This window comes from Mustela erminea, chromosome 17 (assembly GCF_009829155.1).
Source record: "Mustela erminea isolate mMusErm1 chromosome 17, mMusErm1.Pri, whole genome shotgun sequence".
Classification (NCBI taxonomy): domain Eukaryota; kingdom Metazoa; phylum Chordata; class Mammalia; order Carnivora; family Mustelidae; genus Mustela; species Mustela erminea.
Genome location: NC_045630.1, coordinates 21,172,134 through 21,741,159, shown reverse-complemented (window position 1 = coordinate 21,741,159; position 569,026 = coordinate 21,172,134). Strand labels below are relative to the sequence as shown.

The 569,026-nt window shown below is 37.6% G+C and overlaps 1 protein-coding gene and 1 non-coding gene across 5 annotated transcripts; both read right to left on the bottom strand.

Moving 5' to 3' along the window:
• Positions 1 to 90,973: 90,973 nt before the first annotated feature.
• Positions 90,974 to 565,521, bottom strand: HMCN1 (hemicentin 1). 4 transcript variants are annotated; one of them, XM_032317251.1, is made up of 107 exons: positions 565,151 to 565,521; positions 453,002 to 453,072; positions 433,544 to 433,702; positions 431,897 to 432,019; positions 381,384 to 381,555; positions 378,351 to 378,457; positions 363,741 to 363,861; positions 362,534 to 362,797; positions 360,907 to 361,051; positions 357,201 to 357,322; positions 351,002 to 351,277; positions 327,180 to 327,321; positions 325,932 to 326,059; positions 323,045 to 323,158; positions 317,693 to 317,851; positions 310,353 to 310,547; positions 307,625 to 307,720; positions 304,951 to 305,078; positions 303,495 to 303,639; positions 300,282 to 300,394; positions 298,442 to 298,601; positions 297,670 to 297,838; positions 294,439 to 294,566; positions 292,668 to 292,940; positions 292,017 to 292,112; positions 289,373 to 289,567; positions 288,216 to 288,346; positions 287,705 to 287,852; positions 286,380 to 286,506; positions 285,329 to 285,483; positions 277,204 to 277,482; positions 276,420 to 276,701; positions 275,585 to 275,693; positions 274,455 to 274,624; positions 273,136 to 273,290; positions 264,253 to 264,376; positions 250,834 to 250,935; positions 248,675 to 248,851; positions 247,820 to 247,971; positions 246,535 to 246,658; positions 241,799 to 241,974; positions 234,937 to 235,033; positions 229,844 to 229,966; positions 228,682 to 228,843; positions 226,988 to 227,269; positions 223,494 to 223,661; positions 218,083 to 218,196; positions 217,400 to 217,486; positions 211,492 to 211,683; positions 208,354 to 208,527; positions 206,887 to 207,000; positions 205,663 to 205,808; positions 201,655 to 201,805; positions 199,899 to 200,093; positions 198,018 to 198,131; positions 193,550 to 193,737; positions 191,552 to 191,648; positions 187,447 to 187,608; positions 186,410 to 186,523; positions 186,093 to 186,295; positions 185,716 to 185,797; positions 185,477 to 185,608; positions 184,701 to 184,850; positions 181,799 to 181,958; positions 180,432 to 180,556; positions 180,005 to 180,188; positions 179,321 to 179,418; positions 178,128 to 178,406; positions 172,983 to 173,179; positions 168,493 to 168,574; positions 166,763 to 166,899; positions 162,127 to 162,268; positions 160,957 to 161,101; positions 160,451 to 160,578; positions 159,991 to 160,147; positions 158,150 to 158,271; positions 157,794 to 157,958; positions 156,081 to 156,188; positions 155,521 to 155,658; positions 155,245 to 155,379; positions 150,575 to 150,844; positions 147,596 to 147,786; positions 143,947 to 144,160; positions 141,980 to 142,114; positions 141,391 to 141,581; positions 139,314 to 139,395; positions 134,868 to 135,137; positions 133,921 to 134,091; positions 133,617 to 133,787; positions 127,537 to 127,707; positions 127,209 to 127,379; positions 126,173 to 126,343; positions 125,844 to 126,014; positions 122,624 to 122,773; positions 122,199 to 122,336; positions 120,927 to 121,048; positions 119,499 to 119,736; positions 114,491 to 114,553; positions 113,342 to 113,461; positions 112,064 to 112,198; positions 109,202 to 109,315; positions 108,519 to 108,644; positions 106,671 to 106,799; positions 104,395 to 104,745; positions 100,515 to 100,634; positions 93,970 to 94,096; positions 90,974 to 92,428 (listed from the first exon to the last, which is right to left on the bottom strand). In XM_032317251.1, the coding sequence occupies exons 1-107, from the start codon at positions 565,416 to 565,418 to the stop codon at positions 92,062 to 92,064; spliced, it is 16,908 nt and encodes a 5,635-aa protein (XP_032173142.1). In that variant the 5' UTR covers positions 565,419 to 565,521; the 3' UTR covers positions 90,974 to 92,061. The 4 variants fall into 4 exon arrangements, with proteins under 4 accessions (XP_032173142.1, XP_032173141.1, XP_032173143.1 ...); XM_032317250.1 differs by lacking the exon at positions 104,395 to 104,745 and having other exon boundaries at positions 565,151 to 565,516; XM_032317252.1 differs by lacking the exons at positions 351,002 to 351,277; positions 357,201 to 357,322; positions 360,907 to 361,051; ... (6 more) ...; positions 453,002 to 453,072; positions 565,151 to 565,521 and having other exon boundaries at positions 327,173 to 327,304.
• Positions 470,047 to 470,153, bottom strand: LOC116576859. Its single transcript, XR_004280318.1, has one exon. It is a non-coding gene; the product is annotated as a U6 spliceosomal RNA (small nuclear RNA).
• Positions 565,522 to 569,026: the final 3,505 nt, after the last annotated feature.

The following is a 569,026-nucleotide window of genomic DNA, read 5'->3' as shown; positions in this document are numbered from 1 at the left end:
GCAGATGACATAAATGTACATGCAGAAAATCCTAGGAATCCACAAAAAGCTGTAAAAAATTAATTTAGCAGGATCACAGGATACAAGATGAATGTTGAGCCGTGCGTAAACTTAGATGTGTTACCTCTACTGAATGTTTTGAGCGTTAAAGTTCATTAGTTTATTTGTTCATTCATTCATTTCTTTTGATGAGCAAACAGGGCTCACTACATGTCAGCTCTTATGTAAATTGCTGGAGATACATAGATTACATCGATGTGCGAGGCAAAACCTCTGGTTCCTAAGAGTTTTTGGTCGGGAAGCCTGACATTTAAACCAATAGCTTAAGTAATATGTGGAAAGGAGGAGGCAATGTGGCGAACAGCTAAAATTGGGCTTTGGCATCAGACCATTGTTCAAATCTCAGTCTCATCCTCTGCCTGGTGGGCTTATACAACTCTCTTGACTTAGGTAGTGCTCAGTTTCCTTACCTGCAAAATGGGAGCAATCATTGCCATTATAATTTGGCATTGTAGGGATGCACCAGAGATAAGAGTTTGAACAGTAGTGACATGTGCTCAATAAATTGTTGGTATTATGATTGTGGTTATGGTTACGATTCAAGAGCTGGACCCCAACTGCTATGGAAACCTGGACGAGCCAGTGTTAACTCCACTCAAGGAATTCTTCACAGAAGGATGACATGTAATCTGGACTCAGAAGGCTCCTGTGTCTGGGAACAGGGGCAGTAGATGAAGACCATGACAGTAGGCAAAATGATGTGGCTAGTCTTTTTTCATACTTTTGACCTGTTTTGCTTTTTGGACCTTGAGAATCTGACTTCTTGCATGGAACTGAACTATAGAAGATAAAACAATGACCTTATAATCATTCTGATATAGGCTTTTCCTAATCGGCCATTGTCGTAACTTACTAACAATAGGGAATGTGTGGACCATTTATGGTGTTACACAGTATCTGTATGTGAGTTTATTGAGCCTCACAGTGATCTTATGAGATAATTATTAGTATTAAACCCATTCTACGTTTGAGATAGTAAGTTGCTTAAGATCACAAAACTAGACAACCAATAGATGGCAGAGTAAGGATTTTAACCCAGGCCTTTCTGACTACAAAGTTCACGATTTTAACCAGTTCCGTCCCCCACATGCTATCATATGCAGGGTTAATCACTCTTCACTTTGTGCTCCTACCTATGTTTGTATTTCTCAGTGGGCATTTCACACTTAATATCCATCCTTCTCACTAGGTCATAAGCTTCTTTAGGTTCCAGAAGGCTTACATCTTACTCAATTTGTAGCCTTTTTCACAGCTGGTGCAGCTTTGTACGTGATTGGTATCTATATCTGCGGTTCAACTTCAGTTTAGCGTTTTTCTTTTCTTGGCCACTTCGCCCTCCTGTTTCTGTTTTCTAGCTCTTATCCCTATAGCATTTCGATTATTCCAGGCTACCTCACCTGGATTGCAGAATTCGAGGAAGCATATTCTGTGATAGTCCAGAAAAAAATCATTACAGATTTATTTTCCAGTAGCTAACAACATGACTAATTTTCCCATAACTGTTTAAGTGTGTGAAAGTGAATGGGGGTGTTCTCATAACTCAGGGTGACAAATACTCGAGAATTGGGAAATTCGGAGAGTGGGAGCAACGTTTGGGTGTGGTTGAAGAACCACAGATAGGTGGGACAAGAGGGAAGTCTCCCCAGAGACCATGGGGAGGACGTTTCATTGAGTCATTCCAAAGCAGGAACACCAGGCTCTTCAAAGAGATTGAATATCATGCAGTATTGGCCGATCCATATAACATTGCATAATCATCCTTGTAAAATCTCTTTCCCTGCCATGGTGGTTAATTTCTGTCAAAAGGATTAAGAAATAGGATATTTGCAGTGATTTGTTCCAATGAAACTTAAGTGAGCCTGATATGGAAAACCCGATCAGAAACTGAAAATAAAACTCAACATGTCTCCCCTCTTGGTCCTTTGTGCTGATCCCTTATGAACTTTGACACCAAAGGTCTTTACACTTCTGGGGGCTCTAGACATGAATGAATGAATTAATGAATGAATCTATTAATTCACTCATGAGTGAATGAATTAATGAAGACATGTGACTGCTAATGTTAACCCTTGTTCTGCCTTTCCCAGTACTTTATAAATAATATGTTCCAGATCAATAATTTGTAGTTTTAATTTTTTTTCTTACTTATTGAATTAGGAAACATACTTACAGAATTGTCCTGCTAATTCTTGTGTAATACTCTGTGTACTTGAGATACCATAATTTAATTTCATTCAGCTGTTGGTCTTCATAAGACTATTTTTTGGCTGTTTTTTAATAAAAATATACATTTAGCATTTTTCTCCGTTAAAGAAAATTAAGGGTTCTGTGCAGAGAATATAGGTCACTTACACTTTTTTGTATTTTGGAGGTTAGAAGAAGAAGAAGTCATAGAAACAGTCTGAGCTTCAGCTGCATAAATTTAAACTTTGGGTTCCAAAGAAAATGTTTATATCACACAGCCTTTAATGAGCTGTTACCCAAAAACTTTGTGAATTATGTTATGGAGCCTCCTCTCTCAATGGACAGTGTATAATTACAGTCTGTTTAAAAGAAATAACTTCTCCTTCTCCTAATTTCCATACACTCCTGGCCCTATCTAGCCCCATATATTATACTTCTTAGAGTATATTTTTTCTTAAATCTGTCTGATTAACTATACAAATGAGATTGAGCATGCTTTCACAATGAAATTGAATTTAGTAAATATGAGTAGAATATCTGTAGGGTTAATCTTTTGATTTTGTCTTCACAATTATTATTTTAAATGATGATATTTCATTTCAATCTTTATTTAGCTATACCCTACTCTTGACCTCTATACAAGTTCTTCCAGTTCTTTTGCTTGTGATTAATGCTACAATTGAGTTTCTTATTTTCATGTCGTTTGTACTGAATTTTACCTTGACAACAAATGGCTGTGGGAACATCTTTATGACTCTTGATAATTATTGGCAAATTATCTTACTTATTCATTAGAGGCAAAGAAATTGTCTCATGTGCATTTGTATCCCCCGGACCTAGCAAAGACCTTGCATACAAGAAGTGTTTGATAAAATATCAAGTTGAATTTAATAAAAATGTAAAATTGTCATTCGTATGACAGGCATTTTTAAAATTCCTTTATTATTATTATTTTTTTCCTATCCCCAGCATTGGAAATGAGTTAGTACTAAGACACACACTCCTCATTTATTCTTCCATTCAATAGTATGAATTTGTAGAAGGGAGACTTAATGGGTGAATATGATCCCTGGCCTTGGAAAACAGGTTATAAAAACCTGATAAGGTAAGGAACAGTGCTGGGAAACAGGTGACTTCCATCAAATGATCCCAAAACTCAAAAACTGAACAATCAGTCTTCTTAGCATTGAAACAACTCTGCTGGGGTGCCTGGGTGGCTCAGTGGGTTAAGGCCTTTGCCTTCGGCTCAAGTCATGATCCCAGGGTTCTGGGCTGGGATCAAGCCTTGCATACGGCTCTCTGCTCAGCAGGAAGTCTATTTCCCCCCTCTCTTTCTGCCGGGCCTCTCTTCCTACTTGTGATCTGTCTGTCAAAAAAATAAAAAATAAAATAAATAAATAAGAAAAAGAAGGAAAAAATAAAAGAAAAGAAACTACACTGTTGTCTGCTTGGGTTCTTTTTTTTAAGTTGCAGAGTATAAACTAGATATACATGTTAGCAGTCAAGCTGAGGCAAGTAGCCAAAAACTGATTTCTTGTCTGCCATCCTTTATCCCTTTCATACTTCTTGTAGAAGAGGAGTGTTGGGGGACTTATGGTGACAAGAAGTGAAAGGGCAAACACAGATAAGTATCGGTGCAAATAGATGACATCGCCTTGCGCAGAATCCTCTACCTTCCGTCTGGTGGAAGGCAGGTAAGCATTCCGGAGGGAGAAGAGCCCAGTGATTTATACGAATGCCAGTAAAACTCAGCTTGGAATTGTTTAAACTTTTGCAAAACCAATTGAACTATTTTATGGCTCTGTTTTGGGATCTTAATAATTAGTTTCACGTGGGAAAGTAGAGAAGCAAGTGTGCAACATAACAATCTGGAAAAGTTACTATTTTTTATCCAACGACTCATTTTGCAGCCCCCATCTTGCCTTCCTGAGAGAGACTGGCTTGTTGAAATAAGACTCAATAGGCGCTGGATGGCTGGGTGGCTCAGTCGGTTAAATGTCTGGCCAGGATCCCAGGATCCTGGGATCCGGTACTGTATCTGCTCCTTGCTCAGTGGGGAGCCTGCTTCTCCCTCTGCCTGCCTCTCCCCCTGCTTTGTGCTCTCTCATTGAAGAAAACAATAGTTAATCATGATATAAAGAAAATAATTCTAAACAGTGAAAATTTTGAAATACAAAATGAAAAAGTAAGAATGGCTATTTGTTGTTCATGGATTATGGCCAGTTCCTTCTTTCTCGATGGTGATTCTTATAAGTGATGCACTTTTACAAACCGGAATGAAGTCGGACAGCCAGAGTGACTCACCGAAAGGGTAATGAGAAATCGGTCGACAAACTACAGCAACTTTTGGGTAATAGGTCACTTTATATCATCTGGCTGAAGTTGCTATGCCTCTCCCTTTGCTCTTGGAATTTCACCTGAACATCTCTTTTCTGTTTCATTGCATTAAGGAAAGTTGGGTTCAACTTGCATTTTTTTTTTATTAAAATAAAACCGGTATATGACTTTATGTAAGTTTCAGGTGTACAACACTGTACTTCAGCATCTGTATGCTCTACAAAGGGGTCACCAGTAAAAATTAACATCCATCACCATACAATTGACTCCCTTCACCCATTTTTGCCCTCCCCTCATCCCCCCTTCCCCTCTGGTAACCTCCAATCTGTTCTCCGTATCTATGTGTTTTATTTGTTTGTTTTGCTCTGGTTTTAGATCTTTTCATTTTTTAAGGTTTTATTTATTTATTTGTCAGAGAGAAAGAGAAAGAAAGAGAGCACAGCCAGGGGGAGTAGCATGTAGAGAGAGAAGCAGGCCCCCTGGTGAGCAAGGAGCACAATGCGGGGCTCCATCCCAGGACCCTGGGATCGTGACCTGAGTCGAAGGCAGAGGCTTTAACCCACTGAGCCACCCAGGTGCCTCAATCTCACCCATTTTTTAATTGGGATTTTTGTTGTCGAATCATAGGAGTTCTTTATATATTTTGGCTATCAATCCTTTGTTGGATATATGATTTGTGAAATCCTCTCCCATTGAGTTAGGTTACCTTTTGTTTTGATAATGGTTTCTGTCACCGTACAAGGACTTTTTAGTTTGATGTAATCATATTTGTTTATTTTTTGCTTTGTTTCCCTTGCCTTTGGAGTTGGAGTTACAGAAGTATCCCTAAGACTAATGCTGGGGAGCTTACCATCTGTGTTTTCTTCTAGGGATTTTATGATTCAGGTCTGACATTCAAGTATTGCACCCATTTTGGGTTAATTTTTGTATATGGTATAAGATAGTGATCTAGTTCCATTCTTTTTCCTGTGTTGTCTACATTTCATATAGCACTTACTAAAGAGATGGTTGGTTTTGTTTTGTTTTGTTTTGTTTTGTTTTGTTTTGTTTTTTAACATGTTCATATGCGTATGGGTTTAATTCAGGGCTCTCAGTTCTGTTCCACTGATATGTGTTTCCTTTTTTATGCCAATACCATACTGGCTTGATTATCATAGCTTTGTACTATAATTTGAAATCAGGGAGTGTGATACCTCCAGCTTTGTCCTTCTTTCTCAGAATTGCTTTGACTATTCAGGATCTTTTGTGGTTTCATGCAAAGTGTGGAGGTGGGGGGCCACCCAACATCTTTGATAGTCCAGGAACAAGAACCGTGAATGGACATTTTAGATTTGGTAGCAATCATCGGGTAGAAACCGGATAGAGCTAAGCAAGGGAAGGCGGTAAGGACACTCCAAGACCTGACTAGATACAGTGCCGTCTGCTGGACATTTGATCACACCCCTCTGGAAATATATACCATCTACAACTTTTCTCCGCAGACAAATGTTTGTGTTTGGAAAAACCAGGAAGTCAGGAGAGGTGTCTTTTCTACTTTTTGAATCAAAGCTTTTTGACTGATTGGTATGTCAAAGGATTATGTTATAATTCATAGTTTATAATTACAATAAACATAAACATAACAAAAATAATTATAACAATACATTTTTGTGACATTAATGAGTTTTCTTATATTTAAAAAAAACTTTGTATTTTCAGAAATATACATTTTATAGCTCATGTCAAGATAGACTAGGGCAACACTATTCCGGTCATTCAGAGGGCTGACATCAGAGTTTAATCATTCTTCTTAGTTCTTGTACGGTACATAGGGAATTAGCAAATAATACCCTGCAATAAATGATGTACAGGAAAATTTAGGTTTTTTTTTAAAGTTAAGTTGTATTAAATAAGTAATATTCCATAAACTGGAAACCTTCCGTAACTTACCCTTGACTTTCAGGGTTTATAGTCAAAGAGTAGGAGAGAGCTACTTCATATCAAACTGCATTCCGTTTCTCTTGGTTTTCTAATTATGCTGACTTTTGAATCTAATACTTTCTTCCCTTAAGCAACCACCCCCTCCTTTTCCTCCCCTCAGGCATCAATGTCCTGAGGCTCTGGTTTCCTTTCAAAGTCATCCTATCGAAAGCTAGTCTTTGGAAAGGAAAGGAGTAAATTCAACAATGCAGCTAATAAAATTTATTACCTCCCCCAGTTCAACTTGAATTTTAATAAAAATCGCAGAGTCCCATTAAAAATATTTCCAAACCAATGTCCCAGACAAAGTCATTCTAAGGAGTCAAAATTTTATTTCAAGCCTGCTGCCAGGAAAATGTTCCCTGAGAAAATGACTGAATGATGCATCTCCTCGTAGAGATGTTTAATAGGAAAACAGAGAGTTTAAACTCATAGTTAGATTAGCCTAAACTCATTAGACTCTTTGAGGAACTAAAGATTACAGGTTATTAGGTTTCTCTCAGGGCTGAGAGACAAGGGCTGGGTGTAACAGAAGTGGCACTTCACCTCATAAAAGTTTATCAAGTACACTTCTAATTTATTTCTTGGAAGGAGTAGCTCATCACATTAGATCATAAACTTCTGCCCAGCTCAAGACTAGGGCTGTTTTCTTTCTCATATTTTAAGGTTTTTTTTGTTTGTTTGTTTTTGTTTTTGTTTTGACAGAGAGAGAGATCACAAGTAGGCAGAGAGGCAGGCAGAGAGAGAGAGAGAGAGAGAGGAAGGGAAGCAGGCTCCCTGCTGAGCAGAGAGCCCAATGCAGGGCTCAATCCCAGGACCCTGGAATCATGACCAGAGCCAAAGGCAGAGGCTTTAACCCACTGAGCCACCCAGGTGCCCCTCTTTCTCATATTTTAACCTGGATATTTTTTTGTAGTTTCCCTTAACTGTCTTTTTCAGACGTTAAGAAATGTCCAGTTCAAGTAAAGAAAACTCCCTTTTAAAAATAATAATTAAAAAAAAAGCATGGAAACTCATAACTGCAATTACAACGTCAGCCTTTGCCTGTGTGAATTTATTAAGCTAGGCTTCACACCTCAGTTCTGAACTATGGGAAAAGGAAACCGGCTCTTTTGTGACCAATTCAACACCAAGCAGGAGCGGACACGAGTCAAGTTTCTGACCATTAGGAATGTTAACTTGTATAATCATAAAATACGGCACAGGAAATGGAAGTTTGGAGGGAAATCCAGATAGAACAGAACACTTTGTAAATTTAAATATACGACATTGTCCCTAAGACGCAGGCGTATTTAGTAGGAACTGGGTAAACAAAATGATAACACACAGCCTAGGTAAAATGGGCGAGGTACTTGTTTTGTTCCACATAAGTTTTAAAAAAGCATTCTGTTACATTGTGAACTATCAGGGGACTGAGAATTTGTAATCTAATCTGTGCTCTGTAGTAAACTTTTAAAGGCTATTGAATCGTGCCACGGTAGATAGGAAGAGTATTATGCGACAATTCCCATAAAAAAGTAACTCAAATCTAGACTCTGCCAGTTACTCCCTGTTGTGAACTTGGGTGAATTTTTTAACCTGTCTGTGCCAATAGTACTTAATTTTAGAAGGATGTTGTAGTGATCCACATGGAACATTTGAAAATACTAACTGCAGTGAACACTCAGGGAAAGTGACCTCTCATTATCACTGTTGTTTATGCTGCATGAGTTTTAAGAGTTACTTGATGTGATACCAAATTCGATAATAAAAAGACTAAACAGATGATCATGTGAAAGAAGGTGACCTTTTCCGGTAGAATCTGGGTTTCAAGAAGAGAAGGAAAAGCGTAGGTTAGAATCAGAAGAGTTCACTGGTACCTTGTACAATTTCATCTTAGAATCTTAGAATCTCACTGGGTTTCTCCCCGCTCCGGAACCCCATCCAACCCTCAACCAGAGTCAAACTTTAACATGAAACTCTTCTCCTTCATTTTTTTTACTTCACACAAAAAATGTAATCAGTACATACAGCATTTGTATAAGTTGGTGCACTTTTGTGACAATCTCACAAGAAGTAGAAAAGAGATTCCTTTGTGTTCAGTAACTCCTGCCAACTCACTCGTTCTCTCCTCCATTTTCCACCGCCATTCCCCAAATAATGTTGATGATCAATAATTAGGATCTGTATATGATCAAATAATACTTAACTATTCGTATTGCTTGCCAGAAAGTTGAAGGCTCAATTTATGGCTTAATATCAGTAGTCTTTTGAGTCACATAAAATGTAGCATATGACTCAAACACTTAACAAATCAGTAAAATCAATTCTTTGCTAAGAAAAAGACATAGGAGATGTGTTCGAAAGGTTTTAACAACACCTCTCATTTCCTTGTCCACCATACTGAAATCATATACACAGTAAAGAGCTTATGAGAAAACAAATAAATTAGAAGGTTTATAATATGAATGTGAAAGGCTTGACAAAGTCCAGTCAATATCTAAAGGAGAGCCCACGACTCTCACAACATCTCACGAAAACATTGCTGAAATAAATCAGAAATGTGGGGCTAGTTAAGGAAAGTTCTCACATAGAAATTAACGGGGAGAACTGGGCATACAGCTGGATTCCCTTTACTACCATTCTGTACAATTGGGTGTGGCCCTGTCATTGTAATGGAGCACGAGCAGAAGCGATATATACCCCTTTTCATCTGGCCCAAAGCAGAGGGCTCCAAAGTCCTAGGTGATGTCAAGCCACCACAAGGAAGAAGCCTGATTCCCTGAATGTGCACGGATTGGAAGCTCCCTCTCCTAGCCTCTGTGTTAGATTGTGCAATTAACAAGAAAAACATTTCAATTGTGTTGGAGGGGTTGACGGCGGTTGTTAACAGCATTTAGCATCCCCGAAACGAATCTTACACCACTGGTAGGTAAGATGGAAACGGGTTTTTCTTCCAGTGAAGTAGAGCACACCCTTGAGATAAAATTGAAAAACACTCCCATCTCCGATGATTAATTTTATGAAGTGTCTGTGGCAACTGGTAAGAAGACTGAATGGAAAGTCCCCTTGGATCAAGCTGTGAGAGGTGTTATGCTTTTTCAGTCGGGCTGCTCAGAACTGATTTTGCACTTGACCGGTTTGGAAACCCCAAAATTACCCCATTCCACAGTGCATTAAATTGTTTTCTCTCCACCCTCCAAAGCACTCTCACTCCACGCTCTTGTTTGTAGAGTTCTAAGAAGTCGGACAGAATCCTTTTCTTTGTTCCTCTGTAGGTAAGGTTTTCTGCCTCTCAGGATTTTTTAAACTACGACGTGCCTAGGTGTAGTGTGTTTGTTTTGTTCTGTTTTGACATTTATTCTTGCTGGGTGTTCTCTGAGCTTCCTCGATGTGCAGTTCAGTTTCTGACATTATTTGGGGAAATTTACAATTTGAATTTGAAATTTGAAATTTGAATTGGGGAAAAAAATTTGAATTTCTTTTCCTCCTGTTCCTCTTATGGGCACGTTATCTCTTCTGTAGTTGCCCCCAAATGTTGCAAGTTTGCAGGGTTCTTGTCTTGTGGAGTCGAAGAATGAAATCTTGCAGACACAAAAGAGTGAAGTGATAGTTTACTTACTGAGCGACGGTGAGAACAGAAAGCAAGCTCTCTATCGTGAGACGGATCCCAAATGGGTTGCTCCAAGGGCTTTTATGGTTGGTCTTTCATAGAAAACTGACCAGGAAACTTAAATCTTTTTGATGTCACCAGTGATAGCATCAGATTACTTCTCCTTTGTATAAGACAAACAAGTTGATCTGGTTGTGTTCCCTTATCTCTGGTTTCATTATGCCTCAGCATTTCTGGGATTTTTGGTGGGCCTGATCGCATTGCCCCTCACGTAGCTCTCTCTACCTAACCCTGCCTGTCCCTACTCAATACTTCTGGATATTCTGTGTTTTTTTGTTTTTTGTTTTCTTCCAATATTTGTTTTCTGCTTTACAATTTTGAAGGATTCTACTGATACACCCAGTGTATGTATAATGATCTATCAACCTCCAGGAGTCTTTCCTTAGCCATGTCCGGTCTACTCATAAGCCCATCAAAGGCAGTCTTCATTTCTGTTCCAGTGTTTTTGATCTCTAGCATTTTTTTTTTTTTTTTTGGTTCTTTCTTTCCAGTTCTCTGCTTACTTTGCTATCTACTTTGTCCTTTAGAGCCCTTAGCATATTTATCATGGTTGTTTTAAATTTCTGGTCTGATAATTCTAACATCCCTGCTGTATCTGGTTCTACCTGCTCTGTATCTTCAGACTGTATTTTTGTCTCTTGTTCTATCTTGTAATTTTTGCTTATAGCTAGAAATTATGTCCTTGGTAAACAGAACTGCTGTAAATAAGCTTTTAGTAATGTGATGATGAGGCCTCAGGGGAGAGGAAGGGCTCTGTAGTCTTAGGATGAGGTCACAGTCTTCTGGTGAACCTTTACCTCTGGACTCTGAACTTCCCACATGATTCCCTGATTCCCCAGCTCCCGCCCCCAAATGCACACATGCTAGTGTACATACAGAGTGCTCCAGGGGTGTCTGTGTGGCTCAGTTGGGTGGGCATCCAACTTGATTTTGGCTCAGGTCATGACTTCAGGGTTGTGAGTTGGAGCCTCGCTTCAGGCTCTGTGCTCAGTGCTGAGTCTGCTTGAGACTCTCTCCTGCACCCTCTGCCCCTCCCCCACTCAAATAAATACATCTAAAGAAAAAAAGAAGGAAAGGAAGGGAGGGAAGGAGGAAGGAAGGAAGGAAAAGAAAAAAGGGAGAAAGAGAGAGGGAAGGAGGGGGAAGGAAGGAAAGAAGGGGGGAGGAAGAAAGAGAACAGAGTGCTCTGGTGTATTTCAAAATTGTTTCAAATGGTTTCTTTTCCCCACCAGCTGAGGGTAGCACAAGATTTTTCTCTAATATTTATTGTGAGAACCTGGTCAAGCTCCTTAAGGTAGAATTCACAGAAGGATGGGAACCTACCCCCATTCCCTTAGCTTAGTCACCTCCTGTAGTCTGCACCTCCAGGATTTGTCAATTACGGTCCTGGTTTTTCTGGGCTGGTATTATTTCCCACAGAGGTTTTGGCTCAGGGTTTCTGCTCTGGTAAGTGGCGATTCTCTGTATTCACTAGTAGAGCTTTCCCCATTTGGGGCACAGTGGTTTGTCCTGTGAGCTCACTTCTCATGAATCCAAAAAGAGTTGATATTTTAGGCTATTTAGCTTTTTACCTGTAAGGAAGGAGTGACTTCTAGGCTCCTTCCGTGTAGAAGTGGAAACTGGAAATCCCATTATATTTTTTTAAAGTATTCATCACAAAAAAAAATAATAAAGTATTCATCACAATTATGTTTGTGAGGAGGTGGAGATATTTACTTACCATAAATCCTTTGATTCAGAGGCAGAGCCAGTTTCTAAAACAGAAGGGAAGCAGCCTGGAGAGAGCCGTTGAGTGCTGGTGTGCGAGGCAGAAGAATCTTCCATAGCTAAGACAATCTCCTTTGATCTTCATGTTTGATTTTATGATCTAATCATCAGAGCGGTCCATGAGACTCAGTGAATTGGGAGGATCACTGTGATTTTGCGGGGGCAGGATTAGTCAGAAGGAAGTTGCTCTGACAGAGAGAGGGTCTGTGAACAAAACTGTAAACTCCTGAGGACTTACACACTGAAATACAATCAGTCTCTGGAAAGAGCCATGCCCCCGTGTCCTCAGAATAATGTCCAACAGCTCAGTATAGAATATAAGGTCCTTCGTGCTCTGGCATCTGCTCACCTTACATTGTCACCTCTTCCCCCTCGCTCCTATCAGTCTGCGCCAACCATACCGAGCCTTTTCTGGTTTCTGCGATTGTCCATATTCTCACACAATTCCACTTTTCCCTGGACATGTTGTTTCCCTTCTCAGGCTCAGTAAAGGTTTTTCCTACCTTCACCATGACTGGTAAGTTGAACAGAGATTCAAGGAGGTAACTGGTCATCATGAAGGAAATGACAAGTGGAGAAGATTCAAGTAGGGTTAGGAATTCTGACCCTTATAGTTTCCACTTAGATGAACTTTCCACCAGCAGGACATTTGGTTAGGTGTCCTCCAATAGCCCTGTGTAAGCCCACATCACTCCTCCTTTACCCCCTCCCCCAACAACCCCCAACTCCCCAGGTGCCTGTCTGCACACAGATGTGAGCTTCTTGAGAACAGTGCTCATGTCCTCTTCTCTCCTAGGCCTCAGTGCCTAGAAATTTGTTGATTAGGTGAATGCACCCACCATGGTCACCGAGATAAAAGGCTGAAACGGCCCACCCTTCTACTCTTCCTACACCAAGCTGCTCCTTACTTTTTTGTGGCTTCTTTTCTCTTTGCGGCTGTCACCGACAGTCACTTAATATTTATATCTTCTGTGTTAAATTCATAAGGAAGAAGAAATATATGCTGCATTTTATCCACAGAATTCTGTTCTGGCCTGTGGGCCACTACATTTATTACTCATTGACTTTAGTAATGACAAACTTTCTTTCTTCCTTCCGTCCTTAACATGGATAATTCCAGCAAAAATTAAAGTGGTTATTATTTGCATTTTTGTATTAAAAATAAAAGGCTTTAGGTGAACCTGGGTGGCTCAGTCAGTTAAGCATCTGACTCTTGATTTCAGCTCAGGTCTTGATCTCAGGGTCGTGAGATGGAGCCGCGAGTCGGGCTCTGTGCTGGGCACGGAGCCTGCTTAAGATTCTCTCTCTCCCTCTCCATTTGCTCACCCCAAACTGCTCTCTCTCTCTTAAAAAAAAAAGATAGTAAAAAATAAGAAGCTTTATTGAAGAAAAAAGTGTACATTCATGTAACTCCAACATATTACTGAAAGAAAATTATCAATAAAAATCACTACTTTAAAAATATTTTTGACTTTTCATGGGAAATAATTTCAGGCCTATTTTAAAAAGGTGCAAAATGATACAAAGATTCCCCATATATCTTTCACTCAAATTTCCTAAGTGTAAACATCTTATGCCATTACCAATTCAAAATTAAGAAATATTATTTTGTACTGTTATCTAACTTAAAGACTTTATTTCTGCTTTATTTCATTGTTCCACTAACATCCTTTTTCTGGCCTGGGATCCAGGCTAACATCATATATTGCATTCATTCATTCATTCATTCATTTGGGGTACAGTGAGAACAAGGGAGAGAGGCAGAGAGAAAGCGAGAGAGAAACTTTAGCAGACCCTGTGCTCAGCACAGAGCCTTACGGGGATCCCAGTCTCATGATCCTGAGATCAGACCTGAGCTGAAACCAAGTTGGGTGGCCAACCACTGTGTCACCCAGGCACCCAAGAGACACTCATTGCATTTACATGTCCTGTGTCCCCATTCTTATTTGCTTTGGAAAAGTTCCTAAAGTTTTTTTTTTTTTTAATATAGTGACATTGACAATTTTGAAGAATACTGGTCAGTAATCTTGTTGAATTCCTCTAGATTTGAGTTAGCTTGATTTTTCCTCATGATTACGTTCAGATTATGCATTTTTGTCAAGAATAACACAGAAGGAGTATAGTCTTCTCCATGAATCACCCTAAGGGGTATTTGGTTAGGGATAGATTTCTCTGGTGTAAAATTACTTTTAAAAAAAACCAACAAACTTTGCAATTAATAAGTCTCTTGTGAGGAAATAATTTAAGACCACATGTTGTGTTTCTCATTAGGCTTTCATCCACCTATGTTAGCATCCATTGGTGATCTCTGCCTAAAACAATTATTATAGTGGTTCTTGGCAAACAGTGATGTTCAGTCTCTTAATTCCTTCTACATTTATTAGTTGGGATTCTACTGAAAGGAGAAGTTTTCCTATTTATTCAGAATGGACTCATGGATTTTTATTTGATTAAACGGATTAGACTCTATTACATCATTATGTAATTATTCAAATTGTTCCACATTTGGCCATTGGGGATCCTTCCATGTTGGTTGCCATGTCCTTTAGACACAACCCCATCATTTCTTTGAGTATTTCCTACTTTCTTGCATTGCGGGATGTTTCAATATTGTATTTTTCCTGCAACCCTGAAATCAACCATTTCTGTAAGTCACTTTCATTTCTTTTCTCCTCTTCATTTTCCTCTTTTTTTTTTTTTTTGAGAATGTCGTTTAGAAATCAAAGCCTGAGCTGTGGGTGTGCCCCTTGGTGCTGGGATGTCCTTGCTTCGAGGCCCTCTCAGAGGACAGAACCAGAGGAAAAATCACACACACACTCACACACGCTGTCTCTCTCTGTCCATCTGCATGTGTGTTACAACCGTGAGATCATGCTGAGACCTTCAACCTCAATCCACCACCACAGTGTTCGTTCCGTTCTTTACCCTTTCTTTATTTGTGACCCGTCTCTCCAACAGTAGAACCTTGACTCTCATTATCCACAGTACATTTGCTTATTTGCTTACTCCTAGAATACACATAAAGTAGTTTGAAGTGCTCACCCATATCCTTACAAAAAACAAATCTCCTAACTGAATGCTGTGTTTCTGGGTAGGTTTGTTTTGTTTTGTTTGTCTTTAACTTCGCAGTATGTCCTTTATTTATTTTTAAAAATATTTTTATCTATTTATTTGAGAGAGAGAAAGAATGAGTCAGAGGCAGAGGGAGAAGCAGATTCCCCACTGAGTGGGGAGCCCAAAGCAGGACTCAAGCCCAGGACCCTGGAATCATGACCTGAGCGGAAGGGTTGACGCTTAACCGACTGCCAACCAGGCACCTTGGAGTATATTCTTTAAATATACTACTATCCAGGGACCCCTGGGTGGCTCAGTGGGTTAAGCCGCTGCCTTCAGCTCAGATCATGATCTCAGGGTCCTGGGATCAAGCCTCACATCAGGCTCTTTGCTCAGCAGGGAGCCTGCTTCCCCTTCTCTCTCTGCCTGCCTCTCTGCCTACTTGTGATCTTTCTCTGTCAAATAAATAAATAAAATCTTTGAAAAAAAAAAGATATAAAAAACAAATTTAAAATAAATTTAAAAAATAAATATACTATTACCCAAAGTTACTTAGGTTAGCTTGGTTCCCGCTTCATCAAAAGTTATTAGGTTCGTTTCATCCCACTTCAGTGGGATTCTCCTTGTCCCACATCCCTTTCCCTTTTCCCACCATGTTTATCCCTGTTCCTTATTAGGCAACCAATCTTAGGAGTTTCAGAGTTATCCATCCTTTGTTTTTGTTTATTTACACAATGCAGCAGAAATACATATTTTCTTATTTCTCCTCTCTTCATATTACAAATACTTATTTGGACTTCAATGTTTTAAAGATTTTATTTATTAATTTATTGTATTTATTTGAGAGAGAGAGAAAACGTAAGCAGGGTGGAGAGGCAGAGGGAGAGGGAGAAGCAGGTTTCCCATTGAGCGGGGAGACTGACCAGGGGCTCGATCCCAGGACTCTGAGATCATGCCCTGATCCAAAGGCAGGCATCTAATCGACTGAGCCACACAAGAGCCCCTGCACTTTGAATTTTTATTTAACAATTATCTTGGAAAATATTCTGGAATGTTCATAGAGATCTTACTTCTTATTTTTACAGTCATGTAGTACTCCATTGTTCAGATGTACCACCACTTATCCAACCACTGTTCTCTACATGAGCAATTCTCAATTATAGGCAGTGCTGTAGTGAATAACCTTATGCATAATTCGTTTGTATTGTTGGTGGTATATTTCAGGGTAAATTGCCAGAATTGGGATTAACTAAATCAAATTACTAAATAAAAAATTAAGTGCTTGAAGCACCCGGCTTGCTCAGTGATAAAGCATGTGACACTTGATCTCAGGGTGGTTAAGTTCAAGACCCAGGTTGGCTGTGGAGACTACTCAAAAAAAAAAAAAAAAAAAATTAAGTGTCATGTTGTTTTGTTAGAATTTGCCAAATTTCCCCCAAAACATTCTACTAGCAATATATGAACGTTTATTTTCTCAATGCTCACCACCAGAATATATTGCCATGCTTTTCAATTTTTTGTCAGTACATAGAAGACAAATAGTATTTCAGTGTAGTTTTAATTTGCATTTCTCTAATTATAAGTAAGGTTGAACATCATTCCCTATTTTAAAGCCATTATTATGTCTTTGTGTGTGTGTATGTGTGAATTATCTGGTCCTTTATTTAAAAATTTTTTTCAATCAGGTTTTTAAATTCTTTTGTCCTTGATTTTTAAAGTGCTACTTACATATTATAGATAATACATCTTCATATGGATGGCACTAATTTTGAGCCACTAAAATATTAAATTTAAACAAAGCATCTCTCCATCTTTCATCTTCCTTCCAATTTATATCTTAAGTCGAGAAGAAACAATGTAGGCAGCTTCTATGAAGGCTTTGTCTTTGTCTGTGAAATCTGATTGCAAATCGTTTTGATAATGTGGCTTATCACATTCCTTTCTTCATATCACCATTGTGTTACTTACTTTGAATTTTCCATAATTGCATAGTTTATCTACCTAATTGTTCTATTAGTACTTAGGATAAAAGTGATATAATTTTTTTAAAGATTTTATTTATTTATTTGACAGAGATTACAAGTAGGCAGAGAGAGGGGGAAGCAGGCTCCCCGCTGAGCAGAGAGCCCAACATGGGGTTTGATCCCAGGACCCTGGGATCATGACCTGAGCCAAAGGCAGAGGCCTTAAGCCACTGAGCCACCCAGGTGCCCTAAAAAGTGATATAATCTTTTGTATCTCTGATGCCTGGCATAAGGCAGATACAGTATATTCTCAAATCTGTGGGGTGCCCAGGTGGTTAAGCGACAGATTCTTGGTTTCAGCTCAGGTCATGATATCAGGGTCGTGAGGTTAAGCCCCACATTGGGCTCCTTGTGACAGTCTCTCTCCCTCTGTCTCTGCTGCTTGTGCTCTTTCTCTTTCTCTCTCTATCAATCAATCAGGAAAATATTTGCTAAAGTATAAAGAATGTTGAAGGAAAAAACAGAACTTGGTTAATCTTTAAGAATGAGGAAAATAATACAAATTAACCTTTATTTATGTATTTTTTCTAGAAATTTAAAGCATCACGTGATCAGTACAATGTAAGTTAGAATAGAGAGAATATTGGTGCAAAGAAATAGCTAACGTAGGAGTAAACACTCGTCTGGGAGGCTCAGTCCATTAAGTGTCTGCCTTTGGCTCAGGTCATGATTCCAGGGTCCTGGGATGGAGGCTCATGTTGGCTCCTTGCTCAGCGGGGAGCCTGCCGCTTCCCCCTGCTTGTTCTCTTCCTCTCGGACAAATAAATAAAATCTTTAAGAAATAATTATTAAAAACAAAAAGAGGATAGGGCACAAATGTATAACTTGATCTCTACATTTGCTAAGAACAGAAAGTAGCTTTTTTGCTTAATAGAGCACAATTAGGGTTCCATTTAAGAAGCCTCCAGGATGGTTTACTTCAAGATCAGTTTGAAACTGAGGTTTTGAGCCTCAGTGTGAAGTAGTATGGGTTTTTTGTTTTTGTTTCTGTTTTAGAGACCACAGTATGACTATCCGATTCTTCAATCATTAATTGCTTCCTTAATTGTAAACAGACGTTCAAAGGGCAACAGGTGCATTTGATATACCACAAAAGAATATCATACGAAGAAAGAGAGTGAACAAGAGGAAGAATATTCCACTCTTGGCTTTCTTTGTTCTTTTTCAAATATTGCTAATGAACCCCATCTGTACCAGCTTCTGAGTCTTTGCAGCTTGTCTCTGGTTGGACTCGTATCCCTGATTTTTTTTTTTTTTTTTATGGAAAATAGTCTGAAACCAAGCCTTCCCATAGAAACAGGTTGCCAAGCCATGTGGGTCCCCTCTGGGGACCAGAGCAGCTTACTATACCCCATTACAGGAAGGCGGACAGATGTGCCCAATAATAACTGCCCAGCAAGGCAAAAAGAGAACACAAATTATCACTAAAAATAAATTTTACTACAGTGCTTAAAGGAAAAACAGATTTGGTCTCTGCACACTGAAGTTATAACTCCAGGAAAGCAACAAACTGCCCCCAAGGGCACCGTGATATTTTGCTTTAGTCCTCCTGGGTTCCCATGCTTTCTTTTTTCCTTCACTGCAGTCCTACTCAGAGCCTTTAAGATGCAGTTAGTGTGCAGCCTGGTTTTCTACATGAAAAACATTTTCCCAGTGTACTTTGGGATATGTGGGGACATTCGCACAGGCCAGTGGGTTTTTCAAACTTCAACATGCATCAGAATTGCCTGAATGGCTTCTTAAAACACCATGCTCCCCAACCCTGAGTGGAGCTCCTGATTCAGAAACACCATGGTGGGGTCCAAGAATTTGCATTTCTAACAAACGTGCATGTAATGCTGATGCTTCTGGTCCCGGGACCATTTGCGGGAACCACTGGCCTTTGTATATGGTACCCAAACCATTTTGGTTTAAATATATTTTCAGGGGTCCTTTGTATCTTTCTGCTCCCAACAAGTCTCACCTCGTTGAAATTTTTGTTACTGTCACTAAACCTTATTCTAGTATCCCCCCCCTCAACCTAGTCTTTACAAAAACAAGGGCCAAGAGCTACTAATAATTCTTGACAGTCTTCAGAGACCCACAGGTTGTTTTATGATAGCACTGAAGTGAATAATCTGACAATGTCTGTTTTCTAACAGGAAAAAAAATTTGACTTAATGCCGATATCCCATTATTTCAGGTTTCATCCCACTGGTTTCTTATTAAGAGAAACCTTCAGCTTTTTTTTCCCCAAACAATGGGGGAGATTTTTACATCAGAAGTACTCATTGTACAAATGTGTTTTCAGGTTTGTTTATTTTTTTCTTTTAAATTTTGGTCCCATTAAAGGAGTGTTTAGAAATAAAGAACATCAACACTTATAAGCATTTCTTGAAGGGATAAATTTTCTTTGTAGTCAAGATTAAAGATGGGAGGGGGAGGAGTGGTCAGCCGCACAGGTATGGCTCCTGTGAATCGGGTACCAAACCTGGTTTACAACCAACTTTGGATAACGGTAACTGCAGAGATCATGCATTAGTCCCTGTTGGTTCTGGGGATCTAGAGTGCTTTCAGGCCAGATACCGCCTTCCTAACCTCTTTATTAAACATGCATCTCTTTGCCCTGGTCCCCAGAAGGGAACCACATTTAAAGTTCAGTATTTATTATTATGTGAATGATTATTAGTAATAATGCAGGTTTATGTTGTTCTTCAAAAACCTCGGAAACCTGATGCGTTTCAGAATTAAGAACTCCGAATTTCTAATACCTTAGAAAAGTCAACAGCGAACCCATTTTGTAATAGGTAACACCTCTAGCAGGGTCCAGGACAGCATCTGATAAAGAAGTGCATTAATATTTCTGCAGGAAGATGTATGAATAGTCATATTAAGTGACAAAAATGAAGATGTTATTAAACTCTTAAGGAAGGGGTTTCTGGGAGGTTCAGTCATGATCTGGGCTCAGGTCATGATCCCAGGGTCCTGGAGTCGAGCTCCACGTCGGGCTCCCCTCTCAGCTCCATTGTGCTTTCTCTCTCTCAAATAAATAAATAAAATCTTTAAAAAAAAAAAAAAAAGTAAAGTCATAAGGAAGAGAAAATGCATTTACTGTACTTGATGAAACAATCTGCATATGAGTGGACCCATGCAGTTCAAACCCGCCTCGTTCAATGATCAACTGTATTCACAGATGTGTGCAAGCATCACCACTATCTGATTTTAGAATTTATTCGTTGTTCTCCATTTCTCCCTCCCCTTGCCGCTGGCAACCATGAATCTACTTTCTATCTCTATGGATTTTTCTATTTTGGATACTGTATATTGCAGTTATACAACATGTGGCCTTTTGGGTCTGCCTTCTATGATTTAGCATGGTGTTTTCAGAACTTCCTTGAATGGTAGAATTGTAAGTTTTGTCTAAGAATATAAATCACGCACTCCTTAACCACCCACTCTTTTAAGCTAACTCACTTTTCAGAGTACATATGACCTCCTAAAAGAGATAACAAAATTGTATGACTGAAAATATAATTTTTCCCACATATAATAAGAATATATTGATGAGGTGGTAGTTAAGCATGAGTGTTAAATTTGTACGTCAATATAACGGAGTATCATTGTGATAATATTACCTGTCTGAGGAGAAAAAAGTAATATTAGTGCTGATTTGTATTTATTTTATATTAAGAAAGATTTGTGTGTTTTTCATAAGACCAAGCTAAACTAAACTGTTTTAGTTTTTACTGGCATAAAGTAAAGTCAATATAAAAATTTAATTAAAGCTGTAAATCTTTTATAAATTTACAAGTTTCACTGACACCTAATTACTCTGTTTTGATATTCTTTGCCCTTTAAAAATATGGCTTAATTATACTCATTGAAAACACTGATTTTAAATATTAAGCTATTAAGGGTTTCAAAAGACATGTTTTTCTGATAGATTTTTATTTTATTATTTTTTTGAAGATTTATTTATTTGTGAGAGAGAGAGTGTGCGTGAGTGTGTGTGCTTGAGAGCAGGAAGGGCCAGAGGGAAAGAATTTCAAGCAGACTCCCCAGTGAGTGTGGAGCCCAACAAGAGGCTCGAGCCCATAACCCTGAGATCATGACCTGAGTTGAAACCAAGAGTTAGACACTCAACTGACTGAACTACCCAGATGCCCCTGCTGATAGATATTTACATGTCAGAAAAAGACGTCAGGAACAGGCTTACTGGGAATGTAGACCTTGATTCAGAATGTACTATGTACTCATATCACATGTATCTCCCTTATTTGATCATTTATCTCGTTAACGCGCTCATACTGAAGTAGGTAGATGGGATTGGTGAATAGATTAGACAAAATTCCTACCCTGGGGAAAAAGTATGCCAAAGTATTAGTACTAGTAACTAAAAACTAGAGTTACTCAGAGTAACTAGTAACTCTGAGTAGATGACATTTTAGAGACTTATATAAAGTGAAGGGTGGACATCTGACAAGAGAATCATTCCAGAAAAACGTAACAAGAACCAAGTTCTGGGGTTGGAATGTATTTGTCACCTCACATAATAGCTCTTGTACTTCAATACCAGGAAAAACAGATATACCTTCAAGAAAAAGGTGGGTGCGGGGTTACTTGGCCTGACAGCACTTCTAGACTCTTGGAGCAAATTGAGGAGACCTAGGCAGATCCCTTGGATCTAAGACTGTTTGTAACTTAACTCATAGGATTCACAGCTCTCAGAGTTCTTTAGTGATATTTTTGCAATTGTTCATCTTTCATTATAGCCACAGGTAGCACCTCCAAGGAGGTGCTTTTAAAAACTTTTTTTTTTTTGAAGATTTTATTTATTTGGCAGAGAAAGATCACAAGTAGGAAGAGAGACAGGCGGTGGGGTGGGGGGGAAGCAGGCTCCCTGCTGAGCAAAGAGCTCCATGTGGGGCTCGATCTCAGAATGCTGGGATCATGACCTTAGCTGAAGGCAGAGGCTTAACCCACTGAGCCACCTAGGCACCCCTAAAAACTTTTTTTTTAAAGCATAAAAGTTTTATTATTACTACTAAAAACATTTTTCTTAGTTAGACCAAAAATCTAAAAACATAAATAAAATCTATAAAGTTTAAATTTTTTTTTAAAGATTTTATTTATTTGACAGAGAGAGAGTAGGCAGAGAGGCAGGCAGAGAGAGAGAGGGGGGGAAGCAGGCTCCCTGCTGAGCAGAGAGCCTGACGCAGGGCTAGATCCCGGGACCCTGGGATCATGACCTGAGCTGAAGGCAGAGGTTTTAACCCAATGAGCCACTCAGGCTCCCCTCTATAAAGTTTAATACATAATTAAAATGAGATTTAAGATCAAAGAGAGGAGGCATAGAGCATGTGACTCTAGATCTCAGAGTTGTAGCTCAAGTCCTGCATTGGGTGTGGAGATGACTTAAAAATTAAAAAAAAAAATCAACAAAGAGTAACATTTTATCTGATTATGAATCCCATCTTTTAAATTCTAAAATAATGATATAGTTAAAAACAATAGAAGCTTAAATAAATTTCAAACCTTAGGGAAGATTGTGATGGTTTGGTTATGCAACCTATGGTGTCATCTAGTGGTAATTCATTCAAATTTCAACCAAATGTCCCAGAGGGCTAAGCTAAATTTTTAGACAACATGACTAAAGTGCCCTCAAATTAAATAACTGTCAAATTACAGTCACCATTTTTTAAAAATAATTATAGCTTCAGAGGAAATTGCAAAGATTATACAGAGTGAAGAGTGTACTCTACATCTACTGACCCTTATGGTTACCTTTTTTTTTTTTAAAGATTTTACTTATTTATTTGAGAGAGAGAGAGAATATGCATGAGAGAGGGCACATGTGGTAGAGAGGGAGAAGCTGGCTTCCCCCTGAGCAAGAAGCCCAATGTAGGACTTGATCTCAGAGTTCTGGGATCCTGACTTGAGCCAAAGGCAGATGCTTAACTGACTGAGCCACCCGGGCACCCTATAATTTGTATTTTTTTAATGACTAATGATCTTGGATGTCTTTCCATGTGCTTACTTGACTTATGTACATTCTTTTTAACAAAATAACGTTTTATGTGTTAGAAGGTGGGGGAGGGACAATAAAGTATCCCTCAAACTTAGAAGGCATTTTGAGACTAGAAAACAAAGCAGGAGACTCTGCTCTATTCAGGGTAACTATGTAGCCGCAGAGCTATTTTCCACAAAGTCTGGTCCACAGATTTTATAGAATAAGGGGTGGAGAGGAAGGGGGACTGCAGTGACCTGGAAGGGTTGGCATGCGTCCAAGTGATGGCTAGCCTTTCATTAGATCTTGTGGTGTTGCTATGCATCAGGAAGGGAAAACTATGCTATCTCTAACAGATTCCTGGGAGGCCAAGCCTCCCCCATCCCCACCTTGGTGGCCATTTCTGAGGCATGTGTATTAATCTCCCAGGGGCCCAGAACAAATAGTCCTGAGAGAAGTCATTGCGCAAACAGGAGCCAGATGGAGGGGCCAAGATGGAGTCAGTATTGTCAGTTCTTCTACATCACGTCTTTTGTCCAAAAAAAGGATTGCCTTTTTTTTTTTTAAACTCTTGCATTTTGAGAGGGTTTTTTTTGAACATTCTAGATATGTGTCTTTTGTAGTATATGTGGTTAGTAAATATTTTCTCTCAGTCGTTAGTTTGCCTTTTTTATCCTCTTAACTGGATCTTTCACTGAGCGAATATTTTACATTTTGATGAAATCCAATTTATCAATCATCTCTTTTATAGATCATGTTTTTGGCATCATGTCTAATAACTCTTTACCAAGCCTATATCTGGAAGATATTCTACTATGTTTTCTTTCATCTTGTTCAGGGTCCACTCAGTTTCAAGAAACTGTAGGTTTCTGGTTCTTTGCCAAATGTGGGGAATTTTCAGCCAGTGTTTCTTCAAATTCCTTTTTGACCCTTCTCTTTGTCTTCTCCTTCTGGGACTGTGATGATATGAATGTTAGATCTTTTGTGTAGTTTACACCCACACAGGTCCCTAAGGCCCTCTTCCCTTTTGGTCAGTCTGTTTTCTCTGGTGTCCTATTGGATACTATTGTTCTGTCTTCACATTGGCTGATTCTCTCCTCTGTTCCTCAATTCTGTTGTTAAGCATATCCATCAGGTTTTTTATTGAAGTTCCTGTATTTTTTCAGTTCTCAAATTGCCTTAATATCTCTGTCATAGGGCGCCTGGGTGGCTCAGTGGGTTAAGCCGCTGCCTTTGGCTCAGGTCATGATCTCAGGTTCCTGGGATCGAGTCCCGCATCGGGCTCTCTGCTCGGCGGGGAGCCTGCTTCCTCCTTTCTCTCTCTCTGCCTGCCTCTCTGCCTATGTGATCTCTCTCTGTCAAATAAATAAATAAAATCTTGAAAAAAAAATATCTCTCTCATAGAATTCTAAAATCTCTGTCACCTTGGTTTCAGTGTCTCTTGATTCGAGCTGAGGTTTTTCTAGTTCTTAGTATGACAAGTGGTTTTTGTTTGAACCTGGACATTTTGATCTTCTGTCATGAAACTCTAAATCTTACTTTCATCTTCTGTCTCAGCAGGTTTTCTTTGACACAACTCTGGTGAGGGGAGAGGGTGCTGCTCCCTTACTGCTAAGTGGGTATGAAGGTCCAGATTCCACTGCTATATGGGGTGACAAAGGGCGCCGCTTTACAACTGGATGTTCCTGTCACTCTAGACCTCTAGTAATCTCACCTTGCCTGGGAAGAGCAGCAGGGTCTCATCTCATTCCTGTTCCCCATGTGACCTAATGACACTGCAGGGGGTGACCATGTTACCACCACACAGTAGAGATAGTTCTGACTCTCCACTAGACCTCCTCTGACACCATTCAATGAGGAGGAGAGTGGCTTCTCTGGAAGACGGAAATCCAAGCTCTAAAGGTGGAAAACCAAGCTCCCCTTTCTTGGTCCTTTGGCTAGAAAGAGGAGGCTTTTCTTTGGTTGGTTTGTTTGTTTGTTTGGTTGGTTGGTTGGTTGGGGGCTTTTTTGTCTGTACTGTTGGGATTTCCAAGTTTCTGGCTTCTCCATTGCCTAGTGTAAGATACATGAAGCAAAAAGAAAACTGAAGAACCACACTGCCATGTTGTTTCTGAAATCCAGAGTTCCCCTACATGGTCTGGCATTTTCTCTGTACCTTTCAGAGTTTCATTATATTTGTTTTATATATAAAATCCAGGGCTTTTAACTGCATTTAGTGGGAGGAATGGAGAATGTATGTCTACTCCATCTAGTCCAGAAATGGAAGTGGAAAATCAGTCACTGCTTTAAAAACATTGTTTGTTGAGGTGAATTTCACTTAATATAAACCAACCATTTGAAAGTGAACAATTCAGTGACTTTTAGTATGGTCACTGTGTTATATAACTACCACTTCTATATAGATTCAAAACATTCCCACTTGTCCAAAATAAAAATCTCTTGGGGCACCTTGGCGGCTCAGTCAGTGAAGGGTCTGACCCTTCGTTTTGGCTCAGGTCATAATCTCAGGGTTGTGAGATGGAACTGGATGTGGACTGCTTAAGATTCCCTCTCTTCCTCTCCTTGTGTACCTCCCCCCCGCCCCCCCCCCCCCCCCCCCCCCCCCCCCCCCCCCCCCCCCCCGCTGGCTTGCATGCACTCCCTCTTTAAAACAACAACAACAACAACAACAAAACCAAATTAAAACCAAACCAAAACAAACAAAACAAAACAAAAGCAGTCAATCAATCAATTAATCAATCAGTCAATCAGGACACCTGGGTGGCTCAGTTGGTTAAGCCTCTGCCTTTGGCTCAGGTCATGATCCCAGGGTCCTGAGATCAAGCCCCACGTTGGGCTCCCTGCTCAGCAAGGAGCCTGTTTCTCCCTCTCCTCCTGGCTTCTGCACTCTCTTGCTATCTCTGTCTCTCTCTCTGACATAAATACATAAAATCTTAAAAAAAAAAAAAAAAATAGCCATAGGCTTTAGCCGACCAATGGGCTACTTAGAGCCAGGCACAGGTACCAATAAAGGAAAATTCCACACCTTCTGGTCCCTCCACAGTTTCCCCTTTAAAGCTAGCTCCCCACCACGGACTCCTGGCAGGCAGTCTGTCCTCTGCTGTCCTCTCCCTGTCCTCTCCTCTCAGTGTGTCTCTCACTGCTCCCTCACAGTGTAGTCAATAAACTTCTATCTCCTTTGTTCCACTTTGAGTGAATTCTTTCATCGCCCGCACCTCCAGCTCTACCTGATTGGAACACAGAGAAATATCTGGTCAAAACTTTTGCCCCTTTTTAAACTGAGTTATTTATCTTTCTATTGTTGAATTACAAGAGTAATTCTGGATAATTATCTGGATAATATCAGATATATGATTTGCAAAAATTGTTCCCATTGTACCACTTTTCACTTTCTTGATACTGACTTCTGGTGCACAAGAATCTTCCATTTGGCAAAATCTCATATTTCTATTTCTTATTGCGTTGCTCATGCTTTAGGTGTCATGTTGATAAATCCATAGCTAGACCCAAGTTAGTTAAAATTTACTCCTGCATTTTCCTCTAAGAGTTTTATGATTTTAGTTCCCATACTTCGGTCACCGATCCATGTTCAGTTAATTTTTGCATGTTGTGTCAAAGAGGGTTCTAACTTCATTTTTTTTTAAGATTTTATTTATTTATTTGAAAGACAGATCACAAGTAGGCAGAGAGAGAGGGGAAGGCAGGCTCCCCGCTGAGCGGAGAGCCCAGTGCAGGGCTCGATCCCAGGACCCTGAGATCATGACCTGAGCTAAAGGCAGAGGCTCAACCACTGAGCCACCCAGGCACCCCTAACTTCATTTTTTTTTCATGTGGTTTCTAGTTGCCTTAGCACTATACGTTTTGCTCTTCTTTCCCTAGCAAATGATCTTGGAACCCTTGTCAAAAATCAATTATTGTTCATAAATGTATATGTCTATTTCTGGATTGTGAATTCCATTCCATCCTTCTTTACATCTATCTTTATAGAAAAAGTGAGTCATCACTTTTTCTACATAACGTATTGTTGCCCTATTGAGGAAACACAAACATAAAAAACTAATGTCAAATAATTATGAAGTTGGTTTAAAGATCACAGATTGAATACATGCTACATCTCTGTCTTATCAATGTCTCTAAAAATGGCAAATTATTAATAGATAACTAAACTCAAAAATAAAAAGGGGATCAGAAATAGGGTGAATCATGGGGTGTCTGGGTGGCTCAGTGGGTTAAAGCTTCTGCCTTCAGCTCAGGTCGTGATCCCAGGGTCCTGGGATTGAGCCCCACATCAGGCTCCCTGGTCAGCAGGGAGCCTGCTTCCCCCACTCTTTCTGCCTGCCTCTCTGACTACTTGTGATCTCTGTCTGTCAAATAAATAAATAAAATCTTAAAAAAAAAAAAAAAAAGAAATAGGGTGAATCAGAAACTGTGAAGAATGATCAAGCAAGGAAAAATCTGAAATGTAATTATAAATCCACCCCTCTGTGGGCGCAAGACGGTTGGGACTCTCAGCAAAGTCAGTGCAGAGCACACTTCTTCCTGAGCAGGCTGCCCATGGAGATACAACGGAACAGCTTAGGAGAGATTCTTAAATGCAAAGAAGAGCACACGAATGCGTATCATTAAATATTTGAGAAAATGTAACCTAACTCATGTGAGTTTGTTCCTTGTTGAGTTACAGATAGAGACTATCTCCTGGGGATTGGTTCACAGGAAGCAATTATTATTTGCAGCAAATGAAGGACATGACAATGAATAACTCCCCAAGCTGTGACTCCCCAGCCAACAAAACTGGGGAAGTTTTAAGCTCAGGGTGCACATTCATGAATGGGCTTGGCAAAGAGACCTCAGTACAGAGTTGAGGCAAAAGCCGGTCCTAGCTGACAGAGTACAGGTCTTAGTTGACCAAAGTCACAAATGCCTGCCAAGGTCAGTATCATCAGCCGTCTGGCTCCAGTCCATCCCGTCATGGAGTACTCAGAGCATTTAATTCCTGCAAAAACTGACCCATAATGTGTGTTGTCAATCTTTACTTTTGAAAAAGCATCAGGAATTTTACTACTGATTTACGATGGATACGGTCAGGCTAGCTCTTTGCCTATAGAGACTGTTATTTTTTGCCTTTTCCTTGTTTCCTTAAAATCCTTAAGCACCGAGGTTTTTACATTCCTTTGTAATAATTCCCAACACCCCTTAGGAAGTTCTGCGAGTTTTGTCCTTGGGTGTAGATCACAAAAACAGCTAGGAGTCTAAAATGACTTCTTCTGTGTCCCAAAAGCTTTTTCTTCTCTTTTTCTTTTTCAGAGGACCCTTAACTCTTTCTGCTTACAAAATGCCACACCACGGGGGAAAAAAAATGCCAGAAAGCATACTTGAATAAACAAGTTAATACAGCAATTAGAACAGAATTTAAAACAAATACAATTAATGATGTCTTTGGAGTTATGTAAAAGGAGTTATAGAGTTACGATTCTAAAACAGAATCAGCTTGAGTTCGAACAAAAAAAAAGATCTGACGGGTAAAACTAAAGGCCAATTTCGTGGCATCTTTGGACCCAGTAGAGAAAAAAAACTGTCATGTTCATAATTCATATCAATTGTTTCTCTAAACTACAGTGCAAAAGGACAAAATATAGACCATATGAAAGAAAGGGTCATGGAAGACAAAATTTCCACTGTTTATAGAGACAGAAAAGACACACAGGGAAGAAAAGATATAATGAAGTGGACATTGTTTTTTTGAAGACTTGTTTATTTCTTTAGAGAGCAAGGGAGAGAAGGGAGAGAGAGAGAGAGAGAGTGAGCGATGGCGGGGAAAGGCAAAGGGAGAGGGAGATCTGACTCCTCTGAGTGCAGAGCCCAGCACGACCCATCTCACAGCCCTGAGATCCTGACCTGAATCAGACGTTTAACCGGCTGAGCCACCCAGGTGCCCCTGAAGTGGACCTAATTCTTAAATAATGGGAAAAACATTCCCAGAATTTAAAAAAGACATCATCAATCTCATAAAAAGGACCCACTAACTGCTAAGCAGAGTCCATTCATTAAAATCTCTTACATAACAATATAGAAAAAAGTTTACTAAAAGTTTTTGAGAGATTCCCAATGAGACCATGAAAGTAAAGGGATCCCCATGAAAAACCGATTTTTCCCCCATTTCTATTATTTCTAGGACCTGCACCCCTGCCCTACGCACAGCCTTATAAAACAGATAGTGAATGACCTCTTTATAAAGGTCAAGGATTTAATTTAATTTTTAAATTAATTAAATGAATTAATTAAGTACACTAACTTAAATTTTTAAATTTTTAATTTCTCTCGTGAATTTGATGTCTATCCTGTGTTGCATTTTGAATCTATTGTCTTTTAATAAGAACCCCCAGACAACTCATATGTGCATATTAAAGTTCGAGAAGCATTACCCTATACTCTTTTTCAGGACATTGCACATGCTTTTTCCTTTTTCTGGGAGACCCTTGCCCACTTTATTAATCTTCCAACTGAAACATTTTATCTCAAACTCAAACTTCCCTGACATTTCAGCCCAGAACAGGTGCCACCTACATGTTTTCTCGAAGGACTCTGTACTGTGTCTTCGTAGTACTTGTCACAGGTCATTCTTAAATACTTCTGTGTATGACTGTTTGGTTAATGTCTGGCTCTTCCTCTAAACCAGAAAGTCCTCGAGAGAACATGTCTGTTTCGTTGACTCTTATTTCCAGGGCACAAGGCCTGGCTTGCAGTAGGCACACAATAAGTCTTTGTCGAATAAAAAGCAAAACAGTGGAGAGGCTGTCTTTTTGCCATTGGACATTCTTTCCTGCTTTGTCGAAGATTAGTTGACCATAGAGTTGAGGGTCTATTTCTGGGCTCTCTATTCTGTTCCATTGATCTATGTGTCTGTTTTTGTGCCAGTACCATGCTGTCTTGATGACGACAGCTTTGTAATAGAGCTTGAAGTCCGGAACTGTGATGCCACCAACGTTGGCTTTCTTTTTCAATATCCCTTTGGCTATTCGAGGTCTTTTCTGGTTCCATATAAATTTTAGCATTATTTGTTCCATTTCTTTGAAAAAGATGGATGGTACTTTGATAGGAATTGCATTAAATGTGTAGATTGCTTTAGGTAGCATAGACATTTTCACAATATTTATTCTTCCAATCCAGGAGCATGGAACATTTTTCCATTTCTTTGTGTCTTCCTCAATTTCTTTCATGAGTACTTTATAGTTTTCTGAGTATAGATTCTGTGTCTCTTTGGTTAGGTTTATTCCTAGGTATCTTATGGTTTTGGGTGCAGTTGTAAATGGGATGGACTCCTTAATTTCTCTTTCTTCTGTCTTGCTGTTGGTGTAGAGAAATGCAACTGATTTCTGTGCATTGATTTTATATCCTGACACTTTACTGAATTCCTGTATAAGTTCTAGCAGTTTTGGAGTGGATGGAACTAGAGCGTATCATGCTTAGCGAAATAAGTCAAGCAGAGAAAGACAACTATCATATGATCCCCCTGATATGAGGAAGTGGTGATGCAACATGGGGGCTTAAGTGGGTAGGAGAAGAATCAATGAAACAAGATGGGATTGGGAGGGAGACAAACCATAAGTGACTTTTAATCTCACAAAACAAACTGAGGGTTGCTGGGGGGAGGGGGTTTGGGAGAAGGGGGTGGGATTATGGACATTGGGGAGGGTATGTGCTTTGGTGAGTGCTGTGAAGTGTGTAAACCTGGTGATTCACAGACCTGTACCCCTGGGGATAGAGTATTATGCCTCCATCAGAAAGGATGAATACCCAACTTTTGTAGCAACATGGACGGGACTGGAAGAGATTATGCTGAGTGAAATAAGTCAAGCAGAGAGAGTCAATTATCATATGGTTTCACTTATTTGTGGAGCATAACAAATAGCATGGAGGACATGCGGACTTAGAGTGGAGAAGGGAGTTGGGGGAAATTGGAAGCGGAGGTGAACCATGAGAGACTATGGACTCTGAAAAACAATCTGAGGGTTTTGAAGGGACGGGGGGTGGGAGGTTGGGGTACCAGGTGGTGGGTATTATAGAGGGCACGGATTGCATGGAGCACGGGGTGTGGTGCAAAAATAATGAATACTGTTATGCTGGAAATAAAAAAAAAAAAAAGGTAAAAAAAAAAAAAAAGCAAAACAGTGGAAAGTCTGATCTACATGGCACTCTTCTTTTGGTTATAAAAACGACATTTATTGTTCTTGTGACTTAAACCTGGTGTCAGTTATTTTGTTAATTCACACAGCGGGATAATTTAACCTGAAAAAAAAAATGTTCCTTTTCCTAAACAAGGTTTTCTATTTTTGTTTTAGGTTACGGACATGTAAACTAGTGATTCGCAATCCTGGATGAACTGAAAATCACCCCATATTTTATTGGTGCTGTCACTGATGAGACTGTTGTCTCTGGCATGCAGCTGGAGAAGCCCCCAAAAGTTAAGGAAATGGAAATCAAATAATATTACCTCTCAGCATTCATGTAGGCAAATAACTATGAGCTTGTGGCCAGGGAAAATCTTATCTTAACCTACAGTTGATAAATTACAACTTCAAACATGAAATTTTAAAAATTTGCATATAATTTAAAGGACCACATTGTGTTAGATGCTCTAAGATCTTGGTGTCTATGTCATATTATTTTGTTTCTTTCCAGGACCTGATGGCTATATATAGCTTTAAGAATCCCCGAATTACAGGGGCACCTGGGTGACTCAGTTGGTTAAGTACCTGACTCTTGATTTCCACTCAGGTCACCATCGCAGGTTGTAGGATTGAGCCCTGTGCTGGGCTCCCTGCCCAGTGGGGAGTCAGCTTCAGGACTCTCTCTCTCTCTGCCCCTCTCCCTTGCCTGCTCCTGTGCATGCGTGTCTCTCTCTTTTAAATAAATAAATCTTTTATTTATTTATTTATTTATTTATTTATGAGAGAGAGAGCGAGCGAGCGAGCGAGCAAGCAGAGTGGCAGGCAGAGGCAGAGGGAGAAGCAGGCTCCCCACTGAGCAAGGAGCCAGATGCGGGACTCGACCCCAGCATGCCGGACCATGACCTGAGCGGAAGGCAGCCGCCCAACCAACAGAGCCACCCAGGCGTCCCTTAACTAAATAAATCTTAAAAAAAAAAAAAAAGAATTTCTGAATTATACAGTTGTATTATTAGCTTATTCAGATATATAAGTAGGAACTAAGTGTCTAAAACTTCCCTAGATCATTTAGATGACCCACACTTCTCAAAAAAATCAGATATCATGTTCTTTCTCTTAAGTTATTGTGTTTACAATGGCTGGAAATCCATCACGACTTTCTCATCATATACAGAGGGAAATGATCCTAACTCTTTCATTGAATTGTGTCAAAGCTACCAGCCAAAGATGACAAGAAATACACTTTTAAAGTTAGGTTTTTTTATTTAGTTCATCAGCAAGGAAAACCACTTGAAGAAGCCATGCAGTGTTTGGGCTATTGTTGACTGGTTCTGAGGAGGGATTAGGGTTGAGGGGATGCGTTCTGGATTGGCTAATCTGGAAGCAAAGATGCATTAACAATTTGGTATTTCAGGGACACCTGGTTGGCTCAGTTGGTGAAGCATCTGCTTTCAGCTCAGATCATGATCATGGTGTCCTGGTATGGAGTCCACCATCGGGCTCCTTGCTCAGCGGGGAGCCTGCTTCTCTCTCTGCCTGCCGCTCCCCCTGCTTGTGCCCTCTCGCTCTCTCTCTTACAAATAAATAAGTAAAACCTTAAAAAAAAAACAACCCAAAATCACAAAAACAATTTGGTGTTTCTCACCAAAATAACCCGGACATCAAAACCTTTCCTTCTTCTTTTTTCCCCCAGCATTTAGGAGTTCACATCTGGTAATTCCACTGTGTGAGGCCCCCATTGGTTTGTTTTTTTGCTTCTAGTTTTATTCATGTCACGAGTCTTTATGTGCCTGGTTATTTTCGATGATGCCAGAATGAATCCAGGATTCTGTTCATCCAGGATGAATTTACGTTTGCTTCTGTCTGCCTTCTTCATATTATTCCAGTTTTAGGCATTGAGATAATTCGAAGCTGAACTTCAGGTTCTCGGAGGGCCATTTATTTCTAGTTCACCCCAATCTTAGGATGCGACTCTCCCATTCTGAAAATGAAGAAGAACGTTCATGGAGGACACTTCTGGTAGACTCTGGACCTCGTTCTCTGTTTCCCAAGCCATGTGAGGCTGTGAAGTGTGAGGCTTTCAGGATTGGCAAGCATCCCCAGGGGCAGAGTGACCCCAAACTCCAGCTCCCTTCCCAGGCCTATGTTCTCCACTGGCTTCCAGCTTGGTAACTCTTTACTATTTTATTAACTCCGATCCCACAAAGCCATTTTTACAAAAAGATTTTGTCCAGATTTTCTAATTGTCTTTGGTGGAAATCTTGGTCTGTTATTCCTAGAAGCACAAGTCCATACCATATAATTTTTAAAAATTAATTTTAATTTTATTTTATTATCCTTAAAGTTCTTTCACAAAACTAGCAAATTAGCTCTGACACATTTACAGACTCTTTCATAGCAAGAATGAGTTTTTTTTCCAGGGCTTCGTTCCCCCAAACACGGTGAGTAACCAAATTAATTCGACTTTCTGGAAGAGGGGTTTGCATTTATTTAAAGGCAGAGCCAGTTTTATTAAATTTCACTTTTAGAGACTTGTTACACCCCAAGGCTTCATAATTAAGTTTGCCAGCTCAATGTTTCTCCTCTGGGGTCCTCTTTAATTAATTTAGAATGCAGCCCTTAATTAAAGAAACATTAAGGCACTCATGGGGGGAATTACCTGTTACAAACCTTGCACAAGTTGAAGTAACCAATTTATTCATTGAGCTGTTGCTTTTGTAAAACTTGCCACCAAAGAAGGTAGGATGTCAGTGGTCATTTTAGAGACGTTACTTCATTACAAATGGATTGCAGACCATAATTCGTTTCCTTCCTAAACCATGTGTATCATGCACATCTGTTAAAAGAAGGGCTGTTTGCAGTCAATGCAATTTTGCCATTACAAAATCCTCCAAGGGACACAACAGAATCCCTTCCAAACTTACAGCTGAAACATAATATTTTTCTTTACCCACTTGCCTGCTGAAGTTAACTGAAACATAAAATAAGCTAAAGAAAGTTTATAGTTTGAAGGAAAATGCCCAGTTGGAGCCACAGGGCCCATGTTACGGGAGATGGAATCTTTCCAATCTGAAACCATTTCACAGTATGATTTAATGGTGACAACATAGAAGTTCCCAGAAAAATATAATTTCCATTTCCCTTGCTGCAAGTGTTCATCCAGTTTGAATTGTTAATATCCCTGAACTTAGACTACCACTGGGAAGAGTCCCGAAAATAAGTGATTTTTCAGTTACTTTCCCCCAGATGTGGCCGGCAAGAATGGAGCAGAATAGAAATGGGCACAATCTATATTATAAGTGTATCTTGGAAAAATTGTTTTGTGAGAGGCCAGAAATATTAGAGATTGTAAAGTATACATTTAAGAGTATTGGAGAAACTGGGGCACCTGGGTAGCTCAGTGAGTTAAAGCCTCTGCCTTCGGCTCAGGTCATGATCCCAGAGTCCTGGGATGGAGCCCCACATTGGGCTCTCTGCTCAGCAGGGAGCCTGCTTCCCCCTGTCTCTGCCTGCCTCTCTGCCTACTCGTGATCTCTGTCAAATAAATAAAATCTTAAAAAAAAAAAAAAAAGAGTATTGGAGAAACTATGGTGAGCGCTGTGAATTGTGTAAGCCTGATGAATCACAGACCTGTACCCCAGAAGCAGATAATACATTATATTTACAATACAATACATTAAATAATTAAATAATACATTAATTTTAAAAAAGAATATTAGGGAAATATGAGATCAATGGGAATGTGAATGGCCATCTGAAAGAATGGGCAAATTTAGGCCACATATTTATTCTAAACAGTATTAACTAAGAAAGACATTCATTCTGGAAATGTATCAGATCAGCAAGTAGAAAACAGAAAAGGAGCAGATATTGGCATTTGATAATATAGTTGCCTCTTAAGATTAACCACAAACCAAAACACCTCAAAATACAAGAGTGTAGGCAATCTAAACTAGAGAGAGGGGGTTGCCTAGGTGGCTCAGTCGATTAAGCATCTTCTTTGGCTCAGGTCATGATCCCGGGAGTCCTGGAATCAAGTCTTGCATAGGTTCCCTGTTCAGTGGGGAACGCGCTTCTCCCTCTCCCCTCTGCTTGTGCTCTCTCTCTCACACACATAAATAAGTTTAAAAATACTAAAAAAATAAAAAATAAATAAACTCAAGAGAGGGAAAATGAATTATCAAATTGAAATCTGGCCTCCAGCACCAAGGTAACATGCAACTTGCTGGTTGGTCTCTCTATGCTGTTTCTGGGAGAAGAGTCCATTATGCTTTCCGTTCCATAGGCCCGCACACCAAGCAAACACAAGCAGCCCTTTAAAGGTTCTGTAAGAAGGCTGGTGTTGGGACGACAGTATATCATTTTATTATATTGCCCCCAAGAGCAGAGCTAATTGAAAGTGTGTTATATGTTAGAATTTTCCTTAGCAATTGTGAAGGGAATCAATTTCAGTAAAGATGAATCAGCCTTGGGGCTGGTTCCTGCTCAGGTCATGATCTCATGGGTCATGAGATCAAGCGCTGCATCAGGCTGTGTGTTTAGCGGGTAATCTGCTTGAAGATTCTTTCCCTCTGCCCCTTCCCTCATTTTTGCACTCTCTCTCAAAAATAAATAATCTTAAAAAGAAAAATGAATCAGCCTTGTTAAAAGTGCTGAGAAAAATGATCATGACTTCACCCTTGTATGTCTGTCAAGAAGTTCCGCTCAGTCTTATGCAAGTTCTCTGGTATCCAGTATGTATTGCGTGTTCCCAAAGAAAGATACTTAATTTTGAATCACAGACCTACTTGAAGATATATATTCCTTAGAAATGTACTGATGCCAGCCTGCTACGAGTTCCAGATTGTCCATGGTCACAAAAATCCATAAGGTGGTTGTTTCGATCCTATTTCTGGTGGTTATAAGACATTAACACACTTTGGGCTGATCTTGTAGCACAGATGGCTTGTTAGTTTCTTACGGCTATTACATATCACTGCAAACTTAGTGTCTGAAAATAATACAGATTTGTTATCTTACAGTTCTGGGAGGTCAGAGGTCTGAGAAAGGTCTTATGGGGCTGAAATCCAGTGGTCCATAGGCTTGTATTCCTTCTTTATTTCTTTCTTTTTTTTTTTAATGATTTTTTATTTTTTATTTGACAAAACAGAGATCACAAGTAGGTAGACAGGCAGGGAGAAGCAGGCTCCCTGCTGAGCAGAGAGCCCAATGTGGGGCTCGATCCCAGGACTCTGGATCATGACCTGAGCCGAAAGCAGAGGCTTTAACCCACTGAGCCACCCAGGAACCCCAGCTTGTATTTCTTCTCAAGACCTTAGGGAAGAATCCTTCCTGGCCTTTTCCAGTTTGTAGAGAATGACTACACTCCTTGGTTGACAGCTGATCACCATCTCTGCTTCGGTTGTCTCCTCTTCTGGTTTCTGATCTTCCCACCTCCCTCTCATGAGGACCCTGGTGATTTTACATCGGGCCCAGTGTCAAAGATAAATGCAGTCAGACTTTAATTAAAGCAGTGAAACCAGGTTTTATTCGGTGACGACTGATGGTAGGAGAAAGAGCTGAGCTCCGTTCCAGACTGTGCATAGGTAATTGAAGGTTTTCGAGGGAGACTGAGGGAGGAAATTGGGGGAATGGCTTCCGCACTGTCAGGGAAATGAAAATCTTAAGAAGCAGGAAGTGAGGGTTGGTCCATGTGACCATCTGGGTTTGTTAACTAGCCCTCTGAAAAGTTAGGCTCCTCCCCTCCCACCAGGAGTGCAAGACAGGGGGCTCTATCTTCAGGAGTTGGCTGGAACAAACAGTAAATTCATTTGGCCAGCTTGAGTTTTCTCAGGCAGGCATTTTAAATGGGGGCTAGAGGCATCCTAGGGATGTAGCCTCAAGCTGTTAGAAACAGAGGCTTAGTTGGGAAGAGGGCTCAGAGGAGCCTAGGAAGAGTTTGATCAAGGAGAAAATCCTGGTCACCACCTGGACAATCTCTCTGTCTTAAGATTCTTAATGAGATCTGCGAAAATCCTTTTGCCCCAGAAGATAACATATTCTCAGGTTCTGGGAATTAAGACTTGTATATCTTCGGGAGCCCATTATTGTGCTTACCACCGATAGCTATGATATTCTACCTCCAGCAAAGTATGTTTCTCTAGTCTATTTTAAGTTTTGATGGATTTCTATATCTACGGTTGGTCAACTAAACCTCATCACATTCTTTTTGGACAAAAGGACAAATATCTTTAACATATTTGCTGCACAAGGACACTTAAGAGATACTGAGAACCTCATTCAAATATCTGAAATGATGGTGATTACACTAGAACCTGTTTTTGATTTCTTAGTTACAAGTTTTTATACCATATGGCACTGATTTTAAAAGCATGACATACACACATAATCGCAAAAAGGTGAAAACAAAACAAAACATACTTATGGCCTGAAAAAAGACTATTTTAGTGCTTTAAAAAGCACGTTCAATTTTTATAAAGAGTTCATTTTCTCATATTCTGATTGCTTTCTGTTTCTTTTAATTGAAAATGTGGTTTAATTTCTTCAAGATTCTAGGTCAATGGACATGGAAAATTTTTCAGCTTTTGGAGCCTTCTTTATGCTTTGCCGCACTAGTCATGGTGGATAATTACACTCACCCAAGTAAATTTTTTATGACCGACTCTGTGATAACAGTGATTTTATCTAGTCTCCAAATTAATTCATTTATTCATGTAACTAAAAAACAGTGAAGATGAACTATAAAAGCTCTATTTCCTTAAAAGTTTTGCACATAGGGACTATTTTCTTTAACACTGTATGTGCAGCCCCTAGCTGTGCTTTGGACTTTGCTAATCAGTAATGGACGCAGAGAGGTAAATAAGTTTGATGTAGCTAGGAGAGAGATGAAGCGAAGAAGAGCTCTATGGAGAGGGCAGCACCTGACTCAATCAGGAGGAAAGAGGTCAAAAGGCCAATCGGTGAGGGAACCCCCCCCCCAGGATGTATGCAAAAGAGGAATAACAATACAAAGAGTAACAACTACAGAGCAGATGGGGAGGGGGAATGGCAGTGCAATGGAAGAAGGGAGACCATGGTGTGGATGAAATTGAAGAGACACTCCAATGACTGTCACATAAAATGATACAAAACATTTTTTTCTATTTGAATGTTAGTACAGGTTATTTCCTTAGGCGTGACCATGTGTAAAAATGATTTGACCATTTGATGTCTGATAAACCACAGTCACCTATGTTACTATTTAATAATGTTATGAATCTTCTAGTAACTGACACAGTATGAGATCTTAAGACGGTGGTTCAGTGGGTTAAGTATCTATCTGCCTTCTGCTCAGGTCATGATCCTGGAGTCTGGAGATGGAGCCCGGTAGTCTGAGCTCAGAGGGTAGTCCGCTTCTCTCTCTCCCTCTGCCCCTCCTCACTTGTGTTCTCTCTTTCTCTCTCTCTCATTTACTCTCTCTCTCTCAAATAAATAAATTAAATCTTAAAAAAAAATTGGCGACAACCTCTTAATTCTTATATTGAAGTACTCTTTTGTCTTTGAAATGAAAAGGAGATTGATTGAGTTAAACATTGAGGTACAGAGAATAATTATAATTAGAGGATGCTTGGGGCTTTTGTAAAAATTTGGGTAGAAAATAAATGAGTTTGGTTAAAAGACCCTATAAAATGCCTTTCAAAAGCTTGCACACCCAATTCTCTCAGCATCTCAGGCAAGTTAATAAATTTAAATCCTAAGCTGCAAAGAGCTATAGAATTTAGAAATCCTTTAGTTTTCAAAATATTTTCTTCTGATAAATAGTGCTTAACTCGTTAGACTGAAAATTTTTTTTAAATATTTTGTTTATTTTATTTGAGAGAAAACAGAGAGAGAGAGAGACCAAGAGCAGGAGTGGGGGAGGGGTCGAGGGAGAGGGAGAAGCAGATTCTCCGCTGAGCACGGAGCCCAACTTGGGGCTCAGTCCTGAGATGCCAAGATCATGACCTGAGCCGAAGGGAGACACTTAACTGACTGAGTCACTCAGGCACCCCTAGAGTGAAATTTTTATAATAAAAACATTTTTTTTTCAGGATGTGGAGAGATGTAGGCAATTAAATAATAGTTTAATCTCCTTAGCCAAGTATCAATCCCAATGACACTTGTCTTTCATTTGTGTATTTCACAGGTATTACTTGATCAATAACCTCTCAATGATTTGAAACACTTTCTTCCTCTCTTTATAAATGACATCATAGTCTCCGTTGTTCAGACCATCTTGATTCCTCCCTTCCAGTCCCACCCCACATCCAAGCCAGCAGGGTTTTCCTCCGTGTTTATTTTCTGTCTCCTTTCCTTGAATGTAAGCTCTGAGGCAATAGGGATAGTGTCAGTCCTGCTCATAAACAAATCATCAGTGTCTAGACAGAGCAGATATTAAATGCATATTTACTGAATGAATTAATAAAAAACCATTAATAACATCTTTTGTATAAGATATGTATGCTCTTAAATGAGATTTTTGAAAAGGGTGTAAAGAATAAACAGGGTGTAAAGAATAAAACAGGAGCCCTTGTAATTTTGTATCCAGAGGTAATCACTATTAATATTCAAACATTTTCCCTCCAAGAATCGAAGAGTAAATATTTTCAGTAACTTTGCAATAGATGCCTAAAAGATTAATTAAAACATCAGAAAAGAAAAGTAATCAGTTTTGGTGATGATCTTTTGAATCTGACACCAAAAACAAGAGCAACAGAAGTAAAAATAAACCAGTCAGACTATATCAAACTAAAAAGCATCTGGACAGCAAAGAAAACTATCAACAAAATGAAAACACAACCTATTGAGTCAAAGAAAATACTTGTGAATTGTATATCTGACAAGGGACTAATATCCAAAACACACAAAGAATTCATACAACTCAATAGCAAAACCCCCCAAAATTCCACTTAAAAAACAGGCAGAAGATCTGAATACATTTTTCCAAAGAAGACATATGATTGGCTAATAGGTATTTTAAAAAATTCTTTACATCATTAATCATCAGGTAAATGCAAATCACAACGATAATGAGACATCATTTCATACCTGTTAGAATGGCTATTATTAAAAAGACTAGAAATAACAAGTATTGGTGAGGGTGTGGGGAAAAAGGAACCCTTGCATGCTATTAGTGGGAACATAATTGGTGCAGCCATTATGGAAAACATTATAGAGGCTTTTTAAAAAATTAAAACTAGAACTACCATACAGTCCAACAATTCCATTTCTGGGTATTTATCCAAAGAAAATGAAAACATTAACTCAAAAAGATATACACACCCCTATGTTCATTGCAGCATTATTTGTAATAGTCAAGGCATGAAAACTACCTACGTGACCTTTAATAGATGAACAGATAAAGAAATATACACACAATGGAATATTATTCAACCATTAAAAAGTGAAATCTTGCCATTTGCAACAACACAGATGGACCTCAATGACTTGATACTATGTAGATAAGCAGACAGAGGGGGACAAATACTGTATGCTCTTTCTTATATGTGAAATATACATGTTTATAAGGCTAAGCTCATGTATACTGAGAACATATCAGTGATTGCCAGAAGTTAGCATGAGAGAAATATGTGAACTGTTTTTGGAGGGTTTTGGTTTAAATAAATTAAATTTTTAAAAAGATTTTATTTATTTATTTATTTGTCAGGTAGAGTGAGAGAGAGAGCATAAGCAGGGGGAGTGGTAGACAGAGGGAGAACTTGGCTCCCCATTGAGCAGGGAGTCTGATGTGGGCTTGATCCCAGGACCTCAGGATCATAGTCTGAGCTGAAGGCAGACATTTAACCAACTGAGCCCCCCAGGTGACCCTAGTCATCCATTTTAGATTTCTCTGTGAGTTCAACAGTGACAGTTTCTCAAACTTTCCTTATTTTGATGACCTTGATAGTTTTGGAGACCATTGGTTAGGCATCTTGTAGAATGTTCTTTATTTAGCTTTATTTGATACTTTTCTTATGATCTGACTGGGGTTATGGTTTAGGGAGGACAATCACAGAGGTGAAATCATATCAAGAGTATATGCTGTCACGATGTCTGGTGCCTCAGTCGGTTAGGTGTCTCCCTTCAGCTTGGGTCATGACCCCAGCGTCCTGGGATCAAACCCCATATCAGGCTCCTTGCTCTGTGGGGAGTCTGCTTCTCTCTCTTCCTCTGCTGTTCCCCCCTGTTTGCTTTCTCTCTCTCTCTCTAACAAATAAATAAATAAAATCTTTAAAAAAAGAATATATGCTATCAACGGGACTCATCATTGATAATGTCAACCTTGATCATCTGACTAGAGGTAGTGTTTGCCAAGTTGCTCCACTGTAAAGTTACTTTTTTCTCCTTTTCCATACTTTATCGAAATAAGTCACTAAGCCGAACCTGCACTAAAGTGTTGAGAAGTTGTATGCTACCTTCTGGAGGGGGTGTGTATCCATGTAAATTATTTTGAATTGTTCTGAATGAAAAATTTGTCTCTTTTCCTCCATTTATCTATTTATTCAATCATGTAATTATGGTAGTAGGTATTCATAAATATTTATTTATCTATTTATATTTATTAATTGTATTTAATTATATCTCATATATTTTTGTACTTGTATTTATCTATTGTACTTAGTTAACTGTATCTAATATATTTATATACCTTGGTATTTTGCCTGTAATTATATTGAATCCATAGATTATTTGGGAAAAATGGATGATATCCTGAATCTTTATATCCATGAGCGTGGTATGTCTCTCTTCATTTATTTTTTTATCTTTTTATTGTCTTTGAATAAAGTCGTTTTTCTTTCCCTTCCAGAAAGATCTTGCACATCTTTTGTTGAATTAGTTACTGGATTTTAATTTATTTGCATTGCCATCTGTCTCAGTCAGAATTCATGTCAAAGATAGAAATCAGAAGTGAAAGTAAAAAAAGAAAATTTAATATAAAGATTTATTAACAAGTAATATAAAAATGGCAAAACAGAACCCTAGGCAATACAAACATAGCAAATGTAGGTAGCAGTCATTACCTTTAGGGCTTAGGGACATTTTCAAAAGGAAGAATACATTTACAAGAGCTCTCCTCCCCAGGCTGAGATCAGTTCTCCTTGGAGAGTGTTTGTGACTCACTGAATGGTGGATACTTCAAAAAGAAGTTAAAGACTGAGCTAGGTGAGCAGGCCATTAGGGTGCCCGTGCCTGGCAAGGAGGAATCTATCTGTTGAGGTGCCCAACAAACCAGTGGGTGGGTGTTTTACGCTGCTTCTCCCACACATCTCTGGCAAAAAGTCGCTGTCTTGGGTACCAGCAAAACTTGTTGAAAGGTGGGCATCACTGAGTCTTTTTCATACCATGAACATCCAAACTATAGAGAAACAAGGAAGGTACACTAACATCAGGAAGACGAGCTCTTCCTCTGGGATGCCTTATAGTAACTCACTAGTGCCCCCTAATGACAAATGCTAACATTGTGCCTGCAGTCCAGGGAGAAGTGTTTACAGGAGCCAGATCTACAGTAGCAAAGACAAGAAGGGGTAGATAGAGGAGGCATGCTATAAAATAGTTTTTTTTTAAAGATAGAATATTCTCATTATAACTGGTACATAGAGTTATCTTGAATTTTTGTCTATTGATATTATATTTGGCAACTTTTATATAGAATTTTCTCATTGTTATTGATACATAGGATTACCATGAATTATTGCCTATTGGTATACTTGTCAATTTTGATAAACTCCCTTAGCTGGAGCACATGGCCACTCAAAACAGAAGTGGCTATATTACTTTGTTCTGACCAGTAGGATGGAAATTGGAAGTGTCATGTAGTGCTTCCACAGGACTCTTTTTAAGAAGATAGTTGACGCTATGTGAGGAAAGCATCTGCATCCTAGAGACTGACTGGAAATCCAAGGCTTTGAGTGAGTGCACTAACCTCTGCCTCTAGACTTCTTCCAGCCTCTTCCTCCCTACAGGTTCTGGGCCTGAGCCGCGGCCGCCAGCCCAGCCATCCCTGCTGTGGAGCAGCTGCCCCCACAGCCCCAGGCCCTCTATTCTGCCCATTATCCCTGCCTAATGGGGTTTGGTGCAATACGCAGTTTTTCCATAAGTTGACCCTTGTATTAGTAGAACCTTTAGGGAATTCTTGTTAGAAACCAAACTCCCTTCAGCTTTAAACAGGCTTTTCCCTCGATTCCAACCCAAAGAATTATGTCCTTTTCTTGTTGACTCAAATTTTTGGATGGCTTCTCCCCCTTTCCTATTCTACATTCTTAGTCCTATATTAGCTTTACGTCTCAGAAAGGGTGAGATGTTCATCAGTCCAATAAAATAAGAAATAACCATGAAAAAAATAGATAGTTGATAGGCTCCCTTTGCCTCTTTCCTCCACTTTGCTGCTGAACGTAGATAATACCGTTTGGGGCCATGAGCATGAAGGCTGCCCCTCGTGATATGAGAACAGTGAGCAGGAAGGAACTGGATTCCTGAGGACTCTGGAGCAGAGCCGCTGTGCCAAATCATTAATGTACTTTTACACGAGAGAGAGAAATCAGTTTTGTATCTTGTTCAACCGACTTTTACCTGTGCTTTCTTCCTTTATTTATTTACCAGAGAGAGAGAAAGAGAGATAGTGTGAGAGAGAGCACAAGCAAGGGGGAGAGAGAGAAGTAGACTCCCTGCTGAGCAGAGAGCCCTACTCAGGACTTGAACCCAGGACCCTGGGATCATGACCTGAGCCAAAGGCAGATGCTTAAACAACGGAGTCACCCAGGCGTCCCTTACTTGTGTTTTCTCATATTTGCTACTTTTATTCAAGAAAGAGAAGAAAATAAAAATGTTTGTAAATATATTTGCTAATGTTATGTATATGGTAAGAGAAACTATTACATTAAAAAAATGTAGTTACCAGTAAGAAGCTGGAGGGAAGGGGTGCCTGGGTGGCTCAGTGGGTTAAGCCTCTGCCTTTGGCTCAGGTCATGATCCTGAGGTCCTGGGATCAAGCCCCGCATCGGGCTCTCTGCTCAGCAGGGAGCCTGCTTCCCTTCCTCTCTCTCTGCCTGCCTCTCTGCCTGCTTGTGATCTCTCTCTCTCTCTGTCAAATAAATAAATAAAAATCTTTAAAAAAAAGACATTTAAAGAAGCTGGAGGGAATAAGATGGATGGAACAAATATAAAATCTAGGCTTATGTGAATATATTTTGTTGTGTAGATTTACCCCTGAAACCATGTAAATATTTGATATACTTATAAACATAAATTAAAATATCAGTGGCTAATATAAAAACAAAGGAAAACACTTGAGTGTTGTGTACTGAGTTAGTGGTATATTCAACAGGGAAGGACTATTTCAGATGATTTTGTAACACAGCAATGTGTCTGCGGATCCGTAGTGTAATATATCCTAGTAACAAAAAGAGTTGTAACAGTATTTTAAAATGTATTTAATAATCATACTATTATTTGGCAGTGTTGGTATTTCTGTAGGTGCAGTTGTGTGTAATTGTGGGATAAATTTAATGGTTTATTTATGTTGGTGTTGCTTAGAATAAGGATTTCTTTTTCAGGAAAGAAAGAAGATATAAATTAAGATTGATGAAGTTAAATAAACATCATGTAGTCCTAATTTGACCTGGAGTTAAAAGTGTGAATTCATCGTGTTTTACCTTAAAAATAAGTGTTATCTAGCTCTGTTCACCAAAAGGTCCTGAAACAAAGGCCAACCCAGTAATATTGAATACCCACAGGGCCAGAAGTCTTCTAAATCCTCTGTCCCTTTAAAAGTTACCAGGGCTTTGGGGCACCTGGGTGGCTCAGTCCTTAAGTGTCTGCCTTCTGCTCAGGTCATGATCCCGGGATCCTGGGATGGAGTCCCATTGGGCTCTCTGCTCCATGGGAAGCCTGCTTCTCTCTCTCCCACTCCCCTTACTTCTGTTCCCTCTCTAGCTGTGTCTCTCTCTGCCGAATAAATAAATAAAATCTTAAATAAATAGATAAATAAAAGTTACCAGAGCTTCTTGATAGAAATGGTGGATTCCAAATCCTGGGCAGAAACTGTACAAATGAGACTGTCCTTATTGTGAAAAGCAAGATAGCACTACTCTCATATATTATTAGGGTCATATAAAAAAAAAAAGCATGAACCAACCCATAGATGGTACAATCTCTCGATAAGGATAATAGTTGTAATGTATTCAAGCACATCAAATATGTTGACATCACAGGCTAATAATGGTGCCAAAAGACAAAACAAAAAAAACATTTAATGGTCACCTTTGGAAGTTGAGAGTAAAACAACTGCTCATTTTAAAGGAAGCAAATAAAGGCAAAGAAGCATTTTCTTGCTTTTCCTGTATGAAACAGTCCTCAAGGTCACAACAGAGCTAATGAAGGGAAACTTCTCTTTATGAAAGTCCTTCCGCTAATGGTCATGGAAGGACTGGCAAGATTAGCCTACCACCATTTTGCAAACCCAAGTGACTTAAGGGGTCTAAGCAATGGTTGTTAGTGGCATCATGAAGAGAGACATCCAGGGGCACCTGGGTGGCTCAGACGGTTAAACGTCTGCCTTCTGCTCAGGTCAGGATTTCAGGGTCCTGGAACCAAGCCACGTGTCAGGCTCTCTGCCCAGTGAGGAGTCTGTTTCTCCCTCTGTGATCTCTCTAGCTCTCGATCTCTCTCAAATAAATACATAAAATCTTAAACAAACAAATAAACAAAATAACAGACACCCAGACATTACATCTGCACCACTACCTATGCAGCATCCTTGTAAAAAATTGAAACTGGAGCCAAATAAGATGATTTACCTGATTTCTGACAAAGAGGAAATACAAAGGACAGAGAGACACGGCAGAGGATATTACAGGGATGACATCAGCAAAATAAAGACTATGGGAAAAGCTACAGAAAAACAACCTGGTTCTTTAAATTAAAAATGGAAAGAAGACAGAGCCCTTGGGTGGCTCAGTGGGTTAAGCCTCTGCCTTCGGCTCAGGTCATGATCTCAGGGTCCTGGGGTCGAGCCCCGTATCAGGCTCTCTGCTCAGTAGGGAGCCTGCTTCCCCCCGGAGTCCTGCCTGTATCTCTGCCTACTTGTGATCTCTCTCTGTCAAATAAATAAATAAAATCTTAAAAAAAAAAAAAAAAGAATGGAAAGAAGAGACTGGTGGATGAGGGACCTTTAAATTAGGAGCTAAAAAATTATGTTCATGATTGCAAGGTATAGATTTTATTTGGATCCTATTGAAAGATTTTACTTATTTGTTTATTTACTTGTTTGAGAGAGAGAAAGAGAGAGAGAGCAAGCATGTGCAAGTGGAGGGAGGGGCAGGGAGGAGGGGGAGGGGGAAGGAAAGGATCCAAAGTGGACCCTGCAATGAATGGGGAACCCACTAAAGGCTCAACCTCATAACCCTGAGATCATGACCTGAGCCAAACCAAGAGTCCCCCGCTTAACTGACTGAGCCACCCAGGCACTCCTGGATCCTGTTTAAAACATTAGTGAAATAATCAGGGAAATTTTAACTCTGACTGGGTATCTGGCAGTACCAAGGAATTAGCGTGCATATTTTTAGATGTGATAGTGATATTGTGGTTTAGCATTTTAAGAGTCCTATGCGTCCTTAAGTATTTACCATTGAAATAACATACTATCTGGAATTTGCTTCAAATCCAACCGGAGGGGATGGAAGAAGGGAGCTCACATACAGATGAAGCAAGATGGCTAATTAATGAAACTGGGTGATTTTTTTCTGTTAAACTCATTTCCACTTTCGTATAAGCTTGAAGTGCTCTTTAAAAATGTATAAAAACAGATACTGATGACTTGACTCTTACTCCAGATTCCAATTTCAGTGTTCTGGGTGGCAGTAGATTGGGGACAAAATGAAATCTTTAGTCGATGTTAAACAGGAAACCAGGAGCTGCCCGGTTTCAGGTAGGCAAGGCAGACTGAAAAGGAGCTTTGTGATGTGATACGGTGGCTCTGGCGGGAGGTCAGGGGAGTTGGTTTCTGTACCTGGTTTTATCACTAGTCTAGTTGGTGAAACTGGACAAGTCTCTTCACTTCTACAGGCCAACGTTTCTACGTTTGTGAAAGAAGAGTTTAGGTGATTGAATTCCTAACATTCTTTCCAGCTTTGGTGGGGTAAGAGAGGACTGAATGACATTTAGTATATGATATCTCCAGTCTTATATCATTCTTGCATTTTCTTTTTTTAAGATTTTATTTATTTATTTGAGAGAGAGAAAGAGAGAGGGTGAGAGAGAGTGAGAGGGGAGAAGGTCAGAGGGAGAAGCAGACTCCCCATGGAGCTGGGAGCCCAAGGCGGGACTCGATCCCAGGACTCTGGGATCATGACCTAAGCTGAAGGCAGTGACTTAACCCACTGAGCCACCCAGGTGCCCTCATCCTTGCATTTTCTTAACTCTTTGTTTTTCCAACCATACAATCCCTTTGGCCTTTGGGATAAATGTACTTGCTTCTCACTAAACCTAACTGAACTCCTATGCTCTTAGATGATAGCTCTCAACTGCTAATCCCCCACCCCCCATGGGGCTCCCCAGCACCCTCCTCTTCTTCTCCTGCACGGATATTGCATAAATGCTACCGCAGTCAAGGAAGGCTGTTAGAAATGGGGGCAAAAGATGGAACAAACAGTAATCAACTGTAGTTTTTGTCCTTGAGAATTTATAATTCTCCAGTGAGAGTTATACAAGTGTAAACGCCATGCGGTGAGTTGAAGGTGTAGAATGCATAATGCCCGGACATTTTGGATCAGTGGGGACGTATCTGAGGTTTATCAACAGAGAAATGTCAAGATCATTTCTGTGTATTTGAACTTTTTAATGGTGGTGTCAAGTGATACAAGTTTAGAGAGGCAGCCCAGTGTGGTAGTAAAGAAAAGGGACTTCTGTATGCTAAACTATTCATGCTTGAGGGACACCTGGGTGGCTCAGTCAGTTAAACATCTGCCTTCAGTTCAGGTCATGATCCCAGGGTCCTAGGATCGAGTCCCTTATTGGGCTCCCTGCTTGGCAGAAAGTCTGCTTCTCCCTCTCCCTCTGCTCCTTCCCACCTGCTCGTGTTCTCTCTCACTCTCTCTCAAATAAATAAATAAACTCTTAAAAGAAAACACTCCACTCTTAAGTTTGAAAGCCTGCTCTGCTGCGGTGAGCTGGTGACTGGGGCAGTTACTCAGTTCTTTCTGCATCAGGTCCCTCATCTGTAAAGTGGAGACTATGACACTGCCTTCTCGAGGGCCACTTTCAGGATTAAATGGACTAATAAATGTAAAGCATTTACAGAGCTGCTCAGATCAAACACTGGAACACTGGGTATGAAGGTAAGCTCTGTGCTTTATACAATAGATAATAATTAACTCCGATTGTTCACCTACTTCATGGCATAAAAATACTTTAAGGAGTGCCGATTTTGAGGAGACTCACATTCCTGAAAATGATGATCAGGTTGTCTTCATTCTGCTACACAGGACACACAATTATAGAAGGGGGGATAAACTATACCTCCCCATTTATAAAGAGCCATAAAATAGGGAGGTTTGCACAGCCAATCATTCGGGGGGGGGGAATGAAATAAATGTAGACAGTTATAAAAATGTGTCTGGAGGGAATTCACATTAGTTTGAAAATTATGGTGAGTAATTTAATTTGACATATTTTAATCAAATGTCCTGAATTGGAAGTCACAGCTCAATATGCCCAAGAGGAAATCTCGTCAGCTGCAAACACACAAAAATATATTATAGTAGAGAAAAATTCATTTTTTTCTTTATTTTAAAGATTTTATTTATTTATTTGACAGACAGAGTAGGCAGGGAGGCAGACAGAGAGAGAGTGCGGGGGGGGGGGGGGAAGCAGGCTCCCTGCTGAGCAGAGAGCCTGATACGGGGCTAAATCCCAGGACCCTGAGATCATGACCTGAGTCGAAGGCAGAGGCTTTAACCCCCTGATCCACCCAGGCGCTCCATCATTTTTTTTTTTTTTTTAAACAAATGTACTGAGGTTTTGAAATTTTTATTTGTGCCTGTATATTACTTGAGAATATTAAAATCACCCCTTCCTTATGTGAATGGGATCTGTTTCACTAGAAGAATCATGGCTTCATGTTTGGAAGGGTATTCTCAGATGGCCAGATCCTGAAAACATGAGCCACAGCTTCTTTTAGGAGGTTTTGAGATGGAGAGAAGACCTATTTCTGAGGGGCTAGGTAGACCTCTTGAGGTCACAGAAGAAGTCTTTTGGAAGAAAGCAAATATTCTTTGGCTCTTACGGAATGACTGAAACCTTAACTAGATCACATAAATCAGTGGCTGGGTTGGTGAGGGTGAAAACTGTTCGTGTCTTTGGTCTTACACTTAGAGTTTGCTTTTCTCTTAGGACAACATCCAGTGACATATTTAACTAACTTGTTAAAGGGTGATGATAAAAGACATGTAGCCACCGGTTCATGGAGTTGAACTGAACATAAAGGGAAAGGCCATGCCCCTGTCCATAGTTGGTTGTTTTACTGGCCCATTCTTGAAACCATATGCTTCTTTTCCCTTTTTGCTTCTCTTCCGTTCCCTCCCCTCCCCTCCCCTCCCCTCCCCTCTGCTCTTCTTCTCTCCTCTTTTCTTCTCTCTTTCTTTCATGAAGCAAAAGACATCACAGGGCACAAGTTCATGTGTAAACTTTAAATCATCTTCCTCCTCTGTAATAAAGTACAAGATGTTCCTCTTGCACAGGACTTTATTGACTATTTGGAATGGAGACTTTGATCACCAAGAGTCTTCTTATTCATATATGGTTTCTTAGTTTAAAGACTGGATTTTAATGGCTTGTTCTGTGAGAATTCAGGATCCCTCCCCGATCTCTGGAGTCATCCAGCAGACTTTATTTAGCACACTGAGGAACATCTTGTACTTTATTACAGAGGGGGAAAATGATTTAAAGATTACACATGAACTTGTGCCCTGTGATGTCTTTTGCCAAACAGTGAGATGCCTACCAGAGCCCACAGAACGCGGTGTGATTGAGGGGTACAAGGGAGGTGTCTGGGTCATGGAGCAGATTCATTCTTTTAATAGAATTCCCTGTTAAAAGGCATAAACTGCACAAGGAACGAGTACAGTTATCGACTGGCCCTGTATTTGGGATCAGTGAGCAACAAAGTAGTTCTGCACACAGAACCCCAGGAAGAGGTGTCAGGAGCAGGGTCAGGTGCCAGTTTGAAAGGAGGAGGGCATTAAAAGTGTAAACCAGATGCCATAATGCAGTCAAGACTGGTTTTCTCTGTGTATTCCTTTCTACTTCTTGCCTGCCTCCTTTTCACCTTCTCCATGTGGATGGCAACCCACTGATTGTTCGTATTTATCACACGTATTGACCCACCAGAGACTTTCAGTGTGAATCAGGGTTGGGCTACTGCTGTTCATTCATCTGGTGCCCACATCCTCCTACAGCTGGGATTAAGCAATCTATGCCAAACTCGTCGAGCAAGTGACCTGCCTTCTAGGGATTAATCGGCTCCTCTGATGTCTTCTTCTTCTTTTCTTTACATTTATTTATTTTAGAGAGAGAAAGAGTGAGTGTGCAGAGGGACAGAGGCAGAAGGAGAGAGAAACTTCAGCAGACTGCACAGTGAGCACAGAGCATGAGGTGGGGCTTGATCCCACAGACCCCAAGATTATGACCTCAGCCAAAATCAAGAGTAAGATGCTTAACTGATTGCACCACTCAGGGGTGCCCTTCTGGTTTCTTCTTAAGCCATATGAGCTCCCTGACCCAGAAACCTGGGAGATAGATTACTATAGCACACAGATGCTCAATAATGATGATGATGATGGGGATGCCTGGGTGACTTAATCAAGGGTCTGCCTTTAGCTCATATCATGATCCCAGGGTCCTGGGATGGATTCCCGCATCGGGTTCCCTGCTCACCGGGGAGCCTGCTCCTCCCTCTGCTGCTCCCTTGCTGCTGCTCTCTCTCCCTCTCTCTCTGTCTGATAAACAAATACATAAATAAAGTCATCAAAAATGATGATGATGATGATGATAATTAACTGATTGCTAATGAGTTTGTGTCAATGAGGACTTTGTGTCAGATATTCTAGGAAGTGATTTAGGTGTACTAATATTTAAATCTCACTGTCAGGCTTATGACCTTAGGAACTATGATTATTTCCATTTTATGGATCAGGGAATTGAGACCCATGGAACACATGTAACTTGCCCACCACCCCACAGGATGCAAGTCGGGCCGTGCTGGAAATCATGCTTTTAATTCATCCCCTTGAATGAGTATGACTTTCACTTATAGGTACTCAGCTCAAGTAACTAAACAATTTCAATATCACAAGCTATGGAATGTTTTGGGCAACTGAGGTGAGAATAGCCCGTTTCTGCCTTTTCATCTGTTTGCCCTTCTTGGGAAATCCTCAAGGTTATTGCAGGTCATCGGTGTCCCTAAACAAAGGCCTGGTTTTCTGTCAGTAATAACCACCCTACGTTCTTCAGCTCTTGTCTGCGCCCTTGGTCAGAGGAGTCATTTCCCAGAGGCTCTGTCCATGAGTTGCCCGTGTATCTGCTCATTAGGAATGGCCCAGCCAATCCTAAAGAGAGAGTGTGTCAGAGATGAGAGATGTGAGACCTCACCAGTGAGTCACACCCCCCTCCCTCTGAGCTCCTCTTGTCCTACATCAGCCTGCTCATCATCTACCCTGTTTCTCCACCAGGAGTGACTCAGCTCTGTTGTCCTTTCAATTGACCGAAAAATGGGTGGTTGTCTTGTCCCAGTAGAGCAGTCTGGCTGAATCGTCTTTAGTTCAAGTCCATAAAGTGCTGAGGTACTTCATACAAACCAATAACACGCATATACAGCAAACATGCCCTGCCTTATAACAGTCACCGATTATCCATGTACAACACGCTTTCAGCCCATGCCAATCTGTGTACGGGTTTCTATTTCTCTAAGTGTAGCAGCAGTGCTGGCCACCAGAGAGGTCTCCACCACTGGAACAGGGCAGGACAGAACTCACCTTGGAATAGTTGAGGATAGCCCTTTTCATTCTGACGAGAGGGAAGAATTAACCCTGTTATACTATGAGTGCACTTAAAAATTGGTAATTCAACTCTGAAAGTAGCAAACATCAGATCTAACGCTGGGCAGTCTTCCTGGAGTGAAGTGTTCGGGGAGATGGCTGTGGAGGTGAATTGTCTAACTAATCGTTAGGCACTATATCAATGGTCAGATCCAATAGAGAGAGAGAGTCTGTGAAACTAGAAATTATCTTTTTTTTTTAAGGTTTATTTATTTATTTTTAGAGAGAGAGAGAGCAATTGAGGGGTAGGTGGTGCCCAGGGGCAGAGGGAGAGGGAAAGAGAGAAAGTCTTAAGCAGACTCCATGCCCAGCATGGAGCCCAATGTGGGCCTCAATCTCACAACCCTGAGTGGAAACCAAGAGCTGGATGCTTAACTGACTGTCCCACCCGGGTACCTCATTAGAGAGACTATCTTTTTCCAAAGCATTGTTGGTACCCATTGGAGCAACTGTAGCAGAGGATTTTGTCTTTATCCCTAAGATCTAGATGAAACATGTGAATGACCTTCTGGGCATGTAGAGTGCTTTTCTTCCCAGCATCTTCCATCCTGAGACTCATTCTGATTACCTTGTATTCTACCAAGGTAGCTTCACTACTGTTGTGTAGCATGGTTCTATCACAGCTCTCATCTCTACATTGTCACACCAGTAGGGAAAGTGAGAATTGAAAGAACTTCCATCAATGGGACCCTGGCCGACTTGGCTGGGTGTTCCCTCACTGAACGTAGCACAGGAGTGTGAGTACCCTACCATAAACAGATGGGCTTGTGGGGAGAACTGTTCTGCTCTGCTGGCTGAAGCTCCTATCTGGATTGGGGCTCATGTGTAACTTTCTAAACTTTATGACGTGATTCACCAAGGCTAATTTCTAATCAGGAGCAGAGACTCTGCCATAATTGTACCATTCAAGAGAGGTCTGGGATGGACTGGTCTCTCTCTTCCAGAGCCTTTGAAGCATAAGGAGACTCTCTGGAGGTAGGAGCCTAAAGGGTGACAGTCTTTACTTCTAGATAACCTACTATTGTCTCAGGCCCTAGCATTTGCATTTTAGGAATATATAAGGAGAAGCTAGTGTGAACAGACACCCCAGATATCATGTGTTTTCAGCCACACATGTGTATGTGGCTGTGTACATGTTTGAGCATGGGGCTGAGGAGGGAAGGAGAAAGTGTACCTTGACAATAGAAATATATCACTGGGAAAATAAATACTAGACTGAAGTTTAAAAGTGTATATATGATTCTTTCCTACAAATACAGAATAGCTATCGGTCCTCCAGATAAATTCAAACTACTAATTAAACTATAACTCATAAATCATCTTGTATAGACACAACATTAGTATCACAATTTCGTAAAAAAACAAAAGGTGGAGAAACATTTCAGACATACCAAGTAGTTATAAGGATTTTATATGTCTCTGTCATGCCTTTCTTCCAAATTCCTAAATACAGAATACCACCGACCATCCTGACATGTTGGTCCCTGTCAAAGTGACACTTAAGCTGTCTTACGAAATAAATCCCCAAATTTCAGTGGCTTTTCCTAGTGAAAGCTTGTATCCAGCTTACCTAACGATCTAATGCAGATGTTCCTGATTGTAACAGTGACCTACTGTCCTGGTTTGCCAAGAATGGAGAAGGATATGGAAATGTGAATTTTCAGCCTTAAAACTGGGCAAGTTCTGGGCAAACAGGAACAAGTTGGTCGACCTCCTGGTAACCAGCTCTTCCTGAAAGAGGTGGTCAGGGTTCCTGGGCTTCTTCCATATCATGGCTTCAAATCTTTATTGCTTGACTTCCAAGATTGCGCCGAGAGCTATCTGCATTCCCATCCAGCCAGAAAAGGGAAAGATCATGAAAGATGCCATGGGAGGTTTTGTGAGCCATTTTCGGAAGTGCCATACCTATGGTCTGCTCTCATCCAATTGGCAAGACTCGGTCATGCGGCAATACTTAACTGCTAGGGCAACTAGGAGATGGTGTCTATCTGTGTTTCCAGAAAGATCTTATTTAGCAATCAACTGGTAGTCTCTGGCATGTCAGCATGCACAGGTTGTGATGAATATGTGAGTATTCACATAGATCCCAGCTGGTGATGTGATAGTATTTCCTCCAAAGATTTTTTTCTCTCACCATTTCCTTAAATAGTTGTTTGGATGACCTTAAAAATTTTCTTTATTGTCATTTAACCTTTTATTTTTCTGTTTCTCCTTTTTTTTTTAACATGATCACAGGCAGAGAAGCAGGCAGAGAGGGAAGCAGGCCTACTGAGCAGAGAGCCCAACGTGGGGTTCGATCCCAGGACCCTGGGATCATGACCTGAGCTGAAGGCAGAGGCTTAACCCACTGAGCCATACAGGCACCCCTATTTTTCTGTTTTTTCTATTGACTCTGCCCCAACAGATTTTTTTTTTTTTCAATTAGGGAGCACTGAGTCTGTATTAGGCAGAAGTAAAGCTCTGACCCAGTGCTGGTGGAGAAGAAATTCAGCATAATGTTACTTTCCACTTGTCGAGCGTACCCCATCAAGAAGGTCAAGGATCCTGTTCTGGGGGCGTGTATGGCAGTTTCCAGCCCTGGGGTAGACTCTAGTCCTTTCACCCAGACCAGAGAAGGAACACAGAATGCTCCTGGAAAGGTGTCTCTCAGAAAAAGGATCAGAATAGAATAGTGCAAATGAAGGAGCTTTTTTTTTTTTTCTGTTGATCTGAAACTTTTTTTTAAATTTTTTTAAATTTTTTATTTTTTATAAACATATATTTTTATCCCCAGGGGTACAGGTCTGTGAATCGCCAGGTTTACACACTTCACAGCACTCACCAAAGCACATACCCTCCCCAATGTCCATAACCTCACCCCTCCTCTCTCAACCCCCCTCCCCCCAGCAACCCTCAGTTTGTTTTGTGAGATTAAGAGTCACTTATGGTTTGTCTCCCTCCCAATCCCATCTTGTTTCATTGATTCTTCTCCTACCCACTTAAGCCCCCATGTTGCATCACCACTTCCTCATATCAGGGAGATCATATGATAGTTGTCTTTCTCTGCTTGACTTATTTCGCTAAGCATGATACGCTCTAGTTCCATCCATGTTGTCGCAAATGGCAAGATTGCATTTCTTTTGATGGCTGCATAGTATTCCAATGTGTATATATACCACATCTTCTTTATCCACTCATCTGTTGATGGACATCTAGGTTCTTTCCATAGTTTAGCTATTGTGGACATTGCTGCTATAAACATTCGGGTGCACGTGCCCCTTTGGATCACTACGTTTGTATCTTTAGGGTAAATACCCAGTAGTGCAATTGCTGGGTCATAGGGCAGTTCTATTTTCAACATTTTGAGGAACCTCCAGGCTGTTTTCCAGAGTGGCTGCACCAGCTTGCATTCCCACCAACAGTGTAGGAGAGTTCCCCTTTCTCCTCATCCTCGCCAGCATCTGTCATTTCCTGACTTGTTGATTTTAGCCATCCTGACTGGTGTGAGGTGATATCTCATTGTGGTTTTGATTTGTATTTCCCTGATACTGAGTGATATGGAGCACTTTTTCATGTGTCTGTTGGCCATCTGGATGTCTTCTTTGCAGAAATGTCTGTTCATGTCCTCTGCCCATTTCTTGATTGGATTATTTGTTCTTTGGGTGTTGAGTTTGCTAAGTTCTTTATAGATTCTGGACACTAGTCCTTTATCTGATATGTCGTTTGCAAATATCTTCTCCCATTCTGTCAGTTGTCTTTTGATTTTGTTAACTGTTTCCTTTGCTGTGCAAAAGCTTTTGATCTTGATGAAATCCCAATAGTTCATTTTTGCCCTTGCTTCCCTTGCCAATGATGGAGCTTTTGAAAGACTTGAGGATGACTCTCAGGAACATATTACAAGAAAAATAAGACAATGAACAGCTCAAAAAAAAAAGGCTGTATAAAAAATAAATGTGATCATAAGATGCTTCTTGGTTCTTAGATGGGCCACACATCTATAACTTTGCTAATATAAACACTAATGATGTAATTACATTAGAATAAGTGGCAAGAGGAGGTTGGGCTTAATGTAAAAAGGGTCATATCCTCATCTTATCATAACAGACATTATATAGATCATATTGAACATTGATTAATCAGGGATAAATTTGGATAGGCATATCACTTAGTTATATGAATTAGTTACTGTACAATTTAATGAAGAGTTCAAATGGGAGACATACCATGGGTAGGGAAGGTAGGACTGGTAAGAACTGTTTCTCATCATAATCCTCTTGACATTAAAAAAAATAACTATGTATATGGCACTGATAAGATGAGGACCCTGGGATCACGATCTGAGCTAAAGTCAGACGCTTAACCAGCTGAGCCACCCAGACGCCCCACATAAAGATTCATTTTTTAAAAAAATGAATGTGCAATGTCATGTGGGTCTCATCCTATTGGTAGAGATGGCCTCAGCTAGGAATGCCTGAGGCGTTCCCTGGGGCCAATGTTGCTGCTGGACTGGCCATTGTACTTCTTATCATGATTGCAGGGCGCATCTCGGCAAAACCTTCAGGGAAGTTTGAAGAAAGATACATTACTTACCAGGTCTGGAGGGGATGGGGGACAACAATGGAGAGAAAGAAAGCGAGGGAGCTTTGACTTGAGGCTCATTTATATGAATTGAGGGCAGCGTGCTTAGGGTCTCAGGAGTTCATTCTTTTTGGGGAACTTTAAAGCATAAGAGCAGGAATTAGGATTTGAGAAGGGAAAAGCAGGGTCCCCCAAGTGGTAACCCTTTCCAAAAGGAAAACTTCACAGGTATTGCACAACCTGGCTCTTTAGTCCTTTGTTTTTCTAGCAGCTGTATCAAACAGCTGGTAACCAGCTTATTCCAGATGGACGTCTTTGAAATGGGTGGTTCAGCGATCAAAAACTGAACATGAGGCACTTACATTACAATCAGAAACTTAAATGTCGGGCATTTACACTCTAATCCAAAAGCTTATTGTGAGGTACTTACACATTATATGCATCCTTGTGGATTCTTGTAAATATCAAGCTAGAGGACAAAGGATATTACCGAGGTGCCTTGATATCATGATATTAGATATTGTTGTTCTTCTTTGCACACAGGAATGAAATGAAACAAAGAGTAGAGATCATCAAGAACGTTTCTGGATGTTTGTTACACAGTAAGTAGATCAGGTTGCTTAGTACTGGGGGCAAAGATGAGATTGTATTTATTACAAATCAGTACGTGGAATGTGAAATCTATAGATTTTGAGCTCAACCAAGGTGTTGTTTTTTTCTGCATTCCTAAGTACTGAGTTGGTAGAGACAAAGGATAGGAAAGTGCAACAGACATATAATTAGATAATTAGATAAAAAGTAGAAAATAGAATTAATGCGGACAAAACTCAAGATAATGCAGTGAGAGAAAAATAAAAAGATGTCTATTTTAGGTTAGTGAAAGGAAGTTACTCAAATATATTTTAAAGGACAAAGGCAAGTCTCTTTAGAACTTGGGTTATTTCAGATTTTAAGGAGAAGACGTGGTGAGATTAATCTGGGTGATGGCGGATGATATCAGTTTGGCAGGAGAATTCACTGAAACTTTTTTTGTCTGTTAGTTTTTCCTGATGGTGTTCTCACTGTCTCTCCCAAGAAAGTAGACCTTGCCATTTTAGGATAAAATGTAGCAGTTGCTACACTTCAGGATGTCAACTCCTCTTTCCCTTCCTAGTGTTGCTTCATAAAGCTTGGATTTGGATTCCGGGGTCCTTTTCTATTCCTTGACTGTGCTATCTTCAGTATGTGGCTTCTAAGGTAGCCTAGCCATCCATCCACATCCAGCCAGTATGAGAGCAAAGAACATGGAAGGGGCGTCATGTGGAGATGAGCTTCATCAATGAATCCTGAAGGTGATCTATATGACTTCCACTAGGCTGTGACTTGGTCATATGGCTATTTTAACAGGTTCAGGGGGAAAATAATCTATTTGTGTTCTGAGGACAAAAAAGAGAACGGCTAGCCAATCTTTGCCATACCTAAGGAGGCTGGACCCCAGGAGCCAAGGTTTCAATCTCGATAAAAATCTGGTGCATAAATATGGAATTGGAGCTGAGAAATCACCTCCCTTTGGGGGACCATGCTTTCACGGACGATTATTTACTAGCAGTGACTTGTGTGGACTAATAACCAGAGGTTATTAGTGCTAATAATGCTAATTATTATTAATTAGCTCTGTCCCTTATGTAAGACCCCTGTGACCTTCATGAAGGTAACACCCATCAATAATGAGTTGTTTGACCTTTCCTCCATTCAGGGAAAAGGAAAATTAAATCTTATTCAAAGGATGTTTTAGCTATGGCTTCATAGCAGACAACCACAAAATGTCAATGGCTTATCACAATTAGCTTTTTCTACTACATGTTGATGGGTCGGTTGAAAAGTATCTGATTTAGGCTGGGCTCGGCCGTGTGCTGCGGGTTGTACACAGGTCTGCTCCATGTGTCTCTCATCCTGCTTGGACTGTCATCATGTTCTCCTCATGAAAAAAGGCAGAAATCTAAAAGGAGTGAGCAGAAACATGGGATTCTGCTTAAGTCTTAAATTCAGAACTGGCCCATCTTCACTTCTCTCATATTTCCCTCATAATTCATTAGTCAAAGCAAGGCACAGGACCAATCTCCACATCCACGGAGTAAGGAGGTATTCTCCGTCCATGGAGATGGGGAAAGGAAAGAGTCACTATCTACTTATTAACAATTTAACCTAAGACAGAAATGAAGTAAAGTTTGTATATTATCTGGAGTTAGGATTCTATCTACTACTTAAGGGAAAATCAAGTAAGAAAAACTGGGAACCACCCCAGAAATAGCACAAACTTTTGGTGTAGAGATGATGAACTTGGGTGTAGACCTATTTGAGGTATCTAGAAGACATTCAAGGGGAGACAGCCCCAGTAGCAAGAACATAATAACAAGAACATAAGTGAACACATTATTCCCGTGTGTTATAAAACTACAGCCATACTTGGCATATTTCAATTCTAGTTGCCTTCTCCCATATGCACCTCACACCAAAAAATGTGTTTTTCTGAGGAGTTCTAGAGACAGGCCATGACAAAAAGATCAGGTTTTAGGCACCTGGAATTTTCCATGTGAACATAATAGGAACTTCATTATGAGAATATGGAAAAACAGAGAGCCCAAACCTAGAGTATTTTAATGAAACTAGATGAGGCAAAATTTGACATTCTAATCAAAATTCCGTATGATAGTTTTAGGGGGACTGAGGTCTCAAAAATCTCAAAAAGTAGGCTTAAGAAGAAAAGACTAAAGTATCCTTGCCCTCAGAGATAGTCAATTTATAGGGTTACAAAGATAAAATATGGTATGTTAAGTGAATTTCAGATATTTAAAAAAATGAATGTTTTTAGTATGTCCCAGTATCACATGGGACACATTTACACTAAAAAAATTCATGTGGTTCATCTGAAATTTAAATTTAACTGTGTGTTCTGTATTTTTATTTGCTAAATTTGAAGCCCTAAAATAAGCTTTCATTTTATGATGAAAATACAAACTAAGTAGTTGTATTAGTTTCCTGTTGGTGTTTTAACAAATTACCACAAATGAAGTCCTTAAAACAATACGAATTTATCATCTTACAGTTCTGGAGGTCGGACTTATGAAATGGGTTTCACTGGGCTAAAATCAAGTTGTTCTCAGGCCTACATTGGGTCTGGAGGCTATGGGAGAATTCATCCCCTTGTCTTTTCAAGCTTCTGGAAGCTTCCTACCTTCATTGGCTTTCAACCTCTTCTTCCATTTTCAAAATCATCCATGTCGTGTGTTCCCGTCTCTATTTCTGACTCTTCTGCCTCCCTCTTATTAAGACTGTGTTTGCAGTGAGCCACCTGGATAATCCAGGATCATCTCCCCATTTTATGATCTTAAATTAATTGCATCTGCAAAGTTCCTTTTGCTGTATAAGGCAATATTTTCACAGATTCCAGGGATTAGGGCATGGGCATCTATTTTTTAAATAATTTTTTTTTATTTTCTTATGAACATATAATGTATTATTAGCCCCAGGGGTACAGGTTTGTGAATCGCCAGGTTTACACACTTCACAGCACTCACCAATGTCCATAATCCTACCACCCTTTCCCCACACCCCTCTCCCTGGCAACCCTCAGTTTGTTTTGTGAAATTAAGAGTTTCTTATGGTTTGTCTCCCTCCCTTCCTACTCCCAAAACCCCCCACGTTGCATCTCCACTTTCTCATAGCAGGGAGATCATATGATAGTTATCTTTCTCTGATTGACTTATTTCACTAACTAAGCATAATACCCTCTAGTTCCATCCATGTTGTTGCAAATGGAAAGATTTCCTTTCTTTTGATGGCTGCATAGTATTCCATTGTATATATATATATATATATATATATACACCACATCTTCTTTATCCATTCATCTGTTGATGGACGTCTAGGTTCTTTCCATAGTTTGGCTATTGTGGACATTGCTGCTATAAACATTCGGGTGCACATGCCCCTTCGAATCACTACATTTGTATCTTTAGGGTAAATACTCAGTAGTGCAATTGCTGGATCATCAGGTAGCTCTATTTTCAACTTTTTGAGGAACCTCCATGCTGTTTTCCAGAGTGGTTGCACCAGCTTGCGTTCCCACCAACAGTGTAGGAGGGTTCCCCTTTCTCCTCATCCTCACCAGCATCTGTCATTTCCTGACTTGTTAATTTTAGCCATTCTGACTGGCATGAGGTGGTATTGCATTGTGGTTTTGATTTGTATTTCCCTGATACTGAGTGATGTGGAGCAGTTTTTCATGTGTCTGTTGGTCATCTGGATGTCTTCTTTTCAGAAATGTCTGTTCATGTCCTCTGCCCGTTTTTTGGATTATTTGTTCTTTGGGTGTTGAGTTTGCTAAGTTCTTTATAGATTTTGGATACTAACCCTTTATCTGATATGTCGTTTGCAAATATCTTCTCCCATTCTGTCAGTTGTCTTTTGGTTTTGTTAACTGTTTCCTTTGCTGTGCAAAAGCTTTTGATCTTGATGAAGTCCCAACAGTTCATTTTTGCCCTTGCTTCCCTTGCCTTTTGCGATGTTCCTAGGAAGAAGTTGCTGCGGCTGAGGTCAAAGAGGTTGCTGCCTGTGTTCTCCTCAAGGATTCTGATGGATTCCTTTCTCACATTGAGGTCCTTCATCCATTTTGAGTCTACTTTCATGAGTGTTGTAAGGAAATAGTCCAATTTCATTTTTCTGTGTGTGGCTGTCCAATTTTTCCAACACCATTTGTTGAAGAGGCTATCTTTTTTCCATTGGACATTCTTTCCTACTTTGTGGAAGATTAGTTGACCATAGAGTTGAGGGTCTATTTCTGGGCTCTCTATTCTGTTCCATTGATCTATGTGTCTGTTTTTTTGCCAATACCGTACAGTCTTGATGATGACAGCTTTGTAATAGAGCTTGAAGTCCGGAATTGTGATGCCACCAACTTTGGCTTTCTTTTTCAATATTCCTTTGGCTATTCGAGGTCTTTTCTGGTTCCATATAAATTTTAGAATTATTTCTTCCATTTCTTTGAAAAAAATGGATGGGATTTTGATAGGGATTGCATTAAATGTGTAGATTGCTTTAGGTAACATAGACATTTTTACAATATTTGTTCTTCCAGTCCAGGAGCATGGAACATTTTTCCATTTCTTTTTGTCTTCCTCAATTTCTTTCATGAGTACTTTATAGTTTTCTGAGTATAGATTCTTTGCCTCTTTGGTTAGGTTTATTCCTAGGTATCTTATAGTTTTGGGTGCAATTGTAAATGGGATTGACTCCTTAATTTCTCTTTCTTCTGTCTTGTTGGTGTAAAGAAATGCAACTGATTTCTGTGCATTGATTTTATATCCTGACTACTGAATTCCTGTATAAGTTCTAGAAGATTTAGAGTGGAGTCTTTTGGGTTTTCCACATAGGGCATGGGCATCTTTAGGGCCATTATTCTGCCTAAAACAGCAGCTTTCCAAAAATATTAGACTTATGGATGTCAAGTGTACAAGAGGCTAACTTTTTGTATCCTGTGTGACATGACATCTCCAGTTTTTTGAGATTTTTCATCAATTTTGTTTTCCAGCCCCAGGATAGGAGCCTATAAAGTACCTGGTCTACTAGCAGGGCAGTAAATCCTCCCGGGCTGATCGTGAGCACATCCAACTCTGGTAGGGCAGAGGATTGTCCCGAGTTATAATGGAGGGGATGAGATGAGGGGTGGGGTCGACGGAGAGCTCATTATTTTCAAGATGCCCTCGAGCTCCCTTTGAATGTTGCCAAAGTTATGACATTAGAAGCCAGAGGGATGTGACTGGAAGGAATTTTGATGAATAATTCTCTTGATTTTGCTTAACCTTTTCCTAAAGAAGCATCAAAGAAGAATGTGGGCAATGTAACTGAAATGCCCCCATGTGGGCCGCTGTAACAAAGTACCACAAACTAGAGGGCTTATAAACAACAGACATTCAGTTCTCATGGTTCAGGAGGCTGGAAGTCCAAGGTCAGGGTGCCACCTCGACCGAGTGAGGGTCCTCTTCTGGGTCTCAGACTTCTCACTGTGTCCTCACATGGTGGGAGGGTCTAGGGCTCTGTGGGGAGGGGCTAGGGCTCTGTGGGCAGTAATCCCATTCATGAGGGTTCCAAACTTACAAGCTATTCACCTCCCATGGGCCCCATCTCCTAACACCATCACATTGGGGAACCAAGATTTCAACAGAAGAATTTGGATGGGGTGGGGTGGGCCACTGACATCCAAACCATTGAAACTGGGGCAGAAGAAGCCCAAAGCAACTGAGGAATCTGATCACTTCGACCAACTGGACAGTTTCTGCAGCTGGCTAAAAATACCTCAGAGATCATCTGGTGTCAGATAGACAGAAAAAGAAAAAAAAATAGTTATTCGTTCTTGCTTTGTCGTTGGTTATGACCACACACTGGTTCTGTTACATGATAGGTATTACGCTAGATTGATCTCACCTATATCAGTTTCTTTCATCCTCCTAACTCACTTTCAATTCACCAGCTAAGCAGATGCTGAGGAGCAGAGAGATTAGTCTGCTTGTCTTAATGTTAGAGTCAGATTTAGCTGCAGGCCACTTTTATGCACTGTGTCATGTTTCTGGGATGTTACACATTCTTTTAAAAGCTTTTAAAGGAGTGCCTGGGTGGCTCAGTGGGTTAAAGCCTCTGCCTTCGGCTCAGGTCATGATCCCAGGGTCCTGGGATCGAGCCCCGCATCGGGCTCTTTGCTCAGCAGGGAGCCTGCTTCCCTTCCTCTCTCTCTCTGCCTGCCTCTCTGCCTACTTGTGATCTCTGCCTGTCAAATAAATAAATAAATCTTAAAAGAAATTTAAAAAAAAGCTGTTAAAAGGAGCAAAGAAGGGGACACCTGCATTACTCTGTTGGTTAAGCATCTGCCTCTTTCTCAAATCATGATCTTGGGGTCCTGAATGGAGCCCTGCATTGGGCTCCCTGCTCAATACGGAGTCTGTTTGTCCTTTTCCCTCTGCCGTCCCACCACCCCCACCCACTCATGCTTTCTTTCTCTGTCAAATTAAAAAAAAAAGGAGCAAAGAAACACCAATTAGGGTTTGTAATTGGGAGAAAGTCCCCTTGATCATTTACAGATTTCCTTCAGCCACATGAAAACAGCCACATAGCATTTAATTAATTAACAAGGATAATCGTGTCCCTTTCTAGAAGAGGAAGCACCTTGTTTTCTATTTTCTTTGTAGCCCATCCTCTCTTTTTCCCATGTAGCTTAATATCCGTTTCACTAGAAAATTATACCGAGGTAATACAGAGTAAATGTTAAGGCATATTTTAGTTTTCTCTGGAAGAGACAGGAATTTCTGGCTCCCCTTCATGTTTCTCTTTTGTTCTTTGTACAGTGAAGCTCCAGGGGAGCTTTCTCTCTTTTTCCACCAGGATTTCACTGTCCTGAGGCGCTCAGAGTTTGGAAATCCCGAATGCCAGTGAGCCATGAAAGGCGTTGGCCCATGGTCAGACCCAACCCAATGACATCAACTGAGACAATCTTGCTCTGCTGCAAATATGTTTTTCTGAACACACCCAAATCCCGAAGATTTTCATCTCCTCTGAGCTCCCTAACATCTGCTTTGTCAAAAAAAAAAAAGAAAGAAAGAAAGAAAGAAAGAAAGAAAGAAAGAAAGAAAGAAAGAAAGAAAGAAAAGAAAAAGAAAAAAAAAAAACAAGCTGTTACAGAGAAATGAACCCAGTCTAGATTCCCAGAGACGACTCTTGGGGACAATGTTCCTCCTTCTAACAGAATATCAAGTGGTGATAGGTTTCGAGATCATTCTTGGACGCTCTATTTGTTGAAGATTTTCAAACTCATTGGTTTCTGTAGAAGAATCCAGAGAAGGAGAACCAGGTACTGTGCTCTCCTAGTTTGGCACATGAAGGCTCCTTTAAATGCAAATGACCCAGAAATAACATGGACTGTTTTGAGACAAACTCAGTGGGGTGTCTGGTCCTGATCAGTGGGCTCAGTGGGCTCTGGTCCTGATCTCCGGGTCCTGGGTTGGAGCCCCGTGCTGGGCTCTGTGATTAGCGAGGAGACTGCTTCTCCCTCTCCCTGCCTACCCCCTCCCCTGCTCGTGCCTTCTCTTGCTCTCTCTCTCTCAAATAAATAAAATCTTTAAAAGAAAGAAAGAAGCAAACTCAGTGATTTCTTTCCTGTTTTTGACTTTCAGTTTTCTTTTCTAAGTAGCCGCATCGCAGGTTGAACCCCAGCACCCTATCAACACAGAAACAGCACCAGGTGGTATCAGGCACGCCTGGGGTTTGGTCCCAGTGCTGTCCTTCACTAGAAGTGTCAGCCTAGCTAGATGACTGGATGTCACAAATCTCCCAATCTCTCAGTTGTGGTTTCATAATACTCTTCTTGGGATGCCAATATGAGGTTATAATAAAATATATGCTAAGTGCCTGGTATGCAAAATATATAGCAGTAGCTACTCTTGTCTGTTTTCCTTTTTCCTCATCAGCACCTTGAACATAGTTGACCTTTTCATCAATTCTGGTGGCAAGGAAAGAAAGAACGGAAGAAGGAAGACAATGCCTAGAGTCACCAAAAGCTTCTTTCTCTTCCTCGAAGTATCTTCTCCCTCCTAAGCAATCACTGAACTATTCACATTCTCCGACTTTTTTTGTCCATGCTAACCCTGTCCGCCGTCCACCAAAATTTTTAGCTCTTGATCATGAAGAATTCAAACGTTCCTTGATCTCCTATGCCCCAACCCCTCAGCTAGGTATTGCAGAGAATATAAAAATAGATTAGATGACGTCCCTCTCTTGAAATCGCTTACTGCTTACTGCTCAAGAAAAGATACAAGACGCAGAACTATAATATGAGAGGAGGGGGAAAACCATGTAATGTAAGAATCTGCTTAAGTACGACGGGAGAGAGAGAGGGAAGGGCTCCTTCCGGGCCGCAGTGTTTGTGCTGATCTTAAGTGGCATTAAAAAAAAAAACTTACTTATTAATTTGAGAGACAGAGAGAGCACAGAAAGGCAGAGAGAAAGGGAGAAGCAAGCTTCCTACTGAACTGGGAGCCCAATGTGGGGCTCGATCCCAGGATCCTGGGACCATGACCTGAGCTGAAGGCAGAGGCTTAACTGGCTGAGCTGCCCAGGTGCCCCTTGAGTGCACGTGAACTTGCAACCTAATGGTATCCAGGAAAGGAATCTGCAAAAGCAAACACATGCTGAATGAAGAGGCTAAGACACGTAATCACCTTGCCATACCCATGGCTGCATCCTAGCACTTACTATGCGTCAGACAGAGCTCTATTCTACGTGCATCACATGGACGATTTCATTTCATTATGAAAATGAACAGTGGTGATAAATGTTTATAGCCTCAAAATATCTTTGTTGCCATCTTGATTAAAATTAATATGCATCCAGGGGGCACAGTCTCCAACAGAAGGAAGCTGGAGCCCATGTGTTAGAACATTGGAGCTGTTAACCCAGGGCTTTGAGAATACAGAGCGCTAAATAATCTTACCTTCTTTTACTTTCATATAACAAACAGAAAAAAGAAGACAAGAATATTGACCACTCAGGTAGTTTAAATAGATAAGAGGCCTGAAGAGACCGAAAAAATTTCTTTTCAGATCTATGCTAATCCTGTGTCTCGTCGTTATAAAATTAGGTCACTTATTTAGAAGAAGCTTCTGGTAGGAATCATCTGCACTAACTGTAATAATCCTGACCTTTGAGTCTATGATACTCATTTAAATTAAGAAATTATATTCATTATTGGAGAATCCTGAATTTACTTATGAATTTTGTAATAACAACTGATTTTCTTACATTTAACCTGTATAAAAGCTGTCATATTCTCTTGGACTTAGGAAAAATGTTGTTTTTTTTTTTTTCTTACAAAATTATACGAGTGAAAACTCAACAGTGATTATAGTAGAATTACCTTTAACAGGCAAGGCGGCTGTCTGGGCGTTTCACCTGCACGTAATTTCAGTAGTACATTACCCCCATGTTAAGGATGAGGGGACCGAGATTGAAGACTTAGTCCTGCCTAGGCTCTAAGGGTTTCAGAGCGGGGACTTCTGTTTTAAAGTTCAAGGAATGTGCTTGGTAGAAGTCCAACTAACTCCAGCTTTGCTTTAAAACCCTCTTCTACCACTGCTGGCACCAAGTCTGGCCTTGTCATCTGCTGTTCCCTGCCGGACCGAGCCCACGGGGGTCATCAGGCAGACCCATTCCTGGAGGATACAGGGCTCCTCTGACAGCTAGCTTCTGCTGGAGAATGCCTGGTGGCCTTGCAGAATTTTCCCTTCCCTTCCTTGTCACCCCCTTCTCTCCCTCTCTCCATCACTAAGGGTCAGGTTGGCGTCATGGTCTAATGCCTCTTCCAGCCTTCCCCACTTTCTCTTATAATCTTTCCTTATTTAGTTCTTTTGTGGCATCTGCTGCTCCGGGTACCTGGGCTGACACCTTGAGTTACTTCCCCATAACCACGCGGTGATAAAGTGGCAAATCAGGGACTCACGCTCAGGTTGGTACCAGAATGGGGGAGTGAGCAGGGTGGGGGGGTAGTGAGCAGAGGGAGTGGGGGGGGGGAGTGAGCAGAGGAATACAAAGCCAGAGGAGTGGTTACTAATAACACAAATTCTATAGACATCTTCTCGGTGGAGAAATTGATCAGATTGCAGTCAGAAATTCTTAAAGGACCTTGTCTTAGAGACACACTATTTTGGATATTCTGTCATTATGAGTCCCCTTTTGGAGAATAAATGCCAGTGCGGTAGCTCTTAAGTTTTCCCACACCCTTTAGCGAACACTTCAGCTGCGGAGTGTGTGCGATCGAACCTCTGCTGTAACTGGTCAGAGAACGCACTTGTGGGAGTTGGAAGTTTGGATACCCAGAGGGTAAGGATCAGGCCTGCTACAGGCGGGAAGAACTTTTCAAAAAGGTGGGGAGATATTCTTCCCTTCACCTTCGTGCCTCAAGCAAGCAGATGAGACTTTGCAGTCACAGGGAACTGAGTCCTACTGAAACCCTAAGGGTTTAGAAGCAGGGACTTCTGTTATAAAGCGTTGGGCTCCTTAAAATAGGCTCAGAGTCTAAAAATGGAGACCAGGAGGCCATGTTAGAGTTCAATGACAATGCATGCTGGTCACCCAGAGAATTACAGTCCGCTTTGGGCAAGAACGTGAGGTTGGCGTTTAAGCGAGCTCTTTCAGAGGCTGTGTGACCCTAAAAAATCCTTCCTGAATCTCAAGTTTCTTCCCCAACATAAAGCAGGTTATTGTGAGGATTAAAATAAATAAGGCAGAGGGGCACCTGGGTGGCTCCGTTGGTTAAGGGTCTGGCTCTTAATTTCAGCTCAGATCATGATCTCAGAATCCTGAGATGGAGGCCGGTACTGAACTTCTCTTTCTCCCTCTGCCCACCATCCCCCCCCCACACTTGCCCTATCCCCCCTCCAGTGCTCAAGTGCACATGCTCTCTCTCTCAAAATAAATGAACAGACACATAAATAAATAAGGCAGAAATTTAAAAAATAAATAAAATAGAGAGAAAAGAAATGCTTTTTAAAAAATTTTTTTAAATTTATTTTCAGCGCAACAGTATTCATTGTTTTTGCAGCACACCCAGTGCTCCATGCAATCCGTGCCCTCTCCAATACCCACCACCTGGTTCCCCCAACCTCCCACCCCCCGCCCCTTCAAAACCCTCAGATTGTTTTTCAGAGTCCATAGTCTCTCATGGTTCACCTCCCCTTCCAATTTCCCTCAACTCCCTTTTATTCTACTGACCCCTCTTTTCCTTTGCCTCTTTTCCTGTTTCCCTCTCTCTGTCTCTTCTGCTCCAGCCCACACTGGTCTTCCTGCTCAGCCTCAAATTGCTTAGCCCCTTGGTGCCACAGGGCCTTTTCATGTGCCTGTTACTTGCACAGAATATTCTTCTCTGTATTTGCATGGCTTTCTCTTCCCCACCATGCAGTTCTCTTTTAAAATTTCTCCTTGGAGGGGCGCCTGAGTGGCTCAGTGGGTTGGGCCGCTGCCTTCGGCTCGGGTCGTGATCTCAGGGTCCTGGGATCGAGCCCCGCATCGGGCTCTTTGCTCAGTGGGGAGCCTGCTTCCTTCTCTCTCTCTCTCTCTGCCTGCCTCTCTGTCTACTTGTGATCTCTCTCTGTCAAATAAATAAATAGAATCTTTAAAAAAAAAAAATTTCTCCTTGGAGTGGTTGATTTGTACTTAACTTTCTAAAATGGGGCTCATTCACTCACCACTGTGTCTTTCTTTAACCTGATTTCATTTTCTTCATAACTGTCATCATGAAAAGAAATTTTACCTAATTTATGTATTTATGGGTTTACTTGGCTAGTTTTCCCATTAGCTGGAGTCTCCAAGGGTTAGGGTGTTTTTTGTTTTTTTGTTTTTTTGCTGCTGTTGTTCACGGCTGAATCCCCCTGGTGTAGGAGGGCGCCTGGCACAGGGGAGAGGTCATTAAAAACTGTTGCATGAATGAGCAAATGAATGAGTGAAATGAATGTGCTTTAGCTCCAAGTAGATCTTGTGAAAATACTAGCTCTTTCCAGTCTGTTGTCCCATTTAGTGTAGCAAGAGGTTTTTTTTGGTTTTTTGAGTTTTTAATTCAACAGTTTTCCAGGCATGTGTGCATTTCAAAGAGGGAAGCGATGTCGAAGTCAAATCCCGGTAGGATGACTGTTCAGTGCTAACAGTTCAGAGCTGGTACTAAATAGATGTTTTTGAGCAGGGATATTTAACCCTTGTCTTTACCCAACAGCTAATGGCTCAGCTGTGTCAACACTAAACATGATACAAGATGACAATTTGAATTTTAACCTATCCTAGAAAACACTGAGGGTTCAGAAATCTCCCTTCCCTTCGTGTTTTGGAAAATGGCTTATGGCAAAGACCATCCTTCCTCATATGACTTAGTTAAGACTCACGGATTTTGGGCGCCTGGGTGGCTCAGTGGGTTGGGCCTCTGCCTTTGGCTCAAGTCATGATCTCAGGGTCCTGGGATCAAGTCCCACATCGGGCTTTCTGCTTCACAGGGAGCCTACTTCCTCCCCTCTCTCTCTGCCTACCTGTGATCTCTGTCAAATAAATAAATAAAATCTTAAAAAAAAAAAAAAGACTCATGGATGTGTCCCTGTTTACCAATCATAAGGCCAGACATAGTCCCTTCAAATTCCCATTCTTGGCCTTATAAATAATTAGCTGAACAGCTTGTCCCCATTGATCAAAAGACATGAAGTGCTTGTTACTTTGAGCATGTCTTTCTCTCCTTTCCCAAAGGGCCTGAGCTTTGCTCCTTGTAGTATCCTCCTGAGAATCAGCTGAGCTCTGGGGAAAACCATCTATGACCTGCTGTGGATCCTGCCACCCTGTCATCCCACGTTCCCACATTTGGTTCCTGGCAGCCCTGTTTCTGACTCTCTACAGAAAGCCCCCCTCAGCCTCGTTTTTGAGACTTCCGCAGATCTTAGGGTTCTCCTTACTGCAATGTTCTCCCCTTCCCCCTTGGGAAAGGTCCCTCCCCCGCCCCCCTAGGAATATTCCTTTCTGAATGAAGTCTGTCCTTACTGAGTCTGGATTTGTCATTATTTAACAAAGAATAAAAATATTGCTTTATGATAATGAGCTATGGAAGGGCTTGGGTCAAACACAAATGAGCTCAGACAACACAGTCTTTATTATGACACCACTCTAACACCTTTTAGATTCTTAAGCTACTTTCTTTCTTTTTTTTTTTTTAATACCAGTTTCCACCAGTCTCCATACCAGACTGCTTTTATTTATTTTTATTTTTTAAAGATTTATTTATTTATTTGAGAGAGAGTGAGCAGGGGTTAGGGCAGAGAGAGAGAGAGAATCCTGAAGCAGATTCCCTGTTGAGCATGGAGCCTGATGTGGGGCTCGAGCCCAGGACCCTGAGATCATGACCCGAGCCAAAATCAAGAATCGGCAGGCCCCTCAACCGAATGAGCCACCCAGGTGTCCCAAGATTCTTTACTTACTTTCATAGTATCAATATCACTGACAGTTTCCTTCTCTGACCCCCAGCAGTCCATAATGACATCCTTGGATTTGACCTTCAGAGTATGTTCACTATCCCTCATCTCCGCTGCCACTGCCCCCTTGTAACCCATTGCCATCTACCTGCTGTCGCCCAGGTTACTGTGCTCCCTGATCTCAGGTGGGTTTTTACCCCACTCTCATCTGTAGGCTGTGCCTACAGCCACTGTCCTAAACAGCAAGCCTGAGCAGGTCACCGTACTGTGCTCAGTACTTTGGGGGCATGTTGGAGGCCACGATAAGGCTTGAGACAAGGACCAAACCAGGCCCTGACTTGTGTCTCCCTTTAAGTCCAAATACCTTAATAAAGGGTTATGGACAGGAAAGGTTGAATAGCACTGAGAAAGGGTCTGTGATATGTGTCGTGTGCTCGCACACGCTCTCCCTACAGAAGGGAACAATGTGATCAGGGTCATAAATTCTTAGTTGGTCCTTGTTGTTCCTGTACTTCCCATAGTCCACTCCCTGGTTGATCGTAACTTCTTGTATCAATGGTAGCTAATGGCATTAGCCGTGGTTACCTGGCATCACGAGATTTGTTTGTAGTTAATGTAAAACTTGTTACAGGAACTTGCGGTTATCTGACTAGGTACTGATGCATTACTCCTTCTATTGTGGTCTGCCCTATAAATGCTTGTAAGGTGTGGAATAAAATCGGCACTGTTGGACAGCCTCCTCAGTGCTCCTCCTGCCCCCATCTCTTTGTCTGTTGGCCTCTTTTCCTCATCCTTTTATCCTTAGGTCCTTGGTCGATTTCTCCACTTGTCACGGGGCCGGCACGACAAATCTACCAGAAACGTGAGGATAAGAGGATGAAGAAAAGAACTCGAGACGCAGAGAGATGGGGGCAGGAGGAGCACTGAGGAGGCTGTCCAACAGTGCCGATTTTATTCCACACCTTACAAGCATTTATAGGGCAGACCACAATAGAAGGAGTAATACATCAGTACCTAGTCAGATGACCGCAAGTTCCTGTAACAAGTTTTACATTAACTACAAACAAATCTCGTGATGCCAGGTAACCACGGCTAATGCCATTAGCTACCATTGATACAAGAAGTTACGATCAACCAGGGAGTGGACTATGGGAAGTACAGGAACAACAAGGACCAACTAAGAATTTATGACCCTGACCACATTGTTCCCTTCTGTTTGGGGAACGTGTGGGAAGTCACGTAGGTGAGCACACGACGCATAGCACAGACCCTTTCTCCGTGCTACTCAACCTTTCCTGTCCGTAACCCTTTATTAAGGTATTTGGACTTAAAGGGAGACACAAGTCAGGGCCTGGTTTGGTCCTTGTCTCAGGCCTTATCGTGGCCTCCAACAGGGGCAGTACATTTTTGTGAGTATAATGTAGATTTTTTTTTCCCCTTAGAATTTTTCTTTTTCTCCATTTGAAGAGGGAGGTAGCTCTGGCTTTCGTGGCTTAAGGAGACGTTTGTGGCATGGTCCCTGTATTTTTGTTTTTGTTTTTCCAAACTCCCATAGAGAAGATCCTGTGATATATTGTGGCCACTTCGAGGACAGAGGGAGTGTCTGTGAGGAAAACTTGGTGAGGGATCCTTTCCCACTTCCCCTTGGACAAAGGAAAATATAATAAAGGACTCTGGAAGTGGGGTACCTGGATGGCTCAGGCTGTTGAGCATCTGCCTTTGGCTCAGGTCATGATCTCAGGGTCCTGGGATGGAGCCCGGGACTCCCTACTCAGTGGGAAGCCGGCTTCTCCCTCTGCCTCTGCCCCTTCCTCCTGCTTATGTGCCCTCTCTTGCTCTACTCCCTCCCAGCCCCCAAAAAAGACTCTGAAAGAAGTGATAGAGGTTTGGGGATTACAAAATCTCCAGGGCACCGGAGTGGGGCTCTGCAGCAGAGAGCTGGTACCCAAGAGCATGCCAAAGGAGCGCCTGAGCGAAACCAAGAGCAAAAAACCAATGCCTGGCGCAGCATTGCCGTTAGGAACAGAATGACATCCTACAAAGAGTGTCTGGATCTGGAATCAGAACGAATTGGATCCCAAGGAAGCTCTTCCGCTTATCACCTACAAAATATTATTTCACCTCTATGAACTTCAACTTCTTCAAAGGTAAATAGAAAAGAGAGAAAGAAAGTAAGTAATGCTGTTATAGGAGATTAATCAGAAAAATACACAACTTAGTGTGTGGCATAGACTAGGCACGAAATAAATATGAATTTCCCTTCTTCTCTCAAGAATATAAAATGTGGTTTAAATAAATGTGAACATGACTGTGTTCCACTGAGCATATCAGAGGGAAGTCCTCTTGGTATGAATCTTCTTCAGCAGAGAAAAATAGTAAGGCTCTATTAGATCCGTGCCATTGGTGAACAATTTTGCATTCGGTCTTCCAAGCAGAGCTGAAGGCACACAACTGTTTAATGAGTCCACAAGGGCACTGCACCATCCGTGCGTTGACCCTTCTTTTTGTAGAATCTCCCACAGCTTCTCTTTTCATATCACCCAGTCTCTGGGATTGGGTGCCCATTTATGTTAAGCCTTTATTCTTCTCTGAGTCCCTGAAATTTTTTAATGCCTTTTAGACATGGAGGCATGAGTTTTGAGTGATGCTTTAGCATTATTGATGCAATATGGTTTTTTTTTATTCTGGTGTCAGTTGGAGGGCTGCTCTATTTGTTTGTCATGCAAGCATGGACTTTTGCACAGAAATTTCTGTTGGCCAAACGCGGCAATGCCTTGTATTTTTGTGTTCAGCGTTCTGGTATTTAATAATCCCTTCATACTTCCTTTCTTATGCTATATAATGATTTTACTTTTAAGAATTCATTTTCTACCAGTAGTGGTTTTCAATATGGGATGCAAAATATTGATTTATGTAACCTCATACATTGTGTCTATATTCTATCCATGTAGTCTAAAAATAATTTAAACTCCGTACTTTGATGAGATCCCAAAGTAATCATAATTAGCTCGCAAGGGTTGAGTGTTTAGGTTATCTCAGCTTGGAGTATGCAAAAGGCAGCTATGCCCTCAGCCTAATTAAATCATGATGATTTGCCAACATAGGGCGAGTTTTGATATATATGATGAAATTTAGTAGAACTTTTCTTTGGCTACTCATAGGTCTCCTATCCACTTAAGTATAGAATTCTGAAGAGTATGATATCTGGCTTCCTTAAGTAGTCACATGGAGACAGTATTATATTTTGATCTGTCATGTACTTTATTATGAAAGGTGACATTACAAATGAAATATAACTGAAAGAACAGAATGGAATTAGGTAAACTCAGATTTCTAAGGTCCACTGAGAACCAGAAAACTATAGCTAGTACTTAATTCTATGCTAACAGACATTCAAGTCGTACATGGATTATTTTCATAAGAATTAAGCTGCTTTTGGGGGCACCTGGGTGGCTCAGTAGGTCAAGTGTCCAACTCTTGATTTCAGCTGAGGTCATGAAATACAGCCCCGTGTCGGACTCCACGTTTGCGGCGGGAGGTGGGGACGTCTGCTTGAGATTCTCTCTCCCTCTCCAAATACATAAATACATACATAAATAAATAAATGATTGAAATGTTTAAAATATTTTAAAAAAAGAACTAAGCTGCTTTTGATTAATAAATTATGAGTTTCCCTTCAATCCACTGCATCTGTGAAGAGCTTTTAGAAATAGCTGAATGTGAGAAAATCCATTGTAACCACCAGAGACACATTCCACTGCTGTTGGGGTCCCGGTCTCAACGAAAGGCTGTTGAGGAGTGTCTCCCTGAAGAATTTTGGAAGCCTCCAGGATTACTTGCTCTGGTTGCTACCTCAGTAATGCCAAGGAGGGGTGGGGGGGGAAGCCTGTGTGTGGCCACCATGTGTACAGAGTCATGCAATGCATAAAGGGAGGGTGTAGCCTTGGATTCCAGCTTCATAAGGTCATGAGTAGATGGAATCTCCTGATGTAAATGGTTGTATTAAAAAAAGCCTAGGCCTAGGGGTGCCTGGGTGGCTCAGTGGGTTAAGGCCTCTGCCTTCAGCTCAGGTCATGATCCCAGGGTTCTGGGATCGAGCCCCACATTGGGCTCTCTGCTCAGCGGGGAGCCTGCTTCCTCCTCTCTCTCTCTGCCTGCCTCTCTGACTACTTGTGATCTCTGTCAAATAAAATGAATAAAATCTTTAAAAAAAAAAAAAAAGCCTAGGCCTAGAGTCACCAAACTGTGGAAAGAACCAAGATGCCCTTCAATGGACGAATGGATAAGGAAGATGTGGTCCATATACACTATGGAATATTATGCCTCCATCAGAAAGGATGAATACCCAACTTTTGTATCAACATGGACGGGACTGGAAGAGATTATGCTGAGTGACATAAGTCAAGCAGAGAGAGTCAATTATCATATGGTTTCACTTACTTGTGGAGCATAAGGAATAACACGGAGGACATGGGAAAATGGAGAGGAGAAGGGAGTTGGGGGAAATTGGAAGGGGAGATGAACCATGAGAAACTGTGGACTCTGAAAACAATCTGAGGGTTTTGGAGGGGTGGAAGGTAGGGGGTTGGGTGAGTCTGGTGGTGGTTGTATTAAGGAGGGCACGTATTGCACAGAGCACTGGGTGTGGTGCATAAGCAATGAATTCTGGAACATTGAAAAGAAATTTAAAAAATAAATAAAAATTTAAAAAAAAGAAAAAAAATCCTAGGCTTCCAACCGGCTTAACTTAAGTCATACGTGCTTCTTGGGGTGAGCGCATAGGAGGAAGTCGGGTGCATTTGTGATGATGATGATGATTATTATTAAATATTTTATGCATGTATGTATGTATGTATATATTTGAAAGAGAGAGTATGGGAGTGGAAGGAGGGGCAGAAGGAGAGGGAGAGAGAAGCAGACTCCCTGCTGAATGCAGAGTGGGTGCGGGACTCGATCTCCCAACTCTGAGATCAACACCTGAGCTGAAATCAAGAGTTGCATGTTTAAATGACCGAGCCACCCAGGTGTCCCCCGTGGATTTGAGATTGTTGAAGAATTTGGGGTTTTCTCAGAAGGCAGACGGCTTTCGTGCCCATTTCCTATTTCTCCTATTCCCTACAAGACACCTTCGTTAGGTGAAACAAAGTGTTCATTCTGTTTCTTCCTTATGACTGGGAACATATTTTCTTAGTTATTATCTGGCCCTTAGACTGGAATTGACATATGAATTTAGCTAAATAAGCCACAGATTGGCCTCAGCAATGATTTAGAGAGAGAAATAACTCATATTTAAATAAAACATCATGCAAAGTAAATCTGCTCATGTATCGTATTTTGTTTCATCTTATGTCCACGTATTCAAGCCGGAACCGTGTTTCCCAGAATTTCCCTCACTGTGTGGTTCCAGGCTAGTGTGGGGCACATGATTTGGATGATGGAAATACACAATCACACTCCGGCAAATCGCGCAGCTTTCACCCATGTTCCTGGATCTACTGGCCCGTCTTCTCTGCATGGGACCACTGCGGACATTTCCAGCTCCTGCCGGATTTGTCCTCAGACTCACTGTTCAGCGTCGACGTCTGGACCAAGCACATGTTCAGGTCTGTAGGGAAGAGTGCCAGCTCCTCCTCTAGGGCCACTTGCATCACTGAAGTTGGTGACTTGGTGGCTTGGCACCTGGAAAAGTTCAACACGGATCTTAGCTTTCCCAATGGGTTCTGATGTGTCAACGCTCTCCCTCTCCCTCACTTTACAACCCTCTTTCCTTCTTGTCTGTCTGTTCTGTGACCACAGGTCCAGTAAGAGCTGTGCATTAACAGCAGAAGGTAAATTGCTTGCCCAGCTCCCATAGTTGTGAGGTCAAATCTCTCCAATAATTCCCTATTACATAATAATGTCCTAGTGGATTTGCTTTTCTGATCAAATCATGACAAAGTTGGGGTGTGTTTTGGTGAGCACGAGGATGCCAGGCAGAATTTCTTTTCCTTGGAAAGTTTAGGTCACAAGAAATTACAAACAAGAAATGATATTGTTGCAGCAAGTCTGCTAATAGAGAAGCTGGTAGGAAATTTAACAAGAATGTGAATCTAAAGAACATGGTTTACCAATTCTGATGACTTTCAAGATTTCTTTTTCTACATATTTATAATGTTGCTATGTCTGCTAATAGGTTCATAGGGGACTAATTTTATAGGAATGGAAATTTCTTTGTAGGCAGAGAGGCAGGCAGAGAGAGAGGGAAGCAGGCTCCCTGCTGAGCAGAAAGCCCGATGTGGGGCTTATCCCAGGATGAGCTGAAGGCAGAGGCTTTAACCCACTGAATCACCCAGGTGCCCCGGAATGGAAATTTCTGACTGAATCTGTAGTAGGTATCTCCTTTTCAAACCCAAGACACAGGCTAGAGAATAATATGCTTCAACTTTGATCTATAAGTGAAGCTGAGGGATTGGACTGGGTGATGTTGGAAGCTTGGACTTTGGAATCCAGCTGAATTGTAATCAAACATTTATCGTTGTGTAGCTGGGGCAGGCCACTTGACCTCTCGGAGCCTTAGGGTTCCTATATATATGTTACCTTCTGCTTATTCGGGAATTGTGAGAATTAAAGGAAATAATGTATCAAGACCAAGCAAGTGCACAGATGAAAGCAAGATTTGCCATGTCCTATCACCGGTGCACATGTCTCATCTCACTCTCTTTTTAAAAAAGATTTATTTATTTATTTTGCGGAGAGGGAGGGTGAGCCCAGAGTCCGATATGGGGCTGATCTCACAAACCCAAGTTCAGGACCTGGGCAGAAATCAAGAGTTGGACGCTTAACCCACTGGGCCATCCAGGTGCCCCGCTCATCTCTTTTTTATTATTTGAAAATATCCTTGAGGCCTGACTGGTTTTTTCATCACCATTCCCAATACTGTGTGAGGCGCTCGAGAATGGGCATGGAGTCCTGCTGGAATCTGTGCTGCAAATGAATGCATGTCCAGAAGTAGCTTATCTAGACCTGGTGTTTATTAGATCTTCTTTCCTAAGATTCAAAGTAGGCAAGACTGGTCACTCTCCTTAGAAATTCAGGAGTATTGCATGGATGAACATCTGATACACACGGTGCCCGGCATAACGTCTAAGTTAAGGATTTCTCATTTGCAGATTTTTTTTTTAAGATTTTATTTATTCGACAGAGAGCAAGAGACAGAGAGAGAGGGAACACAAGCAGGGAGAGTGGGAGAGGGAGAAGCAGGCTCCCTGCTGAGCAAGGAGCCTGATGCAGGACTCGACCCCAGGACCCTGGGATCATGACCTGAGCCGAAGGGACTCTAAAGGCCTGAGCCTCCCTGTGCCGCTCTGCAGATCTTAGAAGGCCTGGCCCACACGCAGTTTTAATTCTGCACCAGTGGATGTCACCCTTGGAACATACAAACATGCTCTCGGGCCCTCTGGAAAGGCAAGGCAGACACTCCACAGATGTTTGTTTCTTTCTCCAGAGTGTGGGAAGTGATGTTGGCCTCCAGATGTCACCCATCATCACAGAGGCCCCCACGCTGAATCTTCATCCAAGGGTAGAAAAGAAGAATTGTGGAATGTTCTGCAAAGCATGCTTTTATCTATAGGAATGGTGTTCATTGATTGATGGAATCTGGGGAATGCTTCTTAGTGCATTGATATCGTTTAAAAATGTTATTTGGCTGTAATGATAGTTGCCTCTTTGAAGCAAAGAAGGCAATTCAGGCACAGAAATGGGAAAGAGATTGACTTTTCACTTTTGTATCGGATGCTTGTGATTGTGTTTGTACTTTATTAATAAAGATGAAAGAGAAATAAAATAATATTTGGCAAAAATCTTGATAGCGTACTCTTTCTTGTTGGAATTGTTTGTCCTATTACTGATTAAAGAAATTTCTATTTTGGAAAAAAAAACACTGATAGTGTTCTCTGCAATATTATTGATTTCCATTCAAATTGATCACTCATTCAGACATTAATTCATATTCATTTATTTACATTTTTGTTATGCACTACCTATCTGTTGTCTGTTACACAGGTGCTGAGGTACACTGGCAAATTAAAAAAAAAAGTTTTTAGGGGCACCTGGGAGGCTCAGTGGGTTAAGCGTCTGCCTTCAGCTCAGGTCATGATCCCAGAGTTCTGGGATCGAGCCCCACATCCCCCACAACAAGCCTCGTGTTGGGCTCCCTGCTGAGCCCAGAGACTGTGTCTCAGGACTACCTACCCCCACCTCCAACCCCACCCCCGCCCCTTGCTCATGCTCTCTCTCTCTCAACTAAAGAAATAAAAATCTTAAAAAAAAAAAAAAGGTTTTAAAAGAGAACTCTAATGAAGATTAAAGAAACATGTCACCATCAAAATGATCCTTATCGGGTTTATAGTTTATAGGTAGATTGGCAAATAGGCAAGTTTACTATAAAATGCACATATTTTGCCGTTTTAAAGAGTATAGTGTAGTTTGAACTTGAAAAAATCAGATGTTTTCTACTTGGGTGTGCAAACTGATACAGTCTGTTCTCCGAGCAACTTGGACATATGTCTCAGAAATGTCGGGAGTTATAATTTTTGACTCAGGAATTCTGCCTCCAGAATCATTCTTTTAACTTGTTTATTTGAGAGAGAGTGCATGAGTGAGTGCAAGTGGGAGAAGGGGCGAAGGAAGAGGGAGAGAATCTTCAAGCAGACTCCCCGCTGAGCGGGGAGCCCCACACTGGGCTCCATCCTGGGACCCTGAGATCATGACCTGAGTGAAAATCAGGTCTTAGCCAACTGAGTCACCCAGGTGCCCCTAGAAATCATTCTCAAGGGACAAAGATGTACTTTAGAAGTACATACAAGCAACAACTATTAATATTGAAGAAAAATAAGAAGAAAGAAGTAATCACATCTTAGCAGAACAGTGTGGCCGGGATGTATCAGTTGACAACGCATAAGCACAACGTTGCCTTGAATCCTTCAAGCATCCCTTCCTCTTTGGGTCCTTTGTGTCACTGGTGTCACCTGCAAAGTCCCAGGAAGGAGGATGGTAAAAGGTGAGCTCTCTTTACTTTGACTTTTTGTGTGTGAGGACCAGCAGTCCTACACACAGCGCATGACTCCCCACCCTGTAGGCAGAGGGATTGACCTTAGGTAAAAAACCGACCCACTCTAATGACCTCATCTTAATTTCGTTGCATTTGCAAAGACCTCATTTCCAACTAAGGTCATTTTCACAGCTATTAAGTGTTAGGACTTCAAGGGAGACAACATTTCAACCTATTTCAACCAAATTCAACTTTCTTCTTTTTCTTTTTACTTTGTCTTATTCTGTTCCCTATTCTATAGTCTATTCCTTATTCCACCCTATACATATTTTTTTTAAGATTTTATTTATTTGTTTGACAGAGAGAGTGAGAGAGCAAAAGCAGGGTAGAAACAGTGGGGAGACAGAGGGAGAAGTAGACTCCTGCCGAGCAGGGAGCCCGATCCCAGGACCCTGGGATCATGACCTGAGCCAATGTCAGATGCCTAATAACCTGAGCCCTCCAGACAGCCCCCCTTATTCCACTCTATACTATATGTCCACACCACCACTCTCACCACCTCCAAAGTCTTTCCTGCATTTATTTTCATTAGGATTATTTCCATTATCCACACTCAGGTGACCAAGGTAAAATTTGAAATTTACAAATGTGACGAAAAATGAAAAGACTGTGAAATGCTCTATTGAGTGGCATCCAGCCCAAGGTGGGACCTAAACACTTGAACTGACCTTACCCATACCATTCGTCCTTTCTGGACCTCAGCTTCCTCATGGGTAAAATGACCTTCAGCTTCTCAGCCTGAATAGTCACAGTATGTGTGAACAAACTGGGATAGCCAACATTTCTGAAACAGAGGTCTTTGATTAGGAGCAGAGATTAAGACAGCCTAAAACAACCCTACTGTTTGGCACACTGGGGTCTCCAGATAAACTGTGGTGCATCCTCCATTCTCTATTGGAACAGACATATCAACAATCTCTCCCTCCCTGAATTTGGCTCACACTTCAAGATTTCCTCCAACCCGACATCTGAAGCAAGCTCTGAAGAATGGAGGAACTCTGGAAGCTACAGTTTGAAAGAGACTAGCAGGCCAACAGTCAAGTTCAGTCTGTAGGTCTGGTCACTGTTTCTGTTGCATATCAAAGGATGCCTATTTTTCATCTCCATACCATGTTGCCAAAGAGGTAATCATGACGAAGTGTTCTGCTGTAAAGGAACAGCCCTACATCAAATGCATGTCCTTCTTTGATCCAACAGAGCCAGATGATAGTTACTGTACTCTCAAGAGAGCAATGACAAAAGGCCAGCCAATGCTGCAACATTTTAGCTGGGTGTGTGTCAATTGAGGACAGATGCATGTGTCTGTTTTAACTGGAGGGGAAGAGAGCTCAGTTTCATTTGTTCAGAATCCAGATGTAGCAACTGGTACTGAAAAATCAGTTTATGGGAACGAGGCTCCTGAGGTGTGAGAAAGATTAAAGTGTCTCCATTTCTTTTTTTTAACCTTTAGTCTGTGCGATAATACTCTGAAGACAGGAAGCTGAGAGGATGCACAGGGACATTACTTCTTATTCATTCTCATCTGCTTTGAATGAAAGCTAGTTTTTGCTGCTACATGGGAAAAAGCACAAGTGTTCTTTTTCTCTTTGTGTGTGTCTCTATATATGTACATATTTCCTTTATATGTAACATATAAATACGTATTTCTCTTCTTAAGGAACATTTTCCTAGAGTGCAATCAGATAATTTGGATTGTGGGGTTCCTTTCAAAGGGAAATACGAAATTGCAAAAAAGACGGCTCAATGACGTCAATTTAGTAAATTTCATTCTTGCCTGTATTTAACTCTTGCTTGATAACAAGTAGTTAGGAATTTTGCCACCTATTGTAATGGCTTTCCAAATGCTACTTGGTGCTCTATTTCTTTCTGCAACTCTTCTGTCATTGTTGGCCATTTCGTCCTCAGCCCAGAAATGAAAATTAGCACGAGGGAAAAACACACCATATAGCAGCCGCAGTAAGGGCGCTCTTTGCCTTTTAATGGAAATTCTGGCTTTGCAGGAGAAGCAACGTTTGGCAACTTCAGATATTTGAGGTAGTCACATTTCTGAGACAGATAGTCCTGGTTTGCTGGGGCCAGGAATTCTACCTCTAAATTCCTGGACTCTTTGCCAAAGTGTCTGGTACCTTCTTATTTGAGACAGATGAGACTAAAACTCATTGGACTTCACCACCTACAATAAGAGCCTTCAGTCATTTTGTTGTATAAAAGATGAACGAACGTTAGCAAAGTACAAAACAATCCATTCCTGAATCTCCTATAACATTCCTCCGCTTGGGATGAGGACCAACATCGCAGGGTTGCTCTCTTGAAGCCTAGCCCTTTTGGGTCTCTCAAAACAAATTCTGTTTCCCATTACTCTGGACAAGAAGCCGAAACTCCTTAAAAGGATTTATGGGACCTTTCATACCTTGGCATCTGCTCATTTCTGCAGCCACTCGGCCGCCCTGAACCACTAACTCACCTCGGTCTTCTACAAAACCACGTGACCTCTTCAGAGAACGGTCTTTGTCCCTGTCCTCCTCCTTCCTTGCCGCCTGGGGAACTCTCGGTCGTTCCTTGCACAGCGAAGCACAGAGAAACCAAAGATGACCTGGTTTTCCATCCTGGCGCTGCCACTTAATAACTTCATTAGGTTTGGGCAGTTGACCTTATTTTATATGCCTCTGTTTCTTCACTATAAGCTAGTGGTAAACTACGGAGTCTCCCTCAGGGAATTATTGAAATATTCATTAACAAATTTAGATAATGACACTTAAATTGTGTAGAGCTGTGTCTGGCTCAATAAGGGGTAACTCATATTTTTGTGGTTCAGATTTTTAGTTTCGCTGTGACATTCCTTGGGGATTCCTTCTTCCCACCCTACCTGTGCCCTAATTGTACCTTGTGCTTTCCTTATCACACAACTTACCCTGTGGTGCTGTAACATAGGAAAGGAGTCTACACTGAGATGAGCCACCGCAGTCCTGTTTATAGGTACTTAATACTGTCACCCAAGAGTGAGTAGACTTTGTCTCTTTTCACTCTCTCCTATATTCAAGTCACTTAAAGAATGCCCCTTAAATTCCCAAGCCAATAACCCTCAAAGACACCACATGAAAAAGTTCAGTTTTCAAAGGAGGACAAGAGGAAAACCACGTCTGTGAACCATCCCTTCTCTCCCCACCGGGCCCACAGAACCTCTTTTCATATGCTAATTCGGGACAGTGAGTCTCAAAAGCTGTTTCCTTCCTTGGGCACATTACACATTCTTTCTACCATGTTTGTCTATCCCGAAAGGAGAATGCCTTTTGGAGTGCATTATGGCGGAACGCGACCTCTGTCTCGCAGCTCAGCCTCACACGTGGTGGGAAGTAGTCAGAGGTACGCAGTGCCCAGATGGGCCTGTCCGTCTCACTGCCCATCTTGGACTACTGTGTGTAGTACTACTATCCACATGCTGGAATGCCAGAGGAAACACACAAAATGTTGTTCAGCTGTAATCATTTGGCGCTAGTAAGTCACTGTGTTTTAGGCCCTGAATATACTGGGAGTCAAGAGTATGAGAAGCTTGACTGCCTGAACACAGGAGAGAAATCCAGGAGGAAGATGAAGCATTGAGCCGCTCTTCTGAATGCTTTCAGATACTGGGGAATGTGTGGACCAAACATCTGGGAAAATGGACTGAATTTTTCATTTGCCGTCCAGATGTTTCTATGTATTGTCCCCGATTTCTTTAATCTCCTTTTGTCTCCTTGACATTAAAACAGCTGATCTGTTTAGTACCCATCCTTCTCGGCCTCTCACTACATTTTTCATTTGGTCTTCTCCTATATTGCCAAGATTTTGCCCGTGTTCCACTGAACTCTTAACTCTTTTAACAGTTTTCATGCCCCAGGCCACAGGCAGGTGAACCTGAGTTTTCTCTGAAGATAACACAGCACGGCAGAAATTGGCAGTTTTAAATCTCGTTAGCCATAACTTCAGAGGTCTTTCTTCTGGAGGCAAAGATGCCATCAAGACGAACTTCTGAGAAACTTCCAAGGGCCTTGAAGTTCATACTCAACACAGAAGGCTTTTTCCTTCCCCTTAAAGCTAAGCACATCCCTAAAACTCTCCCCACTCTCCCCACTAACCACAACTATGTTAGGCAAATGTATATTCACCCATAAACATTCATTCATTCCCATTGTATGCCAAGCACTGTGCTAAGTGCAGAGGGTAGTTTATTAACAAATGCATGGGTAGAGACTTAGAGGAAGAATCATGTAAACAGATAATTACCAGATCCCATTATTATGAACTGTGTCCCCTCCCACAGCTCATCTAGTGAAGCGCTAGCCCCTCATACTTCAGAATATGACTGTTTGGGTGCACCTAGGTGGCTTGGAGGGTTAAGCCTCTGCCTTCGGCTCAGGTCATGATCTCAGGGTCCTGGGATCGAGCCCTGCATCGGGCTCTCTGCTCAGCAGGGAGCCTGCTTTCCCCTCTCTCTGCATGCCTCTTTGCCTACTTGTGATGTCTCTCTCTGCCAAATAAATAAATAAAATCTTAAAAAAAAAAAAAAAGAATATGACTCTTTGGAGAGATGGCCTTAAAAAATGTGTTGACGTTTAGGGGTACCTGAGTGGCTCAGTGGGTTAAAGCCTCTGCCTTCGGCTCAGGTCATGATCTCAGGGTCCTGGGATCGAACCCCACATTGGGCTCTCTGCTCGGCAGGGAGCCTGCTTCCCCCTCTCTCTCTGCCTGCCTCTCTGCCTACTTGTGATCTCTCTCTGTCAAATAAATACGTAAAATCTTAAGAAAAAAAATATGTTGAAGTTGAAATGAGGTCATTAGGACAGGCCTTCATGCAATCTGATTCATACTCTTATAAGAAGAGGAATTTGAACTCACAAAGGGACAGCAGGGCCTTGTGTGCACAGAAGGAAGACCATGTGAAGACGTGAAGATGTTAATTTTTTAACATTAAAAAAGGTATACTTTAATAAGTATAAAGTACATAAATAATTTGTAAGTTTGTGGAGAAGCTGACCAAGAGACGTTAAGAGATATAAGTGTTCATCTAAATTTCAATTTTCATTTTTTTAACAGACTGTTTATTAAAGTTGTTTCATGTACAGTTTCTCATTTGTCATTGTGGGAGTTCTTTATTGTAAAGACAATTCTTTTTTATTATTATTAACAGATCGTGTGTTATTTGCTTCAGGGGTACAGGTCTGTGATTCATTAGTCTTATACAATCCACAGGGCTCACCCAGCACATACCCGCCCCATGTCCATTGTAAAGACAGTTCTTTTGTCTGATAGCAAGCAGCAGTGTTACTGTCAGTGATTATTCTGAACCTCCTGCTGGTGCTAAGGAGGGAAGCCTTTAGTGGAAAGAACGGAAGGGTTAAAAGCTGGAGGTTCTATTCAGCATACTCTCTTTCTTTAAGCTTCCTCCCTCAAGTTCCACAATTTCTCCTGAATTCTATAATCCATCTCTTATGCCACTATGGAAGTCCCAGGAAAAAGAAGCCAAAAATGTCCCTTCGTCTGATTTTGGTGACGTCCTTGGCCTGACTCATAGTGCAAGATGAAGGTGTCCCAGCTCCAGACCAGCCCGTGTTGTTGCCATAACTCTGCTTACCCATCGGCGCAAACCAATGGTGACTGGGTGCAGACGGCTGGTTGAGGGTCTGGGTTGCTGGCTTAATATCCTCCCTAATCACCTGCGAATCTTACTGCAGGTCGCAAGACAGAGAGAGACAAATCCTGATAGACCATGACACGGCTACGAGCGCAGGTGACGTGAAATGAGGGAGAACGGACAAGGATGGGAGAGGCCGACGCCGCTGAGGTGCGTCACGGCCGGCTTGAGGGTTGAGGTGGTGCAAATGGCGAGGGAAGAGCTCATCCAGAAACCACTGTGAAGAACTTCCAAATTCCCAGGCTGTTCCTCTGAGAAAGTGAATTTGAAACAGAATCTTGGCAGAGGACGAGGATGGGGAAATTACAACCTTTCTGACCAGTTGCATGTTCTACTGCTGCTCCAGCTTGGCGGTGAGCTTTCTGACTCAGTGCACAGAGAAGTGATTACATACCGAAAACTTGGCCTCAGCTTGTCCCCTTCGAGGACCCCTGGGACACTGCAGTTAATCAGCAGACCGGTCATCAAGGGTCACTTGACATTTTGAAAATGTGTTTTAGATACCTGGGCAAGTCTGTTGGTACATTCTTTCAGTCTCCCTACGGAGTTGGAACAACCTGTGGCCAACGGGACATGTCAGGCGCTGCCTCCACACATGGAACTACTTTATTTGGGAGCCCGGGCCAGAGCTCGCAGAGCTTGTCTCTATCCCGCTGTCTGACTCAGAGGTGGAAGAAACTGGAAACATCAGGACGATGTGGATTACGAGCCTGAGAATCAGACATGCTGGGAACCTGAAAACCAGTAGGAGGACAACAATGTGGCTCAGGGCGCAGGGATAGCCTCTTAGTGCCAGAAAAATCATGTAACAACTAAAGACTTTCTGTTTGTCCCATTGGGTCAAAGTGCATTATTGTCATTAGGAACATTCTTAGGGTAGCTTAAACACAGGGTTTCTCTCTGGGCTTGAGTTCTTGTCGCCCTGGGCGATACTTGTCGCCCTGAGATATATAAAAATACACACATGCACACACATACACACACATACACCCCTCTATGGGCACATTAGTCTGTGAAATCAAAATGGACATAAGCTTAGAAGAGAAAACCAGGGCTCAAACAGGAGAGGAAGATAAAAGAATAAGGCTTCCTTTAGCAATTTTTTTGTGGTGCATAGTGAGCAGGGGTTTGTGTTGGTTGAATGAATGTAAAGTCATTTTTTCTTTTTTTAAAGGCTGCTGGTGGAGCTAATATTTTATCCCTTGCACATGTTTTCCTAGTAAGTTTTATCTTCCCTGTCCCCCACCAGCACCAAAGCTATCTTCTTATCCCCCACCCACCCAAAGCAACAAAAACACAGAATTCAGGGCAATCCCACTCTTTGAGAGAATTCTTCAACTTGTAACTTTATCTCTAGTGCCTATGTAGTTCCTGGCAGAACAAGAAATGACAGTATGGTAACAACAGCTAATAAGAAGCACTGTCCTAAAGACTCCAGAGAAAATATATCTTTTGATTCTGAAGAAGTAGAAGCAGGTATAGCTAATGCCCCATTTTAAAGACAGGGAAACTGAGGTTTAGAGATTCAATTGCCCAAGATTATGCCATAGGAAATGAAACTGGCTGTTCATCTGACTCCAGAATCTATGTTTGCAACCATTTGTCTATGGTTCAGGAATAATTTTTATCCCCCCAACTTGATCTACAGATTCGAGTATAAACTCTATCAAAATCTCAAGGCTCTTTTTGGAGAAATTTACAGGTGGATCCTGAAATTTATGTGGAAATATAAGAAACCCAACATAGTCAAAATAATCTTGAAAAGGAAAAAAAAAATAGAGGACTTCCATTCCTAGTTCACAAAACTTCCTATAAAGCTACAGTGATCACTTTTTAATCAACTGATTCTTGACAATGATGTCAAGACAATTCAATGAGGCTAGCTTTTTCAAAAATGGTGCTAGGACAACTTGATATCCATAGGCAACACAATGAATTTAGATCTTTATCTCTTATCATATACAAAAATTAAACCAATGCATAGAAGAGCTAAATTAATTAAACCAATAGAAGAGCTAAAACTCTAAAGCTTTTAGAAGAATATAGGAGAAAAATCTTTGGGACCTTAAGGTAGACAAAGACTTCTTAGCTACAAAACCAAAAGCATGGGGCACCTGGGTGGCCCAGGGGGTTAAAGCCTCTGCCTTTGGCTCTGGTTGTGATCCTGGAGTCCTGGGATCAAGCTCTGAATCAGGATCTCTGCTCAGCAGGGAGCCTGCTCCCCCTACCTGCCTCTCTGCCCACTTGTGATCTCTGTCAAATAAATAAATAAAATCTTTTAAAAAAACCCAAATGCATAATCCATTAAAAAATCAATAAATTGGATTTAATGGAAATCAAATTTTTGCATTTCAAAAGAAACTATTAAGAAAGTGAAAAGATAAGCCACAGACTGGAAATGACAAAGAACTTATATCTAGAACATATAAAAAACTCTTACCTCATGTTAAGAAGGCAAATAACCCATTAGCTATCTTGCCAAAAAAGATATCCAAGTAGCCAATGAGCTCAAGAAGAAAAAAAATGCTCAACAACATCAGTCAGTAGGGAAATGAAGATTAGAATGCTCACTAGAATAGATGATAATGTGTGCTGGTGAGGAGATGAAGAAATTAGAATCCTCATGTATCACTAGTGAGTATATAAATGGTACAGTCACTTTGAAAAATAGTTTGACAATTTCTTTCAATTTAAATATAAATTTATAATATAAATATAAGTATAAATATAAATTTACATCTAAATCTACTCTCTTGAGTAGACCCCTATGCATAAAATTACTAGGTTCTTGGGAACTCAAGGTCTCTATGCAAGGGAAATGCAAATCTATGTTCACACAAAGGTGTACGTGTAAATTCTCACAGCATTATGACTCATAATAGTCCCAAACTGGAAACTGAGGAACAGGTAAGTAAAAGTCGTGCACTCACACAATGGGATACTATTCAGCAATAAGGAGGAATGAAATCCTGGTAATATGGATGAACCTCAAGAACTTTATGCTAAATAGAAAGAGTCAAATGTAAAGGACCACATATTATATAATTTCACTTATATGAATGATCTAGAAAAGGCAAATCTATAGGGACAGAAAATTAATGGCTGGTTGTCTAGGGCCAGTTGCACTTGGAACAGACTGTCATTATAATTACCATATTGAATTATAGTTCATTTTTACATATAAATTCTCACTGGGCTATGTCTATCTTTGAATTTTTTGTATTCCTCACGTTTATCAGTAAGCCCAGTATATAATAAGCATTGGACATATACTTTTTTTTTCAGAATTTTATTTATTTATTTGACAGAGAGAGATAGTGAGAGAAGGAACATAAGCGAAGGGAGTGGGAGAGGGAGAAGCTGACTCCCTGCTGGGCAGGGATCCCGAAGTGGGGCTCTGTCCTAGGTCCCTGGGATCATGACTTGAGCCGAAGGCAGATGCTTAACCGACTGAACCACCCAGGCGCCCCAGCAACATAGACATTTTTGAAAGAATAAATAAATATATGAATGGTTTCTATGGCCAGCTTTGAATTTAACTATAAACCTTGGACCTTTTTTATATAAATTTAGCCAATCCATCAGTATATTGTACATTGTGAGAACAAAAATATTTCAGTTCTTGAGAACTTTCAGATAAACAACCAGTTAAACTTCTAGTCTTTTTTATTTTAGTTGACCTAATCATGATTTTAAAACCTCAGTCTCCAGGACAGGAAAGGTAGAGGGCTTTAATTTTTAAAGTGGCTTCAAATCTCATTCTTTCGGGTTCATGGTGGGAGGTCCACTGGTCCACTTCAATGTCAAATCAGAACCCTGGAATGCTAATAATTGAATTCCCATTGATGATTTTCGAGGATGAGTGATCACTACAGCTGCATGTCCAGAGATGAGGTCCCAGTTCCGTGGTAGATGTGAAGATATTTTTGTCAAAGCTGCAACCAGGGCAGTTTCAGTTCATGTTCATGCTGCAAACATAATGCTTGGATGTAAGTAAATGTTTCCGAAGAAGCTGAGAGGGGTTTCCTTATTGAAAATATGGACAAGTGGTATGGCTTTGTAATTAGTGGACCTGGGTCCAAATCCTAGCTCTCCATTCCCCCCCAGTGATTGCTTCTGCGGCAGGTTATTTAATTGCTTTGAACTTTAGCATTCTTCTCTGTGAAACAGTAGGTTGTAATTTTTGTTCTTGGCATCCTACAGTGCTTCTCAAACTACTGTGGTAAAGGACTAGATTTAAAAAGTTTTGTTGTAGATGGCTATTTTAAAAACTATAGTAAATATGAATTATAAAAAAATACAATCTTCATTTTTTGGGTTTTGTTTTGTTATTGAAATCTAAAGATGTAAATCTGGTCATGGTTCTAGAAGAAACGAAAAGTGAGAAGGGCTGGTCCTGAAAAGGCTCAGAGTCTTTTGCGACGATTTCAGAAAAGGCCATTACAGGTTGTTTAGACAAGACTAACTTCCTCAGACAAAGAGGAAGGGCTGTTTCTGTTGGCAGAGAAGACATATCAGATTTGGAGCTGAAGGTTTCCAGCTTCACCAAAATCTGCTCCCTATGTCTCTATCCCAAATTGTGGGGTCATACTTCATTTTCTTTCTGTTTTTTTTTAAAAAAACATTTTATTTATTTGACACAGAGAGACAGAGACAGAGAGATCACAAACAGGGAGAAGGAGAAGGGAGAAGCAGACTCCTGCTGAGCAGGGAGCCGGATGCAGGACTCAATCCCAGGATCCCGGGATCATGACCGGGGCTGAAGGCAGACGCTTAATTGACTGAACACCCCAGGTGCCCCATCATATTTCCTTTTCAATCAGTGCTCTAACTTTAACACAAGAGAACCTGTGAGATTAGGAACTAAATTTGTATTGTAATCCAGTCACTGTCAGAGTTAGACCTTTGGTTTGGTTTTCAGAAAACTTGGTGCTGCAGTTCTAAGAAATAAGGGTTTCCCTCAGATCATCATTCAACTTCATATCCTTTTTGCAGAACTTCAGTTGAGAATTTAAAGCCATCAACTCATTATTTTCTTTCTCCATGTTCTCCAGTGTACTTACAAGCAAGCAACCACTACTGGTGGGAATTTAAGTACTATTTTGGCACTGTATCCCATGAACAGTCAGAGTTCACTTTACCACTTGAGACAGGTTATTAATTCCATTAATTGTGACTGTATCACAGAACCAATTAAAGTTAACTCAGACCCACTTCAGAGGATCCATTTAAAGTCTGTTTCAGTCAGGCTATGTAGGGTAGACACAGATAGGTGTGTATATGTGACTATCTTCACACCTAGGATAGCTGTAAGGAAACAAATTTTAAGTTTTCAAAAAGGTTAAGAAAAGGGATGTGAAAATTTTATTCAGGCTGGTTTGACTGTAACATTGTTTTTTGTTTTATAAAATAATTTTATAAAAGAGTCCATCAAGGTATTATATAGAAAATACACCAAAGTAATATATATACATTTCATAAAAATAGAATACATCTTGGCAATTGCTTCCAGAGTCTGTTACCACCACGTACAGTGTATTGACGTTCAACATTTATGCTAATTTGAACATAGAAGATTTTTAAGAAAAACAAAGAAAACTGTCTCATTGGTATTTGTAAAAGTTGTTTCCACTTGACAGGAAAATAAAACGCTGGAATGTAAAAGTTATGGAGCCAATGGGAAAGAAGGTTATATCAAAGATCCTTGCCATGAACAATCATCTGAGGACAAAGCAATATTTTTTTTTTCTATTACTATAAGTGGTTCATCTCATTTCACAAAATCATTGAAATATCCTTATTTTGGATGCTCAGTCCATGTGAACACTATTTGGTATCAAGGAAACATTCTAGAAGCCATACTATATTTCTAAAATGAGTAGTGATTCTTTTTTCCCTTAAGGTGAAAACAGGTGCAGAAGTCCCACTATAGAGTATCAATACTTTTTAAAAAAGCATCTTTATAAGTTATTTAATAAGTTTTGATCAAAACACATAGCAAGCAGTTTTATTATTCTAAAAATGGCCACATGCTCAAAAATTCACTTGGCTTTGAGTGAGGTTTGTTTTTGTTTTTGTTTTTTAAGGAAAATGATCTTAGTTAGCTACTATGCTATTCTATAACATCACTGATGGGTTCTCCTGTGAGATGTTCTGAATAATCTTTGGAATAATCTTTGGAAAGTAACTGCTCCAGTGTAATAAATAGAGAAAAATAATAAGGGACTTCCCTAGACCTTACCAAAATATATGACCATGGTGGGATCATGAAAATACCTCAGCAGTACCAAGGAAGGCACACAAAACAGAGCATAGCACCATTTTCCAGTTGCCAAGATTGCAACTGTTCAGGAGCTGGTAACCTGGAAGGGGACAGGATGCTCATGATTAATGTAGTTTAAATATGCAAATTAGGCTCTGGAGAGCTTCTTAGTAGGGATAGGCAGACACAGCTATATAAACTATGAATGTGGTCTGATACTCAATGGTCCCATTGGCACTGTAGGATGAGGCTCGAACCCTCATGCGGTAGGTCTCTGGTTCTCGCAATGGTCGTGTTGTATACACCACTCCTTTCAGGTTTTCATCCCTTAAGGCAAAAGGAGCAGTCTGTTCCTCATCTACCATGAGGAAAGTTGTCCTGGGATGCATCACTCCGTCCTGCGTGTATGCTACCAGCCGGATTAAATCTTGATTGGCAGCTATTCCAAAAGGGAGGGAGACGAGTTTGTATTCCAAGGCATATGGGCTCAAGGCACATTCCAGATCATTGGGTGGACAGTTCTTGAGGCAGAACCTAAGGACGAAAAAACACACAGAGCGCATATTGTTATCTGGCTTGGAAGCAGGAGAGGGCATGCGGCAGGTGACCATGATCCGTGACAACTCTTAGGCATTAAAGGCAGCAGGCAGTCTGATGGCGAGAGCAAAAGGCCCACACCACGTGCTATGCCACTAACTCAAACCAGATGCCAGATGCTTACGAGAGCATGCTGGTCTAGAGTCCCACCTCTTTCTCTCAACTTCAGTAAAATCAGAAGTGTTTGACCCACTGAAGTAAATATGAATACCACAACGGTTACTCTAAAATGAAAAGTTAGTTTTGGAAATAAAAGGATCTGTACATAGACTGAAAACAAGTAGTTTTTAAAGAGAGGAATACAAGCTATTCTTAAATTGTAACATCTGTCCTAAAACTGAAAGCTGAAGTAGAATTTATTGATATTTGGTTTATTTTCCTAAAAGTAATATAAAGTCAATGAAGATTCCTGGGGGGAAAAAGCTCTTCCTTTTTGTATTTGTTTTCCACATTATCTTATATTAAAAATACTATGTTTTCTTTTTTCAGAGCCCACATTGGCTGCTTTTGAGGCATGACTTTTAAATTCTCTGTCAGAAATCACTGGTAATGGAGAATAAAAAATTTTTAAAAATGCACAAAGGACCATTTTCTGCAGATATGGGTTCTTCAGTCATAGTATTTTTAGGTGTTTCTTAAGTCAATATTTTTAAATTTTTGCCCTCCCCTTCATATTCCCTTTCTTTTCCCTCTAAAGCAATTATGAATAGGTTTTTGCTGGATCTGGGGCAGTCCACACTTGATCATGTTACAGAACTTGGTAGTCACTGCTGAGAGGAAAAACAAAGTGTGAGCTCCCACCAGCATCTGGTTTCAGAAACAACTTTTTATTAGCAGGTCCTAGTCATGATGACCATTATCTCTGTTTTCAAGCACCCCGTTGGCTTGGTACCTGAACAGAGTATGATATTTCTGTAAGAGGAGGGAGAAAATGGAAGAGTAGTTTTATTCAGAACCCATAAAAGATAGTGTTTCAGACAGCAGGGAATGTAAGCAAGACCATATATGAGCAGGCAGACAGCTGACTCATCCTTGCTCATCTCCATTCTCTCATGGAGTCATGGTGAGTCATCACGATTACAGCCAAGGTACTTCTTGGAATGCTCTAAGTCCTGAGAGCTCTTAAAACCCTGAGGTGACACAAACAAACTAGGAAATTTGAAAGGAGGTGAGGTTCTATCATCCCATAAAATGCTCACCACTGAGGCAGAATTCTAGATGTGGCATGGCGGACTACCTACTGGGGAGACGCTCCGGGAAAACCTTGGCAGCCAACAGTGATAGTTTAGACTACAGCAGCTGCCGCAGGATGAACTCATTTCATACCCATTTATTGAAGAAGGAACACACTGTAACTTCACATACCCCTTGGTATTTATTGATGTCCTGTGAGCTACACGCGACAACAGACAGGGTTTGTTGGTTGAGGAGAGAAAGCTTTTCAAAAGGTATTTCTGAGAAGAGAAGGCAGGACTTACCCTGAAACAGGATCCCGTTGGTAGTTGGGAGGACAGGGCGTATCGATGCACTGGTAGCTTCCTCTCATGTTGAAGCACATGCGATTTGGCCCACAGCGCACACTCTGCTCCAGACACTCATCAACATCTAGCAAAAGCACGAGGAACACGCAGCGTCAGCAACTTGGGTCAGAGCAGGCTGTGAGAGCAGGCGTTGCGAATGCTTGACCGTAATGGCAAGTCCCCATGGATGAATCTGGTAACCATACCTAAGCTTCTTCAACCACAAAATGGGGATCCTGATACCTGGTGTGCTAGTTCCCGTAGCGCTTTGAGGATAATTTTTAACACTTGTGAAGGGAAATCGAAAAATAAAAGCTATCAAAGTAGAAGGGAAGCTATTGAGAACTCTGCTGTTTTTTATATTTGGAAAATAGAGTGCATTGGAGTTTTGTAAAGCAAACAATCCTTTAAATTCATGAGAAACAAGCTAAAAATTTAAAGGACCCTTGTGAGCCTTTCTGTAAAGGGAAGAACCTCTTTATAATGTGAGTGATCCTTCCTGGTATTTTCTAAGTTCAAAGTGTTGAGTGGGAGGTAAGATCATGGAAATTAAAGGAGTTAAGTTATAGATTCAAGTCAGTCATTTCTTGTGGAGAGAGAGGTTCGGGGGTGGGAGTGGACAAACAACACAGGATCAAATGAATGAAGAACCATAATCCAAGTTTAATCAAACATGAACTGTGGCGAATCCACCCTCAGGGGTTATGGGGTTGGGATGTGCTCTCTAGGGTGCTGGCTACCCTTTGGATAGTGGGGAAACATGCAAATGAAATGTTGTTTATTTTGTTGTTTTCTATACAAAGTTGTTAAATAAAAACACACTTAAATCGCTATAATTAAGAAACATCAAGATGGAACTAAAGGAAACTGTTTCTTAGCTTTCTGAGAATGAATGTTTTTGAGCCATGATTTTTTTAAAAAAATTTTATTTATTTAACAGACAGAGATCACAAGTAGGCAGGGGGGCGGGGAGCAGGCTCCCTGCTGAGCAGACAGCCCGATGTGGGGCTCAATCCCAGGACCCTGACATCATGACCTGATCTGAAGGCAAAGGCTTTAACCCACAGAGCCACCCAGGTGGGTCCTGAGCCATGATTTTTAACTTAGGGTCTGTATTTGAGTACCAGGGGATTTGTGAATGAAAATCTTTTTGTGTGTGCATGTATGAGAGTGTGTGTGTGTGTACGCGTGCACACGTGCACGAGAGACACACACACAGAGAGAGAGAGAGAGACAGGGACAAGGACAGATGGAGAGACAGAGAGCACAACACTGAAATTGATGGATTTTTCTGGGAAGTGGGTCCATAGGGTTCTACAACATTTTTAAGGGATTTTGAGATCCTAACATTAAGAACCATATTTTAGAGCAATAATTTCCAACTGCGGTACCTGCATTCCCCTGGTGGCACATGGAAGCTTTCCAGTAATAGGAGAGCAGGCAAATATTTCATGGAATTGTTCACATCCAGAAATTTATTTCCCACAAGTTCTCTTTCCTAAAAGCACTCTTCCTGAGAACTTCCTGTGGCCTGGAGTTCTCTTGTCGCCTTTCCCATTTTATATCCTTCTGCTTTATAAAAGAAAGGTTTCCACTAATCCCTAGTCTCTTTATGATACTCAGGGAGGGGTAAAATGCTTCAAGGCACATAGGAAGGGTGAGAAACTGGTTATTCGTATTGATGGTGGCAGGCCTTATTTCATCATGGCTGCGGACCAATGGTCTTGGCTCTCTCTTGTAAATTAGATTTCGGAAGCAAGCTGGTTGTCATGGGAACACCTACTAACACTTCTACTTGAACAGATAAATGACCTTAGACTTTTTCTGACAGTCAAGCTGGTTGGTTTAACAGCGACTGCAGACTTTTAAATTATATAGTGATCACTCCCCATTAACTAGGTTATTTACAGCTCCAAAGTATTGATGAGAATATATTTGAAGCACATGGACATCAAAGCCAGAATTCACACCCTTTACGACAATTTAAATAATAAGAAACTTTAGAAGTCAGTTCTAAAATGTATGAATGAAGTGTAAGGTTTCAAATTTTTTTTGGAGTAGGCAAGCAAAAATTGAAGATGACTTATTTTAAAGTCTTAAGTCAACTGGTGGCTTATTGGCACTTACAATTCTCCTCCTTCTTTGGTATTTGAATAAACATAGATCCTGCTGTATAGGAGGCAACGATTACAGTAAACTGGGCCCAAATCCGTCCTCTGCAGAGGCAGGACCTAAAGGTCAAATGCACTTCCATGTGCAAAAACTATTGTATCATTTCATGGTAGCAGGTGACTTGGTACCTGCATAATCATGTGTATGTCGGACTTGGGTTAAAGTTTTAAGTTCTTTGGTGAATTCTTAAATAGCTTGAAAAACTGCTATCAATGAAAGAAAAAGAGAGAAGCAGTTTCAAGAAACAGTATATATGAATAATGAACAATAAATGTTAAATTTTTCTTTTTTTAAAAAAGATTTTATTTATTTATTTGACAGAAATCACAAGTAGGCAGAAAGAGAGGAAGGGAAGCAGGATCCCTGCTAAGCAGAGAGTCCGATGCGGGGCTTGATTCCAGGACCCTGAGATCATGACCCGAGCTGAAGGCAGAGGCATAACCCACTGAGCCACCCAGGTGCCCCATTAAATTTTATTTCTGAATTATTTACCATTTCCATCTCAAAACTGAGCATTTTAGATTTGGTTTCAAATATATTTCTGTTTTCTAAGGAAATGCGGTGTGATTATTTACTTTAAACTTGCTAATAGTGTGCACAATGTAAAAAGACACTGAGCTAAAGTGATACGAAGTAAATCACTTACATGGCTTTGTAGTTACTTAGATGTGCTGATAATAACATAACGTGCTTTGTATGACTAGTTTTATATTAGGACTAATTTTCCTACAGGAATATAACACAGTGTGAAACAAATTTATATCTCAGTTAAATCTTGCCTATTGTCTCTGTGAACCAAGTTCTAATTATGATTTTATCTGTCAGAAGGGCATTATATCCTTGGCAAAATGAGATTGTCTCAGAATGAAGTGAAAAGCCCTTTGGGAAAATGTGAAAGAAATGTAATTAGCCTTATCTTCTTTTTTTTTTCCTCATAAAAAACATTCCCTTCATACTTATCTACCAAATTTCATTTTAGCTCTTATTTTTATGGTGAATTCCTTCCTGCAGGCACTTGAAGGCCAGTGGGCTGCAGGGGCCCATGGAAATGGTGGCATGGAGACCAGAATCTGGACACATGCCTATGTGCATAATAAGAGTAGCTATCTTGGGGCACCGGGGTGGCAGTTAAGATCTGCCTTCAGCTCAGGTCATGATCCCAGGGTCCTGGGATCAAGCCCCACATCGGGCTCCTTGCTTGGCAGAGATTGCTTCTCCCTTTCCCTCTGCCTGTTGTTCCCCGTTCTTGTGCTCTCTCTCTCTTTCTGTGTCAAATAAATAAATAAAATCATTAAAAAAAAAAGTGTAGCTATGTTTCACAGATTTCCAATGGCTGAATATGAGTGTACAAAAATATATTAAAGTCTAATATTCAAAGTGTTTGCCTTCTGCTCCATAATAATGAATACTTCCCACTGAAAAGCTTTCTTAAGTATTTGAGCTTCTAGAAGGTGGCCTTCTTTTGTCTACTTCTTATCTCCTTCTGTCTACTATTATCTCCTCAGGCTTAAGCACCTTATAGGCATTCGCTCTACTCCTTTAGTCTACTGCCTGGTTTTTTAAAAAGGAGCTGGAAAAGATGGAGAAATCATGCTGTCTTCTGCCAGCTGACAATGTGAGGCTGTTTTTTATTAAATATTATAAGAAAATTACTATGGTAGAAATTAAAGGGTGAGCATTTTATAATCTATATAGTCTACAAGAAAAGATTACCAGGATGAGCTGAAAAGCTTTTATATTAATAGCTTTAGAACATATGACTGCATTTAACCAAGTGCTTCTGGATACATTACACAATAATTTAGAATAAACATACCTGAAACATTTATCTTATAGAGAGAATAATTTAGATTCTTGATAACATTATGGATTACTTTTTAAAACCTTGGATAGGGGCGCCTGAGTGGCTCAGTGGGTTAAAGCCTCTGCTTTTGGCTCAGGTCATGATCCCAGGGTCCTGGGATCGAGCCCCGCATTGGGCTCTCTGCTGGGTGGGGAGCCTGCTTCCCTTCCTCTCTCTCTGCCTGCCTCTGCCTACTTGTGATCTCTTTCTGTCAAATAAATAAAATCTTAAAAAAAAAAAAAAAAACCTTGGATAGATTAGAACACTCATTTCAAGTGCAATGCTAATAAAGTATTTCTAAATGTTCAGAATTAGATTAGTGGGGCTTAAAACGAGCAGAAAGATCTTTTAGTTTCCCCTCTCTGCTTCTTGGGCAAATCATGATCAGTCATGTTTTTGTTTCTCATCTTGTAGTCTGCCGACTTCCACTTTTGATTAGAGTCTCTGTCCTTGTTCAATGTCAAATTCACTTTAATTTCCTTTTTGTCACTGACATTTGTATCACTAACATATACAGCTTCAAAAATGCACATGTAAATGGAAATCAACTTTTTTTCCTCTCATGAATTCCTGAAACACTTCCTAAAGCTATAAAAAGATTCCAAGTTATTCTTCAGATTAAAGGCTGCTTTAAAAGATGTAATTGTTTTCTCTCAAGTCTTTTTTAAAAACCACAAAAATATGTAACCCATTTAAATCACAAACATTTCAAGTGACACCTGTTTCTGATTTGTTCACATTATTTTCCACTCTCCGAAGCCCAACTGAAAACTGAAAAATGTTTGAACTGAATGAACGGCCAGGGCAATCAAGGAACAAAATGGCATAATTTAGAAAAAAAGAAAAATCCTCTAATGAGGAGATAACATAATATAGCACTTAAAAATCTGGCTAAGGCTTTTGTACTTTGGTTGTTGTTCCAAATCCTTCCTTCCTTGGTGCCTGGTGCACTCACAGGAAGTGTAGTGTTGATGTTGGGCACTGCCACCTCTTCAGAGGATTCTTGGGGTGACGCCATGGGGAAAGTTATAAAGCACGGACAGCGTAAATTCTCTCACCTCACCCTGCTGCCACTGTACAAGGACCCTGGTGTTCACAGTATGACAGGAGAGACAAAGGACCATTCTAGACATTTTGAGATCTGTGATCAAGTCCAACCCTTGTTCTTGATTGTTCTAGCATATTCATCTTACTATCTGTAGAATGGGTACAAACTATTGCCCTTGACATATCTGTACTGCTGCTTAAAATGAGTTAATAATTGCTTTGGAAAGACATGACTACAACATCAATGTGTTACTCTCATACTTCAAATCTCAGTAGAAAGTTCTGCATAGGGTAAGTTCTTAACAAGCATTTGTGACAGATGATTGGGAGCGAAGGTTATTATGGTATTTACTTTACTTCTCTAGTCCACGTGGTCCAGTGGAGACTCTCAGGGAGGGACTCGGTAAATGGGTGTGGGACAGGTCATGGTAGTCAGGTGGTCCCATCGCCCATCCAGGTCTTGCTTCCTGGAGCACCCTTTCCATGACCTACATCCTAGCAAGTCTTCTGTGAATCTCCCAGAGAAGGCAAATTTAATTTGGTTATTACTGGTAAAGCACTCTTTTGGAGATATTATCTGATATGATTTAGGAAATGATAAAGATTGAATGTGACAGAAATTACTAAAATTCAGAGTCTTGTTAATACCTACATAACTTTTGATTTTGACCACAAAATTGAGGGGGTTTCTTATAAAATTTTCAAGATTTATATAAGTTCTTATTTCTTTTTGATCTAAGCATGCATTGCAATATAATATGCCTTATTAAAGCAAAATGTCCCTTTCACATTTTTGTGTAAAGAAGGTAATATTGAGATTGATAGTTTTTTTCTTTCTACCGTCACTACACATTGTCCCAAACTCTGTTTATAGAACCTACAACCTTGTATATTATGCTTTTATTTACATATCTGTTTCCATTGTACTAAGATATCAAAGGGAAGAGACTATATTATTTGCATTCTTCAAAGCTAGCTTATGACTGTTTTACAACAGTTGCAGACTCAAAGAATAGATCATTTAATCAATTACCCAATGTTACCAAAACAAAAAAATAAAATAATGCCTAGTACTGGAGTAAATTTACTGAGCTCTGCTCCTATTTCATCTTCCATCTTGGCTTAATTTTGAAAAGATATTTGAAGCTATTCCCACTTGGTTTTGGAAATACAGAACATGACCGGATTTAGACATTCTTGCTCCTTCTGTAAGACTGCACCGAAAATGACTCTCAACTTTTTTCTTCTGCCTAATGGCTTTCTCTCCAGTTCTCATACTTACAAAAGCAATGATAGATATGACCAATGGGAATGAGAAGGAAGAGAAAGCAACCAGGAGAATAATTATTAAAAAAAAAAAAAGAAGACACTTAATTTCTCACATTCTCCTACATTGGTTTTAAGTCAAGTATCCATAATACACATTCTGAGATTTTCTCACCTTGACAAGTCTTTCCATTGAGCATGAGTTGATAGCCAGGGGGACAGATACACTGATAGCTCCCAAAGGTATTTTTACACTCATGCTGGCAAATGTCTCTATTTTCACATTCATCAATATCTGTGCAGAAAGAAAGCAGAGTGTATAACCATGCAAAAAAAGGCAGAAACTACTGACAGAACCAATTACACACAAGTTGTTGATATACGATAGAAAAACTTCTTGGTGATTTTACACTTGTGTGTTTAAACATGCTCAGAGCTGTTTTATATCAGGACCTGTTTTTAATGAACCCAACATCAACTGTACTATTTCACAAAATATGAACATCTCTTCTGTGTAAAAGTGTATATGAGCTGAAGCCCCAAACCGGCCAATTTCTATATGAGTTAAGCAAGCCTGGAATGGCAGATGGAACAGATTTATACAAGATCCTAAACCACCAAAGTACCGAATTCTTTACAGAATAGTAGAATTTACCAAAAAGGCAGTTTCTATTGAGGTTAATTGGAACAAGGAATCTTTTTATTTTATTTAAACTTCACCTACCTTTCTCTTTTCCTACACCTGCTCCCAACATCCATGCATTGCTTTCCCATACAGAGATATCAAGTGGAGGTGTTTTTAATTTTGTGATAAGGATATTCATCAAACTTCATACATTTGTAAAGTACTAATGGCAGCAACATATCTATGGTTGATGGGACACCTTGGGCAGCTCACTTTATTTCTCAAGGTCCCAGTCAATTCTTTATCAAAGGACTCACTAACATGATCTCTCCACTGTACAGATTTGTTGGAAGGTCCATAGAGCATAATACATGGGAAAGCACTTTATCATTAAGAGCTATCTATTTGCTAGTATTAAACAAAGCCAAGAAAGTAGCAATAAATAGGAGAGGAGAATGGGTGATAATTAAACATTGCTATTTGCTTTCAGGACAAGAGATATGATTTGGAGCACCTCAGTTTTCTTACCCCAGTTGTGTTTTGCTGAGACTAATGTTAGAATTGGTTCAGAGTCCCACCAACCAGTGGGAGAATGAAAAGAGAACATGACATCAAGTGATGAGCAGGGGGGCTTGTAGGGTAGAGGTTAAGAGAAGACAAGGTGAAAACTTGTGACTCAGAGCAAAGGGATGTGTTCACTGTACATGTTTTGCATATGCTCAGGATGTACCTGCGGAGATTCCAAATCTGTTCATGATGAACACTCACCAAATATCTATTACTGTTTTTTTTTTTTAAAGATTTTATTTATTTATTTGACAGAGAGAAATCACAAGTAGATGGAGAGGCAGGCAGAGAGAAAGAGAGGGAAGCAGGCTCCCTGCTGAGCAGAGAGCCTAATGCGGGACTCGATCCCAGGACCCTGAGATCATGACCTGAGCTGAAGGCAGCGGCTTAACCCACTGAGCCACCCAGGCGCCCCTCTCTTACTGTTTTTACCCCACTGTGAACCAAAGCATTTATTCAACTTGTGTATTATTTTTACTTTTTTCCTTTTGCTATCTGCTTCCACACAAAATCATCCCAGCAGTGTCAGTGCTGTGGAACTCCAATAAGTCAGTTCACTCTTCCCAGAGCAGGAATTTCAATGTGGCCCCAAGTGCAATTTTGGTATTCAGAAGCAACACAGTGTTCATTTCTCCTGTTAAGCTTTGGAATAATTTCCTTAAAAAGCCCAATTTTGCCCAAGTCTAATAAGACTGCAGAGTGTTGATTTGAATCTTTTGTGAGTTGTCTATCCCAGATGGTTAATTAAAGGCATTTGGTGTTTATTGCAAGTTGCTCGTAGCATAATTCCAAAGCTGTCTGCAAATTCAGTGCAAATTTCTTTATTAGTATGAATACTACAAAATATTCACCATATTTTAAAAAATATTTCTAAAAGTCTATTAACTGCCCCCAAATAAAGTTCAAACATCCAGTAATCGACTAGATATGGAAGTTTACCTCAGATTCTCCATGATTGGTCCTCTGAAATAGTAGCTGCCTCAAGCCAATGGTTTGGAGAGGATAATTCTTATGAACATGATATTAGTGTAATACAAACACACAGACACAGAATACATTTATAAGACTCTACTGTGAAACTGCAGAGCTTAGATAGTGATGAATAAATAGAGAATGGAGTTATTAATCAGGAATGCTTTCTTAAAAGAAATCAGCATGATGGTGTACCATGTTGGGGGTATGGTTTAACTCATGTGTTACCACATAAACAAGGATTTTAGACAGGTAGAAGAGAAGAGCTTGTCTAAAATGAAGTCAGAGAGTGATTGGAGTAATTGGAAATGAAACCCCTTCGTGGGAATGACTATTTGGAAGAAACTTTGAAAGACATGTCAAATTTTAATTCTATCAATTAAAAAATGGTGAAGAGTTTTAACTAACAAAGAGGTCAAAATCCTGGGCATGAAAAATTATCAATGCTCAGAATGGTTTGGAGCAGGTTGAGAGTGGTGTTTGACTTCCTTGTAAGGATTGTGGAGTCCACAGGGTTAGGAATTCAGCAGTGTTTGACCATATGGACTAAAGGTAGAGAACTGGTGATGAAGGCATTAATGTTTGAAATTCAAGGGTAAAAGGAATTAGCTTTGCCAACAGTTCTAAGACCGATCGTAGGGAGAAGGTTTCATGTGCATCATATTAACCTTCAGGTACATCAAGACCGGTAGAGAGAAAAGCTCTGGGAAAGTATAGACTGAAGGAGAAAAGTTTAAAGCTAAAGAATCCAGTGAGTTGGGGGTCCAGCTGATAAAGGTTTTGAGAGTCTGGGTCCATGGAAGAGTGATTAAGGGAGCACGTCTGAGACGATAATGATGCGAAACAACGCTTGGGGTGAAGGGTAGAAGAAAAATGGTAATTAAAGTCAGAAAAAGACATTTTTTTAAATGTTTATAAGAAATGTGTAACAAATATATAGGCAAGAATAAGGGAAGTTCAGAATACTTAAGAAAAATGCAAGAAAATGTAGTTGGAGTAGAGGTCTTAAAATTTAAACAAAATTTCTTTCTTTCTGCCTTCCTCCCTCTCTTCCTTGCTTTCTTCTGTCATCTAACCAAAAGTGGGGCTAATTCGTGTTTGCTAATTTCTCTTGGCACATAGCTCAATGGCATGCAAACTGTGGACGCTCACAGAAAATTGAATTAAATGAATGACAGATGGTAATGTTTGCAACTTAACTGAAAACAAAGTCTCAATTATTGAGTTGGAAATTACACTTCGCTTTTGCAAACAAATTAAATTGTAGATGAGTTTAGATAAAGATATCGAAAGCACATATTTTAGAGAAATGAAAGCAACTTAATTTTGTCCTGGCTCACATTATCTTTTCAGTGATTTCCGTATATACAAAATAATCAAACTGAGAAATTCCACAGGGAGTGTGGGTCAACAGTCAACACCATTTTGGTTGTCCCATAGAATAAGCAGTTGATGGAGTCACTGAAAGTTTCACTTTTAACCCATTGCTTTGGCATCAACCAGGTAAAGCCATAATCTGATGGTAGTATATTACGTGGCAATACTCATATTTTCTTTTTTTAGTAAAAAAAAAGGTATTCTGAATGCCACTGAAATTTATTTCCACGTAGCATTAGATTTAATAACACTTTCAGGAGTGATCAAAAGAGAGGAACTGTCAATACAAAACAATGTATTATCAGAATGTACACATGCAAATTCATCATTTATTTGAATAAATTTTGTCATAGTTTTAGGTGCCCGAGTAAATGTCTTGGAACTCTGAATCAACCCAGAGCTGAGATCAGAGGTAGTTCATAGCACCCAGACAACCACGGGTGCGGTGTCTATGCTTAGATTCTGGCCCATAAACGAGCCCACCGGAAGGAAATGTAATATGGCTGACATTTACCTACACATGTGTCACGGCTCGCCTCAGAGCCTTCAGGGCAAGTTTTCCTAATAGTCCTTCTAGTCCTGGAGAGAGATGTTCTGCTGTTTCTATACTCTGAGTAGGAGCTGTAGAGATGGGAGTATTGTCTGTAATGCTGTTGAGGTTGATAGTTGTTTCTCACAGAGGAGAACCGTGCAAGGTTATAGCTACTGTACTGAGTGCCATAATTAGGTAGCCTCTCCAATCCAGCGCAAGATTTCCCGTCCCCTAATAAATGTTGTCCTGGTGGACAGATACACTTGAAGCTGCCGGGGGTGTTGGCGCACTGATACGCACAAGGCTTAGGCACTTGTTCACATTCATTAATGTCTGCTCGTGTGCCATGATACATAAAAAAGAGAAAAAAAAACACATACATATACACACAAAACACAGGAATCAAGAAATCAGTCTCTGGAACAAACTGAAGACATTATGTTACCTTCCAAAGCTATGAATACAGTAATTTCTCCATTGTTGTGAACTTTAGAGAAAGCTTTAATCATTCATTCATGAACGTATAGAAAGGTTCTAGGACTTCTCCTAAAGATTGCTTCTTGTGGACAGTAGAAACATAAAGGGTCAAATGGGAAAATGTGGTCTTGAATCTAGAAAAACTAGAGTTCAAAGCTAATGCAGATCTTAATTCTGTTGGTGGAGGGAAGGACTCAATCACATTTCTAGTTTGAGTTTTATTACAACATTCTCACTAGTACTGCCAATCTTTCACACAAACACAAGCTTCAGATGTGATAATATTGGTATAACTACTAACATTTTTCTTTTATTTCTTTTGAATCAATAATTATTATGTAATAATCAAGCTAAGCACATTTTCCACAAAAATTTAAAGAGTAGGAAACTAAGAATTATTTCTTACTATCAAGATATAAACTCAAAAGTCCATAAAATTTTTTAAAAAGTTATTTTTCTTCCAATACCTAGGTCAACATACAGTATACACTCCCAACTTTTCCTGTAAATTGGAAAAGCAAATGAAAACCAGAAAACAAAACCAAATTCTTTAATTCATTACCACAGTGACATGAAAGACAGCAACATGAATAAGCAAAATAGAAGTAGTAAATTTTGTTTAAAAATTATTTTAGTAGGCAAAGGTTAAAATTAACATTTTAAATCTCTTTAAGGCAATGGCTCTACCTTCTTCATTGATGTATTTCCCAGTCCAAGGTCTGACATTCAACTTCAAGTCAAATTAGTGAACAAATAAACATATTTCATTCTGCTAGGTCACCGCTATGACTAATCAAGATGTTAAGTTATATATAAATTACAATACCTAAACAAAACACTAAAATGCTATGTTATGCACTTCTGCTATTAGAGAGTATTTATTTTAAAACCGTTTCTAGTAATTGTATTATTTTCAATATTTGCTCTGTGCAAAGTACTAAGCTAGGGGCTACATAAAGACAGAATTAAGTCTTTATGAGAGAATTTGTTATAAACTGTTGTTAAGACAACCAAGGAAACTAATTTTAAAAGCACAGTATGCAAACTGGAAGCCAGTATGTAAAGCCCACACCATTTTTTCTTTTTTTGCACCATCCTTAAATATTCCAGGGGAATATAATTTCATAGGTTGGTTTCAGATTTTGATTATTCAGTGCATTAATTAAAAAGAAGTATATGGTTACCTTCTTACAGATCTCTTCTAATTGTCCATTACCTGCCTTATTTACATTTAGTTATAACTAAGATAGAAATAAACTGCCTATTGGGAGAACTGAGTGAGCTTCTTAGCACAGGAAAAGGCACATAGTAAGCACTAAATGTATGATAAAGGAATAATTATCAATTTATTTAAATTGTGCATTCACATTTTAATCCCTCACATCTAAACCTTTGTATTACATTCAATTATGCTTCACATTCAACTAGAATGTATCTGTGCAAACATCTACGCCATGCACATAGAGAGATCATCGATAAGAGAACCTTCGTAATTAAGTCATCATGGTAATATATTGCCATCTCACTCTGATATGTGTAGTGTATAGTAAGCACTATGTAAATGGTGATTACTATCATGTTAAATGCCAGTGCAAATGGAACTCCATATGAAATCTTTAAGAAGTAATTCTAATTATGTTATAAATTACTTAAACCAACTTACACATTTTCTAATTGTTCCAAGAAAACGTTTGAGATGGGAGAGTGGCCTAATCAAGTTGATAAGGCTAACTAATCACATTAGGAGCTTTATTACTCAGTAAGAGTTGCTGGTAACTTACCCATACAGGGTCTTCCAACTCCTTGAGACCGGAAACCTCTGGGACATACACAGCGATAACTGCCTCTTGTATTCTCACATATCTGGTTATATCTGCACTGATGGGTCCCATCTTTACATTCATCAATATCTACAGACACAGAGGCAATAAAAAGTAATAACACTTCCTCTTTCAAAACGAAAGTCATTATATTTAAAATGAACAGTCTTTAGAATCGTCAACGGTTGCATTTCTCACCATGTGACTGAGACCTGGGTTCGAGTTCTAGCTCTGCCACTTATTAACTGGTTCCTTTTCCTTCTCTTGTGGCCTACTATGGAAAGGGCTTGGTTCTCAGCTTTGTAGCCCTCTTCTCTCTACTCCCTCCACCTCTGGCTGTCTTATTTATACTGGTGACTCTAGTAAGCTTGTTGATGTAGACTTACAGCAATAGTACTGCATTGTGTCTTATCTACAACCCCACATTTCTAGCTGTTTGGCTGGTCCTCTCCATGTCCATCTTTTACCACATGTCCTCAGTATGTGTTTGTTTTTAAGATCTTATTTCTTTATTTGAGAAAGAGAGTACAAAGAGAAAAGAGAGAGAGAAAGAGAAAGAACAAGCAGGGGTGGGGATATAGGGGGCGGGAGAAGCAGACTTCCTGCTGAGCAGGGAGCTGGATGTGGGGCTCATTCCCGGGACCCTGGGATCATGACCTGAGCTGAAGGCAGATGCTTATCCCACTGAGCCACCCAGGTACCCAGGAAGGATGAATTTTAATCTGTTTTCTCCAATCCCAGCCCCTTTCCCCTTTTAGGGGACTCTCTTTTCTTTTTCTACCATGTCCCCCTATTATTACCATTCCATTCAAGGCAATATTTAATGCGATCACTACCATGACATCTATTAGATATGATCACTCTTTCAAGTGCTCTCATACAATTTCATTTGTTTCTCTTTTATGGCATTTCATTCTCCTTTGTACTATAGGTTTTTTATTTTCTTTTGGTGAGGAAAGTAGAATTAGCCAACCTGCTCCAGCAGATTGTAGGGACATGAAAGGAGGAATGTTATCTGTTTCATTTTTGTTTTATAGTTCTGCTAACTAAGGCAGACTGGCACAGAAAGAATAGATACAAGGAGAATATAATTTATTTGTCTGGTCATTGATTTGACATTGATAGAATATTTAGTTCTAAAATAAAATACCTTGAACTTTAAATAAATATGTATAAGCTTTTCTTAACCACCTGTGAAATTAACATATAGACACTGAATTTCAGAGACATAATGTGAGATAATTTATGTGGATATTAAACTGTGTAAAGTGAATGTGTAATTGATGGGAGCTCAAAATGGTAATAAACTTCCATGGTGAGCTTCCATTTCTTGGTATAGAGCCTGGGATCCCACAGCTCAAACACATAGAAGGTGGGAGTAAAAAACCTGTGAGAAAAGAAAAACTTCCTTGTGAGATTAAATGTACTTTAATTATTAGTTTTAAAAATGGATCCCTTCAAGTTGAGAGGCAACATGGGGGGTTTGGGGCGTAGGAAAGGGAAAAATGAAACAAGATGGGATCGGGAGGGAGACAAACCATAAGAGACTCTTAATCTCACAAAACAAACTGAGGGTTGCTCGGGGGAGGGGGTAGGGAGAGGGTGGTGGGGTTATGGACATTGGGGAGGGTATGTGATATGGTGAGTGCTGTGAAGTGTGTAAACCTGGCGATTCACAGACCTGTACCCCTGGGGCTAATAATACATGATATGTTAATAAAAAAATAAAATTTAATTAAAAAAATGGATCCCTTCCTTGGTATGTTAATGGCAAATAGATCTCAATCACTGAAATAGCCATACACTCACCAATGCAGGTTCCGTTTTCAGCCTTGGTCATTCCGTTGGGACAAAGATCAATGCACTTATAGCCCCCGCGGGTGTTTTTACAGTGCTGGTCTGGTCTGCACACGTTCTGCCTACATTCATTCACATCTTGATAAAAGAACAAAGGTTATGAAGACTGAGAAAATGATTTCTTCTGCTTTTCCACAGAAATCATACCTTGGGATTTTAAGGATAGATGTTAATTATATAATTACTGTGTGAGGGTAAAATGTTTAAAGTCAGTAACAGTAACAGACTATTTTTAAAACAGAAGGATAAAAATAAAAAAAAAAATTAGTCCATATACCTGGTAACCATACCAACCACCACTTCTTAGAAAAATCAATAAAAAAATATGTAAATATGTATGTGAAAGTCTGTGTGTGTGTGTGTATGTATCTTTATATATGTAATCATATGCATTATGCTTCAGTGAAAAAATATAGTAAATAAAATAGGGAAATGCTAAAAAATTGCTATGTAATTGGAAAATGAAACCTGTAAAGGATATCATTTGCTTCAATTTTGGTTTTGCGTGGATTACATACATGATGGATAGAGGTATCCTATGTATGAATCCAGCCCAGGACACAGCATATGGATTAGATCAAATACCTAGAAATTATAAAGATGTCATTGCTTTGAATTTAAAGCCCTTTTCTTACCTATGCATTTTCTGCCTTTGAGCTGATACCCAGGTTCACATCCACAATGAAAACTTCCTATGGCATTGAAACAGCGGTGGTGACAGGGGCTGGATTCTTGACATTCATTAATATCTGTTAAATAAAATGAAACTTTTATTATATTTTGTTAGGAAACTTGGGTTAATTTATTTCAGATGTCTAAGATTTTGATGATCTTTTATCATTATCATGTTTAAGATCTTTCCTAAAATGAATCCAATACAATTGTTTTCATGTGATATGTCAGATAATTGATTAGATTAACTGCTGGAGACCGTATCTCTCTTCAAAGGTAGACATTTCCTCGTGACTTGGAACTTTGTGGATGAAAGTAGTCCTCTACTTTAACTATCCTACCAGATGGGTCCCATGTCTGGTTCTAGGAAGTTTCAGCCCTGGAATGTTGCTGACAGACTAGAACACTGAAGATGGGGGGGAAAAAAAAAGCCAAGGTCTTGGGCAGTATCCTTTGCAATTGGCCTTTCTTCCCCATTTTCGCTGCTGTTAGCCTGATGTAGATCTTGACCACTTTGTGCCTGACACCAGCAACTTTAGCATTTTTTCCGTGTCCACAGTGATTGCCGAATTAATCTTCCCAACACCATGTGGGGCATAGTATAATACAAAAAAAAAAAAAATGCAGGCATGAATTTCCCAAATTCGTGAGCATTTGCCTGTTTTTTGTTTGTTTGTTTTGTTTTGTTTTGTTTTTGTCTTTTTTACACATCTGGTATTGACAGCTGGTGTCAGGAAGATGAGCCTTATCAGTTCACCTGGTGTGGTGGTTAAAGTGCTTGGATGTTTCCCCCCCACTTTTAAAAAACCTTTTGCACTTGCCTGTTTTATGTACCTTTTCCAAAACTCTCCTTCCTTCTAGTCCCATAGGAAGAGAGAACTTTTCTCCCATGTAAGAAAAGTCTTTCTATTTGAGTGTTTGAGTTCCAAAGCCCATCTCCTCCTTCCTCACCAAGATCAGGACTGTGGTCCATTGATAATTCTCTCTGTGTTTGCATTTTTAAAGTCCTTCGTCCTTATGGTCATCTTTCCCATAGTCCTACAGACATAATCCAGTCTTTCCTACCCTAACATAATCCCTCTCTCAGGTCTGTACTCAAGTTCCTTCTACTTCTCTACTGTTCTACTCATTCTTTTCAAATCCTCCAAAGCAACAATTACCATCCTTAGGCTCTCCACATCCCCCTCTTACATTCCCAGACTCAGATGATTGCCTGTGTCTTATTTTGTACTTGTTTTCTATTTGAGCTCTTTAATTTTTTTATTTTGAAAAAAATGTTTCAAGTTTTTATTTAAATTCCAGTTAGTTAAAAAACTGTAATATTAGTTTCAGGTGTATGAGCTCTTTTAATCTTTCAAAATCTACATGTTACTACAACTGCATACATGTGATCATATACTTAAAAAATATTTTCTTAGTGTAGCTTTTTCTTCTTTCTTTTTTCTTGGCTTCCTTTATTGAGTTTTACCTTCTTGCCCACCAAAGCCAGTCTGCACTGACAGCCTAGTATAAATATTAACATATCTCTACATATGTATCTCTATGTAAATATATAAATCCATTGCCTTTATCTTTGGTTATTGATTGTTTTCTGGCCACATAATCTTTTCCACACAAGCTATGTACACTTTTCTACATCTTGGTGTTCTCACTGAACAACTCAGCAAGGAAACAGTTGAGCTGCATCCCATTCTTTATAATGGCTGCACGATGGTTGATGGTGTGAATGTAGCATAATTCATTCCCTCTTTCTATATTGATAGGCATTCAGTTTTGTATCCACCATTTCTGCCTCTAGGAAAAAACCCTGATAGAAGCTTTATTCATAACTGTTAAAATCTGGAAGCACCAGGATATCCTTCAGTGGCTGAATGGATTAATAAATACAGTACATTAATACAATGGAGTAATATTTAACACTGAAAAGAAAAGAGTGATCAACCCATGAAAAGACCTATTGAGTGAAAAAAGACAATCTGAAAAGGTTACAAGTTACTTGACATTCTGGAAAAAGTAAAACAATGGAAACAATGAAAAACTCAGCGGTTGCCAGAGGTTGGGGGAAGTGAGGGGTGAAAAGGCAAAGAGCAGAGGATTTTGGGGAACCTGTGCTTATGATACTCTAGTACAGGATGCATGTTACTATTTGTCAGTGGTCATAGAATGTACATCAAGAGTGCATCCTACTGTAAATGACGACCTTTGGGTGATAATGATGTATCAAGGTGGGTTCATCCTTGGTAAGAAAGAATTTTGCCACTCTGGGGCAGCATGTCGATAGTAGGAGATGCTGTGCCAGAGTTAGGGCAGAGAGTATATGAGAAATTTCTCTACTTTCCGCTCCATTTTGCTGTAAATGTGAAACTTCTCTAAAAAAGAGTCTGTTAAAAATCCTGCAATAGGGCACCTGGGTGGCTCAGGTCCTGATCTCTGGGTCCTGGGATTGAGCCCCACATTGGGTCCCAGCTCAGCAGGGAGTCTGCTTCTCCCTCTCCCTGCCACTTGTGCTCTCGCTTTCTCAAGTGGATAAATAAAATATTTTTAAAAACCCTGCAATAAATATCTGGTAGTCTTATGTACTGAAGTTTAATGAAACAGACTCTATTAAGATCGTGCTGTATAATCTCGTCCTTCAAATATAATAGGCAAATACTTTTCAAAACCACTGTGCTATAAATATTTCAAAATAGCCTTGGACTATTACATCTGAAAACCTTATCAAGAAGCTCATTCTATAAAATGGAGTTTACATTAAATGATACAAAAGGCAGAGGGTTTTCATTCTTAGCATAATGAAGATAAAGGGAGGAACTCCATTTTTATACCTTGGCAACTCAGCCCATCAGAGGTTCTTCGAAAGCCAATTCCACAACGGACCACACAGCTATAGGATCCGATAGTATTGTCACAGTCCTGACCAGCGTGGCAGGTGTGTCCGCCTAAAGCACACTCGTCGACATCTGCAACAAAATGAGTCACTCACCTAAGGCGGGGTGAAGAACATCCACCCAAGAACCAGGGATAAGAGAAACAATAAAATGATACTTGAAAATATATGAGAGCAAGAATGCTGAATCATTTGGTGGAGTCCTGGCAGGGGGTTATGTTGATGACAAGCACATAGGAGCCTAATGCGGTATCTTTGCACACTACCGCAACCGCTAAACCACTGAAAATTAATTATGTGGCTTTAAAAAAGTTACTTCTCCTATCTGACACTCAGTTTTCTTATCTGTAAAGTGAGGATAAGACCTGTCTCTCAGCATTACTTTGGAAATCAAAGGAAATAATGTACACAAAGTACTCAGTCGTGCCAGACATTCCACAATGTTAATCCTCGCCGCCCCCAGACCTTACACTCTGTCTCTGTTTTGCATTTAGAAGGGTGTCTGCTCAGACACAGAGGGAGAAATCCTTTCTTCTTTTCATCATTTTAAAATTTCCTTATAAACCAGATTCTCACACAATTCTAATTTGGAAGTCTATGCGGAGTCTGATAGAAAGTGTTTTTTGAGGTGAGGAAATGGGCAAAATGGGTGAAGAGGAGGGGGAGGTGTGGGCTCTCGGTTGTGCAATGAATAAGTCAAGGGAGTTCAAGACACGCATGAAGAACAGCATCAGTGATACTGGACGGCGTACTGGAGCACTGGGACAGTCGGTAGCCAGGCTTGTGGCGAACACAGTACAGTGTATACACTTGTCAAATCACTCAGTTGTGCCCCTTAAAATAATGTAACATTATGTGTTCACTTTACTCAAAAACAAAGCACTTTTTTTTAATGTTCCCAAAGTGTTACCAGGATTGTGCAATTTACTTAAATTCTTTATAACTTCTTTATTTCTTAGTTTTGTCACTGTAAAATGAACACGATGCTAGTCCTGCCTGTCTTTCTTCAGGAGGTGGTGGGGGTGGAATGAGTGGCCGCAGGTCTCCCGGTTTGGGTAGCTCCCCTCGTGAAGGGAGTTGTGGCAGCAGATCTCAGGCGGCCTGATGATCTGTTTATTGCCAGCGTGGGGGCAGAAAGAGTACGCGAGAACAGCACTGTTCTACCGCCCTTTTCCTGGGCCAGAGCTTTCTGTGACCATTGCCTGACTGGGGCTACCTTGACAAGTCCTTCCATCCGCGGCTATGGTGAGGCCCTTCAAGCAGGAGCAGTAATAAGTTCCCACTGTATTGTGGCAGATCTGGGAGCAGGGACTCCCCGCCGCACATTCATCTTCATCTGAAACAAGAAACAAAGGGACCCATGAGTGTGTTATCCCCTGGCTTTCTAGAAGTTATTAAAGGCCATGATAATAGCTGTTCATAGAACAATTGCTCACAGAGGACAATGCATTGAATCGAATGTAACAGAAAATGCTCTAAGCGCCACAAAATAGAAACGCTAAATAAAAATTAACTTTAGGTCCCCAAATTATCTTTGATACTGACTAGATGTTTAGTTTAATTCTAAAATAACAAGATGACAGCTAAGGTACAATGACCATTTCCTGTACTCTAAACGTTTTTTACCTACCTTAACTCATTCTTCATAACATTCCTAGGAGACAGATATTTTTAGTACCATCCCCATTTTGCGTGATAAAATTGAAGAAAAAAGAAGTTAAGGAAATTGCCCAAGGTCACACAGGTCATTAGTGGCAGAGCTGAACTTTGAACTTGGACAGTACAGCTTCTAAAGATCACTTTTCTACCACTATATACTACATTATATCACCTACTAGGGAAAGGAAGGCTCTGGGTGTGCAAATTGAGCTACTCTAAGCATTTGCTCAGCTGCTTACTTATCTGTGACTCTCCTGTACTGGTACTTGGATGGGGTAAGTCCGGCTTAGTCAGTAGTCCTTGTTGCAGGGTACTGCCCTGTCCTCTAAGCGTTAGGGTTAGGTGACTTAGAGTTGGATTATTATTGTGTTTTATATCCATGCCAAGTAAATGACCAGACGGCATCCAGTGTTTTGTCCCTGTGCCCATTCCTCCTCTCTACTTAGGATCCCTGACACACTTGATTGTGGTCAAATTGAAATTAAACTTCAAATTAAATTTAAATCTAGCTCTGACACTTGCTAGCTGAGTGATCTCAGGCATCCCACTCAACTTCACATCTCAACTTCCTCGCCTATAAAATGGGACACTTCTAAGCCTGTTGTGATACTTAAGAATCTAGCAAAACGGCAATAGATATCCGTTAAATGGATTCCATTCCTAATTCTTTTTTTTAAAAATAAAAATGCATTATTTCTGTTCTTACCAGCACAAAAGGGTCCAACCGAGTCTAAGGCAAATCCCGAGGGGCACTGATTACTGCGATCTCCTACCACAGAGAGAAAAGCCAAATTAATGGGCTTGTTAGAATGTTAGCACCTTGTTTCTTTCCAGGACACTCTTCCCTGGGAAGAGATGCCAAAGATGGAACACATCACGCAACATATGCAATAGGTGAAAACAAGCAGGAATGGAAAACTTTTCTTGTTCCCCAACCAAGAACTAAATGAATCAGAGTCCACATTGTTGGCAAGCAGCCATTGGAAACAGATTTTGTTTATATTAATAAAAAAATGAAATAAAACTGTTCTGTGATAATGAAAAAAGGATCCAAGATAAATGTGTACGCCAGGCATAACCACAGGCAAAGTCCTGTTCCTCTAGCCATTATTTACTCTGTCTGTTCTAGAGTTAGGAGCACTATTTTCAAGCCACTTAAAATAATTTACGCCAGTGAAAACCAGAAGCTCTAATGAAGAAACCCTCTCCTTTTGTGGATCTCCTCCACTTGCAACTTGCAAGCAGCTGGGTCAAAGTCCCCTACGTGTGACCAAGTGTTTTCCTTCCCTGTGTATCCAAGCAAGGGCTAATGGGTATATTGTGATAGAACAGATTTAAGTTAGATGTCAGAAACAAACACATTAACAAGAATAAATAAGCTAGTGGGCGCCTGGGTGGCTCAGTGGGTTAAGCCACTGCCTTCGGCTCAGGTCATGATCTCAGGGTCCTGGGATCGAGTCCCGCATCAGGCTCTCTGCTCAGCAGGGAGCCTGCTTCCCTCTCTCTCTCTCTGCCTGCCTCTCCAACTACTTGTGATTTCTCTCTGTCACATAAATAAATAAAATCTTAAAAAAAAAAAGAATAAATAAGCTAGTTAGGAAATCTCTCTCCTTAGAAAGTAATTCTGCCTTGACTGGTTTAAGCAATTTAGCTAATATTTTTCAAATATTATTGACCTGTAAAAACTTAAATAAAATGCCTTTTGAGTTACCAAAGCAATATGTGTGTGCACACACGCTCAAACACACAAACTAAAAGATAAGCATTAATACAGTAAATTTCTTTTGAAGGAAATTTTATTTAATTCACATCGTATGTTCAGTTCATATTCAATCTCTCAGAAATTATATTTGATTTTCTTTCAATTCTAAGTGCATAAAACTGTGCTTGTTTTTTTATTATTGCTTCAGATACTTTTCATAGAGGGAGTCCAGGCATTAATTTTTCAAATTCATTTTACTTTGGAGAGTTTCTGATAACAATATTGTTTGAGCTTTGCTGAGGACATGAAACTGTTCAAAACAGTTTTATATATCTATGTATTCGGAGAATGTAAGAAACACTACTCCAGTGAAAATCTGACTAAAACGGCAAGTCCAATTTGCTCTTTTTAGGTAACCAAACTGCCTGAAACCTTGACAAGAAAGCAGAGGTTCCTGATGCATTTCTACCCTGAGTATAAAAATGACCCTGAAAACAAAACAAAACAACAACAATGACCCTGAGAGCATGCGTTTTCCTGTACCTGCAAGAAAATGGGAAGAAGATGGATGAGATAGAAATGTCCAGCCTGTCTAGCTATCTGGTTATTGGATGGTTTCTGTGTGTCACACAGGGCTGCGAGCTTCCTGCACTTTATTTCATTCAAAGCTTGCAACATGAGGAATTTGAGACAGAGATTATGTAAATTGCGTAAAGTCGGAACTAATATAAACCAGAGCAAAGAGTTAGATGCAAGTCTGTTTTAATCCTGAACTCAAGAATACAACTCAGGTGGTCATTTTAATTCATGCTTCAGTTTTATTTATTTACTGATTCATACATTCCTTACTACAACCAGTAAGTTGTATAGGGCACTGCGTTGGAGGCTATAATTGTGGGAAAAAATGTGTCATATAATAAGTTATTATCTGATAGTAGTTTTATATTTTGGATTCTCAATGGGGGAGATGTCATCTATCAGGGTAACATTTGGGATGTTTTGCAGAAATACTTTGGTTGTTTTGATGATAGAGAGGTCTATTAAAATTTGGTGAGGGGGCAGAACCTGGGGAAGTTTTATCACCCTGCAATCTGTGGGATAATGATGCAAGATGAAGATTTGTCCCTTGCCTTGAAAGATTTTTCATATAATTGTCAAAGCCTAGAACCTATCTCGTGCATATTAAACATTTTTTGTGTGATTCAAATATACAATGAATTTTCCAGGAATGCAACCGTCTTATAAATTGATGACTCGTTGTACACTGTTTTACTCCATACATTACCAAGAATTACTAAATGTTAAAAAAAATCATATCAGAGATCTATATATAGGTTCAGCCATTATGAATCCTTCTCTAATATCTTCTAGTATAGTAATGTCTAAAGATTTTCATATTGAAATACAATGCTGAGTGGTTATTGTTTTCATATTTCTAACAATGATAACTGGGAAATAGTAACTCATTATTTTAGTCTATATTTCTTTTGCTTGTTGATGAAGTTAGATAGTTTTTCACATTCATTTTGTCATTATTATTTCTTCCTGTTCATAGGAATTTCCTGTTCACAGCCTTTATGTATTTTTTATTGGATGTTGTCTTTTTCTTATTGATTTTTTTACAGTGCTTTTTATTTTATTATTTTTTTAGCAAGATCTACACCCATGTGAGGCTTGAACTCATGACTCCAAGATCAAGAGTCACATGTTCTCCTGACTGAGCCAGCCAGGCGCTCTATCTTAATGACTTTTAAGGGCCTTGTACATATTAAGGTTATTTATAGTTATCTATAATACATAAAGCAGATATTCTTTCTTGGTGTATATCTTAGCTTCTCAATTTTGTCATTGTCTCCCATCAAGAAGTTTTAAAAAACGTATTTGTAGTTAAATTTATCTTTCTGTTATTGTTTCTGATGTTTTCTGATTAATTTGTAAGATATAAATGTATTTTATAATTTTATTTTTAAAAATAAATCCATTTTATTTTAAAGATGTGAAATTTAAAAAAAAATTATATTGATTCATGTTTGTGAGTTGACTTGACCAGCAGTTTCCAAATGCCTGTGTGTAGATTAGATAAATTAGGATCATTTAGGGGCTGTGTTAAAAATACAGACTTCTAGACCCTACCTTAGACTAGCTAACCAAAGCCTTTGTGCCTAGAAATATGAACTATCATCAAGCTCTTTAGGTGATTCTAACTGCATTATAACCATAGCTCTAGACTAGACCCAATACAGAGAAGAGAGAACATGCCAGTTAAGCAACCAAGAATGCAAGCTTGCCCCCTGGTGGTCACTTAAAAAAGAAATTGGAAGTACCCAATTGTAATTCACAGGAACCTTAACAAATGTGCACAGGTATCAGATGTAATTCATAAAATCATAGTATCTAAGAATAGTAAGGGGTTATAAGTGTCCTAGAGTGTGTTTCTGTCTATTGCGGGATCCAGATTCCCAAAATAAACTGTTACAGATCTTCAAGTAGTTCAGGCTTAGAGAATTTACATGACTGAATAAAAAGTGTACGTGTTTTTCAAAATAATTTTAATTCTTCTTGCTCGAGAGGGTGTAAACTCATTTTTAACCACAGTCTTATGCAAAGTTGTCTTCTTTTAATTATATGGAGTACTGGGAAAATAGAAACAGAGGCTAGACCTGAAAAGTGGGCATTGCTGAGGAAGAGAAACAGAACTCTTCATTCCAGTGGCTCTTTTCCTTTGTCCCAGTGACCTGAACATGCGTGACAACAGTAAAATGAGGACGTGGTAGCTAGCAGCATGGGAGTGAATGTCATGTGGGGCTAGGGACTCTACAGGCTCTGAGGCTTCAGGAATCTGCGATCATCTAAAAAATTGTGAACATGTTCTCCTAGATGACCATGACCTCAAATTTAGTGATGTGGTTCCGACAGGTGTCGATGAAGAACACAGAGCTTGAATGTGCCCCAGTTGATGAAAGCAAGAGTATACGTGAAAATGAGTTTTTTTAGTGTATCTGCTGAGCATGATAAAATAAAATGATGCTACTTATTACCTACTTAGATCTATTTTAGGAAAGCCAGTGCATAGCAAAGGCCAGTATGAATCATTTTAACTGTATTCATAGGAGCCTAAAGTTCAAAGTTAAAGTTATTCAAATACTTAGCGTCCATAACATAATCACATGCAAGTCTCCCGTAGCATCAACACTTCATGGAACACGGGATGCTGACTGTTTGGGTGTCTCTTATGACCAGAAAGGGATTTCAGGGTACAGACACAAGAACTACACAGCATAGGAAGACCACTGAGATCAAGGGTTGTAGAACTATGCTTAGAAAATGAAAAGCAGTTACAAAATTATAATGTCCAGGAGTAAGAAATGACAGTTGGAATACTGATTATTGCTGCACAATTTTTGAAAGCTGCTCTTAAAATAGGGAAACTTTTTTTTAAAAAAACTAATTTAGGTTGAGATATACTTTACTTTTACATTATGTTTCAAGAATTAAAAAAATTCGGTGACAAATACAAGAGTCAGGATAAGAATGGTGACCTTGAACACCCAAAGAAAACATTATTCTGACAAGGAAATATTTTCTAAAGCTTTCTGCATATCTAGAATAGAACAATAACTCCACCATGTTAGATGGACAAGCATATTAGTAATTTAAATGTACTAGAACTCCCATGGGACTGGCTTTCTCAAAGGGGTTTACCTCCCAAAACACATAGACAACATACATGAAAACCTGGTATCATTAGGTTCAGTCTGTGCCCTAATATCCCTATCCTGAATGGCATTGATGTAATTCTCTTACCCACTCCCCCTTTTTTAGGTATTAAATACATTTTCCCCCCTCAGTTTTATTTTTAAGTAATCTCTGCATCCAATGTGAGGCTTGAACTCACAACCCCGAGACTGACAGCCACATGCTATACCTTCTGAACTAGCCAGGCATCCCTCTTTTACCCTTTTAGAAAGGACTGGATGGAAAAATGATCTGGACTTTCCTTTACCCAAGGTACCTTTGGAAATTGAAGCATGGATTTTAAAGCCCAGTGTCTCTTCCAGTTGGCTGTAGTCAGATTCCACAGAGGAAGCGTGAAGTGTTTCTACCAAGAAAGGCATTCTTCCCTGTGCCTCATCATAGAAAATGGTGTGGTTCCATGTGTATGGGACACTGACGCCATCAATGGTGAACAGCCGGGTTGAGTAGGCATACAGCTGCCCAGGACCTGTCTGAATGTAGTCCTCTGTGTAATCCTGAGGAAGACAGTATCGATTTGAGGATCAGTATGGCTCCTCCGATTATTTTTCCTGAGGGTACGGTGAGATCCAGAATGAGAAAAATAAAAGCTAAGGTGCTAAACATATATACAGTTGATCCTTGATCAACATGATCTGAACTGTGGGGGTCATTATATATGATTTTTTATAAATACAGTACAGTACTGTTCAGTGCAATTTCACTTCCTTATGATTTTCTTTTCTTTTTTTTTTTTAAGATTTTATTTATTTATTTGACAGACCGGGATCACAAGTAGGCAGAGAGGCAGGCAGAGAGAGAGGAAGGGAAGCAGGCTCCCTGCTGAGCAGAGAGTCCAATGCGGGGCTTGATCCCAGGACCCTGGGATCATGACCTGAGCCGAAGGCAGAGGCTTTAACCCACTGTGCCACCCAGGCGCCCCTTCCTTACGATTTTCTTACTAACACTTTCTTTTCCCTAGATTACTTTAAGAACATAGTATATAATCCATATAACATATAAAATATGTGTTGACTGTTTGTGTTATTGGTAAGGCTTCTAGTCAACAGTAGGCCACTAGTAGTTAAGTTTTCAGAATCAAAAGTCATACGTGACTCCTGAATGCCCAGGGGAGCTGGCATCTCAACCCCCACACTGTTCAAGGGTCAACTGTAGCTCTAAATAAAATTGTAATTGTAAAATAGTGCTCAGCAAATAAAGTTTGAAGCTTTTAATTGTAACTACATTGATTTCCTGATTTTACTGTCATCAATTATAGTTTAATAAGGGATTCAAAGTTGTAGGTCAAGTGCAAAGAAAAGGGCATGAAAGGGTGATTATCATTCTTTAGTTTCTGAAATACTTTTATGGGTGATATACAAAACTTTTTACATAACAGTTATATATTCTTTTTATCTGCGGAATATTAAACAGATGACCTACATCCAGATAGCAGTGATTTTGGTCACGGTAAGCAGGACCAGTAATAAACCAGTAAGTATTACTGGTGATAAAACCAGTAACAGTGTATAAAGACTTATTCCTGAGGATTTCTATACAAAGACAAACGAGGCATTTCTAACCTTAATGGTTGATTTACTCCCCTGAGCAAGCAAGGGAAACTACATAAGGTCTCTGCTCTTTCTACGAGTCTTCGATTTCTGCTCTTACCAAAAACCAGTGAAGGCAAGTTATCCTGACATTTTACCTTTACAGTGACTTCAGCAGGTGACTGAAGCTGGAGGACATGGCCACTCACAACGATATCGAGGAGCAAAGCCCCATCAGAATCCAAGCCCCGGGCAACATGAGTCATCCGCAAGATTTCTCCTGGGGATTACAATTGGTTCATTTTAACAGCAAAAAATATATGGTGGTGTAAGCACCGAGCAGATTTACCTCACATATCAGTTCAGCTGTTATTTTCCTTCAAACGTCAATAAACATAGACCATGAAGAATTAAATTCGCATTTAGTCCCTGAATGAAAGAAGTAGGCTCATTGAATGGTATGTTCTAAAACTTCTTTTTCTGCAGCAAAAATGTGGCATGTGGTTATGTGAAGGATTCTACGCTTTATTTATTTTGTTATTATTTTGTTTTTTAAGTGGGCTCCGTGCCCAATGTGGGGCTTGAACTTATGACGCTGAGGTCAAAAGTCATAGGCTTTACTGACTGAGCCAACCAGGTGACCAGGATGCCACACTTTAAACTCACAAGCAATAGCAAGACAGTTCTGCAAAGACTGACTATGAGAAGGGACAGGCAGCTTCACCAGGTGGACTGGCAGTAACCGGAACGCTAGCCATAAGGCTTTGTTCTTTCTGGTGCTTCCAGAAGCAGCAAAGGGGCATCTTCATAAGCAGATGACCATGAAAAGACCCGCTTGTCTTCCAGGCTGGCTGAAGCCCCTTTCTCAGCCCTTCTTCACAGAGCACTACCACTGAGGCTGTCCACCTCTTCAAAAAGAGGCTTGTAATGGAGGTCAATAAAAATATGTATGCACTTGGAAAGGGCCATGAATAGCTAATACATATTCATTAAGACTAACATAAAGTGAAATGTCTGTAAATTTGCTTATTTTTACTTCCACCTTTTTCATAAAAAATCACTATAAGGTATCCTAGTTGAACCTCAAGTTTGAGACACAAGTCTTTACTTAATAGCAATGACTCATTTTCCTGCTGTGTTTTGGCCTTTAAAAACCCTCTCTGAGGATTTAAAGAGAAAATATATAGAAAAGATGATAAAAAAAAATCACTATAGTGTTTAAAAAAAACAAGGCCTCGTATAGATCCATGCCAGTAAAAGTTTACAGGGAAACATGAAATTGCTTTTACATCATGTATGATAAGACTACATCAAAAACTTTAAAATTATTCTCTAGAGGAGTATATATAAACGTATTTTTCTTAACCAGCAACTTTTAAGGCAATCGTATTTTTTATAGTAATACAATATTAAGTTCAGCTGGCACTAACCAGTGGCAAATTCCACCTGGGTTTCTCTTTTGAAAACTGCATTGGTGAGGGTAAAGCCATTCACTGCTTCTCCTATCTCCTTTGCTGTTGTCCAGTAAATGGGATTTAGAATAGAAACTATTTTTCTCATTGCTGGGCCTAAAGAAGAAAGGATAAATAAGGTGACAAGGAAAGATATTTACAGTGCATTGTAATTATTTTCAGAGCCTTCTACATATAAGGATGAATTCCAAATAATCTTGAGTAACAGCAAAATAAGTATCAGTATCTCACCTGTCTTTAAGAATTTACCATTGGGATAGAACTAAGGACTACCATACAAATCATTTAGTAGTAGCATCATCTAGAAATTTTAAGCAGAAATAAGTGAAGAATAACAAATTTTAAAAAGAGGCTATTAACAAATTTTCTAAGCAGAGACTTACCAAGACTGCGAGGTACATTGGTAATTTTGGCTTGTATTATTCTAGTATCAGAGGTAGGACTATCTATTACTGTGGCATTAAGGAAAGCAATTCCAAACTCAACATCATTAATATTTCCAATAACACTTCCTCTGGCTCGCTGGGGCCCACCTATTGCGGGAAGAGAAAACATTCTTGGATAAGGAAACAATTTCATCAATGTTACAGGGGAGAAAAGAAGGCCAGTATTCAAAGATGTTACAAATCTTTCAAACATTTAAAATATCATATGACATCTGAATTTAAGAGTGAAATAAATGAGCTTTCAAAACGTTCTACTTTCATGTAACACTCATCATCCCACATAAATCTAGGGTCCTTCCAATCTATGTATATAGTGGCATTATTTCACAGTCCAAAGACTACAATCAGCCCCTAGCCCCAAAGCCGAAATAAAGAAGGTTTTTGTTGATGGTGATGAAATGATGATAATAATGAGGGTTTATTGAGCATGTCGTGTACTATATACTAAGCACTTAATATAAGTTAACTCTTTTAATCCAGTCAAAAATCCTACAAAGTCATTTTAGATGGCCACAGTTTATGGACTAGGAAAATAAAGTTCAGGGACATAAGTGGTTGAAGGAAGATCTGAACACAGATGTGCTCGGCATCAAGACCCATGCTCCTTCACCTACTGCCTCTTCGTGAGAGCACAGAAGGGAAGGCGGGATCACCTCTAAACAACTCCTGAGCTCGTTACAGGTCGCTGTCTACATATGTGTGGGGGATCTAACAGGTATCGTTCAGGCTTCGGTTTCAGATGGAAGGCTTACCAACTTTTCCTTAATATCTATACTTTACTTTTAAAAGCAGAAAGTGCTATAAAATTCATACAGAGACAGTTAGGTTGAAAACAACTACACATTTTTTAAAAAGCATCTCTACAGGCATTTTATGCCTTCTTTCCATTGTTCAACAAAATTACTAGCTACTGACACAGAATAGGTAGCCTTTTAAGGGAGCTGCATGCTTTAGCAAGAGAAGGGAACATACTGGGAAGAAGCTGATAACAAAGTTCATAAATATTCATTACTTCATATTTATATATGTATTTTTAATCACTAGGTATTTCAGATATTATTCTGTATTATATACCAGGGAGAAATACAATTGTATTCAATCTCAGAAAAATCAGTAAGTACAGTATTTCACCATTTTAATTTGCACTACTTTGATTATTTGTGAGAGAATACATTTGTTTTTTCACATAGATTCAACCTTCATGTTCTGTATTACATTCATTTATTCATTTACACATAGACTATAATATACAAGGATACAATAATAAAAAAGAAAAAAACAAGGCACGAGGGCTGCTTTCATAGAGCTTATATCTGAAAGAGGGAGACAGACATTAATTAGAATTCCACAAATAAATGTAAAATTGAAATGTACTAATATATGAGATATCTACTACCTAGAGGAGTCTGAGAAGAAACTAAAAATAGATTGGAGATCTGAAGAAAGTTAGGTCTTAACTAAGCCAGAGAAGGTAGGACAAGGGCTTTCTGGGTGGAGGAAATAGCATGGGGCACCCTTTTGAGAGGCGGTGGCTTGCCATATCTGAGAAACCAAAAGGAGAAAAGGATGGAGAGTGCTGGAAACCAAACGGCAAGATGATGCCGGAAAGTAAACCGTAGGGCCGATCAGGACCTGGGAGGCCATTCTGGTTCTTATTTTTACTCTTAAGCAAGAAAGGGAGTAGAAGGATCACTAATTCATTTAGTTTTCTGGGTCATTTAACCTGGGTCATTTTACCATTTTGACCTTGGTTCTCTAGTCTCCAGAGAAGCATGTGTCCCAGCATTCAACAGATGTCTCCTAGTTCTGGGTAGTTAATTGGGATCCTCGAAGTTCTCTGCCAGACTCTGTAATCCAAATTGTCTACCTATTTGGACTTCCTTCTGCAGTTGGGGTCCTTGTACCCATGATGGAATAATTCCCCTTAGATGAGCAATATCCCTTGACAGTGACCTGTAATAAGGTTCAGGAGCTACAAAATGTCTCAATTAAAACTAGGACTGTCACCATGCCTACGTGTTAGAACCTCAAAACCCCTGGTAATCAGTTGACACGTTGACAAGATATGTTGAAAGCTGACTGATAAACACTCATCCTTTAAGCTTTTCTAGATCCTATAAACCCCTTCACGTAACTCCTCTCTCTCACTCTGCCAAATGAGACCGCCTGATTTTCAGACATTTTATTTCTAAAGCACCCTTAAGACTCTGGAAAGTTCAGTGGTATCTTAGCACTTTAACAGTGTGAAACTGTTCTTCCTAATTTTCTTATAGCCTTTAGGAAGTCTGTCCTGAGACAAGAAACCTTAATATTATCCACCATTTCGTGGGACTCCAAGAAACTCTTTCTAAGGTTCATAGGTTCTAGAATTCTGGCTTCATGCCTTCTGCAGTTTTTGGTCTTTTTTTTTTTTAAAGATTATTTATTTATTTGAGAGAGATAAAATGTGTGTCAGAAGGGGTAGGGGCAGATGGAGAGGAAGAAAGAATCTCAAGCAGACTCCATACCCAGTGCAGAGCCCAATGAGGGGCTCCATCTCACAATCCTGAGATCATGACCTGAGCCAAAATCAAGAGTTGGATGCTTAACCACATGAGCCACCGAGGTGCCCCACCTTCTGAAATTTTACATCACTTACAATATGCAGCCATGTTGTATGACTTGGGTTATCATAGTTGAACTCCCCCTACTCTTTTTCCTAGAACTGAACCTGCCCCTATTTTACTTTCCACATTCATGTTCTCCATATTTCCATCCATGAAAAAGCAGTCCCCTAATTGTTTATTTCCGTGAAGTTTTCAGTTTCTGTCCCACTCTCATTTTTCAGCCTGCAATCTCAGCCTGGCTTTCCCCAGTTTTCCAAACCCCTGTGTCCCTCAAGCTTAGGACTACTAGTTATAGCTGTACAGACCATATCCTTTATAAGGAGGCCTGGATGGGGGTGAGCAGTGGTGGCTAAAATACAGCCAAAAGCTTTGGTACAGACCAACTTGAAAGGGGAAAAAATACATTTTTCCTAGTTCTTTTTATTCATTTTACAATTCATTTACAGTTCATTTTACAATTTGTGGGCTTAGGGGGATATCATTTTGTAATCTTCAAGAAGGCTGCACATAAGCTAACAATGGTTCTACCAAATCCTAACTTAGTTGCTCACCTGGACATGCTTGCATGTTGCATCTGGACACCTGAGTAGCATCTCCTGGACAGGGGCGCCCACTTTTAGATGGCACTGGATTGTTGCACAGCCGTTTTCGAGTCTTTTCACCTCCTCCACAAGAGGCAGAGCACTGGCCCCAACTATGCCAGTCTCCCCAACTTCCATCCACTGTGAACAAGAATGGAGTGGCTAGTATTAACCCATTGGTTTTCAAATCTCCCCACCTATACAACTTCCATTTTAAGAAAGGAAATGATGGGGCTGCTACAAGGAGCAGTAAGTGAAATGCTTTACTTATGCTACTGCCAGGAGTCAGGGGGGCTCACCAGGACACATGTCAGTGTTGCACCTCTGGATCTGTGAGTCTGGCCCTCCACAAGCTCTTCCACCATTGGAGGGATGAGGGTTATCGCATGTGCGGTACCGCCGCATCTGCCCTCCATTGCATGTCCGGCTGCACATTCCCCAGCCACTCCAAGGACTCCAGTTACCGTGAGCTACAACAGAGAACCATCGGAGAAGTGCTAAACAATGACATTCGTCCAAAAAGTACGGTAAGACGCTCCCCAGGAACTGAGAAGAAATATATGAATCTATGACTAGGCAACTTCTGAAGGCAGATGGTTTGGCTGTTGTTCTGACTGGAAACTGGGGATACATTCTAGTCTTTGAGAAATTCTATTTAGCATACATTTACTAAGTCTTAATACTATTCCAGGAACTGAAGGATATGAATGAGACAAGATCTCTGTTCTTGATGAGTCAAGACTATAAAATCCAGACACAATGGATTCAGATGCTGTTAGGGTCTTAAAATCTAGCGTAGTGACAGAATTAAGGCAAAAAGCCACTTGCTTGGCTCTGTAAACGTATCATCAATGTCATTAACAGTAGGTATGTAAGGGTGTCCTTGTCCTTGCACTCCGCCGCTGGTCCTAGAGAGGGAAATGAAATAGGACATAGCCCTAGTCTATACAAATCAACTACATCGATGGTATTATACAGACACAGCAGCAACTATAAAACATTTTTGATATTGCAAACCAAAGGCAGATGAATCAAGTAACAGTATGATTTTTTCTTTTTAAATTTTTTATTTTTAAAGATTGTATTTGTTTATTTGAGAGAGAGCACATGAGCAGGGGGGAGGGGAAGATGGAGAGGAAGAAGCAGACTCCCCACTGAGCAGGGAGTCACACGTGGGACTCCAACCCAGGATCCTGGGATGATGACCTGAGCCAAAGGCAGACACTTAACTGACTGAGCCACCCAGGCACGCCAATATATTATAACTTCGAGGACTTAAGGTCGTAACAGAATGTGAAGAAAGTATAATGTTGACTCACTATTTCCAACACTCACTTGGGCAAGGGTCATTATTGCAAAAATCACTCTGGACATCACTCCCTTCACATCTGCTGCCTCCATACTGGGGGACAGGATCAGAGCACTCCCTTGTTCTCTGTCTGGCACCTCCTCCACAGGACACGGTACAGGCACTCCAACTGGTCCAAGGTGCCCACTTTCCATCAACTGGATTAAGGAAAAATATATGTGCTCTGTTACTACAATACCCTGAGCATTGTTAGGTTGGGTAATGTTCTTATTGACATTGATTCTTATTGACATATCACTCAGATAAGAGGTAGATGTCAATTTACTAGGGGTATAAACATGGTATTTCTCTTACCTGGACAGTGTCTTTCATTACAAACTTGCATCTGTGTTTCTGCACCATCACAATAGGATCCATCAAATGATGGTGGTGGATTATTGCACAGTCTTGTCCTTATCTGGGTACCTTTGCCACAACTTTCACTGCAAGCACTCCAAGGCTGCCAAGTGCTCCATGCTCCATGAACTACAAATATCCCAAGGGACATAGTTGCAAGTCACAGCACCACATTTGTTAAATAAACAAAATTATACAAGTAAATTAACTCAGTAATAAGCTAAATTAGCCTGGAATCTAAAATAATTGAAATTGAACCAAAGGAAACATAAATAATGTTCTTCTTTTCTCCTTCTGGTTAGATTTTCATGGGAATTAGTGTTTATAGGAAAATTCAGAAGGCTACCTGATGCCAAAATGAATGCTTACTATTACCCAAAAAGACTATTTTATTAAAACAGAATGTAATCAAACTACCATATGTAAACACAATCTAAGTTGAAAAATCCTAGATAAGCATTAGTTTGTGCTTTGTGCTCTGGGAAAAGTGGAAGGAACCAGAAACTTAGGAGCAAGGCTGTATAACAGATCTAGATGCAGTTATAGATAATACAAATGTTTCCATAATGATAACTTGGACCCTAGACTCAAGACCACATCTTTAAGCCTGATTCAGCTTCATGTTTAAAAATACACTTAGATCCTTCAACAACATGATGATTTGCACAGTTGTAACTCTTTGAAAAACTGTCTCCATTACATAATGTTCATGAATTAAAAGTTCTGAATAACTCACTCACCTGCTTCCTAAACACCAAAAATCTGACCAGTAGTTTCCATGGAGTGATATTAAGGCCTTCCTTTTGGTAACTAACATATTACACCATCTAACCGCAAGACTGAAACAACCTTGTGTTTCCTACCAGGTGCATGGGCTAAGAGTCAACATTATGGTTTCTCTCATGTATAAGTCAGTATCAAGCGACATTTTTGTTTTAAGGGTACTTTCTAGAAACAGGGCTCATAAAATATGTTTTTGTGGTCACCCAGTTGAACCAAGATACGAACCCAGATAAGAGCCAAAATAGGCCTTCAGGTCAGTGTGTAAATATTCTCTTAACACAACCGATCAGACACAAAAATTGTTAGCTGAAAACCAAGTAATGAAATTATCATTTGGTTGCCTTGTTAAGAAAATAGTGTATTCATTTATTTATTTATTTGTTTTTTAAGATTTTATTTGTTTGACAGAGAGAGACACACACACACAGTGAGAGAGGGAACACAAACAGGGGGAGTGGGAGAGGAAGAAGCAGGCTTCCCGCCAAGCAGGGAGCCCAATGTGGGGCTGAGACAGGACCTGAGCTTAACCAACTGTCACCCAGGAGCCCCTAGAAAATTTTTTTTTTTTTAAGATTTTATTTATTTATTTGACAGAGATCACAAGTAGACGGAGAGGCAGGCAGAGAAAGAGAGGGAAGCAGGCTCCCTGCTCAGCAGAGAGCCCGATGCGGGACTCAATCCCAGGACCCTGAGATCATGACCTGAGCCGAAGGCAGTGGCTTAACCCACTGAGCCACCCACACACCCCTAAATTTTTTTAATTAAGATTATTTATTTATTTGTCAGAGAGAGAGAGCAAGAGCGAGCGAGAGAGAGAGAGGGCACAAGCAGGGGGAGCGGCAGGCAGAGGGAGAAGCAGCCTCCCCGCCGAGCAGGGGAGCCTGATTCAGGACTCGATCCCAGGACCCTGGGATCCTGACCTGGGCAAAAGGCAGACGCTTAAGGACTGAGCCACCCAGGCGCCCGCCCCTAGAAAATTGTTTAAAACACACCTTAGATTTTCTTTCAGTTAACTATTTTCTAGTTGATTTATTACGTATCTGTATACTTTGCAGACAAAGACAAGCTGTCTTTTTTACTTTAGCTGATGAGAATTTGGACTAAAAAGTATTTGACTAACTCTAAAAAGAAAGAAGAAGAAAAAAAGAAAAGAGCAAAGCCTTTAAATATAAGGCAGATATTACTCAAAACTACTTTTTTATTAATTTGAATTACTGATATATGTACTGTGTGATTGAAAAAATCTTCTATTCCAGAAAATATGCCCAATTTTCAAGGCTGTTGGTTAACAAAACCCACTGATGCATTTTTTTAATTGGAGGATTACAATTGGGTGATGCTTATTCATTTATTATCTGTGTAGTTTCTGTTACATATAAATAGAGGTGTTTATCTTAAGACATTTTATCTTTTTTAAAATCAGTACAGAACACCCCAACCAGAATTTAATTTAATGACACAATATGTGGTAGAGTTAAAATGTTTCTTTTTTATGAATGAAATGAAAAAAAAAAGTTAGGATGATAATATAAATCAGATAAAGTATAAAACATTGTGGTATATAAATAATACAGAAGAAGAGAGCTATGGAGGAATTAGTATGAAAGAAAAATGCAAAATGTAATAGATAAATTTGTTGCTACATGAAGTTGTAGTTCTGATTCTGGAAAAGCAATAGGGCATGGTGCTTAGGAGCAGGGACTCTGGACCTAAGCAAGAATCTTATTATTGTACTGTACTATTCCTGTAAGTTTTCTGAAAGTTTGACAGTTTTAAGAATAAATTCTTTTTTTTTTAAAAGATTTTATTTATTTATTTGAGAGAGAGAGAGAGAGAGAGAGAACAAGTAGGCAGAGAGGAAGGCGGGGTGGGGGGGAAGCAGGCTCCCCGCTGAGCAGAGAGCCCGATGCAGGGCTCAGTCCCAGGACCCCGAGACCATGTCCTGAGCCAAAGGCAGAGGCTTAACCCACTGAGCCACCCAGGCGTCCCTTAAGAATAAATTCTTACTAAAAAGAGTCAAACTTTGTGAAGCAAAAACTAACAGAACTACAAAACAAACAAACAACTCCCCCCCCCCCAAAAACCCCAGATGAATCTACTACCATAGCTAGAGGCTTTGACACTCCTTTATCACAAATGCACAGAGGTAATAGGCAGAAAACCAGTAAGGAAATAGATGAATTTAACATCACAATTGATCAGCTGGATACAATTAAATATTCATAGGTTTCTCTATCCAACAACAGCAGAATACACATTCTTCTAAAGTTCACCTGCAACATTCACTCAGACAGAACACATTCTGGGTATAAAATACATCTTTAACAGATTTAGAAGAATAGAAATCATATAATATCTGCTGTTAGACTGCAGTGGAATTAAGAGAATCAATAACAGAAAGATAACCAGAAAATCTTCATATATGCAGAGACTAAACAACACACTTCAAAGTGATGCACAAGTCAAAGAAGAAATCTCAAGAGAAATTAAAAATATTTTGAACTAAATAGAGATGAAAGCACAACTTATAAAATTTGTGGAATGCAGCAAAAGCAGTGCTAAGAGGGAAATTTATTGCACTGAATGCATATATTAGAAAAGAAAGATCCAAATCAATCATCTAAGTCTCCATCTCAGAAAATTAAAAGAACAGAAAGTTAAATCCAAAGTAGGCAGAAGAAACACACACACACACACACGGAAAAAAAAAAAAAAGGAAAAAAAAAAGATTAATAACTTTCCAAAACAGAAAGCACTATTCCAGATAGGTTCACCACTGAATTTTCCCAAACACGTAAGGAAGAAATTACACCAATACTTCACTATTTCTTTCAGAGGACAGAAGCAGGAAGATTACATTCTAACTTATTCTATGAGGCTAGCATTTCCCTAACACCAAAACCAGACAAAGACATTACAAGAAAAGAAAACTATGGGTAAATTTCTCTCATGAACATAGATGAAAAAAAAAATCCTCAATGAAATATTAGCAAATTGATTACAACAATGTATAAAAAGAAAATCCCCCCTATCTCTAAGAATCTGACATACCCCTGGATGAGAAAGGATTTCTTAGCCTACCTGCTCATTTTGCAATGGTATGATGATAAACTTAACAACCACCTCTCAGGAAGTGGGAAGGGTAAATGCTTCCAAAAGTGTAAATGCTCCCACTATGGTCTGTGCCCAGCTAGCAATATGATGTCACTAAACTTTTAACTGGAAAGAGATACATACTTTAATTTACTGGTCCCAGGATACCACTGACATTATGCCAAAATAATAGTTAAATTCATTAATTTAAGGACTGGGGTATAACTAGGGAAAGTCTCAAAAATAGTAAGCCAGTAGAACAATGAGCAAAACATCAGTAAACCAATAGTCACTCAACATGAAGAGAAAAAAAGAACCTGACTTTTATTTTAGGACATCTCCAAATATCATTTTGCTTTTCATTATGTCAGTAAAATAACTGACCATCTGTACAAAGCCTGCTCTAATCAGATGTTCTGGCTTTTTGACTTTGATATATCATGCTGTTATAATCAGCTTTCTAATTATTTTAGATTAAAAGAATAGTTTTGGCTTTGACTTTTTTTTTTTTAAGATTTCATGACATCACTTTACTTACATTTATTAATGCAATGTAAGTTCTGAACTATAAATCAGGATACCCAGGATCTAAGCAAATAGGCTTAGGAATCAGACGGACCTGGATTCAAATTCTTGATTCACTTTTTTTTTTTTTTAAGATTTTATTTATTTATTTGACAGAGAGAGATCACAAGTAGGCAGAGAGGCAGGCAGAGAGAGAGAAGGGGAAGCAGGCTCCCTGCTGATCAGAGAGGCCAATGCGGGGCTCAATCCCAGGGCCCTGGGATCATGACCTGAGCTGAAGGCAGAGGCTTAACCCCCTGAGCCACCCAGATGCTCCCTTGATTCAATTTTTACTAGCTATGTAACGTTAGTGAATTATCATCTATTTTCTGAATCTTGGTTTCCTCATTTACACAATAGGATATAATACCCAGTGTAGTGAACATGTTTTATTTTGGTTTCTCAGCATCCCCTCAGCCCCTTCTTTTAAACCATCTCAGCTAAGGTGTCTCTCCCAGGTGTGCTCTATCACTGCAACTCTTGGCATTTACTCAGTTTGCTTATCAATAGCTGAATGATATTATCTCTTCATCATTCTAAATGGAACAGTTAAAACAATGCCTTGAGCACAGAGTGGGGGCTCAGTAAATATTTGTTGGATAAATGAATGAATAAATGACTGAATTAACGAATGGCCAGACACTCCTATTCCACAGGATTTCTTTCTAGCTGTCAGACAGGAGCCCCGCCCCTCCTGACACACGGTGCACAGGCAGCTCAAGCTGGTTATCTAAGCATCTGGATTTAGTTGAGTTCAGAGGTGAACATGGGACCCAAACAAAATCAAACAGGGCTCCTTTTCGGAGGCTGACAGGAATTCTGAGAGAAAGAGCAGAAGACTCTTTTTTTCTGAGGCCTCAGATTATAAGACCCCTGTAAGCCAGCAGCTCCCAGTAGTCATTTTTTCCACTGCACGCAAAGAGTTTAATGGACAATAAAGATAACGAGAAGAAAGCAGAGACAAGAGATGGAAAACATGCTAGTAAAACCATTGGCCAAATCCTTCAGCTCAATCATACCTGAAAGTAGAATCTTTAACTTAAGTTTATTTAGGTTTGGTTTCTGTCACTTAAATCTGAAAGAGCCCTGAAATATCTATGCTATAGGGTTGTTTCACAAAGTAAAAAACAACATGTACATAAAGCACTTAGCATGGTTCCTAGAACATGACAGGTGTTTAGTGAATGGTTGCTATTATTACCTTAGCCCTCCCTATTTGTGTGTTTCTGGGAAAGTCTTTAAATACCCTAGAGTTCATTTTTCTTACCTGAAAATGAATGGCTGCATTAGATGTTAAGGTCCTTATTACTTCTAAAATGCTATGATTTTATAAATACTTAGGTTTTTTCTACATGATTAAAAATACACCACAGTTTATACAACCTTAAGATATTCAATTAAATAAGGGATTTTACTTAACATTGATTAATGTCATAGCTTTCCTAACTTTATCAATGAGACAGAACTAATAAAACAGAGAATGAATATATTGCAGAGTAAAAGCCACAACATCTTTTTACAACAAAGAAGAAAAGGTAATTAGAACCCCTTTACTGGAGTTAAAAACAGCCAAGTTTTGGTCATCCGGGGATACTCACCTGGGCAGGGCCTAATGTTGCACATGATTATTTCTACTGCATTTCCTTCACATGGCCGCCCACCATACTGAGCTGATGGATTATTGCAAGTTCTGGTCCTGGTTCGGTTGCCGCGTCCACAGCTTCTTGTACATTCTTCCCAAGAGCTCCATTCTGACCAGCTACCATCCACTATACAAAGATGAAACACTACACTGTCAGAAACTTTGCAATTTAGAGCATTAACACTGAGGCAATCCATAGTTAGGGAACAGAGATGAGTATCTATTGAACATGTGCCTATCCGTTGAATAAAGAGGTGTACCTGGGCACAGCTTACGCTGACAGTTCCGCATTTCTGAATCTGACCCTTGGCAAGGCTTCCCTCCGTTGGCTGGAAACGGGTTGTTGCACAGACGACTTCTCTTTTGGATGCCTTTTCCACAGGTGACACTGCAGGCTCTCCATGTAGACCACTGGGAATATCCGCCATGAACTACAAATATAACATTGTACTTTGTCTCTATGTTTGTAAATAACAAAAAATAAATTTCATTTCATTTAAGCACTGGGTCTAGGGCTGAATCTCTAATGGCTGAACAACTGCTTATGGATGCTCTCCTTGATGGTAAAATTAAAATCTGAACAGGAAAGAAGAATTTCAAATAGCTAACTGGAGTTTCTTCCCAGCTCCAATCCTGACTCACGTGGACAGGGCTGCTGGAAGAGCGAGCGAGAGACCAAGAAGTTCAAATACTGTTTATCTTTTGGATATGTCGTTCTTTAAAGAAAAAGAAATGCATTGATTTCTTTTTTTTTTAATTAAAAAAATTTTTTTTTAATTTTTAAAATTTCTTTTCAGTGTTCCAGAATTCATTATTTATGTACCACACCCAGTGCTCCATGCAATACATGAACTGAATTGTTAGCTTGGTATTTTATTGCTCTAACCTCTGTTGTTTTATTCCCTTCAGTCTGTAAATTATGTGATTTTTGTTTTATCTCCACAATCTGGAAATATCTTAAGGGTAAAGGAAACTTAGATTAAGATGCTTAATAATTTTTATGATTTGGTTTGACCCAGGTGCTATATATTTATTTATTTTTAAAGTTTATTTATTTATTTATTTATTTATAGTAATCTCTACACCCAATATGGGGTTCAAACTCACAGCCCTGAGATGAAGAGTCATATCCTCTTCCAACTGAGCCAGCCAGGGTAATAGTACCTCTGGGTGCTATTTAATAAAATATCCTTCTGATCACACTCACCCTGGACAGTGACCGGCACTCTGACAAGGACAGAACCCATCAAGTTTCGAGCAACACATTCATATTCAGAGGTATCTTCTTTCTGAGCAGCAGCAATATGTAATGAGTTGTTGGACAACACATTAACTCGGTCATCCCAGGGGATAGATTGCCCTTGACGGGACCATGTAATGGTTGGATGAGGCTCTCCAGTTGCCTGACAATTCAATATGACTTTGTCACCAGCATTAATAATGGTTTCTACTGGCTCAAGAGTGATAATAGGAGGACCTAAAGAAAAAAGAACATAGTGCTTCTTAGTTTTTGTCATGTTATATTAACATTTTAATTAATATTATAGAGTAACATTATTTTGACAAAAAATATAGGTTGATTGGTTTATAAAACACTGTAGTTTCTCAACTACCAAGGTTGCAATGGGCATTGATAGACTTTTCATAGCTCTGTTTTACTTACTAAATGTCCAAAAATTTAAACTCCTAAGCCGATTAGCCTATAGCTTGGGCTCTGCTGTCATACTTTCTGGGCTCAAACTCTTCTTCTGTTCCTTAGGACTTCTCTGAGCATTTGTATCCTTCAGAGAATTCTTGTTAAGACTCCACTAAGATTATGTAAGCCTAGCTCTTTGAGAGGGCAAGGACATAATATTATTAGTACTATTGTTTTTAATCATTGTTTTTGTCTGTTTTACATGGTGAACATATACTTCTTTCCTTTACATCACTTTTCGAGGTAGAGAGTCATTATTAACTTTTCTTTCATAACTGGCTATCATTCATGCACGCAGTAAACATGTATCGAGAGCCTACTATTTGCCAGGCATTATGTTAGATGCTGTGGGTACATAGGTAACAGATACAACTTCTAGTCTCAAGGAGTTCACAGTCCACTGATAAGATAGGCAAGTGACTATAATTATTTAGCTGTTCTATAATATAGCTATAGAATTTAGTAAACGACTAGGTAGAATAAATATAGTAGAGAACAGGTAAATATGTGGTAATACAGAAGCATAACCATAGTGACTTAATAGATCAAACAGAGGCATTCACTGAAAATGGAGAGGAAAAGGAAGATATTCAAGAGTCATTAAGAAAGAAATAACAGAGCTTGGTCATTGAATTGAGAGGAACTGGTAACAATAGGATTTGACATGAACAATATAGAGCGGTTTTGGGCAGTTCAGTAGGGCACAGGAGGAAGAACATATTTATTTGAAGGTTGTAAGGAATGATGATTTATATCCATTTGGAACTACTGAGCTTGATGATCTGTGGGGACATTCATGTAGGGATGTCTAGATGTAAGAGAATATTCCTATCTGCAGCTCAGAAGAGATATGGGCTAGAAGTACAGATCTAAGAGTCTTTCACAATGGATAAGTTGTTTGGGAAATGATTCTAAAATGAGAGGAAGAGGGCCAAAGACAGAAACTATTACAACATCATATTTAAGAGACAACATCATTATTTAAGAGATGAACAGAAGACAAGCCCATAAAAAGTTCCTAAGAACTGATCATTGAAGTAGGAAGAAAATCAAGAGAGAATGGTATCCTGGCAATCAAAGCAAGGAGCTTCCAGAAAGAAGTAGAGGTTGCCAGTATCTTATAGTAGATCATATCTGCTCAAGTAAAGTGGAAAAAATGTAAAAGTAGCTGTATATAGCTGCTGGAAGAATGTTTATACTGGTCTACTGTGTCGAGAAAGATAGAATATGGGACTTCATGGAAAAGAAGTTTGAACTGGATTTTCAAAAATGGGTAAGATTATATACAGAAGAAAGAAGTCTACTTGGAGAGAAGGAAATAGCACGGAAATGGATTTAGCTTTGAAAGGATGGTTCACCCCGGGCAGAAGCAGCATACAAGGTTTCAAATACATATTTAATCAGAAGTGTTCACATTTGAATAGGGACGCAAAGAGGAGCCTGTATGTTCTTGGAAAGTGAAAACTGTGACGTAGTGGGCTTGAACTGAGTGGTGGAAAGTCCTGATCAATGAGAAGTAATGAATATCAGATAATTCAGGGTCCTGGCTCCATTTTAGACAGAGAAGTGTATCTGGAATAATAGAACATAAGACAAAAGTAGAAGTAAAATGTGTTTCATTGTGACATTAATATGCTAGGATTTTATGTAAAGATATTATTGATATGTTGTCTTTTACAAAAGTATTTCATATGAGGTTTGGACCTCTCGTAAGTATCATTAATGCACTATTTGTGTATATGTCCACATCATCCTACACAAGACGTTCTTACTTGATGTTTATATTAACTTTAGGAACTTTCAGGGCTGGGGCTTTTACTTCTCTCCCAGTGTTCAGATTACATCATGTGTTCAATAAACTGCTGCTGAATAAATTAAATGCCTTAGATTAATCATTCAACACTAAATGATAACATAATGACTAAATAAGCATATGTGCTCCATCTACTATGGTCAAAGAAAGTGTCAAATAAAACTCAGAATCGTAATTTCCATACCATATTTGAACATTTCCAATTGCTCATAAGACTATAAATTAACTCAACAGTAAAATTCCATATGTACATCTTTCGTGGTTGAATTAATTCTACCAGTCACATAATGATCAGTTAAATACGGGTACTTTATCTAAATGAAAACATTGCTTCTGGTGCTTGAATTTTAATTTTAAACAAATTATATTTTGTTATTTTTATATGCCTCATTTATTTAAATCAACTTATCATCAGTACATGTAAAAAAGCTAATCTAATGTTGCTTTTCATAAGCCAGATCAATTGAACACTCTTCCAGGAGAGATTAATCACTGTGACCCCCTACTTACATTCACCCAACAAAGAAGGGAGGAAGGTTTCATGGGTATAATATTTATTTGGGAAACGTGGCATACTATACCCTTCTCTTGCTGAGTTATAAAACATCAACATATTAACATTTCAGGAAAGATCTGCAGTAAAGAAACCTGGCAACTAAACAGGGCTTGGCATATAGTAGGGGCTCTTTATATATTTGACAAATGAATGAACTTTGTTTTATCGATTTTTTTTCTCAGACTTATTTGACCATGGAACTCTAGTTCTTTCCTAATAACATCCCACAAGGCTAATGTTTGATAAATATGTACTTTAATGAAACACAGTCTTAGCAAGATACAGAAACAATCTAAGTGTCTGATGATGGATGAATGGATAAAGAAAATGAGTATATATTTATATAATGGAATGTTATTCAGCAATAAAAAGAAGGAAATCCTGCCATTTGCAACCACATGGATAGACTGGAAGGCATTATGGTAAACTAATTCAGTCAGACAGAGATAAATAGTGTATGGTATATCACTTATATATGGAATCTAAAAAAATAGTTGAATTCATAGAAACAGAATAGATTGGAGTAAATGGGTGATGTTGGTCAAAAGATACAAACTTTCACATAAAATGAATAAGTTCTAAGGATCTAACATTTGGCATGGTGACTATAGTTAATAATACTGCGCTGTATCCTTAAAATTTGTAAAGTGAGGAGATCTTAGTGTTCTCACCAAAACAATCAAAACCAAAAAATGGTAATTATGAAATGACAGAGGTGTTCATAAACTCCATTCATGCAATCATTTCACAGTGTATACGTATACTGAATTTTCATAATGGTACACTTTAAATATATACAGTTTTATTTATTATTTATACCTAAATAAATCTGGGGAAAAAACACTGTCTTAGACATTTACTAAATATCTATTACTAAATATTAAATTCTAGAAAAGATTTTAAGAAGTTTAAGTCTTAGATAAGAGTAGTTTAGCAAATAACCATTAGTAAATGCTAGTCTATAGCATCTCTCAAAAGTGAAAGAAGAAAACATAAATTTATCCCATTAAATACTGAGCCTATTCACAAAATAAGTTAGTTCACTTAAATTCTCAACCCAGTGATGCTATCTCCAGGTTGATCTTGAAGTGGTTCTGGAGACTGTCCTTCTGATGGCTTATACCAAGGGGCCTCATGATGAGCATGATAGTCCTGCCCAGAACACATAATTACTTCATGGAAGATTGGTAGCAACCAACCTAGAGCACTTTTAAATTCATTTATATTAGTCTTTATTTTTAATACACATTTTTAAAGTGCCACAAAATGACATTTTTGTAAGCCTATTACAGAACCATGGCAAACTACGTGAAGGGTTCTCGACTGAAACCAAAAGAAAGCTCTGCTGCCAAGCAACCACAATCTTGAACTGCATGTATTAGATAAAATAGAAAAAAAAATCTATTCAAAACTATATCAATTTTATTCTTGATAACAAACTGCTCTATCATTAGCAGAAAACTAAATGACACACACTCTGAAAGCTACTGATGATATAATTGCTATGAAGTTAAAGAACCTGAATGTTCTTCATTAGGCAACATTCCTCCAATCAGGTATTTATGTAGAGTTTAATAAAGCAGCTTACTCTGCAGGGTCAGACTCATGCTGCGCTCCACCACCCCAGCGTCATTGGTAGCTACGCACGTATAATCACCAGCATCTTCATTCTATGGAAATAAGCAGTGCTTTATAAAAATGTGAGCCTACAGAGCAGGGTAAATAACTTTTTTCACCATGAAGCTACTATATAATTTTTTTTTGAGAAGGGATTTTTCATGGAAATAGACAAAAACTACATATATTTACCTTCATAAATAGGTTTAAAAACAAGAAAAAGGAGAAAAAAAATTCACAGCCTAAATGTTTTCAAAACAGCCTGTTATTGTTCTCTGGGAACAATATTGCTAGGAAACTGAAGCAAAATAATATTTTTTATAATCTTCTATCCAAAATTATCTCACCAAAGAAAAATGCCTAGGCTATCCTTCCAGATATATTTTTTTTCTTTCTTTCCTTCTTCTTTTTTTTTTTTTTTTAAAGAGAGAGAGAGAAAGGAAGGAGGAGCAAAGGGAGAGAGAGAATCTTAAGCAGACTCCATGCTCAGCATAGAGCCCAACATGGGACTCGATCTCACAACCTTGAGATCACGACGTGAGCTGAAATCAAGAGTCAGACACTGAACAGAATGAGCCGCCCGGGGGCCCCTCTTGTTCCAGATACCTTAAAAAGCATTAAAATAATGAGGACAAATTAACAAATGTTGAAACCATTCTAGTGGGGGTTATTAAAAAAATTAAGGATTGTCTCTATCTAGAGAGTGTGAACTTCAGGAGAGAAAGGAAAAACTAATTTACTGATAATGATACATCACAGAATATGTCCCAAATTTATAGATATGTGGTATAAAGGATAATGCTCCATCGGTTTAGGTTTGGTGACTAATCAGAGTCACAAATTTTGCTAAAAGTTTTGTGAATAGGATCATTTGGGAATAGAAGCACCAAGTCAATGAAGGAGAACTGAATTGCAGGAAGTAGATAGAGGAGGATGGGAGAAGGAAGACAGATATTTAATTGGGCGTGTCAATGCATCATCCAAATAGAAATTTTCAATAAGAAACTGTAATTGGAACCTGGAAGAGTTGCAGAGTTGAACATAAATATTTAAGAATCTGAAATTGTATGGTAAAAATAATTAGTATTAGTATGAACATTGGTGGTAGTAGAAGAAGTACCAAGGACTTCAGAAGTAGCAATACTTGTGTAGAGGAAAGGGAAGGACATGATAACAAAGAAATCTAAGTCTCACTGGTGTTATAGCAGCTAAAGGTAGAAATCATCTCAAAATTTAAAGGACAAGGAACAACATCTGATCTTGAAATAAAATCCAAGAGAATGAAAGACTAAGAGTGGTTCATTGGATTAGATGATTAAATATTGTATATTAATTATTATTCCAATTAATTAAACAATGTGATATTACCCATATGTAGTCCAGTTGAGAAATTTTTAGACAAAATATCTCGTTCACTTGACCCCAAAATTAGAATAACTTAAAGCAACCCTCATTTTCTGAATTTCTGAAGCTTCTGGAAAGCCAGAAATAGTTATCTGCCTAGTAATGAAAGTTATCATGTAACTTATTTGTAATTGTGTTTGTAATTCTTCAATTTCCTTGCTGTAATACAGATATGAGGAGGTTATCTAATGATGCTAAATAATAATAGATCAATGATTGAGAACAAAGCAGCAGAATTATTTTGTTGCTTGTATTTCTTTGAAGTCTAAAAATAATCGATTTGAACCACTGTTTCAGTTCTTTATTAAAAGAAAAACCATTCGTTTAGATTTTATGATTTTTAAAAAGACTTTATTTGTCTGTGTGTGTGTGAGAGAGAGAGAGAGAGAACACAAGCATGGGGAGTAGCAGGTAGAGCAGGCTGAAGGAGAAGCAGGCTCCCCGCTGAGCAAGGAGCCCAATGTGGGACCCTAGGATCATGACCTGAACCTAAGGCAGCCACTTAACCAGCTGAGCCACACAGGCGGCCCTCAGATTTTATGATTTAATTAGGAATACAAGAGAAATTTTTCCACTTATGGCACCTATACAGAGGCATTACTGTGGTGCTTAAAGTGCTCATCAACAATTTCAGTGTGACTTACCACAGTGCCATAAATGGCCAGGGAACCATTGACCAGTTGACGGATTCTGTGGTTTATTTCAATATCCACCCCCTTCCTGCTCCATTGGATGGTTGGGGCAGGATCTCCTTTCACTTCACAATTCAAGACTGCATTACCACCAAGTGGTTCAATCCAGTTAGAAGGGTAATCACCTTTGAAGACTGGAGGTTCTGGGAAATACAATAAACAATTGTAAGTAAAAGGAAGCTCTGATCATTTCTTTGTGATGTTGGCCTACTTAGAGATAGTTTAGTGAAGAAGGGAGAAGCCACTTTTGAACCCCATGAATTTTCAGAATCAACTGTTCACACTAATCCAACAGATAATTCGGTTAGTTTCAATAATCTAAGCAGATGATTCCATTTTGTACCAAATGATCTCTTTGCTTACCTACTTTTAAGTTGAATGTTGATAATTTTTTATTTCTTATGAATTTGCACATCTGTGCAACAGGACTAGATGGATTAATAAACTGAACTTATAGTGAATTACTACATAATAAGGAAGCAAAACACAAACTATTCGTTATAAATAAATGATAAGTTAAAAATAGAGCATGTTTACCTACCTTTCACATAAACAAATCCAATTGCCTTCACAAAACCAACGCTGTTCTCTGCGGTGCACACGTAAGTACCTGAATCCTCCTTTGACACTCTTTCAATAACAAGTTCACTGTGTCCATTCACACTGTCAAAGTGGGCTGAAAGAAACAGGCCAGGAAATGGCACAAATGCCTCTCAGTAACCTAAGAAAATCATCACAACAGCTCAATATTTTACAGGTTGGATTTATGAGTTGGTCAGCAATTGGACTAGAGATCTCATTATGACATTGGAGAAGAGAGCCTTTTCCACAGATTTCTTCCCCGGAGCTATTTGCTATGTCTCTAGACACTTGTTTGAAGAATGAAAAACAGCAGAAGGAACAGGAAAAGAGAATGAAAATAAACATCTTTTAAAATTATTTTAGATTTAAAGTACACCCTTCATCTCAAAGCATTGCCTAAATCTGTTTCGTAGTTTCTCTGGGTTTCAACAATCTTTCATTCAGACCTATGACATTTTCCATTTCATTTATCTCACCACCCCTTTTCCTCCCAAACACTTTACATCAAAAACATGAAAACCTTTTCAGCTGTAATTCAATAGACTTGGCAGGTCAGAAGGGAAATCATGAAAACACATGCTAGTTAAGTAATAATGACAACAGGATTAAATTTGTAATAATTCACACTTCTCCATAAGTGGTGATGATATAAATATTTATAAAGTTAGTTATAATAGTTGGAATAGAGAATAAGGTAAACATGTTAATCATGAAACAACTATACTTAATAAGATTCTGATTAGACCAGCAAATTTCTAAGTACATTAGTATGTTTACCTTGAGTGCTTTCTCCATTCAAATTACTTCAAAAGATTTCATACTGTTGAATATTAAGTGGAAAATGAAGCTTTAAAAATGTAAATTGCTGAATTACTATTACACTTTCAGAAAACAGTACTGAATAGATTTTTTTAGACTTCGTTTTTCCTTAGTGACATATGCTATTATCATTAAGAGAATAGAGTTGATGAATTTCAGTCATTAGTATAAATCTTTGTAACAGAAGAATTCAGCCTTATTATTTCTTTTCTAAGAAGGCATTTATTAAATGCTAATAGTGCAGTATCTCAGAACTCAATTTTGGGTATGACAACTTCTTATTAACTGATAACATCTTTTCGCTGATGACAAAGTCTAACAAATAAGGAGATAGTGTCCTTCCAGAGATGAGTGTTTCTGGCTTCCAGGCACTAGTCTAACACGTAGTGCACACAGTGACCAAAAATTTTCTACATAATTGATTGACATTATAAGAGAGATTAATAAATATTAATTCATACAGTGAGAAGCAGAGCTCTCCTCTGTAAAATTAGGTGAATCTTCAGGACTCCAATAGTAGCCACCTTAATGCATTTATCAGGGAGGATAAGTTTAGGTACCTGTGTATGCAAGATTGTCTTCTCCTGGGGAAGGGAGATTATTTTTAGGTAAAAATGTCTACTAATATCCTGTCACATATGGTCCAGTGATTAAATTATCCTTCAAAAGAATGAAAAAAAGAACATATATACTGGGTATAGGGTAAAATCCAGGCAAATGTACGTATTTTACAGAACTTAAAGCAATCGACTCTTCATGTAACATTTTATTTTATTTTATTTATTGGAGAGAGAGAGAGAGAGAGAGAGCGAGAGCACAGGGGGAAGGGCTGAAGGGAGAGAGAGAGAGAGAGAGAGAGAGAGAGAAAGAGAGAGAATCTCTCAAGCAGACGCCCTGCTGAGCACAGAGCCTGAAGGTCGGGCTGGATCCCACACCCTGAACTCATGACCTGAACTGAAACCAAGAGTTAGATGCTCAACTGACGAGCCACCCAGGTACCCCATCTCTTCATGTAACTTTCAATCAATTCCCACAGCTGAAGGACATGGAGATTGATTTAGAGTTCTTCATGGATATATTTATTTACTTAAGAATTAAATTACCAACCTGGGATAATATTGTTATTGAAGGTCCATGTTAACTTTGGCAATGGAATCCCAGTGGCTTTACAGCTTAATCGTAGCTGTTCTCCTCTATTTAATGACACATCTCCAGGAAGTTCAGTAAAAGTGGGGAGAACGTGTACAGTCAGGCTGACCATGTGGCTGTCTTCACCTGCAGCATTGTTAGCAACACAGGTATAGGTGCCAGAATCCTCCGGCTTAAATAAAGAAAAATCATAGTGTTTAAAATGACATCATCTTACATCATATTCCATAAAATACATAAAATTGCATAGCTTGGTTCCCAAAGGAGCACTCTTATTTAATAAGACAGTTTAAATTTCCATCTTGTAGTCTCAACCATCTGGCTGGCTTTTGCAGGACATAACTCAAAATGTATAGGAGTTGAAACAAAGGCCCATGCCCTACAGAACTTGAGCATTTTATAGTAATAAGATCTCAGAAAACTTTACAGAAGCTTTCAAGTTTACTAAACATTAAGTGTACTGCAGCTCTACAATGTACAAACAAAGAACACGTAATATCAAAGTTTGGTAGCATCTTGACAGCATAGCCGTCAGTCTTGGTAACGTGGCACCAAAGACCACCAAAATTATCAAAGGAGATGGAAAGGGTATGGGCAACAGTACCTGCAATTCTGAAGTTTCACTTGCTAAATGCAATCGCCAGTCTTGGCACTCATCTTACTAGATGTCCCGGGACGGCGTCATTTGACGTCATTTGACACCTTGGCTTCCATGTTACCCCCTTCTCCTAGTTTCCTTCCTACCTCACTGGTTGCTCCATTTCCATTTTTTTTTTTTCCTGGTTTCCCTTCAATATTAATGTCTTGATGCTGGCATGCAAGAGGGCTCAGTTTTCAGTCCTCTTCTCTACCTGCACTTGGTTCCTTAAGGATGTCATCCAGTCTCATGGTTTTAAATACTACGTATACTCTGAGGAGTACCAGTATTTGTAGCCCTGATCTTTCTTCCAAACTCCAACTATGCTGAACTTCCCATTTTACATCTCTGCTGGTATGCCCAAAAGACTTCTCAAACTCATGTCCAAAACTGAACCCCCAATTTCCCTTTCACTATCCTGTTTCATCTGTAGCTTCATCATCTCAGTTGATGACTATTTTGTCCTTCCAGTTGTTAATGCCTTTTATTCTTAGGCATCTGAGTCATCTGTACTTCTTTCTTTTTCACATTGTAGTGGCAATCTAACTAGGAAAACCTAGCTTCAGAGTATATGCAGAATCCAACCCCTTCCCACCCCTTCTCTGTTACCATAATCTCTCCTCGGACTCCAAATCAACTTCCCAACAGGACTTTCTCCTTTCCTTTGCCTCTGCTCATTACAAAAGTCAATGTAGTATTGCAAAAAACTAAGGCAGATAACATTGATCCCAGGCTCAAAACCTGCACTGGATTCTAATTTTACTTAGAGTAAAAAGCAAAATTGTTATAATCTACAAGATACTACATGATCCGGTCTCCATTTTCTTTTCTTTCTTTTTTTTTTGTTCTTTTTCTTCTTTGCTTTTACTAGGCTCCTGTTCCTCCAATATATTAGGTGTGTTCCCATCTTAAGCTCTTTCCTGTAGATATCTGAGAGAGAAACATCCCAGTTTTACCTGCTTCTCATGCTCTTACCCCAGATATTTGCCTGGCTAACTCACTTCCTTCAAGTGTTACTCAAATGTCCCTTCCTAAAGGAGATTCACCCTGACTATGCTATTAAAAAAAATGTAACCAGTAACCCTCCAAATTCTGATCCCCTTTACTGTTCTTTTATTTTTCAAACTACTTATTTTCTTCTGACTTATTATACACATTGTTCATTATCATTCTATATATTATTTTTTTTTTCATTGTCTATCTCCCTCCTCTAGAAATAAACTGAATGAAGGCAGGGATCTTTGAGTCTTTTGTTCCCTCATGTATTACTAGTGCATAAATCAGTTCTGGTCACACAGAAGGTATTCAATAAATATTTGTTGAATTAATCATTGAATGCTTCTGAATGCATTAAGTCCAACTGCAGACTTTTCCTTCTCTTTTAAAAGCTTAAGACTATATATAATCAAATAATAAGACGATATATAGTCATATATAAAAAAATATATATATTTGCATTGAAACAATAAAGAATTGATTGCTTAGAGATGTAGCATAAAAATTGTAATCCCTAATAGTAGATACAATCTAAATCTGATTGGCTGCATACGTTTTTTAAAGGGTAAACAAGAATAAATCACATTCTCTGCAAACTCCATATCATTTAGCTATTCTTAGATTCTCAGGTTATAATAATTTAAGCTTACAATCAAGGATTTTATGAAAGTGAAGCACTTAAAATCTGGATTGTACATACTATTCACAAGTAGATCTCTACTTATCATTTGAATCGTCATCTGGTATTTATGAACTACTTTATTGTTTTGTTTTGTTTTTTAACAAATCTGGGCCATTGTCCCATTGTCCCCTTTTCTTTCTCCTTTAATTCCTTCTGGTCTGTATGTGTAAAAACAGGCCCAAATCCAACATTCCTGAGCCCAGGGGTAATCCCACTAAAGACATTTACTAGCTTAAGCAAACAAATTTATCCTTATTTTATCAGTTCTAAAATTCACATTTTTAACCTTTCATATCCCTGAAACTGGGATACAACTTAGAAATGGATGACCATCTCTAGTTTACTTAACTGTACTTTTTCTTTCTTAGTGGTACCTAAAATAAAATAATGGCACATTTTATAACTGATTTGAATAATTACAATTTTCGCTGGCACCTGTTGGTTCAGTTAGAGTCCTAGTGACACAGCCAGTCACTAGGGTTATTTACCTGATAATCCCAGGAGTCTGGCTAAGGGCCAAAATTACACTATAAAATGAATGTAATCAATTTTATTCCTTTAATCTGTTCAAATTTAATTCCATAAAGATTTTGTAATGAAGTTTAGGTATTTTGAAGGAAAAGGAATAGGAATAAGATACGCACAAAAGCCCTGAAAGTGATTCACATTTTAATCGTGTTTCATATTTGGTACCAAGTATTGATACTCTCAAACCACACAGTAAATTTTTTTAAAAAAGTCATGTAGTATACATACATAGATTCTTCTTCAAGTGGGTGACCACTGAAATACTGAGATGCTTCTGACAGCTACTGTTCTGTAAACTGGGTCAGTACCACATAAGAATATTCAAAAACCTTAGCTTGCATAGATCCCTAAGACTTTAACGTCCTTGTCAATGATTAGAAAGGGTTATTCAAAATTCTGAAAAGAACAGAAAAATTGCTTTTCATATCTGCTTAATACTGCATCAGACATGCTTATATCTCCTGTCTTCTAATCACTCCCATATTTGGGTACATGCATGGAATATAACAGAGGAACTTAGAATTTTTCCTGATAAACAGATTTCCACAAAAGTAAAATAATTTTAGAAGGAGGCCATATATGAGGTCCTACTGTCTGTTAAAATATTATTCTTAGACATGGGCCATAAAATGAAACATGTGTAAAATTCATTTTTTGGCCTGAATTCGTAAGAGTGTTTTTCTTTCATTATTAAAGAATATATTTCCAGGCTGAGTTACTAAAAGTAAAAGGGTGAATTACCAATTCACATCTATTAAACTTACCACAACATTTTCCAGAATAAGTTCTCCATAGGGTTCAATGGTATATTTTCCTAACAAGTTAGCTAAAAGAACATTGTCTTTTTTCCAGTTAATTGCTGGTGTGGGGATTCCATCAGCCATGCATGGAAGAATGGCTTGTGAATTCTCATTGACCGTGTAGTGTATTTCTGTACTTCGGATTCTAGGAGGTACTAAGAAGAGTTTAAAAAAGATAGTCATTCAGGATGTTGAGTGCAATAATATCCTCGTTTGCACAGAATATTCACACACAAAGGGCTCTTCTGAAGATAATTTTGATGGAAATAGTAAAATAAAATGTATTAAGTTATTGTTTACTTGTTACCATGAAAGATGCCTATAGCAAGAACTCTACAGGATTTGAACTTGTTGAATACATTCATAATTAGTTTCTAAGCAAATTACAAAAAACTAGATTAGATTTTATTTGATTTCTTAAATTTCCATCTCTCTCTCTTTTAGAGATTTTTAAAATTTATTTATTTGACACAGAGAGACAAGCAGCGAGAATAAAATAAAATAAAATAAAATAAATTTATTTATTTGACACAGAGAGACAAGCTCACACTCTGAGCTTGACACAGAGTGACAAGCTCACTAATGGCTGAGCAGGAAGCCAGATGTGGGGTTCAATCCCAGAACCCTGGGATCATGACCTGAGCCAAAGGCAGACATTTAACCATCTGAGCCACCCACGTCCCCCTTCTTAACTTTCTCTTACTGAAGTTTCTTATGCTTACTGTAGTGAAGTAAAACAAACTAGTCCATAGTTGTATAAGCATTGGATTTGTAGCACAGACATATTGTGAGAGCAAACTAATAAAAGTCACCAGTTTAAAACACTGTAAAGCACTCACCCCATATTGAATATCATAAAGTGCTATGGAAAAAAATATTTATTGTAGTATTTCATGTGTTACAACAAATAAAAATAAAACCACGTCAAGACATTTAATTCAGCTTTTAGAGGAAATTTTTATAGTGATTTCAGAACTCTACGCAAATACTTCATATGCCTCGAATTTTTTTTGGCCTGGAATTTAGGCAATATAAAAAGATCAACTGACTATATAAAAATACAAACAAATAGCTTAGTGGACTTGGAATTAAGTTATTTACTTCTAAAGAAAAGGCTTAAAAAGTGTTAAGAATAGTTGGCTCAAAAAGTAAAAATACACACCCCTCCAAAAACTATTACCTTTGGGATTATTCAAACATATCAGTAAGAAATAGATCAATTTTAATGACATTCTGAAAAGTGACAGGACAAAAGTTGTATTTAGCAAAGATTATTTTTTTAGTATATGAATAAATACATAAACCATATCTGAATAAATATACACGCAAACAAATTATAGAAAAAACATACAAATCTATTTTGTTGAATGGTAAATTGTAAATATTTGATCCATTTTTAATTAATTTATATTGTATTTTTATCTTTTTTTTATTCTTGGGGTTGATATTTCAGTTTTACTAGTGGTGATGAAGTTGTAACATTAGTACCTTTACTTCCTTCTTTTTCAAAATGAAAATTTTAAGGCTCCGACTTTACATTTGATTTTAACTTTGGCCAACACACCATACATTTTGACATGTAATATCCTTATTTTTATTATTTTCTAAATAGTAGGAAAACGAAAACATATTCTTTGATCTACTTGTTAACTAGAATGGTATTTTTAGATTTGCCTTGGGGTTGGGGTTTAGGTGTTAAAAGTTTATTACATGTTTCTAGCTTTATTATATCGTGGGAAGGAATTGTAGCCTTATTTTTAAGTTACTAAAGATTGCTTTGTTGTTTAGTATATGGTTAATTTTGGTAAACTTTATACAAATTTGAAAAAGAGGAGTATTATGTATTTGAGTCTAAAGAACTAATGTGTATTGACTCATTCAATTGTATGAACTGAAAGCACGTATAAACCAGGGGAAATATTTAAAAAACTCATAAATAGTGATTTAAAATTTGGGCTATTATTTATTTATTCAATTAAAATTGTGTCTGCTTGAAATAATCACTTTAACTATGAAGTCATAGGAAATTCAAACACACCTGGAGCATAAAAAAGAGCCTTCACAAGTTTTCAAAAAAAAGATAAAGCGAAGGGTCATCTTTACAAGAGTTACCTCTGAAAATAGTAGCTGGAAAGAGTTTAATTTACTTATTGTTTCCTCACACTGATATTAATAGGTATTTTAATCTTTAAAATATACATTAACAATGAACACTGGGTGTTGTATTTTGTACCTAAACAATGAATCTTGGAACACTGCATCAAAAAGTAATGATGTATTTTATGGTGAGTAACATAACACAACAAATATAAAATAAAATAAAACAAAAAAAAATGAAAATATTTCAATGCTGACTCTTAGGTATTTTGTTAGTTGTCTGAATACAAAGAAAAAACGATTTTTTTCTGTTATAAAAATATACTTATAAATATTTTGCCATTTTAAATAATAAATCGAACAGATTTCCAACTCTCATCAGGTTAACACTAAATAATGTAGCTCATATGGAGATTAGTTTTGAGTGAAGACCATTTGCAAGTTGGGAAATAAGCAGAATAGTCACAAGACACAAACGAACCCCATAAATGGGATCTACAGCCAAAGTATAAATACTCATAATAACCACAATATGAGGGGATGATTGGCAACTCACTAATTATTTTGGCTATCTCAATAAAATCTCTCTTTCTTTCTCACACATGCACTTGATCACAGCCTTTCTTTTGCCCACACCAATAATCAGAGCCTCCATATTATATCAGAAGGATAAGTTCACCTACACACTACACGCACGTGCGCGCACACACACACACACAAGCACACACCACTTTGGATTGCTGGTTTCGCATGACTTTGACTTTCATCCTATTTTTTTTCTCAATGGTCTTCTCTCTTTGCCATGGCAATGCAGCTGATTGAAATAATTCATGTTAAATAACCTACCATGGACGGTGAGCTTGGCGCTTGTGCTGCTCGATCCTGCTGCGTTTGCTGCCATGCACGTGTACTGGCCGGCGTCATCAGGCTGAGCAAACGCTATCTGCAGAGCCCCAGAGCTGAGGATGCGCTGGCGGACCGATTCCACAACCACACGCCCATCTTTGTGCCAGGTAACGTCAGGGGGTGGGAGGCCATCTGCCTCACAGGGTAGGGAGATGGGCTTATCCACGGCAGTGATATATTCCTTTGGATGGGGGCTAATGACTGGAGGAACTGAAAGATACAAAGTGTAAACTTCATCTTAAAAGCATAAAGGTACCATTTACACACTAGAGTACCACTCTAGCAAAGGGAAGTCACAGAAAGAAATGAAATCCTGACTTTACCATATCATCAATCAAAGGATCACTACACTTTCTTTTCACTGGAAAAAAAAATTCCTTTCTTAAAAAACTGTTTATTATCTTATGTTAGTCATCATACAGTACATCATTAGTTTTTGATGTAGTGTTCTGAGATTCATTGTTTGCGTGTAACACCCAGTGCTCCATGTAATATGTGCCTGTCTTAATACCCATCGCCAGGTTCCCTCATCCCCCCCACCCCTTCCCCTCTAAAACCGTCAGTTTGTTTCCCAGAGTCCATAGTCTCTCCCGGTTTGGCTCTCCCTCTGATTTCCGCCCCCTCCGCTTTATTTCCCCCTTCCTGCTCCTTACGAGCAGTGAAACCATGTAATTGTCTTTCTCACTTGACTTATCTCCCTTAGCATAATCTCACCTAGTCCCACCCATGCTGATGCAAATGTTGGGTATTCATCCCTTCTGATGGCTGAGTGATATTCCATTGTGTATATGAACCACATCTTCTTTATCTGTTCATCTGTCGAAGGGCATCTCGGCTCCTTCCACAGTTTGGCTATAGTGGACATTGCTGCTAGGAACACTGGGGTGCATGTGCGCCTTCTTTTCACTACATCTGTATCTTTGGGGTAAATACCCGGTAGTGCAATTGCTGGGTCATAGGGTAGCACTATTTTTAACGCTTTGAGGAACCTCTCCACTGGGAAAAGAAAATTCTTTGAGCCATTTTCAGAATATTGTTGCCGGCATAGCCAACAAATATAAATGATAATTTTAAATGAAACATAAACATGTATTCCTGAGGTACTGCATGTCTAAAAGTTTTAGGTTGTGTCAACAGAGGCATTTTATTTAATATACTGTATTATGAGATTCATTTCAGCTACTTAAACTTTCAGACTAGACCCCTTCAAGGTTTGGAAATTATTCAACGGCTCAGAGATACTTTGACTCAAGTATTCCTACAGTGCTTAGTATCTCAAATACAGCAGCTATATTTAACACAGTATTGCTTGAGTGACTGAATAAATAAATTAGTAGATCATGGAAAAGAATTATATATATAAAACTCTTCCCACTTCTTCCGAAAGCTGTGGAAGAGCTTAGGATAAGGTGTTCTCGATGTTTCCAGTAGGCTGATTACCAATTAGGTATGGCCTGGATAGTTTATTGAACCTCAAAAAAATATTAAATGATTATGAGAGAACAATTGAGCACAAGCCAGGAGCAACCGACCACAAGCACACAGGAAAGAAAGAAGAGGATGATTCATCTGTGTCAATACAAGTCCAGAGACAGTGACAAGGTGCAGAGGACAACAATGACAGTAAAAATACCCATTCAGTATGTGTGAGAAAAACCCACAAAAAACAAACTAACAAAACAAAACAAACTACTACCCACTCAGAAAGCTTAAAAGAGAAACAAGGTAATAATATTGATTATTATCACATACTGCCTGGGAAATGAATCAGAAATGAGATCTCTGAGAGCTGCAGAGCCCAGTAATGCCCTGTGTGTAGCAAGTCCTAAGGACCTAGAACTATCTGCCGCATCTCCAGAGGATATGGAGAAATGGTCAACCACAAGGAGACCAAATCTTATTTTATTTTATTTTTAAAGATTTTATTTATTTATTTGAGAGCGATAGAGAGAGAGAGAGAGAGAGAGAGACAGCATGTGTATGCAAGAGCAGGTGGGGAGCAGAGGGAGAGGGAGAAACAGACATGGGGCTTGATCCCAGGACCCTGAGATCATGACCTGAGCTGACGTCAGATGCTTAACCAACTGAGCCACCTAGACATCCTGAGACCAAATCTTAAAAACACTAGTAGTGATGAGTAAAATAAAATCAACAAGTTGTAAAAAAAATTATGAATAACCATGTCAAAATTACTTGTATCAGCTAACCTTATTTGGTTGGGGTTTGTGCTTTCCATTACATACTATATGTGCAAGCAGGGAGACTGGGTTCAGAATTTTCATACCTCTAAAGCGTGTAGCTATCTCTGCTTTTGAAATGTTGAAATGTTATTAATCATTTAATGTGTTTCTTTGTCCCGTAATTGCTCATACCAATAATTTCAATCAATTAGTGAAGGAAAAATCCCTCCAAATGGAAATGTTCTTTCCATGACCTCCATGTTGCCAAAACTAATGAATATTTATTGGTCCTTATCCAACTGATCTCTCACTTCCATTCAACAAAGCGTCCACTCCCTTCTTGAAACACTCTCCTCTGCTACCCTCCGTCTAGTTTCCCTCTAACATCTCTGCCTCCTCCTTTGTACTCTTCTCCAGCATCCTCTCTTTTCTCAGACCTTTAAACAATGCAGAGTGATGGGTCTTTGTCCTTAGCTCTTTTTTCTGTACAAATTCTGATCCAGTCTTGTGGACTAAAACACACTGATTACTTCCAAATTTATATCTTACCCTCTACTTCTCCCTTGAGCTCTGAATCCATAAATATTCAACTCAATTTGATATCTCTATTAGGATTTCTCATACTTTCCCACATCCCGTAGGATCAATCAGAAATCATGTTTTCCTTCCTCCAAAGCCAGTTCCCCCCGCTTGCACTACCATTCCCCCATGGCACTATCATCTATCTACTCACTATCTCAAGCCCGAAGCCCAGGAAACATCATTAATTCCTCTCTTTTCCTAACCTCCTAAATCTGATTCATCACTCATCCTGGCAGTTACACCTCCTGGAAGTATCTTAAAGCCACCACTTTTTCCATTTACCCCTGCAACTTACACGGCCACTCTTACTTCTGGCCAGGCTGTAACACGCTGCCTAGAGGACCTGAATAGCACCTTCGGCTCCAGTCTTGCTCCATCATCTACATGGCCCCAAACGAGATCTTCCTAAAACCAAATGAGCATCTTGGCTAAACCCATAAAGTCTCCCACTGCATAGAGAAGAAAATTTAAACTTTGTGTGGTCCGTCTGACCTTCCATGTATTGGCTCACCTATTCTGACTTCCTTCATATTTTGCCAGCCTTCTCCTTCTCCATTACTCTACCACATTGCCAGGTTTCTTTCCTTATTTTCTCCTGCTGTGGGCCCACCGCATGCGCTGTCCTCTCTCCCTTGGACACGCTGCCACATTTGCAAGGCTCATCCTAGCTTATCACTCAGGTCTCCGCCCAAATGGTACCCCTTTAGAGAAGCCTACTTCTTCTTCTTCTTTTCTTTTTTTTTTTTTTAAGATTTTATTTATTTATTTGACAGACAGAGATCACAAGTAGGCAGAGAGGCAGGCAGAGAGAGAGAGAGGAGGAAGCAGGCTCCCTGCCAAGCAGAGAGCCTGATGTGGGGCTCAATCCCAGGACCCTGGGATCATGACCTGAGGTGAAGGCAGAGGCTTTAACCCACTGAACCACCCAGGTGTCCCAGAAGCCTACTTCTTAAAGCCTACTTTAACCACTAATGTCAAATGGTCCCCACATTTCCCCATTCTTCCCATCTCAGCCTTTTGTTTTCTGCTTAGCATATGTCAGAATTTATAATTATTTCATTTATTGTGGTAGTTAAGTTTTTTCCCTTCTGTACACCATAAGGGAAGGATCATGTCTGTAATGTGCAATGTATTTCCACTTATTATTGCAATAAATATTTGTTGAGAAAATGTTAGCATTATAAAGAAATTAGATTTATAATGCACACGTTAAGTAAACTTTACTATAGTCAGTAATATACCACAGGAAAATCATACTTAACAGAAACTTGAAATCAGCTAATGCAAATTCAGAAGCTCAGAACCTACTTCCAGGTCACAAAACTAATACATGCAAGATACAAATATTATATCAAGAAAATAACAGTTAAATGTGAAAAGACCCTGCTTTGTCAACAGAATAATTTTTTTCCATCAAGTTGGTTAACTGAAATTACAATTTTTTTGTTTTATGATTTTTTATGTATGACTTTAAAAAATGTATGATTTTTTAAATGGATATTAGAATCTAATGTTTCATAAATGTATCCAATGTGGTATCATGGAGAGATTGGTTTTAAAAGTTACCTTAAGCATGTGCTACAATGAAACAGAGTACCATATGAAGTTCAGAGAAATCCAAAATACCATGAGATGCGTCAGTTTTCTTATATAAACAATGACCCCCAAAAGCCCCCAAGAATTAAATTTTCTTCTTCATAAGGGTAACTGAAAAAACACATTGTATAATGTAATATAAGAATGCTGAGAACTACAGTAGCATCCTTATTCTAGATAGATGAACTTTTGGTGTACACCTTGTTACAAGCATCTCTGCAATGAAGACATAGAAATTTACTATTTAGGTACCTTGAACATTTAATTTGATTTTGCCTAAGGCAGTACCAGCCGGATTCTGAGCCACGCACATGTAAGTACCAGCATCTTCTCTGGCAGCTCTGGAGATCTGCAAGCCGCCCCCGGGAAGAACTGCATGGCTTTTGCCTGCATCAGTTATGAAAGCACAGGGAAGAATTTTTATTAAAAAAAATTTTTTTTTAATTTTTTCATTAAAAATAATCATCCTGACTTCTGAATTTCGAAACACTGATTTGTCATTTTCTTGATAGAAACAGTGGTAGGTACCTGCAGTGACAACATTGATGCCTTCTTTTTGCCAAGTAATGAAAGGACTGGGGGTCCCTGTTGCTTCACATGGTAATAAAATGGGATTGTTTACAATGACATCGAGTTCACTTGGCTGAGGCTGAATGACTGGAGGCTCTATAAGAACCAACAGAAAAAGCAATGGCACCAGTTAGTGGCAGAACTGTCTAAAAGTTAATCACACCTAGATCCATATTTCCATGTTATTAGTGATTCGATTGTCCAGAGGAAAGGAGAACATTGGCCACATTACATTTTTTTTTGAGTCTTGCTTCCGTAGGCAGATTCCATTAGAAGAACTCCATTAGGAGACTAGAAGCCAGAACAGATTATAGATGTTCAAGAAAAAAATAATTTAGGGATTTTTCTGTGTGATTTTTCATCTGTATGTTTTTCTTCGTTTATTGAAAAATATTTATCAGTCTTTCATATTCCCCAGATATTACTGTGGTTCATAAGTCTAGACAGTACATCCTTTCAAGAATAAACATGACTTGAAGAAAAAACAAGCTTTTAATGAATTAAATGACCTTCCATACCCTGGACATAAAGGGTCACATGTCGATGTGCAGAACCAGCTGCGTTCCTGGCAACACAGGTATATTTTCCAGCGTGGTTTAACTGAGTGGCAAATATTTCAATTGCTCCTAAAAAGGAAAAAGTATTTATGTATCTAGAACATCCATTTTTCTGTAACCATTTTTCTGGTTCGATAAACTATGTCATTCTGGTTTTGTGTTTTCATCACTATAGCACAGGAACACTTGGCTTATACTCATACTTGTAACCCCCTGAAGGGCCCAGCGCAGTGCCTTTTGATCATTATTAATAGCTTTATTTAGGCAAAATTTACATGCCATAAAATTCACCCATTTAAATGCACAATTTTATGATTTTAGTATCTTTCCAGAGTCATGCAATTCTCACAACCTGATTTTGAGAACGTTTCTATTACCCTAAATGGAAATTTCTTTCCATTTACAGTCACTTCACATTCCCAGCCCCAGCCCCATGCAATTACGAATTTCTTCTTCTTCTTCATATATTTGCCTTTTCTGAATATTTCACGTGGATGCAATCATACAGCTGTCCTTTGTGTCTGATTTCTTTCACTGCGAGCAGTTTCTGAGTTTCTTCTGTTGTAGTGTGCGCCAGTATTTTTGTTCCATTTTATTGAAAAATAGAATTTCATTGTGTGGATTAGCCACATTTTGTTTATTCTTTCATCAGTTGATGGACATTTGGATTGTTTCTACTTTCTCTATTGTGAATCATGCTGTACGAACATTTGCATACAAGTCTTAGTGTGGACATATGTTTTCATTTTTCTGGGTAGATACCTAGGAATGGAGTGTTGGGTCATATGGTAACTCTTGTTTAATATTTTGAGAATGTTCCAATGTGTTCTTTTAACACAGTACCTTGTGCTGAAGGGTAGTTAATTTCTATTTTATGATTTTAATTGCTACCAATCTATACACATTTCAGAGACAGCCAAAATACTTGGCTTTGAGAGCCAAGTTCTACCCTGAGAACAATCTTCCATCATTTCTGTTCTATTGAAAAAATAAACAAATTCCCTTAGAATAACATGTACAAATGCATAAAGCCCCAGGATGTTAGCTGCTACTTTAGTTCAACTCTAGTGTACCTTCCCAATACAAAACACCAATGTGCATTACCTATATTTTCATTTAGATGAATTTATAATTTTTCTCTTTCAGTACATAAATTCTATAAATGATGGCTATTACCACTCTCAAAAATTATCCATCCTAACATTTATCACCCAGCCTTACCCACTCAGTTATAAAAACCCTGAAAACAAAAACCTTGAAAACCCTCCCAGTTCTATAGCCTCAGAAACTCAGTGGTGTATACAACTTATTTTGGGCACTAGATCTTTATTAAATGAATGGAGATTCTTTCTGGCCAATAGAAAGAGTGTGGTTCACTCAAAGGCAACCAGTGAATTTGTGAAACTTCAGGATTAGTAAGTATGCACTTAAAATCTCCGTGATCATTCCTATTATATTCAGTTATTGTGATTTTGTTTCCAGACTTTTTTTTTTTCTCTGCCTTTGTCCAGTTCCCCTTCCCTTTCTAACTGTATTTTTTTTCCCAGATGTATAAGACTAGGAATGAAATGCATTTTATTTTTTTTTTTATTTTGGTGCAACAAAAGGCCAGGTAAGTTCATCCATTAATAACTAGTGTCATCATAGATGTATAATGACTGAGCCTGGTCTTACCTGAGGACAGAATTCTGTAACCGTCTCCCCTGGGATGTAGCCTTATACCATTTTTTGTCCAGTGAATTGAGGGAATTGGAACTCCTGAAGCAGTGCAGGTGATTACGGTGGGGGCATGTTTGGTTACTACGAAGTCCGTAGGCTCATCGGCTATGGAGGGTGGAACTAAAACAACAGTAACAGTAATTAGGAAGTACACATTTCCAGTACTTACAGGTTTCCAAAGCCTTATTATACATATTTCTCTTTCTACACTGAAAGTTAGTAAGTGGAAAAGGAAGCCCTTTTGGGAAGTAGTGGGATGATGAAATGCATCATTATAATAACTGTTAATCCACATACTAAGCCAGTTCTACCTTGGACAACGAGATCCACAGTTCTCTTATCCTCCCCAGCATCATTTGTCACAGTGCACTCGTAAGTTGCAGTATCATCCACAGAAGGGGAAATAATGACCAGTGAACCAGAAGAAAGGAGCCTAGAAGAAAAAGTTCAGAGCGATGATGTACTACAGGTCAATTTTCATAAATGTTGGTTCAACCACAACACGGTACCATGTTGTGAATTGAAGGAAATGGAATTCTTTCCTTGTATTAAAACGAGGAATCAGACTTCTTTGTGTATGGGCAATGGGTTAATAGAGCCTCAACGTGAAGATTTAGAGGAAGCAGTTGTATAGAAGGATTGCTTGAAGAGGGACTCCTGCATTTTCTGATTGCTTATATCATGATCAACCATGCTCTCCTAAGTGACATATAGGAAAATGAGTATGCTGATGACAGCCACTGTTTACTGAGATTCGAATACATTCCAGAACCATCTCAACTGCTTCACATAAACTACCTCTAATGTCACGAACTTTGCAGATTGGCATTCGATTATTTCCGTTGACAGGCTGGTAATTACAAGTGCATCTGTCTTACATGTTGCCCTACTTTGCATGTCTCCTTACGTGTGCAGAACACTTTTGAGATACCTAGTATGTATATCAATAAGTCTTTTCCCTAACTTCTAACCAATTCAAAACTAAAGTGATCTGGATCACTTCAAATGCTTAAGAGGTCTAGTAAATGTGCATATGTTATGAAAAATAAATCTAAATGAAATATCTATTTCCTTACTTCAAGGTGTGCACCATTAGAATAAAAATGATTTGATTCAATGGGCATACATTTGACATGCTTTTTTTAAAAGGTGTTGCACATTTTCTGCATAGCACATATCTTTCAATCACTAGACTCCCAGTACCCAAAGATTTAAAAGGTGAGAAAGAAACAACAGAATTTCAAGTGAAACACTCCACAGTTCGTATTTCCTAATGTATAAGTATTGATTATTATCAAAGTAAATCTACAAGAACACTTGTTTTTAGCATTATGGCAATTCCCTTGACAAGATATCTGTTAATTTAACTGAGATACAAGAAATGATGCTCATTTACATCATCAGAAATTCCTAGTGATTGGGGCGCCTGGATGGCTCAGTGGGTTAAAGCCTCTGCCTTCAGCTCAGCTCATGATCTCAGGGTCCTGGGATTGAGCCCCGCGGGCTGTCTGCTCAGCAGGGAGCCTGCTTCCCTCTCACTCTCTGCCTGCCTCTCTGCCTACTTGTGATCTCTGTCAAATAAATAAATAAAATCTTAAAAAAAAAGAAAGAAAGAAATTCCTAGTGATTAAAGTGTTAGCTTTTAAAAAACATGCTGTCATGTTATGAAATATTTGAAGTAAAGCTGAAGAAATGCAAAAATTGGAGAACAAGGATGTTTTTCCTCCCTACCCATGCTACCAAATACCAAAGTTGTATTTCAAGGCTTAGAATTTCATTTTTATTCTATAGCTAAAGGTGGTATTATTTTTACAGAATAGCTGTTCCCTTATACCAAATATTTTCATTCTTTCTTTTTATAAAATTCCAAAAGAGGCTATGAAAAATAAAGCAGAATAAGAATCTAATTTTGTAGATCTTCTGATCATCATCCACAGGGCTTATGGATAGAAAAGTTGAACTCATAACTCAGAACAAGCTTTTAGACTGAAAAACTAGTTCCATGTCAAGAAAAATACACATTCTCTACATACTAGCTAATTCTTTACACTTTATATAAATGCTGTCCCCATTGATAGAGATGAAATGTTAATTCTTTTTAAAATTTTGTTTCTAAATGTAGGTGGGTTTTTTCAGTTAAATGATTCCTTACCTGTAGGAATTCTGATTTTGGTCCACATTAAGAAGATGCCCATTTTTCCTCCACCTGATTGATGGTTTTGGTATCCCAGCAGCCTCACAAGCCAGAGTAGTTTGAACATTTACTGTTACAGTTATGTTGGTAGGACCCAGAGCAATGGATGGAGGAACTAAAACAAAGCCAACAAATAAGAGGGAAACATAGCAAACAGTATGCCATCTGATGTGTTTCTACCAGATTGAAATTAATCACTGGTAACTTGCTACATAGTTACAAACACAAGAAGACTCTGAATTTAGTGTTGTGATGGTGCTAGCCACAATGAGGAGAAAACATGGGTACTGACTGTTCACAATAGAGTATGGTACCTTTATACAGCCCTGGATATCAAGGTCTTTATGAACTCACAGGTTTAGGCCATCAGAGAATATTTAACCCAAAGATGAGAAGCTGTTCCTACAAGTGTATTTACCGTGGACTTGTAAATCTATTCGCCTGCGGTCTGTTCCAGCAGCGTTGGTAGCCATACACAGATATCGCCCAGTATCTGCCACATGTGCCGACTGGATATGAAGGAATCCATTTTCCAAGATGGAGTATCTACAAGAAAGATCACAAGTGAAGTTCTTGGAATCAGCTTTTGTTTTCTGACTATCTGAATTTTGACTAAGAGTATATTAAAAGACATAAATCCATTTTTAGACTTTTTCCTGCTTTAGAAATTTGCAATACCCTTGGTGGAAAAAAGGGATATTCTGCAAAGGTGCAGAGCAGATGGACTTGTGATCTTGGATGATATAATGATTATGTGTTGACCATACGCCATAGAATTATGCTTTTTAAAACAGTATATTTTGATTTTCATATTAAGATGAAAAACTAATATTAAGTGTAATATTAAGATAATATACTGGGAAAGATTTAGGGATTCATACTTCAGTTATTGCAGTATTTTTCATCCATTTCCAGAATTGTTACCTTGCATGACTTTCAGTGAGAACAGCTCCATCCTTTCTCCATGTTATCCTTGGGGCTGGCACACCCTCAGCAAGGCATTCCAATACCGTTGACGTATTTAAGTGGATGACAAGACTCTGGGGGCCACTCTTTATGTTTGGAGGAACTGCACAAGAGATGCACGTGGAAAGCTTCATTCATATCAACAATACAGCCTGAACTAAGACTCTGAAGAGGTAATACAAGGTTAGCTTTGAGTCAAATGTATAGCTTTGCCCACAGCTAATTCAGGTTAGTATAAATAGAATTGGGGTTTAATTCCTAAAGTCTTATTCAAGATACTCAGTTTTAAAAATAAAGCACGGGTGGGGGAAGGAGGTTTTAAAACCCTGATATGGTGTGTGAAATCTGGCTTTGTAGGAGAGATGTTGAACATGCATCAGCTCTGGTCTGATGCAAATTAAAGATGATATTTCTTATTTCTCTTTGGCCAAATAATGGTCTGAGAATGTTAACACTGGAACAACTTCACTTTAAATAGAGAACAGAAAGTGGGCTGTTCTAATGAAAAGCACATCTGTGATTAATCATGCAAGTCTCAGAGCATGTATTTTATTAATCATTGAGTTCATATGGGAATAGGGAACCTGAATTTTAATTTTAGTGTTAGAGATATTAGTTGTGTGGGTCACTCAATATCCTATAAAGTTTTATATATTAAAAAACCAGAGAGACTGTGATGGGGAAAAGTCTGTATTATCTTCCCAAATATTGGCAAGTTTTGATATTTAGATTTTAGATTAGAGAGAATCACAGTCCCACGGCAGTCTCTGTCTAGTGCATATGTACTCAAACACCAACATGAATGAAGGTAAACTAAATAATGAACCACCTGTCACCCAGAACCTTAGTGTGACTTCCTCAATGGCTCTGATGTGAATGACACAAAATGTCAGGATACATTGATAACAACTGGACATAGATTATCCTCTAAGATAATGTATCTTTAATTTTTTTTGAAATATGGGTTGAATATAGCCATTATACAAATACTACATGTTGTCTTTTTGAAAAAATAGGATAACCACAAGAATTCATTGAGTGTACCCCTAAGAAATAAAAATGTTACTATGTCTTGGAATACGCTAGGCTAAATTTTTAAATTGTGAAACAACTGTTAATTTTTCTTACCATTTACAGTGAGAATAAATTCTCTTGTAGTCTTTCCTGCAATGTTGCTGGCCACACAAGTATAATTGGCTGTATCACTTAGATCTGCGTTATTAATTTGCAAGTATCTCCCTCCAGATAGGATTCGTACTCGAGGTGTTGCCTAGATTCAGCAAGTAAAATTTATGATTAAAATATCAGGAAAAAAGAATATTACTTTATAACAAGGGCACAATCAAGATTCCCAGCTCTCCTGGCCACAATAATCTGGATACCCAAGGTTGAGCAGGTGACTCATGTTGGGCCCCTGAGAGCCCTCTGCAAGACTTTGTTGGAAGTGTTGGTGAATAAGACCACTTTTTTTTGTTTTTTTTTTTAATCTATCTGGTAGTGAGGGTGACATAGGCTGGTGGCAGTTTTATTACCATGTGTGGACAGCTCTGAATCTAAAACAAACCAAGCAGAGCTGAGATTCAGAGAAAAAAAACACAGATGCTTGATTACATGAGGAGAACCGTTGGACCTAGCAATACCTAAAACCCAAGTTCACCAATCGCTGTAGGTAATAACTGCCTTTAAAAAAATTGTTGTGGGCCCCTGGGTGGCTCAGTGGGTTAAGCCTCTGCCTTCAGCTCAGGTCACGATCTCAGGGTCCTGGGATCAAGCCCTGCACTGGGTTCTCTGCTCAGCAGGGAGTCTGCTTCCCTCTCTGCCCACTTGTGATCTCTGTCTGTCAAATAAATAAATAAAATCTTTAAAATTAAATTGTTGGTTTGAGTTTGAATTCTGCCACTTACAGTTGAAAGTTCCATGACTAGTAAACTAATGATCTCTTAACATTTGAAAAATAAGTAAATAAATTTTAGTCTGCAAATATTTGTTAGGCATTTATTTTGTGCACAGGCATGGGACCAAGAATTATGAGACTATAGAGATGATGAAATCTAATCTTTATTATTAAGTCTAATTGGGAAAATAGATGTAAACAAGTAGTTCTGTATAAATTAAGAAGCATGACGTTCATAATCATTAAAAAATGCCAGGTAGAATCAACAACTACTATTTTCTGGTTGAGCCAAAGAAGGAAATACTTCAGGGAGAGCCTAAGTAAGATTTTTCTGCCATGTGGGCTCTGTCCCACATAGATATCCAGTTGACCTTTGAACTGCATGGGCCCATTTATATGTGGATTTAAAAAAAAAATACAATGTAGTACTATTAACGTATTTTCTCTTCCTCATGATTTTGTTAACATTTTCCTTTCCTTATTGTAAAAATACAGTACTTAACATATATAACATACAAAATACGTGTTGATCGACTGTTAATGTTATTGGTAAAGCTTTGGATCAACAATAGATTATTAGCAAAATTTTGGGGGATTCCAAAGTAATATACAGACTTCTGACTGAGTATGTGTGGGGTCAGTGCCTCTGACCTCCATGTTGTTCTAGGGTATATTCCTAATGAAAAAAGTGTTCATACTAAAATGTTCAGTTTAGCCCCATTTCTCTAAACCTTTCTATTTTTTTTTTAAGTTGTTGTTTATCTACTTGAGAGAGAGAGAGAGAGAGCACACAAATAGCGGGAGGGGCAGACAGAGAGGGAGAAGCAGGCTCCCTGACTGAGCGGGGAGCCCAATTTGGGACTTGATCTCATGATCTTGGGATCATGACCTGAGCTAAGGGTAGACACTTAACAGACTGAGCCACCCAGTTCCCCTCTCTAGGCCTTTCATTGCTATAGGAGCTATTAGTGATTATATTTTATTGCCTCTGATGAGAATATGTGATTTCTTAAACATGTATGTTAAATTCTATAAAACATATAATTGTAATTTTTTTTATATGGATAGAGCAGGGTTTTAGGCTAATAAAAATTTTCACAGTTGATTCTTATAATGTTTTGGTCCTATGAACATCAGTAAGATCTGCTAAGCCATCAAGTCTCATGACAATTTTTCCTGGTTCTCTTCCCATTGGCCACCCGTGATTCTTCCAAATCGCACTTCTTTCTTCAGACAGACTCTCATTCTCAGCTGCTGCTGCTGCTTCCTGCTCCATGCCGAGCACCAGAGCCCTGTGCCTGCAGTTCTCTGCCCCTCCCACCTGACACGTGAATGCAACCTTCCCATCTTTCTACCTCTGTGGAAAACAGTCAGCCTTTTGTCCGAGGCTCATCTCTTCATCTGTGACCAGGCTCCCATTCCCTCTCTGTCCAACACGCATTGTTTATAAACCTCTCCGCCTCCTATATCTTCAGTTGCTTTCTTTCAGTAAATAAACCTATAAAATCTCTTTTATATTTCAAGAATATGTGTTATGGACATTGGAGAAGGTAGGTGCTAGGGTGAGTGCTGTGAAGTGTGTAAACCTGGCAATTCACAGACCTGTACCCCTGGGGCTAATAATACATTATATGTTAATAAAAAAAATTAAAAAATTTAAAAAAAGAATATGCCATAATTATTTCCATTCTTTCTTCTTCCTTAACACCCACAACAACTGTAACCTATCTTTTCCTTTGATCACTCTACTGAAGAACAATTCTTCTGATCTTTAATCACTTCTGTGTATTGCTACAACCATGGACACAATTTAATTTTCATCTTAATGGACTCTGTTAACCACTTCCTCTCTTTTCCTTGGTGTTTAGTGCACCAATGTCTCCTAAACTTAATTCTATGTCTCTGAGTCCTCCCTCTCAGTTCTGATCTTCTTTTCTTCTTCCTTTGCTCACCTTATAAGTATTATTATTATTATTATTGCCTTAGACTCTGTTTTCATTTACAGGTTATCTCATACTGGAAGCTTCCTGGTCAACTTCATACAAACCTACAGATTTAACAATTGGTCATACCATGGAAGATTATCACGTCAAAGACATTTTTGATGAAATAGGGACCAGTATTTCTCAGTACTTTTTAGAATCTCCACTTGGATACTATATTGGTAATTCAAACTCAAAATATCTGAAACTGAACTCATGTCTTTTTTCATTACTGTTGAGCTCACCCTGTGCCAGTACTAACATCACTTGATCATAGCAGGGATTAGCCTAAACTTGTCCATCACCAACATTCACTCAGTCTCTATGAACAACTAATAGTTTTTTGTTTTTTTAGTTTTTTTTTTTTTTTTTTTAAGAGAGAGAGAGAGAGTGCATATGCATGTGAGTGGGAGTTAGGGAGAAGGAGGGGGAGAGGATGAGAATCTTAAGCAGACTCTGCAATGGGGGCACAGCCCATCGTGGGGCTCAGTCCCATAACCCTGAGATAGTGACCTGAGCCAAAACCAAGAGCCAGTTGCTTAACTGACTGCCCCACCCAGGTGCCTCTGAACACCTAATGGTTTTGTCTGAAATGGACACACGGAAGACATAACTGTGGAGAAAAAATAAGAACATGAAAGGTTTTGTGAGCTAAGTGGGATAGTTTAACCTGATCCCTGAAATCTGTGGGGAATCATCAAAGGATTTTAATCAAGGCCTACTTCAGCCACATTAAGATACTTAGTAATTCCTGCTAGAGCAGCATTCTTTTTCCTGTAAGGGCTTTGTAGATGCAATTACCTGTGATTAGAATCCCCTTCTTCTTTCTTACCCAGCATCTACCCATCATCTAAAACTGATCTTGTGCTTTCCAAGAGGCTCCCCTGAATTTTCCTTACCCTGCAGTCTCAGTTACTTGCTCCTCTGTTTTCATAAAATGCTGTACCTCACTCTAACATGTGAGTCATCTCCATGCTCTAATCTTTCATGTACTTCTATGTCTTTTGAAGTAGTCTGTGAGCTCCTCAAGGGTCACATCTACTCCCAGTAGCAATTATAGTGTCCACCGTTATAGTAGGGGTAGAACAAATAGAGAAACTGAGGCACAGGAAAGTTAAGTGATAACAATAATCTGGCATGTAAGTAACTCTCAGAATCCACTCTGGTTTTAGTCCTTCGGTATGGTTTGGTGGTCGTGGAAGTCCTTCTGCCTTAGGTGTTAGGGGACTTAATCTCCTTTTATAATTAGGCATAGTGTAACACCCACAGGTTATATAAACAGGATTAGGAAGAACAAAAGGGGGTGAAAAAGCATAAGTACTAGGATAAGAACAATCAGAGCATTCAAAGTCAAGGCTTTGAGCCAACCCTAAAAGGCTATTTAGGATCCCGTGCTGTGACACACTGTCATAGCAGACAGACACTCCATAAGCTTGGGAAGCTCTAGAGAGCTAAGTGTGTTTTTCAAGTATTCCAATTCTATATTCCTGGTATCCAAGGTATCACATAGATCCTGGGGGTCCCTCCTTGGGCCCCAGTTTTTTCCAGAAAAATTCAGTAAGAAGTTTGTTCTTTGTAGAGTTGGATGATTTCTTCCTTCTCAAGTAAAGAAACAGTTGAGTGTTTCAAATCCAATTTTAATCCATGGGCTCCAGGAGATACATTTACAGAGTGTCTGAATCAGAATACCTATCTTTTGACCCATAACTAGTTAATAACTACCCCAGTACAGGTTGAGAAAAGAAGGTTGACTCAAAGACCCTGGCTCACCCTTCCAATGTCAAATAATAGTAGCCTGACGTTGTTTGGTTTTGTCTACCTACCAAAGACTCTACAGGTGGGTTTTTTTTCCCTTCAAAATAGATTTTTGGAACATAGCAAGACTTACCTGTAACCGTTCTCCATTTTTAAGCCAGGTGATTACAGGTGGGGGCACTGCGTCTGATTTGCATTCCAATGTCACTTGTCTGTTCCGTAACACAGTGAAATCCTGGGACTCATCAGTTCCAGCAATATTAGGGGGTACTGGGTATGAGAAAAAACATGTCAGAGGCTTTCAATAAACAAGATATAAAAATGATCTGAATCATCTTACATTTTCAACAAGTGTTGCTTCTGTTATACAAAATTAGAGGCATAAACTTAAGACATTACTTGTTCAATTTATCGTACAAATGGTTACCCGTAGTAGACTTTTTTTAAAAGTCTTACTCGGTACTTTCACATATATAAAGTAATGAAATTCTTCCAACAGTCACATGAATGACAGGCTAAGTAATATAATCACAACATCATCACCATTTAACAGGTAAAGAAACTAAGGCACAAAAAAGGGATTTCTTGTCCAGGTTCCACAGCTGGTACGAATTTTCTCTGAACATCAAATTTCCAAACTACTAAATCAGGGTCTTTTCCATCATAATATAGAGAAATGTAGACACTTTCATAATATTCAGAAATATATCTTTTTAATGTGACTTTTATATACAGAATTTACATGTCAATTAATGGCAAGGTCTAATTTGTGTGTAGGGCTCATGGGAGGAAGGGAGGCACCTAAATTATAGACAATTTGCACTGCCTAGTCATCCAGGCTATGACAATGAAATAAGTAATTTCTGTTTGGTTTTTTAAATGTTCCTTTCAATAAAGGGTAATTTTTATCTCTATGTTGAAATAATATTGACCTGAGTCTAATTGGCCCAACTTTTCTAGAAGGTAGTTTGGCAATAAATCTTGAAGCTTTTAATGTGTATGTGTGTTTGTGTAATCAAGCAAGTGTACCTACAGAATTTTATCAAAATAAAAGAATTAAGGGGACAGGCCGATAGGCCAATATGTATGCACAAAGATGTCTATAACAGTATTCCTCATACTGGCGAAAATGCAAGAACAGCTTAAATATCCAAAAATCGGGAATGGATTAAATAAATGATAGCATATTCATAAAATGGGATACTGGGCCATCACTAAAAAATGTTATAAAGATATGTTTTTTGACATGAAAACATGTTTATTAAACCATTAAGAGAGATGAAAAACATGTTTGATACTATATGCTGTAGGGTACATTTCTGTGACAACACATTTGTATGCAAAAAAGCCTTTGTGTAATGAGACTAGATGATATATTTTCTTTTTCTTTCTTTCTTTTTTTTTTTTTTAAAAGATTTTATTTATTTATTTGACAGACAGAGATCACAAGTAGGCAGAGAGGCAGGCAGAGAGAGAGGGGGAAGCAGGCTCCCTGTCAAGCGGAGAGCCCAATGTGGGGCTCGATCCCAGGACTCTGACCAAAGGCAGAGGCTTTAACCCACTGAGTCACCCAGGTGCCCTGATATATTTTCTTCTTTACTGTAATTTATAGTCTATGATTTTTTAAAATAAAGAACTATGAATTATTTGTGCAGAAACAAAATAAATGAGTCAGGAAGTCCAGAGGTATTTCCAAAAAGCATTTGATCAGCCAGATATAAGAATCAGATTTACAAAATACATATTTCCTTATACATAAACATATCTTATGGTATGCTAGGGAGTTTCCCCGTGTTCCATCAATTATGGCTTCTAGATAGGTGTTAGTATATGATAGATGGCAGGATATTTTGCCCAATTTACCATGCACTCTCACTAAATATTCTTTATCATCATCTCCTGCAGTACTGGACGCCAGACACGTATATCTTCCTGTATCCTCCACCTGCAAAATCCAAATAAGTGAATTACACAATGTTAACATGTCAGGTTTCATGAAGAGAATAAGTATTCACTAGAATGAATATAAAGTCTCCCACAAAACAAGGTATCATGAAGATAGCACAACAAATCAAATTTAATAAACGTTTTCACATTTGTGATTAGCTCTCTGCTAAGCTATGTTTTAAGAGGGTTTCAATATTTGATCTCAAAATGTTTTCAGGTTAGGTATATTTAATGATCTCAGAAAAGGCAGGTATATATATATAGGACCTAGCACCAGAAGTCACAGACGAGACACACAATGTTTATTGAACAAATAAGCATTCATGGACATAAAGGTAGACTTAAAAGTTCAACTGGCATCTTCCTGAAGAAAATGAAATACAATTTATTAAATAAACAAATAAAATATCAAGTTACTTAAAGTACATTAATACCATATTTTGAATGCGTCTTTGGTTAATGTGGTGAAACAAAAGAGCTACATTCTATAATCTGGCTGTAAATTGTGTCAGACTGACAGCATGGTTTACTATTACCTGACTAAAACCAGAAACATTTCTTTAAAAACCCTATGCATAGTTTCCACTGCAAGTGTTAGTCTTCCTTCATATGTTTGACATTGTGTAGACACAGCCCATGCTTATGTATGCATAAAATATACTCTGGAAAACAGATGATCTTACTTCTGTGAAAAAAATTTCTTTCGGAAAAGCAGAAAAATCCTGTTTTCATTTATTTTACTACTTGAACATTCTTAGAATATTGTGAATTTTTAAATTCTTACATTCAAAACCGACTTTATAGGTATGGAAAAACTTTTTGGTAGGCTGCAAAACCTCCTTCAAAAAAATTTAAGACTAGTATGTTTGCAAAAATACTTCAATTCAACTTTAAGAAGAATGGCACTTGCACAGTCCTTCTATTAAGAGTTTAAAATAATGTACTGAGGCCTAGAAAATAATTTCCGTGTTTCCCATCATATGTTGAGAGCCTTTAAAACTCAACTTTTCTCAATCAACTCATTTTATTCCCAAGTAATATTGCCCTCTCCACTTGTTTTGACTTAACCAAATTTGAACCATCATTCATGTCTATTCTTAAATCTTGCCTCCTCCAATAAATACTTCCTGATAATTTGTGCCTTTCTGTATGCCTACAGTCATCATTGGTAGCTATATTTTCTAGACTGTGTTCTGTTCGTAGGGTGTCACAAAAGTTATAGTTAATTGAATTTCTCTAGAGTAGTATTTGGCAGTATTTTGGACACGTACTATGGCTCACAGAGGAGAGAAAGATATAGTATATAAGGTTTTCCAATTCTATTCAGTCACAGAATTTCCCCCATTGGAATAACTCACAGAACTAGTGTTTGGGGGCACCTGGGTGGCTCAGTTGGTTGGGCAGCTGCCTTCGGCTCAGGTCATGATCCTGGGATCGAGTCCCGCATCCGGCTCCCTGCTCGTCAGGGAGCTTGCTTCTCCCACTGACCCTTCCCTTTCTCATACACACACACTCTCTCTCTCTCTCTCAAATAAATAAATAAAATTTTTTAAAAAAGAACTAGTGTTTGATGGAAGATACTTTAGGAAACTCCTGTCTCTACCACACAATTCAGAATTTGCAAAGCTTCCAATATGTGTCAGGCATAACTGTATGTTACAGACACATACACGAGAAGACAGAGTCCCAATAAGTGAAATATAATGTAATAAGTAAAATATAATGTATAATGTACAAGATGCCCTGAAGACACAGGAGCAGAGGAACCAAGGTCAGTCTTGGGACTTGATGATATTTAATTTTCCACTTCTAAAATATTTAAGAATGATTTTCTTACTATTTCTCTTCTTAATTTTGTCATGTGTTTAGTTTTATATCCCCTAGACAACCAGAAACTTCTCGAAGGCTGAGACATGTTTTAGGTATTATGTTTGTATTCTCCACAATAGCTACCTCCTGTGGGTCACCATCTAATAATGTGATCTTTGTCTCCTTTTGTTAATTAAACCCAACTATATAATGTTTCCATTTAAGACCTACTATGATGGGGCCTTAATCTTCCTTTTAAGCTTTCTTTATCATTATTCTTTGGTACTTATAATTCTATTCCACACAGTTCCCTGTCTCCTTATGTAAAAAAATTCTTTGGGCTCGGGGCGCCTGGGTGGCTCAGTGGGTTAAGCCTCTGCTTCAACTCAGGTCCTGGGATCAAGTTCCGCATTGGGCTCTCTGCTCAGCCAGGAGCCTGCTTCCTCCTTTCTCTCTCTCTCTGCCTACTTGTGATCTCTGCCTGTCAAATAAATAAATAAAATCTTTAAAAAAAAAATTCTTTGGGCTCCTTTTTTATCGGTTGAAATTATAACATTTGAGGGTTTTCATTCAGTAAGGGGTTTGACAGCTAACCCCAGTTTTCTCAGAGCTACTGCAATGTTTGACAGAGAGGAAAGAGGGGAATGGAAGGCGTGTTCTCCTTGATATGAGAAACAGGGAACGTGCTGAGTTCCACTGGTTAGGTCTCTGAAGCCGAAGAAGGATGGAGACCCAGCTCTGTCACTGAACAGTGGTGAGTCCTTGGCCGGCAAGTACTTGATCTCTCTGTGCCTGTTTCTGGTTGTGTAGAATGGAGGTGAAGACCGATTCACAGGGTTGTCACGAGAGTCACCGGTGTGACAGAGCCCAGAGCCGTACACAGGATGGACACAGTAGACAAGTCATAGCCCTTAGCTCTCTTTTTTCAGGTCCCTTTCCTTCCTCTTTCCTCAGTGAAAATGCACACAGAATATAATTAAATAATTTGTTATTCCATGTTTAAAGGGATGATGATTATCCTAACAATAGCAGCAGGAGAAACCATTCTAACTCTATTTAACACTTACATGCCTGTGGCACTGGTCTAATAAGCATATCATCTTTATTTTTTTTTTTTTTTAAAGATTTTATTTATTTATTTGTCAGAGAGAGAGAGCGAGAGCGAGCACAGGCAGACAGAGTGGAAGGCAGAGTCAGAGGGAGAAGCAGGCTCCCTGCGGAGCAAGGAGCCCGATGTGGGACTCGATCCCAGGATGCTGGGATCATGACCTGAGCCGAAGGCAGCTGCTTAACCAACTGAGCCACCCAGGCGTCCCAAGGGAACGTGCTGAGTTCCACTGGTTAGGTCTCTGAAGCCGAAGAAGGATGGAGACCCAGCTCTGTCACTGAACAGTGGTGAGTCCTTGGCCGGCAAGTACTTGATCTCTCTGTGCCTGTTTCTGGTTGTGTAGAATGGAGGTGAAGACCGATTCACAGGGTTGTCACGAGAGTCACCGGTGTGACAGAGCCCAGAGCCGTACACAGGATGGACACAGTAGACAAGTCATAGCCCTTAGCTCTCTTTTTTCAGGTCCCTTTCCTTCCTCTTTCCTCAGTGAAAATGCACACAGAATATAATTAAATAATTTGTTATTCCATGTTTAAAGGGATGATGATTATCCTAACAATAGCAGCAGGAGAAACCATTCTAACTCTATTTAACACTTACATGCCTGTGGCACTGGTCTAAGCATATCATCTTTATTTTTTTTTTTTAAGTTTTAATTATTTATTTGACAGACAGAGATCACAAGCAGGCAGAGAGGCAGGCAGAGAGAGAGGAAGAAGGGAAGCAGGCTTCCTGGCAGAGAACCCAACGCAGGGCTTGATCCCCGGACTCTGGGATCATGACCTGAGCTGAAGGCAGAGGCTTAACCCACTGAGCCACCCAGGTGCTCCTAAGCATATCATCTTAAATGATCTTTTAAATCCTCAAGTGGAGTAATAAGGTATTATTACTATTTTTATCCCAAAGTTACAGACGAGGTTATTAGGGCACAGATGGAGAATATCCATAATATAAGATTCGTCATTGTGAGTACAACAGAGGATTACTACGGTGAGGCACCCCAGACACGTGTCTCTTTAATATATTTACGTTTCTGATGAATTTCCTTAAACACAAACTATAAGAACAATTTTACTGAATTGAGTGTTTGAAAAATTGCATCTCTTCAGATTTTTATGTCTGCTAGTTAATTCTGGAGACCAAAATTTCTCTTTGAGGCCTCATCTGTATATATGTTGAACAGCTTTTCTCCAGTGCTTAAAGAGCTACATGGCACAAATTAAGAACTTGGGAAAATACTTACGGCCCCTTGAAAAAACTTGCAAAAATTAAAGGGTCTTGCTTCTTCCAAGTTTCATATGATACTTCCACTGCTTCTCTTAGTCTATCCAAGCACGCATACCACAGCACCAATCTACCCTTGTTAAGGTTAGAGAGAGGGATCTTATGATCTATTTGGACTCAAAAAAATCATTTCTCCATTGTGCCTATATTAGCAAGTGAGAAGTGTAAGCCAGGATAAAATAACATTTTTGACTTCAACGCTTACCTGAGCACTAGATATTCGAAGCGCGGCTCCACCTCCAAGAGTTTGTACCTGATCTGTCTGTGGGAGGGGCCGTCCGTCCTTCATCCAGGTGATTTTAGGGGTTGGGATTCCAGAAGCAAAGCAGGTAAATTCAAGTGGATTATTAACAATCACTGAAATCTCTACAGGTTCTTCTGATCCATTGATATGAGGTGGTTCTGTTTAAAGGGAATTAAAAAGAACAACAAAATAAACTTGCTGTTTGATACATTACTGCTGATTAGGAAAACTTAAGAGGAAATTCATCTCAAATTTATGTTCATATAATATAAATTGGTCAAATACCAAAATGATCATTCCTAGATGTTATTACCATTTGTCACTGGCACTATTTAAAAAGGCATGGCTCACGTCTATCTGAGATCGTGAAGGAAAAGGCAAGCCAGTCCCAGGCAATTATAGCTCAGCAGTGGGGATTCAGCTAGAACAGTCTCACCTAACTGCCAAGACTGGGGAACAATAAAAACTAAGCTCATCTTATACCATTTTTAAAAGAGAGATATTGTAGCTATTATTTCTACAAAAGCAACAGGCAAATGCTGTGGAATTCTGCTATCATCTTTTCTATGCGGCACTTTAAGAGGAAACAATGACTAAGCAGAAGAGAAAATAGTTACATTTGGAGACTATTTCTGTGTAAAACACATTTGTTATGTCTGGGCAGAAATAATTTCCTTTTTTGTTATTTATATTTCTAAATTACCTTTCTCAAGAGGATGTTAAAGAATCTAAACACTTGGAAGAAACATTAATGTTCCTTAGTCCAAATATTCTCAAGTTTAGGAATCCCTTTAAAACAGACTTTTCATACAATGATCATTCAAGTTTTCTATGAACATTTCCAGCTTACTATTTCACCAGGCAAGCCAAAATAGCTGTTGGACAGCTCCAAGGATTAGACTTTTTTTTTTTTAAAATCAGGAATATAGTTTACAACAGAGGTTCACAGCAGAGCCTGAATTTGAATCCTGGTTCCAATAATTATTAGCTTAGTGGATTTAGGCAAACCTCTAAAGTAAGAATAGCACTATTATTTAACGATAGGATTACTGTGAGCATCCAATGAGATAATCTATAAACTACAATTTATGTTTCTCAATATATTTTATAATTAAAGATTTTTTAAACAGTTATTGTTACTACAATGTCTACTATAGCTGTTGGTATTATTATTAAAACCTGCTTACTAAAATACAAAAACAAAAACAAAACAAACAACTCCACCTATGGTCCTTATTTTCCTTAAATCTAATATTCCTTTCCAGATTATAATTAAGAAGTCAGAGTTTCTTAACCACTGACCCACATGACTTCTTTTTTTCATTCATCTTATGACCATTTTCTTAAATGCATTTTAGAATGATCCAAGATTTCTTGCTTGAAGGATTTCAGTGTTTCCATGTTGCTTATTGAGTTAAATAAAAACTCTTCATCATGGCTTCCAAAGCTTTTGCAATAGGTCTCTATCTTTATAAAATTATGTACTTTTAATATACGTAAGTAACCTAGGCACCAAATTCAACTACTTCTGTCCCTCAGCAAGTCCAGTCTCTTTTTGCTCTGTGACTTGACTAATGCTATTCCTTCTACTGCTATAACCTCCAACAGTCCCATCCTCTAACTGAACATGTTCAAGTACTATGAAGGTCACATCAATGTCATTAAATTCATTTATAAAAACTGTAAATCCTTTCTTGTTTCTCTCAACACTAACAATAAAATTTCTCTCCATTTAAATTCCCAAAGCATGTTGTTCATATCACTCAAAAGCACTTATCTGATTCTCCATTTGACCAAAGTCAATTCCTTATTCCTTCCATTTATTAGTATATACCATGTTTTGATCACTACGGATACACAGATCAATTAGGCATGGTCTTTATCCTCAAAGCTTATAGTCACTAGATTTAAAACAACAACATTAGCAATAATAGAAACAACATATTCCCATCTGATTCAAACCCTCATCAGATCTTACAGATAGATGTCAATTTAAGTGACTATGAACTATTTTATTCCGTGTCTTGTCCATATGTCATATACTTTGGACAGAGTAGGAGGTGTATATACTCTGATGACTACAGAACTCATGTTTTTAGCTTATCTCTGTCTTCTGAGCTTGAAATCCACAAATGCAATTATCAGATTAATATCTCCAGTGGAATATTTGGACACTATTTCAAATTTTAACATGGATTCATAAAAACACCTATTACCTTATTCCTCAAAACCTCGTCCCTTTCCACATTTCCTGCATTTATGAGATGGATCTACCAATCAACAGTCATATATGCCAGAAACTCAGAGCCATCCTTGATAACTTCTTCATTACTACCATATAACCAAATCCACAAGGAAGTCCTAATACTTCTACCTGCAATTATTTCCAAATACATTTTTTCCTCTTACCTCCATTACTGGTCTGAGCTACAATGCTATTTACTTAGACTAATATCACCTATTTCCTGCTTTTAGGTACCCACCCCTATTTGTTTCTTTCACCTTAACAGACCCCAATTTTGTTGGGGTTGTCAGTCTGCTAAAAAAATCCATTTCCTATTCTCTGTAGTAGATGGTAGATGGAGTGGTCTGTGAAGATTCTGTTCAATGACATGTATATGGGAGTGTTTTTGTAGGTCCTCTAAGATAGTCCTTATAGAGGCAACTCTTCACCTTTCCTCTTTTTTCTGCTCTGCTGTTGCATCTAGTGATGCTGGGGGTCACCAGGCAATGCACGATCACTGACCAACCATGATGTAAAAGTCAAGAGAACTGTAAATATCCGAGCTGGTTAACCAGCATAACTACTGCCTATCTCCAGACATCTCACTCAGCAAGAAAAACAGAAATTATTTGTTCAAGCTGCCAAACTTAGACTCTGCTATTCATAGCCAAGCACAATTCCTAATAATACATGGGTCTCTTGGAGTCTACGCTTGTCCTTCTCCAAGTAGCTGTCCACTTTGCAGTCAGTGGTTTTTTCAAACTGCTGTTCCACTCATGGCATTCCACATATTAGAACTTCTAATGGTTTCCCATTGTTCTAGGATAAAAACCAAATTTTTAATGTGGTCAACAAAGCTCTTCATAGGCTGGACCCTGTCGAAACCCCTTAGCTTCATTTTGTATGAGCTTTCTCCTTGTTTTCAATATCTGAGTTACATTGGACTTTTCAGAATAACTAATACATCATAACACCTTCCACCATGTGGATAGCATGAAACTAAGAATAGCTGTTCTCCAGGTTAGGATGGTTACTTTCACATTTGGGGTGTAGCACTGATCCAAGTGAAGACTTTTTCAGGGTTTAATGGAATTAGCTTTCAACAGATGCTGAAATGCTGAATCTTCTCATCTTTCTGCTGAGCCAGTTTTCAAATCTGCTTTAAGAAGAAATTATCCTTATAAACCCTTGTAGGTAGGAAGGTGGTTCTTTGTATGCCATGCTAACAACATCATTGTTTTCTTCATCCGGAAGTGCCCTGGGCTGTGATTCTATTGCTGGGTTCTTGAAATCCTAGGGAGCATGCTTTCCCCCTTTCCTTCTGCCACATGTTGGACCAGGCCATATGTCACACGCATAGTAGGTGTACAGTGATTATTTGCTACATGATGACTGGAAACATCGCTGGACCATAATGTATAGGCAATAGTTCATACTTAATATGGCAATAATGTACAAGAGCACATTTATATCATCTCCTGTTATTCCTGAGATCCTGTGAATTGGTGTACAGGGATTTGTTATTCTAGCCTTCCTTATCAAAACACATTTTATTCTGTCTTTTGTCTCTAAATACCCTGGAGTACCTCTTCCACTACCAACCTTCATTGTAAGGAACATTCTTCTATACCACAGTCTCTTCTTTGTTTATTTAAATAGCGTTCTGCCTCCCTCTACAGTTAAAACTCCCTTTAATCCAGCTAGCAAGTATCTAATTCCATTCAATTCAATCCAAGTGATAAATATCCCGTGTCAAATGCTAAATCCTGGGAATACAGCAATAGGTAAGGTGGGGACAGCCCATCCCAGAGCTCAATTAAGGAGGAAGCAGACGTATAAAGTTACACAGATGATTAAATTGATATAGGTACTGTGAGAAAGATTACAGGGCATTCTGAAAATACATGCTAGCCCCATGCCGAAATTATTCTTATCCTTCCTTGTGAGGCATATTTTGTTCTGGAAGAGCTTGAGGTTTTACCTACATTGTAGTGAAAAAACAAACAGAACTCCCCCAAAATAATTAATTATAGAAAGAGTTCATCTCTTTCATCTTCAGTTCTCTCCCAAAGTCAAAAATTTTTTTAATTAATTTATTTATTTTTTATTTTCAGCATAACAGTATTCGTTATTTTTGCACCACACCCAGTGCAGTCAAAATTTTTGACTTCAAGTAAAAGATGTGTTTTCTCTTTATATTACTTATTTGCATGTAGAACATGGTAATACACATTTCCAATATTTGTTTCAATGCACACAACAGTAAGTGGAACTAGACTATGTGAAATGACTATTACAACAATAATCTATAGGTTGGATCATTTGAAAAGATTGTTTGAAATAACATAAAGTAGTATAAATATCATGCTTTTCCATTAAACTGGTATTTATCAAGAGCTTTAATTTTTGAAAAAACTTAAAAATCTACTTAAAAAGGTGCCTGGGTGGCTCATTGGGTTAAGCCTCTGCCTTTGGCCAGGTCATGATCTCAGGGTCCTGGGATGGAGCCCCGCATCAGGCTCTCTGCTCAGTGGGGAGCCTGCTTTTCCCTCTCCCTCTGCCTGCCTCTCTGCCTACTTGTGATCTCTCTGTCAAATAAATAAATAAAAATCTTTAAAAAAATGTACTTATCAATTGGTTGTATGATTTTGTTAATGAATAATGTTTTATGAGTGGGAATTTTCATCTTTTAGATAGATAAGAAATAAAATAATTTAAACTTAACATGCTTAAGGTAAGAGTAAACCTAGGTAAATTACAAAACAGAAATATGAAATACAATGAAATTTTTACAAATTTATCCCCATAGCAAGTGATTCTAAAAATTACACTTACTTACTAAATATTATTACTTGTTTCCCAACTATTAAACGTTTACGTACCCAGGACCTTCAGGATAAAGTGTTTGTTGACTTCTCCAGCTTCATTTGAGGCAATGCAGATGTACTTTCCTGAATCTTCAGTCTCTGCTTTGTCGAGCTGAAGAACCATTCCTTGAGTGCTTATCTTCAGACGGCTATTAGGATTCAGAGGCTGGCCATCTCTAAGCCAGGACATCCTGGGAGTTGGGGTTCCATCTGTAAAGCATGTCATGGAGGTAGAACTACCCTTGACTATTGTGATTTCTTCTGTTCCCATTGCATTGTCCAGATTTGGTGGCACTACACAGAAAACAAAACGGGTAAAATTTACACATCTATTCTAATTTGAGACCAATTTAGATTAAAAAATTTTTTAATTGTTCAGGTAGTTCTATAGTGTTTCTATGATTTATTTTAAAATACAGAATTTAAGATAGCATATAAATAATTGCTGATTGTTTTATAAAAACAGGTATTAGATAGGCTCATTATTAATGTTCCAAAATATTAGCAACAAAACCTCAGGATGGTTTTCTTGTAGAGCATATAAAATTCAAACGAGCTTTAAGTTTTGGTCATTTTTTAACTTTTTAGGTTTGTCTCTTTAATTTGTTATAATGTATATTATAGTTTCAGAAGTATATTCTCAACTGTTGTATGTAGGATAAAGAAGATATTACCAGTTTCTAGAGTAAGTTTTATATAATCCAAAAAATTAATTTGTAGACTATAGTAAATAGTTACTCAACTGTTCTGAGATGTACTTGGGGATTTAGAAATTTGGACTATTAAACCTTAATATTTCAGAAATGGAATGTTTTTAATTCTCTGTCTACATACACACACACACACACACACACACACACACACACACACACACACACGCATATTCATGCATATTTTAAATACTCAAAATGAGCCACTAATATTATTAGAAAATAGTCTGAACTTTCTCTTTGTATGAAAAGACTGGTCCATGCATCTGGATTAAAATGTTATTTTTAAAAATTTAGATTTGACTTAAGGCAAAACTCCAGGTTAGAAGGGTATTTGAACAGACAGTATGTTCCAATACATACGGGCCCTTTGGGAGAAAACACATTGTTTCCTAGTTAGCAAGATCCTATTTCACTAGTTCTTTCTGACAAGTCAATATCTAAATATAAGCCTGTTGCTTAATATTGTAAAGTACTATGATCATCTTGGAGACATACCAAGAACTCGAAGGCTATAATGCTTATTATCCACCCCAGCTCTGTTGGAGGCCACACAGGTGTACATGGCAACATCAGACACCTGAGCTCTCACAATCCTGAAAAACAGTTTGACCCAATCATTCACAATTTAACACCATTCAACATATACAAAGAAAATATTTCTGATTTATACACAGATTATGGCTAATGCTGGGAAACTTTAGTTATGAAGTGTGTAACGATGCATCAAAAATACAGACGCCTGCAATGCAATTTGTTCCACAAAGCTGATTAGGAACAGAGAGCAAGCCATTAAAAATAGAACATAATTTAAGAGTGAATATTTTTCTAATATCCCTTAACAAAGGAAGCTAACATGAAAATCACATGACTGTAGTATGCAGCTCATCATCACTTTGCCACAGAAAGTTTTCTCTTGGAAATACATATAGGAATGATACATCTGTCTACGAAAGACCTATTTTATACAAATTTACTAAAACACGAGCATTTAAATAAGAAAAATAATTCCATTTTATACTTGTTTCCTCCTTCTTCTAAAAAGATACCAAAAGTGAAAACTAAACAAACAATGGTAAAAATTTAGGAAAACACATTTCTTAAGCACCGTTTAGATAAAGTTAAAGCCTATAAGCACAGTGACTTTATCCGTCTAGCAAATCACACTTAATAAAAGCTGACCTGATAACCTGCCCTCCTGATAGCAACCGGATGTGGGAGGAGAGAGGCAGAGGAAGCCCATTCTTCAGCCAGTTTATCTGTGGTGGCGGTGTCCCTGTGGCTCTGCATTCAATATTTATTGAAGTATCCACCAAAGCCATTAGCTTCTCTGCTTCTTCTTTATTACCCCTAATTGCAGGTGGAACTACATCATGCAGAAAATGAGAGAGAGAGAGAAAAAGAGAGAGAGAGAAGGGTAGGGTGTGCATTACTAGTTCAAATCATTTCAACTACAGTTGTCCAAACTGCTGCTTTTTATCCCAAAAGCAAATGGCCCTGACATCAGATTTTCAAACTAGATGCTTCAGGCACCTACTGCTGGACCTTCATTTCTACCAATAGGTTCCTAAGGTAGCAAAATCAAAAGAGAGTGAGATTTCATATTTACCATAGACATTCAAGTTAAAAATTCGGTCTTCTTCTCCAGCAGGGTTAGTAGCGACGCATGTGTATTTCCCCACGTTAGATGGGAGAGCTCCATAAATGTTTAATGTACTACCATCCGCAGTCACCCTACAGGAAACATCGTAATAAAGGCACTGAGATGATTCATGAGAAGCTAAGAGCTGGAAAACTTCCTCTGGGTTATTGTGCTTTTTAGAGAAATGCCACCATAAAATGCATCTTCATCTTAAATATATAATGGTTCATACCTTTTTCACGAAGTACATGGAAGTCTGTTAAAGTCAGAGCCAGTAAAACTGATGGAGATTTCAGGAAGTCAACTAAAATTCTACAGAACCAGATAAAATTCCTGTTTTATAACCACTTCCTTACAAGAAAAATGGGAAATGAATGAAATCAGGTTGGAACTTCCCTTTCCAAATCAAAGATGTGTTTTTCTCAACGTTAGAATACTATTTCTTTGGTTACCAATATAAGGTTTGGATTAAATAAAAATTATTCAAAAATTCTGGTATAAAATTTGAAGAATGTTATAATGAGAAACTAAAAGACATTCTATATTAAAAACTAACTATAAATGACTTGGTAATATTTTTAATGAGAATAGGATAGCTTACTTAAACTGTGACAACTTAGTATTATGTACATGTATATTTTGCAAAAATGTTCCACAAATTGCTAGTGCTTTTCCCTTGAATTACATAATAGTAAATAACTATACAGTTAGATGATCAAAGATATTTAAATTAAGAGTATTGCAGTATTGATTGCCTTCACAAGCTATTAATTGTCGAACAAAATTTTCTATGTTTTAAAAAGAGATTAAATGGCTTTCTACAGTATTCCTACAATAGTTATTTTATTAGAATCTTCCAATGTCAAAACTAAACACTCCATTTCTACCATATCATGTTATTAAATATGATATATTGTTGAAAGTATCAGAAAGCCCTTACTATATTGTTATTCCATCTCTATGTAGTTTGTTGTATGGGTAACAAGTGTCAGTGGAAAACGGGATTTAGACAAATCACTACAAGGAATGAACGAGGTTATGATGGTACTGTCTCTTTTTTCAAAATCAGCCAAGCACTCATTCACTCATTGGTGTTGATGGATATGGAAAACCTAGACACACACACACACACACACACACGCACGCACACACACACACACACACACACACACATACACTTTTGAGCAACTAAGGAGAATGTGTCCAACTCTTTAAAATTTTATCTTTTTTCTTTCTGAATACAATGAATTTGGTATTACTCATGTGAAATTTGAAGCTTAAAGCATTATAGAGTACCTTAAAATTAATGATGCAAAGATCCATTTAAATCATACCTGATTCTTTCTGTTTCACTCTTGTTTAAGGGCTTTCCATCTTTAAGCCACTGAATAAGTGGGGTGGGAATACCATTTGCATTGCAGGTCAGCTCAACATTTTCCCCCTGAAGAACGCTGACTTCACTTGGGATTTCAGCACCAGCAATACTTGGAGGAACTTTGGGGAAATGATTAAGATTTTCATTAATGAGGCATGGAGTTATAAATTCTAACAAATAAAACAGAATCATAGAACAATATGACATTTTTTTTCCCGTTTTTCCTAGATTGTGCTTCAAGATCTAACTCTTATGACCCTATAAATTACTTTTAAATGAGGAAAAGGTCAAGAAATCGATTCAATAGTCTCATTTTATTTGAACTTGATACAATTATTTAGTCATCTGGGCTAGTGACAAATCTATTTCATGGGGGCTCTTCCTTGCCAAATGAATCACTTTAAGATTAAATCCTCAATATAGTTCAGGAGAATGTTTTTCCAAATCTTGCCATCAATCTCTGTGAAAAATATCAAAGTTGGTTGTTTCTCTCTTCATAAGGCAATTTAAATATTGTTTATTCTGAACAATGGATAGGCTTGTTGTACATTTCAAGATCCAATCATTTCTATACTCTTTCTGGTCATCTTTGTTTTTCACTTTAATTATTTGATTGAGAATAATGTATAATAAAAATATTGACAATGGTTTCAAGCAGAAACACAGTTGAATTCCTCTTCTAATTAACTATGGTAGTGTGCTGGAGGTAGCTCACACCAGCACACAAGACCCAGTTTTACACATCTTCCCGACTCACCATCTTCACTGACGTCCCGTTGGGAGCGTGAAGTGGGACACAGTAGGGATGTTTATACCATAGAAACTGGCAAATGATTGGCTACAAGTCAGAACCTTTTTGTCTGCAGTCAATTGTTAAATATTTACCAGCACATCAATTTACAGCCTCTCCAAATCTCCTCTTAGTCATCCAGAGTAATAATAATTTTATGAAATTTGTAAAATTTAGAGTTACTAAATTAGTCTAGCCAGTGAGAGTTTTAATGAGACATACTGCAATAAGTAGCTAATCTATGACAGGCCCCATACACAACTTTCTAGTCTTGAGACATGAAAACATATACAGTCTGGTAAAATTTTTGGTCATACCACATTCTCCATGATTAGTACTTACTCTTTATTAATGCATTAAACAAAATTAAACCAATCTCTGAATAGTTATTTTTTCCTTTTTGCTTTTGAAATCTCAAAGCATCATTAATCAGAGAAACCACCAATATCCATAAACTTATTTCAATTTTTCTGTATTTTTAATTTTTAGGTGCTGGATTTTTTTTTAAGATTTTATTTATTTATTTGACAGACAGAGATCACAAGTAGGTAGAGAGACAGGCAGAGAGAAAGGGAGAAGCAGGCTCTCTGCTGAGCAGAAAGCCTGATGCGGAGCTTGATCCCAGGACCCTGAGAACATGACCTGAGCTAAAGGCAGAGGCTTAATCCACTGCGCCACCTAGGTGCCCCGAGGTGCTGGATTTTAATCTTATTTTGCAATATATATATTTATCAAATCATTACATTGTGCATCTTAAACTTATATAATGTTATATGTCAATTATATCTTAATAAAATGAAAAAAATAATATTTTTGAAGTTAGCTTTAGCAGAGCTCAAAACAGGCAGATAATATTCACAGTTACTTCTATAATTTATGAGAAATTCTTTTCATAGTATCTGTAATAAAATTAGAAAAACTAGCATTCAACTCAGTTTCAAGTTAGACTTCCATTTCAATTTAAACACCAGACAAAAAAATAACAATCAGATTTACTGAAAATCAAAAGTATGCAAATTCTTCCTCCAGTGCTCAATATTATGCTGGAACGTAGTAGGTGTTAATTAAGTTAATTAAGTTAATTAAGTGTTGGATGAACTAGTTCTCCTTATTCTCACCCCAAAATAGTGTAAGACTCATGCTTATTTGAAATTTACCCAGTCCGTGACCTGTAGTTAGAACACACTACAGTTCTTCATGAATTAAATCTTACTTACATAAACATGAACAGATCTATAGGCTTAGCTCAAAATAAGTTATACCAGATTAAAATAAATAATTCAATAGAATATATTCTATTAGAAAGTAATCATTTCAGTAAACATGAAGAATGGAGATTATGAAATTTCTATTATTCTTTTTTCCACAGTATGATCATTTTCATGAAAATGTAAATATACTGATAAATGTAGGACCAAAAATTGATAATATTTTTTGTGTATCTAAAGGTATTTTGTAAGTCACATCATTAAGCTGTAAACCCTAAGCTTAAACAGTGCTTATATCTTAACAAAACTGGGAAAAATATCCAAAAAATCTAAAACAAAGTTATTTTGAATCAATTATAAATGAGCTCTTTTTCTGCCTAAGATTTTATTGATTCATTTGGGAGAGAAGGAGATAGTGAGAGAGAGCAGAGCTGGAGGAAAAGGAAAAGAGAGAATAGGCTCCCTGCTCAGGGAGGGAGATGTAGATCCCCAGACCCAGGGATTATGACCCAAGCTGAAGGCAGATGCCTAACTGACTGAGCCACTCAGGTGCCCCTATAAATCATCTCTAGATGTAGCCTAATTATGTACTATAGATAGGATAGAATAAAGAAACTGAAGGTAGATCAGAGTATACCCCATATACCTTGTAGGGTTTAAAAAAGCGAAAGAATCCTTGAACACTACATCAAAAACTAATGATGTACTATATATATTGGCTAACTGAACATTATAAAAAGAATATTTAAAAAAAAATTTTTAAGTAAGCTCTATGCCCAGAGTGGGGCTGAACTCATAACCCTGATATAGAGTCACATGCTTTGCTGGCTTAGCCAGCCAGGCCCACCCCCTACCCCACTTACCTTGAATTGAAAGAATGTAATTTTTCTGTGCTTTTCCCTCCATATTTGATGCAATGCATGTATAGTTTCCACTATCTGAATGCTGAGACCGAGCGATCTGGAGTTTGCTACCTCCAGACAAAATATGTACTTCGAGTGAGTTGGAATTTTCTAGAAGGGACAACAAAGCAAAACAAAACATAAAAAGCTTGTCTTTTTAACATTTCTACAATTCGTCATAATATACACTATTTTTTAAAAAGATTTACTTGTCTGAGAGAGACAGAGTGTGCAAGTACCTACGAGTGGGGGGAGGGGCAGAGGAATAGAGAGGGCTGAGCTTGGAGCCCCACATGCAGCTCAATCTCGGGACTCTCAGACCGTGACCTTAGCTTAAATCAGCTTAAATCAGGAGTCAGCCACTCAGACAACTCAGCCACCCAGGTGCCCCAATATATCCTATTTTATGTAATAAATATGTTTCTTAACAGTTGGTCCTTTATACTTTCATTTTAAATGAGAGCCTACTTTGAAAAAGGAAATAAGAAAAAATCTCTATGTAATGAATAACCATCTTATGTGTCTATTCTGTAAGTTTATATTTTAGTCCATTAGGCATTTTGGACTAAACACAGCTAAAAGCATAGTATTGAAAATGTGCTGGTTTATGAATCTAGTGAATTAAAAGCAAAAGAAAACAAAAGACTGTACCCCTGGGGATAAAAATAGATGTTTATAAAAAATAAAAAAATTAAAAAAAAAAGAAAACAAATGAGAAAGATACACAACTATATTACCTATGGGCTTGTGGTTCTTTAACCATGCTATCGTGGGAGGTGGGATTCCCGTGGCGTCACACGTCAAGGTCACAGGATTGCTAATTGTCTCGACAACCCCTTCATTTTCAGGCCCTTCGATAGTGGGTGGCACTGTGAAAAGACGGAAGAAAATCACATGTCCTCATGAAGCTAATTCAGGACACTTTCTCATTTGCATATCTGGGGGAAAAAGAGTTGTATTAGAGGCAGATGCTCACCATATACATTGAGGTGGAAATTTTTATCATCCCGTCCTGCTACATTTATAGCTCTACATACATACTGGCCTGTGTCAGACACCTAAAAGAAAAAGATACTATTGTATGTGCTCCATTAAGTTACAGATGACCAATCACACTGTTCCAGTGTAGATTAAATCATCAGTCATCTTTATGCTCCAATGCCCAATCTAATCGCCGCCTACAGTCCTGCTTTTTTTTTTAATATAAAAAACAAAAACAAGGTCAATAGCATTGATGAGGCTGTTTTTGAATAAAACTCATTTCTCACAGTACTAAAGGGAAGATGCAAATACAAATTCTTTCTTCCATAATCCCACCAAGTTATGACACACAAAAAAGAATAAAAGATGCACCTCAGCTTTCTGGATGTGCAGCATCTGTCCATCTGCTAAAATCTCCCAGTGAGTAGACTCTGTTATCATCTGCCCATTCTTATACCAGGTGATGACTGGAGGGGGGACAGCATTTGACTCACACTCCAGGGACACTGAGGTCCCCTCTCTTACAGTAACTACAGAAAGAGATTCACTGCCATGATCTTTAATGCTTGGGGGCACTGAGGGAGGGAAACAAGAACAAAAGGATGTCTTTTTCATTAAGATGCTCTGATAGAAAGTATCTAATACCAGTTTAAGAAGGAAAGAGTTTTATGAGGAGAGTAAAGACAAACCATAAACAGTCAGGAAAACTTTTTTCTTGCTTTCACCAGCTTGGTTGATCACTATACAAGTGTATTCGCCACCATCAGATACTTTGGCCCGAATAATCTGTAGAGTTCGACCACCTGTGGGCAAATACAATGCAAACTGAAGAGTGGCATGGAGGTTGTTTTAATAACTTAAAAAAAATTTTTTTAAAGAGTTTTATTTATTTATTTGTCAGAGAGAGAGAGCAGAAGCTCAGAGAGCTGCAGGCAGAACAGGCAGAGCAGGCAGAGGGAGAATGATGTGGGATTTGATCCCAGGAATGACCTGAGCCAAAGGCAGACGCTCAATCAACTGAGCCACCCAGGTGTCCTTATTTTAATAACCTTTTTATCAATAAGATAAAGAGCAAAATGTACCCTTTCTCTTACAGTAAAATTTCCTTTTCAAAATGAAAGAATTGAATTAAATTGTCTTTGATCCTCCCTTTTCCATTGATCTCAGTATTTATTCTACTTCCTTATAAAGGAAGAAACTCATAAATTTTTTTCTCTCCAGTAACCAAACATAGAGAGTAGAACTATCTGATACAGGTTCTAGTGAACAAACAGTAATTGTACTATAATCAAAATACGTTAACAAGTATTTTCTGGGTTTAAATCTCCCACAGTGTAGAAGTGATGGTCTATTGGTCTATTTATCTATCCTCAAGGAGCTTTAGGATTAATTAGAAACAACCAGTGATTTTATCTAATGAAAGCACTGCTTGCTAGTTTATCAATTCCTCAAGGTATTACTAAGGTAATTCCTCAAGGAATTACTAAGCAGTTTGTTCCTAAATGTCATAATTCTTGAAAGCAGACCTTGCTACTGAACATTCCTACTGAAATAAAGCTATACAATCTTATCCTAATGGCCCCAAATGGATAAAGAGAAGCACTTCCCAATGTGAACACATAAGAGGAGTAAGACGAAAGTTTGGATAGAGAGTTAAGTTGATGCTATTTGTACTGAGAAAAGTGAGAACGTTTTGTCCATCATTTAAGAGTAATAAGTTCCTTACCAGGCACAATAAGAGCATTTGTATTTAGCTTGATAGGCTGTTCGTTCTTGAGCCAGCTGAGATCCGGAGGTGGAAAACCAGAGACCTCACAGGTCAAAGAGATGAAATTGTTCACCACAACAGTGAGATTTTCAGGGTTGGGACCAATGACACTTGGAGGAACTATAATAGTAAATATATTAAAAATGAAATCTGATATTATCAGTAATACATATTTCAATTCATTAATATAAATCCAACCACTATAGCCTGCTAAAGCACTGAGTTAATGATAGTCAATTATTTAGTGGTCTTAGAACTCACTAATGCCTTTATCAAACTCATTTCCATCAGGTTTTTTTTCCCACTTGAAAGAGAATACTAGAATTTTCAAAGACAGAATTATTGTGTATTTTATTTGTAAAATGTAGCTGACAGTTCTTAAAATGGTTTTGTCAATGTATAAAGAAAAACTTAACAGCATATGATCACCTAAGATGTGAACGGGAACAGAACAAAGTCTAGAGCTTGAAAAACTGAAATGTAATAATCAAGTAAGAGAAGGAAGACCCAACAAAGTCAATCAGGAATGAGGGGCTGGGAAGGCAAGATAGAAATAAAGGGCGTAGAGTCACAAAAGCCAAAGGAAGAGAATTTCTCAAAACGATCATGGTAAAGATGTCAAATGCACAGAAGAAAGAAAGATAAAGCCTAGAAAGTGCCTCTTGGACTTTAAAAGGATGCTATTTGGTGAATTCAGTGAACAGATTCACTGGTGATGGGGAAGTGAAATTTGGAACACAGTGGTGGAAGGAGTGAGTGGGAGTGAGGAAATCAGACATTAGATATATACAGTTAGTAGAGAAATTTGCTTTGAAATTGGGTATAAAGTGAGGGAGGTAGCTGAAGGGAAAGTTTAAGTCTTAGGAAGACCTTTTTTGGTTGTGGTTTAAAAAGGGAAGAGACAAATTTAAGTGCTATTGCAAAGGATCCAAGAAAGAGTGAGAATTTCATATTCAAAAAAAAAGAGAGGAGATGGTATGAGAATTTTGAGGAGGAGGTGAGCAGGGATCTAGAGTGAAATTATTGGCCTTTGGAAGGTAGAGGAATGTTTCCACCTTCTTTTGTAACAATGGGAAGGAAGAAATGGCTGTAACAGATGCTACTAGTACGCTTGATTTGATGGTAGGAATTTGAGGTGGTTTCCAGGATACACCTTCCCTTTTCCCTGTAAAGCAGGAGGTGAGGGCATTTACTGGAAGTGAGAGAGGGCTATTATGGACTGAATATCCCTCCTTGTCCCCCACCCTCCCACTCCTATACTGAAGCCTGGCCCCCCACTGTGGCCATATTTAGAGAGGGCAACCTTAAGGAAGTAATTAAGACTAAATGAGATTGTAAGGGTGGAACCCTGATCTTATCAGATCATTGTCCTTATAAGAAAAGAAACCAGAGAGTTTCCCTGCTTTTCTGGCCATGCATGCTCAGTAAAAAGGCCTTATGAGGACAAAACGGCCAAGTACAAGCCAGCAAGAGCCTTCACCAGAAACCAAACCCTGCAGGAACCTTGATTTTGGACTTCCCAGCCTCCAGACAGTAAAATAATACTTTTCTGTTGTTTAAGTCGTGCACTTTCTGGCATTTTGTTATGGTAGTCTGACTCCATGAACCCCAGAGTCATTCTGACATCTGAGGAGAGGGATGAAGGTATCAGTGAGTCACTAGGGACAAGAGGAGGAACCCCAGACAGTATGGAGTTCAAGATGGTACCTACGAATTTATGATGACACTGATGTTTCTGACTACACGAGTTCCCCCAGCCATGGTTAGCTGCCTTGGTGCAGGTATGGTCAGATATGGAATTTAGTGAGAAGCAATACAGCAAAACAGCTAAGTTAAAACTTCTGGAATCCGCCTGTCTAAATTATAATCCTGGTACTGTATTTGCAAGATCTGGAACTTTGAGTATGCATCTTAATCTCACTAGTCCTCAGCCTTTTCATATGTAACAGAGGTATCAAGTGGTACCAACACCTGGGATTATTGAGGTAATTCAGTGAAAATGCATATGTAAAAAAACTTGATACCTAGTAGGGATCGAGTGGACAATATGTCGTGTCTTTAGAGGCAGAGCAGAACTTTTACTGAGCAAGAGCAGTAAGAAGACTAAGAGAGGTGATGGAAATGTTGTTCCGTGACAAATTAAGCTAGACGTGAAGGAGAGTAAAGACAGAGCTGAAAACCCACCCACCGGCAGACTGAAGGTCAGAGTCCAAAAGAAGCAAGCACTGTTGTAATGGGAGATAATGAACAGTTTGATTTCAAGTGAAATGATTTCAAGTGAAAACAACTGAAATTATTTCTCCCCAAAATGAATTTTCTAATATGTAAGTATGGTCCCTGACCTCAGTTGGGACTTCCAGGTATCATTAACCTGTGAATGAGGAAACTCCCTCCTGAACTCCAGTCCTTAAGGGTAAACTCAAGTGGTTCCTCCTTCTACCTGGAAAGGTACAGGTGTTTTTGCTGTACATTAGGAAGAGGGAACTGATATGAAAAAACTCCAAATATTTATTTAGCGACTACTGTGACTGTAGATGGGTTCAGGGAGACCAAGATCTGTAAGAAATGACCATTTCCCTACACCATCTATAATAAAGTTACAGGATGGGGTGAAGATAGAGACATATAAAGATAAACTAATACAAGGCAACTTACAGACTTCCTAAATTGGGGCTTTTGATCACATAATAGAGGAAAAATTAAGTCTGCTTTGGGAATCAGAAAAAATAATCTACACTTTTATTTTCAACATTTATTCTATTGCACTTTGCAGATTAGAATGTGTGCTCTCATGATCATCACACTTGTGTATTTCTTCCTGAGATTCTTAAAACACTGCTTCTGGTTTGGTCAGACTTACTCATTTAAAAAGACTTGAAGATATTATACCATTTGAATGGTTTCCTATGAAAGGACAGGGGGAACAGGAACAAGAAATGGGCATAAAAATGAATGATTACATGAATGAATATTTTAATAAATGAAAGTAAAGATGGGTCTTGTTCAGGCCAATCATGATAGTGAGACATGAACTAAGGAGTGCAATTAATGTAACACTCTATTATATTACAACTGAGGTCTTAAAACAACATCAAAAACAAAACCAAAACATGAAAAAGGCAAAATCTCTTTTACTATCACATGTTACTCATTGTGCTAAGCACAGGGAATACAAAGATAAAAATGTTTCAAATGTCTGTTCCACAAACACCAAATATTGCTGGGCACCAATACTCCCTGCATATCACACCAAAAAAAGGATATTCTTGATGCTAAATAAGTCTTTGGAAAGGAGAAATTTTTCATGAGATGTCATATTTCAGCTATTTACAAAATGAGCCAGAATTTTGGATGTGTATCCCACATGAAAAGGGAATCTTTTATAATGATTGTTCCCCATTTCTAATTTAATATTTTCAAAACAGACATGTGTCACAAAACTAAAACTAGTCATTTGTGGTAGACATCCAATGGCTTTTTTCCTCCCCACTTTTACCTAAATAGTATTTCAAAAGCATTTTAGCAAAAAATTAGGATTCCTGCAGTGTCTGCCAAATATCAAGAACTTAGTTTGATGAATGAGTTAGGTGTAGTGGTAGTTTTTAGGAATTATTAAACTCCAAAGATGACTTTTTCTTCTCCAGGGAGTATACCTAATGGTACTAGAGGATGTAACTTGACACAAATTCTACCTTTGAGGACAGAAACTGGTTCCAATCAGGATTACTGGGTAAGTTTTATGAGTAAAAGAATTATATTTGTTTCTAACTTTACATAAACATATAATTTGGGGGATTTAAAATTTTGATTTTTTTTCATTTTCAGATATGTAGCAGTAACTACTCTCTCCTGAGGAACTGAAATAATATAAAAACAGGCTTCCTAGCAGATTTGTACTTCACAATCCTACTATATGATGCAAAGAAAGACTGGAGATTGAACAAATGCAGGCTGCACGCATTGTTCAAGTTAAAAGTACAAAATAAGTCTCCATAATCTAAAACACAGTTTTCCTGTTTTTTCAAGCATGCTCTAAGAAATGTTATTGGAACTGAGCTCTTACCATGAACATTGAGGTTAAAATATTTTTTGGCACTTCCAGCCGTGTTCTCAGCAACACACACATACCTGCCGATATCTGTTATTTGAGTGTTTAGAATCTAAGGGGAAAAAATGAAGAAATTCCAACTGAAATTTTTAATAAAGCAACTTTTCATAATGAGCATTACATTTCAGACTAAACAACACATATTCTTTCTGGTTGATACCAGCTGAACACAAGATAAAGAAATTTCTGAATATAATAGTGCTGATGCTAGCTTTTTTTGGTCAGGTCAAATATTTACAAAGATTTCCAATCAGAAAAGGTAATTTTAAACATATTTGTTAAATGCTGACTACAAAAATTTCCCCAATTATTCTTCCTCATCCCTATCACACCCCTGGCAACATGACTTTGAAGCTCCTTGCATTTCAGAGGGGGAGCAAAATGCAGAATTCATGTCCGTCTTGGGTTGGCTCTGACCAGCACAATGCCATGAAAAGAGACAGTGTGTGTCTGAAGAGGTCTAGTGCCTTTCCTCACTCTTTTGGAACTCCGCTACCACCATGTGAGAAAGCCAGGACTAGCCTGTTAGAAGGTAAGAGAATCACAAGGGGTCAAAATCAGCTCAGTTATTACAACAGAGGCCTGGATAAGTGCCAAGAGCCCAGCCAAGACCAGCGGACCACTCACTCAATTCACAGCATGCAGACACACTTGAGACCAGAAGAATTACCCAGCCAGCTAGAAGACTTATGAACTAAATAAATGCTTATTGTTTTAGGTTATTGTCTTGGAGTACTTTATGCAGCAATAATTAGCTAATAATAGCATTTGTATTTATTTTATTAGGCAGGAATTTCTATCCATCTATATATCTTTTGGCCTAAGACACAGAAACATTTAAATATTTTGATAGAGGTGACATCAAAATATTTGTATGACATCAAATAGATACAATCACAATGTTTAGAAGATACTTTGAGAATTCAAGGTTATTTATAGGCGCTAAAGCTGGTTCTTGTGTGTGTATGTGTGTGTGTGTGTGTGTGTATGTCTGTGTCTGTGTTTTTTAAAGACAGGAACATATCATAAGGTATGTCCTGTGTTGGACACATCTGTTACGCTTAGATTCTTGGGTTCACAGAATATCACTTATTGGTCAAAAATAAGCTATTAAATTGTGTCTTAACAAAAGAGTTGGTGTTATTTCTATAAATAAATGTCTTCTTATAAATTTATTCTATAAATAAATGTCTTCTCTTAAGACATTTAAGAAAAAAATAGAGACATGGTCATTAGTGAACAATTCAGGATATTTATGTGGTTTCCATTATTTATTATCAATTCTTTATTAATACAGGGGAAGTTTTAATCTGCAGTGAACCCAGTGCCACCTAGGATTTTATCATCAGAACTATGCAATTGAAAGGATTATACTAATTATAATGTGGCTTTTATCACAAAGGACATCTTGTGGCAAATTCAGTGTGCATGTGTTGAATGTACAATTTTTATAAGAATTCACACAGAAATGTTAGCAGTGGTCACCTCTGAAAGACAAATGCCCTATGATTTCACTCATATGTGGAATTTAAGAAACAATTAAAATCATCATAGGAGAAATAAGACAGAGGCAAACCAAGAAACAGACTCTTAACTATAGAGAATAAACTGGTGATTACCAGAAGGAGGGGTGGTGGGGGGATGGGTGAAACTGATGATGGGGATTAAGGCGTGCACTTGTGATGAGCATTGGCTATGTATGGAAGTGTTGAATCACTCTATTGCACACCTAAAACTAATATAACACTGTCTGTCAACTAACTGGAATTTAAATAAAAACTTTAAAAAAAAAAGTGGTCACCTCTGGTGGGGGAATAAAATAAAGAATTTTCTATTCTTACAGTTAGTTATTTTTACAAATATAATACTTATAAACCAATAAAATTACTTTTAAAAGTAAAAAACGACTTAGGAAATACAAAGCCAAATAAAAATAAGATATTATACTTGTACCTGCAGAATTCTTCCATTAGATAGAAAGTTATGATGCCCATCTTCTTGCAAAGGTTGCCCATCTTTTTGCCAGGAACTCCTTGGCGCCGGGTTGCCACTGGATAAACACTCCATCAGTGTGCTCTTATTCACCAGCACGGTGACTTCTTCGGGGAGATCACTATTTGCTCCCTTAATAACTGGAGGCACTAATAGATGATTGCAACAAAGAGGTAATGACAGGAAATAAGGTCTTTTCTCAATTATTCTACTTTTCTAACAGCTTTAAAAAGCATGGGATGATAATAGAGGAGCAAAGATGAAGACGAAACCAAGATCGTTGAATCACATTTTACACTAATAAATTGGGGTGGTAATAAAAATTGTGTGAATTTGGATTTACCTAGCCTGGACTAACCCCTTCTACAGTTTTCATTCCCATTTAGCTCAATCACTAACCCTTCCCAATTTATCTGACCTTGCTTCTCTCTCAGTTCCTTGAACTATGTCTTCTGGGTTTTCAAGCATATGTGTAAGTAGCACTTGCATGAATGAATATTTAAGTCTATTTGGTCATGTAGACAAGCCAGATAAATCCCATCTTTAGAGTATATTTGGAATGTACAGATTTGGTCTCATTTGCAAGGGAATTATCTGGGCTACTTAAATGTGTTTCCCTAGCCCCAGTATCAGTGTATCAGCATCACCTGGGAGCTTGTATAGAGGTGCAAATTTGGGGCCCACTCAGATCTCCTCAATGGGCATCTCTAGAGGGCCCAAGAAATCTGTGTTTGAACAGGAGATCCTTATGTATCCTCATGTTTGAGGAGTTGCATTCTAGATTTTTCTACATATATTCATTTTCATTTAAAACGATACCATAGAATCCAGGTACATATCTATCTTATGTTAGACTAGTCAGTTATGAAAAATCACACATTACTCATAAAATTTTAAAAAATGGAAATTTTACACAAACTAGAAACATATGTGTTGGCTGCTGTTATCAATGTAGAAATTCATTTTCAAAGTGAATAATCATTTTATTTTATTTGGAAAGCTTAGCTATTCTGTTTCACTCTCTTAAAATGTACCATATCTTTAGCAATCAGCAAAGACTATATATTAATGTACATGCAGTCCTGTGGTATTTGGGTCTTTCGAAAACTAAATTGGAAGTTTGTAAAGAAAATAATCAAGGCTACAATGTACATAATAGAATTTCAACGTTATTTTAGATACAAATTTTCACAGTCAGGGTCATATGATTTTTACTATACTCTAGGTAACATAAAATATAACTTGAACTGCAGATTAGTAGATAATAAACTTGAACTTCAGATTAAATGAGCCTATCACTAACCTCAATACCATGAAATCTCATCAAATGTTGGAACATAAAGATTCAATGTTTTGCTCAACTTCTGCCTGGAACTGAACTATTAGGAGGGAACAGGAGGTGGTCTACAGGTCCAAGGTTTGACCTGTATAGGCCTCCACCAAAGCCTTTGGTCTGACCTGCCCTCCTGCAGCCATGCCCCAGCAGCTGGCTTACACACTCAGAATTATTCTCAGTAGAAAAAGGTGGAGTAGCATGTAGGAGCTGAGCACCAAACACTGTGAAACATACCTAATGTAGACAGATTTTTGGGCCCAGTTCATTTTTCTTGTTCCACCTCTCTAAACTCATCTCTAACATGCTTTCCAACTTCCTCTTAATTAAAATGGCCTGAAGGGATGAACATCTACCTTTAACTACCCAATCCCTAGGTCCCATTTCAATTTCATTGATTCCCAGTCCCTCTCAAACCGTATAATCTTGCTTCTTTATCAGATCCTTCTACTCTGGCCTAAACTAAACTCTTTCCAAACTTAAGTCAAATTTAGTCAGGTTGTCTAGGATAGTTCACTGTTCTTGGTGATGTTAGCACTGTTAATTAGTTAGTTAATTAATCATTTTCTCTTCCTTTTTTCTTCTCCTTATCACTATCTTATAGACTTTAAAATCTATGTTGATGCCTCATCCCACTCTGATTAGTTTCATCTCTACTCCATGTCAGTCAGCCCTACACAGCCATACTTTGGACCATTCAATATGAACACCTCTTTCTTTTGCAAGTTATAAGCTCTCTGAAGAAGAACTCATGTCTACTGTAGTCACTGCTGTATCCTCAGTACCTAGCACAGGTTCCTCATCCATAGTTTAGTAATTAATAGATAATTGTCAAATATATGATTTTTTTGAACTCCAATGTTTTCTTTCTTCTACCTCTTTTCAGGTTTCCTTCATAAGCTGCTCTTTGTTTGCACTGACAGCTCTAGCCCTCCTACTCCTTCCCCACTTACAATCAGCCCATTGGCCTCCTTCTATCACTTTTCCTCTTACCCTGCCCAGACCTCACAGGGGTCATTTCAGTGACTCTCTGTCTTGCTGCACATTCTATGGTCTTTCACCGTCCAGCACTTCCACCATATACTTGGTTACCTTGTGGCACAACCCCGCCTCACCCAGATGGAGCACACTATTTTTGTTTCCTCTGCCCCTCCTGGTTACTAGGAATGCTGTAGAAGAAAGGGTGGCTTCAGGAAGGAAAAACTGAGCCAAATGGCTCCAACTTCAACAGCTGACTGTCTGTCACATCCTCCATGATGGTGATCACTAAACTTTTCTGTTTTTCACAAGACCAACCATCCCACCACTGTTTATCTTGCTCTTATACTAAATGAAAAGAACTAGATACATGTGATATGTATTTCCACATTTCCCTCCTAACCATTTTGATGAATGGCAATTCATTTCCACGAAAGTCTAATTAACCCCTCTTGGTTCTTTGATTGCATTTTTCACCTGTTCTGAGACCTGGATCCATGAATTCCTGAATCTCTCCCATTCCCCCCCACCCTGCACTTTGAAAATTTAATTTGTCCCTTTCTATTGGATCATTTTCTTGTAAGCAAGCTCAAATCTTTATTAAATATGTTTCCTCAAACAAACTGTCTATCCTAAAACTCTACTCCATCTCTTCTGTCCTCTGCAAAATATCTTAAGAGTACTTTATATGTGTTTCCTTTTCTTTCTGATTAGTTTCTCCAGATGTATCCTTTTGTCCTGTGGCTTTGAACCACACCATAGTATCTAAATTGATCTTTTGGATTTTATCAATGATTTCTCAGTTTTTAAGCCAAATGGACATTTTCAGTTTTTATTTTCTTAAATTTGCTTTAGCATCCAATACTAGATCTGCCTCTTGATAGCTTTTTCCATGCTTTGGATTCTTTGACATGGAATAGTACGTAGTTTACTGCTTTTCATGGACTTCTCAGATTGTTTCTCCTCTGTTTTCCTTTTCCTTTCTCCTACTTGTTAATGATCCCTCCAAGAACTTGTTAATCTATTTTATCTATAATTCTTGCTGTTGGAAATCTCATGCCCTTGAATATTTGTGGATAGCTCACAAATCTACATTCTTAATTCAGCCTCTTTCCTGTGTTTAAGTTTCTGATTTTCAATGGCCCCTTCAATATTATCCCCAAGTATCTTGTAACATGTTGAATTCAACATGTCTAGAATAAAATTGACTTCCTTTTGCCCAAATAATGTTTTCCTAGGTCTTCTATTTTTTTTTTTTTATTCTTGCCACCATTTTCTTAATCACTCAGAATAAAAATCTCAGCGTCATCTCATGCTCTGAGATAAGTGCCTAATATTTCTGTATTACTTTATAACTTCCTCTGGAAACTCTTTCATGCTGATTGGTTCCTATATATTCCCAGTGCTACTTCTCTAGATCAGTCTCTTCTAATGGAGGCAGCTATTTCTTTCAGCTTCCAGCAACATCACCTCTCTTTCCCCTTAAAGGTACCATAGTTCTTCTACTCGCAGTTCATACATTCAGAGAACAATGTAGTCTAAGCGTAGGCACAGAAACTAGGCCTTAAAACAGGCCATTTAGCTTCTATAATTGGTTCAGGGATAGAACTGTGGTTCATGCTTGGCCAATTAAAGCCATGAAAATCCAATCTAGGACTTCAGCTGTAAATACTAAGAAAAGCTTTCATTTGGATATGAAATTAGAAGGATGTAAGACAAGAGCCACTGGGGACCAACTCATCATTCCAGGTTATCTCCCACCTGAGAGTGATGCTTATAATAGAGAAGAAACCAAGAGAAAGAGGAAGGTTAAGTCTGCTTGGCCTCTGTGAGCCACAGAAGTCAGGTATAACTGTAGTCAGCTTACCCTGAGACTCTAGGTTCATGAGTCAATGGATTCGCTTTTTTTTAAGTTTAAGCCAGTTTGTTATCCGATATTTCAAGAGTCCTATCTAACGTGTTCTCAATTTGCATAAGATGATTAATTCCTCAGTAGAACTATCACTTTCTGATCATCTTTATAACTTAAAAGAGCTTAATGCAATATCTTGCAAACATGGGTTCCTGAAAAAAATTCTTTGAGTGAAAGAATGCATGACAAAGAAAAGAAAAACTCACAGAGTACACGAACGTCATACTGAAGGGAATCTTCTCCTGCTTCGTTCACAGCCACACACATATACCGACCCGCATCTTCTACTTTGGCCCGGGGAATCTGCAACACTCGCCCTCCTGAAAACATATCCCCATATAATTACTTCTCTAAATCCTACTGGTCATAAACAGAGAAGAATTTTTCAGGTCTAATGACTTCCTTACATTTTCTTTCAGGGTTCTTATTTCATCTAATAGTTCAGTTTTAATCCCATATACCCTTGTATAACAAACACTGCATTATTGAAAAGTGGTCCAATATATGAATCAGATCTCCTGAGAGATAAATAGCTTGTGTAGATTCTTCACAAGTGGGTAATATTGCTCCATGCCTCTCATCATATTCCATGGGGGATTGTTACTATGCAGTGACTTCTTGAATTTACAGTTTTGAATACATGTAAAAGAAGTTAACATTGCTTGATGCAGGTATACGTTTGAGAAAGCAGTAGCCAGGGATGCAAAAGGTATAAAGTATATTATTATACATATGATTTTAAAAGAATAACTCTGAATATTTAAAAAATTTTTCATATTGATATAATTTCAAATTCAAAGAAAAGTTTCAATAACTGTATAAAAATTTTTCACCTGTTTATCAATTATTTATATTTCACCCCACTGGTTTTATCTCATATATATATATATATATATATATATATATATATATATATATATCCCTTGTTTTATCTTATATATATTTACTTATTTATTTGTATATAAAAATTTTTTCTCAACTGTTTAAGAGTAAGTTGGAAACATGGTGCCCCTTTACCCCTAAATATTGATAAATCTGTATTTCATAAGGACAAGAATAATCCCTTACATAACTATAGTATAATGATCAAAATCAGGAAATTTAAAACCAACACAAAACTACTAATGAATTCATAATCCATATTCAAATTTCATTATTATTAGAATCTTTTATAAATATTTTCCCCCAAGCCTAGATCCAATTTTGGATCACATATCACAACATTTAGCTGTCATGTGTATTTAGTCACATTTTAAAAACTTTTTTCAAGACATCTTGTATTCAGTTGATATCAAATCTGCACATCATGAAATATGCTGACCTTAGGTATACAACTTGGTAAATTTTGACAAGCTTATTTGATATTTGTTAAAATTAAATAGAAGCCTTGAAAAGATTATGATTCTACAATAATTTAATCATCCTTTTCTACCAATAAACCATGTGACAACTAAAGTATTTGAAACTAATAATCATAACTATTGATTTATGATTAATGTATTTAATAAAGTTAATAGTAACTTTTTACAAATATATTTTAGAATCTATCAATAATGTGTGGAAACCAAATTGATGATCTCATCACATTATTAGAGAAATTGAGCTTCATGGAAGCCAAAGGAGTTCTTCTTTTTTTTTTTTTTTTTTAATTTTATTTATCCATTTGAGTGAGAGAGAGAGAGAGAAAGAGTGAGAGAGAACAAGGGAAGGAAAGGGTCAAAGGGAGAAGCAGACTTCCCGCTGAGCAGGGAGCCCAATGCAGGACTTGATCCTGGGATTCCAGGATTATGACCTGAGCTGAAGGCAGTCACTCAACCAACAGATCCACCTAGGTGCCCAGCCAAAAGACTTCTTAAGTTGACAGAACGATCCTGTAGTGGAACTGAAAATTACCTAAGGTATTCCAGCTATTGTTAAATTAGCCTAGACTCTTCTAGCTTGAAGCTACACAGAAACCACTGACAATATGGCAGCCTCTGTCAGTTACATTACATGGCCAGAAAGCTGATCAATTCAACTGGTCTAATAAATGAGGAGAAACATTTGGCAGAGACTCAGATTTTCACCCTGTTCATAGCGATCTTTACCTGGTAGAATCAACACTCTATCACTCGAGGTCAGAGGACGGCCATCTTTGTACCATGTCAGTGTAGGAGGAGGAGCAGCATTTGTTTCACAGTAAAGAGAAATTGGATTGTTGATGATTACATCCTTGGCTTCACCACTCCTGCCGGTATCCAGCATGTTTCCTATTTCCCAGAGTTTCTGAAAACTTGGAGGAACTATGGAGGAAAGATATGACATTTTAGACACATGTGAATGCTAGAGTTAATTAAACAAAGATCTTGACTGTATTTTCACAAGAATCATTAGTAAATGTAATAAATCAGACGATGTGAAAATATTTTCAAGTACTTATACACCTCCCAACTCTAGCCCTGAGCCGAAAAAGGTAGTAGACAGAAGTCAGCACTGGTTTTTATGTGGAAGAACAAGAAATATGGAGGGCAAAATGCCATCTTCATGCGTTGCACTCCCTGGTCCCTAGCACTTGGAAGACGAAGAGGTCTGTTCTCAGGGGTGATCCTACTCTAATATGCATGGATCAGGGGATGAACAGAGGCTCAACAGAGAGCATCAGCCAATCATCTGTCTTGAGCCTCTAGGAAGGCTAAAGAAGTTATGCTATCAAGATTAATAACTCCATCTGTAAAAACAATAGGGCATTCTCAAACATTTCTGAGGGACAAGCAGGAACTTTCTAGAAGGCCATTATCCTGCACATCAAAATCTTTAAAAGAGTACCTAACACTTGACCTAAAATTTCCATTATTAGCAACTTAGGAAAAACCACAGATGTGCAAAAGTTTTATGTATAAAGATGTTCAGTGAAGCATTACACGAGTAGGGAAAACTTGGAAACAACCTAGACATTCCACAATAGGAGTGTTGTTAAATATATATTTTAATACTCAACTGATAAAGTTGTACTTACAGCTATTAAAAAGCCGTACTTACAAGCTGTACTCACAGCTATTAAAAAGAATGTTTTACATAAGAGACCCTTAATCTCACAAAACAAACTAAGGGTTGCTAGGGGGAGAGGGATTTGGAGAGGGTGGTTGGGTTATGGACATTGGGGAGGGTATGTGCTATGGTGAGTGCTGTGAAATGTGTAAGCCTGATGATTCACAGACCTGTACCCCTGGGGCAAACAATACATTATATGTTAATAAAAATAATTAATTAAAAAATGTTTTAAAAAGCACATATAAAAGCACAAAAGTAACAGTATTAACAACATTGATACCAGGTACCACTTCGTAAATATTTTGCTACAAGTTTTACATACTTCTTGTTATTTAGTACTCACCACATTTTACAAGGCATTAATTTTAAAAGCAAGGAAACCAAGGCTTAGAATACTTTGGTAACTTGCTCAACTCAAAAACTCTGTAAGAGCTACATCATCATTTAATTTCAAGTCTGACCTCTTCAAATCATATATTTTACTATGCTTTCTTGCCTTCCAGGTAAACACTATAAAAAATACCTTCATGATAAAATGTTAGGGGAAAGCTAATGTAATAGAAAAGTCTGTATCATGTGATCTCAACTTGCAAATGAAGTGTACTTCACAAAAATATATCAGAAGGAAATGAAGTAACCCTGAATGATGGATTATTTTCTTCTTCGTCAATTTCTTAAATCCAAGTTTTCAATAATGAATTTTTACTATTGGTAGCAGAAAAAAATATATTTAAAATAAACCAAGTCAAATCTCTTCTTCATTGTTTTGAAAGATCATATAAGCTGAATTACATGCAAGAAGCATATTATTACCTTGTATATTCACATCAAAATCCAACTCATCTTCACCTGCAATATTAGATGCTACACAAGTATACCGTCCAGTATCTGATATCTGAGCCTCCTTTATTTGAAGTGTGTGTCCACTTGCAGCAATATTGACATGATCGTCTGATTTAAGGGGCTGTGATTTAATGAAATAATGTTACCTTGAAGTGCACTAAGAAATCATCTAAAACATCATACAGTTTGTACTTTTTAGGATTTTTAATAAATAAAAATAAAATTATATTTGAAATACTCAAGACAACAGTAATTCAATTAATTTAGTTTGATTAAATTTTTTTGAGTAATCACATTTTTATTTATTGAAAATACTGCTCATATACTTTACATCTGTGCTGGGTATTTCTGGGTGGTACATTTATATACCAAATGTATAAATGCATATTCTATGATTAAAAAACATTCTTAGGTATCATATCTATTTATCCATGTTGGAAAAATTTATTTTCAGCTGATCCTGTAGTGTAGTATAATTCTGTAGAAAATACTGGAGTTTTTAAATGAAAGATTGAGGGTATTAACCATCTGATTTGATCTATATATCACCATTGGTCATTCAGAAACATCATTATTTCATAAGTGGAAAATTTTAACCTAGGGATATTTATATTACAATGTTTGCTTTAAAGTATTACTATATTTAATGGTACATTAACATACAGATATTTGTATTATATTTTATTAATATCATCACTTAATAGGACATTTCTCATAAACACTCCCATTTACACTAAGTTCCCTCTTATTCCTTGAAGATATTAGCTCCTGGCTTACTGTCATTCCTTCTAATGATATTTTCTCATAATTCTTGGTGATTTCAACACCCACATAGACAGTTACCCAATGCTGTGTGTTCTCAGCATCTTGACCTCCTCTCTTCTTTTTTGTCCCCAATCCTCTGTCAGCCACTCAACCAGTCATCTTTGGCTTTATAATTACCAAGTGCCATATCCCAAAATCTCACTTTCAAGTTCTCATTCTCTGACCACCACTTCCTCACTCTCTAACTCACTTCCTCTAGCAACCCAAATCCAGTAGTTTTCTGGTGTCACGGGAGGATGCATAATCCACAGACCTTGCAATCTGTTCGCTGCCGCTCACTCTCCTCCTGCTCACTCTCCTCCTTGCATAAACCCTCAACTCCTTTTGCCCTCTTTCCCTTTACTTTATTCTTCTGGCAAAACTCTATCCCTGTTAATGCCAGTCTGTCCATTTTGAGCATTTTCTGGTCTATTCAAGGCTATCCTTCCAGCAACTATGCCCTCTTACACCTGTATTATTGGCAGTTGATTTCGTTCTGCTGGATGATTTCAATCTGCATACAATATACAGTAATTTTTCCCATAAAAAATAAAAACTGTTTACAATGGAGCCTACCTCCACATTTTTCTCCTATCCTTTATAGCCCATGGCTTTAAAATGGTTGCTACACCGGCTGGTTCTTTTGATCTTTCCTTGAATCTATTCTAATAAGAATTTTACCATCTCTACTTGACCAAATTCCATTGTCAAAGACCCCAACAACATCCATGTTTCTATACTCACTGGTCAATTCTCAGTTTTTATTTTACTTGATCAGTGGCATTAAACACAGTTTCACTTGTCTTCATTTCGAAAAACTTTTTTCCCCTATCTTTTGGGACATTTGACTCTCTGCCCCACAGCCTCTAAATGTAGAAGTCCCCGAGGACTTAACCCTCAGAACTCTTATCTATCTAAACTCACTCTCCTGTTGCTCTCATGCAAAATCTTGCACTCATCTTTGTCTCACAGTTTTCCCTCACATCCTGTTAACACCTTTGTCCAAGCAACTACCATCTTTCTTCTGGACCACTGAAATAATTCATATCTGGATCCTCTCTATCTTCTCTCAATACAGAAGGCAATGGAATCCTTTTTAAAACCTTAAGTCAGATCCTATCACTCTCGTGTTAAAAAATTTCCAGTAGCTTCCTATCAGAATACAGGCCAACTGGTCTACAAGGCAGTGTGATCTGCCTTCTCATTAATCTTACTCACAACTTCTGTGTTCCCATGGATCACTGAACTCCAGCCAAAGTGCCTCAGGGCCTTTGTCCCTGCTATCTCTCTACTTTGGAATATGTTCCCCTCAGGTATTCTGTGATGGTTGCTTCGTTTTCTTTGAGTTTCTGCTCAAATATCCCCTTATCAGTGAGACCTTCCACACATAAATAAAAGATCATCCTCCCATGCTTGTTACTCCTTTTCCCAACTGAATTTTCTCTATAACATTTAACCCATCTGGCACATTATATGTTGCACTGGTTTAGGTTTTTTCTCCCCAAACTTTACATGAGGAGAGATATTTGTCTGTTTCCTTCATAGCTGTATTCCCTGCACCTAAAATAGTGTCCAGAAATAGTATGTGCTTAGTAAACAACTTGGTAATTGATAAATCATTATTAACATTGTATCATTTAAGATAAAAATAATATAATTTAAATTTTTTATGGTAAAAGAAAAACTTCAGGACATAAAAACAAAACTCAAAGATTCCATTAAAACTTTTTGTGGGTAACAAGGCCAATATGTTTGGTGGGTTCTTCTCAAAAAACACCGTTTCACTGAAGTAGTGCTGCTTATCTGAAGAATAAAATAACAAAAGAAAGGATATGGAAAATAAACAAAAACTAGGTTTTGTTTGGGCCCTCATTTTAGAGAACCAATCCTAAACCCTGAAAAATTTAACAGTTTAACTAAAGCATCATAATTGGATTGATTTCAAAGTCTGGATTTGAAACTAATTTAACCATTCATTATGATATTAAGAAAAACAAAACTGTCTCATTCCTAACACAATTCTATCGTAAGCCAATTTTTATGTATGTGTGTGTTTGTGTGTATGTGTGTCTATGTGTAGTAATTAAGAAGAATAAAATAGGATTTAGGTAAAATTAAAAATAAAATAAAGAGATTTCAGAAGAGAATGGAATTAGTTGTTTCCAAGCAAATCATATAGAATTGATACTGTACAGTGAAGTGTACTTATAGTCAGAAAAGAAGCTATAAACAGAACATGGTGGGAGTTCCATATTTTTCCTTCTGCAATGGCTTCCAGATGAAACTTGCTTACTTTATAAGAGACGATTATTTTTTTCTAGCTGCCAGTGTTGGAAAATCTCTGTGATCTGAAAAAATAAAGCTATATCTTTTTGTGTCTTAATCATAATTCTGACCTGAACTTCTACAGCTGGAATTTAACTAGCCGTTTGGTTGACTATATGTATAACAGAACAAAGAGCAGCTTAGTTATGCTACATCTGTATTAAGCACAGTATTAACAGCAGTCCTCCCCCATTAAAAAAGAATCTATTTTGGTGTGTTTTTACACATATCTTTAAAACATGAATGGAAGAAAGTAATTTGAGGTGAGAAATAAGGATGTATGGTCTGAAATTCAGATCACGTAATTGAAGGATGTGCCTTTTATTTAAAGTTTCTTATTGCCTCCAGTTAATAGAATTGGGCACTTAATCACCACATTTAGCTATTTTTCTTCCTCTTGGAATATAAAACATGTTACCTTTTATAGAAGAACTAAAGGTGTTTAGAGAAAATTCTGAATAAATTCAGTACCCATGTTATACCTACCATTTTAATCTGGCTTAGCACTGTTCTCTGTCTCTTCTCTACAAAGTTTGCTTACTCTATAAAGCCACAGAATGCAAAAACTCTTCCCAAATGGGAAGGTGGTTGGATTTTCATACATGATTGCTAATGTCCACAAAAATAATCCCTCAAACTTTCCAGTGATGGAATAATGCTAAGTTTGTGAACATGGTTCAAGTTTCTTTGCAGTTTTCTACTCTAGGAGCACGGTTTTGTGCTAGTTATAAGGTGACATTGATTCCCTGAGTTTCTTGTGTTTGTATTTTTTTCTTCTCTTTTTAAAAATTTAATTGATCATTTTTGTTTTTCAGTAACTATTAGCAAAAGAGAAAATGTGTGACTGGCCTGTCCATCCTTGTACCAGCTGAGAGAGGCAGAAGGAATTGCATAAGCTTCACATTCCAAAGTCAGGGTATTGTTGACTTTGATCTTCACTTCTTTAGGGGAAAGACCCGGCCCCAGTAGGTCCCCTTTATTGATGATGGGTGGAACTGCATAAAAAACAAATATTTGTAGAGTTAAACACTGGTTCTTTTAAATACATGTTATAGGGACGCCTGGGTGGCTCAGTTGGTTAAGCAGCTGCCTTCGGCTCAGGTCATGATCCCAGCGTCCTGGGATCGAGTCCCACATCGGGCTCCGTGCTCAGCAGGGAGCCTGCTTCTCCCTCTGCCTCTGCCTTCCACTCTGTCTGCCTGTGCTTGCTCTCACTCTCTCTCTCTCTGACAAATAAATAAATAAAATCTTTTAAAAAAAAATAAAAAAATAAATACATGTTATATCTTAGAAATCACACTAAGGATGACTTAAGAAAACAAGGAAATAACTGAGGCATTGGCTATGCTCCCCTTTCATGATGGACCCAAGTTAGCATTTTGTGAAATGGTAACGCTCAGATACAGAATGTGAAGGAAAACAGCTTTCTCCCTTCATCATTTTAATAATGTCAGTGAGGCTATTGTCCTTCACAGAACAGCTACTTCCATTTTTTCAGGTTCCCAGAAACAGTCCAAGCATGACCTATAAAACACATTTGCTCAGTCATTAAAGGAACTGATTCAAAGAACAAAAGGCAATCAGAAAGATGCTCTTTCTTTTTAAAAAACAAAACCAAATCCCAAATCCTGAAATGTAGGTCCTATTAATGGTCATATTTACTTTGCTTTTTATGTATAGGTCAATGTACAGTGGATTAGCTCAAAGTCACTGATGAATTTATCTAAGGCTGTTGATTAGAACATATACACTTAAGTAACAATTTTGTGCACAGAAGTATTATAACTCAGCCCAGGGTATTCCCAGAAGGAAAAACAGAAATGTAAGAAAAGGGCCACTGACAACTTCTCCAGTAAGAGGTTAGGGAGCAGACTGAATGGGCTCTTCACATCTTAGAAGTTGAGGACATGGGTACAATGCTTAGTATGACTTCCATCTTAATGAAGCAAGCTACATAAACAATAAACTTCAATGATGAGTATAAGTAGTTATGAACTCATAATAAAAAACAAGATTGAAAAAGTTAGAAAATTTGAAGAAAATATGAAATGTAGTGTTCTTTGTGGGACTTACTGTAGACCTTTACTTCATAGTGCTTTATCATTTCCCCCGCCTCATTAGTGGCTATACAAGAGTATCTTCCAGCATTATCCTCCTGTGCATTTAGGATCTGCAGAGTCCTACCTCCTGAAAAATCATGAACACCAGAGAATCTCTGAAGTCATAGTCGCAACAGAGTATGTACAAAACACCAGGGTTTTTAGTTCTCACCATTAACATATTTCTTTTTCTATGTGCTAATTCTATACTAGATATTTGACACAAGACAAACTACAATATAGATGGGCACTGCATGGTGGACAAGGAGTCAGTAAGTCCTTGATGACCCTCTATGATAATGACTCTCATGTTCATCTTGACCCTCCCATGCCTCTGCACATACTCTGGCTAAGGTTTTTACTTCACTCTGTTCATAAATATATCTTCCACCTTAGTCATCTTCTTCTCATCTGACTCAAGATCAGTCTATCAGTAGAGACTGAACTTGCTAAACTCAGTTTGTATTATAGTACATTTCTCCTTAAAAATCTTCATTGGTTCCCAACTGACTAAAATATAAAGTCAAAACTCTTTAGTCCAGGCATTCAAAACATGATTCCAATGTTCCTTCCTGACCTTTTCTCCAACCCACCTCCCACCCTGCCACACACACACACACACACACACACACACACACACACACACACAGAGACAGACACACACACATACACACACATACACCGAAAATGTCCCCACTCAAGTGGAAGGTGGGAGTCTACCTATTATTACTTGCAACCAGACAGGCCTTTGTACATCTATGTGCCATTCTCACTTTGTACCTTTCCCATAGTCATCCTGAGGGATCTCAAATCACTCATTTTCAACCAACAAAATTCTATACGTTTCTTTAAGGGCTGGTTCAAGTTCCAACTGCAACAAAGCATTTCCTGGTCACTTCAGCCCACAGTGGTAATTCCATCTTTTGAATTTTTTATATAAAATTTGTCACTACCTCATTTATGAAGTCCCATGATTATTCATAATTCATGTTGTTAATTAAATTTTACACGTTATCTCCCTTCCATCTAAAAATGTAAATTTCTTAAAGCTGGTGATAATGCTTTTTAATTCTTTCTATTTTCATACATTTTGCCAAGTAGTAAAGAGAAGTAAATAAGCTATCTCAGTTTAAATACCAATTCTCCTTATGGTTCAATTCAACAAGAAATGAATTTCTACTCTTTTTGGTGTTCCACATTGTATTTTAATCAATTTACAAATTGTGGTATTTATTCACCTTTTATTTAGAAACATTATTGGTCTTCCAAAAAGTAATTCTACTTTAGATTATAAGATCTATATGAATAATTAAAAAATTAAAATGCCAGTAGTATAACATAACTAAGACACAAGTACTTTTATAAAAAGTTACTAGTGATTCTTTTTTTACAATAGTAGATGGCACAAATGTATCTTGTGCATCTAAAGTAAGCTAGTTACCTGGAAGAATACGAATATTTCGGTTGGATTCTAAAGGTGTTCCATCCTTAAACCAGGTGATGGTGGCTGGAGGATATGAATAAGCTTCACAGACCAAAGATGTGGGGCTGTTAAGGATTACGGTGACATCTTCAGGGCCACCGTCACTATCAATGCCAGCAATTGTAGGAGATACTGAAATAGATTTAAAATGTGATTAAAGAAATATGTTTAGAAGTTTCCTTATTTATGAATTTCTAAATTTCACTATACTTATTTTTTTTAGATTTTATTTATTCATTTGTCATAGACAGAGATAACAAGTAGGCAGAGAGGCAGGCAGAGAGAGAGAGGAGGAAGCAGGCTCCCAGCTGAGCAGAGAGCCAGATGTGGGGCTCGATCCCAGGACCCTGAGATCATGATCTGAGCTGAAGGCAGAGGCTTTAACCCACTGAGCCACCCAGGCACCCCTTCACTATACTTATTTGTATAATTCTATTTCCTAACAATTCCAGAAATAATTGGTTCTTATTCTACATGAAAGGAATGGAGTCATGGAGGAGAAAACACAGAAAAAAGGAATTATAATACAGCATAGTAGGGCAAAAATGAGAATTCTGGTATAGGATACATGGAGGCATAACATTCAGTTCCGTCCGAGGTGTGTGGTGAGAGGACTCTCATCAGGGAAGGCCTCCTAAAGGAAAAGATTGCAAAGTGAGCCTTAAAGGATTAGTGGTGGTTAAGTGAAAGAAGGGAAAACTTGTAGGAAGAAAGATCATATTGGGGGCAGAATAGTATAAACAATGAGGGGCAAGCAGGGAATATATTAAGGATAGATTCAAGGGGGTCAGTGTTGGAAGCGAGGGTAATGGAGACAAGTTCATTTATTCCACATAAGATAATGAGGGATCGAATTAAAGGAAGGCATAAAGAGGCAGGAGTGACTACAGAAAAATTTAGGATGTCAATTAGCGGCACCGGATGATAGAATTTGGAGGCAAAGGAAAACCAAAGTCAAAGATGACTTCTAGTTTTCTTGCTTGGGAATGTAGGTAAACTGCAGTGAAGCAATAAAAATAGAAAATATGGAAAGATCTGCTCATTTTGGAGGGAAGAAGTTTTGTTCAGTTCTGAGTATTTTGAATTTAAAGTGCTCATGAGAATTCCAGCTAGCAATGTCCAACAAGCAATTGCATATAGAAATCCAAACTTGGGAGAAAGATCTGGGTTGAGGTATGAATTTTAAAAGAAACTGTCTACAGAAGATAATAGTTAAACCTCGGAGAATTAAGCTTATTATTTGAAGACAATATCTAGAGTAAAATGAGCAGTGAAGTAATGACAAAATGCTAAGGTACCTAATGTTTGAGAGATGGATTACAGAGAAGTCCATAAAAGAGAGAGAAAAGAAGCCACCCAAAGTGTGCAAGGATAACGAGAGAACACTGTGAAGGAAAAGAAATAATGTCTAAAACATTAAAAAAGGATGGAGAAATATTTGTTGGATCAAGCAACAGGATAATCTTTGACACAAGCATTGAAGCATGGCATGGGGAAAATCCAATTTAGTGTGACAAGAAGGATAGACAAGGAATGGTTACAACATGAAGTCATGTAGAGAGTAGAAGGTGAAGCTGTAGGTAAGGTGGCTGGTGAGAATGACTGACATACCATGAGACAGGGTTAAGGACATAAATATGAGTAGTATCTGTGAACATGAAGGAGAACTCACCTTCTGGGGAAAAAAAGGGTAAAGACCTGAGTAGACCAGAAGTTGCAAAGGCACATACTTAAACAACCTCAACTTTATGAACTTTATGAAGATGGTGGAAGTCTTTGATTCAGATCCTTCAGTCTTCAATGAATAAGGGAGAATGACAAGAAACAGGGAAGTAACTAGGAAGTGGGGATTGGAGGGTGTGGTCAGATGGCATGACTTGGGATAGTTGGGATAAAGAAAAATGATCTCCACTGGAGAGAGCTCTAGGAAGCTAGTGTCTCTTAGGAAGAGTCAGATTGCAATTACAGCAAGAAGCTGGAGAGAATACTGAAACGGATTTCCAGAGTATAGGACAGAGTATAGGATTTGGATATGAGTTAGTACTGGGAAGTGAATAAGTGGTGAAAGGAAGGAGGCATGAGGAACTTAAAGCTCTAAGAGAGACAGTGAATGAGCTGCAGAAGAGGAGAGGAAATCCAGGGCTGAGCATTTGACTTTCATACCCTGATGGGTGTGAGGGAACACAGGTATCTTTTTAGGCAACTGACTCTTGAACTCCCAGTCATACTTATCCAGTATCTGTTATTCAATGCTCTGTCAGGTGCTGGGGCTAAATCCTTTACAAGGTAAAAGAGGTTCTGCCTTTTGGAGCTTATTTTTTTATATACCATCTATATATACTATTCATTTGACACTTATACATTATCTATTATTTTGATCTAATTTTTCTTGCATATGTATCTCTTCTCTTATATGGTAGTTTCCTATGCATAGGCCTGTATTTTCCCAAAAGAATCTGGGCAATATCTACAACAACCAATAAATAAAAATTGCAAAGCACTGCATACTCAAATGTAGGTTAGTTGATTCTAGTAGAACGAAAAGTATTTTGATATTAGTAATAAAATATAACACATTCAGGTGGGGCATTTTAAATTTCAAGACATGAGCAGAAATTAAAAATCCATTTTAATGTCATGCCTGAGATATAAGCATAACTGATGCTGTAAGAACTGAACGTTCAGTTATTTCATAATTCCTAATCCACAAAGACTAGAATATGGACAATTACCAATAACTGTCCCATTAAGAAAGGATAAAATACATCAGATTGAGCCCCTTGTACTGTTGACCTGTTTCTCTCTGATCAACATACATTTACCTTTTACTATTGCATTTTTTACATCTGTCTTATTCACAGTTGTGTCTCCAGCACTAAACACAGTTCCTGGAACATAGGTGGTATTCCAAATATAATGAATAAATTTATAAATATGTGAATTAATTAAAGAAAAACATCAAAATGTACATAAGCACTAGTCCTCCTTAAATAATGAAATTCTATGGCAGAAAAAATTAAAAAGAAAAAGAAAAGAGGTAATTCAGCAGACAGTTATGTCTGATTCTTCAAGATTTGAGGCAATATTTTTACTTACCCAACACATTAAGACTAAAACTTTTGCTCTTGTCGCCAGCTGTATTAGAAGCCAAACATGCATATCTTCCAGTATGTGACACTTGGGCATTGGTAATTTTAAGAAAACGGCCACCAGACATAATGTGATGGGTGTCATCTTCTAGGAGGAGTTGTCCATCTTTGTGCCATGTAATTTCTGGCATTGGATTTCCTGTAACAAAAAGCCACTTCTGAGAGATGGCTAAAAATTATATGCCTACAACTGATAATGAAAAGAAGGCATTTTCACTCATTTTCCTTTGTATTTAATACTACACTTATAAAACAATGCAGTAATCATTCATTTTAAAATAAATTTGTAAACATAATTTATAATAACATTCATGCCATAATTTTTTAAATTCACAGATTACAAGCCATTTTCAAGTGAAGATTAGTTTGATCTATAAGTGAAATAATTCCAAGTTAGTCTTTGTGTTCAGTTAAATAGTAACATATACTTTAAAAAGAATGAGACATGCATTTTTATTAAAATTATTACTCATAAATACATTCACATTAAATTTTTAAAGGTTTTATATTTTTGAAAGCAAGCAATAGAAAAGGAAAAACTTTGAAATAAACAATTCAACAAATAGATATTTTCAGTTTATACCAGGACTCTAGCATACATATATATAATAGGTAGATAGGGATACATATATATTAATTATTCCTTTAATGGAATAATTCACCTATGGAAAAAGATCTTTTTGTTTCAACATGAGACCTATGTTAAATATTAATTTTTAAGTTGCTCAAATAATTAAAAAAATTTAAAGCCATAAAAACAAGTTCTATTAGGAAAAAGTACTAGGATAATATATTAAAATTGGAAAGCTTGGTCATACCAACCACGGAGCCTGTTCTATAGCCCTACCCAGGCAGGAAAGGAAATTTGCAGGCCTGCCCAACTGCTGAAATATAGCACCCAGTCCCACCTGACGAGGAAGCCTAATCAGAGAATCCAGGCAACCACAGAACCTATCCTACAGCTGCACTCAGTCGAGAAACCCAGTGAGCAGAACTCTCCAACTGTTCAACATCAAACCCTACCTGCTAACTTCAGGGCTCAGGCAGAGGCCTCAAACAAATGGAGACCATAGAAACAAGCCCCATCTGCAAGGATGCTACCAGATGACCCATGAAGAACACCAAGCTGTACTGACTGTTTTTGCCAAAGTGAATCTATAAAACCTAGAAGAGGAGACCCTTGACTCCAATGTGCAGATACCAATGCAAGGAATCAGGTAAAAAAGACACCATCAAAGGAAACTAATTAAATTCCAATAATGACCCTAAAAAAATGGAAATCTGTGAACTAAGTGTCTGACAAAGAATTCAGAATAATCTTCTCAAAGAAGTTTGGTGAACTAGAAGAACACAAACAACTAAACAAAATTAAGAAAACAGTGCATGAACAAAGAAATAGAAACCATCAAAACAAACAATTCCTAGAGCTGAAGAATACAGTGACTGAAGTAAAGAATTCAACAGAGAGCTTCAACAGTAGACTCAATCAAGAAGAAAAAAGAATTAGTGAACTAGAGGATAGTTCATCATTATCGCTTCTCGGCCTTTTGGCTAAGATCAAGTGTAGAGGATAGTTCATTAAAATTATCCAGTCAGAAGAGAAAGAAAAAATGAATGAGAGAGAGAGAAAAGAAAGAAACAAAGAAAGAAAGGAAGGAAGGAAGGAAGAAAGGAGAAGAGAAAAGAAAGGAAGAGAAGGGAAGCAAAAAAAGAAAAAGAAAAAAACAATGAAGAAAGCCTATAGGACTTACGGAATACTACTAACAGAAACAATATACATATACATTATGGGAATTCTAGAAGGACAAGAGAAAGAGAAAAGGACAGAAAGTATATTTAGAGTAATAATGTATGAAAACTTCCCAAACATATGGAGAGAAATGAACATCCAGATTCATGAGACCCAAAGGACCCCACATTGGTTGAATTAAAAAGGGCTATACTGAGACACATTATAATCATATTTTCAAAAGTCAAAGACAAAGACAGAAGTTGAAAGCAGCAAGAGAAAAGTATATTACAAGGGAACCCCCATTGACTTTAGGCTGATTTTTCAAAAATAAGACCTACTTTGTATGCCAGGAAAGAATAGGATAATATATTCAAAATATTAAAAGAAAAAGGAACTGTCAATCAAGAACACTCTAGCTGGCAAAGTAGGAGGGAAAGATATATATTTTCTTGAACACACAAAAGCTGAGGCAGTTCATCACCACTGAATCTGCCTTTCAAGAAATGTTAAAGACATTCTCAAGTGGAAATGCAAGGATGATAATTAATGTTGTAAAACATATGAATGTATGTACAAAAAGTCACTGGTAATGGAAGATATGTAGTTAAAATCATATTCTCTATGATTGTAATGGTGGTGTGTAATTCACTTACGACTCTAAGAGTTAGAAAGTGAATGTATTTGAGGTAATCTTAACTACAATAACTTGTTATTGGATACATGTAAAAAGTATAAAAACTGCCACATCAATAACCTAAAATGTGAGGGGGAGAGAAGTAAAAGTAAAGTTTACATATACTGTCAAAGTAAAGTTGTTATCAGCCTAAAATAAGATATAAGATATTTTATGTAAGCCCATGGTTAAACAAAACAAAACAAAACAAAAGAAAAACCTGTACTAGTTGAACAAAAAATTATGATAAAGGAGTCAAAGCATATTGCTACAAAAAAGTCATCAAATCACAAAAGAAGATAGCAGGGGAAGAGGCAAGGAATAAAGGATTAACAAAACAACCAGCAAACAATGAACAAAAGGCAATAGTAAGTCCTTACCCATCAATAATTACTTTAACATAAGTGGATTAAATTCTCCAGAAGACAGAGGTTGACTGAATGCATTATAAAAAACAAGATTCACTAATATTGGACCTATAAGAGACTCACTTTAGCTTCAAATATACACACAGACTGAGAGTGAAGGGATGTAAAAAGATATTTCAAGCGTATGACACCCAAAAGAAAGCAGGAATAGCTGCATTTATCTCAGACAAAATAAACTTTAAGCTAAAAATGGTCAAAGGAGACAAAGAAGGTCATTATGCAATGATAGAAGAGTCAATTCTCAGAAAGATATAGTAACTATAAATATTTATGCACCCGACATTGGAGCAACTAAATGTATAAAGCAAATACTAATAGAACTAAAGGGGGAAGTGAATAGCAATACAATAACAGTTGGGGACCTTAATACTCACTCTCAATAATGGAAAGATCATTCAGACAAGAATCTATTATGAATAAATCTAACCAAGGAGGTGAAAGTTACCTAATGATGAAAGGAGTTGAAAAAGACATGAATAAATGCAAACATATCCTATACTCAGATTGGAAGAACTAGTATTATTAAAGTGTCCATACCACTCAAAGGCATTTATTTTCAACATAAAACACAAAAGCAAACAAACAAAAGCCATTTATAGATTCATTGCACTCACTATGAAGATTCTAATTACTTTTTTATAGAAATAGAAAAAATAGTCCTAAAATTCATTTGGCCCCAAAAGACCCAAACAGTCAAAGTAATTCTGAGAAAGAACAAAGCTTGGAGGCATCAAACTTCCTGATTCAAAACTATATTACAAAGCTAAGGTAATCCAAACAGTATGGCATTGGCATTTAAAAAAGAAACATAGACCAATGGAACAGAATTATGCACAAAGAAATAAACTCAGGCATATATGGTCAACTAATATTTGGATAAAGGACCCAAGAACAGTCAATGGAAAAAGGTAGCCTCTTCAATAAATGATGTTGGAAAAATTAGATATTCAATGCAAAAGAATAAAACTAGACCCCTGTCTTACACCATTCACAAAACTTAACTTGAAATGGATTAAAGACTTAAGTGTAAGATTGGAATCATAAAACTCCTAGAAGAAAACATAGGCACAAAACTCATTGACATCAGCCTGAGAAATGATTTCTTGTATATGACACTAAAATCACAAGAAAAAATAATAAAAATAAATAAGTGGGAGTCCATGAAACTAAAAATCTTCTGCCTAGCAAAAGAAATCATTGACAAAATAAAAGGCAACCTATGGAAGCAGAGAAAATAATTGTATACCACATATCTGATGAAGGATTAATACCCAAAATACATAAGGAACTTAATAACAAAAAGTCAAATAATATAATTTTAAAAATTGGCAAAGGACCAGAATAGATATTTTTCCAAAGAAGACATACAGGTGGCAAACAGGTACATGAAAAGATGATTAACATTACTGATCACTGGGAAATGCAAATAAAGACCATAATGAGATATCACCTTACACCTGTTAGAATGGCTATTCTCAAAAAGACAAGAGATAACAAGTGTTCATGAAAATGTGTACAAAAGGGCAACCCTTGTGCACAGTTAGTGGAAATGCAAATTGACATAGCTCCTACGGAAAACAGTACGGAGATCTCAAAAAATTAAAAACAGAATTACCACATGATCTAGTGATTCTCCTTCTGGGCATATATTTGAAAATACTGAAATCACTATTTTGAAAAGATATCTGCCTTACCATGTTCACTACAGCATTATTCACAATAATTTAAATATGAAAGCAACCTAAGTGTCCATTGACAGGTGAATGGATAAGGAAAACGGGGCTTCACAATGGAATGTCATTTATACATACACAATGGAATGACATTCAGCCATAAAGAAGAAAGAAATTCTGCCATTTGCAACAGGATGGAGGGCATTAAGCTAAGTGAATAAGTCAGGCAGAGAAAACAAATACTGTATGATCTCACTTAAGTGTGTGACATGATTAAAATCAAAGCTCACAGCAACCAAGAAAAGACTGGTGCTTGCCAGAGACAGAGGAAGGGGGGAAATGGTTGAAGGTGCTCAGAAGGTACAAATTTCCAGTCACAAGACAGGTAGGTTCTGGGCCTGTAATGCACAGCACGGTTACCACAGGTAAAAATACAGTATTATATATTTGAGAGCTGCTAAGAGAATCGATCTTAAAAGTTCCTTCACAAGAAAAAAAACCTGTAACTACGTGAGATGATGAATGTTTAAACTTATTGTGGTGCTCATTTTGAAATATATATTCATCCTTCTATCTATCATCTATCTATATACATATAATCATTATATTGTACACCTTAAACTTAAACATCGGTATATGTCAATTACATCTCAATAAAACTAAGAGAAAAAATAAAGAATAACTGAAAACCAAATGCCAATGTAAAAAAAAAAAAAAACCAAACTAGACCTCAAGGGGAGGATGTTATAAAATTTAGTCAGCTGGTCTCTATGCAACAGTTGTTACTTACCATAACATTTCTAGGGGGAAAAAAAAAGCAGGCTAAGTAATAGTATATAACACATTCTTTATATCCACCTTGCTTAAAATAGAAACATTTTCTATGCTTACTTAAATTTATTGCTCATGCATGGTATATAAACTATGAAATAAGAAGCTAATCAAATTTCCTCTAAAACGCTGGCTTTCTATAAGATGTTATGTGCTGCTCCCATTTTAAAACTCCATGACCATCTTACTAAAAACAAACAAGCAAACAAACAGAAAATTAAAAAAAAAAAACAAAAAACCCCAAATAGACTTGAAAATGTCCTCTTAGAGATTTATTCCCTTTTACTACAATAATATACTGCATCACTAGTAAAGATGGTAAAATGTGTAGGAGTATTCTTATTTCCACAGAATCTGAGAAATTTCTTCTTACACTTCCACTGGCCGTTCTCAACTAGAAATCAATTTCAAATGCTTATTATAGTAGTTCGACTTTTTCTCAACTAATTAAGATATATAGTGGAGAAATAATCAGTGAATGGAGAACAACACAAGTTCTTAAGAGCTAAGTCCCTTACCTGTCACTTCACAGGTCAGTGTAATATTCTGCTTCTCTTTTACCTTCACATGTTCCAATATATTTTCACCCACAATGCGAGGGGGCACTAAAGAAAAAGAAAATTAAATGAAGAAAAAAATCAGAAAAAGTAAGCAACAATTCAAACAGCAGTGTTGTTATTCCAGAAACATCTATGTTTATATATTTATTAAGCTATAACCTTTAAAACAAACCCCCAAATTATCATTATTTGTTTACCAGAATAATGTCATAAAACCATTTTGATCAATTCTAATTTTAAGATATAAACTTACATGTCATGAATTCAATCATAATGAATTTTATTGTAACAGAAGTTATAAAGTCTGGATAAAAATGTCAACAAGTAAAAAAAATGTCAACAAGTTAATAAGAACATTTATTAGACATTTATTTCTCCCACTGTAACTCTGATAAGTATTCACGTTAAAAAAGTTATCAGAGTCTCAACAGTTGTGAACTGAAAAGACACAGCATTTCAGCCATTTTAACCTAACTGATCACATCCAAATTATTCTAACATTGAATTACTGCCAAGAGTGTCAGTCCAGGGGCCAACAAATACATAAATGTGAGATCAAGCTGTAGATAAAATTTAACTATATCCAGAATGTATTAAGCCAATTACATTGTTTTTCTAGATATTGAAAATTATAAAAATACCTAATACTGAAAGCCCAAAGATTTTTCTTTCTTCACCAGCTGCATTCCTCACAACACAAGTATACTGGCCAGCATCTTCTACTCTGGTCTGCATCAACCGCAGAGTCCTGCCTCCTGGGGAAGCAAACCGCCAGATGACTCAAAAAGAAATCTGTGACTTTACCAGTTGGCCAAGTAATGTTCAATTTGGATACAATTCAGTCAATATGCTTCAAAGGACTTTAACATTCATTAATATCAAGCTTTTAAAAAATCATATGCTTTAAGCCTATAGGCAGCAGAAAAGATAATTCAGAAGAATTTTCTGGTTCAAAGGCTAAAAAATAAATACAAGGCTAGGTGACAACAAGCAAAAATATGGAGTTTCAGAGATGTGATGTTTGAACATAATCTCAAGAGGCAAGTATATATAAAGATTGATTTATTTATTTGAAAGAGAGAGAAAGAAAGAGAGAGCATGAGCAGAAGGGGCAGGAAGAGGGAGAGAGAATCTCAAGCAGACTCCGCACTTAGCGCAGAGCCTAACATGAGGCTCGATCTCATGACCCTGAGATCATGACCTGGACCAAAACTAAGAGTCCAATGCTTAGCCGACTGCACCACCCAGGTGCCCCAAAGGCAAGTTTATTTTACTACAGGGAAGAGTTAAGAGACACTATTATAGGTAGAGTATGAATGTGGATATAGAGTAGAAAGCAGATGTGAGTTTGGTACTTAGAGGAGAGCAGGTGGAGAAAATAGAGACAGATGAGGCTAGCTTGGGTAATGGTTGGTAGATGCCTAGACTCTGTGGGCCCTTGAATGCTATGCTAAGGAACCTGGACTTTACTGTGTTCACTTAAAGCTATGGAAGTGTACAAACAAACAAACAAAAAAGACTTGTGCTTTAGAAGGACAGCTATGACAGGATGGTTGAGAAAAGATTCCCAGTTTGCCACTGATTGTGAAATGGGAATGTGAGAAAGGGGTCTACACCAGCATCCCAGATTGGGATGACATCAGTATGGGAGGAATGGGAGAAACCCCAAAGACCCGACTACTGGTTTTCAATGGCGTCTCATGGAATCCTAGAATTATTTCGATCCAAGTCTACAAGGGGTCCCTTGATTCGCTTGTGCAATTCTGCTTTATTACTTTTTATATTTTGAACATGTACATAAAAAAGGTTACACTTCTTCATGCAAGAAATGCTTATAGACTGAGAGGGCCACTCTCACTTGCGAAAGGGTGGGATTTGGAAATAAATTCCATCGAAGGACAAACGAAGAGGAGCCAGAAAATGGGCCTGAAACAAAGCCTGCAAAGAACAAACAGGCCCTGACAGAGTCCTTGAAATCATTTGAGAAGTAAATTTTCAGGAAAAAGAACAAAAAAGTAAATCACGTCTTAGATTTCATAATGCTTTCCTATCTGGTATATTTTTGCTTGAAACCCTGAACTGGAACTAAAACAAATCGAAGTGGTAGAACATGAAATTTTCATGTGAATATTCACCGGGCTCTAGATTTGTCAGGAAATCCATCTGTTTTCTCTTTTTCTGAACACAACAAGCTGTCACTGAGCTTTTCCTAGAAACAACCTCCCCATCCTCAACTGGTTGAAAGGTAAACTCGGTAGTAACTTATTTGTATAAACAAAGCTGATTACAAGAATTCATTTTTCCCCCCAACTGCATTTAAATAAGGAAAGTTAAATACAGAAATTATCTAAACATGTCAAAAAAAACCACCTCGTGTTAATTAGACGAGGAGTCAAGCACTCACTGCTACTTCAGCTTAGTGAGACCATAACATGATTCCAGTTGAGAGATATTCGATCAGTACAGCCGTTAAGAGTTACTGCTAGCTCTGTGAACCTCAGCCTCCTGCCTCACAATCTTTCCTCTCATTTCCTGGTCCTCTCACTTAATCCAGTGAAAAACAACAAAAGGATCGGACAGTAAGTTCTACTTAAATGGAGATGTTTCTTGTACCTACTAAATTCTTATAGCAGCTATCTGTTCTTGGCAGAAAACTTCCTAACAATGACAGGGTCTCCAGAAAAATACTGCTTTCAGAAAATCTGTACTTAAAGTCACAGGAGAATTAATCTTAATGGAATAGAAGTGTACAGCAGACCAATGACCAAGCAAGTCATATGCCATTCATCTGATTCTCATTCATCTATTGCACAAGACACATGTTCAGACTGTAAAACTGAATGACTCCTTTGGCAGCGTCACAAGGTCAAATACTTTTAATGTGTTCACTCAAGGATCTCCAGCTGCTAGTCAAGAAAAACAAAACTAAATAAAACCAAAATGCCACTCCCATAAATCTATAATAAGCCAGAGTTCCTCACTCTTTGTGATAGCGGTACATTACAACGATCTTGCCTTTTTCATTTCCAGGAGCAAAACAGTCCTACTTTTTCAGGGATTTCAAGAATTTTAAAATGTCAGAGATATGAGGATAATCTCAAGACAGGAAGATAATGGGCTCGGGATTTTGGTAACCAAAGTGTAATAAAACCTTTGCCATTAGTATGCATTTCCTAAGATCAGCAGAGACTGGGACACCTGCGCAAAGGAAAACAGTGTAGTAAGGAAATAGGAAAATTTCCCAGGATAGGGACACCTAGACCTTTCACTCAGTTGTCTATGGCAATGGTAAACATATATTGGATGTTACCATATAAGTAGGTGCTATATTAACTGCTTTCCGTACATACATGGACCCATTTCATCTTTACAAAAACCGTAAGAGGCAAATACTATTAATATTTTTACTTTATAAATAAAGAAATGGAAGTTAGCAAAGTTAAGTAACTTGCTTGAGATCATGAATCTCATGAGAATTATGGGCAATAAATATAATAATGATAGCAATACATACTCTTCATCAAGTTTCTATCATTTACAGACCAACATCTTGAAAAAACAGAGGGACCTTATTTAAACCTAACTGAAACACTAGGAAAGGATCTTCTCTGAAAAAGCTCTTCAAAAGTGGAAATTTAAACTTCATTGGAACAAATTTGGAAGTAGAAGATTACTTATTCTTGAAAATAGTTCACCTCGACTTTAAACAATATAAATGTTTTTAAAGTTGCTTATATTCAGACCGATATCTGTCCCTAGAATCTTTCATACTGGCATTGCTCTTAACCTCTGGAACTAGACACAACCCACACAATCTTTTTCTATGCCATGGTTCTTCAAGTATTTGAATTTAATTTTCACTATGTAACCATAAGGTTTCACACAGTTTATTTTTCCAGGTTAAATACAATCAGAAATGTAAATTATTTTGTAATAATTTACCATCATGGTTACCCTTCTTTGAAAATATTGTCAACAAATCCTTCCTCTAGTCTTCCTAATGAGTAAATTGGAATACAACTGGTCTCCTCCTTTTTTTATTCATGAAAATATATTTTATTAATGTGGTAAAACACTGCATTTATTTTCTTGATAACCACATTACACTGTTAATGCATACTGAATAACAAACACAATTCAGAGATCTTATATGAAGAATTTTGAAGCTATATGTAACCTATATCTTCATCATTTTAAAAAAATTTATTTATTTGTTTTAGAGAGAGAGAGAGAGTGCAAGCAGGGTGATGGGCAGAGGGAGAGAGAGTAGGAGAGAACTCCCTGCTCAGCTCTAGCCCAATGCAGGACTTGATCTCACAACCATGAGATCATGACCTGAGAGGAAATCAAGAGTAGGAGGCTTAATCCACTGAGCCACCCAGGCGCCCTTCATCATTGTTTTTTGTTTTTTTTTAAATGTAAGCACAGGAGTTTATTTAACTTTCATTTTGTTAGATTAAACACAAATGTTCCAGGGTGAGGTGTGTCTGAATTCAGATGTCTTCACTCAACACATTGGGTATTCTTCAAAGTGTTCAAGCCTTTTCTTAACCACAGCTTGGCAAGATTGTTTTCTTGGTCTGTATCCAAATCATTACTAAAGGGGTGAAGCGCAGACGCCTGGGGCATGGCGTCAAGACCCCTCTTTTCATGCTTGCACTGGTCCATAAAGGATAAGTTAATAGACTTCTTACATAATCAGATGAGAAATAAGCTGAATAATGATAAAGTCCTAACTCACAGGAAACTATCTTATCCTGGAAATACAAATCTCAATCAGATGAAATACTTGGTTAATGGAGATTTGTCATACAATATGGTTTGTTCTAGACTCTGGCTTCAATTTCAGCACTTCTTTTTGTCCTCACTTTTCAGATGGGTTGGTACTCATTGAAGCATGAATGCTCTGACATCCCCATGATTTAAGTAATAAGCAAGTGCCAAGATTAATAGGATCTACAGATAACTGGAGATTCCTCTGACTCCTTTTCATGTAGCATCTAATGTCCTTCTAAATATTTTTTTCTTAATAGGATCAGCACTAGAGTAAGTCACTAGATCAAAAAGAAAAAAATGGGCAGAGGACATGAACAGACATTTCTGCAAAGAAGACATCCAGATGGCCAACAGACACATGAAAAAGTGCTCCATATCACTCGGCATCAGGGAAATACAAATCAAAACCACAATGAGATATCACCTCACACCAGTCAGGATGGCTAAAACCAACAAGTCAGGAAATGACAGATGCTGGCGAGGATGAGGAGAAAGGGGAACCCTCCTACACTGTTGGTGGGAATGCAAGCTGGTGCAACCACTCTGGAAAACAACATGGAGGTTCCTCAAAATGTTGAAAATAGAACTGCCCTATGACCCAGCAATTGCACTACTGGGTATTTACCCTAAAGATACAAACGTAGTGATCCAAAGGGGCACGTGCACCCGAATGTTTATAGCAGCAATGTCCACAATAGCCAAACTATGGAAAGAACCTAGATGTCCATCAACAGATGAATAGATCAAGAAGATGTGGTATATATACACAATGGAATACTATGCAGCCATCAAAAGAAATGAAATCTTGCCATTTGCGACAACATGGATGGAACTAGAGCGTATCACGCTTAGCGAAATAAGTCAAGCAGAGAAAGACAACTATCATATGATCTCCCTGATATGAGGAAGTGGTGATGCAACATGGGGGCTTAAGTGGGTAGGAGAAGAATCAATGAAACAAGATGGGATTGGGAGGGAGACAAACCATAAGTGACTCTTAATCTCACAAAACAAACTGAGGGTTGCTGGGGGGAGGGGGTTTGGGAGAAGGGGGTGGGATTATGGACATTGGGGAGGGTATGTGCTTTGGTGAGTGCTGTGAAGTGTGTAAACCTGGTGATTCACAGACCTGTACCCCTGGGGATAAAAATATATGTTTATAAAAAATAAAAAATTAAAAAAAAAAAAAAGAAAAAAATGAAATACAGAAAAATTAAGGGGAAACTGTGGCCATATGAAGCTAACCAGATTGCCGGGGTATGAAAATTTCTAATACCTGAGAGAATTCTCACAGAACTGCTAAGGCTGACAGGCCATCCATCTTTAAGCCAGGTAATGGAAGGCAGGGGAATTCCTGAAGCTTCGCAAGTCAGAGACACTGAGTTCTTTTCCACGACACTGATATTTTCAGGTATCCCATGGTTTCCTATGATGCTTGGAGGGGCTGTATGATAGAACAAATAAGAAAAGGAAAAGAAGTTAGCTAATATATATCAAACACCAAATCCTCAACAGCCTATGGTTAAGATAACTTCCATTGCCTGGTCAACATAAGCAAATAAGCAATCACAACAATGAGCTTATTAGAAGTAGCCATATTTTTAGTGTAACATTCCTGGAAATAAAAATGTTGCTTCTTCCCCACTCATAGCAGTAAATGACTTTCATATTGTTATTCTATTGGTGGTGAATGATTTTCTATGAGTCACTAATCTCGTCCGATAAATATCTAATGTGGACACATGACCTTTTTATAGGCAAAATTTTCTAACAAGAATTCCAATCCTAAAAATAAGCAATCAAACAAAAAATATGCTTAATATTGAAACTTCTCTTTTACATTCTGATTATGTTAGCTTTGGCTCACATATTTGCTTCAAACTACAGGATATTAATACTGGACTTTGTGCACATCCTAAATGGATTCAGGTTATAAGATTGTCTATGAAATTTATCATTATTTCTGTAGATTTAAAAATTGTAGGGGCACCTAGATGGCTCAGTCAGTTACCAATCTGACTCTTGATTTCAGCTCAGGTCTTGACCTCAGGTTGTGAGTTCAAGCCCCCATGAGTTAAAAATAATGCAATTCCTAGAGATTTTATCCAAAAACTGTTAGAACTAATAAATGAATTCATTAAAGTTGCAGGATACAAAATTAATACACAAAGTCTATTGCATTTCTATATAATAATAATGAAATATCAGAAAGTGAAAGTAAGAAAACAATCCCACTTACAATTGCATCAAAAAGAATAAAATACATGGAATAAATTAACCATAGAAGTGAAAGACCTGTATGTTGAAGACTATAAGACAATAATGAAAGAAACTGAAGAAGGCACAGATAAAAGGATTGGGGAATAATACTGACAAAATGTCCTACTACTCAAAGTAATATGCTTGTAATGCAATCCCTATCAAGATTCCAAAGGCATCTTCCACAAAAATAGAAATAAACAATACTAAACCTTATATGAAACCACAAAAGACCCAAATAATCAAAGCAATCTTGAGAAAGAACAAAGCAGGAGGCATCATGCTCTATAATTTCAAACTATTTTCTTAAGCTATAGTAATTAAAACAGCATGGTATTGGCATAAAAACAGACATATAAATCAATGGTACAGAATAGAGAGCCCAGAAATGAACCCACTCATATATGATCAATTCATTTACAACAAAGGAGTCAGGCATATCTGCTGGGGGAAAGATAGTCTGTCTCTTCAATGAATGGTGCTGGGAAAATTGAAAAGCCAAAGGCAAAAGAATGAAATTGGACAATTACCTTACACCATACATATAAAAGAGTAATGGATTAAAGGCTTGAACATAAGACATGAAACCATAAAACTCCTAGAAGAAAACATAAGCCCTTTAACACAGGTCTTAGAGATGACTTTTCGAATGTGACACCAAAAACAAAAAGCGACGAAAACAAAAATAACTCTCGGGGCTACATCATAGTAAAAAGCTTCTGCACAGAAAAGGAAACAATCAACAAAATGAAAAGGCGACCCACTGATTAGGAGAAAATACTTGCAAATCATATATCTGCTACGGGGCTAATATAAAAAATATATTAAGAATCTATATAATTGGGGCGCCTGGGTGGCTCAGTGGGTTAGGCCGCTGCCTTCGGCTCAGGTCATGATCTCAGGGTCCTGGGATTGAGTCCCGCATCGGGCTCTCTGCTCAGCAGGGAGCCTGCTTCCCTCTCTCTCTCTCTGCCTGCCTCTCCGTCTACTTGTGATTTCTCTCTGTCAAATAAATAAATAAAATCTTAAAAAAAAATTGTTTAAAAGAATCCATATAATTCAATACCCCAAAACAAGCAATCAATTAAATATGGGCAAAGATATGAATAATTATTTTTCCAAGAAAGACATACAGATGGTTAGAAGGTGCATGAAAAGGTACTTAACATTATTAATCAACAGGGAATGCAAATCAAAAGCACAATGTGATATTACCTCACACCTGTTTGAATGGCTATTATCAAAAAGACAAAAAACAGCAAAGGGATGATGAAGAGAAAAGAGAATCACTGGGCCCTGTTGGTGTAAATCCATGCAGCCACTGTGGTAAACAGGTTTTCTGAGGTTCCTCAAAAAATTAGAATTAGAATCACCATATGATTCAACAATTTTACTTCTAGGTATTTATATGAAGAAAATAAAAACACTGCCTTGAAAAGATACATGCACCCTCCTATGTTTATTGAAGCATTATTTATAACAGCCAAGCAATGGAAACAACCCATGTCCAATGATGGATGACTAGATAAAGGAATTAAAGGATATATATACATTGGGTTATTATTCAGCCATTAAAAAAAAAAAAGAATGAAATCTAGCCATTTGTAACAACGTGGAATTATCTCAAGGGCTTTATGCTAAATGAAATAAGTCAGACAAAAAGATAAATACTGTATGATCTCTTAGAAGTGGAATCTAAAAATGGGTATCAAGGAGGGCACGTGTTGTGATGAGCACTGGGTGTTTTATGCAACTAATGAATTATTGAACACTACATCAAAAACTAATAATGTACTATATGTTGAGTAATTAACATAATAAAAAAGATACTGATAATAGTTTAAAAAAAACTAAAAATAAAAATAAATAAAAACAAACAAATAAATAAATACAACCAAGTTCATAGGTACAGAGAACAGTTAGCCATGGGGGGTGCGGCAAACTATTTTTGTTTTTGTTTATAGTTTAAATAAACTGCATTAAAAAAAAAAGAAAAAATTAAAATTGCAATTCAAATTATATGCATATGAATAACTGTCCTTGAGTACATGTACACTTGGTCTATTCCTTTTGACATTTATGACTCATTAATTGGAATATTAAAGCTGACATCAGTACAACTCACGAGCAGCTGATACTGAGTCAGTAAATTCTAAGGAACGTAGGCTTATACTAACCAAGACAGCAAATTTGGAAAACATAGAATCAAGGGCTATTACTTGGGATAGCATTGGCTCAAAAGTACTTGAAGAAGACAATTAGACAATTAAACCTACTTTACTATGTGCTTTTCTGAGAGAACATCTAATGTCTGTTTGTTTCAGCAAGGGAAAAAATGGAAGGTCAAGCACAGAAGGGTAAGTGATGAGACCAGTCCAGAGAAAAGGTACATATGCAGAAAATCATAGACTACAAATAAAAGATCCAATACTGACAGCTTGTGTTTCCCATCAAGGATGCTACAGATTATAATAGCCAGAGAACAGATTTATTGAGCTTCTTTATACTTACTATGTACACTTAAGTCATATTTTCTGTCAGTCATTCCTGCTACATTCACAGCAACACACACATAACGGCCTGTGTCAGATACATGAATGTTCTTCAGCTGAAGGATGCGACCTTCATCCAATATTTCCATTCCCCTTCCCTTCGTCAAAGGGCGGCCATCTTTCATCCAGGTCACTTTCGGCTGAGGAATACCCTGCACCTCACACTCCAAGGAAATACCCTTCCCTCGAGTAACAGTGATTTCAGTAGGGTGGCTGCCACTATTGGATATAGTTGGTCGAACTGAAAAAAAAAAAAAAAAAAAAAAGTAAAGTAGAAAATATCTGCTTCAAGTCTTGCATAGGAATTTGTATCAGTCAAAGTTAAAGTCATTTTTGATGTTGAAACATAAAGTACTAAGAAAAGGCCCAGGGCTAATTGAGCTGGCATTGCTATACTGAGAAGCAGAATTCCTTTCTAATGTTTCTAAATGTGGTCATGCTTGAAATAAAGCTATCAACACATCAAGAAAAGTTTTGTGTTTGCTACTTTTCCTTATTTTTAACAAGTTATACGAATGCTTGAACCTATCTTTCATAGCCCTAATTTACAGAAGCCTTCCTAATATTAACATTAAAATAGATATGATAACCTCACTCACAATCAATTCCTTTCTTTTTTCTACCCCTAGCCTCCATGACAGGAGTTGAAAAGCTGAGACTGTTTCTCAATCTTCCCTAAAAAGGAGGTGGCCACAGGAATCAATTTGGGCCTATAAAATCTAAATAAAGATCTGCTTGGTAAGTGCGGGAGATGAGGGGAATGGGTTGGGAATTTTTTTGCTGTCCTGATGAAAGAAAAACATACCACTTCTTATCCTTATTTTTGCCTTCAATGTGGACTTGATACTACAGTTGCTGCCATGATCTTGAGACCACAGAGCTAGGAGCAGGAGAAGCCTAGATCTCCTGTCTTGATATGAGTACAGTTCTGATCAAGTCCAGTGACCACCAACCTCAGGCTTCTCATTCTGTGAGAGAATAAGTCTCTAAGTGGTTAACCCACTGATCACCAGTTATTCTGTAGATTTGCTGCTGAATTTACCTGATACTTATTCTAAGAAAAAAAAAAAGTTAGACCAATTTGAATACAAATTGGGGGAAGAAAAATGGGCGAGCATTACCCATCTTGGTGGCGAGTGTCAGTCCTACTACAATCAAGCCACGTGACCTTGGTCAACCATGGGAACCTCTCTGGCCTTCGATGACTACATATGCAAAATGGAGACAATAATTTTGTTTCACATCATAGTTCATGTAAAGGTTAAATGAGATAATGTGAACATTTAAAACACTTTAAAATCTTATATGAATTAAATACACTTTAAAATGAGGTATTTTTACATTTTGCAAATATACCCTATGATACGATGCCATCTCTCCCCATTCCACACATCCACTCTCCTGCCCACAATACATTACAGCCACATTGATGGGTCTTCTATCTGCATGCTGATGCAGTGCACAGCTGTGTTGTTAAATGAATAACAGACAGAAATAAGCAACTGTTCTTTATGTCAACACAGTTTAAATTTGTGAGTCTTATGATAGGTATATTATAGCCATATTGCCTTGAAGGTATCTTAAAGATATAAAGAAAAAGCAAAAAGGAAAGACAGAAAGATTAAAAGAAAGTCTGGCTAATCAATAATTTACTGTAGACTTGCAGATCGTAGTCTTTCTTTGCTGTTCCAGCAACATTCGATGCCACACATGTGTATAGCCCTGCATCAGATTTTTCCGCAACTGAGATCTGTAACTGTCTGCCTCCAGATAAAGTTCTGACTCGCCCTGCAGAATCAGTCAGCACTGGCAAGCCTGCAAAGAAAACAAAATGCCAGAATATGAAGCAAAAATATATAGCATTTTGTGTACACACTCTGATAAGTACATTTATTTACATCTTAGTTCAAAGACCTAAAAGACACCCACCATTTTTTTTTCTATTCACTGAAAACGTTGGTACTTCGTACCTAAAAGACGGAAGACGCTGTAAAATAATCCTATGCAAAAAGGAGGAGGAGAAGGAAGGAGAAGAGGGGCAGGAAGGAAAGTAGGTATTTACCAAGATTGTCTTCGGCAAATTTTTCTTTCAATCAACATTGCGTTTGAAAGTGAACTTAGAAAAATTAAGTAAAATCTTAAAACAGTAAAACAAATATTTTAAAAATCAACAAAAAACACTGGGCGCCTACGTGGCTAAGTCAGTTAAGCGTCTGCCTTCCGCTCAGGTCATGATCCCAGGATCCTGGGATCGAGCCCTGCCTCAGGCTCCCCGCTCATCGTTGCAAGTCTGCTTCTCCTTCTCCCTCTGTGATCTCTCTCACCCTCACTGTCTCTCAAATAAATAAATAAAGTCTTAAGAAAATCACCTAAAATATAGATGATCTGTCTGATACTTAATGGATACAAAAAAAAATTTATTGATGAACAAATTGATAATTTGGTCAACCACAAAATTCAATCTTAACGTACATTGCAAAACTGTCACAAATACAGCAAAAATGTTATAGAAAATATTTTTAAAGCTTATTCTCAAGATGATAAAAATTCTTTGAATGGTGGATTCAGGTTATAAAGCAATCAACTAATACAGAAAAGTTAATTCTTTTCTGAAGAACAGTTTCAAAACTGAAGATTTTCAGATAGATAGTCCAGAAGTTACCACGTGCTTTAATACAAAGCAATCATGCTATCTAGAATTTTATTTTGCAAACCCCAGGAAAATTGGTTAATAAACTGACATGTTTGTCAAACAACACATAGATTCATTTAACATTTATATTTAATTTTATAATTGTTGAGGATGAAAACTGACCTTTCTTCTTCCAAACAAGATTTGGAGGTGGAATACCACTTGATTCACACAATAAACTAATGAGATTCCCTTCAATGACTGTGAGTTGAGCACGTTCATCAGAACCATAAATATTTGGTGGTACTGAAAGAGGAAAAAATACTATATTATATTAACTTTACATAAAATTTCCTTAATATTTTACATATAAAAAAAAGGTTCCCATTCAAATGACATAAGGGAATAATTAGCCCTTGAGGTTGACATATCAATACTACATTAAAAGTCAACTGTAAGACACAGAATAAATACCTATTAGCAAACTTCCTGTCTTTACAGACAGAAACTTAACAAAATACTCAGAAGCTAATGTATTGTAGATAATTACACTTTTTGCATAAAAAAGCTAAAGCGCCTACCAAATTTACACTTAACTGTCATTTCTGCTCAGCCAGTTTTGATGTCTTAGCAGCTGCACAGAACTGGAAAACATCAGGATTACAATATGATGGTAAAGGAGAGACATAGGGTTTGACCTAAGAAATGGATATGTTACCTATTCTAGAATGCACAGCCTGCCTCCCCACTGTTCTCTAGTTTCTCTTTGGAACGTTTAAATGAATGCTGACTACCCATGATTCTCTCAAGGAGGTTGAGTCTGCCTTTGCTGGCTGATGTCTCCTGTCTGGTGGCCATATTATCAGGGGCAGATGCTTGCTCTTCCAAGCTCGTGGGAGTTGAGGAGTGGAAGAAGCCTTCTTCCCCCTCAATATAGCTTCTAGTCATTGTTCAACTCCAACTGCCCCATGTGAAAACCTCCTCTTTTGAGTCTCATGCCCCCAATTTACTTCTTTTCCCCCCTTACCGTCATCTGTGAACCCACCATTTTTTTTTTCTATTCACTGAAAACTTTGGAACTTGTTTTTATCTTTCTCCTTCACACAGAGACCTGGCATGCTTCTGTATGAATTCAACATCTGCATGTATGCCTAGTCTAACCACCACGGCTACTCACTTCCTTGATCTGCTCATCCCTTTCTCCACCATGTTGATTGCTGCTGCCCCTCGGAACAATTTGTTACTTAAACTGTAACCCCTGGAGGATTTTACTAGTTGCCAAGCACATTTAGATATGGCCTTAAGAAACACTGATACTGACAACAGGTCTTTGAGGAGAAGGACGGACGATGTACGACCGTGAAGCTGGGCAGCTGGGGATGCCTGGCTCGCTCAGGGCGGAACGGCGCCCCTTCACCGAAGCCGGGCAGCCGGGAACGCCTGGCCCGCCCAGGGCGGAAAGCCGCGCACCCGGGAACGGAACGCCCGGTCAGCTCAGGGTGGAACGAAAACCGCCTGCTTCCCTTTTTCGTGATCACTCCTTTCTCTTCCCAGAAGTGCTCGTTGTTAGTTAGATGAGTCCTTTGAATGTGCTTGGTTAACTATAAACATTACCCTCCTCCTTGCTGACCTGCAAGAAGTGACTAACGGGCCACCTCCATCAATCCTTCTGTTGGCTATTGTTTTCTATCTAATAAAAGTGAGACTGCGGGGTTGCTGGTGGCAGCAGTCCTCTTCGACTGTTGTCCCCTGCTCCCAGTCTTTTGCAGCTGACTTGTTTGTGCCTAATTCTTCTCTCGTCGCCGTCGCCGACTGGAAGCGGCAGTTGATCATCTAGAACTTTTCTCCTACTGCTCCGTCCTTGTATTTCTTTCACTCAGTTACTCCCGGTTCTCACTTTATCAACCTTAGTTGAGTCTCAAGTCTTTTCACTTCTCAGAACCTCCCAAACCAGCTCGTACCCTTGTTTACAGACCTCTATCCAGCTTAGATTTCATGATCAATAATTTCAACTACTCCTTTGCGAATAATCTCAACTGCTTTGCACTGCTGTCCTTCCTATTTTGAAACACCTTTCCTCTCGATGAATCCTACAGTTTACTCTGTCATCTCCTATACCACAGACAGAAAGTTCCGCAGAAGAAAATGACAATTACATAGATTGCCATTACTCTAAGTATACCATCTCCAACCTCAATTCTACCCTCCTCTACTCCCATGGCTTCCACTGACACAAATACTTGCAAATCTGTATCTGTAATGCAGACCCCATGAGGTCTAGATTTTTGTATCTGACTACTAAACATCTCCGTCTGGATACATCAGAGGCATTTTCAAACTTGACTTGTCCACAACTGAACTCAGTCACCTTTGTTCCTTCACTGAGGGAATGACACTGCTGTTCACAGGGCTCATCTGGCCAAACCACACCAACATCCATCCTTTCCTCTTCTTCTTTTCACACCTCTCCATGTAATCAATCAATCTTGTTAATTCAATTTCTTAAATACTACTAGAGTTTATTTGTTTTATTCCCTAAATATGGATCTGAACACCCAGTCCTTTAAATCCTTTTAACAGTATCCTATCGTCTTAAGAATCAGATCTATACTTCAAAAGTTTGAGAGGTCCTTTTCAATCTGTCCCCTTTAACCTTTCCTATCTAATATCTTCTCCTTCTCCACTCTACCACACCAGGCTCCACAGTGAGTGATGTTTGGTTCAATGAATGCAGACAGTCTTCTTGAGGTCTCTGTAATGATTCCATCCTCTTTAGAGAGCTAATGTCAACTCATTCTTAAAATCCCAATTAGATGAACCCTGATATGTCTTCCACAAATACTCCTATGTTATCTCTTCAGAGATTTAATTTTAATTAACTATTTAAAGTAAAGATATTTCTGCAGCAGCAGACTATATGTTGTGTGTGACCAGTGTCTTTGCCTTTCTCATTAACTTCTCTATGCCTACCTGAGGCACAATGACTAGAACAGAAAGGCACACCCATAAATATTTTTTGTAATTCTGTCTTTGATGTCTCAACTTTCTCCCCCTATCATTTATTCTTATATCTACTGTATTATGCTTTCCACTATTAAATTGATTTTCTTTAAGAGGCATTGGTCTCATTTATAAATTGCACTTTACAGTTTATGTCTAATTTTGCTTTTCTGCAACATGTGACATTATTCATTCATTCCCCTACCCATCCATCTATGTCCAACCTATTCCTTGCCCATATTCTTCTTTCGGGTACACCATTGCCTTTTGTTTTGATGACACAAGTGTTTCCCTACTTCTTTCACTGCTTCTTCCAGTTTCTCATTTGTGTCTCTTTATCTGTCTTACCTGGTGAGAGTCATTCTACAGTACTCTTCTGTATACATTCTGCTTTTTCTCTAAGGGATCTCAACTGCCACATATATACTCATGTCTCTAATTTTATATTTTAACTCTTTTCTCTCTCTCTTCTAAATGATAGGCTTCTATTTCTGACTGCATGGTAGACAGCATCACATGGACACTCTACAGGTATCTTCAATACAGCATTGCAAAAATGAATTTCTCACCTCATTTTCTAACTGATGATCCCTCCTAATTTTTCTCTTTTTCAACCCTTACTTGACAAAACCCAGTTCACTGTCTTGTCCATACTAGAAGTTATACAAATATTTTTCCCATTTGAAAGAAATGAGAAAGAAGGGGAAGGAGCAATGGAGGGAGAATAGGGGTGAGAAGAGGCAGGAACAGATGGTAATGATATATAAGTAATATACAGTAAATAAATTACCACCTAGTAAATTTTACTATTTAAAGGTAAATTAATCCTTTTATAGGGTGAATAATAGCACTTCTCATAATCTTCCTTAAGAATTTTAGAATGATAATAATTTATAATTAACAAGTCATTTTCTATATAAACACATGCTTTTAAAGACTTAAAACATATATTCTCTCCATTGGAATCAAATTATTTCCTCTACCTATTTTTATTTTAAAAATATGGTTTTGAATAAACTTAGAAATCAAAGAGAAATTTCCGCTTATTATCTCAATAGTTAAAAAGTTTAAACAGACACAATCAAAATTAAGAGGGCAATATGTTATAAATGAATTTAAAGAATGGATAAGGAAGATGTGGTCCATATACACTATAGAGTGTTATGCCTCCATCAGAAAGGACGAATACCCAACTTTTGTAGCAACATGGACGGGACTGGAAGAGATTATGCTGAGTGAAATAAGTCAAGCAGAAAGAGTCAATTATCATATGGTTTCACTTATTTGTGGAGCATAACAAATAGCATGGAGGACATGGGGAGTTAGAAAGGAGAAGGGAGTTGAGGGAAATTGGAAGGGGAGGTGAACCATGTGAGACTATGAACTCTGAAAAACAATCTGAGGCGTTTGAAGTAGCGGGGGGTGGTGGGAGGTTGGGGTAACAGGTGGTGGGTACTATAGAGGGCACGGATTGCATGGAGCACTGGGTGTGGTGAAAAAATAATGAATACTGTTATGCTGAAAATAAATAAAAAATAAATTTAAAAAAAAGAAGTAAATAAAGGTGGATATGCTGGAAATGGGAGTACTTTTTAACAATTAGCAGACAGTTGTAGCCAGGTAAAAGTTGTGATAATTCCTAAGCATTATCTTAATTGGTAACAAATGGTAGACTACCAAGTGAGGATGACTTTTCTCACTGGTCAGCACAGTAATCCCACCTCCCACCAAGGTGTTCCCACTCACACACAGAATCCATAGGCATGGTTTGGCCTTTTGACTTATTTCAATTGATCAAACCACCAACAGTTCATGGAGAAAGCCCAATCATTAGTCAATTATCATATGGCTTCACTTACTTGTGGAGCATAAGCAATAACATGGAGGACATTGGGAGATGGAGAGGAGAAATGAGTTGGGGAAAATCAGAGGGGGAGACAAACCATGAGAGACTGTAAACTCTGAGAAACAAACAGGGTTTTGGAAGAGAGAAGGGGTAGTGGGTTGGGTGAGCCTGGTGGTGGGTATTACGGAGGACATGTATTGCATGGAGCACTGGATATGGTGCATAAACAATGAATTTTGGAACACTGAATAAAATAAAATAAAATTAAATTAAATTGAAAAAAGAACATCCTGGTTGTAAGAGCCAAAGAGTGTAAGCTCAGGCAGGAGAGTAGAACTGTTCTACCTGAAAATTACAATGACTAAAACATTCAGGTTCTGGAAGTCTATCTATAATTGATCTTAAATTAATTACATATAATCACACTTACCCCAAATGTTGACATTATAGTTTTTCTCAGTTTTTCCAGCAACATTTGTTGCCTCACAAGTGTAACGACCAGTGTCTTGAACTTGAGCCTCTTCAATCTAAAAACAAAACCATGCTTTGAAATTTCAGTTTCAATTTCATAATTGGAGTTTTTCTATTCATGTTATTTGTGACTTCTTATTTTTTCATGAGTATTCTAAAGATTATCAAACATATAGAAAGGAGAGATAATAGTAAAGTGTATGGCTATATGCCCATCACCCACATTCAACATTTAAATCAAGATTCAACAATTTTCATCTATGTCATACTTTGTCTTAATCTAATTAATATTAGTGACTGAAGGTTTAGAAAGGGCTTTTAAATATAATGAGACAAAATTCAGATTAAATGGCAATAAAAATCACAATTAATTTCTGAATAAGTTACTTAGGGTTTTAAAATAGATAACCTTTAAATATTTAGGATATTGTTCAGTAAAATAACACCTTTATTGTTCATTATATGTCTTCTCCCTATGTGGTTTATAAGCTTCTGTTTTAGAGAAAACTTTTATTTCAATTCTAGTTGGTTAACCTACAGTGCAATTTTGGTTTTAGGAGTAAAATTCAGTGATTCATCACCTACATACAACACCCAGTGCTCATCATAACAAGTGTCCTCCTTACCTCCATTACCCATCTAGCCCATTCCCACCCGCTTCCTTCCAACAACCCTCAATTTATTATCTATCTTTAAGGAGTTTCTCGTGGTTTGTTTCTCTCTCTCTCGTTTCCCCCCTCTCATATGTTCATCTGGTTTGTTTCTTAAATTGTACATATGGATGAAATAATATATTTGTCTTTCTCTGACTGACTTATTTCACTTAGCATAATACATTCTATGTCCATCCACATTGCTGCAAATGGCCAGATTTCATTCTTTTTGATGGCTGAGTAATATTCCATCGTGTAGATTGCCAGATCTTCCTTACCCATTCATCAGTCGATGGACATTTGGGCTCTTTCCATAGTCTAGCTATTGTTGATAGTGCTGCTATAAACAGTGGGGTGCATGTACTTTTTCGAATCCACATTTTTGTATCCTTTGGGTAAATACCCAGTAGTGCAATTACTGGATCATAGGGTAGCTCTATTTTTAACTTTCTGAGGAACCTCCATACTGTTTTCCAAGTGGCTGCACCAGTTTGCATTCCCATCAATAGTGTAAGAGGTTTCCCCTTTCTCCACATCCTTGTCAATACATTTTGTTTCCTGCGTTGTTAGTTTTTGCCATTCTCACAGGTGTGAGGCAATACCTCACTGCAGTTTTGATTGACATTTCCCTGATGATGAGTGATACTGAGCATCTTTTCACGTGTCTATTAGCCATCTGGATGTCTTCTTTGGAAGAATATCTATTCATGTCTTCTGCCTATATCTTAACTGGATTATTTGCTTTTGGGTGTTGGGTTTTGTTTTTTTTGTTTGTTTGTTTTGTTTTGTTTTTAAGATCCTTTTTTATTTATTTGTCGGAGAGAGAGAACACAAGCAGGGCGAGTGCCAGGCAGAAGAAGTAGCCTCCCCACTAACTAAGCACAGAGCCCAATGTGGGACTGGGATCATGACCCAAGCTGAAGGCAGACGCTTAACTGACTGAGCCAACCAGGCATTCCTGAGTTACATCAGTTCCTTATATATTTTGGATACTAAGCCTTTATCAGATATGTCATTTGCAAATATTTTCTCCCATTCCATAGCTTACCTTTTAATTTTGTTGATGTTTTCCTTCAATGTGCAGAAACTTTTTATCTTGATGAAATCCCAGTAGTTCATTTTTGCTTTTGTTTCCCCTGCCTCCAGTGACTTATCTAGTAAGAAGTTGCTATGGAGGCAGCTGGGGGTCTGACCCTTGGTTTTGGCTCATGTAATGATCTCAGGGTCATGAGATTGAGCCCCACATTCGGTTTTGTGCTCAGTAGGGGTCTGCTTGGGATCCTCTCCCTCTCTGTCTTCCTCGGCTGCTCCCCACCTCAAATAAATATTAATCTTAAAAAAAAAAAAAAAAGTTGCTGTGGCTGAGGTCAAACAGGTTCCTCCCTGTGTTCTCCTCAAGGGTTTTGATGGTTTCTTGTCTCACATTTAGGTCTTTCATCCATTTTGAATTTACTTTTGCGTACGATGTAAGTGGTCCAGTTTCATTCTTCTGCATGTTGCTGTCCAGCTCCCCAACACCATGTGTTGAAAGACCTTTTTCCATTGGATATTCTGTCCTGTTTTGTCGAAGATTAGTTGATCGTATAGTTCTGGATCCATTTCTGGGTTTTCTATTCTGTTCCATTGATCTATGTGTCTATTTTTTTAAATTTATTTTTTATTTATTTTCAGCATAACAGTATTCATTATTTTTTCACCACACCCAGTGCTCCATGCAATCTGTGCCCTCTCTAATACCCACCACCTGGTACCCCGACCTCCCATCCCCTGCCCCTTCAAAACCCTCAGATTGTTTTTCAGAGTCCATAGTCTCTCATGATTCACCTCCCCTTCCAATTTCCCCCAAGTCCCTTCTCCTCTCTAACTCCCCATGTCCTCCATGCTATTTGTTATGCTCCACAAATAAGTGAAACCATATGATAATTGACTGTCTCTGCTCACTAAGCATAATCTCTTCCAGTCCCGTCTATGTTGCTACAAAAGTTGGGTATTCGTCCTTTCTGATGGAGGCACAATACTCTATAGTGTATATGGACCACATCTTCCTTATCCATTTGTCTGTTGAAGGGCATCTTGGTTCTTTCCACAGTCTTTGTGCCAGTCCCATACAGTCTTGATGACTACAGATTCGTAATATAGCTTGAAGTTCAGAATTGTGATGCCTCCAGCTTTGCTTTGCTTTTTCAGGACTGCTTTGGCTATTTGGGGTCTTTTGTGGTTCCATCCAAATTTTAGGATTGTTTATCCAAGCTCTGTGAAAAAAGCTGGTGATATTTTGATAGAGATTGCATGAGATGTGTAGATACCTTTGTGTAGCAGAGATGTTTTAACAATGTTTGTTCTTCCAGTCCATGAGCATGGAATGTTTTCCATTTTCTTTGTGTCCTCTTCAATTTCCTTCCTAAGTGTTTTATATTTTTCAGAGTACAGATCTTTTACCTCTTTGGTTAGGTTTATCCTTAGGTATCTTGTGATTTTGGGTGCAATTGCAAATGTGACTGATTCCTTGATTTCTTTTTGTGCTGTTTCATTATTGATATAGAAATGCAACAGACATCTGCACACTGATTTTATATCTTACAACTTTGTTGAATTCATGCATTAGTTCTAGCTATTTTTGGTGGAGTCTTCTGGGTTTTCTACACAAAGTATCATGACACCTATGAATAGTGAAATTTTGACTTCTTCCTTCCCCATTTGGATGCCTTTTATTTCTTTTTGTTGTTTGATTGCTGAGACTAGACTTATAGTACTATATTAAGTAGTAATAGCAAGAGTGGACATCCTTGTCTTGCTCCTGACCAGAGATGGAAATGTTCTGTTTTTCCCCACTGAGGATGATATTAGCTGTGTGTCTTTTGTATATGGCCTCTATGATTTTGAGGTATGTTTCATTTATCTCTACTTTGTTGAGGGTTTTTTAATCAAGAAAAGATGCTGTATTTTGTCAAATGCTTTCTCTGCATTTATTGACAGGATCTTATCCTTTCTTTTATTAATCTGGTGTACCACATTGATTGATTTGTGAATATTGAACCACCCCTGAAGCCCGGAAATAAATCCCACTTGGTCATGGTGAATGACACTTTCAATCTACTGTTGAATTTGATTTGCTAGTATTTTATTAGGAATTTTTGCATCTATGTTCACCAGGGCTATTGGCCTGTAATTCTCCTTTTTTAAAAAATAGAAATTCAAATACTTAACACATAATGTATTATTTGTTTCAGGGGTACGGGTCTGTGATTCACCCCCCTTCCCTCCAGCAACCCTCAGTTTATTTCCTATGATTAAGAGTGTCTTATGGTTTGTCTCCTTCTCTGGTTTTGTCTTGTTTCATTTCTTCCTCTCTTCCCCTATGATCCTCCTCGTTTTTTAAATTCCTCACATCAGTGAGAGCATATGATAATTGTCTTTCTCTGACTGACTTATTTTGCTTAACATAATACCCTTTAGTTCCATCCATGTCATTGTAAATAGCAATATTTCTTTTTTTGATGGATGTTTAATATTCCATTGTGTGTATGTGTGTGTGCGTGTGTGTGTGTGTATACCACATTTATCCATTTATCTGTTGATGGATATCTGGGCTCCACATATATATACATATATATATAGTATAATTCTTATATATATGTTTTATATATGTGTGTAATTGTTATATATATCTATGTTATAGATATATAGGATATATATCTATGCTATAGATATATATGATATATAGGTATATATCATATATAATATATACCTTATATATTATATGTATCTATATAATATATATTATACATCATTGTAATATATACAAATATGCAATTGTACAATTGTTACAATTGCATATTTGTATATAATACAGTACAATGATGTATAGTTATAATTATGCAGTTATAATTTATAATATATATATCACATATGTGATATATATATCACATATATATGAATATATATATATATGAATGGAGTGTTACACACACACACACACACACACACACACACATATGAATGGAATGTTATTCAGCCATAAACAAGGATGAAATCTGGCCATTTGCAACAACATGTATGTAGCTAGAGAGTATAACATTAAACTATGTAAGTCCTTCAGAGAAAGAGAAATAGCAAATGAGTTCATTTATATGTGAAATTTAAGAAACAAAACAAATGAATAAAGGGGGAAAAAGAGAAAGAGAAACAAACCAAGAAACAGGCTCTTAAGCACAGAGAACAAACTGACGGTTACCAGAGGAGAGGTGGGTGGAGAGATAGTGAAACAGGTGAAGGGGATTAAGGAGGGCAGTTATTGTGATGAGCACTGGGTGTGGCAGGTAAGTAATGAATCACTATTACCACAATATTGTACACCTGAAACTAATATAACACTAATGTTAACTACACTGGAATTAAGATAAAAACTTTATAAAAAAACACATTGCTTGCCAAGTGTGTTGCAGGCAAAATGAAACAGTAAGAATCTACTACTTTACCTGGTTGAAGATGTGCATGAATCATTTTGGGAAATGCACTGGTAAGATAGTTTTAACTGACTGGTTTTGTCTGAGTTTTGTACAAGTTCTTATTTCCATGCAGTCCTCCCTGCACACCCCTCAGTGGGACCTGCACACTTCAGGGTGCCTGGCCAGCCTCTATGGCAGAGATTAAATTGATCCCAGGATTTCTTCACCCTCACCGTTCTTCTGGCTTCCCAAACCTATTGAGATCTGTGCTCTAAAGGAATCAACTTCTATACTCTGAAATTTGCGAAGACGTTTCTAATCACACATAGCTGTCCCCTCCCAGTGCTGGGATGTGTGTCCATACAATTGTCTCCCTCTGTCATTTGGTCAGAGCTGGGGTTTGAAAATACTATCCGTTGATTTCTAGAGCTCTGGGTCTGCCTCTGAGCATGGCCAGTGCTTTTTGCTTTTCTCCCCCTAGACAGCTCAACTGACTTATCCTACTTTCCTCCATCAGTTATTCCAGCCTTTCCTTATTTACCCAGCTCCACTATTACAGGTCATAATTCCTAAAGTCTCTACTTGGTTGTCTCTAACACACTTCATACTCCCTCCCTTTCTCTCCCACACTTCTGCTGTCCTTATATAAGCTTCTCAGCTTCCTATGTGCTGATACCATTATCCAATTCTCAAGATTCCTTTTGTTTGCCACTAATAACCTTCCTTTACCAAAAGGCTATGTGGCATAGGGGTTAGCAGCATGAGTTTTAAAGCTATATTCCTGTATTCAAATCCCATTTCTGAGACTTAGTAACTGTGGGACGATTACCTAGCCATTCTTCCAGTTTCTCAATAGGGTTATTATGAGGAATTTATAAACACGCCAGTGGCTTATTGATTTCCTGAACACTAATTCCTTTGCATTTTTTATATTTTTAAGATTTATTTATTTATTTATTTATTTATTTATTTATTTATTTTTGAGAGGAAAGGGAGAGAGAGAGGGGGCAAGCAAGTGCACAAGAGCAGGCGGAGGAAGAAGCAGACTTGCTGCTGAACAGGGAACCGGACTCAGGGCTTGATCCCAGGACCCTGAGATCATGACCTGAGCTGAAGGCAGATGCTTAACCTACTGAGCCACCGAGGTGTCCCCTGAATCCCAATTCCTTAACTGGTAATGTTAGCTCTTATTTTTATCTATACAAAAAAAGCCAAGTAGTCCTTCAAGATTTCCAGGCAACCGCAGTCTCTCACCTTTCACTATCCTAGAATGTGTTACCTGTACCATCCTAATAGTAACTAACTCACACTTACAGTACTTACTGCATTTTCAACGGAACTATTAGTTTTCATGTATTTATGCAAAATTGGAGGAAATGAAGGGTAGGAAATGTGTCTATTTTTCACATTTTATTCAGAATACCTAGAATGGGTTTTATTTGCTGAGTGGTTGAATGACTAAAAATGAAGCATCCGTTAGAATAGTTCCATAATATTTTCCCAGAAGCATTTTGGATGGTTTCTGGCTACAAATATGGATAGGTAAATAGCTAAATCTTACTAAGCATAAAATTTAAAATATTATAAACCTCATTAATAAAAGAGTACCTAGAATTTTACAAGATGGAATTAGTAGAACATCTGTAGACAGGCAAGTTTAAAATCAAAGCCATGAGCTTAGGAATAATATAAGAAAAATTAAATGAATCTCTAGCCTTACCTTTAACACACTTCCATTTTCAGAGATACTGAGGCCTGGTTTCTTCAGCAAGGGGCGGCCATCCTTCAACCAAGTCAAAGTAGGTGGGGGGATAGCATCACTCTGACACAGTAGCTCCACAGCTTGGCTAATGAGGACAGAGATGTTCTGTTCTTCTCCCATAATATTTGGAGGAACTAAGTGAAAGAAGCATTTTCTCTCAGGATAAGACAGGCCAGCTCACTGCTTATCTTGAAGTTATTTACCGAATAATTTATTAGCTCTTTTAAGATGTAGGATCACAATAATCCTAACATACCCTCTTCGCATCATTTGGTTCAGAATGAAATATTAAGAAATCACTGATTAATATGTTCCCATTGAACAGAAATACCTTTCACTTTAAGAAGTTTTAGAACTGGACGTTCTCACCAAGTGCCTATTTCAGAAACTTTTTGAACAAGGTGTTACTGCTTAATATTTCCAAAGCAATAAATTACTCGTGAAGCATTTTGGAAATAACAATAATTAAAAGCATATATACTTTTGATAATTTAAAAATATTTTTTGCCAAAGAAAATAAATTTTATCAACAGGGAGGCAAAATAAAAAAAAAATAGAGTTGAAAGAGACCACCTGCTCCCACCTCACGGGTATGTAAAACATGAAGTAGGTGACAGACAATAACTTATTTGAAATAATGTAACTAATTTGTGGCAAAGCTAGGAGTCTTCTGATTGCAGTTTAGAGCTCTTTTTGATTTTCCATGATGCCTTGTCAGCTTTCTATGGAATAAAGACCATGTGGGATAACTGACACAATAAAGAACAAAATGAAAGCCCTGGCCAGCTGTATAACATACAATTACATAAAAAGAGGAAATGAGTTGAAATTTTAATGAGATTAAAATTAGAATCCCCTGGCTATCAAGCTTGTCAGATGCTGAAATGTGTTCTTGGAAAAGTCTAAGGAATCTCCTTCCCTTGGGTGTATTAAAGTATAGAGTAAACAATCATTTGTCTCAGATGGTTTAGGTACAGTCCTGCCAAGAATGAGAGGGTGGGCTCCGTAACTTCTCAAGGACTCTTTCAGGACTGTATTTATAATAATTCAAAAAACACAAACTAACGATGAAATCAGGACCGTTATAAAAGGGCCACTCTGAAAAAAACAGGGAGGAATTTCCTTGGCTATTTCTCACTAAATCCCATAACTAGTCAGGATTGTAGGCAATGTACCATATTCATAGTGTTTTCCTCTCTTGATAAGAAAGGTTAAGCTGCACTGAAATGAATCCTTAGGGACTTTCCAAATGCCTTGATAGAAACAAGATTTTTGTGGTAAGGATCGTTATTTTGGTTTCTGAGCCACTGTTTCAGGCTGGATCTTGCAGCGTGTGGGAAAATGACAATGAATGCAATAGGCTTTGACGACGAACACTGCCATTCTGCAACCAGGAGGTTTCTCTATGGAGGGAAAGGCATATACACTAAAGGCCACTTTCTTGTACTGATTCTGGATGCAGCACCTGTGCTGTATCCACAGGAACTGATGTCAAGATACAGAGAAAAGCCATCGCTGCAATAGACTAATGGAGCATTTGGGCAGAGATTCTTAATGTCCCTTCTGCTCCATTTAATGGCACACACAGACTTCTGGCTCTCGATAAGCTTAGAGTAATCTATGGGGGAACAGAAAACAGTGGGATTGTTTTAATATGTGACACATTAGATAAAAGATATATAACCAACCTGTCTGAGATTAAAACTGCTAAAATATTAGCAAAATCAGCACCATTAGTACTGTTTTCTAAGATATTATATTATGAAAGATAATATGTTTTCTAAGATATTATAAAAAATTAAGATACATTCACCAATCTTAGCACAGAAAGCCCTAAATAAAATAGCCTAACATTTAACAGCTTGCACATAATTTCAAGTAAAGTCTGGTCTCAGTGGACAAAAAGTACCGTAACTGCATAAAAATATGTTTATCTTAGAGTATTTATAGAATTTACAAAAGAGCATGGATTCTTTGTGACTACTTGTAGAAGTAAAAGTCAGAAATAATTCAAGAAAGCAGAATGCTAATTTATTTCCAAATGTTTTTCCTCCAATTATTTTTCTTTATGGCTAAATGAGTTGAATCAAGTTCAAAAAGAAACCAGACTTTTTTTTTTTTTCAAATTGAGAGGAAAAAATGCAAAAACAATAGAGTATTTGTTTCTAAAGGAACATAAATTAAAGCAAATCTAATTATAGCTGAGGGTATATATTACTGAAACGCATCTATGTTTTCTGTCCTTTCATTTCCAACTTTTTGTTTAGTCTGAGAAGAGAAAAGCCTCTACCCTTTAGATCTCAGCTTCCTTAGATGTTATCCTTACTGAGCTTTGTGGTTATATTGCTTAGGAAGGGGCGGGGGGTATCATGTCTGATTCTCATTCTATGCCTTACACTTGTTAAATTCAATTATCAACATCAGCGCTGCCGCAGGGTTACACTCAAGTTCCTGGAACACATGTGGTCTCTAAGACAATTCTCTGAGCTTAGATTCAAAGTAAAGGTACAGGAAACTCTATCATTTAAAAACCGAATTCTCTCATTTTAGCACCTCAGAATATGGTAAAACATACCCTGAATTTATACTAAGGGGAAATATTTTAATGAACTACTCTTGCAATTGTAAAGCTATTTTAACCACTGTCTACTCTTCTTATCACCCCCATACTCTGCAATGTCAATCTGAAGGGAATTGGCCACTGGAAATGAATACTCATTAGACTCCAATTGACTCATTAGTCTCCAGTGAGACTCCAGATTGTCAAGGTTACTACTACAAACGTAGGAATATAATATATGCAAATAACACTAAGAGGGGAGCAGAAATTGGAAACTAATTTCGGATTACGAGTCAGAAATTTTACAGTTCTTTAATTGCTTGCTGGGCATCTGTATTTCAAATGCTAAGTTCAGGTAAATGTTGGCTAACCATCTGACTGTTATAACAGGAAAGATCCCAGTTTTCAGACCAAAAGAGTGGTATAGAAATGCCTTGGCAGGGTTCCTGGGTGGCTCAGTGGGTTAAGCCTCTGCCTTTGACTCAGGACGGCTCAGGTCATGATCTCAGGGTCCTGGGATAGAGCCCAGCATTGGGCTCTCTGCTCAGCAGGGAGTCTGCTTCCCCTCCCCCTCTGCCTGCCCACCCCCATCAAATAAATAAATAAAACCTTTAGAAATGCCTTGGCAAATGATAAAAAATAGTGATGTGCGTTTTTATGACTCTTGGAAAAGATAGCAATGCTCTTTCGTCTCTCTGGTATACTTTTGACACTAACCCATGTAGAAAGAGAAGGAGCCAATTCCAGATTTTCAGTTCTGACTAAAACCCAGCAAATACCCCTCTGCTTGCTAATTATTGAAGGAGCTTTTGTATCACAGACTTAGATTGACTGATGAATCATTCTCTAAGGATATTTCACATTGTCCGCATTCCAATTCTCCACAAGACATAAAAATGACCCAATTAGATTTAAGCGAAGGAACAGACTACCTGGGGTTGGGCATTTTAGTCCCATCTGTTATCTCTGACACAGCACTAGCAAAGCTGAAGGCTGGAGGAGGACCCATGTCAATTGCAGAAGCAATACAAAAGAGGGAACATAGCCCTTTAGTAGTTTACTGATGTCAGCTGGGATTTTCAAGATCCATTAGACATGTAAGTTAGCCATGTTGTAACAGGATTTTTTTTTAATTAAAAAACTAGGATTTTATTTTACTTGTGATTGTTACATTTACTTTTGGCAAACTTAGAAAGAGGAGTCAACCCACATGGTCTGGAGATTAAAAATATATATATATACATATATATATATACACATACATATATATATACACACACATGCATATATATGTATATATATGTGTGTATATATATACACACACATATAGAATAGGAATGAACTACTTGGAAGTGAGGCGGGACTAGGATTGTACACGTGAAACTAATATAACCCTGTATGTTAATTATACTGGAATTGACATAGAAAAAGCCCAGATTCTCTTGGTGGGGCCACGAAGAAAAAATTCCATTACTCCATGACCAGGGGATATAATGCAAATAAGATGAAAAAAGCCTAAAACAGCTCTAAATGCAAAGGTAAACTAAAATGTGGAATGAAAAACACATCCTATGAATGGAGGTCAATTAGAACTGAACTTTGTTCAGGAGGACTTCTGCTGTGATAGAACTAGACATTTCCTTTTGTACCTTATAGCTGTATCATAGGTAGGAAAAAACCTCAAATTTTCTCTAAATTTATGCCTAACTTTTGCTTCCCAAATAGCCTTTAATTCATAGACATAGTATTGACTAAAAATTATACTGATTATAAATATAAAAGTAAAAAAATCAAGGCTTTGAGTAGAATAGCTCAAGAGAGCTACTTGAACAAATTCTCCCTTTAGTGAAAAGATTATATGTTCTAAATTGCTAAGCTGCTCTCCATAGTCATGTTCTTCAGAGTTTTCTATGAAATCAACACCTAGCATTTTAACTTCTCAGAACATTAAGAAAGGAAAATCAGACAAAGTCAACTATAAAGCAGAAAGGTAGAATTTGATTTGAAACGATACTATAAAACCGTTTCTATTGCTCATGGTTCTTTATTGTCAACAACTTCGTTAACTTCTTCAATGATTTTAGGAATTAAACATATCTATACCAGAACAGAAATAATTATTAAAATATTTCACCATATACTCTGAGGTCAATGTCCCTTTGTTTCTCCCCAGCAGCATTCACAGCAACGCAGGTGTATCTCCCAGTATCACTGATTTGAGCGCTGGTCAGGGCTAGGATACGGCCTCCAGACAGAACCTTTCGATGACAGGAAAGGTAAATAGTCAACATGCCCCTCTGAGAAACATATATATAAACAGCCTTTTTTCCTCCTATTTTCTGAGGTTTATCAATTGACATTTGCCTCCAGAAAGATTTCCACTTGGACATTTTATTTTTCCACTTGGATATTCTAAAGTGGGCAAACATCATATAATCTACTTCTTAACCTCTCTTTGAAAGAAGACTGTGAAAAGCTAGAACCAAACTTGGTAATTAATAACCACTGAAAACAAGTCCCTGTATACAAAATCAAGTGAAGGTCCAATCTCATCCATCCTTACTGCAGAGAGAGAAAAAGCCACCAAGGAGAAAGATGAGAAGAAGTGGGAATAAGAGCAGCTAATCTTCCTTCTAATTTTCTTGGGGAGGATAAATAAGTTATAATTAATAGTGAAGTAGCAACCAAATAAATTAACTAGTCACATCAATGGCTCTTTAATCCCATTGGTCTAGTTGTACTTCTAAAATACTGACATTAACCTTGGATCTTCCATGGTCCCAAATTCTGCAAGCAGTGGATTTTTGAGAAAAACTAAGAAGAATGGTGGGAAAACTAAGTTCTCTATTAGGCAAAATAAAATTTAGGTACACTTTAAATGAGATAGATGTGCTTCTATAATTTTAATTTTGAATCAATGTGAACACTTAAACTGCTTTCTCAGATTCAAATTTCATTTCTACAGTGTTGTGTTTCAAATTTTCCTTACTTTATTACTTTATGTTTTTGTTAAATTAAATATACCCTACATGGTTCTCTAATTCATGAATGTTTCCAAACATTTTAACACAAATTTTAGGAGGAAATTCCTGTTTTTGTTGTTGATGAACACTTCTTTGTGCAAGGTATCTTTTGTGCTGGTGGCAGGGAATGGGGATGGGGAGGGAGGTAGAAAGACAAGTGAAGAGTCAAAATGTAGTATCTACATATGAAACAAAAGAATTCTTAGATGTCTAAGTATTTAAAGAATTGTTTAGAAATCCCAACTGTGTGGCTATGGTAATTATGGAAGTAAATGTGTATAATTTTGGAATAACATTTATCAATTCTTATGCTCTAAATCTTGTTAACAGCTTTCCCTGTTTGTACTTATTTAATAACTAGGTGGTAGATCGCCCTTAAGACATGACAGAGAGTACCTGTAACCCGTTAGCAAAACTAGAGACAGGGCTCCCATCTTTCAGCCAGGTCAGACTTGGGGCAGGTGTTCCTCTGGCTTCACATTCTAATCTCACCAGGTTATTAACCACCACTGCCACCATGTTATTGCTGCCAGAAATTGATGGGGGCACTGAAAAGAAATAAAAGGGAAATAAAAGTAAGATATATTAATATCACAGGATATTTCATCTCAAAATAATGAAAAGAATGTACAATGTCTACCACTGTGTTTCCACATGTGAGTTTTTCATGGTTTGGTTTGGTTTTGGTGAGTTCTTTCACATCATTTATTTGAGTTTCTAATCATAGCTATTCCACTGTCAACATCTCCATTTTACAGATGAGGAAAAGGACGTTTTGCTACTTTGTTTGGGAAATCCAGTTTTTAATGCCAGAGCATGTTTTTATTTCTTGATTGTCAGGATGTGTGTGTCTTTGGGTGCGTGCATGCATGTATCTTCCTCCACTGTATCCAAGACCACTATGTTGTCTTGAAAGCATTATTAGCGGTAATAACTTAAAATCTTTCTTTGATCAAAACCTATGATTTTGATAGATAATATTTACAAACAGGGTTATTGTCATTAACTGATGAGATCGTTGATGACTCAACAGTTCATCTAAACTGAACTGAAGTTCAATTCAACAGCATGTGAAACTAGAGCATTTTAATAGGAGTCAGGAAATAAAAACAATCATCAGTTATAGAACACGGCACCTTTATAAAGATGACAAAACACACTATGTTAAATCTTCACACTGAAATTTTACAGAAGCACTTAATCATTTTGAATGCATTTTTACCCCAGGATGCATCTAGAAGTGCCACTAACCATGAACCTGCAGACTATAAAATAACTCTGTCGCTCCGGCTGAGTTGATGGCCACACATTTATATATGCCAGCATCAGAGATCTGGGCACTTTCGATATCAATGATCTGTCCTCTGTTCAAGAAAGTCACACCGCTGGAGCCTGAGAGTGGACGATTATTTTTGTACCATGTAATAGCTGTAAGGGGAAAAAGAAAGAAGTCTGTCTACTTACATCTTTTGTAAATTTTTTTAAGATTTTATTTATTTAACAGAGAGAGATCACAAGTAGACAGAGAGGCAGGTGGAGAGAGAGAAGGAAGCAGCTTCCCCGCCAAGCAGAGAGCCTGATGGAGGGCTCGATCCCAGGGACCTGAGACCACGATCTGAGCCGAAGGCAGAGGTCCAACCCACTGAGCCACCCAGGCGCCCCTACGTCTTTTCTTTTAAAGCTCGATACCATCAAATTGCAATAAAAAGAACTGCCTTAATCAAGCAGAGAATAACAATTATCATATGCTTTCAATGACTTGTGGAACAAAAGGAATAGCGGGGAGGACATGAGGAGAAGGAAGGGGAAAATGAAGGGAAAAAATCAGAGAGGGAGCTGAACCATGAGAGACTATGGACTCTGGGAAACAAACTGTGAGTTTCAGAAGGGAAGGGGCTGGGGGATGGGGGAGCCTGGTGAGGGCCATTAAGGAAGGCATGTACTGCATGGAGCACTGGGTGTTATGCACAAACAATGAATCATGGATCACTACATCAAAAACTAATGATGTACCTTATGTTGACTAACATAACATAATAAAACAATTAAATTAAAAAAGGAAATATTAAGGAAGAAATACAAATAAGTTTAGGTTTATATAAAAATTATAAGCTTTCTTACAATTAAAGCTTAGCTTAGTAATAATATTACAGTGTTGTCTTACTATTATCTTACTAACAACCACAATAATAAACATTTAAAGTTTATGTATACACACACAAAAAAAGAATTGCTTTATTCTTATGCTTATCATCCAAGTATAGACAGTTGAAATATTTCTTTAGGATTAGTTTTTTTTTAAATTTAATTTCTTTTCAGTGTAACAGAATTCAATGTTTATGCACCACACCCAGTGCTCCATGCAATGCGTTCCCCCCATAATACCCACCACCAGGCTTCCCCACCCTCCCAACCCCTGCCCTTTCAAAACCCTCAGATTGTTTTTCAGAGTTCACAGTCTCTCATGGTTCATCTCCTCCTCCAATTTCCCTCAACTCCCTTCTCCTCTCCATCTCCCCATGTCCTCCATGTTATTTGTTATGCTCCACAAATAAGTGAAACCATATGATAACTGACTCTCTCTGCTTGACTTATGTCACTCAGCATAATCTCTTCTAGTCCCATCCATATTGCTACAAAACTTGGGTATTCATCCTTTCTGATGAAGGCATAATACTCCATAGTCTTTAGGATTAGTTTTGAGGAGCAGGTAAGCCTAAGGGAAACATGAATAGCCAAGCCAATATAAGAGCCCTAAAAATGAAGTTATAAAGCAAGTATTTATCATATCATACTGAGAAATCAGTATTTCTCATTCTTTAAATGAGCTCTAAAACATCAATATTATTTGATAGCAAACTTTTAACCAATTCTATTTCTTTTTGTTGTATATATTCCTCTCATCTGTAAAAATTTTGTCTATGTATTTGATCAAAACCAAAGACCGTACACAATATTAGCCTTAAAAAATTATATTGTTTTTGATTCATATTAATTATTTACCAGTGATGAGAATTACTGAAAAGAATACTATTCTCATTAAATAATTGATTTACAAAAATAATCAACGTGCACTAGAGAAAAACATGTTTTTCAACATAAATGTATAAAAAACTACCATTGTGGGTTGTTTGGCCACAGTAAGGACAATAAAACAATTAGTTATTCACATATATCTACTTTAAATAAGTAAATTATTTAAATAAGTAAATTATTTCATGCAGTTAGAAGCAATGAAAATTCAAATTTCATCCACCTGATTATATCCTTCATGTCATTGCTTTACTCTTGGATTGTATTTTATGATTTTTCCTTTATTAGTAATTACTATATTGTTTTCATAAAAAAGATTTAGTTCTTCCCAGAAATCTTAAAATGTCAATAAGTTAGGAGTCCACAAGTAAACCTACCAGGTAATGGATTTCCAGCTGCCTTACACTCCAGCTGAATGGGGTTGTTCAGCACGACGGTCTCATTCAACATCTTCCCTGCATCCTCCAAACTAGGTGGTTCTATAAGAAGCCCAAACATAATTAATTCACATAAGTAGGATATCTAAATGGAAACTATCTGCTCAGTGGAAATTATCGTTCCTTTCTGTCTTTCACATATATACACCGTCATACTTGGAACAAAAGTATTCTATTAAGTAGAACTGAAGGACAGGATAAAAAAAAAATTGGGGGCACCTGGGTGGCTCAGTCTGTTGGGTATCTGCATTTGGCTCAGGTCATGATCTGGGATTGAGCCCTGCAGCGGGCTTCTTGCTGAGCAGGGAGTCTGCTTCTCTCTCCCCCTTCTCTCCCCTTCTGCCCTTCCCCACTGCTCATTCTCTCTCTCACACATGAATTAAAAAAATAGAATAAATACATATAAATTTATCTTTAAAAAGATCTTAATAAGTTTTCAGGATCATTCTTCTTTTGTCCCCAGTAGGAAAGTTCTCAGAATTATAGATTAGCAGGGCAGTAAAGATAGTTAAAGGACTATTTTTTAATTCCAATTAATCTGATTGGTCTGATAATGAATTGCCTTTAACAAGAAGTAAGCTATTCCATCTGAACTCTTCCATCTAGTCATTAATCTAGTAAAAACAGAAGAGGAAAGGAGAAAAGACAAATAAATAAGAAGAAATAAAATTAACTACATAAATCAAGAGCTTATAAATGTGAATGAGCTTAGTTTTTTATTCAATAGACAAAGAGTTAACACATCTGTGGGTTAACATTTTTTTATTTTTAAAGATTTATTTATTTGAGAGATAGAGAGAGAGTGAAGGAGAGGGTTGGAGGGAGAGAGAGAGAGAATCCAAAGAAGAACCCTGCTGAGCAAAACCCCAATGCGGGGTTCTGTTCCTTGACACTGAGACCATGACCTGAACTGAAATCAAAGAGTCAGATGCTTAACTGACTAAGCCACCCAGGTGCCCCAACACTATTTGTTTTTTAAGATTTTATTTATTTATTTTGAGATAGAGAGAGAGAGTGAGAATGAGAGCATGAGCCAGGAAACAGAGGGAGAGGGAGAAGCAGGCTCCCTACTGAGCAGGGAGCCCAATGTGGGGCTCCATTCTAGGACCCTGGTATCATGACCTGAGCTGAAGGCAGACCCTTAACTGACTGAGCCACCCAGGTTCCCCCAACACTATTTTCTTTAATAAAAAATTCCAAGTGGATAAAGAGCATAAATATAAAACTCACAAAAATACTGACAATAAAGAGCTGGGAAAACATATGCCAGACAACAGGGTGACATCAATTTCTGACGAACTGGTATACTGAGCAAAAATCATTAAACATGACAAAGCAACATGCTTTCTATTACTTAAAAGGTCACGATTCATGAAGAATATGTTATAATTGCAACGCTTTATGCATTGAACAACAAAGCAGAAGTTGCTAAAGAGCAGGAAAATTTTGAAAAATCTGGAAGTAGTATATTTTAGTGCACCTTTCTCAGGAACTGATTATAGTAAAATAAAAATTAAGTTTTAAAGAATTTGAAAAACAAATTACCTATCCAGACTGTGCGTGTATATTTGTGTCTATGTACACTTGAAGTTAACAAAGAAAAATGTTTTTTTCAAATGCCCATAGAATATTTTCATAACTTACTATATTATGAGGCTGCAAAATCTCAAGAAATCATTTATAACCACAATTTAATAAGACTATAATAAAAATGAGTAGAAATCAAAAACAAACAAAAAGCTCTTTATAAGGGGCAGACATCATTAAGGAGGAAATCAAGACAAAAGTTTAAAGAAAAAAATAAAATAGAATGAGACTGATTAAAACGAAAACATACACTATGTCAACTTGCTATACAGTATAGTACTCAAAGGAAATCCTAGGGCCCTATTTAACATATTAAAAACTAAGAAAAATGGGAATAAGTGGTCTACACATTCAACTCAGAATCCAGAAAAAACCAAAAACCATTTCTTTATCAGGGATAAAGAAATAATAAAAATTAAAGCAGAACACAATACCAAAAAAAAAAAAAAAAAAAAGCAAAACGGAACAACAAAAGGCAATGAAACTCAAAGTTGGTTTTCAACAAGTTAATAATAAAATCTGTCCTTAGGGTAAATGTCTTTGTGGTCAGATCTCTGTATGTATTTCTGGAGGTCGTCCTGAAGACAAAGCCTAGAACCCAATCCTCCTTCATATCTGTTTGCATTTAATTTGGTGTGTTAATCCTTCCTGCTTGAAATGCCTAGAATGTTTCTGTTTTCTGCACTGAATGCAGATGAATGATATGGTATTTAAACACAAAAGACCTTTAAATATGGCTATATGACTTTTCCAACTGAAAAGGAAAAATAATTAGTCCATGACACATTCCTTCTAAACAGTTATTTAAATACTCACTTGAAGCCTTCTGGACTGAAGTGATCACTGAAGGCTTTGACAGACTATGTAACTGCTATAATAAAACATTATGGTAAGAATAAGAAATGTAAGAGGTATGGAGTGAGTTGGCTATTTTTCCTCCCCTAGAGAACTTAAAGAAAAAAAAGATGAGATGTCGGCAAGAATGGCAGAGTAAGAACTCCAAAAATCCACTCCTCCGTAAAAGAAACAAGAACTCTGGAAAATTTGTGAAAATCAACTTTTTCAGAACTCTGGAAATTAACCAAAGACTTGCAACAATCCAAGAAGTGTTTATTCAAGAAAAACAACGAAATCTCATTAACAGCAGTGAGTTTTATGGCATTTTATCTCCCTCTATTCCCACCACTCTCTCCACAGATCAGGAGTAAACTTGAAAACAGATAGCGTAGCAACCACAGTGGAAAAAGCAGCATAGCAGATACTGAAAGAAGCAGAATGGGTTTGGAGCTACCTAAGAGCATCATTCCTAGAAAACTGTCACTGTTTGACCTATCTGGCCCTTGCCTCAAAATCCACACTCAAAGGACTTCTCTTTATTTAATCAGATTCAGAGTTTGCTTAGTGCAAACAGCCTTTTCCCCAGGGGAATGTTAAATCTGTAAAAACAGACTTCACAGAAATTGTTCAGAAAACTCATGATATTAGTTTCCTCTTGCTTTCACAACAAATTGCCTCAAACTTGACTGTTTAAACAAAAACCCCAGCAACAGCAGTTATAACTACCACAACAACTATGGAAAGAAAGGAATATGGTTTCCAAAATGGCCACATTATATTATTATTTTTTTAATTTTTATTTTTTAATTCTAGTATAGTTAAAGTATAGTGTTACATTAGTTTCAGGCGTACAATATAGTGATTCAATAATTATATACATCAACAGTGATCATCATGTTAAGTGTACTCTTAATCTCCTTCACCTATTTCATCCATTGCCCTGACCACCTCCCTTCTGGTGGTAACCATCAGTTTGTTCTCCATAGCTAAGGGTCAGTTTTTTGGTTTATCTCTTTTTCTTTGTTCTTTTATTTAAAAAAAATTTTTTTAAAGATTTTATTATTTATTTGACAGAGAAAGACACAGTGAGTGAGGGAACACAAGTGGGCAGGGTTGAGGGGAGAAGGAGAAGCAGGCTTCCCGCTGAGCAGGGAGCCTGATGTGCGGCTCGATCCCAGACCCTGGGATCATGACCTGAGCTGAAGGCAGACGTTTAACGACTGAGCCACCCAGGCACCACTTTCTTTGTTCTTTTGTTTCTTAAATTCTACATATAAGTAAAAGCCTATCATATTTGTCTTTCTCTGACTGACTTATTTCACTTAGCATTATACTCTCTAGATGCAGGCATGTTGTTGCAAGTGGTAAGATTTCATTCTTTTTCACAGCTAAGTAATATTCCACTACAGCTGTCTCTCTACCATCCATCTATCTATCTTACAATACCACATTTTCCTTATCTATTAATATATTGATGAACACTTGGGTTGCTTCCATAATTTGGCTATTGTAAGTAATGCTGCAATAAATACAGGGGTTCATGTATCTTTTTGAATTAGTGTTTTTGTATTCTTTTTTAAAAAGATTTATTTGTTTATTTGACAGAGAAAGATACAGTGAGAGAGTGAACACAAGCAGGAGGAGTGGGAGAGGTAGAAGCAGGCTTTTCGCTGAGCAGGGAGCCTGGTGTGGGGCTTGATCCCAAGAGCCTGGGATCATGACCTGAGCTGAAGGCAGATGCTTAATGACTGAGCCACCCAGTCCTCTCTGTGTTTTTGCATTCTTTGGGTAAATACCCAACAATGGAATTATTGGATCATAGGTAATTCTATTTTTATTTTTTCGAGGAACCTATGTACTGTTTTCCACAGTGGTTACACCAGTTTGCATTCCCACTAACGGTGCGCAAGTATTCCTTTCCCCCAACATCTTTGTCAATTCTTGTTGTTTCTTGTGTTGTGTTTTAACTATTATGACAGGTGTGAGGGTATATGTTTTGATTTGCATTCCTCTGATGATTCTTGATGTTGAGCATCATTGCAAGCCATATTTATTTAAAACGTCTACTTTTTAACAAAGGTTAGGAGACATGCAAAGAAATAAGAAAGCATGGTCCATGCACAGGAAAAAAAACAGTCAAGAGAAAATGTCCACAAGGAAGCCCAGATATTGAACTTTTTAAATAATTACTTTAAATCAGCTATTTTAAGGGATGCCTAGGTGTCTCAGTCAGTTAAATATCTAACTCTTGATTTCAGCTCAGGTCATGATCTCAGGGTCATGAGATTGAGCCCTGTGTCAGGCTTTGTGCTGGGTATGGAGTCTGCTTGAGATATTCTCTGTCTCTTCCCCTTGGCCTCTAATAAATAAATAAATAAATAAAAATTTAAAAATTCATTAGCTATTTTATTACATTCCAAGAGTTAAAAGAAACAATTGTCTAAAGATCTAAAGGAAATTAGGAGAATGATGTTTCACTAAATAGAGAGAATTGATCAAGAACTGGAAACAAATAGAAAGTCTAAAATTTAAAAGTGAAATATTTGAGTTGGAAGAAGAAAGAATCAGTAATTGAAAGGTTAATTGAAATGATCCAAGTTTAGGAGCAGAAAGAAAAAAGAACAAAGAAAAATTAACAGAAATGACTCTGAGGCCTGTGGGACACCATCAAGCATTATGCATAATGAAAGTTCCAAAGGGGAGGAGAGAAAGAAAAGTGTAGAGAGAATACTTGAAGATATATGGTTGAAAGCTTCCCCAATATTAATGAAAACATTAATGGACACATTTAAGAAGTTTAACAAACTCTAAATTGGGTAAACTCAAAGAAATCCACACCTATATATATTATGATAAAGAGAAAATCTTAAAAGCAGCAAGGTACAGAAGTGACTTATCATGTACAGGAAGCCTCAATAAGTCAATCAGCTGATTATTCATCAAAAAAACATTGGCATTGGGAGACTTATTAAGATTGCTGAAAAGAAAAAGACTATCAGCAAAGAATTCTATCTCTACCAAAACTATTCTTTTGAAGGAGAAATTAAAACATTCATGGACAAAACAAAAAACAAAAAACAAAAAACAAAAAAACCCCAGAAAATTCACTGCTAGTCCCCAGCCTTACAAGAAATACTAAAGGTCCTTCAGGTTGCAAAGAAATAGTAACTCTAATACACATGAAGAAATAAAGAGCACTAGTAGAAGTAACTAATAGTAAAGATAGTAAAACTATATTTCAAGCATAACTTTTGTCTCCTCTCTGATTTAAAAGACAATAGCATAAATCAGTAATTGCAAGTCCATACTGATGGAATCATGATGAATAAAGGTGCAATTTGTATGGTAATAATAAGACAAATGAGGGAAAATGGAAGAGAGTATAAAAGAACAAAGCTCTTTATACAATTGAAATTAAATTATTAATCCATAGTATATTATTAAGATGCTAATTGTTATCCTCAAGGCAACTACAAAAAATAAACTAAAAAAATATAGTAAAAGAAACAAGATAAACAAAATGATACACAAGAGATTAGTTATTTAATATAAAAAAGCAGTAATGGAGAAAAAAAAACTCAATGACATAATACATATAAAAAATAGTATGGTATACCATAAAACTATCATGTCCATAATTACATTAAGTGTAAATGAATTAAACACTTCTCAAATGCACAGACTAGAAGAAGAGATTTTAAAAATAAAAAATAAAAACATGACCCAATTAAATGTTGTCTATAAAAGACACACTTCAGAATCAAAGATGCAAGTAGGTTGAAAGTAAAGAGTATAAGAAGATATACCATACAAATAATAACCAAACAAAAATCACAGAGGCTACACCGATATGGAACAAAATAGACTTTAAAACAAAAATTACTAGCAAAATGTAGGACAATTTTAAATGATACTGTGAACACATAAAAAGATATAACAACTATAATCATGCATTTACATAAGAGAGTCTCAAGATACATGGAATAAAAACTGACACAATCAAAAGGAGAAACGGATAATTCAACAATAATAGTTGAAGACACCAATATTCCAGTTTCAATGGGTAGAACAACTAAATAGAAAATCAGTGAGAAAACAGAAGGTTTGAACAACAGTATAAACCACATGTACACATAGAACACTCTCCAACAACAGCAGAATACACATTCTTCTCAAATGTTACATTCTCAAGTACAGACTGTAAGTTAGGCATAAAACAAGTCCCAATACATTTAAAAGGATTAAAACCACACAGAGTATGTTCTCTAACCACAGTGGAATAAAATTATGACTCAATAACAAGAGAGATTTGGGGAATTCACAAATATATGGAAATTAAGTAACACTCTTAAGTAACTAAGTGGTCAAAGAAATCATATGAAATATTAGATAATACTCTAAGATAAATTTAAATAAAAAGACAACATACCAAAACTTATGGGATACACACAAAATAATGATTAGAATAAAATGTGTAGCTATAAACAACTATATCAAAAACAAATCTCAAATCAATAATCTAACATTCTACCTCGAGAAGCCAGAAAAAAAGATGAGTAAAGTAAATCCAAGACAATTAGAAGGAAGGAAATAATAAACATTAGAGCATAAATAAATTAAACAGACAAAAGAAAAATGAAAGAGCAAATCAATAAGACCAAAACCTGATATTTTGAAAAGATCAACAAAATGGACAAAATTTTAGATAAACTGACAAAGACAAAAGAGAGAAGACTAAATTACTACAATTAGAAATGAAAGAAGGGTCATGGAATAAAAACTCGTCATTACTATGGTCATTTCTGGCCATTATTATTATTACTAAGGTCATTACTATGGACCTTACAGAATTAAAAAGGACTATGAGGGAATTATAAAAAAAGTGTGTGCCAATAAATTAGATAATCCAGATGAAACAGATGATTTCTAGAAAGTCACCAATTACTGAAACTGACTCAGAAAAAAATAGAAAATCTGAATAGATAAATAAAAATATAAAAATTAAGTCAGTAATAAAAAACATCCCATAAAGAAAATCCCAGGCTCAAATGGCTTTACTGGGAATTCTACAAAACATTTAAGAAAAATTAATGTGAATCCTTCACAAACCTCTCAAAATAGAGCAGAGGGAAGACTTTTCAAACCATTCTAAGAGGCTAGTTTTACCATGATAATAAAAACAGACAGAGTCAATGTAAGCACCCAACAGTCCAATATCCCTTATGAAGACAGACAAAAATAATCAAGAAAATACTAATAAGATGAATCCAGCAACAGAGAAAACAAATTAAGCACCATGACCAAGAGCGTCTAATCCTAGGAAGGCAGGGTTGGTTTAACATATGAAAATCAATTAGTGTAATCAAGACAGTGTAGTACTCAAAAATTAACTTAAAATGGATGAAAGCCTTAAATATAAGACCTGAAACCACAAAACTCCTAGAAGAAAACATATGGGGAAAGTTAGTTAACATTAATTTTAGTACTGATTTCTGGGATATGGCACCAAAGGCACAAACAACAAAAGCAAAATAAACAGGTGGGACTACAGCAAACTAAAAACTGTATAGCGAAGAAAACAATTGACAAAATGAAAATGAAAATGTACTAAATGGAAGAAAAGTTTGCAAACCATATATCTGAAATACATAAGAAACTTATAAACTCAAAAGTAAAAAAAAACAAATAGATTAAATAATGGGCAAAGGATGTGAATAGGCATTTTTCCAAAAAAGACTAAGAAGTGACCAACAGATTCATGAAAATGTGCTCAACATCACTTGTCATCAGAGAAAGGCAAATCAAACCCACAATAAGATATCATCTCACATGTGTTAGAATGATTATTATAAAAAGCACAAGAGACAATGAGTGTTGGTGAGGATGTAGAGAAAAAGGAACCCTTGTATACTGTTGGTGGGAATGTAAATTGCTATTGCCATTGTGGAGGCTCTTCAAAAAATGACAAATAGAACTTCCATATGATCCAGCAATCCCACTTCTGGGCATATAGTTGAAGGAAATGAAATAGTATCTCAGAGACATATCTACTGCCATGTTCATTAGCGCATTAGTCACAATAGCCAAGATATGGAAACAATCTAAGTGTTCAACAACAGATGAATGGATAAAGATGATGTCATATACATACGTATATGTATATATATATATATATTATTTCCTTCTAGCATTTAAAAGAATCATCTTGCAGTTTTGAATTTCAATGAGCACTGTTTGAGACAGAAACATTAGTAAGGTAACAAGATCTTATGGTAACAATAAAGTCTGCATACTCCAAGCAAGAGGTTGGATTATATTCAATTTGTTGGGTTTTTTTCTCCATTCTCCTTCTTCCAAAAGCTGCATGAGCATTACCATCCCAAAACCACAATACCTGCTTCTGAACATATCATGGGCAAAACTTTACCTATGACTTTAATTACTCACAGGTGTGTTGACTTTTCATATCCTAAATTCAATTGAATACATAACTGATTTAAAAGTGAGTTAATCCCACCCAACCACCAAAATTATGATATAATGGGTAATAAATTTATTTATACTAAGACAATAGTAGAATTCTGAATTTATCCATTAAAAAAAGAAAAAGGAAAAAAATTCCCCACAACATTCTCAAGTCTCCTTTAGGTCACAAGTGAGCTATTAAGCAAAACACAGAAACGATAGAAGAACATTTCTTAAGTGGGTGTTAGCAGATGTTAGCCAAGCAAATACTTCAGAATAATAAAATTAAATTAAGGGGTGCTCTACTAATGTTTTCACCAGACGACTAATACAGACCCAAGATGGTTCCTGGCCAACAGTAAAGCCACCAGAACTTCAGATACATTTTGAGAATGTTGGTGCTGTGAGAAGGGCTAAACCCAAATATCCACTTGGCCAAAACAGGTGTTAGCCTACCATTTACAGATGATAACTAGAAACCAGGCACCAGGCTAAGTTTATAAGTTTGTAAGCACATGTAGTCTTTCATTCAATCCTCACAACAACCTTCCGATTATATTATCATTATCCTTCCCATTTTACAGAGGAAAAAAACAGATTTAAAAAGTTAGTATCTAGGCCTATTGTCCTCATGTTTTACTTGGCAGTATAGGGACACAAATTCAAAGCCCATGCTTTTAACCACAACATGCCACTTTTGGGTGTTTCACCTTGGTTACTCTTTCCTAGGATATAATTAAGTGCAGATGTAATGAATGCTTGAGACATTAAACTCCAAGTAATCATCTGTTTGTGGAAACATCTGTCTCACTTGGCAAATATCCGAGGTTTAGATAAAATTTCATAGTTTGGTTTAGAGAATTAGAACTTTCAGAATTATGAAACTTTGATGATCAAAAAGGACCACCTACTGAGAGTCTCTGCCTTCTATAATGGACTGAACTTCCCCTAAGAAACCTAGGGGATCATAAGAATGTTCCTCTCCTCATGATTATGACTTAGTCTTCTATGTTTTCCAGGAGAAAATCCACCCTTACTTAGCCTTTTGAAAACACTTTTTTAAGTGCTTGCAAAGAATGGAAGCATCTACAATCTTTTTTTATAAAAAAGGAAAATACTAAACAATTGTAAAGTTGAATTTCTTAGGATTGAATACAGTTGGATGCCAATTATAGTAAATGCTCATTTGCTAAATGTGTTAACCCATCAGTAAAACTGAGTTTCTTTTCCTCAGAAAGCAACTAAAGATTGGTTAAATAAATTATTTTTTAAAAAATAAATTAAATGATGGGACGCCTGGGTGGCTCAGTTGGTTAAGCGGCTGCCTTCGGCTCAGGTCATGATCCCAGGGTCCTGGGATCGAGTCCCACATCAGGCTCCTTGCTCGGTGGAGAGCCTGCTTCTCCCTCTGCCTCTGCCTGCCTCTCTGTCTGTCTGTGCTCGCTCGCTCTCTCTCCCTCTGTCTCTGACAAATAAATAAAATCTTTAAAAAAAAATAAATTAAATGATAGTTGCTTCTCTATAGATATTTCAATGTCCCTCTTAATATACAGCACCAGGAATGGATATAACACTTCAGAAGAATTCAGAGAGCAAAAGTATAACAGGGCTAACTCCTTTCTTATTGTTTATATTGTAATATGACTGACTTTTAAGGTTACTTAGCTTTATTATGAAATTGAATGATTGTATCTATAGTAATTGCAGAACGCCATTGATATCTCTAGTATTTCAATGTGTGGTGTCTTTAAGCCACTCTGCTCCAAACCTGTTCTTACGTAGTGTTTTACATGATTAACTTGTCATTTTAACTTCTGAAATCTTTTTGAAATCTATGGTCAACTAATCCTTTAGAAATTTCTGCACTTTTTATTAACTTCTCCAATTCACACTGAAGTTATTAATATAAGTATTGAAGGGGACAGAATCAAGTTGGGAGCCATTTGCATCCAATGTGACATCAGGTATCAGGAGTGCCAAGGTGATATGTCAGCTTTCTGTCCAGATTCCTGTACAGTGGCCAATTACTTCCCTTTGGGTTGATCATAATTAGTATTATATTAGAAGTTTACTTCATCATTTAGTCTCCTTTCAGATTGGTGACCTGTTATCTGAACAAGTCAAGGTCATATTAGTAAAACATTTTCAGGTACTATAACATATCTTACCTCTATTTCATTTGTGATTTGTATCAAGAAGAGTGTTTTATATTCTCCATCCAATATGGTAGCACTTAATAAATCCTTACAGTGACTAACCTTCTGTTTCTTTTCACATTACCTCAGATGTCTTCTGGCTTGTTGCCCCTCTCTCTGATGATTTTCTGTATAGGTGTGTACCCTAATCACAATCCTTGCTAACATATATTTTGTTACCATATTCAGATTGTAGGTTAATTGACTTATGTTTTCTTAGGTATTGACTCTGGGAGTTTTTTTTTGTTTGTTTATTTCTGTTGTTGCTTTGTTTTTGATGGAATCCTTAATTTCTTTCATGAACTCTGGTTTTCAATAATTTTTGACTACATTAATAAGGCTCTAAGCCAGTTCTTAAAGTCTGGGCCAATGTTTCTCTGAGTAATGACATACAGACCACTTGCATCAGAAAGCTGTTTCAGGAGATCTGGAACTGGGCCCAGGAAGCTGTATTTTTAACATGTAATACATATGATTTTTATGAACACTGAAGTTTGGTTTGTTCCAGCTCTAGAGAAACATACTCTGTCCTTCAATATACAGTCTTCATTTAATATTTTAATCCAGTCTAGAGAACAAAAATACCCTTCTTTTTGATACCACTGGAGACAGTAAAAGTGGGAAATATTTTACATCTAACACCTCAAAACCCCCAAAGCACTCTGTAAGTCAGATACCCAGAGAAATTAAATGGTTGACTAAAGGTTACATAGATCATGGTTAGCATAGAATTTAAACCACAATTGGTCTGACTCTGGAGCCTGAGATGATGGCAGCACATCACGTTATCCCACGTGACTGTTTCCTTTAACCAACAATGGAGACTAGATAAGGACTGAAATTATTTTAAGGGAAAAGATAAATAGCCTGTACAATGATGAGAAAAGGAGCCTTTGGGTAGGAAAATGGGGAAAGGAAAGTAAGCCCCCCCACAGAACACTCTTAGATGGAAGTGGAAATCTCAGTATGTGCTGGAGACAGCTGCCAGAAAACACTATGGAAAGACAGAAGGCCTTATGAGGAACAAGGTAAATTTAAAGTAACTTAAGGGAAAGCAGGGTCAATTTCAATTAAGCTGATTTCAAGATAGTTATAATCAGATATTGGCCTTTAAGTCAATTAGTAAATGAAAAATTAAAGTCCTCTTAAGGAACATGCTTTGTGTGTATGACATCCATAAATTAGGTGTTCATATTTGGGGAAAGGGGGAAAACACATTGTTTTATTGAAAACATTTAGGGAACTGATGATCTGAATCTTTAAACTCATTGGTTTAAATAAAATAAAATACATAAAGAAGTAAATGAGAAGAATTTAATGTCCAATTAAAATTTTTTCATTCACTTACAGTTTACTTTTTCATTTTTTGAAGATTTTTAAGATTTAAGATTAATATTTTTTAAGATTTTTCATTTTTTAAGATTTTTAAAGATTTGATTGCCTACTGATAATATAACTGGAATCAAGCTAGATCCTAGAGCATCTTTTTAGGTTAAATAATTCAGTAAATGTAAAGTGAATATATGAATAAATGAATGAAGAATAAATGAAGTGAATGAATAAAGGATTTCACAAGCAATCACAAGGATTAGAGAAAATGAAAAGGTATACATGGAAATCTTGGATAGCCTTCTTTAATCAGGAAAGTCCAAGCCTACAATTCATGACCCTTTTCTAATGAGACTCCAGAGATCTGAAGTCTCACATTCAAGGTCAAATCATCTTTTAAGTTTATTATGAAGCTGTAATATTCATGAGATAGTCCATGGTCACCCAGACTTTTTGTTAAAGTACATGAGAGAAGATCTTGAGTCAAGAATAGCTTCTACTTACAAAATCCCCCTTTAAAGTACATGAGAGAAGATCTTGAGTTAAGGATAGCGTCTACTTATCAAAATCCCTCATACAGCCAGCAAAGAAAATCACAGAAAATGCTAAGAACAATCCTGCAACTCTCTCTTCACAACAAAAATTTCCTGTACAAAGTTATTAGTCAACAGAATTAAAATAATTAAAAACATAGGGTAGTATGTTTATTTATTTATGAGCTCTAGCGAATCCTATTTGGCAACCTGGCGATCTTAACAGATATCTTGACGAACAGCTATCTTAATATGAGCAATTATAATTACAACAATGATTTAAAAAAAACTATTTTTTTCACACAGATGAAAATAAACACTTGTTTCTTTCACAGTGTAATTCAATAAAAAAGACCCATCATGTTAAAAAAAAAAATAGAAATGTTCTTTTGTTAAGATGGGAATGACATTACCATGGACATGTAGCTGGAGGTGCTGCTGTGTTTCCCCAGCTGCGTTGGTTGCCACACATGTGTATCTGCCAGCATCTTCCATCAGGGCTTTGGCAATTTGTAAAACTCGACCAGAAGACTGGATCTAACAGGAAGCAGAAAGCATGGCAGCACTTTGTACTTTACACTGGACTTGAAAGCATTTGCTGAGATAGACAAATTCATTTAAATTTATGCTATTTAATTAGCCAATCTTAAGTATCTCTTGATAGATTAGAACCAGATCACTTCATTGTACCAAAAAAAAAAAAAAAAGACTGATTTGATTGAAAAATTTTTCTTATTGATTGGAACACAAAATAAAGTAACTGAAGGCCAAACTGCTGGTACAGTCATAAAACTTCACTGAACAAAAGACTTTAGCACTGAACCATGAGGTATGTGATGAAAATTTAAGCTACTTAAAAAAAAATACGGTCACATTTATGTAACACTTCATAAATACTTTTAAGACAACAATCTTTTTTGATTAAATGGTCATGGGGGCCAGAAAAACAATAGAAATTATAAAATACGAGTAATGGTAGTGCAGATAAATTTCTTCCTGATTGTTTTTCCTCATTTCTCTCTTAAACCTATTGCAACTAGCCTTCAGCATTTTGGAACTAGTGATTCAGTGGGTATTCTTTGAAACTGATTATTCAGAGGTTTTCAATAGCTTCTAATCACAATATCCAGCACCTTATGTAGTAAGCTCATCTTCTCTTTCACCATCTACAGCATTTGGCATTACTGACCCCCTACTCCTGAACCACTCTTTTCTCTGTATCTGTGTTGAAGATAACAAAAATGTCTTCCATTCTCAATCTCTGACTTTCTTTTTTTTTTTTTTCATAAGGTCAAATCATATTAAACTGCCATGATTCAACCTTTATTTTGTTTTATTTTTTAAAGATTTCACCTATCTATTTGACAGACAGAGATCTCAAGTAGGCAGAGAGGCAGGCAGAGAGAGAGAGGAAGGGAAGCAGGCTCCCCGCTGAGCAGAGAGCCCAATGTGGGGCTCGATCCCAGGACCCTGGGATCACGACCCGAGCTGAAGGCAGAGGCTCAACCCACTGAGCCACCCAGGCGCCCCACAATCTCTTTCTTAGGAGACCACAGAATCTGCTTCCTCTTCCCGTCCCTTAAGCATAAAGCTCAGCTTTCTGATAGTTTTCATCCAAATTCATGGCTTCAGTGAAGAATCTTGTGCAGACTCTGAAATTTATAGTACTGGCCTCAATTCCTTTCCTAACTGCCACACTTGCTGTTCCAGCTAATCTGCTGGATGCGTTAGCACATGAAATTTAACACATCCAAAACAAGGCTTTTAACTGTTGCCTTCTATCTCCAGACCTACTTTCATTGCATGTTTCCAACATTGTTTAAGAGCACAACTATTCTCCAAGTCATCTTGATTTCAGAGCTCACTCTGACTCTCCTATTAGTTATACTACTCTAAGTTTTTCAGACCCTCTACTTTCCATTCTCACAACCACTGTGGGATTATAATAGTTTCTTAATTTATATTCCAGTGTCTCCAACCTCCCCCAAATGTTAATCTATCTTATATACCATTGCCAGAATAATTTGTCTAAAATGCGAATTTGATCCTTTTACCAGTTCCCCTTCAAAGCTCACTCATAGCTCCCCACTTTACCCAGAATGAAATCTGAACTCAGCATAGTTCTCCAGGCTTGCCACATTCTGACCCCAAATGATCTGCTCTCCATACTAAACTCCCACTTGACCTATTCTCCAGCCACAGTGTACTAAACTCATTAAGCAGCACATTCATACATTAATATTCACTTCTAGACTTCTGCACATGGCCTTTAAATGCCATAATTTTTTAAGACTCTGGATGAAGTTGGTTCTCTCTTCTATTTTTTCTCACTCTTTACTCTTCCCTTAGATTAACTCGTTCATGTCTATGCTTTCAAATATCACTATGTGTCAATATCTCCAGCCAGAACTCTCCTTTGAGCACCAGGAGCATATAATCCATGGTCTACCTGACCTCCACTTTATTTCAAAGTCAACTTAACCTCTCAAACTCTAAAACTTAAATCTAGTTTTTTTGCCTCTAAATGAGTTGTCCTCCAAAGTCTCCTGTCTCACTGAATGACATCATAAGATACACATCTGTATAGGTTAGTTTCCCCAAGTTTTCCTTGATATTTCCTGCTCCCTCAACTTTCGTATGCAACTTATCACTGAGTTCTAATGATTGAAACAATAATTCTCAAATATATCCATATATCCTCATCTTCATGGCTGGAATGTGAGTTCAAATTTCAATATCCTCTCTCTCCTAGATGAGTAAGTCCTAACAGATTCCCACATATCTACTCTTTATATTTTTAAATTTATTTTTGGAGGTAAAATTGGCATATATTGTATTAGTTTCAAGTGTGCAACTTAATTTGATATTCGTACATACTGCAAAGTGATCACCACAAGTCTAGTCTTCAAAGTTAACACATTTTTTTCTTGTGATGAGAACTTAGAAGACTTACTCACCTGTTAACTTTCAAGTATGCAGAATAGTATTATTGAGTATAGTCCCTATGTTGTAATTATATCCCCATGACTTATTTACTTAATATCTGGGAGTTTGTACCTTTTGACCATCTTCACCTATTTTGCCCACCTCTCAACTCCCTTCTCCTCTGGCAACCACCAATCTGTTCTATGTGTATCCATGAGTTTTGTTTCTTTTATTTTTTAGATTCCATATATAAGTGAAATCACATGGTATTTATCTTTCTGTGTCTGACATATCAATTAGCATAATCCCTTAAGGTCTATCCTTGTTGTCACAAGTGGTGAGACTTCATTCTTTTATTGTAATGACTGAATAGTATTCTCGTGTGTGTGTGTATGTGATATCTTTATCCATTCATCTACTGATGAACACTTCGGTTGTTTGCAAGTCCTATTATAAATAATGCTGCAATGAGCAGGTGGATGCGTATGTCTTTTTGATTTAGGGTTTTCATATTCTTTGGATAAATACCCAGAAATGGAATTGCTGAATCAAATGGTGACTCTGATTTTTATTTTTTGAGGACTCTCCATACTGTTTTCCACAGTGGCTGCACTATGTAAATTCCCACCAACAGCACACCAAGGTTCCCTTTTCCCCACATCCTTACCAACACTTATTTCTTGTCTCTTTGATAACAGTCTTCAAACAGGTGGATGTGGTGCCTCGTGGCTTTAATATGCATTTCCCTGATAATTACTGATATAAAACACTTGTCCATGTGCCTGTTGTACATTATATGACTTTGGAAAATGTCTAGTTATATCTTGTGCCCATTTTATTAATCAGATTGCTCATGTTTTTACTATTAAGTTGAGCTCTTTTCATACTTTCAATATTAATCTCTTATCAGATATATGATTTACAATTTTTCCTTCATTTAATAGGTTGCCTCTTTATTTTGTTGGTGGTTTGCTTTCTTGTGCAGAAGCTTTTTGGATTGATGTAGTCCCACTTGTTTATTTTTGCCTTTGTTGTCTTTGATTTGGGAGTCAGATCTAAAAATTCAATGCCAAGACTGTTTTCAGGAAGCTTATTACCTGTATTTTCTTAGAGGAGTTTTGTAGTTTCAGGTTCTACATTCAAGTCTCTAATCCATTTTGAGCTGATTTTTACGTAGCATTTAAGATAGCATTCTGATTTCATTCTTTTGCCTGTGACTGTCCAATATTTGCAACATCATTTATTGAAGAGAGTATCATTTTCCCACTGTGTATTCTTGACTTCTTTGTCATAAATTAACCAACCAATATATGTCTAGGATTATTTCTGGGCTCTCTATTCTGTTCCATAGATCTATGTATCTGTTTTCATGCAAATACCAAACTGTTTTTGATTACTACAGCTTTGTCATACAGTCTGAAAACAGCATGATGCCTCCAGATTTGTTTTTCTTTCTCAAGATCACTTTGGCTACTTGAGGACTTTTGTGGTTCCATACAAATTTTAGGATTGTTCATTCTACTTCTGTGGAAAATGCCACTAGAATTTTGATAGGAATTGCACCAAATCTGTAGATTGCTTTGGGTGATAGGAACATTAGAACAAGATTAATTCTTCCAATCCATTGTCATGGGATAACGTTCCATTTATTTGTGTCTTCTTCAATTTCTTTCATCACAGTCTTATATTTTCTAGTGCACAGGACTTTCACTTTCACCTCCTTGGTTAAATTTCTTTTTATTCTTTTTCATGCAATTTTAAATGGACTACTTTCTTAATTTCTCTTTCTGATAGCTTATTAATGTATAGAAATGAAACCACTTTTTGTATATTGATTTTGTACCTCGCAACTTTGCTGACTTCATTTATTAGTTCTAACACTCTTTTGGTGAAGTCTGCAAGATTTTTTTAATACATACTTTTCAATTTGGATGACTTTTATTTCTTTTTCTTGCCTAATTGCTCTTGATAAGACTTCTAATACTATGTTCAATAAAAGTGGTGAGAGTGGGAATACTTGTCTTGAACTTGATCTTAGAGTAAAAACTTTCAGTTTTTCACCACTGAATATGGTATTAGCTGAGGGCCTGTTATATATGGCCTTACTTATGGTGAGCTATGTTTCCTCTATACCCACTTTGTTGAGGGTTTTTACTATAAATGGATGTTGACTTTTGTCAAATGCTTTTTCTATTGAGATGATCATGTAATTTTTATCCTTCATTTCATTAATGTGGTGTATTACGTTGGTTGATTTGTGAATGTTGAAACATACTTAAATCCCTGGAATAAATTCCATTTAATCATAGAGGATGATCATTTTAATGTTGATAGCAACTTCAGTTTGGATGCATTCTAAAACTCCATATTTTTGGACCCCACAATATTTTATTTTTGATGTCATATTTTACATTCTTTTATTTTATATCTCCCAAAACTGTTTATTGTGGTTATAGTTTATTTTACTGTTTTTGATTTTTATCTTCATACTGGCTTTATAAGTAATTAACCCACTACCTTTACTATATATTTACCTTTACTGATAACATTTTTACTTTCATATGTTTTCTTGTTACAAGTTAATATGTTTTTTGGGTTTTTGTTTTGTTTTGTTTTGTTTTGTTTTTCAGCTTAAGAAGTCCCTTTAACATTTCTCGTAGGGACAGTTTAGTGATGATGAATTCTTTTACCTTTCACTTCTCTAAAAATCTCTTTAGTCTCCTTCAGTTGAATAATAACCTTGCGGGGTAGTGTATTCTTGGTTGGAAGTTTTTTTCCCTTTCAGCACTTCAAATATATCATGCTATTCCTTTCTGGCTTTCAAGATTTCTACTGAAAAATCAGCTGACAGTCTTATGGGGGCAGGGTTCCTTTGCACCTAACAGATGGCTTTTCTCTTCTGCTTTTACGATTTTCTTATCTTTAACTTTTTACATTTTAATTATAATGTCACTTCCTGTGGATCTCTTTGGATTTGTCTTATTTAGAATTCTCTGTGATTCCTAGACCTGGATATCTGTTTCCTTCCCCAGTTTAGGGAGGTTTTCAGCCATTATTTCTTGAAATGTGTTTTCTGCCCCTTTTTCTCTCTCTTCCACTTCTGGAATCCATATAATGTGAATGTAATTCCAGTTCACGTTGCCCCACAGGTCCCTTAAGCTATCTTCATTAAAAAAAAAAAAAAAAAAAAAAAAAAAAAATTCTTTTTTTTTGCTGCTGTGTTTGAGTGAGTTCCACTGCTGTTTTCCAGGTCACCAATGTGTCCTTCTGCTTCATCTCACCAGCTGTTGAACTGCCTAGTGTATTTTTCAGTTTAATTATTGTATCTTCAGCTCTGTGACTTCTGCTTGGTACTTTCTTATATTTTCTATCTTTTGTTGCAGTTCTCATTATGTTCACACGTTCTTTTCCTGAGTTTAGTGAGCATCTTTATGATCATTACTTTGAACTCTTTATCAGGTAGATTACTTATTTCCATTTCGTGAAGGTCATTTTCTGAGGTTTTGTTCTGTTTTTCCATTTGAAACATACTCCTGTTTCCTCATTTTGCTTGAGTCTCTAAGTATTAGGCAAAATAGCTATTCCCAGTCTTAAAGGAGTGGCCTTGTGTAGATTAACCTCATTGCTCAATCCTGCCCTAGCTCTTGGTTGTCTTTTAGACTTTGTGACTGCCTAAGTAACCTGATTTATTCTTGACAGGTTCCAGTTACTCAGGGTATTCCAAGACCTATCAGTGTTCCAAAGAAAGGGATCTCAGTCAGCTCCTGGTTTCATGCTGCCTAGAAGCCAGATCCCTAGGCAGCACTTTAAAAGTACACAACTATACACAGTCCCATAGGACTGCAGATGTAAACCCTGCTGCCCTTCAGACCAGGGGATCTGGAGGTGTCCCCTTGGTGACAGTTGCAAAAATGAGGTATACAAAAATGAGGTATACTGTCACCGAGGGGTGACAGTATACAAAAATGTGTATGCCCCTTGCTGGGAAGTACCAGTGAGCTAGCAAGGCCAAGGGGGACACAAAGGTGGTGTTTCCCTGCATTTGCTCCCTGAGAGTGCCTTCATAGCCTTTACATATGTGGCAAACCTGAATTCTGTCTCTCGTGTTGAAGTTCCAGGACAAGCGGATGGGCCTTTTTCACCACCAGGTGTGTTCCAGTTTATTGTGTGCAATGCATTGGGTGTGGTAGCTTCCCAAGAATGGCTTTTCTGATTATTGTTACTGTCCCATAGGGCCCTGCAACATAAGCCCCTCGGACTACTGGGTCCAGGCATTCAAGGGGTGTCCCTTGTGTGGGCCATGCTTGCCTGTCAGCTTTAATGAGGCAGTGGGAGAGTACCTGGGGTGAGACATGCCTGCAGTTTTAGCAAGGCAAGTGAAGAATGCTGGGAGACAGAGCACCACCCTCCCCATCTCCACTTTAGCAAGGCAGTGGGAATTTGCTGTGTCTGCACACATCTGCTTTTACTAGCAAGATGAAGGGAGAGTGCAAAACTGGTGACAGACAGCACCTCTGTTCTGGAGAAAGTCCCTATTGGTCCCTGTCCTTCTGGCAGATGCTTTAAAATTAACAAATGAATCTCCTTCACATATAGTCTAGTCTAGGCACTTTTCAAATTTTTGGACTAGGCCTCAGAGTAAGTAAGTCTGCATGTGAGTCATTTAAAAGTAGTATCTCAGATCATGACAGTCCTTTGGGTCTCTTGGATGTAAGCTCCATTGGTTTCCAAAGCCAGGCATTTTATGGCTTGTCTCTCCAGTACAGGTCCCAAGGGTTGTAATGCCTGACAGAGGGAGTGAACCCCATGCTCCTCAGGGAGAAGCTGCAGACTTGTGAGATCCCTCCCTACAGCGAGTTGGTATGGTATGGTTTTTAGCAAGATTGTTTCTCTGCCTCTTCTCTCCATCTTGATGTTGCCCTTTTATCCTTTGTTGTGGAGGAACAGTTCGGCTAGTTTTCAAATCTTTTTCAGAGGGAACTGTTCTGTACATGGCAGTAGATTTGATGTGTCTGTGGGAGGAGGTGAGTACAGGATCTCCTTACAGTATTGTTTTGGACCATCCCTGCCCATATATCTACTTTAAATGTCTTCATTACTTTATTGGGGCCAGTAACTATCTAAAATGAAAATCTGATTATGTCACTACTCTCTTAAAGCTCTTCAAAGATCTCCCATTGGTTTAAAGTAAAAATAAAACCATTATTATTACTTAAATGTCTTCTACTCCCTTGTCTCCTCTAATACCACCTCATCCTGCTCTGTTCTTCAGTCCAGTGGCTTCTTGTCAGGTCCTCCGGAAGTATCATGCTCCTTTACTTTAAGCTATTTGCCCACACAGATCTCTGGAATACCCTATTCTGCTTTCTTCCATTAATTCACTTGTTTAACTCCTCCTATGTATTCTTCAGAGATCTGCTCAAAGGCTTTCTCTATGAATTACCTAATACCTAAAGTCTTGCCACATTATCTGTTCTTATACTTCATATTTTCTCTTAAAGTTACTCATGACAGCTTACAATTAAACTTCTATATGATGGTGCAATAAATGACTATCTCCCTGCTGTATGTTTTAAGGCTTCATAATGAATCTCTCACTAACATGAATGTATAAGATTAGTTCCATTGGATTTGGAATAGGAATAATAAATGAGCAGATACCCATCATTTGTACTGGGGAAAGAACTCAACACATTCTTCATTACTGAAAACTTACTACAAGCAAAATTCAAGTCCGCATTAATCAAGTATCTTGATCCTAGTAGCAAAATCTATTGATTCAGAATTTTAAATGGATAATTTAGATTATCTAAGTGTGAAATAAATCAATCATTTTATCTATCTATCCAGAAATATGTAATGAGGTACATTTATATGCCAGAATTATACTCAGATTGAAGGGTATAGAAGTGAATTTATTCGGACTGAATCTCTGCCATCTTAAAGCTTATAAACTAGTTAAGATTTTTTAAAGACTTATTGCACTTAGGTTTATGTAGATACTATTTTATCTTAATCTTATCCTATGGTATATTGGAGATACTCCGAGTCAGTAATGATGAACACCATTCATTCACCCACAAGACACCAGTTTTTCAGTATTTAAAACAGGCATAAATTGAAATAATAAAAATATCAACAAATACATTAAAATTATCATTGTTAATGTTATTAGTCTTTAATGAATTCCATTCTTCAAATAAAAATATTAAGATAAACTCTAAAAAACTCTAAGGAAAACGTATTATTTTGATAAATTTTCTCTAACACCTGTCCAACAAGAATATCTACAATTCAAAAAGAAGAATGTGTTAGTTCTGGGAAGATCCATGTAGATTTCACATTTGAGGCTCAACAATATTTATACTTACCTTAAGGTTTCCTTGGGCAGTGTTAATAGGTTGGCCATCTTTTAACCATGTGATGGATGGATTTGGAATGCCATTGGCGATGCACTGCAAGGTGATAGGCTTGTATTTCACTATGGCTCTCTCAGAAAGGCCTGAGGATTTGATTGTTGGAGGAACTAAATTTAAGAAAGGAAGGAAGGAAGGAAAGTTGGAAGGAATGGAAGGACAGAGTATCGGAGGGAGAGAACACAAACCATAATCAGTGGGATCAAGTACTTAAAAATCTGGATACAAGAACCCAAAACTTTAAAATTTAGAAAAGGGAAAATTCTTATTTTAAGAAACAATGAAATAATTTTATCCCATGCATTTAATTTACAGTTTCCTTCAATTTTAGAGGATTTATTTCTTAAGTATGGATCTCTAGTTCTCCAAAGAAGATGTGTTTATGGCAACTACAATCCACATGTTTTGCTTATAACTTTTGGTGTGTTTCCCCAATCTGTTCTGATCCTCCCTTTCTCTAGAACTACCTCGTTCAATCAGGGTAGGTTTCCTCTTCCTGTATGTACACTGCATGACTCTTTGACCCCAGCAAGGCTGACTGAATACAGAATGGGAACATGATTTAAGCTGGACCTGCCAGATTCCCTCCCTCAGCAATTGGAATTGAGACTGAGAAACAGGGTTAGTTATATTTCATCCCAGGATTGAAAAAGCAGAAAAAAAAAAAGCCTGCATGGACAGAGGGGGAAAATGTTGATATTCATAGAAACCTCTGCTAGAGCTTCTAAAGGGCTCCCCAGTTTCTCATTGCTGCCCCTCCCTTCCCAATTGGCAGGCAAGCGAGACACATAATGCCCCGGCCAAGGGCTGTCTCTGTCATCGTACTAATGGTTCTGAGTCTTCTGTGCCAGTTCTGTGAATACCCCTATCTACCCTGGATCCTGCATAACATCTTAGCCCCCATTTCTGGAAATGACTTTATTCACACTCCCTCCTGTTCTGGCTAACCCTGGAGAGCTGACACAAGCCCTTTACTTGGAATTCGCTGCCTGCCTATTCTATCTAATTAGGTTTCATTCCTCAAACCTAAGTAGAATTCTCTGTAGAATACACTTCCTAACATTTGAAGTGTTTATATTAATTTACATAGATCTCTCGGTTAAGTCTCTGTCAGTAAAGTGCCTTAAGATTAATCTGTTATTTTTTAACATCCTTTATATTGCTTTCCACAACTCAAGAATTATCTAGATTCCTGAGCTAACATCTGAGTTAAATAATGACACAATGCATAAATTAATTTTAAATATAATGCTCATGTCCCTTCTTCAGCATACCATGAATAGTAACTTCAAATTCCTTCCTGTGGTCACCAGCGATGTTTGTCGCCACACAGCGATAAAGGCCTGTATCTGATACTTGAGCCTGGGTAATAACCAATTTGCGTCCATTTAGTAGAATCCTGAATCCATCCCTTTCATCAATTATCTGGCCATCCTTTAGCCACCTATAGAAACAAGGCAAAAAGAAGTCTGGAGATGTATTTTAAATAACTTAGTTCCTAAAAGATGTGTGTGTGTGTGTGTGTGTGTGTGTGTGTGCATATCTTAGAGGAACTAGATTTATCGATATATTAAATGTTTCTACACATACATAGATATGTAAATTCTCAACTGCATAGTTGCCTAATTCCCTGTTTGCTCACTCTGTAAAATGAACTATAATGTGGGAAAGAAAAAAGTAAACCTGGTCCAACACAGAAGTTAGCATGGTGTTGGAAACCCAGTAGCTCTGCGTTTCCTTCATTCTTCTATTTATGTTGAAGAAACAGAGGGAAGTGTCCCTAAAGTGTATTCACTTCAAATGTTTAAATAACATTAACCAGCAAAGAGAATACATTCCTAAAATAGCTGCAAAAGAAAACCCTGAAATCATAGAGCATATTTTCACATTTCATAGGAGTTACCATTTTCCATTTTACTTTGTAATTGTTTAGTAGCATATTTTATTCTTTTAGTTGACTAACTGTTCCTTTGCATGTCTTGTACCTTAGAAATGAAGGTAAGTATTCACGAAATGCTTTGTGAACGACGGAATGAGAAAAAATAACTGGTAAACACGTATGCATGGTGGCTTCCTCTATTTTCCTAATAATGTCCAGTACATTTCTTTTTATTGTGTGCCTCAAGAAGATCTGACAGATACTGCTTATTAGTCTGTCTCTATGAACTGAAAATGTCACTTCTAGGAGGATAAATGGAATTCCTCTAGTTGAACAGATTGAAAGACGATGTGATTATTAAGCAAAATTTGCCTTGTATATAGAGTATGTCTTTTTAAAAGAGGAACATGAAAAACATAACTTTATATGGCCACCTTTTAATGACACAGAAATTTTTTCAAGATAGACCTAAAATGCTCAAATAAAGAAGTGGGAGGTATTTAGAAGACATACCAAAACCCTTACATGATAGTTGGTGTGGGAGAGCCTGTCACTTGACAATCTAGCTCCAATAAGTTATTAATCATCACAATGAAGTAAGATGTTTCGTCTCCTCCTTCTATAGCTGGTGGCACTAGAAAACAACAGAGATGTAACATAGAAAGAAATGTATGTACACCAGAAAAAAATACACCACTGGTTTAAGCAATACTAAGTTGCAATTCAGAAGGCTGACAAGTATCCTAGGAATCTGATACACAAAGGGGATTTGAAATGGAAAATATATTTTATCATACACACTTGCTAAGATCAATGAATGTATCTTTGACATGCTGTGGATTTTTCTCAATTAATCTAGCACATTGGTACTGCTGCTACCGTCTCAATATAAAGTTGGTTCATATTTTATGTTGCTTATTTTCATAATAAGAAGAGAACCTCAAAAATTGGACCTCTGCTCAAAAAGCTTTCAATTTACAGAGAAACGGAGACTAAAAACACTGCAAGACGACTTCCCAAGGCCCAGAGACTATTTCCTGCACTAGACATAGCATAGTACTCAAGACAGAAGACCATGTTTTCACTCACTGCAATCAGATATTGTCATAGATGTAAAACATATTGGTGCACTGAAAAATACAAAGTGTACCTATCAAAATCAGTGGAATATTTATGTGGGTACTTAGATCTTGGGATTCTGATAATAGATCCACCACTTAGTAATGTGCAGTCCAGAGTTGAACAGATAACTGAACCTTCTCTAAGACTGTTTTTATTGTTATACAACCAAAAAAGCATTTAATAAAATGGTCAGGTTTTGCTGTGAACCTGGAATCCAGAAGGTGGCATCCTTATTTACCTAAGACATCAACTTCGTATTTGATTTCCTTTTCTCCTGCCACACTGGTAGCCACACATACATACTGTCCCCGATCAGCTTCTAGGGCACTCCTGATTTCTAGTTTCTTCCCACCAGCTTCTATACGGATGTTGTCACTGGGTTTCACAGGTACACCATCTTTTAACCAGGTGAGGACTGGAGGAGGGTTCCCCGTAGCTTTACACTCTAGGGTCAGCGAATGAGCAATTACCACTTGCTTATTCAGAGGCACAGCCAAGTCACCTTCAATCATCGGAGGAACTAGGTAGAAAAAAGTAATATTTCAGGCATCTTTGAAATCCTAATGAAATAAAGGGGATTTTGTCTTCATGTAATTTGACCATAGAAACTAGCTACATGTTTGTCTCCTTCAAGGCTATTAAGGAACGAATTTCTTGGGTTAGTTGATGGGCAGCTATCCTAAATATTGTGGGATACTTTGTACCGTGTCTGGCTTACAAAGGGGAAATAGTAGAGAAGGATCTTAGTCCTAACAACTACTTTGCCTTCTTCATAAAAACCAAATGGTCTAGATGCCCCCTGTGCCATGGGCAAAGGGTTGGCAAATGAATGGGCCACTTCTTGTTAACTGTAGCTTTTTAAACTATTTTTCTAAATCATGGGACAATTCTGTCAATTCCTATCCATGCATTTTGAAAATAATGAAGCCTTCTAGGATATTATTAGTGAGTGAATTAGATGTTGGCGTATTAAAAAGCATAGACAGAAAGGCATATGGTGAAATCATATATTTTCTCCTTACCATAGACATCCACATGGAATGATTTTTCAGCAGTTCCAGCAACATTGGTGGCATGACATGTATATGTTGCTGAATCAGAGACCTGTGCTCGAGGGATATGAAGAAATTGTCCTTTATCAATATAAAGTGCTTGGGAGCTGGGAATGACTGGCTGGCCATCCCTATGCCAAGCAATGGCAGGCATCGGCAGTCCCCGCGTTTCACATTCCAGTTTAATTATGCTGTTGATCAATGCTGAAATTTCTGTGGTGACATTCCCTCCTTTAATACTAGGTGGAACTGTAAAGGATTTCAGAACAGAAACAAGTTTTCTAAGCCTTAGCATCCGCATTAAATTCTTGCATGCTGCGTATGTTTAAACAATGCATTTAAAATATTTAGGAATTAAAGACAATTAGGAGGTCAATGAATCTACGGATAATAAATTGCCTGTCTTTTCAATCTTTATCACCTTCCTCTTGGGTTTCAGTTTTCAGTTAAAGCAAAAAGTCAGAGTTTCAGTTTCAGGGGTTCATTTAAGTCCAATAGACCATAAGACAGTAACTAAGAAAGTTATGTTTAACAAACAAAGCAAAACAAAACATAACCAAACATAACCCCACTTAAAGCTGATAGGATACGTTTGACATCAGCCCAAGGGAACAAAAATGTCAGATGTGGGACCACTGCATGCCGTCTTCCCACAAAGTACCAAAAGGTCTAAGTACAAAAAGGTTCTTCAGAACCAGCTACTGGAAGTAGCTGTGGAAGCTTTAACTTTTGCTTTTTACCGGGTTTTGTTTTGTTGTTGCTGGGTTTTCTTAGGGTTTTGTTTGTTTGTTTTAGCTTCCAAGAGTTCATTCACTCAACTTTATTCATCTAATTGGCTACATGTGTATCTTCCATAATTCAGCAACCACTTTCCTGGCCACTCACACCATATGAGAACTCAGCTCTTGGAAAAACAACTCAAGCGGCTCAGTCCCTGCTACAACTTCTGACTGTGGTCATTCCAGGATTGTGCTATAATTGCGAAAGGTTAAAAGAAATTCAGTGGCATGTGCCCGAATTGGGAGCGCCTTAATATTATCTTATTAAACCCTGATTTTAGAATAAGATATGTTATAGAATGTATTCCTTATGGCTGGGCTAGGGTTATTTGTTTTAGGAGGACAATCACAGAGGTAAAATAACTTTCTCATCAGATCAGATCAAAGGCACACATTATCAGCATGACTTCTCATGATGATGTTAACCTCGACTGGTAATCTGGTTGCAGTAGCTTTTGCTAGGTTTCTTCACTGTAAAGTGCTCTCCTTTTCCCCTTTTTTGGGGAAGGAATCACTCTTTCCAGCCCATACATATGGGGTGGGGAGTTATGTTCTACTTCTTGAGAGGATACGTACATAACTTATTTGGAATTATTCTCTATAATTTTGTTTCTCCTCCCCAATTTATTCACTTATTCAAAATTTATTTATATCATATGAACTCATGGAAATTTATTTTATACTTTGGGTTATAATCTAATACTACTTTATTTAATTTGTTGTTCAAATTGTTTCAGTTTTGATCAGTGGAAACTATTTCTTTGGTTCCTGTTCCTTTGACATATCCATGTCATTTGACTATTTTGATACTTTCTTACTTTCTGACCCTACTACATGTGGCAGGCTCATCTTGTCTAGTCCCTGCCCCAGCTTTAGGATTAATCATTACTCTAGGAAGTCCTGGCCCATTTTAGTAGAAAAGGATTTTAGAAAATAAAGCTGGGTGCTGAATAGAGTACCTTAATATTTTCTAATAATCATTCTTAGAACTGGCTCACAGTGACAAACACTCACCTGCATATTTTTTTTTTTTTGTCACACATAACTTAAGGAAAGAGCTACTATACTGTGAAGTGAACACGGTGGTGGAATAATTTTCTTATAAAGTGGCTTAATATATAGCTCAGGGAAACCAACTATGGTTCACAGGCAAGGCATGGAGATGCTGAGCTAAAAATAGTTTTTACATTTTTAAATGGTTGGGAAAAAAATCAAAATAATACTAATAATATTTTGTGACATGTGAAAATTATATGAAATTCAAACAAGTGTCCATAAAATTTTATTGGGATATAGATACACTCATTTGTTTACAAATTGTCTATGGTTATTTTCTTTCTCTAATAACTGAGTTAGGGTAGTTGTAAAAAATAGCAAATACATATTTTTATTGCTTCTCACTGCTGCTCAGCTCACCATAAATTTAAGTGACAGTTATAACTCAAGAAAATTTCAAGTTGCCATGCATATCACCATACCATGATATTTTATTTCATTTTTATTATCAGCGCATACTTCTCACATCAAAGGAAGGAAGGAAAAGAAGACTTTAGCACGTCACATTTTAAAAGCATGACACAGTGTGGATTATTATGTTCTAAATCAAGTGGCAAAGCATTGTTGTTTTCTAGTTGTAATAATTCTATAGCTGTTCTGAAAGATTACAATATACACTAACACCACTAGACTAAGCACTTGTCACATTACTTCCAATTCAAAACAACAGTAGGAAAAATCAGAAAATGTAAAATGGACTGACTCATAACAGAACTTCTTCACAAAAACAAAAAGTCAAAATGAGGTTATAATCAAAATAAGTTTCTCAGTGGTTCATATGTTCGCCAAGCAAGAAAAGCCATTTACCGATAGTAATTTAATTAAAATCAGGAATGATTACAGTCAGTAGTCACAGAAATGTGTCCAGAGAAATCTTAAATCTTTGTGTAAGATTACGGCCTTTCCATGAGAATCAGTGCTTCAAGAGTAGAGAACGCTGGGAACAATACTGACAGTTAATTTTTAAAGGCAAATTTTCTGAATAATATTCTTGGCTCCTGACAAATCAGCAGATGTTACTGATACTGCTTTTTGTTTGAGGAATCAAGGCCAAGTTTGAAGAAACTGAAGAATTAGTCTCTAAGAATAGTCTGCATGGAATGACTACAGACAAAGATATTTTCAAAGAAGTTAAAAAACAAAACACGAATTCATTACAACCTGAAGTGGAATCTGCTAAGGTGTAGTGCCACTGATGGTGGTAAAAATATGTGTAGGGCAGAAAAGGCTTAGATAAATTTACAAAGCTAATTAAAAGGTAAGGTTTTAGGGGTGTCTGGGTGGCTCAGTCATTAAGCGCCTGCTTTAGGCTCAGGTCATAATCCCAGGGTCCTGGGATCGAGCCCCCATATCAGGGTCCCTCTCCCATTCCTCCAGCTTCTGTTTCCTCTCTCGCATCTGTCTCTCTGCCAAATAAATAAATAACATTTTTTTAAAAAATGTAAGATTTTAAAAGTCTCTACTCCCTGCATTATTTATCAGCAAGCCCCCTGTGTAAAATATTCATATGTTAATAAACAGAAGTACCCATGGGATCTTTTATCTTCCCTTATGGACTTCAACATCATCAGTTCCATGAATTTTCCTACAAGTAGAAACTGAATATAAAGATTGTCCTACCTCCTACTGTAGAGCAACTCAGTGCCTTAATGGTGGTAAATATATTTTAATTTTTTGAGCTCAGGACTGAGACTGAATGAAAAGAATTGTCTGAATTTTTCTGAACGAAAAGAATTGTCCTCAAACATTATTCTTGAATACCAATGAATGATTTGGGAAATTAGTTTTGCTATAAACTTGATAATGTTCCCTAACAATTCAACCTAAAATTCCTAGACCAAAACAGCATTTAAACGCAAAATTTAGGGGCACCTGGCTCAGTGGTTAAGCTTCTGCCTTAGGCTCAGGTTATGATCCCAGTGTTTTGGGATCAAGCCCCACATTGGGCTCTCTGCTCAGAGGACAGGAAGCCTGCTTCTCCCTCTCCCACTCGCCTGCTTGTGTTCCCTCTCTCACTGTGTCTCTCTCTGTCAAATAAATAAATACAATCTTTTAAAAAAATTTAAAAAGTAAATGCAAAACTTATACTAAGGTGTCATTTTGTTTCAATCACAATTAATGTCAAGCTGCTTTATAAATTTCCCATGCTGTAAAAAAAACCGAGATCTCCATTCCCTGTAGGGAATTCACTGTGGATATATTTTTTGTGCTCAAATTTCAGTTTCAGCAATGTTTGTCAGACCTTGATGCAAATACAAAGGAAGTTTCTACATTCAAAGTTCAGTTCTCTCTGACAATGAGGACCTTCCATCTTTCCAACTTTCAAGGACATTCCAACTTTCAATTGGAATTATTTAATCTGTGGTATTGTATGCTAAAAATTAATTATCAAGAGAATATAAGAGAATTCTATAAATGTCTTCGAAGCAATGGATATGGTCAATTAAAATGGTATGTTCACAATCTTATATTGGTATTTTACAGTACATATCTGCATGAAAAGACATTTTCCAAGGTAAAATACATAAGATTTCATTACAGATCATCATTAACAGATGATTATTTGCAATCAAATCTGACCTTCGATTAATTAAAATTCATCCCCTCCCAAAAGAATTCCATTCTTCTCATTAGTACGCTTGTACTATTAAAAAATTATATTTTTTTAAATTACCAGAAAAAAGAATTTCATCAATAGGCAATAGGTAGAAATTTATTTCTATTTGATATATAAGTACCGATAAAATATCCTTGATTTTGTCTTATGGTCTGCAAAATCCAAAATATTTACTATCTTGCCCTTTATAAAAAAGGTTTGCCAAATCCAAGATAACTAATTAATACAAATTCAAGCCACCATTGTGAAATCTTAAGGAAGAGCATTTTATTCAGATTTAAAATTCTAATTTGGTTTTGAGGCTACTTATGTCACATGTTAATCTAGAAACACATATCAAACTTCTGGCTCAAGTTGCCTAAATCAGCTGGCAATTAGTTAGATGCTACACTAATGAAAATAAGAATGTAGGTTTAAATAAGTCCCTATTCTCCATGATTGTTTTACAAAGGCATGATATCATTGCACCTAAAAGGAGCTATTTTTTAAAAATCTGCGTTAATGAAATTGAGAAAAATTACTCAAAGAACATTTCTTTTTTTTTTCAAAGAACATTTCTGATTGACATCAGAACAACACACCATCTACAGCTGAAATTTGTCACATAAATAAATGTCACTTCCTATTTCAATTTAATTCATATATGCTTTTCCAAGACCTTACTTCTGTCTGAGGGAAGTTGTTCTAGATAAAGGTTATGAACATACTGCACATTAAAATGCACTGCACATATGTAGTCAAAGACTTTTGTACTTTGGAGAGAGGATCTCAGACTTCCTAAACTCAAACATGGACCTCAGGTTAAATATCTTTGCCTCAGAACTAATAGCTGTCAGTTTACACAATCTCCCCAAAGGATATTAAAAGCTCTTTTATTTCCTTCCTTCTTTCACATCTTTCCCCCTCCTTTTCCTCCGCCATTTCTTCCTTTTTCACTCTCATTTTTTCTCCATTTCTTTCCTTATTCAGACACCACATGCATTTCTGCCTTTCAAGTACATCACCTGTTCTGCCCTCATGTTAATACGTAAATAAGGAAAACAAATGAATCAATCAACTGTGGTGTGAAACACATTCTCAGTCAGAAATCTACATAAATATTCCTCACAGTTAGTCCAGTTATGGTGTCTGTTTCATTCACTCATAGGAATAAAAGCACTTTCGTAAGTGAAATAACATAAGCTTTAGATTACCCACTTGGAAGTGCAGACAAGCTTGCGGAGAAAGGAAATGCACTATTCCTGAATTATAATGCTCAGAACTTCACAGTGTTATAATGCCTTTCATCTCAGACAATCCTACAAAACTTAATCACTATAGATCCCTCTCTTCTGGGTGCTTGAGGGCACCACACAGAGTTAACGAATGGATCTGAAATACAAGAACCCAAGTCCTATGGAAATAGGTGTCTCACTGAATCACCAAAATGTATTCATCATAGTCCCCGGCAATAATACAACATAGAGGAGACTACTCAAAAGCCTAGGGGAAAATTTGCACCTATTATTTAAATGTCTGGTCCTGGTAGGAGGCCAGGAGTAGCAATAACACTTTTGTTTAACTTGGATTCAGGATTGCCAATCTTTCAGTAATGTTACTCTTTTTTGGAGGGAATGTCTTTTCCTGACTGAATTCTTCCAAGGTTTCTATTTATAGATAGAAATGGTTTAAAAGCATGCGTTAAATAAAATCTCTTTGATTCAAGAGAGCTATTCAGTCTTTATATAAAGACACTAACATTAAAAAAGGGAAATTTCAAATTCAGTGAAGTTATATAAAAATCAAGCTAGTAAGACAATATAATCACCAAGTAAATAATGAAAAACAAATATTATTTATTAAACTCTTACTATAAGCCAGGTAACCCAGTAAGGTATCTAGCTTTTGATCCTCACAATAATAGTATTAAGTAGGTGCTATTATTATCCCCATTTTACAGATGAGGAAACTGAAGATCAAAGAGCTGGGTAATGTGTCCAAAGGCACAAAAGCTAGTGAGTGGCAGAAGCTGGATCTCAACTCTCCTGCCTGTCTCAGAAGCACAAGTTCTTATTAATGACTAGACCAGTGCTATCCAGTAGAAATATAATGCTACACTACAACAAAAACTTACGATGTACTATATGCTGGCTAACTCAACATAATAAAAAAAATAATAAAAATAAGTAAAACAAAAAATTAAAATTAAAAAAAGAAATATAATGCTTACCATATATATATAAAACAAGTTTTTCTAGTGGCCTTGTTAAAAAATTTGAATAGAAACAAAGGAAATTAGTTTTTATAATGTAATTTACTTAGCCCAGTATATACAAAATACCATCATTTCAGATGTTATCAATATAAAAGTATTAATTAGATATCTTATATTATATTTTCATATCAAGTCTTTGATATCTGGTCTATATTTTATACTTACAGCTTGTGTCAGTTTGGACTAGCCACATTTCCAGGCCTCAAGAGCTTCCTGTGGCTAGTGGTTACCATATTAGACAGTGTATCACTAGACCATTCTTTCATTCAGCAAACATTTCTTGAGCACTACCATGTATCAAAGTAGGGAACCAGAAAAACAAGGCCCCCTGCTCTTGTGAAGTTTAGCTTCCTTGGAGACAAACAGCAAGTAGGTAAATAAACCCAGAATTAAGCAGTAACTTAGCAGACAGTAATATGTGTTATGAAGAAAATAAACTCGGACAATATAATAGTGATTGGGTGATGCTTGGATTGGGAAGATCCTGTAAAGAGGTGAGGTTCTTAAAGTATCTAAAATTTCTTGAGTATCATGCACTCTGGAGAGACAGAAATTAGTGCAATAAGTAGAACCACAGTAAGCATGACCGGCCTACTGAGTTCTGTTCCTTTCTATTGGGTAATTCTTTGTGCCTGAAACATAATGTTCTTGTGTCTTCTTATGACTCTTAAGTGTTTAAAAAAGAAAAAATGGGAATTCACCCTCCTCAGGGGATATTGGGACTTTTAGTGAAATGAGGGCTAAATCTTCTGGTGGGGATTTAGCAGGGAGAGAAGAGCAACACAAACATAAGGCATTTAAAATATCTTCTTGTAGTCAGAATAAAGGCCAAGATGGTAGGAAAAGAGAAGAGTTGAATGGTTTGCATACCACTGGCTTCATTCAATTCATGCATCTCAACTCTTTTTAGAGGTTTTTTTTTTCTTTTAACCCTTTTAAAGATATAGACATTTGGTTTATTACCTATTAATCAATTAAGAAATACCTTCCCTCTTGAGCGACATCAACTGAAAATCAACAGAACTCTCAAAGAAATCCTTACTCCGTGACAAAATGCATTAAAACTGGATGCAATGTTCTAGTCTAAAACACAAAAGACAGGCTCTTTCTTTTAAAGTAACATTCCAAATTATTCACCATTGAATAAGAGAACAGTTAACATTAAGTTAATTTAAATTAAATTCTTCTTTTCAACTTTTTTTTTTTTTTTTTGGAAGAGAGAGAGAGAGCACACACACCTGCGTGCACAATCTCATGACCCTGAGATCAAGACTTGAGCCAAAATAAAGAAGCGGACACTTAACCGACTGACCCACCTAGGTGTCCCCTCCCATTTCAATTTATAGTGAGAATTGATAATGACAAAAAGCATAAGAAGACCACGCTTACTATAGACAGTCAGTTTGATATCCTTGGCTTGTTTGCCAGCCCCACTGGACGCGGCACACTGGTAGCGCCCTTTGTCACCTCTTCGTGCATTCTTTAAACGCAGAACTTGTCCTCTGTCTAGAAGTTCAATGTTAGGATCTTCTAAAAATAAAGGCCTAGAAAAAATAAATTTTATTCTGTGGGTCCATTTTCATTTCATTTCATTTTCCTGTGTTTCCTCTCTTATTGGTCACAACAAACTTAAAAACTTTACATACTTTACTTATACATAGTTGCACACTTTATTCTATACAATCCAAATCTCTTCTCTTCTCTATTATTTTCCCCATTTTACAGATGAGGAAACTGAAGATCAAAGGGCTGGGTAATGTGTCCAAAGTCACAAAGCTAGTGAGTGGCAGAAGCTGGATCTCAACTCTCCTACCTGTCTCAGAAGCACAGGTGTCTTAAGACACCTGCTCTCAAAACCCATAATAATACTCGAACTGTCACCATGTTGTGAAAAATAAGTTCTCACAAATAATACAGATTACTGCAGCCATGTCAGTGTGGGCAAACCTCAGTAGCCCTTGAACGTGAAGTCTGGGAAATATTTACTCCTCTTCTGTGATTGTTTCTTTTTCTATGTTTAGAGAACCAGCCTAAGTATTCATCATGTCATAAAAATTTTCTTTTCTCATAATTCAAACAGTTCCATGTAAAGGTAAAATTATCTCTGCATTTGTGTCTTGCATTTTTCATTTTTTATTCTTAGTTATAGGGCACAATATTGAGTGTATAATAAATTTGAGTTTTCTGTTTCTAACCTCTGTGTTTCTAAAATAAATTCACAGCGTTTATAAAGTCATATAATTCATAAGAATGAAAGGTATTACAAGACTTTGAGACCAGTTTTTGAACAATATTATTCAAAACAATATTGTTTTTCCTTCATGTTCATTTAATAATACCTACATGTTTAAAGTAGCTGAAAGGGAGAACATCTGCAAGCATTTTCACATGCATTTCCTATCAGTCAGACCCTTGCAACAAGTAGAGAAAGGGTACTCACTTGCCATCCTTGAACCAGTGAATAACGGGGAAGGGTGTGCCTTTGACTTTGCATTCAAGGGTGATGTCACGGTTGAGGACAACAGAGACTTCATTTGGAGAGCCGGCACCTATTATGGTGGGTGGGACTTGAACAAAGACATTTTGTCGTGAAAATCTATGGCTTCCCAAAAAGAGTGGAGGGAGGAAGAACAGATTATTTTTTTATCTCTACAATATTTCAATGAGATTTTAATATATTCAAAATTAGCATTTGTGTGGGTCCACAAATACAATATAAAAGGTATTAATGTGTGATATTTTATTTTTAATATTAAAATCTTATTTCTGTTTGATATGCTCCTAAGACATTCAAGTCAAGATACTGTGGAGAAGATGAGATATATATTCTTAGAGCTCACGAAGAAGTCTGAGCTGGAAATAAAAATTTGGGAGTCATCAGTATACAGAATTCAAAGTAAATGAATGCCAAGAGAAATCATGCTGATGTGACTAATGATAAAAAAAAAATTAGTTTGTTTTTCATAGCCTGTATGTAAATATAATAAGAATACTTTTGGTAGAGGAAATGCAAAGTATTTCAGTCTCTGAGCAGACTAATGAGAGGGATTATTTTTATGCTGAAGCAGCTTAAAAATGGTTATTTCAATGCATCCTCATTCCCAGACTTTATTTCCACCCCAGACTTAGAAACATATGCCCATTTGGATGAATAAAATATTGAAAGGAAGGAAGTCATTTTATCACAAGATTAGCAAATAGAATTTTATAAACTAAAATTACAAAACTTTAAATTTATGAGCACCCTTAAGATGATCTAAATGCATTATATCCCTATTCTTCTACCCACGCTCAGAATCTTCCCCTCTTAATTGATTGGGGCTGTGGTGATTTAGCTGTAAGAGTTCATCAGAATGCAGGGAAAGGTGCATTTGCTACTTTCTCCAGCTCAAGTTACAACCTAGCAGCCTCAAGTGTTGAGAGCATTAGTGAGTTTTACTCTGCATCATCCCATACAGTTACTTCCCAGAGAACTTCCTGACCATGTAATATAAGAAATCAACAAGAGCAGTAATTTATTATTTTACATGTAAGATGGTACCAAATATTCACAGACATCTCTATGATAAATAATAACTTAAAATATTCTATATCAGAGGATTCTGGGTAATCCATATTAAAAACAAAAATAATGAAAGAGTGAAACAAATAATATTTCTCTTATCAATTCTTTTAAGCTCTTTGTTCTTTCATAACTGTCAGCTCCATCCTATTATAAGAAATGCATCTGAAAATTGTAGGTTCTTAAAGGACTGTTCCCCTTACCTAACACCTCGATGTTAAAATACTTCTGAGAAGTGCCTGCAACATTAACTGCTTTACAGGAATAGCTTCCTGCATCCTCCGGAGCGACTCTGAAGAACTTTAATATCTTCCCATTGTTCACGATCTGAATAGTACTGCTTTCAGTCACCTTCAAAGGCCAAAACGGGCAGTGTTATGTCCAGTCCTCACACAGATGCACTACTAATAATTGACATGGAAGCTTTATATCATTATTAATAGGAAAGTCACATTTTAAAAAGATTTTATTTATTTATTTGACAGAGATCAGAAGTAGGCAGAGAAGCCGGCAGAGAGAGAGGAGGAAGCAGGCTCCCTGCTGAGCAGAGAGCCTGATATGGGGCTGGATCCCAGGACCCTGGGATCATGATCTGAGCTGAAGGCAGAGGCTTTAACCCACTGAGCCACCCAGGCACCCTCAAAAATCACATTTGAATGATTTATTTCAGAGGCAGCGGCAAGGAATTATGCGAATCCTGATGTCTTCACTTACCTGAACGTCATCTTTGTACCACATAATGATGGGAGAAGGCGTACCTTCAACTTCGCAAAAGAGATTGGTCAGCTGATTGACCAACACAGATACATTTGTTATCTGTTCTTTATCTTTAATTACTGGAGCAACTGCAAAAAGAGAGGAGTCATGGCTACATAATTTTGTAATAAATATTACTTCTGAGGTTTCTTTACACAGGCCTTTAGAAATCAAATTCTAAGATACCTGATAGCTAGAAAGGCTGGTCATATTCAAGCACATACCTTAACACAAAATGAAAATCTTGACCAATATATTTATAAATAACTCTTCTTAAAGTTTTACTTTAATTATCTTTCAGAGTTTTGAAGTGTGGATAAAACAGGATAAATTTAAGCGAGGAACTAGTTATTCCACATACCACTCAGAATGTAAACTGCTAGGGTCTTAATTAAGTCATGTGAGGGGGTTGCTATTTTGCTGATGGAAGTGCATATCTCCCAGTGTCTACGGGAAGCCAATATCCATGAAATTTCCAAATGAACATAACTTTTGACTGATGCACAAATGTACAACTATTTCATTAAAGCATTACTTATAATAACAAATAATTGGTAACACCTGAATGTTCACCATTAATAGATGAAGGTTAAGGAAATCATGACATACCCATACAGTGGGATGCTAGATCAGTATAAATAAGAGTTAGGAATAATGAATAATTCCAAAGATGGATATTTTAGTAAAATAGACAAGGTTTAGCATAATGGATATAATATTCTCCTATATATTTACATTTTTATAGATTAAAAGAGAATAAAATATATATTCTTATTTCCTTGTTATATATAAAATATCTCTGGGAAATACACGCATGCACATACACAAACTTAATAAATCTCTCTGTTGTTGGGGGGATAAGTACATAGCTTAGCTTAGGTCATGAGACTTCTGACTATTCTGCCACCTGAATTTTAAATAAAGTCACAATAAATTACATAAAATTTGAAATTAATCAAGTAATGAATGCAATCAGATTATCAATTTCTTATTTGATAACATTCTATTCACATTAATTTTAAATAATACCACATTGAAAGAATAACTTACATATATAATAATTAGAAAATGTCACATATTCAACCGTATGATTTTGGTATTTTATCTATGTTTACCGTGGACTTTGAGGTTATATTTTTTTTCTGTGGTTCCAGCTTCATTGACGGCCACACAGATATACTCCCCATTGTCAGAGGGTGTAACAGAAGCAATGACCAATAATGTGCCATCTTCTAAGATAGAAATACCAGGCTCTCTGCCTGTCAGCTCTCTCCCATTCCATATCCATTTGATAGTTGGTTTGGGGGTACCTAAACAAGAAATTAGAGTTTTGTGATATTCTATAATAAAACTAGGAATCATTATTAAATCTCAAATACATTGAGGAGAAACAAAAATTTTGTTACGACTATAAGGTACCCTAAGGTACCATGCTACTTACAAGATATTTCTCCTGGCATGAAATTTCAAAGAGATTATGGTATTTAATGCCTCTAATTCCTGATCAGTCTTAACAGACCTATGGTCTCTAGGGTAGTGTTTGAGCCAGTTCTCTTTATCAAGACTTTCAGAAGACAGTAAGCAAACCAAAGAATTTTCTTGTGTGAGAGCATTGTGGGGAAAAAACTATATTGATCAAGTGAAGAGAGTTTGGGATAAAAATAAATGAAGAACAAAAAGTAAGAGGCTATCACAGGAACACAACACAAAGATTGCCCTACGAAGTAGTCATAAGTGCAGAAGCAATGCTCTATAATTCACACTAAATAGCCCAGATACCCTAGAGATGAGGAACTTCTGCTACTGACACATTTGGTGATTTCATCCTGTTAAACATAGGACAATAGGAACAATTCTTGACTTTTTATACTGAAAAGAAAACTGGGCAAGTGGAAGGCAGGGCTGATTTTCTAGATTTATTTATGAGTAAGTGGAAGTGATGTGCTGCTGAGTAGAAGTGATAAAATCATCTTGAAGTATGTAATAGAGCCAAAAGTACATACCGGAAATAGACAAACATGAATTCTGTATTAAGAATGTATTTACTTTGCAAATAATGTATCAGGCACTAGTCTAAGTACTTTCAAAATTTCCTTAATACCTATAAAAATAAAAAGGATATTTAATGCATTTGTATGACATTGATAATAATCTTATATTAAAGGATAATAACAAATGTTAACATTTTGGCACATAATCCAAGACAAATACAAAAGAACAGCAGAATATATAGAATGTGTCACTAAGGCTAAACTCAAGTTGAGTTAAGGAATTTTGAAAGTGACTATGAAAGTTGTACTTATGAGAAAAAAATAAAACAAAAAAAAATTGGCCTGTGAACTGACAGACCGCAGGTGTCTACGTTTTCAAAGAAAAAAGGGTTATAATCATGGCCTCACTTCTTCATATCCCACTCATTCCTTTATGCATTTCAATCAGACTTCTCAATGAATACTTGTAGAGTGAATAAATGAAAAATTAAATGAACAAGCCAGAGAAGTTACAGTCTCTTTAACTTATAAATGGTAGAACTGTCACGTACAAGATCAGACTTGTCGCACAGAGAAGGAAGGCATCCAGCTACTTTAAATGGAATTTCACCTGGAATTATATCCCAGGTGAAAATGGCAAACCCAAGAGGTGGTTTTTCAAAGTGGAATGGGGAAGTCAAAACAGCTGGAAAAAGGGAAGTCCAGCCAGTGTTGGAGTCAGGGATCCAACAGAGAGCAAAGGGCAGCAGTGCCCCTGGTAGGGATCCAGAAGCAGCAAGTACTCAAATACCCGACTTTAAACCCTTCAAAGGGTCTCTTCTCCAGGACTTGTCTCCTCCTTCACCACTACGGGGATAGTTACTGATAATTATTTTGGTATGTGAAAAGCTCATTAAAGTTCTCTAGTAATGCTTGCTAGAAAATAATCATTGGTGAGAGCTACTGTGAAGAGATGCAAAATCTTGCTACAGAAACAGGAAGAGCCATGAGGCCCTTCATCTGTCATTGCCTCCAGGAACAATCGTTAAGGGGCCTTTGTGGGAGCGATGATAGTACCAACTGCATGGAGGTGACGGAAAGAATTCCGTGTGGACTTTGCTGGAACTGCTGCAAACACATCTGAGTCACTGTGGATGAAAGCATATGTGAAAGGGAGGATGTTCTGAACCACTGACTGGCATCCCAAGGGTGGTAGTGACAACGCCTCTTTCCCATCCCCCCTGAGGAGAGAAAAGAAGAGTTTCCTGCCAGGAAACATGGTGGGATGGAAACCCCAGAAATTTGGGAAGGTAAAAGGAGTTTGGATAAGCCTCAGAGTATCCAGGTAGAACCTGCCTTTAGGATTAGAAGTAGAGGGTAAATCTAAGAAAAGAGGTTTTCAAAAGAGCAGTATCAGGAGTTAGTCTTAATTTATACTTCTGAGTATAAGTGCAAAAAATTCTGAATAGCTCCAGCTGTTACATTTTAATGAGAAATCTTATCAAGACCAAAGGAACTAAGAATTAACACGAGGGAGCAAGAACTACATGGGACACACGATTGATAAGGCAAGCTTGGAAGAACAGAGGTTTTTCCATTGAAGTAGATAAAATACCAGTGAGAGAAAAATAGCTATTCAAAGAGGTGTTATTTAAAAGAGAGATTAATGTCCAAATGGTGTAACAAGGACTAACAAGTGGATCTTTCCATAAAGATGTTTTGGGTTCAACAGAGAATTCTGAAATAATATAACATTATGCTTATGCCCATATGTCCAAGGACTACATACCTTTTGCAGGACATGGAAATGCAATGCGTTCACTTGCCACTCTTTCTTGGAATGGGGTGTTATATGGAGGCTCTAGGTCTTCCAGTGTAGGGGGTTCTATTAAAACAATAAATGCATTATCACAGGCTTTCCTTAAGCAATACCAAACTTTCCTGCAGCACCATCAACCAGACACACTGGTGAACTGTTAACTTTCCTGACTCTCTTCCTCATATGACACATATTTCTAGCTGCCAGACATATCTACTTCAGGCTATGCAGCACACTTATCAAAAGATATGGTCAAATATTTTGCTAGGGAAGACAAGATACTGGGTGCCTGGGCGGGTGGCGGGGGTAGCCAGTTAATAGACGTGACTCTTGATTTTGGCTCTGGTCCTGATCCAGGGTCATGAGATCAAGCCCTGTGTTGGGCTGTGCTCAGCGCAGAGTCTATTTGGGATTCTCTCTCTCTTTCTCCTCTCTCTCTCAAATAAATAAAATCTTTAAAGGAGACAATTGTTGAGAGCATCACCCGGTTTTAATTTTCCGCACAGTACTTCTCACGATCTGTATTTCTTACTCTTTTCCTTGCTTTCTGTCTATTCACAGAACAATTTTTGCCAGCTTTATGCCCCCACCCTACATATATTTTCTTATGCCAAAAATCACCTTGGACATGTAGTGTTATTTCTGTTTCATCACTGCCTGCCATGTTAGTAGCGACACATGTATAGACGCCGGCATCGGAGAGCAGGGCTGGGTCAATGCTTAACGTTCCATCCGAATTGCTCACAAGCCGCACCCCGTCCACCAGCGCGGCACTTCCGTCCTTCAACCACGTGATGACAGGAAGAGGCGTCCCTTGAGCATTGCACGGGATGTCCACTCTTTGGCCAGCTTGGACTTTCATAAGTTTAGGGCCACGCTGTATCTTTGGAGGAACTAGAAACAATTGGGGATTAATATTCCAATTTAAGAAATTCCTTTCTCTTCTCACTGTTAATGAGAACTCCTTACAAAGAAGCAGCACAGAAAGTAGAAGAATCTCAGGATTTGGACCCAGGCTCAGGCCACGTACTAGCTGTACGATCTAGGGCAAGTCAGTAAATTTCCCGAGGCCTGTTTCCTTGATAATCCAGGCAAGAATAACCTCTTCAATTCCTGTCCACTGCAAGGATTATGGGCAATAATAAATAGAAAAGCCCTCATGCCAAACTTGAGGGAAAAGCAAGTGTTTGCAAATGTTAGGTTTCCTTTAATTTATAAATAATTTAAAGTTTAAAACCCTCTTAAAAGGTGATGATTTCTATAATATAAGGGAGTAAAAGAAAAAGCATTTCTCTTCAGGTGTTCCTACTTTTTGCTCTCTTTGTGGACGGTTTAGCCAGACAGTGAGAAAGTTTCTAGTAAAAAACTTGCTAATTTCAGAGAAGAAAGTCAAAATCAAAATCAAGCCTCTATTACTTGTCTTTATCTACCTTCCTTTAGAAAAACGAGATAATTTATCAGAACGCTGGCAAGTATTACTGGTCTCCACATTCATGCATTATACACTAAAGAATCAAGTTAACTCATAAGGATATCGTTAGAATTTATGTACCTTACATCCCTACAAAGCCCCATTCCTCAGTCCTTTGTTTTCTAAACTTAATATTTAGCCAATTATAAGGTTGTGACAACCTTATAATTTTAAGAGGATTGTTAGCATTTTATGAAAGAGAAAACTAAAAGTAAGAGAGGGTAGGTAAAATGCCCAAGATACACCACAGCTAGTAAATGACAGAACTCTCCTTGGGTCTCAAATCCCATGGCTAATAGGACACTATTACACTGACTGATCCGAGAGGGAAATCAGGGCAATGCTACCTAAGAAAATCTTTTCCTGATACTTGAATATTTGGCACCTATATAATGCCTGACAGAGAATGTACTCACTAAGCATGTGTTAAGTAAATAACTATTTTGGACAGACTATGGTAAAGTTGAGGGAATAAAACAGATTAACCGTAAGTTTTTAGAAGTTAAAGAGTTCCAGGAAGCATAATGTTTTCAGTTGACGAATTCTTTGAATATTGAAAATGACCATTTAAATACTAATAAATTCTTCTTTGAGAATTCACAATCACTTCTACAAAAAGCCGTCAGTCTAAACACTTTTTTTTTTTACAGTGTATCAAGAGTTGTCATAAGTGACTGTAGACATTTAGTAAAAAGAAGAGCCAAAATTTCAATACTGTTTATTTAAGGAAAAGGGAAAAAGTTGTCTATAGATGGCAAATAAACTTTCCAGAGGAAATTAAAGAAAATCACAAGTCTTCAATTTTAGAAAATTTTTCTCTAATCACTCTACATGCAATTTGGAGACTATCAAAGAAACTACTATGACAAATTTTCCTGTGGCCAGTACACAGATATCACATGTCTTCATTTCAAAACTCACCATGGACATTTAATTTAACAGACTGAGTCACGTTCCCAGCTATATTTGTGGCAACGCAAAGATACATCCCACTATCTGAAACGCGGGTCTCAATGATCTTCATTGAACCAGAAGGGAGGAATGTGTGTCTAAAAGAAAGAAACCACATAGTAGACCATAGAACATCAGAATTTTAATATCCCCAATGCAGCTGCATTTCAGTGTGAAATTTCTACTCTGCAAGCCGTTTTGAAACCCTTCTCCCATTTATATTATTTCTATACCTTTAAAATCAGGAATTTTCATAATTCTATTGTGTATGTGTATGTGTATATATGTCATAGTATACAGCATATACATTCTGCATGATGTTCTTACAAATACAAAATCAGTTTCCTTTTACCCTCGGATCTAACCTAATGGTCTGCAATTATCAAAAACTTGTGTGTTTGTCTGTCTTATTAAGTTGTGACTATACAAAGCAAATATATATTTTAGTAAGTTTTGAACATATTTTGAATACTGTCCTGTTTTTTCTGCAATGCTTTGTTAAAAAATTTAGTGTGTTAAAATAAAAGTGAAAGAAGGTACATTTGTAATTCTCAAAAATTTACTGAATATGTTCTTCCTACAGGATAATAATGTAGTTGAGTGAGCCAGATCGACATAAAAATGTCATTATGTTAACTGTATTGAAATAAGTTTAAGGAAGAGAGGGTCAGATAGACCTGCTTAATATCAAGATTTCTTATGTACCTAAGAAAAAGAAAAATTGTTCTACTGGCCCTGAGACAGACAAATGAATAAATAGTTAAGGAGTTAAGGATGAAATTTCCCCCAAAGAAGTAAATATCTAGGAAAATCCAACATATAATACTCAATAATGGAGATATTATTACAAAGAGCAAGGAAAGGGCCAATTATTAAAAAATGATGTTAGGCAACAGTTTCTGCACATGGGAAAAATAAATAAATCAAAATAGAGCACTACTAACTGTCAATTCACAGACCTGTACCCCTGGGGCTAATAATACATTACATGTTAATAAAAAATTAAAAATTAAAAAAATAGAGCACTACCTAATAACAGACACAACATAAAAATTCATATGGATCAAGGTCCATAATGTGAAAAACAAACTTAAAATATTAGACTAAAACACTGGTGGCTTGTTAATATATTTCATAAAGTAAAAGTCTTAAAAACAATAGAAGTAATACACTGAGCTACATAAAAAATGTAAAATTCTATATAATCAAACATCACACATTAAAACCTTGCAGTGGTCTGAGGAAAGGTATTTTCAACACATACAACAAAGGAGTGCTATTAAGAATACAGACCCAATTTCTGTATTCAACAAAAAAAAAGACAAGTAAGTCACCAGAAATCTGTGCTGCAGGCTTAAAAAGGCAAGTTACAGATGACACAAATGCCAACAAAAAGGTAAAAGCATTTGGGGCTCCTGGAAGTCAGTCACATGAGAACTCAGACGGTTGCAAGATACCATTTCACACCCATCTGAACAACAAAAATGTTTAAGTCCATCAATACCAGGCATTGATGATAATGGGGACGTCTGTGCACCTCTCTTCTAATGGGAGAAAGGCAAACCCAGGAGTCCCTCTGTGGACAGCAATTTAGCATCGTCTACACAACTGAAAGTAGGAATTCATCCTGACCAGAAACTGCAGCTCTAGGTGCCAGTCCTAAAGAAAGTCATGCATGTGTATACAGAGAGATATACATAAAGATTTTCACTAAAAAGCCTTGTTTGTAAAGTCAAAAACCTAAAACCAAACCCAAGAGAAACAAACAAAACCCTGAATGTCCATACACTGTGAAATGTATACACAAAATGGAGACTATGTATACCGTGGTTAAAAAGAAACTAAACCAGGGGCACCTGGGTGTCTCAGTGGGTTAAGCCTCTGCCTTCGGCTCAGGTCATGATCTCAGGGTCCTGGGATGGAGCCCCACATGGGGCTCTCTGCTCAGCAGGGAGCCTGCACCCCCCTCCCTCATCTCTCTCTGCCTGTCTCTCTGTCTACTTGTGATCTCTGTCAAATTAAAAAGAAAAAAAATTTAAAAAGAAAGAAACTAAACCTATGTGTACAAAAATGAACAAATGTTGACTTAATACAGCAAGCAGTAGAATAATAGGTAATATGTTACATGGCAAATAGAAAACAGACACACAAAATTAAAAACATAGAAAACAAGATCCTATACAGTTTTAGAATGGTTGCATAGGAGGCATGTGATGTTTGTGGCAGTATTTGCCTCTGGAAAGGGAGACAAGGGGTTGGGGAAGAAAACAAGGAAATGTTAACTGTATTTGTAATACGGTATTTCTTTCACTCAAAAATATCCAAAGCAAATTATTTTTCAAAGAAAGAGTAAGTTTATGTAAAGTAGTTCTTTAATTGTCTTTTTTACCCTCACCAGTGGTAGCATAAATATCTAGCTTCATAACTATACATCAGTAAGCTTAACAGACACAGCTAGAGACTATAATTCTTATTCCACCAGTAGCTTCTGGCATGATACTGAGTTAAAATAGTAACTGCTACTACTCCTTGAGAACTAGAGACAGGGGTGTGTGGAATATACATTATCTTGCAGGTAAAGATCAACTCCATTTCATAAATAAGAAATCTAAGGTTCAGAGGGCCACTGAAAAAAATTGCCAAAAGTTTCAGGCGAACTTTAAGTGGTGGAGGTAAATTCAACCTTGTACTTGCAGGGCAACAAAGGTGGTACCTTAAAGGCTCTGGTGTTTTGGTTTCCACATCTACCAAATTTAGCCTATCAGATTATTAGCCTATCCAATTATGGTCTCGGTGGGCCTTCAAATGTCTAAGGGTTTAATCAAGAAAATTTTTACAAAACCATCTAATGAAAGTCAAATCTTAGTCATTAGAGGACTTATTGTGGACTTATATGGGATTAATGAGATTCTATGTGTTCTATGCATTTGTGCTAACCAGATCTACATAGAAATATGCTCCATTTCAGTAACTACCCTGTAGAGGCACCTGTGGGAAATTACGTCAAAGTAGGGTGTTAGCGTTTCTGATATTAAAGAGTGATTTAGAAGGTATACATGTATTTGCTGTAGGTTCAGGTACATGCGTGAATTATCTCACATTTAAAAATCATTTTTTGAAACATCTGTAAACCTAAGTAGGTACACCCATCTGCCCCAAGAGATTGTTTTTCCGTGTCGAGGTCCGTCCCCGATCCCCTACCTTGGAGAGAACGGAGAGATGAGCTGGGTCTCTTTGGCCCAGGTGATGACGGGTGGGGGTAAGCTCTTCACTTCACATGGAAGTGTCACCTCTTCCCCCGCAAGGACGGAGATCTCAACAGGCTTATCATGGGACAGTCCTCGTTGATCTCCAAACACTCTGGGCCTTACTAAAATAAACACATGTTTTTGGAAGGGAGAGAGTACATTGAAAACAGTTACCTTACATTCAAATGCGGATTACTAATATTCTTTAAAAATGTACAAAAAGATGCTGCTGTGCGTTCCAAAGTTTCAGGGCATCTCTAAAACTTTCCATTCGTATATTTATAGCGAGAGCTGAAAGGGAAATGACCAGAGAGTTTCCCTTTTTAGTTCTTCCTTTCAGAACATAATGAAGAGGTCAGCTGAAATGCCCTTCGAGAATCTGCCACTTGTACAAGGAATTCCTCAGGGCAGAGTGCTCACCGAGGCATAGCTGAGGTTTGGCTTTGCGAGGGGATTTTAACTAAGGGGTGTTTCTGAAGCTGCTTGGGTGCAGTAAGCCTACTCCTCAGGAAAACACCATAAAATTTTTCCGAATGGCTATACAATTACTCTCCCTTTAAATAAGAATCTCAGTAGAAGAAATGGTGGTTGGCAGTAAAAATGCATTTTTGTAAAATGCAGTTCACTTTAGGAGAACAGCCCCTGCTAATATGATTTGGGAGAGAAATGTGAGTTTTGGCACCGGCAGACATGTCAAAGGAAAACACTCCTCCGGGGGCTCTCACCGTAGACGGTCAGCTGCACTTTCCTTTTGGCGTAGCCGGCCGCATTGGTGGCGGTGCAGACGTACTCCCCGCTCTCTTCACCCCCAGGTGAGGACACATACAAACTTCCGTCAGCCCCTGCGGAAAACTTAGCACTGCTGGTGGAGATCAGCTCACCTTTCTGTGAAACACAACAAAGAGGTTTTTTTAAGATAATGAAGGAGTGATTTCATGTCTGGAAGAGAGGAATAAAAAGATCTCCATGGGGGAAAACGCTAGATTTTTGGAAAATGCTAATTTGACTTAAGTTATTTGTACAAAAATTAGAGCAAAGAAAGCACAGGCAGTATTTTGACACACTGAACCATGTCCCCTTTGTTCCAGAGCTACTTAAAAATGGAGCGAATAATGGTAATAATAATGAATGGGACAGTCATACGCTATCCATGCACAGTTTTGAGCACGTCACATGAATTAACTATTTTCATGTTCAAAACAATCATCTGAGCAGGAACTACCATAATCTCCCATTTTATAGATGAAAATATTAAAGTTTGGGGATGATGTGGAATAACAGTCAGTCTGTAGTAGTTCTGGGACTTGAATGCTGGCAATCAGGCTCTGGACCCCTAATTCTTTCTTAACCTTCATGCTTTATCATGGCACACAGGCCACCCTGGCCTTTCATTTTTATGTTTTCCTAAAATGCATTAAACTTCTTTATAGTACCAGACACTGTAGAGTTTGGGGATCAGCTACAGCACTGGGTTTTTGTGTCCAGAATGCAGAAAGCTTAACCTTTTTATTTAACTTCCAGATGTCAGTACCTACTTTATATTTCAGAGCTTTGTAGATATATAAAATTAGATGCTATGGTAAAATGCTTGGGTTGTAGTACTAATTATACAAATGCCACATTTTGTTATTATGCCATCATTTTATATTACTTATAGCTGTCAGATTTAAATTAATTTACAGAAAATACATGCTATCTTCATGACTGTTCAAAGATGAAAAGGACTTCCTTAGCAAATGGGTTTTTCCTCCTTGCAAGAAGACAAGTAAAAGCTGGACAACTTCATGATAGGGACACAGAGGGGAATAAATGAGTTTGTATATGTCTTATTTTGCCTTCCTAAAAGAAAGGGTCTAAGACAAAGATTTGAGGGCAAGAAGTTTAGTTGGAAAGTGATCCCCAGAGGCTCAAGCAGGTGGGCTGGGGAGTGAGGCACACAAGGAAGGAAAGTTAAAAAGATTTCAGTGTTCTTGTTTCCTCTGTGGCTGGGCTGATAAGCTTCCAAGTGCTGGGATCCGTTGAGAAACTGTGTGAAGAAACTCAGAAGTATTCTGATGGATGAGAAGCAGGTGACTTATAAAGGACACCTGCCCCCCAAGTTGTTAATGCCCCTACACTTCTCAGCTACCCAAGAGCAGGCTGAGTGGCCTTGTGGGACTCTGGAGAAAGCCCTGATTCCAAAACCTAGAGAAACACACACGCATGAAGTGGGACTCTGGCCGCGTGCACGGAGCTGTCCACCAGAGTTGCGCTGAAATCACAGCGGCTGCGGGGATGTGGCAAAGGTAGAAAAGGATCTGCTACAAACATGCTAAGTGTTTAGAAAAGCTCCTGGTATACAGAAGGCGTTATGTTAGTGTTCACTGTTGTGTTGTTAATGTTACTCAAGCATCAGGTGTGACTGTACTAAGGACATTTTAAGGTCCCTTCCAAGTGGTACGACTGCATGGGTTTTCCTTTTTTTAAAATTCTACGGGACAGTCACAAGTCCCGTGTATGACAAAAAATATTCAAACACTGTGATAACACGTAACATTAACAAATACCTCTGGGTAGGTCATTTACCTTGGACCAGATGATGGACGGCTTGGGAATTCCACTTGCTTTGCATGGTAGAGTCACTGGAACGCCTTCAATTGTGCTGAGTACCTGCTGCCCGTGCTGAATGGTTGGCAGGACTGAAAAAAGGAGGCAATATTCAGAGTCTGAGCATCTGTTCTTCCATTTAAAGTTACATGATTTTAGAATACATTGTGTATTCATAAAAACCAGCTAAGACAACATTTTCTGATCAAAATGTAGAGTAACTTGTAAGGGAGTGTAACAGAGTAAATACAGTAACTCTAATCTGACGACTTGAATAAAATATTAACTTAAAGTCAAGTAGTGAATTATGCATAGCAAGTTAACTTTCCTACCAAAAGTAAGACTGAAGAAAATCCATGTTTTCCTGGAAACTCAAGAGGGAATTACATCCGAACATTTACACATTTAACCATAATTTTCATTATTGTCCATTACCCATTAGGCTGCAAAGAGCTGATGTAAGCCCACTGCTGGAGAGATGGACTGTTTAACCACTACACATTTAATATCTGCCTATTTAATATCTGCTTAACAAGCTACTAAATTTAACCCAGAAAGAAGAATATGTTTTCTTAAAAGAAATTCAACAATAAAACTTGCAAGGCCTTAGGCGTTTACATTTAAAAGACTAAAATACAGGATTCTAAGTCAGTAGTTTTCACTAAAAAGAATAACATACCTTTGGACTTTAGAAAGCAACTGAAGAATTAACATTATATGAGCAGAAGCAAAAGGAAAAGGAAGACTGTTAATGATGATTCCATTCTGTGCATATCTCGATTAATCACAGGCAACTAGCATATGAAAAATTATCTATACTCAATGTTCTCAAAATAATAAATTTGATTAACGAAGTTCCCATACATGAAAGTTCTTAACATAGCACAAGGAACACAGCACGAGCCCGATACACACCAGGCATTTCTTTTCCTTCCCCTGGAAAGATGAAAGTGGAATGGCTCCCCAGGGCTCATGCATTCACTAAAGCTCTTGCTTTTGAGACAAGTTTCTCTAGAATTATCACAGCTACCTGGGAGGAGAAATTTGCCAGAACAAGGGACACCAGAGACTTCTGTGCATAAACATCCCTGGAAGGCTTTGCTACATACTGGTATTTTTCCAAGGCTGGGTTTATTCCTTAGATAATTTCCTCTTTTAAAAAATTGTCAAAAAAATTCTAGATACTCTCTACGTCAGGCTACTCTCTAATTCTAGAACCATCATGGAAGAGTCGACTCTCAACTCTACCGTAATTTTGTGGCCATATAGAATAAGCCATTTTCTTAAATGCATACTGAGTTTGACAGTTATTAGGGGAAGTGGCAAATTTAGGCATTTTCAAATCTGATGACATCTGTCTGTGGAAGGGCTATTTCTTTCCAGTTTTCCACCTACCTAAATCAAGATGACAAGTGAGTGGTTTTCCATTTTAACTTACATCTATATTTGCATGCATTAATTTATCCTTTTAAGAACTGGTCATTGAGAGCTTTTTTTTTTTTTAATTTTTTTTTATAAACATATATTTTTATCCCCAGGGGTACAGGTCTGTGAATTGCCAGGTTTACACACTTCACAGCACTCACCAAAGCACATACCCTCCCCAATGTCCAAAACCCCACCCCCCTTCTCCCAACCCCCCTTCCCCCAGCAACCCTCAGTTTGTTTTGTGAGATTTTAATGAGTATTCTTAAAAGGGGCGAGGCAGAGTCATGAAGGAATGTCAGTGCTAATTAACATGCCTACAGAGGTATAGAGAACTTGTGATGCTGTGTCACATCCAACCTGTTGGCTGAATGGTTGCTTGGTTTAGTTCCTGTCAAATGTCTGGGTTGGGTTTTTCTAACCTTAGTAACTAAAACAGTTAGTCATTTAATTTCACTTAAGATGGATGAAATATGTTGTGAAGTGATCTTTTTAGCTTTTAATCATCAACATTTAGTGTGTCATGATAAACCACATCACTGGTTCATCTGTCTCCTTGCTCCTCTGATCTGGGTGACATCCCAGCTAATCACATCTCTCTTCCACTCAAGTAAAAATTTACCTCAGAATCCTCCTCAACACAATATTCTATGGAGATGACATGATTATATTTCTATACTAGATTCTCAAGGCAGTCCCCAAGCACCTTCTAGGAAATTGATGGACTGATTTTGCTCTAAAAATAAATTGTATTTTTTTGTATATAGTTTTGTATTGTATATGATTGTATTCAATCTGGTATTATGCATTTATTCTTTTAGACTGTAATTTAGTGTTACTTTAATGTTTCTTTAAAATAGTATTTCTTCAAGAATATCTCACGCAATGTTGGTGGGGGCTGGTATAAGATTGAGAGACAGAAGAGGCTATTTACAATGAGACACAGACATTAAAAAAAAGAAGACGGTCTGTATCCACTGATAATTTCAATAGACCAAGCAAAATGTGGAAATTACCGGATTCTCCAATTCATGTCCTAAAAAAAGGATGAATTTACTAAAAACAAATGTTCTGTGTTACTTTCATCTCTGTACACAGAACTATTTTTTAATGCCACACTTAAAGCAATGCTGCAAAGTCTTTAAAGAAAATATTTTTAAAAAACCCTTATGACAACTTCTTAAACTATGAAGTTGTCACTTATTTATTGAGATGTAAAAAGTTCGTGACTGTTAGTCACGAACGGAAAAAGATAGCTTTTGGATTTTCTTATTTGTGACCTTTTAAATTATCTAACATGCGAAAAGACTGTTTGGAGCACATGAGGTGGCCTTTAGAAACGTTTAGGTCATTTCTAGCTAACACACAAAGGGGTCATTAGTAAGGACATGCTTGTTGCACAATCCAAAAAAAAAGGCAATTTGGATGGAATAATAAGTTCAGCTTGCCTGAAATTAAAATGTATTTTTAAACATAACTCTTTGAGAACTCAGTTCACTTTTATCAATTAAGAAACCACTTACAAAAGCCCTTGGCCAGACTCAGCTGGTGACTCCCAATAAAGCCTTTTTGTGTATGTAGGAAAGGGAATTCTGGAAACAGCTTTAACAATGTAAATAGTGTTCAAGAAATAAGGCTTTCTGTTAAGAATAACAATTAGGGGAAAAGTCTACTTCTTACAACTAGAAGACAGAGTTATTTGATTTAGAGACATAAACCTAGCTTTGAACATGGTTTGGAAAGAATTACAACGGGTGTGTCTCTTACCATGTACATCCACAGTGGTAGTTTTGTTAATGGTTCCAGCAACATTACTGGCCACACAAGTATATTTGCCTCCATCCTGAAGGCGAACTCTTTCAATATGGAGACTCCCGTCACTGCGTACAGTGATGTAAGGATTTTGGACCAACTTAAAGAAAAAAAAGTCATATTTAATTTAAAAGCTAATGTTCCCTAAGCCAAAACCAGATTTTTTTTTTCCAACTGGGTTATTAAATGTCTTATAACAAAATATTTTAACACCCTTAAGGGAAAAATGATGAGCATAAAATGTTACAAAGAGTAGAATCTATTATATGTCCTCCTGATAAACCACCAAATATTATGCTGGAAAAAGGAACAAAATGGAGACAACACTTGACAGGAAACAAGTGATGTCTCTATTTTATGTCTCTGAGATTTCTGGTATCACTAAGGACCCAAATTCCACTAATGACTTTTACTTTTTACTAATTTGTTGTTTTTCAAGAAGCATATAGTACCACTTGCAAGTTATTTGATATTTTCATTTTGGCAAACAGGCAGTCATTCAAGTTGAGAGAATGTGATTCATTTCAACACTTACCTTTTTCGCTGAAAGATGCAAATATTAGAGGCAATGTATGATATAGGAACTGTGTCAGAGAAGGTTTGCAATATTTTCTGTTAAAAATGATCACTCTAACTGCCATTTATGCATTTTGTTCAATCACAGGATACCTTTGTGCTCAAACGGTATCATCCTTTTTTATAAGGGCATTTAATTATTGAGTGAGGTCTACTAATTATCCTCAGGATTTTATGCAAATATGAACAATTTCACATCTTATTCCAAGGAGTCAGTTCACTTCTAATTAGCACTTCAAAAAGAGAGTGAGCCTAACTACCCTGGAAAATGGAAGGAAAAGTGCTCTTATCTACATGAAAATTTATTGTCAGAGATAGCATGTTTGCAAAAAATTTTATAGAACCATGACAATTTTTTCAAATCCTTTCATAAGCCAAAGTTATACACTGAAAAAAAATGACACAAAATAGATCCACATGTCCAAATAGTTCATGATAAAATATATAATGTTTGAAATTATTAAATAATAAAAATAATAAAGATTAATAAATGAAAGAATTTTATGAAAATATCAGTATTTATTATATCCTACAAAAAGGATATAAAAATATTTAAAGGCTATAAAATAATTTTATATTTGTTTCACTTTGTACATATTCTGAAGTTTATTAGTTGCATTGAATTTAATGCAAAACTATAAAAATCACACCATTGGCTCTTTTTCCATCTTATTAATTCTGAAATAATGTAAACTGCATAAACATGTTAACACTAAAAAAGTTTTTCTTTTGTATTTTTGTATATTTATTAAATTGAAATTGCAATGGTTGGAATAAATTGTCTCTTACACAAGAAAATTAGAAATGTGAATGCATGGATTTAAAATGTTCTTACCATGGCTGAATTCTTAATCCACCGACGTTCTGGAATGGGATTTCCAGCCAACAGAGCACAAGGCAAAGTAAGCTGCTGTCCTTCAATGACACTGGTCACTGAAGGGCTGATTCCAATAAGTGGAGCAACTGAGACAGACAGAAGCAGGTATTATCAACTCAATCTTACCCAAAAGGAAGACAAACATCCTTACAGGCCAAGATTATCCTCTTTAAAAAGCTGAATTTTCAAGAATAAGATTTTTAAGTATAAATGGGTTTGAATTCAAAGGCAGAGATAAAAGACCCTTCTAAGAAGAGAGAATGGAAAGAGGGCAGATTATTTCATTCAGCATAATCTTTTCCAGTGCCGTCCATGTTGATACAATACCCAAATTTTGTATCAACAAGGATGGGATTATTTCATTCAGCATAATCTCTTCCAGTGCTGTCCATGTTCATACAATACCCAAATTTTGTATCAACAAGGATGGGACTGGAAGTGAAATAAATCTAGCAGAGAGAGTCAATTATCATATGGTTTCACTTAGTTGTGGAGCATAAGGAATAACATGGAAGACACGGGGAGATGGAGAGGAGAAGGGAGTTGGGGGAAATCAGGGAGAGACGAACCATGAGAGACTGTGGACTCTGAGAAACAAACTGAGGGTTTGGAAGGGATGGGTGAGCCTGGTGATGGGTATTAAGGAGGGCACGTATTGCAGCATGGAGCACTGGGTGTGGTGCATCAACAATGAATCTTGGAACACTGAAAAAATTAAAAAAATTAAATTATTAAAAAAAAAAAGAGAGGGTAGATAATAGTATAGAAGTAGAGAAAGTAAAAAAGAATTAATCTATGGCATGGAAGGCCAGAAATACCAAGCTAAGGTATGTGCAATGTATCCAATGGACAAATGGAAAGAGACCGAGAGCACTTATAAATTTAAAAAGTGGGATCATCAGAAAAATTCTCCAGAAATATTACTCTGCACACTGTGACTAAGACTTACAGGAAAAGGGAAAGACCAGAAAGGATGAGATCAATGAGGAGGCTATCATAACAGGTCAAACAAATAAAAGGAGGTATACTCTCTTAGATGTAAATATGTTCTTTTCTAGGAATTAATAAATTTAAAACAAATCAAAGCAAAATCCCTAGATATTCTATTTGGAAAACTTAAATATGTAGATGCATAAAGGGAGACATAGAAAAAATTTTATAATTGCATATTAATAAGAAACAGGTGCTGTTTAGCATTCACTTTAAATTTACATTTACATTTACTTACATTTACATTAAATGCTGTAATAATTTAGACAATGTAGTACTAGTGCATAAGTCGAATTCCAAGGAATAGACATAGGAATACGAATTTAACATGTGACCAAAAGGGTATTTTAATCAGTGGGAAGAGAATATTCAATAAAAGATACCAAAACAAATGTCCAAACACTTGGAAATAAATGATATTGTATCCTTACTTCACGTTATATCTAAAAATAATTTCATGTGGACTTAAAATGAGAAGTGTAAAAAAGGGAATCAGAAAAGAATGCCATTCAGGGAAATACAAATCAAAACCACAATGAGATACCAGTCAGAATGACTAAAACTAACAAGTCAGGAAATTATAGATGTTGGCGAGGATGCGGAGAAAGGGGAGCCCTCCTAAGCTTCTGGTGGGAATGCAAGCTGGTGCAGCCACTCTGGAAAACAGCATGGAGGTTCCTCAAAAAGTTGAAAATAGAGCTACCCTATGACCCAGCAATCACACTACTGGGTATTTATCCTAAAGATACAAATGTAGTGATCCAAAGGGGCATGTGCACCCGAATGTTTATAACAGCAATGTCCACAATAGCCAAACTATGGAAAGAACCAAGATGTCCATCAACAGATGAATGGATAAAGAAGATGTGGTATACACACACACACACACACACACACACACACACACACACACAGGAATACTATGCAGCCATCAAAAGAAATGAAATCTTGCTATTTGCAATCACGTGGATAGAACTAGAGGGTATTATGCTGAGTGAAATAAGTCAATTAAAGAAAGATAATTATCAAATGATCTCTCTGATATGAGAAATTTGAGAGGCAGGGCGGGGCATTGTGGGGATAGGGAAGGAAAAAAAATGAAACAAGATGGGATCCGGAGGGAGACAAACCATAAGAGACTCTTAATCTCATGAAACAAACTGAGGATTGCTGGGGAGGGCAGGAGGGTAGGGATTTGGTGGTTGGGTGATGGACATTGGGGAGGGTATGTGCTATGGTGAGCGCTGTGAAATGTGTAAGCCTGATGACTCACAGACCTGTACCCCTGGGGCAAATAATACATTATATGTTAATAAAAATAATTAAAAAAAAAGATGTCATGACTCTAATGTGTATATGTATGTATTTCTATTTAGACTTAAATCAATTTATTCAAGTTGACGTTCATTTCTTCAAACGGAAGATAAGGAACTTAGAACAGATGATATGTAAGGTTATTTCTAGTTTTAGTATCCCATGAAATATGAAATAGGGTGGGGGACAGAAAACTAATTTAGTAGTCAAATATTTACCTGTTTTTTGTTTGTTTGTTTGTTTGAAGTGGCAAAGGCAAGAGGTGATGTAGGAAAAGAAGTCTAATGACTCAGATGAGCATGATATCAAAGCACCTAATTGATCTTACCAAGTCCTGTCACTGTTACTGTTGTCTGGGACTGGACCTTTCCAAACTGGTTTTCAGCTTCACAAATGTAGGTTCCTTTATCATTGGCCCATATATCTAAAAAGAAGAGATCATTTACTCATTCAGGACCATCTATGAAGCACAGCTATGTGCCAGGCACAGTGCAGAGACCTGTGGGTGGAAAATGCGTAGGTGCTGTCCTCTGGCAGTTCCCACTCCAGGAGAGGAGACGTACATAAAACCAACAATCATAGCACAGTGTGATAAATACTGTAATATGCATGTCAAGCAATGATCTGTGGGAGCGCAGAGACAAAAGAGACTGATGGCATGTAGAGGACTTGGGGGAGGAGCTGCAGAGGAGGTAGGATACAAGCAGGTAAATAAATAAATAAATAGCAGGTAGAATAGGGGGAAGGGCAGTCCAAGCCCAACAGGCTGCAAAGATAAAAGCATAAATTGAAAAATCAAGGTCTGTGCAAAGAATAGAAAGCTGCACTACCAAGGTGTCCTGCTGCAGCACCCGGGGGGCATTCGGAAGGTCTGCAAGAGAGATTTTTTTTTTTAGTTGGCTCAGTGATGGGGGAGTATGTTGGCACTAACAAAAACTGGAAAGGCCATATGGGGGGGTGGGCAGATTCATGAAAGGAACAATTATCCCAAGTCCGGTAAGAGTTTTGAAGATCCCGCTGGAAATCCATGGATTTCATGACTTTGTTTATAATTTTATGACAATTACATCTACCAGTTTCTATGTCTGAGCTGTCAAATTAATGGGGATATACATAAACATGAATGTACATTATGTAGACATTGCCAGGGTAGACATTTTATGTAGACATAAATGTAGAGATTTACCTATTGGAATACCTACTGTTTCAATAAAAATTACTTTATTTTCCTCTGTACTACATTTTCAATGTTAAAATACTTATTACTGTGTAGGTAAATAAAAAATATAGACTTTATTTTGAGACAGTAAAAACAATATGACAAAGTATTTTTAATTAAGGAAGGTATTGGGGGATCAGGATGAAGACTACGAGGTTAAAGGTCATGTGGACACAGGAGACAAGCTAAAGACCTAGTTTGGTGCCTTGTCAAGTGTTGGCTTATCTTATGAGCGATAGGGGAGGCAACAGAAAATCTTAAATAGGGAAATGACTGTCATCCTTGCAAATATCTTAACTAAATAAGCCCAGTGTAATCTCCTGAAAAGATCTGATAGAGAAAAATGTAGCTTTCCATTTTAAACAGCTCCATATTCTCCCAGATAAAGAGCAGTGACAAAGCTTCTACTCCTCTGCTAACCTTTTGCATTTAACTGCAGAACGGCATCTGGTAAACTCAGGCAGTGTCTACTCTGAACAACAGCAAATATTCACTTGCAAAGGAAAATTCAGCAAACCATCTGGTTAATAAGGCACACATTGTTTCTATCCAAGCTATTTTTCCTATTATTAACTCTCAGGCTAATTTGTGTAGACATTCATAAAACAACAGAGAACTGTTTGTAATCACTACTTTCCTTCTAGATTATTTAATTTGGACACTTGGGCAACCACTTGTCAATACACCACCTTCTTTTATCTTCCCTTTCTACATCTCCTCTAACTGATTTGTTTCAGGTCCAATTTGTCTCCTGTTGGGCCTTTCTCATCCCTACTATCACCCCACCAGCATAACTCTGTGAGCCTCTCCATTTTCCTTCTCATCTCTCCCGTCTTACAGAGCGGTTGGTCTGAAACAATATTTCATGTGCCCTTTCCTGCAGTGAAGCTTGGAGTGTTATTTTCTACCTCATCAAAAGCATTTCTTCACCTGCACGTTCCAGATCCTGCATGATCTGACCCAAGAAGTACTTTTGTGGCCATCCCCTTAGACGGTGGATTGTAAAATGCCCGAATGAGGGACCCTACATATGGCTTCTGTCTTCACCACAGAGCCTGGCTGAGAGCTGAATCCTTAAGCACTTATAATTATTTTTATTTGTATTTGGAAGTTTAAGAGGCTAATGGACATTTAATATTTAATAAACATGGAAACCATTTATTGGAGACTTGCTACAAAATAACCCCAAAGATGCAATTACTCTTTAAAAAAACAGTTAATCAACTAAATGATTTTATCCCTCCAGTGCCACTATTCAAACATTCTAAACATTATTCTAAAAAGTACAAAGTGTTTACAAATATCTGAATGCTTAATCACTTACAGGCAAAATTTTTGGACACTGGAGTCTTTGACTTTACTTTTTTTCAATCTTCTGCTCCAGGTAAATATCACTTTTAATCAAGGAGCTTCCATAAGGTATAATGTCCCTATGCATATGGTTATGTATTAGTGGTCAAAAAAAAAATTCATTAAAGTTAACTAACTCATAACATTTTACCTTTCTATATAGCAGTTGGTACAAGAATCAATAAAATGTGATCACTTATCCACCTGGGAGCCCAAGTGACTCCATTTGCATAAGAAAGTGAGATAGGAAGAAGTCACATTGTTTCATAAGCCTTTATGTTATGACATATATTTGCATAAAATATGACTTATTTATGTCAATTCCAAAATATAAGAATTCAGCACTCTTTTAAAGGGAAATGCAATAAACACAAAATGTGTTGGCAAGATCGATTCACAATTTTAAACAGACTAATCCCTATGTATAGAACATGAAGGTATAATATATATCTACATACTTGTATAAAATATATTTCCTTTAACCTACTTGAAATAAAGAGAGCTCCTGTTCTTAGCTGGCTGATGGAACTCACTGAAAAGGGTCTTGAGAAGATCGGCATGTTGTCTGATCTCTGCCATTTAATCTTTGGTTCTGGATAACCCTGGACATAGCAAGGTAATGTCACGTTTGAGCCAATTTCCACAGAAACATCAGCAGGTTCTTGTATGAAAACTGGAGGTGCTAGAAGATATTTAAAGCAAATAAGCAAAAAAAGGTCATTGGGATAGCGTACAGGCACATTAAGTATAAGCGTCATTATTAAACTGTCAACAGATTGAATCTGAATCAAGGTATTGGTTACATAATATTTTAAGTTTACCCTTTAAGTATTCCTGGCTTCCACTGAAATAGCAGATATTTCTTTTTTGCTTTATAAATGAAGAGAAGCACAAAGAAGTTCAACTACTTCTTTATCACTTAAAGTGATAAATGATGAAGAGAATGGAATTTAAGAGTGAGAATTTAAAACAAGATTACTTTAAATAAAGAGAATCTTTTGTTTTAGAAATTTGTTTTCAATTTTAGTTTATGTCATACTGCTCAAATCTTTGAACTTTCTTATAAAAAAGTTTGCCTTGTAATGAAATATTTTTTACACTAAAACTTAGCTTCTTTTCATCAAAATTTTAAGGAACTTAATTTATACCAGAAGTCATTCTTTAATTGATCACTGTAACCAGTTAATAGTATTTAATCTTAAATTATATTCTTGTTCTAGAGCACATGTAGATCATTGCTTCTCAATACCTTTCACTTCTAAAATACATTTTTGAGTTAAAGGAATTAGAGCTTGGGAATCATAGTTTCTGATTAAAAGAGAATAATGAGACCTTAATATCTTAGAGTTAAAATCTGATTCAGAAATTATAAAATTATAGATCAAAAGGCTACAGTTATCCACATAATTTAGGTAAACACAGAAGCCTGGAGGAAGAATTAGAAATGTGTCATGGGGGGCGCCTGAGTGGCTCAGTGGGTTAAGCCTCTGCCTTCAGCTCAGGTCATGATTTCAGGGTCCTGGGATTGAGCCCCGCATCGGGCTCTCTGCTCAGCAGTGAGCCTGCTTCCTCCTCTCTCTGCCTGCCTCTCTGCCTACTTGTGATCTCTCTCTCTCTCTGTCAAATAAATAAATAAAATCTTAAAAAGAAAAGTGTCATGGGGACAACTTGGAAAACATGGGAAAGCAATATAATTGGAGAAAGCTGTCAGCAAGCCCAAACAGATGAGGCAGCAAGAATGCCTAGCCCCTAGAACTTATAAGTGATGATATATGAGATACCAGACAGAGAAAAATGTATAGGATGCTAGTGGAGGTAATTCATGAAACCTGCTCATAGGATTCTTTTTTAAAAATTATATTTGTTTATTTGAAAGAGAAAGAGAGACAGAAAGAACATGTGTTACAGGGGCGGGAGGGCCAGAGGGAGAGGGACAAGCAGACTCAGCTGAGTCGGGGCTCTATTTCACAATCCCGAGATCATGACCTGAGCCAAAACCAATAGGTGGTCTCTTGACCAACTGAGCCCCCGAGGGCCCCTGCCCAAATAGGATTCTAAGAGGAAGAGGGAAGACAGGGCTCCTTGATAAGGTCAAAGGTAAATATTGCTTAGAAATTCAACTATCACTTACAAAGCCAAGGAAAGTGCTTTCCATGATTTTTCTCATTTATCTTCATAATATCTTCACAATATCCTTATGGGGTAAGTACTATCATTACTCTAATTTTGTAAATGAAGAAACTGAGACAAGATAGTTAATTTGCTAAGTGTCACATGGAATTGAATTGTGGAGGTAGGATTGAAAACCAGATTGATGCTGGTAACAATTCTTTGTCATTTTATCAGCCTCCCCTTTTCTATAGGCTCTTACAACTGCTCAAAGTCAAGCTGTTTAGCAGGCTAATAAAAATGGGTGCAGAGAACACTTCTTTCCTTCTCATTGGGAATTCTGGGACTCCGATGTATGGTTGTCTCCAAAGCAGCCTTAGTGCTTTCATTAGGTGGGGCTAACGGACATCCTCTACGTAAGCAGCCTCATCTCCCATCATCTCCCTACAGAAATCTTATTCTCTGGACAATTTGAACACTTTACTCTTCTCCAAACAAGGATTGACCTTTTTTTTTTTTTAAGATTTTATTTATTTACTTGAGAGGGAAAGAGAGAGCATGAGAGGGGAGAGGGTCAGATGGAGAAGCAGACTCCCTGCTGAACAGGCAGCCCAATGCGGGACTCGATCCTGGGACTCCAGGATCATGACCTGAGCTGAAGGCAGTCGCTGAACCAACTGAGCCACCAAGGTGTCCCAAGGATTGACCATTTTTATATCATAAGTGCTCACGTGTTACTTCCATTCCTTTCAAATGCAATGTTGCTTGTTGATCTCTGGCTGTTGAAATATTGACAATTCTTTAATCCAGTTCAAAAGGTCCCTCCTCAGTGCCATCTCTCATCCTCCCAGACAGACATGATTTCTTTCCTCTGAACTCACTCTGTATCACTCTCATGGCAATGGCCACATTCTGTCTTTTATTAAACTAATGTTTGATTTTTCTCTAGAGAGTTCATGTTTGCAACCATATTTTATCCTTTATAGCAACTAACATAGCACTTTGTGCATTATTCAAGGCTGCTAGATATCTGTGAATTATTGAATCAATATTAAAACACTTCAACAATAATCTAGTGTGTGTATTTGTATGTGTGTAAGTGCACAGTGATTATCACAACCTTGATCCCATACATTTGAACTTGCACTATGGAAGAAAACAGGCAACTTCAGAAACCTTATTGCTTGTTTACTGAACCTAAATAAAATAAAATAAAGTTAAGCCCACAACTGAGTAACATATTTTTAAAAAGAAGTGTGGGATTTCTCTTAATCCACCTTTATGGGAACTTGACTTATAAAAATAATAGGCAAAATAAGTATATTTAGAAAAAAATTTATAAAGCAGCTCATTGTTTGCCTTTGGTGTAAAGGGCTAGTTACTTTTCTCTAGAGTGATAGTAACCATTTATTCCAGAGCCAGTTTCTTTTCTGAAAAAAAGACATTAAGTATAAAAAAGTCTCAGGATGTATTAGTTGCAGATTGTGGGCAGGTAGATATGAAAATGCGGCAGAAAATAAATTCCAGAAGAACAAAAAGATATGCAGAAGGCTGGATTGACCAAATATCTGGGAGGAACCCAAGCTCACTGACACAACAGAACATAGCCATCGGTGAAAATGGAGACAAATCAGAACTTTCAGAAGTAAGAAAGCCAAGAACAAACTGGACTGAAAAAGGACAAACATAGTTTAGGTTGTGCCCATAAATCTCAATAAAGACAGGAGAAGTCATCTGTGGTGAAGAAGCTTTGGGAACAGTGTCAGGCACAAGACAAGCGAAAGGTTAGGGAATATACAAACTGGTACCAGAAAACAAGGCAAATGAGTGTACCAGGCACTAGGGAAACAGCCAAGACAGCATCAATGACAAGCAAACCTCAAAAATGAAGCAACTCCTAACCCAGGCCAAGAAACCTTTTAAATACTTCCTACTCCCGAGTGTGGCCAATTTGGACTCCAAGTGAATTATACTGGGTGAATGGTAAACAGATTAACGGGACCGGGGAAGGGGCAGCAGTGATTGTAGTACAAAACAAGGGACTTGGACGGGGGAGGCCATGTTGCTTAGAGACATTCCAGCCCATTCGGTGGTTTCGAATGGCAGTTCCATTATTTCTTTGTCTATAAAACTGGAGAATTATTTGCCTCCCCAAGTCTGAATCTCTCCATGAACAAAAAGGAGGTAATAGTATTTCCTATCTGGTGATGTTAAAAGAGGTAGTCTTGAATCATTTAGCATGGAGTCATCACCAAAATACTAACTATCATTGCTTACAAATATTGTTGAGTTAATTTATTCAATCTTAGCTCCAAAATTTAATATATCTATTATTAATTTCAATTTCAGCTTCTGCATATAGTCTGTCAGGATCATGCTGGACTCACTGGGATCTCCTAAATATTTGTATGCACACCCCTTGATAACTGCAGAATTAACACCCACTATGGCTTTGTTGTTACTGGCTGACAGATATACGGCAGTGGACACATATCACTTTGAAAATAGAAAAGTCATAGGTTGACCAGGTGGCTCTGAAAGCTATTCCATAAAATTTTTCTAGTTCCTTCAGTGGTAATTAAATATATATCCACTAAAGCAATTCTTGCATTATATTAGTCAAACAGAGATTTTCTTTCCTAAAATGGCTGAACACACTATTTTGGTTCTAACAAACCACAGAACACAAAGCCACAGTCTAAGGCTGAGATCCTGAGCGGTGTGGAATACTGCAAGTGAAATCGCTGCCAGGCCAACTTTTTGTTTGATGTAGCCAATCTTCTTCTCTTCCAAATGACTTCACAGTTCACTACCTCTTTTTTTTTAAAAAAGGATGAAAAGCACTGGTAATTTTCCCTGCTGACCTGAAATGTCCATAACTCAGAGCCATGATAATGAGAAACAGGAAAGAGGAGACTCACTACAAGAAGCTCTAACTCAACAATAATATTGAACAGCTTTTTTATTATTGTTTTTTTTTATCTCATATTGGTGTAAGGTGATAGGCCCACAAAAACGATCTGAACGCCCAACAGCTACATGATAGGGATAAAGGCATGTTTCTCTTTTTAAGTCATCAGCTACTTAAAATTATGCTCAATAGTTTTGGAACACAAATGAATAATTTTACGCACTAGTACTAAAAGTAGCACTTGAGTTATCTCAGGCCCTTTTAAAAAAAAAAGTCAAGTTGAAATAGTGACTTCCCTATGAAAAGCCCATTAATCTTAAATGCTATGCCATTATTTTATATGCATTTATATAGTGTTTTTCAGGACTGAAAGAACCAAAATGACCAAATGACAAGTTTGTGCAATTCGTGTATGTGATACACGTGCCATTCACGAGGCAGATGGGAACAGCGGTAACCACTGACTTGCTGAACGCATGTGAATAGGTGATAATGTCTGGTTTCATCTTTACAAGTAATTTATCAGGTACGTACTATGAAAAGTCAGGCAGAAAACCCAGTCTCTCTCCAAAGCCCATTCTCTTAACCAGTATGTAAATTCTGAGGAAATTTTGGGTTGGTTTTTTGTTTTTTGTTTTTTGGGGGGGTTTGTTTGCTTTTAGACCTAATAGAGAAAAGCACGACCATCACTGCAATTGTGATTTGCATGGACCTTGGCCATTACACCCTGTATCTGCTTGGATATATAACCAGAGTTTTATGTGGACAGTCCAGGTCTAACCAAACTTTGCAAGGTAAGGTAATCAGAATTCTAATGGTGAATAAGAGATCGTTAAGGCATAACAGATGCATGCATGGCACTAACATTAGTATTGAGTTATTTGGCAACTTCATGATCAAGGTTACAGTAAGGAAACAACTGAGTCTATGTTAATGGTTCCATCAGAATGATTACTGGGATGAAAGTTGAGAGAGCCATTGTTTTAGAAAAAGTCACAGAGAGTGAAGATCTTGCAGAGGAGTGAAGATAAAACAAAATTCAGTTCAAGGAATGAAGGATAAATACAACACATTTTTTAGGATGTTTCTTATTTCAGTGCAAGTCACTCCCGGACAGATAACCCTAATCTTTATTTACATTGTTTTTCACTAGTCAAAAGAGAGAGAACTTGGAAAGTCCAGAAGCTAAAAAGAGTATATTAAAAAGGCTGTAAATAAGCAAAGAAATGTGTACATGGTTTAGATTTTCTACAGTCTTGGAGAGAGGTGAGGGTGTCATTCTGTTTTTGCTGGGAACAATTACTCAGTCTAATTCATTCTTCCTCCAGAGCTAGACAACTCTAGAAGAATGTTGGGTGAATATAAATTATCTGGGCAGGAAAGAAGGAGAAGCAGAGCTAGAAAATGTTGGTAATTTGAAACACTGCACTTGTATATTTCTTAGAAACAAGAATTCTACATCAAGTGATCCTCTTCATTTGGATCCTACTTTCCTAAAAGGTTTCCTTGTATTTTAACTCCACTGGTAGATTCAGATATCCTCCACCCAGAGATTCCAATCTTATTTCCAAGGCACTTCTCTTGATAACCTCAGAATTTAGTCACGGTCAAACACATTTTGCTGTGCCCTAGTCAGAGTCTACTGTGGTCTTTGTGGCTATTTCCAGCTTTGTTGATTCTACCCCAAGGGCTTAATCACCAAGAATGTAGAGTGTTCAGACAGCCCAGGGCAAAAAGACCATAAAAGATCTCAGGAAAAAAAAATTATTTTATATAAAACAAAATATTAAGCTTAGAGGGCCATTATATTCATTTAAAGAATTAAGATAGAACAAAAATATTTTATATTACTTTATTCTAAAAAAATATGCATTCCCTTTATAGTTCCTAACTTTTGTTTAAAAAAAGAAATAGCTGAGGTCTGAAAATCATCATACATAAATGAAAATGCAATTTAACAAAATGTCATATTGTATAAGTTTAACTGATGTAAACGTTTGAATTATCTGTTAAAATTAAGTTGCCATGTTCTTTTTCATACAAAGCAAGCTCTGTTTTATTTCATGTGTTACCACATTGTGTAGAAAATAATTTCTTTTTGTAAAAAAGCATGAGATGGAGAGACAAAGGAGGGAGAAGCAAACTTCTTGAGTAAACTAACGATGGTTGTCATGCACATGCTGTGTCCTTCACATTGTGATTGACATTTATTTGTAGGTAGTACTTTATTTTATACACTGAGGAGTCATTGCTAGTAAGGTTGTTGTTTTTTTTGTTTTGTTTTTTTAAAGCAAAAGCACAATCTGCTACCTTTGCTATCATTAACATCTCCAAATTATGGTCTAGGGCCAAAGTCTAATCTCTAGCCTCCAGATGTTAATACTTAGGAATTCTGTGTCCTCCAACTCCTGTTGAGAAAATGTTTGGCAACAGATGATACACCAGTGAAGCCCACAGCTTCTGACGTCAGATAATCTGGATTCAAATACCCAGGCTCGGCCCCTCCATAGATCTGTGATCCTGGTCGAGCTACTTAGCTTTGTTCCACCTCCATTTCCTTATCTATCTAATGGAGATAATTATAATATCTTCCTCTTAGGATTGCTATGAGCGCTTAATGAGATAAGTTCTTAACAGAGTGCATGGCACATCTAAAGCATTTGGTAAATATGTACTACCATCATTATATTCATAATCTGAAATGTTAACTCTAATTTGTCCATTCTAACCAATATTTCCACTCAAATGGTTTCAAAGTTCTTAGCTTGGAAAAAAACGAATGTGTGTATCAGAGCTGGGATGCTTACAGCCAACATCCAGAGTTATCTTCCCAGCCGCTCTTCCAGCATCATTGACAGCTATACACGTATAATCACCAGCATCCAGGTCTTGAGTTTCTTGAATCTTCAAAAGCCCCAAGAGAGGGTCAATAATGAGGAATGTTGACGGCCTCAGCTCAAGATCCCCTAGGTCAAAACAAAGGGAAAACATTAAACACTAAAGTATTTACACAGTGTACTCTGGCATTGGTTTGATTTCAAAACTGCTGAAGAAAACGGACTGTGAGGTTTTTAAAACACAACACAGACCCTTAAACAATGTTGATGCAAAGAAAGAATGAAGTGTTTCTTGGCCCTAAGCTGATTTATTAGTCTGTATAATTCTATGGGCTAACCTAGAGCCAAAAATCTGGCCCCATATATTTTCTACTACTGAACATGTACCCAAATAAGAATGAACTCTTCGAAGATGCCCTGGAAGGTTGGAAAAGATGACAGCTGCCCTCATGGCAGTGTTAGGTAGGTAAGAAGGTAATGGGAAGACGAAGGTTTGAGAAAAAAGTTTCTACCATCTTTGTGGCAGGATGAATTTCAGTGCCAGAAGTGCTTAGGAGACATTAGTGTTCTTAGTTTGGTCAATGACAAGTGTTTTCATTTGCTGAATGTTATCAGTTAAATAGTATCTTGGGAGAGGTAGAGCCTACCTGAGAAGTTTCTGAGGATGTCTGGTAAAGAAGCAACAACAGCTATCTGGAGCAAATAGGGAAGAGCTTGTTGGTAGAAGAGGGAAAAAATGGATGAGAATTTCTGACCAGGGCCAGAGAGAAGTGTTTTACATAAATCTCCTCTCTATGTACCTCTACTAAATGTGTATTATTTACCCAAGTTCTTTAAGTTGGACTTGTGAGTTTCTAGAAGAGGTGGGTAGGGAACAAATGTGTGGAGGATGAAACCACGCATTGAGTTCGACCTCAGTGTGAAGCTAGAATGATGCCAAAAATTAGTGTCTGAGTTACCTGTGTATTCTGTGTGTCCCTGCAGCACAGGGTTCTCTCCTGAGAACCATTTCTCTCTGAAAACTGGCAATTCCTCAAATAATCTGTAAATTAAGCTTAGCTTAACTTATGTTTCTCCTCCTTTAGAGTGATGGCTCTCTTAAGAATGAAATTAACCAGGATGGTCAATTTCATTAAAAAAAACAAAAACAAAAACAAAAAAGTTCTGGATGTTTAGTGGTTGGTGTTCACAGCTTTTTTGTTTGTTTTTGTTAAAGGGTGATATCAAACTTTTTGCAGAGGTCCTAATATCTTCCTGCAGGTTTGAAGTCCATTGCTCTTAGATATGCTATATACCCAGATGTCAAGTCTTAAAAAATTACTCTCCACAATATCAAGTACTAGCATAGCCATGTGCCCTGAAGAACACAGTAGTAATTCTTTAACAACAACAACAAAAAAGGCAGAGAGAGAATTCCAGAACTAGTAATTCTCTAGAATACTATAAAAATCACCAATCAACAGACTCAAGACAACAAACAAGCCATTCTCTTTTTGTTTTTATAATTTTGGGAGTAATAGGGGTCAAAGGAGCCATAAATTTGAAAAAAAAATTACATTAGCAACCATCAGTGCCAAAAATAAAGTATTTTTTAGTATTCCAATATTTAGAACCCAAATCATCCTTTTAAGCTTCCTACTACATACCATGTGAGAATAAGAGAAGCAACCAAAGCTATGCCTATGTGCCTCTGGGAAATTTTCATAAATAAAAACAGATGATGTTGACATAAACTTTCCTCCCACTAAGGGAGAATGAGATGTGACCTCGCTGTTCATGAAGTATTAGAATGTTTGGACTAAAATGCATTTAGAATTTTGGAATTTACTTCTCTCCTATTTCTTTTGTGTATGTCAAAGGACACAAGAGGATAAAATCAAGACCTTTTAGCTAGTAGCTTTTTTCAAAATAAAAATGTTTCTAGAACAGCAGCAATGTAACAAAATATAAATTGAAAAACATTGGTTTAATCAAGTTTGCATTCTGACCGTGCATTGATAATCTCTCCTTTCTTCATTTCTAATGAAAAATTAGTCACCAAATTATTGAGAAGCCATAGAGAAGTAGAGAACTTTGAGATGGATATGAAATAGGGATTATTTAGCTTTAACATTAGATAAAAGATAAAAGAATGGTATAAATAGTAAAATATACAAACTTTCCTGACAATCTATGCTAGGATTTAACAATCATTACCCCTGAAGAGGGTTTTCTTTATGCTGTAGTTTAAATTCATTTCTGGTCTCTGTGGATGTAAGATGAACAAACAGAGAGATCATTATCTCTGGCATGAGATCCTTTCAAATAGCTGACGGTGATTAGTGGTTCTCAAATATGTTTGTCTCAAGACCCTTTTATACTCTTAGAAACGGAGACTTTAATGAGGTTTTGTTTACATGAACTATATTTATTTGTATTTAGCATTTTAGAAATGAAACTGAAAAGTTTTTAAATGTATGCATTTGCTTTATAATAAAAAACTCAGGACATTTTAACATAATGAATATATTTTATGAGAAAATAATTATATTTCCAAAAACAGGAGAAATTTAGTGAGAAGAGTGGCATTTCACATTTTTGCAAATTTCTAGAATGTCTAGCTTAATAGAAGACAGCTGAATGCTCCTCTCTGTGTCTGCATTATGTAGCTTCTAAAAACTCCACTATATACTCATGAGACAATGAATGTGAAAAAGACAAATAATATCTCAGTGTAATTAGGAAAATAATTTTGATCTCCTGGATTCCCTGGAAAGAATTATGGGGAACCCCCAGGGATTCCTGACTACACTCAAAGAAACACCAATCTAAATTTAAAAATTGAATTTCTTAGTTTCCCAGAGATATCCTCTGTGCAACATTGTTTTTTTCCAGAATGCATTTTCTTTTCTTTTCTTTTTTCTTTTCTTCCTTTTATTAACATATAATGTATTATTAACTCCAGGGGTATAGTTCTGTGAATCATCAGGCTTACATACTTCACACCGTAACACCATAGCACATACTCTCCCCAATGTCCATAACCCAGCCCCCCACTAGTGTTGCCGATTCTTTTTTGAACTCACTGTATGTTGCTATAGTTAAAAATGAAAAATAAAAAATTTTGATGGGTATTTGTACTTATGGAATTCCTTTTCTCTGATGGTCTGAATGGAATACAATTTATTAATGGATGGTGGTTGCCTGGGGTTTGGAGCAAAGGGAATGAGGAACTGTTGTTTAAATTATACAAAATAAAAATTCTAGAGATCTGCTGTGCAATAACGTGCTATAGCTAACAATACTGTATGCACACTCAAACATTTGTTAACAAGATAGATTCCATTTGTTCTTACAATCAGTCAATCACCACCTACTTCATTCAATCAGAATTGCCAAAAAAAAAAAAAGGGCATAAAAAAAAGATATTCTTCTGGTTAAGGTGAGTGAGGTCTCTTCTTTACCCCTCGTTTTCCATAGGTATAATTTTCATAACCTTCCTACTGTCTCATCTCTAGTAGAGATGGAAAAGGAAAGGAAAAAAAAAAAAAAGGAAAGCTCAACTACCTCCTCCTCCTTTCTTTCTGGAGCCAATCTACAAGTAGAAGAGATTATCCTCTAGTTTTGTTCTGGATGATCCAGATACTGCATACGCAATAAATTGCTTGCTTGGGATAGGAAGGGCAATAGGTTGGCCTGATTGAGGGGTTTATGACTGCTCTGCATATTACTGATGAACATTGGAGAATGTCCTCCAGCATGGTCTGTTGGTGTTTAATGCCCACATTCTAGCTCTGTTGCTTCATAACTTGGACAGAGAAATGAGATTTTATATACTGGGCCTGATGGACCACAACATCTATATTTGAGAGGACTAACAGGTAGTCAATTCTAGAATCTTCCATATGGTGGCTACATTGCTCCCTAACACCTCCTTAGCTTCCAAGCCATTTATAGGACCCAGGCCAACATGGAAACTATATTTAATTCAGAGAAGTAGCTCAATTTCAGGAAATAAAAGACTTTCTGTGTGACTCTCCCATCTATGGGCAGAGAAATCGGCAGGTTATATTACTTTTAAAAATTGTCATTTTTAACATTAACTGCTGACTTTCATAAAACAGAAATACTGCATCTATAATGCATTTTTTCTGGATTTATTTATGATGTGAGTTTGACATTGATTATTTATTTCATTTGAAATTCAAAGATTTAAATATTTTAAATAAGTAAAATTAGTTTCTGTTGCCTGAAATAAACCTAATTAAGAAGCAAATCTAGAAACGCTTTTATCACACAAAACATGAAGACCCAAAATCATTTAACATGGAAAACAATGAAAATGGCTTCATCTCCTAGTTTTCCTGTTTTTGATTTGTATAATTTAAAAGTGTTTGTTTTCTACATAAAGCCTTTATTTTTCACCTCATGTTCCCCAAGAGTTTGAACCCGAGGTGAATTCATAATTTTGTGATTATGACATCAACCCGTTGCTATGGGGAGGTCTGTGATTTAACAAACAGAATCATAACAATAGTTCTTTGTACTGTTTAGCATTTTTCAACTGAAGATTAAAAAGTATTTTGCAAACAGCATCTCAATAATCCTAGCAACCTCCCTTTTAGAGTGTTTGCGGGAATTTTTCTTGCTCATAGATTGGAAGAACTGAGACAGAAACAGAAGCAGGATGTTTTACACAGATATCTACTGTCAGCATTTGAGCCCAGACCAGGACCCAAGTGTATTTTCACTAAGACAAATACCACAGCAATTACCGTTATTTTACGATAGAATCACAAAGGTGTGATCTTTATGTTATAAATGCAGGCAGACAATTGCCATGATTGATATAAGCATCTACCATGCATGATGAAGCCAACCACATTACACGTCTGTCTTTCATTTACCTGTAAGCTTTAGTGTTACATCTTTTCTGAGGACTTTATAGAAGTTGTCTTTGGAAATCTAGAAAACTTTCTAATTGTGACAGCCATTATCTCTAAGAAAAGTGAACTGAAATGAGGAAAGCCATTTTAAACATTAACAGAGTCTTCTTGGACAATTTTCTACAGGAAACAATCCTAAACTAACAAAGAGAATGTTCAGCTGGATTAGCAAAGGCGAACTTTTCCTGCTTTGATTTTCATGGTCCTATAATCCACACCAGATGTCAAATCCTGAAATTTAGAGTTCAGAATTTTGAACTATTGTCTCTAGTGAGATCATAAACACATTTTATGGGGCTGCTAAGTCACACACCAAAACAAAATTTTAACAAATCATCGTTTTAAAAGAGAAAACAAAGATAAGTGAACTAGACATGAACATGCTTAAGAAATGTACCTTTGAACCATTTAACTTGAGGCGGAGGAATACCAGAGGTTTTACATTCCATAACTGTTGTATCCCCAAGAGCAACCAAGAGCTCACTCTGAACTACAATCAGCTTTGGGGCTTCTGAAAAAAACAAGCAAGCAAATGGTTAATGTCTGGCCCAGTGCAAAATGCACCTTTTATAACTATAAGTATAAATAATTAGTTATATTATAAATATATTTTATAATTTATATACATAACATATAATACATATATTATAAATAGTAGTTTATAATTATACTAAATGAGCCAGTTTAACAAAATCCACCAGTATTTATGTGCTTGTAGCTATTTCAGTGTTTATAAACAGAAAGAGACTCTTTTAATGCAAGTGTATGTAGATGTGTGTGATGAAAAGATCATTTATTAAGGTCAAATATATATATCAGGCAAAAATAATTCTGATAAAAGAATTAAAAAATTAGGAAATTAACTGAAAGGTCTTTATGGGAAAAAAAGGTATATATATATATATATATATATATATATATATATATAAAGAAAGAAAAATCTTAGAAATCGGAGCACATCTTATAGAAATAACAATACTAAAGAAACAGAGAAGACTGGTACTGGTATAAAAATATCAAAGGAGTTATGTGTTAAGACCAGCTAGATTAAGACTTGGGGACAATATAATTACAGGTGAATTTGTTTTAACATTTTCTACATGATTTTAAGGATATTCATGTTTAACTGCAGAGAGTTGCAGTCTAAGGCTAAAAGTTACATCTATAAAAAGTAAAGTCTCCATTCTCTTTTTCTCTTTGATGCTAAATACAAACACTCTCTAAGTTTCTTTCCTTCCTTGCTTAATGCTTTCATTCACTCATACATTTTTCTCTGAACTGGGCATGTTAGGACTTTCTTATTTTAATTGAGGTATTTTTTTTTTATTTTTTTTATTTTTTATAAACATATATTTTTATCCCCAGGGGTACAGGTCTGTGAATCACCAGGTTTACACACTTCACAGCACTCACCAAAGCACATACCCTTAATTGAGGTATTTTTAAACAAAGCTAAGAGTTAACTACTCAAAGAAATGTTAACTACTCAAAGAAATGCAGGCAGACAATTGCCTCTGCTAGAAACCCTTTGGTGATTTTGTTTCATGATTTTCTAGTTTGGCTTTCAAAAATCATAAACTGGAGCAGAGCTTTCTTTTTTAACTTACCCTCTATAACGCTTCCTTTCTTATCACGAGGTAGGAAGCTCCACTGGTAGCTGGTAGTCCAAAACAGCCCCTACTCTCTTCTATATTCCTGCTTTTGCAAAAGCGGTTTCCTCTGCCTGCAATGCCCTTTGCCCCAGCTCTTCCAATCCCACTCATTCCTCCAGACTGAACTTAAATCCTGTCTCCTTTGAGAAATCTTTACAAATTCCCCTGTCAGAATTAATCTTCCTCTCTGCCAACACTCACTATAGTTCTTGTCTGTCCGCTGTCTTATATTTCTTTAGCTATAGCCACTCCCACTATGCAAGCTCTCAAAAAGTAAGGACGTGGTAACATACATTTTTTATTTTATAAAAATAAACACACAACCTTTAGTATTTTTAGATACTCTGGGTGAATAAGTGGGTCAACTATTTTGTTCATTCTGAGAATGAACCAAAATTCATGTCTACAGTTCAGAATCTGTTTCCACCCCCCTTTCTGCATTCCCACTGCCTGGTTCCTCTCCAGTCTTCCAAACTTACTTGCCATGGGCCTTCTTCATTTCTGTCAGTGAGACCATTTCTTTCCAGGTTTTCAGATTCAGTATTTATGACACTTTTGCTACCTCATATACCTGATAATGGCTGTCACATATGCCCATATCAACTGCAATTCTCAATTTTTATTTTAGCTTTCTTCTTCTCTTCCACAGCCAGTTTCACTACCTTACTATGAATCGCAGGGTAGACTGTCAGCCATTAATTATTCACAATTTACAAACTAATATTGAGTATGTAATGCCCTTGTCCTTTATTAGTTTAAAAAAAATTTAAAGAAATATTCTATTATATTAGATATTATTAAATTAAAATATTAGATTCTAATCATATACTATAACCATTATATTATGGAATATTATAGAATAATCATCATGAAATACATCTTCAATAAATGTAGGTTTGGAGGGGGAAAACTAAAGATGAAAAGTGAAAATAATATGTAGATAGGATAAATGACAGAAATGTTATAAACATTTAATCATAATAGAAATACTATAAAGTTTTAAATATAAGTGAAAAATATAAAATGGAAGTTGAGGTAAACTAGAAAGGATATAGAATTTATTAATATGTAAGCAAAATATTGCGAACAAAAGAAAAACCATGGAAGGCTAAAACTCTGTAGACCATCTGGGACTCTACCCACAATCTTTAAGCCTCCTGGACATCTGTTGACTAATGAAGCTATCTACTCCCTGAACTTTTAACTTACATTAGTTACGGTATTTCCTTTAATCAATGTGTGAAACGAATAAAAAATCACAAGGCTGGGTAAAACTCATTCCTAATATTAATTTTCAGAGAAGTGCTTTTAAATTGTTTGATATGATATTCACCCTATTTTCATTGTCTTTTTTTTAAGATTTTATTTATTTATTTGACAGAGAGAGATAGATCACAAGCAGCCAGAGAGGCTGCTTGTGATCTATCTATCTATTAATTAATTAATAATTATTAATAATTAATTATTATTAATTTAATAATATCTAATAAGGAGAGGGGGAAGCAGGCTCCATGCTGAGCAGAGAGCCCAATGCGGGACCCTGAGACCATGACCTGAGCTGAAGGCAGAGGCTTAACCCACTGAGCCACCCAGGCACCCCTTTTCATTGCCTTTTAAACTGATTATACTTGCCAATGTATCTGAGGGTAGAAGTCTGTTTGTCTGTTCCAGCTGCATTACTTGCCAGGCAACCATAGATCCCTGCATCTTTGGGAACTGCATTTTTGATGAATAAGTTACCTTCTGAGGTCATCCTATACCTATGCATGAAAAGAGAAGAAAATTGAAAATCCCCTAATAATAGTATGAAGAAATTATAGCATCTTCCTTATAAATATCTTCAAATATTTTAGACTTACATTTTTGGTGATTATAGAAATTATTCATGTTGTCACTATAGAAACAGAAATGTAGTCGTAGTAGTGGTTGTAATAATAGTAATAACAATAATAATAACAGATCCCAATGTATTCAGTACTTGCTCTGTGTCAGGAACTGCTCCAGAAGGCTTACAAAATATTTTAAATCCTCATAACAACCCAGTGAGTTAAATACTATTATTATCTCTGTTGTACAGATGAGCAAAGGGATTATATAACTTGCCCCAAAACAGTTAGTAAATGGATGAAGTGGAATTTGCAACCAGGCAATTACACTCTGTGTCGATTGCTGTGCTAAGTGGTTCCTCAAAGAGTAGGCCTGAGAGATGCAACATCTCTTGTCATACAGCAAGTCAGGGGTGAGGCTAGGAATAGAATCTGGTTTATACCTAAGCCCTCGTTCTCCTCAAAACCCAGAACAATGGAAATTCAATATCTGGAGACGTCCTTGTTTGTTTCCCACATGTTCATGAGACGCACGAGAGGATTCATCGTCTTTTGACATCATCCAGTAGATGAAATCCATCTCAATGTAGTATGGCAAAAGTGGATAGGAATTGCAAAGAACGTCTGCACACATTTTAATGAGAGATACTGCTCTGTCCTTTGCCTCTTCTTTCCTCTGTGAAATCCGAGGACCCATATTTTTAATAGATTAGTGAAAACTCCACCTTACTGTGCCCCACAGAAATTTCACTCTCCTCATGTCCATGATTCAAGGTAAACCAAGTGTTATGGTATCATGTTTGTGACACAAAATGTTGTGAAGCTCTTAGGCCCAGCTATTAAACTCAAGACTGAAGAATATCAAACTCTGTCAATTCATCATTTATTATTTTATGGCCATTTCCTGGCCTATTTAGAAAATCGAAAGCTGCGGATTTGGGCAAATTTCGCTTAACCTTAGGGAGTTAGTCACATTACTTTTGTCCAACTTTTCATTGGTTTTCCACCAACATATCATTCAGTAAAAACAAAGAACATGATACAAACCCAGTACCTGTGTGAACCCATGATAAACATATCATTGATGGTCCAGGTGATCTTTGGTTTGGGATAACCTGTCGCAGAACACCTGATGGAGACCTCAGATCCTCCTGTGAATGACTGATTCCTGGGCATCACAGTGACTTTGGGTGGTTCTGCAAATAGAAAGATGTATAGTGAAATGGCAATTTACCTTGGTATTAGGAGCTTTCTGTGTTAGCAGACTTGTGGGCTTCTCACCACACCATTATTTTTATTTTATTTTGTACTTCCAAGTGTTTGTTTATAAGAAGTAACAACCAAGTCGCTGTAGGGTTCAGGAGATTTCTTCTCCAAAGCTGACAGGAGTTGCAGACTCTGCTTCTGGCTCCCTATGGCCCAGGTTGCACAAGACTGGGAGTCCTGGTCCCTCCAGAGCCCCTCCTTTCCCTGAGAACCTGAAGCAGGAGTCTGCATCTACCCTGCAGGTTCAGATTGGAGGGCCTTACTTCTGGCCATTTGCCCTGAGACCTTGCAGCTCAGGCTAGCCCTGTCAGCCCATCTGAGCCCTGACCTATTCCTACTTCCAGAACCTGGATGCATGAAAGTGGATGAAGCCCTGCCCTCAAGGATTGGGAAGGGTCTGGCTAACTCTCCTCCTTCAAGGTACTGAATCCGAGGCCAGTTCCAGAAGGGGACTGAATGAAAGCCAGGGGTGCTACAGGAGAAAGACACAGTGATATTTGGCAGCTGGGGCAGGGGAATAGGGAAAGGGACTTCGTCTGTCCATTCTCTAGCCAGGTCCTGCCTCCCAGCCATCCAGCCCCCCAGTCTTGCTCTTCCCTGTGGCCTTGGTTACTAGACTGGCCTTGCAGTAACTCCATTCTCCCAGGGTGTCTTGGACATATGGAAGAAGGTGGTCCTTATAGCCTGGAGACATCAGTCATACTGAGGCCACTGGTGGGGATGGCATCCAACATCTCCACATTGAATGTTCCCGAAAGGAAGAACTCCCTTTTGGGGTCATAGAAAGAGAAGAATGTGGGGTACACCACAGAAATGATGGGCAGCAAGACGTGAATTGCCAGGTAAAAGGCATCTTTCTTGAAAGGTAGCAGGTTCCAACTATCCTTCTGCATATCCTCAGGGTAGATCCACATTTTGAGGTTCTCCCTGGCCATGTCCTGTCCCATGACAGACATCACAGTCACAGTTTGTCCTGGAGCACTGCAAGCTGATAAAGATGTCGCTGAGACACATGATCAGGTCTACAGGCCCCGTGAAGAGAACTTCTGCTTGGTGCTCTACACACAACACTTGCAGAGGGGCTCCAAGAGGCCCATCATGTTTAGGTCACTCTGGTGGTTAGAAATGATGACACAAGGATGGTTCACTTTCATCTTCTGGTGGCCCTCTGTCTCAAAGTGAAGGCCCTATAAGTACTTGAAGACCTGGACAAACCACCTGATGATATTCAGATTCTCCACCATCTGAACGCTGCAATAGGCCTTAGTGGAGACTGTGAAACAGAGCACTCAGTAAAAAGTGATGTTGAACTTGGCCATAGAACTTGACCATGCAGCTCAGTTGTATGAGCAGCAGCACGGTGGTCAGTCACAGCAAGAGCTCCATGGCCAGGGCAGCACTGGGACCACATACCTGCGGCAGCACCCTGGTAAACCCTACTGTGCTGGCCTTAATCCCCCTCCCTGGACTCTGGCCCAGAAAGAGCTCTTTAGATGACCTTTCTCAGGGATCTAGTCCAATCAGTACAGGGAAGGAACCAAACAAATTTTATTTATTTTTTAGCATTTTATTTTTATTTATTTTTAATTTAAATTCAATTAATTACGTATCATGTGTTATTAGTTTCAGAAGTAGAGTTCAGTATTCACCAGTCTTCTATAACACCCAGTGCTCATTACATCATGTGCACTCCTTAACGTCCATCACCCAGTTATCCCATCCCCCTACTACCATCGTCTCCAGCAACCCTCAGTCTATTTCCTATGATTAAGAGACTCTTATGGTTTGCCTCCCTCTCTGATTTTGTCTTGTTTTATTTTTCCGTCCCTTCACCTATGTTCCTCTGTTTTGTTTTGTTTTTTAAAGATTTTATTTATTTATCTGACAGAGAGATCATAAGTAGGCAGAGAGACAGGCAGAGACAGGAAGGAAAGCAGGCTTCCTGCTGAGCAGGGAGCCCAATGTGGGGCTTGATCCCAGGAGCCTGAGACCATGACCTGAGCCAAAAGCAGAGGCTTAAACCACTGACTCACCCAGGCGCCCTGGTTTTTTTTTCTTAAATTCCACATATGAGTGAGATCATATGATAATTGTCTTTCTCTGATTGATTTATTTTGCTTAGCATCATATTCTCTAGTTCTATCCACCTTGCTGCAAATGGCAAGATTTCATTTTTTGATGACTGGGTAATATTCCATTGCACATATGTGTGTGTGTGTGTGTGTGTGTGTGTGTGCATACATCCAACATATCCATCGATGGACATCTAGGCTCTTTCTGTAGTTTGGCTATTGTCGACATCGCTGCTATAAGTGCAGGTGCCCCTTCCAATCACTACATTTATATCTTTGGGGTAAATACCTACTAGTGCTAGTGCAATTGTCAGGTCATAGGGTAGCTCTATTTTCAACTTTTTGAGGAACCTCTATACTGTTTTCCAGAGTGGCTTGAACAGCTTGCATTCCCACCAACACTGTAGGAAGGTTCCCCATTCTCCATATCCTCACCAACATCTGTCATTTCCTGACTTGCTAATTTTAGGCATTCTTACTGATATGAGGTGGTATCTCATTGTGGTTTTGATTTATATTTCCCTGATGTCGAGTGATATGGAGCATTTTTTCATGTGTCTGTTGTTCATTTGTATATCTTTGGAGAAATGTCTATTGATGTCTTCTGCCCATTTCTTGATTGGATTATTTGTCCTTTGGGCATTGAGTTTGATAAGTTCTTTATAGGTTTTGGATACTAGCCCTTTATCTGATAAGGCATTTGCAAATATCTTCTTCCATTCTGTCAGTTGTCTTTTGGTTTTGTTGACTGCTTCCTTTGCTGTGCAAAATCTTTTTATCTTTGAGTCCCAATAGTTCATTTTTGCCTTTGTTTCCCTTGACTTTGGAGACATGTCTAGAAAGAAGCTGCTGCATCCGAGATCACAGAAGTTCTGCCTGTGTTCTCCTCTAGGATTTTGATAGCTTTCTGTCTCACATTTAGGCCTTTCATCCATTTTAAGACTATTTTGGTGTATGGTATGAGAAGATGGTCCAGTTTCATTCTTCTGCAGGAGGCTGTCCAATTTTCCCAACACCATTTGTTGAAGAGACTGTCTTTTTTCCATTGGACATTCTTTCCTGCTTTGTCAAGGATTAGTTGACCATGGAGTTGAGGGTCCATCTCTAGGTTCTCTATTCTGTTCCATTGATCTATGTATCTGTTTCTGTGCCAGTACCATACTATCTTGATGATTACAGCTTTGTAAGACAGCTTGAAAGCCGGAATTGTGATGCCACCAGCTTTGGTTTTCTTTGGATCCAAAGGAATTTTAAAGCAGGGGAAGTAACTCCTCTTTGAAAGTAAAATGAAGTTGCAATGTCATATATCTGTGCTCCACCGGTTACCAGGTGACCCCTTCCTACTTTGCTCCCACCAACTGACCATTGGCTTCTGTCTACTAAGCTGAAACTTTGGTATAACTCTGTTTTCCAGAAAAGTCTCTAGATAGGGCCTTGTGTGTCTTTCTACACAGTGAATACAGATTTGGACCCCAAACCTGTCCTGACTGCTGTCTGCTTTGTTTGAACTGTTCTTTCTTTCTTTCTTTATTAGTTTATAAATTTGTTGAGGTAAAGACCATGTCTTTCATATTATTCCATATTCCATTACTTCCTACAGTACTTAATATACCTTACATGTTATACAGTGACTTGTAAATAATAGAAACTTAATGCTGTTGATGGAATACAGTCCATTCCTAAACTGTAACTTGGCTCTAAGAATTATTATGCCTGACACCACTCAAGGTTTTGCTATACTGATCATTTGTTTCAGCCCATGGATTCACAGGACACAACTAGATGGGAAATATCAATTATTCAAAGTTCTTATTGCATGCATTCCACTTCTTAGGCAAAAAAAAAAAAAATAGACTTTTGAAAATGAAATATTAAATCAGAGAGTTGCTCTCAAAAAGGATACAAAAATTCCCTGGCGTAACTGGAATGTTGATATATTTGGTCTTATCGACTCCACATTTTACATCTAGTTTATTAGAGAGTAGGACTTAATCTTCAAAGAAAGTATCATAATTTTCTTAGTATAAATATTCCCTACTCAAAAAGATAAATGAAAATAAATTCACTTCTACAGAGTTTGAAATAGATATTATAAGTATTAACAAAAATAAATATAATAATGTGGTTCTTACACAATTATGATGTTCCAGACTCAGTGCTAACCTGTGGCACTGATCATCAAGGGTGAGCCAAACAGACACGTGTCAACTTTGCATCTAACTGGGTTTTCAATATAAATAAAATCTAGAAATTCAGTTAGTTAGATCTATTTATATTTATGATATATCTTTATTATGTTAGTCTCCAAATTATGACTTAATTTCACTAAGAAAAATTAGTCTGAGGAATCGTGATACATTTGAAGGAGATACAAGTGGTACCTCTGGACCGGGCAGCTACACAATTGAACAAAACTAATTAGTGCCTAATTGCTAGCAGCTTAAAATTACCTCCCCTTTTTTTCCTGTTTATATTGTGTTTTTCAAATTATGATTGTCTTTGAAGTTAATGTTTAAAGGGTTTTTCCTGCCTGTGGACTTGGTTGATAGTCTCATTATTTCACGGATTCTTCTTGGTGAACATATGTCTACAGAAATGCAGGGGGTCAAGGGGAGACTGGCCATGGCCAACAAGTTCAAATTGTGATTGCATCTGGAGTCCATCAATTCTGAAATGCCACAGGACTACACATGCTGTGGGAGTGGTGCAGATAATCTTTAGGGGATGAGGAAAAAAGGAACACTTTTTCTTTTTGGAATTTATTGAATATTCACATTTATTCAGTCCCACTTTCCAAAAATAAAATGTTTCATATGTCTAGCTCATTTTAACCCAGGATTGGTGCAAAGATTCAGCACTTCTTGGGATTTTTGTCTAACCATGGTGCCTTCCAATGACATCTTACAGAATTGGCCTGGCATCTTGCCTAGCAAGAATGCAACTGGTAGGCTCTGTAGTTTATGTATCAATGTGAAATAAATGTCAGTTACTCTAACCAGGATGGAGAGAGCTAAGAGGTCATTTCTCAAATAAAGCCTGGATATAGGGTGCTGCTCAGGGTCATGAAATCAGTCTGTGTGCATACACACAGATGGGATGAGATAATCACACAGAAGGTGAGAAATTTGCCGTTGTTCTGGAAAGAATATTTCCGCTGACAATAGGAAAATCAGAAAGGACATGAACAAATATGGAAGCAAAATTAGATTTCTTCCAAATAACAGTTGAATAAAGATGGTCAGAATGATTCAGGCTTCACCTGATTTGGCTAAATAAGGATGCAATAGGCCTCACTACAGACCTCACTATAATTATCTCAATGGTTAGAATTTTTAATTTCCTAGAAAAAAGCTCCTTTTGTTTTGATAAAGTGGTTTTAATGAAGTAAGAACAAGTTTAAAAACCTTATTTCAACTCCCATCAAAATCTAGAGTCAAATTTTAGGATTTGGGGAGAAGTAATCCATTTTTAGTTGGTTTTAATCTCAATTCACCACCACAACCATCACCGTTATTATCACCATCATCACCACCACAATCATCAACCATCATCATCATCATAAATAACAACTTGGTTTTCATTAGCCAAAGCAATGGAAACATGGCACCCCATTAGTATTAATGCATTAATTCATTCTTTATCTTAATCATAACAAAAGCAAAATATGTGAGTGTTTATAATTTCTCACCAATGATTTAAAGAGTTACACATAGATTATGATACTAAAAATAAAAAAAATAAACACTCCTTTAAAACTTAAGGGTCTTAAACTATGAATGGTAAAGCTGGCAAAATGAATTTTAAGTGGCCATGAGAACAGCCATTGCTCTGTCTATAAAGACTGTAGAAGAGAAAATCTTGCTTAAATCTTGCAACTCTCCAATGTCATCATCATACTCACAAGGCATACCTCCTGTTAGCAATCAATTGGGTCGGATTTGTTGCTATTATGCTTCTGGTAGGACATTCTCAAAAAGACTTAAAGGACTTTCTCTTCAAGATGATTTAATTATTATCAATAAATTGATCAGATAATGGTAATGCTTTGAATTACCTAAGCAACAACTTAAAATATTTTTTGATCACTGGTATATTTAGAATACTTGGGCAAAATTCTTTGTGTTTTAGCCTTTCACATAAACATTTATTGAGTACCTATGATTTTTAGACACTTTATAACCACAAAGAACTAACAGAATGTTGTATACAAAACCAAATTATGTACAATTAGGGAGTAAATCTCTTTATGGTAGTCAGTTCTTGAAATAGAAGGGTGGATAAAATTATTGAGTGCCTGTTACATGCTAGGTATCTAACTCTAGGCCTATCATTTATTTCCCACAATAGTTCTGTCAAGTGTCACTGCCATTTTACAGAGAAAGCACTTAATAAGCCTTAACGTGGTTAAATAATCCATAGTGTCTGGTCTATACCTTAATAAGGATGACAAATCACAAGGTTATTGCAGATTAGTTATATATGTATTATCTAGGCATTTACAAATGAAACTTGATCACAATTCTTGTACTTGCATATTTAAGATTATACATCCTACTAATAAATAATACTAAATAAATCTTATTTGATTCTTCTGAAATTTGAGATATTTCTAGATACTCAAAATTTATTGGAAATTTCAATAAAAATAGATAAATTTAGTTTTTCCACACCTGATTAAAAATGCATGCTAATACCTATGTCACCTGGCACTTGTTAAAACGTAGATGTGATGATGTAATGAGCATATGGTTATGATAATATCAATTTCATACTTAGTGAAGTAACTCTGGTCATTAGGGACTTAACTTCATCAATCATCTTGAAAAATATTTCCTTTTTTACTGCAGTACTCTCCCTGGTGACATGAACTAATTAGTGACAGATATCCACCCTTTCCTGACACCACAGAAAACAAATTAATACTTCTAATGTTCATATAGACATAACATGGCAAAGAAAAAGAAACCTTGTCTGGCCCTTTGATTTCCATGTGGCAGCATGCCATTTGCAGAGGAAATGTCAGTTATACCAGGACATTCATATTCATCTTCAGCTTTAAAAGTCTTCCTCATAAAGCAGCAGGTAATAAAATCAACAGATTTGTTTCTTGTCTCCAGATAAACAGGAAATTAGTGGTGTTTTAAACAAAACTTTACCCTCATGCTATGTAATAAATACCACCCCACTTAACCTAACTTCTACTCCTAAGCCAGGCCAGTACAAGAATTTGGAAATTTATCAGCCACTGTCACCTTAAAAATTAATACATTGCTTTAGGCTGTTTCAAAAAAATTTGTCAAACTCACCCATGATATAATTTTTAATTAGGGCAAACTAAACAATACTTTAAAAAAAAACTTCATGAATTTTTCATAAGGTAAGTATCAGGCTGTTATAAAACACGGCTTTAAATGTAAGCAGTAAGATGCTGGCAGGTGCTACAGCTGGAAAAGAAAGTACTTATATAATGAAATCTTAAATTGTTGGGGCATCTGGGTGGCTAAATCAGTTAAGTATCCAACTCTTGATCTTGGCTTGGATCCTGGGATCAAGGCCCACGTCCAGCTCAGCGCAGAGCATGATGCCTGCTTAAGATTCTCTCTCTCACTTGCCTTCTACCCTTCCCCCACTCTGCTCACATGCATACTCTCTCTTTTGCCCCCTCTCTCCTAAACAAACAAACAAACAAACAAACAAATAAATAAATTGTTGATGTGACCCAAATAAGCCACTGAAGTTAACGTGGAAAAATGAAACATAAGGTTAGTGGCCCAAATCTTCTCCAAAGTGCTACTCTTACTTTGAGGTCCATTCAGCAATTAAGGAACACACACCTATTGGGTACAATTGTGTTTTTCCCTTTGAGCAAGGCACTGTGGATAAAAAGGGGGGAGTCGAGAAGTGCCCCAGCAATAATATTGGGGGGGAAAAAACTAGACACATAGAATTGATGGTGAATAAGTGCAAAAACTGTGTGGCATGAAAAAAAGAAAGAGTGCTACAGAAACAAGAACAAAGAGACCAATCAATGTTCAGAAAAAAAAGGTGATTTAGTCTGTGGCCAGACCACCCTGAACACTCCTGATCTCATCTGATCTCAGAAGCTAAGCAGGTCAGGCCTTGTTAGTACTTGAATGGGAAAAAGAAGGTGGTTTATGAGAGGAAATTCTCATCGCAGGTAGGATTTCAATAGGAAACATTAAAGTCAAAACAGCTCTGTGAGCTAGGTCATGGAACCAGAATGAGAACAATAGAACCTGAACGTAGGTGGGATGTCTCCGTGACCCAAGCAATGAGATGTGGCACTGGGTGAACCATGGAAAGAGGGAAATACCAGAGCAGAGGTTGGGGCCAAAGTAGTAGAGAACAGGAATCCACTGCAAGTATAATGAGCGTCGAGTCTGGCAGAGGAAACCGTCAGTGGCCACCAGAAAATCAGTGCTGGGGACTGAAGTTGAGACAAGAGTAATACCTAGCCATCCTTTGGAGAAAATCAATACCAACAAAATTCAAAACACATACACAGACACTAAAAATTTTCTGCCTAATACTGCTCTGACATGTAAAATTTGGCAGCATTAGTAATATTTTACGGCAGGAAATAGTAAATCTAAAAGTTCCTCTACTTTCAATTCATAAGTAGAGATGAAGCCTTAATATCATTTGGTTACCTATATTAAAGAAATAGGAATAAAGGAAAAGACATATGAATATCTGATTCCCTTAAATAGTATCCATATATTGAAAGGAAATATTTTTTTCACCATACAGTGTTTTATGAGTAAAAAAGGTTGAAGATTAAGTCTCAAAAGTATTATGAAGGAGTCAGTTTGTGGAGGGCTGAGGTCTGTAAATTTTATCCTGGGGTAATTAGGAAACAACATAAAGGTTCTGAACATATGGACATTTAAAGCAATACTTAGGGAATATTCACCTGTTTATACTATGGATTAAAGTGAGGGAACAAAACTGAAAAGAAGGAAGTTCATAAAAAAATGATTTTCATAGTTTAGGCATATGACATTTGAGATGGGTGAGGGTGTTACTACTGGAAATAAGAAAAGGAACGATTTGAGAAACAGGGAAGAACTGAACTAACCATGCATAGGGAAAGTGGGAGGCACATAGGCCTAAACATATCACTATACCTATAATTCCATCTGAACTCTAAATTTCACATTAGCTCATTCACACTGATCCTAATCAGCATTCCCAAGCATCCAATGATGCTAGTGTCAGCCCATAGAAAATGTACCCTAATATGTCCATAAATAAAAAGGGTACTGGAAATTCAATTTTAGAAACTGATTCACTGTGTTTGTGTGGTCTAGGGCAAGGAACACAAAGAGTGAAAGAGAGAAGGAGGTCAGGTCAGGCATGATTCCTTAAAATAGATCCCAAGCACAACAAAGGAAACAGTCAAAAAAACAAAGAGGCAACCCACGGAATGGGAGAAGATATTCTCAAATGCCACTACAGACAAAGGGCTGATATCCAAGATCTTAAAGAACTCCTCAAACTCAACACACACAAAACAGATAATCATGCTAAAAAAATGGGCAGAAGACATGAACAGACATTCTCCAAAGAAGACATACAAAACGTTAACAGACACATGAAAAAATATTCATCATCATTCACCATTAGGGAGATTTAAAGCAAAACCACATTGAAATACCACCTTACACCAGTTAGAATGGCCAGAATTAACAAGACAGTAAACAATACGTGTTGGAGAGGATGTGGAAAAAGGGGAATCCTCTTACACTGTTGGTGGGAATGCAAGTTGGTGCAGCCACTTTGGAAAACAGTGTGGAGATTCCTTAAGAAATTAAAATTAGAGCTTCCCTATGACCCTACAATTGCACTACTGGGTATTTACCCCAAAGATATTGATGTAGTGAAAAGAAGGGCCATCTGTACCCCAATGGTCATAGCAGCAATGGCCACGGTCGCCAAACTGTGGAAAGAACGAAGATGCCCTTCAATGGATGAATGGATGAAGAAGATATAGTCCATATATACAATGGAGTATTATGTCTCCATCAGAAAGGATGAATACTCAACTTTTGTATCAACATGGTTGGGAGTGGAAGAGATTATGCTGAGTGAAATCAGTCAAGCAGAGAAAGTCAAGTATCATATGGTTTCACTTAGTTGTGGAGCATTAGGAATAACACGGAGGACATGGGGAGATGGAGAGGTGAAATGAGTTGGGGGAAATCGGGAGGGGAGATGAACCATGAGAGACTGTGGACTCTGAGAAACAAACTGAGGGTTTTGGAGGGGAGAGGTGTGAGGGGTTGGGTGAGCCTGGTGCTGGGTATTGAGGAGGGCAAGTATTGCATGGAGCACTGGGTGTGGTGCATAAACAATTAATGTTGGAACACTGAAAAGAAATAAAATAAAATAAAATGGAAAAAAAAGTAATTTAAAAGAAAAGGGAATATGTAAGGAAAAAAAAATAGATCCCAAGTATGCTGACTCCTGGTCACTTTCACTACCCCAGAAAGGAATTAGATTAACAGAATCAGGCAAAAAAAAGTATTTTTTGCTCAGTAAATTTCAGTGTTTTAAAGATATAGGTTTATAAAGCTTTAGAAGCTTTCCTTAACCTCCCCCAAAAGGATATGTGTCTAAAAGTTACCTAGTGGAGCAACCAATTGCTAATTGTTGTTTAAAAAGGCATTGAATTACATTTTAGAAAAAAAGAAAAGTATTTCAGCATTGTCAATCGATCCCTGTGATGGAAGATTCCCAAGCTTCTAAATGTTCCTAGTGAAAATTTCACCTAATGGGAACTTAGACCTTGATGAGAAGATACTCCATTAAGTAGTTGATATTTTCTTTCTTTCTTTTTTTTTTTTACTTCAGTTCTTAAAATAAAATCTAAGTAAATATCCTTGTTTTGAGGATAGTTAAAAACCTATATGCAGCCCAACCACTTGATTCATATTTTTAAAAACATAACAGATTTACAACTATTTCCAATACTTTTTTTTTTCGTCATGGATAATAGGTTGAATGATCTGATATCAAGCAATGCTACATGAGAATTTGGGAAATAATTAGTCTTTAACTACCAAACCTAATTTCTATTGAATTGTACAAACTGTAAAACATATTTTCCAGGATCTCTGACTCTTCTAAATATCTGTGTTTATTGTAGAAAAAGCTGACTTCAAAAAGTTACATAATGACTATCATTGAGCCTGCTTAGAATTGTAATTAGTAGCCATGTTCTATCCCCAAAGACGTGCACCTAGTGATTTAGCTCAATCAGCGTCTTTATAACAAACCAACATTGTTTGAAAATACATGACTTCCTTTTCTGATTAGGGACATAACTCTAGCTAGTTCTGCTGGTAACCAACTTTAAACATGAAGCTTGCACAAAGAGATTAGGAGAATTTCACTAAAAATGATTTACAGTAGACAGATGTGTTTGCTCATTTAACTTTTCCTTAATTTTCAATTAGTGGAAATGTTAATGGAATACATTTTAACATTTTAAAATCTTTTCCTTGCTACTAGAAAGCTCACATGGAAATGGCCAGGGAGTCCTTCCAAAGAGCAAAGGATGAAAACTAAAAGCCAACCAATTAACCAAACAAAAACAACAAAAGCAGAGATCATCTGCCTGGAGAGAGAGGCAAAGGCCACTGCAATCCCAAAGTTTCCAAATGATAACGCATCAATGGAAATTTGAAGAACTGGCTACAACTTTTCCAAAGCAGAATTATTCCTGAATGGCAATAATTCCAATGAATTACGATAGTGGTTAATCTACATGGCAGCTGCAATAAATTTCCTAAGACTTCTGCTCTTGGTATTTTGGCTTTTCTTTTTTCTCTATTGAAGACTGGAGTTGTGCTGTCCAATATGGTAGCCACTAGCCAAATGTCTATTTTTATTTTTACTACTTTCTTGGTTTTGGGTTTTTTGTTTTCTTTTGTTTTGTTTTGTTTTTAGAGAGGGAAGGGTAGGGACAGAGAGAGAAAGAGAGAGAATCTTAAGCAGTCTCCATATGGAGATCATGACCTAAACCAAAATCAAGAGTTGAACACATACCCGACTAAGCCACCTAGGCTCCCCTCCCCATGTCTATTTAAATTAAAATTTAAATTGTCTAAAACTAGATCAAATTTCAAAACAATTTCCTTTAGGAGCATTAGCCATATTTCAAGAGCTCAAATGCCACATACATCTGGAACAGCACAGATATACAACACTTCTATCATTTTAGAAAGTTCTCTTAGACAGTGCTGGACTAGACAGAAGGTCTGCTAAATCTGAGTGGTCATTTATTCATTGATTTACCAGTAGGTGGTGCATTAGCAATAAAACACACAGGCAAGGACTAAATCTTGAGAGTTATATGCTGAATTTGTAAAAAAAAATCCCACACACACACACCAATATGCTTAAGAAATTCAGTTAACAAAAGAACGGCATTAATTTCAGTGATGGACAATGATAAATTTAAGTTAAATTCTGTTTCAGTGAAAAAATGCTAATGGCAAATATGCATGAAGATTTCCTAAAAATTTATAATTTTTATTTTCTCAGTATAAGGTATAAGAATACATAGCAAATGCTTGCTGCCTTGATATTCATTTGAGGTAACTCCTGGTGTAAATTTATATATACATTAACATTGTTTCCATATAATACTGTATTTTTCCTTTCCATAGCAAAAACAAAAATTCATGAATTCAAGGAACATCTTTGGGTGGTTAGCCAAAACAGATTAACACAGTAAATAAAATTGATAAGAACGACAGTATTTTAAAAATCTTATTCTTACTTAGAAAATCTTCAGCTAAATGATGACTAGCACTGACTGTTACATTACCTTTTCTTTACTGGGCTCTCTTTATAACAATTTTCCAAAATTACAGAATTTCCAAATAAGAGAGGAAGGGCATTCTTATTTGACTTGGGAAAAAAAGGGGAGGGGGCACCAAATCATAATTAGCATCATTACTTCATGGCATATTAGAAAAATGCTATTAAAGCGTTACAAATATCTACATGTATCTTCTGATCCAGACACAACTATGGCAAGAATATCTTTGACTATCCAAAGATGGCTATGTACATTCAGACAATGTAATATTATTCAGGGTTAAAAAGAAATGAGCTATCAAGAGGTTTGGGTGGCTTAGTCAGTTAAGCATCTGCCTTCAGCTCAGGTCATGATCCTGGGCTTCTCCGATCAAGCCCTGTTCAAGTTCCCTACTCAGTGGGAAGTCTGTGTCTCCCTCTGCCCTTACCCTTACTTGTGCTCTTTCTCTATTTCTCAAATAAATAAATAAAATCTTAAAAAAAAATGAGCTATCAAGCTATGAAAAAGACCTGGGGAAGCTTAAATGCATATTGCCCAGTCAAAGAAGCCAATCTCAAAAAGCTAGTTACCGTATGATTCCAATTATAAGACATTTCAGAAATGGCAAAACTATGGAGACAATAAAAAGATCAGTGGTTTTCTAGGGGTTGGGGGGATGAAAAGGAGAGATGAATGGGCATAGCGCAGAGGCTTTTTAGGGTAGTGCAAATAAAGAATCTGTATGATACTATAACAATGGATACATGCCATGATACATTCGTCCAGAACCACAGACTGTCTAAAACCAAGAGTGAACCCTAATGTAAACTGTGGACTTTGGGTGATTATGATGTGTCGATGCCAGCTCATCAACTGTAACAAATCTATCACTCTGGTGGGGGATGTTGATAATGACAGAAGCTGCACATATGCAGGGGCAGGGAGTATATAAGCAATCTCTGTAACTTCCTCGCGATTTTGCTGCGAACCTGCAACTATTCTCTAAAAAGTCCTTTTTTAAAAAAAGGTTGGGGCGCCTGGGTGGCTCAGTTGGTTAAGTGGCTGCCTTCGGCTCAGGTCATGATTCCAGGGTCCTGGAATCGAGCCCTGCATCGGGCTCCCTGCTCAGCAGAGAGCCTGCTTCTCTCTTTCCCTCTGCCTGCTGCTCTTCTTACTTATGATCTTTCTCTCTCTGTCAAATAAATAAATAAAATCTTAAAAAAAAAAAAGATAAAGAAAATAAAAAGGGGTTATGGGACTCAAAAAGGGGATAATTTCATAAAATATACAACACTCACAAAATCAAAAGCGCATAAAAGTGGATCTATACAGTACTTTAAAAAAAAAAAGATTTTATTTATTTATTTAACAGAGAGATACACAGCAGGAGAAGGAACACAAATAGGGGGAGTGGAAGAGGGAGAAGCAGGCCTCCTGCCAAGCAGAGACCAGGGACCAGGACCTGAGCCGAAGGCAGAGGCCCAATGACTGAGGCACCCTTATACAGAACTTCTTGAAGGAAAGACTTATCTGGTAGTGAATTTATGTTGCTAGACAAATTCATTTGCTACCTTAGTTATTTTATCTAGTGTGACTGAAAGAACACTCAGCCTTCAAAGTCCAGTCTGAGGTTCAGAACCTCCCATCCTTCCGGCTGTCACTTCCTGGCTCCCATACTTGTCTTTCTTGACTTCATCACAGCCAAAACTCTGCAGACCCTTCTTATTTATTCTAGCCTATTAGACCATGCCTTTAACTTTCTCTTCTTTCCTTATCCAGCCTAAACCCTACAGAGTATCTCTGTAACCACTATTTCCCCCTTGGGTACCTTGGTCTTGTGGTTTTTTGTTTGTTTTGTTTTTGTTTTGCTGAGGCAACATCACAAAACCACAAACCTGAATGATTCCTCTACTTGTCTAAGAAGAGGACACTGAACACGACAAGAAAAAGAAAATCACACCATCCTGGGGACAGATGTCCCTACCCAGCTAGACCCTCTACGCTCAACAAGCCCACATTGCAGTGTCCTCATTCTTCGGTGGCTTTACCCATATTATTTTTTTCCATCTAGAAAGGCTTTCCTGATTGCCACCTGGGGAATGCTGATTTATGTTCCACTGCATATCTCAGGCGCCATCTCCTATGTGAAGCCCTTCTCAACATCTACTCATCACTGAGACAGAATAAAACCTCCTGGGTATAGTACCCTGGTGAACTTATCACTCTATGTTACATGTATCTACTCACTTAATTTACTTATTTCCTTTCTGATATTGTAAACTCACAGAGGGGAAAGATGCTGTTTTTTTTTTTTAATTTTTTATTTTTTATAAACATATGTTTTTATCCCCAGGGGTACAGGTCTGTGAATCACCAGGTTTACACACTTCACAGCACTCACCAAAGCACATACCCTCCCCAGTGTCCATAATCCCACCCCCTTCTCCCAAACCCCCTCCCCCCAGCAACCCTCAGTTTGTTTTGTGAGATTAAGTCACTTATGGTTTGTCTCCCTCCCAATCCCATCTTGTTTCATTTATTCTTCTCCTACCCACTTAAGCCCCCATGTTGCATCACCACTTCCTCATATCAGGGAGATCATATGATAGTTGTCTTTCTCTGCTTGACTTATTTCGCTAAGCATGATACGCTCTAGTTCCATCCATGTTATCCTCATTTATATCCTCAGCAAGGAGCACAATATCTGACATTTAAAGTTTTGGTGAATATATGAATGAATGAATAAAAAAGTATAAACAAATGAGCAAATAAGGCACCAGCCCAGATCCTTGGTAGACCTGTTTTTAGTCAAGGCATTTCACGTGTTTCCTTATTTGTTTCATTATCATGGGGAAAAGTATACCTGTGACTTAGTACTATTATATGGATAGTGCTATAGGATGTACCAGAAAAGAAGATTCAGACATCATAATGTTTACCCATCAGTTCTGCACTCTAAACCAAATGCTCATAACCTCTTTGTGCAGACAAAGCAGTAAGTACTAAGAGCTAATTCAACTTTTATTCATAATAATCAAATATCACAGCCCTTTCTTCACACCTAAAAAATAGCAAGTTACTATGTTTTCCCTGTATTACAAAATCTAATCTGTAGAACAGAACTTATTTTTTAATTGGATAGTTAACTTATAAAATAACAAGCATTAATCAATGTTCAGGGGGAATTTAAATCAAATAATTTCTTAGTATGTGCTATTACATAAATATGTTTCAGACTTGGCCAAAGTGACCCCATGTAAACATTCCTCTTCTCATTCAGACTTCCCACAGATAGGCACACGTGTGATACTATATGCTAACTATAGCGTCAGGCACTAAAGACTCAAAACTGAAGAAAGCTGGGTCTTGCCTTCATGGAGCTTATGGTCTAGTCATCTCACATTCTCTCTGTGTGCTTATTTTGGGGCATATTTATAGTTCTCTCTTGCCTCTAGACTGCTCTTTGGCAGCTACTCTATCAGAACTTAGGGCAAAGGATTTACCAAACTGTTGTGATCTACCTGGTCTACTCTATAAAAGCACCAGAAAAGGAAGGAGTAGGGAGGAATAAGGAATTAAAATTAAGCACTGATTTCTCTAACTCATTGTTATACACAGTGCTGATATTTCCAGAGATTTTTTAAAAACTATTTTTTAAAAGACTTTATTTATTATTTATTTGACAGAGAGAAAGAGATTACAAGTAGGCAGAGGGACAGGCAGAGAGAGGGGGAAGCAGGCTCCCAGCCGAGCAGAGAGCCCGATGTGGGGCTCGATCCCAGGACCCTGAAATCACGACCCAAGCCGAAGGCAGAGGCTTAACCCACTGAGCCACCCAGGTGCCCCTTTCCAGAGATTTTTAACCCTTGCCACAGAAACCTGCAGACATTTGTAACTTTCCTATTAAAAAAAAAAAAATCAGTACTCTCACTTTTCTATCCATACCCAAGAACCCTTTACTTAATCTTTTTATACTTGTACCTGGATCCTGATAATAGCATTCATTAGCATTTCTGTATACAGTGCAGAACAATGGAAAGACACAGCTCAGATCGGGGCTTTGTCACTTGTTGGCTTAGTAACTTTGAGCAAGCCAGTAGGGGGTCATGTAACCCCATCATAAGTCAAGGGGGATCTATATATTTTATTGAGTAAAATTGGATTGTGTTATAACAGAAGTTTGCCCCTAACCATGGAGTCATTAGAATACATTCATTAGATTAAGTAAACACAAAACTTTTCTCTTCATAAAGTTTACAGTCACCATAGGAAGAACTAGGAAAGCAAATACGTCAGTGGAAAACTGTATATTCCTTGGATGTCACTGCAGTGAATACTTGATGCAAAACTTCAATAGATTATTTTGTGTCAAATTTAAAAGCCTCCAATGCACTCCTTATTAAATCCATAGTATAGAAGGCAACAAAAGCCAGTATTTTAACAAAGCATTTTATTCATTTGTGCTGATTCATACTCGGACATCAAACAACCAAGATAATGAATGCAATTAACTTTTGACAGCAAGTAATGATTTGACAATTTTCATTTTAAGCATATGGTTTCATCTCATCTAAATGAAATCCACAAAGATGGCACTAGTATACAAAACAGACATATACATGTTTTAGGTCAACTTCCAAAAACAAAAAGCTTGACTAGCAAGACTCCAATGTATCAAAATGTCCAGGAAAAGAGATGAGCTAATAAAAAGCAGTTTTCGTTATTCCAACATAGATGTGGACTTCTATAAATCACAATTTATTCCTTGGAAAATCTTGCAAGGAGAAAAACTGAAGAGATTGTCATAGCTCTTTGGACTATTCAGAATAAGAAACCTAATGTGATTATTAACTGAAATTCTGCAATCATTCTTTTTGCTTGACCACATTTTGCCTCAGAAAGGATTATTTTATTTTTGAGAGAGAGAGAGAGAGAGAGTGTGTGTGTGTGTGTACTTGCACACAAGGGGAGGGAGGGGCAGATGGAAAGGGAGAGAGACAGGCTCCACACCCAACAAGAGCCTGAAGTGGGGCTTGACCTCACAATACTGAGATCATGATCTCAGCCAAAATCAAGAGTCAGATAGATGCTTAACCGACTGAGTCACCCATACCCCTGCTTCAGAAAGGATTTAAAACAGCTTATTGTGTAACATAGTCCTATAAAATTCCAGACCCTTAAGTTTTCAAATATGAATTTGCATATTGATCAAAGTTCTAACTTGACACTTTGAAAGGCATTATTTCTTAATTTATTTTAATTATTCTTTATTTTTATACTTGTATTAACTTTCTTAATTATATCTTAATTATTTTAAATATAAAAGTGATAAAAAATTTATGGAAAATTTAGCAAAGAAAGAAAATATATTACCCATACATAGTTCAATCCCCCAATAAAAGTAATGTGGGTACTCCCCAAAATTCTTAAATCTTATTTACACAAAGTTTTAAAATATTGTATTCCTATTAAATACTTTTTTTTTAAGTACAGAAAAACATAAGTAAGAAGGTCATTTACAATTCCATTGCCTCCAAAGAAGCAGTGGTCAGTCTCATATTCACATTTTTGTCTCTATCAATCAATTGGGTTTTTCCACCCTTCCTGGCTTAACTGTGGGTGGCTTCGATTTGTTTGTTTATATGTATGACTAACCCGACTTCTGAGTCTTGAGGAATCCCCTTTCAGAAGAATTTCCTGTGTCTAATTATACCATTATCTCCACAGTGAGGAACTGTCATAATGAAAGAAGCATAGAAACCCATTCACATTCTCTCATGCTCATTATGTGACTAATTCAAAGAGCCATCATTTCTAGGATCATGTTTTTTCTCAAGGCTCTTCTGGTAAATTGATAATGAGTCTAATGTCACTAAGGGACATGAGAGTGATGGAAAAGGTCCACTAGAACACTTGCTTCAGCTACTGCTGTACTCAAAATTTCACGATACTGCCAAAATTGAAGTCGTTTAAGTGCCCATGGTCCAAGCAAGAGTTCAAGACCCCCTGGGAGCATTGGAGCAGCTGATTCTAGGACAGGGAAAGGAATTATCTGATTTCATCTACCTTTCTGCTTCCCACTAAGATAATAAAGAATTTCTTCCCAAATCAGAGGACACGTTCAGATCCTAAGAAGCAAAATAATGACAAATACTCATTGCAATTGTGTTCTAAACTTTAGTGTATCTGAGAAGTCTGACACCGGTCTGATTTTATTGCTCACTTTACAAGATATTGGTTTAGTCTGAATATATGCTTGTGGAGTTTTTTTTTTCCCTTATACTAATAATTTGAAATTTCAGCTAGGATGTGTCTAGATGAAGTTCTTTCTTCATTGACCTTGCTTGATTTGCTCACCCTGGACAATTTTTGTTTTCCTCTCTAGGATAATTTTCTTCAACTATATCTTTTCCTATCTTTTGTTTCAATTGTTTTTGTTATATACATATATATGCCATGTACTTAGAAGTCTTGAAGTTCCAAGTTCCAGTCTCTGGTTCTTATCTCTGCTTAATAAAAACAAACATATTACTCACTCTTAGCTCTTTTCCTCAATGTTCTGAAACAACTTCTCAAATTTGTGAACCATGTCCATTATTTTACTTTCATGGAATATAAACTCTGCTTTTTAGTTCCTCTAATTCCAACTTGCATTATATTATTGTGTTTTAACCCCAAAGCCTTTCTCATTCCATCACACTGGTAATTGTCCTGTCACCTCAGCCAGTTTCTCCTTTATCAATAGACAGTCCTGCTCAAAGGAGGATAGGTCTTTTGAAAGACATTGGTGACACTAAACATTTTTCCCCCAGTCTTGTGAATAAACTACCTTCAGAAGCATCCAATTCTTCTAAGGCTATCTCTCCTTGTTTTGTTCTGTATCTTTTTCTTAGGTCCAGTGTTTTATTATTTTTTTTCCTGTTTTGTTTTGTGTTGATAACTTTCTGTTTATTCACCCTCAAATTAGGTGACATCAAATCCAGACCCAGTGTCTGTCAACAAAGTGTTTGGTCTGACCTAGCTTGATTATTTGCCTACTTCTGTTCTAGTTGAACTGCCTTTGCAGTTCTGCAGTTGAGTTAGTCTGATGTGCATAGCTTTTTGCACAGTTCTCATCTGTTCTTCTGTCTGAGACTATGATGTGCCCCTCTGCTACCATCTCTCTCTAAATTCCCTAGTTGATACCCCTATCAATGTTTCCCCTGTTTCCAAATATTTTCATTTAGAGAGAAACATATATCCAGGTTACGATTCTCTACATGGGTCCAGCTTGCCTGTCTACTTTTCTCTCTCTCTCTCTCTCTCTCTCTCTCTGTGTGTGTGTATTTGCATTTTATTTTATTTTATTTTTAAAGATTTTATTTATTTATTTGACAGACAGAGATCACAAGTAGGCAGAGAGGCAGACAGAGAGAGGAGGAAGCAGGCTCCCTGCTGAGCAGAGAGCCCAATGTGGGCCGATCCCAGGACCCTGGGATCATGACCTGAGCCGAAGGCAGAGGCTTTAACCCACTGAGCCACCCAGGCGCCCCTGCATTTTATTTTTTATTATTATGTTCAGTTAGCCTGTCTACTTCCTGTCCTACATTTTCATTCTGCTTGGTTATCACTATTAATATGTGTGAGGAGATGGCATCATGGCTTCTTAAAAGTAATATTTTCTTTTTGGAGCAAGTATGAAACAGAGGAACAGAGATACATCTTCCCAGCTTTCATGGGAACATAAAAAAGGTGGGTCATTGATTGAGATTTTCATTCCACTGACCTTAAAATATGAACATTACATATGTGTATTTACATCATATGTACATACGTATATAAATAAATAAAAACCTTTATATACAATAGCTATAAAATTCCTCCTAAAATTTTTGCCACTGTCCACTGTCACTGGGTTTTAGTATTCTTCAGTTTTGTCTTTTTGAGGTCTTTATTGATATTTTACTGTTAGACAGGAAGAGGTTGCAGCAGCTACAGTCATGCTATTTTAAACTAGAAAATTCTTGCTAATTACATTTTAAAACTACTACCTAAACTTTGAAAAGTATGTATGTTTAACTCTTTAAATTGTTCCAGATAGCAGTAGTTTCCAAACAAACATGTGGAGGTAAAGAAATGTAAATGAGGCTATGAATTAAGCTACACATTCCCATATAAGCAAGAAATTTATTCTTAAAGTATGTATTCAATGCAAGCAATTATTTTACCTTCATGTTTTCTGAAACTGTTTTCTATTTCTACTTTTAAAAACATTTCACTGCATACAAATGAAATTAATTTATAATTTTAGATCCAATGTCAATAGTTGACAAGCATCTTTAATTCTCATAAATTACAGCCCTAGGTAAAGTAGTTTATTTCATCAACTATCCATAGCTTTGCAATGGTATCTTCAATAGTAAAATAATGCATTCAGATGGCTACAATTAGCTAGAGCTCTTATTTTTTTATTAGACAAGTGTCATTAATAGCAGACTATAGTTTTGTTAGATTTTTAAAATACCATTTTTTGTCACATTCTATCCTTCAAATGTAAGACCAGCTAGGCAGGCCATAAAATAACACCTCTAAATAGGTTTATACCACTAGAGATTATACATACTAGCCAGTAATCAGGTAATGTTGTACATCTTTTGTATTTATGTTTTGTATGTTAGATCTTTGTGTAAATATCTTACCTCAGCATTTATTTAAATCACTGGATAATAATGACTATTTTGCCAGAAAGAAGAGTCAAGGGCTTCTTTTAAAGACACACCTTTCTAAATAATAGGGTTCATTCTGCAGAATAGATTCAAATGCTATTTCAGAAAACCTTATCCATGAAACTATCTGAGAGGTCTTTTATAAATGCAGATTCTCAGGCCCAAACACCAGGCCTATGGAATCAGAATCTCGAGACATGAGGTTAGAAATCTGCTTTTCAATAAGTTCCTTGGATAATTCTTTATCCATGAAAGTTTGAGAGTTTGAGAATTACTGCTCTAATTGACTGAATACGAATGCACTAAAAGTTAACCTGGGGAAACTAGGAAGGCTTTTACAATCCCATTCTAAGGCACTTCAAGTAAAGAACAAAGATCAAATTTCAGAAGTCCATTAGCATTTTATTCTATCTGTAAAAAACGGTCTCAAAGTTCTGGTAACTCAAGTTACCACTTGGATAGACTCTAATTATCTAAGCAGTTTACCATGTGGAAATGCAGTGAGCCATTTACAAACGCAGTGTTTCCCTAGAGGACTCACCAGATCGACCAACAAAAGACACACATTCGGACTGCAGAACATATCTCAACTACCGGTGAGAAAACCAGAATCATTTTGTTAATTCTCATGGTAGTTTCACCTTTCTGCCATTAATAACAATCTCAGGGCTAGCCTTGAGATGCAACAGTCATTCTGTTAGATAAAATCATCTAAGAGTTAATTCAGGCATGTTATAAAGTTGTTCCTAATACCATAACCAAATAGCCAGACACAATCCTGAAGCAATCAGGATCCCGCATCAAGGATTTGAAATGAAATATTCTGTTGAGACAGCAACTGAATCTTTTAGCTTAAGAGTGTAAAACTGCCAAGAGTAACTTATTCATTACATTAAGGCTCTCAGCTGGTCTATAGACATTTAGAAGCAAAATGTGATTCTACTCAAAGAGATACTTTCGAACAGTTCTTGATCTTCATTTAATCCTCCTGGAGAATATATATATTTGTAGCCAGTAAACCACATTGTTAACACACTGTTTTCAGCTACCTAGACATTTAATCTGAAAGACATAAAGACTGGCTTACCATTAGTTTATTGTCAGTATGCACTTTTGTGTATAAGATAAATAAGATAAAACAACCTTGGTAAAATTTAATAAAATTTCATGAAGATGAGAAAAATCTTAAACTTTAGTAAAAAATTAAAAGTAGGGGGTGCCTGTGTGACTCGGTGGGTTAAGCGTCCCACTCTTGATTTCGGCTCAGGTCGTGATTTCAGGGTGGTAAAATTATGCCTTCCACTGCACTCCGCGCTCAGCGAGGAGTCTGTTTGAGATTATCTCCCCCTCTGGCCCTACCCCCACTCCCTAAAATAAATACACAAAATCTTTAAACAGAAAAAATAAGTAAAAGTAAATTAGTTACACCGGAAATAATACAATAATCAAATCGGGAAGGATTTTTTTTAACCAATTATTAAAACAATTAGAATTTTTTAAAAAAATCCACACGACAGACTGTAGAATTTAAAACTATTAAATCATCCAGAGATCATTTCTATTTATAGTCTCAAAATAAAAGTCTCTTAAAAGGACTAGCTGTGTTTATCTTAAAAAGTCACCTATTTCTGGAGCACCTGCATGGCTCAGTGGGTTAAAGCCTCTGCCTTCGGCTCAGGTCAGGGATAGAGCCCCACATCCAGCTCTCTGCTCAGCAGGGAGCCTGCTTCCTCCTCTCTCTCTGCTTGCCTCTCTGCCTACTTGTGATCTCTGTCTGTCAAATAAATAAATAAAATCTTTAAAAAAAAAGTCACCTATTTCTTAGTGATGTTTTATTTTCCAGTTTAGCCAGCTTTAGACTATTTAAGATCCATAAGGCCTCCATCATTCAAAACAGTAGTTGTTTGGATAGAAGCTATCATTCTCAGATAGCCAACTTAAGGGAATCAAGTTCAAAGAAAGAGGAGGAAGACACCATAATTCTGAAGTTACCAGATGCACATACCTTGCACTGTGAGGAAAACGGAAGCAGCTGATGATCCTCCTTCATTGGAAACCACACAGAGATACTCCCCAGCGTCGCTGAACTTCACACTCCGTAGCTCCAAGGAGAGGTTAGCCAAGATCCTCATTCTCGCTGGGTCTGCCTGTCGGGCATCTCTGTCATTCCTCTGCCAGGTTAGATTGTAATCCACTGCACTGAGGACGAGACATGTCAGAACTGCTCTTTCTCCAGGAGGGACTGTAACATTATCAGGCACTTGGATGACTGGAGGGGGCTCTGTGTGAAATCAAAACATTCAAATCAAGAGACCTAACAACCATTTTGCTCACATATAGAAGCGGTTTAAAAATTTATTGAGTACGTATTGAATATCTTATAGGGAAGATGCAGTACAAGAGAATGTATTCATTAATACATATGTCTATGACCTGAAGAAAATTATCATTTAATCAAAAGATTCTTAAAAAGTAGTGCATGTTGTAAAAAAATAAATAAAATAAATCTAATTTTTATCACATTTGCCAAATACTGTAGTTATCAATGTATGCCTTTAATTGAAGACTTGAATGTTCTCTAATTTAAATTTTAAATTAAATTTTAAAACATCTTACTATAAAAGTGAGCAATAGCACTGGGTACCTATAACCTGACGACACCATGCAAAGAACGTGTTTTTAGTTCCTTTAATCCTCAATGTAAAAAGAAAAAAGTAGTGCTTGTTTACATACCAAAGCATACCTGAGTCTAAATTTATAAATTATAGATGTGAAAATCAAAAAGACATGGCAAAAGGATATGATTAGACTAATTTGGGATTATAGTGTGAAACAAATTTTTGTCTGAGTTTTGAAGAAAGTAGCATTTGTGGATTTTTTAAAATTTAAAACTACTTAGTGTTTTAAAGAAAAGAGGACACAAAGAATGGTGGACAATAGTATACTAAGCATGATAGCATTAGCTTTAAGGAGAGTTACAGTCTCATTAAGAAGACACAGTACAACAGCAGTGTATGACATATGTTTCCCCAGAGGCATGAGGAATGTCTTGATTTAAGAAGGTCAAGTTAAGGGGCGCCTAGGTGGCTCAGTAGGTTAAGGCCTCTGCCTTCGGCTCAGGTCATGATCCTAGGGTCCTGGAATCAAGCCCCGTATCGGGCTCTCTGCTCAGCGGGAGCCTGCTTTCTCCTCTCTCTCTCTGCCTGCCTCTCTGCCTACTTGTGATCTCTGTCAAATAAATAAATAAAATCTTTAAAAAAAAAAAAAAAAAGGTCAAGTTAAGAGTTGGCATAGACCTTTAATAAAATTGTACACATAAAGCCATGCACACAAAAGGTATTGAGTAATGCATGCACATTTCAGATATGGTTAAAACCCATTTACTAGTTAAATATTTAGCCAACATTCTAGAGAGAATCACATATCACTCTAGTTAGGTTTGAGAATGAATACAAATGCCCCTCTAAAGGACACGCTGCCTGAGTGCTGTAGCAAGCCACTACTCAGCAGTTATACAGTAATAAAAACTGTGCTGAGCTATGCTCACTGGAAACCCACGGGCCTGTTTTAAATAGGAAAGAGTATCTGATATTCAAGATCAAATTTTATTCTCCTTTACTGAAAACTGTTTATAAATGCAGATGTATCAGAAGCCTAGAGAAAACCTAGGAGCAATATGATAAAACCATAGTGGTCATCTCCGAGGGATAGACATGTGTATATTTTCCATATTTTTCTTTGTATTTATCTTGTTTTCCAAACATTTTTAGAAGAGTAGATGCTATTTTATTTATTTTTTATAGATGCTATTTTAAATTATTATTTAAAAACAAAATTTTATCATTTTGCTTTGTTTTTAAAATATTTTATGAAAATGGCTAGTGAATCAAGTAGAAAGAGTACATGACAAAGTTAGAAAGTTCTGGAGTCTAGCTGGGCTTGACACAGAAAATATGAGATGCTTTGTTAAATTTAAATTTCAGATAAACAATCAAATAATATTTTAGTATACAGGGGCACCTGAGTGGCTCAGTGGATTAAGCCTCTGCCTTTGGCTCAGGTCATGGTCTCAGGGTCCTGGGATCGAGTCCCGCATCAGGCTCTCTGCTGAGCAGGGAGCCTGTTTCTCTCTCTCTGCCTGCCTCTCTGCCTACTTGTGATCTCTCTCTCTGTCAAATAAATAAATAAAATCTTAAAAAAAAAATTTTAGTATACATATGTCTCATGAAATTATTTCAGACACACTTATATGAAAATCGAATTTACCTGGGCATTCCAGGTTTTTATTTGCCGAAATCTGGTCACTATAGGCTGCCTGGTTCTATCTCTAGGTGTGTGACCTTAGAGAAGTTGATGACTAAATTAGGTTATCATTTTTTTTTTTTAAAGGAGGGAGACAGTAGGGATGGGGGGGTGCAGTGGGCAGGGAGAAAATCCTAAACTGGCTCCACAACCAGCATGGAGCCCAGTGCTGGGCTCAATGCGAGGCTCAATCTCACAACCCTGAGATCATGACGTGAGCCAAAATTGGAAGTAGGATGCTTCACTGACTGAGCTACCCAGGCACGCAATTAAATTAGGCTATCTTAAAGACCCTTTCTAGTGCTAATGCTTTATGATTCTAACATACAAGGTGGCATAGCCACCAAAGACCTGAAAGTGATAGCATATGGTATGTGTTCACATCCTATCAAGATCTTTCTGAAGGCCACACGATGTTTTGTATGGTTTTCTTTCTTTCTTCTTTTTTTTTTTTAATTTTTTAAATTTTTTTAATTTTTTTGTTCTTCTGAAACAAAGTTCTTCAACTTTGGGGGGATTTTTAGAAAATGGGAAATCTCACTGTAGGTATGTTGGGTATGCTGGGCACATGCCTACATCCTTCTTGAGGACCAAGGCACTCATTTCCCCAGCTGCTATGCTGGTTGGCTACACATAGCTCATAGCCAAGGCCGCTAATCTGCTCAGGGGAAGACGCCCTGTCCACGGTAGCCCACATCCAGGGACCACTTCATGAGGAAGCAAAGGATCAGCTCTCTTGCCTCAATTCAGGGCCATGACAGCTCCAGAATTCCCTGTGGGTCAGCTAAGGTCCTAGTAGTGACTACAAGACAGTTTAACTTCTTCCACTTCTGTTAACTCCCTTACAGGTGTTTCTTCCTAGAAAACTCCCCAATGACCCTCTTGCATACAAGCCCTGGCTCATTGTCTAATCCCTCCTCAGACATAAATCCAAAAAGGTAAAATGCCAACTTTCTAACAACATAACAGGTGGGATTTGAAATAATGACATACAATTTCATTGCTGCATAAATAACTAGAGATAATAAGTATTATACACACGGAAATATTTACACATGCAGGAATAAATTCTGCAAGGTTGGAGGAAATGATGAGGGAGGCCAAGATAACAGAATGCCTGGCCTGGTGCTTGAAGTCAGCCCTTCCTAAGTGAAAGGGTTGGATGACTAGGCTAGACTGAGGCTAGAACAAGAGAACCAGAGATGGAACCTCAAAGCCTCAAAACTGAAAGAAGAATGACAAATACAGGCCTTGTGGCATTAGGTAAAGATTGCTGGAAGAGAGCGCAGGAATCTTCTCACTCCCTATCCTTGTGACCATAATGGGTCACTTGCCTGTTCTGGGCTTCTGTTTCCTTCCCTACAAAATGATGAGGTGGTGTAAGATTGTTTCCAAGTCTTATCAATATCCTATAATTATAATTTAAGATTACCTGTCACTGGCATGCCCTTTACAAGTCTTCTTTATTCTTGGTATTTTACTTAAACCCAGAATTATAGTACCCTGTGTGTGTGCATTGGGGGAGGGCCATTGTGTTAAGAAAGAAATTCAGTAAGTTAATATAACTTTGTAACAGTACCAAACTGAATTACTAAATGTCACTTGAAAAGGATGATTTTTTCATGCTTCAGCAACCCTATTCATTTGTTTCTATGTGGTTATAGGCAATAAAAAAAGTTCAATGCTTTTCACACCCATTTGCTTTTAAAACATTCAATAATCAACATTTCAAATGAACCAAAAATCTTAAACATGTCAACCAGAAGAAAATGCTGGAAAAATTGAGGTAACATACTGGTAGAACTTTAGATTTTCTTTAAACATTTTTTTAAAAAAGATTTCATTTATTTATTTGACAGAGACAGAAAGATCACAAGTAGGCAGAGAGACAGGCAGAGAGAGAGAGGGGAAGCAGGCTCCCTGCTGAAGAGAGAGCCTGATTCAAGGCTTGATCCCAGGACCCTGAGATCATGACCTGAGCCAAAGGCAGAGGCTTAACCCACTGAGCCACCCAGGGGCCCTAGAACTTTAGCTTTTCTTTAAACTACTCTTGCGTGCCCTTTGACTTTACAAATCAGTGTCCACAGTGACACAAGAACATCACTAACCCACAATGCCATGATTTCTAACACTCCTTTCCAAAATATAAGATCTAACTATCCTCTGAATTTGCACATGATTCCAGTGAAGTTGGTCAGGTAACTGCTGGGTTCTCAGCCCATGCTAAGAGAAATTCAGAAGTGAGTGGAGTTTTCAGGTAATGGTGAGCCCCGAAGGAAATGTCTACATTTCAAGTCCAAAGGGGTGCTTTCTTGTTACTTCTGTGGTTACAGTCATTGCCATTACCATCAGTGTTTCCTGCTCCTTCTTTCATAAATGACCGAATGGGACATAAGTCCTGAAAACAGGCTTGGGCACAGTATAATTTCCTAGTGATATACCACTGCCTGGCTGGCACAAATAAAAGTAGAGGGTCATGTGCACAATACACATATGGAAGTTATTGACACCCCAGAGGCAAATTCTTAATAGTTCACGAATTCGTACTGGCACTTCCCAGTTGTTTATGCAAAATGTTTAAATCCACTCACTCAAACTTCTTTCCCTGTTGACTTTCCCTTAATTAATATTGCTGGAGAAGTGGGGGAAACCTAAGTGCTCAAGTGTTTGTTTTCCCAGAAGCTGAGGAACGTTGACACAATGCCAATGCTTTTCATAATTACTGGAGATGAAAAAAATGAATAGTTTATGATGCATGTCAACAAAATTGTTTCAGAAGACAAGCTTTATTTTTCTGAGAATAAGAGAATACAAATAAATTTACTCCAAGTAGAACATGCTTGCGTGCCTTTGTCCTAAAGTTCAGTTTGGACTTACTGATAACAAACCTAAATCCTAGACTTCTAAACATCTCTACAATTTTACAGTTTCTTTTGCCTTTAATTGTCTGAAGAAAAGGCACATTGGTACTAAAAGCAGATACAGACATTGTTATAAAACTCAGTAGCTACATTTAGGTCAGAATAGGGTTACTATTAAACCCAGAGCAACACTAATCTATAAGGCAGGTAGAAAATGATTCAATTGAAACAAACTTCCCAGTAAATTCTAGATTTATGGTAAGCGGCTTAAATCCTGATCCTTAAATCCTTAAATCATTGGTTAAACATGATAGTCTTTTTGTATCCTAAGAATTCTGGGACATTGAAGGAAAAAGTTATTTTTTCACTAAAATATATTCCACTTTATAAAGCAATGAGTTTGACCCCCCTTTATTCATCAGAAACATACTATCTAAGAGCAAAATAATCAGCATTTCTTCCACTCTTAATACCAGTATTGTAGCCACTGAAGCCCTATGTTTCTTGAACATGATCACTTTTGTTATAGCCTTTAATTTAATGTCAGAATCCATTCATAAAAAGTACACTGCTTATTATAAATATGGGAGAGGAAAAGGGAAAGTTTTAACCTTTTATTCCCAGAATAGAACGCTTCCTTTTTTTAAATTCTATCCCTCCCTTTCTCTAAATTCCCTTAAATTTTAATAAAAATGCTATATGCTCATTTCAAAAAATATTTACTGAAGCCCCTATGTTAATAATAACAGTACGACATTAACAACAATAATACCTAAGGTCTATTAAGTGTTTCCACGTGCCAGGCTCTCTTCTACGTGCTTGACATACATGCTATCATTTATCCTCATAGTTTCTCCATGAGATAGAGACCGTTGCAGATATCCTCACTTTACAGTTTGGGAAACCAAGGCACTGAGTCCTTAAGTGACTGGCCCAAGGGAGGTCACGTAACTACGAGTGGGGAAGCCAGGATTAGCAAACACCCCATTTCCACAGATGCATTAATATGCAGGCGACTGCCAAGCAATTAGTGATAATTACCTGACACATCAAAAAATGTCTGTGCCCGTCCAGTTCCCGCACTGCTCACAGCGATGCAGTCATACGCGCCTTCGTCAGACAAAGTGACCTTTTCAATCTCCCAGTTCACACTGGCAGATTCTCTGGGGGTAACAAAATAGAAGCCTTTGAGTTATGATAAAAACAAGGCAAAGCTGAGAGCAGAAATTCCATTTTTTTAAAGTATTCATTCAAAAGAAAGATGTAAAAATAAACGGATTAAACTGCAGAGTTCTTTATAGTTGAAAATGACATACCTTTTAATTAGAACATTATGCTCTCTGAGCAAAAGTCACAACAAAGGTAATAAGATATGGACTCTGTGCATTTCTTTAAGGAGACATTTTCTGGCTATTTTGAAATATAAGATAATGAGTTAATACAGAAACACTCCTTAAATCCTCTCTCCTTTCACATTACTTCCAGTTTTGGGTCATGTTCGGGGCGGGGTTCTTAGCCAAAGCAATTCAGCCACATAATTCCTAAGTTTGAAAGTAGAAAATTCCAAAAAGATAAGTACTCTTTAACTTTCTTATGTTTAAGCTTCATGTAAGGCTATAGAACTATCTGGTTCAATCTGCGCATACATCAAGAAAAGACAAAAAAAAAATCAGTTTTATTATCGAACCTGTCATTTAGGTAAAAAAAAAATTCCTTCCCTATAATACTTATCCATTCATTTAATAAACACTATTCTTTGTTCTTTAACACTCTTCAAAATTTTCTCATTCTCTGGAGGTGTCTTAGTAATAGATATTTAATCCTAATAGATATTTAATACCTAATTAATATATAATAATAGATATTTAATCACTAATTAATAAATATTAGCAAGTTATTTATAATATTCTAGTAATTTACAAAACAAGCATTATATTAATTTAAAATATAATTGAAAATCAAAACTATTTTCATAATTTTTTTCTTACATTCATCCATAGCTATTAATAACCTTAAACATTCTGGACACAGGTGAGATGAAAAGCCTACTGCAGAGTCAAGACACCTTCCACTGGAGTCTGAAAGTGTTGTGAGATATAATATCACAGTAATGACTCCAGATCTCTTGCCATGCAGACAAACCATACCTGTCATCAAAAAATCACGAAGAACTTATTGAGGTCTTAATGTGTATTTAGCACATTAGACTTTGTAAGCGAAAGTGAAGTCATAGGTTCCTGTCATCAGAAAAGTGAGAGAATGAGCAAAGTCATTGTTCCATACATTTTAGTAACCAAGAATATTCATTTTAGTTAGTTTCTTTTCAGTTGTGTATGCATTAGGTGTCAGTGGTCCTTACTGTCACGTTCAGAAGGAACAGGATTATGAGTTGACTATAAGTCCTAGTGATCATCTAAGCTATATCTTTAGTGCCTAATAGCAGTAAGTTGAGTCCAAGTTTATGATTTCGTTGTCTAGGAAGTACTGGGAAGTTCCAGGAAGGCAGGAGTTTGAAATACATAGAGTCATTCATGTTTTCTCCAATGCCTACTTCACAGCCAAGCATATATTAGGATTCATCAAAAACTTAGACACATGGAAATTTTAGAACAGACAGTAGCAGTTCTTACAGTCCCAAATCTCTTGTTTTAGAAACAATTAAGTTGAGATTCAGGAAGAAGGATAACTGATTTTGTTCAAAGGCACATAACCAGTGTCAGATTGCTTGAAGAATATTCTTTACAGTGATACTTTCTCTTCTCTTATTTAGGACATAGGACATGAAAATAATTCTTTTATCATATTGTCATCTCAGTTAACATTAAAATTATTTGGCCACAATAAGAAGTTTTGAGGGCATGGCCTTTGGAATAAGGAAAGAACATGTCAAATTCAAATGTGTCCTGTTGCGCATGCAAACTAATTCTCTCTTACATCCCCTAGTGACCATCGCGACTCACATAACAAAGATGAAGTCACATGTCCCAAGCTATTGGGAAATCTAGGGCAGGGACATGTGAGTGAATCAGGGTTAGACTATCAATCCATCAGCACCAGGCCAAATTCTGTCTTTATCCTTTCACAACCAAAGAGCTTAATATATGTCAGCAAGACATGTCACATCTCTGGGCCACAGAGCTGGAAAAATGAGAGAAAGAATTCTTGTGGCTTACCTCCCAGGAATTGTGTAGAATTAATGAATTAATGTTTACAAAGGATCTCAAGTGTCTTTGAAATATGTTACTATTTAAACTTGAAGCAGAATGATTTTATTTCATCAGGAAGTTATGCAGCTTCAACATCTGATACCCTGGTCAGTTATCCTGCTGATTATTAAACATGGAGCTAAGGCAAATCATCAAGTTGTACAGTATAAAAAAAAAGTAGCAGAAAATAATACAGTTCAATCTTTAAATAGTAGAATTTTTTTCCAAAGTTAGGTTAATAGATTAAATGGGTTAATACTGTCAAATATTTAGCATCTTATAGAAGTTATATATATATTAGTATTGAATTAACAGCATAGAAGTTCTGTAAAATAATTTCTTGAGTTTTTACCAACATGTAGTTTGTTTCATTAGTAAGTTAAAAAAAAAAGAAACATTTTCCAGAAATCATCCGCCAGTTTTCAAGGTCTACTTAATTTTATCATAGATTATACTTATCTAAAAACAACGAACCATCTTCACAAGGAAAGTCAGTGCCTTCTTGCCCACCTCCTCTGACTGCTAAATGCAGTGGCCGCACATACTCCCACTCTCCCTGCTGCCCCCAACAAGCTCCCTTCCGCTGACCTTCTCCCCGCCCTTCTTCTCCAGCCATGGTGGCTTCCTTCCCGTCTTTCTTTCCCACATGCCAGTTAGGTTCAGCCTTTGTGCATCTGTACTTACTGTTCCTAAAATGCAAATGCTTTTCCCTAGATATCCGCATGACCCTCTCTCACCATGTTTAGGTCTATGCTGAAATGTCCCTTATCCTGAATTTTCAGATTGCAACTAAGCCAAAAACACATGCATCCCATCTACCAACATTAATCTCATCCCAATTAATCTGCTCTATATTTTGCCACAGTACTTAATTGGATTCACTTACCATAACACTTTAAATTGTGTTCAGAGCTTGTTTGCCCCAAGGACAACAAAGCTTAAACTTTTCTCTTTTGCAAGGACTCTTCCAAAATGTGGTCCCTAACCTTGTGTTCATAATTTTGTATTCTTCCTCTTAACAAGAGACCCTTAATGGGCAACTGGGCGGCTCAAATCAGTTAAGTGTCTGCCTCTGGCTCAGGACATGATCTCAGGGTCCTGTGATCAACCCTGCATTGGGTCCCTGCTCAGTGGGGAGTCTGCTTCTCCCTCCCCCTCAGCCTGTTGCTCCGCCCTGCTTATAGTCTCTGTCAAATAAATAAAATCTTAAAAAAAAAAAAAAAAGAACAAGCGACCCTTAAGTTATATAAAATTCAAACTCTTTAAAACCTGAATCAACCCTTGCATGGATTCTAGCACTTATTAAATTAACATATTATATTATATTATATTATATTATATTATATTATTTTCTATCTTTCTCCATTACAACATAAGCTTCATGAGGGCAAAGACTTGGGTCTGTTTTGTTCACTGCTATATTCCAAGATGAGGGAACAAATGAGTGGGAATTTCCAATGAAAAAGCACATTAAAATGTGTATCAATTTGTATTTAGATGTTTAAAGCTGTCTATAATTGCTAATAAAAACATGCACGCACTTTAAATACTGGTCTACTCCAAGCGTAACTCCATTTCTGACAAAGCTCAGGGTAAACGGTAAAAGACTCTCAACAGAGCAGGGAATTCGGCCTGGCTGCAGGTAGTATCCTGGGGTTTTCTTGGGCATTGTAACTCTGGGCGCATCTGGGAAGAAAAGAACACGGCCAACAAGATCACAATGATATTGTGTACTTCCTGTTAATCCATTCAAAAGCTTCATACTTCAATCATTCCAGTAAATCCTCTGCATTCCAATTAATCTAAATGACTAAAACCCACTTTAATGATCTTTCTTTGTTCAAACCTTATTAATTTTTGGATATCTCCATGGACCCCTTACTAAAGTATTCATTAAATCTAAGTCTCCATTTATTTTTAAGACACATTATTTTTTGGGCCACCAAGCTAGAAAAAAAAAGAAAAAGCTACCAAATTAGTTACCATACTTCATTATCTGTAGAACCTGTTTTTAGTTAAAAAATGTAAATATATGAAAAGAACCCACATGCCTTAGAATTGAATGCAAAGGGTAGTTTTTGTCCCAAAATAATGGGAAAAGCTGATTTTTAAGAATCCAACAGAGGGGCACCTGGGTGGCTCAGTGGGTTAAGCCTCTGCATTCAGCTCAGGTCATGATCTTGGGGTCCTGGGATCGAGTCCCGCATCAGGGTCTCTGCTCAGCAGGGAGCCTGCTTCCCCTCCTCTCTCTCTGCCTGCCTCTCTGCCCATTTGTGATCTCTGTCTGTCAAATAAATAAATAAAATCTTAAAAAAAAAAAAGAATCCAATAGATTTTGTAGTATTCAGTTTAGGGTGAAGACAACTAACTTTGAATAGTGTATATGAGGAAATACTGACAGTTCTATTTCACCGTTTGACAATGATTTAAGAACAGCTACACAGTTGTTTCTGAATTTCCCAAATTACAAACTTATGAATAAATGATAAACTGCTGTCCCTCAATCCAATACTACAATATTAATAACAATACAGATTTGTCTATCCACAGTTCTAGCTACAGTTCTAAATTTTGATCAGAGTTGCCATTAGCCTAGAGAAATAGCACAAATATAAAAATAGAAATGTTATCTCATGTCTCTAAATAATCCCTAATCTGTGATCTTATCTCTATATAATAACAAGTATATGAGTAACCTGGTTCACCAATTAACTAACTGCCAACTTAGTACATAAAGACAGAATCATCACCAGATGTGTACAAAGAATTATTGTTCACAAAGTAGGTTTCTGACAATCAATATAAACATTTAACCCATTTGGCCAATTTAGGTAGCTTGATCAAACATTACACATGTGTGCCAGACTTTTTTTTTTTTTTTTTTGAGGTGAGGGGAGTAAGAGCACCAGAATTTCCCAGTTTCCATTCTCACACGGAGTGAAGCAATCAGAATTTTCAGATCTGCAATCAGTAAGACATAACATGCAACTTTGGATGTGCTTTTTATGATTAAGAAAAATTCTGCTACTTAAATGTAGATGCCCATCAATTTGATAATCCAGTAATAATGTGAAGATATTATTTTTTTACATTAGAGTTCATTCTTTTAGGACCACATCACTCCCTGAAACTATTAACACTCCAGTGTTCAGTAACATGGTGTCTCACCTGGGATGATACTAGAGAAGGAAACACTTGATACCCTCTGGAAAAGATAATCATCCTTATCATAGCCTGTTATTTTGAGAAAGAAAGCTTCATTCGGTGGTATAAAGTCAGAAATATTCCACACGCCATAAGGTTTTCGGTCTGGGTAGTATTTAACAGGAATAGTCTTAAGAGAACTGCCTGAGGTACTCAGAAGTTCAAGACGATCTACTCTGGCTGGGATGGAAATTCCAGAAGTATTGAGCAGCACATACGTAGGTATTCCTACAGGAGAAAGGATTTGTTATTATTTATAAGTAACATGCAATGGAGGTTATATATATCAAATAAATTCTTGCATTATAATAACAGATAAGTATCATGAGTACTACAAACTCTCCTATAAATTGTGGCTTAATTATAGAATCTTTTTTACATAAATAGTGTATATTTACAGAAACTTTAGAAATCCTAATAATTATTTTTATCTATTTTAACAATATTTATACATGGAAAAACTAGAATTGTGAATACTGTGTTACATGATGTTTAATAACATGAATATTTATTTTTAAAGACTCACTCTTTGTATCTCTCTAGTAACTACAACCATAAAATAAATAAACAATAAAAAAGGAAATTTGAAGAGTCACAGTAGGATTAAGCATTTTTTAGCTATAAAACTAAATGAATAGATCCTGCATGAATAAAATAAGAAGAACAAGGTTTAAGAAGCAGCAGGAATTTTATCTTTGAATTCACAATAATACATGATGTCTTTTAATTTTTTAGCTATGTAGACACATAAAATCCACATTTTTTTACCTTAACAACACAGCAATTTATACATGTCAGTAAAAAGTCTCAAGACCTACGTCAGTAGTTTTAAAGGTTCAGTAAGTTTAGGAATCCACTGCAGTGCTTGGTACAATGTGTATTCCTGTGTCCAACCTAATTCAGTTCTAATTTAGGAGAGCTGGCGTGGGTCCCGGGAATCTTAATTTTTAACAAGCTCTCTGAGTAATTTCAGTATCACTGGTCTTGGGACTAGACTTTGAGAAAAAAAAAAAAAAAAGACTATGCCAAGAATACAATTATGCTTAAAGTACAAATGCTATGTTTCCCAATTTTGTTAAATACAACAGAATTATAAAATCACAGAGAGTTTGAGAAATATTTTGCGCTTGGATATCTACCATGTCAATTTTGGTAGTATGTACATACAAACCTTGCACTGGTCTGCTGACTGTCTTTTTGAAGTCCAGGGTGGGCTTTCTCGAAAAACCAGCTCGGAAATCAATAGTACTAAGTCCAGTGATGCGAACAGAGTGCCTTCCACTGCTCGAAGTCTGAAAAATGTTGAAAGACAAATCCCATCAGTTGATCCAGGTTACCAGTCACAATAAACACTAACCAGGATGGGAAACTATAGAGTGTTTAATTAGGATGGATGTCCAATAACTGAAGATCTGATCTGGGTGTTCTAAACTTAACTAGGATTCTACACCTTAAGTGCAAGTTTTATAATACATATCCCAGAGGACTGCCCTAAAATAAAATTCAGTAATACACTGCAAGCCAATGTTAAAAGATACAGGTGTTCAGTCACCAGTGAATAGCCCTGGAGTTAATCTGTAAAAGCTCCACGAGGATACAAATCTTTGTTTTGTATACTCTGGTTTACATGGTAGATGTTTAGCAATATCGATGAAATGAATGAATGACTAACTCTTCTCCCCTTACTATCCAGGTTTGGTTCTGGAAAATATTTCCTTTTTATTTGCCTCTGGGAAGACACAGCCAGGGCAAGCACTCTTGACCACTCTCCATATTTGAGCCAACCAGCATCCCCAGCTCAGTCAGCAGTGTCCCTATCAAGGCACTAGGTGCTGGAGACACAAATATGAGTACAACATGGTCCCTAACGTCTAAGAGCTTATGGCTTGTGAAGAAGACAGATGGAGAAATAGAAATCTTTAATATGATACAGTATTAGAAATACATAAAAGGAACAGATTAGACTATAGTTTGGCTCAAACCTCCTAAAGAGGATGATGGCTGGTACAGGAATTCAGTAAAGTGTCAGGATATAAAATCAATACACAGAAATCAGTTGCATTTCTTTACACCAAAAACAAGACAGAAGAAAGAGAAATTAAGGAGTCAATCCCATTTAAAATTGCACCCAAAACCACAAGATACCTAGGAATAAACCTAACCAAAGAGGCAAAGCATCTATACTCAGAAAACTATAAGGTACTCATGAAAGAAAATGAGGAAGACACAAAGAAATGGAAAAATGTTCCATGCTCCTGGATTGGAAGAACAAACATTGTGAAAATGTCTGTGCTATCCAAAGCATCTACACATTTAATGCAATCCCTATCAAAATCCCATCCATTTTTTCCAAAGAAATGGAACAAATAATCCTAAAATTTATATGGAACCAGAAAAGACCTCAAATAGCCAAAGAAATATTGAAAAAGAAAGCCAAAGTTGGTGGCATCACAATTCCGGATTTCAAGCTCTATTACAAAGTTGTCATCATCAAGACAGTATGGTACTGGCACAAGAACAGACACATAGATCAGTGAAACAGAATAGAGAGCCCAGAAATAGACCCTCAACTCTCTGGTCAACTAATCTTCAACAAAGAAGGAAGGAGTGTCCATTGGAAAAAAGACAGCCTCTTCAATAAATGGTGCTGGGAAAATTGGACAGCCACATGCAGAACAATGAAATTGGACCATTTCCTCACACCACACGTGAAAATAGACTCAAAATGGATGAAGGACCTCAATGTGAGAAAGGAATCCATCAAAATCCTTGAGGAGAACACAGGCAACAACCTCTTTGACCTCAGCCAAAGCAACTTCTTCCTAGAAACATCACCAAAGGCAAGGGAAGCAAGGACAAAAATGAACTATTGGTACTTCATCAAGATCAAAAGCTTTTGCACAGCAAAGGAAACAGTTAACAAAACCAAAAGACAACTGACAGAATGGGAGAAGATATTTGCAAACAACATATCAGATAAAGGGCTAGTATCCAAAATCTATAAAGAGCTTAGCAAACTCAACACCTAAAGAACAAATAATCCAATCAAGAAATGGGCAGAGGACATGAACAGACATTTCTGCAAAGAAGACATCCAGATGGCCAGATAACACATGAAAAAGTGCTCCACATCACTCGGCAACAGGGAAATACAAAGCAAAACCACAATGAGATACCACCTCACACCAGTCAGAATGGCTAAAATTTACAGGTCAGGAAATGACAGATGCTGGCGAGGATGCGGAGAAAGGGGAACCCTCCTACACTGTTGGTGGGAATGCAAGCTGGTGCAGCCACTCTGGAAAACAGCATGGAGGTTCCTCAAAAAGTTGAAAATAGAGCTACCTTATGCCCCAGCAATTGCACTACTGGGTATTTACCCTAAAGATACAAACGTAGTGATCCGAAGGGGCACACGCACCCGAATGTTTATAGCAGCAATGTCTACAAAAACCAAACTATGGAAAAAACCTAGCTGTCCATCAACAGATGAATGGATAAAGAATATTTGGCATATACATACAATGGAATACTATGCAGACATCAAAAGAAATGAAATCTTGCCATTTGTGAAAACGTGGATGAAACTAGAGGGTATTATGTTGAGTGAAATAAATCAATTGGAGAAAGGCAACTATCATATGATCTCCCTGATATGAGGAAGTAGAGATGCAACATAGGGGGGTTGGGGTAGGAAAAGAATAAATGAAACAAGATAGGATCGGGAGGGAGACAAACCATAAGAGACTCTTAATCTCACAAAACAAACTGAGGGTGACTGGGGGGAGGGGTGTAGGGAGTGGGTGGTGGAGTTATGGACATTGGGGAGGGTATGTGATATGGTGAGTGCTATGAAGTGTGTACACCTGGCAATTCACAGACCCGTACCCCTGGGGCTAATAATACATTACATGTTTATAAAAAAAAATTTAAAAATTTTAAAAAAGAGGATGATGGCTAAACTAAATATTGAATGATAACTCAGCACTGAAGTGACTCCCATGTGTAAAAATCATATGTAATTTGGATGAGAACGACAGGATAAACATTAATCTTTATAGGGTACTTCCTGTATGTCCAGACTCTTTAAATACATTGGATTATTTAATTTTCATCACAATCTTATCTGATATATATCGTCATTATCATCATCACACAGATAAGGAGGTGGGGCACCGAGACTTTAAGTAGTTTCCCAAGTTCACAAGGCATTCTAACTATAGAAGCGGGGTTTTAATGGAAAGGTCAGGTTCCAGGGTCTTCCCCACAGTGCTGCATTGTCTTCCAAGGGCAAGATAAGTCAGAGTTAGCCTCCATCTCAGTATCTTTCAACCTACGATCTGAGGAACACCTATCTATAGCTACACAAAATCACTCAGGTTGTTTCTTGAAAATGCAGACTTCTGGGCTCCAGTCCAGATTTACTGGATCAGAATCTTTGGTGAGTGGAGACTAGGAATCTACATTTCAAAAATCCACCCAACATTTATGAATAAGAGTTCACCATTATTTTTTTTTACATTGATTATCAAGATTCTCAAGATAAAATGACCACTTGATAGTAGCATTGATAGAATGTACTAGAAATATATGTGCCTATATTATACATAACCAGACATAAAATTTTAATCTGGTGAGCAGTTAGATTAAGCCCACACCATGATTAAAAACATGCCATCCCCAGGGCTCTGCAAACTACAAAGCCTTCCTGAAATCACTGTGGTTCCTTGTTATTTAGCAACAAGGAGAGGAAAGATGAGAAGATATGTCCCTTTTGCTATCATATTTTTTTGTCATTGAGCAAAACCTGCAAAAACCCCAAAAGAAAAAAAAAGTGAAAGAAAAGAAAAAACCTACATCTCCATAAAAACAGGTTTGTTGTATTCTCAGTATAAAGGACGCTGCTAATGACTACAGCTCACTTTCCTAAGGGTTAAAAAGACTGTATGTTTAAGTGTGGGGGTCTCAGTACCACCACTTATTCTATTATCTCTAAAGGAAAATATGTCATGAATTCCATATAATAAAGCAAAAATATGTATCTCTATATTATATCTATATATTATATAAATATATTATATATATAACTTATATCTCAGTGAGAAAATTAGAAATTACCCATGCTTGAAAATACAGCATCTTCCATTACTAAACAATACATTAAAAATAAAGCAGAGTTGATGAATAGGGAGCTTCCTTATAACCACTGTAGACTTAGTGTAAAATAAATTAATTTTCATCCTTAAAATACACTATTTAACAAAGTATGCTGAAATAAGAATGTGGGTTTCCTATTCTCTGAGCAATGACAAAAATATGAAGGATAATAAGTTAACAAAATATTTTAACTTCATGTTTCTATATTATATGATAAACAGCAGGAATATCTGCATAGAATTTAAAAGGCTTTGTAAATAAAAGATACTTTCAAATAAGTCAGTTTTCATGCAAAATTATATCCAACTGGGAGCAAAGGATATCACAAATAAATCGAAATTATGGTTTAAAAATAATAAAAGGAAGAGATTTAAACTAAGTTAAAAAAGACCTCTGGCACTCATGTATGCATTTATCATTCTTTAATCATTCTCTTAAAATAATTAAAATAATATTTGATAATATTGTGGGAACACAAACATCACATTAAAATGTCTTTATAAGAAAGTGCCATAGGAGCACCTGGGTGGCTCAGTCAGTTAAGCAACTGACTCTTGACTTCAGCTCAGGGTCTTGGGATCAGCTCCATGTGGGACTCTGCACTGAGTGTGGAGTCTGCTTCTTTCCCTTTCCCTCTGCCTCTGCCCTTTCCCCCAACTCATGTGTTCTCTTTCCCTAAAATAAATAAACATATCTTAAGAAAAAAGTACCATAGTTTACTTGATAATTTAAGTCTGTTTTCTTAAGATAAACTATTATTTTAGTCTGTTTCTTAGCTGAGCTCCCTTTTTCAAATATTAGTGTTAATAAGAACAAAAGGTCCTTGGGGCACCTGGGTGGCTCAGTGGGTTAAGCCTCTGCCTTCAGCTCAGGTCACGATCTCGGGGTCCTGGGATCGAGCCCTGCGTTGGGCTCTCTGCTCAGCAGGGAGCCTGCTTCCCCCTCTCTCTGTGCCTGCCTCTCTGCCTACCTGTGATCTCTCTCTCTCTCTCTGTCAAATAAATCTTTAAAAAAAAAGAAGAACAAAAGGTCCTATGTATGATGATGGTAAGATGAACCAGGAAAAGGACAAAGAGAAAGAAAGAAATACTAACATATAAAAAATGCGTACTGTAAAACAGTATAAGTAATCACTTTTGGTCTTTACAAAAACTCTGTACGGGAGTATGTTATCCTAATTTCACAGATCAGAGAGATTAAGTAATTTGCTCAAAGTCATAAATACAGCAGGGGGCAGAGATGTGATATAAACTCAGTGAGGCTCCAGAAACCAACATTTATAGGCACCCCATGCATTTCTCATGTCTATCTTAATGGATTTGATTATGCTGGTTTTAGAGATTACACTAAAATAGTATTGTGAAAATTCCAAGACAATTCAGAGGACAGAAGCAGAGGCATATGAGAGAAAAGAAGGAAGGGGGCATGGAAAGAGCAGAAGGGGACAAGGTGCTTCAAGACAGAACACCAAACCTACATACAGTTAAACCTGCTAAATTCACAAAAGTCTTGTTATTAATGGATTTCCTGGGATATTTTTTAATGAGGCTGAACTTTGCCCTGCATCAAAGTACAGAAGTTATAATGAACATACGCATAATCGGGAGATAAGAAAGCTTTCAGGAAACTCCAGAAATATTGGGAGAAGGCTCTGGATTCTCACATGTTATGGACACAAGAGGATTGGAGGAACAATAATCATATGAAGGTCTTGGAGCAACAAAGAATATTCAGCTAATTCTGTAACTGAGTCTGGGAGGCAGTCCAGCTGCATATTCTTTCTTTTTTTTTCCCCCTCCAAATTATTTTAGCTATTTTAGTGTCATTTTTCTTTATGTATAATAAAATTAGTAAGACCACAATTACTGATTTAATATTTTTCTATTCGGTCTTTAAATCATGTAGATTTAGATCATGTGAGTTATTTGAATTTGACTCCAAAAAGCATCTATCTACCACAGAATATCTTGAAGTATCATTTCTGCACAGAACCACTCTAACCTCATTGCTTCTGCAGTTAAGAAGAAGGAAATCTAGGGGCGCCTGGGTTGCTCAGTGGGTTAAGCCTCTGTCTTCAGCTCAGGTCATGACCTCAAAGTCCTGGGGTCAAGCCCCACATTGGCTTCCCTGCTCAGTAGGGATCCTGCTTCCCCCGCCCCCCTGCCTGCCTACTTGTGATTTCTCTCTCTCTCTCTGCCAAATAAATAAATAAGATCTTTTAAAATCAAAAGAAGAGGGAAATCTAGAAACAGCATAATAGCTCCAACCTTAACAGGAACATTTCTAGACACTAGACACCAAACAGGATTTGTATGGGCTAGAACCTCTGAGTGTCTTTCATACAGTTTTTCATACAGAGGGTTTTTCTGAGAGTATTTCATAAAGCATATTTACTCATACAATTTTTAAGTTCATAAAGATCTATTATGAACTTTATTCTGAATTAAAGTAAATTACTCTCTGAATTCAAAGTCATGAATTCAAAATTACTCTGAATTCATGAATGCTCTGAATTGTAAATGTCATGTTTGTTAAGTCATGGAAGGGTCTGAGTCAGGAATACACAGGCTGCTTGCAGTGTGAGCAGAGCAGAGGCAAAGATAAAATTATATTTGTTATTTACTGGCATCCTAAAGGTGGTCAACAAGTAGCCTTAATCCACAAAGGAGTAAGAGAAAAGAAGGAGCAGAGTAGACCAGAGTCTAGGTTTCTGGAATGGAGTCTGTGAGCAGTTAAAAAGGACAGAGTGAAGTATCGTAAACAAGCACCATGGAGAGCTCCAGGAAACATTAGTTACTCTTCTGCTGTCTTCCTGGTCAGCTCTATTGCACATGGATCTACTTCTTAGTTTAAGCATAAAGGCCTATTAAGTACCTCTCTATACTGAAAGTCCATTAAGGCAGTAACTATATCATATTCATCATCTATGAAATATTACTCAATAGGTACTTAATAAGTGCAGGTTTAACAAATGATATTAAAGCCATCTAAATGCCTAATGTTGGTAATTTTCCTTAGATTCCTTAAGTACTAGTGAATGCCAGATTCATCAAGAATCTTGAATTTTTCTAGGAGCATTGTGTTAAGTATGTTCGCACATTATTTCACGTAATCCTACTGCATCCAAAGATGACTTTATAGCACCACAAAGAAATTGAGGATTGCAGAAAGGGAGATGGATCGGGGCATGGGGTAACTGGGTATGGGCATTTAGGAGGGCCCGTGATGTGATGAGCACTGGGTATTATACACAGCCAATGAATCATTGAACATTACATCAAAAATTGTGTATTTGCTAATTGAATTTAAAGGTTTTTAAAAAAAGACAGAGAAAATAAACTGATGTTCAAATAAATGATAACTTGCCTAGGTTTAGATAGCAAGTTCAATGGCAACCATTCCAAGTTCAGTGTTCTTTCCATAGGACCTAAGTCTATGCACAGCATTTTAGGATAATAATCTCTGGGCTGATCTGGGTATATGGGTAGCAGACAATAATACCCTTCACCTATTCATTTACCATTGTTACATTTCTTTCTTTTTTTTTTTTAAGATTTTATTTATTTATTTGACAGACAGAGATCACAAGTAGGCAGAGAAGCAGGCAGAGAGACAAGAGGAAGCAGGCTCCCTGTTGAGCAGAGAGCCGGATGCTGGGCTCCATCCCAGGACCCTGGGATCATGACCTGAGCTGAAGGCAGAGGCTTTAACCCACCGAGCCACCCAGGCGCCCCTACCATTGTTACATAGTTCTAAATATGCTTTCCCTTAGGACAGGTTAGTGGTGTATTAGTAAACTGCTTTCTGAGGCGGGGAGAAGCCTTAATTTTTGGCATTTGCTGGTGTAAATAATACCACCAAGGCTGATTTCAAGTTTTCCACATGACATTACTGAATACAGAGGTAGGAATGAAAAGTGTGTAATTTCCTCTATGGGCCATTACAAGCTAGATCCAGTATATCGCTAGGCCATGAAAATAGGGAGTAAAGTATGACTACCATTCACAGAGATGTCGTGTCATCCCAGAAGTGACACAACTCCCTTTTTCTAAAAATTCAATGCATATCCTCCAGTCTTTTCCCTCATTATAATAACTGAAGAGGCCAAATGTTCTAAATTATTGTGGAGCCTCCATCAGCTTGGATTCCCAAGCGACTGTGTAAAGTAGAACATCTTGTCAACACCCAAAGGGCATGTAACATTAGTAAGGAATTAACTGTCTTGTATTAAGCCAGTGAGAATTCCTCCTACTACTAAATGTGAAACCTGTCCTATCATAAGTTGAATTAAAATCTGATTGATAGAGCTGGCTTTGCTTTTTCTTTCCTAAAGAGTTTCAATGTTTTATTTAAAAAAAAAAAAAAGCCCAAAGTAGAGGGGGAAAGTCACATATAATTTGCATTAATGAAAGTATAAAAATAATTTTCAATTTACACATATTCAAGAGTATAAGAAAAACTAATTATACCATTAATGTATTAGTAAGTAGGTATTATTTTTCCCATTTTTCTCAGACTCATGAAATAAGGTAATTTCATTAAGGTCAAAAAGATATTAAGTAGTGGATCTTAAATTTAAAAAGATGCCCTATGATCCTGCAGTTGCACTACTGGGTATTTACCCCAAAGATACTGATGTAGTGTAAAGAAGGGCCATCTGTTCATAGCAGCAATGGCCACAGTCGCCAAACTGTGGAAAGAACCAAGATGCCCCTCAATGGACGAATGGATAAAGAAGATATGGTCCATATATACAATGGAGTATTATGCCTTCATCAGAAAGGACGAATGCCCAATTTTTGTATCAACGTGGATAGGAGTAGAAGAGATTATGCTGAGTGAAATCAGTCAAGCAGAGAAAGTCAAGTATCATATGGTTTCATTTACTTGTGGAGCATAAGGAATAACATGGAGGACATTGGGAGATGGAGAGAAGTGAGTTGGGGGAAATCGGAGGGGGAGACGAACCATGAGAGACTGTGGACTCTGAGAAACAAACTGAAGGTTTTGGAGGGGAGAGGGGTAGGGGGTTGGGTGAGCCTGGTGGTGGGTATTAAGGAGGGCACGTATTGCATGGAGCACTGGGTGTGGTGCATTAACAATGAATTATGGAACACTGAAAAAGAAATAAAATAAAATAATAAAAAAAGATGCCCAACTCTTTTCGAAGTATTTGTTCCTGAAGGGCATACTGTTCTTCAGAAATTAAAGAAATATTGTGGTTTCAAATATTTACTGAGAACCTACTATGGACTAAGTATCATGCCAGCCACAAAACATAATAATGTTAGCTAGATTTAAATACCATCATTTTATTAAGCATTGTATTTTTAAAGAAATGTGATACAGGGAGAGAAATGTACCCAAAGCACAGAATAAATTCTATTTCAATATATACATATAAATAAACATATGCATTTATATATAACACAAGTGTATAGATTTCTTTTTTTTTTAAGATTTTTATTTATTTATTTAACAGACAGAGATCACAAGTAGGCAGAGAAGCAGGCAGAGAGAGAGGAGGAAGCAGGCTCCCTGCTGAGCAGAGAGCCCGATGAGGGCCTCGATCCCAGGACCCAGGGATCATGACCTGAGCTGAAGGCAGAGGCTTTAACCCACTGAGCCACCCAGGCGCCCTATAGATTTCTTTTTTAAAGGAAACATTCCATTTGGTTGATAACCTGATATCAGCACACTAAAATAACTGGGAAATTTTCCAGGAAAAATCCACTATAAAGCATTCCATTGACCCAAAACATCTGAATTAAGGATGTATCTAATTCCTTTAAATAACACACCTGGGGGCACCTGGGTGGCTCAGTGGGTTAAGCCGCTGCCTTCGGCTCAGGTCATGATCTCAGGGTCCTGGGATCGAGTCCCGCATCAGGTTCTCTGCTCCTCGGGGAGCCTGCTTCCTCCTCTCTCTCTCTCTGCCTGCCTCTCTGCCTACTTGTGATCTCTCTGTGTCAAATGAATAAATAAAACCTAAAAAAAAAAAAAAACACCTGGTATAGTCTTCATGCTTATTTAAGAGTCACCAGGTGAGAATAATTGGAGGCATAATAATCTTTTTGTGTGGTCCATTGTAGACTTGAATTTTTTTAAATTATGATTCCTAAACAAGTTTATGCCACTTGAGTATGATTTCCAAAATATTCTTATCTTTAGAAAACCCATTAGTAGTCTCTGGCAACCAGCATAGCCATCTGAAACCAGAATATTTTCTATTAGTCTCAGAATCCCAATATGATCATGTGGTTGCATACACATCTTTCTCTACGTGGAAGGTTATCTAAGGACAATTTATCCAAATTTACTTAACAGAAATGTGACCCAGGGGATGTGTTAGATTCCATGATCACACTGATAATCCTGGACTAATAGAAGCAGTTTGTACCTTGTAAAAACCCAAGGGTGATGACAATTATTTGATGTCTTTGTAGGAAGTGTCCCTGAAGGAACAGACGACAAAATTTGGCCCGAGAGTTTCTGTGGTTATATTCAAATATTCTATATATAGATACAGCTCCCTGAATGGAAAATCTGTATTGCTCAGAAATAATATCCAGGATTTGGAGATTCCCTACAATGGAAATTTAGGGACATAAGATGACTTTCCCTTTTGTTTTTAATAAAACTTTACATTCTAACTTTCCTCTTTTTAACAGGTTTTCACCAGCATCAGAGGTGTCTGCAGCAGACACCCGAGTCATTTATACGACCTATATGGAGGAGTTGAGTCATTGTCTCTGTTTGGTAAGAGTGCCCTAATAAGTCACAGGAACGTAATCACCAAGGTTTTAAAGGAAAACTACAGAGGAAAAGAAACTACCACTGTCATAGCATTTTATTTTATTTTTGATTTATTTACTTTTCGTTTTATTATATTATATTATATATTATATTAAATCACAGACAAATTAAGGTGTTCCGTACTAGCACATCAACTAGAGGCTAAAATCAACTCCTCAGCCTGCTTCCTTGGATGTCATCAGAATAAATGTGTTAGGTTTTATTCATGAATATTTATACAGTTCATTTCCAGGCATTGTGGCATATGCCAGTGATAAAATATGGTCTAGAGTAAAATAGAAAGAGAAAATCTGTACAGAAATCATGGGGTGCTTGGGTGACTCAGTCAGTTAAGTGGTGATTTCCTCTCAAGTCATGATCTCATGAGTCATGGAGCTGAGCACCTCTCTGGGCTCCTTGTTCAGTACAGTCTGCTTGAGTACACAGTCTCCCTCTGCCCCTCCCCCTGCCGGTGTTCTCTCTTGTTCTCTGGCTCTAGTCTCTCGAATAAATAAATCAATAAATATTTAAAAAAATATTTAAGGGGGAAAATCATCAAAGAGGGAGGTGCAGAAAAATTGCAGTAGAAAGCCAGAGGGAAAAGGAGAGCCTTTCAGATGGAAGAAGTCAGAAAAGGCTTGATAAAAGTGTCATTTGCTGTGGAAGTTGTAAGTCAGACAGAAAGCAAGGGCATTCTAGGAAAAGGAGCAACGTAAGAAAAATCATGGGGCAAGAGAATGTGGTAGGAGATGGGGTGAGGGACAGTATAAAGCTATATTTGACTAGAGCATAAAGGCTAGTGATGGACAGGAGCTAGCAGGATTGGTTGAGGTTCGTTGGTTGCCTTTGAATACCATGCTAAGGTCAAATAATAGACTGATTGTTCTCCGTCCTTGGGATTAAAAACTGCTTTGTGAAATAATCAAAAAGCCATTATTAATTCTGCTAATAGAGCAGACATTTTCCAGATAGCAGAGTGCATGGGAGATAACACCAGGGATATACTATCTAATCTCAGACCTTTCTCTTCTGGAGAAAGTGCACATGTAAAACATTATCACTCATTAGCCATCTGAAAGGGAGAGCCAAAGTCAGCAGTGGTATTTGTATCAGTAGGTTCAGCTCAATTTCCTTTGCATCAACCTGACATGTTATTTTGGCATTTCGTTTAGGAGCAAAATAAGCTTATTATCTTTAAAATCCATTGTAATGTGTGTCCTTTGTTCAGCTGCCACTAATTGTACTCTAGAAATGGGGTAACGGCAAAACCAGAGGCTTTTGGGGTGAGAACTAGATATGAATTTAAGATAATATGATAATAGATACTGTGTCCTTTTATTGTTTTCTTAATTATAGGAGACTGAGCTTAGAGATTTGTCTAAACAGAGTCCCCATCACCTCATCCCCTTAGCATCTCCCTCCTCACTCACAGAGTAATCCTCAGTGCTTCTCTGTTTTTAATTATCAATTAAAAGGTGCTTAGTGCCCATTAAATACTGGGGAACAAGGCCCAGGGCAGAAACACCATAAATGTTTATTGAATGGATGACTGAATGGGTAGGTGTGTTAGGCACGAGCTAAAACCACAGCCATGCAATATTCCTATTCTTCTAAGCAAGAGTTTTACTAGAAGAAATACCACTGGTAGCAATCCAAATCACCTGCAGATGTGGTTCAAATACTTTGCAATAAATTGCCAATAATGCAAAAGAAATGTCGTCACTTATACATATTTCACAATCAATAACCAATGTCTTAATCAGAAAGTAAGAACAAGTTGCCTCAGTGAACCTGCTAGCTCAAGACACTGCGGACTTAGGTCATGCTTAAAGTATTTGAGGAAAAAAGAGACTCAGAACCTCCTATACTCTTTCCAACTGTGGTCACAAAAAGTCAGACTCAACACTAGTCATACTGTGGGCAAGTTGGTTGAAATAACCATAACATTAAATTTGGCCATTTTTATTTAAAACAGAGCAGTAAAGTCTTCATCATTGTCAATCTACTGCACCTAGTAAATACTGAGTAACTAGTATTGGCAGGGAGCTGGGTGAGTAAAACAGGCAGATGAACCGTTATATTTCACTTTCACTATATTTTCACTTATACTCTTACCCCATAATATCCACCTTCCAAAACATCCATAATACAGTTTCTACTTTTCCTACAAGGCTGAGAGTTCTGAGAATAAAGAACCGATATTCTAGGGCTTGAGTGGAGTTACGGTGGAAACTTTCATTAAGTTGGGAAAGTTAATACAGGCATTGTTTTAAAAAGGAAAAAGCAAAAAAAAACTGGCATTCAGTGTGGTGCATAAACAATGCATTCTGGAACACTGAAAAGAAATTAAAGCATAAATTAAAAAAAAAAACTGGCATTCAAAAATGGTGCCTCAACTTGCTGTGGTGTAAAATGTACTTTCACAACAGCTCTACCCTTCAACCAGGAGTCCATGAATTCACTTTTTTTTTTTTTTTTTAATGTAGGGAAGCTGAGATAGCAAGAGTAAATGATGCACAGGGTATCTTCATTTGAGTTATCCCAGAAGGATTCTAGAGCACGTTGTTTATTTTGGAGGTACAAAGGATGCTAATAGGAAGAGGAGAAATGATACAGGAAAAGAAATGCATCCTCAAAAGTGTGCTTTTAACCCTGCTCCCATGCGGACAACAGGAGCTTATTCCTGTAGAGACTGAAAACTGTTCCTCAGGGGTCTCATTCTCTGGCTGAACAGCCTTCTTCTGTTCTGGGGGAAAAAAAAAATCCTCCTGGGCACAGTAATGCAGATACGGGAGTTGGAAGTAGGCCAGAGCACACTGAAAACCCTGGGAAATATGGACAAGTCACTCAAATATCCACTCCAGTAGGTCCCATGTACCACTTGCAGCAGAACTGGATTTCAGCATGTCGTATCCTGAATTCTGGGTGTATGTTCTCTCCTCCATATCACCCTAACACAAGGCTTACAGTGAACATACACTACTGAGTGTATTTTAGGATCCAAATACCAGTTGGTGTTAAAATAAACTAGGAATGCAGATCCACCAAATAACCATAGCCAACAGAACTTGAGTACTTCCTTTGTAATGGGAACTATGCTACTAAGTATTTCATTTGTAGATCTTAATTTTATTCTCAGCACAATTCTACCAAGTAAAGAACTATCACTGCCATCTCTACATTGTGAGGAGGAACGCAAGGCACAGAGAACTTAACAGTCTTGAGGAAATGTGGCTTTTAAGAGGCAGGGCTGAGAATCCAACCCAGGTAGCCCCGTACTAGAGTCGATGCCCCTAACCATTATTCTCTACAGGCTCTATCTCTTTCTGTTCTGGAGGTAGGAATGTATAATAAAATCAATCTCCAGGTTCAATCATCAGAAAACTACCTGAGAAATTTAAATGCACTCTGCAGGGGCGCCTGGGTGGCTCAGTGGGTTAAGACTTCTGCCTTAGGCTCAGGTCATCATCTCAGGGTCCTGGGATCAAGCCCCGCATCGGGCTCTCTGCTCAGCAGGGAGCCTGCTTCCCTTCCTCTCTCTCTGCCTGCCTCTCTGCCTACTTGTGATCTCTTGTCTGTCAAATAAATAAATATAATCTTTAAAAAAAAATGCACTCTGCAGTGACATCAATGCATTTCATGGCCACTAAAACGTAATACTACCAAATTCAAGGGATCAAAACACCTTTACAAATGCACTATATATACTGCTCTTTAGTAAAAGCTTTCTCCATGATTGCAAGGGAAGATATATACATAAACTTGTATACACTTTATAAAACATGCCAACAACAAAGTAAAATACACAGACTTTGTAAGATAATCGTACCTTCACTGTCCACACTCCAGCCTCTGGCTCTTTAACATTCACCACCTTGGCAGAGTTATGGATATTTAATAGCTCGTTCAGGCCAAATCCCTTTTTTATCAGCTTCCCTAAAAGACATAAAGGTAACAAGTACAATCTTTATTTCAGCTATGTGTGTTAGCTGTATACATTTCTAATATAAGTTACCTGATGGGCATTTGTGCCTTTAGCTCAAAACATTATTTAAATCTAAAATAGGTTTAATTTCTGGTTTCTGGATATTGACACTGGAGTATCAGATTACCATTTGCCGTGTGGATTTGGTGTAAAAATAAGAATAACAATTGACAGACTAATCATTTTGCCAAAGCCAAATTAGATAACAATTATTATGGCTACTGAGAAGTTAGGTGCTGTCACTAGAGACATTCTAATTTAATAGATGGCAAGAACAGTAAACCAGAATAAATGTCTTTTTGGAGATCACTCAAGGTATTACTAACATGAGAGCCTTGGGCCTTTTTGTGCACAAAGCACAGAATGTTAAGCTGTTTTCCAGCGAGCACAGGAGAAGGCTTTTATTGTCATATTTAAAGGAGGCAGTGGAAGGAAGTAGCATGATACCATCTCCTACTGACCTGAGATTTATCTCAAGTATCTAATAGTTGGAACCTAGAGAAGAGGAAAAGCAAATTTGGAAGTAAGCCATAGTTTAGTTATTGACTTCACTCTTGGCTCTCCTATGGACTACTTCTACAGTTAAAATACTAATCAATTATAAGAATCCCTTGTTTGGGGGCACCTGGGTGGCTCAGTGGGTTAAGCCGCTGCCTTCGGCTCAGGTCATGATCTCAGGGTCCTGGGATCGAGTCCCGCATCGGGCTCTCTGCTCAGCAGGGAGCCTGCTTCCCTCTCTCTCTCTGCCTGCCTCTCAGTCTACTTGTGATTTCTCTCTGTCAAATAAATAAATAAAATCTTAAAAAAAAAAAAAAGAATCCCATGTTTGCATCAAAAGTTTTACAGTCACATAACTTTTAAAATATCAATGTCAATGTCAATGACTTTTTTAAGTAGTAGAACCATCATGTAATGGATATGGGCATTTTTAATTATCCAGATTGTGAAAACCACAACTCTTTCCTGGGTAGCATGGATATTAGAAGGGAATGCTACCTCTATGGACAAATTCATTTATTTGGCTAAACCTGGAAGAGTCTTGAAAGATAGGTTTTGCTTGTTTTGCACATTACAATTTGATTGGTAGTATGAATGCCTTAAAGACAATTTCCTTAGCTGTATTCTTTTAGGGATTAGCTATTCTCTAAGATTCAGACTGAATAAATAAGAAAGCTAGTTACCCTCTTTCTATGTATAAATCCTCACAGATAGGTTAAAAAAAAAAAGTAACACACTAAAACCACAATGGAAATAATAATACTTTGCAAACATCAACAGGTAAGAAAAATATTTCTAAATGCAACCAGTAGGGAAATGAGGTTTTTATCTTTACTAGATTACTTTTCAATGTAAGTCTTATTAGAATATTAACTAGTAATGAAATCGGGCCAATTCTTAGGTTTGTAACATGTAATTGGAAAAACAGTAAATTTTTTTTTACAGCAAATTTTTTAAAAATATTTTATTTATTTATTTGACAGAGAAAAAAAGAGAGACCAAGCATGAGGAGTGGCAGGCAGAGGGAAAGGGAGAAGCAGGCTCCCCACTGAGCAAGGAGCCCAATGCGTGGCTTGATCGCAGGACCTAGAGATCATGATCTGAGCCAAAGGCAGATGCTTCACTATCTGAGCCACCCAACCACCCCAAAATATTATTTTAATAAGAGCATGAATGTGGTCTTTAATTGTCTTCTGTAAAATTAAATATTACAAAGAATATGATATGGTAAAAAACTAGGCAGTTTGGGTACCTGGGTGGCTTAGTGGGTTAAGCAGATGCCTTAGCTCAGGTCATGACCCCAGGGTCCTGGGATGGAGCCCCATGTCGGGGTCCCACATCACCCCACCCCACCTACTTCAGCCCTCCCCCTGCTTGTGCTCTCTATCTTCCTTGAACGTTCTCTGTCAAATAAATAAATAAAATCTTTTTAAAAAAGAAAATGTAAGAGGGTTCCCCTTTCTCCACAATGTTTATAGCAGCAATGGCCACAATCGCCAAACTGTGGAAAGAACCAAGATGCCCTTCAACAGATAAGGAAGATGTGGATAAGGAAGATGTGGTCCATATACACTCTGGAGTATTATGCCTCCATCAGAAAGGATGAATACCCAACCTTTGTAGCAACATGGACGAGACTGGAAGAGATTATGCTGAGTGAAATCAATCAAGCACAGAGAGTCAATTATCATATGGTTTCACTTATTTGTGGAGCATAACAAATAGCATGGAGGACATGGGGAGTTAGAGAGGAGAAGGGAGTTGGGGTAAATTGGAAGGGGAGGTGAATCATGAGACACTATGGACTCTGAAAAACAATCTGAGGGGTTTGAAGTGGCGGGGAGTAGGAGGTTGGGGTACCAGGTGGTGGGTATTATAGAGGGCACGGATTGCATGGAGCGCTGGGTGTGGTGAAAAAATAATGAATACTGTTATGCTGAAAATAAATTTAAAAAAAAGAAAGAAAATGAACTAGGCAGTTGTTTTAAAAGGAGACTTTTCATGTCATTCATTAAAAATACATAAAATACTGAATTTTACAGAACATGTTACTGTGAAATATTTCGTCATACATAAATTAGGAAAATATAACTTCAGGCTCAAATTTAATTTTTTTCCTTTTGAGCAGTTTAGCTACAATTAAGTGACTCAATATCTATATAAATTATTAGGAGTTTCAGGTTTATTTAAATCTCATGGTAATTCAATTAATAATTACGACTAAAACAGTTTCATCTTTTTAAACATCTTTCCTAGTCACTTTTGCATTTGCTGAATTATTCATAAAGTTAGAATTAACCTGACATAAATAAGTGCACAAAAAAACTTTTACCTTTTATGGTTTTTGTATTTTATCATATGATGTTTGATATATCTCACCTAAGGGATTGCGAATTTCAATCCCTGGAGAAGGGCCACTCAGAGACACAGTAACCTCTTTTAGGCTGGGATCAAAAGGAATTTTCCAAGTGTTTACAGCTTGTTCCAAATGATCTGTTGATAAGAGGTGAACTTTAGAGGACTGTACTGCCTCCTCAACCCATTTTAATACCTAGAAGAGAAAAGAAGACGTGTGAGAGGTATCGGGAACATCTCTAGTCTTACACAGCCTCGACTTCTAGATGCGGTATTTTGCTTTGGTGAGTCCCATGATTTAGGTAGGCACTCCCTGTCCTGGTTTCTTTTCATCACAGTGAACAGCAACCATTTCCTACCTCTAGTTCTCGTAGCAGCTTCAGAATAAAATGCTACTTTAACCCATGCTCAGATGTCAGGTTTTCTACTTGCAATAATATATTCAAATTGAGATGGTGGTGTCCAAAAGACAGTTATGAGGACAAGGGGAGTTAGAGAGGAGAAGGGAGTTGAGGGAAATTGGAAGGGGAGGTGAACCATGAGAGACTATGGACTCTGAAAAACAATCTGAGGGTTTTGAAGGGGCGGGGGGGTGGGAGGTTGGGGGAACCAGGTGGTGTATTGGAGAGGGCACGGATTGCATGGAGCACTGGGTGTGGTGCAAAAACAATGAATACTGTTGTGCTGAAAATAAATTTTAAAAAATTTTAAAAAGTATGCAGAGATATTATAGACATTTCATATTTTTCAAAAGAAATGGAAAGAACCTTTAAAAAGAACATGGTATTGCCAATATTGTGAGATCCCTTTTCCCACCATTCTCTCTTTCTGGATTTCTTTTAATACCCAATTTTTAAAAGATAATTAGCAAGCTATCTAATCCAATTTCAATATATTGGGTCTATGAATTATTGGGATATAGTATACATTAATTATATATAGAATATTATACTATATATAGAATATTAAATATTGAAAAATAATTGTAAGACCAGCAAAATATTCATTTTTTATAATAAAATAAATAAGTACCAAAAACAATAGGAAAAATGATCCCTGTATTTTTTAAATCATAGAAAAATATTTCAGATTAGAACCAATTCAAGTAGTGTATTTTGAAAAGTAGTCTTAGGGAAAATATTAAGAAATTGGATTATAAAAACGTGTTAATGCCTCACTGTGAACAAGACTGATTTCTGGTTCTCAGAAGTGTTCTGCAACAGCAAATGCAATTTCTCATCAAACAAATAGAGCATGTCTGGATAGATATTGCTTAATCAAACTTACTACAATTAATTCTAAATCATGGTAATCTTTAACCCACCTCTGATCTCTGGTTCATATGTCTTTCAAGATTATATCCTATTGTGAATAATTTTCCTTGTAATTATTCATGAAACACTAAACAGAGCTGAATATTAAGCTATTGCCTAACTATTCAAAATAAAAACATTTTAAAATTACAATAACAGTACTCACTAAACAATTAAGGAAACAACAAATACTGTGCAAAAACTTCACTCTCCATAAAAACTATCCCTTGATATTTGTCCTCTAGAAGGAGGAAATTGGCTAACACATGTCCTCTAGAAGGAGGAAATTGGCTAACACATATTATCATATAAATAACAACAGTAAGGCAATTGTATTCATTCATAAAACAAAAGTTTATGGTTCAAGGTACTTCTCCAGGTACTGAGCAAGTATTTTAATCAATATTTAGTAAACTCCCTTCTTCTCTGGACTAGTGTTCACTAAGATTTTTGCATGTTTATTATTTTATTATATATTATTTTATTTTAAAATAAATTAGTTTAGTTTAGTTTAGTTTAAAATAAATCTTCCTGTCTTTTCTTTAGGGTCAAGAACCACCCACATCTCGGGGCACCTGGGTGGCTCAGTGGGTTAAGCTGCTGCCTTCAGCTCAGGTCATCATCTCAGGGTCCTGGGATCGAGTCCCGCATCGGGCTCTCTGCTCAGCAGGGAGCCTGCTTCCTCCTCTCTCTCTCTGCCTGCCTCTCTGCCTACTTGTGATCTCTCTCTGTCAAATAAATAAATAAAATATAAAAAAAAAAGAACCACCCACATCTCTTTGATCTTGGTATACCCAATACCAAGTTACCACTTGGTAACATGCTCTACACATGATGAAAGTGGGATATGCACTAATGTGCATGAAGTTGATAATAATGATGATAATAGTGATGCCTTCTTAGATAAAAGAATATTATGGGAACAGGGATCCCTTGTTGAAATGACATATATAAAGTGCCTATCATATAGTTGCCACATAGTACATATTCAGGTTTCCTTCCCACTATATCTCAATTCCCTTCCCTTCCCCTAAATTAATATTTCAACAATGGCTTCAAAAGCCAAGTGAAAAAAATCATGCATAAACATCAAATAAACACTGAAAAGAAATAAAATAAAATAAAATAAAATGGAAAAAAAATTCTGTAAATGAAAAAAGAAAGGCAAAGTCCTTCCAGGTAGAAGAGAGGACGGGAAAAAAACACACAAAAACAGATTCCAAATATGTTGGGAACATGATTGAAGCCAAGTGGCTACTTCAATGTTCAGAAGAAGCAGCAGAACATGAAGTTGGAAGCTTGTTTCAAGGGCAGACTATGTATTGTCAGAAAGTCAGGATATGATCTTTGGATTTTATCCTAAACACCCCAGTGAAAAATTATTGAAGGGGTTAAAGCAGAAGACTAATACACTGAAGTGGTATTTTCCAAAAAAACAAAAACACCTTATAGTGGTGTCATAGACAAATTGAATAGAAAAACCAAATTCATTACAATTAATTACCTCTAAAATGAAATGATATACTTCCTCAAATTTTAACTTGATAAGGCACCAGGAATTTTACATATGAAGTGAAGCATATATCAACATAATTGTCTAAAGAAACAGATGCTATATTTGAAAAATGGGTTCTCAGTGTTCTTGATTGAGCAGAAATGTATGGATCATCTGGTCATCAAATCTGTCCATATGGCTGCAGAGATTAGACTTGTTGTAATATTTGACCACAAATAAAACACATTTTAATAATTAGAGTGTTGACATTTTTATTTCTTATACATAGAACATGGCTGCCTAACTCAAGGAAATGGGAAAGATTGGCTTATTGTCTCAGAAAGCAATTGATAAATTTGACTGATAATAAAGTTTGAGGTAATGTCTGGCATAGAGACAAAAGAGGCAAGAGAACAAGAAAAAACTGAATAAATGAATAGAACATTTGTTTTAAGGGCAAGACACATAACGTGGCTATAAATAATTCTCAACTGAATAGGAAAAGAAGAATTAGAAAACAAGAATTGCATAGTACCTCAAGTTTAACAATGAAATGCAACAGAAATGGAAGAAATTTTTTACACATCCTTCTTCTTTTTTTTTTCCATCCTCTTTAAATGCATTGTATTATCTCTGGGTGGCTCCTCAAATATATCTTTCCTTCAAACTCCATGCAGGGAGGTTATAATCTATCACTGGATATCTATCCATTGTCTAGTAGGTATGCACAGAAATCAGTAAGTTTTAGGCATTCTTATAAAAATGGAAGACTTTCTAATTTAGTCGCATTTTCCTAAGGTAAATTTGTTCAAATGGAATGGAATATAACCACTTTTGGGTTTACTCAATCCCATTTCCAATTCATCAACATTTACGAGGCTTTCACAAAGGGATTATTATGTATCATAACATTACTTGTGAAAGATACAGTACAGACTTCTGAAAAATCACTTTTTTATCTTCTTATAAGAAAAATCAAATTGAAAACAGATGCAATTCATTTTGTTAGAAAATATAGATTTTACCAGCATATGAATACAAGTAGATCCCTGCAAGCTACGTTATCACCATTAGTGGGGTTTCTGGCCTCTTACATTGTCACATATAAGAAAAAAAATCTTTAATTGTCTAACCATGAGAAATGTCCTCCTGAGACTGGAAATGATTTTCTGTTTTAATGACAAATTGAACAGAATAATGTGAGAATCTTTGGATTGGTGCATTTCTACCAACCTAAAAACAGTTTTAAACCACTACGAACCATTAATTATACACTAAAAATTTTAATGCAAAAATGTTTCTCTAATGATTTGTCCAGTTTATAACTCAAAGGGACTTTGAAACCATCTAATACAGCTCCTGTATTTTATAGATGAGGAAACTGATATTCAAAAGAGTTCTTACTCCTTTTAAATACCTAACCAGACAGATTCTAGCTCAATAATTTTATTTTATATAAGTCCCTGTATTCCTGAAGATACTCTCTTAGTATAAACATTTTGCATCCTATGTAATGATCAGTATTTAAAAGTTTTTAAGTTCATGTCTGTTCCACTCTGGAATGAGATGCAAGTACTGTTTCAAAGCACAAAACCAGGATATATTGATGAGAAGTTTTAAGATTCACTGTTTTAGCAACTCTCAAATATATACTACAGTACTATTAATGATTATATCTCCAAGACTTACTTTATTTATAACTAAAAGTTTGTCCCTTTTGACCCCCTTCATCCATGTCTCTCACCTCTACCACCCTCCACATTTGGCAACCACCAGTCTGTTCTCTGTAGCTATGAGTTAAGTTTTTGTTTTGTTTTTGGTTTTGTTTTAGATTTCTCCTATAAGTGAGATCATGCAGTATTTGTCTTCTACATGACTTATTTCACTTAGCATAATGAAATATGGTCCTCAAGGTCTATCCATGTCACAAACGGCAATATTTCCTTCTTTTTATGGCTGAAAGATATTCCCAAGTACATATATACCACATCTTCTTTATTCATTCATCTGTCTATAGAAATTCAGGTTGTTTTCATGTATGGCTATTGAAAATACTATTGCAATAAACAAGGAGGTGCATATATCTTTTCAAGTTATTGTTTTCATTTTTTTTGGATAAAAACTCAGAAGTGGAATCAACAGATCATATGATAGTTCTACTTTTCATTTTTTGAGGAACCTCCACATTAGTTTCCATAAGGGCTACATTCCCCTCAAGAGTGCAATGGTTCCCTTTTCTCCATATCTTATTTCTAGTCCTCTTGGTAAGATCCGTTCTAACAGGTGTGAGGTAGAATCTCATAGTGGTTTTGATTTGCACTTCCCTGGTGATGAGTGATACTGAACATCTTTCTATACAGCTGTTATCCAGTATGACATACTAGGATGTCTTCTTTGGGAGAATGTCTATTCAGATTCTGTGCCAATTTTATTTATTTGTAATTTAATCAAAGTCTTACAGTTTTTAATATATACTTCTATTACCTCCTTGGTTAAATTTATTCTTAGGTATTTTATTCTTTTTGATTCAAGTTGGAAGGATTTTTAATGTAATTAATTATATCCAAATGAATTTCCCCAGAATATCTTTTCTCCATTCACTGGAAAAACAGAAATACGGTAAGGTGTTAGACAAAATTTGTAATTAAATTACACATATATTTGTATTTTGTTATTATTCTTTATTGTTTTTCTTCCCTACTAAACTCTAAGTCCCATGAGAGAGAGTACAGAGCATGGCAGACATGGTCACTACCGTATCTCCTGAAGCCAATACCATACATGGGGTATAATAAATTCCTAATAAACATTTGTGAGAGAGAGGCGGAATGGGAAGAGGGAGGTAGAAAGTGAAGGAGAAATTAACTCTAAGGCAGATCTTTACTTTTAGACTTAAGAGTGTGTGAAAAGGTAGCATTTGGCTCTGTATTCATTTGTGACAAACGCTCTCTCAGGTGAATTTTCAGCTGAATTTTCAACACAGAAGCTGAATAGGGTACAAACTTGCATGTGTGGTCTAAAATGTGAGCACCAAGCTCTCTTAAGTTTTTCTTTATTTGAATAGTTAGCTTGGGATTTAAAAATCCAATGGAGTAACCTCTAAAATTAAGTCAGTTTTTTCCTATTTAAAAGCCAACATGTATGCTTTTCTGTAGCACTGGATGCAGATTTTCAAGTTCAGAAATGTAGAAAGTTAGTCAGAAAATGCATTCAACAAAGCAAAAGCAACGTAAAAGGCTGAGTTAGGTGTAAATGTACCCATCTAATAATCAGAACCCATTCCAAAAAAGATTGGTGTAGCATTACTAATAATAATAGTAAGCACTTTTACAGTATTTATTACATGCCAGGTCCAACAAATTTGTAAAAACTCTTCAACACAGTTATGGCTATCTCCATTCTATAGATGGAAAAAAAAATGGAGGCATAGATCCCAAAGTCTGTAAGTCATACAATGAGAAAGAAGCAGGGCTGGCCTTTTGATCTCAGTAATCTTGTACACTTCTGAAGTATAATAAAGAAAAAACTGGCAGTTTTCAAGAATAAATCAGAAATATAAGTAGTGAAAAACAACAATCAATGCAGGTGTTTTTAATGAAAAGTGGCAAGCAAAACAGTATTCTGATTAGCTGTATGTTTTTATCACCATTGGGCAACAAATTATCAAGAATTAAATTATATGTAAATATTAAAGTCTTTAAATCTACATTGTATTTGATGTGAGAAAGACTTGCAACATTTTTGTGGTAGACCCTATGTAATAGCAGAGGCAGGCTTCATCTATGATGATATATACATATATCATATGTATATACATATATACATATGATGAAGCTATCATTATATGTGTATATATATGAGATATATACATATGATACATATTATATGATATATACTATATGATATATACATATATGTCATAGCAGAGGTAGGCAGAGATCATCTCTCTCTTAGCCAGAGCAGAGCTGATCCTTGGGATAACCAGGACAGCCTCTTCCTCACCCCCCTTGCCCTGCCCCAAGGCCCAAGTTCATTTCTACTGAGCAGCATAGCATGGAGCCTATAATTCGGAATATTCTTAGAGTCACCAAGTACTTATTGAACATCTACTGAACATAAAGGATAGTACAGCATATTATAAAGAATACCAAAGAAATAGAAACATATTTCCTGCCTTATAAGACATGACAACCTAGTTGGATAAACGGGACAGACATTAAAAGCAAATTAACTAGCTTACTTTCTAGTAATAAGTAAGCAAGATGAAAATACAAACACTCAGTGTATAGTCCCAAACTGTGATGCACTTTTCTACTCAAAACGTTTTAATGATTCCCAGTTACATCTGGGATAAAGTCCAAGCCAAGAGTATACTAAAAGCTGACAATGTCAGCAGTCACCCTAAATGGAGGCAATAAAGAAGTGTACTGTCTGTAGGAAAATAATAATAAAACTTACTAAAAGTTGGTCTGTTTTTTAAATATCTCCATGTCATAGTAAACAACATCAATCAAAAATTCTTCTTTGGAAAAAAATCTTGGTTGGTATGAAATCTAAACAATTGCTCCTATTATTGTTGAGTATTAATAATACACATAAGCTTCAAAATAGCACATTTTACTAATTTCCCTTTAAGAAATGTGTTCTGCAGAGACATTAATTCAGAGAACTCCCATTATACAACAGGTATGCTACTCACTTTCATTTCAAGAGTAAGTATATAGTATTATGAGCCTACATATTCCTGTGTTTGGACAGCAGATTTGATCTAAGCCTTGATAGTTCAGGAGTTACATGATAGGACATGTGTTAAAAAGATCTCTCCAGCCTTTGTGCTGAAATTAGAGTCTACGGAATTCAAGGAGAGAAGCAAGGAGATCAGATACAAACACTGCAATAATCTGGGTGAGAGATGACCCAGAGTGACCCAGATCAGGGTTGCAGCAGTGGGGCAATGAGATGTGACCCAGTCTGGATGCTTACTGAAGTCAGGCTTGACAAAGTATCCTGAGGACTGGACATGGGGATTGAGGCTGATTCCTCTCTGTTGCCATTACCCAAGACTGAGAAAACTGCAGAGAGAGTGGATTTAATAGGGTGATGGAATGAGCTGGATGTGGAGGCTCTCAGCTTGGGCATGCTAAATTTAAGACCTCTATTTATTAGACATCCAAGTGGAAGTACAAAGGAGGTGGTTGGATCTGTGGAACTGGAGTTCAGTTGAAAGATCCAGATTATCATGGAATTTAAAGTCATGACATTTCCCTTAGAGCTCCTTCCCACCAAGAACTTACACAAAGGAGGAAATACATCATCCTGTGATAAGGAGCTTGGATATCCATACATAATGGCTTGGAATAGAGCCTTGGAACAAATTTTCCCTTGTTCTGATTCCAGGAAACCTTCAGATGATAATCTGCCCCCCTTGTATATGTGCCTGCAGGGAGTGAATGCACTAGCCGTGTCCACACAAGTGTTCTAGACTTATGGCAATTAGATTTCTCATCATAGTTGAATGAGTTGGCCTTCTGATTTTATACAACTCTGTTACGAGTTTGGTTAATGTGAGTCTCTTCTTGAGGATGGGTACACTCACACAGTGCTGACCAACCCAATTTCACAGTTTGCAAATTTTAGCAAATCACTTTGAGATGTCACCCTTTGAGATCTGAAAAGGTCTTTTGCTAATAACACCCATTTGTATTATTTTTTCTAATACTTACTTTGGAAAATCGTGCAATGAGCTTTTCTAATAGTAAGGACTCATAAACGAGTATGACTGGTGATTTATAGGACAAATCTATATAATGCTTGTGCTAGAGGTATGAAAAATAAGGAATAATTTGTATAAGGTTGTCGGATTTTTTTTTTTTTAAGACTTTCCGGTAGAATGAGAATTTTGCCCAAGTCATAGAGAGAATACAGGTTGGAGGAAGGGTTCCAAATGGGAAGAGCACTAGGAAGTTTGGGTTCAGTGGGGACACTACAGAGGACTGATGACAAAAGTGACCCTCAACTTTCAACTCTATGAACACCTAAAATGTGTATGAAACTACCAAACCTTCAACATGATGGAAGTTCTCTAATGTGCAACAGCTGAAAAAATAAGAGCACATTTCAGACATTTTTGAAGAGTGAAGTCATTCCTGCTGGTTATTTGAAAGTGTCAAAGTATATTTCATTAATTTATCTTCATAAAATTCTTATGTGTCACAACTTCAATGTGTTACAAATGATGAAGGAAACTTAGCCAGAAAATACACTTTAAAATAGTAAAAATATAAAAGATAAACTTTTATACCTTACACCCACAGGCCTTATTCATCTTCTAATTGAAGGTGCATATCTGTTTACCAACCTCTCCTTATTTCCCACACTCTTCAGACCTGGAAACCACTCTTCTACTCTCTGCTTTTATAAGTGTGACTTCTACTTTTTTAAGATTCTACATAGGAGTCATAGCATGCTGATAACACTGTATTATATAATTGAAATTTACTAAAAGAGTAGAACTTAAATGTTCTAACCAAATAGTAACATACGTTAATAATAATAATTTTTTAAAAGATAAATTTGTGAGTTGATGGATGTCTGTCTTTTCACAAGGTCTATGTATATCATGTCATCACAATTTATACTTCATATGTCCTACAGTTTTCTCAATTATACCTTAGTGAAACTAAAAAAAAAAAAAAATTGGTTTTTTTTTTTCATTCATGTCTCCCATTGATTCCTTTTGTGTTTGCCTGAGTCTTTTGGTTTGTTTATTTGTTTCTTTTTTTTTTTTTCTCTACTAAATACCTATCTATTGGAGAATGGAAAAGTCTCACTGAATTCAATTCTCTCATTAAAACTCTTCCTCGAGGGATGCCTGGGTGGCTCAGTGGGTTAAGCCGCTGCCTTCGGCTCAGGTCATGATCTCCGCAGCCTGGGATCCAGTCCCTATTTGGGCTCCTTGCTCAGCAGGGAGCCTGCTTCTCTCTCTGCCTCTGCCTGCCAGTCTGCTGGCTTGTGCACTCTCACTCGCTCTCTCTCTCTCTCTGACAAATAAATAAATAATCTTTAAAAAAAATAATAAAACTATTCCTAGTTATTCAAGCTAAAGAAATTATGAAATACATAAGTACATAAATACATGCTTTTGTGAATATATATAGAGAGTAGCTGTGTTCTCACTCCTAGCTACAGCAAAGCAGGAAAAAGTCCAAACTTACTTCAAACTCTTTTTGAGTAATAAAAATCACCCTAATTAAAGAGATACTTGAGTACTATTAAAGTTAGCCTTTCACTCGACTAGATATGCAGAATTGTATAAGTATATGGACATAATACATGGGAGGAGGGTTCATAGTTTCATCAGATTCTCAAAGTGAGATAGGAAGAGAATTTTCAAAAACAACTTTAGAGAGGTACGGTCTCTTCTACAGAACAGTCTTTTACATTACTAAACAAAAATAATTTTTTCTGAAGTATCTGAAATTCTTACTTAAACAAGATAAATTAGAGCATAAAATAATTCACACTGCAAAGAAATTTTGTATTTCGTAAATGGACTCTTTCCAAGTGTTTTTTTAATAGTCATTGAATGTCTAAGAGAAGAGACTATGAGCTAAAGTATTCCCAAGTACTAGAGCAAATTTTAATTTATAACAACTAAGAACAGTAGTTGATCTAGCTCCCACCCCCATTTTACTGAAAGGAAGCTAAAATATAAAATCATCTGGTTTCTACTTGACATGTAAAAATCCTATTAGTCCCTTACAACAAACACCAAATGAAAATTAGCAAGATATTAAAAAAAAAAAAAACCCACACCAAATACAGAATTCATTCCCAAGAAGAATTTACTAGGGCTTAAGATCAGTTTCTTAAGTTCAGGAACTTAATTTCAACTGAGACTAAATCAATTTGGGGTAGAGGATTTACTTCTTTGGGGCAGACATACATATATTGAACTCCCAATACTGATAATACCAACTTATATATTTACAAAGAGGAATCAGAACACTTTATGACCATATGACTTCTCTGTTGGCTTGTAGAGGATGACTTATTCTGGGCTCCAAATCATACCTGTGTGGTTGTTTTGAAAGCTACCATTTTATGTATGTATGTATGTATGTATGTATGTATGTATTTTATAATGGCTACCATTTAAAAAGCACTTGTATGCTAAGCACTGTACTAAGAACTTTATAAATTTTACTTCATTAAATGTTTTCTATAACCTCTAAATACTTACATTTTGTACTATGTAACACATTGCCAGTAAATATAAGATATAAGATTCCAAAAAAGGCAAAGAACCCTAAACCTCATGCTACTAGCCACTGTAAGATTATAATACAGCGTGCCCATTACCCCTCATATTCCTACCTTTGAAAGAAATCTTAGATTCCAAATGACCCAGGGAAGAAGAGAGAGAGGGGGAGGGAGGAAGGAAAAAGGAAAAAGAAGGTAAGGAGGGAGAGAGAAAAGGAGGAAAGGAGAGAGAAGGGGAGAGAGGAAAAAAAATAAATTAGATTTTGAGCTTCTAAGGGCCTATGTCCTAATAATTTAGAAGTGACTGAATGGATTTCAAGCATAATTTTGACTCTATGCAATTTTCAAATTATGTCCTGGTTTAAAGTGACGTCCTCCATACACACTTAAATTTTTAAGTCTACCTTTCTGTCATGTGCTTGTTGAGTTTGGGAAAAAGACGAGGGAAGGGATTTAGATGTATTAAATATTTAATAGCATTTGGCTGATTAATCTCACAATACCAAATGCTCTTCTCAAGGAGATGGGAAAATCTTACAGGCTATAGACTATAGTTCTTTGCTTCCCTAATCATAACCATCTTGGACCAAATAGCCCCTAACTCAGATGGCTGAAGATCCCTCACTTTTAGACAGAATTTGGGTGGACACTGTTTACCTTAGCGACTTAACTAAGGTTGTCACATTGATTAGCACCGATCCTGATTCATACATTATTTAGATATTTTAACATTCAGTCAAGTTATAGACAAGCTTCTTTGTCCCCAGGCCATACATCACTAAGAGGTCTTTTGCATATGTCTGCTCTAATATGTTTTGATTTTTAAGTAAACTCAAGATCTCATCATAGTTTCCATATTCCCAAACACCCTCTTAAGAATTACTAACAAACTCAAAAACAAAGCTTTAGCAAGTTTATACATTCAAATGTCATAGAGTAGAGCTCAAAGTACATTCAATGGGGAGATAAACTGGAGGATTTGAAAGGTCCAGTTAGTCAAAGGTTCCACAAGGCATAAAAGCTAGTAAAAATGTGTGCTTTAAGCAGTCAGGAAGAGGAGCCATCAATGTGGACTAAGGTTATTGGGAAATGCTTTATAGATGTGGTAAAACTTCAACGTTATACAGCTTTTAAAATCTGGCAGCATGCACGAAAACCTCAGTAACACTAACTCTTTCCAGACTCCCTCTCATCTTTAGCAAGGACCCTTCCATTTATACAACAAGTCTGGATTTTACTGGTAACGTTAGTAATAATATAGGTGAATATTCAGCACTTGCCAAGCATCTTCAGTCTCCCTTTTAAATTACAGTAAAACTTTATTAGCTCCTACAACTAAATCATGGCTCCAGAGAGAGCAGTGGGAAACAACTGTACAAATCTTAGGAGGTCCTAAGAGTAAAAGAGAAAAGTAAAGCAAGAATCGAATTTGGGAAGCAAATGAAAGCAATGGATTAGAGAAAGAGAAAGACCCATCAGGATACCAATAAGTTCTCTAGTCTGAAAAAGAATAGATTGCAAAGTAAAGGTATAACAGAGGCAGGAGAACAATTTCAACACTGGGGGTTGGAAGGAGGGATAGAAAAAGCAACCCATAGGCTATTAGGGACTAAATAATATCTCTTATTTATTTTAAACCTAATCATCACAGTAAATTAACAACTGAAGAATGAATAAAACTGATTTATGGCTTAAAAAGCGATTTGATATTAAGTCAACAAACACTTAAGCACAGTCATTCTACCAAATAGTAGTTCTATGCTAGATACATAAGGGTGAAAGTATGCTTCCTGCCTATGTTAGTTTTACAAGGCCAGAGTTTAAGCAACAGAGAGCACACCTATTTGCCATTTGCTATCATAAACTAGGGTAAAATATCCTCTCTGTTTCACCCCTGGCAAATTCATGTTTGTGAGCAGGGGGTCGGTTCTGGGTTTCTGAAGGAGCTTCAGAGGAACAATGGAAAGATGCTTCTTCAGCAAAAGACGACAGAACACTGATGCTCCCCCAAACCTCTTATTTAGGGAATGACCCAAATTTGACCTAAAGTGTATTCAGTTTGGGGGTCCCACTTAAGAAAAAAAAATACAAAGTCACAACTACAAAAGTTGGAACAAAAATAGTTACCTGCAACAAAAAATAAGACATATACATTTCAAATTATTAAAACTGACAAATCTAGAAATTAATAGCAATTTTGTTACTGTTAATGTACAAGAGACTATGATGGTCTTCCTGCATTTTTGACTGATAGTCTTTGACTATCTATTCCCATAACAAAATAATGTGTAATATTTTCTAAAGAGAGACTAGAATGATAATTCAATCTTTTCTCTAACACTATTCATCAAAAAGCATTTTTAAACTCTTATCTGGGATGCTTTAAAAATTCAACTTCATACACTGACACACTTGGTTCTTGTAGCATTCTTAGAACTACAGGTTTAAAAAAAATAATCACAGTCACCCCAATGTCACTGGAAATAAAGGCATATGTGTTAAAGGGGAAGTCAGATTTGAAGGATATGGCAGTCTTAACGAATCACAGTTTAAATATCTTATTTTTGCAGCTCTGTTCCCCATACCTTTTTAACTCTGTGAAAGCATTTCAGCTCATTTCCCAGAGCCTTGGAAGGAATTCACAGAAAACAAAGTCCCTTAGACTTAAGTTCTGTTACCTTCACTATAATCTTGCCTCTACTCCCATTCTTTGAAGGACACATTAATTGCAATGTCCCTGCCCACTTATTACACCAATCAAATGGGAACCATCAATGTCAGATTTTTTTCCTGCTTGAAGACCTGTCAACTGGGTCTTTGACTGGGTGTGGGGTAAATGTGAAACAAGAGTAGAAGGCTCTTCTCTCATTTCCCATTCAGCTTTTCCATAAATACTACTACTATGATCCTTTTGAACAATAACTGTGTATCTTTCCCATTTTACAGAATTAACTGAGGAGTAGGCAGGTGGGTGGATGAGTACTGTCCTACAACCTTCAACACCTATAAAATGGAAAAGGGAATGCATATACCTTGGACAGGAGGAAAGGAGTTAAATATAAAAATGGGGACCTTATCTTTTAAAAGCCAGGCAGAAAACAGAAGCATGATCTCATGGTATAGAGTCAAGAGCGGTAGAGAATGAATATACTCTTGATGGGGGGACTCATAGTCTAGTGGAGAACCAAAACATGTGAATCAACGACAACAGAACTCTAAGAGGTATAATAATAAAAGAATATGTCAGGTATGATTGTGCAGAAGATTGAATCTGGCTTTGTCTGGAAAGGTGGCCATCCGTACTTGAGATGGGTTTTGAAAGATGAGCAGGAGTCAAATCAACAAACAGGAGGAGAGCATTTGGGACAGAAGGAAAAACAAGTTTGAAGACATGGAGGTAAGATATAACATGGCGTGTCTGAGAGGTACAAAATTTTGTGGTGACTGGTGTGCATACAAAGGGGTAAGAGAGAAGGGGGGTGGGGAAGGAGTGAGAAGAACATAGAAGACCTTACATCCCATGCTAGATGCCAGACCTTACCCTGAAGATCTATAGGAATTGCAGAAGGAAGCTGGAAAGAGAGGATCACAATTAAGACTATACATAAAATGGATCTTACTGGAAAAATATAAAGTATGAATTGGTAGGTTCAGGGAAGACTGGAAGCAGAGGGATCATAGCAGTTAAACAGAGAAATTAAAAAATAATGAAGAACCAGTAGATAGTGGGAAGGAAGAAGAGGAAATAGGTGCCAAAGATAGCTTAGGTTCAACATTACCTAAGTGGCAATTTAATGTGAGACATGAAAAAGAAGGAAGGTCTGGAATGACTCAGATTTCTGGCTTGAGAAGCAAGAATGATGATGCTGTTTAACTATGATCAGAAATTTGAAAGGAAAGCGTGATTCAAGAGGCATCACATCAAAAGGTGAATACTTCAACTGGTAAGAAGAAAAAGGAAAACTAAAACAACATGAAAGTATATTTAAAATATACTACAAACACAAAATGTTACACCAATTAGGAGTGACTACTTTTTATAAAGAATGAGAAAAAACTCTTAAGTAATAGTGTACCTATCAATTCAAAGAGCAAGTAAGCTAATTAGTTTTGGATTCCTTCACTGGAGCAGAATGACTATAAAACTGTTCTGTTCATGACTATTAAAATGATTTATGTATTGAAACAATTAGAAGAAACCTGGTCTCTATCAATTGCATAACACTGAAATTCAATTTGACCAAAAGTGTTGAGGGATCAGTTCTAAAAGTCCTGCTGTTTCTGTATCTAACATAAATAATTTTATATTACATTTTTGTCTTCAAGTTTTATATTGAAACTTTTTCTTATCATAACACTAACATATGCTATTGGAAAAGAGTCAAACATAAGAAGAAAATAACACCACTATTGTATTGCCTATAAATAATGACTCAGTATTTCGGTATTTCTTTCCATATTTGTACATGTGTGTGTGTGCATGCACTTACACATACACTTATTATTTACATAATTAGGATCATACTCCACATATAGTTTTGTATACTTCTTATTACTACAAAGCTGTGAAAACCAAGACAGCATGGTACTGGCATAAAAACAGACACACAGACCAGTGGAACAGAGTAGAGAGCCCAGATATGGACCCTCAACTCTATGGGCAAATAATCTTCAACAAAACAGCAAAAAATATACAGTGGAAAAAAGACAGTCTCTTCAATAAATGGTGCTGGGAAAACTGGGCAGCTATATGTAAAAGAATGAAACTCTACCATTCTCTTACACCGTACACAAAGATAAACTCAAAATGGATAAAAGACCTCAATGTGAGACAGGAATCCATCAGAATCCTAGAGAAGAACATAGGCAGTAATCTCTTCGATATCAGCCACAGCAACTTCTTTCAAGATATGTCTCCAAAGGCAAAGGAAACAAAAGCTAAAATAAACTTTTGGGACTTCATCAAAATCAAAAGCTTCTACACAACAAAGGAAACAGTCAAGAAAACAAAGAGGCAACCCACAGAATGGGAGAAGATATTTGCAAATGACAGTACAGACAAAAGGTTGATATCCAGGATCTATTTCAATACACATTATGAGAATTTATTATATACCCACCTATCTATAGACATTTGAAAATACAAAAGAAATTCGACTTCTGTCCTGAAGCAGATTTTGATTATTAAATGAGATTATAATTAGATATTATAGGTTGGAGTTAGGAGACAAACTAAATGCAGCAATTTATAAGTAATGAACTAATCAGTGTCCAGCCTCCCAGGAAAGAAGCAAATCCCAAGACTAGATACCTGTTACTCAGTGACAATGTAAGAAATGTCTTACATGTGCTCTTTTAGTAAGAGGCTCTTTGCATGCAATCCAGCATGGACTGGTTGAACTCAACACTTCAAGTTCCTACACCACAAAAAGAAATACTTGGAAATTCACCATGGTTCCATAAATCTATAGCACTGATTCCTTGTTTATTTTCTAAGGCCTTGGTTTATAAATGCAACATTGTGATAGAGTGAGTATACCTTTCTCATTTCTAAGTCATAATTAATTTTATGGTAATTAGCCACACAATCTGTACAAACCTCTGGACTTATATATACTGAAGTCAGCATCATTGACTTTAGTACAATTAAAAAATATGGCTTTAAAAAAAGAATATGGCTTTATGATTTAGTAAGAAATCGAATGTCTTGGCTTGAACATGAATAGGAAACAATATTGGCAAGAGAAATGACCACAGTGTTTCTCTCAGCAATCATAGGATAGAGAAATGGAATTATAGGCTAATTAGCTAATACTTTGAGCATATAAAAATGTCTTGGAACAGATAAAAAAAAATCAATGAGAAGTATTAATTCATTAGAAATTTAACGCACAGATTTCAAATTGCGGCTTTTACTTACAACATAAATTCCTAATAAATAACAGTTATACCATCAGTAGAGCTCAAATATTTTATTTCTAACTTTATCTACCCAATAACTAATGCTGGTATTAATTAGACACATTTGTGAACAAACAAACAGATTATGTTAATCCTAGGAGGTAATCAACAAAATGTTAATTAAGTTGTCCCCAATGCCCAGGAATTAGAGCAAACTAATCCTTGACTCAGAAGTTAGGAGAACTAAACAGATAATTCTGGAGACTAAATGAAATGGTCAAGAAATTTCCACAAGGACAAATTTAGTAATAGTTAAATGTCAACAGAAATATATCACCAGAAACAGCCCCAAAGAATGTTTATTAGTCTTACAGACATTGAATGATAGGTAACTACCCAAAATGAATAATGTTTATAGTTTCAGTAATAATTTTCATGTGAATCCTTATATTTCAACCTAACATGCTCATATGCAATAACTGTCACCATATTTCTGAAGGAAACTCCAAAGATTTTGCTGGAAGCATTTTTTAATAATAATAATAATAATGATACCATACACACCTACCAGAATGGCTAAAATGAAAAAGACAGAAAACAACAAATGTTTTCTAATATACTATTGTTGGGTATAAACTGAATTAAATATGGAAAACAGATAGCATCTACTGAAGGTAAGCTTACATTCTGCAACCAAGCGTTCTCACTCCTAAATATTTAACCGAAAGGAATTAATACATATGTACAACAAATGATACTTCCTGTAATGTTCAGAGCAGTACTATGTCCATTAGATCAAAACTGGAAATTATCCAACTATGTATCAACAACAGAACGGATAAATAGATTGTGGTACACTCATAAAACAGAATTCAACACATGAATGAAAACAAATCATCTACAGGCACTGATACGGCAGAATCCCACAAATACACTTTTGAACAAAAGAAGCTAAACACTAGAAACCACACGCTGTTCAACTGCATTTATATAAAGGACAGAATTTGCCAAACTAATCTGTGCTTTTTGAGGGCAGAATAAGAGTAACGCCTGTAACTGAAATGTGGGCCAAAGAAGGGTTTCTTGGGGGCCTGGTAATGTTTTATTTCTCAATTTGGGTGTTGGTTACCCTGGGCATACTAAGTTTGTGAAAATGCATGTGTATGTGCACTTTTCTGTATCTATATAATACTTCAATGAAAATTTTAAATTAAAAATTAATAATTTATTTATAAAAGCACATCCCTAATCAAGAATATTCATATTTATTAAGTATACCTTAATTGAAATAAAATTTCATTAATTAAACTCAAAAAGTCCAACTGTACACCTAGAATTATAGGGTATTCATAAGATGTAAGATGAAAAGAAAGAAAGAAAAAAGATTCCCATGGTAGCAAAATTTATAATAATGCTGGGCAACACACTGAACACAAAGGAAACCATCAGAAAACAGTAAGTAATAATATATACACTGATTTTTTTCAGTTCTTAAGATACTATATAAGATTGACTATTATTTTGTGTGCTAACTAGAAAGAAAAAAAAACACTTCTAATCAATCTTTGACACGCCACTGATTGCAAAATAAATTCCATTTAAAATACATTAAGTTGCGGGGTGCCTGGGTGGCTCAGTGGGTTAAAGCCTCTGCCTTCAGCTCAGGTCATGATCTCAGGGTCCTGGGATCAAGCCCTGCATTGGTCTCTCTGCTCGGTGGGGAGCCTGCTTTCTCCTCTCTCTCTCTGCCAGCTTCTCTGCCTACTTGTGATCTCTATCTGTCAAATAAATAAATAAAATCTTAAAAAAAAAAAAAAGAATACCTCTAAAATACATTAAGTTGCTTTTTTTTTTTAAGTGCTTCTTATAATGGATGAAAAATGTGCCAAACAGATGGCAAGTATTACAGACAGTCAGAACAGGGAGGCATTCACATGGCAGGTATACTCCAGGAAGGATTCATGTATTAAGTGGGATAGAAGAGGGTCCTTGAAAGGTGGAAAGGAAAGAAGTTAAACCTGGAAGGTCAAGTTACTTCAAGTTAAAGAAGCTTTAGAAGCAGAAGTGCAGAGGCAGGAAAGTTCTTTATACTTTGTGGAGACAGACGGGAGATAACCTAATTAGAGTGGGGAATGGAGTATTAAGAAATATCTGGAGACATATTTGGATGGGAAGGTGAGACTAGATTATAGAGGGATTGGGATTCCAGTGGAAACAATTTGGATACCATTCAACTGGCAGCAAGGGTTGGGTTTTAGAACATGAGCCAGAAGTGACTGCAGTGATGTTTGAGGAAGCTTATCTTACTCTATTGGATTAAGGAAACTAGAAGTAGAGAAAGAAGAAATTATTGCAGTAATACAGGGGTGAGGTGATGAAGACTTGGGCTGGAGTGCTGACATTACAAAGTGCATTAAATAAAAATTTCCACAGTGTAACTTTATGATGCATTCCATATGTAAAACTAAATTTGATGTTATAGTGAGCACAGCTACCTAAAAAGAAACTGCATGCTTTTCTCTTTTATGAAACATCTGACTTAAGATTGGAAACTTGAACACATGTCTGATCTAGAAATATATTTTGTGCAAATAATAAAGAGGAGTAAAAAAGAGTTACACAAGAAGTAAATATCCCCAACCTTTTCAAAGGAACTTCACTTGAACTTTATATTTTTAAGACCCAAAGTTTCCAAACACCTAACTAAAAAATCTGTTTGGTATTTACGTACTATGCACGTTAGATGTTTACTTCATTTACATCATGAATGATTATAAGCTACTTAGCATGTAACAGTTGGGTCAGTTGGTCTATCTATCTATCTGTCTATCTACTCCCTCTATTTCTATATCCTTTTTCTCCTCTAGCTAGTTTTTTTTCCCCCCAGCAGAACACAGAATCTCAAGTGCTTATGATCTTTATACTAATATTAAGTCTTAGAATGTTTAGTAAAGTGTTTTGCTCAATGAAATGGGGTAAAAATCTGTGTGGTTTTTATTAATAAGTTATGCAAATGATTATGTCTTTAGTCAGAATCTAAAGTGCACAATAAGCCTTTAGGCACTTCTTTAACTTAAAAAAGTAGATTTCCAACATGTAACATCAGGAAACAACAGATGTTGGTGAAGACTTTGAGAGAGGGGTACCCTGTTACATTGTTGCTGGGAATACAAAAGGGTACAGCTACTCTAGAAAACAGTACGGAGTTTTCTCAAAAAGTTAAAAATAGAACTACCTTATGACCCAGTAATTACAATACTAGGTATTTATCCAGAGGATATAAAAATAATGATTCAGGGATGCCTGGGTGGCTCAGATGGTTGGGTGGCTGCCTTCGGCTCAGGTCATGATCCCAAGAGTCCTGGGATCGAGTCCCACATCAGGCACCTTGCTCAGCAGGGAGCCTGCTTCTCCCTCTGCCTCTGCCTGTCACTCTGTCTGCCTGTGCTAGCTCATTCTCTCTCCCTCTCTCTCTCTGATAAAAAAAAAAAAATGATTCAAAGGGGCACATGCACCCCAATGTATATAGCACCAATGTCCACAATACCAAAACATGGAGAGAGCTTCAATGTCCATCAACAGATAAATGGATAAAGAAGATGTGATATATATATATATATATATATACACACACACACACACACACACACACACACACAATGGAATATTATTCAGTAATCAGAAAGAATGAAATCTTGCCACCTGCAATGCCATGGATGGAACTAGAGTGTATTATGCTAAGCAAAATAAGTTAGAGAAAGACAAATACCATATGATCTCACTCATGTGAAATTTAAGAAACAAAAGAGATGAACATAGGGGAGGGTAAGGAAAAATAAAATTAAATTTAAAAAAGAGAGGGAGACAAACCATAAGAGACTCTTAACAATAGGGAACAAACTGAAGGTTGCTGGAGGGGAAGTGGGAGGGTGGGTAGCGATGGTGTAATTGGGTGATGGCTACTAAGGAGAGCACTTGATGTAATGAGCACTGGGTGTTATATGCAACTGATGAAATTCTACACCAGAACTAACAAAAGGTAAAAAAAAAAAAAAAATTCCAACTGGTGAATCCTTTCTTGAATGACAACACATCTGCAGTGACTACTTTTGAATTAAATGTGGTATTGCATGCATGAGATTGAGTTGTTCCCCTGGGGATACCTGGGTGGCTCAGTTGGTTAGGCATCTGCCTTTGGCTCAAGTTGTGATCCCAGGGTCCTGGGATCAAGTCCTTCATAGAGCTTCCTGCTCAGCAGGGGTCTGCTTCTCCCTCTTCCTCTGTGCTTATGATCTCTCTCTCTCATAAATAAATAAAAAAATCTTTAAAAAAAAAGAATAATTCCCTTGAACCACAATGCTGTGAAAAGTACAGTACTGACCGCATAGCAAAAGAGACAACTAGAACCATTTTTTCTTAGAAGTTTTACAGATTGCAGGATAGAAGACTACCTATTGTCCTTCTTGTACTCAAAGTAGATAAAATTAAAGGGGATAATGTGTCACTCATTCAAAATCTTCTGACTCACCTAGTTATAGACATATACTTTTATTTATAAATCATAGTAACAGAGCAATAGAAGCTTAAGAGACCTAATTTAGAGTACTGAATATAGTCCTTTAATGTAGTGACATTGTAGTGACATGTAGTATAATCATGTAGTATAATGTAGCATTATCATGTAGTATAATCATGCTGATAGTTTAGAAAAAAGAAAAACTTTGGTCATAACTTAAAAGTAAAAAGGTAGTTTTTAACATAGCTAACAATGAAAGACTTACTATTTACTTACAGAGCGTAATAATTTCAGAAAATGATGGAATCAGATTACCCAGTTTCCTGCTGTGGTCATGTCTATAACTAAGGAGATGATGGTAAATACTGTTAAATGATTTTCAAAAACTATATAATCATGATCTTTACATCTGTATGTCATTATGTAAGCAAATGATAGTAATTCTTATTCTGCCTCATATGAGTTATTGTCATTTTCTATATATTACTTCTATATTTTTAAAGTCACTTAGTAATATATCTTCACTCTTAAGAATAATGAGAAATCTTTTCTAACATAATGAATCTGTAACTCCTTTAACAACTTTTGCTCCTCTGCAATTTCTCAAGTTTTTCACAGTTCTTGTGTCAAACAAGGATGGCTACCAGACGAAATACAAACTAAAGGCTTCTCCAAGGACAGTGTTTTTGCATAGATTATTATGAACCATTTCTAAAGACACAGAGTATAAAACTACTTTTTAATCATTAATGCTCAACTTTATAACACTGTAAGATTTGGGTTTTCTGTTCTCTATAACTAGCCTATTTTACCACTTTATATATAATGCTTTGCATTTGTCTCCCCCAAATCAGTACTGTTGAATTCTTTAAAATAACAAATGCTGTTCATTGCAGAATGACCATTATATGACATGATAAAGTTAAACTGCTCTGATTCTGAGGTATCATGCCCTTGGCAATTTCCTCATTTTGTCTCCATGCGTTCTCTATAGAACATTCTCTGAGAAATCCTACCTGCTTTCCCAAACAGACATAAAGTTTAAATGATTGGCTTAGTAACCTGCTTCAAACACTTTCAAATCAATTTTATTTCATGAGGGAGTACCAAGATAGGAATTACCCTTCCCAAAATAATTAAAACACAAAGCAATAGAGAAAATAGCTTCTTAAAAAACATAATCTAACAGGGACGCCTGGGTGGCTCAGTGGGTTAAAGCCTCTGCCTTCGGCTCAGGTCATGATCTCAGGGTCCTGGGATCAAGTCCCACATTGGGCTCTCTGCTCTGCAGGGAGCCTGCTTCCCCCTCTCTCTCTGCCTGCCTCTCTGCCTATTTGTGATCTCTGTCACATAAATGAATAAAAATCTTTTTTAAAAACCCCATAATCTAACAATAACAAAGGATTGTGATACTTAAGAGATTACAAACAAATGAGAGGAGTCCAGGATTTCTAGCTGGGGGCAACTTCCAGTCTGGACATCAAATTGAGTTTCAGAGACAGATACCTGAATTTGGAGAGGCTGAAGTAAATAGAATTTTAAGGAAAGAGAAGTGAGAATTATGAAGACAAAAAGATCCAGGTATTTTCACAGGAGACCTCTTAATTTTTTGTCTGAGTAACAATCTGCACCATGCATAGGATACATCCCATAAGGACAAGAGAGAACCACTTTCCACCAAAGAAAAATTACTTGGGATAAATAAAATAAAAATCCCTAAAGATTACACAGGACCAGTAATGACACGAGTTCTTTTTAACTAAAGCAGAGAGACCTTGTTGAATTGATGGGGAGATTACCAGGGACCCCAAAAGGGCCATCCCTAATAAGTGGGACGAAATTATCCCTAGAACCAATGCATATTTTTACTCACACTATAAGAGCTTAAAAACAAGCCTCAAGGATCAACCAAATCCAGAAATAACTCAACTCCCTGTCATATAAAGTCTAGTAATCTTTAATTAAGTGAATACAACAAAATCCCAATCAACAATATAAAGTTAACAACAATGTTAACGAAGTTAACAACAATGTCTAGCCTATAATCCAAAATCACTAGATGGAAAAGAAGCCAGAAAACATGACCTGTAGTTAGTCAAGGAAGCAGACACAGAAATGACAGAAATCATAGAACCAGCAAACAACAATGCTAAAACAGTTGCTATAAATACACTCCACATGCTGAGGGATATAAAGGAAAACATGAACATAAAAAGAAAAGAAATAAAAAATGGAACTTCTAAAAACAAAAAATATGGGGCACCTGGGTGGCTCAGTCACTTAAACATCTGACTCCTGATTTCAGCTCAGGTTGTAGTCTCAGGTTTGTGAGATCAAGTCCACATCCAGCTACATGCTGGGCATGAAGTCTGCTTAAGATTCTCTCTCTTCTCTCCCTCTGCCCCTCCCCGCTGCCTGTTCAAGTGCATGCACTCTCTCATTCTAAAAAATAAGTAAAAATAAAAACAAAACATACAATATTTGAAATAAAAAATACATAATAAGGGATTAATAAAAGATTAAATACTATAGAAGTAAAGATTAATGACTTGAAGAAATAACAATAGAATCCATCCAAAATGATGTACAGAGATAAATATTATTAAATAATATGAACAAACCTCAATAACCTGTGACTTAATATTAAATGGTCTATAATACATGTAACTGATGTTTCAAAGGAAAATAGGACAGAAAAAATATATGAAGATGTAATGGTCAAAATTTTTTCAGATTTGATAAAAACTAAATCCAGAGATCCAAAAAGTTCATCATCCAAAAAGTTCAGCAAAACCGAAGCAAGATGGAAAGAACCTAGATGTCCATCAACAGACAAATGGATAAAGATTATACACACACACACACACACACACACACACATTGGAAACTATGCAGAGTAAGTTGTCAGAGGAAGACAATTATCATATGATCCCCCTGATATGAGGAATTTGAGAGACAGAGTTGGGGGTTTGGGGTAAGGAAGGAAAAAATGAAACAAGATGGGATCAGGAGGGAGACAAACCATAAGAGACTCTTAATCTCACAAAATAAATTGAGGGTTGCTGGGGGGAGGGGCGTATGGAAAGGGTGGTTGGGTTATGGACATTGGAGATGGTATGTGCTATGGTGAGTGCTGCGAAGTGTGTAAGCCTGACGATTCACAGACCTGTACCCCTGGGGCAAATAATACATTATATATTAATAAAAATAATTTTTTAAAAACCCAAGCAAGAAAAACACTGAAAAAACTCCATAATCAAACTGATAAAAATGGGTGATAAAAAGAAAAATCTTAGCAAACAGAAAGAAGCACATTACCCACAAAGGAACAAATCTAAGAATAACCTAGAATTCCATATACAGGGAATATAGCAAAAGTAAAACTAATACTTTGAAGGAAAGAAAGAAAGAAAGAAAGAAAGAAAGAAAGAAAGAAAGAAAGAAAGAAAGAAAGGCAGGCAGGCTAGGATAATTTGCTACCAGCAAAAAAACAGGCATCACAAGAAATATTAAAGGAAGTACTTCAGACACCAAAAACAACAACAAGAACAACAACAAAAATGCCAGGTTGAAACTCGAACCTCCTTAAAGTAATAAATGAAAAGAGTCAAAAATGGCATATATAAGGATAATTATAAAAAGCTACTTTAGGGGCACCTGGGTAGCTTAGTCAGTTAAGTGTCTGCCTTTAGCCCAGGTCATGATCCCAGAGTCCTGGGATCTAACCCCACACTGGGCTCCATGCTTAAAATGAAGTCTGCTTCTCCCTCTCCCTCTTGCTCTTCCCCTGCTTAGGTTCTCTCTCTCTCATGCTTTCTCTCTCTCTTTCTCTCTCAAATAAATAATAAAATCTTCAAAAAATAAAATGTTATTTTAAAAATTCATTTGAAAGATAATGACCACTTAAAACATTAAAAGTGAATAGCAATGTACTGTGAGTTTCATAATATATGCAGAAAAAATTAATGATGACAATAGTTCAATGGATGAAAGGAGGAAAATGAAAATATACTGTTACAAAAGTTATTTTTAAAGTATGTGAAGTCATATTACTGCAGGTATATTGTGATAATTTAAAATTGATATTAAAGCTTGTCGGAGGCAGGCCCCTGGCCAGGGCGGCCTCCGCCATTAAAAGATGGCGCCTGGCTAGTTGCCAGGTTAGGATTGCCTCGTGAGACTAAGCGGAACGCCCAAAGAGGAAGTAAACAGCATTGGTTGCTAGTGAAGTTGTTCGTTTAGGTGCACAGCCTGATTCCCTCCCTCCTGTACCCTGCTCGCTGATTGGTCATGTAAGCGTATATAAGTGTGTAGACTTGTGGAAATAAAGAGAGAGAAGATGCATCCGAACCAGGGTTCCTGTCGTCCTTTCGGGGCGAGGGCGATAAATGGCGCCGGCACCTGGGAACTAAATAAAGGAATCTTGCAAGGTAATCCGCAGGAAAGCGGGGAGTAAAGGTCCGCAGGTAAGCGGGGACATTAGCCACGTTCAAAAGTGGGAATTCCGCGGTAAAGTGGGGAGTAAAGGCCACGTTCAAAAGTGGGAATTCCGCGGTAAAGCGGGGAGTAAAAATAGAAAAACCTTGGGGCACCTGGGTGGCTCAGTGGATTAAAGCCTCTGCCTTCGGCTCAGGTCATGATCTCAGGGTCCTGGGATCGAGCCCCGCATCGGGCTCTCTGCTCAGCAGGGAGCCTGCTTCCTCCTCTCTCTCTGCCTGCCTCTCTGCCTACTTGTGATCTCTGTCTGTCAAATAAATAAATAAAATCTTTAAAAAAAAAAAAATAGAAAAACCTTGCAAGGGAGAAGTCCGCAGGTAAGCGGGATAAAACCACGACAAAGGTGGTGGGAAACTTGTACAAGACCGCAACAAGAAGCGGGGTGGCCATAGAGCCGGGATTTTCTTATCGAAACCGCAGGTAAGCAGGGAAGGGACCATGATCAAAGTGGTGGGAATCTTGTACAAGTCCGCAATAAGAAGCGGGGCGGCCTTAGAGCCGGGATCAACTTGTACAAGTCCGCAATAAGAAGCAGGGCGGCCTTAGAGCCAGGATTTAGCGAGTCCGCAATAAGAAGCGGGGCGGCCTTAGAGCTGGAATTTAGCGGCGAGTCTTTAACGTCCGTGTCTGTTGTCTGTGTGTTCATAATGGGATCTGAAGTATCTAAAGTGCGGTTGGAAGGGTCTTTAGAAGACCTGCTGAAAGCCAATAGAACTCCACTAAAAGCAAAAACTGCTCGGGCCTTTTTGAATACAGTGGAAAAGGCGGCTCCATGGTTCCTAGATGAAGGCTTGCTAAACATACCTCAATGGGACCACTTAGGGGAGGATTTGAAGAAACAGGATGCTTTAACTCTTCGCCTCAAATTTAACATAACAAAAGCACAGGCAGGGGACATAGTAGTCTCCTGCAGAAACTGCGTGATCTTACCACCTGCACCGTACTTGGGGGTTAATCCTAAGGGTTTGTTACCTAATCATATATGGCATATGGATGTCACATATGTTTCAGAATTTGGAAAGTTAAGATATGTTCATGTCTCTGTAGATACCCGCTCTGGAATAATTTTCGCCTCAGTGCATACGGGGGGGGGGGGGGGGAATCCAGAGATGTTATCGCCCATTGCCTACAGGCTTTCGCGGCATGGGGAAAGCCACACCAATTAAAGACAGATAATGGTCCAGCCTATAGTCCACAACCCTTTAAAGCCTTCCTACAACAACTTGACATTCACTTGATACATGGAATACCCTATAACCCACAAGGACAGAGTGTTGTGGAGCGCGCGCATCTTACAATAAAAAATGTGCTTTATAAACAAAAAGGGGGAATAGGGGACACCTTCAGGTCCCCTAAAGATAAGCTCAACACCATTCTCTTTATTTTGAATTTTTTAACGTTGCACAAAACGCGTAAATCAGCTGCAGACAGACATGCAAGTGATGCTGCTGCTTCCCCTAAGCCTTTAGTACTTTGGAGGGACATCCTCACAGGAAAGTGGAATGGACCAGATCCAGTGTTAGTATGGAGTAGGGGGTCTGTATGTGTTTTTCCACAGGAAAAGGAGGCTCCAATTTGGATCCCAGAGCGGCTGGTGCGTGCAGCCTTGCCTCCAAACACCAGTCATGATGCTGAAGATGCTGATGATAACTCTGGGGATGCTACACCTCCTGTGGCAGACTCAAGCCAGAGAGCTGTGAGCAGTGGTTAAAGCATGGCTATATCCTTTACCAGTGACTAACTCTTCTCTCATATTCCCTCCTCTCCCTTTGATGCATGGCAGGTCTGTAACTTGCTAGGAGCATGTACTGATATCTCAGCAGTGTCCATGTTAAATGGTGGCAAATTCCTCAACTGTTCTTATAAACAAAATGACTCTAGTACCTTTGAGACAACAGTTAATGTGTCTTGTCCCAATAATATTACTTATCAGCCCACTCCCATATGGGTCTCGCCACCGTTCCTTTCCCTCATAACAAATGCTAGCGAGCTGAATGATACGTTGAATTGCACTAAGAATTGCTATCTTTCTCAGTGCTGGGATGTTACGGCCTTCAAGCTGGCTGTGATGATGCGTATCCCTACCCATGTTCCTATCCCAGTTTCCATTCCAGAGGACAAGTTACCGGTGGTGCTATCCAGAAAGAAGAGAGATTTTGGTATCACAGCCGCCATTGTGACAGCATTGGCTATATCTACAGCAGCTGCCACGGCAGCAGCAGTCTCACTTGCTGCAACTATACCCACTGCGGAAGCTGTGAACACCCTTGCAGAAGGAACGGCAGGTGCCCTTCAAACATAGACTCAGATCAATGCACATCTGCAAGCAGGAATCCTGATAGTCAACACCAGAGAGTGGATTTGGTTCAAGAGCAAGTGGACATATGGGGGGCCCTATTGGGACTGGGATGTATAGTACCCTTCCTGGCAATTTGTGTAACTCCCATAGCCTATACTAATATGAGTGATTTACAGAATGTCTCCCGACAGCTCTCCCAATACTTGCGGGGGAATTAGTCCGCAGAATTCCAAAACTATACTCAGCACCTGCTACTAGGCATAACAAGGATAAATAACACCAGAGTTGAGCTTGCAACCCTCCCAGAGATAATCAAAACATTGCAAGATGTGTTAACCTTTACGAAACAATGGGCTAGCGTAATTGGTCTGATGATAATACTCATAGTGGGCTTGATTCTGCTAGTAAGGAAACTGCAAATTTGGAGGCGACAGCAACATAGGCAACAGCAAGCCATGGTGCAGGCCTTGTTAGCCATCGAGGCTGGAACATCCCCCCAAGTGTGGCTAAGTATGCTGGATCGGTAGTCAACGACGGGTAAGATTGGTGGGGGAAATATACCAACCTAAGACAGGACGCAGATCATTGATATCTGCCGTCTGATGACGGGTAAGGATATTCCCCGCCACTGACAACCTAAGACAGGCACGATCCCTGCCATAAAAGAAAAAAGGGGGAGATGTCGGAGGCAGGCCCCTGGCCAGGGCGGCCTCCGCCATTAAAAGATGGCGCCTGGCTAGTTGCCAGGTTAGGATTGCCTCGTGAGACTAAGCGGAACGCCCAAAGAGGAAGTAAACAGCATTGGTTGCTAGCGAAGTTGTTCATTTAGGTGCACAGCCTGATTCGCTCCCTCCTGTACCCTGCTCGCTGATTGGTCATGTAAGTGTATATAAGTGTGTAGACTTGCGGAAATAAAGAGAGAAAAGATGCATCCGAACCAGGGTCCCTGTCGTCCTTGCGGGGCGAGGGCGATAAAAGCTTAAATCAACCACCATAAACATAAAACACTGAGCTATAGTTGATAAGTGGAAATTAAAGGAGAGACAAAATGTGTTAATTAATGCAAGGTGAACAGAAAAAAATAGGAAAAAAATTTAGCAAAGAACATATGGAACAAAAACAGACAGTAAGATGATATATTTAAGCCCATTCACAATAATAATAACATTAAATAATCTGGTCTAAATACTATAATTTTTTAAAAAGAGAGTATCACTCAGGATACAAAAAACAAGACCCAATCCTATGCTGTGTACAAGAAACACACTTTAAATATAAAGGTGCCAATAGACTATGAGCAAAAGAATGACCAAAAAAAGATTATATAAACATTAAACATAAGCAAACTGGAATTGTGTTATTAACATAAGAAAAACTAGACTTCAGAAAAAGAAATATTACCAGGAATAAAAAAGGGAGTTCAAAATGATAAAGGATCAATTCAACAAAAATATGTAACAATTCTATGTTTGCACCCAATAAGAGACCCTTGAAATACATAAAGCAAGATGTAACATAACTAAAAAGACAGTAGGTAAATATACAATTAAACTTTAGCATTTCTCTTTTGATTAGAGCAGACACAAAATTGGTAAGCATATAAAATTGAAGAACATTATAAAACAATTAGACCTACTGACATTTATAAAACACTCCAACCAACAAAAGAAAAACACACATTCTCAAGCACACGTGGACCTAGGCTTATCCATAAATCAAGTCTCAGCAATTTTTAAAATAAAGTCATACAAAGCATGTTCTCTGACTACAATGGATTTATATTGGATATTCATAAGAGAAAGGTATTTGGAATACTTCCAAATATTTTGAAATGAAACAACATGCTACTAAATAACTCATGGATCAAAGAAGAAGGCACAAAAGAAAGTAGAAAATATTTTAAACTGAATAAAAATGAAAATGCAATAGATCCTAATTCCTGAAGTATAGCTAAATCAGTGCTTAGAGGAAAATTTATAGCATTAAATGCTGACATAAAAAAACTTAAAAAGTCTCTGAGTAAAATAATGACCTAGGCTCCTACCTTCAGAAAATTGAAGCCTAAGTTAAACACAGAGTAAGAAAGAACAGAAAACAATAAAACAGACAAAAGAGAAAGGCAGAAAGAGAGACAGAAGTATCAACAAAACCCACAACTATTTCCTTAAAATAAATTTTAAAGTTTGATAACCTTTTGCCAGACTGATCAGATAAAGAAAAGACAAACATTACCAATATCAGAAATTTTAAAATGTCATCTTTACTGCTTCTCCAAACAAAAGAATAGTAAAGAAATACTATTAAAAAAAGTTGTCAACAAATTTAGTAACTACGATGAAATGGATAGTTTTTAAAAGATAATTACCAAAACTAACTCAAGAAAAAGAGGAAAATTCTGAATAAGCCCATGTCTATTAAAAAAAGTGAATTCATAATTAAAAATCATGGGATGCCTGGATGGCTCAGCTGGTCATGATCTCAGGGTCATGAGTGAGCTCCCATCAGGCTTCACACTGGATGTGGAGCCTACTTATTCTCTCCACCCTCTGACCCCCCACCACACCCCACTCACGTGCACAGTCTCTTTCAAAACAAATAAACAAACAAAATCTTCCCCCACAAAAACTCCAAGCCTAGTTTGCTTCAGTTATAACAAATATTAAATAAATAAAGAAAAAAACTACACATCAATTTTATATAAACTCTTAGAAAATAAAAGTGAAGGGGTGCCTGACTGGCTCAGTCAGTGGAGCATACAGCTTCTGATACTGGAGTTGTAAATTCAAGCCCCATGTTGTGCATAGATTTTGCTTAAAAATAAAATCTAAAAAGAAAAAGAAAAAGAAAAACAGGAGTGGAAGCACTTCCTAACTTATTTTTTGAGACTCTAATTTCAAAGTTGGCATAAAAAAAAAAAAACAAGAATAATATCTCTTATTAAGTAGAAAAATCCTTAACAAAATTTTAGAAAATCAATAAAAAAGACAGCCTGACAAATCATAGGCAACAAATTTGGATACTTTAGAAAGCAAGAAATACGAATGGCTAACAAACTCGTGAAAAAAATGTCCAAGTGGTGCCTGGGTGGCTCATTGGGTCATTGGGTTAAGTCTCTGCCTTTGGCTAAGGATATGATATCAGGGTCCTGGGACAGAGCCTGGCATCTGGCTCTCTGCTCAGCAGGGAGCCTGCTTCCCTCTGCCTGCCTCTCTGCCTACTTATGATCTCTCTCTCTCTCTGTCAAATAAATAAATAAATAAATCTTAAAAAAAAAAAAAGAAAAACATGTTCAATATCATTAGTTAGGGAATGAAAATTAAAAACCACAATGAGATAATAATACAACTGTTAAAATGGCTAAAATTACAGAGATTGAAAATACCAAGTGTTAGCAACAGTGGAGATTATTTGGAACTCATGCATTGCTAGTGTAAATGTGAAATTGTACAATCATTTGGAAAATAGGCTGGTAGTTTTTTATAAACTAAAATATATATTTGCATATGACCTAGCTATATGGAATGAAAACCTATGTCTGCACAAAGAACCATAAAGCAATGTTCAAAGCAGCACTAACCAAAGTAAGTAAACAAACACTGGAAAATATCCAATTGCCTGATGACAGGGAAATGGTTAAATAAATGGTGGTATAGCCATAAAATCAAAGGAACTAAACAAAAAGGAAAGGAATGAACTAATGACACACATCACATGAACGAAAAGGATGGTGGAAATGTTCTGTATCGTGATAGTGGAGGCGGTCACACAAGTGCATAAATTTGCCAAACCTCATCAAAGTGTACATTAAATATAGATACATTTTAGTTCGTGCAAATTCCACATCAACAATATTGGTTAAAAAGTACTGAGTATATAGTATGTATGGAAATATGGTTGCTATCATAAGAATACAAAAATAAATATGTCATAAGCATGTTTTTCTGTGTTCACATGGGGTAAAGTGAATATATATGCATATACACATGTATAAATGTGTATATGCACATATACACACATACACTGTGATTCACTCTTTCATTCATTGTTCAAAAAGAATTATAATTGAACATCACAGTAAGATAAGATGTTAAAAGTGTTTAAGACAAAACCCTTGCCCCTAAGAGCTCATGGTTAACATTTTAATAGGATCAAAGAAGTGAGAAATATCATATCAAGGAAAGAATGATTAATTCAAGTAGGCCCAAGGATTCAAGAGGCAGCTATGCAGAAGGAGGATTCAACATTTTGACATCTTTGTAAATGCTCTCCTTTACCAGCTATAAATAGAGCATATTTTTCTAAGCCCCTGACTTTTGCCAAATACGGGCACAGATTTTTTTCTGATAATCTCTGAAGAGTTGACATCATAAATAATTATTTCTTACGGTTGAAGACTTCAAGCTGATGCTAGCATTGGCATTAGAAAAAATAAAACAATCATAAAATAAACTTCAGTTAATATCTGAATCCCCAAAACTAAGCATTATTTTTTCATTCATTATACTCAAATTTCTGAAGTGGGGAAGTAGTGACTTTGAGAGTTGTGGTTTTACATAAATAAATCCCAAACAATTTCATTTTTCAGTGGTAATTAACAACATATGTCATTAAATAAGTTCTGGGGATATAATGCACAGCATGTTGATTATAGTTAATAGTACCATATTGTATATTTGAAAGTTGCTAAGAAAGGAGATCTGGAAAGTTCTCATCACAAGGAAAATAAATGGTGACTATGAACTACATGAGGTGGATAGATATTAAGTGAACTTATTGTGGTGATCATTTTACAATATAGGCTTATCAAATAATTATGTCATACACCATAAGATAATACAATGTTATTATGTCAATTACATCTCAATAAAACTAGAAAAAAAAACCCATATCATTGCTTTCCAAATGTCTTTTTTTTTTTTAAACTGGACACTATTACCAAATCAAATCTTAGGCAGAAATAAATTTAGAAAACAGGAAAAAAGCTGTAGAAGTGGAGTCTACCTTTGAACCCCCAAGACCTACCCCAAATGTGCCCTATAAGGCACAATTTAAAGGCACTTAGCTGCATAACCAAAAAATAACATTATAACCTCAAAACAATGGATTCACTTCTTTGAATTTGGCACAAGGACATTACATTAGTTTGCTTATTGTTCTTTAAGGTAGGGAATAATAAACTGTAAATATTCCATTCGAGCTTATTCAATGAAGGCTCATACTCTCCAGCTGGAAGGAAGCTTTGCTTCATTCCACAGTTGCATAAATCAATGTGTATTTAGAAAATCTATGGTCCATATAGCTACCCAAGTAAATTTATGTGCCCTTTAAAATAACATTTAAATACTAATCTTTTAAAACAAAAATAAGTTTAAACTTCTCAATAAAAAGTCATTGAGTCTGACAAACCTTCAAATATGTAATAAGTGGTTTTCCATTAGGATCCTAGTTTTTTCTACATCTGTTAAGGCTAGAAATTTCTAAAAGAACAGTTCTCTTGTGAAATTCTGAATTTAACTTCCAGGCCTCATTTAAAAGAGGAAGTATAAGGAGTGAGTGAAATGAAAAAATACTAAAAGACTTATCCAAATATTTTTGAAGCTGCAAAAATATTCAGGGTAAGTTTTGGGGGAAAAGTACAAACTGGTTTTTATTTTGTAAAACCTGGCTATTCCTATTGTGTTTACTTAGGAAACATCATCTGCAAATAAACTTTATTCTGTTCGACACTGTCTGCTGAATTAATAATGACATTTGTCTAAATTCATGTATTGAGGCCTATGTCCTTTTCTACATTTCTAATAAAAATGGAGAACGTTATAAAACAAACAAAAACAAAAATCAAAAATCTAAGAACCTAGATTAGGATACCCATTCATGTGACACTTCTAATACTACAAAATAGCTGAAATTCAAGAGAAGTGACTTATTTCTTAAAGAAGACATAAAAGTGAACTAAGTGATTTATTAGCAAATCAAATTAGTCCTTTGCAAGATTTGATTACTTAAATATTTTGTCTAAGACAACACTATTTCATAAAAGACTAAAGTGTTAGACATTCCTAGTTGATCCACTGACTCCTCTACTCCAAGAGGCTATGCTAATGTAGATATTCCTACAAAAGGTCCATCTTTGTTATATATAAATTATTACATACAAATTAAATCTATATAACAGATTTCTAACAGCTTTATATTATCTCTGCATATTTAATTTTTAAAAAACTAGTTTTTAACCCAAAGAACAAATAATCCAATCAAGAAATGGGCAGAGGACATGAACAGACATTTCTGCAAAGAAGACATCCAGATGGCCAACAGACACATGAAAAGGTGCTCCACATCATTCGGTATCAAGGAAATACCAATCAAAACCACAATGAAATACCACCTCACACCAGTCAGAATGGTGTGAGGTGGTATCTAATTACTAAAATTAGTAAGTCAGGAAATGACAGATGCTGGCGAGGATGCAGAGAAAGGGGAACCCTCCTACACTGTTGGTGGGAATGCAAGCTGGTGCAACCACTCTGGAAAACAGCATGGAGGTTCCTCGAAATGTTGAAAATAGAACTACCCTATGACCCTACATCATTAATTTTTGATGTAGTGTTCCATCATTCACTGTTTGCATATAACACCCAGTGCTCCATGCAATCCATGTCCTCCTTAATACCCATCATCGGGCTCACCCATCTCCCCATCCCCCTCCCTTCTAAAACTCTGTTTCCCAGAGTCCATAGTCTCTCATGGTTTGTCTCCCACTCCTATTGTTTCCCCTTCATTTTTCTCTTCTCCTAATGTCCTCCATGCTATTCCTTATGTTCCACAAGTAAGTGAAACCATATAGTAATTGTCTTTCTCTGCTTGGTTTATTTCATGTAGCATAATCTCCTTCAGTCCCATCCATGTTGATGCAAATGTTGGGTATTCATCCTTTCTGATGGCTGAGGAATATCCCATTGTGTATCTGGACCACATCTTCCTTATCCATTCGTCTGTGGAAAGGCATCTTGGCTCTTTCTGCAGTTTGGCTCTTGTGGACTTTGCTGCTAAAAAGACTGATTTTGCTTTTGGACAGGGAAGACTTGATCTTTCTCCTAGATTCCAGAAGCTGGCATCTTGAAACACAAGGTCTATGAGCAATTCATCCCTGCAGCCCCACAGCACAGAGCATACAGCCTTGCTTATAAACCTGTTCTGTACGTAGGTGTAGTATATTGAAATTTTCTTATTTTTCATAGTTTCTATTTAATTTCCAGTTAATTAACATACAGTGTAATATTAGTTTCAAGTGTGCACTATAGTGATTCAACACTTCCATACAACAGCCAGTGTTCATCACAAGTGCACTCCTTAACCTCCATGACCTATTTCACTCATCCCTCTCCCAGTTCCCCTTTGGTAACCATCAACTGTTCTCTAGTTAAGAGTCTGTTTCTTGGTTTGCCTTTCTCTCTCTCTTTTCCCACTTTTGCTCCTTTGTCTACAACAGCATTATCTACAATAGCCAAATTATGGAAACAGCCCAAGTGACCATCGACTGCTGAATGAATAAAGATGATGTGATACATATATACAATGAAATATTACTCAGCCATAAAAAACAATGAAATTTTGCCATTTGCAGTGACATGGATGGAGCTAGAGAAGCAAAATAAGTCAGTCAGAGAAAGACAAATACCATATGATTTCACTCATATGTCGATTTAAGAAAAAAAAACAAGTGAAATTCTCTTTTTTAGTGAAAATGCCTTCACTCTTTTCCTTTGTTTTAAAAATAATGCATACCCATTATTTTAAAAATAAAGCACATAAAACAAATAAATATTAAAATTACCTAGAATTATAATATCCAGTGACTGTCATCAACATATTTGGGTGTGACCTTTCATTTTTTCTAGAAATATGCATATATATGTAAATAAATATCTTGCCAGATACATAATTTTAAAACATCATTTGCAATAATAATTCTATTTGCTTTTATTATTTTAATGTTACTATATAAATTATTGAGTGAATTTATCAATTTAATAAATATTATTTGAATGAACAATGGACAAATTTTTTTAAACAGGTTCACTAATCCCTGAACTTTCTTCCTGCTCACAGAAACTAATTGCCAAATTTTAAGTGATTTAACCCTACCATGTCGTTTTTTCAAATATCGTAATTTAAAAAGTGATAAAATAACCCAACAATGATATTTTTAAAGTAACTACATTATTTGTGCTCATTTAAAATTACAATTAAGAATTCTGGGGGCGCCTGGGTGGCTCAGTGGGTTAATTAAGCCTCTACCTCCGGCTCAAGTCATGACATCAGGGGCCTGGGATTGAGCCCCGCATCGGGCTCCCTGCTCAGCCGGGAGCCTGCTTCCTACCACTCCCCCCACCCCCTGCCTGCTGCTCTGCCTGCTTGTGATCTCTCTCCCTCTGTCAAATAAATTTTTTTTTAAATTCTGAAAGATCTTTTCTCCCCTTTTCTTTATTCATTCACTTACACCAAAGCTCTTTAAATCATACGGTAAATGACCTCAAGGCATTTTTTCCCCCGGGCCCTTTAGCAAGAAAGAGAAAAGACATTTGTAATTTTTGTCACAAAGCCAAATCATGACCAAAATGTTACAAGGGGGCTCTCAAAAGTAGCTCATACCATTTCTCAAAAGATTTTGCATTTATCACCTGTTACAGTTGGTTCATTCTAGGAATGCATAAGGAAACCTTGAAAATATATGGAGCATAGACTCTATTTCCAGGTATTTACCCTAGGTCATAGATTTCTTAAATAAAACTTCCTTTGCTTTGACTCTCAACTCTTCCATCTCCTCTTTGCTACTGCAGAATAAAAAGCAAAATTTAGGTTGTCCCTGATGAGTGTTTTTATTTATGTGGAACCAAGTACAAAAAAGGATAAATCATGACATGTACTTAGTTAGCATTTGCAACCTAATATCTTCATGGAACTGCTTACCACTTCATTAGACAGGCCTACTGTTTTCAAAGTTCTCTGTTGATTTATATTAAATAGAAATATTGAAAATAAGGTCTTAAGTTTTCTCCTTTGTATATGAAATCCCTTAAACTGCTTTTCAAAAAAAAATTTATGTGTTCTCCAAATGTATTAAGCCACTTTTATTTGATATTGATATTTTTGTCAAAGGTATTAACAAAGTACATCCTTGCAATGTTAAAATAATATTAATCTACTGTGTTTAGTACAAAAATTATAACTTTTTTTCCAGAACAATAGCAATTATATAGTAGAATTCCTGGATAAGCAATTGAGAAGAAAAAATTTAAAAATTATATCAGCATTTCTATGTTTAGAAATTAAGAACAGCCAGTTAACCTTGAACCAGATTATTTAATTATCATAATTAAAGGAAAATCCCAGTATTAGGGACCTCTTGATCTAGAGAAAAGATGAAGTAGTCAGACCTTTTTATATTTCCCTCTTCTGTGATAAACAAAAAACTACCTTTGGTCTTCTGGGCACACAAATCTCTTGGTCAGTTAGACCAATCAGCCTAGATGTTCAGGAGTCTTTGGGGAAAGAAGAAACTACAATTGAAAATTATTCTTCCCAAGATTCAAAATTAGGTCCCTTTAAAAATGCTTTCAACACATGATCTCACTTGATTTTTACATACCAAAAATCCTTGTTATATATATATCTTTAATAATTTCTAGATTAGATACCGAAACATAATTGCTTTCTTAATAATTTAAAATCTTTACAAAATACAATATTGTTTGAAACAACAGGTATATAACCTCTTAAATGTGTTAGTTCTCTTGTTATTTCTGAATTCCTAGATCAGATATACTCTAGGGTGTGTGTGTGTGTGTGTGTGTGTAGAGAGAGGAAGGCATGCTTATTACTTCACCGTAGACACTTGCCGTCTCTAAATAAAAAGTTTTAAAAGAAAACTTCAAAATACAAATTGATAAAATATGAAAGGAATTATCCAAATCATTGAGGCTCTGTGAAAATGAGAATTCAATGGACTTTTATTTGCTTCAACACTGCAGATGTTTTTCGTTCCTTTGTGTTCCTTGGTGAATCCTAACAGGTAAATTCTTAAAGAAAGTATGGTCAGTGAATTCAGTTGACTATCAGGTTGTTTCAATTTTAAATATCAAATACCTGGACATTTTCCTCTCAATTCAAATCTTTAATTTCTACTGTAACTCCAGTAAAAATAAAGAGCAAGCCCTTGAAATGGCTCAAATAGGTCACTTATTTCAAGCCAGTGTGTATTTGAATAAATTTTCAAAGACTTTGAGTTTGAGTTTAATGTCTTGATAGTTAAGGCTTGTTATTGACTGACTCCATTAAAGTTGACATCTCGTAGTCAAAATCAACATTTTGTTTCAGCTTCTAATTAAAATAAAGTCAGGTAAGAAAACAGGTTTATTTCTTTTTCTGTTGTTCTGGTTATACTGAATGCATGAAACCTAATGGCTACCATTTGCCCCTAAATAACATTTCTTTCTTTACTTTCCAGAAATATTCTTTGAGTCATTTATATAAGCATCCTCCTCCTTTTTGGTATTTTAGAGAGAAGTGATATCCAGTCTGTTGCCTCAGTTTTATAGACAAGTAATAACCAGGGACCTAATATTATGATTGTCTTATGAAGGGCTGTGGGACAACACTCTCACATTGAAACCTACATAGACAATGAGTTTTGTTTTGTAGATATGACTCCCACTGCCCTCACAGAATACAGTGCCACAGCTTGTAATTAGTCCTTCAAATAGTTCCCCAAGCCAATACATGAAACCATGAAATGAAAAGTAGTCATTCTCATTTTTTATAGGCTTATCCTTTTAAACAATGCATGCCCCACTTCCCATTCCCCACTATTTCACACGACTGGAGGGCCCTGCTTAACTCTTGGTAACTTCTGCCTAAATAAGATACTATTGAGAAGAGCGATCTTTTTCCTCCACTTGCAAAGATATTACATTTTATCTACACTGTAAATAAGATTTTCAAATATTGTTTAATGCTCAGAGGTCCATGAGCCATAAATAAGTTTTTCAACAATAAATTAAGTATGTTATGTTTTATTTATTCTGAAAAAAAAGTACACATGGCTTCATTCCACCATTTCAGTGATCTAAATAGTGACTCCAGGTGAGTGATAAACTATGTGACTGGAATACTAGAGTTGCCAGCACACATCCATGAGGATAACATGTCGATCTTAGCATAATAAAGCAAGCATTCTACTGGAACGAGGAGAACGATTCCTTTTTTGCACGCGTTCGTGGATATAAAGACTTCGTATTTTTCGAAGTTTGAGCTCTGAGTTCTCCACTTCATTTTCAGCATTTAATTAGGTGAATTCAAAGAATGAATAAATGGAAACATTTATGCATTGTTTTCAAACATTTCCTGCAGCTTTCTAGAATGTTCTATTTGTCTCTGATACATTTTCAAATTTCAGAGGAAACACCCGTTTTTGCTTATTTTAAGGTCAGCAGTAAGGTTATGTTTTTGAAATAATGTCTGGAGTAAAACTCAGAAGATGGAAAAACAAAATGGCAGATACTTCATTCCAGAGTATTAACTGTTCAAAACTTTGGGTTTCAGAGTCTCATCCTTGAGCTTGTATATACACAAAGCTCTAGGCCTAAATTCTAGTCACAAGGGTTCTTTGACCAAGCAGCAGGAAAGGGCTTTGTTGAATTCACACTTCAGCAACGTTTATAATCTTTCTAATACTAGTATTAACCTGTGAAAATGAGTATATAACTAGCAAGAGAAATATATCCAGTAATCTCTCATCTCTGAGTCTCTTTGTTGCCAAGATGTTAGAATTTTTTATGGATTGGGTGTAAGACTGTTACTTCAATACTATCATCTGATCCAGTCATTCCCCTTTGGTATTTTACAAAAGAAATGAAAGCATATGTCCATGTAGCAAAGACTTATATATGAACATTTATACAGCTTCAATTGTCATAGCCCAATGCTAGAAACAATATAAATGTCTACTATCAGGTGAATGAATAAACAACTTTGGTATACCCATACAGTAAAATACTACCCAGCAATAACAAGAATGAACTGTTAAACACATAAATATAGATAAATCTTGGGACTCTTCTGTGGCTCAGTTTGTTGGATGTCTGCTTTCAGCTCAGGTCATGATCCTGGGGTCTGGGGATCACGCCCTGTTGGGGGTGTCCCCACTCAGCAGGGAGTCTGCTTGTCTCTCTTCCTATGCCCCTCCCCCCAACTCATAAACGTGTGCGTGCTCTCGCTCTCTCTCTCTCAATAAATAAAATCTTTAAAAATAAATTAAAAAATAAAATAAAATACAGACAAACCTTAAAATAATTATTCCAAGTGCAGTAAGCCAGACCAAAAAGGGGTACATACCATATGATTTCATTTATATAACAATTTTTAAATGCAAACTAGTGATAAAAATTAGTGATAAAAAATAGTGATAAACTATACTGATAAAAAGGTGACAAACTAGTGATAAAACATAGTGATAAAGAAGGGACAAACTAGTGATAAAAAATAGTGACAAAAAAGATCAGTGGTTGCCTAAGGATGGGTGGTAACACATTGGGGTAGGAAGGAGTGACAAGAGATACAAGAAAACCTTTGAGAGTGACAGATATGTTCTTTACCTTGACTGCGGTGATGAATACAGATGTCATAACTTATCAAACGGGCATGCTTTAAACATGGTCAGTGTAATATATGCCAATTATGCCTCAACAAAACTTAAATAAACCAGCACTTCATTTTCCCAGGCCTTACCTACTTCTACTGAAGTATCTAGTAAGTTTGACTCCTCCTCCTCACTGGAAATTCTTTAGTGGAAAAAAAATAAATAAAAGTGTTTTCTTTACCTTGGAGTCTTAATTACTGTTACAGACAGAAGAGAGGATCGTGTGTCCTGTTTTCCTCCAGAAGAACTTCCAGGACATGACTATCTCTCAGCTCTAGGTTGCTTCTCAGACCCAAATCACCTCCCTTCCCTTCCCTTGCAGGGGCACCAGGGACACTGCCTGCTTTTGTCTCCTCTCTATAGCTGCAGTGACACAGTCAGACTCCAGAATGACTGGCAGGGGAATGGAATTTATTCTCTTTGGGACTTTGCATAGTGGGCTTATTACCGTACAAGCACTAGTGCTTTATTGGTCACTAATATGCTTAAATGAACCCATGTGTACTTTACATTTCCATTTGTTTACTTAAAACAAAAAGTACATGCTTAACTTATTGTTTGAAAAATTATCTGTTGCCCATAGGCCAGTGAGTCTTAGAGAAATGCAGAGTACAGTCCCTGGAACATAAAAAGCATTCTCTAAAGGTTACCTATATTATTAAGATTAGCATCGGGGCGCCTGGGTGGCTCAGTGGTTGAGCCTCTGCCTTCGGCTCAGGTCATGGTCTCAGGGTCGTGGGATCGGCTCTCTGCTCAGCGGGGAGCCTGCTTCCCTTCCTCTCTCTCTCTGCCTGCCTCTCTGCCTACTTGTGATCTCTGCCTGTCAAATAAATAAAATCTTAAAAAAAAAAAAAAAGATTAGTATTGATTGATGTGATTATATTCACAAAATAAGCAGTTAAGCCCTTTAACTTTTAACATTTTATTATGATGTGAAAATAAGATAAATGACAACTCTAAGGAAATTGTGAAAGTTTGCGAAATGTACAAAAGTCTACAGTAGTCTTTTTTTTGTTTGTTTGTTTGTTTTGTTTTGTTTTGTTTTTTTTAAGTCTACAGTAGTCTTGAGTCTGTTCTCCTTCAGACATTAATTTGTAAAGCTGGGGCTCACCAAAATACCTCTGTCCTTCCGAGTACTCTGTAGGGTAAGGGTACCCCAGGACCTACAATCAAAGGAAAACTACAGGTGTCCTCTTTGGCAAAGGAGCCATTCCTGTCCTAAAAACCCACAGGCTGGGTGATTTCCATTCTCCTAGGTCTCCCTTCGGTATACTCTAGGTATTCCTTATATTATTTAAACCTCATGACTGTCCTGTGAAGTAATTAATATGCCTGTTATCACAAGAAGAAATAGTCTCAGAGAATTTATATAAAGCTATATAAAGCTAAAGATAGAGAGGTCATTCAAACCCTCCTGCCCTAAAGCCCAAGAATTCCCCATTATCTTTGGCCATGGTGTCACAGATGGACACTAAATATATATTTCTTTAAAAAATTCATATATATATACATATATATTTCTTTGTTTTAGGGAAAATTCTAAAAGGCTAATGGAATATTTTGACTAACATGTATCAGTAAATAAAAATATTAGCAGTTAATATTTATTGATATGTTCTAAATACAACAGCTATCTAAGGTACATTCTATCACTCTTTCCATTTTACAGATGAGGAAACAAGAGACAGAAAAACCAGGTGACTTGTGTAAGGTCACATGGCTGGGATATGAGCCATGTTCCTAGAGCCTAGAGCCTTAACCACCTTAACCACCACACAATACTGCTTGTGCTGTTTATTTTCATTTTGCGCCTCCAGATCATTCTCTACCCTTGTTCATAAGGCTCTGTGCCCTGGGACACTGACATTTACGAACTACTTCAATAGGGCTCCTTGGTCTCCCAGTTTCCAGTTAGACTGAGGAAAATTAAAAAGGCACCAGGAAATGAAAATCCATCAGGAATTGCGAGGGATGAAGAAAGCAAGGCTGGATATTTGTTCCTCTGGCTCTATCTCTCCAAGGCTGCAATTTGCCTATCACATGCCATCACGTCTCATGAGTTCACACCCTTAGGTCTCCCTGGGTGCTGGCCCAAACTCTCTCTTCCATTGCTGCTGGACTCTTGGTGCTTCAGCATTCTCTGTTGGCTGCCCTTAGCCCTGCCCACATCTTGCTAAACTATGATTCATTAAGCTTTCTTTTGCCCCAGTTGAGTGAGCGCTCCTTCTTCTGCCCAGATGACTGCTGACACCCTGCCCCTGTAATAGATGCCATCATTCTTGTATCATTCCCAAAGTAAAAATTCTGGGATGACCGCCCTCTTTCCCTTGATGTTGTAAGAAAACTGATAATCAGATCCCAGAGCCTGCAGACTTTAGCAGCTCTTGGTACCGTTTTGCCCAGTGGGGCGGAGGGTTTGGACCCAAGCTTCCTATTGTCCTGGACTTTTACCTCTCTGCCACTTATGCAAAGAAAGAAAAAGGTATTTCAGTGCCTTTTCAGCCCCTAATAGATGGTAGTACTTTTTTTTTTTTTTTTTAAGATTTATGTATTTATTTGAAAGAGAGAGAAAGCGAGGAAGGGCAGAGGGAGAGGGAAAGAGAGAATCCCACGTAGGCTTCACATCCAGTATGGAACCCAACACAGGGCTCAATCTCACGACCTTGAGATCATGATCTGAGCAAAACCAGAGTCGGAGGCCTAATCGAGGTGCCACCCAGGTGCCCCGAGGATAGTAAATTTTTATCAGATGCCCTAGTCTACTGTTAAGAGATAGAAGGGACAGGGAGAAATGGGGCTTAATCTTCTGTGGTTTGTGCTATTATTTATCCTGTCTTACCAATGAAGAAACTGAAGCACCAAAGAGGTAAGTAACTTACCCAAGGTCATGAATCTAGTGAATGATGGAACTGTGCTCAAACTCAGAAACTCTGGCATTAGAGGCCCCCTGTCTGCTCTCAGTCATGGCACAGGTAGGATCCTGAGAAACAGATGGTGTGCTCTGGTGGCCAATGAGCCCCATGGTCCTCCTTGAGTGAAGTGTCTGGCTGCTTGAGTTGCTGGGGTTGGCTTCATCAGCTATTATCACCTTCTACTGTCATTATATCCCCTCTCCTACCTCTAGGCTCCATGAGGACAGGGACAGCATCTTGTTGGCCTTTGCTGTCCCCACTGGTTAGTGTGGTGACTAGCGTCAAACTGAAAAAATTAGGAGACTGAAATTTCTAACTTACTGATAAAACTACAACTTCTTGAGGGGCTAATATCCAAAATATATAAAGAACTCACATGATGTAACACTAAAACAACAAATAATCTAATTAAAGAATGGACAGAAGACCAGAATAGAAAAGTCTCCAGGGGCCCCAGGTGGCTCAGTTGTTAAGTGTCTGCCTTCGGCTCAGGTCATGATCCCAAGGTCCTGAGATGGAGCCCTGCATCTGGCTCCCTGCTCAGCAGGAAGCCTGGCTTCTCCCTCTCCAGCTCCTCCTGCTTGTGTTCCCCCTCTCACTGTGTCTTTCCCTATCAAGAAAGTAAATAGAAACTTTAAAAAAAGAAAAAGAAAAAGAAAAGTTTCCAAAGAAGATATACAGATGGCCAACAGGTACATAAAAAATTCTCAAAATCACTAATCATGAGGGAAATGTAAATCAAATCCACCGTGAGTTATCACTTCATATTAGTCAGAATCACTAGTACCCAAAAGACAAGAAATAACAAGTGTTGGCGAGAATGTGGAGAAAAAAGAACCCTCATGCACCGTTGGTGGGAATGCAAATTGGTGCAACCACTGTGGAAAACAGTATGGAGGCTCCTCAAAAAATGAAAAATAGAAATACCATATGCTCCAGTAATCCTACTACTGGACCCAAAAAAACAAAAACACTAAATCAAAAAAATATATGTACCCTTATGTTTATTGCAGTATTATTTACAATTATTGCAGCCAAGATATAGAAACAACCCAGGTGTCTATCATATACATTTGATACACATTTATATATATATTATATTGTGTTATATTATACTATATTATTATTATGTATTTTACATATATATGTGTGTATATATATATATATTCCCAGCCATAAAAAAAGAATGAGATCTTGTCATTTGTAATAACATGGGTGGACTTGAGGGTATAATGCTAAGTGAAGTCAGAGCCAAAAAAAAAAAATCATATGATTTCACTTATATGTAGACTCTAAAAACAAAACAAATGAACAAACAAAACCAGACTCTGAAACACAGAGAAAAATCTGGTAGTTTTCATGTGAGATGGGTGGGGAATGGATAAAATAGATAAAGGGAATTAAGAGGTTCAAACTTACAGGTACAAAATAAACAGTCCCAGAGAAGAAAAGCATAGCATAGAGAATACAGTCAATAATATTGTAACAATATTGTGTGGTCATAGATAACTACACTCATTGTGGTGAATCCTGAATAATGCACAGAACTGTCAAATCACTATATTGTACACCTGAATCTAAGACAACATTGTATGCTAATTTTACTTAAATTTAAAAAACTGCATCTCTGATGAAAATAGAAGTGGAAATCACAGACAGGGACTTGTGGTGGCTAAGAGTACTGTCTAAGGAGAAAGACTGAGTATGTCCCCTAAGTTCAAACACTTAGCAGCAATTTAACCTTGCTCTGGTTCCCTATGCTTCAACTCCCTCCTCCGTGAAATGGGGCTTACGATCACATGGTCTTTCTTACAGACTATGGTAAGGATTAAATGAAATAAAACTGAAGTCTTGTTCAACGGCCATATCAAGCACTTGATCATTCTAAGTGGGTACTACTACTATTTTCTAATCACAGGGTGATCTCTGAGAAAAGAAAGAACTGTGGGAGCCTTCCATGTTTAATACAGAATGAGGGTAGAATAGACTATGCCTGCACCAAACACAGCAACATAGGGTCCACTCCCAGAGAAAGCACTAAGTGCTCACAAGGAACACTGACATTGAAACATCTTACACCAAAGACTTGTAAGTTACAAGATAAGATAGTAAGATTTACTGAGAGACTTCTAGATATCATCACTTACTCCTTTAGCAAACAAATTATTTGACAATTATTCCTTTATTTAATAAAACTTCCTTCTGATATAAAACAGCCCAATATGCAGCGTTACTTACAAGTGGGGAATCCATAGGGCTAGAACGTACAGGTGGAAAGACTTTTGTGGGGAAACAGGGGAGATGGAAGGGGAAGATTTGAAGACATGAGTTGGGAGAGGTAGAGAGAAAGAATGGGGAAATTCGGAACAAGTAAATTATCCAATTAACAATAGATCTTTTGTGCTAGCTTCTTTGATGCAAAAGCATAACTGTGGGTAACTTTCAGATTTCAAAGTTAGACTCTTACTCTTAAGGAAACATTAACTAGATCCACTGACAATAACTCAGTTTACAAAGAAATGGAGGAGTGAGGCTTTAGTTCCTTTTCCAACTTCAGAGGTGAATTGTTTAAGTACATCCTTGAGATGTGTCTTAACTTGTGCTTCCAAAATGTAATACCATACGATGATTTATAGACCACTGATGCCCAGCCAAATAATTTCTTCACTTTGGTTTCTTTCATGTTAAATAAAGATGAAAGATACTCTACTTAAGTATTATTAAAGGAAAAAAAAAAAAAAAACGGGAAGAAAGAGGAAACCTCAAGTTATCTCAAGAGAGAGTTGATACAAAATATACCCTACTAGGAAACTGACGAACTAGGTTAAGAGAATAAAGCATAATTCTCCACAATTACCTTTGGGAAAAGATGAAAAATCACTCGAGTAAAATGAAAGGACTCAACTCATGTGTGGCTTCCCTGCAGTTCTCATTTCTGTTGTGTAGTTCTCTCTACAGCATCTCCTTTTTCTAGAGTTTATAATGTTTATATAATAGACTTTTGAGCAATGAGAAAGGAAAAATGGCTGAACTATATACTAAAAATCTTGCAGATCCAACTTTATCATTGTCATTCTGGTTTCTGTTAATAAAATCTTCCACCATCATGGCTTTCTATAAGGGAAACATTGGCTTATACAGTGCCTAGTAACTCCTTTACATGTTTTTCTCACACAGGAAACAAGAAAACCATCTCTCCATCCTTTTCCCATTTGAGTAAATTTATTTCCTAGCAACAGCTAGCCATCTGGTTCCTAACAAACATAGTGGCACTTTTTCTCCACTTTGAAAGCAAAATAACAACATTATAAGGGTTATAAAAATACTAGTTAACATTAAATGGGCACTTACCCTGTACCAGACCTTGTGTGAAACATTTTACATGCATTATCTCATTTAATCTTCTAATGACTCTCCAAAATGGATAATTCTATTTTACAAATGAGGAAACTGGAGCTAACAGAAACCATGTCACAAAGGAATTCTTATCAAATAGGATGCATTTATCTCTAGGTAACTAAATACTGAATTCTAATTGGTATGAGCAGAAACATCATTTCCTTAATTCTGGAGGCTTAGCAGTAGGATCGGACTTGAGTGTTGACTTAATCCAAATTCCTCTTACATTTGCTTAATCCTCGGAACTGTATGAGGATGGCTGCATCAGGTCTGGGATTCACATCAGTCCAGAATAATACCTAGAAGAGCACTCTTCCAAGATGCCCCTAGCTAAATTCCTCTTGCATCTCAGTGGCCCAAAGTAAATGAGATGACCTTTCCTGACCTTTCCAAATGATGAAGGGGTTGGAACTACTATGACTGACAGCTAAATTAAAGCTCATGCCTGTTGGCATTGAAATCCAATTTATAAAAATGGACAATTTTAGGAATGCTTCTCTAGTTCTATTCTGCTTAAGCTAAACTTGAAGGTTAAAATATCAGTGGGTTAAATTTGTTTGAATTTTTATAAATTGATTTTGTCAATTATTTAGTAATTGTCAGAATTATTAAAAATTATTGGGACTATGGGGGCACCTGGGTGACACAGTCAGTTAAGCATCCGACTCTTGGTCTGAAATCGGGTTAGATGATCCCAGAGTGGTAAGACCAAGCCCTGCGTGGGGCACTGTGCTCAGCATGGAGTCTGCTTGAGGCTCTCTTTGCCCTTCCCCACCTCCCCCAATGCTCTCTCTCTAAAATAAAATCTTTTAAAAAATTACTAGGACTACAAAAAATATACATGGTACCGTTTATTTTTTTTTATTTTTTAAAGATTTTGTTTATTTATTTGACAGACAGAGAATCACATGCAGGCAGAGAGACAGGCAAAGAGAGAGAGACGGGGAAGTAGGTTCCCTGCTGAGCAGAGAGCCCGATGCGGGACTCGATCCCAGGACCCTGAGATCATGACCTGAGCCGAAGGCAGCAGCTTAACCCACTGAGCCACCCAGGTGCCCCGGTACCGTTTATTTAAAAACTGACGTGTGCACCTCTGTAGGGCTTATTTTCTCCATTTAAGACAACAATAGTACTTTCAGTTTTGTGTAAGTCAGTTTTCCCTGGGTTTGTGGATATAAATGGGGTTACATTTATGAGCTCCACCATATTATCTTCTAGCTCTAGGGCCCAACTCCTAATAAAGTCCTATGGTTCTCCCTAAAAGTTCACCCAACTTGTTTTGGGGAGCTCCAAGTTGGGCCTGACTGCTTAAAGGTTTGAATTACTGTTCTTCCAAATGCCCTAGGTACAAGTCATGTCTCTTCTTACCTCTTCTCTTCTCTAGTACCTTCTGCCAGGAACCAGCACGTCCATAGAGCATGGCATGTTCTGCCCCATCTCACTGCACTTTACACCACTGTCACTTTTAATCCAGAACCTCAAACACTCTAAGCAGTAAATGATGCCCTTATGCCCTAATTTGTGCTGATGATACTGACTGTACCCCACAGTCTTACACAATTCCAGGTTAAAAACAACTATAGGAGGAAAGACTTTCCTTCATTCAGGTTAAACACAGCCCGAAGGGATAGGACAAGAAATTCAGTTCCTGAGAAAGTTTTGCACTCTTTCCCAACTCTTTTCTTCCCAGGTTCCCAAATTCTCATGCAAATTTTTATGCAAATAACCTCTAAAGGATTCCCTATGTAACTGTCAGACTCTGCCCTGGCATTTCTAAATCTTTATAATGGACAAAATATGAATTCAAGCCATAACCCTCTTAAGAGTATTTCTTCCAACTAAATGCACTAAAATGACTTTCCATGTGGTATTTAATTTAATGTGGTATATATACAATGGAATACTATGCAGTCATCAAAAGAAATGAAATCTTGCCATTTGCGACAACGTGGTTGGAACTAGAGGGTATTACAATTAGTGAAATAAGTCAATCAGAGAAAGACAACTATCATATGATCTCCCTGATACGAGGAAGTGGAGATGCAAAGTGGGGTATTTGGGGGGTAGGAAAAGAATAAATGAAACAAGATGGGATTGGGATGGAGACAAACCATAAAAGACTCTTAATCTCACAAAACAAACTGAGGGTTGCCAGAGGGAGGGGGTAGGGAGAGGGTGGTGGGGTTATGAACATTGGGGAAGGTATGTGCTATGGTGAGTGCTGTGAAGCATGTAAACCTGGAGATTCACAGACCTGTACCCCTGGGGCTAATAGTACATTTTATGTTTATAAAAAATTAAAAAAAAATTTTAAAGACAAAAAATAAATAAGTAAAATAAAATGAACTTCCAAGTTTGTATATCATATGCTAATAAATATTTTTGCTGGACATTAATTAGTCTAAAAATTTGCAAGATCCTTTGAGTTCCAACATGATGTAACAGAACTCTTTAGGCAGAAGAGGACTTACTGAACCATTTCATTCAAAACAAAGGAGTCCGTCATGAAATTAATAGAACTTGTGTAGATACAGTAACCACATCGATCAAATTTGAATTATGCCCACTGAAGACCTTATCTTTGTATTGGCATGTCCCTAGAAACTTATAAATAATAAATAAATAAATAAATAAATAAATAAATAAATTTTATTATCACAGTGAGGTCCCAAGAAAGTACCAAAAAAGAGAAAGAATTGTGACAGACATGTCTCAAACACTGTTTTAGAAAATACCAAGATTTTCTTAGTACTTAAGTTATTGATTTTATTACCATAAAAGTTTTTAATTAACTATACAGTTACTTACAGTTTTTTACTTTTAATCTTAGATATCAAACATCATCAGACTTTTGCTCAATAATTTTTTCATTTTCTACTTCAGTGAACTGTCACACCTTCTGTTACCAGTTATCCAAAAGTTGTGCATCAGAAACACAAACTGACCTTCCTAAACAAGAACTACAAAAATTTCCAATTCCCTCTGAATGAATTTTAAGTATTTATGCTTAAATCTAAATAACATGTCAGTATAGAATAATATAATCTAGGAACTAATATTATATAAATCTATGCTTCCCTACATTGGTTTAATGCCTTTATTGACCTGTGTACTATGGGGGAAAAAAAAAGGCAACCTCTTTGCAAATTGTTTTTGAAATCAAATCTGTCATAGCTAGGTTGGCCTAACTAATACCTTGGTAAGGTAGTTAGTAATAAAGTAGACCCACTTTATCAAACTGACCTCATTAACTTGTTTTTTGTCCAGATGGAACACTTGACCAGAACTTGTAGAGGCAATTTCTTCATAGACTTTATATCCAATATGGCCCCTGTCATCACAATCTCCAGTGAGCACAAATACCACCTATGATATTTTTAAAAAAAGAAGACAATTTAAAGGGTTTTCTGAAATCAATATGAATTTATTGAGTACCTATTACATGTTTATATGCTACTAGTACAGTGGAATATATACATTATTATATATATATCATACATATATAATATACATATATACATATAAAAATGTATATACCATACATCATATATATATATGTATATATCCATCCCTATATCCATGCACTTTGCAAAAGACTTAGAAATCTCTCTTGTTTAGGAGGTGGAGTTAATCTGTCATCTTCAAATGAAAGCTTGGACATATGATTTGCTTTGGCCAGCAGCCCAAAGCAAAAGGGACATTCTGTCAGTTCAAGCTTACATTCAAGAGCTTGTGTATCTTGTGTATCTTGTGTATCTAGATACCTTGTGTATCTTGTGATCTAGCACTTGATATATACTATTTCTGCTTTGGCCGTGAAAAAAACATGTCTAAACTAGCCTACTGGTCTCAAAAAATGGTGAGAAACCTGTGAAACAGAGCCAACTCACCCTAGAGATCAGCCTAGATAAGTGAGCAAGCCTCACCTAGATCAACAGAGCCCTGAAAATATGTGAGAAATAAATGTGTGTTGTTTTCAGCCACTGAGAGGTAGAACTGTTTGTTACACAGCAAGAGCTAACTGATACAACAAGTAACTGACTAAGAGGAGATTCCATATAGGATGTGATATTTGAGACATAGGCCTATGTTTTTGTCAGTTAAAAAGATAAGATGGTAAGAATAACTTCATTAATCCCCAATCATTTCCTCTCTGTATCAATAAACAAGGTATTAATATGTACAAATATTACATATCAATGTAATATGCTTAAATTAAATGACACATATGTATTGGAGTACATGTATACAGATCAATAGTTATAATTACTGGCATTTGCCATACAAAGTTTAGTCAAAGAGGAGAGGCAACTTCTCAATGCCATAAAGGCACAACTTCTTTTATTGAACTTGACTTTATTGTGCTTCACAAATACTACGTTTCTTACAAATTAGAGGTTTGTGGCAACCCTGCAACAAGCAATTCTATCAGCACCATTTTCCAACAACATTTACTCACTTCATGTCTCCGTGTCACATTCTAGTAATTTTTGCAGTATTTCAAACTTTTTCATTATTCATATATACAAACTTTTTCATATTTTCATTATTCATATATATTATTCATTATTTCATTATTCATATGCTATGGTGATTCATGATCAGTGAGAATGACTTGCTGAAAGCTCAGATGATGGTTAGGATTGTTTAGCAATGAAGTATTTTTTAATTAAGATATATATATATTTTTAAGATATAATAATACTTCACACGTAAGAGAGTACAGTATAGTATAAACATAACTTCTACATACACAAAAATTCACTTGGCTTTATTGTGATATCTGCTTTATTATGGTGGTCAGGACTGCGCCCACAATATCTCCAAGGTATGCCTGAATTCCTCCCAGCTGTATTCAGATAGAACATTTGGGGGCTGATTCCTACTCACTTGTGACTGTTTCTGTTGGATAAGCTGGAGCACCTCGTGAGTGAGCCGATAATCCTTGGACCGTGCATCGGTGAAAACGTAGATGAAAGAACCAGGAAGAGAAATTTCCAAGGCAATTTTTATAGCTCCAATACTCATTTCTGGACAATCACCACCACCCTGTTGAGGAGCAGAGAAAAAATAAAATTGCAATTATTTCATCAATAAAAAAGGAAGGAATATTTTAGTTATAGCAAGTTGCTTTAGAAGTTGTAGAGCTGAGGAAGTTCTCTTCACATTTATCTTCCATCGGTTTGCCACTGGATTGATCACTTTGCTTACCAGGAGACAGAAAAGACATAAAATGATGTGGAGAGTGAAAAACATATATTTATGGATAAATTATAAATTCATCCCAAACACACAAAATAATAGAAATTTTTTTTAAGATTTTTTATTTATTTATTTGACAGAGAGAGATGACAAGCAGGCAGAGAGGCAGGCAGAGAGAGGGGAGGAAGCAGGCTCCCTGCTGAGCAGAGAGCCCGATGCGGGGCTCGATCCCAGGACCCTGGGACCATGACCTGAGCCGAAGGCAGCGGCTCAACCCACTGAGCCACCCAGGCGCCCCAATAATAGAAATTTTTATATGTTTTTCACTTAATTAGATGTTGATTCACTCTCTATTCCCTAACCTATTTCATATATCCCTCTTTTCTTATCCCTTATTTGATGACCTTGAGAGTGCAATCAGAAGAGAACTTCCATGAACGCCCACCACGATATCTATTAATCGAGCCACATGTCCTACCTTTACAGTGAAGGAATCATTTGGGCAGAACGAGGGCTAACTACTCACATGCACCTAACCAAAAACACAGCTCCTATTGCTGTTGCCTCTCTCTACTCCATTGCCAAACATTCCTCTTTACTGGGTCATTCCCTCCAGCAAACAAACGTACTGGTATATCTCCCATACCTCAAGCTTTTGCCCAACTGTTACCTATCAGAAGAGCCTCTCATGACCACCTTACATAAAATACACATTCTTTGTCACTCTTTTCATTCTGTCTTACTTTTCCGACTAACACATGGTCTCTGTGTTTTATTTTCTACTTGGATAGACTCAATATATTTTCCTGAACAATAACAGTCCACATCCTAGGAAGAATTCTTCTCACATTTATTTAATTCAAAATTATATGGATTTATAGATTAAACTGTAAGGATGCTGTATTTACAGTTTCCTATATTTTAAATTTAGGATCATATCCCTCTTTTCCATGTCATCTATGTTCTTCAAAATTATAGGTTTTAATGATTGCATAATATTTAGTTAACCATTCCATAATTTAGTTAACCATTTCCCTACTGTTGATTAGCGCTCTTTCAAATTTTCCTCTATTATATATAAATACAAATCTATTTTATATATATGTATATATACACTATATTATTGTATATTATATATACACTATTATATTATATATACATATGCATGTATATATATTTAAATGTCTGATTATTTCCTTAGCATAGAAGTCAATAACCACAGGGCCAAGGGAATGGACTTTCAACCAATATGTTTTGAGCAATCCAGAACCACTAAACACCCTGCTAGGATTTAGATACACAAAGAGGAATAATAAGCTAAAGTATCTTGTCCTTAAGGAACTCACAGTCTAGAAAAGACAACCAAATAAAAAGTAAGAGAGCTTGGGGTTATGGGGGCGGGGGGAGTCCTATGTTTCTATAGTCCACCAGAATTCAATAAGTAAGAGCTCTTTCTCAAAAAGAAAATAATTACTTGACAAAAGGGATAAAGTTATTACTTTAAACTCTGGAGATTCTACTTGATTTCCTACTGGGGCTGTTCTCAGGCTTTAAACAGTTTCAGATTGTGAAACAATATCCTGAGCACCACAGAGCTAATCAGGGTCAAAAGAGTCAGGCATTTGAACTGTTTACACTGCAGTTTGGACAAACTGGAGAATCTTTTCTTGCTTTGGATCGCACTCAAAACTTACAGGCTGGGAGTACCATTCATTAAATGAGTTGGAACAGAGCACCAATGGTTATAAAACACTTCTAAAATTGAGACACCTGTGGAATATTATGTCACTTTCTTAATGGTAGCAGACTGAACACTGTAGTAACCTGATCTTCACTTCTGAGAAGACGTCAGCCAAAGACACCCAGAAATTTTACTGTTAACAGTCCTTTCTATTCTTGCAGGACTGACCACCTATCCATCATTATTTACGTGTATTAATGATAATAGATAATACTGTTCTCAAAAACTTGTATATTTGTATCTTCAGACTGTACTTACCTCCCGAATTCCAATTTTACATTTTTTTAAAGATTTATTTATTTGAGAGAGAAAGGGAGGGAGATTGGGATGGGGGCAGAGAGAGAGGATCTTCAGACTCCCCGCCCAGTGCAGAGCCCCAGTTGGGGCTTGAGCTCACAGCCCATGAGATACTGTATTTAGCCAGAGTGGCCCCACCTCAGTTGAAGAGCCATTTTGTTGTTTATGCAGTAAAACTTAAATTGACCCTGCCCCCCGACTCCCCAGGGGAACTTACTTAAAAACAAGTCCGGGAAACCAGTCCAAGGTAACAAAGCCCAAATACAAGGGTGGGTCAGGTCAGGTAGAGATAACAGCCCGAATGCAGGGATGAGTCGGGACAGGTGGAGACATCCAATCAGTAAAGCGCACATACTGTCTCTCTAGCTACCAAGGAGTGTGGGCCCTCCTTTTGGGTGCCAATTCTCACCAAGGTGATAGGCTAGTGCAAATGTCTAATATGAGGTGAACTGTAGTTCAATTGGCCACCCGTGTAGGACCTAGCATGACTGTGCAGCTTTCTCTGTGTATTGCAATCTCATTGGCCACCTGTGTGTGGCCAGGCCCAACTACATGGCCTTTGCCCCTAAAAGCTAGTCTAGTGAAGCAGAGAGAGGTGGTCCTCTCTGTAAAGAGCAGCCCCGACCGGTCTGCTTGACGGTTGGTTTGATTATTGATGCTTGGCACGAAATAAAGCTTTGCTTGACCTTCACTTTGTATCAGTCTTGCTCCTTTGACCATGGACCCATTATTGGGGGACCCAACACTGGGGACCCAACAATACCACCCGAGCCAAAATCAAGAGCCAGAGCCTCAACCGACTGAGCCACTCAGACAACCCTAATACTACATTTTCCATTGCCTGTTAAGCCTCTACTGCAAGGGTGTCTGGGTGGTTCAGTTGGTTAAGCGTCCACCTTCAGCTCAGGTCATGATCCTAGGGTCCTGGGATCGAGCCCCAGGTTGGGCTCCCTGCTCAGTAGGGATTCTGCTTCTCCCTCTGCCTCTGCCCCTTCCCACCCATTCATGCTCTCCCACTCGCTCTCAAATAAATAAATAAAATCTTTAAAAAAGAATCTCCTAGATGTTTTACAGCTCTTCACAATTCCAAGGGTCTAAAATAGAACTCATTATATTTTCCCCAACCATGTCTTCCCTATTTTTGTTAGTGGAACTACCTGCCTCCGTATTCAGGTTCAAACCTAAGTCATCTTGACTCCTCCCTCTTCCTTCCCTCTTCCTTCCCCTAATCAATGGTCAAACCATATTCCTCTACTTCTGTCATGAATCAGTACCCTCCCTTCCCCCTTATTTCCCATAATTCACTCTTCTTATCATTGATTTTGTTACAAGTATAGCCTCCCATCTTGCCTTCTGCTCTGTCTAGCAACAAACTAAAGTTTTCCTTCGGTAAAGAGCTTTCAGTACCATGTTTCTACTTACTATCTTTCACTACTTGTGTTGGATCAAATGCTCTTTCTAGTTTCCTATCTCCTACTGCTCCCTCTTCATAAATTGCTTCCTTTAAGCTAAGACTGCTTCCTATTCTTTAAATATGCCCCTTTCTTTGCACTGTAATGCCTTTAGGACTTTCATTCATCCTTCTACTGTTCCATTTACCATCAGCACTCCTCACCAACATATGCATGGCTAATGGCACCTGGGCGGTTCAGTCTACAGTCGGTTAAGACTCTGCTTTTAGCTCAGGTCTTGATCCCAGGATGGAGCCCTGCTCGGGGTTCCCTCCTCTGCAGGGAGTCTGCTTCTCTCTCTCCTCCTCCCACCACTCATGCTCTCTCTTTCTCTCTCTCTCTCTCAAATTAATAAAATCTTTAACAAGTATATGCATGGCTAAATTCTCCCATTTTGTATAAGCTCATTGATAGCAGTAACTGTGCTTTGTCAAGTCCTTAAGTCCTGAGTGCATAACATTTGCTGGCATAGTAATCACTGAGTAAATATTTGACTAATTGAACTATCTTCCTTCTAAGGCTGAGATGATATGCCTTCGCCTCTTTAAAACTTACTCTTTTCTTCCAGTCAAATATACTTCACTCTTCAGCTTTACTTTAATATGCTTTACATGTCAATGATATAGCATGTTTTCTCTGCATAATAGTTATTTAGAGAGATTGTCATGTGCTAAAAAAAAATGTCCTTAAACAAGCATTTGTGTGCTGAGAAGGTGGAAATAGCTATTGGACATGTTAATAACTTTAATATATTGCATGGGAATAACTCTTACTACTTGAAGCCAACTTTGCACATCTGTAAAGAATATTCTTGACTGCTCAAAAAACTAGGTTCCTATTGTATTTTCAGAAGCTTAAACAAAAACATTCCTCAACTGTGCTTGACATAATCCACCTGAATGTGAATCACATTATAAAATCTACCCATTCCACAAGCATTTGTTAAATGGCCAAGTATACAATAAAGCTAGCTCTGTGGTAGACTAATTCTAAAGAGAGATTCTTTTGCTAATTGTCACCTAATATTAAGGGGTTGGGAGAAGTCTTCTGTCAATGGGCCAAAAATCAGAACTAAGTAATCTCCAGGGTTATATCCTAGGAATGACAAGAATGATAAGCCCTGTCCAGTTAGTAAAGGACAAGCTTTGAGCCACTTGACTTGTGTTCAAATTTACTCTAAGAGGATGTAGGGATGCCTTAGTTCATCTCAAAACATCACCCAGAAGTAGACTCTAGAGACCACTAGAATCCTTGGAAGTTACTCCAGATGAATGCATCCCACTGAGATCCCTCCATATCTTCAGACTCATACTAAAACTTGAAGGTAGCCCTAAAAAACCCCCATGTGTTGAAATGGAACCTCTAAGCCTTTAAATACTTTTTCACCCTATAAGTTTGAGTAAGAAGTTTGAAATCACATTTCAATAAAACTTACATGGTCGACAAGATTTTTTATAAATATTGGAACCACCTTATTCTGCTGAAAACAGTACCTCTGTGAAACACTGAACCTCGTATACAATAAGCTTAACACTGGTTAATGCCCAAAGGAAAGGGTGTGATGAGCCAATAGCTGTAACTCCGGAGAATTTCACAAATATAATTGCAAATGAAAGGCATTCTTTTTCTTCCTTAAACTCTTTTACATCATACTCTCAAAACAAAGTCTTTAACTCTTACAGAGAAATTAACATAAAGTCTCAAAGCAGCCAGAAAAACGGGGGAATGTCAAGTCAAAAGGAAACAGTTCAAGATGGGATTGGGAGGGAGACAAACCATAAGTGACTCTTAATCTCACAAAACAAACTGAGGGTTGCTGGGGGGAGGGGGTTTGGGAGAAGGGGGTGGGATTATGGACATTGGGGAGGGTATGTGCTTTGGTGAGTGCTGTGAAGTGTGTAAACCTGGTGATTCACAGACCTGTACCCCTGGAGATAAAAATATATGTTTATAAAAAATAAAAAATTTTAAATTAAAAAAAAAAAAAAAGGAAACAGTTTGATCCATGTATGTCAGAAACTCATAGTGTATATCAGTGTTTTCTTTCTTTCGTTCTTTCTTTCTTTCTTTCTTTCTTTCTTCCTTCCTTCCTTCCTTTCTTTCTTTGTCAGAGAGAGAGAGTACACACAAGCAGGCAGAGTGGCAGGCAGAGGCAGAGAGAGAAGCAGGCTCTCTGCCAAGCAAGGAGCCCGATGCAGGACTCGATCCCAGGACCCTGGGATCACGACCTGAGTGGAAGGCAGTGGCTTAACCAACTGAGCAACCCAGGCGTCCCTCTTTTTTTTTTTTTTTTTAGATTTTATTTATTTATTTACAGACAGAGATCACAAGTAGGCAGAGAGGCAGGCGGGGTGGGGCTGGAGAAGGAGGCTCCCTGCTGAGCAGAAAGCCCGATGTGGGGTTCCATCCCAGGACCCTGAGATCATGACCTGAGTCAAAGGCAGAGGCTTAACTCACTGAGCCACCCAGGTGCCCTGGAAATCAGTGTATTCTTTCCAACAAAAATGATTATGCTGCCCCGAATTTCACACTTGCAGACACAGATTATACTATGATCATACTGACTACGTATCAGAATTTGTCCTCAGGAACAACTCTTCTCCTTCCAAAATAGTACAGTATCTTTAAATCATTACCTTTTTTGTTCAGCTAGGTTAGTGGATAACTGAAAACAAAAAATAAATGTTAACCAATTATTTATATCTTAGTGAAACTATTTGTCTATCTCATTGTAGATATATGCTCTAGAAAAGAAACAAATTTTTTTTACAAATGAAGTTAACATATAATGTTATATCCTTATTAAAAGCTCCCTATGTGATACATGAGTCTGAATTTCTAATCATTTTAAATCATAAATAATCACTAAAATTATCTAGAAAAGGAATACTATAGATATGAGCTAAGACAATGGCCACTAACAAGCCTAAAGTAGTTATTGAGCATTTGAAATATGGCTAGTTAAACTAGTGAACCAAATATTTTATTTTACTTTAATGAACTAAAATTTAAATTGAAAAACTAAAGAAGTACTAATTTTTCACACTGATGACATGTTGATATGGTCATATTTTGGACAAAACTGAATTAAATATTAAAATTAATCTGTTTTTAAAAATTACACATGTGGCTTATCATATTTCTGTTGGACTGCTCTGTTTTAGAATGATACTTGGTTTAGTTACATAGGCTTCATTCTAGATTGTTATTTGTAAGATTATTGCTTTGTTCTAACTTCCATCAACTTTGCTTCCTGGCAGAAGTTATTAAAAAGAAAATTCAAGTTGCTTTGATTTACTATGGATCAGGAATCAAATGACAATCTACTCCAAAAATCTCTTAAGTTATTGACTTTGTTTAAATATACACACACACACACACACACACACACACACACACAAAGTTTATAAACAAAGTTTTTGCAAATTTATATAACTATATTGAGATACATATATATTAGAAACTCATCCCACAGGTTTGCTAATAGTCTTTCTCAAATCACTGTCTGATCATCTGATTTGTAAACTAGTTTTGGCAGAAGAGGACTAAAGGGAATCATTGCCAAAATGTCCATACTTATAAATAAAATTCACAAAATCAGATACTTTCAGGTTGATTTATGTCAAACTCACGCACAGATTTTTAAATTGGGGGGCAATGGACTTGCAACCGAAACTCTAAACATAAACTATTTTACGTTAGTTCCAAGCTTTAAAAAAGGAGTCCTTTCTTTTAACAAAACAAAAACAAAAACAAAAAACCAAAACAAACAAACAAAAATTAACATTTTATGTTTTGACTTGAATACCAAACAGGAAAAAAAGTAAAATAGTATTCTATTAAACATCTATAATGGAGAAACTTAGAATTGATGATGTTGAATCTATGAAAAGCCTCATTAATTTAATTGACACTTTTACTGGTAATAAGACACCTTACTTGTACTAAGTCAGCAGATGTCCATTCTAAGCCAAGCACTAAGACGGTACCGTCACATACACTGTAATCTAGTCTTTACAATGGTTGATGAGGTAGGTGTCATTGTTAGCACATTACATTGCCAGCGCACTAAATCTTGAAAACCCCTTTCCTAGGGGTCACACAGTTACTAAGTGAAAGTGCAGAGACTGGAACTCAATTCTGCCTAGCCTGAGAGCTCGTGCAAACTCCACTGGGGCATTTTATTACCCTCCTCTGTTTCTGTGACTGCAAGCAAGTAGCTTGTCAGAGGAAAAAAGGTTCTTCTTCCTTAAGGTACCCACGGAGTATTGTTCATTCTTCTACTGAAGCATTTGTTGAGTGTGTTGGAATTGATCTGTTTCCTCCCACTAGTTTTTTGTTCCTTGAGGAACTCAGTAAGTGTTCCTTTGTAGTTTGATTAATGAAGGGATAAATGAACAGTGAGGAAATGGGTGAATGAGATTGTGCAAAAGAAGCAATCTTGACACAATCTAGGCAAGCGTTCTGTGTTCAGCCTGAGCTTTACTCAGGCCTAGCCTGTCTGCTTTCAAAGTAATATAATTCCAGAGCTAAGCCTCCTGAACGTACAAGTATATTCTTAGTGGCATCTAAAATGAACTCCCTCCAGCTCTCCTATCTCTGCAGCTCTGTCTCTTTGTCTCTTTCCCTCTGTCACCCTCTCTTGATCCTGGCATGCTGTCAGCTTTAATATTTAACAAAAGAAAACACACATGGCTATGGAACTGTATCTCCCAAAGCCACAGAAACCGGCACACGTACACAAAAATGTAACGCGGGAAGGGCCTGACTTGGCTAACTTTGTGTTTTTCCTTGAGCTCTGAAATAGAACTTATCTGGATCAGTAGGCATATTCTTGCTCTGTATTTTGATATTCATTTTCTCTTTATAATCTGACTGATGGTTATGATTTACTAAGCCGCCAAAGACACTTCAGATAGAAAAAAAATGGGTAGTGGAAAAACAGAAGCATGTGAATTTTACAGTAAATATCGCTCCTGGAATTAAGGAAAGAAAAAAAAACCTATAACCTCAGAGTTGCAGTGATAATTGTGTAAAAAAAAAATAATAAATTCCTGAAAAGCAAGATAAAATAAGAATGAAGAGAAATCTTATCAGTCAAGGGAGTAATAAAACAGAGATTATCATGCTGTCTTTTCTAAATACAAGACAGTGTGGGAGTAGCACTGAAGTAAACTGAACCTTTAAACCCTGAGAGGAGCTGGAAAAAAAAAATGAGGTCCCTATCCAAATCCTAATGGGAAAATGCTCATCAAACAACGGGTCAGAGTATTAGGAGGGCTAATCTCAGAGCAGGCCTTTACCCTTACCCCATGCCTTATTATTTCTCTTCTAGTCAACTCATACCCCTTCTTTTAGTCTCATCATCCATTTTTACTGAACTATTGTTAATACCAGTCGTTTCTCAGATAAGCTTAACTCCAAGCAATGAATAAATGAAACATTTTTGGTAGGCTCATGCCTAAGTCCAAAATAAGTATTAGTGGCCTTGTAATACTTACCCTTATTCTAACATAACTATCACCTACTAAGCCTTGTTTCAAAGGCAGACTTCATTTTTCCTTCATGTGAATACCCACTGCTTCAAATGTCTTACTTGTGTCCATTGCCCTTCACCTATAAAATTTAGAAATGAAACTTGGTCTTAAGCTGAAACTTTATAACCTCATTTCTCTTCCTTAAAACATAGTTGTGTGATTTTATGACCAAGAAAACAGAAGGTACATGTGGAAACCATTACACTGCATTGACCCTAAAATAAAAATGCATCCAAGCAAGTATAAAATAAATCAGAATGACTGTAGAATCCTAATGCATTAGTGACATTTGGTCTTCATCACTTGTAGAAAATACAGCAGGGATATAGTGAGAGATAATCAGAGTATTTCTTTTTTTTTTTAAGATTTTATTTATTTATTTGAGAGAGAGAAAATGAGCAAGGGGGAGGGGCAGGGGGAGAGGGAGAAGCAGCTTCCCTGCTGGGGAGGGAGCCTGTCACAGGGCTGGATCCCAGGACCCTGAGATCCTGACCTGAGCCTAAGGCAGATGCTTAACCACCAGCTGAGCCACCTGGGTGCCCAATCAGAGCATTTCAGAGCCCAAACTTTAAATCTCTATAATCAAAATAAAAGATGTTACCTTCCAGGCAGCCCACCATGTTGCCCTTTACTAGTTTGGAGAAGGTGGAATCCAAATCCAGGCATCAAAAACGGTTGCCCTTGCTTCCAGATGTATTAAAGGGTAACAATTACAACCACTTCCAGACTTTCAGGTTATCCTTTCTCGGTAATAAGGATCTGACTCTTCCACAACTGATCTTTCAATTTGTTGGAACTTCTTTCATGTCTGATCTTAGGAGGAGATTAGTTCACCTCAATTTTAAAAATTATAAAAGATACACTATGTACCAGCCATTCAATATCTTGATTAATAAATCAGAACATGATATGCCTTCATACTACTTACAGAATTCCTTCCTTTGTCCTTCAAGGATTCTGCACCTTTTCATTGTAACCTTTTCTTCTCCCATCAAATTAAGACACTGTCCAGGTCCCTTGTTGGGACTCCTGATCTCTCCTAACATAGGGCTCCCTTGTCTGCCCAGAGAGAAGGAGCCAAAGGAGGGCAGGGCTGTGGGCCTAAAGAGGCCCTTGCAACCACTCACCATCTGCTTGTTCAAGCATTAGGCAGGCTTTCTTTCTCCCTGTTTTCCTTGGGCCATGACCCTTCTCTGTCTTTCCTTAGTACTCCTCAGATTCAGCCTTCCCGCTAAAATCTCTGTCTTCCTTTCCACTCTAACACTCTCATATGGATTTTATATACTCCCCAGCACATTTGGTATTATCTTTGTTATTGGGTAGTGGAAGCAGATTATAACGTTGTGATTGTGTAATGTGTGTTTTATTTTATGTGTGAAAAATGCATTTATACCACTTATGTACTTTTAGGTCTTGGGGGGAAAAATAAAAAATAAAAAAAAATATAAAATATGTATATTTTATATATATTATGAAATATATATATAAACACAATGCATTTTTACTAATAAAATCATTATAGTTTATGAACACTGTAATTTATGGGGAAGTTTGAGATAGATGAATTGTATGGGTTGTTTCAAAGCTAGTAGTCATTAAACGAGACTAGTGAACCAAAAGCTAGATCATCTCACAGGAGGAGACTCATATATATGAAAAGTCTAGATAAATGGGGATTTTTAAAAATCAATATGAATACAGAAGGAGGGAGACCTGGTTTAAAGTTTATAGGAGGAAATATGACCAACTGAGCTGGTGACTGCACCTGAATTCAGTCACATGATATGATGGCCAAAGCCCAGTATCAGCCTCCAACACCAAGAGGGGCTCTAGGATACAGCTCCGGAGGAGGGCCCCCATGTATCATCTGGTGATGAAGACCAGTGCTATAGAATCCCTAACTGGGGTTAGTTCATTTCTAAGGTATTAATAGGTTTCTGGAAGGGATTCAGACATCTGATGGAATAACTGGACAAGTAACAAAGGGAATACCAAAACCAAGACTCCACAATTCTCCCTGACACTTTTTCAAGGCCTAAGAATAAAGACAGCTTCTTGACAACTGCTCTTGATCAATTTGGATTGAGAAGAAACTCTTAATTTCTTCTACATTCATTTTGCTCAACGTGAGGTTGATCATTTTCTCTAGGAGTCCTGGCTTTAGATCATGAAACATTCTCCCACGGAAAGCATTTTGACCTCCATCCTTACCATCACCTAAAAACTGTCAAAATCAGATGCAATTCTTACTATGTGGAATAGAGTTATCCTTTGGTTGGGGAAGGAGCATGTATGGGGTGAACCCAGGCATCATGGGTCAGTGAATTCCTCTTCTTAAAGTTATTTTGTCACATGTAACTGTAATGTTGACTCTGCAATGACTCATGTGTTTACCCTTTGGAACAGTGACACACATGCACACTTTGAAAAGAAAATTAAGACTTTTATCACCATAATCCACATCCACCTCATTCTGCTTATACTCTGCTTTGAAAAAGTAATCCAATGGTCAGAACACTCTTCTACACTCTCTGTCCTTTGAAGTGCACACATAAAATATTGTTAAGAAATCATCTATATTTTTGCTTCTAGATAGCATATCAGGGTACATAGCTAGAAAAAAAGCCAAGTATTTCTACTCAGGGCCCTCCCTTTTCTTTATTCTCTGAGGATTTAGGATTATTTGTCCCTCAGAGAATTCACATGGTCTAGCAGAAAACTCCAGCAGCAAATCAAAGTTCTAAAAGGGGTTTCATTCAAACTGCAAGAAGTTTCAACTCTAACAAAAATAATCAAAACCTCACCTACAAATACAACTACAGTATGAACACTACTTTTCAGTCCCTTAAAGGGCATCTTGTTCTCATGTCTCTCCAAGGTGTTTGTGAGGTCATACTTAAATAACTTTACCAGAGTAAGTAATGAGAACATATGTTGAGCAATAGAAATAAAATTTATTTATAATTAACTTTATCATTTGCTACTCAGTAAATTCAGGGGAGCCAATTACTCAAAGTGATTAGAGGCAGCAGTGAAAACCAAAACCTTCAAGGAATAAATTCATTTCATTGAGGATGAGACCAGACCTAGACTTACATCTGTCTTTAATTCTCTACACCCCTACTTTGAAATAAAATACAAAGAAAAATTCTATAAATAAATATCAATTTGGTTAGTGTAATTAGGTTACTTAAATCGATATTTAGAAAATAGCAGCGTGATAAAGGACACTGGCTTTGGCATTAAAAACCCCTAGCTTTGACACCAGCTTTACTCCTTGCCAGTTTGATGATCTGATGAAGACTTATTACCAAAATCTCAATGCTTGAGTATCCTCATTTGTAAAAAGGAATATTAATATTTTTGTGGGTGTGAATTGAGAGAATGACTTTAAAATATGTGCACCATCACAAGGCACATACTCCACAATTGCTGGTCATTTATGGCAGGATTCTTTGGGGATTATTTCCCTTAAAAAAAACTTCGGGGTACTACAGGTAATAATAATAGCTAACATTCCTCAAGCCCTTACTTTGGGTGGGACACTGGTTCTACTATTCTTGAAGCTTTTACATGTATTCTGAGTTACATGCATTGGAAGCCATATCTCACCTTTTTCCCTAAATTAAATACACGCCATTCCTCCTGTAAAATTGAATTTATACACTTCTATATATATGCATTTGTAAGAAAGAAAACTTAAATAGAAACAAAAGCTGCTGTTTTCAGTTGAATCAAGGCCAATACTAAAAACAAAAATCACATCTTTCATAGTTTTACAGTGTGTCTATATCTGCACTTACCTATAATCCCTTCCCTTTTCTTTTCTAGTATTTTTTTTTGCTTTTTCTTAATTTCTTTCTGTTATAATCAGTTTGGGTTTTAAAATTCATATAGATTTTCCTATAAACCTAGAAATAAAAAGTATACTTTTATGTAGTTAGATGATTTAGAAAACTAGAAATTAGATAAAGTGTATACAAAATTATCATCATATATTGCTCTTCTAAAATCAGCACTATCCTCTCCTCCTCTTTTTAACCATTTTGGCCTGTCTGGCCATGTTTCTCATACTCTCCTTTGCAAGTATTAATCCTGACATCAACTGTTCCTACACTACAGCAACAAAACACTTTTTCCTCTTAACTTCAGCCTGCTACAGTTTGCCTATTTATACTTCTGCTTCTATTAAAGAATTGCAATAGTAATCTTCTTCCTGACTATCCTGTTGGTATGTGATGATGCCGCTCTACGCATTTTTACTCTCATTTCTGCTTTTTTAAAGGTCAATTTTACTAACAGACTTTGCAAAGGGAACATGAAGCTTTCCCGTTTTAGGTACCAACTATCTATATGAAAAAAAAAAAAGTATCTTTTTTTTTACAATAACTCTATTATTGTAAAACCTCTTTTTCTTTACATTTCAACTGTTTGACTAATTGCTTTTTGTTCTTTAAAACAAAACCAAAACCAAAACATATAGATAGGGGGCGCCTGGGTGGCCCAGTTGGTGAAGCATCTGCATCTTGCTCAGGTCATGTTTCCAGGTCCTGGAATCAAGCCCCAGGGTCAGTCAGGCTTCCTGCTCCATGGTGGTGGCGCGGAGCGGGGAGGGGACAGTTTCTCCCTCTCTCTCTGCTCCCCCCCCATAAATAAATAAAATCTTTTTAAGAAAAAGATATAGATAAAAGGCTTTAAAGCATACTGCTGTGATACCATTTTCTAAAAATCAAAAAGGTTTAGAGTTTCCTATAAAGAATGTGACCTTAGACAGGACTTTGCAGTGCATATTTACAGGGATACTAATTCCCAAAGCTCTGTGATTTGAATACCATTTGTTGACATCTGTCTTCCCTTCTTTTCCCCAGAGAGAAAGCTCAGATGCTTTTCAAGTTACTCCCTTGTATTCCAAATGAAAGATAACAAAGGAAAATGAAAATAATGTTATAAATTTAATGATTTAAATTTAGTGATTTTTTTTCTAAGTTTTTTTTGGAAAATTTTAAATTGCTTTTCAAGTTACCTATACCTCTATTAAAAAAATAGCCAAGTTTAGTGTAATGTTAACAGCCAATTATTTAAATTACTTAAAACTAAATTTACTTTTCTTTTTTTCAAAACTATTAAAAATGCAAAAAAATTAGTAAGTTTAAAAAAATTTTTAAAAGTTAAGTTTTTTATTTTTAATATTTTATTTATTTACTTGACAGAGAGAAAGAGAGACAGTGGAGATACAAGCAGGGGGAGTGGGAGAGGAAGAAGCAGGCCTCCTGCCGAGCAGGGAGCCCGATGTGGGGCTCGATCCCAGGACCCTGGGACCACGACCTGAGCCGAAGGCAGACACTTAACAACTGAGCCACCCAGGCACCCAAAGCTAAGTTAGTTTTAAGAAGACAGCAATTCTTGTTGTTCATGATACCAGTGATTTTCAGGGCGTCACTAAAAATGGTAGAAGGAGAACTGAAGAGGGGTCTGGAAATTATATACAAAACAAAATTTAGTATCTCGTGCTAAAATTTCATGAAATTTGTGGAGGTTAGCTTCTGGATTGACTTATGAAATAATAAAATTTTCTCTAAGCAAACACTGATGAGAAAACAAAATATATTCTTCAGATTAGGGGTTAAGTGATGATGTAGCCTTGAGTCTTTTCATACCTGACCCTTACTTAATGAAAAATCTTGCCACTCATTTAAAATGTAATAATGCCGGTAACAATGCCCAATGTTGAATAAAGGGCAAAAGTAAATATTTGTTTTCTTCCCAAACTGGTTGTTCTACTTAAGCATCCTTTTGGATCCCAAGACAATGCAAAAATAAACCCCATAAGATATAGCCAGACCAGAGAAAACCTCCAGAAAAATGTACATCAGCTTTCATTCCAGGAGGAAAGAAAAGAAAGATTAATTTTTTGAGCAGAGACATGATACAACCCTATGGAGTGCTTGTGTCAGGCGCAATTCCAGAGGTGCTGCTCTGGGGAGGGAATCAATGGAGGATGAGCTAGGAATCCTGATCCTTCACCCTGGAGACAAATGGAGCACAGAGGGTAAGCACACTCCTTGAAGGTCCTTCAGAACAAAAGAAAGGGAGAGGCAGGAAGTCAGGAAGTGCCAGTGCCAGGCCTCATTGAGAATGTAGGGATTTTCATTCTAGCCAGATATTAAAGAATACAGCTCAGCTGCACTTCTGCACAGGGGAAAAAAAATGAGTACAGTAAATCCTTTCTTAATATTCTATCAGCTAGAAATCTCCATTCCTTGGCCCTTCTGAATCTCTATGTAATGAAAACTGATAACTGGGTTTTTAAGTCATTCTTTGTACTGTCAAGTAAGTTTAAATTATATTTGTTTTTATTATATTTATATAATGTTAATTGTGTAATTATAATATTGATAATATATTATATATATAATACATATACAGGACAGGGGTCAAGGAGTGTAAAGGAATATATATAATATATATTATATATTCTACATAATACACAATGATATATAATTAATATATAATAATATAATATTATATATAGTTTTTACTGTTAAGTATGTATTTTTAGAAGAGGCTAGCCTCATATAACATCCACTTATTCCACATCTATTTAAGTCTACTCTAGTGCATATACCAGTTACCCCATGGATGGATCAAGAGGCCCAATGAGAGCTACAAGGCTCTTGCTCGCAGGAGTTCATAGCAGAATAAAGCAACATAAAAATTTTAACAACCAGGGCAGTACAATTTCTAATTCCCATAATTCATGTACAGGATGGAAATTTTTATGGAAAGATTTTTTTTCAGGGGATCCTGGGTTGCTCAGTGGGTTAAGCCTCTGCCTTCAGCTTAGGTCATGATCCCAGGGTCCTGGGATCGAGCCCTACATCAGGCTCTGCTCAGCAGGGAGCCTGCTTCCCCCTCTCTCTCTCTCTGCCTGCCTCTCTGCCTATTTGTGATCTCTCTCTGTCAGATAAATAAAATCTTAAAAAAAAAAAAAAGAAAGATTTTTTTCAGAGGATCTGGACACCTAAAGTGGCAAAGAATTTGCTATATTGAGTGATAGAAAAGTAAATTCTAAGTAAGTATCAAGAAAAGACTGAAAGAATGACATGGTATAAGAGAAAGGAAATGGAGGATTATTAGTGGAAAAAATAATCAGAATAAATTTAGTAAAAGAGAAAAAGAGCCAAGGGATAACTATGGAAATCTATTGAGATTTCTCATGAAATATAGTTTATTTTAGTGTATAATTTAAAAATGATAGAGGCACAATAAAAGAATCATGACTGAATACATATTTGTAATGCCAAGCTTTGACTTAGTCACCCTATCCCCCAGTTATGCTCATATCATGCACAGTTACATACACAGTTACAAATCAAGTCATTCACCCAATAGTGAAACCAAAGTATTAAACTTCAACTCTTCAACTTCAACTTCAAAGTATTAAATTTCAACTCTTCAACTTGGACTCAGTTGGTATATTTAATCTTTCTTTCTTTATCAAAGAGTAAGCATGTTCTATATGTCATGCATTTTACTAGGGTAATGATGACTAAATCAGACATGGTTCTTCAGTGTGAAATCCCAACTACTTTGTAATGGAGAGAGGTAGCAATATATGACCTAGCCTGGAGGACAGGGAAGGATCTCTGAGTAAGTGGTACTCAAGATTAGACTTGGAATACAGGATTTCAAATCGGGTTAGGGGAACATGGAACTGAAGGCAGGATGTAGGATAGGAACTTTCCATCCAAGGAGAAGAGCATGTGCAAAAATGCCACTGGGAGATGGATGAGGATACACACAAGGGGAGCCCCTTAAGACAGAGCCCAAGCCCAGAGCAAAGAGTGGCTCTATAGAAGGCTGAAACAGAGGCAGATCTCAGGTCACTCAAAATCCTGGGAAGAATTTGATGAGGTGGGGATGACAGTAGAGAATATTAGGGGGAAATATGCATAGATGTATTTCGAGATCATTTCAGAAATGTATTTTGAGATCATTTTGTTTACAGAATAGAGAATAGCCTGGAAAATAAAAACAAGAATAAAGGCAGGAAAATCACTTAGAAGCTTTTTTAAAAATTTGTTTAGACTGAAGATATAGTAATTGGGACTAGGGCAGTACCAACAGAAATAGAAATCAATTGATATGGAAAACATTTAGAAAGTTAAAAACCAACCCCCGCCTGTCTCTCTGCCTGCTTGTGATCTCTGTCTGTCAAATAAACAAATAAAATCTTAAAAAAAATAAAAAGAACAAATGGGAGCTTTTAAGCAGCTGAGAGAAATAGCTTGAGAGAGCTAGGATCCTGAGAAAGCCAAAGAGTTGAGATCAAGTAAAGAATGAGAATAGAATGGGTACTGGATGTCAGTGGATCTGAGGTATGAGGAAGAGAGGGCTGCCATTTCTATGTACCTGTATTTGAAACAGTAAGTGCGGTCACTTGCTCAGAGTAGATAACTCACTGAAGTAGCCAGTCGTAAAAGGGTAAGGGGATGAAAGTTTAAAAATAGTAGACAAGGTCTGTAATTGTCATTGGGAGAAACAGGAGATTTATTTTTCTTAAAGATCTTATTTGTTTATTTTGACAGAGAAAGAGAGCGAGCATAAACAGGGGGAAGGGCAGAGGCAGAGGGAGAAGCAGTCTCCCCACTGAGCAAGGAGTCCAATTTCCTGGGATCATAACCTGAGCTGAAGGCAGAGCCTTAACCTACTGAGCCACCCAGGTGTGCTAAAATGGGAGATTAATTGACCAATAAACACAGTAAGATCATGGGAGTATTTAGAGTCTAGTGGAGATAGATGGGTTTGTATTTACAGTGGAATCAACAACCTGCCCTGTTGTTAGACTTCAACCGCACTTGACCACTGGTGGACGAGCATGAATAATGCAGACCACTGGGGTCAGAGGGGAACAAGGTTTGCCTTTTGAACAGAAAAGCAATGAACAAGAAAGAAAAATGTGTGTTTTTAAAATGATAGGACTCTGAGCTAGATTGGGGGAAAGTAAAAAAAAAAAAAAAAAAAGAAAGAAAGAAAGAAAGAAGAAAAGGAGAGATCTGATGGTCTGATGGCCTGGGAGACAGGACGACAGGACAGGGGTCAGTGAGGGTAAAGAACAGTTGTAAACAATTGTGCCAACAAGTGTGGTGCACAGTTGGTTGCCATTGCTCTAATGCTTGAATTAGCGTGATTTGAGAGGTAGAATGGATTAGTGATGATAAGGTCCAGAAAGTGCATAGAAGACTGAGATAAAGGAAAGAACAGGTTATTGAGGATGACCAGCAGGTCAAGGAACTGAGGGGGAGAAGGTTCTGACAGGTCACTCCCATAAATGCTGAAGTCCCTGGAATAGTGGCAGCCCTGAACAGGAAACGTAGCCAAAGAACCAGGTACCAGAAGCTTATAGGAATGATGGGGAGTGGTCAGAATGTCTGGAAATGACTGCAGCAGAGACCATCCATGGAGGATAGCATAGTGAAGCAGCCTCAAAGAGCAAGTTTTTGTCCTTTTTTTAATGAATGGATTTAGCAATGATCTCAGAGCAGCACTAAGGAGCAAGTACAGACTAACCCTATCTCCAAGTCCTGTTTTCAGAATAACAGTTAAACCAGTATTATTCTTCTTTTCTCATAACCAAATTATACTTAGGGTCAAAAATTTTATAGAGTTGATTTATAGCACACAATATAAAAATTATTTTAATTATACCATTTCCATTAAGGGGAAAGAATTAACTGTTCCTTATGAATCTCAGTGAAGGGACTCCCTGAGAGCAGGATTCAGAAAACTCCTGTTGAGGGTCATAGTAAATATCTTGGGCTAAGAGGGCCAAATAGTCTGTCAAAACTTCTTTTATCTGCTACTGTTGCATGACAACAGCCCTGGGTGATTCATCGATAAAGGTGAACCCAATCTGCCCTACTCCCACATCTACTGTTCAATTTATTCAGCACGCAAGAGAGGCAGTAGTAAGAAAGTGAGAAGTGAGAAAAAGAAGTGGTATTGGAATTTAGAAGTCAACAATGACTTCTATCAGATTTAAAAATAAGGGAAATCAGATAAAAGTTCATGCTTTTCCTTTCCCCTAAAACAAACTGAAAAAGCGAAAGCAAGCACTTACCTGAACATACAGTTCTCTGAGTTCATATTGAAACTTCTTGGGATCTGTGGTAATTGTCACTGGGCCAATTTCTATGAAGATAAAAATAACACCAGTGAATAAATGGTAATCAACAGCATTAAAGACTTTATTGTGTTTGCACATGTCTTTCATTCTGCACACTATATGGTTATTTATGAATAAGAAACATTTAGCCAGCAAAACAAGAGACTTTTTCTCAGCTTATAGCTAGCTACCAACGAATAACTTAGATTTTGCAAGAAATCATGCTTACGTAAATTTTTAGCCTTAAGAAATTCAGAGGGACAGTGAAAAATGTCATAAGACAAAGAGTCAGGAGACCCCAGGTTCAGTCCCTTTCAGTCCCTCTGTACTCTCACTGGTTAGTGAATATTTATTGAATACCTATTTTGTTGCTGGACTCTACATTAATCAGTTACCCAGCCTATAATTCTGTTTTCTCCACTAAATTTGTTTGCAACTTTCCTATAAGTCCAAATTAGCTGAAAATAAAAAGTTTAACGTTAAACAACATAAAAACAAATGAACATCAATGCCACAGGGTTTTTGTGTTCTGTTTTGTTTCGTTTTTATTAACATATAATGTACTATTTGTTTCAGGGGTACAGGTCTGTGAATCAGCAGGCTTACACAGTTCACAGCACTCACCATAGCACACACCCTCCCCAGTGCCCATCCCCCAGCTGCCCTCTCCCTCCCCTACCAGCCCCCAGCAGCCCTCAGTTTGTTTCCTGAGATTAAGAGTCTCTTATGGTTTGTCTCCCTCCCCAGTCCCATCTTGTTTCACTTTTTCCCTCCCTTCCCCCATCCCCGTCCTGCCTCTCAAATTCCTCATATCAGAGTGATCATATGATAGTTGTCTTTCTCTAATAGACTTATTTTGCTTAGCATAATACACTCTAGCTTCATCCGCCTCACTGCAAAGGAATGCCACAGGGTTTTTAAGAACTTGCAGAGGCACTGAAATGAGGACATTAAAAGTTGAGGATATCGTCCCTACCACATCCTTCCCCCGGGGCTGGGGGTGCTGTCTGTCACTATCACCATTCTCCTGAGCTGACTTTGACCAACATAATTACTTTTGTGGTTGCTGCCACCCTCACCGCAGGACTAAAGTCAGGGGAAGAGAAAAAGCCCAGATACCAGGGTGGGTTAAGTGGACAATATTTTTTTCCTAGGATACAGTATGTCTATGGTAAACATTTTAATCCACAAAGATCATTTTCTTAAAAAAAAACCATCAACTTTTTTTTTTTAAGATTTTATTTATTTATTTGACAGACAGAGATCACAAGTAGGCAAGAGAGGCAAGCAGAGAGAGAGGAGGAAGCAGGTTCCCTGCTGAGCAGAGAGCCCGATGTGGGGCTCGATGTGGGGTTCGATGTGGGACTCGATCCCAGGACCCTGAGATCATGACCTGAGCCCAAGGCAGAGGGTTAACCCACTGAGCCACCCAGGCGCCCCTACCATCAACTTGTAAAATAGACAAGTGGAAAGTGGCCTTTATAGGTATCGAGTACTTCCTTAAGAAACATTCATCTATTTAAGGAATACAGGATTAAAATTCATCAGAGTATCACGTGCACAGACATATCACCTTAAATTCCCAGGTGGATGAAAATCTATTTTATCTAATGAAGATACAGGCTGTATTCAAAATGACAATAAGCAACTTCAGTACAAAATCATAAAAATATTTAACACTGACTTTTTATAACACATTTTTCTAACTTCAAAGGCACACTGCTAGACAAATGCCTTTATGACTTCAAAGGATAATAATTAATTAGGCCTTCTATAATGTGCTAAATATAATACAAAAACAGACTGTAGGATTTTAGAATGAGGTAAATTGGAAAGGAAGCCCAATTTGTCTGCCATAACCCCTGTAATTTTTCTTAGAAGTCACATGAAAACTATGCCTGCATCCTTCATCACAGATTAGACTAGACACCTTGCAGTATGCAAAAGGAATGGAGAAGCAACTGGAGAAACTGGGTGAAAATGCAAACATCTGCATTCCATACCAAGCAGAACAGTTATTAGTTATGCGAAAGTCTTGTCCCAAGTGTATGGAAAATCAGAGAAGCCTACTCCCTCAAGACTAAACAAAGGCATACTTTGCAAAGGAATGCAAAATAGCAAAGAATATGCCAGACGGTTACACCCTGACATATAAATTGTCAGCAACATTGTCAAGCCAAACTTCTATGTTCCTACATGGCAGAATACTGAAATAATTCTGGAATTCAAAGCTCAAGACTTAGGAAGAAATACAAAGAGCACTAGAGGAAAGCAATGACATAAGACTAAAGAGGGCACCCATACAAGAGAATTCCTACAATAAGAATTTAAAAATTAGCCCTGGATATATCACTGTTCTTTAAGAGTGGAGACCAAGGACTGCTATTAAAATAAGAGGACTGATTAGCCTTCGTTTATATCCATAGACTCAAATACCCATTTGTTTTCAACAAAGATAGGAAATCCCTCCTGCAGTTCATTAATAAGCCTTTTTACAAACTACACTGAACAGTGGAGATAAATCTTTTATCAGTTATGAGAGATACTCAGAGAGAGGTGAGGGCTTGCTGAACTGCCGTATCCCTCCAATTGTAAGCATCCTTTCCAATTCTTTCGAATTGAATGATAATGACTGTTCGGCAAAATCAGCCTCCTCCCTTCCATTCCTGTCTTTCTCGTTGCTTCATACAGCCCTGTGCCAGTTGTATTATGAGCAATGTCCTCTTCTCTTCCTTTTTGCTCATGTTGGTTTCATCCCTTGCCAAGCCTCTGAGGACATCCAGCAGGTACAACTCTGTCCTCTCTTCCTGCCTGAACATGGTCCTCTCCTGCTCACAGAATTAAGTGGGAACTCTCCAAGGCATTCCAAGTCTCTCTTCTATTAATCCAATTTTCTAACTTTCTCAACATCCCTTAGCATGAGGCTACTGTGCTTCCTCATTACTCCCATGGCCGTCCCCACTGTCTTTCATTGGTCCATATGCTGCTCATTCTAAAAAGCCTGACTTAAGTCCTACTCCTTGAATGTTTTTGACTTTTCTCCAACTTGCTTTAATGTTGCTTTGAATTTGTACAATAAAGACATGGGGAAAATAAAGGTGCATAGCATTTAATCTATGAATGAGATCATCTCCACTTTATTCAGTTAACTTTATCTTATTGCTTACAAACAAAACCCACCAAAAAATCAACCAATCAGTTAACCATCAATCTCCAAACAGAACTACTGATCTATAAGGACATTAAAGATCATTTGGTTCAATCTTTTATCTACAGACAATAAAACTTGAGGTCCAGGGAAGATGAACTTGAAAACTTTGGTGGTAGGAAAAAAAAAAAAAAAGCTAAGATATCAGAAAACGTTTTCTACACAGAGCAACATGTGCAGCTGTTCTTTTTTCCAAGATCTCCTTTCTATTGATGATTGTTACTACCAACTTTCTCCTCCTTTCTTCTGGACCACAGGCAAGACAGGCCATGTTTGAATGCCTAATCTGATGCACACGATATCCAGAATTCTTTATTACTGAATGCTTGGAAATGATCTTTAATAGACCAAAGAATAATAAAGGAAAAAAAAAAGAATAAAGGTTAAAGGTTAAACCCAGGCCTTCAGATCTTTTATTATTTGCTCTTTTCATTACATCATGAAACCTCCATGCTATAGCTAACATCCATGGGACATGATCAATAGGACACTGGTTAGCCAACCAAGAAGGTTTCAGTCTTTCCTATTATCCAAATGTTTTGTTCTTCACTTCAACCAAGTTATGAATACATAATCAATAGATACCATTTTCTACATATAGCTTATCTTAAAAAAGAAACAAACAAACAAACACAGGTATCTAGGTGACTCAGTTAGTTGAACAGTGGACTCTTGGTTTCAGCTCAGGTCATGATCTCAGTGTCCTGATACCAAGTCCTGCATCAGGCTTCATGCTCAGCTGCTCAGCACAGAGTCCACCTGAAATTCCCTCTCCCTCTCCCTCTGCCCCTCACCCCTGCTCACACATGTACTCTCTATCAATAAATAAACAAATAAAATCTAAGGAAAAAGAAATATTAGGGCAACATGTATTATTGCAAATATAAGAAATATGTCATGCTTTAGAAGACCATTTTTGATTTAAAAAAAAAAAAAAGTGTCCAAAACCCTAAGGCAATCTCCTCTTCTCATTTTGTTATTTCTCGTTTCCTAGGGACTTATCAGATGGGTTGGATTTATTTCCAGCATCTCAGCCATTGTTCTCTTAATCTCAGTTGTTGGATTGTATTTGAGAAAATAATGGAAAGAAGTTCACAAGATAATATTTTCTTTCACTGCTTCACTTGGCAAGATCGATATCCAGTTTCTCACTTCCTTTTTCCTTTCCACTAACAGATTTCTGCTCCTTACGGTTTTTCTTTACTCAAAGTGCTTCTTGATAATATGAGGAAAAGAAACTGCTGCTTGCTCGGGTTTAAACAGTACCCATGCATGATTTGATAACGGTATTCCCAATTTCTTTGGTTTTAGAAAATATATAGTTCTTGGCTTTATATTTACAGTTACACATAAATACGTGAAAAGTTAAAATGAGAACCCCTAGCTGCATTATAAACTAAACAATATTTGTAGAGCATTATAGAAGAATTAAACATATATATAAGTCACAGAGCTTGTCATAATGGGAATTGTTGAAAACTACAGCAAGCTAGGAAACATCGGAAAGTCTATTTAATGCCTGAAAAGAGCCAAGTAATACAGAAAGGGAGAGCAAACTTTCTCAGGGTCCAGGGAGAATAGAGACCCCTGAACTCTCGGGAAATACACAGTGAAAGTATCAAGGAGGAGATGAGGAAGGAGCTGGGAACAAAGAGAACATCAGATTAACAGAGGCTGGCATTAGAGCAAAGAAATTCCAGGCACTGGGACATGGGCTGTTCAGAATCCCTCCCATGAACTGAATCTCAACATGTTCCATGCTCTAAAAACTCTACTCTCTGTCAATTCAACACAAATCAATTATAATGTCTTCTATGTGCCAAGTTACTAGTGAACAGATCTATTCAAAGCATTAAAGTTGTCTAAATGAAAATTATTTTGTTTCCTGCTTTGGAATGCTACAGAAAAACAGATTAGTAACTATATTCACTCTCACTTTTCACTTTAATCCACAATCCACTCTTCCCAGATTTCCCTATCCTCATTCAGTTATAATGTTGCTGTCCAGCACCATTTTTAAATGATCTGCATCTAATCCATGAAAACAAAACTGTGACTTTGAACTAAGCTAATGCCAAAGTATATTTCAGGACTCGTTAAATTGAGTACATCGCTACTCACACGAGAATAGGTAATTTTGAAGACCACTTAAATGCCCTTAATGATTGTTCTGACATAAAGTGATGTATTTGGTGTGTTTTATAAAATCTGGGCCACTGGTGAATTCATGCCAGTTATCTCATATTGATTATATAGCATTCTGCTCCACTATCCAAAGAGATTATTCATTTAACAATGAGTTGTATGATAACATTAAATACATGTACTTAGCGAAACTGCAGCCAGTATTTGTAAAATGCAAGGGTCATTTCACTTGGCCTGCTGCTGAACAGGATGCAGAAAAAATTGTGAACATGAATTCAGCAATGTTACACAGCTGTTCAGAACAGGAAGCAAAGAAGAATGCCCTAGTAATCGACACAGGACTCTGAGGTGTATTAAGTAGGAAGGATGTCATTGCTTACACTGGACCTTAGCCGAGCTGCAGCAAGCACTCTTGTGAAAACAAGTGTGGGAATTTTAATGGCCAACAAAGTCCAAACTCTTAGTTTTACCTGAAACCCTAAATTTAAAAAATGGCATTTTAACACCCAAAATATACCCACATATTGACAAGGTATACCCAAGAAGAAAACATATAATATTTTGTCAAGCTATTTAATAAAATTTAATATAATAATAAAATTTATTTAATAAGCTTTCCAGTGTGATTAAGGCACTCTGAAAGCAAACAAGAAGAAAATGAATACAATGTACAATAGCATTTTAAATTTCTAAACAACGATATTCTTTTTTTTTTTTTTAAAGATTTTATTTATTTGACAGAGATCACAAGTAGGCAGAGAGGCAGGCAGAGAGAGAGGAAGGGAAGCAGGCTCCCTGCTGAGTAGAGAGCAGATGTGGGGCTCGATCCCAGGACCCTGGGATCATGACCTGAGCCAAAGGCAGAGGCTTTAACCCACTGAGCCACCCAGTTGCCCCTTAAATAATGATATTCTTATAAGGAACTGTGTTTTTAAATTTAAGATAAAAATTAGAATTCATTTCAAAATTTTAGTTGTTCTCTTAGGCAATTCCTTAGCATTAGTGGTCTTTCAAATAAATCTAGACATTTGTTAGGGATGAAGAAAAATTACAAAAGGAGTAAAATGTTGAAGAAAAATATATATTTTCTAGTCCTAAGAAATGAATCACTAATATTGTGAAAATGTCCACATCTTAAGAGAATAGACTCAACTTCAGCCATGATGGTTTCCACAAGTAAACAAATGCATGTAGTCCTTTGGTCACGTTTCCAGGGAAAATATAATTCAGAAATCCAAACTCATATGTATGAAGGAACACTTCATTGGCAAAAATATGGGACTCAGAGACATTGCTAAAAATATGATAGAATCATTTATATGTCTGTATATATGTGATATTATATATATGGTTTCCCCTAAATATTTGCATTCATTCATTCAACAAATAGTTCAAACTGACCGGAAGTGTACAAGCGAGCAAATATATTTAAAGAGACAGAGCAGAAGGGCACCTGGGTGGCTCAGTCAGTTAAGTGTTTGTCTTCAGTTTAGATCATGATCCTAGGGTGCTGGGATGGAGCCCCACATCGGGCTTCCTGCTCAGCAGGGAGTCTGCTTCTCCCTCCGTCTTTGCCTGCCACTCCCCCTGCTTATGTGTTTGCATGCTCTCTCTCTATCTGACAAATAAATAAAATATCTTAAAAAACCTTTTTTTAAAAGAGAGACAAGGCAGAATCAGAAATGTCTGGGTGTGCCTTTCAAATTAAAGGGCTGACGGCTGGACTTAAAACCAGTGCAGTTTCACGTGGCCCTGCTCTCAGAGGTACCTGCTCCGTTGAGAATGCTTTGGAATCATGTGTCTTGAAATAATCTTATCTTTGAATTTGTGTTTTGTAAGTGAAGTTCAGTGGGACAGTAGAACATGCAGTCTGAGCCTGGAGCCTTAGCTCACGTGTGGTCCGGCCTGCCACTACTTCTGAAGACAGATTCTCAGCCTCCGCCTACCCATGCATGCCCCAGGCCCCACCCTATCCTGGTCCTGCTTCTATAGCTGTCACTCTCCACCATCCAGCCCAGCAGGGACCTGGATGTGAGGATGGCGAGGGCTGGGAGCTCTGGCCGCTGAAAGCCATGTCTCCATGGGGGCAAACCTTCTATACCTTCCCAACAGGTACCAAGCATGTCTCAGCACCAAGGTTTAAAGATCCTTGGGGGACCCCTGCCTGCCAAAGACTGGGACCTTGGAAAGAGATGTCCGCCTCAGCTGACCAGACCCCACCGCAGGCTGAAGCACAGTGCTTGTCCCACATCTGGCAGGAAGGGCAATCCCACAGCCCATCTGGCCAAATGCTGAGCTCAGCCTGCAGCTTGAGGCAGGACCTCAAGGTCCAGTGTGAGTCTGCACGTGGCCCAAGGGTATCCGGGTGCCTGGGGGTTATCCCTCCTGGCGGCATGCCTGAAGGATCTTCTCTTCCTCCCTGTGCTTCTCTGAAGTCTGGTTTAAACTGTTAGCATGGATTTTACCATCCATCCCCATTTTGTATAGTGCGAGTTTTAAATGCAAATATCAGAACATTTAATTCCTGCATGGACTCAACCAAATTATACAATTCATACAATGGCGCCTCCAACTGGCTAGAAGACACCCACACAAGCCAGACTTAGGAAGGTTGAATGAGGAAATATTCATTTATAATCCCAGCAACACGTTAAGCATTCCAGGTTTATCAAGACGTTGAATTAAATATACTCTTTATTGGGCGCCTGGGTGGCTCAGTGGGTTAAGCCGCTGCCTTCGGCTCAGGTCATGATCTCAGGGTCCTGGGATCGAGTCCCGCATCGGGCTCTCTGCTCAGCAGGGAGCCTGCTTCCCTCTCTCTCTCTCTCTCTGCCTGCCTCTCCATCTACTTGTGATTTCTCTCTGTCAAATAAATAAATAAAATCTTTAAAAAATAAATAAATAAATAAATAAATAAATAAATAAATATACTCTTTATTGAAGAGTATAAAAGATTTTTTATGAAAAAAGACCATTGTTATAAAAAAGAAAGCTAAATATTAAAATACATACATTCTGACAATTTATGGATTTAATACATTAAAAAATCTCAAAAAAAGTTTTTTTTGCTTGTATGTATTTTAGTAACTTACATATTTTGCTTTAAGTATTTTAGAATACTTAGCAACAATATTCTTAAATTTATTCTGATCAGCACATGGACAATTATAATAATGAAAATTGGTAAAACAATAAAGGCCATCAGCATCAATAACTAAGAAGACAGAACTGTTGGTATATAAAGAAATATATAATAACTAGAAAAGAATTAATAACCTACATACAAACTAGTATCTAAAGACAAGATATATAAAACATGATTATTTTTAAAAATATTTCAATTTAATTCAAATTTTGTAATATATAGTAAAATAAACTCCAATAGGCTTAACTGGTTTAATATAACCATTATAATTAATTTAACTGAATCCAAATTAGAACATAAATTTGATATATAGAAGAATAACATTCTCCTTTTCAACGCAACAGAAGAAATCACAAGGGGAAATACTGACAGATACGAATGTGTAGAAATCAAATGAAAACTGATGACACTTGCAGTGAATACAGCATAACATAGAGTGGTCAAATCTCTATGTACACCCAAAACTAAGATACACTGTGTGTCAACTATCCTTCAATTAAAAAAAAAAATCAAATGAATATTAAAATCTAAATAAATAGGGGCACCTGGGTGGCTCAGTGGGTTAAGCCTCTGCCTTCAGCTCAGGTCAGGTCTCAGGGTCCTGGGATCGAGCCCCGCATCAGGCTCCCTGCTCAGCGGGGAGCCTGCTTTTTCCCCCTCTCTCTGCCTGCCTCTCTCCCTGCTTGTGATCTCTCTCTCTCTGTGTCAAATAAACAAATAAAATATTTTTTTAAAAAATCTAAAAAAAATAAATAAAGCCAGATTTGGCAACATTTATGTCATCAATTAAAATAGATGAAAATCTATACTATCTGAAGAGTCCATTCAAATTTGTACCCCAAAAAAGTATCAATCACTACATAAAAAGAAAATTCATTGAGAAGGAAAACAAAGAAGACCAGAAGCAAATATTCATATGTAGTTATAGTGAAAGAGATCAACTTCAGCCAATTTAAAGTACTTGTAAGAAAGAAAGGACTTTTTTTTAAGATTATCACTCTAATTGTAACACAACCTGGAATATGTGTACTGTTGGTAAATTATAAGTGGTTACCACTTTCGAGAAATTTAGTGTACTTATATGCATTTTAGGTATGGTAAGTCTTTTTTCTTAAGATTTTGTTTATTTGACAGACAGAGATCACAAGTAGGCAGACAGAGAGAGAGGAAGGGAAATAGGGTCCCTGCTGAGCAGAGAGCCCGACATGGGGCTCGATCCCAGTACCCTGGGATCATGACCCGAGCTGAAGGCAGAGGCTTTAACCCACTGAGCCACCCAGGCGCTCCTAGGTATGGTAAGTCATAAAAGTATCTTCTGATGAAGTCATTTCCCTTTTTGTTGTAATTCACCGAAAATAAAAAAGACATGGACATAAGTAAGATATTGACAAATAATGTCAAAATAGAAAAATATCTAGAAACATATAAATCTCTAAATAATATTGGGCAGTAATTAAATTAGTGTTCTGTGTAAAAATACAAGTAACAGCTTATCTTGTATCACTAAATAAAGAGACAAAACAAATTACATATATACTTGGATTGCAACTACAGAGACAATAAAGACATAAGGACATAAGGACAAATTCTGAAGGGTCACACCAAAGTAAAAATTGACATTTGAAATAGTGGAATAATGAGAACTATTTTCTTTCAACAAAAATTTCAAAAAATTTTTCAAACAAAAATTTCAAAAAAATTTTCAAATCAGTGTACCCATGATTTAAAGAGAGAAAAATTTCACACTAGCACATACAAGTCTGAGGTTGTACTCATAAATTTTGGTTGTATTCATGAATTTGTAGCTCTTAATTGGTTTATCATAGTCTCTGGAAAAAGGCACAGAAATATCTCTTGGCATTAGGCAAGGTAATCTGTTACTGTTGTGAGATGAAATATTTGAAGGTGAAATATTTAGAATTTAATCAAAACAGTTATTGTCTGGATCCAGTATTCTTTCTCAATCCTCTCACTTGAAACTTTCACCTTTCTTTTAAATGCACAACTCTTGGCAATGTCATCTTCCTACTGTTAGTCCTTAATGAGTATACAAAGAATTCCTTTGATTTAATGAAATAAGACACTCTACGAACTTGTAACACTGAAATTCAACCATGGTTGTATTTTGGTTCTGTGATTGTTATTATTGGTTTTTATTTTCTCTACACACTCTTGCAATGATGTATGTCTGTTCATACACACATGTGTATCTGTCTTGCTTTTTTTTGCTTCGGAGGAGAAATATCGAAAACACAAAATATTCAGGCTAATTATAAATGTTGAATATGAAACTGAATCATCAACATGAGTATCCATTTTAAATGTAAATTCTTCTCCTAATATGACATTCAAAGTATTTACCTTAGTTGGTGGCTAAAAGTTTCCCCTATTTGAAAGCTACCACAGTCTCATTAAGGTCGATAAAGTTAATTACTTTGTACCACTGTGAATCTCCTCCAAATGTATTTTCAACCCAAGACAAACCCGCACCTGGTGCCCATACTTGGTATTGGGAAGGCAACCATAGCGGCCATCCCACTCCTTCTCTTCCCAGGTCAGCAAAACACTGCTGCAATTGCAAGGCCAGACATGGGCTTGTCACATGACCAGTGCTTTCCAAAAACTATAGACAAGGAACAAGAGACGTTCTGTTGCATTTTTCCGGTATCACAGGGATCAGCCCTTTCTTATCACCACAGGGTTTCAATACCTGTGGTCCAGGTTCCCATGCTTCTCTACTTCACTTTGAAGAGCATTCCTGTTACCTGATTATATCAAGCCTTCTCTTTAAAACCTGAGCTCCAAAAGGCAGGGTTTTTTTCTTTGTTGTGCAGCCTGTACTCAAACCAAAATGTAATAATTAACATGTGTTTCACAGGCATCCATTAATAACAATTAGCAGAGACACTGAAAGGGAGATTTGTCCAACTAAATTTCCCAACCACACTGAAGAATAGTGCTTAGACTGGTGCTGATCCAGATCCCACCAGAAAATCGACATCGACTAGATGAAAGTGCCCTTTGATGTGAAATTGTTCATTTACATGGCCCGTATTTACTAAAAGTTGGGCTTACGAGGCAGTCTGCTGCTTGGGTTATGAGTTCTAGCACTAGAATCAAAACTAGTTGGGTTAGAATCAAGGCTCCACCATATGTTTATTTGTTTTTTTTGGTTTGGTTTGGTTTTTAATTTTTATCAAGTCCCTTAATCTCATTGGCTTTTAGTTTCCTCATCTATAAAATGAGAATAATAATCATACTTACACCAGGGTTGTTGTGAGAGTTTAATGAGGACAGTATGCATGGGGCAAGGCCTGGAGTAGATTAATCCCATTAACTCTGCTGTTGCTAATGCTGCTACTGCCAATAACCTTGTGACAACATCAAAGACACTGCGTTAGGTACCATGATTGGTTAAGTAAATATCTACCCTAATACAAAGAGCAACTTCAATGAGTTTAGGGGGAAAAAGATGATACTTTTCTTGTGCTTATCCCTACTTAGGCTGATTTAAATAAATCTGCATTTCCATCTCAAAAAAGGTTAGTAAGCAAAGTACATTCTTTTTAAGATTTCTTAGTAAAGTACTTTCTTATTAGAAGGCATGCCTCCTACAAAAACTTTGTTTTTATTTTTCATACGATGAAAAAGTCAAACTTTTATTGTGTTTAAATGAGTTTTTAGAGAACGAAACCTCTACTTTCTTGCTTTTGGAGACAGTAAGACATCATTTCCTGTGTTTGTCATTAAATACATCTTAGAATTTAAAATTTTGTGATAAAAAGTATTTCAGAAACATGCTTGATCTTTAATTTCTACCTCTCTAATACTTAAAACCATTAATACCCCAAACAAGATTGATAAAAGCAGCATTTACCAAAAAGAGAAAATAGTTTTCTGATTTAGGATCACTAATTAATATTTCACGTAAAAATACTACTCTCAAGTTATACTATCTATTCTCTGTTCCTGAAGTAATCTAGAAAAATGTCTACGTCTACACCTTAGTTTATATTTTTTCTATATAAAAGGCTGTTTTCCCTCTTGTCAAAATTTTCTTCAGGATTTAGGTCAGGTCTCAACATTTTTATAAACACCTTCCTGAACGTCTCAACCCTTAGAGATCATTCTTCTGAATTCTTTTAAGAAGATGTCTTAACTGCTTACTTATGAGATGCAGTAGGCATTTTCTAAAATGGCCTCCAATGATCCCTACCAGCTGACTGTCATACCTTATGTAATCAATCCCCTCTCTTTGAATATGGGCTGAATCTAATGACTTTCTTCTCATGAAGAGAATAGTGCAAAAGTGATGGGCTATTGCTACCAAAATTAGGTTACAAAGAGACTACAGCTCCTTGCCTTGCGAGCTCTCTCTTATGCTTTGATGGAAATTACCCATGTGCACTATCCTATTTTTCCACAGAGAGGCCCACATGGCAAGGACCTGAAGCTTTCTCTGTCCAAAAGCTCATAAGGAACCCAATCCAAAAACCATGTCAGTAACTAAGTTCACTCTTCTCCAGTCAAGCCATGCAGTGACTACAGGACAAACCAGTACTTTAACAACACTAGGGGTATAGTGAATATTAATAAAGCTCTGAAGTCATACAAACATTATCTCTAATGATGCATATGAATCTCATTATGATAATGAAATCAATAATGCCAAAGGGATGAATTAATTGAAGAACATTCACAGCAACTGAAGTTGAATTAATACACTAAAGAAGTTACTAATGAAACATATACTCTGCCAAAGAATAATCTGACAAAATTAAGATCTCTTATGGCAAATACTCTTCTTCTAACATTTTTTTAATTCAACAAATAATTTTTAAGTTCCTACTAGGTAACTAACCATCCTCTGTGCTTGAAGCTAACCATTGGAAGCCTAATACGTAGTTGTATTAGGTGAATTTTTTTAAAGATTTTATTTATTTATTTATTTGTCAGGTTGGGGGGCACAAACAGGCAGAGAGGCAGGCAGAGGCAGAGAGAGAAGCAGGCTCCCCACTGAGCAAGGAGGCGGATACAGGACTCGATCCCAGGACCCTGGGATCATGACCTGAGCCAAAGGCAGCGGCTTAACCCACTGAGCCACCCAGGTCCCCTGTTTTAGGTGAATTTATGTAACTTCTTTTGAATTCTATAAATTTCAACCCATCTACTGAGTTTACTAGAAACAAAAAAAGCTGAATATATTTGGCACAGGTCAGAAGGAAGAATGTGTAGACGGTGTTTTTCTGAAGAACAAATAGAACAGAGTGAAATCAAACAGAGCAGATTATTAAGCACCTCGCGTCTGACAGCACTGTGCACGGCACAGTGGGAGAACTGATGGGGGAGACAGACATGATTCCTTTTTCCATGGAATTCACAGTCTTAGAGAGAAAAGGGAGAATAAAACAAACAAGCGAACAGAAAAAATAGCAATAGGTTGGAGTAAGTGGAAAGATGGAAATAAGCAAGCTACTGGGACAAATAATAGGGAGAATAGCTGTTTAATATCACATTACCAAGGGAAGAATTCTCATTTTCTTTGTATAAAACAAGTGTCCATAATCTTTATCCATTTTGATATTGAACTGTTGGCATTTTTGTGTCAATTTGAATAACTCTTTACACATAAAGTAAATGATGTTTTGTCTGTGATATGGTTGCAAAAGTTTTCTCCAGTTTGATGTTTCTTATAAGCAATTTTGACCACGCAAAAAGTTTTCTTTTATGTAGTAAGTAAAATTTATTACTCCTTTTCTTATGGTTCCTGGTTTTTATCATAGTTGGGAAAGCTTTTTCATGTTGAAGTTACATAGAATTCTCCCATGATGTCTTCGATTACTTTTATGGTTTATGTTTTATATTTACATCCACGATCCATTTGAAGTTTCTTCTGGTATAAACTATGAGGTATGGATCCATTTTTTTCCAGATGGCTACCCTGTTGGCTCATCATTATTTATTGAAAAATCCATTTTTCCCCATGGATATAATATGCACTGCAATTCACATATGTATTCTATATTTTTTTCCAATGATTTTTTTTTCCCTCCATGCCCAGAACCAAACTGTCTTAATAATTGGGGTCTAATAAGTTTTAATCTCTGGCGGGGCTAATTCCACATCATTGCTCTCCTTTTGCTGAATTTTCCTGGCTATTTGTGCTTGTATATTTTTCCATTATCAACTCCAGATCAGTCTATCTAGGTCCAAAATATCCTGAGTTTTGTGATTGTCAAATGAATTTATAAAATGAATCAGGAGAAACTGACAAGATGCTAAGGCTTTCCTTGGTGTATTATTCTAAATATTCCAGTGTTCTTTGGGCAACATTAGAAGCTTTTAAAAAGTTTTTTTTTCTTTTTTCTATATAGACACTTGCACATTTCTTATTAAGCTTAATGCTATTTTATATATTTTTGATGTTGAACACTGAGGATCTTTCTTCCATTGGTTCTCCTAATGGCTGTAACTTTGTATATATAGAAGTCATTGATTTTGTGTTTAATTTTTTCTTTCTCTGCTGTTTGGAATTTTTTAACTCTTTGTAAGAATTTTCAGCTGATTCTTTTGGTTTTGCAGGTACACAAACATATAAGCTGCAAATATTTTATTTTTATATCTCTAATTTCTTTCTCTTGTCTAACTGTATTAGTACTACAGAACAATGTTAAATAATAGTGGTGATAATGGACATCACTGTCTGTTCCGAGATTCACAAGCATGCTTCTAATGTTTCCCCATTAAGGATGATACTGGATTTCGGACTGAAATAGATAACATTTTACCAGGTAAAGAGAAGCATCTATTTCCAACTGTACTAGAGGTTTTCCTTTTTTTTTTTTTTTTTAATTTATTTATTTATTTGTCAGAGAGAGTGAGCACAGATAGACAGAGTGGCAGGCAGAGGCAGAGGGAGAAGCAGGCTCCCTGTGGAGCAAGGAGCCCGATATGGGACTGGATCCCAGGACACTGGGATCACGACCCGAGCCGAAGGCAGCTGCTTAACCAACTGAGCCACCCAGGCACCCCTAGAGGTTTTCCTTTTTAAGTCTGAACATTAAATTGTTGCCTTTTCACAAGTATAAACATGTTCTTTGCTCCTTGAATGTAATGTTAGTAGATTCGATGTTAAATGTTGGGGTTCCAGAGCAAATGATCAAGGCAGAATGCTTGGACATTTATTGGTCAAGGTAGAATTCTTGAGACATTTATGTTTTATTATAGCATGGTAACAGAACCAGTGGGCAAAAAGAGCTGCCCTGGGGTTTTGAGGGGCTGATTATATACTTTTCAATATGGGACTGGGTTAGGAATAGTGGAAGTCTCTAAGGAATTTGGAGGCAAGATTTCCAGGATCCTGAAGGGCAAGGAAAATGGTTGTTAGGACAAGGTCATTTATTAAATTGCCTAATAAAACCTGAGTCATGAGATCCTTCAGATCTATATCAGTGGACCATATGCTTGGAGGATGATTGTTAACACATATTTTGGGGAGGTAGAGATAAAGGAAGTTTCCAAAGGGATTTTAACAGGATCCTGGAGGTTAGGATGATGTCAGGCGAAGATTGCCTTCTGCCTCTAGCAAAGTATTAACATCAAGGCAACTAAGCTCTTTGAGGAAGGTCACCCTGCAGTTCTCAAGTACTTGTCAATGGGCTTAATTTAAGTTGTAAAGGTTTTTTTTTTTCTTTTGCCTTTGTTCTCCACATCAGATTTCCTTTTATTTACTCAATCGTTATCTCCTTGAAATAACCTCTTTAATGAGTGTGGTTTTTTAAGAAAAAAATTTGTTTATTTTAGAGAGAGATAGAGAGATAGAGGGGCAGGGGAGAAAGGAGAGGGAGAGGAAGAGAATCTGAAGCAGATTCCGTGATGAGCACTGAGGCAAAGGCAGGGCTGGATCTCATGACCCTGAGATCATGACCTGAATCAGAACCCAGAGTTAGACACTTAACCAACTGAGACACTCAGGCACCCCTAATCAGGAGGTTTTATTCTTTTAATGTCTACAGTCTGTCAGCATTTCATTTAGGATTTTCACGTAGTTATTTGTATGAACATAAATATAAATGATCTAAAGTTTTCTTTTCAGTACAATCTGTATTAAAGTTTGATGTCAATATCCTGCTGGCAACATTTCAAATATTGTTAAATTTTCTATTCCTGTTATTTGGAACATTTTAAATACCATTACATTATCAGGTTTTTAAGGGTCTCATAGAATTCTTTTGTGAAACCATCAGAGCCAGTGGATGATGTATGTGGGGGCATAGATTTCTCTGCCCACCACCCCCATTCCCAGTTAATTTGTTTGTTTTTGTTTTCTGTACATTCATAGAGTCCTTCAGGTAATTATCTTGCTCTAGAAATTTAACCACTTGATTCACTTTTTTAGAAATTATTTTTTTTTTTTTTTTTTTTTTTTTTTTACTATTTTTTTTTTCAGTTTGAGCGATACCGTTTCCTCCGCGAAGTGCGGCAGTTCACCGGGAAACCGGATAAAATATGGAACGCTTCACGAATTTGCGTGTCATCCTTGCGCAGGGGCCATGCTAATCTTCTCTGTATCGTTCCAATTTTAGTATATGTGCTGCCGAAGCGAGCACTTTTTTAGAAATTATTCACCTAGCATTCAGAAAACAGAATCTCTCATGGCTTCAGTTTCCAGCATTTTTGAAGTGATTTTCCCTATTACCTTTCTTACATTATATACTTGTACACTCTACACTTTTTATTTCATTAGCTGACATTTTACCTTTCTCAATGGAGTATTTCTATTCATCTCTTTTCTAATTAATTTATTTCTGCTTTCATGTATATTGATCATTTCGTTTTGCTTTCCATGGATTGATTTCGCTGCTGCTGTTGTTTTCTAATTTCCTAACATACTACTCAAAGTAGAAAATCTATATATTTTCTTCTGGGATTTGTTTTATCTGCATACTATAGGTTCTAGTATGCTGTGTTTCTATTATATTTATTTTCTAGATTTTAACCATTTTAGTTTACATTTCCTCTCAGACATGACTTTAAGAAAGAGATTTTTAAATTTGATAAAATGTGGGTTTAAATTTTCTTTTCTTATTTTTTTTTTTTGCATTCGTTTTGTTGCATTGTGATTAGTACAGTTTTCTTTGTGGTACTGTAGATGTTTGGTTTCTGTTAGCATTCCAGGGTCACTTAAGATGTATTCTCTATTTTCAGTTTTAAATATCAGTTAGATCCACCTTATTAATTATGTTGTCTAGGCCTTACAGATCTAGATATTTTTGTCCACTTGATCTGACAAGAACTAAAAATTAAGATTTCTCACGCTAAGCAGCTTTTATTTGTACTGCTAATACTGTTTTGTTCTCTCAGTGGTATGGAGATGTATTTCTCTGTTATATTTTCACTGTGAATGTTTCAATCCTTTATAAAGTATTATTTTTTCTCAAATAACATTATAAAGTGTTCTTTTTGACTCATTTAAATTTGACTTATAACAAATCTTGCTATATATCAAGACCATGACCATAGCTTGCTTTTTTAAAATTTTACTTAGTGTTTGTTTGTTTAATTATTTATTTATTTACACTTTTGGGAGGGGAGGAAGGAGCAGAGGGACCAGGAGAGAGAGAATCTTAAGCAGACTCCATGCTCAGCTTAGAGCCTGATGGGAGGCTCACATCATGACCCTGAGATCATAACCTGAGCTGAAATCAAGAGTCGGAAGCTTAACCAACGAGCTCCCCAGGTGCAACTCCAGCTTGCTTTTAATTTGCATTTGAAATAAATGTACTATGTCAACTGCCATTTTCTTGCCTTCTATTGTCCCAGTTTTGTAAGTTTTATTGTTTCTACTGTCAGCGCAACTAACATTATAGTCTCTTCAGTGGGCCTCACACCCACCTTTATTTTACTCTTGGTCAAAGACTGACAAGGACCCAGTGCTCATGGCCAGTGCTCTTGCTGTAGTGTTTTCAAACATCTCTGGGAGGACAGCAGTTCATCTTCTAAAAAATTTCTAAAGACGTTTCAGGGGAACGATATTCCCCAAGTTATCCATGTTCAAAACTGCTTACTACTGCTTTTGTACTTCAACATTTTGTTGGTTATAAAATTCTTAAACCACACTCTTCCTCGAGATTTTATAGATGTTGTTCTACAACCTTCTAGCATTGACTATGTTAAAGAGCAGCTTAAGGTCACATTAATCTTTTTCTTCTACACATGACTTCTTTCTTGATCACCCAAAGGATTCTTTCACTACCTCTGATGTCAAGCCATTTAACTTCGGTATGTTTCCACGCTGACACCTTTGGAGCAATTTCCACTGGGTTAGATGTGCTTTTTCAACATGTGAACTCAAGCCTTCTTTAGAGAAGTGCACTTAATTTGTAGCTTTCAATATTCAATATTGAATTCAATAATTTACATTTTTTTAGTGACTCCAGTAATGTGCATGCTTCGTTTTCTTTGCCTCTTTTATAGCTACCATTTTCTCTCTCATCCTTTGAAACTTCTAAAATTTATTTCATTTTGCTCAATTTTTTTCACAACCGTCCTCTAGATCTTAGTGGTTTCAACAATGTTTATTTTTTCTTATTTTCCTGCTAACTTAACCTTTACTTCTCTGATGGTTTTATTTTTCTCTTCCATTTCTTCCTCGAGCCTCTCCAATTGTTACCTACCATCCCTTTTCTGAGTTCTTGTATTTTTGATTTGCACTAATCCTTCAGAGACTTTTACTTCTTAAAGGTTTTGTTTTGATTTATTTTTAAATTTATGGCACAAAGTTGAATAATCATTTTTGTCCCTTTTACAGCCACATTGTTTTATTTTTTCTCATAAACTTTTCTTATCCAGCTTTTGGTTTTCCCCCTCATTTCCTCATTTTTTTCCCTGTAATTTTTTTTTTTTTTAAGGAGCTCTTGGGCTGGTTCTGCTTTTATATTATAGTACTGAAACTGATATATATATATATATATATATATATATATATATATATTTTTTTTTTTTTTTTTTTTTTTTTTTCTATGCCACAGTTTGCTGGAGGTTCATGAGGGAGGGGAGGGGTCCAGGGACATGTTCCAGCATAACAGCACTTTTCTCATGATAAAGGATTTAGTTTGTATATTTATTTGCCTTTTTCATTTCCTCAGCCAGTGAACATGGCGGCTGTGGCAGTTTTCTTAAATATCCTCTTCTCTGCTGCAATAGAGAAGAACTGTTTGCTAAAACCATGGCTGTGTCTTCACACTGCCATTTCTTGACTTAACCCATTTATTTGACTACTGAGAACGAAACTGGGTCTGAGAAAGCCCCTAACTTCTGCGGGTGTACCCAATGCACCAATGCTTCCTGGTACAAAAATGGAGCTCAGACATTGAACCTCAGTGTATGTGCCTCGTCTTTAAGAAAGCCCTCTTTAATGCAGCAGCTATATTCTGTCTCAACTCTTGTCCATTTCTCCAGCCCACTGCACAGTGTCCACAGCTTTGGGCAGAAATTCCTTTTGGGGGGAGGGGCGGAATATGGGGTTTTAGCAGTCTCCAAGTTTCACCAAAAAAATGTTACATTTTTGTTTCTCATTCACCTTGGTGTTTTGGATACTTCCCATGAAGAGGATAAGATAATGTGACTTTAAACCACCACATTCAAATCAGAGGTCCTATTATAAATTCTTTAGTTTTTAGTCCTCACTATTGAATATTCTCAAAATCCACATGTTTTTATATGTTTAGGAACTTAGTTGGAAGTACTCAGAAATAATGATAGCCATCTGCTTTATGTCTGGCACTGTTCATACACATACATTATTTTCTTGTGTACTCCTCCAAACAGCTCTGCATGTAGGTATTATTATCTATGTTTTACAAATGAAGAGCAGAGCCCAGATTTCAACCTGGATCTATCTGATGTAAAAGCCCACGTTCTTCACTCCAAACCACACTCAAACTAGTTCTATTCTCCAAAGATAATTTTGAAATGTTTAATTGTTGTGGAAACCAAATAATTCCTGTTTGATTAGATTGTGGCATTATTTCTTTGTTTTGGAATCTGAATTTCTTTAGTCTCCTCCAAATGCTTTTTTTAAACCACTGGTTACATATAGGAGGAAAAATTTTAGAGAAATGGTTGCACGCTGTCAAATGAGGACTGGACTTCCTAAACTGTAAAACCACAAAGCCCAGCATAACACAACCAATATGCTGTTTGGTTTTGTCCCCTAAGCAACTGACCAAACACTACTCTACGTATGCCTGCCAATGGATTTGACAAAGATTAAGAATGTTGATACACCTCCTACCTAAAAAATAAACTTTGAATAAACATAACATAAGTAACAAACAGAAGAACATTCAAATCAATTTGAGAGTAAGATTGCAAATGTTTCACTTTGGACAGAATTGACATAATTATTTCATGAATTTTTTAAACTTGCTACAAGTATAAAAATCCTTGGTCCAGTATTTCAAACAGTTACAGACAGAAATTAACAATTGCTACCATATCTTTCTTGCCATTCAAAACAAGGTGCTGTATAAATCTTCTGTTCTTTCAAAATAAAGTTTTATTCCTCTAAAGAAGACATTAAAGAGAAACACAGTAATAGAAGAACACAGTATTTCAAATGAAGACCGGTGTTTTTGTACCAGTTCTTGTATTATTAGTGGTTTGAATTTGGGTAAGTTATTGAATTCTCTAACTTCAGTGACTTTGTGCATAAAATAGAAGTGTTTCTGTGTAGTTAACACCTATGTAAACAGCTAGCATAGTTCATAACACATAGTAGATACTTAGTAAGTATTTATTGAATCTGAATAACATTAAGAGCAAGTTCTTGTTTCTCTTTTCTGTTGCATTTAGAGCTAATAGAATCAGTAATAAAACTCTACTCAGTTTTTCTCAAGGATAGATCATCTATTATAATTGGGCTTAAATAGGGACACTGGGGTGGCTCAGACAGTTAAGCCTCAGATTCTTGATTTGGGCTCAGGTCAAGAGCTCAGGGTTGTGAGATCCAACCGTTCTTCAAACTATGCTCTGGGCATGGAGCCTGCTTAAGATTCTCTCTCTCCCTCTCCCTCTGTCCTCCCCCTATCACCTGCACCCCCACTCTGTTTACATGTATATACACACACTCTCTAAAAAAAAAAAAATAAAATAAAATAAAATAAAATAAAATAAAATAAAATAAAATAAAATAATTAGCTTTAAATAGATGTTAATGATCCATTTATTTCTTCTTCTTCTATTTTTGGCCACAGCATAGAAGTAAGACCTAACTTTGGCATGGACTCAAAAAGTTTTCTGTACTTTTTTCAACAAAATAGATCTATAGCTCTGATGAATTAAAAGGTTTGAAAAAATGTAGGTTGTGGAATAAAACAAACATGAATACCATTTCTGGCTTTGCTGCTTACTAGCTGTAACAAGCTATTTACTATCTCAGAGTCTCGGCTTCCTTATCTGTAAGATTCTAACAGATTGGTTAGAACTGAATGGGATAAGGCATATAAAACAATGTAGGAAAAAGGCATTCAATAAAGGTGAGCTCTTCCCCTATGAAAAATTCCAGAAGGCTTTACAGTTCCAACTGTCCTTACACCCAATGGATGTGTCCATTTACCCCTGGGATTTAGCCAGCGCTCAGTCCACAAAAACTGCTAATACATTAAGTGTTTATTACTTTGCTATTAGAAGACACTGCATAGCTTACAGACAGGGTGTATTTTACTGAATTACAAACTTGAGAGAATGCCCGGTTTTTACAATCCCTGATCACAAAAAGCATGCAATTTTGTAGGAAGATAAAAATGAACCAAAATAGGGGCACCTGGGTGGTTCCGTCATTAGGCACCTGGCTTCAGCTCAGGTTATGATCCCAGGAGTCCTGAGACTGAGCCCCTTGTCAGGCTCCCTGCTCGCCAGGAAGCCTGCTTCTCCCCCTCTTGCTCTCCCTGCTTGTGGTCACTCTCTCACTGTCAAATAAATAAATAAATAAATAATCTTTTTAAAAAAATGAACCAAATAAGTGCAAACAAGACTGTGTGAATTAAGTGTGGTGCAAACAAAGCCACTGACGAGAAAGAGACAAGTTATCTTTCATCTGGCACAATGTGTCTAGTGGTTGAACACATGGAGTTCAAAAGTGACTGCCTATGCGCCAGTCCTGCTCAGTCACTTGCTGCATGACTTTGGGTAACCCGCTTTAACAATTCTTTAAGCCTCAGTTTCCTCATCTTTAGAATAGACTTTCCCAGGGTTGTTGAGAGAATTAAACTCTAAAGCCCAGCACCCAGGATATGTGAGTTAATGATAATATTGCTACAAAGTTTCACAGCAAGTATATTTCTCCATCTTGAGCAAAGCCATGCTGTCCGGCTACCACAAACTGTTGATGATGGTGATCAAACAAACAAACAAACAAACAAGTAGCTACTCCCTATTAGCTCCAAAATGCCCAGCTATGTTTAGAAGAAAAAAATGTAAAGAGCAGCATTTTAGTAAAGCAATAAAAATATAATAACACTGGACAGCACTATGAATCTAGGAAATTTCAGTACTTGTTTCTCTAAGTCTGGATTGTTTTAATTTTATGTTGAAAATGCTTCTTGCTTAAATTCTCGTTCTGAATTTAGAAATAAAAAGAAATAAGGAAAGAAAGTAGGTCCTTTGGGTGATTTATTTTTCCAGAATAGGGTATTTTACTTTGGTCCTATTTGCTGGCATTCACTCACGCAAACTGCTCAATGGACCTGATTTGGATTTTGCTAAAACCACAAAGCCAAGAGATGGCGCCTGGGAAGCCCATGACTAACTTCCATCCTAAAAATAAGCATCTTTGCCAGAAATCCTTAGTTATTTGAGGCAACACCAAACTCTTAGTCAGTTGAGGCAACAAGAGCAACTAAAAATACCAATTGATGCTTATAGCTATGAAATTGCCATTAAATATCATTGGCACTTTAAGTTCCTAAGAGCAATTATTTTATATGTTGCCCACCAGTTTCACACTTGTTTTCTAATATGCCCTGAAATATTGACAGGAAGCTTGTGAAAATGTCAGTATGAAGATTAAAAATTTTGTTTTAAGGGGAAAAAAATGAACCACCTTTTTCCATAAAATAATATGCCTCAAGATAAGAACATATTGGGGCACCTGGGTGGCTCAGTGGGTTAAGGCCTCTGCCTTCGGCTCAGGTCATGGTCCCAGGGTCTTGGGATGGAGCTTCACGTCAGGCTCTCTGCTCCGCGGGGAGCCTGCTTCCTTCTCTCTCTCTGCCTGCCTCTCTGCCTACTTGTGATCTCTGTCTGTCAAATAAAAAAAAAAAAATTAAAAAAGAAGATAAGAACATAGTATTCTGAAGAAATGATCATATCTAATCAAATAGTCTCTTTTGGAGGGAAAAAAATCCTTTAATATCCAATAGGTGAAAATGAACTAAAAGATGATCCGTCTGTAATATTTTAAATAATATTTCCGAATAAAGATAATTCCTTGTGCAAATTCTCACAATATAATGCTGGGCAAGGAGAATGAAATATAAAATAAAATATACCATTCAACTTCTATTTGAAACAAAAAGAAAAGAGTGAAAAGGAAGGGAGAGAGAGAGTTGACAAATGAAATATACCAAATTTTACCAGTGACATTGTTAGAATTCCACTGATTTTGTTTTCGTTTATATTTATTTTCCAAGTTTTCTACAAGAAACATGAGTTACTTTCAAAAGCAAACAAAAAATCTGAATCTGAAGTATCCTCTGTCAAATGGGATAGTTCCTGCTCACTTTATGGATGTCTTCCATCAAGAAAAACGACCAATTTTCAAAACGATGAAATCATAAATGATTCAGCTAAAATATTATTTATTTTAGATGCATTATCTCCTATCAAGCAACCAATGGGCTGCTGAATCTCAAACAGATTCAACAATAGAATAATCCCTAATGGCTAGCCTAAAGTAAATTTCTTTTTTAATTTGACCCTTCAGTCAAAACTCTATTAGCAGCCAAAATATGGATTATTATGGCTTTATCAGAAAGGATGAATACCCAACTTTTGTAGCAACATGGACGAGACTGGAAGAGATTATGCTGAGTGAAATCAGTCAAGCAGAGAGAGTCAAGTATCATATGGTTTCACTTTTTTGTGGAGCACAACAAATAGTATGGAGGACATGGGGAGATGGAGAGGAGAAGGGAGTTGAAGGAAATTGGAAGGGGAGGTGAACCATGAGAGACTATGGACTCTGAAAAACAACCTGAGGGTCTTGAAGGGGCGGGGGGTGGGAGGTTGGGGGAACAAGGTGGTGGGTATTAAGGAGGGCACGGATTGCATGGAGCACTGGATGTGGTGCAAAAACAATGAATACTGTTACGCTAAAAAGAAAGGAAAAGAATACACTCCTGGAGGGTCGCCTGGGTAGCTCAGTCATTAAGCATCTGCCTTCTGTTCAGTTTGTGATCCTAGGATCCAGGGATCAAGCCCCACATTAGGCTTCCTGATAGGCCGGAAGCCTGCTTCTCCCTCTCCCACTCCCCCTGCTTGCGTTCCCTCTCTTGCTGTCTCTCTTTCTCTGTCAAATAAATAAAATATTAAAAAAAAAAAAAAAGGAATACACTCTTGGATATTCCGACAGAAACTAAGTACTTAAGATAGCTGTGCCAGGAAGGGTTTGATTTACTTTACACTGAACATATTTTCAAATCCTTTAGGTTAATGAGAATATTGACCAGGCAGGCAGGAGCTAGAACACCCAGTTTTAATATGCTTGGGGCTCCTGGCAGCACAGAGAACATAAAGCTTAAAATACAGCAAAGCAATTAACAAGTAATAGCTACACATCCCAGGGCAGGACACACTCTCATCCCTACAGAATCCACTCTGCCTGTCCAGCACCTCCCCAGTGCCCAGCCTTCTCCTTGGCTTTCCTGGGCCTTCCTCAAGCTGGCCAGACAGAAAGAGACCACAGACAGGCCCTTCTGTTAACCACCTTCCTCAGCTCAAAAAGTAAGATATAATCAGGGGTACCTGGGTGGCACAGTCAGTTGAGCATCTGACTCTTGGTTTGGGCTTAGGTTGTGATCTCAGGGACGAGAGAGAGGGGAGGTAGAGCCCAGCGTCTGGCTCTAAGCTCAGTGCAAAATCCACGTAAGACTCCCTCTGTCCCTCCGCTGAGCACTCAGGCCTGCCTGCGTGTGTTTTCTCTCTCTCTCTTTCAAAGAAATAAGTAAATCTTAAACATTTTTAAAAAGTAAGATATAATCAGATTGGCCCCACAACCTCAGCATGGCTGAAAATTCTGAGCCAAACTGGGACCTAGCTGTCACATGCATACAGAGTATAACTGTCATCAAACTCTCATATGTATTGTAAATGAACTAGAGTCTAGAAAGTTGGTTTGGTTGCTGGGATTTAGATGTATTAATTCTGGGGAAACTGTGTACTTCTGTCAGCAACTCAGCAGGGAATCCAATACAGTCCCCTTAAACTTGCTTATTATTAGTTTTACTAAAATAACAGAATATGAGTTTTCTAAACCTTTCTTCCAATAGGACAATTCATTTCCCCTTAGATCAAACATATAGCAAATACTTAATGACATAGAGTTACTATAAACTTTAAAAAGAGAGAAAACAGAATTTGGAGCTAACTTCTTCAGAATTCTTCTCAATGTATGTATCTTTAGTGAGATTGTGGCAGAGAATACAATCCTTTATATTGTTGATCTCTATTGTAATGTACATATATTTCAAAGTGTGCACAAAAACATGTATATGTAAGAAATCTCTGTTCATATTTGTTTATTTCAACCATGTAAAATTTTTTGTGTTTTATAGTTAACATAATTTATTAGGACAATACTTGCATGTGCCTTGTAAGTATATATATGTATATGCATATATAATAACATATAGATATATTACAGATATATATTCAATATTTTTATCAATAAAAGTGTTTGATTTTAAAAGTTTGAAATCTGGAATGCCTGGGTGGCTCAGACAGTTCAACGTCTGCCCTCAGCTCAGATCATGATCCCAGGGTCCTGGGATCAAGTCCCAAATCAGGCTCCCTGCTCAGCGGGGAGCCTGCTTCTCCCTCTGCCTGCCACTCCCCCTGCTTGTGCTCTCTTTCTCACTGACAAATAAATAAAATCTTAAAAAAAAAAAATCTTTTTTAGTTTGAAATCTGATGATCAATACTGACAAAGAAAAATGTCTATATAAATATTGCATATATAAAAATCAGTGTGCTGATATCTACTTGAGCATGCAACCTTACCCAGCTGAAAGCAGTGAAGCTACATCTCACATGTAGCTTATTGTAAGCTCTTCACAGCCAGAAAATATTACCTACTCTGTCAATACTATTTTCCTTAAAGTATTCTCTGATGTCTCAGATGTTTTTGGCTAATAGCCTTCAGCTTGATTTTAATCGTATTAATCCCCTAAATCCCAAAACCACAAAAAAACAACAGGTACTATAAACTTAAATATATATTTACAGACTATGTTTTTAAAATATACTATTTGTAGCCTTATTCGCATTAAAGAAAAGAATTTTAATTTCAGAGAGAGAGAGGACTCTGAAATTCAAGTCATTTTGAATTTGATCTTTCTCTCCTGAGTAGTTTGATGCAGATTTGTTGATGATCTATTCTACCAACTAAGTATATCTATTTTGGAATGCTGTCTCAGCTTCATAATTTTAAATTCCTGTTCAAAGGACATTAATGAAGAATGCCTTGAGTACTGAAATGAATACAGTAAAATTCAATCCCACACACTTACTTGCGTGGCTCAATAACGTTCATCACCCTTGTGTAATAAAAATGGAGCTACCATCCAGTGAGTTGGTCCAGGTGAGATGAAAGAGAAGGCTAATCTCACTGGGGATCCATGCTCCAAGATAATTTTGTTTCTTGGACTATAAAAACAGTTAACCTCAGAGATGACATCAACACTTTCCCCTGCTAACAATTTCAAATCAAAAGCAAATAGCGTGTACAAATTTGTCAGCCCATTGGCAAGGGTTCCAGTACCTTTTGCCCCCTTTATCACACTTCATTGTGTTTTTTTCCTTGCTGCTACTTCCTTTATCTACTTCCTGCTCCTTCTCTGGGTTTTTATTTTCTTCTCCCTATGTCTCGCAACACCTTTAAGAGGTCATGATAAACAGGCTGTATGGCATAACAATTGTTAGTTAAAAGGGAAATTAAACTACACTCGAGTGTCTTGGTTGGGGTTCAATTACTGAATTGTTTTATTGACTATTACCATTGTGAAAACATCCAGTGGTTCAATATAATTCTTTCATTTGTTTTGAATCTTGCTTATTTTTTAAATATTTGGAGCAATTTTTTATGACTGCTTTTTTCTCCAATCCTTTCCAAATAAAACAAGAATATCTTTTAAAGTAAAATATCTAAAAAGAAAGTTAGAAAACAAAAAGTTTGTAAGGAGTTATAAAAAATTATAATCAGAGAAGTTGGTGCAAAATCATTGGAAAGACAGGAAAAACAATCAATCAATTCAAATGAGATATTTTTCTCCAATTTCTGACTAAACTATTTTAGTTTCTGAAAGAACATACCCAAGGATAGAGATCTATGTAATATCTCAGAATTCATGGACAATAAGAAATTTTAACAGATAATGTCAAATAGAGAAAAATGTTATTTTTGAAACAGAAGGAAAAAGTGACAAATACCAGAAAGAATATATAAACTGGTAAACTAAGAAAAATGTCAAAAAAAATGTTTAAAAATACATTCAAGAAAATGTCTCTCCTCCGCCTCTCCCCCGGCCCACTCTCTATCTCTCTCTCTCTAAAATAAATAAATAAATCTTTTAAAAAATGGGATTTAGTTAGGGTAAGTCTTACATTCTACATAGAAATTTTCAAAAGACACGAAATGGTTTCAACTGCTGCCATTTATTTACTCACCTAAAACCATAGTTAATGGGCACATACCAAGCTTTGTATCAGTCAATAATATGAGATCTTTAACAAAAAAGCTAAAAGTCTTCGGGTTAACAAAAACATTGTATTAGAGCAAGGAAAGTGTAGAACTATATTCAGTTTTATTTGATTCACATCTGGACAACTGTATACAATTTCCCACTTGAAGAGAGGAAAGTGACCAATTAATGTATCCAGAGAAGGACAATCAAGTTGCAAGGTATCTTAATCTGGAAACCATTTCACAGGAATATTTAAAACAGATACCCATCTTCAAACACTTATATTCGTGTCATTTAGAAGGAAAAGAACTTAAAATGATCAGTAAAACAAACAAAAAGATTCAGCTCAAAATCATGAAGATTTTTTCTAATAATTAAAGCTGGTATTAGATACCATCTGTCACTATTTAAGGTCAGTTTACATGATTAACTTCAAGGCTTGGAATGCTGGCTTGATTTATCAATTCCTGAAATCAAAGATAATTACTGTACAGTGAAAGAAATATGAAGAGAGGATATATACAGAAGGAGGTACACCCTCCTCATGGAGGTGAAGAAGTTAAAGGAAGGTTCCTGGAGAAGCCAAGAAGTAAAAATGATAATTTTGAAGGAAGACTTAGACTTGGACAAATGCCCAAGACTCACAGGGGAAAACAATATAGGTAAAACCATCAGCATAAGAGAGAAAATAGTAGCTGTAAGAGACTCATAGTATTTAAGCCTAATTCAGTTGCCTTCCAACGCTCTGTTTCTCTGAGCCAAAACAGCTTTCTATGCTCTAAGTAGAATGACAATTTTCAGGCTTTTCTGTCTTTCTTTCCTATGTTTCAAAACCTGAACATAAACTAATGAAAGGCTGGGCTTTTTCTGGGTCACCTTATGACAAATAGATTAAATTTGGGTCGCCTTATGACAAATACACTAAATTAATATATTAAATATATTAAATTAGATTTTAATGAATTTAAGGCTGGAAAAATCGAACAATAATTTTTGAAACTAGGTAATATGCTAAAGAGCATAAGCTCTGCAGCCAGTGACTACCTTTGGGATTTTAGAACTGACCATTATCATGACTCTGAAACACGTACAAACCTTTAATTGTAAATAAAATTTTCACTGCCTAAAACATGAACTGCTTTATCATGTCTTTGCCAAACCTCCATTATCTGACCCCCAGCCCTCACCTTCAGCCTTCTCTCCTACTTTGTGTCCCATATCCCAATCAGGGCCCAACATCTTTGCTTACAGATCTGAAATTCCCACCCCTCTGTCCCCCGTCCCATTAGCCTGGGCGCACCCCTTCCAGCCTATTGCTGCCCACTCCTCCTTGAGGGCCAAGCTGAACATCCCTTACAACAGGGGAGCTCTGTAGTTCTACTCCTACCTCCCAGGCACAGTAACTTCACTGGCCACTGGCCTCCTTCAAGGATGTTCTGCATTATCTTTTGTATACAAAACATGTCTTCCCTGCTGGGCTCTGAGTTGGCTGAAGAAAGAAGTTTTCATGCATCTTTATTTCTCCTGTCACACCTAGGTAAGTACCTTGTACAGCCTCTCTCTCAACAAACTCATTTATTCAATTTACTCACAAATATTTACGGAGCTCCTACTACATACTGGGAATTGTTCTAGACACTGAATGGATGTGGAAAAAACACCAACAGCAGCAATCCCTTGCCCTCATGGAATTTCCACTGGGGTGTGGAGGGAGGCCTAACCATAGACAAGAAAGAGGTCCAGGCCACAGCATCAAAAAAGTCCTGTAGTTAGCCATTACACCATATGGTGGTCAACAATGAAACCCCTGTCACTTTCTACTTCCTTCTGTCCCCCAGCTTACCGTCAGTGAGACCCATGTATATATTCAATTCCAGGGGCTTACCTTAATGGAGTTTCCAAATTCGCAAAATCCTAAGAGAAGACGTACTTAACACCTCAGTCCCCACACTGCAGGAACCGTATTGAGTCATTCTCGCTGCTAGGATGTTACCCAACACTGACCACTGGTTTTTCCATATTATTTTCCAATTTACTTTTATTGCTAATCAGATGCAGCTGACACTAGGACATAAAAGTCCTTTATCATTTCCTAACACTTCTTCTGTTAATGGCAAGGTGTACATAAGTAAAGAGTTTTAATCTCTTGTCCTATAACCAATACATTGAATAGATATTGGGAAGTCACAATGGGATGAGCGCTATATAAGAGATTTCAAAGGTGTAATTGAGCTATGGTTATAAAATTCTGGGAACCGCCTCTCCATTTAAAATATTACAAGCATCCTTTGATATATAGTGATGACTTTCCAAGCATTAATATGGTAGAAGAAGGTATCATGGACCACTTTATAAAGTCAGCTCAGCGTATAGATTGACACATCTATATGAGTTGATAACTGCCTATAATTTGTCCTTCTTTCAGGTCCCTCAACCTTCCATTCTGTAATAGTGACACGTTCCATGATCATGCTAGATGTCCTTTCTTAAACAGGAAACAAAATGGAATTTTTCTGGTCAAGGCAAAAGACTTTTTCACGCAACTGGTCCCAATTTTCCCCTATGCCAAACTTAGTCCATGGATTCATGCCTGGATTCTGACTCCCAGATACATTCATTACACAGTCTTATGAGTTCAATACTGCTAAAGAAAAATAGCATTATCACTAAGTTATGGAATATACAGTAGTATTTGAAATTATAATAAATCAAAGTGGTGTTCTACAATATAACATAGTAAAATTATAGCAAAGAATTCCAGACATCTCCAAGTCTTAGGCAGCCAAGTCGTGAGAAGTGACAATCTATAAGAAAAGCAATAGCCTCAAAACTGAAAGGTTGTTTTCACAGATAACCAGGTTGGTAAAGGCTAATAGCATTGCTGTCAGTTACACTTTCATGGGTTAGTGAAGGTGCATTTTTAAAAGTTAGAGAAAACAAATAATTGTATAACACTGTCACTGACTTGTACTGGGCACACTAAAGTCATTTTTTTCCGAAGTCACATACCTAACATGTTAAAGCTGGTAGTAAGATCTAGACTTCTTGCTCTTATACTTTTAACACTAGCAAAATTACCTCCACAGCAAGTAATCTAAATAATGGAAGAAGAGATTTGAAATTCCTATTCAAAGTAAATTCACTCCTTCTTCTACACATCTCCCTGGAGTACCCTTCTACAAGTGAGCACAGTCCCAGGGAGTGTGGATAATAAAACACAATATGAACTCACAAGAATCCTAAATGACTGCAGGCACTTATAATCTTATCAAAAAAAAAAAAAGAAAGAAAGAAAGAAAGAATAACTTGTTCAATTTATAAACAATTGATACACCCACTTTTTATACTAAAAAAACCCAAAACTTAGGACTTGACATTTCTTCATGGTCTATGTCAAATAATACGTTAATATTAATTAGACCATTCTTAAGATACTGTTCTTCAAAATTATCCAGTGAGCATTTTTGAGTGATCCACCTATCATGAAAAATGTAAAATTATTGATAGAAAGCTCTTTTATTTGCCATTGGTTTCAAGCATTTTTTTTCTGGTCTAACCAATGAAAATACTAACTTTCTCTTTTTTAGCAAGAAATCCCCATTTTTTTTACCCTCCACAATCCCTAAATTATTCTAGTTTTATAATAATATTCAATAAATACTAAATGCAACACTATAATTAAAAGAAAACCTCCTAAGATAAAATAAGTAGAAAAGATAAAGTAGATCCATTTGTTGCCAAGTGACTCCTCAGGGGCTGATTATCACCAAACACCAAATTTGCTTTCTACTAACTGGATTACATTTTTGTTAAATAAGAAGCATGAGGGAGGAGTCAAGATGGCGGAGAAGTAGCAGGCTGAGACTGCTTCAGCTAGCCAGAGATCAGCTAGATAGCTCTTCTAAAGATTGCAAACACCTGAAAATCCATCGGCAGATCGAAGAGAAGAAGAACAGCAATTCTGGAAACAGAAAAACAACCACTTTCTGAAAGGTAGGACCGGCGGAGAAGTGAATCCAAAGCGACGGGAAGATAGACCCCGGGGGGAGGGGCCGGCTCCCGGCAAGCGGCGGAGCAACGGCGCACAAAATCAGGACTTTTAAAAGTCTGTTCCGCTGAGGGACATCGCTCCAGAGGCTAAACCGGGGCGAAGCCCACGCGGGTTCAGCGTGGCCTCAGGTCCCGCAGGGTCACAGAAGGATCAGGGGTGTCTGAGTGTCGCAGAGCTTGCAGGTATTGGAACGGGAAAGCCGGCTACAGAGACAGAGCCGACAGTAAGCTCACAGCTCGGTGTTACCTTGAACTGGTCGCAGGCTCGGAGAGCTCGGAGCGCGGCCGGAGGTCAAGCAGACGGGAGTAACTGGGCGCTGTTCTCTGAGGGCGCACTGAGGAGTGCGGCCCTGGGCTCTCGGCTCCTCCGGGCCGGAGACCAGGAGGCCGCCATTTATATTCCCATCCTCCGGAACTCTACGGAAAGCGCTCAGGGAACAAAAGCTCCTGAAAGCAAACCCGAGCGGATTACTCACCCCGGCCCCGGGTAAGGGCGGTGTAATTCCACCTGGGGCAAAGACACTTGAGAATCACTACACCAGGCCCCTCCCCGAGAAGATCAACAAGAAATCCAGCCAAGACCAAGTTCACCTACCAAGGAGTGCGGTTTCAATACCAAGGAGAGCAGCAGAATTCCAGAGGAGGAGAAAGCCAAGCACGGAACTCATGGCTTTTTCCCTGTGATTTTTTTTTTTTTTAGTCTTGCAGTTAATTTAATTTTTTTCTTTTTCATTTTTTTTTTTCTCGCCTTCGGGTAAAATTTTTTTTTTTTTAAACTGTTACCTTTTTCTTTTTTAACGATTTTTTACTAGTTTATCTAATATATATATTTTTTCTTTTTTACATTTTTCTTAGGTGTTTTCCTTTTTTTTTTTAATTTTTTTCTTTTCATTTTCTTTTTTTTTTTTCTTTTTTCTTTTTTTTTCTTTCTTCCTTTTTGAACCTCTTTTTATCCCCTTTCTCCCCCCTCATGATTTTGGATCTCTTCTAATTTGGTTAAAGCATTTTTTCCTGGGGTTGTTGCCACCCTTTTAGTATTTTACTTGCCCCTTCATATACTCTTATCTGGACAAAATGACAAGACGGAAAAATTCAACACAAAAAAAAGAACAAGAGGTAGTACCGAAGGCGAGGGACCTAATCAATACAGACATTGGTAATATGTCAGATCTAGAGTTCAGAATGACAATTCTCAAGGTTCTAGCTGGGCTCGAAAAAGGCATGGAAGATATTAGAGAAACCCTCTCGAGAGATATAAAAGCCCTTTCTGGAGAAATAAAAGAACTAAAATCTAACCAAGTTGAAATAAAAAAAGCTATTAATGAAGGGCAATCAAAAATGGAGGCTCTCACTGCTAGGATAAATGAGGCAGAAGAAAGAATTAGTGATATAGAAGACCAAATGACAGAGAATAAAGAAGCTGAGCAAAAGAGGGACAAACAGCTACTGGACCACGAGGGGAGAATTCGAGAGATAAGTGACACCATAAGACGAAACAACATTAGAATAATTGGGATTCCAGAAGAAGAAGAGAGAGGGGAGCAGAAGGTATACTGGAGAGAATTATTGGGGAGAATTTCCCCAATATGGCAAAGGGAACGAGCATCAAAATTCAGGAGGTTCAGAGAACGCCCCTCAAAATCAATAGGAATAGGCCCACACCCCGTCACCTAATAGTAAAATTTACAAGTCTCAGTGACAAAGAGAAAATCCTGAAAGCAGCCCGGGAAAAGAAGTCTGTAACATACAATGGTAAAAATATTAGATTGGCAGCTGACTTATCCACAGAGACCTGGCAGGCCAGAAAGAGCTGGCATGATATTTTCAGAGCACTAAACGAGAAAAACATGCAGCCAAGAATACTATATCCAGCTAGGCTATCATTGAAAATAGAAGGAGAGATTAAAAGCTTCCAGGACAAACAAAAACTGAAAAAATTTGCAAATACCAAACCAGCTCTACAGGAAATATTGAAAGGGGTCCTCTAAGCAAAGAGAGAGCCTACAAGTGGTAGATCAGAAAGGAACAGAGACCATATACAGTAACAGTCAACTTACAGGCAATACAATGGCACTAAATTCATATCTCTCAATAGTTACCCTGAATGTTAATGGGCTAAATGCCCCTGTCAAAAGACACAGGGTATCAGAATGGATAAAAAAACAAAACCCATCTATATGTTGCCTCCAAGAAACTCATTTTAAGCCCGAAGACACCTCCAGATTTAAAGTGAGGGGGTGGAAAAGAATTTACCATGCTAATGGACATCAGAAGAAAGCAGGAGTGGCAATCCTTATATCAGATCAATTAGATTTTAAGCCAAAGACTATAATAAGAGATGAGGAAGGACACTATATCATACTCAAAGGGTCTGTCCAACAAGAAGATTTAACAATTTTAAATATCTATGCCCCCAACGTGGGAGCAGCCAACTATATAAACCAATTAATAACAAAATCAAAGAAACACATCAACAATAATACAATAATAGTAGGGGACTTTAACACTCCCCTCACTGAAATGGACAGATCATCCAAGCAAAAGATCAGCAAGGAAATAAAGGCCTTAAACGACACACTGGACCAGATGGACATCACAGATATATTCAGAATATTTCATCCCAAAGCAACAGAATACACATTCTTCTCTAGTGCACATGGAACATTCTCCAGAATAGATCACATCCTCGGTCCTAAATCAGGACTCAACCGGTATCAAAAGATTGGGATCATTCCCTGCATATTTTCAGACCACAATGCTCTAAAGCTAGAACTCAACCACAAAAGGAAGTTTGGAAAGAACCCAAATACATGGAGATTAAACAGCATCCTTCTAAAGAATGAATGGGTCAACCGGGAAATTAAAGAAGAATTGAAAAAAATCATGGAAACAAATGATAATGAAAATACAACGGTTCAAAATCTGTGGGACACAACAAAGGCAGTCCTGAGAGGAAAATATATAGCGGTACAAGCATTTCTCAAGAAACAAGAAAGGTCGCAGGTACACAACCTAACCCTACACCTAAAGGAGCTGGAGAAAGAACAAGAAAGAAACCCTAAGCCCAGCAGGAGAAGAGAAATCATAAAGATCAGAGCAGAAATCAATGAAATAGAAACCAAAAAAACAATAGAACAAATCAATGAAACTAGGAGCTGGTTCTTTGAAAGAATTAATAAAATTGATAAACCCCTGGCCCGACTTATCAAAAAGAAAAGAGAAAGGACCCAAATAAATAAAATCATGAATGAAAGAGGAGAGATCACAACTAACACCAAAGAAATACAAACTATTATAAGAACATACTATGAGCAACTCTACGCCAATAAATTTGACAATCTGGAAGAAATGGATGCATTCCTAGAAACATATAAACTACCACAACTGAACCAGGAAGAAATAGAAAGCCTGAACAGACCCATAACCAGTAAGGAGATTGAAACAGTCATTAAAAATCTCCAAACAAACAAAAGCCCAGGGCCAGACGGCTTCCCGGGTAATTCTACCAAACATTTAAAGAAGAACTAATTCCTATTCTCCTGAAACTGTTCCAAAAAATAGAAATGGAAGGAAAACTTCCAAACTCATTTTATGAGGCCAGCATCACCTTGATCCTAAAACCAGACAAGGATCCCACCAAAAAAGAGAGCTATAGACCGATATCCTTGATGAACACAGATGCGAAAATACTCAACAAAATACTAGCCAATAGGATTCAACAGTACATTAAAAAGATTATTCACCACGACCAAGTGGGATTTATTCCAGGGCTGCAAGGTTGGTTCAACATCCGCAAATCAGTCAATGTGATACAACACATCAATAAAAGAAAGAACAAGAACCATATGATACTCTCAATAGATGCTGAAAAAGCATTTGACAAAGTACAGCATCCTTCCTGATCAAAACTCTTCAAAGTGTAGGGATAGAGGCACATACCTCAATATCATCAAAGCCATCTATGAAAAACCCACCGCAAATATCATTCTCAATGGAGAAAACCTGAAAGCTTTTCCGCTAAGGTCAGGAACACGGCAGGGATGTCCATTATCACCACTGCTATTCAACATAGTACTAGAGGTCCTAGCCTCAGCAATCAGACAACAAAAGGAAATTAAAGGCATCCAAATCGGCAAAGAAGAAGTCAAATTATCACTCTTCGCAGATGATATGATACTATATGTGGAAAACCCAAAAGACTCCACTCCAAAACTGCTAGAACTTATACAGGAATTCAGTAAAGTGTCAGGATATAAAATCAATGCACAGAAATCAGTTGCATTTCTCTACACCAACAGCAAGACAGAAGAAAGAGAAATTAAGGAGTCAATCCCGTTTACAATTGCACCCAAAACCATAAGATACCTAGGAATAAACCTAACCAAAGAGGCACAGAATCTATACTCAGAAAACTATAAAGTACTCATGAAAGAAATTGAGGAAGACACAAAGAAATGGAAAAATGTTCCATGCTCCTGGATTGGAAGAATAAATATTTTGAAAATGTCTATGCTACCTAAAGCAATCTACACATTTAATGCAATTCCTATCAAAGTACCATCCATCTTTTTCAAAGAAATGGAACAAATAATGCTAAAATTTATATGGAACCAGAAAAGACCTCGAATAGTCAAAGGGATATTGAAAAAGAAAGCCAACGTTGGTGGCATCACAATTCCGGACTTCAAGCTCTATTACAAAGCTGTCGTCATCAAGACAGCATGGTACTGGCACAAAAACAGACACATAGATCAATGGAACAGAATAGAGAGCCCGGAAATAGACCCTCAACTCTATGGTCAACTAATCTTCGACAAAGCAGGAAAGAATGTCCATTGGCAAAAAGACAGCCTCTTCAATAAATGGTGCTGGGAAAATTGGACAGCCACATGCAGAAAAATGAAATTGGACCATTTCCTTACACCACACACAAAAATAGACTCAAAATGGATGAAGGACCTCAATGTGCGAAAGGAATCCATCAAAATCCTTGAGGAGAACACAGGCAGCAACCTCTTTGACCTCAACCGCAGCAACATCTTCCTAGGAACAACGCAAAAGGCAAGGGAAGCAAGGGCAAAAATGAACTATTGGGATTTCATCAAGATCAAAAGCTTTTGCACAGCAAAGGAAAACAGTTAAGAAAATCAAAAGACAACTGACAGAATGGGAGAAGATATTTGCAAATGACATATCAGATAAAGGACTAGTGTCCAGAATCTATAAAGAACTTAGCAAACTCAACACCCAAAGAACAAATAATCCAATCAAGAAATGGGCAGAGGACATGAACAGACATTTCTGCAAAGAAGACATCCAGATGGCCAACAGACACATGAAAAAGTGCTCCATATCACTCGGCATCAGGGAAATACAAATCAAAACCACAATGAGATATCACCTCACACCAGTCAGAATGGCTAAAATCAACAAGTCAGGAAATGACAGATGCTGGCGAGGATGTGGAGAAAGGGGAACCCTCCTACACTGTTGGTGGGAATGCAAGCTGGTGCAGCCACTCTGGAAAACAGCATGGAGGTTCCTCAAAATGTTGAAAATAGAACTGCCCTATGACCCAGCAATTGCACTATTGGGTATTTACCCTAAGGATACAAACGTAGTGATCCAAAGGGGCACATGCACCCGAATGTTTATAGCAGCAATGTCCACAATAGCCAAACTATGGAAAGAACCTAGATGTCCATCAACAGATGAATGGATCAAGAAGATGTGGTATATATACACAATGGAATACTATGCAGCCATCAAAAGAAATGAAATCTTGCCATTTGCGACAACATGGATGGAACTAGAGCGTATCATGCTTAGCGAAATAAGTCAAGCAGAGAAAGACAACTATCATATGATCTCCCTGATATGAGGAAGTGGTGATGCAACATGGGGGCTTAAGTGGGTAGGAGAAGAATCAATGAAACAAGATGGGATTGGGAGGGAGACAAACCATAAGTGACTTTTAATCTCACAAAACAAACTGAGGGTTGCTGGGGGGAGGGGGTTTGGGAGAAGGGGATGGGATTATGGACATTGGGGAGGGTATGTGCTTTGGTGAGTGCTGTGAAGTGTGTAAACCTGGTGATTCACAGACCTGTACCCCTGGGGATAGAGTATTATGCCTCCATCAGAAAGGATGAATACCCAACTTTTGTAGCAACATGGACGGGACTGGAAGAGATTATGCTGAGTGAAATAAGTCAAGCAGAGAGAGTCAACTATCATATGGTTTCACTTATTTGTGGAGCATAACAAATAGCATGGAGGACATGGGGACTTAGAGTGGAGAAGGGAGTTGGGGGAAATTGGAAGGGGAGGTGAACCATGAGAGACTATGGACTCTGAAAAACAATCTGAGGGTTTTGAAGGGACGGGGGGTGGGAGGTTGGGGTACCAGGTGGTGGGTATTATAGAGGGCACGGATTGCATGGAGCACGGGGTGTGGTGCAAAAATAATGAATACTGTTATGCTGGAAATAAAAAAATAAGTAAATAAAAAAAAAACTCAAAAAAAAAAAAATAAGAAGCATGAACTTCAACTATATCTAGGAAGGACTGGAGTGATTTCTCAAAAGAACTCAGCTTTAATTGTCTATTAGTAATATTTATTATATTAAGAAAGCCAGTATATATTGTAAAGTTTTCTTCACCCCTGTTTCTAGCACTAATTTTCAACTTTATAACACATAGATGTTTCAGAGAAACATAATCTATTTAAAAGGCAAGAGAATAATGGGGCATCTGGGTGGCTCAGGTGGTTAAGTGTCCAACTCTTGATTTTGGCTCAAATCATGATCTCAGGGTCATGAGATCGAGCCCTCACTGGGCTCCTCAACTGGTCATGGAGCCTGTTTATGATTCTTTCCTCCTCTACCCCTTTCCACTCCCCTCTCTAAAAAAAAAATAATAATAATAAATAAATATAAAAAATGAAGGGAAAGAGAATAAAACATTTAAATCAAAGACTGGTCTTCCTCAGTTGTTTCAGAAGAGTACCCTATCAGTTACTGGTTTAGTGGGAGAAGACAAGACACAAGTTCTCTTCCATTTTCAATTTGTCAGGTTCTACATCTGTATTTCCTCAAATCAGAGGTTAAACTTGATTGTACACCTCTAAAATTTCTTTTTTTTTTTTTACTCTTTTGGAATTCCAGTTTATCACTCAGAGCAATGTTCAGTATCTTCAGCAGTGAGTAGCAAAGTGCCATGAATGGAGAAGTCATATGTGAGCCAAACATACTCACGTGAACTAACAACATCTAAAACTCCACTACAGTTTCTCCGTCACTTTGAATCAACTTCATATCCTATTCATCTACTCAATTCTTCACTAGTTCACCAGGATGCGTCTAAGCTTGGTTTTGCAGTTACTTCTGCCTCAGTTTCTGGTGTGTGCATTGTGTAGTCTACATTCAAGGTAAATCAAATGTAATATAGCAAAATTATAACGGTTTACCAAACGGCAAACTCAGAGTCCAAATCTCAGAAGAATGCAATAGAATAAAAAAATTTTCTATTAAGCTCCAAAATATGGCTTTATTACATACAGATTTTTAAGATGTGTGCTTCATACCATAATATACAAAATTCCCTATAAAATTATTCCCCAGAATTTTGGTCTTACCACATGAGTCAATCCTCTGGAGGTCCATTTGTTATTCAGCACTGGAATACAGCGCCACCTACTGGCAACTGTAGATCCCTGTTAAAAACCTTTTGTAGGCCTGCTAAATTTCTGTTTACTCAAAGCTGACCCAAAACTATATACATCCTACAAGAGTAATTTGAATTTTATCTGCTTAAAATGTGCCCAAAATTAAATATAAATTATTCTTCTAGTGTCGTAATTTTCTATTCTGGCTCATATTTTCACAGTTTAACTAGGCCGTCAAGTAAAACCTCAGTAATTAATTTACCCTGTTCCCATGCACCCACGCTTCAATTTTAATAAATGAACAAAAATTATATAATTAAGTATATATCCATTTATTGATTCACTCGTTCACAAATAATATTAAGTTCCTACCATATATAGACCAAATCCCATGTTAGGCTCTAGGAAGCAGAATTGAGCAGAGCAGATATGGACTTGGAAAGTAGTTGAGGCACATAATTAAACAAATCCTTATTCAGATTATCACTACCACTTCAATCAGATGTAGTAAGGAAATCATCAGGAAATGCTTTCATGAGGAAATCATGTGGACAGTGTGCCCATGTACACTGTGTAGCGGAAACTCACAACAGTTATCCCTGTGAAAAAACAGTATTGTAAATTTGGAAATTTATGCCATATACTTTCTGTCTTATATAAAAAAAAGGAGTTAGCACTCATTCCCAAACACATTAAACATGATGCATATCAATGAAAGAATATGTATATATGGGTCTGTGAGTATGTGTGTGTGTGTGTGTGTGTGTGTGTGTGTGTGTGTTACAACCAGGTGTCAACATTGGGATAATTTAGATCTAGTGGATAATTAAATTGGAAAAAATATTTTCAATACTTTCCCTTATTCAATTATTCTTACTTTATGTACAAATATATGACCTATATTGAAAAGCCTAAAACCTGCACTAAATATTTACCTTTAAAAATTTACAAAGTCGGCTCTGTAATGGGAAACAGATCATAGACTTCACTTCATAGATCTCAAATGTTATGTGTTGTATAACCAATAGATAAGCAGAGAATGTGAAAGCTAAAAGGCATTTCAAATAAGAAATCACTTTAATTTTTCTTGGCACTGCGTATGGCAACACATCTTTTATTTAAGAAACAATCTCATTAGGCCAAAATTATATTCACTTTTTCATGTCAGTAAGCTCTTAACATGGTCCTGTCTGTCTCTTCTCTATGTGTTTTCGTTTGTTTGAATGTGTGTATGCTTTTCAAATATGTCAAATATAATACTAAAATTAATATTTTAGTAGAAATATATTGAGAGGAAATCAGCCAAATACTTTAGATGGGACACAGCAGCAATCAGCCCATTCATCAATCTCTCATGCCTTTCCTTCCTTATTATCATCACGTGCATCTTCCCCTAAAAATAACAATATATTACTAAGCCATGTAAATTTTTTAAAGTCAACCATCTGAAACAACTATATACTACCTAGAGATTAGCCGACCGGATTACTAAAAGCTGAGTACTCAAGCTCTAATTGATAGGGTCTGCTTTACATTGAAAATAAATGACCTCCATGAACATTATTAAATCTGTCTCCAGTTTTCTCTAACATCACAATTTATACAGAAATGCCCTAGAACTTAGTTCGTCTCATTAATTGAGACAATCTTAAAATATCTAACAAGCATTAAGAAGAAAAATTTGCAAAAATCATGCCAAGAAGGAAGGTCTTGTAGTTAGGTTACTTCAGGAAGCTCAGCATTATCATGCAATCTTTTTGCTAACACGTTCCAGTGAAGGCTTATGCTTTTGTGTTTATATGTACATTTATTTTTTCAGAACGAGAGAGAGAGAGAACACATTGCCCTTTCTTTCTAGTATCCTAACCCAAACACCAGATCCATGGGAAAAACAGGTTACATCAGCAGACACTCACACTTTCCTACTAAATTATATTTCCCAGTTTCAAACAGCCTGATATGTGGAGAATGTTATATATCACAGCCCTAAATAGATATATGAATTTTAACAGAAGAAGCACCCAGTGAGGGCAGGACACGCATATTTCTTTGAGGGGCCTAAATAAAGAATCTCTTCTGTTCCTCCAGAAAGCCCCTGCTCAGACTGAGAACCCAAAAGTATTTTTTTTTTAATTCTATAAAACTATTCCTATCTTAAGTCCTAAATCTAAGGACATGTGGGAATGAAATCAACGAACAGACTAAAACTCATGGATGCACAAAAAAATTGAGATTGAATTTCATGACACTTGAAAAACATTTCGTGACAAACTTAACTTGTTTGAGAGATTGGGGGTGTGGGGTATTTTTTAATAAGCAAATGCAGATGTTGAAGGAAAAATGTTTAGTTTTTTGACACTGTTCTTTGTTAACAAAATTGCAAATGTTTTCCATAAGCAAACAATGTTGAAATGTCTGAATATTTTTTTCTTAAACCACCACCCAGCTAAACTTTGAAAACTGGAATTTACCAATTTGTTGTTCATGAGTTTACATATTTGATATTTTCTGATCGGTATTTCTTTGTTCAACTTTTATTTTCCATGCACTTGATACAATTTTAATAATCAAGGGAAGAATTTGTGATCTTACCATTTTGTGCACACATGTGCGTGCACACACAGACACACACATACACACACACGCACTAATTTGGTATTTATTCAATTGTCACTCTTTAGGAACATATTTAAAGTTGCCCATAAATAGATTATGGGATGAAATATTTCATTTCACTGCATACAGCAGTTTGGATTCATCTTTATGTAATGCACAGAACTACCATACTTATTCACTGTCAAATCAGAAAAAGATATTCAACAAGTAAAACACCGATGCAAGTTTTCTTACAGTTGAGTTTCACTTTCAGTCATTATTGTGCTATCTCTGAATCTTTTGATTGCACTACACAAATTTTTTTTCCTTTTAAACTTAAAATGTTCGTTGATATTTGATGTTTTACGTCCATCTCTTTTGACAATCTGTGTGCAGAATGCAGAATTGGCTTAATCCGCAAGGACAACCTTCTACGGCTGCACTATCAACATGCCAAGAGTTCACGAATCAATGGAAACACTGACAGAGGAAAGAGGACCAGGTTGGAAATTTTAGCTGCAGACTATCTCTTCCTCCTCATTCCCCTTAACAGGGTGATGAAGACGCAAATGAGTCTATTCCTCTTGCATTCCTCTTGTCAAAAGATTATTTTTCAATTATTAATGATATCTAAAAAGAGTTTCAATGATGAGTTTACCTTTTCAAGAGTTTATTTCCTCACCTTTAAGCTCCTCACTAGACGAGATTTACAATAAGTAAAGCGAATGAATTCCAGATTACAGAATAAAAATTGATACTGAAGAGAAAAAGAATACAATAAGGATGACCTAAATTCCACAACAAATATTTTGAAGTTTCTAGTGGGTATCAGGAGGAGTTTGAAGTGCTTCAAAAATTATCTTAGGGGGCACCTGGGTGGCTCAGTGGGTTAAAGCCTCTGCCTTCAGCTCGGGTCATGATCCCAGGGTCCTGGGATCGAGTCCCGCATCGGGCTTTCTGCTCAGCAGGGAGCCTGCTTCTCCCTCTCTCTCGGCCTGCCTCTCTGCCTACTTGTGATCTCTGTCAAATAAATAAATAAAATCTTTTAAAAAAATTATCTTAGACCTTTCAGTGTAGTGAGTAGTGACTGAAAGTAACTCACTATATCTTATAAGTGTAGACAAGACCTAAATACTTCTGGAGTACTTCATACCTGTTAAAATTCTACTTAATGTTATTTCCAGAAATGTTAACTGTGCAAGGGTAAGAATCACCATTTCAGCAACATTATCTTCCTATCTTCATCACCCAACTGGATACAAAATGCATACTAGGCATTTCAGGAATGCCTGAAACTATGACATATACATATATATAATGTCTATGAATTATATATATATCTATATATATATATAAAATCACATGTGTGTATATATGTACGCATATAACTATATATATGCGTATATATAATTAAAGGAGTAGAGAAGAAGAGAACACATTTTATTAATCATGAGTATCTTAAAGATTCTTACTAACAAAACTTAATAAAAGAGACTATTTCAAAATTAAAATTCTTGGGGAAAACTGCCAAAATCTGTTTCCCAGAAAATGTCCTTAGTCTCCAACCCTGTCTGTAAAATGGGGTTTTTACTATGGTGAAGGAAAATACTTGGCCTCTATCTTATTCTTAGACATATGTTAGGAATGAAAAAGATGTTGATAAAGTGCTTATATGTCCTTTGGGAGAAAAATTCTATACCAAGTGGTATCATAAGGTAACTCAAATATAATTTGACAAAAGGTAATTACCCATTCTAATCCTTTGGCTCTGATCACAGAAAAGGAGGGTGGGTAATGTAACCTTGAGCAAGTGTCTGGTATAAATTAGTAGCTATCCATTCCAAAGAGCTAATCCATTACGTACTGCCTATCACTATTTCCTTCTGAATACTTTTGACTCTTGTAAGAGTTGCCCAAAGATCCATGTTGGATGCCATCACATCATTAAGAGTCAAAGAAAGAAATATTGATCTGCCAAGAAAAATGGAACAGTATACTACCTCTCATGTCATTTGGATGCCTGAAGAGCAGAGAAAGTCAAATGTTGAAGGATTCTCTCATTTCATATAATTTCTCAAGTCACAGAGATTGAACAGCTGTAGGTTTATTCCCCCCAAAAAATAATTTTGTAGGGAGCACCACAAACCCATTCAAAAATTTAATAAGTTCCCATGACACAAACAATAACAGAAGCAGAAATAAATTGTTGGGGTCTAAGTGATTTTTCCATTATTTTTTTTAAAGATTCTATTTATTTATTTGACAGACAGATCACAAGTAGGCAGAGAGGCAGGCAGAGAGAGAGAAGGGAGGAAGCAGGCTCCCTGCCGAACAGAGAGCCCGATGCGGGGCTCGATCCCAGGACCCCGAGACCATGACCTGAGCTGAAGGCAGAGGCTTTAACCCACTGAGCCACCCAGGCACCCAGATTTTTCAATTATTTTTATAATTATTTGGAAATTTCAATACAAACCAGAACTGTCTCTCAACACCCAAAAACTGGATCAGAAAGTTCCATGCTTTAAACGTTTTACAGGTGAAAATCTGTCGCTTGTTTTTCTGAACATAATAATGTTTCCAAGATACTTATTTTTTTAGAAAACTGGTGAAGTTTTATCACTAAATTTGTTAACTCTTCTCTTTCAGACTACAAGGGGCAAAGAAAAGTCTTCTTGCCTTAAAAAAATCTTTGCAGAAAGGACCCAATGTAAAGATATAAAACTCATGAACATGAAAAGAGTGATCCTAAGACAGGCATGCAAGGTTCATTCTCACAAATTATAAATAATGTTGAAAGGTTTATTTAAAGGAGATTTTGAACCCGAAGACCAAGACAAAGTCACCCAAGACTTTTGGCCCAAACTAGTCTTACTTTCAAATCAGTGTCTATATAAGCATGCATGCACATGTGTGTGTATATCTGTGCACATGTGTATATTTGTTTTTGATTGTGTATGTATGTGTATGACCATGTGTGTAAACCTACACGGTGTGTGCACAGATGTATGTATTTGCAGGTTAGTGTGTATGAGCCCTTGTGTGATTTTGTATATACATACGTAAGTATACATGAGCGTGTGTGTGTATGAATGTTTGTGCATGTGTACATGAGTACATGTGGGAATGTGCTAGTTCACTTTCCTCAATGAGATTTATTCTTCGTGTTCCAAGAAGTAATCTATTTTCTTATTTGTGAACTGTATGAATGTAGAACAGCTAAATGGAGCCAAAATATAATAAGGAACTATTGGGTAGAAGAGTGGGAGGATGGAAAAGTCTGAATATTAACTCTTTGGTATCAAAATGTAACTATTTGGTAAGGACTATGTAATCTTCCACAATCACACTGAAGTGTCAAAAATGTCCATGTTACTCAAGGTTTTTGAATGCCTGAGGTAGTTCAGACAAGGACTTTCTTCTAACAGAAAACTGGTCTTATTTTCTTAGAGTCTTCAATATCCAAGCAGCTCAAACCTTAAATATGTTTCCTTTCACTAATTACTATTGTAATTCAATGCACAATTTTAAGTATTTTCAATCAGTGAGGAAAAAACCCAACTGTTTCATTGACGATATGTTAAGAAAAAAATTTGTAAGATAGGAAATGAGAATGAGAAGCCTCTCCTAACAAGGCTAATTCAACCCTCTCAATATATTGTCTACATTAAGCCACATCAAATAAGGTAAATATAACCAGACCCCAGTGGGCATTTTATGTATGTATCCATAATACTACATCAGTACAAATCTTCACTGTGGGTTACACTTAATTTTCTAACTAAGAAACATAAAAAGGCTCTTTCTTTCTTTTTTTTTAATTTTTCTTTAAGATTTTATTTATTTATTTGACAGACAAAGATCACAAGCAGGCAGAGAGGCAGGCAGAGAGAGGGGGAAGCAGACTCCCCACTGAGCAGAGAGCCCGATGTGGGGCTCGATCCCAGGACCTTGAGATCATGACCTGAGTCGAAGGCAGAGGATTCACCCACTGAGCCACCCAGGCGCCCCTACAAAGGCTCTTTCTAAGACAGTTTGTAAAAAAGTAAATGAAGCAAGAAACAATGACTACATATGTGAGAAACGTTTGGTAAATACTCCTGAATGAAACTTCTGTTCAACCTACTAAACACACGATGTAGATCTGAGAAAAGCACCCCCAAGAAATCAGGGGCAGAAAGCGTACTGGTGAAGGATGTGCCCTCCAGAGTTAGACTGTGTCCAAATCCCCTTTCTTTCCCTGTTCAAGCATTTCACTTCTTCCTGACAGTTTCCTCATCTACAAAATAAGACAACCACATCGTAGAGTTACTGTGCATTCAAATGAGTTAGAACGGTGATAACTGGTATGAAACAGTTTCAATTAGTCTCAGGAAAAGTTACTGATGATGATGATGATGATGGCAAGTTTGCTGGGCTTCGATTCTCTCCACAGTCAACTCTTAATTTCTTCAGTTTGAATAACTCTTCTGCAATGGGGACTATGTTTCCCACGAATAAAAATGACAAGATTCTCTTTTGTCAGCCCATTTTTTTTAATAGAAAATGAGCCATGCCACAATCATGAACGTGGAATTAAACACTAACGGTTAAAGTACATTTTGCCTGAGCCAGGATCAACTCAACTATTGGGTCAACCAATACTCGGGCATCTCAGGAGAAACAGGGGCCTGACATGCTGTGCCAGTCACACCACCTTCAGAGGTACTTCCTGAACTTCTAACCAGGGGTCAGAGTTAGATATATGTGGTAAAGAGCCAGAGACAGAGATTGAGAGAGAGTGAGAGAGATTAATACCACATATGCTACAGCAAAATCCTATTTTCTCAAAATAAATTCACAAGAAGAGCAAATGGTTAAAATATTTTTCTCACCAAAAAAAAAAAAAAAAAAGATATTTCCCTAAAGATTTTTTTGAAGGAGATAAAATATACATGTTCCTCTTTTGTTCTTCATTAATAACACGGTGTGACAAAAAGTCGGCAATACTTCCCATAAAGTTCGGAAGTGTCAACCAAATTTTATCTGATAATCAGTTACTTTCAGTTCACACACAAAACACTGACAGTTCTACCTTAATGTTATTAGGTAACAATGACATTCTTACTAATGCCAGAGGTAAAATATTTGAACTTGAGCCTCTCCCCTGGACAACTGAGGAACGGGGAGTGCTAAACTGTCAGCTGCTCACTTCGTAAGTATATCTGGGGGTGGGGTTAGATTACTAATTAAAAAATTCTGGAGATATACAAAATATTATAACTCTGACTCTAACTATGAAAAGCATTTTAGTATCTTTAGAATAAGAGAAATGTGATTATATTTCACATACTTTTCTCTTATCCCAATCTAAAGCTAGGTAAGTAAAACTGAAATAAAAGTCTACGATAAATCTGAGGAAAATCTACCACCATCATAATTGTTCCCCACAGAAATCTAATTGAAATGACTCAGGATACAGTTTCCAATTGAAACTGTCAGATGTATGATGCTTTCCAAATGCTAGGCTCCCAGGTTTCTGACCAATCATAACAAGTCAATGGGGAAATAGTGTAGTTAAAACACACACACACACACACACACACGCACGCACACACACACACACACACACACACAAGGTCAATAGACATTACTTCAACACAATGCACATTCTTTCCAAGAGCAAGAATCTGTAGGCTCTCCATAACACTCTTAAGACCCCTCTGAAGCTTAGAGACCAAGGACTTAGGAAGGCTATAAATAGAACTGCTATGGACAGGACAGGAAATAATTATGACATAAATAAGAATTTCCACAAAATCAGGTCAAAGTTAGGACACCTTTAAGAAATGCCCTAAAGATGAGACTAATAGATGAATAATGAGATAATGGATGAAAGTGAGAGTAGGAGTCTCTGTTTTCTAAAATAACCCATTTTTAAGCACATGAAAGCTTTGAATTGAAAGTCATAAAAGTGTTTTTAAACATCTACAAGTATAACAAAATTTCTTAAGGACCTTGGGTGGTGGGGTTTTCATGGTCATTCCTGAAATCTTGCAGATGTACCATGAGCTTTATGTCCATAAGCCTTTTTTTTTTTTCTTTAGTCCATGAAGCCCTCTCATGATATTTAGAAAAAAAAGATCTAGACATTTAATTTAGGTAATAACTATTCCGGCAGACTGTCAAACAAACAAACTGACAACAACTCAATAAACATCAGAAACGTGGTGAGTGCAATTATAATGCACAAAGGTATCAATGTTTCAATAAGCAGACATTACACCAAGTAAGGGTGTGATAGTGTAATTTCTGTGCTACTTGATAGCTAATAATTAGTCTTACTTTTGGAATTACCACATAATACATAATATCATACTTTGATTATTATAAATTTATTTTGAAAGCATGGAGTATATGATAGGTGCAAATTCTTTAGCAAATTAGTTTTCAAATGAATATAAAAAACACAGTGACTGGGGCACCTGGGTGGCTCAGTGGGTTAAAGCTTCTGCCTTCAGCTCAGGTTATGATCCCAGGGTCCTGGGATCAAGCCCCACATCGGACTCTCCACTCAGCAGGGAGCCTGCTTCCTCCTCCCCCTCTGCCTGCCTCTCTGCCTACTTGTGATCTCTGCTGCCAAAGAAATAAATAAAATCTTAAAAAAAAAAATACAGAGACTAGAGGCATCTGGGTGGACTTGGTTAAGTGTCCAACTCTTGATTTTGGCTCAGGTTATTATTTCAGGGTTGTGAGATCGAGCCCTGGCTCAGGAGCTGGGCCTGGAACCTACTGGAGATTCTCCCTCTCCCGCTCCCTCTGCCTCTTCTCCACCCTGCACTGCCAGAAGCATGGACCCGTGCTCCCTCTCTGTCTCTCAAGAAAAAAAAAAAAAAAAAAAGTACATTGACTTGCAAATTCATTGTGACCCAGCTGCTTGAGGAGGTGTGGGAAGAGATAAGCAAAAATTACGATCTCTTCTGTATCAATTCATACATCTGGGGCTCTAATACATTTCAGAACTAAAGACAAAAGATTTATTTTTGTTGACAGATAACTTAAGGATCCAAGAAGATTCATTCTGAGGACAATAATTAAGTCATAGCCAAAAAGCAATGACTAAAGTTTGCTGAATCCCGGAACCTTGGATCTGACGGAGATTTGGATGTCCTCTCTTCCAATCTCTTTGTTTCATAGATGACAAAACTGAAGGGTGGATTAACCTAAGTTTTCACAACTAGTGGGCATTACAGCAGAGGGTAAGAAGGTTTCAACATAAATGAAAAAATGAAAAAAAGGGGGGGCATAAAAAGCAGTACCTGAAGTATAAAAAAACTTAAAAACAACTGGAATTCTATTTAAGTCTATTTCTCCTTTTGTAAGTAGGTAGCTATTGGCTCTTCAAAAGCACCACCTTTCTGCCTCATCCTTTCTCTGTCTCATTCATTTTATTTATTTTTTAAGTGTTTTCATTTGAGTGTAGTTGACACAGAGTATTACATTACTTTCAGGTGTGAACACAGTGATTCAACATCTCTAGGTGCTTAGCTGTGCTCACCCCAAGTGTGGCTACCGTGTGTTGCGTACAGTTCCCTGACTGTATTCCCTATGCTGTACCTCTACCTTATTCCTTAAATCCTGGGAGATTTCTAACATGTGCTGTTAGAAATTTGCTTTTCAACTCCTTTTCTTTTTTTCCACCACAAATTCTTTTGGAAGGTAAAACTGACTGCAAGAAAAAAAAAAAAGAGAGAGACTGCTGTTGAAAAAAAAAATGGATCTTTCACTTAAATGACCAGATGAGGACTTAATTCCTCAGATAAATATTCAATTTTGCTTCTATAGACTTAAGTTACAATAGTGTTTATAATGAAACCCCTTTATAGTTATAAAAATGTCTATATATGGAGATATATATGTATATATATAAAATACACACACAAATATACCTATTTGAAGGGCGTTATGAAACTCCAAATACATTTATAGGAATTTATCTTTCCTTGTATTTCTTATCATTTTTACTCCCCAAGATAATTTCCTCCTCATTTGTCTGGTTCTGTTAATTTTAGTGGAGGCACTTCATATAAAGGAAACTTCTTTTGTGTAAAGGTCACTTTTTGGGTGCTAAGAAGTTCACAGAGAATTCTGACATTCCTCTCCCTAAAGGCTGCAGCAAATAAGCAATCAGATTCTAGGAACCAAAGAGAAAGAATGAATTCCAAACATGTAGTAGGAGCCTTATTTTCTGAATTATTCAATTTCTCTACTGCATATATCTAAGAGTTCTCTCCTTCCCGTTACCTTTTTTTTTTTTTTTTCCTGCTACTTGCTCTTTTGGTTTTGGTTTTGTTTTAATTGAGGTATAATTGACATACAGCATTATATTGGTTTCAGGGGTACAACATAGTGATTCAATATTTGTATATTCTGTGAAATGCTCACCACAATACGTCTAGTTAACATCCATCCCCATTCATAGTTAAAGAATTTTTTCTCTTGTGATAATAACTTGTAAGATTTGCTCTCCTAGCAACTTTCAAACAAGCAATACAGTATTATTAACTATAGCAGCCATTAGCTTTTAGCTTTTAAACTTTTCAAATTTCTCCAATTTAAACAAAAGACTGTCCCCCTTACTCTCCTCCACCACCATCCTATCTTTCACCTCTCTCTCTAGACAGACTTGTCAAAATATTTGTTTATGCTCACCATTCCCTCATCTCCTCCTGAAGCCTCAGCTTGAGTCAAATCTGGCTTCTTCCTCCCACACTTCACCAAAACAGCTCTGGGTCAAGTCACCAGTGACCTTCAACACATTCAATCAAATAAGCACTTCTGAGTCTACATCTTGCAAGATCTCTCAACAGCCTTTGGCACTACTCCCTCGATCTCGAAACATTCTCTATCCCTGATGACCTTGACATAATATTGTCCTGGTTTTTTCCCTCCTCTTTCATCACTGATTCTGGGTCTCTCCATTGCATGTTCATTCTTCCTTACTTGGCTAGTAAAGATTCTGCAATTCCTAAAGGCTCATCTCTAGACCACCTTATTTATACTTTCCCTAGCTGATCTCATCCGTGCCGATGACTTCAGTTCAAACCTATGCAATGGTGACTCAGAAATGTACATCTCTAGTCTACGCTTTTACCAAGTAATGTCTCTATGTTACTCATAGTTCAATATGTAAAAGAAAAATTTATGATTTTACCTCTCCCCTCCAATCTGGTTCTCTTCCACAGTCTCTCATGAAGTACCTACATTCAGCCAAGTGCACAACACAAAAACTTAGGGATTATTTTTCAGCCCTCCAGCCTGACTATTCCATCACCTAAACCATCATTAAACCCTATCCATTTTGCCCACAAAATGGCTCTTGAATCTTTCTACTTTTCTCTATCCCATCAACCACAATCTTAGTCCTTAGCTCTACCATCTTTTATCTCTTAGAGGACCTAGACTATGGTAAGAGTTACTGACAAGAGTTACTGACAGTTCTTCTATCAACCACTCTGAACTCCTCCCAAAGACACTCCCACAGGGTGCCTGGGTGGCTGAGTTGGTTAAACAACTGCCTTTGGCTCAGGTCATGATCCTGAAGTTCAAGGATTGAGTCCCACATCAGGCTCCCAGGAACATGGGGAGTCTGCTTCTCCCTCTGACCTCTTCCGTCTCATGCTCTTTCTCTCTTTCTCTCTCTCTAATAAATAAAATTTTTTTAATTTTAAAATTTAAAAAAATTTTTTAAAAAGACACTCCCACAGGGAGTCAAGGCTATTTTTCTGAAACATAAGTCTGATTAAATCATCTACCAATTAAATCATCTACCAATCATCTACCAATTAAACCTTCCAGTGATTTCCTCCTGTTCTTGGAGTAAAGATGAAGCTCTTAAACATAGACTACATATAGCGCCCTTCCATGGTCTGGCTTCTACCTTCTCCTCTAGCAATCCCTTATCTCCATAAAGTTCAGTTTCTCTAACACACCTTTATACCACAGGACCTTTCTTTTACGTCCTTCCTCTAAAGCGTTTCTCTCTCCACCCTCTTCTCTGGTTAAGTCCTCTTCCTCCTTGGCATTTAATTCTGTCTTCACTGCCTTGGGAAAGTCTTGTGTGAGCCCCTCAACTATATCATACTCTAAGTTGCATTTTACATTTTCAACTGCTTAACTCGACTACTTAATCAATTTAGGTCACTCCATGAGACTGTTGGCCAAAGGGGGAAGGGACAGCATCTGTTTTTGCTTTTCAACCCTCCCATGCCAAGGAAGTGCCTAACACATTATGGAAGCAGTATTTGTTGAACAAAAGAGTAAATGACCAAACGAAACGAAACTCAGAGCATTGAACCATCAGAACAACTTGTAGTTGTTGGAAAACTCAACTAAGAAATGGAAGAATAATGTATCCAGTCATTTGGTTGTTATTTTTCCAGAAGATTTTTTTTTTCCCTTAGCATGCAAGTGATAATATCTCAGCCAATTGACTTTTTCTGTTTCGGCACTCATCACTAACACGAATCATTCTGAATTACTGACCAAACTCTAACCAGGCAAGTCTTTCATAGCAGCAGTACATGATTTTCATTCAGGAAGGAGTTGTTCTACTCAATTCAATGAAAACAAATATTGTCTCCTGTGAACCAAGTATTGCAACAGGTGCTTTGTTTCTGTGCCTTTTTGTTTTGATGTAGTTGTTTTATTTTAAATGTTCCCAAAGCAGCCCATTTTTTGCTTTATGCCATGTAGTTCATTTTCCACAGACATATGAATTTGTATTTTTTTTTAAAGCTGTACTTCCCACAAAAATAAATTAGAAGAGATGTTATCAAATATTCATGTCTCATTTATGGCTTAACATATTTTCAATAGTAGACACTTTCTCTTTAACACAAACCATTTGTAAATAGTAAAACATTTCATAAATTGGATATGGTTAATTCAAATACTTTCCACAAATACATGAAGATTTTTACTAAAAGATCTAATTCGGGCCCCTGGGTGGCTCTGTCAGTTAAACCCTTGCATTCAGCTCAGGATGTGATCCCAGGGTCCTGGGATTGAGCCTCACATGGAGCTCCTTTCACAGGAAGGAGTCTGCTTCTCCCTCTCCCTCAGCCTGCCATCTCTGCCCTGCCCCCACTTGTGCGCGCGCGTGCTCTCTCTCTCTCTCTCTCTGTTAAATAAAATCTTTAAAAATAAAAAAATAATAAAAGACCTAGTTCATTTGCAAAATACAAACATGGAATAGCTAAGATTGTAATTTTCCATTTATAATTATTCATAAGATTTGTACCATTTAAGTATCCACTATGTAACAGGTACTTATCAATAATCTTCAAAACAACTAATATAAAATATAATATATAATATCATATAATATAATGTAATACACATTAGTTATACTTATAGAAGAGGAAATCAAAGTTTGGAACTGTTAAATACCAAAGAGATGACTGGATGATTTACAACATGTGGTTAAAAATAAGCTGACATAACTATGGCAGACATCACTAACATTGTTCATTATTATTCATTTAGTCAATCAACAAATATTTAACAAATAGTTATTATATGCTAGCCCTTGGAATACAGTAGGGAACAAGACTGACACAGTCCTTGACCTTCACCAAAGCTACTTAATATAGCTTTTAAAACCTTTAAGAGAAAGAAATCTGTGTTGCAATTTAAAAGGGAAACCCCTTTTCTTTAAGTTCTTTAAGTAGTTCTTTATCTTAAGTAGTTCTTAGTTCTTTCTCTAGGATTCCAGAGGGGAGAAAATGCTTGTGTCTCACATGGTAGACATGCTCCTCTTTATGACCTATCAATATAAACAGAGATCACATCTTTTTCTGAGAATTTTAGGCAATGAGGAGACATCCCCATACTTAAGACATTCCTAGGAGGAATTGTAAAGTAGAATTTGGCACCCAAATGCTCATCAGGACTTCCTGAGTTGCGTCCTTGGCATAAGGGCACCAAATTTAGTATGTTACTACAAGGTCATTTCAACAGTAAGAAATTGATGATTTGTAATACAACCAACTCAACATGCAGCTCCTTGAGGGGAAAAATGGTTTCTCTTGGGAAAAGATTCTGAAATGACTCCTTAATTTATTTTTTTAGGATTCCGTGATTGTATGAAGTAACAAGATAAAAATGTACATTTCTTGGACACCGAGGAAACTGAAATATTTGGGTTGGCAACAGAGTGTTATAAGTCAAAGGCACTGGAGCTTCTGTCAGATAGTGGCCAATTACTATGGGAAAGAAACTTCACAATCTCAACTATGACTACTCCTACCTTTCAAAGCCTATTTTTTTGATACTCAGTTGCTGGACGTTTTGTATCAAGTGAAGTATGCTCATTAAGGTATGCTTACTGCTCTCCAATGCAGCATACACATACAATGTTCCTTCAACAGAAAGCCAAGACTGAGCAGCTCCCAGAAATAGAGAGTGGATTCTAATGGGAAATGGAAACAATGTCAGACTGATATAAATATTCCAAAAGTTAAGGTTCTAATCTAAGAATTCCTACTAAGGTTTTAACTAAGAATTCTAAATATAGTGATAATGCTTTCATTTTCTTAGCAAAAGTCATATTTTGGCAACATTATAACACTTTTTTCATATCAATGTCCCACATACACTCACTAAGACATGGTTAAATATATCATTTAGGCCTGGGAATGTGGCTGCATTAAAGACCCATTTGAGTGCCATGCTATTTTCAACAAAGGTTTGAAAAAATCTTCTTTTTGTTGGGAGTGGGGGGGACAAAAATGGCAAGAGAATATATCAAATAAAGACAAAACATGGGATAATTGAGGCAAATAATAGCATTTCCCAGAGCTGCTAAATCTTATCAGGAAGTTTTAAAGAAATCAAAAAACAACACTGGCAGTAGTAAATTAATGACACTAAAGCCTGAAATTATTAGCATTTGGAATGCATAGATTTATGCCTCAACCTTCCGATCATTCTCAACAAAAACTTAACTTACCAGTTCTGAAGCATTCTTTAGGTCCATCAGCACAAGATACTTCAATCAGTAACACAACAATTAGTAATACCTCACATCACAAGCAATGATTCTCAGATGATGAGAAGAAAGGAAAGCAATCCTTAACCCCCAGTTGGAATGTAACAGAATCTTCCTGAAGGCACATATTATTTGAAAAATGCCCCTCTAAAACATGGATGATTTTTAAAATGCTTCCCTTTCCCCTCTTTAAAAAATTACAAGTTTCACGACAGATGTCAGGGAGGATGCGGAGAAAGGGGAGCCCTCCTACACTGCTGGTGGGGATGCAAGCTGGTGCAGCCACTCTGGAGAACAGCATGAAGTTTCCTCAAAAAAGCTGAAAATAGAGCTACCCTATGACCCAGCAATCGCACTACTGGTTATTTACCCTAAAGAAACAAATGTAGTGATCCAAAGCCCAATGTTTACAGCAGCAATGTCCACAATAGTCCAACTATGAAAAGAACCTAGATGTTCATCAACAGATGAATGGATAAAGATGTGATATATATATACACATATGTGTGTGTGTGTGTGTGTGTGTGTATACACAAAATACTATGCAGCCATCAAAAAAACCCGAAATCTTAAAAAAAAAACAAAAAAACGAAATCTTGCCATTTGCAACAATGTGGATGGAACTAGAGAGTATTATGCTAAGTGAAATAAGTCAATCAGAGAAACACAATTATCATATAATCTCTCTGATATGAGGAATTTGAAAGGCAGCATGGGGGTTGTGGGGGGTAGAGAGGGAAAAAATGAAACAAGATGGAATCCGAAAGGAGACAAACCATAAGAGACTCTTAATCTCATGAAACAAACTGAGGGTTGCTGGGGCATTGTGGGGGAGGGATAGGACGGCTAGATTATGGACACTGGGGAGGGTATGTGCTATGGTGAGTGCTGTAAATTCTGTTAGACTGATGATTCACAGTCCTGGACCCCTGAAGCAAATAATACATTATATGTTAATAAAAAAAATTTTTTTTAGTTTCAGTATTTGATATCAGTCTTTTGACATCAATAATCAGCATTTAAAATGTTACTTTAAGTAAACCTCAATGATTTAGACTACATGGTCTGTGCAACCACCAATCATTGCTCTTATTAGCATGGTGATGGCCACTTACCAAGAGAGCCAACCAAGGTTACCTCCCTCTTCAGAGTTGTCCTTCTATAATGACTTCTATACTTCTACTTCATATGTTCTGAATTGTTATTATTGATATATTTTCATGTCTATTTACTCATCTGTACACCTTCATTGCCTGGAACATACATTCCATTTTATTTTTTTATTTTTTTTTAAGATTTTATTTATTTATTTGACAGAGATCACAAGCAGGCAGAGAGGCAGGCAGGGAGAGAGAAACGGAAGCAGGCTCCCCGCTGAGCAGAGTCCAATGTGGGGCTCAGTCCCAGGACCCTGGGACCATGACCTGAGCTGAAAGCAGAGGCTTTAACCCACTGAGCCACCCAGGCACCCCACATACATTCCATTTTATACAATGCATCTTACAAATGTTTATTCAGTTAGTCAATCCATCTATCCATCTATCCATCTATCTCTCTCATCTTGGCCGATCGGGGGTAGCATATCCTAGAGCAAAGGACAGCAAGTCTCCTGTTGCAAGCTGAAGATTTACAAAGATTTGCTTGAGATATTTAGGATTGTTCTGTAGATTTATGATGTTTTAAAAATTACAGCATTCAATCTGAATATATAAACCAATCATGGATAATTTAGTTCTGAGTTCTCCAATTCTTTCTTCTTATACAAAGACATAAATATACTCTGGCAGTTAAGGGTTCAAAAACTGCTGAATAAAATCAGCAAAAAAAGGTATCCAGAAAAAAATATGAATTCATCTGGTTTTAGGCATTCACTAAATTTTTATATCCAAACAAGTGGTATAAGAACAGTTAACTGTAATGTCCTAAGGCAAAGTCCTCTTCTCTAGCTTTCCTGACCACAGAGTAAGAAAACTACAAGGACATTCAGCTAATGATTTGGTTTATTAGTTATAGAACAAAGTTTGTACTGACAAAATTAGAACACTACGAGGAAAGCAAACTGGTATTCTGTCTCTTGAGCCACATAAAATCTTACATAGCATCAATAAAGTTAAGATTTAAGGCCAGAGAAATACAAGCAGATGTGCTTGTGCACACCAAATAGCACTTAATATCTATCTATGGGCTAAGAGAAAAAGGGCTTCTACACAAACCAGCTGTGCCAACTAGTGATAGCTACAAAAAGTAAATGTTTATAGAGAATTGAGAGAAAATGGAATAGAATTTTGAGAATGTAATCTGGCAACTAGAAAAGCTAAATTTTAAAATAAGGATTTATGTTTAAAATTTCTTCTATGATAAAGATAAGGGCTTCAGAGACTATGAAAAATGAAATTCTCAAAAGCCATTTATATCTCTGCATTAAAGACATACAGCTCATTGCCTTTTTTTTTTTTTTTAATTTTAATTATGAGAAACCTTTCCTCTCCCTTCTTGTCCAATCCCGATCTTTGGAAATCTTTCTGAAGAATCACAATTCCACCATGTTTCTGATTTCAACTTTACATTTTCTTTGCTTTAACCTTGCTCTGGGGTTTTTTTGAAAATTACTTCCAAAAAAGTTAAGTTTAAGGGCACCTGGGTGGCTTAATTGATTAAGGGTCTGCCTTTGCCTCAGATCATGATCCAGGGGTCCTGGGATGGAGCCCCTGACAAGCAGGGAGCCTGCTCCTCCTACTCCTCTGCCCCCGCCCCCATCATGCTCACGTGCGCGCTCGCTCTCTCTCTCTCAAATAAATAAGTTTAAAAAAATAATAAAGTTAACTAGGGGTGCCTGGGTGGCTCAGTGGGTTAAAGCCTCTGCCTTCGGCTCAGGTCATGATCCCAAGGTCCTGGGATCGAGCCCACATCAGGCTCTCTGCTCAGTGGGGAGCCTGCTTCCCCCCTCTCTCTCTTTCTGCCTACCTCTCTGCCTGCTTGTGATCTCTGTCTGTCAAATAAATAAGATCTTTAAAAAAAGATAAAAAATAAAGTTAACTGTACTACAAGACTTTCTTTCTAAGCTCAGATGGAAGCATGTACTGCTTCATCACCTATTTGTTCCCTGTTGGCTCTGCCCAGGTAACAGAGCAGTGAAACTTTCCTCCACACTTCAGCTTCCTAACAAATCCACATCACCCCAATACTTGTGACCCGTTAACATAAGTTCTTTCCACTTCCTTTCTACCTAATCATTTTCCTGATTCTTACCATGTTTTCCTTCCTTTTTGTTTAATTTCCAATAACAGCCAATATTTATCGAGGACCTACTATGCCCTAGACACTATAATAGGTATGAATAAGATGGAGTCTCTGCCTTCAGCATACTGAGAGAGAGAGATATGAAAATGGGCTCTGGAGTCTGATACGATAAATGCTGTGCAGGTGGTAAGGGAGCTCATAGTGGCAGCTCCTATATCTGGGGGTTAAGGAGTTTAGGTCTAACTGAAATCCAATATATGAGCAGGAGCTTCTCAAACACAACATTTCCTTATCAACAGAAACTTGGGACCAAAAAAAAAATTGGGGGAAAAAAGTATGAATAAGATAATATGGGAGGTGAACCTTTTGTAACAGGGATAATGGAAATAAATGATACTGGACCTCACATACCACACTACCCTCTCAAAAGAAGTGAGAAAAAGCTTATATGGAATGCTAAGGACTCTCTGAGGAAAAACCTGACCATAACCACCCACTTCCCTGCACCGGCACAGTGTCACCTCTGTAGAGGACATTCGGGAATCTGTGGAATAGTTTTTTGGTTGGCACAGTGGGGATACAACCAGCATTGGTGTCTGAAGGTCAGAAATGCCAAACATCCTACACACTTGGAGGGTCCCTCAAAAGGAAGAACTGTCCCATTCCAAAGGCTGATGAGGCCCCATTGAAAAAGCACTGCTCTGGGTCTTCACCAGGTTATCAAACATCAAACAGCCCTTCCTTTCCACTCCTCCTTCTGTGTCTCCTAATCTAGACTCCTAGCAGTTAAACACGGTGCCCATTTGCAGAATTAAGGATCACAGTGTGAGTCTGAGATTCCCACCAAAGCTGTCTGATCATGAAGCTCCTTCCACAAGGCAGGATAATATAGTGCTATGAAAATCAAGCATAAAGACAGTGTTCTGGAAAGGGTCAGTAGCATCACAGTCGACGAAAAAGGGAAGGAGAATGAAACTGACCAAATCGCTGTTTGCTTTGGCAACAAGCATGTTGTTGGCGACCACTGGAGAAGAGTAGCTTTATTACAAAGAATACAGGAAGGGGTGATTAGGAAGTGGAAATTTCGAGTAGGTTTAAAATGTGCTTTCAATAAATTTGACAGTGAAGGAATGCATGATATTAAAGTAGCAGTTTGAAGGCACTGGTAGGTTGGAACAGCAAGTTTTTGTTCTTACTGTTTTTGTTTTGACCAGGAGACTATTAGGGTGTGTGTGTGTGCGTGTGCGTGTGTGTGTGTATTTCATGAATGACAGGAGGAACTGTTTGCAAGGGCCAATCAAAACTGAATGAAGAAGAGTGTCTCAGAGGAATGAAAACAGAACAGATATTTTTAAGGAAGGATCTGACAAAGAGTCAAGTACTGAAGGTCTTTAAAACAGAAAGACTTGGGCAAATTCCACAGTTCTTAGCAGGTAAACACCAGAGATGGGACCAAAAAAAAAAAAAAAAAAAAAAAAGAAGAAGAAGAAGAAGGAAAAAAAAAAAAAGGCATAGAATTAATGACTGCACCAGTAAGCAGTAAATTCAGTAACTGTTTCTGACCCTGGAACAGAGGCTTTATTGCCTAAGCCCATAGGAGCTAAGAGATATTGAATAAAATTGCCTCTGCCAATGGCCAGGGCAGGTTCCTGAAATTATTGAAAGGTCAACACACGGTACATCTAGTATAATCACAGGGCCACAATCACAGACACGGCCACCACTTACAAACATAGTAGAGAAAGCAGTCATGTCGTACATCATTCAACCGCTGCACTTGGTGGCATAATTCAGTTAAAAGTTACAATGATCTATCTGTTGTGTAATAACTATAATGATATTTCACAAAATCACAAAGTAATCAGTGTATATGACATGCTATATAATTAACATAATCAAGCATTCTTTATTAAAACCTAGTGAGATTATAATGATTTCAAAATGTTACCCAAACGTATGGAGGTCTGAACACCGTAGCTATCTGTCAGTGTCTCTGTGATCACTAGTGTGTGTGATTCCAAAAACTACTCAATTAGCAAGACCCAAACAGCTCGCTATTTTCTCACACACCCTGTTCCTTCCCTTAAGTAACAGAAAAACCCATTCACCCAGCTGCCGAAGCTAGGAACATAAAATAAACATCTGTCAAGTTACATCAATATCCATTAAGGTGCCTTGTTTATGACTGCTTTTTATTGCTTCATAGATATCACTAGTGGAAAAATTGTAAAGAATATTATATGTGAATTTTAATTTTATAAAAATAACTTAGAAGGCCCTGAGTTCCTAATAAAAACAAGTATAGTTAAAGTATTTTTATTTCTCTATCTCAAAATGCCTATGAAGCTTTATTTCATAATTTTTTTAGAAAACCTTGGGTTAACCAAATATTTTGAATTTCTTGCTATATTATATAGGTATTAAAAGGCAAATAAAAATAATAAAATCCCCATGACTTCTTCAAGCTAAGTATGAGACATTTTTACTGAATAAACTGCTTGAACGATGTTTTTTGAATACATATTTTTTTTAAATCTCCATTAAAAAGAAAATTTGCATTTGGGGGCAGGATCATTTCCTCACAAAACAAAACAAAAGCCCTGTTCTTCGAAGAGCAGACTTGGGCATACCAATATACGGCCCGAGCAAGCTCAGGAAATGTTTTCATGATATGCCACTATCCCTTGAGACACTTGACCTCAGCTCATGAAAATACCAGTGTCTAAAGGATGAAAATTACAATGGCTTCCTACGAAAGGCCCCTCTACACCATGGGGCTAATTTAAACAATATGGCAAAACTCCAACCAAACCTCTAGTATAGATTACAACTATTATTTAAAGGCTGATCTGTGCATTTATTTATCTGTCAACAGTAAATTCTTTTTCAGGTTCCACATGTTTTAAATATTCCACAAAAATAAAAAGAAACCATCATGTATTCTAGTGTAATATTAATTTTCACTATCTTTTTTTTTCCTTTTTTTTTTTCCTTTGGAGAAGGAGTGAGAAGAGGGGAAGGCCGGGAACAATGCTCTGCATACATGAACCGAGTTGTGCTGAACTGAGTATTTTACAATATCTCTCAAACAAATGCACAGATAAAACTACATCCTCTTTCTGTTTGCTATGTTGGCATTACAGAAATGTCAAAACTTTGCAATAATCCTTAGAGGCTTTTAAAAACAAAAATCAAAATAGAAGACAGTTTCCTGCATTTCAAAGTCATTAAACCATTACCCTACAATCAATTCAATGGAATTCACTGAGCTATGGCTTGCAGAAGAGAACTAGAGGATACACCTCCACTTTAGACATCAGTATTGGAGACTGAGTGGGAGAGAAAGGTTTCGTATAGATTAATCCAAACACTTGGGCCAGCATTCCAGCTGCTACCTTGTCGCTGTTTAGCCTTCTGTAAGTTACCTGACCTCTCAGAGCTTTACTTTATTATCTATAATGTGGTTTAAACAAAGAAATGCTATCACACAGTATCAACAGAGAAAATGCATATAAGCACCATGAATGTTCATTTCCTTCCTTCTCTCTTTCCCAGCATTTGCTCTTTCTACCCTGAGATCCATGAGTAAAACATACTCTAGCATCTTGCTAATGGAGGATTTTAGGTACAGAGAGAATAAGGACTTGCCGAGGAGAGCTGACAACAGACATGCGAGGATGTTGAAGATTCTTACAGCTTTCCGTATTCCTTGTTCCCACAATGGTGACTGTCTCCCCAGCACACTTCCCCGTGAGCTCTCAAAATCACGGCAGTTGATTTTGCAATGTTAGCGCACTACATGCTTTGGTCAAGTGGCATCCCTGGGCATGGGGTGTGCTCCAGCCAACCCCTCCAGACTCTAATGTAGTGTGGCACCTGCCTGCCGATTCCCACTCTTCTCACCCACAGTCGAAGAGCAAGCCCCACTGGAGTTGAAAGCAGCTTCTGAGAAGGGCATCCTCTGCCACCTTCAAGACCTGTCTTCACCTCATGCCTCTCCTATGTGATAGAGGGAGTACCCCAGGAGGTATATCTTTTCAATAGGCCTATTAGGATGACCTTTCATCAAGAAAACTTACATTAACATGGTCCCCCCATGCCCTTTTCTCTCTCTGACTCTACCAGGCCCAGGCACACATATACCTCATAGGTTCAGATTTAAAGGAACATATTTTAACTTGTGATATTACATTGAAACAGAGGAAAAGAAAAAGAAAACACTGAAAAACAAAGTCAACTCATGCTTCCAGAGACAAGTCAAAAAAGCACGTCCCTTCATCCCACATTTAACTTTTAACAAGCCTGAAGGGGAAAAGTCTGCATATGCAATGTTGGCAAACGCAGCATTGGGGTGATACATGGTATACATGATAATCCTTACCACAAACGGGTAATTAGACCATTGCTATGGCCCAAACCTAGAGGCTGGGAAAAACTCAATAGTATTAATCTGGTTCTGCCATATTTGATTTATGTAAAAGCTTCATGCTGGCCTGGTATCTGGAAATGTGTCCTTCTTCAAATAGTTTTAACATTAATAATTTGCAGATTGAGATCTGTGGTTAAATACATTTTTAAGAGGGTATTTTCAGCTAGCAAAGGTTTGCACAATGATACATTGCAACTGCTGGAACCGGACTGAGCCATAGAACAGATTTCCAAGGAAGTCAAAGAAAGCCAAGATACAAGAGAACCCCAGATGAGGCAAAGAGAGCCAAGACGCCATTTTTAATACAAAGCCCAGCCTCCCTTTGCCCATGTACATTTCATCCCAAAACAAAATTAAGATTGTTTCTTACTGGCCACATAGCCCTCTACAAACAAACAAATGACAGAAGAAAAGGGTAATCATTAATGGGGGGAAAAATAAGGCAAAATACAAAATAACGGGCATGAATAGAAAACATAGAAGAATATGCATAAACACAAAATTCCAAACACTGTTTTCTACATTTCCATGGAAAACCTCATGTTAGGGAAAATGATTTCTGGGCCTCAATTTGGAAACTGAAAGGGGCCTCTTTGGACCCAGATAAATAACAACATCGTCATGATGTTATAAAATCACAATGCATTCTTCTAAAATATCTCAGTGTCTTACAGACATCTTTGCATTAATCTACATGGGATTCCGTGAGGTTCACAGGCAGCATTTTACTGACTGAGGATTTCAATCACAGAAAAAGTAATGACTTGCCAACAACAGCTGATTAGTGGAGACAGCATTAGGCACCAGGTCACCCAATTTATAATAACAGACATCTATCCAGTAGGCAATGCTGTTTTAAAAGCCAAGTATATTCACAAAAGAATCACTTACAATCCCCTAAGTGAGGAGAATGATCCATGTGTTTTTTTTTTTTTCAAAGATTTTATTTTATTTTTTTTAACAGAGAGAGAGAGAGAGAGAGACCACAAGTAGTCAGAAAGGCAGGCAGAGGGGAGTGGAAGAAGGCTCCCTGCCGAGCAGAGAGCCCTATGCGGGACTCGATCCCAGGACCCTGAGATCATGACCTGAGCCGAAGGCAATGGCTTAACCCACTGAGCCACCCAGGCGCCCCAATCCATGTGTTTTTAAAATATCCCATGAAAGAAGATGAATCTTCCTCAGAATTGTCCTAGGATTTGTTCATATTAATGAAGTATTTGATTTTGAAGAATAGGGAGTCTCCTATCAGCCGGCGGTATTTGTCATGCTGCAGAAAAACATGCCCTATTTAGCCTTCAGAACAGAATCTTTATTGGAGTTCTGGGGCAAGATGGCAGAATAAAGCCAAATTTAGTTTTAAAACATATATCTGCTTTGAGAAAAATATATATGTCATGAAAGGGTAAAGGACTCCGAATTAGTTGAGTAATTTTCAATATTTCCTCTACTATAAATTGGACTTCCAAGAAAAATTAGCGATTTAAAGTCAGATCTCAGAACCTTCCTTCCCATCAACCTAACAAATGAGGAGAAAAAGAAAATGATAAAAACTGACCAAGAAATATACCCTAGCAATCTAATTAATGCCATTTCCTTTTTAAGAAATGTGGCCAGAGGAGAGAGTGAAGATTCTAGAAAGTGGCTCAGTCATCCCGAAACACATCCTGCGTACAGCCCAGGAAAAAGATCTGGAACCCCCGCACACACATATATAGGGACTCCCTACTCCACAGTGTGACATAGGCTCAGAAATTTCCACAGAGTCTGACCAATTCATTTTTTCCCACCTACAAGAAAGGTGGGATGAGAAAACATAACTATGAAAACCAACCACTAAACCTCCAGCAATAATGAAGGATTTGCCAAGAGGAAAAACAAAAGGAAAGATAAGATGATTTTCTGAAGGAATAGGAGACCCTTCAGAGAAGAACACATGGAGGGCCCCTATGGAAGTCCCCACACCTCTGTAAACAGGCTGTGACCAAAACCCAGAGTTTCTCCTTCACTCACTGAAAGGAATAAGAGCCTCTGGGACAAATCAAGGCAAGTAGACATGTGGGGTCAATTATTTTTGAGTGCTGTGAAGGTTCCAGAAGTTCACCTTAAATCTGGGGAAGGATCAGAAACCCACAGGGATGAGTAAATTCCCAGAGGTAGAGGAAACTCTAGCCTCTGTGTTCTCCATCAACTTTAGGCAAACAGAGACTGGCCCACCAATCATCATCCCCAGTCACAGTTCCTTTCAAGTTTTACTTCCCTCCCCTCCCCACACTAACAGGTCAAAGAAGAGGTTCTTGAAGATTCAATATATCCAGTCCTGGAAGAGCAGTTCAACACATGATAAGTAAACCTCAGATACGATGAAGGCAAGGAGAATTCATCAAGACCACATCACACACCAGAGGGTGATGAAGCTGCTACATCTCACATGAATAAGATGTAAAGAAACGGCATGGGTGCGCCAGAACTGCATATAATATATATCCCAATAATCCTACTCTAAGGTTCTGTCAAACATCTGAAATTGCCGAATCTTTTGTAACACAACCGTAAGATTATGGAGAGTGAGTTACTGAATGTAACCAGTAAATGCCTGATAGAGACATCAGAAGATGACGTGCTCTGATGGAGAGGAGAGAAGAAATCTACATCTCTACTCTTCTCTTCATTCCCACTTCTCTATGCCTTATTTATCAGACAACCAGCCAAACACAAAAAGCAGAAATGAAGAATGGGAAAAAGTGCTGGAACTTACAGCAACCCCCGAGGACTGGTAATTATGCAAAGTAAGACTCTAATCATAAGTATTTTCCTGAATTGATCTACTGACTTAACTTTTATAAGAGTATCTCAAAAAAGTAAGACATGCTCCATGACTGCACACTCTCTTGCACTGATTTTTAATTGGCTATGAGCAAACCATACTTTCAAAGGCAATGCAGACCCTTTTTTTTTTTTTTTTTAGTTTTTATTTATTTGACAGAGAGAGATCACAAGTAGGCAGAAAGGCAGGCAGAGAGAGAGAGAGGAGGAGGAGGAAGCAGGCTCCCTGCCTAGCAGACAGCCTGATGTGGAGTTCGATCCCAGGACCCTGAGATCATGACCTGAGCTGAAGGCAGAGACCTAACCCACTGAGCCACCCAGGCGCCCCCCCCGCAGACCCTATTCTTAAATGGTAATACAAAAAGTGGAGTTCACCAAATAAAAGCAGCAATTATTGAAAGAAAACCTGTAGTCTTATAAAACAGGAGTATTCTGCCAGGAAGGCGATAAAAGAAAAGCAAGCATCCTAAACAGGCAACCAGAATACGTGCCACTTATATTATGCAATTTTATGGACTCATACTTTCTGTTATTCTAGAATAAGTAAAGCATCTGTTGATGGTAAAAGCTTATATATTTTTTCCACTCTCATAATAACCCTATTTATTTTGTGAAGCTTTCAAAACAATTTACCTCCAGCAGAGACCTAATGAATCAAGCATCATCCTTAGGGAGATTTTTTAATTATTATTATTACAGAAGAAGAAAGACATGAGAATATAATTGTTAAAAAATAGTTTTTTATTTTCTTGTATTTATTCCACATTGCAATAAGGTTATTTTCATTGAGTGAAGACTGAAGAAAGAAAAAGGGGGAAAAAAAAAAACCTATACAATTATAGACACTGAAAAGTTCATCGCCACCGGAAAGGCATGTTCATCATTTGCCCATGTGCGGGGCCCGAGGTAAGTCAATGACAGCAATGGACATTCCACTCAAAGAGTGAAGAAAGTAAATGGCCCCTAAAAACAAACTAATTATAATGCAGAAAGACAGCTCTGCTCTCCAACTATTAAATACGCAAGAGAGACAATTTAAAGGTTCATGAACAACTCCAAGAAGAAAACTAGAGAGAGCTTACAAGGAATTTAAATATGAAAACAGTAAACTAGATCTACTAATAAATACAAACAGGAAATACCAATGGCTTATCACCTAGTAAACCATATACTCCGAGCCATGGTTTGATTCACATAAAAAAACAAACCCAGACTTTGCAACATTACATCTCAACATACAGAAGAACAGTCAATAAAACCTGAAGGGAAAAACACAGCTTCTCTATACAGTCGGCTGCTATTAACGCCATTGTCAATTACTCTAGTATACAATTCAGCCACAGTTGAGTAACACAGCTGACCTCTTTCAACAATGTTAAAGCTTTCACCATTCCAGCCTAATAAACACATGTTCCCAATAACTCCCCCAATGAATAAGGCCCTTTCAAAAGAGAAACAGGACTCACATGAACACTAACCTCTTGATTAGAAAGCACATACTTAGCCAGTGGACTGTGAAGGTCCCCCCAATTCGCATGCTTCAGGCTACATTCACAATCAATTAGTTACATCAAATCCCCTTTTGTTTCCCTCCAGTGACTTTTTGCCACCCTGTTACTTGACTCCTAAACAAATGCCTCACCTGGCTTTCATCCAGATTCCCTGCAAAGCACGCCCCTCCCACACCATAGGAGACAGCCTGTGATGTGACTAGCCTACTAGAACTTCTATAGAAGTATGGTAGATTAAAAAGAAAAAAACAAAAAAAAAGTTTGAAATAATTCCCTAGGGCAAATGAGGAATTTATAATATTTGTTTAATTGAAGAAGCTCATTTATTCCCTTTCTCGTATTTATCATGAAGGCTTTGTCCTGTATCTTTCTTTCATATACTCCAGAACTGCTCCTTTTAACTGAGAACAGATATCAAGGTTATAATCTCAGTTTAGTCTTTAAAAGCTACCTTGCCTTCTTATCAGCCCTTGGCATCTGTGAAGCTCTCATTCTTTACCTACAAACTGAGTGAATTTTGAAATGAAATTGTGTTTCAAAATGTTGTTAATTTGTGAAAGAGAGGACATCCAAGAAGTGATCTGTTCACTTTCAATAACACTTTGGCTCACTCTTATTTTAACTTAGTGTTCAAGCCACCCAACCCCACCCCATAAGCCTTGTCCCTGAAAGACTGATGGCTCAATGATCCATTCTAACCATTCATCATTCCTAATGTTTTTCTCAATACCCTAAGTTGCAGATTTTATCTGGAAGCACTTTTATTAACAATGTGATGTTCAATAATCTCAGCAATTCTACTAGCATTTTCAATCATTCCTTTGCCACTTTACCTTCTATTCTAGTCTTCTTTCCAATCCCAGAGCTTGGATTAGCATAACTATCTATTTTCTTTCAAAGGTCATTGAACATTGCCTGGGGAATCACATAAATATGCTAATTGGAGCCATCGCAGATTTATGAGATTCAACTCCAGCTGCTCAGCAATCCGTTCATTTCTCCTCTGCTTCCCTTTCCATTGAGGAAAAGTAGTTACTCCAAACCTTTATCACTCACTGCAAGCACTCTACTCCCTGCTTCTGCCTCTTTCTCAGCAGACAACTGTCTGCAGGAAAAAAAAAAAAAAAAACAGACTTTAGCCAAGAACTCCTTCAACTGCCCTTCTCTTCATTTATATTGTTTCCATTCGACCCACTGTGGTAGACAAACTAAGTTAGTGTTGCTTCTTTTCCAAACCTATACCATCCTTCAGTGATGAATAATGCAGCTTTTCATACCTTTTCCAAAGCCATCTATCCATCACACCTTTTTATCAATGTTTCTCTTCCACTCCAGAGCCTTTTTTTCCCCTTCAGCTTGGGATATGTGCTCAAAACTCGTCCAAAATGTAAAGAAAAAATTGTCTTCCATTAGACTTTCTAAGGGTTGGTGGGGGATCTTGGAAATGTAGTTTCTTTTTTTTTTTTTTCTCTCTCTCTAAGATTTTACTTATTTATTTGACAGAGAGAGAGAGAGATCACAAGTAGACAGAGGGGCAGGAGGGGTAGGGGGGGAAGCAGAGTCCCCATTGAGCAGAGAGCCAGATGTGAGGCTGGATCCTAGGACCCTGAGATCATGACCTGGGCCAAAGGCAGAGGCTTAACCCACTGAGCCACCCAGGTGCTCCAGAAATGTAGTTTCTAATTGAGCACCTGCATCCCAGTGATGATTCCATAGCATGGAACAAAAAAGCACAACTTCTCAGTAGACCGCAGGTTGTCTCTATCATACCACATCTCTCACTAGTTTCAGCACTAGCATAGCTTTTCTGACTCCTTTCAGCAGACCTTACCAAATCCTCCTCTTCTCAGACACAGTTTGTAAGAGTTATATTTTAAGATTCTATTATCACTGGCTTTTTCTTGCTCTCTAAGACCTGCCTGGTTTAGGTCATCAGTTCCACAACGAGGCCTATCCGCGCTATTCGAACTCTCCCTGCTCTAACTCCAGACATAACCTTTTGAAAACTCCAATATCATGTTTTCAACCCTTTACTTACTACTCTTTTGAGTCATCCATAAGCAATTCAATATGGTATATCACGATGCTTTTAGCTACAAGTAACAGGAAACTTCTACTTATTCATTCTTAGACCATAAGTAGATTTACAGCCCCAAGTAACAAGAGATAGAACAGGCTACAGGCACTGTTAGATGTCCATCAAGACTCTGGACCTCCTTTTCTGCATTTTTCTTGGCTCTGCCCTCTTCTGCATGCGGGCTTCCTCCTCAGGCTGGTAGCTAGTACATGAAACAATCCTAAGTGTTATATTCAAACATAAGATCATCCATAAAGAGAAGTGTTTCACCTCCTTAAGAGAAAAACTATACAGAAATCCCTCTGAATGAGGTCCATGCTTATTCCTAAGTCAATCACTGGCAAATGGAATGAGATTACACATTGACTTAACAAGGTTTCTAAGCCTTGGAACTACTGACATTCAGGGTCAGGTAATTCTGTGTTGTAAGGGGCTGTTTCAGGCACTGGAGAAAGTTCAGCAACATTCTTGGCCTCTACCTCATAATACACATTGGTAGAATTCCCCACTTGGGACAGCTGAAAATGTCTCCAGACATTGCCAAATGTCCCCTGCAGGGGCAAAATCACCCCCGGTTGAGAACTGCTAAGTTAGACAAACCATGACAAATGCTTAGAACACAGATAAGGGTTATCCCTCTTAAGAAAGAAGGTAGGAAATAAATGTTGACTCTCCAATCCATCGTGACCAATACAATGTCCAAAACCAAACTTGTTTTCTACTTCCCACTTCCAAAATATATTTTCTCTTTTGAATCCCCATTGTAGATTAACATATCACTGTCTAGATACTCTGTGGCCCAAATTAAGAAGCTCAGATTTATCGTGATACTTCCCTTATTGCCCATGTCTAGTCGCCAACAGTTCCTGACAATATGGATGACGAAGCATCTTCCAGATCTGTTCTCTTCTCTCATTCCCACTGTCACCTAAATATCTCAATGGTCACCTCCTCACTGTGCTTCCTTCCTCCCTCATCAGTTTTCCCACATTTGGGAAGTTATCTTTTAAAGAACAAATCTGATCAAATCAGTCACCACTGGATGACTCCTCATCACCCACAGAACTGAAGAGAACGTCTTCAGTCATCATACAAAGCCCTTATTGATTTGTTCCTTGCCCACTGCAGTTACCTCAAGTCCGGTCACTTCCCTCATCTTATTCTTTAGCTACTCCAGAGTATTACCCTTCCTCAACCCAGACATACCATTTGATATACCAGTCACTTTGAGTCCTTCCACTTTCCAGGCATTATTTCTTTCTTAGCGACTTCTATTCTCCTCATGAGAAAATTAATTACTCTAACAACTGTATTCCTATGGAAAGGCATAGCATAAGAAAAAAGGCACTAAGAGGGGTGCCTGGGTGGCTGAGTGGGTTAAGCATCTGCCTTCAGATCAGGTCATGATCTCAGGGTCCTGGGATCAAGCCCCGCATCGGGCTCTCTGCTCAGCAGGGAGCCTGCTTCCTCCTCTGTACCTGCTTCTCTGCCTACTTATGATCTCTGTCTGTCAAATATAAAAAGAAAATCTTTAAAAAAAAAAAAAAGGCCCTAAGAAAAAAAGCGTAACTCTCACTGAGACCCTTAATGCATCATATTACAGCTTTATTCAGTCTGCACTGCTAGATCATGGGCTATTAAAGATGAGTATTAGCTCTACCTTTATCAACAGTTTCTGGCACAGCACTTAGAACATAACAGGACAACTCTAATTGAAGGACTGTTGAAAAAAAGGAATTAAATTGAACTGATTTCAGTGTATATACCCAAAATTATAATTAAGTCTCAGGGACAAAGTCTAATCACTCTTTTTATTATTAAAAAAATAACACCACAGGCCCCAAATGGTATCATTTAGACTGAGTTCCTAAACCTGGGCTTAGTACCCATTCTAATTGCAGTTTCAACCTCCCCCAGAAACTTGGCCCTAACCAGTCAGTCAGGACTTTTTTTTTTTTTTTTTTCCATCAGCACCAGTAAGTCTGTTCCTTGGGTCCTCTCCATCCCCCAAAGAAAGATGAAATAATCTGCATGGTAAGACAGTTGCTTTTCCCCCTAGTGAACAGTCTTGTCAGAAACAATCTTTTCTGTTGCTAATAACTTTCTTGCCCCCATCCTCCAGCTATAAAAACTTCTTATTCTAGACAACTCCTCTGGTGGTATGCCTCTCTACTTGCTAGATGGAATGCTCCTCAATTCATGAATCTTTACTAAGCCAATTAGATCTTCAAATTGGCTTGAATGTTGTTGCACTATTTATCTCTAATAATGGTAAACCCTCTAAAAATTAATATACCATATGAAATGTTAATAAATATATGTTAAATGGTCAAATACATCAAGAAAGTGAAAATCAGTGTGACAAGTAAAAATACAACATCACCTGTAAAATCATTAAAATGTGAAGAGGGATAGTGGTTTCCAATTCTCTGCATGGTTCAGAGAGACCACCACACACGTGTATTCCTGGAGACAAAATCCCTCCACAATTTCACCTCCAGTGACAAACAGAATATGGGCGGGGTATCTGAGAACACGGGCTAGAGTAGGGTCTCCTTAGATCCCAAGAGATGCCAAACTACAGAAGCAACCAAGTCTGAGAAACTAAGCAAAAGCCACATTTCTAGAAGGCAAGAGGGAAGTTTTGTTTCGTTCTGTGTTGCGCTCTGTTGTATTGTGTGGCTTTTTAAACCAAACCAAGGTAGAAACTGAGTACAAAGCACAGAAGTCACAGTAAAGGGAAACTAGCTGGGGACAGTCACTAACAGGCATAATTCCCTTTAGTCTGCTGTTACATTTCTTACTACGTAGGATGCCTAAATAGAAGGTAAATATCAAATACAGAATTTATAAAGGCCTGTACCTTGGAAAAGCAATGTGTCAATATATGTTAAGTCATAAAGACATCTGTTCCCTACTTTGGGAGTCTGCCAGGCAAATAATCAAAATCCCAGAAGGAAGTTGGTAAGCACCAAGATGTGTTTATATCATTCTTTATAAGAAAAAACGAAAGTGATATACAGATCCAGCATAAAAGATTGATTACCTCTTTTTACATTCACTCAATGAAATTAGCTCTGAAGACCATGTAACACCTATGTGAAAACATTAAAAGATATTTATGACACTCGATACCCTATGGTCTAGACACAATTATAATAAAAAAAAATCTGGAAATGTTCTAAATATACCAAAAAAAAAAAAAAAAAGGTAATAGCTGTGCCAAAGCATAAGCAATTTCTCAACTTTATAATTTCATTATCTTCCAAACTTTCCATATTGTGGTTACTCTTTAAAAGTTTAATTTCAAGTCAGGGAGAGAACCACAGAGGCTAAGTCACACTTAGATATGGATTAGCTAACAACAGTCTATGAAGTTTCACTCAGGAAAAAAAAGTCTGTAATGAACTGTTTGTGGCACCCTGAAGGAAGCCCCCATCTGGACATTTACCTTCTGGTCAGGGTGAAGAAGCCCCTGGGGTTATATGCCAAACCCTGCCGACCCTTCCCGTCCTTTATAAAGGACCTTAACCGCATTAGACTATGGGCCATAGTGCAAGTCAGACACGGTTCTGGAATGCTGCTGTCCCAACGGCTTCCTCTTTTTGTGCATACATAAAATCAATCTCTGAAGTCTATTTAAAGAGATGTCGTTGGTGCCCCACAAGAGCATTACTAAATCTCATATCCAGAGCAAAATTTGTACAGTCCTGTTACACTATGGCCCTTGTCTTCTCTGTTCCTTGGATTTCCACTTAGTCCCATTTGCCAGGAACAGCCCAGGATCCAGCTCTCATCTGTAATGACCCAAAACTGCACAAGGCACCAAGAAAAGGGGCAAGAGGTAATCAGTGGGCCTGAGCTGAGCTGGGTGCAGCGTGATTCTACTGCCTTGAACTAACAGTCTGGTGAGCACGGATATGGCCTTAATAAGGTCATGCACTTAAATGTCCCTTTTATTTTCGTTTCCTGCTCAACCAGCCGGAATAGAATGAGACTTGCTGCTAAATGACTGCTCTACGGAGGAAGCAACTGAGTATCAGTTATGGGCATGGAAAGAGTATAAACTGTGGAAAAGGGCAAAGCATATTCTCACACTGTGGAACCAGAGGTGCTCTGTTCCCCAAGATTCTACTTCCCCTCCCTGACATCCCATCCTGTTTATGAGTCCAAAAAATCAGACTTCTTGGAAAGTCCGGCTTGCATTTAGTTAACCTAAAATAGGCTTAATGCCTTATTTAACAAAAGCACTACATTTCTACAAGGGAAAAAAAAAATCATATTGATATTTCCCAACAAAATCTGAATTTTTTTCTTTATGTGGTCCTTCTCTCTCTCTCTCTCTCTTTCTCTTTTAAGATTTATATAGTCCACTTGACTAATTTTCATCTAATTTAAACTTTAAAGCTAAATAATGTATTTCTACTTTATAGGTTAAAGTTAATTAATTTGGTTTTTTCTTTAAAGTTTAATAATTTTCTTCTTTTTCTGGAAAAATTCTAATATATAATCTCTCTGAAAACTTTAGATCCCCAATTGCTCCTCATATTCTATGCAAACACAGCTCCTCACAAGCTCCCTATCACCCTTATAGGCCTTTCTAACCACCTCTGTTCAGATAATGGTTAGGTTTGGGAATCAGTCTCTTGTCATTCCTTCTCAAATTCTTTTGTCTCTCATCATAAAATCTACTAACATTCACTTCCCTGCTGTAGCAGTTTGCAAAAATGGCCACAATGACCTATATGCATGCCCTTTGCAATATGACTCTGCCTCCCACTAGCCAGGGGGAATCTATGTCTCCCCCGTTGCCACCTTGAATATGAACTGGTGGTGTTATTGCCTTGGCCAACAGAAGACAGTGGAAGTGAAAGCATGCCAGTTCCAAGAGGATTTGCACACTTTTCCTCACTCTCTTGGAACCCCTCATTTCTCTTAAATGAAGCCTCAACTAGATCCTGAATGATGGAACACCACCATGAGCAGTGCCACCCATTTCAGCTGAGGTCTTCTTAGAGGAGCCAGACCCTCGCTGGCATAGCAAATTATCTCCAAACCATCAGTGAGACCAGTCAGGACCAAAAGAACTACCAGCCCAGCTACGCCAAAACTGTTGACCTACAGAACTATGAACTTAGTAAATGGTTATTGCTTTGTACCACTAAGTTTTGGGATAATTTGTTACACAGCAAAAGCTAACTAACATAGGGGCTCATACACATTCCTTAACAATCAAGTCTCTTCTCTATCCTGCTACTTTTCTTCTTATATGATAGGTTAAATATTTCTCACCAGGTAGATTATTCTTTCACCTAAGCACATATCATAAATTCTTATAGTTCAATGCAAAATTTTCTTCATTCCCAAAGTATCTGGAAAGAGTGTTCTTAGCCTCAGTGATACCAAAGGAGGTGCCACACAAAATTTCCCTCAAGAATCAAGCATTTAAGATTCTATTAATTCATATGATTTTCAAATCTTTTTCTATTCCTTTTAGGATTATAATCTGCTCTATGCCAACTATTGTACAAATTATATGTCCTTTCATCTTTTTTTTTTTTTTTTAAGTAGGCTCCTCGCCCAACCTGGGGCTTGAACTCATAATCCTGAGATCAAGAGTCACATGCTCTACAGACTGAACTAGCCAGGTGCCCCCTCCTTGTTCATCTTTTCTATGAGAAAAAAAGTTAAATTCATTTCTTCATATGTTTCATTTCAAAGCCTATGCTTCTTCCATTAAATCCTACTGCCTGTTTTCACTTGGAGAGCACGTGACAAATGCCTTAATTTCTTAAAAGACTTAGATATCCCAACATTTGTATACATCAACTTGTGGAACTTAAACCAAAATCCTAAAGTGTGTTTGCTTACTCCTTCATTCAAGTGGCAGACGCAGCATAAAAATACACATTCTTTGGGGATGCGTGGGTGGCTCAGTTGGTTGGACAACTGCCTTCGGCTCAGGCTGTGATCCTGGAGTCTCGGGATCAAGTCCCGCATCAGGCTCCCAGCTCCACAGGGAGTCCGCTTCTCTCTCTGACCTTCTCCTCGCTCATGCTCTCTCTCACTGTCTCTCTCTCAAATAAATAAATAAAATCTTAAAAAAAAAAAATACACATTCTTTGGATTCCACCATGCTCCTGAGCACCAAATCTTGGGGTTTACCTGGGTATTTTCCTACTTGTTTCCTCTTCTCAGAGGTTATGACTAGGCCATGCCACTTTTCCCTACTCTTTTCTGTGTATGCTTTCCTGTGGAACAAATCAGCCATCTTCTTTAAAAGTTCTTACTTTTTCCAGCCTGCCTTCTAATCTGTAACTGAAGTAAACAGAGGAGGAGAAAGATGAAATGCAAATCAAGACATGAAAACATTCATTAACAGTAAGAGGCCAACTTATACTTGCCTGGGACATTCACCCCCCCAGCCCTCGGTTACACATATGGTGAGCTTTCTGGACAAGGTCTACGTCTTCCTTTACATTTTGATGTGATGGCTGGTCAGTAAAGAAATGTTGAGGAATAGTAACATGAAAGTGGAAATCATAGCTTGCCCCCTCACCCTGGCTTTAAGTTGCCTTTAAAAGAATTAACTTATATGGCCTTTAACTTGAACTTTACGTTTTTTCCTTGCTAACGGCTATTAACATTAATATTGCACCACAGAGGGGAGTTTGGGTTTTGTTTGTTTTTTTTCTGATAGCCATCTTTCAACAAGTCTGGCTACAAGTAAATGAGGTCAGCACCTCAGGAGCCAACTATTGTGTGGTTTGCTGTCTGTACTTGCTAAACTTTACTTTCCCCATAGTTTGCCTCCGTTTCTATCGCTGACTCTATCTTGTAATGAAAATGAATGTCCTGATTTAAATGAACGATACGAAATGTGATCTATTCTGCCTGCTGGCACACTGCATGTTTCTTCTCATTACCACATTCTTAAGGAATAATTAGCATCTCTGGGGATGAGTTGGATATTAGATATCCAACGTCTGCAGATATATTTATCCACAATGAGAAAACAGTGATCCTTTCCCCACAGTAAGCCTCAGCTGCAAGTTCTACCAGTCCTAAAAACTGAAATTATTCTCTGGGGAACACAGATTGTGTTACTGATGAGTGAGGAGCACGATAGTGGAGCCCAGAAGCTTTCCCCTTGCATGTTTAGAAAACTGAACCTAGGGTTAAATCTTTACATTTCTTCCAAAGTTATTTATATCCTTAAAACACTTTAATTAAAGTTGATAATAAAATGGAGAATGGACATCATCTAACAGAAATATTCAGTTTCAAAATCACAGTATCACAAGTATTCACAATATAGTCAGATAATCAAGACCAATAACTGGGCCATTGCTTAATCTTCTGGAGCACCTGCTCATACATCTTTATCAATATTTATATGTCAGTTGGATGTAGAAACTGAAACAAATTTAATGTAAGTATAATGCACTTTGAATTATCTCTACATTTTGACAATTTAGTATTTAAATATTAATCTAAGCATGCAATATATTCATTTTCAAATAAATTTAAATTGAAAGTTAATTGCATAAAATCTATCTCACAAAACATATTCTTAATAAAAAAAATTACAGAAAGTTATTCAGAGTAGAAAATAGTGTACATTCATGTTTTATCATTAGTCCCTTGGTTTATTTTTTTTTCTTTTCTTTAAATTTTTTTTTTCCTAGATCTGCTTAGGATTTTATTTTCCTATGCCCTCAAAAAATATTCTCAAGCTCATCTTGTTTCTTTAAAGAAAGGATTGTGCTTTATGACCTGACAATTCTAAAACCTTACTTTTTTTATGGGTCTGTTCTGGCAGTTGGTTGTTTCTGCTGGTTCTTGTCCTTGGTGCCTGGCTAAATTTTACTGTGACTCGCCCATCTTCCTTGTAGCACTACTGGGCACTCCTGGAGGCCGAGGATTTGGGTTTGCTTTTACGAGGCACACAAAGGGACACTACCAGTTCGCGACTACCTTACATCAAATTCACACCTGGCATTCTTTGAACAGCCTCACTGAGGTGCATTTAAGCAGCATTTCCTTGAAAATACCAGCGTTTAGCTATAACAACTCAATAATTTATTTCATTTTGGTTTGGGTTTTGTGCCCTCTTTTATCCAGCACTAAACTGAGTCCTCTTGAACTCCCCGGAGATGGGAGAGCAGGCAGTTTTCACCCTGAGGGTACGGCCCTTGGGCACTCAGCATTATGCAAGGAAAATGTTTCCTCTTAAATCCCAGCAATGGGTGGACCCTGAACTCAAGGTAACCAGGTTTTGCGACCTAGAATAACACCTGGCCAATGTCGTCCAGCAGAGTGCCTTCAATGGTCCAGCAATCTTTCTGGGTTCTCCTTTACCCCTGAGATTCTGGCTGGGGTTTCCTTATTAGTTTTTCGCTTTTTAATGCTTTTAAGATTCTCTATCTGTTCATCTCAGGTTTTCAGGTGTTCTCAGCAACATGACTGGTCTGAGTATCCTAGCCCACTAAGTTTCCAGAAAGATAACCTAACCCAGCTTTAATAAGTCTCATTAAAGAAAACTTGTTCCAGGTGTATGATGTGTCTGCTTTAATTATATTTTTTAATTGCAAGTAACAAACACAGTTCAAGCTATCTCAGATAACTGAGGGTTGTTATAAGTGTATGGGTGCACAGGACCCCAGAAGCAATTAAACAATCCAAACCACAGAAAGAGGAGGAGCTTTTTAACATGGGCCACATAGAGACAGGAAGAACTGGAAACTGTAGGAGACTGTGGGCTTATGCTCCATCTCAGGGGGGCTCAAACTTCGGAGAGACTCGGAATCGCCTGGAGGCATGTTGAAACAGATTGCTGCCTCCCACCAGCAGTTTGAGAAGTAGAGCCTGAGAATGTGCATTTCTACCAAATTCTCAGGTAATGTTGCTGCTGCAGGTCCCTGGACCACCCCGTGAAAACCACTGCTAGTCTGTGTTATCGCTGAAGAATGGGGTTCTTTTTTTTTTTTTTTTTTTTAATTTCTTTTCAGTGTAACAGAATTCATTGTTTATGCACCACACCCAGTGCTCCAGGCAATACGTGCCCTCCATAATATCCACCACCTGGCTCCCCCAACCTCCCACCCCCTGCCCCTTCAAAACCCTCATATTGTTTCTCAGAGTCCATAGTCTCTCATGGTTCAACTCCCCTTCCAATTTCCCCCAACTCCCTTCTCCTCTCTAACTCCCCATGTCCTCCATGCTATTTGTTATGCTCCACAAGTAAGTGAAACCATATGATAATTGACTCTCTCTGCTTGATTTATTTCACTCAGCATAATCTCCTCCAGTCCCATCCATGTTGCTACAAAAGTTGGGTATTCGTCCTTTTTGATGGAGGCATAATACTCCATAGTGTATATGGAGCACATCTTCCTTATCCACTCATCCATTGAAGGGTATGTTGGTTCTTTCCACAGTTGGCAACCGTGACCGTTGCTGCTATGAACATTGGGGTACAGATGGCCCTTCTTGTCACTAAATCTGTATCTTTGGGGTAAATACCCAGTAGTGCAATTGCAGGGTCATAGGGAAGCTCTATTTTTAATTTCTTAAGGAATCTCCACACTGAAGAACGGGGTTCTGAGCTACACTGCTGACATCCCAATCCCAGCTCTGCATCGACTACATGTGCGAAGCTAGACTTGGTCTCTTATTCCCCACCCCTCACTTTCCTGGCTCAGTGACTCAGGTTCCTCATCTGCAAAATAAGTAAACTGGTAGCACCTGCCTCAAAGAATTTGTTGAGCAGATTAAATGGAAATAAGGAGATGCAGAATGCTTAGAATAGTGCCGCTATTTGGCAAGTACTTGGAAATAGCAGTTACTATTGTTTTTTCTGGTCTCTCACCTATTTTAAACAAATTATATTTCAGTATTTGTTCTCCTTTTACCTCTTTGTATACGTCCAACTTTGCTTCCTATTACTAACTTGCTTTCTCTTCTCTCTCTCCCTCTCTCTCTCTTCTCAGCAACGACATTTTTGGAATCTGCCTTCGTTCCTCTGAAATTTCTGCCAGCTCTCGACCCCACACTTCACCCTTGGAATTCTCCCTTCGGCCTAGATTCATCTCTGTGGTCGTCAGTCTGTCTCTGGCTGCCTCAGTGCTAGCTCTCAGGTATCTGATACCATATCTGCTAGCAGCTCTCCCTCACATTTTGTTGTAGAAAATGGAATCTCTCCAGGCCTGATCAATTTACCAGTGCCCCTGGGTTTGGGGGCCTAGGTACTCCTCACTCAATGCTGACCTTTTTCCAAACAACCTCCCTCAGGAGACAGATCTCCTCTGTTCCTTAACCTTTGGGCTATGATACTGTGAGTACAAATAAAGGGATAAAAGCAAATTAACCAAGGCAGAAACTTGTATCATTTGAAGACAAGAAGGAGATGGACAACACCATTAGAGAAAAGAAAAAAATTAGTTTAAAAGTCTAAAACATTTTGCATAAACGTCTTAGGTATTAAAACATCTGGGATCTTGGGGTGCCTGGGTGGCTCAGTGGGTTAAGCCTCTGCCTTCGGCTCACGTCATGATCTCAGGGTCCTGGGATCGAGACCGCATCGGGCTCTCTGCTCGGCAGGGAGCCTGCTTCCCATTCTCTTTCTGCCTGTCTCTCTGTCTACTTGTGATCTCTGTCTGTCAAATAAATAAATAAAATCTTAAAAAAAAAAAAAAAGCCACTCTTTAAAACATCTGGGATCTTGTGGTGGTCTTAGCCAACATCTAAATCTCTTCTACTCTAAAAGCTCTCAGTTCAGGCTCCTGGTATATTTTTTCCTTTAGGATACTGTTAAGACTTATATTATCCAGATGAGTGTTAAAATGGATTCACTTAATGGCATATCTTGTGTTTATAGGTCAGGTCAGGATTGCTGAAATCTATTTGGCCTGTCTTGTTAGCGCCTCTGTTTGAATTCATCACTGGGGGGGGGGGGTTAGTTTCCTCCTCCTCTGCTTAGCTACTGAGAGACTGATAGCGTGACAGCACCTCACGGCCCTCCTTTCCTTGTTTACTCAGAACGATGACTATGGCAACTAAAGTTTTAGGATTAAAAAACCACAAGCACAAATTTCATTCACTTTGATTACATCGGTGTCCACACAAAATCTGAGCACTGTGCCATAAGTTACAAGTCCCCAGATGATGTGTGCTCAGAAGATGCCATCAACACTCAGGCGTCTCTAAAGGAACATGCTACATAACATCAGCAAAGCTCTTCCTGCTAAAACTAGAACATCACTAAAACAAATTACTGCAGGTTTTTTTTTTTCCTTTTAAGTGTAGAGACATCTAAAACTTCTTGGGAAAAAAAAAATACCAAACCCTTTAAAAATAAGAACAGTATCAGTTATACCTATCTAGACAGAACTGAAACACTGGATAGAGTTTAAGTCTTGCCCTAGAAACAGAGGAAATCATTGTAAAATAGCCCTCCCCTCTTTTTTTCCCTACAGCACAAATCACACAAAGAATTCTACATGGAAATTCTTGTCCCATACAACTGGGAGAGCTGAAATGCCTGCTGCCAGTCAGTTTACTAGGGGAACGGGCCAGGAAATTATCCTTTGCACACAATTTTAAAGATGAACACCGTTTTTAAGGCATTGCCTTCTTATTTACCGCTAATTCTTCCTATCACGCTAAAACACTTAAACTGCGTGTTCTTCTTTTGAGATTAATTATATAGGATTTATGATCTTATTAGTAGTCAAGTATTTCCCTCCTAAGACTTCACCTGCCCAACTCATTCTTCTTCTTTTTTTTTTTTTTAAAGATTTTATTTATTTATTTGACAGAGAGAAATCACAAGTAGATGGAGAGGCAGGCAGAGAGAGAGAGAGGGAAGCAGGCTCCCTGCTGAGCAGAGAGCCGGATGCGGGACTCGATCCCAGGACCCTGAGATCATGACCTGAGCCGAAGGCAGTGGCTTAACCCACTGAGCCACCCAGGCGCCCCCAACTCATTCTTCTGATCATGATGTTTAGTTTTTGCGTGTCTACAGTCAAAAGCCTCCCTCCATGAACCCACTAACTTCACATTGAAACTCACATATCAGCCAACAAAAACAGCTTGACCATTCTACCTTAACTATCTGACTGCTCCCCAATTTTACCACCCCCTTTTAGCCTTTGAGTCTTGAACATGCTTTCTCTCTTCCCCTGTGCCCTATGCTACCTATCTTTCTCCCCAACTACCCTCCTCCCTCACCCAGGTCTTAATGCAATGTCCCCACTTGGGGAAATGTTTCCTGGCTCCTTGTCCCAGCCCCACACACACCTTCCACTGAAGACCGGAGTAATTAACAAATAATAGGACAGTGGGAGCGTGTAATGACTAGGACCATGGATTCTGGAAATGAATCATGGATTTCAAACTTTAAATCTACCATTTACTAGCTGTGAGGTCTGTCCTGAGCAGAAAAACTTCAACTTTCTGAAGCTCCCTTTCCACATACATAAAATATAAATAACATTAATACTTATTTTGTAGAGTTCTTGTGAGGATTAAACCTGTTAATGATATAAAACACTAAGAATAGTGCCTGATGCACAGTAACTATTCAATAAGCCCATTAGTTGTTTGTTGGATTTCCAACAAACTATTAATATGGTACATTATAGTATTATCATACTATAATTCTTATTTTCTTAACATGACACTCCAAACATTATAAGCTCCTTTTCTTTAAGGAAAAGGATCTTGTCTGACTTGTTAACTGTTGCATTTTAAGCACCATATATTGTACAAGGCATAGAATACTTACTCAACAAGCATTTATGAATCAATGAATAAGTGAATTATTGTCAGAAAATGAATCTGCTTCCAAGCATGAGTACCATCTTCCATTTTAGGGGACTGTCACTGTATCACTAGAAACACAAGTCCTCTGTTAACAACTACAGGGGTCTACCCGCTCTAGACTTACTCCTTGGCTTCTCTCACACTCAGTTCTACTGTGTGTTATCTTCCAGGTTTTGGACTTGAGTTGAGTATCTAATGTGCTGATCTCACTCCTGGATAAAACGACTTAATTCTTAGACTTGTGGATGTCTGGATTGGCTTGTTTCCTGGACTGTTTATCTGACTTTGTATTCTAGCTGTGCATAAGAAATACCTACCAAAAAAAAAAAGAAAGAAAGAAATATCTGCCACGGGTACCATTTCCTCACTTCTAATCTCTACCCTAGTCCCACCTGTACCTGAGGAAATTGATAATATAGCACCTCAAAATATGACTTTGTTCACCAACTAGGTAGCTCTAAAGAAAAGAATTATCTGTTTATCAACTAGGATTATATTATTTGTTACTTACACGTATTATGGTACAGTGACAACTGGTTTTATTAGGGGGTTATATACAAGTCCATATCAAGGGTACTAAATCAGTGTTAGTTCATCTGGTCATTGAAAAACACGCACTGAATTTCTACTATATTTCCATGCCTTAAAATAAAGGATAAATATATAAAGAGGAATAAATCATACTCCATATTCAGTTTCAAAGGCTCACAAGTTAGTGGACTTAAATTTCAGTAAAAGTAGTACCGTTGTTTTCTAATTTTGCTCTTCAACCAAAAAAATGGTGCCATCATAACTTGGACGACAGCTGTTCAAACCACCTCCTTTGAAGTATACTGCTTTTATTAAATCTCCCTAAATATATATACAACATATTCAAAAGAACTTTCTCTCCTCATGACCCTTTATTTAGCTCAGGATAGTGTCTAACAGAATAACCAATTCTAATGTTAATGGTCTTAACATTCCAGGAAGCATCCCAGGAAAGGCAGGAAGGAAAGCAAAGCCTGACATCCACAGTCCACAATTCTCCTCCTCCGTACAGTGCACTCACATTACTGCCATGGTTAAAACAGGGAAAAGTGTGTTCATAAGGCAAGAAGGAACCAGGGGAAAGGACAACATTCTCAAGTGTTTATAATCAGACATAGACAGTACAAAAAAAACACAGGTTCTGGTCAAGTTATCCTTGTATGTCCCCTCTTTTCGTCCAATATAGCTGTAGCCTGTAAGGAAAAGAGGTAATTTGTGCTACTAAATCTCTAGCCATGGCCTTCAGTAATGTCTCTGTTGTTTTGTCTACTGATACAGTTCCAAAGAACACTTCTGAGTGAGCCTGGAGTTGTGGCTTTAGAAGCAGGAAACCTGAGTTTGAATCCCACCTCCACTATCGGTGGGGTGGATAAGCTGTGATCTTCATCTACAAAATGGCAGAAATAATGGCTACTTCACAGATCTAGGGATTTTTTTTTTTTAAGTTACAGGAAGATGCCTAACAAATTTTATTCTCTACTGAGTCAAAAATTAATTTTTAAAAAAGGAGGAGGGGAAGGAGAAATACAATGGAAAGGTTTTTTAAATCATGAATGTTATCAGGCATGGAAACTGTAACCCTCTGACTTCAAAATTAGAACAGCTATTAACATTCAAAGAATAAAATCAAGCTATGAGCTGGTAATTCACTTGAGATACTATGTATAAATGAATAAAGAGTGAATTAATTTTACTAACCTAATGGGGCTGAGAGTGTAGCATGTGGAGAGCATCCCTAAAGAGTGTATACATCTTCCAAAAAGCCTAGCTACAGTCTGAATGCCCCAACTGTCAAAAGGGAGCTGAAAAGTGGAGACCATAGCCATATTCAGGATTCCTCTTCTATCAGTATTTTAAATAAGAAGGATATTATTGTTTGTAACTGATTCATCATTTCAACTATTTATTCAACATTCACCCTCTAAATCTGCCTTCCAGCGCTCAACAGTCTAGTAGAGGATACATGATAATATCTGTAAAAAAACCAAATGCAAGGAATAATGTGATACATATAGTAAGTACTGCAAATGAAATATAATAGGGGCTCCAAAGAGAAAAGAATTACCTTCAGTGGGAGTACTCTGAAAAGCCTTCATGAAGAAAATAATTCTGATTCATTCACTCACACATTAAGCAAATGTACTTTGGCATTTTCCCTTATACCACATACTACTTAAGGACTCAGAAACATATCCATGATCAGGATAGATAAAACTTACACTCTAGAGCAAGAAAACAACAAATAAGCATACACATGTAGACATATATAATAATTTTGGATAATGACAATTGGTTTCAAACAAATTAAAATAGAGTGATCTGATGGAGGACAATTTGGGACAGGAGGAAGCAACTTGAGATAAAGCAGGCAAGAAAAGACCCCCTAGAATGGTTCTAGCATTCGAGCTGAGAACTGAAAACGTTCTTGGCACAGAAAACAGGAAGCACAAAAGCCCTGAAATGAGAATGAGCTGAGGATAACAGAAGGTTCGTAAAAAACTAGAATAAATGGAGAGGAGAAGGGTAGGAGAAGAATGCAAAGAGAGATCCTCAGGGGCCAGATCGCATAGGGCATCACAGGTAACAGGAAGAAAAGCACATTTTATTTAAAATCAGTGGGTAGAGGCACCTAGGTGGGCAGAGGCACTTAGGTGGCTCAGTCGTTAAGCGTCTACTTTGGCTCAGGTCATGATTCCAGGGTCCTGGGATCGAACCCTTCATCTGGCTCCTTGCTCTGTGCGGAGCCTGCTTCCCCCTCCCTCACTCCCCCTGCTTGTGTTCTCTTTCTCGCCCTGTGTGTGTGTGTGTGTGTGTGTGTGTGTGTAATAAATAAATAAATAAAATCTTTAAAATCTACAGGGGAAAGGGGAAATAAAATGTACAGAAAGCTGCAGAAAGGCTTCTAATGTTATTTATTTCTATTTTTAAAAGATTACCATGGCTGTTGCGTGGAAAGAGGCAAGATCAGCAGCAAGGAGACCAGGCAGAAAGCTACCACGGAAGTTGAGAGAGAGGACGTTGGTAGCAGCAACTATAGTAGACAGATCCGGACTGTATTTTGGAATCAGAATTAAACATGTTCAATAAAAGCGTGTGGGTAGGTGAGTATGGGTGGGTATGCATGTATAAGACCATTTCACCTAACCATTTAGAATATTGGCAGCAAAAAAAAAAAAAAAAAAAAAAAAAGGCAACCTAAAGAGGAAAAATAGAAAGGAATTCACATGTCTTGGTACCCTGCTACACCTAGGTACTTTAATCTTAATTTTTTTAATTGAATCCTCATAATTGTAGAAGTAAATATTAGTATCCCATCTTTTTTTTTTTCCTTCTGAGATAAAAAAGTGATGTTTATGACTCAGTATATCTGTAGGGTTATGAGAAAGGCAGGAGTAAAGACACAACGGCAGAAAAGGTATGCACAGCAAACTCGGACTGAAGAATGAATGTTTAAAAGGAAATAGTAAGAACCTAAAATGTCTATAGCCCTTCACAACTCTCTCTTTTCCCAGAATTTCATCATCCAGATGCCCTACAAAAATCCTGGCCCGAATTATCTCTCCAGGCTCCACCTCCCAGAGCCGCTCACACTGTCTTATGAACTTCCACTGACAAACCTTCATGTGGACAGCTTGTCCTGTCCATCTGATAAATCTGATATTCTAGAAGTGCCCATGCTTTCTGAGATTGTAGCACAGGAGATAACAAATTGGGTCTGGGTTTACTTCACTCATGGGTAGCCCTTTCACTCCCTGGAACCCCACCAGCCCCAGAGAATAATGGAGTTCCCAATCTCCTCCAGTTCTCATCAGACATGGCTACCCCGGCCTGCCACAGTTTCCAGACTATTCCCGAACCCCAGGGGTGGTTGTCAGAGCAGCTGTGATTTCCTCTGCCAGCTGATAAGGCAATACCTGAGGCTTTATACCCTAGGTTTCCCAGTCTCATCCAGGAATGTCCAAGTAGCCCCTGATGGTCTCACAGTGACTAACGTGGGGTCCTAGAGTCTTTATCCCAGCACTATACCCTGAAGCTTGGCAGCACCCTCCAGTGGAAAACCAATGAAATACAGCCTTAGACAGGTTTTGGCCAGCTCTGATGCTATTTGGCAAGAGATGCTCCAAAGTGTCCTGAACAACCTCCTGAGTTGGCCAGAGGTCAAGCTGCCTGAAGCACAGAATGTGCCTTTTTCTAATCTCCACAAAGATATGTGGATTAGGTAGAGGCCCTACATTAAAAAGGATACTATAAACTAATAAATTCAGCAATTAAATATTATAAAAATTTTATATGTACCCATTATAGCATTATAAAAAAGAGAATAAAGACTGGTCAAAGTTCAAGGAGAAAAATATAGATCCTATAAGTGATTTCAACATTCCTCTATCTTATATGGATAAGGTGGATAAGGCAAGCACACAAAATTAATTAGAAATATAGATTTGAACAACAGCATTTTAGCTGTATTCTGTAGCACTTAATATGTGCCAGGCACTATTCTGAACATCTTATATATTAATACGTTTAACCCTGACCACAATCCCTGTTATCCACTGCCCAGTTTCATAGAGCTAGTAAGCAGCAGAGCCAGGACTGAAATCCAGAAAGTCTACTCCAGAACCTGCGTCTTAACCACCACGTTATATTGCAACAATAAGTTGCAAAAATAAGTTTATCTAAAATATATGTAAGAAATCACATATCCACCATGTGGCACCTGGGTGGCTCAGTCAGTTGTGCATCTGACTCCTGATTTCGGCTCAGGTCACAATCTCAGGGACAATTGTGGATCAAGTCCCATGTCAGACTCTATGCTTAGCGTGGAGTCTACTTGAGGTTCTCCCTTTCCCTCCTCCACCTCTCTCTCTTTCTAAAACAAATAAATAAAAACCTTTTAAAAATCATATATCCAAAAAGCAAAGAATACTCTTGATTTTCAAACACACTCAAATATAGTAATCATTGATCAAATAGGTTCATAAAAGAGGTCTCGACAATTTTTTTAAATAGAAAAAAATATATGTTCAGTCTTGAATAACAGATAGTTATGCACCAAAATAATAAAATATCTTGGAATAAACTTAACCTAGAAAGTAAAAGACCTGTATTCTGAAAACTATAAAACATTAAAGAAAGAAATTAAAGATGGCATAAACAAATGGAAAGATACTCATTCTATGCTCATGAACCAGAAGACAAATACTGTTAAAATGTCCAGACCATAGAAAGCAATCTACAAATTTAATGCAAACCCTATCAAAATACCAACAGCATTTTTTACAGAACTAGAAAAAATAATCCTAAAATTTGCATGGAACCACAAAAGACCCCCAAAGAGCCAAAACAGTCTTGAAACAAAACAAAGTTTGAGATATCACAATTCCAGATTTCAAGTTATACTATAAAGCTGTAGTAATCAAAACAGTATAGAACTAGTACAAAAATGGAACACAGATCAGTGTAATAGGATAGAAAGCCCAGAAACAAATCTGTGATTACACAATTAATCTTCAACAAAAGAGGCACAAATATGCAATAGGAAAAAGTCTCTTCAACAAATGGTGTTGGGAAAACTAGACAGCTACATGCAAAAGAATGAAACTGGACCATATTTCACATCATAGCAAGAATAAACTCAAAGTAGACTAAGGACCTAAATGTGAGACCTGAACATAAAAATCCTAGAATAGAACACAGCCAGCAATTTCTCTAATGTTGGCTATAGCCACATTTTTCTGAGGCAAGGGAAAAAAAAGAAAAGTTAAACTATTGGGACTACATCAAAATAAAAAGCTTCTGCACAGAAAAGGAAACAATCAACAGGATAAAAAGAAACTCTACTGAATGGGAGAAGATATTTGCAAATGATAGAACTGATAAACATACATATGTATATTTATATAATATATAAAAACTTACAAAACTCAATAACCCCCCAAAAAAATCAATTTTAAAAAATGGCAGAAGACATGAATGGACATTTCTCCAAAGAAGACCACCAGATGGCCAACAGATACATGAAAAGATGCTGAACATCAGTCGTCATCACCATGGAACTGCAAATCAAAACCACAATACCTCACACATGGCAGAGTGACCAAAATCAAAAACATAAGAAATAACAAGCGTTGGTGAGGCTGTGAAGAAAAAGGAACACCTGTGAACTGTTAGTAGGAATGCAAACTGGTATAGCCACTGGTGGAAGGCAGTATGGAGGTTCTTCAAAAAATTAAAAATAGAGCTGCCTTATGATCTAGTAATCACACTACCGGGTGTTTACCCAAAGAATATGAAAACACTAACTTAAAAAGGTATATGCACCCCTATGTTTACTGCAGCATAATCAACAATAGCCAAATTAGGGAAGCAGCCCAAGTGTCCATTGACTGAAGAATGGATAAAGAGGGTGTACGGTACGTACACACACACACACACACACACACACAGTGGAACATTACTTAGCCATAAAAAGAATGAAATCTTGCCATCTGCAACAAAATGGTTGGAGCTAAAGAGTATAACGCTAAGTAAAAGTCAGAGAAAGACAAACACCATATGATTTCACTCATCTGTGGAATTTAAGAGACAAAACAAAAGATCAAAGGGGAAAAAAGAGAGAGAGAGAAACAAACCAAGGCACACTCTTAACTATAAAGAACAAGCTGATGATTACCGGTGGCGGGGGGATGGGTGAAACAGATGAAAGGATTAAAAGCATGCTTACTGTGAGGAGCTCTTAGTAAGGTACAGAACTGTGGAATCACTATTTGTATATCTGAAACTAATATAATAAAAAATCTATATTAACTATACTGGAAATAAAATTTAAAACTTAATAATTTTTAATTTTAATTCCAGTATAGTTAAAATTAAAGGAAAAAATTTTCTTTGCAACATCCCATTAAAAAAAAAAAAAAGATGGTGAAAGTAGATACCACAATGGAGTTTAAAAAGTAGTTAGCATTGCATGACAATAATAAATACAATAGAGGGGCGCCTGGGTGGCTCAGTGGGTTAAAGCCTCTGCCTTCAGCTCAGGTCATGATCTCAGGGTCCTGGGATGGAGCTCCTCATTGGGGTCTCTGCTCAGTGGGGAACCTGCTTCCCTACCTTTCTCTCTGCCTGCTTTTCTACCTACTTGTGTTCTCTGTCTGTCAAATAAATAAATAAAATCTTTAAATGTATATATATATATTATACATAATATATATATTTACAACAAATAAAAACTTCTGGGATGCAACTAAAGTGGTTCATTAAAATACAGAAAATGTATGAATTCAAATTAAAGCCTTAAATAGTTGTATTACAAAAAAGAAAGGTAAAAATAAACACTTAAATTTAGAAATTAAGGAAAGTAAATTAAAAATTAAGGAAAGTAGAAGCTAAGAAATAATTAAAATAGGACCACAAATTAATAAAATTAATAAAAATTAAGGAAAGTAGAAGCTAAGAAATAATTAAAATAGGACCACAAATTAATAAAACAAAAATAAAACTGGAGATGCTCAAAAAACGAGGGGCTGTTCCCTTGAAATAGAAAAACTGATCTAAACTGACCATGAGGAAAAGAGAAGGCATAAGTAAATAATAATGGAAATGAAAACTGAGTCATCATTCTACATACAGTATAATGTATATAACTTTATTCCAGTAAAAATATAAATTTATAAATATAAATTACATTACAGTATAATGTATATAACTTGATTTCATCTTTATCTTGATTATAATTTCAGTGGAAAAAAATTAGCTTGCCCATCAAGTATGATAATTATTTTAAAGGGTTTTTTAATGAGTTCTTTTTAGATTAAAAAAAATTACTATATATCCTAGTTTTCTAAGAGCTATTTGTTTCCTTGTTTGATGATGAATGCATATATAACATTTGATATATAGCAAATGAATCTATTGAGAGGATCATATGATTCTTCTTCTTTTCCACACTAATATAATAAGTTACAATGATTTACTTTGTAGTGTTAAACCAATATTTTTCATTTTAGCATAAAAACAACCTGGTCATTACAAGACTCTCTTTTTATATATTGCTAGATTGATTTGTAAAATTCATTTAGAATTTTTGCATCTAAACTTATGAGGGAAGTTGACTTATAATTTTTCTTTCTTGTATGGTCGATAGTAGTTATTTGGTACAAGGATTACCCAGTGTCATGAAACGTGTTCCTTTTTTTCCTATTGCCAGGAAGTAGTTCTGTAAAATTGTGATTACTTTCCTTGAATATTTAGTAAAGTTCTCCTGAGAACTTATCTCAGCCTAGAGTTTTCTTCATAAGCAAATATTTTACTATGAAGAAAAAAATAAGTTTTTTTTTTTTTTTTAATGGGAGAAATCTAGACATGGGGAAAAAAAAGAGGCAAGGAAAAGCATTAAGATATGAGAAGTGGCAGACTAAGCTGACATGGAAGACATTCCCCATACAAAACAGGGATGCTGGATAAAATATAAAGTTTCCTTTTTAATATAAGAGCCAAAATCAAATGATAAAAATAATAAGAAATTTTCCAATTACCTAAAGTAAAAAGGGAATTCAAACCAAAATTAAACTTCTGTTGTCACCATGGCAGCAAAAGAGAGTATCAGATCCTGATATAGGGTTTGGCTGCTAAAATTTTAATGTCATGGAGGTACATTTCTTGGTATCAGTGTCTTTTGGATCAGAGAACTACAAGAGAGTACCCCACTTAAAGTTCAGGGCTATCAGTGAAATGGGGATCAGGAAATTCCTCCCACTAACCTAAAAAATTGGCAAGAAAACTTGCCATCTATCCAGGTCTCTAATGGGGGGGGGGGAATAAATCTCCTGAGAGAAACTGAAATCCTAAACCAGAAACATATAAGTCTTAGTAGGAGTTATACTAGCTCTATGGTGCAAGAATCCAAAGCCCAATAAATAAATAAATAAATAAATAAATAAGCCCACAAACTAATTTTAGGACTACAACAAAAGCAAACGCAAACCTCTTTATAAACATCAGTAGTGTACAATCTAGGGGACACTAGACTCCCTGCTGAAGATGTATTCACAGTCAACAATTAGCAAACACACAAGGAAACAAACCACAATGAGGGAGAGTCAGTATACCAAATACTTGGAAGAATTTGTGCCACTCTAAGAGGTAGAAATAATACAACACTATTAAAGAGACTATAAGATTGAAAAGCATATGATACAAAATAAAATAGGCAAATTTGAAAAAGTACCACATGAAACTTCTGGAAATAAAAAACTACAGTTATTGAAATTGAAAACTCAATGGATGACTTCAAGAGTACATTAAATAGAGCTGAAGTGAACTGCACACAAAATTTGAGGAAATCACCAAGAAATGGGAAATATGAAAGAAAGATAAAGAGCCTTGGTGAATACAATGAAAAGATCAAAAGTACACTTAATGTGGTTTTATGATGAGGACATTACAGAATAAAGAGAGGAAATATTTGAAAAATAAGAATTATCCAAAATTGGATACAAACTTAAGTCCTCAGGTCAGAGAGGCAAACTAGGTTTCAAGCAGGAAAAACAAAATCAAATCCATGCTTAGAAATTAAATAAAGAACTGCAGAAACAGAAAAGCAAAGAGATCATTGTAAAATAACCAGAAAGAAAAAACAGCTTAAGTAAAAAGGAATGACAAACTGACAGATTTCTCATCAACAGCAAAGAAGTCAGAAAACAATAAAAGAATACTTTTAATGGGCTAAATTAGATACAAAATTCTATCCTGACCTTGTAATCACAAATTAAGATACTATACATAAATTCTAGGGGTGTCTGGGTGGCTCAATGGGTTGGGCCTCTGCCTTTGATTCGGGTCGTGATCTCGGGGTCCTGGGATTGGGCCCGGCATTGGGCTCTCTGCTCGGCAGGCGGCCTGCTTTCCACTCCCCCACCCCACCTACTTGTGATCTCTGTCAAATAAATAAAATCTTTAAAAAAAAAAAAAAAAAGATGCTATACATAAATTCTAAGCAAACAAACGAAAGCCAAAAGGATTTCCTATTGTTGAAGGAGGTCATGGAGAGGAGGTGACTACAGGTTGAAATGCAAGGTGGAGGCTTTTCACCCTTTCGTCCACTGTTCCTGCATGAAGAGCTACTTCAAGGAAGAAGCCTTGAGAGAATAGCTTGTTATTGAGACCATCTGAACTGCATACATGACTGAATCCTATTAAGACTCCTACGTAAACTCTTAAGATTCTAGGGGCCAGATGTAGAGGACTATTCACCAGGCTGCTGCCCAAGGCATTAAAAGTTCTCTTGACTTATTAAACCTACCACCTACCAATCTGGAGGTGTCTACTTCCTCCTTTGGTCTTTCCTGCCTCCTGTGTACAGAGGCTAGTTCAGAATTTTACCCAGGAAACTCCTGAGGTTGCAAACCAACACTCACTTATATACGATTCCTGAAAAAACCAATAAAGGAGGTAAAGAAAGTAAAAAAGAATAGAAAAAAAGATGAAAGAGTCCAAAATGGAGTGGGAAGCTAGAAGTAACAAGAAGTAAAGAAATTAGTAAACAAGGCAAACCTATACAAACATAGACTATATAAACAAAAATGACTCATTGGGGCTTAAAAACAAGATGGATCGAATAAACCAGTTAATGCTATAGAGGGTAGGCGGAGGGTGATCAGAATAAAACGTTTCGAGGCTTTTGTACTACACAGGAACATCGACACTGATTAATTCGACTTAATGACTTCATTAAGTGAACTAAATTAAGAGTAGTGGTGAAAAGAGAGAAATGCAATCTATAATTACCAAACTAATAACATAATAATTCAATTTAATAGCAGGAAAAGGAGAGGCAGGATTAACAAAAATCACAGTAAACAGAAAGCACAAAATGAGATAATAAAAATAAGTCCAAATACATAAATAATCACAATAAAAGTACAGGATTAAACTTGATTATTAAAATAGTTTGGAGAGAAGAAAAAGATAAAATATATCAAAAATATCAACCAAATATGGAACAGCATTATTAATACCAAGCAAAATATATTTACAGGCAAAAGTATCACAGATAAAGATGACCGTATATTTAATGTTAAAATGGACAATTCACCAAGAACAGCACCAGTATATACCCAACAATATGTCCTTAAAAACAAAAAATGACTGGTGTTACAAAAAGCATGAACAAAAACCACAATCCAAATGCAAAACTTAAATATAGTTTATTCAAAAACTGATAAATCAATTGAGCAATAAGACACAGGATCTATGAACAACATAATTAAGCTATTGAAGGTTTGCACTCAGTTAAAGAATTTCTTTTCAATACACATGGAACATTAACAAAAATCCACCCTTTCATTGAATAACCATGTACTAAGTACCTTCTGTACATCAAGGAGTCTTCTTTGTGAGGCTCTGGGGAATTCAGTCATGAAAACTAAGTCTGACCCCAGAGAGTTTATACTGAGTGGAGGAGCTAGACCTCTAATAAATGGATTCATGTCATCTCTAACATCAAGCCGGGCTAAGTCTATAAAAAGAAAAATAAAGCAGGTTGACAGGACAAAGTCATACAGGGCATTCTGTTAGGGTGGTGGACAGGGAAGGCCTCTCTGAGGGGGTAACCTTGAGCCAAGAGATTTGTGAAGTCATGATATGAGCCAACCAAGATTCTGGGGAAAGAAGGAACAGGAGCAGTGGTTCTGGAGAGGTTGTGTGCCTGGCTTGTAAGAATTAATAAAGATGCCAATGTGCGAAAAATGAAGTGAGTGAGGAGGTCAGAAAGGGGAGTGGGGAATAATGTGAGCTGCCTTTCATTTTAAAATCTCCTCTGGTGGCTCTGGAGAGAATAACAGGGAGACCCGCTAAAGTGACTCAGTGTTGGGGTTAAGGTAGAGCATGAAATCATCTACAGTACCTGGCTTGCTAAAATGGAGGCCCTGGGAGGACAGAGGGTTTCCGAGAAGGGCATAGGCCTTCGGAATGCCAAGCACTGCAGACCACTCTGCCGTAGGACAGCCGCAGGAAATTGCCCTCCCCAGTGCTTTCTTAGCCCAACCTCCCTGTGATCTAAGACATGTATGCATTGTCCCCAGGCTATGTGTAGCAGACAACAGAACACCAGAGCAGCATATCCTATCTTTCCCATACATAAACAGATCCTCCTGGTTCCAGTAAGATCCCTTGTCACACATCACATGCCTGAGAAAGAGTGATTAAGATTTATGATTCTCCTGAAGGACCAATAAAGGCGAGAGCAAAGAGTAAAGGGTCTTCTTCTCTGAGCGTTGACTCCCTTGCCTTCTCCTCTCTTTTCACAGTGAAGTTTGAAGTAATCTTTCATCCATTGGTACAGGGATTGCTGGCCCTTCCCTGCAACCTGAGGTAGAGGGGTAAGTAAGTGGTCAAACTAAGACTTGAAGACCAAGCCAGGAGAACTTGCAGAGTGGCTGGTAGGGTATAAAACAGATGAGTCCAGGATGACTCCAAGGGTGTGGTCTGAAACAGCTGCGAGAAACTGGCAAAATGCTTGCTGAGTTGGGGAACAGAGGAAAAGATGCATGTGGCATGGAGAGGGGGTGCTAATAAATGTGAGATACCCTGGAGATGCCCTCAGTGAACATTTAAAGATGTGGTAGTTTCCTCCTATTCTAAATCTGCCTTAGTCTTGTCTGCCTGGCATCTCTGGGTCTTTACTGTTGAAATTTCTCAAACTGCCATGGAGAAGAAAGTGCTCAGTCTGCTTCCTGTCATAGAATTAATGCCACACTCAATAATTCTACCTATCTAAAGGACTTTTCCAAGGAATGTTAAGCTGACATCTGGTGAAAACCTATTACACGAAGTCCTTTCACAAATACTATCTCATTTAAACATAAATATTCCCCTTTGTGCTAGGGTGGGTGAAACAATCGTGCACATCTCTTCACAGCTCCACACCCAACGACATCATGTGGTAGTTTGAAATTGGCTCCAGCATAGTTGGAAATTGTGGAAATTGTGAAATGGAAATTGTCAGATGCTACAAATAAGGACCCCTCCCCATGCCCCACTCCAGAGCCAGTGGTTTACCATTTAACAGCAAACTAGTGATTGCATCCTTATTTTAGACAGGAGGAAACGGGTTCTAAGAGGTCAAAGGACCCGTCCTGTTAGAGCCAGGACCCAGGGGTTTTGACTCTATATCAAGTGTTAATTTCCTTTGAAAAATCCTCCTGAGTCCTGACTTTATGTCAGGCTTCATACCAAATGTTCCAGTCCATTTTCCCCTCTAAGTCTCACAACTTGACAAGGAAGCATGACTGTTTCTCTCACTTTCATGGTAAGGAGACTACAGCCTTGAGAACTTAGTAACCTACTAATAATCAAACTCTGGTCTATTTCATTTTAGAGTCTATTCACTCAAAAACTCTAAATTTAACTCTACCAGATTTTACTTTGTCAAGATAAATCAACTCAATCGTTCATTTTTTTTATACTGTGGAAGAAGAAGAAAAAAGAAGTGAAGTTATCAAAGGCATAAATTAAGTCCATAAAACATATAATAAATGTCACTATTGAATGACACTTTTCCAATAATCCAGGAAAATTCCTTGGAAGAGGTGAAATTTTGAACAATCTTTTAATTAGAGAAACAAAAATGTCTGGCACACAGGGAGACATTCCAACATAGGGCGTGGCTTAAGAGAAAACTTAAAGGCAAAAGTGTGATCATCTGATTCAGAGGGTGGCGAACAGGGTCACCTAAGAAGAGCAGAGAAGACTCTCTGGGGAATACAGAACAATAGAAATGAGGTTTTCTGTGTGCTCTGGCAAAGGTCTTTGAAGTACAAATAATGAACTCAACAAAAAACAAAACATTTCACTTTGAATCTTAAAAATTGATATGCCAGATGCTACAATATTGTTTTAGAATTTTGTTCTCTACTGCTTCATTAAATAATGTATTGTCTCGACCTTCTACCTGGTTTAAAAAAAGAAAAAACTTAAAGAACAAGAACCATCTCATAAATTTATTTCTTTCCATCAGCCCTAAGTCTCGTTTAACCAGCCAGCTTCCCCCGGTCAGATCTTGGCAAGAGAACAGCTACCACTGCCCTGAGGCCTTTTCAGTGGTAATCAGAGTTCCTTCCAGCCAGTCAACTTCAAGGAACTCCTCCCACCTGCTATAAAACAGAGCTTAAAGGTAAGCTCTTAGAGATCTGGTGCTGTGGAAAAATTGCTCCAATTAGTGTGTTTGAAGTTTCCAAGAAGAGAAACCTAGAGGTATACAAACTTAAAATACTTTGGAACCCACACATAATCCTCAGAATTCCTAGCTCCTTTATAATTTTCTCTGTTTCAAAACTCAAGTAAATGGCTCAACATCTTCAAAAAATCAATAAAGCTTAATTAAATGTTTTCAGAGTAAAAGATCTCAAGTACTAAATGATTTAAGAGTAAAATGCACATATTTTTTAAAAATTCAAAATTATTTTAAGGACTTAAACAGCACCTCAACATATTAACGACCCTCTCCATAATTCCCAATGAGAACCCCATTCTTACCCAAAAAGACATCAGAGCTTAGAGTCCATGATATTCACTGATGCAAACACTGTTATCAAAAATTTCTAATAATTTAGAAATTTCTAATAATTTCTTAACTGACTCGTTAAGAGTTAAAGACTTTTCTTAATGTTAATCACTGAGTGAGTGGTCTCAGTATGGGTTGAATTGTGTCCCAACAAAATTCATGTTCAAGTCCTATCCCCTAGCACTTCAGAATGTGACCTTATTTGGAAATAAGGTTATAAAAGATACAGTTAGTTACAATGAGATCATACAGGAGTAGGGTGGGCCAGTAATCCAATATGACTGGTGTCCTTATAAAAAAGGGAAATTGCACACAGGGAGACCACCCTGTGAACATGAAGGCAGAAATCAGTGCATCTACCAGCCAAGGAACACCAAAGAATGCCAGCAAAGCACCAGAAGCTAGGAGGGAGGCATGGAACAGATTCCCTCTCACAGCCTTCAGAAGGAAACAACCCTGCCAACACCTTGATTTCAGACTTCCAGCCTCCAGAACCTTGAGACTATAAATTTCTGTTGTTTAAGCCACCCAGTTTGTGGTCCTTTGTTACTGTAGCCTTAGAAGGACTAACACAGTGGTCCCTCAGCCATGCCTTCTTGGGCACGTTCTCTCAATCTCGCATACTTCTCAAAATACGAGGCTGCAAAAAATAATAATCATAATAATAACTTACAGAAAGCTATTCTTTTTCAGGAGATTTTGTACATTTTGTGAGAGTTCCTATCATATAAGCCTCAGTGGTCTCATATGTAGAGTAAAGATAACATCTATCACTCAAGAATTTTTGTGAGCCTTAAATGAGATAAAGCATGGAATGTGCCTAGTTCGGTGTCTGGTCCACAGTCATGACAGAAAAATAAAATGGTGGCTGTTCTTATGGGAAATAAAACTCATGTTACTATGCCTGTGTCAGTAAGGCGTGTGAGATAAGATGCTGGATGCTACCAGCCACGTTGCCTTCAGAGTTGCCAACAGCTCATTTCATTAGGCTCTGACTCTCCCAGACCCTGACCTAGTATCTTAAACTTACATACAAGCCATGGCTAGACTTTGCAACCAGCGTATTCACCCTGCTTCATGTCACAATGATCTGTGGTCGCTGCTTCAGATACAAACCATTCGTCTTCTCACTTACTCTGTTTCCTCTCTTGACCCATTCCTTCAACATCCTATGCCCTCCCAAATCCCTAGAACTTCCAACCCATCTTCCCACACAGTTCTCCATCTACCTCCCATTTCAGCTGAAACAGGGTTGTCCTTGGATGGCACCATCTCCCCGACAGTCCTCCCTAGTGGGGTCTGCTCAGGTGTTGGAGACAGGGACAGGAGGTGGGTGCTGACCCATTCCCGGTCCATAGTCCATTAGTTCTCTACTTTCAAAGAACACACCCGCCCTTTTGGGGTGCATGTCACCTATGACCTCTCTAACCCTCCTCAACATCATCAAGGACCACTTGGAGACTTCTCAATAATTCTTAGCAAATAAAAATTTGATGCCTGACTTACTATCTTTCTCACTGTTTTAAGCGCTGTTACCATCTGGGTTACTTTAACAACCACGTTCAACTCTGCAGACCCGAGTTCCTTGATCTCAATCCCACCATCTTCATCCTAGTTAAAACTTCCTTTGCTATGCAAGCTAAATTCTAGGATCAGTCACGCTGGCTATTCTAATCAATGACCTGAGCTTCCTTGTCATAGAATCCTCCACATGCATAATATCAAATTTTGTCCATCCAAGATATCCAGACCTGACTCTATGATCTGTCACTTCAGTCTTTCTCTTAACAATATCCTGCTCAACCACATCCTATTTCTTTAGTCACATCTGCTCAACAAAATCCCAGTCGTAGATCAAACCAGAGGTCAACCTCAGAAGTTATGCCCAAGTTGCTGAGAGCTGCTAAAGAAATCTCATAGCTTGGGGTGCCTGGGTGGCTCAGTGGTTTAAGCCGCTGCCTTTGGCTCAGGTCATGATCTCAGGGTCCTGGGATCGAGCCCTGCATCTGCCTCAGTATCCCTGCTGAGCAGAGAGCCTGCTTCCCCCTCTCTCTCTGCCTGACTCTCTGCCTACTTGTGATCTCTCTCTCTCTCTGTCAAATAAATAAATAAATAATCTTAAAAAAAAAAAAAGAAATCTCATAGCTAGGCAGTGTTCGAGCATTATAAATTCATCTTCTGAACCACAGCTCATCCTGTTATGTGTCCCTATAGTCACCTTCTACCTCCAAAATTCCATTATCCTCTGCCACTTCCCTCCTTTCAGCAAATGACTATCTGTTTCTTTGAGTCAAAAGAGTCCATCAGACAAGAAGTGACCTAAGATCCTGTCTCCCCACCTACCAGCTCGTCTCTGACTATGCCTGTCTGTGATCTGTTTCTTGTCTATCACACTAAAGAACTGAAGGTCTTCTCCTGCCAACAACCAGTCCCTCTACTTTGAATCCCATCTCCTCTTGCTTCCTCAAAGTCCTGGTTTCATAATTACCTGTTCTCTCTGACATTTTCCAAGTCTTCTACTGAAATGACTTTTTTCCAGCAGTATTTAAACATTCTCTCCTCTCTCCCCTTTAAAAAAAAAAAAAAAAAAAAAAAAGTCTTCCTTAAAACTAAGTCTCAATAACTAATGTTTATTGAGAATTTACTGTGTGGCAAAGGGTTGTGCTAAGTTTTGGACATCTGTTATTTCAATGCTCACATTCTCACAATTCCCAGTTACTGAAACTGAAACACAAAGAAGTTAAAATCACACAAGTAATTGATAGAGCCAGGCTTCCGACCCAAGCATCAAACTCCACTGCCCATGATTTTAACCAAAATGATATGTTTCACAAAATAAAGAGACTGCATTTGCTAGCACCATTTTCTTACCCATTTCAGCCCTGTGGCTCCACAACCCCAATGAACTTCACTTCAGCCTGTGAGTTTAACCTTTATCTTCTATAACCTTATAAATGGACAGAGTTAACAACTTCTCCTGCTTAAAACTCATTACCTCTTAGATTTCCAAATGCTGCTCACTCAAGTTTCTCTTCCTATTTTCCTGGACTTTTTCCAGAATCCCCTATGAACTTCCCTTCTTCTTTTACATGCTTATATTCTCCATAGTTCTACCCTCTCTTTTCTTTTCTCAGTGTACATACTCTCCTTGGATGATCTCATTTATTCCAATGGCTTCAGCTGTCATCTCTACAAGTTTCAAGAGGACAGAACAGCTACTTGGCACTACTCATACTAACACTGACAGTTGCAGATGCTTGAGGAATGATACCTGGAGACAGGCCACCCAAACAGACCCACACAGGGAGACATTTATTTTATTAAATTCACCACCAACCAAGGTCTGGCTCTCAGACTTGCAAACTCAAAAACTTGAACTTGACACCGTCAGAATATTTTAAACAATAGAGACTGATACATGAAAACAGTATGCCAAAATATGAGTTACCAATGAAGAATATAGCTGTCTAGTGAATCTGATGTACGTGCAAGTCTGACCAGAGCATTCTCTCCCCATAAGGAAAGTGCATTAGGTTAAATTATCAGGAGGCTGTACAGTGAGCATGCAATCGAAACAAGGAGAGTTAATAGTATGATCCAAATATGTAATGACCTCATTACATATTTATAAAGATAAACAGTCTACTGCCATAGTTAGAATGTTACTGATGGGTGGACTCGTTAAGTGTAGAATGAACTAACATTCTGAGCCCTAGATAGAACTTGGCAAAAAACCCAAACAATCCAATTAAAAGCTGGGCAGAGGATCTGAATAGACATCTTTCCAAAGAAGACATACAGATGACCAACAGGTACATGAAAATTTGCTCAACATCATAATCATCAGGAAAAGGCAAACCAAAACCGCAGTGAGATATCATCTCACACCTGTTAGAATGGCTATTATCAAAAAGACAAGAAATAACAACTGTTGGCAAAGATGTGGAGAAAAGGGAACCCTTGTGCATGGTTGATGGGAAAGTAAATTGGTGCAGCCCCTAAGGAAAACAGTACGGAGGTTCCTCAAAAAAAGAAAAATAGAGCAATCATAATATTCGGCAATACCACAAGAGTATCTATCTGAAGAAAACAAAAACACTACCCCAAAAAGACATATGGACCCCCATGTTCACTGCAGCATTATTTGTAATAATCAAGATATGTAAACAGCCTAAATATCCATCGATGGACAAGTAGATAAAGAAAATGCAGTATATACACAATGAAATATTATTCAGCCGTAAGAAAGAAGGAAATCTTGGCAGCTGTGACAACACGGATGGACCTAGAGGGTATAATGCTAAGTGAGATCGGTTAGACACAGAAAGACAAATACCCCAAGATCTCACTTATATGTGGAATCTAAAAACAAAACCAAGCTCATAGATATAGAAAACAAACTGATGATTCCCAAATGGGGGTTGGGGAAGGTGTCAAAATGGTGAAGGCGTCAAAAAGTACCAACTTCCAGTAATAAAATGAGTAAGTCATGAGAACATGGTGTACGGCCTGGTGACTCTAGTTAACACTGCACTGCATATTTAAAAGTCAATCTTCAAAGTTCTTATCACAAGAAAACAAATGTTTATAGCTACGTATGGTGACAGATGTTAACTAGACTTACTGTGGTGATCATCGCACAATATATACAAATAATAAATCATTACATTTCTACCTGAAGTTAATATGTTATATGTCAGTTACACCTCAATTAAAATAAAGAACTTGGTTGGACGATGACTTAGTTGTTTCTGTGACTCTCATTTTCATTGTTGACTCCCCCATACTTTTGGCTGATACTTTATTTTACGCAAGTTATGTATAAGGAGCTTATTATCAAGACTACTGGCCTGAGAGTAATGGTATCTCTTAAAACTGGCTTTACATATATTTTCTCTTCAATTGTAAGCCAATTTCATATTTTAACCTAAGCAGGAATTCATATTTCCCTTTTTTCTCATGCTAGGAGGGCTAAGTCCAGTCCCAAAGTCCATTGGACTTTGCTAATAGCTCAGAAATCTACAGCCTTCCGCCTATATCCAAGTCACCTCAGTATTTCCACCCGGAATTACTGTGATAGCCTCAGATTTCAGCTCTCAGCTCTCAGGATGCCTTGCTCCAATCCAACCAAGAGATAGAGATCTAAAGTGAAAACCCAATTATGTCACTCCTCACTCAAAATCCTTCCAAGCTCCTGAAAGCTTTCAGGATATAATGCAAATTCCTTAATATTTTGATTAAACTACTTTTACTTATGCACTATGTCCAGGTTTCAGGCCAGGATACCCTGCCAGAAACACTTTAGGGTCCATCAAGTTCCCTCAATTGTGAATCAAGGGCACTGCTCTGGGCTCACGCAGTTCCTGTGCTTCTTTCCACTATAAAACATATCATGGTATATATTATTCCTATTTCTCTTGCTTTCCCCAGAGACTGTTCACTTCTTCTAAGTTATGCTTCATTATTTTTGAATCAAAAGTACTTACCACAGTCCTTGACAAATAGTAAGACGTCTATTATAGACTGATGAGTAAGTGAATAAATGAATGAATCAATGATGACTTACCTTTGGATTTTTAAATTCTCCTGTTGGTTTCCCAATTATAAAGCCAGTGGTCAAGGGCTCCAGGGCCGAGGGCAGCAAAGAATTGATGCTTCTCAAGCAGTGAATGTTATTAGAATGGTACTACATTTGAACTTGTTTGAATTGCCCTTTGCCAAGAGACTACTAGTCCCATTATCAAGAGGATATTTTTCTATTTAATTTTTTAATCTTATTGTATAAATACTCTACTGTTTTTCTTAATAACTGGCTCCTCTGCAGCACCCATTCAAATTTATTGACAAATGGGAGTCATTCAGTAAGAGCAACACCACTGATTCTATGCCACATTTTTTTATAAGACTTTATTTATTTATTTGACAGAGAGAGACACTCAAGCGAGAAAGGGAACACAAGCAGGGGTAGCAGAGGGGAGAGGGAGAAGCAGTTTCCCACTGAGCAGGGAACCCGAGGCAGGGCTCAATCCCAGGACTCTGTGATCATGACCTGAGCCAAAAGCAGATGCCCAGTGACTGAGCCAGCCAGACATCCCCAATTTTATACCACGTTTAAAGGATTTTCACATATATTGTCTTATTTAACCATTATATCACTCATATAGGGAAAGTTGATATCATTACACCTTACATCTGACATGAGTCCGGTTTTTAAATTTTTCCTGTACTCCACAGAGATGGGAATTCTCATGGGGATTTGTCAGAAAAAATAAAACCAAGGTGGAGAATCCCTGTAGACTTGTGAGAACTACCTATAATGTGGGTCTTTTGTTCACAGTGTTCCTTAGAAATTAATTTATTTGTTGTGATACTTCTTCAGCCAGTTTAGTAAAAAGCGGAAGGTAGTTCAGCTAACACAGTCCAGACTGCATAGAAATCCATCCTTCCCCAAATTCATGTGCTATACAAACTTTCAATGACTACCCAAAGACTCGGGCATTACCTGGATCACAAGATCTCCAAATCATATTCAGTCTTAGATGGGACATATGTGTCACCAAAAGGCTGAGTTAGTAAATCATTATGTTGTTTAGTTTTGTTCTGATTGTTATCATTTAAAAAGAAAAGTTGCATAGGGTTTCTGGGTGGCTCAGTTGGTTAAGCGACTGCCTTAGGTTCAGGTCATGATCCTGGGGTCCTAGGATCGAGCCCCACCTCAGGCTCCCTACTCAACAGGGATTCTGCTTCTCCCTCTTTCTCTGCTCTACCCCCTGCTCATGCGCATTCTCTCCCTCTCTCTGTGTCAAATAAATAAACAAATTTTTTAAAATTTAAAATCACTTTAGGGGTGCCTGGGTGGCTCAGTGGGTTAAAGCCTCTGCCTTCGGCTCAGGTCGTGATCTCAGGGTCCTGGGATCGAGCCCCACATGGGGCTCTCTGCTCAGCAGGGAGCCTGCTTCCTCCTCTCTCTCTCTGCCTGCCTCTCTGCCTACTTGTGATCTCTGTCTGTCAAATAAATAAATAAAATCTTTAAAAAAATAAAATAAAATAAAATCACTTTAATAACATGTAATGTTTTATTATTTTCAGAGGTAGAATATAGTGATTCATCAGTTGCACATAACACCAAGTGCTCATTCCATCACATGTCCTCCTTAATGCCCATCACCCAGTTACCCCAACCCCCCACTCACCTCCCTTTCAGCAACCCTCAATTTGTTTCCCATAGTTAAGAGTCTCATGGTTTGTCGCCCTCTCTGAATAAAATTTCATCTTATTTTATTTTTCCTTCCCTTCCCCTATGTTTATCTGTTTTGTTTCTTAAGTTCCACATATAAATGAAATCATATGATATCTGTCTTTCTCTGACTCACTTATTTCACTTAGCATAATACCCTCTAGTTCCATCCACATCACTGCAAATAGCAAGGCTTCATTCTTTTTGATGGCTAATATTCCATTATAGATATATGTATATTCCACATTTATATATTTATAAATACATAAAAGATATATATATACACACACCCCACATATTCTTATCTTCTTTATCCATTTATCTGTCAATGGGCATACAGAAAGCTGTATTTTGGCTATTGTGGACATTGTTGCTATAAACATTGAGGTACATATGCCCCTTTGAATCACTATGTTTGTGTCCTTTGGATAAATACCTAATAGTGCAATTCCTGGGTTATAGGGTAGCTCTATTTTTAACTTTCTGAGGAATCTCCACAGTGTTAAATAAATAAAATCTTTAAATAACAAAAAGTAAAGTCACAGAAATGAAAGGCAAGATTAAAATACCCAGAGAAATCACTGGTTCTTGTTTCCAGCATTCATTAATTCATTCGTGAAATATTTGTGTGTGTGTGTACTGTGTTCCAGACCTGTGAAATAAATGGGGCAGTCCCTACCCAAGGAGGTTAATATCTAGTCAGAGAGAAAGGTAGGTCAGCAGACTTAAAAAGGCCGCTGAGGATGGGTATTGTTTGTTTGACCAGAGACAAACCATAAGCAAACCAAATTCTGATTTACCAACAATCAGTTAGAAGGCTCCTCCTCAACTTAATGGCAACAACAAAACAAAAACAAAAACCCCACCATTGTGTGGGAGTCAGAGAGGATTTGGTTCAATAGAAACATCCCTAACACATTAAACATTATTTATCAAAATTTGGTCCTTTTTATTTTGGGAGAAAGTTTTCATTGTACATAGAAAAACACCTCTACATATCCTCAGAAAACATCCAGTGACATAGCTCTACTCTCTCAGGTTAAAATATTCTATCATCCTAGGAAACAGAGTTATCATTGTCCAAATAAAATCTCTCATTCTTAAATGTTAGTTTGTTGCCTTTGGTTGGATTTCTCTTGGACTTTAAAGACCAATCCTTTTCCTCATGAAAATCCTTCTTCCTGTAGAATATGCTAGAAGCAAAAGGAGACTAATAGCTTTGTAGCTCTTTTTCCTATACATATTGGAATTCAAAACATTTCAATTTGAGGTTGAGTTCATATAAATTTGTATAGGTTTTCAAAGCCTAAATGTGCAATATTTTCTTCATAAAAATCTTTCTAGTCATTATGGCTTGGGGATTTTGCTATTGCTCAGAAAATTAGTCTAAGGGAATCTTTTCATGAAGTCTTAGAGTGCTTTCTTAACACCTTGAAGGTCCTGCAGAAAGAAATATACAAAGTCACTGAGGGCTCACAAGTTTTATTACTATGAAACTCTTTAAGTATAGAGAAAGTAATCTGATATTTCTCCCAGTGAATCAAGTCCTTGCTACTTGGAATCCCTTTGCAGTCACTTATCTTTCACCATATTACGATCATTAAAATCACACACTTTAAATATTAACCTACCAAGGCAGAAATTTTATAGATAGAGAAAGAGAAGTCTGGCGAGGCTGAACGACTTGCTCAAATGACAGACTAAGGAAAAGAACTCAAATCTTCTGTTCCAAATTGGATGTTCTTTCTAATACATTGAATTTGCACTTTGTAAAATACTGGTTGAATCATTTATTAAAACTAATTTCAATATTTGCTTCATGAACAAAGCAAACATCCAGTAGTTGGAAACAACAATGTAATTCCAAAGATTTCCAATGATTTTTCTCCCATTCTCTTCTGAATTCTCTCCAAACAGGCTTTCACTCCCATCACTACACTTGGCTAGGGTTGCTGAGTCACCAATGACTTCCACATTGCTAAAGTGACTAGCCAATTCTCCATCCTTCTCTTAATTAACCAATTAGTGCTTCTTCCTGAAAATACTTTCCTCTCTTGACCTTTAGGATAACGTACCCTTTTCCCTCTCTGACCTCAACTTCCTCAGGCTACTTTGCTGGTATATCCTAACCTCTCTGAGTGCCAACGATTGCTGACCCAGGTTGGGTCCACAGACCTTTAATATTCTTCAAGTCGTCAGTGCCTTAATGGTTCATCTGGACTCACAGCCCTTAATACCAACTCTATGTTTACGCTTGGATATATCTCAGATCCAGACCTCTTCTCTTGAACCTTAATTTCATACATCCTACTGCCTTCTTAACATATCCACTTGGGTACCAAAAATCATCTCCAACTTAACCATATCCAAAAATGAAAGCCTCACCCTCCCAAACATTTCCTCAAACCTGCTTCTTGCTCACCCTTCTCCATCTCAGTAAACGGCTCTGCTACGTTTCCATTCACTCAAGACAAATCCTCAGCATCGGTCTTGCCTTCTGTCTTGTTCCTCACACGTCATGAAATCCTTTTGGTCAAATCTTTAAAATACATACAGAATCCAACTCTCTCTTCAAACTTCCACAGCTACCAACTTTACCCACGGTATACCATCCTCTTGTGCCTGAACGATACAATAGTCTCCTATCCTCCCTGCTGCTGCCCTTGCTCTGCTTTAGAATTATTTTCAAACTCACAGAATGATTTGTGTGGATGCATGAGTCAGATAATGTCACTACTCAGTTCAAAAACCCTAAAATGGCTCTGCATCTCATTTAGAGAAAAGCCAAAGTCAGAGTGGCCTATGAGCCCTTTCATGATGTGCCCCACCAACTTTCTGATCTCACCTCCTAACTTCTCCCCATCCCCCCTTCTGTGCTTGGATACCCTGGTCTTTTCACAGCACCTTGACTATGACAGGATGCTCCTGCCATGTTCAGAACTGTGCCCTTTGCAATCAGGAGCTTCGCGACCACCACATTTTAAATATCAAAACACTCAACTCACTTCAAACTCCTCATGCTCTTTTTCTGCTTTTTATTTTCTCCAGACCAATTACCACCAACAAACACATCATATATATCTTAATTATTTTCCTTATTGCTGGTGTCCTCTTCCAAGAGAATGTAAGCTCTGTCAGTGCAGAAGTGTTTGTTTTATTCAGACAATCATATGCCCAGTGTCTGAAGCAATGCCTGAAACAGAACTGGTGAGTGAGTGAATGAATGAATGAAGGCAGACATAAAAGATACCCTGGGGAAAAGCCTGAGACATAATGAAAGAGAAGAGAACTTTTCTTTATAAGAAGTGACTCATCTATACACACTGCCCTTTCCTCTGTCTCTAGTACTTGTCTTACAGAGAGGAGAACTGGACGACTGGGAAAAAAAGAGTTGCTGTTAGAGGAAGACCATGAGCCCTCCTCCAAGCTGTGTGCTGAGAAAGACAGAAACACGTTTTGAGTGTTGTAAAAAGCACAGCAAAAATTAACACGTAAGAATCAACAAGTTCAATAATAAGCTGGCGGTGATGAGGATGTGAAGGAATCCGAACCCTCACACACCACAGGACAGGATGGAACATGGTACCCACGCTCCGGAAAACAGTCTGGAATTTCCTCAAACAATTCAACACAGAGTTGCTGTGACCCAGCAATTCCACTCCTAGGTATGTACCCAAGAGAAATGAAAACATACGTTCTTCTGTGTTGTGAGCACCTAATTTCAATGTGGGGATGAGGAGGTTTCCTTATGTCACAACAAGCTGTTCTCACACATCACCAGATGCCACAGAGTAAGGGTTCAGTGGTACAAGACTGCCCAGCCCACCCCCAGCCCAGCTGAAGTCCAGGATGTTACCTGGACTTCCAACCAACTGGATATAAATCAGAGGCTCCCACAACCTGCTTCTTTTTGCGAGAGTGGCTCAAAAAACTCAGGAAACCCATTGACTCACTAGATTATCAGTTTTTTATAAAAGGATGACTCAGAATCAGCCAGATGGAAAAGATGCATGAGGAAACATCAGACGGGTGTGAAGTTTCCATGCCTTCTCTGAGAGTGCCATTCTCCCCAAATTTCTACAGGTGAACTGCCCCAAAGCAATACAAACCCTTTCCTATTGGGTTTTCACGGAGGCTTCAGCACATAGTCATAACTGATTAAAGCATTGACCACCGGCAAGGGATTCAACCTCCAAACCTTCTCCTCTCCCCAGACGTCTGGGGTGGGACTGAAAAATCCCAACTCTCTAATCACATGGTTAAAGCTGCTGGCAACCAGCCTCCATTCTTAGACGGGATCCAAAAGTCACTCCGCTAACATAACAAAAGGCAACTCTATGGCTCTCATCATTTAAGATATTACAAGGGGTTTTTTAGGAACTTTATGCAAGAAATGGGAATGAAGACCAAATATACATTTATTAATAAATTACATCATCACATATATCCACACAAAAACTAGTACATAAATGTTGGTAGAAGCGCTACTCGTAAGAGCCAAAACCCTAAATAGCCATTATGGATTAATAGATAAGCAAAATGTGGTACAACCACACAATGGAATATTATTTAGCCATTAAAAGGAATAAAGCACTGACACGTGCTATTCCATGAATGAACCTTGAAAACATTATGCTAAAGTGAAGGAAGCCAGTCAAAAAAGACCACATACTATATGACTGCATTCAGATGAAAGGCCAGAACAGGAAAATCTATAGACAGAAAGTGAATTAGTGCTTGCTTAGCACTGGGGGGATGATGATAGGGAGCTAAGGGACAGAGACGTAAAAGGCACAGGGTTTCTCCCTGAGGTGATGAAGATGTTCCAGACCGTGCTGGTGGTTGCATGTACATGTGAATAAACTGAAAACCACTGAATTATACATTTTACATGAATAATTCAATACTAAGGGAATTATATCTCAATGAAGCTGTTAAAAATTAATATATTAAATGTAATTATGGAAGTGAAAAACCCATCTTAACCACAGTAAGCATCAATCGTTCTCTCTGGTACTTCCTCCTACCACAAATATGTTTTTGGTCCTCCGACACCAGCTTCCTTATGTGCACATTTTCCGAACAATTTTTATCATCTACCTGTTAACCTGTTACACTTGAGCCTCATGTATGTCTGTGTTTTCTACGTATTTTAATTTTTACCCGCACCCACCTTGAGCCAAACTGCAAACCATAAGTCCAATCATGTACAAAGGCCTAAAGATTTTTGTCAAATGACTTAGAGTATATCTCAGACCTTACCCAGCTTTGAAAAGCTGTAGGTAGTCAAGGTTATAATTCTTGTATTTAAATCTGCCCATTATTTCTCTGCATGTCCGCTGTAGCACCCAACGGTAAGGATAGGTATTGGGAGCTATGAAAAACAACCACAGGTCAAACAGACAACAACAAGATGTCATAGTCAGAAGTGAACTTAGAGCTGCTCAAATCCAATTCTCTCATTTCATAGTTGAGGAAACAGGTAAATTGACTTTTCTAATGTCACTCAGTAAAACTGCCAATCCCCATTCAAGGCTCTTTCTGTCATTCCAGGCTGATCACCAATCAAAAGAACACGAGAATCAAAATTTCTTAAATGATTATACACACCATACACACACACACAAACGCAAATATCACACAAAGACAATATCATAATCCAGTAAAGTGAATTAGCAAACTAAATTAAAGGTTATTAGTATGTTTTAATTTCTATCTCTCTCTTTATCTTTGAAAATACTTTAGTCTTAGATAATATAAACACTTGGCCACTTCTCTCTACTTTGAATCCCAATAAAGTTAATTTTGCGGAATTATACACGCAATTAATTTTATGGAACCAATTTAGTCATTTTCTCATATTATTTCAAAAAGCTATAGTATGCCAAGTACTACAGGAAAGTCAACTTCAACACACTTTCCCATTTGGTAACAGCTGGAAAGCAGCACACCACAATACAATTTATTCCAATAATTTTTCATATCGCATCAAAATATCATGATGATCCAGTTTCCATTCATGACTTGAAGCAATTTTTTGTGTTGTGAGCAGCAACATCATTTCATAAGATTCTTTTGGAGAAGAGTATATTGTGATGTTATTTAGAGAAAACAATTTTTACTTGATTTTTTAGCCAACTTCAGCTATATCCCCATAGAAGAAATATACAAAAGCTATTCCAAAACAACAAAAGCCTTGAACTGCCTCATAACTGGCATCCTGACATTTAATAAATCGAAACATAACACATGAGGTGTCTAAGAGAGGAAAAACAGTAAAGGACCATTTAATTCTTTATTCAAATATGCAGAACATTTTGTGCTTAATCGATGTAGAAGTGTAGAAAAACCTATCCTACTCTTCTGTATGTCCCAGAAAAGTAGGATAGGTTCTTATTTTCAATATCTGAAGAACAACAACAACAACAACAAATCCCAGAAAGTTCCATTTCCCTCTTATTTTCTCCCCATGCCATTTTTTTTTTTAAAGAAAGCCTATTTAAGACCTAGCAATAATGTGAGCTCATGTTTGTCAAAAGGTGCAAGGAAAGAATTCAAGATTTTCAGTATCAAGCTCCCATTGCGAAGAGGTTGTGTTGAGGTCTTCGAGGTGAAGAGAGAGGCTTTCAAAGCAGGAAAAATGTGGGAGAACAGTGGGGGAGGACTTTTAAGAAAGTACTGCTGTCTTTCTTCAACTGGGCAGGGACTTGCGCTAATGAAACTCAGGTGGCTGTCAGACAGGGAGCCCCAGGGCTCCCCCTGCAATGCTGCCCTGGCAATGACAATGAGGTCTCCTCTGAGCCTCACAGAAAGGTGCCACATGAAATAGCAACTGAAAAAAAAGTAAATAGGATCATGTTACCGTGGAGCAGCTGAAACCCATCGCTTTAGGGGGAAAAGTACAGTTATTTTGCTCCAACTACCTTTAAAGAGTACCGGCGACCAAATTACATGCATTTCTCCTGGATGAGACACGGACATAATGTTTCTACCCATCTGGGAACCGAACTAATGATGACTTGGGGCAAAAATGAATAGATTCAGTTAAGAAATGAATGGCTTCTCTCTTAGTTTCATCTCTTTGGTTCCACTAGTAATTACTCAACAAGCTTCCTTGGGTCTCACACAACAGGTTTTTCCTCCCTCTCTCATTTAAGCTATCCTGAGGGTGCTCTCGGCCAGGATGGGAGCTCCAGGAGCAGCGCTGCTGGATACCCAGGTCCAAATCTGCCTTCATAATTAAGCATTCTTTAGCTCTGAAATTAAAAAGTCAATGACCTCCAGTTTCCACGTCCTTGCTCGGAACTCTGGGGTCTGGTTTTTAACTGTAGTTCCACACTTCCAGGTTTGGGGCCACTGCCCCAACACCTCCAAGACCTGAGGAGGAATTGGGGAGCAAAGTCAGATGCCAAAGAGCAGCTCTTTGTTACAATGGGTTTCAGCTACACGTTAAAAGAAAGGAAGAAAAAAAAAAAGATTTAGAAACTTCCTAGCACTGAAACAATTTTGGAGCATAAGACATAAGGTAATTAATCATGAGAAATAAGAAACACAAAGAATAAATATTTCCCTTACCTGGATCATGGAACGGCACCAAAGCGAAGTTGAAAAGTGGTCTCTTGGGTCTTTTCAAAGACGTCTCCAAAATTTTGGAAGCCCCTTCGATCACCTGAACTAAGTCATCGTACATGGAACCCGTCACATCAAACACAAAAGCCAAGGTGGAGGCCCCCTCGGGAATTTCCTCAGCCCCGGGGTCGGGCTGGGGGTTTGCATCTTGAGCTTGGGAAGAATAAAGGAGAGCAAACAGGAATACGGTGCGGACAATGTCCCAGGAAATCATTGTCTTTTCTTTCCTTTTTTGTTTTTTCTTTTCTTTTTTCTTTTTTTTTCCCCCCCGGGACGCCTTAGCCCTGTGCTTAGCCCTCAACAACACGCAGGGGGCTTCCGCTCAGGGCCGCTCATTAGGCTCTCGAAAGCTCTCGGACCCAGCGACAAGTTTGGAGGCGACAGTCCGAGGGGGACGGGCACCCACCCCGCAGCCCTGCAGGGGCTGAGCGGGCGGAGATGCTGCAGCTTTTGTCTGGACGCAGCTTCCTCCGGGACGCCTAGGTGCCCGCGGGCCGCGCGAGGCGAGTCGCGGAGAGCGGGCAGCGCGCCCGGCCCATGCCCCGGGGGCCGCTCCGAGCCCTGCGGCGCCGCGCCGACTCCCGCCGCCCTCGCCGCCGCCGCCGCTCTCCGCCGCCGCCGCTCTCCGCCGGGGCCAGCCGCTCGCGCTCCCAACTTTCCACTGTGCGCCGCTCGCTCGGGAGCGCGGAGGGAAGCCCGGCGAGGCCTCGCCTCCTGATTGGCCGGCGGCGGCCCCCCTCCCCACCTCCTCGGCGCTGGAGCCCCCGTCCGGCTGGGCGACTTCTCTCTCCACCGACGCCGCCGGGGTCAGCTTGGTACCAGGGAAGCGCCCCCGAGGGTCAGCCCGGCTCCCGCCCGCGCTGCTCCCGACCCGCAACCCCTCAGGGCGAACAATGGCTTTCAGGAACGTGCGGCCAAGTCCCTGGCCGAGGGGACACCCCGCGAACCAGCACAAAGGGAATTTTGCTTTTACTGTAGGCAGTGCTGCTGCAGACACGCTTTCCTAATTCCCCCCAGAAGCCGAGACGCCCGGGCCCAGCCTCCAGTCTCGCAGCCCGCAGCTCAGCCCAGCCGGGAGGGGGAGCTGGAAGCGTCTCTCCTGGCCGCAGCCTCGCTGTCACTCTTTGATCTCCTCGGGGACTGCGGAGGGCGGGAGGAGAGCGCTGGATGGGCCAGACGCGGGAGGAAGAAGGAAAGGAGCTGGTGAGGGAAACGAGAGAGACAGCAGGAACTGGGGAGCCACTGACTGTAGTTAGGAAGGATCGAAGGGAAGGCAGCTGGATGTGAAACAGGATGGAGGTCCGGGGAGTGCATGCGGAGAGAGAAAGAGTGCCTATCGAAGAGAAAACTTTTTTTTTTAAATATTTCATCATCGAAATTCATGCTCCTGAGCAGTTCGAATCCTCCTCTTAGCATGGGGAGGCAGAATAATATCCCCCATGTCACATTTCCTCCCATAGAACAGCCATGGGCCAAGTCTCAGCCACACATCCATTAAAAAGGTGTTCCCCCTCCATGGCATTTTCTTGCCGATAAGTAAGGAAACCTCGCCCTGGAAAACATTACCAAGTTTTTCCATCTTGTAATTATTACATACATTGTAGAACTCATAACAGAGATAAGAAGGTAGACAAAGAAAATCAACCATAAGCTAGAGAGTCTTTGCTTCATTTTAGATAAAAAAAACATTTCCTTCGCGGAAAAGGAATTGCTGTCTGGATGCTGGCATTCTAAGGAGGGCAAACGTGCCCCTTGATCCCCCTTCTCTTGTGTATGAGACCACCCATCTCTTACACACAGACGCAGCCTGAGGGAGAGACAGCTCCCATCAACATTTCATTGTCTGCAACTGTCTTCTTTTTTAGACCCAGCAGCAGTGGGACCTGAGTTTATGGTACCTATAAGTCATGTCACTTAAAGGAAGCAGACAGGCCATTTGGGCTGAATATGAGAGGAGACAGGGAAAGTACTTCCTTTCCAAGCAGTATTTACAGAATGCTATTTGAGTAGCGTACTCCTTTGTTTATTTAAAAAGGATTGCATTCTAAGTCCTAGAGTTTTCACTGAGAGCTGAGCTGTTCCAGGTGTTCAGGGAAGGTCAGATAGCCTAGTGATTAAGAGTTCTGGGTCAGATACCCTTGGGTTCGAAGCCCAGCAGTGACACTTAATAATTCCAACAAGTTACCTAACTTGTAAATACTAAGTTACAGTCACCTAACTGCAAATACTAAGAATGATACTACCTAATAGGTAGTATTCACCAAGTGAGCCATCTTGGTGAATGTTCCAGGAGCACTTAAAAAGAACATTTGTTGTTGGGAGGAATGTTCTATAAATGTCAATTAAGTCATTTGATAGCGTTATTCCAATTTTCTCTATCCTTACTGGTTTCTGCCTATTCCATCAGTCGAGATCGCTAGCTGTAATTGTGGATGTGTCTATTTCTTCTTGTAGTTCTGGGAGTTTTTGCTTCAAGCATTTTGAAGCCCCATAATTAGATGCATAAACATTTAAAATTATTATATTCTCTTAACTAATTGACACCTTTATCATTATGAAGTTATCTTCATTATCCGTGGTAATATTATCTTTTCTGAAATATATCAGGTAATAATAATACAGCAACTCCAGATTTTTTTTATTAGCATTAGCATGATATATCCTTTTCTATCCTGTCACTTTTACCCTATTTGTGTCTTTTTTTTTTTAAGGTTTTATTTATTTATTTGACAGAGAGAGAGATCACAAGTAGAGAGAGAGGAAGGGAAGCAGACTCCCTTCTGAGCAGAGAGCCCGATGCAGTGCTCTATCCCAGGACCCTGGGATCATGACCTGAGCCAAAGGCAGAGGTGCTCCCCTATTTGTGTCTTTATACTTAAAGTGTGTTTCTTGTACTCACCAAACAATTCAGTCTCACCTTTTTTTTTTTTATGCAATTGAATAATCTCTGCCTTTTAATTCGGCTATTTAGACAATTTACATGCAATGTGATTATGTATAAGGTTAAACTTAAATCTACCATCCTGCAATTTCTTTTCTATTTGTTCCCTCTGTTCCTTGTTCTTTTCTGTTTTTTGCTTTCTTTTAGATGTATTGAATATTTTTTATGACTCCTTGTATCTCCATTGCTAGCTTATTAGCTATAACTGTTTTAGTGCTTGCTTCAGGGTTTATAGTGTATAAACCCAATACAATATTCCTTCAAAGAATAGCACTACTTCATGCATAGTAAAATAACTTCAGAATTGTATATTTCCATTACTCCCTTCACAACATTTTTGTTATTGTGGTTCATTTTATTTTACATTACTTTTTTTAAAACCCCACATTATGTTGATGTTCTTTTTTGTTGTTTAAATAGGCAATTGCCTTTCAAAGAGATTTAAATAATAAGAAAAAAATTTATATATTTACTGCTATAGTCACCATTTCTGGTGCTGTTCATAGATCTAAATTTACATGTGATGTCATTTCCTTTCTCCCTAAAGGACTTGCCTTAATATTTCCTATAGTGTAGTTCTGCTGATGAAAAAAACCTTTCAATTCTGTGGATTTGAAAATCTTTATTTCACTTTTGTTTTCAAAAGATTTTTTTTTTTTTTCTGAGAGAGTATTCTAAATGGACAGGTTTTTATTTTTCTTTCAGTACTTTAAAAATATTACTTCACTGTCTTCTTGCTTGCCTTGTTCCCAGTAAGAAATCTCTATCATGGGATGCCTGGGTAGCTTAGTCGGTTAAGCATCTGCCTTTGGCTCGGGTCATGATCCCAGTGTCCTGGGATTGAGTTCTGCATTGGGCTCCTTGCTCAGCCGGGAGCCTGC

Excerpts from the sequence above, each read along its gene's own strand:
- HMCN1 (XM_032317251.1), bottom strand. The coding sequence starts at position 565,418 with ATGATTTCCTGGGACATTGTCCGCACCGTATTCCTGTTTGCTCTCCTT. Across the intron at positions 217,487-218,082 it reads CTTTGGGCTTTCAGTATTAG|TGCCCCCTCGCATTGTGGGT; the intron begins GTATTTTTATAA and ends CTTTTTCTTTAG. Across the intron at positions 135,138-139,313 it reads CATGAGTCTGACCCTGCAGA|GTCCTCCTATTATCACTCTT; the intron begins GTAAGCTGCTTT and ends TTTTTTCTTTAG.